The sequence below is a fragment of the Lemur catta genome, chromosome 11 (assembly GCF_020740605.2).
Source record: "Lemur catta isolate mLemCat1 chromosome 11, mLemCat1.pri, whole genome shotgun sequence".
Classification (NCBI taxonomy): domain Eukaryota; kingdom Metazoa; phylum Chordata; class Mammalia; order Primates; family Lemuridae; genus Lemur; species Lemur catta.
The window spans coordinates 75,164,146-75,608,307 of NC_059138.1; the positions used below are offsets into that span (position 1 = coordinate 75,164,146).

The following is a 444,162-nucleotide window of genomic DNA, read 5'->3' on the forward strand; positions in this document are numbered from 1 at the left end:
CTTGGCCACTAAGGATAGCAGAGCTAGCCCTCTGTGAAACCAGGAAAAATAATCACAGTGAACCTTCGTAAGGGTTTTATGGTTTGCCCAACACTTCCTGTGTATATCATCTCTTTTAATTTTCACATCAGCTCTGCAAGGTATATATTGATATTATGATGAAACTGCCAGTATGCTAAGGATAATATCTGATTAAGGGCATGGCCTTAGGAGTAGACTGGTGGGATTTGAATCAGCTCAGCCACTCATTAGCTGTGAGACCTTTGCTGGGTTAATTAACCTCTCTAAGCCTTAGCCTTCTCGTGTATGAAAGGACAGTACCAATCCTACAGGGCTGATCTGAGGATTTGATGAAATTACTGTTAACACAGTGCCTGGTCCATAGCAAGCAGGTCATTCATTGGTTGAAAGAAAGACATTATAAATGATAAACAGAGAATAAAGAAACTCCGTAAATGAAGTAGTATTTGGTGTCTCCTCTTTTTCTCTTGTCTAGGCTTTATTTTACTTTTCTCTAATGGAAATAGAGGCTAGTTCAGGTGCTCTGCTTGTGAATAAGATATTGTGCCTATTATCAGTTGCGTGATCCAAAGCGAGTTAATCTAGAAAAGTGAATCTTGGCCTTTTTGGTTCTATAGCTTCTAAAGGGCTTTCAGGAATTTCAAGAACTATGCCACATCCGCGTACAAATAAAATGAGTAAAGGGTAGTTCTTGATAGAAATGCTCAAGCAATTGCATAAAACCTTATGTTGCTTTTGATGAAAGGCAGCTCAGGCTAAACTGCCTAGAACCTCCTGCCTGCTTATCTGCTATAGATTTAAAGGACTTGCCCTTGATTTTTGAGATGGCTACACCCTAGGAGCACTCAGCAGTTAGAAAGAGAGGATATACTAAAAGGCCAGTCCCAGAACTCTTCCTTCTCTGTTCTCCGTCCCAGGCTAGAACCTTTCTCTCAGCCTTGGTTTCCTAATCTCAGAATGAAGGTCTTAACACCTCACCTCCTCCACCCACCTTTACTGAGCTGAGGAGTGTAAATGGCACCAGGCAAATGATGGTGGGTGCCACAGGCCATATGTAACACAGTGACCACTAATGGCATGCAAATTGCCTGGGCTTAGTTTGTTCCCCTTCACTCCACCCAGAGCTCTATCAGCAAAAAGAAGAGAAAAGGAATTATCCCTTCCTACTCTCAGAAGAAGAGTGATTTGACTGAATTCTTAAATTCTGGGCTTCTTTGCACTGAGATGCTTCAAGGAATTAATAACTCTACTTTTTCTCTTTTGGTGCACCCATTGTTAGTTTCTATCAGTAAATTTTTGACAAGAAACAAGCAAGCAAAACAAAATACAACCAATCCTCAATATTCATGGATTCTGTATTTGTAAATTTGCCTCCATGCTTTAGATAATAGGGACTTCAGAATTCCTTGTCCAAATGTCCATGAGCCTGCTTCCACACCCTCCGTGCTACTCTTCCTTGGATTCACTGTCCACCTGAGGTGCAGCCGAGGGACATGCTTACGGAGCTGGGAGGCACAGGGAAGTGTGTCCAGATGTCTGTCCGACAGGCTAAAAGGGCTGTCTTTCACTACCCCACCACGTTCCAGCACAGAACCTCACGGAGTCTCAGAATTTTAAAGTCAAATCTGTTTTCCAAGGTTGCTATCAAGGTATATTTTTCAAAGTAAGAGGATAGAACATATTTCATTTAACAGTTTTTAATCTTGGTTTATAAGTTTTAAATATGTAGACATACGGTACGTGAACCTCCATGTGGACTCTTGCCCCAAGCCTCCCAAGAAAGTGGCAAGCTTGGAAAGAAAGGAACCTCTGTTGATTGAAACTAGTATCTGGGGCCTGTGTGTTATCACATCATAACCCAGCGTTTTCTGACTGTTACACCTGGGAGGTGGGTGGGGGGCTTCTCAGGACAGAATCTCTGCAACAGGAAGCCAACAGACAGGTGAGGAGCACCAGGCAAGAGTAAGTGAAGGGACAATAAGGCAACACAGGTTGTGACCCTGAAGATCCTCGTTTGTATGCAACAGATAAACCTCTAGCATGATTGTATGATCTAAATGGGAGAAGGAGCTTCCCTATCCCTCCTCTTTGTCCCCTTAAACTTTTGGACCTTCTCAGCAAACTCAGCAGGTATGAGTTCAAACTTGATCTTTTTCAAACACATCAAAAGATATGTTTCTTATATTCCAAGTGTCAGGAAACAGTTCACCACTGATGTAAAGTACTATTATTGTCATCTAAACTCAGTTTAGACCTTTTTTAAATTATTATTGTAGAGATGGGGTTTCACTCTTGCTCAGGCTGGTCTTGAACTCCTGAGCTCAAGGGATCCTCCCGCCTTGGCCTCCCAGAGTGCTAGGATTACAGGTATGAGCCACCATGCCAGCCCCAGTTTAGACCATTTTAAGGAAACCGAATACACTTCAACAGCCTAAGAGTCATTATCAAAAATAAATAAATAAGTAAGTGTATTTATTTCCAAAACTAAGAGGGAAGATCAGGATGAGAGAGGAGAAGGGAATTAAAGAGTATTGAGCCCTTACTATCGGCCAAACCCAAGGTAGGTATATCACACACATCATCTCATTTGGACTTCACCAGAACCCTAATAAGTAGGTATTATATTCTTCATTTCATAATCGGTGTAGTGGAAGAACAGAGACATTCAATAATTTGTCCAAGGTCATAGAGCTACTAAATGTCAGAACTGGAATTCGAACTTGAAGCCACCATTCTTCTCATGTCTTTGTCCAACAGCCTCCACTCCAAAACTTAGAATAAAAGTCTTTGGATTATCCCTATCACCGCTCTGCTTCCCTGTTTTTACATCCTGTCTTTTTAGCAAGGTCAACTGTGGACAGCCACACCCTCAACCCCCATCATCTAACGCCAAGATGGTAGTCTGGCTGGAGGGGCCAGTTGACAAATCTTGTCTTTGTGGTAGATGTCTTCTAGGGCGCAGGCAGCTGGAAGGGTGAACGATAGGCCGGCTGGGGGGAGGGGGTGCTTTTCTTAAAAGCCGTTTGTCCTTGCAGACAGTGTTGGAGAGTCCTACCTGGGTCTGAGAGCCCAGCAGCAGGCCCTGAGCTGATAGGTCTCCAGATGACCACGTGCTCCTACAGAGTCCACCAAGCTGTCACTCTTGGGCTGTTAGTTAGAAAACTTACTTTCACATTTAACCTTGTTTTTTTTTTTGTCCTCTTAAATCAAGAGTGCCAAGGGATAAACCAGCAAAGCATGACAAGATGGGAAAAGTTTAGATAATGTGTGCAAGGTAAGAGCACAGACAGCGGCAACTGGAAAATCATGTATTCACTTTTGAGTTTTTTGACATCAAGATCTTTCTATCATCCCTTCCGCCACCAGACAAGTCTCTTTTTGCCTCTGCTTATGAGTTCTTCTGTGGCATGTCACCTTCTTTGCAAATCTATTGCAAAGTAATCACACCTCAGCATTAGATTCCATGTTCTGAAAATGTCAAAACAAATTTCAATGATTAAGTGCCTCAGATTAAGCTTGTTGCCTCTCTAAAATTGATATGAAGGATACATTCTAATTAGAAATTATAAATCTAAGCCACTGTAGCATCAAGCTACCTCCAAAAGCCAAAATCTCTATGAAGCCCTAACTCTGATGGGAAAAAAGAAGTTAAATTTGATCTAAAAACAGTGATCTTGTTAAGTTATCAGCCACATCTGATCTCATTTTATTTAGGTTGAAATTTTACCCTGAGGGTAACTCAGCTACAACATCCCTGATGAAGGTCATCTACGAGAGAATCTCTGATTTTTTTTTCTCTTTAGATATCTCTAAACTTTAACTAAATATGCATTTATTGGTGTGATTCTGACCAGGGAGTTTTTCATTAGTATGGAAGCAACCATGTATTACTCTCTGGCATAGCTTACACAGGCGTTATGCTAAACAACTGGATTTTTCCTCTTCTGCATAGCTAAAAACAAAGTCCAAGAAGTCATAATTCTTTATCAAAACTGACAATTGTTCTATGCACCTGGAGATTTGTAGAGAGAAATCTGCCCTGCATTCTCAACGTTAAAATCCTGTGGCTGCCATTGGCGGATCCATCTAGTTTTAACACAAGAAAGGATGCCTAGCAAACATCAAAACAAAAGCTACCCTTCGAGCTTAATTTTCTTTTTCACACATTTGTCCACCGTATCCCCTCTTGATGTCAGCGGGAAGTAATCTCACCTACGGAAAGGGAGCCAGCATCCTAACTGTGCTGACAAATTGTAGGGAAATGAAAAGGCTTATGATTGCTGAATTCCATCCCTCTTTATTTCCAAAAGGATAATGAAGAGCTGTCTTTTCTCCCACTTAACATCCTAATCACCTGCATCAGCAGTTTACACTGCAGCTACCCAAACCTCTGAGTGGGAACAGAAAAAAAAAAAAAAATGAGATGTGACACCCCCTCCCCCACGCCACCACACCCATTGGAACCTGTCTGTGCAGCATCCTTAATCAGCCTCTAAATTGCAATCTTTCCCCATTCAATGCCCAGCCCCTGCTGGTTTAGGGAGCTACATAGCTTGTGGTAAACTGCTATCCATTATTCCTCTATATTTGGAACTTCTCTAGAGAAATGGCATTATCTCAGTCACTAAGCTGAAAGCTGCTTAAAGTTATTATAGCTTTTCACAGTTGTTTATTCACAGTCTCTTTCATGCATCCTTCAGCTTGCTTAAAAATGTTCAGATTGATGCACGACTACAGAAATGCAAACTATTGATAGAAAATTGACTACAATTTGCATTTTGCTAATGTTGGGATGGGTCAAATGTTATTTCTTTCCTTTCCATAATGTTTCATTGGAAATAGGCTCCACTCCCTCCACCAGTGAAAAGCCATTCAATGACCTGAAAAAGATCTGGTGATAGAAAACATATTTTCAGTAATACTGAACTCATTTTTCTGCCAGAACAAATTAGTCAGTAGCTCTCTCATATGTCACAGAGGTTTTCAAGAGGCACTTAGGAGGATGCTAAAAAAAAAATCCTTCTATGTAGATTATTAGAAATGTCATGTGCTAATGTAAAAATGCTCTGGTAACCTTTCTGTTTTACTCTTCCTTACTAAAACACTGTTTTTTGTTTGTGATTCCACTTCTATAGAGAAGGTGTTTTTTGAAAATGGTTCTGAAGAGAACCAGAAAGGAAATTTTATAATTTAGCCCAGAAAAGACAAGATGAAGAGGTCATTAAATAAAGGAGGCAGACACAAGCGAGCTCATCATTTCTCTGAGTTCCCAACTCCACTGAAAACTGGGCAGGAAAAGGGGAGTGGGCTGGATTTGTAGCAAGTTTTCCTTAGAGTTGAGTATGTTAAAAATAGAATAAGTTCCTAAGTGAATGAATGTCTATGATCAAGGACTGTCTTCTTTCAATGTTCTTTGGCATTTGAAGGAAAAGCAGTTTAGCTGGGTGCAGTGGCTCGTGCCTGTAACCCCAGCACTTTGGGAGGCCGAGGCAGGAAGATTGTTTGTGTTCAGGAGTTCAAGACCAGCCTGGGCAACACAGAGAGACTCTATCTCTACAAAAGACAAGAAAAATTAGCTGGGCATGGTGGCACATGCCTGCATTCCCAGCTACTTGGGAGGCTGAGGTGGGTGGACCAGGATCGCTTGAGCGCAGGAATTGGAGGCTGCAATGAGCTATGATGATGTCACTGCACTCTAGCCAGGGCAACAGACAAAGACTCTGTCTCAAAAAAAAAAAAAAAAAGAAAAGAAAAAGAAAAAAAGCAGTTGACACACATATCCTCTTAGGACCTCAGTTGTTTTTTGTTTTTGTTTTTGTTTTTTTGAGACCGAATCTTACTCTGTTGCCCTGAGTAGAGTGCACTGGTGTCAGCCTAGCTCACAGCAACCTCAAACTCCTGGGCTCAAGCGATCCTCCTGCCTCAGCCTCCCGAGTTGCTGGGACTACAGGTGCGTGCCAGGACGCTCTGCTAATTTTTCTATTTTTAGTAGAGACGGGGTCTCACTCTTGCTCAGTCTGGTCTCCAACTCCTGAGCTCAAGCGATCCTCCCGCCTCGGCCTCCCAGAGTGCTAGGATTACAGGTGTGAGCCACCGTGCCCAGCCAGGACCTCAGTGTTCACCATCTTATAATAGAGCAAACAATTTCTACTTTTTCAGGGCTGTTAAGAAGATTAAATAAGATGATGTGAATAAAACATCTAGCAGGATGTCTGGTCCATAATCAAAGAAACCTAGAGTAATGTGTAAAGCTCTGATGCATGTGGGCAGGAGTGGGTGTATCAGGCAGAAAGGCTTTCTTTATTTGATTGTAGCCTGGTCTCTATGTGACAGCACTACTATTAAAGTTTCCCAGAGAGGAGAAAATTATTCTTCAGCATCCTCTGCATGATCCGTTTTCACATGTGTGGAGTTGATTGTGTGCTTGAATGGGTGAATTATACACTATCCCCAACTTTCTTTTACGATTTGAGTCGTTAGACACGACCATCGAGTTAACAGTTTAATACAAGTGTTCCTAGGGATTTTGCTGGGTTTTCTTGGCCTCCAATCAAACTTGAAAGAGATTATTAGTAGTAGCATTTGTGATTTCACCCTGTTTTAAATATTTACAGATGCTTAACTCTTAGAGAGATGCTTTTGGCATTCCAACAAATTTAAACTCTGTATAAACATTCCTTTGGGAGCTTTTATTTTGTTCTGATAGTAAAAATTACTAGAGGAATGTGACTCAGACCTAATTTCCAAATAAGATATCCTGCGGCAATCGAAATATCCCTACGTGGTTATTATCCACTAGAAAGTACACTTTACCTCAGGGAATCTGCTATAAGAAAAAATTAAAACCTAGCAGCCTATTTTAAAGCCCATTAAGTCATTAGGTGGCTCTTCAGTGTTTTCCTGATGGGCTGCAGGGCACCCGCGGCCCTCCCAGAGCCAGGGAGAAAAGCATTGCGCAAACTTCTGCAAGCAGATTTCTTTACCCAGGAATCACGGAAGTTTGGACCTAAGACAGACCTTATTATCAGCATGGTTTCTTGGCCCTCGCAAGTATTTCTACACGTTTAAATCTTAGTCTGCTACCTTCTATAGTCAGGTGTCCTAAAATATGCACCGAGTACCCACAGTGTGCAAAGCTGGTGCCAGACATTCAATGGTGACAGACATGAGCAGTACCTTCTGGAACTTATTAGACTAATGCCTCATAAAACTTCTCTAATTCCCAGATATTTCTCCTGTCAATGCTTCTTTTTCTCTGTGTGGCAGACAAAGTCACTGGCTTATCCATCATTCCCCTTCCTCTTTGCTATCTCAGCTTAGTTTGGGCGATCGTGTGCCCAGGAGTTGAGTCATGTTTGACCTTAGTCACAGCAATCCCTCTCCTGTTTGCCAGTGATTGGTCTACAAGTGGTCATGTAACCCAGTCCTGGTCAGTGAAATATAATGAAAATTCTAATGGAGGGCTTGAGAAAAGGTTTTTCTCCCTGTTAAAAGGTAAGAGAAATACAACAATCCCTAGCCTCAACCGCAATACCTTGATTTCTAATTTGGATGATGTCACGTGAAAATGTGATGCCTGGTGCTGTGGTAGCCATCTTGTGACCATGAGGAAAAATAGCACATATGCACTGTGGATGGCAGAGAGGAATGACTGAAGAAGTCTGAGCGCTTAATGACATTGTTGATATTAATGATAATATCTCTTAAGCATTGATACCAGATTGGTAGTCTTTCTAATTTCTTGATTAATGTGAAAAACCAGACATTAATTTTGCTTATACATAACTGTCAACCTTGAGATAACAATGTTAAGAAAAAGCTTCATGTCCTTGAGTCTCTCCCCTATTACTGAGTTTTTCTTACTTTTTAAAGTTTATTTTCTCACCTTACTTTTCAACTCTATAAACTTATTTTCTGTGCAATAATACTTATAAGCAGTCTAACTTCTTACCAGATACTATCTTAAACCCCTTCTCTCTACCTTATCTATGATTAACAAGACAGAGGAAGGTGCTCAAGGTTAGGGAGAAACTGAAATATTTTCAACATTAGCCCTGACTGGGCTCTCATGGTTTTGCACTTGAGGCTTTTTGCAGGGAAAAATGAAGGGAAGAAAGGAAACTAGGAGGAAGAAGAGGAGAGTGTAGCTCTTTTTCCAGTCCACTTTGGACACTGTTACCAGATGAATCTTCCTAAAACACTTTCTTCTGTTCAGAAAATCCCAAAGATTCCACAGAGCCTGTCAGATAAGATTTCAACCGTTTTCTTAGCATTTAGCATCATTCACAGACCCAGCTGATCTTTCCAGCTAGAGCTTCTCTGCCTTTCTTAACCACATCTTTTACTCAGTTGGGTCTGTTTATTCACCTTTACCTTTTCTTACCCATTAGTGCTTTTGGTCCTGTTTATATTGGGTCCGTAGCTGGAATGATTCCTAACAAAGCTTCACTTATCCTCCAAGTCAGTGCTGTTTCATAGGTAGCCACAATAGGTAGACTGGCCTTTTTAATGAATTTTAAATTTAATTTAATTTGAATTTAAAAACAGATACTTGAGAATTTAAAAAGGCTCTGTTGCTCTGTTAAATATCTTGTTAAGAATATGAAAAGACTGGGATGCCAAGGTGGAAGGATTGCTTGATGTCAGGAGTTCGAGACCAGCCTGAGCAAGAGTGAGACCCTGTCTCTACAAAATATAGAAAAAATTAGCTGGGTGTGGTGGTCCACACCTGCAGTTCCAGCTACTCAGAAGGTTGAGGCAGGAGGATCACTGGACCCCTGAAGTTTGAGGTTGCAGTGAGCTATGATGATGCCACCGCACTGCACTCTAGCCTGGACAACAGAGTGAGGCCTTGTCTCAAAAAAAAAAAAGAAAAAAGAAAAAAAGAAAGAAAGAAATTAAAGACAAGCCACTGACTGGGAGAAAATATTTGCAAATCACATATAAAAGATTCATATGTAGAATATATAACAATCTGATTTTAAAATGGGCAAAAGAGCTGAACAGATATTTTCCCAAAGAAGACAAATAAGCACATGAAAGATATTCAGCTTCACTAGCCATCAGGGAAATGCAAATTAAAATCAGCAAGAGATATCACTCTATACCTATTAGAATGACTAAAATTACAAATGCTAATAACTGCAGACACTGGCATGGATGCAGGCAAAGTGAATCTCTGAGACACTGCTGGTGGCAATGTCAAATGGTATAGCCACTCTGGGAATCTCATAGTTTGTTAAAAAGTTAAATGTACATATGCTGTAACAACTGAACAGCAGCATGTCTGCGCATTGACCCTAGAGAAGTATAAACTTATGTTTGCACAACTGCATACACATCTATTTGTAATAGCTAAAAACTGGAAATGACCCAAATACTCTTCAACAGGTGAATGGTTTAACACACAACCATTCTAGAATACTACCCAGCAATACAAAGAAACAAACTATTCATACATGAAACAACTAGGGTGGATCTTAAGAACATTATGATGAGTGAAAAAAGCCAGTCTTGAAAGATTATATATTGTATGATCCCATTTATATAGTATTCTTAAAGTGACAGAATTAGAGAGTTGGAAAACAGATAAATGGTGGTCAAGGGCTCGGGAAGGGAAAGGACATTCTAACTACAAAAGGGCAAACTAGGGAGTTCCTTTGTGGTGATGGACCAGTTCTGTATGTTGATTGTAATTGTGCTTGTACAATTCTACACGTGGTAACGTGTCACAGAATTATACACAGACACAAATAAAAAATTTGAATGCATACAAATAATGATGAAATATAAATGAGGTCTAGTTAACTGTATTGTACCAATCCTTGTTTTGATAATGTTCTGTAAGATGTGACCATTGGGTGGTGGGTACATGGGATCTCTTTGTACTATTTGTACTTCTTATGAGTCTGTAATAATTTCAAAATAATAGCAAAAAAAAAAAAAGATACTCAATTCCATTATGGGAAAACTTTTAAGCGTGTTTGGGTATATGAATCTACTTTTCAGTTGTCAATTTTATTAAATCTAAATATTAACCAAGAATTTCTGATGAAAATTTAGCACATGAATTGAAATGTGCTGTAAATGTAAAGTACATGACAGATTTTGAAGACTTAGTATGAAAAAAAGATTGTAAAATATTTCATTCATAATTTTTATATTGTTTAAATATTAAAATGATAGTATTTTTATATATTGGATTGAGTAAAATGTATCATTAAAACTAATTTTTTTTCTTTTCTTTTTTTTTTTTTTTTCAGAGAGACAGGGTCTTGCTCTATTGCCCAGACTAAAGTGCAGCGGTACAATCATAGCACACCGTAGCCTCAAATGCCTGGGTTGAAGCAATCCTCCCACCTCGGCCTCCTGAGTAGCTGGCCTGGCTAATTTATTTATTTATTTTTTTTGAGATGGGATGTTGGGATGTCAGGATCTCACTATGTTGCTCAGGCTGATCTTGAACTCCTAGCCACGAGTGATGCTCCAACCTTGGCCTCCCAGAGTGAATTAATTTTGTCTTCTAAAAACTTTTTAAAATGTGGCTTTTAGAAAATTTAAAATTATATATGTAGTTCACATTATATTCTATTAGACTCCTGCTCTAAAAAAAGGTTCTATATGAGACCCTAAAAATCAATGCATATATTAATGGACATATGTAAATGAACCATTTTTACTCAAGGGACAAGATGCATAACTTTTTTCAAAATTTTATTAAGGTATAACTGACATACAATAAACTGCAAATATTTAAAGTGTACAATTTGATCAGTTTGACGTATATAAACCCATAAAAGCCATCATCACAAGATAACAAACATTTTTATTGCCCCCAAATTTTCCTCTCTCCTGCCATCTCTGTCACCAGGCAATTGCTGTTCAGCTATTACTATAAGTTAATTTTCATTTTCTAGATTTTTAAATAAATAAAATTATACTAATTGGTATCTTTCACTCAGCATAATTACTTTTAAATTCACCCATGTTGTCATGCATATCAATAGTTCTTTCCTTTTCATTATCCTTTTCATTGCTAAATTGTATTATATTGGACTAGAATATGTTTACCCACGTACTTGTTTAAGGACATCTGGACTGTTCCCAGCTTTTACTATTACAAATAAAGCTGCTGTTAATATTTGTGCACAAGTCCTTATGCGGACATATGTTTTCATTTCTCCTGAGTAAACACCTAGATTGACATATATGGTGATGAATGTATAACTTTTGAAGAAACTATTTAACTGTGTTCAAAAGTGTTGTACTATTTTCCATTCCCACCAGCTGTGCACGAGAGCTCCAGTTGCTCCATATCTTTTCCAACACTTGTTATTGTCTGTCTTTTTTGATTATAGTCATCCTAGTGGGTGGAAGTGCTATCTCCCTGTGTTTTCAACTTGAATTTTCCTAATGACTAATGATGTTGATTATCTTTTTTCTGTGCTTATTTCCCACTTGTACAGTTCGGGGTTTTTTTGTTTTTTTTTTTTTGTAAAATGTTTATTCCATTTTGTGCACATTTTAATTGGGTTGTTTGTCTTCTTCTTATAGAATAGTAAGAGTTTTATTTTGCATAAAATGCAAATGCTTTGTGAAATACATATTTTGTGATAATTTCACCCAGACTGTGGCTTTCATTTTCTTAACAGGTTTTTTGAAGAGAAAAAGTGTTTAACTTTAATCAAATCCAGTTAATCAATTTTTTCTTTTATAGTTCATACTTTTTGTGTCCTGTTTTATTAATAAAAATCTTTTTCTAACCCAGAGTTGCTAAGTGTTTTCTTATGTTTTCTTCTAGAACTTTTATAACTTAATCTCTTACAGTTAGGTCCAATATTTATTTAGAGTTATTTTTTATACATGGTGTGAGCACAGAGTCAGGGTTCTTTGCGTGTATGTGTGTTTAAGTACAGATGAGCCTTGAATTGGGGATTGGAATGCTGACCACCATGTAGTTGAAAATTTGCATATAACTTTTGACTCTTCGAAAAACTTAACTACTAATAGCCTACTATTAACCAAAAGCCTTATCAATAACGTAAGGAGTCAATTAACACATATTTTGTATGTTATATGTATTATATGCTGTATACTTACAATAAAGTAAGCTAGAGAAAAGAAAATTATAAGGAAGAGAAAATATATTTATTATTCACTAAGTGAAAGTGGATCATCATAAAGGTCTTCATCTTCATCACTTTCACATTAAGTAGGCTGAGGAGGAGGAGGAAGAAGAGGTTGGTCTTGCTGTCTCAGGGGTGGCAGAGACAGAAGAAAATCTGGGTATAAGTGGGCCCTCACAGTTCAAACCCATGTTGTTCAAGGGTCAACTGTATCTCTAACTAAATGTTCTAGCAGCATTTGTTTAAAAGATTATCCTTTACTCACTGAGTTTCCCTTTTTAAAAAGTCAATCGACATATATGTATGGGTCTGTTTTTTGAACTTTCTAGTGTGTTCTGTTGATTTATACATCTACCTCTGTGACAATACAACAGTCTTGATTAGTACCTGTCTATAATAAACCTTACATATAAACTCACATAGTGTAAGTTCTCCAACTTTATTCTCTCTTTTTCAAATGTTTTTGACCATTCTACATTTTTGAACTTCCATAAAAATTTTAGAATGAGTTTGTCAATTTCTAAAAAAAAAAAAGCCTGCTGATATTTTTATTGGGCTTGCATGGAATCTATAGATCAATTTGGGGAGAATGGACATCTTAACAATATTAAGTCTTCTGATTTATGAGCATGTGTACCCCTTAATTTTTCAGGTCTTTTAAATTATTCCAACAATATATACTTTTTTTTGTTTTTTTTTCCAGACAGAGTCTCACTTTGTTGCCTTGGCTAGAATGCAGTGGCATCATCATAGCTCACTGCAACCTCAAACTCCTGGGCTCAACTGATCCTCCTACTTCAGCCTCCCGAGTAGCTGGGACTACAGGCCTGTGCCACCATGCCCTGCTAATTTTTCTATTTTCAGTAGAGATGGGGTCTCACTCTTGCTCAGGTTATTCTCAAACTCCTGAGCTCAAGCAGTACTCCTGCCTCAGCTTCCCACAGTGCTAGGATTTACAGGCGTGAGTCACTGCACCCGGCCCAGCTATTTTTTTTTCTTGGTAGATTTCTTAGAATTTTCTACATAGATAGTCATGTTATCTGTGACTAGAGACTATTTTATGCGTTTCTTTCCAATCCAGATGGCTTTGTTATTTCTTTTTCTTTTATTACTGCATTTGCTCTAACCTTCCTCACAGTGATGAAGTGGTGAGAGCAGATATACTTGCATTGTCCTTAATCTTAGATGAAAAGCCTCTTAGATAAAAAGCATCTTTCCTTGGAGTGTTTTCGGTTTTTTGTATTTTCAGTGAGAAGTTTCTAACTACAAATTACATTTCTTTAATAGCCATTGAGCTACTCAGATTATCTGTGCCTTCTTGAGTGATCTATGGAGCATGGTTTCTTTCAAAGAATTTGCCCATTTCATCTAAGTTGCCAAATATATTGGCAAAAAATCTTTTATAATATTTTTTTATTTTTTAATGTCTACAACTTCTGTGTTGGTGGCCCCTCATCCCTCTAATTATTATTAATAATTTGTCTTCTTTGTTTTTTTCTTTATCAGTTCAGCTAAATGTTGATCACTCTTATTGCTCTCAATTAACCAGGTTTTGATTCCAATGATATTCTCTATTTTTTGTTTTCTATTTTCTATAGCTTTTTGAACATTTGAAATATATTTGTAATAACTCTTTTAATGTCTTTGACCACTAATTCTACCATCTGTGTCTTTTTTTTTTCTTTTTCTTTTTTCTTTGTTTTTTTTTGAGACAGGGTCTTGCTCTGTCTCCCAGACTAGAGTGCAATGGAGTCATCACAGCTCACAGCAACCTCAAACTCCTGGGCTCAGGTGATCCTCCTGTCTCAGCCTCCCGAGTAGCTGGGACTACAAGCATATGCCACCACACCTGGCTAATCTTTCTATTTTTTGTAGAGATGAAGCCTCACTCTTGCTTAGGCTGGTCTTGAACTCCTGACCTCAAGCAGTACTCCAGCCTTAGCCTCCCAAAGTGCTAGGATTACAGGTGTGAGCCACTGTATTCAGCCTCTGTCATTTTTTGTTCTGTTTCTACTGATTGTTTTTTCCCCACAGTATGAGAAGTGTTTTCCTACTTTTTTGTATGCATAAATAGAAAAGAGTATATACCTTTTATATGTTCAAGTTAAAGAATAATAAATTGAACACATGTTTAAAACTCCAAACACTTTAACAAAAAGAATACTATCAACACCTTAAATCTGTCTCTGATCACACCCCTCCCTCAATCCATTCAAAGGTAAGCACTACCTTGAATTTTGTGTTAAACTAACTTTTGAAAATTTATTTATTTTTGCTTAGGTCTGTAATCCTAAAGGAATATGTTAATTTTTTTAATTTTGACCTATGTCAAAACACAATAATTCTTGACTTACTTTTTTCACTCAATATGATGTTTTTGAAATTCAACCAAATAAACATATGTATCTCATGTTCATTCATTTTCTATGCTAAATGGTATTTTCTAAGAAATAAAATTTGTTGGTATGATTCTTGAGTGTTGGCAGCAACAATATTATCTATCATATCATGATATGCAAAATATCTCATTGTGGTTTTAATTTGCATTTTCCTGCTTACTAATGAGACTGAACGTCTTTTGATGTTTTCTTGGCCTTTTTCTTGTTCTTTCATAAAGTGTGTATTATGGCTTTCATCCATTTTTCAATTGGTTTTTTTGTCTTGCTCTTATTGATTTATTGTTCATTAGACATTTTGGATTCTCATCTTTTGTCAGTTTTGTTTTAAATATCTTTACACAATTTATGGTTTTTAAACATAATTTTTTATCTTAGAAAATTTCAAACATACAAAAGCAGAGAGAATAGTGTAATAAACCTCCATGTAGCCATACCTAGTTTCAATAATTATTGACTCACGATCAATCTTGTTTCATCTATAATCCCTACCTATTCCTCCCTTGGATTATTTTGAAGAAAATGCCAGATGCCATATAATTTCATCTGTGTATCTCTCAAGATAAGAGCTCTTTGCTGTTTGGAGGTTCACTTTATATTAGGGTCTGTTCCAATCTCCCAACTTATGCAGGCCAAAGGCTTTTCCTCTTCCCCCTTAAACCTAAGCTTGCAAGCTTCCTGGGAGAGTTTGTGTCTCACTTAATTAGATAGCTAACAATATTTTTTAAAAATCTTTTTCATTATATTATGTTAAAAGCTTTAGAAATAATTTCATCTAGCACATACTTATGTTGTTGACACTTCTAAGTATATTTTAAACTCTCATGATTCTTACATGTGTGTGTATATTTACCACTACCTATTTAATCTATAAACTTCTAAAAGGTATGAAGTATTTTTGTTTGCTTGTTTGAAATAATGCCCAGCCCAATGTGACTCAGAAGTAAATGTATAATAAATTGTATTTGACAGAATGTATATATGTACACATGGTGATTGTTAAGACATCATAAGGAAAATGAACTCAAAGTATGGCTTGATTTTTATAGGTAATTCTAATGACTACAAGAAGAAATTTATCTCCTGTGTAATAAAATGTGAGATTTTTCCTGTTTTACTTAATTTTCAGTTTTCATTCTGTCATACTCATTCTAGGTAGTTTATGTATTGTATATTCAGAACTGTGTTTTGAAAGGCACACAACTCAAAATAGATGGTTGTACTATGGACAAATGCATTGCACTGATATTACCATTGTAGAAGAATCTGGAAAGAGCATTCTATCATTCAATCCCTTAAATGTATCAGCTTACTGAGTTGCTTGTTCTAAAGAATTCATGCATAGTGTACTCTGTCTTTCAAAATTTAACAATTCCATTTTCATACCTCTCTAAAATAGTGCTTTAATTGTTACTTTAAACGACACACCATTAGAGATTTCTGTCCTATATTGTTTTTATATGTGTCTATATAACAATAGTGTTCTGTTAATTAAAAAATAAATAAAACCATTTTATTGTTTTATATTACCTTTCACTTAAAAAGGGGGAAGGGAAGATTAAGAGGCTGATAGTGTATTGAAGAATAACTGAAAAGACCAAAACATGACCACCAGCTTTTTCTGCCTATTCTACTCTGGTTTCTGCCTTTTCATGTTCTTCGTATGGCTGTCATCATGTGCAGCTCTATCTTTTTCCCTCAGGGCCTGCTGGACACATTAGATCCAGAAAAGCTCTTTCCTCCCTTCTGCCTGGTACCTGCCCGGTTGGTGTACCTGGAGCTCTTCTCACCCTTATTCTTGGCTGTCTGGCAGGGGCAAGAGTTGTGGGTCCTTTTGATCATTATATTTACCTTCTTGCCTAATGCAGTGCTACCAGACTCCCAGCGGGAGCCCATTCTCTGGAGTTGTATTACCAGGAATTTTATAGGGTGAAGGGCAGTCTCCGAGCTCTTGAACCTGGTTCTAAAAGGCTTCTTTGACCACTTTATGTTTAACAATAGATTGCTGGTGATACTAATGAAACTCTTCCTTTGTTTTAATATCTGACAAATTTCTTTCCAGTCTTCATTACCAGAGCAACTCTAGGGAACAGTGAATCTTAAACACAAGATTTTAATGTGCCTTTCTTCACACCAGTATTCCCTTCATCTGTACCTCTAGTAAAACATTTGTTCCATTTGATGCCATAGATTTGCCCTTCCTTTAATTAGTTTTGGATACTTTACATCTGTAGTCCCCAACCCCCAGGCTGCAGACCAGTATAGGTCCACGGCCTGTTAGGGACAGGACCACAGAGCTCTGCCACCCCACCCTCTTCCCTGGAAAATTATCTTCCGTGAAGCTTAGGAACAGGGGGGCCACACAGCAGGAGGTGAGTGGCAGGAGAGCCAGCAAAGCTTCATCTGTATTTACAGTCGCTCTCCATCACTCGAATCACCGCCTGAGTTGCGACAATGGAAAAATTGTCTTCCATGAAACCAGTCCCTGGTGCTAAAAAGGTTGGGGACCAAAGTTTTATATGTTAGTTTTTCCCCCATCATTCATATTTTCTCTAATCGTTCATCTGGGGGCTCATTTAGGTAATTTGTACCTATCCTCACTTTAAAATGGGTTTTGTACATGCAGTGAATAGTCAACCATTACATGACAAATGTATGTTTTGTCTTCCAGTATTTTTACTCCTAAACTCTACAGAACACTTTTGAGTGACTCTAATATCTAACCTCAGGCAAAAATGACTTACACTGCTCCATGACTCAGCTGATCCATTTCAAATGGCTGTGTAGGAGATGTGTCCAACAAGACGGAAGGGGCTGAACATACTGAAGTGCCGGTTTGCTTCCGGTTCTGACTCTTGACTGCACAGCTCTGTTACTGCTTACGCATGCACTCCTCTTTCACATGAAATAATGGCTCTAGCACCACACTGTAAGCCCCTACTGCATTCTTTCTGCCACACTCTCCAAAGTCCAAAAGCTCTTCAGAGCACCCTGGGGATTTCATAGGTCTGTAAAGAACAATCTGTTCACTGGGCTCCGCTATTCTGTGGGATATAAACCAACATCATATGTACATAATGGTACTTCATACAGCATTAGCCCGTTCACAGTCCTCAGGCTGAGCTTATCAGAACAAGGAGCACCACACCTTGAATAAACTATGAATAATAGTGTGCGGATCCCAGAGGGAGATGAATCTACCCAGAATCCTCCTCAATTGATCCCCAGGCTTTTTATCCAGGACCTTCTGTGTACAGAGTTCAAGGTCAGAGACTTTTATTTATTTAGAGACAGAGTCTCACTCTGTCACCCTGGGTAGAGTGCAGTGGTGTCATCTTAGCTCACTGCAACCTCAAACTCCTGGGCTCAAGCCATCCTCCTGCCTCAGCCTCCTGAGTAGCTGGGACTACAGGTGCACACCACCATGCGCAGCTAACTTTTCTATTTTTAGTAGAGATGGGGTCTTGCTCTTGCTCAGGCTGGTCTCGAACTCTTGAGCTCAAGTAATCCTCCCACCTCAGCCTCCCAGAGTGCTAGGATTACAGGTGTGAGCTACCATGCCCAGCAAGGTCAGAGACTTTTAATGTTTCTTTCACATGTGGACAGGGAAGACAAACTCTAAAACCATAAGGGACACTATTAAATCAAATGCCACAACTTAATATCTGTCAGAAGGCAAATAATTCAGAGCGTAGCACTTGTTGTGGGCAGAATCCAAGCACGTGACATCATTAAAGAAACTATCAATGTGTCTCCAAAGAATGCAATTTCATTTTTCTGTAATAAACATAATAAACACATGCCTATTAATCCATCTAACACTATCTAATCCATCATTATTTTTTCTAATGTATCACTTTTTAAGGAATGACGTTGTGACTGAAGCTTTTGAGCATGCCCTCATATATAGTGGAACCTAAGGGCTGCTTTGGAGGGAAGCCCCCAATTCCTATATCCTTGCTATTAAAGAACAGTCCAGCTCCATCTGAAAAGATTGTCTTCCTCAGTGGAGTACTCAATATGGGGTGTGGTAGGTGGTGTGCAGTGGAAAAACTCATGCAATAGTGAAAGGGACAACCATATTATAGCCAGCCAGGTGGGCCAAACTAGAGGTAGGGCAGCTGGGTCGTGTTCAGATGCTTGGATTACACTTCACTGAGATGGAACCCAAGAAGTACCCATGTTTCCATATTGGGGGGCGGATTCCTGCAATGATCCTATGCTTTAATGGGGCATCTTACTGCAGATCATTAACACTCAACATCACCTCCTTGCCAGCATCCAGCCGACTGAGGTCTTGGCAGCATGACTACTGTGGGCATCATAGCTGATTCTTGTTAGTTGATTGGTTGCATACACTTGAGCAACCTCCTGGTGCAGGAATCCTCCAACTTCTAAACCTAGGCTCACCTTTGGTTATGATAGCATCAGTGTCGAAAGTTACTTTAGTATGCTATAACAATAATCTATCATCATGTAACCATCCATTTATCATTTGTCAAAAAAATTTTTTTTTGTTAAAAATAAACAAGCTTTTGGATTCAGGAAAGCCATCAGAATCAGTTTGATCTCCCTCACAGTTGGGAGATGAATTCTAAATTATTCATGTTAACACCCTCCAGATAAATTGAAATTTTGGAGTATTTAAGAGTATTTAAGAAAAGCTTAGTAAAGTTAATCTTCTACACTAACAGATTCCATTTTTAAAATATTAATTTCACATTTACCATTGCTTTTTGACTCACACAGCCATCTGATCAACAATTTCAAGAATCATTAATGTTAATAAGGAAAGAAGTAAACCATTAACATTTTAACATTATAAAACATTTTAACTTTTGTTTCTGACTGTTTGACTCACAGTATCTGGAGGAACCTTTCTGCCACATATCACCAAAAAATGCTAGATAAGATAGCTTTTTAAAAATTATAAATGCATGCCTGAGCTTACAGAAAAGTAAGGGAAATTTTCTAAGGCCAGAAAACTAAGCTAGCAAGAACCCAGAGAAACTGTGAGCCTTGCAGCTGGTGATGCAATGGCCCTGAGCAGTAGGCCTCACCTTCCACGGCATGTGCTGTAGCCTCCAAATCAGAGTGCTTGTGAAGTGAAAGGTGTTAACAGTACACTGCAAATTCCATTCCTGCTTGGAATGGAGAAAACCACAAGAGAATGTCACTCCCATCCTAACAACAAGAAAATGATGAACAGTGTACAATATCATAACTGTCCTTGAGTTCATCAAACAGCTGAGGTCACAAGGCACCCAGGACACTGAATTTCAGTGGGCAAAAAGCACCCCCAATCAGTCAGGATACTGAATTGTTTCACCTTTGGAAGAGTATGGGAGGAAGAGGGGGCTACCATAGAAGGGTAAGGAGGCATATATATAATATATGCATGTATGTATATATAATATATATATAATTTTTTTTTAGAGAAGGGTCTTGCTCTGTCATCTACGCTGGAGTGCAGTGATGCAATCATAGCTCACTGCAGCCTCTAACCCCTGGGCTCAAGAGATCCTCCCACCTCAGCCTCCTGAGTAGCTGGGACTCCAGAAGTGCACCACCACACCCAGCTAATTTTCTTAAGATGATGAATTCTTAAAGGCTGAGTATGCACTCACATCTCATATCACTTTATTATAACTGGGAGCCCTAGACACAGCGGAGTTCACATACACTCAAGCTTCTCTCCATGGCCTCCATGGGGTGCTCTAGAGAAAGACTGGGACGGGTTACAAGGCTAGACCGAGCTCCCTTTGCTGGCAGGGGATGCAGGAGGAGGTGTCTGCCACCACCCCCTGATGCTCCTCTCATGGGAAGCAAATGCCTTAAGCTGGTGAGGAATAAACAGCAAACCCTTGGAGCCCAGAGCTGCTGAGGAAGGGTATGTGAACTAAAATAAAATCCTGACTCCCCTCCTCCCCCACAGAATGGTCCCCTCTCAGCCAAGGGATCCCAGAGAAACCTTAAAACTGAGTTCCCAGCCATGACAGGATAGGAGGTCGGACAGGCTTCATTACACCTTCTCCCACGCTAACGGCCCTCCAGCTTTTTCCCCAAGGGCTAAACAGAAATCAATCTCATGATCCAGACCAGCATTCTTTCCCGATAAAAGACCACCGACCATAAAGTGGTTTCAACCAGTCTACAGAGCATGCGCAGAGAGGGTTTTTGTGTTCTTGCAACACCTTTTTGACATAAGAGGGCGGACACTTCTGAACATGGACCCCACCCATAAAGGGGCAGGAAGCTTGATTACGTCTCCTTTCGTAAATATTCATGACTCCTCCTATAGCTTGTTAACTATATCTGGCCATTCCGCTGAGTATAAATTCCTGTTTCTCTTGTCCCTGCCTCGAAGCACATGTTCTTGGCTTGGGAGGGTCTTGCTGGAATGGCACCTTTACGAGGAACAAAGGTCTCCTTCACAAATTATGAACTTCATTACTTCTTCAGTTAACAGGAGGAAGCAAAACCATCCGCCTCTGGAGGAGGGACAGCAAACCCTTCTTCCTGTATTTAGGTATTCAGGGAGCGCTCTACCGCATGTGGGCAAAGATAGGAGCAAAAGCCATCTGCCTTTGGGGGACAACACGCTCTTCTGGGCCTTGATGCTACACCTGTGGGAAGCCAAGGTCTGCGACTGCCGGGGGACAGACAAGGGAACCTGCGCGTGTGTCCCCCTGAACCGCCTCGGGGTACAGGGCAGGGTGGGGTGTGGATTTGGAAGGGGGATAAAGAAAACACCCAGCACGAACAATGACTCAGTAGAGCAAAAAAAAAAAAAAAAAAAAAAACCAAACACAATTCTGTAGATGAAAAATGTTTAAATTATATTCCGTTCAGTTGATAGGCACCAGATTGGATAAATTGACAGACGGATTGAAGAGAAAGAAGTAGCGCAGTGGAAGATAATTTATTTACAGTAGAACACAGAGAAATAAGTAAATGAAAAATACACAAGAAAGGTCAGGAAGTATTGTGTGAAAGGTCTAACGTGTCTAATTCAGCGAAGTTTCAGAAGGAGAGAATAGGCAATATTCAAAGATGTAATGGCTATTTTCCAGAATTGAAAAAAGGCCTGATTCTTTAGATTCAAAAAGGGCAATGCACCCATCCTGAGCAGGATAAATCAAAATAAAGTCGCGCCTAGACACACTGTAGGGAATCCTCAAATTCCCCCAAACGAGAGTGGGGAGGGAAAAATCTTAAAAGCAATAAAAAAAGAAAAGATTGCCCAAAAGTCACAATAACTAGATTAATAGTGGGCTTCTTATTGGCAAGGAAACATGTCAGAACACAATGAAATAATATCTTCAAAGTGTTGTAGGAGATTAACTGTCAGCTTGAATTCTATGCAAACCTAATTTTTATTCCAAAGGAGAGACAAAATAAAGACATGTACAGACAAAAATGGAAGGGATTGCTATGAAGAAATTCGCATAAGGAAACTTTAAAAGACTATTCTTTAGGAAGAAGAAAGAGAGGCCTGGCCACCTCTCTTCCTGGTCTTCTTGCTGTCCTTTCTCCGCAGCAGCCTGAGTGATCTTTTCAGCCTGAATCAGAGCACGCCATGCCCTCCCTCAAAGCTTCTGCGGCTTCCCATTGTGTCTGGAAATAAACAGAAAATCTCCACTATGACCTCTGTGGCTATGGGGATCTGGCAGCTCCTCAGCTCCCTGACCTGGTCTTCCTCTGCTCCCTGTGGCATTCATTTCGCTCCAGCTCCATTGGCCACTGTCCCGTTCCTCCAACACGCCCTGCCTGTGTCTGACTCAGGCTTTTGGATCTGCTCCCCCTCCGCCAGACCTTCAAGATCAGTTCTCCTCTGAAACATCACGTCCTCAAAGGGAATTTGCCCGAGCACTTTGTTTCACACTCATCTGAACATTCACCTTTCAACATTTGAAGTTATCCTTTTTTTTTCAAGTTAGTTGTCTGCATCTGCTGCTAAAGCATTTAACCTCTTGAGGGCGGGGACCTTGTTTTCTGTTATATCCTCAGGGTCTGTAACTATGCATGGAACATAGCAGGGGCTTAATGAATGTTTGTTGAATGACTATTTGGCATTAATTCCACAACTTAGAGTGAAAAAGGGTTATAATATTTTATAATAATTATTAAAATGAGTAATCTGTCCAGGACCCTACCTATCAGAAGTAACAAGAATTTCTACCTCCTTCATCATGGTTTAGTGGTCTCCTGTCCCCTTAGGGTTGTAGAGGACCTAGGAGTCTCTCCTTGTGTCAGAAAGCAGGAGATGATGCTCTAGTCTTGCACTGACACACGTATAGCCCTCGTGGAGCCTTTGAAAGCAATCCTTTTCATTTTCTTTTTGCCAGGGTTGGGCATGTAGCTTATTTGTGTTAGGGCATACTGCCATCTGGGAGAGCCCTTCTGAGGGCTCTGTCCCCTCACTGGGCACCACATGAGAGTGGGGGCACAGGTTTTTATCCTTAAGAACCACTCCCACCCTCACCTTAAGTTATGAGGAGTTTTACTGTCTTCACTCCCCACTCAGATCAGTTTTGCCTTTCCCCCTGACCCAGTGTCCACCTTCCTCAGTTAGCCTTGATGGAGAAAGGACTCCTGAGTGCTCTGCACAGAAACTTAGGTTGAAATTTTGCAGTATGAGCGTTGTTTGACCACCCTCGTTTGCTAGAGAACCCAGGAATTCAGACTCAAGACTAAATCCTCATGCATTAGTGGGAAGGAAAATTCTTCTCACGCTTAATCCTAAGTCTCTTTCATAAGCAAGAATGAGGCAGACATGAAGAATTCAACAGATTTTCTCTCTATATATCTTTTGCCAAACAGAATTATTCAAGTATATATAAACACTCTCTTTTTCTAAGTAGAGGGACCATCAATAATTACCATGTTTTCATTACTCAAATTACAAAATACTTAATGGCTTTAATGGCTATTCTATATTACATAAATGCAAAGCACAGTTAAGAACTGGACATTTGAGGGGGGCTATTTAGCTCTCAATATATTTTTATTTTGTTGCCTTTTTTTTTTTTTTTAAGAGACAGAATCTTGCTCTGTCACCTAAGCTGGAGTACAGTGATGTGATCATAGTTCACTGTAGCCTGGAACTTCTGGGCCTAAAGGATCTTCCTGCCTCAGCCTCCTGAGTGGCTGGGACTACCTGGATAATTTTTTAATGTTTCATAGAGATGAGGTCTTACTATGTTGCCCAGGCTGGTCTCAAACTCCTGGCCTCAAGCAATCCTCCAGCCTTGGCCTCCCAAAGTGCTGGGATTATAGTACAGGCATGAGCCACTGCACCTGGCCCCTTTTATTCCTTATATTTTGCAAAACTGAGTTAGTGCAAAGTTAGTGAAGATTGTTTATTATCTCCAGCAAATCAACTTAGGTATTACAAACTTATTCTAATCACCATCTTATTTTTGAAAGCATAGAAATAACTTAAATTGCTAAGCATTTGATCTTTTGTTGTTTGTCTTATATTTTCAAATTATTATTTTTCCCTGCAGACATTGGAAACACCAATGAGAATTAAGATCCTCCTTCATCAGTGATGTAGATTATTTCATTCTAAATATTCACATAATGTGATTACATATGTTCCATTTGTAACATTCCAACATCAGTCTGTTCCCCAAGTTTTTTTATTAGAAAGGAAAATATTTCACAGCAATCATTTTAATAATATCATGAATAAAATTTAAAATAGTTTAAAAATGTGATAGAGGATGAATAGCATTAATGTACAAAGAAGTCATGTAAACTGATATGAAGAAATACTTAAATCTCTATAGAATATCAAATTAAGGCAAATCATAAGCCAATAAAAATATTTTTCCACAGATTTGACCAATCAAAAGTTTTTATAATTACTCTGTAAAGATTTATTGCAAACTACTAAGAAGACCATTGACACACCAATTAAGGGGCACTAATAGTCCAATGATTAAGAGCTTAGGCTCTGGACTTAGATAGAGCTGGGTTCAAATCCAGGCCCTATCACCTGCTGTGTGACATTGGGCATAATCCTTAACTTCCATATGCCTCTAGAGATCTAATTTGTAATACAGAGACAATAAAAATGACTGCTTACAATGTAATTGAAAAGAGTAAGATCATACATGAACAACTCTTGGTGCAATTACTGGGACTCAGTACTTATTGTTATTTTGGCAAAAAATATGAATGGGCAATTTGCAAAAGAAGAGATATAAATGACTAATAGGCATACACAAAAAGTTTCTCACTAGTAATCAAATAGATGCAAATTAAGGCTGGGCACAGTGGCTCATGCCTGTAATCCTAGCACTCTGGGAGGCTGAGGTGGGGAGGATCGCTTGAGCTCAAGAGTTCGAGACCAGCCTGAGCAAGCGCAAGTACCGTGTCTACCAAAAATAGAAAAAATTAGCTGGGCGTGGTGGCGTGCACTTGAAGTCCCAGCTACTTGGGAGGCTGGGGCAGGAGGATCACTTGAGCCCAGGAGTTTGAGGTTGCAGTGAGCTATGATGATGCCACTGCACTCTAGCTGGGGTGACAAAGTGAAACTCTGTCTCAAAAGAAAAGTAATGACATTGGAAAATATTCATTCAAGTTCATTCCAAGAGGAAAGTAGCTTTATTATTGTCTCTAACTAGAAAAGAAAAGCATATTCATTTCAAAAATTACACAATATAAAAAAACTAAATGAAGCAGACACTAGTAATTTTAATACTCCAAGATAGACACTTTTGCTATAGGTTTTAACACAGTTTTTTCCACATAAATGTTTATATTCCTGCACAATATAAACTGCAAAAAGCGAACTACTAAACTGCTAATTCCCCCAGAAGGAAAAGACACCTGAAGTATTGAAGTACTTATTCATGGTGGTGGGAATATGGATGATTTTTTTTCTTTTATTTATCTATTTTTTGTCTCTAATGTGTCTACAATAAGAATGAATTACTTTATAAGAAAAACATTTTAAATAGCATAAATGCTATAAATGACTTTTTCTTATGGCTATTTCTTTCAGGGCTCTGGAGATGGAATATAAAAAAATACATAATATCCCTTTGCAAAATGAGAAATAACACTCATTAATCACTTTGCCGTCTTCCTCTTAATGAAGACATGCAAATACATATGCAAATGAGCTGAACTTCTTTTATGAGACGGTGACAGGATTCTCTACAAAAGTGAAGGTAATGATAGAGTTTGAAAAATAGGAGTACAGATGAAGGTTAGCAGTGGTGGAAGATTTCTATTCAGTGCCTTAGAAGAGTTGTATTAATCTGATAGTGTTCTAACAATAATAAAATAAGATCACAAACAGCATTGAGAAATGCAAGCTAGTTATTGTGGCATGACACATAAGAGTGTAACAGAATGGATACAGAGACCCAGATCAAAATGAGAATGTATAGAGTTACAGTATTGTTCAGACTTCTTCATAAGTCTTGCCAGATCATCATATTCAACTACTTGACAAGTTTAGTCAATATCACTCATGTATAACCCTAGGGTATTTTTATCCGATATCACATATCTGAATCAAAACTAAAAAAAAAAGTCAGTTCAACATTCAAAAATTTTTGTCTACACAATTACATGTCTAGAAATGCAAACTGAGTAAACTCAAAGTCCTTCAAGATTGTTAGCACTCAATAGACAAAGCTTTAATGTCACAAGAGAGTGTGAAGCATTAAGGTTCTTTAATATGACCGTCCCAAGGAGAATTAGAGCTAGGGTTATAGAAAATTAACGTCATTGGACAGGGCAGAAGAGAATATGAGACAGCATCCTATTGTGTTAATCCTGTCTCTGCCCTTTCATGTGGAAAATCAGGCCAGCCTGCTGCCTTTAAATGGCTGGAGAATCCAGACTAAAGATAAACACTCAGCTGGATTCTACAAACATTTTTGAAGTTCTGTTACAGGAAAGGTTCTTGCGTTAGGGAAGGGAGATACACAAATGGCAAAACACCATCATTAACCTCCAGAATCTTCCCGTTGCATGAGAAAGCCAGGCAGGAAGGCAACTGCAACACACGGCAGAATTTTTTTACTTGCTGCACTGATGTCATAGATACAGGAAGAGGAGATGGAGTGACAGTCCCCTAGAAAGGGGCTGTGGTCACTATTACAGTGATAGTAGACTTTGCCACTCAAAGCCAGGGCCATGGATCAGAAGCTTTAGCATCACCCTGGAGCTTGTTAGAGATGTAGACACTCAGCTGCCATGCCCAGGCCTCCTGAATCAGCAGCTCTGAGGTGAAACCCGGGAATCAGTTTTAGTAGCTCCTCAGGTAAGATTTACAGGCTCTAAAGTTTGAGAAGCGGCATTGTTCTGCAGTACAGATACTTGTGATGTAAGGGGACATGATCCTTTTTGTCGTTCATGCTAAACTTTTGAAATCAACAATTATACATGCTTATCATAGAAAAATTAGAAAATGTGGAAAAATACAAAAGGTGAAAAACATTGCCCTAATATATTGTATTGGTTCAGATTCTCCAGAGAGACAGAATAGGAGAGTGATATACAGAAGATATATGCATAGGAGATATATATATATTGTATATACATATGAGATAGATACACAGTCAGCCCTCCATATCCATGAGCTCTACATCCATGAATTCATCCAACTGCAAATCAAAAATATTTGAAAAAATAAAAAATAATACAAATTAAAAAACAATACAGTATAACAACTTGTTACATAATACTTATATAGTATTAGGTATTATAAGTAACCTAGAAATGGTTTAAATTATACAGGAGGATGTGTGTAGGTTATATGCAAAAACCACACCATTTTATATAAAGCACTTGAACATCCACAGATTTTGGTATCTGCAGTGGGTCCTTGAACCAATTCCCCATGGATACCAAGAGATAACTGTATAAGAGATACACACACACACACACACACACACACACACACGAGAAATATGTAATATATGCAGGAGATATATATAGGAGATATATACATAGAAGATATATGTAGACAGGAGAGATTTATTTTAAGCTATTGGCTCACATGATTACAGAGGCTGGAAAGTCCCAGATCTGCAGGGTGAGCTGCCACATGAGAGACCCATGAGAGCTGATGTTATAATTCCAGGCTGAAGGCTAGCAGGCTTGAAACCCAGGAAGAGCCAAGGCTTCAGTTTGAATCCAAAGGCAGGAAAAAAGCTGATGATCCAGTCTGAAGGCCATCGGGAAGAATTTTTCTCTTATTCCCAAGGGATGGTCAGCCCTTCCTTCTACTCAGGCCTTCGGCTGATTGGATGGGGCCCACCCACGTTAGGGAAGGCAATCTTCTTTACTCAGTCTGCTGATTTAAGTGTTAATCTCATCCACAACACCCTCACAGAAACACCCAGAATAATGTTCGACCAAATATCTAGGCATTGCTCAGAAGTTGACTCAGTCAAGTTGACTCAGAAAATTAACTATCACACCTGAATTAACTGATGTAAACATTTCGGTATACTTAATTTGTCACCATTTCAATTTCATCCCCAAAGAATGGAAGTTTAGCATGAGAGTAAAATCTTTGTGTGGAAAGAGTCAGTATTTTACTTTGTGCCTTACTGCTACTGCCACCATTGGAAGTGGATGGCAGGTGCATTCACCTGTAATACCACCTCTTTCCGTCCAAGTGGAGGGCTTCATTTTCATATATTCAGAACCCATGAAGAAGTTGAAGGAGTTTCTCCAAAGCAATTTTTCTAGCTGTGGCATGAAGCGTTTCTCTGGCATAAACATCACCCTTTGACCCTATCTGAGCTGAAAATCCCATTTCTAATCTTCTTTCTGATTGAGAAATGATAGAGTGGATTTTCTGGGAAACATCTGGCTGTTCTTGTGGGAGTGGCCCCCAAAGTAAGTGCATATTTTTTAGGCTTATTCATCAAGAAGTATATTTTTAAAAATCGTAACATGAATTAAAATTTGAAATTAAGAAATTTTTGTCCTCATGTTAGATTATATTCTATTTTCTCACATTGTGATGTCTGTGGTTACGTAGTCTTATAAAAGGTCTTGACAAGAATTTTATTCTTGTTCTTTGCTTCCTGGCAAAATCATGGAGCAACATTAGTCCTCACCATTCCCAGCCGACCTCTTCAGCCGTATAATCTGTTCCCTAAATCTCATCTCTCCCATCAGTGGTTCCAACTGTTAGCAGCATACTGGAATCACCTGGGAGTTTTATAAAAATGCTGATATTTGGTTTCTGATTTTGTTATTCCGGGGTGTGATCTGGGCACTGGGCTTTCTGAAAGCCTTCTGGGTGATTCTAATATGCACTCAGAATGGCAAATCATCATCCTAGAACCCTTATTACTTAAAATGTCGTGACGCACTGTCCACATTCCCTTCAAGCTCATTAGAAATGCAGAGGCCTGCTCCAGACCTGCTGGATCAGGGTCTGTATTTTAACAAGAGTCTCAGGTAAGATATAGGTAGACTATACAGGTTGTACAGCCCTGTCCAATGACATGTTGGTCCTCCCCTTGGAATCAAATTCAGCTTTTGGGATAAGGAAACTCGCTCAGGTGAAAATAGTTATTTTATTTAATGTCTTAGGTCTCCCAAAGGTTATCAAATTATAACAGGTGTTCATTGCATTGTTTGAGTAAGTTTAAAAAGTAAAAGTTCTAATTATGAACTTCAAGCATCTGGAATTTGGATAGGATGGAGTTTTTGATTAGGGAGCCTTCTTGATTCCTTGGAATCCTCTCACTTGGGAAAATAATTTCTTAGTTTCTCTAACACTATGCCTGTCTCTGCCCAGGCCCTTGGGGTCAGGAGCACAAGTCCAACAAATTCTCCAGAGCCTGACTTGACCACAGGTTTATGTTTTAGGCAAGGAAAAATGATAGTATTGTCCTAGGTTCCAATGGCAAACATAAATATTTAAAGCAAAGAAAATGTATTTTAAAGACTTCATTTCTCTGAGTAAAGGCTCAAACAGGAAAATATTTACCAAAAGAGCAGAATGAAACTTCAAACCAAAGCTAAAGGGCAAGTTTTCTTTTTGTGTGTTTTGCAAAGAGTCAGCTAAAGCTGGGTTCAAATCAATGCCTGTACCCTTGGTAAATTATTTACTCTCTCTAATTCTGGTTTTCTTAACCAAATAAAGTAGGGATGAGAATACCTACAGCTAGGGCTGTTGTACATTTTGATTAAGACATCACATAAGTTTTCTAGCCTCAGTTTCCCCAAATGGAAAATAGAGATAATTCTCACTTCAAGAGTGTCATGAGTATATAAAAATGTATACAAAGTACCCAGTATGGTCCTGGCACCCAGTAAATGGTTACTATGTAGAGGGTGACTTTTCTGTATCACTAATGGCAGAGAACATGGTGAGCAGTAATAATAGTTACAGCAGTAGTAGTCATCGAATATTGATTTCCACCCCTTCATCTTACAGGGACCAAATTTGATGGAGAGCTTAAGTCATCTGCCTATACTCCTTCCACTAAAATCTACTTTGAAATTCTACCAGAATTGTCATTCAAGGAGGTTGGGTGGGGAAATATCCCAATGTAAGGGATTAACATCTTATGGAGGAAGGTATGTGTGTGTGTGAGAGAGAGAGAGAGAGAGAGAGAGAGAGAGAGTGCTTGAGTGTACTTTTTAATATTACACATGCTACTCCCTGAAGATTCTGATGCACTCTCAACATCCACTCTCTCTCCAAGAACTACTGCAGTTAAAAAGTACCTGCTATACGGAATATATAATTGAGTGCCAATATTATTGTTGGACATACATTCTTTTACATAAAGATGAGGTATATTATTATCTCCATTTTACCAGATGAGGAGACTGAGAAACAGGAAGGTTAAGTTCCTTGTCCCAGGTCACCAGATAGTAAGTATGTAGCTGAATCAGAATTTGAACTCAGATTTATCTCCGAAGCCCAGGCCCAGCTCATTTGTCTTAATATACTTTCATGGAGGTGATACAGCATGCGGATGGTGGCAGAGATGAACATTGCTTTTGCACCAGACCATAATTCTTCCAGACTACTCTGGAAAAGCAGGTGTAAGCACGCTATGCTTTGCTCCAAGGAACGGAAGACACCCAGAACTCCTAAATGGGCTTCCATGCTTTAGACACTATATTACATCTATTATTTCATTCAATCCTCACAAACTCTGCAAATAGGGATTATTAACCCCATTTTAAAGGTTAAGAAACTAAGATTAAATAACTTGTTCAAGGTTATTAGCTAATAAATGACAAACTAGGATTGAAATCCAGGTCTGCCTGACTCCATAGACACATATTAAACTTTCCTAGAATCACTTTTTCATGCCTTGTTTTACAGGCAATGTGAAATATTTGGAAAAAGACTAAAATATGTTTTCAATATCAGAAGATTGGTCTAGATATAGTGCCTGTTAGCTTTCCTTTACTGTACATTTACTGTCTCTTCTTTAAAAAAAAATAGTTTCTGTTTTGTTATTGAACCTATAGCTGCCACAGGGAAAGAAATGAAAATATTGATTTAGGTTTTCTGAGGAGTGAAGGCAGAGAACATTATGAGTACAGTATCTGCTTGGTTCTCTGGGCTGACAAGCTAACACTGTGTATTAGAAAATGCCAGCTATCTGGAATTAGCTGTTGAGGCTTGGTTTTGGAGGTTTTGTTTAAAAAAAAAAAAAAACTGCTGCAAAGAAAGTCATCAGCAGTATGAATAATATCTGTAATTTCCAGTTAGAGATAATTTCTGTAGCTGTTTCAAAACTTTGTCCCAGTTGAGATGTAAATGTCCCAGGAAGGAGTGGAGACCTTCATGTTTTAGGATCCCGCAGGGCAAGGATGTAGTTTTCCTCATGTCTTTATTTCCAAGGTCTAGTATACTCTCTGACTCATAGTGAGTGCTTAATAAACATTACCAAGTGAATTAACGAATGCATGAATAAATGAACAGTTAGCAGGGAATAAATCCACCAGATACCTTTATGAAAGCAAATTTTGCTAGTAAAAGAGCATAAAGCCATAGGTACCCCCCCAGAAGACATGAGAAACAACTCACTTCATACTTTCGCCCAGAGCAGGCTTAGAGCTGTCTTCACTTTAGTTTATCCTAGATTTCTCTTAGGACATTGAGGGCAGAAAAGATTTTTATAATCTAAAATGTCAGGGAGCAAAGCTAGAAAGTGCAATATGCAGAAGAAAACACATTCAATGGGTTTCTGAACGCTATGGTGGTTTTTTGTTTCAGAAAGAAAGGAAAGCTCTTTTTCTTGCTCTGTTTGATGGCACAGCTTAAGTGTGGACATGTGTGTTTGTGACCCTCCCCAGCTAAGTTGCAAATAGGAAACTCAAGGCAATACCCAGGCCCCTCTGCAGCTCGGTGAGAAAATGCAGGACTACCTATGCCCGCAGCGTGTGTCACCACTAGGGGTCCCCAGCAGCAGGCGATGTGAACTGGGAATTGGGTATCTGAGGCGGCCTCCCTTTGTCTGCACCCCAGGTGCGGACTCCTCTTTGTTCAGAGGCAGGGCTGCTACCTGCGGCAGGGCTGAGCCTCCAGATTGCTAGCTGACCCCATCCTGGGCTCTGGCATCTTCTGAGGGAAAGGAGTGTTTCTCAGGTTCTGTCTCTAGTTAGGCATGACATTGCCTCAGAAGGAGCCAACGCTTTCTCCTTAACAGGACTAGGTATCTTTGTATTTGAAATAGGGCTTAAACTACAAAGGGAAATATGTCTTACCACCACGAAATTGATGGCAAACAGACCACTTTTCAGGGTACAGTAAAGTATTTGCCATAAAATATTTAAAGTTAGTTGACAAATAGCCTCACTGTTCTCCTGTGAATGCCGGCCACTCGATTAATCTTGAAAGCAAGGAATACAGTATTTCATCCTGTGTTTAGCAGGAGAAAATGGAATGACCTTCACTAAGAAACCCTCCAGAGTGCCCGAGAGAGCACAGCTCCAGCCACGACAGCCACATTCACCCTGCGGTGTTTTCTTGTCTGCTTTTAAACTTCAAAGGAATAATAAAACAAAATAAACAAATTACAGTAACACGAGAGCTATCCGGCAAACACTAAGTTATGTGAGTTGTAACAGCTGGTGATGGAAGGTGGGGTGCAGACTTCGAACATTTGCTCCATCAAAATTTTATTCTTATGTTTTCACCATTTCAGTGTTTCATGTTCACAGCAGAGGTAGTGCCCTTACACACCCATCAACTTCTTTTTGTGCTCCAGATGTGTTACTCATCATCTGTGGCTCAGTGGTCACAGTTACTGAGGTGTAACGTAATTGGCATACAGGAGAACCATTTACCTTACTTTACTCATTTATTCCACAAATATCTCCGGGGCACCTATTGTGTGCAAAGCATGGTAGAGAATACAAGGGCTGTGCTACAGGAGATGGCTCAGCCTGGACCTGTCTGAGGGAGGTCCTGGGTGGAGGTCACAGGATTGTCTTCAGTGGAGATAGGACAATTAGAATCACCAACTGCAGTTGAACAGCAATTGCCTGAAGCTGAGAACCCACCCTTTAAAAGCTCTGTATTTCTGCTTATTATTATGGTATTTTTCAGACAAAAGTTTCCACCCTCCTCCTTTGCCGGCAAAGTAATAAACTTGTCTTTCTTTCTCCTAAAAAAAAAAAAAAAAAGAGAGAGAGAGAATACAAGGGCTGGGCAGACAAGCATCCTGCCCCCAGGATGCTTTAAATAGACTATGGAGATAAAATATGTACCAAAATTAGTGTTAAAACAAGACAGAGCATGAGATCTGCCAGTTGAGAGGTACAGAATGAGGACTAAAGGAATTCTTCTGGGAAGGAGAGCTGGTTTCTGGTATGGGAAGCAGGGAAGATTCTACAGAGAAGAATTCTCTACACATTCTCTGTGTAGAGAAGAATTCTCTACACATTCTGGTTGAATCTTCACAATATGTAGGATAGGCCACAGGAGTGAATGGCAGAGACCAATACTGCCAGCCCCAAGGGGCACAGGGCACAGTGAGAAAGGGTAAAATTCGTGAAAGGTGGAACAGAAATAAGCTTGGAAAGAGAAAGCTGGAAGGCCTGGAATGCCAGGTGAAAGCTAAATTAAAACAAAATGGTAATTTTTAATTTTAAGTAGATCATATTATCCATAAGACTCTTTTTTATCTCATAAGACTTTTAATATTTGAAGAAAAGGTAGAAATGTCTAAAAGAATTCTACATTTCAAACAGATCTAAGCTCTTTGTAGCATCAGTATTTCCTTTTCCACTAGAAAACAGAAATTCCCTAGAATGAAGACCATACATGAATGAATAAAATAGATGAACTAATTTTCTCATTGTTTGATTTCAAGGTCCACAAACAAGTCCCTGAGCCTACTGAGGAGGGTGTTAGCAATTTTGCTTCAGCCATCTCCTGCTAATTTATTGATATTAAACATTTTTAGAAGGAGCAGCCAGCCTTCAGGCCTCCAAATCTAGGAAGGATGCTAGTGAACCATCATGCCTGCTGAGTTTTCTCCATTGGTTATAGCTTTAATGATCCACATGCTCAATTAGCTTTCAGATTTTAGTTCTGAACCTGGAGCTCTCTGTTTGTTCTTCAAAATAATGGGCTTCAAAGTTATGGTCCATCTCCTACTGACGGGCTGGGCCTCCCCTGTTATCACACCTCTGTTCAGCAAGCGTGTTTGTTGGCCCTCTTATCCTTCTTCTGGGCTCAGGACCCAGTAGGAAAAAAAATGAGTCTCAGTCTTTTTCTACTTTTGTACAGCACAGGGGTGGTGCCTTCCCAGCAAGTGGCCCTCTGTCCCTTCATCTGTCAATACGGAACACTAAAAATAATCTATTTCACAGGGGCATGCTTTACTTTCTCCAACTAACTAAAGCTCTGTGAAGGCAAATATTACCATCCAAACTATGTAAATAGAATCTGACATCCTTTTGTGAGACTTCAGAGATGAATAATGAAACCTGTTGCCTACTGCACAATTTGGGATAAGAAATACAAACCTTGGGCCAAAGGTGAGCCATTTCCCCTGGTAGAACAGTTCACAGCTGATTAGTTATCTCCAGATGCAATGGAGAAGGCAAAAGTCATTCAAACTAATACATTTGATCTTTCAAGTGACCTCTAGAATACAAACTTTACGCCAGGTGCGTTGTAGCATTACACATAGTATCTCCTTCAATCTTCACAACACTCTATGTTATCAGATTTTTGTGGCAGCTGGAGAAACTGAGGCTCAGTGAGTTGAAGTAATTTGCTCAAGGTCCCACAGCTAAGTGACAGAACCGGAGTTTGAACCCAGGTGTTGTCTTCAAAGCCCAGATGGTAACAATCCCAGCAGGTGACATCGCCAAGTCAGAGAGTCCACCATCTAAAGATCTGGAGGGATAAGAAGATTACTAGTCAAACAAGTGAATGCTGCCTTCAATCAGAAGAACTCTGGGGAAACAGGAAGTTCCACCCTGATAGAGAAGTCAAGGGTGTGATGGGCCACAAGTCCCTGAAGGGCTCCAGAGTAGGCTACAGCGAAGGTGCATTGCACAAAAGAAAAATGGTGGTATCGGGTAGGTAAAGAGGTGGTGCTTGGGTCTCCTTATACCAGGCAGGGCTGTCTGAAGGTCTGTGCAGGTGAGGGTCAGGAAGACACGGTCCGATGTGACTGGAGTGTGCTCACAGCCCTCAACTATTCAGCAACCCACACTGACAAAAATGAGCCTCACTGGGAAGACAACTGGGATGGCATCCTGGAGGGAACTTTTAAAAAATAGTTTAAATCAACTAGAAAATGTGATGTGGGTGTATATTGTGATTACTTAACATGCATTATTCACTGTATGTTAGGTGTTCCCCCAGGATCTGGCTGCTGTTCCTGTGTCACTCCTGATAATTTTTAAATTGACTATGTCCTTTTAGCCTGGTTTTTAAAAATTGAACTACCCCAATGTGAACACTTTCCATTTTGCTATATAATGAGAGTACTTTCATTCCTTTAATGTTTGCTTTTTCCTTTGATCTAACAATTTCTCTTCAAATTTCACAGTTTTCTGTTGCTTTAGGATTGAAAGGACCGATTAGCCTGCTGGGAGCGTGAAATAGACTTTTTAAAAAATCTGCATGATATTTCCTCCCAGTGAAATTAATTTAGGTTTAAATACGGGGGGAAGGTATACACCTTGTGCCCTAGTCTCTTTCTCTCACACACCTAAGCAGTTCCTTATCCTGAAAGGGTACAGTCCGACCGGCTGCCAAGTCTTAAGTCTTTTGTGAGGCTCCTTTGCAAGGCGCAGTCGGAGAACCTCTTTCTCTTTGACACCCTGCTTTGTGTGGGCCTGATGACACATTCGGAACGTCTGTATTTCTTTGAAGGCCAGCCTCAGAAGCCCAGTGGACCCGTCGGGCACTGTCCGTGGCTGGGGTACTTAAGTGTAGCTGGATTGGCTTCCTGGGTGTTTTAGGAAACGCACCTTCTTGCAGGACAGGGGCTATCATCAGCTCCGGAGCAACAAAGGACAATTTGGAGGGGAGTGGAAGGAGCGCTCCACAGCCGCTCTGGCATCCCAGACCCCTTCTGCCTAGCGCTGGTGTCCTTAGCGGTCCCCCCTTGGCTCCACGGATCCCCCACCCCAGCTGTCTCGCCGCTCCTAAGCCGGGCGGGGCGCGGCGAGCCCCACCACCTTCCCTCCACACCCTCCCTCCCTGTCCCCTTTAAACCCTAGGAGCAGCCGCGCTCGCCCGGCGCCTCCCGCGACCTCCCCAGCACCTCGGGGGCCCACTCCCCCGTCCAGTCTCCCCCCGCCCTGCGGGCCGCAGCTCCCCCTCCAGCCCCCGTCGCAGGAGCTGTCAAGCCCGCGGCAGCTGAAGCAGCCCCCGAGCGCCCGCGTCTCCTCTCCTTCCTTTGTGTGCGCGCGAGCGGAGTCGGGGCGGAGGGAGAAGGGGAGGGTCGCTCTGTCTGTCTGTCTCCCGCCGCCTCTGCCCGGGCTGCTCGAAGTGCGGCCGGGGAGGCGGGAGCCCAGGGGAGGGTGCGGGAGCCTGCGGGGCGGCTGGGGGCCGCCCGGGCGCCCTGGTCCCAACAGCGCACGGGGTAGCGCTGACAGCAGTGGGGCTCGGCAGGACGCGAGCTCAGCCCGCCCCGGCCGCCCCTCAGCCTCCCTCTGCCCCCACCTATCCCCGACACCCGGAGAAAAGCGTGCAAAGGCGCGGAGAGGGACGGAAACCGCAAATAAATAGCGGCGGCAGCAGCGCGTCATCTGGTGGAGCAGGAAGTGCAGGCTGAGTCCGGAGGCTGGTGCTTTTTGCGCGTCCCCAGGACTTTGCCATGGGCTGGGGGCCGTGGAGGCTGAGAGCGGCCGGGCGAGGGCAGCGGCGGCGGCGCCCGCACCGGGGCTGAGCGAGCAGCGACGCGCGGGGCGCGCGGAGATGGCAGCGTCCAGCAACTCCAGCCTGTCCGGCTCCTCGGTGTCCTCCGGTGAGTTTCAGCCCGTCGGGCGCGGCTGCCGCGCTGGGTCTCTCCCCCTGCCCTCGCCCCGCACCCTGGGATGGATAGAGCCTACCTGTGGCCGTCCCGCCCGCTCTCTCAGAGTGGGGGCAGGCGTCCGGGGCGACACTTGTTTGGTTTTGCCAGCACCTCGGTGCCCATAGCACCTCCGCGCCTGACATCTGACAGGGCAGAGGTGGGGGAGCGGTGGCGCCCGTAGTGTGCGGACGCGGGGGTCCTGGGGCTCGGGGCGCAGCAGGCGAGAAGCGAAAGGACCGGGGCTCGCACTTTCTGGCGCAGCTGGAGCGGGGGCTGGCGGGGCGGGGAAGGCGAGGGCGAAGCTGGGCGCCCCGACCTGTTGGCCGCGCGGCTCCCGCCAGCCTGGATACCCAAGTCCACAGCAGAGGGGAGCAAACCCCTCGCAGACTTGATTTTCTTTGTTTGTTTCAGAAATTAGCTTTGTGGAGACACTGGCTTGGGGCATGGGTTTGAGGTAGCAGCGATGAAGGGATTGTGTCTTTCTGGTCCTGATTGAAGTGGGTTAGGGGAAGGGAAGTCGAGCCCAGCCTCTGACTCTTGGCACATTTACGTGTGTGTGTGTGTGTGTGTGTGTGTGTGTGTGTGTGTGAGAGAGAGAGAGAGAGAGAGAGAGAGAGAGAGAAATTTCCTATGTGGTCCTTAGACATTTTCTTATAATACTCTCTGTAATTTCACTAGCAAGACATACATTTCTTTTTCGTTCTAAGTGTGGCTGAGCAAAGGGTGGGCTTCTTTCAGCTTTTCTGTGGTTGATCAGTGGGTCTAACTGAAGAGAAAAAATGCTAATGAATCTAAAGGAGTAGGAGTCAATAGAAGCAGACCCACTGGTTTCTGAGTATGACAGGTTTCTAATCAGAATGATGCATTGAGTAGAATTCCTCTACCTCTCTTGTCATTGAAAACTTTAATGCCAAACCCTAAAGGGACAGCTGATAAGACATTTAGTGTAGTATAACAGTATTCAAGGGTCAAGAAGGTCTTGGAGATCTAATGGAAATGCTCAATATATTAATAGTATTAAGTCCTATTATGGTCTTTTTATTATTATCCATAAATTACACTCAAGGGAAGAAACATCTTTTTGGAGGCCTTGGACAGCAACCCAGACATAAAAGAAACCACATCTTTAAATGTGTAACTAATTAAATAATAAATGCAAGGTGAGTTTGACTAAGGGGCAATTGTGACCTGGCACAAGGTGGTCACTTGAAAGCCATCTGTTATCTTTTTTGGCAGGGTTCATTCCAGGGAAATGGCACTTCCTTTCTTGATTACTGCCAACTAATCAAAAACACAGTCTTAGGTGTATGATACAGTTCAAGTTTCTGGTTTAGCAGCCAATGGGGCAGAACAGTCATATCTTATTAAGAGCAGCAACAAGTTGACTGCCTGTGGTTTTGATTCTGAGAACTCAGCAAATGCTATAGCTTATTTTTAGTACCCTCAAACCACTGCTGCTGCTTTTCAATTCATTTTGGTTGACTAACATTGAATTTAAAATACAGTGATGTTGGCTTTCTATTAGCATATGGTTATCCCTCTCAGAAAACTGCCCACTAGAAAATGAACTGGTGGACGAGAGGTGGCAAAGGGAAAGAAAAATGGAGAAAGGACAAGGAGGCAGTATCATTATGTGATTTACTGGTGGCATAAATTACAGATGCTGTGGCATCTGCATTTTTAGGTCTTGATGTAGCTTACAAGAAACTTGATTGAAAAGCCTAACTCAGCCTTAGGAAGAATACACTGGTTGAAACAGCACAGTATAAGCTTTAGATGATGGTAATTGCTTTGTAGATAGGATAGAGAGGCTTATAATGGTTCTCTTTCCTGCTTTATTTACCACTATTTTTAATACTAATGGAAACTTGGAAATTATATGAAAGCTGAAATTCAAAAAGTGGGTATGGATATATTATGTGGCATGACTCAACCTGGCCCGTGAGTTTATGTTGCCTAATTCACCAATAAATCAGGCACTTTGTCTTGAAAAATACAGAATTGTAGTTCTCTTTTTAAGCACACTTACCGTTGTGTGGATCATGAATAATTCAGATGACGCAAGCAATTCACACCTGTGAGAGGTGTTGGGCAGGAAAGAATAGAGCTTATTTGTGGTGCAGCTGGGTTCTCTCAGGCAAAGGCCAGAGTCTGAGAAATTAGGGCACTCTATCAGTCTATGCATCACCATTTCCAACGGCCTACTGTGTGCCAGGCGTAAGATATAAACCTTGGCTTTGAGTAGGTTAAGTGAGGAAGATAATTTTAGGATTCCTTCTAGCTCTGAACTTCTGGCTGCTCACTGACAAGATGGGTATTTTGGGTTGAGTAACTTAACTTTCCCAAGCCTCAATTTCCTCATCTGTAAATAAAGCTAATGGAAATAATAGGACCTACTTTATAGGGTGTTGTGGTAATTGAATGAGATAACGTGTGTAGAGTGTTTAGCGCAGGGCCTGACAGTCAATAAGTGCTTGGTGTGAATAAACTTTACTCCTTTGAGGAATGAAAAAGAAGGCATTCACTGGCTCAGACTTTAGGTGCAGAAATACATCCAACATACATAACATCTACTTCTTCTGTCACATGTTAAATTTGATCTTGAATTTGGGGCTTCATTAAATAGGCATCATCTGAGTATCTTCTAGGTTTTGGGCATAGTCCTGAGTGGTTGGAATGGAAAGATGAGTCAACATCCTTTCCCTTACCATCCAGCAGCAAAGACGGACAAGCAATATTAATAGCAACCTGTATGCCAGTGTGATCAAATGAATTCTGTGAAGGAAAGTGCAGGGAAAGAGCATGATTGCCTCAGTTTAGAGGGCTCAGTGGAGGTGACATATGAGTTGGGTATTGAAGGATCAGTAGAATATTTCTGGAAATCAGGTAGAGGGAAAGGCACTTCAGGAAGGAGGAAGAGCTTAGGCAAAGGCCTGCAGAGGGGGAAGTTCATGGACTTATTTCGACTTTCTTAGGGCTATTGATCCTTCTGTGGACAGTTGTGCTTCTAGGCCCATCATGTGTAGAGCTGCCGGCTCACTTAGTGCTGCTGCTGATATAGATTTTCTTACTGTTCAGGGAGCAGTGGGGTTGGTTGATGGAACAGTTCTGGAAGCCTTAGGACATATGTGGACAATGGAGCACTAAAAAAGGAATAGTTGATTCTATAACATCCAGCATAGGGAGAGATGAACTCAACATGGGCTAAACGTCTCTTAGCGGAATAGCTGTGGGAGACTTAGTTTTGGTTGTGTTAGCACAGAGTAAAGATCTAATAATTTACTCAGTATTAAGGTTAAAGTTATCTGATTTTCCTGAGAACATGCTCTCACTAGGTGTTGTTGAACAAATCACCCAAGTGTGTCATTTATTCTACCTTACTAACTGAGACATAACAAATGAAATAATCAGGTTACAATTAATTTTAAAATACATTTTCCTAGAACTCTTCAGAAATTTTCTTCTGGAATATTTAATTATGTGCAAAAGAAATTGCTTTACCTTTGTTTTAATGATAACTACTGGTAATTAAATTTCACAATCACCTAGATTGGCAGGAAGGTTTGATTACCTTTATTATTTTAAGTTGCAAAAAAAAAAAAAAAATCCCTATCCTTAAGCTTTTAATCTAGCCTGTGATACTTGATTATATTCTGAAATAAATAATGGTTGATTTGCAAAACAGTTTTCTTAATAATCATGGGTTATATTTGCTTTTATAATTGAAATAAGAACTTTTTGCATATTAGTAATATGATTGCTAAATGGGTAATTTCACAGTCAAGAAAAAAAAAAAACAACCCAAGCAAAGTAATAAATAAAGAAGCTATAAAATGTTTCTAGTAACTGAACAAGGTAAAAAAATTAAATATTAAAGGGACCCCTAGGATAAGAAGTTAAGATTTTGAAAACATAAACATACTGTATTATAAAAGTGAAGTCAACATAGACTTTTTAAATTAAAATGCAAATAGAAAAAGATTAAAAAAATATAAGTATTATGTGTAGAGGCATCAAAACTTTAACTGGGAAAAGAACATTCCTGAATGGGTTGAGGTATTTATTTCTCTGGATTCTATACAACAGTAATGTGGGCCAGGTAAATAATGTTATTTTCTGCTATCAAACTGGTGTTAATCCTAGAAATGATAAATAGGACTTTTTATTACTCCTTATTGGAGGATCATAACCAGTAACATATACAAGTCTTCCATGTTGCTATATGAAGGTGGCCAAACTAAACTGTAGTAATTCTGGCAAGACTCATGTCTGTATAGCTAGAAACTCCATGGATCCAACACTACAAAACAGAGTATCATCAAAACACACGTTCTCATCGAGAAGTCTTCTTTGGACCTCTGGATCTTTTAGAAATTTTCTTCCAGAACACTCAATTATGTGTAACAAAAATTGCTTTGCCTTTGTTTTAATGATAACTGTTGGTACTTAAATTTCACAATCGCCTAGATGGGCAGAAAGTTTTGATTACCATTTTAATTTTAAATCACACTCACAAAAATTGCAATTTAAAAATAATCACAGATAAAAACAAAAAAACCTGCAAAGCTAAAATTAACCCTGTGAGAGAAATTATTCACTTGGTCCTTCTTGTTTTTCTGGTGGCCTTTCCACACCTTCTTTTAACTTGTTAGATTTCATTGTCCATTTGTAGTATCTCAGATGAGCGGAGAGTTCAGAATCTGAGAGGTAAGGAGACTTTTCTTAAGCACGCTGCATATTTGCAGTGTTTGACAAGGGGCCCACTGATGTGTGTGCATTTGCTGAAATACCATTCACCCCCAACTATGAATAACTCCACAAAGTATATTGGATGACTCTGTCACTTGTCCAACTTTTGGGGGCTGTGAACACCAGGTATTTTCCGTGGCCAGTCTGTGTGCGCACAGTGTGTTCTCTGAGTTGCCACCTGGGGCCTGGCTTGCGTGTCAGCCCTGCTGAGGGCCGTCTGCTGCTCCGCAGGGTCCCCTGTTATTTATTGCCCAATGCTGAAAATAACCGGATGCTGGATTTGGAGAACCTATACATGAGCAGTGTCACGCGGGTATACTTTGGAAAAGTTTTCTGCCAGAAGATCCAAGATTACTGTCAAGATAGATACAGAGGAAGAGAAATGGACCTCGTGATAGACAGACGTATGATGAATGATATCCGCCTATCACCCACCAATCATTTATCTTTTATGAATACATGTTTGCATTTCATGGCTTCTGAAATATGTTGTTTAATTTTCAAAACAAATGGCTTTTTCCCCTCCCTCCCTTTGTTCTTTCCTTCCTTCTTCCTTCTTTTTCTCTTTCTCTTTTCTCACCTGTTATTATATTGGCCAGATTTCTATTTAGACATGTTTTCATCAGTACCATGTTTGGGTTACTTTACTGTTCATGGTTTCCAAATCCTCTCGGCACCTTCCTGCTTCTCCTTCCATTTGACCCAGGGAAAGGAAGCTGGTATTCTGTCTCTCACGTGGATTTTGGTCAGAGGGTCGAGATGAACACCCGTGTCTCTGGTGCAGGCTGGTTGGTGTGACGGAGCACACTGATGTGTCTTAAAGTTACTAACAAATGCAGAGGGTTATTTAAAGTGCTGTTGGGGTTTCCTAGAGGAAACCCCAGTTAGGGATATGCTGGCCCCACAGGCAGTGGGCCCTGCCGTGGGACCCATGTGGCTGTCCACTGGGGTCCAAGGCTGAAGACCTGGGATGAGCACATTGTCAAGTGGCCACAGAACTTTCAGCTGTGCCTCCAGGGAGAGCCAGCCACTAGCTGCTTGTACAAATAACCTGCTATTCGCCACATTCATAATTAATTGTACACCTTTGTGGGGGCTAATCTTTGAATATATTAATAGTCTGTAAGGGCTGATCTAATTACAGTATTGCCTTGCTTCAACAATTTGGCCTGTCAAAGTCACCCAACCTCAGCCCATTTGCAATATTATGCCAGCAGCATAAAGTATTATTTTAAATCAACCAATGTTTAAGTGTCATAGGCCCCTAATAAATACCACCTGGACTGAGTAGATTTAGAGTGAGGAGGGACCTTGGAGGTTGTTTAGCAGAGTCTAACATTGCATAAGTAAGCAAATCAGGGCCTGGGGAACTCAGAAACTGTCCAGTGCCACTTAGCTAGTTGGTGGTGGAGCTGGAACTGTCATCTAGGACCTAAGTGCTGATGACATTAACTCTCCACCCCCCTTCCTGGCTCATCCTAAAGAGTGCATCATCCTTAGAGAATTGCTTCCAGACATTTTTTCTGTCTGGCTTCATAGAGGCTGTTCTATTTAATTATTTAATACTTTCAAAAAAGAAGTCATAAAGTGCTTGTATTTTTAAATGGGCCTTAGACCTCAAGGCACCTCAAGGCCTATAAAGGCACCAAGACTTAAGTGACCTAGGTCTGCCCTAACTATATATCACTGTGCTATCCAATGTGGTAACCACTAGCTACATGTGGATATTTTAAATTAAAAATATTCATCCGTGTACAGTTGCTCACACCTGTAATCTTAGCATTTTGGGAGGGCAAGGTGGGAAGTTCTCTTGAGGCTAGGAATTCAAGATCAGCCTGAACAACATAGCAAGACCCTCTCTACAAAAAATTTGCGGGGTGATGCACTCCTGTAGTCCCAGCTACTCTGGAGGCTGAGGCAGGAGGATCGCTTGAGCCCATGAGTTTGAGGTTGCAGTGAGCTGTGATGACAACACTGCACTCTAGCCGGGGTGACAGAATGAAGCCCTATTACCAGAAAATAAATAAATAAATAAAAATATTCAATTCCTCAGTTGCACCAGGCACATTTCCAGTGTTTAATAGCACACATGGCTAGTGGCTACCATATTGAACTACACTTATATGAAACATTTTATTATTCTACAGGAAATTCTACTGGACAGCACTGGTATATTGGATCAGTAGTTCTAAGACAGGGACGTAACTAATGTAAAGTTAACAAGCTAAGGACAGAAAATTTGATCCAATGTTCTCCTATTTCTGTGTTTGCTCATTGTGATGTTTAGGTTATCTTTCACTAATTTTGCAAATTGACTTTTTAAAAAAGTAATTTCTTCATAACCTAGAGGGAAACTGTAACAGCTGGAGCATCATGTTGGGGAGGGTAATTAAAAATGTTTGTAAACTCCTCTTATCCTGAGGTTTGATTCAAGCTTTATTAAAAAAAAAAAATGGCCTTTTGTTTCCCTGATGGCAACTCAATTTCTTTTTTAAATAAACCCACAGTGAGTTGTAATTTCACCCTCAAAAAGGAAAAAATGTCCACGTCTGGAAAAAATTTGGGTCTTGTAATTGTATTTCTTCCAAAAAATCATAAAGAAAATAGGAAAATTTTGAGCGTGTGGACTGAGGTTGCTAGTGGCATATCTCAGCCTTGTTATTTAAAAGAGATTTTCTACCAACTTGGCTATCAGCAGTCCAGCTAGAAGGGTTTTGCTTCTACAAAAGGTCCACATACAGGGCAAAGTAAAAGCATTGGTTTTTAGAAAATAAAGTTAGCTTTTGGAATTTTCAGCACATTTAACTGGGGGGAAATGCATCCAAATAAGATGCAGGAACATTACAGTTCCTAGGAAAAAGAAGAACTTCTCATCCATGCACGTCTATTACCATCTTCAAGTGCAACACAAGTGGGAAGGTGGAATGTGTCTTCAAAGTGTTAAATAGCAACAAAGAGGTGGATGTTTAGGCTATTGGACTCAGAAACTATAATAACTAAAAGACCGTAATCTTAGCGTTTTGGGAGGCCTGCATGGCTTGTTCTTTATTGATATAACTCAGATCATAGATTTAGGGTAATGTGAATCAGAGAAGCACTTCGGTGATAACCTTACGCAATTCTTTTTTCATCAGAGGCCCAGTTCCTGAATTTTATCATGCTTCAGCATTGCCCTCTGTACCCTCAGTACTGGCTGGGTATTGTCCTTTTCAAGGAAACCAAACCTAGCACTTCCTTGTTACTTCACACAATGCCACATTAGTAATGTGAAATGCTTTTTCTTAAGCGGTTTTGCTTCCAAGGTATAAATCCAAAGGATTGTTGAGACAGCAAGTAAATGCAAGGAAATAGGAAGCAGGGAGTATGGCTTTGGCAGTGGATCTCCTGCAGCATCTGTCAGAGTATAGGGGCTGCCATAGTGACCTCTGAGGGCCTGATTGTGAAGACCTAGACCTATGCCGTCCAATATGGCAGCCATACGTGGCTCTTGAGCCCTTGAAACGTGGCTAGTCTGAATTGTGATGTGCTACAGGAGTAAAAGACACAACAGAGTTCAAAGACTTTGTACAAAACAAGCAAAAATGTAAACTATCTGATTCATAACTTTTAAAATATTGAGTATACACTGAGTTGATAATATTTAGGATCTAGTAAATTACAATAAATATATTTTAAAAATAAATTTCACCTGTTTATTTTTAAAACAGTTAATGCAGCTACTGGAATATTTGAAATTACATGTGTGAGTCATTTTCTATTTATATTGGATAACACTGGTATAGATGACTCCAGTGAGAATGTTGTAGCCTCTGTCGCAGCATCTGGCATTCAAAACCTGCTGATTCACTGGCTGGTGGCTCCCAGGGTTGCAGCCCTGTCTGTTGCTCAAGCCAGAAACTTACCCTCTGCTCACCAAGGCAGTTTAGCCCCGATGCTCAAGTCCCTGTTTTGTTGTAGTCCCAGATAATGAGAGATGTCCTTAATTTTTCTGAATCTGTACAGTGATTTTGAAATGAAGTGATATAGAGCGAGACAGGTTGGGACTTTTATCAGATTCTTGTTTAGACAGGTTTTATTTTGTTTTTGCTTCAGTATAATTTTAGACTTTACATATTTTTGTTAGATTTATGTACACTCTTCTTCCAAAGAACGCCTGCAATGCTATGAACTTGGAAAGAGAAGCTGAGGAAACAAGGGACACATTTTTCTCTCTACTTATGTAGAAAACTCTTGTCTGATAGCCTTTATACTGAGGCATCTTGCCATGAATATCTTTGTGTGTGCACACACATGCACATGTATGACTATGTCTGTATGTGCATATATGTCTGTGTGTGTTTCTGTGTATGTATGTATACAAAGAAAGCAGACGTGGATTAAGTTTCAAACAAAAGTTATTTCAAAGCAAATTTACATCATATATAAATTAATACCAAGGGAAATGAAAAGTCAGGCCTAGCATTACTTTTAGTAATGAAAGAATTCACTTGGGATTATGCTAATGAGGTGCAGATATTAATACACATAATTTGGCTGCCTAATATTGATTTAAGTTGCTCATTCAAATTCACTTTATTATAGAAAAATTAGCCATTTTGTTTTGCAGTGTTTGTCCCCACAGACAGTGGGCCCGTTAAACCATTTTTATTAGGTAAATAATACTATTTTGATCATTTTCATATGCAGAGAGCACTATTATGTCTCTTTTAGCATGTACCCTTTGAGTGGTTAGTTTCTGGTTGGGATCTCATTAGTTCAGACCAAGTGTCCTCTCTGCTATCTCCCTCACGATCAATGCCTGGGGTTGAAGGAAGTCTCAGTGACCTGGGCACATAAGTTTTTCTTCTCGGTGATGTTAATATGCCCTAGGGTTGAACTTTGGCCAAGGAGAGCCCTGTGCTGGTTTTAAGCAGCCAAACTAACCCACCTGCCTTTTTTTCTGAATATGAATTCTTCTTCAGAGGAAACAGCAACTGACAGGGGCCTTGTAACTTGTCGTGAAGTAATTAGTATCAGATTAAGATTAAGAAAAGAACCAAAGCAAATCCCAGGCAATTATGCATGTAAGACATGATTTTGAGTTAGACAATGTCATTTGTCAAAGGACATAATAATTGCCACTGTACTTACTTGGTTCTGTATTCTGACCCCAGTAATAGCAGCAGGGGTATTTTGTAAGAATGCGCAGCAGCCTTTCAGGGAGAGTTGCCCTGCAGGCATCTTACTTTTCATAAAAAGCAGAGTGTAAATCTGTCATTCCAGAGTTCATGTTCACATATCTGAATCCATCTGTAGTTCCAGCCCGTGCTCCTTCTTACAATAATGAGCTCCATCCATTTTCTACCTATAGAGTACATTGCTATTTCTTCCTGATGCTTTGAATGTAGCTCTTTGAAACTTGTTTCTAGCATCCATTCTTGAGTTTTATGAATAAATGTGGGTTCATTTGAATCATGGATTTCGAGGGTCACATTGTGTGACAAGTGCTAGGAAGTCAGGGTCTGGTCCAAACACTAGCCCCGACTAACTCTGTTAACGTGGACCTCTCTGAGTTTCCATTTTCTTATCCATAAAATGGGCCAATAATACTAATTGTAAGAATCAGATGTGTGACTGTCTGTGAAAGAAATCTGAAAATTTATGAACAAAATATAAAAATCCTTGGTCTCATGAAGTTCATATTCTAATAAGATGCTCCACAGGTTCCTTTCCTGGGTGATAAGTGACTACTCAGAGCTCCTGATCTTCTAAGAAAAATGTCCCCTAAATACATATCTTTCACTCTTCTTTGTCAGCTTTTCAAATCCTTGAATAATTGTGCCAGTTTAGAATGTCTCTATTCTGTGTAAGATGATAGTGTGCATGCCATATTCCCAACAATATTTTAAATTAGCTGGGACAATCTAAAGGGACACCACTGTTTATACTTTCCCATTTAAAGGGATGGCTCTTTTTAAAATTAAATTTTATGTCATATTAAGTGTATACAAAAGAATATCCATAGTAGGCATCAAGTTATGAAGCACAGCAAGAAAAGCATAAGGAAAGTTACCACCCAACTTGGAAACACTACCTGTCCTTGTATCTTCTCTGTACTCTTCTCCCTTCCCTTCCCCATTTTCTTTTATTCCTTTCCTCCGAAGGTAACTGCTACCCTGAATTTTCTGCTTATTCTCTTGCTTTTCTTTCTGCAATAGTTTTTTCATGTATTACTAACATACATGCTCCACAAGGGCAAGCTATTTTTGTCTGCTTTGTTCAATGCTGGGTCCCCAGTGTCTAACACAGTGTCTGATGCATAGGAGGCACTCAATAACTAGTTGCCGAGTAGACAAATATGCCTATATCCCAAGCACTCTATCATAGAAATGTCACTGTAGCCCCTCCTTTATCTCTTATATGTAAATCAGTTCTCTAAGGATCCCATCACCAGCTCACATTAGCCTCATGCCTTCAATGGTTTTCAGAAAATTAGTACTTTTAAAAAATTCATAGATAATTTGCACTGAGTTGCAACAGGAAGCTCCCAACAAAATCACATGGCCTTTTCTGAATCATCAATAATTCTTAACTTGATGTGTGGTTCACAAGCCCATTTCAGGAGTGAATAGTAAATGCTTATTAAATTTAGGTAATAAAACCAGAGTTTAACATGGACCACTACAGAGAATTTTTATTTCTATACCAACAAAGCAAAGGCAAACAGGATTTTTTAAAAAGTAGTGCAGTATACATGTTATAAGGATGAACCTGGAAAACATTATACTAAGTCAAAGAAGCCAGTTGCAAAAAGACTGCATATTGTATGATTTCACTTACATGGAATGTTCGGGATAGGCAAAAGAGACAGAAAGTGGATTAGTTGTTTCTTGGAGCTGAGAGGATTGGTGGGAAATGGGGAGTGACTTCTAATGGGTATGGGTTTCTTTTTGGGATAATGAAATTGTTCTGAGTTTGATTATGGTGATGGTCGCACATATCTGTGAATATCCTAAATGTCACTGAATTTGTTCACTTTTAAACAGGTGAATTGTAGGTTATGTGAATTATATCTCAATAAAGCCATTACTTTTAAAAAGCAAAAAAAAAAAATGATGTAGTAAGAATGAGAAGTTGAAATAGTCATAAGGTGAGCAGACAGTAGGTTAAGTCTTATAGGTTATGTCCTTCCTGGACAGGATGCTCATGATCACGTAGGAGACATTTCAGTCTATATTCACTGATAACTTGATCAATATGGGGTGCCCCTTCTCTTCTCATTTTTATTTCCACATTCATCTTTTATAAGCTGCCAGCCCCTGACCTCTTCAGATGGTTCCATAGACACTTGCTCTCTGCAGCTGATTTGCAAGGTCAACTCAGCCACCACTAGACAGATGTCTCCCTACCCCAGTGTCCCCTAAAGGCCGGGGCACCCTCTCCAACTGAAGAATGAGAGACAGCAGCAGGTCTCCTTTGCTGATGCTGGACAAAGCAATTAGTGCATTTCTTATGACTAGTTAATTAGATTTTTATCCAGCTTTTTAGACCCTGGGCACAACTCTTATGCCCTCCAAGTAGAACATGCGTCCTCCAGGAACCAAGTTCCCACTGTGTGCCTGGTGCTCCTGAGTATTATTAATACAGTGATGCGTCTGTTGCTGCCTCCATATGTGCCCCTAGATGGATGGTTGTGCAGACGTTTCCAAGGATATCATCTGCTGGCTTTTTGTTGTTTCCAATCAAAGAGCTGACACCCTTTGATCATGTCAGATCACAGTATTGTACTGTAAACACTTTGTTCGAAAGACTAAATATTACACAGGTGTAGCTGTCTCGGAGCTTCTGATAGTGTTTACTTTTACCTTACGCAAGCAAAGAAAAACACGTTTCATCAGAGGAGATCTAAAATATGAATGCCTACAAATAGGACATTTTCTAGAACCACATATTATTCACTATAATGAAGCCAAGCAATGAGCATTTTTCAAATACCTGCTGGTTTTGAGTGCCAAGTTGTTGCAGAAGTCCTCCTCTCCCCCCAAGTATAAAGACTTCTCTAGCTAGATATACTTTCTCTTGGGTTGGAGAAAGATGTGGCTCTGGTGTGGAGCTCATGGAGTTAAGGACTGGTGTCTTTGGGGAACAGAGTTCCTGTGTGGTCATTTTCTTGGGCAGACTTTGATCATCAATGACATGTGTGAATTTACAGGATGGCTCACTCCCCTTCAAGTTGTTCATGGCCTGTCTTCCTTCTTTCTTCCCATAGGAAAGCTGAGAGAGGCATCCCAAAAAATACAAATGAGTGCCCATTCATGGGGGTGTGAAGGCAAAGCAAGTACTGAAACTTCTTCTTTAATTCTTTCCTTAAGATCTCACTCAGAGTACTTTCCTGGCATCCAGTGGAGGAAGAGAGTATGGGCCACAGCGGATTTGTTGTTCTGTGTCCTCCGTCAGGTGAAATCTGGCTGCCCGGGGCCCCCTGTGACAACAGCACACATGGGGATGGTATTGTGCCTTGTGCTGGCCTCTGAGGCTGCCCTGACATCTCACTTCAGCTGAAGATTTTATACCTTGTTCCTTCTACTTTCTAATGTCACAGACTAAGCTATGTCTAACAAAAGACTCACTGTTGCTTATGCCTGTAGTCCCCAGCTACTCGGGAGGCTGAAGTGGGAGGATAGCTTGAGCCTAGGAATTTGAGACTTTTGAGGCTGCAGTGAGCTGATCTCACCACTGCACTCCAGCCTGGGTGACACAGTGAGACCCCGTCTCTTAAAAAAAAAAAAATGTTCGTAGGATCTGCTGTTTATGCAACTTTTCTGGTGCTAAAACCAACATGTATAACACATTCAGACCACCTCATTTCCTGACCAGATCTTCCCAGGGTGCAATTGCTGTATCAGTCAGAATGCTTCAACTGCAAATATAGAAACCCCCCAAAAGAAGCGCTGAGCTACTGTCAGTCCTATACATTGTGGTGTCTGGCTCTGTCTGCTTCTCTGGAGTTCTCTATGCTCTGCCCTCTTGGTGGGTGGGCTTTGTCCTAATCTCACTCTCCTTATAGTGTCAAAATGACAAGAGCAGTCCTTGGTATCACATCTAGAAACAGATGTTTCCTCCTGGCCCTGTGGAAATTAAGAAAACCTTTCCCAGCAGCACCTCTCACTCTGCAAACTTCCCCTTGTCTCATTGGCCACAGTTTTGTCACATGCTTAGATGTGAACCAATCACTGGCAAGGGAATAGAATTCCCAGGATGCACTTAGTCAGTGCTGACCCCCTTCCTGGAATGAGATGTGCCAGCGTCTCCCGGAGGGGTGAGGACACCTGAACAGAACAGGGTTCTGTTTAGGAGGAGGAGCAGCCAAGAGTGTCTGCCACAGTTAGGCAATGAATGTCCTCAGCCCTTGGAATCTCTGAGGCCGCCACAGAGACACTGAGAATTCTGAAATACCTGGCCTCTCCCGGTCAAAGTACTTATTAAAATCTTAGTTGAGAATCAATCAATTAGTACGACTATTTACTTTGTAATCCTGGAAGAATGTTTCTGCTTCCCCACCAAATTAAGGTGACTGACAGCTTTTACTGACATGTTTTTCACTTGTTCATGCTTTGTGGTTTGAAGCGCTTTGTTTTATGGTTATGGAAAAATACACATCCATTAATTCAAAAACGGATAGATTCTTTAGCTCTAATGAAAAGTAGGACAGTGAGGGTTGAAAGTTTTGGGTTTTGACAGACTTGAACATCCCTGGGCCTGAGGGAAGTTGGAACTGTATTATTAGAAAGTCAGGGAATAATGGTAGATGATTCAACCACTCCTGGTTGCTATGGCAAGGAATTTTTAAGGCTTTGATTTATGAGAAATAATGTTCATTAGCAGCTCTTTGTTTTTAAAACAGAGATCCCTACAAATTGTCAAGGCTGAGTGGATTAGATGATTGGCCTCTAATTGGAGGAAGAATCTCAGGTTATTTCCTAGGAAAAAGAATGAGCAGAAGGCTTTTGGAGAACACATTCCTGTTTGTCATTTTTATGGCAGGCCAGGATATGTAAGGATTGCTGGAGAGGAGGAGTCGTATGACCTATGTCTCTGCTAGTTCTGTCTCAGCATTTACTTTTTTTGTGTGGCCTGGGGCAAATGACATTATCATTTTGTAACTTTGATTCTCATCTGCAGATTTATTAGTTTGGCCCAGATCATCTTTGAAGGTCTTGAAAATTTTATGATTTTCTGACTCTGCCTAATTCTTCCTGCCAATTTATGGTGCCTTGGTGGTCCCCCAAGGGAACAATCCTCTCCCCACCTATATACACACAAACCTCAAATAGCAATCATCAGTGGCATGTGTTCTAAGCACCCAGTCTATAACCCACAGGACTGCTGGGTTCCTGTACCACACTCTCTTCTCAGGCCCCACTCTCAGTAAGCCCAGAGATAATCTTAGTGTGCTCCAGGACAGTGTTATACAAGCTTTTTGGAATGTGACCCACACTAAGACCCAGCAGCCACTCACACTCACATACACACCATGCACACATGCATATTTCATTCAATGTATGTTTATTAAGTATTGACCATGTTTTAGAGACACCACTGTAGTGAACAAAACGGACAAAAATTCTGGACCTCATGGAGTTTCCTAATAGAGAGATAGTTCTATGGAAAGAGAAATAAAGCAGGAAAGGAGATCAGAAAGTTTGGGAACAGGGAAGTCTGAATTTTAAATTGCATGGTCAGGGAAGGCTTTACTGAGAAGGCAGCATTTGCTGGTAAGGGAGCCAGTCATGCAGACATTTGGAGAAAGTGCATTCTAGACAGAGGGAAGAGCAATTGCAGAGCCCTAATGCGAGAATGTGCCTGGTGTGTTCCAGAACAGGAAAAAGGCCAATGGAGTGAGAAAGGGATAAATATTAAATAGGACCAAGCAGGAAGGAGGTGGCAGATCATGGCGGGCCTTGTAGACAATTGTAAGGACTGTGGCTCTTACAGTCAGTGAGATAGGTTGTCCCTGGAGGGTCTTAGAAGAGAGTGGCATGATCTGACTTAGGTTTTAACAGACCCATTCTGGCTGTTATATTAAGAGTAGACTAAATGCAAATGCTGTGCACATACTCACACATGTATATACTCACATGCACACATTCAGAAACACAAGTTCCACAAAAAATGTTTATCCTGTTATGTGTGATATGCTCTGATATTGTCTTTTCTGTTGTATTTCTATTCATTTGTCTAAAAACCATCGGGGCCCACAAATCAATTTCAGGATTCACTATAGGGTGGTGACTGGCAGTTTGGAAAACATTATAAATTGGCCTAGAACCTCAAAGATGTAGTAGATTCAATTTTCTTGCTCAAGGCATGGCTGTGTTATACACAGTGCTCTATGGCAGCCTCACATTCATATTTAATAGTAGTTTTCTAAGAGCTTTTGTTCACTTTTTAACTTGCTACACTGAGTGGCACTATTTTATTGAATGATCATTTAAAAGTTTCGACATCCCCTACATATTAAGCAGGCTTTTATTACCAATTCATATTTTTAAAAATGTTTTATATAGAACATTTCAAATATATTTAAATTAAGACAGAAGTGTAATGAACCTCTCATCACCCAACTTCAACAGTGATCAAATCATGGCCTAGTTTCATTCACCCTCCACCCCCATACCCTGGATTATTTTGAAGCAAATCCCAGAGCTGGGATTTTTCATCCGTAAACATTTCAGTTGGTATCTCTAAAAGCTAGAGATTCTTTTTTTTTTTTTAAATAGTGCATTACTATAATCTTGAGTGTGCACACTCACATAAGCACTAATTGTCTCTTTTTAGTCTGATCTGGCAGTGTTTTTATTCATTAGTCTGAGAAGGGAAACACTAGTGACCTTGCAGGTATGCAGCTGTAGTCATGCTTTCTCCCTCCTGATTCTGAAGATGGTGTTTCTGGATGCTCCTGGAGCCCCTGTTGAAGAAATACTTTCTCATCTCCAAAAATGAGTCAATTCAATCTGATTTCCCTTTTATACTTTCATTTATACTCAATACGGCCTCCTTTTCTGTGGCTCTTGAGAAACCAACGGTAAACGCCTACAGCAAGGCTCTAAGTCTTAGTCATCTTGGTACTACCCCAGTGACTCAGCACACAGCAGCACCCCTCACATTTTTGTTAATGTTGCATTTCTTTTTCTAAGCAGAAGCTGGAGTGATCTTTCCCTAGTTCTGTCTCAACATCTACTTTTCGTGTGGCCCATCACCTCCTTTTGGCCGTATGTTGCAACCTCATTAAAACCTGACATTTCTAGGGAGGCTTATTTCTCCCAGGATGGAAAGGTTTTCTGGATCAGTATTGACTCTTGGGCAGGAGCCTTCAAGTTTATCTTAATTCTTACAGAGTTTTTTGTTTCTTGCATTCCATAAGTTAGTCATCCTCAACCAGTAGTGTAGTGCTCCTTTTCCTGTGGTATCTGACCCAATCTCCACCACCAATTTATTGGCCAGCGACTGATTTGATGTAGGCTACATTACTGAAAACATTGTCGTTTCTGAAGATGTTTAATAGTCATAATTTCAGTTGGAGGTAAGTAAATATTTTTATGTTTGAGTATACCTCCTATGGTATATACTATTAATAATCCACTACTGAATATACTTTATTTACTTACCTAAATATTTTATCTATGAAAATTGGCAGGGAGGTGGCAATACTCTGAAGCTCATTTTTCTTGTCCTTTCTTTCCCATCCTTTCTCTCTTCTCTCTTCCACAAAACTTGGGTACATAGTTGGTGCCAGCCACCATGCTTGGCTTTGGAGACATACAGATATATGAAGCAGCCCACTTGTAACTATTTATTCAGAGTCTATTCTTGGTGGACTATCACTACATGAAGGCAGGGACCCTTGGGTCACCAGCTCCCACATTATAACTTTTTAAAAACTTCTTTTTTTGGATGAATAGAGACATGGATTCACAGCCCAAGGTTGTGAAGTGAATGTGGACTTTGTGAAACTTTGTAGGACTTGTGAAGTCATTAATAATCATAAATATTTGTGGTTCAAACTCTTTCCCCTTAAGTTGCTACCCCATCTGAAATTTTTGTACCCTCTCATAGATGCCAGCAGTTCTACATAGGGATTCTCAAAAACAATGGCACAGGCGTGGCCTGTACACTAAAAACAAGAAGGCTGAAAGGGGAGTCCATCCACTGTGCTGGCAGCCCGCTTTTCCTGGCGGATGTCATTCTCGCTATATGGGGCGCTCCCAGTTTCTCATTCTCTCTGGTTCTGTTCTGTAAATGTCACAGTCTTGGGAAGCCTCCCGGATGTCCCGATTAAGGGTCTTGTTTAGCCTGGAGCCAGGCCTATAGTTGTAACTCCTTAACACTAAGAAAGCATTTTTAAAACCAGCACACAAATCTATGTCTATTTCCCAAGCTTTTCTTCTGAGTTACAATTTTATGTTTATGCTATGCCAGGAGATATTTACTTCTGATTAAACAGGAATTAAAAGTACTTGTTGCTGTGTCACTGCAGGGCAAGAATTTGCTCTGGTGGGAAGTTTCGTCTTTAGTGTGTGTGGTGGGGGGGGAGGGAATGTGTGTGTCTTTGTGGGATGTGGCACCTATGTGTCTGCTTTGTGTAATAAGGCAGATTCAATTTCCCAGGGAAAGAAAACTTTCAAAGGACCTTAACCCATGGGACAAAGTTTTAGCTACTGTCGTTACTTTTGACTTTAAATTATTTACTCCTCTTCCTTAAGAGACTGATTTTGAATATGAAAGAGTTCTTTGAAAGAGTGGGAATGACATCATTTAACATTTTAATAGTTACATATAATTAATCTTATTATGTAAACCAATTTTTATAAATCCCCAGATGGAGTTTGTAACTAAGCCTAAGTAATTCTCCAAGTGTAATGACTGACAAGCCGTAGAGTAGAAATGTCAGAGAAGCAGTTATTTTGGGAGGACTGGAACTTTTTTTTTTTAAGTATACGTTTAAGTTGCTGCAAGAATCCTCATAGAGTTCCCTCAAAATTAAAAAAGCAAGAGAAAGAGGAAATTACAATTAATAGCCTCAAAATTCCAATTAATCTCTCAAATAGTGATTAATTTCCAGAGACACGGAGACTCTGCAGTGTATCTGAGAGAAAGGAAAAGACAATTAGGATTGGGGAAATTGGTAGAGGCACTTGGGTAGGTGGAAGTCCCACCAGGACTGAAGGCTGCACTAGGATTGAGATAATTGACAAGGTTGGAAACCTGCCAAAAATTATATCTAGTACTGTCTCTTCCTAATGGGGCAAATGTGCCCACTTTAAAACCCACTGCCTATGTTGCCTAAAATTGCCTATTGTCTCTTTGTGGAAATCTTCAAATAAGAACTGTTATCAAATTATATTTCTTTCTTTGTCACTTTTTAGCACATCATTTGGCTGAGGTTTTGGCCACTGCCCATCTTTTTGCTTCCAGCATCCTTGGGGCTGTCTTCCCCTGACAACCAGCATCTCACATGAGCTGTCTCAGATCTGTGTTGGTTTAAGATAGTGGATGCTCCAAATTTCTGAGCCACTGATCTTGCCTGGAAATCACAAGCACCGATTGATGTATCACTTTTTCTTCTATAAAGGCAAAATAACAGCATTGCAATTTTTTAGTGCCAATTATTGAGGATTGGATAAATCGGAATGGCTATACTTATGAAAATAATATCTATTTTTAAGATGCAAATGCTACGTTTGCATTATTAGATGGATTCAGTCTTAAGTAGCTTGGAGCTTATTTGTAAGTACCTGCAGTTTTAATTACATGGTAATGAAGATGGTGTTAAGCTTTCACAGTAGCATGGTTTTTGATCTGCTCTTTCTCCCCAACCTACTAACACTACTTATTAGGGGGAAAAACCTCTAGAGAGTGAGGAATAAATATCACAGTCCCTTGAACATCTAAATATATGCAACATTTTACAGAAATAATGTAAGTGAACTAAACATTCATTTTCAGCTGGAAAACTTAACTTTCAGAGGGATTTGACCAGCTATACTGACCTAGAAAACAAAATAAGCAGTTTGGAAAATCTGGTTTGTGCATATAATTATTTTTATATTATCTCAGGCTGTGCCTTGCAAAGAGTAAACCACAGTAGTTATCTGACCTATTGCTCTACCACTGTCTTTTCTTCAACACAGTAATTATATAAGACTCAGTATGTTTTTAACTAACTATATGCATGCAGAACATTCCTTAACTTCAGTAGCCCGTCTATGCAGAGACTACTCAACTGTTCTTCATTAGTCTTTCAGTATGAATGGAAAAGAAACCCTAAATCAAGACCAGTGGAAATACAGGCCATTGTGGAAATGCAAGCACTTGGCACTTTTGTTAGCTGAAAATGTCTTGAAAGTTGTGATGTATCCGATATTTCTAATTAAAATAGAAAGTTAATCTTCAAGATAAAAGAATCCTAACAATGCCTTTTACTTGAATATAAATATGCAGTTGAGATATAGGTTACAGGATGTCTTTAAGGCCTTAACATCCTTTGGGTTTCATGTTTTTAATTCTGGTTCCTCCTTTAGTAGCTTGGAGCATGTAAGAGTGATTTGCTTTAGAGTGTGTGCATGCTCCTAAGGATATCTGAAAAAAAAGATACGTATCTGGTAATTTGCCATCACAGCATCTTCTCTTGGGCAGCAGGCTGGGGGGCAGGAGTGTAACCTGCATGTGAACTGATGCTGATATGCAAGAAGGTGTATGTCTCTTCCTGGATGTGAAGGAACTGACTGACAGTAAAGCAGTTTAATCAGGATGCCCTTGGACGGCTTATCATGCTGATGAGCTAGCATTGCAATTGGAAGACGTTAACTTTTGTTTAAAACATAAAATTGACGGGTAGAGTTCAGATGTTCATAAAACCAGGTTTAGCCTGTAGTTTCAACCGTCTTTGTCTTACATTAAAGAAAAAATAAAAAAGACAGTTCAAAGGGAGCAATGACTTGGAATTAATTACTAAGCCGTAAATGGCCCTGGGTGATTTTAGTCTTATTGGGGATTGTGACATCCCCTTCCACCCATTCCCCCAACCCTCACCCTTACCAGTGTAACTCTCTTTCCTTCTTAATTTTGTGCTGTAACCATAAATACTAGGCAGCAGAAGTCATGCTCAGGGAAGGTAGGCTTGTGGAGTGGTGGGATCGTACAATATCTGTGTGAAAAGGTTATGTCCTATTAAGATATACTTTTAAAGTTAGGTTCTGATACAGATAAGAAGTTTAGGCAGTTTTCAATGTGGGCAGGCTTTGTCAGAGACTAATCCAGTGCTTCTTAATCCTGATGATATCACCAAGGATGGTTTTTGAAAACACAGTGGGCTAGACCACATTCAAACCTAAAAAATTATAACATCTTAGAGGGTAAGTCCCAGCGATACTCATGTGCAGTCAAGGTGATGAAGAAACAGTGTTTTCCCAACATTGTTTAGGCAGCTGTTTAGGATGACCATTTAGGAAGGAGTAAAATTACTAATTTAAAGAAGACTGAAGTAAATCAAGGATGTATTTTGTAATCTTTAGGGTAACCATTAAAATAATAATAAAACTAGCTCAACTAAAGTGCTAATAAGGGAGAAAAAATAATTTTTAAAAATTTGATCTAAAAAAAGTGAAAAAGAAGAAATACAGGAATAAAGAATAGATGAGATAAATAGGGAAAAATGCAAGATGGTAGACTTAAAAGAAACTATATCAGTAATTATCTTAAATATCAATGGTTTCAACATTCCGATTAAAAGACAAAGATTCCAAACTGGATAAAGATAACCAACTTAAATTGGCTTTAATTCTAATACAGCTTATTACATTTAAAATTTAAGACACTTTCTATAGACTCAGAAAGGTTGAAAGTAAACTATTAGAAGTAGATATACCATGCACAAGTTAACTAAAAGAAAGCTTATATGACCATATTAATATCAAAGTAGACTTTAAAGCAAAAATTATTATGAGAGAAAAAGAGGGGCATTTCTTAGTGATGAAAGGAAGTTATACCAATCCTAAATTTGTAGGCACCTGATACCGTTTCAAACTATAAAAAGCAAACATTGGCAGAAGTCAAAGGAGAAATAGTCAACTCCAAAAATCATTGTTGGAAACTTTAGGAAGATAAAAATCAATAAAGAAATTGAAGAGTATGATTCTACAACTTGACCTAATTGTCAAATATACAAAACTACATCTAACTGCATTCTTTTTGAATGATATGTGAATCCTTCTTTTAAGTGCTCCTGGAACATTTAACAAAACAGAATATAACTTGACCATAAATTATGTCTGAATAAATGCCAAAAAATGAAATCATAATATATGTTCTGACTAGCATAAAATTAAATTAGGACTCAATAATAGAAAGATACCTAGGAGACCTCCAAATATTTAGGACTAAACAAAACACTTCTAAATAACCCATGCAAGAAGAATTACAATATTAATAGGAAAATATTTTGCCATAAATGATAAATATTATGAAAATGCAACATATAAAAATTTGTGAGATGGACCTAAACAAATAGTTAGGGGGAAATTTATATTTTTTAAATGTATCAGTAGAAAAAAGGAAAAGTTGAAAATAAATGATTTAAATTTCCAACTCAAGAAACTAGAAAATAGTCAGCAATTTAAACCTAAGAGTAAAAAAAAAGAAATTACAAAAATAGCAGAAATCAAAGAAGTGGGTAAAGATATATAATATTTAAAAATTAACAAAAAGAAGTGCGTGTGTGTGTGTGTGTGTGTGTGGTGTGTGTGTTTTGACAAATAATTGATAAATTTCTAGCAGACCAATCAAGGAAAAAAGAAGAGAAAATACAAGTTAGACGTATCAGAAAAAAACCCAACGGGATCACCACTACATATCATGGTGATCTTAAATGGATAATAAGAGGATGTTGTGATCAACTTATTGTCAATAAATTTGACAACTTAGAGAAAACTGACATAATTTCTTCAAAAACACAACTTACCCAAATGAACTTAAGAAATTAAAAATCTGAAAATCCTGTATCTATTATTTAAATTGAAACCATAGTTAAATGCCTTCCCAAAAATGAAATTCCAGACCCATATTGCTTTAGTAATAAATTCTTCCTAATATTTATGGAAAAAAATGCTAGCCCTACACAAACTCTTCCAGACAATAGCAAAAGATGGAATATTTATTAACTCATGATACGAGGTCAGCCTAACCAAAGTCTGACAAGAACTTACTAGTAAGAAAACTACCAACCAATATTTCTCATGAACCTTAAATATGCCTTTTAGCAAATCAAGTTCAGTGGTGTATAAAAGGGCAATATATCATGATTAAATGGGATTTATTCCAAAAATCCATGGTTGATTTAACATCTAAAAACCAATCAAAGCCTCATTAAAAGAATAAGAGGGAAAATCATGTAACCATTTTAATAGATAAAGAAGAATCATTTGATTCAACATTTGCTTATAATAAAAATTCTCAAATAAACTGCTAATAGAAGGAAATTTCTTTAATTGATGATACATAACCTCATACTTAATGATAAAATAATAAATGCTTTTTGTATGAGTTTGGGAACAAAAAAAAGGGCATTTACTATCACCGTGTATATTTAACATTGCACTGGCAATTCTAGCCAATGCAGTAAGGCAAGAAAAAAATCATCATGAAGATTGAAAAGGAAGAAATAAAACCGTTTTCCATAGATGACATAATTGTGTACATAGATAACCTAGAAGAATCTACAAAACAAGTGTTGAAAACAATGTGAATTTTACAAAGTCAATGTTAAAAATATTGAATATTCGCTCTATACTAGCAACAAATAATTGGAAAATGAAATTTAAAATTATGATTTATAGTAATGTTAAAAAAATCAAATACCTAGCAGTAAATCTAATGAGAGATGTTTAAAACCTTTGCATTGAAAACTACAAAATATATTGAGAAAAATTAAAGATTGTTTAGTAAATGGAGTGATATAAGCATGTACCTGGAATGGGTAATTGTAAAAATGACGATTCTTCCTAATTAATAGATTCAACGCAATCCCAGTCAACATTAGCCAGGTTTTTTGTGAAAATTGTCAGACTGGTTCAAAATACAAAAGACTAAGAATAACCAAGGCAATATTAAAGAAGAAAAAACATGGAGAACTTACACTGTCAAATATTAAGACTTATTATAAAGTTACAATAATTAAGATAATATGGTATTGGCTCAAGAGTACATGAATAAAGCAAAGGAACAGAATAAAATATAGCAATAATTGTTACAGATGTATACATATCTGACAAAGTGCTTGTATCCAGCACACATGAAGAATTCTAGAAAGCAATTGTAAAAATACAGTCAACTCAATTAAAAATTGGGCAAAATGCTTGAACAAGCTTTCAGAGAAAAGAATATCATAAGTGCCAATAAATATATAAAAGATACTCAACATTATTAATCAGAGAAATGCAAATAAAATAACAGTGATATTCCATTATCCACCCACCAGAATGGCTAAAATTAAAAAGACTGGGAATATCAATTTGTTATTGCAGACTTTTGGTGACTTGGAGAAACGAATTCACTCTTTCCTCTCTGTCCTTATGATTAGAACCCTATATGATCAACTCTTCTTCCACTTGTTGGTGGTGGCACATCAAATCACCTCCCATTGATTTAGTGTTGCCTTCTGTGTACAGTCTTCTCACACCATCCAGGTAGATGCAGCCAATCTACTCAAGCCTTCCAATGAAACACTGATTTCTCATTTCTGCCATCTCCCAAATTAATCACTATTCTGACTTTATAACTATAGATTAATTTTGCCTGTTTTTGAATTTTAAATGCATGGAATCATACAGTATGTACTTATGTACACTTTTGTATCTGGATTCTTTTACTGAACATTCACATATTGAGATTCATTCATATATTTTTGTCTACCTGTGGCTCATTCTTTTTCATTGTTGTAGAATATTCTTCTTTCTATATATTTATCTCTGTACATTTATTTTTCTGCAATTGACAGACCCTTGGGTTGTTTACAATTTGGGATTATTACCAAAATAATGCTACTATGAATATTCTTAAATGTGCCAATATGCACACAGTTCTGTCATGTACATGTAGAATTGCTAGGTCATGGGGTATGTGCATATTCAGCTTTACAAAATACTGCCAAACTTGTTCCTAAAGTAATTTTACTAGTTTACCCTTCCACCCAGCAATGTATGAAAATTTTAGTTGTGACATATCTACAGGATGCCCATGCCCCATTTCTTGTTGACTTAAAACTCTTAAAATTCTTTTGACTTGGCTCTCTAAAATCCTGTAGGCAGTAAAATGCAATTCTTTTCTATTTCAAGAACAGGAAGCTTTTCATCATTTGGCTAGACTGTTGAAAACACTGCAGGAGCAGCAGCCAACAAACATGGTGGGAAAGACCTCTTAACTGATGTTCAAAGTTGAATCATCCTAAAGGCCACTTTCTGAAAGAGGAGCAATTAGGTGGGATTGCCATCCCAATAAAGAAGCCCTTATTTCTCCTTCTTCTTTTTTTAAAATTTTTTGAAGAGACAGGGTCTCACTGTGTTGCTCAGGCTGATCTTGAACTCCTGGCCTCAAGTGATCCTTCTGCCTCATCCTCTATCCCAAAATGCTGGGATTACAATCATGAGTCACTGCACCTGGCCAAAAAGCCCTTACTTCTTAATCATAAACATAATTCTTTCTTTCCCAGATATGTCTCAATTATGAAAAATTTGGAAACAATTTGTGGTTAAGTGACACTACATATAACCACAGTAAATATAACTGAAAACAATAGACTTTTAGGCCATGGTCAGATACTACTAAATTTTAACTAAGTTACACACATAACTAAGTAATGATGAAAAGAAACCTCAGTACAAATATTATTTTCTGTGTGTATTGAATGCACAAACAGGGTTTATTTCTAAAATCCTGCTTTGTTTATAGAGAGAATACAGGAGAGAAATTCAGAAGCTAAGGTGCCATTTCTGCTAGTACTAACTGCATGACCTTCGTCACTTAATATCTTTGTCTCAGTTTTAAGTGTCTGCAAAAACTATGGAACATTATATCTTCTCTGTTTACCAAAAAGATTATTGTGAGGAACAACTGAAATGGCCTGTAATAGCCACTGCATATGGGGATTTAAAGTTAACAAAGCATTTTCCACATATTTTTATTTCTATATACAAAATAATCTTATAGTAGGTAAAGTGCTATTCAAACATCAGGTATATTTTCCATGTGATAAATCACTGTATAATCTTATTTATTATATGCGTTATGTTATAAACAAAGCCCAGTATAGTGCAGTCTATGAGTATATTTTGCTCATTCTTTTTTGGCTTTGCAGAAAAGAATGGAGAGAATGATTCATAATGAGTAAAACACATATCATCTCCTGGAGATAGAAAATAAGAATAAAGGAAGATTTCCATTCAGGAGAATTTATTTGGGCTTTGGAAGTAATTTAAAATGGCTATTCCCTCTGTTGGCAATTTGTAGCCTGCCTGGGTTGACACCTCCATTTTCAATCACAGCAAGATTGCTTTTAGTTGCAGGGAATTGCTAAAGCCAGAGCTCGGAAGCTCTGAAACTGAGCCCTTTTCAAACTCCTCATATTAATAGATTTTAGGCAGGTAGAATAAGAATGTGATCTCCTTTCCTGATTGTCATCACATACTTCACAAATTATTTAAATTAATCCATAATTTGTCCAAATCAAAAGGAGGAAAATATGGCCTAATTATAACATTTGTCCTGTTATTCCTGGACATGGAGAATTAGTCTGGAAAGATATGTTAGCTATCAACTATGCAAATTTCATTGTAAAGTAGTTGTTTGGGCAGATATATACATATGGGCTCTAAAAGAGACAATAGTATACACCATGATGAAGTTCCCAGATCGGTCCATTGAAACCAATATATGAAAAATGTGTGTGTGTGGATGTGTGCCTTCTGACTATCCATCTGTGTGGAGACGTGCACATGCATGTTTACAGCAAAATCTCCAAAGATTCTCTTGGTAAAACCAAGTTGATTCTATAGGATATTAGTGCTATGGTTTCTCTTGGTTCCTCATCTTGGTTTTACATGATAGGGAAAATCTAGCCCAGAGGTAGAGCAAAGCTGATAATCCTTGATACATTTTGAAGGTACAAATAGACCAGAGCTGATCAACTGCTGTGAGTTCTTTGAGGCCCGTTTTGAGGAATCACCACTAATCATGCTGGAAAAGGTGGCTTATGTCATGTGAGGGGACAGTTCTAATTTTTCAGAGTGTGTCAGAGTCACTGAACTTTACTACAGTGACAACAGTATTCTGAAACATGTCCTACAAGCCATGGGATTAGGTCTTTATTAATAAAATTTCCCAAATGGTATTTTCAATGTGTCATTCCACTTGAGAAGATAAATAGGATGGAATTAAACTAACACAGAGAGATCACTTGTCTTATAATTAGGAACATTGTACAAGAATGAATTTTGAATTTATAGCAATTTCTGGGCTGGCCAGGGAGACAAAGTAAATAACCTTCCTTTTTAAAAAATATTTTTTGAGACATAAATTCTCTGTGGGGAAAAAACATAGAACAATGAGCTGTCTTTTCCCTATTGGCTTTCTGTAGCATTCTAAATACTTTGAAAAATGAAGGGAAATTTAACATTTTAAAACAATCTTTCAGAAATCTATTTTTTATGAATAGGGAAAAATGAGCTAAAGTCCTAAAGTACTTAGACTTTTTGGAAACTTCCATGATGTAAGCTAGGTAAGTCTCAGTATAAACCAGTTCACAGAGTATGGTGGCATGAAACCCAAACATGAATCACTGATTTTTTATAGTCAGCTGAAAAGCATCACATCTAATGTTATTTTTTAGAGAGAAAAATAAACACTATTTCCTGATGTGAAGACAGTTACTGTCTTGGTTCCTCCTTGGAAACTTCAAAGAACTTTATTCCATTTATTTACGATGCACAATAACCACAGTATCAGCTTGAGTCTGTGTATGTTAAGATCTTGGCTAAAATGTCACGTGTTCTTGAGCACAGTAACGTGGAGAGTTGAACAATCACCCAATTTATACCATTGAAACAAAAAATCAGTTTATACAAATTATAATCAAATTCATATCAATTTATCTATCCTATGACTTTTCAAGTTTTCTCTGGAATTATCCTGGTGATCTTAATTTTGCTGTTAATCTTCTCCATGTAGGTCCAAAATAATTAATATAAAGAAGATAATTTTATTGTAACCAATTTTTGATAACCAGTTTTGTAACCAATTTTTTTTGTTTGTTTCTACCTTAAATGTGTCTTCTTTAGCTGGTCCTTCTTTTTCCCATCTACCAAATGGAGAATGAAAAAGGGAGCTAAAGCTGTGAAATATGTAGAGGACATTCATGTTTCCAGAAGGAAATTGTGCTGGGTAAATACATGCAGTTCCTATCACACACGGTTGTGCTTATGGAAGGAGTAATAGAGGTTCCCTTACCTCAGGGCATTAGATCTATGGTGAGATGTGACATGATGTTGCCATTTTGTTAGAGTGTTTTGGGCTCACTTCAGTGTTGAGTTTAGCATTACTGCAGACTATGACTATGTTTTGGCAGAGTTAGTGGAGTTAGTGAACCTTGTTTTCCCAATGGCTCCCACTGTAACACTGTAACAGCAGTGCACCCTCCACTGGCAGCAGGTAGCTTTTTTATTTTTGTCTTTACGAGAAAAGATCTCCCTGTTTCCCAAGCTGGAGTACAGTGGCGCTATCATAGCTTACTGTAACTGTCAACTCCTGGGCTCAAGTGATCCTCCTGCCTCAGTCTCCTGAGTTGCCAGGACTATAGGCAAGCGACACCATGCCTAGCTAATTTTTAAAAATTTTTTGTAGAGACAAGTTCTCTCTGTACTGCCCAGGCTGGTCTGGAATTCCTGGCAGGGAGTGATCATCCTGCCTCAGCCTCCCAAAGTGTTGGGATTACAGGAATGAGCTACTGCGTCAGCTGCAGGTGGCTTCTTGAGGAGATACCTCCATGCCTTGCTGGGCAATGTAGCCCACATCAAACCGTCCACTTTTCCACCTTCATATTTTTCTGACTTGGAGTCACTTTCCCAAGTCAGTGATCTCCTTTCTGCCATCAGCCTCCTGCACACCATTAAATTGTTCTTTGATCCATAGGGATGGACGTACTGAGTTCCTAGATAAAGATTTGTCCACTGTCCAGAATTACTACTTCTTCTTGTAGTAAAAGACCCCAATTTTCTTACACGTGCCCCCTTTTTCCCTAGTCCATATAGGTCTGCAGTTTCTGGGGGTGGCTTGTGACTCCAGCTTCACTCAGAAACTCAGGCAGTGGACTGGAAAAAGTACGTGACCCCATTGGAACCATCAGCCATTTGCTGTGGCATTTGCTGGCTGGACTTGAACTGTAGTTGTCTTGCAGCCATCCACCTGGGACCTGAAATAGACTACCCTCCTCTGCAGGCAGCACTGAGCAATCAAGAACCCACTCCTGATTCTTCTTGTCTGAACCTGAATCTAGTAGCGGCTGAAGTTCTACTCCTGGCCTTTTGGCTACCCCAGCTTTTTATTGTTTTCTCTTTTGCTCAAACTAGTTGGAATTAGGGCTTCTGTCATCTGTCACTTGCAACAGAAATAATCCCCAGTGATATAGACCAAGTATCTATAGTACAAGCTCAAAAGAATTTCACTCTTTCCTTGTTTTGTCCTGAGATTCCTTCCTGTTAATAAATCCAGGTTGCAAAACCTTTCTTCACGCATGGATGCTGGCATCCAATAAGCTTATTGTTAAATCTGAGGTTTCAGGTTGTATAAATTCTCAGCCCTACATATTTTCTAAGTTCTAAACATAGTGTCAAGCTACTTAAAATCAGGATATCTATAAGGAATTGCTTCTAATTCACATAGAAGGCACACACAAATATGTACGTATCTACACACACACACACACACACACACACAGAGGATCATGGGCCACATAACCCTTTTCAATCAACAATGGACCACATATACAACAGTGGACTCATAAGCATATAATACTGTATGTTTACAGTACCTTTTGTATGTTTAGATATATTTAGATACACAAATACTCACTATTGTGTTACAGTTGCCTACAATATTCAATATAGTAGCATGCTGCACAGGTTTGTAGCCTAGGAGAAATAGGTGATACCACATAGCCTAGATGTGTAGTAGGCATTTAGGTTTGTGTAAGTACATCCTTATGATAATTGAACAATGACAGAATAGCCTAATGATGCATTTCTCTTAAGCCATTCATATTTGTATGTATGAATATATATAATATACATATATATGTGTGTGTTAAGCCACACACATATGTACATATTACATCTTTAGAAGGACTAGGACAACAATATTTGAATCATTTCACTCATTAGACTTAAAAAACCCGGCTTTCCCATTAGTCAATATTAGGAAATAAATACACCAAGCCAGAGAATTGGATGTGATCAAAGTCCAAGCTGATTTGGCTGCAGGCACACAAGTAAAGGGGGATGGTTTGTCTTCTCTAACCCCAAGGTTTCAAGGAGGCCAATCCACCCACACAACTCAGGGCAGGGTGCCAGAAAAATGGGCCTCTGGCATTGCAGCCTGTTCTCCTTCCTGAACTCTCGTTTCACACCCACTCTTCCTTTTGCTCCCACTTTGCTCCAGTTTGGCCTGGTTTCCGAGCATGGCGACATGCAGTGCTCACCTCCCTGGCCCACAAACTCAAGCATGGAACCATTTTCCGGCTGTACTCCTTACAGCTCCCTCGGATGTGGTTTGCCAGGCTCTGGCCACCTCCCCTGGTCTCACCCCCTCCCTGGGCTGGGGATGCCGTTTCAGTCTTCTTTGCAAGAGTGTGGTGGGGTGTGGAGGAAGGCTGAGATGAAAGGGTAGCAGCTAGAAAAAGGACAAAGGTAGTATCTTTCCACACACGTCTTTACCTTATCTAAAAATACTTCCCGTTGGCAGACAGGATGAGGAAGCTGAGCAGATGGCATATGCTTCCTAGTGTACCAGATTGTAATATTATACACTTGGATTACAGAATCTGGGTATTACAGCCATAAACATATGTAAACATTTTTATGTTTTGCTAAAAAGGAAAAATAATCACTGATGATATATTATCCTAATGAGCTGATTACGAAGATCAATTAATTATATTCGTAAAATCTAGATGGAAGAATGGCAGTGACTCCCGTGATGTACTACTAAGCTTCAGTAGTATGATAGTATTTTTCATTTGGTTTGATTTTCACCGTTGCCTACAGCTGTGTTTCACAGATTAGAATCCTAGGACTGGAAGAAATCTTTAGATGAAGAATTGGAAAACTATGGCCTACCAGCTGAATCCAGCCTGCCACCTACCGTCGTAAATAAAGTTTCAACAATTTTCAACAAGTTTTCAAGTTTGGACCCAGCCACGTACATTCATTTAAGTATTGCCTATGGCTGCTTTCCTGCCACGCCAGCACAGTTGAGTACTTGTGAAAGTGGCCCTAAAAGCCTAAACTATTTACTATCTGGCCCTTACGGAAAAAGAAGGTTTTAGAAGGTCATCTAAGATCATTAGTGTTTTCTGGAATGCTTGTATTTTGTTGTCTCAGAAAAATAAGTATTTGCCTAATTAGTAAAGATTTCTAGGGGTGAACATTGTATTGTCTCACTATATCCCAACTCTTACTAAACAAAAATTCTTTGTAAAGATAACTTACCTAAATCCTTTATAATACTGTATTAGTCCAATTCCGCTTTAAAAAAAATCTTCATTTTTGTTTCAGCTGCTCAATAAAAGCATTTCATATATTTCAAGACTGAAATGGCCCAATTTTTGTCCTTTTTTTCCCTCACAGAATAATATCCATCCCTGTTAAAATTTCCAAATCTTTTTTTTTTTTAAATTTTGTCTTATTTCATTCTTAGGTCAGGAATCCAAATCTTAAAATATTGTTCATGGCTTATCTACAAAACATTTTTTATTCCCTGTAGTAACAATTCTTTATACTTAGAATAGGACATTGGCCTCTGATAATATTTACCCATTACAAAATATGTCCAGGTATATGACCAGTTTGTATCTCAAAATACCTTGTGAGGCCAGCAAGTGCTTTATTAGGCCCACTTTTCAGATAAGGCACAGCAAGGTTAATTATCTGATCTGTGATCCCACAGCCAGGAATTGATAAACATTTTTCCAGCATAGCACACTGCCAAATACATCGTGATGAGCTTGGCAGGAAGACATGTAGCAGTTCCAGTAAGCTGTATTGCATGTGTCTGGCCCAACACTGTGCATGCTTTGGGGGAAAACATTCTGCCTTTCACTGTATATCTGCAGGTTTAACTTCAGCTTGAAGTTGTTTGGATATGGGGCCAGTGTGACCTTGCTCCTCTGTCCATTGTATAACTACTGCCACTGTGCTCTGCAGCCACAGCAAGCAGGTTATGTGGTGGCAGAAGAACTGGGAGAAAGTTTGGTGAAATGAGCACAAGTCCATCACCAGTAGGAGAAAAGATGATGTGTGTTTTGGGGAAGGAGGGATCATCTTTCTGTGTTGAGGACAGTGTAATCTACATTTCCTTTCTGTGTTACTCACAGCCAGCCCGTCCCCAGATTCTGTGTTGTGCTGTTGTTTTTCCTCTTCTGATGTACTGAACTTAGTAGCCTAATTTGTCAAAATCACTTTGATTTTGGAGTCTAGTTTTGAAGATATTCTCTGCTGTCCTCTTTTCTCGTCATCATTTAATGTTAATGTGAAATTCTTCTCTCAGAGTCATTAATGAAAACACTAAGGAACAAGAACAAAAAGAGATCTCCTTAATAATGATATACTGTTCTCAGCAAAGCACAGAGATAGCATAGGGGCACTGTTACAGAAATATAAAAAAAATGGTACTGCACTTTTGGGGTGGATGTTTTTCAACTTATTTATTTTATCCTTTTAGATGTTTCTTTTGGGACCAAATTATAGTTCTGATACTATCATTATCACTTTAGATTGTTGGTTGCAGTGTGTAAGGGAGATGCAGGCTGCTTCTTGAATATTATGCATTTTTAATTAAACAGAGTATGTTCCCTCTTTTGGTTGTATGTTGCGTGTTGTTTACCGTTATCATCATGTACAATCATGATTCCTACATGAACAGATCATCTTACTAATTGAATTTCTCATTGTGTGTCTTCAGGTTATTGCAGTTTAAGTATTTATTTGTTTATTGAGACAGAGTCTCGCTTGGTCACCCCAGGTAGAGTGCAGTGGGATCATCATATATCAGTGCAACCTCAAACTCTGGGCTTAAGTGATCCTCCTGCCTCAGCCTCCCAATGTATTTATTTTTATTTCTAATAATATTAGAGAACTTGTCAATCATTTGAAGCATAAACCACTTTTCCTTACAGAAATAGCAGCACTTTTTCCCTCCAGTGTCTTTGTTTCCAAATTGTATAATTCCTGGTCACTCTGTACGGAGCCGAAAGGGCATACTTTGATGACTGAGACCCTGGACTGTGGCTTTAAGAAGCCAGAGAGGAAATTCATCTTTGGGTTTGTAAACAGACTTGTAAACCTAGGACTTTTATGATGACATCATTGGGAGACAATAGATTCAGGATTTTGCTGTCATTTTTATGGTCAGAATTAAAGTGAAATGAGACTTTCAAATAAAAATTTCTCGTTTCTTACCCTTTCTTTCATTCTTCCTTTCAAAGCTACTTAAAAAAAAATTCTTTGTATTTTTCTAACCTTTTCTCTAGTTTAGCAGCCAGCTCTTATTCTCATCTTGTCAAATTTCTTCTCATCCTTTTATGTCCACAGCTAGGAAACCTGACTTAATCACTATTCCAGAGTCACAGCTGCTTTCTTCCTTTGAGAAACAATATTCTGTAGCTTTCCTTTTTTTTTTTTTTTTCTGTAGAATTACATTCAACAGATACAATTTCCATGTCTAAGAAGCAGTCACCCTTGAATTTTGCAGACTTAATTTCATTGTGGTAGCTTCAAACCTGAAAACAAGATGAGCAATCTGATATTTATTTCCATCTAAGAATAGAGGTGCATCTTTTTTACAGTGTTGGGGTTTGGTTGAGGTCATTTCTTTCCATTTGAGCTGATCATGAGTCCCCTCAGTGCACTCACATATTTTAGAGTTGTCTAATGTTTGTTGAATGCAGTATGCCATTACATTTTGTAGGCTTCTTTCTAAACGGTTATTTATACTCCCTATGAAAACTTCAGCTGTTTTTATGACAGGCATTATTTTAAAGAAATAGTGGTGACAATGACTATTCATTGATTATTTTCATTAAATTGTCCTCATGTGTCCATAATATCATCCTGTCTTTTTAACATTCCTTGTTCATCTCAATTTCCATTGTCCTTTTTTAGCTTGACATAGTACATTATTTCTATAATTTATACCGGTTTTGTTTACTCAATTAATGCCCATTTTTCTTTAACTTTTCTCAATTTATATTAAAGAGGAATCCAATACTGTTCAGAGCTCATGTTCTGAGTCTGCATGCCTGGGTTTAAACCTTGCCACCAAATGTCACATGAACTGGGCAAGATAATACCACCTAATTCCTAGGGTGATTGTATGATTAAATGAGTTAAGTCATATAATGAACTTAGAACAGAGCCTGGCAATATAAAAAATGTCCCACAATGGCAGCTGTCATCATCATCTTCATTGTTGTTGCCTGAAGAGTAAGGACTATGTCAAAAACAGTTTATCTTTAAAATCGCTTACAAAACCTCATAATAGAAGTAGGTGGTCAAGAAATGTGCTAAGTAACTTCGGTAGGTAGACTAATGGCCCCCAAGATGTCCACATCCCCATGGAACCTGCGAATATATTCGGTTACAGGGCTAGGGGAAGTTAGGGTTGCAGGTGGGATTAAGGTTGCTATCAGCTGATCTTGAGATGGGAATATCACCCTGGATCTTGCTGGTGAGCCTGATGTATACACAAGGGTCCTTTAAATGTGGAAGAGGGAAGCAGAAGAGTCCATTTCAAAGTGAGAAAGACTCAACGAGCTGTTGCTGGCCATGAAGGGGCAAAGGAGTCACCAGCCCAGGACTGCCAGCAGCCCCTAGAAGCTGGAAAAGACAACAGGATGGATTTTTTCCCTAGAGCCTCGAGAAAGGATGCACCCCTGCTAACACCTTAATTTTAGCTCATTGAGACCCATTGCAGGCTTCTGACCTGCAGAATAATACATTTGTGTTATTTTAAGCAACCAAGTATGTGGTAATTTGTTACAGCAGCAATAAGAAACTAATACAATGGCCACCTGACTCAATGAAAAGATTATTTGAAATTGTGGTACCAAAAAAGGGCAGATTTTCATTACATTAATAAGATATAATAGCTGGAACCATTTCTGAAAGCAGTGGGTTCTAAACCTTCCTCGGTTAGACTCACTCCTTTAAAATAGCTGACATGCACATAATCATAAAGTTTCGCATAAAGTTTAATGGGGCCTGCAAACCTCACTGAAGTCTTCTTGGCCCCAGGTTGTAACCCTAAGTTTGTGGGGAATTTTTTTTAAGGCTCAGCCAATGATGAGGTTTTAATGATGAGCGTAGGAGCATTCTGAACTGCCAGATTGGTCTGGGGCTTTGAAGTTCTAAGTAACTGAAGGCTCTGTGAATGCTCATCAAAGCTACAAGGTAATTTAGAGATCTCCACCCCGTGTTCAGTCAAACTGAAACTTTAGGACCGTATAGTCCATTTCTCTGTCTGCTGTGGCAATGTCATGTTCCAAGTCTGACTTTTCTGTATTTATATTCTCTACTTTTAGGAAGATTTCTCATCCCTGAAATCATTAAATTGGTGTTCTAAAAGTGATTTGAAAGCTAAAGTAACATTAGCATGATGGTTATTTTTTTTCTCTTTTTTTGGTGATGATTGTTTTTATTATGCCTTATTCCAAGATCTCATTTGTTTTAGAAAGTCATGAAATCAGGTTTTTATCTCCATATCCAAGGAAGTGCTAACATTTAGAGGAGATACCATAAGGAGAGGGGTGCTGCCTACTGGTAGGATTGCATTAATTCATGCAGTAAGTATAGAACCAAGGCCAACTAAGTTCAAGGCATGGTACTAAGTATGAGGGATGCCAATGATAAAGAACCTGGATGTATTAATAGTTCTTGTCTTCCAGGCACTTACAGTCTTATTCTAATCTTTGTTAAAAAGCAAATACCCCTTGAGGGTATGGTGTAAATGTTGCAGGCATTGTTCACTTTCTAGTGCATAGGTTTATCAGGTCTGGTCTTGAAAATAAACTCTCAACTAAAGGAGGACAGGAGGTCAGAAGTACAGGAAGAGCCTGGGGGGAAGAGCAGCATTTCGGTGAGGAGATAAGAAAGGGTGATAAGAGATTAACTGGGCCAGTGAATAATCCCTTTACTCATCTTGGATTTCTCGTACAGTGAATCCAGAGTGTTCTTTACAAGTTACCCTGTAGAGTATATAAGCAACGGCAAGGGTAGGAGGTGATTGGTTTGGGGCAATCAACCCAGTCCTGGTTTGAAGCCCATCTTCGTGACTCAATAAATGCATCCGTTGTCCCAGTGTATCTGGTGTTTCTTGCAGGCCTCTGGGTGGCACTTACTATGGCTATTTGCAAGATTGTTCCTTTGCAGTTGATTAAGAGCTGCCACTACATGAGTTGTGATTTTACACACAACTTCAGCGTCTTCTACCTTAGCCTGGTCCCTGAAACACCTAAGATGTTCTCAAACTGGATTTGCTCATGGACTGGATGTGGGAGTGAGATAAGAAACGTGTATTAGTTTCCTGTTAACTGCTGTAACAAATGACCAAAAACCTAATGGCTTAACATAACACAAAGTAACTATCTCATGTTCTGGGGGGGTCAGAATTCCCAAGGGGCCAGGCAGGGCTGTGTTCCTTCTGGAGGCTCTAGGGGAGAATCCATTTCCTTGTATTTTCCAGCTACTAGAGGCTGCCCATGTTCCTTGGCTCCTGGCCCTGCGTCACTCAGTCTCTGCTTCCGTCATCACATCTCCTGACTCTCCCGCCTTCCTCTTATAAAGACGCTTGTGATTGCATTAGACCTGCTTGGGTGATCCACGATAATCTCCTATCACAAAATCCTTAACCTAATCACACCTACAAAGTCCATTTTGCCATGTAAGGTAACGTTCAGAGGTTTCAGGAATGAGGACGTGGACATCTTTGGGGCCATTATTCTGCCTACCACGGGTGTCCAGGATGATGGCACCCAAACAGCCAAAGCGCTTTCTTTGCTAAAGGCCTTCAAACCAAGGCCTCTGTCCCACCCAGTTTTGAAGCCAGATGGACCTTTATAACCCCAAGATGGCCCGTTTTCCATTTTCCATCATAATGCATGTGATAGACAATGTTTCAATGTGATTAGAATTAGCAGGGTCTTATCTCACACTTGGCTCTGGGGGGAAAGTTGGTGGAAAGTGGCAGATTTTTGGGCTCCGGGCCTTGCCTTTGCAGGTCTATAAATTCCTCATCAGATTCCTGACTGTTTCAGTAATTCCTCATCCCATGCCTTTTAAAGTGTGCTTCGTACTGCATTTTTGGACAAACACGACATACCTTTCCAACAAGTGTTTGTTTAAATCTGTTCTGATGATTTCAACTTTATGTCCTCATAGTTGGGAGTCATCGTGAAACTTGTTTTTTTTTTTTTTTTCCAGATAACTTCAAAAGTCTGGTGGAAAAGAGAAATGAAAATATAAAAAAGCATCTCAGTGTAGCAAGGGCCTTTGCCAGGAACTTTCCTGGGTTTCTTTCTGTCCAACATCTACCCTCCAGGCTAAAGCAGACAGGAAAGCAGGTTGCAAGGCTGAGCCTGGAGGCAGGAGATCATCTCTGAGCCAGGTGATTAGGCAATGGGCCCGCAGGCCGCAGGGCCAGGCAAACAGAGGCTCCAAAGCCAGAGAAGCTAGAGATACAAATAGCAGACCAGTGGGACAAAGGAGGGGTTGAATAAGGTACGGTGCAGAATGGACAAATCTTGCACATGAAAACTTCCAGCCACAGTGTCTAAAAGGAGTAGAGCTGATCTTTCCTGTTGCACAGCACAGCATGGCGTTATGTGGTAGTGTACATCTCTGTCACTCCAATGTTTGTGTCTCTGTCACTCACTCACACTTTAACATCCACCCTTTTAGAAATTAACACTTTAGATCTAGTATGTGTATTATCTCCCAATTTAATGTTGTCAGGTAGCCTGCTAATTTTTTTTCCCATGGGAGAATGATCATATGTAAGTATGGATCCTGAAAATATAAATATATATTTACTCATTTATTTAACATGTATTGATCATCAACTATGTGCCAAGGATTCTTCCAAGCACTGAGGATATGGTAGTAAACAAAACACATGAAAGTATTGTTTTTGAGGACCTTATATTCCAGCTGGGGGTGACAGACAACAAACAAACAAAAAAAATAGGTAAAATTTAGAGAAGAAAAAATAGGGCAGGGATGGGATATAAAGTATTATGAAAGGCTGAATTTGAGATGGGATGAACAGGGAGGGCCTTCCTGAGATGAGGATTTTAAGCCTAGAGGAAATGAGGGGGCTTGTTGGTAGACATCTGGGGCAAGAACGTCCTAGGCAGGGGAAGAGCAAGAACAAAGCCTGAGGCGGGAGCAGGCCTGGAGTGTTCAAAGAGCAGCGAGAAGGCCAGCGTGGCTGGAGCAGAATGAGCAAGGCGGGACGGCAGTAGGAGAGGAGGTTGATGTGTGTGAGTGGAGGGTGTCTCGCAGACCATGGGAGGTCTTGTAGGTCACAGCAGGGGCTCTGTCGCTGCATGGGAAATCACTGGAAGGTGCTGAGGTGGACAATGATGTGACCTGACTTTTATTTTCACAGGATTGTTCTGGCCTCTGTGCTGAGAGTGCACTGCAGGGGGCAGGGCAGAATTAGGTGCAGTGTTTAGGGGCTGTTCTCATAATCCAGAGATGATGGCTCAGGCCAGAGTGATGGCAGTGGGGCTGGTGAGACGTGGTTGGATGTTTTGAAAGTAGAGCTAGGACAGGATTTGCTGATGGTCTGGATATGGGGGGGAGAGAATGTGAAGTCGGTGGTGATATCAGAGTCATTGGACTGAGCAACTGGAAGGATGAGTGGAGGTACCATTCATCTTTTCAGGAGGAGCAGAGTTGGGGGGGATCATCAAGGGTTCAGCATGGACATGCTCAGTTTGTCATACTCATTAGACGTGTCAGGCAGGCAGCTGGATATATGGATCTGGAATTCATAAGAGAGGTCCCGGCTAGAGATATAAACCATCAGCTCTGGTCTCTACCATCACACCATTAATTCTAGCCTTCACTTGACACTGCTTTTCATAGCACCCCCCTACCTCGGCCCAAGTCACAAAGATCTTATAAAAAGCTCTTGTCCTGTTGGTTCAAGGCTTCGTCCTGGATTCTGGTCTGATTCCTCCAGATCCCATCTCTTTGCATCAGTCCTTGATTCTCTTGCTGAGCCCAGCCCAGGGTTGCAAACTCAGTTGCCCAGTGCCCAGGCAGTTAAGTCACTGCTTGAGGTGGGAGTGGGGGAAATGCAGAGCACATGCCCCACCTAAAGAGGGCAGCACTGCTCCCTCCCACTCCCTGGAGTGCTCCTGCCAGGGAGGGGAATGCTTTGCTGCCAACTCTTCCAAAAGTTAAGCTAGAAATCTACATTTTCTTTATGCACAAAATCTCCTAATTTTTAAACATTGGCAGCTAACTCAAACGTTTTTCAAGATCCTATGAGCCAAACAAAATACATCTGGGGGCCAAATCTAGTCCACAGGCAGCCAGCCTTTTACCACTGGCGATCCTATTGGAAGGGCTGACCAGCTGGGCTTGAGGTTTGGCCCCTGGATGGTATCTCTTGGGTTTTCCACCTTGGTCTCCCCTAGTGCAGGCTGAGGGCATGAACCACCCAACCCTAGGGAGCCTTCTGGGGTACACTGTCCCCTGAGCCTGGCTCCCGAAGGCCCTGCTTCTCTGAAAAGAATGGAGCACCTTCCCCAGGAGCTCTCTGAAGAGCGTGTGGTACCCTGTTCCCCTTCACCCTTCGCTTCCAGTGCTGTATCTCACTTCAAAAGCAAAATGAGTATTGATCCTGTCTCAGGTGAGACAGGTAGGGGCTATCGAATCAGCTGTTGAATCAGCACCTCTGTTGTGAACGCCTGATGATGAAAAAGATTGCAAAATCTGTAGCTGAATGACAATCAAAAGTTCGTCTCGGGCAGGCAGAAGAAGCTACATACTTTTTCAACAATTTTGTATTGAATACCTGCTAGGTGCCAGTTGTTTTACTATGTGCTGTGTGTACAGAAAAAAGATAAAATGCATTCTACCCCTGAGAGATTCACAGCTTCTTGGAGGAGGCAAATATGAAAAGAAACAAATTATAGTATTGTGACAAGAACAGCAGGACAGCAATGCCACAGAGCAAAGACGGGCATAAGCGGGTGGAGGGTGCTTTTTGGGGATCAGTGATAGCTGAGACAAGTTTTGAAAAACCAAGAGGAGTTTACCAGGCAGACCCCTGGTGGGGGGCAGCCTCTGGAAACGTAGAGTAGCTCAGGAAATCTGTAGCATTGCAGGAGCTTGTGATGCGAAGGAAAGGGCAAAGCCGGGTGGGAGCAGAGGGAGACAGGGTAGGTGACAGTGCCAGGGGGCAGGTCCTGAAGGAACTTGTCCAGGAGAAGGAAAGAGGACCTAATGTCTTCCCATCTGCATAAGAGGGCTGAGTGGCAAACATAGTCTTGGTTTGAAAGGTAAACAAACAAACACAAATGCCCCTTCTTCTCCCAAAATTTATGCCAAGGGAGAGCCACCATTCATCGACGCAACTTAAAAAGAAAGTCAGATGTAGCCTTCATTAATTACCCAGAGACCTCATGCCATACATATAAGGTACAGAACATAATATCAAACACTTACATGTTTGATATTGTAAGGCATTTCCCAAAGGCTCTATATACGGATGCATCCATAGAACTCATTTAATCCTCACAACTACCCTATGACCGTAGAACTCATTTAATTCTCTTTGTAGTTAAGTGACTTGCACAAATGTCATGTTGCTTGTAAGTGACAGAGGCAGGCATGGAAACTAGATGGCTGCCTCTATAGGGTGTGTGTGTGCGTGTGTGTGTGTGTGTGTGTATCTTTCTACCATGTCACCGTCCTCAGCAAAGGCTTCAGAAGGCAGATAGCAAACCTCCAGCAACCAGAGACTGTGCTGTTGTGTCTGCACAAAACTATCTCTTTGGCATTGTTGAGAGTAAAAACTGTAAGTGCAAATCACCAGAGACCCCACTTTCATTCAGAGGGCAGTAAGAGCTGCACATTTAACTATTCCTGCCGTCTGCATACTACTGGCTTTGATGTCACCAGGGTGTTGCTATGAAACAGTGCAGCATCTTTTAAGGCAGTCAGCAGTCTATCTTGATGGAAGCAGAACGGGTCTGTTGGTACTGTAGATATTTTTTTTCCCTAGAACTCTGGAGGGCAGGGTTCAGGTGGGTAGACCCTTTAAATAGAATACCATGTCCATTATGTTCAGAAAGCGTTGCAATTGCTCTTTGATACTTATTTATATTAATTAAGAGCAGACTCGGATAAAGAAAGGTACAAGCTTAAATGTTAAAATCCTGAAGTGAGATTCTTTGATTATAGTCTGGAAAAATCTACAGCACTGACTTTCCTTCTGGAAAAAAGAAAAGTGAAAGAGTCAGGGGGCATTCCTATGAGAAAAGCAGTAATTGCGGTTCTCAGCATGAATGCTTACCTTTTTATTTCATGACAACTTTCATTTTTTTGGAAATGAACTTCAAAACTTGCACACGTTACAAAATATTTCCACATGTAGAGAAACAAATTCATTTTTACTAATGCCTTCATTATTTATATAATTAACAAACAAGCATGTAAATAAATACCACTGAGGGAGATATTTGTGAAAATTTTAAATCGGCATAGTTTGTGTTTTCTGTGAGGTGGCTTAGTCATATTAGAATTTCATTTTAATCTAATCAGTTAATTATTAAGTTTTAAAAATATGGCATGGGGAAGAAATTAACTTTTCAGAAAATGGAATTTTTTTAATGTTATGGAGAAATACCAAGAATTAAAAAAGCAACCTTTAAAAACTATGTTACTTCTTTTGTTCTTATGTCTCATTTTCTTAGAACAGATCGTTTTCCTGGCATTTTTCACCCAGTTTGGGACCATCTTAGTCCACCTAATGTAGGTGCACTTCACTTTGGGTCACAGGTGTAATCCTGAGAAGTTGTATCCAAGTCAGAGTTTTCTAAGTTGAATCATTTAAAATGCATGCATATTTTAAAAAAAAATTCTTCTTTTGAATGGGATTCTATGGAGAGTCCTTTGGGGAAACGGAAAAAAACATTGTATATAACAATACCTCAATTTGCCTATTTTAAAGGTCAAATTTCAATATACCAGTTTATCATAAACTAGGCATTTCTTGTATATTTAAGTGACATAATTTTACTTTGTGTGTATTATATAGATTCTGAGTTAGAAGGATCTTAAAAACTCCAGAAGTTTGCTTGCAAAATATTTGCAGGTAGGTGTTCTCATTTGCTGGGATGGAACAAATTAGAACAGAAACACAAGAAGAATTTCGCCAAGCCTCAAGGCTATAGAGGGAAGAGAATCCAAAATTCCCATATTTGTTGTTAATGCTCTTGCCAGTGTGTCCTTTCAATGTTGAATACATAATTTAAATAAGTCTGAAGTTAATTACAGTTCATCTTGATCACAAATCTATTTTTAGATGTCACAGTGTACCCAAGTCGAACCACCAGTCAGGATCTGGCAGATCTGAACACACAGTGCCTCTCTTTTTAAAAAGAAGTTGCCCCGGATTGTTCTATTGTTAACACTAAGGAGGGAACTTCCTGATTTTTTTTTCATTTTTATTTAGTGGTTTCTAAACCAAAAAGGAAACATTGAATGGTGCTTAATTTTAAGTCTACGGGTTAATATATTATTTTCTGCCCCCACACCCACTTTCCCCGTTCCTGGTCATCATCTTAAGTGGGGTGTTTACTTATTTATGCTCTCAAGCTCTCATCTCTGAGTCTGGGATTTCCCTTTCTTTTCGGTTGTAAATTTGATGGGCGGAGAAGGGGGCATAGAGAACAGAGGTGGCTGCGTTTAGCCACTCTCATTGCCTGGGGACCGAATGTCTGAGACCGTTCACCTCCCACACACACGGAGGGGATGCACTATCCAGGAGACTCTTGTAAGTGACTGAATTCTCCCGCAGTCATTCCTGCTGTTCTCTGTAAGAACGTCGGAGCAAGCATTTTTGCAGTAAGGCCCCAAGGCTGAGGACATAGAGGCTGGCAGGTTTAACCTCTCGGAGCAGCGCGCCTATCGGCAGAGTCTGGAACTCTATGCTGAGGCTGGGGAGGCTGGGTCTGGATTCACCAGGAAGGAGTGACTGCCCAGTGGATTAGGAATGTCCGCTGGGGTGAGGATAAGGAAGTGGTGCACATGCCATAGATGGTCATCTCCCTGGGGTGGGACTTACAGATCCTGACTGATAATCAGGCAGCTGGGGTTTTCTTCCCAATCCTGCCTGCAATGAACAGTGTAACCTTGAGCAACTTAACTTCCCTTGGCCTTGGTTTCCTGATCTTTAGATAGGAGCGAACCCTCCCTCTATGTGAACCTTCCAGATCTCAGATTCTGTGATCTCAGGCCAGGTCACTCATGGCTGTCCATTGTTCATGAGGCAAGAATTGAATCTTCATCTTGGCCTTTAGGTCTCTCTCAGTCTGACCTTATGCTACTTTTCAGGCCATGTCTTCAATTTCCTATACATACTGGCTGGGCCAGATTACTCATGGTTTCTCCAACATGCTCTGCACTCTCCTGTATTGATCTCTTTTCTTCGGTAATATCTCCCCATCTAATGCCTTCTGCCTTCTCCTCTTCTCTGCTTATTAAAATCCTACCCAATTCTTTTTAGACTGTGAGCCTCACAGAGCTTCTTCTCCTATGGGACCTTTATTATTTTACAACCTATTACGATTGTCAATGTGTTTGTCAGATTGTCCCTGGCTAGTTTATAAATCTGTGGTGGGAAGGATCTGTGTTTAGTGCACCCAGTGTCAATGGACTCTCTTCAATGTCTAGTCAGGCTAACAAAATGTGGTGAACATTTCTTTAAAGAGGAAAACAAAACCAAGGAACAATGATAGAAATAAAGTGGCAAGGAGATTCTTTGAAGTCAATACATACTTAGTACCCGTTGAATTTGGGCAAAACAAGATGGCAGGCACTTCAGTGGGGACAGGTAAGAGTAAGAAATAGTCTCTGTCTTTAAGAGCTTATTGCATAATAATAATATTTTCCATTTATTTAATGCATATTTTTTTACCACATCCTTCACATGCATGCTGCATTCTTAGAACAACTCTGCAAGGTATTAGCACCTCTGTTTTACTGATGATGAAGCTGGGGCACAGGGAGATTAAAGGACTTGCCTGAGGTCACACGACTGGTAAGTGGATGCCTGGCTTCAGAACCTGAGCTAATGCCAGGATGGACAGTGCTCCTTGGTGGGGAGTGGATGACAAGCACGGGGATACCCTCTACTTTCTCGTTTCCAAGCCTTTGCTGTGCTCTTTCAGCCACTTGGAAAGCTCTCCCCTTCCACACCTCTCAGCTTATGGAAGTGCATCTCATGCTCCAAGCACATCTCCTTCTCGAAGCCTTTGCTGCCTCCTGCGTCCACCTGGCCCCTGATAATGTGGGGCTCTGTACACATATGGAAAATGAGTGCATTCATGCCAACTTCAGCTCTTTTTCCATGGAAAGTTCTAAGGGTGAGGTAAGATCGTCTAATAAGAAGTGACCGGAGAATTCTGTTTTATTCAACAAACATCGATTGAGCACTTGGCAAGGCCTTGGTAACACACAGAGGAAAACTTCCAGTGTAGAACAATTTTTCCCTGCTTTATAGAAGAGGTTGTGGTGATATCTGTGATTAGATCATCTTGTGGGATTTATGCCACATGGAGAGAATTACTTCTTGCCTCGGGCAGAAGCAGAGAGGTTCCCAGAGTTCTCTTGTCTCTTTCCTGCTCCTGCTCCACAAAGGGTGGAACGGGGGTGGGGGGCAGGGATGGGTACTGGTGTGGGGCAGACAGTCTCAGAGGAAACTGACTTCTTACTTGCTGGTAATTGCTAACCAGACTAAGCTTCTGGAAGAGCATCAGAGCTTCTTCCTTCTACATTTTTAGGAATGAAGGGTCAGAGTAGGGCCATTTTGAGCATAGTTTCTACTCATTGATCTTCCTATTAGAAAGTGGTGAGTTTTATGTGTGATCTATATAGATCACAGGGTCAGTGAGCAACTGCTTGCAGGTGCTGTGGATTCAAAGGTAAGTAAGGCACAGTTGTGGGTGAAAGTAGCTCACATGACTTAAGTACGTGTCTTAGTTCATTTGGGCTGCCATAACAGAATACCGTGGACTGGGTGACTTTAAACCATGGAAATTTATTTATCACAGTTCTGGAGGCTGGGAAGTCCAAGACCAAGCTGCCAGCAGATTCAGTGTCTGGTGAGGACCCGCTTCCTCCTAGACGGTGTCCTCATTGTAACCTCACAGGGCAGAAGGGCTGAAGGAGTTCTCTGGGGCCTCTCTAATAAGGGCACTACTCATCTCTCCAGGGCCCCAGCTTCTAATACCATCACCTTGGGGGTGAGGATTTCTACATATGGATTTGGGGGTACACAAACATGCAGTCCCCAGTAGTGGAGTGTCACTCGTCACATGTGGGTCACGATGGAGATGTGCACCTCAGGCTGAGCGAGACCAGAGGGAGAGAGGGCCTAAGTGCCTGGAAGTGTCAGGGAGTATTTCATGGAAGTGGTGACATCTTGAGAGATGACTGGGATTCCACCAGGCTGTGAAGGCAGGTGGGTGGCACTCTAGGAAGAGGGAACAGCAAGTGCAGAGATAAGAGTGGAGAGAGCAGTTTGGCATAACTGGAGCTTGGGGAGTGCAGACCTGAGGTACAGTGGGAACCACGAACTTTGGATTTTCTGTTTCCAATGTTGCTGATGTTTATGCAATCACACAGTCACCCAAAGATGCCGGAACAGGCATCTTCTCCCTGCTGCCCGTGGCACACAGCCAACCATGGCGGCCTCCTTCCACCCACCTCTGTGTATCATTTATGAAAGTTGCTGCCCAGCTTCCTCCGCAGAAGCAGGTGCCTATTTGTCCCAAAGCACGGGCTTCCCCCAGCCTTCTGCATCCAGCCAGCCCGACCTGCCTCCATGCTCAGATTGCCAGAGACCACCCTGGTGCCCCGGCATTGTGCAGTGCCTGCGCAGTGGCCCAAGAGGGGCCAGAGTGTGTTTGCTCTTCCCCCTTACGAAGATAGTCAGCCCTTGGGTTACAGGAAACAAAACAAACAAACAAAAAGCCTCCCTGCCCGTGATGGTGCATCACGAGCCCTGACCTTTTCACAGCCAGTCTTGACCTTCATCTTATCCCAGCCCGACCCACTGGGAGAGGAGTGTTGATGCTGTCCTGTTGTTTCCTCTGTCTTCTTCCCTTTTCCCTGGTTCTGCTTTCGATGAAAGACAAAACAAAGCAAAATAAAAAATCTAACAAACCAAAAGTCCTCTCTGCTCTTTATCTTAAGGTGATCAGTGTTACACTGTTTGGTTTTGTTTTCAGTGGAGACATCATTTTTATAGGAAAAGCATTATTGTGAGCAGAACCACATGCTTCCTCTCTCTGCCTTGTTCTGGTGTTGATGCCTGAGAAAGGCCAGCCCACTGTGTCTGTGAGAGTGGAGCTCAGAGACTGGCCAGCCAGCGGTGGGTTTGCTAGGGGTTGGAGGGCGCCTGGGACTTGGAGAGTAGACCCTGTGCATTGCAGGGAAGCACAGCTTTGGACCTGACTCTGTTGCAGGTGGTGGGAGCAAGTCCGGCCAGGCAGTGGATGGTGAGGTCCAGAGAATCGGAGAGGAAGTACTATAGCAGGCAGTGGTTTTAGCAGCTGGTGGTAATATCAGGAAGAAATTATATCTGATACCTGATCAGAGATTTGAGCTCTAGACTGGCCAACTGGGACGCTGGGCCTCACAGTCAGACCTGTCTCCAGCCTGCTCCCCTGCCAGTCTGCATCTCTAGTCTGCCTCCAGCGCGTCCCCCGTGGCTCCCTCTGTGGTCTGCAGCTTCCATTTCTTCCTCTTCACTTCTGCTGCTGTGACCTTAGTTCAGGCCCGCATTTCACACGGATTGCCACTGTCAGCCTGGTGATGAGTTCCCTGCCCAGAGTCTCCCCATCAGGGCAGCCTGTGGGACCACCGCCAGCTGCCTTTCCCTGAAACACGGTTCTGATCCTGTTACTGCCCGACCCACAGATCTTTGGTGATTCCCACACTCCCCAGCTGGCATTCCAAGGCCTCAGGCAGTCTGCCCCGCCTCGCTTGTGCTATGACTATTTCCTGCAGAGCTCACTCTCATCTCTGTGCCCAGTGCTTCCCAAACCCGAACCCTCAGAAGAATCTACTGGGGAACCTGTTCACCATACAATTCCCAGGCTCCACTTTGAGGGACACACAACCAAGTTGGGGGCTGGAATCTGAGTACTTTGTGTTGTAAGCTCTGGCCACGTGACTCTGCGGATGGACCAGGTTTGGAACCCAGTGCCTATGTCATGCCATCCCTGTGCCCTGGTGTGCCCTTTGCGTACCAGAACTCTCTGTTCTTCATGCTCCAGATCAGGTGCTACGTTCACTTGAAGAGTCCTGTGCAAAAGGATTTCTTCTTCCACCTTTGTATTAGGGTTCTCCAGAGAGAACCTCTCCAGAGAGGACCAATAGGATATGCGCACAGATATATGAAAAAGGATTTGCTAGGGGGATTGGCTCATGTGATCATGGAGGCTGAGAAGTCCCGTGACCAGCTGTCTGCAAGCTGGAGACCCTGGGGTGGCAGCAGCGTGGCTCAGTCTAAGTCCAGAGGCCTCAGAACCAGGGAAGCCGATGGTGTAAATCTTATTCCAAGGCTGAAGGCCTGAGAACCCGAGGGCTGGAGTTCTGTGTCTGAGGACAGGAGAGGAAGAGTGTATCCCAGCTCCAGGAGACAGACACATTCCCTTTCGTCTTTATTCTCTCTGGACCCCCGGCAGATTGGATGGTGCCCATCCTCATTGAAGCAGATCGTTCCCACCTGGTCCACTCAGACTCACACACTGATCTCCTCTGGAAACACCCTCACAGACACACCCAAACTAATGCTTTACCAGGTTTCTGGGGATCCCTTAATCCAGGCAAGTTGCCACCTGAAATTAACCATCACAACCCCCTAGGTTAGTCCTGTAGCCTTTCTCTTCTAAGCCTTCTGTCTTTTCCCTGATTAATTATAAGTTCTTTGAGGGTAGGGGGTGTATTTTATTCATTCATGTGTATCTTGCAGCTTCCAGGAAACCAACTTATACTTAGTAGCCACTCCAATGTGCAAGATATTATGCCATAAATAGTCAAATAAAAGTATACATATACTACATTTATTTTTGTGATATTTTACATTCTATAGGAAAAAATAGGACGGATGTCTCAGGAATGATAGTGACATGAATATCAATAATCAATTCCATTTTAAAAAAATTTAGGAATATGAATTTAAACAATAGCACTTTTAGTTGTAAAACCATGGCTAAGAATTACCTTTTCTTCCAGTCTCTTGCCTGGTGAATAGGCCTCGGTAAGCCTTCTGCATATATCTGGATCGCCAAGACCTTCCTGACTTAACCTTATTTAACATAAGACGTAGGATTTTATTGCTCATCTGCAACTATGTTGTCTATCATGTTTGCTTTTGTTCACCACCAGAGACACCAGTTGTCTCAGATTTCTGTTAACAGGAGGAGTGTCATGGTGCTCTCTGAGAAGAAAGAAAGATAGCAGGAGTGAGCCATTTATAGCTCTTACAGCACCACCTTTATTGATATATCCCCATTTTCAAATTTGCTTTTATCTGCATTGTAAAAATGAAATTATATAGCCATTACCAAAATTAGATAGGAGATTTATTGGATCAGAAGTGCTTTCTTTCTAATCCTTAAATGACCAAAAGGTTCTTCTTTGATAATTCTATGAGAGTTAAAATTCTTTTTTATCCTGAAATGTTGCAGATAAGAGATTAACCTAGTTGTGCTTCACCAATCCAAGGAGCGTATGTCTCAGAGAATCAGGCAACTGCCAACAGAGGTTTCTGATTCAGGAATGTACAGAAGACTTGAGACGTTCATGGATTATAGCATGATTCATTAAAAAAATATGAAAGTACTTAAGAAACAATTAACTACTTTAGACTAGGATCTCTGATTTCCTCTTAAACCTTGAGATGCTTCCTACTTGTTTCTGTCTAATAGCATACACGGAGTACCACACCTAACAAGACTCTTCCCTTTTTTTACCTGAACTTCTTTACAATTTAGTAATATTTCTCATTGGTTTTTAAGAGACAGAGTCTTGCTTTGTTGCCCAGGCTGGCATGCAGTGACCTGATCATAGATCACCATAATTTTGAACTTCTGGGATCAAGCAAACCTCTCACCTCAATCTCCTGAGTAGCTGGGATTACAGGCGCACGCCACCATACTCGGATAAATTTTTTCGTTTTGGAGTTTGTAGAGACGAGGTCTCGCTCTGTTGCCCAGGCTGGTCTTGAACTCCTGGGCTTAAGTGACCCTCCCACCTCAGCCTCCCAAAGTGCTGGGATTACAGGCATGAGCCACCACACCGGGTGCAATTTAGTAATATTTCAATCATATATTAATTATGAGCAAGCGTGGAAAAATTGAATAAAAATACTAAAATTAATCAATAAACATTTGTTATGTATCTAGCACGTAGGATACTTTGCAAAGGATTGTGATTTAAAATAAAATATCTGCCTCTAATAATACAAAACACCTAACATGATGAGCGTTGAATAAATGCCAGCTAGTATTTTTGTGTCACACATAGGCAGAATTTCAGGGAGAATGAGTTAAGATAATCTAGACATATTAGTAATGTTTGATAAACAGAGATTTTGCTCTTTCCTCAACACATGTTCTAAGATTCAAATGAAGAGAGATGTGTCGGTGCATGTAAACTGAGAATGTTTATTTTCAACTATGAAAGTGAAGCCAAATTTGGAACCAGTAAGGTATTCATCACAGAGATAAAACGTAGTTACATATAATTCAAGATGATATAGGATTTGATGCATGGCACTTATTTTCAAGATTCAAACAATTAAAATCAGGGTGATGGTGGTTTGTTCAATTAGTTTTTGCAGGTGCTTTAAATTTTATGTTCATCTCAAGAATCTTACATGCTATATATACTGAAAGAGACCAAACTTGTTATATTATCATTAATCCACAAACAGCTACAGAAACACTCTGAGTTAGCAGAGAAACCTAGGTTTAGGTAAAAGCTTTGCCACTTTAGTCAGTTGAATTATGTCCCCCAAAATTCATGTCCATCTGGAACCTCAGAATTTGATCTTATTTGGAAATATGGTCTTAGAAGATATAATTAGTTAAGATGAAGTTATACTGGATTAGGGTGGGCTCTAAATCCAATATGACTGGTGTCCTTGTAAGAAGAGGGAAGACATAGACATGCAGAATGGAAGCCACGTGAAGATGGAGGCAGAGATCGGAGTGATGCTGCCACAAGACCAGGAGCACCAAGGATTGTTGGCAACCACCGGAAGCTGGAAGAGACAAGGAAGGGTTCTTCTCTAGAGCATGGCTCTGCTGGTACATTGATTTTGGAGCTTCTAGAATTGTGAGAGGACATGTCCTGTTGTTCTAAGGCTGCCAATTTGTGGTTCTTTGTCATGGCAGCCTGAAAAAACTAATATGGACGCTTATCAGAGATGAACGTAAATGCGAGGGAGCACCATTTTCTATCCTTAAAGTGGGCATAATAACACCTGCCACACAAGATTGCATAGGGTTGCAGGTACAAATATTTGTGCAGATGGTTTTTGTTTGCATTTTGTCTTCAATGACATTCTTATGCATCAAAGTGTTACCCCTTGTACAGAATTTGAGATTTCAGCTTAGGGAGGGGAAAAACTATTTTGTATAGAATCATCCAAAAATGTAAGTGGCATCTTATGGGGAAGTCAGTTTCCCATCGTGGAAAAGCTGTAAAGCAGAGTCTTAGTCATCCAGAGTGTTAAGGACACTGTATCAGTTAGAGATTGTGTCTCGGGCTGTGTAACAGAAACCCAACTATAGAGGCCTAATCACACAGGGATTCACCAAAAAGGTTCTCACATAATAAGATGTCCTGAGCTATGTCTCCATGGCTAGTGTAAAAGCCCCAAGATGCCATCAGGGACCCAGGATCATTCTTTCTTCTGTCCTGCCACCCTTACCTGTGGTTTTCATCCTTGCTGCCCTACCTCCAGCCTCACACACTCATTCCAGCAGGAAGAAAAAAAAAGAGTGTCAAGGAGGAAGAGGTGGACCATATTAAGAGGCAAAACTTTTCCAGAAATCCTCACATATTCAGCATGATTCTCATTGGCCAGAACTGGGCCACATGGTCTCTGCTAAATGTGAGGGTGTCTGGGAAATTTAGTTTATAACTGGGTTCAATGCTGCTCTGAACAAAATAGGCATTCTGTTCATCAGAGAGCAGGGATTATGGATTTGGGGTAGGTTTTTAGCAGGGTCTGCCATAAAAAGATTCTGGAATAAGTAGAGATTGGACTAGATGAACCCTTCTAACTATAAGATTCAAAGGTATAATTAATATATTCCGTACTACCCTCAAGACATTTACAGTTTATGTTGGAGGCAGGTTCTAGAGTCAGCTATGTGGGTTTGAATTCTATGTTTTTAAGATTTCAAAATATTAGGGGACACAAATATTTTTGTTACATGGATACATTGTATAATTCTGAAGTCAGGGCCATTAGTGTGCTCATCACCAGAATAGTGTTCATTGTACCCCATAGGTATGTTTTTATCCCTCACCCTGCTCCTAACCTGCCCCTTTCTTGGGTTTTCATGTCCTTTACATCTCTTTGTGCCCATGTGTACCCATTTTTTAGCTCCCACTTATTAGTGAGAACATTTGGTGTTTGTTTTTCCATTCCTGAGATACTTTACTTAGGATAAAGATCCCCAGTTTCATCCAAGTTGCTGCAAAAGGCACTATATCATTCCTTTTTATGGCTGAGTAGTACTCCATGGTATATATACACCACATTTTTTTTTATCCACTCATGAATTGATGCACACTGAGGTTGATTCCATAAATTTGTTATTATGAATTGTGCTGTGATAAACGTTCGCGGGCAGGTGTCTCTTTTATACAATGACTTTTTTTCCTTTGAGTAGATACCCAGTAATGGGATTGCCACTTCTAACCCTTGCTAGATATATAATCCTGATCATGGGCAAGTTACTTATCCTCTATAAACCTTAGTTCCTTCAACTGTAAAATAAAGATGATAAAGTCTATTACTTTGAGAATTATATGAATTAAATATTTAAAGTGTCAATTATAGTGTTTGGTACTAGTAGCTGCTAAATAAATGTAGCTATTGTTTTTCTATTAGATGGCAAGCTCCATGAAGGCAGAACTGTGTTTGATGTGTTCACGGGGTGGTCTCAGTATCTAGTACATGGTACCCCTTGAACAGGTCCCTGTTAAGTAAATGAGTGACTGAGACCACTAGTGCTAATGCTGATATAACACATACTCAAAACCATTGAGATTTACCATTTCTCAAGTGAGATTTGGTGCATGTACCTGAAGCACCTGTAAGTATGAGGTGGAGACACACTACATTAAAAGAAAAAGTGAAGATTTAAGATAAGTTGTCTTGGTCAGTGTTGTTATTTTCAGACAATAGAAGCCACTCTAAGAAGTTTAAGCAAAAAATGATTTATGACAGGGTATTAGGGACCTTACAGAACCAGGACGTTTTTAGTAGTGACTCCCTTGCATCACCACGCATGCTCAGCATTGTTTCTGGGGACGGGATGGGAGAATCTCTGCCACAGCTGCCCCAGGCAAACCACACACCCTACGTCTATAGGAAGAGCCAGTCTCCCTGTTCAGTCACTGCTTGACACCTTCTCCTTCCAAATCTCATGGAAATGTTTCTGGTGGTCAGAGCCTAGGTCACATTTAGACCCATTGTTGCAAGGGAGACTGGGAAATGTAGTTTTTAGCCTTCCAGCCTCTGTAGTTCAGGAAGGTGTGCTAAAAGGGGATTGGTCAGGGTGCTCAGCTAGCTAATGCACAATGTCTAGCACAGAAATCATTCTGAGAAACTGCATGCAGTTGTCCCTCCAAGACAGCTTGCAGGTCAGAGGGAAGTGAGGCCACTGGGGAAGAGGCAGGGGAAGACCAGAGTATCACAGTAAAGAGCTCAGTCCCACATATCCCAGGAGCCGGCAGGCAGGGCAGGCACGTAGGAATGGACAGTGGGTTGCTGATGGGTCATGCAGAGGGCAGAGGAGGAGGGGAGCTGGAAGTAGCTGTATCCGGGCATGCGTGGGTGGCTTGTGGGCAGAGGGACACCTGCTTCTGCTTTTCCGTTTGCCTGGTCACTGTCCCCGGTGCTCAGCTTCAGGCAGACATGTGGCTCTAGGCAAGGCCAGCAAGCTCAGCTCACAGCACAGCCAGCCCTGTCCTGGCAGAGCCTGGATGGCAAAGGAGGGCTCTTGTGACAGTTGCATAATGTGGCTTGTGTGGCCTGGCCTGTGTGATCCTCGGCCAGTCCTGAAACTTAGGATGAGAGAAGGACTAATTATGAGGCCAAGGAGGAGAAGGAACACCCTCCACACTGAGAAGGCTTTGTTAGAAACTTCCAGGCATAAGGTTGGAGGAAAGAAGCTGAACGATCTCTATAATAAAAAGAACCTGGTTGGGAATCTGTCCTCCCCTCCCCTCCCCTCCTCTCCCTTCCCCTCCCCTCCCCTCCCCTCTCCTTTCCTCTCCTCTCCTCTTTCTTTTCCATCTAAGTTTGTGTTTTTTATTCTGCAATGGGACAACTGAGCAATTAGCTGGAATTGATCTTGCAGACAGCCAAGATGGCAAGCTGGGTAATTCAAGTTTAAAAAGTATTTTTAATAAAAAAACAAACAACGATGCTTCGTTCCTCCCCCTCCCACCTTTTATATATTCTTTTTTGTAAGCATTGGGGAGAATTGGACTGATTTACTGACATCATTTCGTCCTTTGCAGGCCGCATTCATCTTAGTCCTTTACGCAGGTATGCCTTCTATAGGGACAGAATCTATAAATGCAACTTGAAGTATGCAAAAACCGTCTTCTAGAAACTGATTCAGTTTAATGCCATTAAATGCAATCAGAAGTTACCAAGCCTCTTACTGGAACTCTCTTCCAAATGTAACCTAATCCAATTTAGTTTTCCTTTGGTGTTTAAGCTCCTGACAGCTAGAGCAGACGTTTCTCAGACAGAGCAGTTTGGCTTGTAACAGGTGCCTTTTCTCTTTCTTTCTTCTTTTTCATTCACTTCATGTTAAGATCTTGGTGTGATGTTACAGTGAGCTTTCGCTTTGGGTTATGGTCAGCTCTAGACATGGTGAGATGCTGCCATGTCAAAAACCTGATTTAAAAGACCATGCATGGGTGGCATGCATGGGTGGATGATGTGTAGCCATGTCCTCAACCCCCAGATGGCTTCTCAGTCTATTTCAGAGTCACAGAATCATGTGACAATATGAGAACACTCTATCTCTCACGAAACTAGAGTTTAATGACTCATTCTCATTTAGTGCTACTTTTTCAATTGAAAATATTCTTTCTTAACAAGAAAAAGTTTGTACATGGACATTCAAAAGGAGAGAAAAAGCCATTTTCCATTCTTTCAACTTGAACAAGTTCAATATTTTAACTTTCACTTTGTGGGGTTCTTTTTTTTCTCCTTTCTATTTTTGGTAGAGATGGGGGGGCGGGGTTCTTGCTCTTGCTCAGGCTGGTCTCAAACTCCTGTCCTCAAGCAATCCCCCTGCCTTGGCTTCCCAGAGTGCTAGGATTACAGGCGTGAGCCACCGTGCCCGGCCTTGTGCTTTTGAATGTTATGCAGTGCAGCTCACCTCTAGGTGATTTAATTATTTATTTCTGATCTCATTAAAAAAGTGGTGGAAGCTAGGAAGAGGAGGAATCTTTTCATTCCTCAGTATCTTGCCAGAACCTGGTGCTCATGGATCATTTGTTCAAGGAATTATTTTAAAGTTCATTTTCTATTAAACATAAATTTTAGCTGCATCGGACTAGTCAGGCACGGATGCTCTTTGATGATCTTTTGAGGCCTGGCCATGTGGGCTCCGGGGCAGGGGAGCTTGGGCAACTTGGGCAGTCCAGGGAGCCAGTCCTACAGTGTGTGGGGAAGAACTAACACCCCTCCCTGCCCCAAATCTACCTACAGGACCTCCAGTAGTAAGGAGTTCTGGCTGCAAATCCCTTTTATCATGGGGAAAACAAACCCAAAGCAATGGAAGTAATACTTTCTTAGAGCCCGGTCCATACATGTAGGTGTGGGTTTTCCTCAAGTACATTCTGAGTGAGAGCAATACATTTTTTTTCAGAGCCTTTGGTGGTAAAGACTGGGGCTGTCAACTGGCCTTGCTATTAAAAACCTACCTTGCTTTCCCAGGCTGCCTGACCTGAACTCAGACCACCCCCCTACCTTTGTTTACTCACCTGTTACCTTTGCCTCCATCTTCCTTGTTCCCACCTGAGCACTGGTAGTGACCATCAACCCTTACTGAGGCCATTTGCCAGAACTTTCGAAGCATGGTCCATCCCAACCCTAGTTTCCATTTGGCTTGGAAATAGACACATCACTGTGTGCTCTTATATGTATCTTTAAGTCACCCCTCCAATGGCTGCTGTCATCCCAAGTCTAGCACGTGTAGGACTGAGCTCACGGGGCGTCTCCCCATGCAGCCCATGGTCTTCCCTCCTTCCGTGTGTCAGTGGCCGCAACTCTGCTCTCCTTGTCCCCAGGCACAACTATTCTTACTGCTCTCTCTCCTTCACTGTCCCTCAGCTTTTTCCATTCCACTCTTCCGCATATCCCTGCCTTAGGTTGTAGGAATAATCTCTTGGACCCTGGAGTATTAGAACTGGAAAGACCCTTTTGTGTCCAACCCAATATCTTCTTTCTATACATAAGGAAATGGCAGCTCCAAGAGGTTAAATAAGTCCCCTGCTCTGAACTAGCTGGAGCAGAGTCAGGCCGACCCTGCCTTCCCCTAGTCCTGTGTTCTTGCTACCCTGCTGTGGAGTCCTTACTCCCCGGACTTCAGCCTCTCTCTCTCCCCTCATCTATTCTGTGTGCTCAAGCACTCAGATTTATTGTGCTAGAACACTACTTTCGTTGTTTCTCTCTCTCCCTCTCTCTCACTCTCTCCACACATGCAGATTTTTGGTAGTTCCTATAGCTAGGATGACTGATGATATAATTTATCACCCAAATTAGGTCTCTTGAGAGTGAAAAAGACTTGGGGGCAACAGGGATAAGCCAGGACTGTCCTGGGCAAACCAGGATGCACGGTTACCCTTCTACCACCTAAATCATAAAGACTAGATGTCCAGGAGAGTAACCAGGCCCCAAACTACATTTCTATAATCAGGCTCCGAACTACACTTCCAAGCTCTGTGCTCAAGAATCAACACAATGTTTTGCTCCAGTCAATTTGCCCGTCCTTCTTGGTGTACTTTGTGTACATTTCTGCTTTGGAGCCTGGAAGTCTTTTTCTGCTCACCTAATCTGTTTTCTCCAGGGCGTGGGTAAGTCCCTTTTCTTCCGTGAAATATTCTAAGTCAGTTTCATCTGCCAGAGTTGTCTAGCTCCTCCAAAGTCATACCCTCCCCACCTGCACTACTGATTTGACACTTACAAGTCAGGAAATGAAGTGTTCTGATTTTTTTTTGATAGTAGTGAGAATACAGTCTCTGATCATTCCTTCTATAAATATATCTGCTGTGAAAGTGTGAGACCCAAAAAATAACCCAGAAGAAGACATTAAAATGAACAAAACAAAACCTTCAGAAGGGAAATCAGAACTTTATTTTACTAATGAGTGTGTAAGCTGTACAACCTCTGCAAAAGGGAATTTGGCATTAGTTAACAGAAGTACACATGCAATCTCACTTCTATCTTTCTATCCGCACAAGCGTGAATTAACATATGTAGTAATCCCAAAAGGTTGTAAACACCAAGTGTCCAGAAATAACAGACTAGTGGAATAGACTGTGCTATAGCACACAGTGGAGTGCTATGCAGCTGCAAGAAAAAGAGTAAGGAAGATCTCTCTGCACCAATGTGGAGAGATCTGTAAGACACAGAGAAGGGAGAATGCAAGGTGCAGAAGAGTGGATATTGTGTGCTACCGTTTGTGTACAAAAGAGTTGGAGAGAAATGCCTATGTGTGTGTTCATTATATATTCACTATATATAAAGATACACACATCATATGTATACACATTTTATATATTTGTACTTTTACAAAAAGAAACAACATTTCTCAAAAGGTATAAACTTTCAGTTATAAGATAAATTCTGGCGATCTAACGTATAGCATGGTGATTGTAGTTAAAATTGTATTGTATACTTGAAATTTATTAATACTAAGAAATAGAATTTAAGTGGCCTTAGTCCCACCCACACACACAACTGGTAACAAAGTATAGTGATGGGTGTGTTAATTAATTTGACTGTGGTAATCATTTCACAATGTATCCATATATCACGTCATTACATGGTACCCCTTGAATATATATAATTTTTATTTGTCAGTTATACCTCAGTAAAGCTGGAATAAAAATGATGGAAATATAAATAGAAACTAAAGAAAAATAATCACCTATAGGGGCAGGAGTGGAAGCAAGACTTTTCTGTGTATATTTTCCTATCTATTTTTGGATTTGAGTCAGGTCAATGTATTATGTGTTTAAAAAAATCAAATTAAAACATTTAAAGTATTTTATTTTATGTAATTATTTCTTTGGTAAAGTAGTGCACAGTGTGATTAATTTTGCTCTCTTTCATTTGCAGTATTTTCATGGTTGAATTTGTAGAAATGAGTAACCTTCTGAAGTGAAGGTGCCCTGGAGCGCGACAGGGGGAAGCGTGGAGAGGGGGTGACCCTGGCTGGGGGTGGGGGACAGCGGCACCCAGGGCCCCCACCTTCCAGCCAGGATGCCTTATGAGTCACCTATTTGCTGACTCCATATTTCAGCGTTTCCCTCTTATTTTTCTTAGCCTTCAAGAGTTTGGAGTTCATTTTTTAGGTGAACATTTTATTCAACAGTGTGATTGTCCAGCTTGTTAATTCTGGACACCAGACCTGTTTTATTTGGTGATGTCTGTGGTGGTTTCTCCCAATAGCAGAGGAAACATCCTTTGTTCCACTCGTCATGTTTTGTCTCACTCTGACAGATGTAATTTACAGCTCTTTGAGAATGTCATTTGGAAATAATCCCCAATTAATAAACCACTTTGCAATTATATTCTACTTTCTTTCTAACACACTTTCTGACTCTTGTAGGGGAAAAAATTAGAATGTGAGTTTTAAATGCAGATATCTGAGAATGACCTGTTCTAAGAGAAATTCTAGTAAGAGAAGGCCTGAGGGTGACAATGATTCCTCTCTCCCCCTACATCCAATCCAGGTATCCATGAAATAGATGTCTTTGATCAAGTGTCCTCAGGAACTCTCAATTTACTTTTTCTTGTGTTTTATATGTCATCTCATATTGTTCTCCAAACAACTCTGTTACAGAATGGGAAAGGAAACTGAGGCTCAGAGAGGTTTAGTAACTTGCTCAAGGTCACACAGCCTACTTAATGACAGGCTTGGGGTTTGGTGTTTGCACTATATCCATGCCCTCTCTAACTTGGCTAAGCTCTGTCCCTTCTACCTTTCCTAGTACCTTTTATGTCATTTCCAAAGCCACTGAGGGGAGTACGAGTTATCATTACCTTTCACTAGCGGAGTATTGTGATTTCCTCCCAGTACGGCTCTGTTTAAGGTGTTCCCTCTTCTAACTTTGAGATCCTACTTCCCACCCAGAGCTCTAACTCTATAGGGGCCACAAGTATCATTCCTCCGCTCCACACACATTTCCTGGAGTATCTCTCCAAATGTACAGGGTGGTTTTTACTTCTCTTGAAAAAAATTATTCCTTGGAACATAGGACTTTATCTTGCATTTGAGTCCTTACAAAGTCCTTTGCCTTAACTAGAGCTGTAGTCCCCTTCTTTACTTTGAGCCACAAAAATGTCTTGGCAGGATACATTACTGAGATCACCACAAATAAACACTAGCATTGGATGCTTGTGGAGGTTACCCAGTGGAATGTTTTTTAAAAGGAAGCAAATTTGCACGGTTTTAGAGATTATTTGTAGGCTCTGCCCTCACAGAAGTGCATGTTAGATATCATTATACACAATCCTTTTCAGAAAAGATTATTTTAAAAAGCAGTAAAGTAAGTGGTGATGACTTACTTGGTGATGCTTGTGAATACACATCAACAGACAATCAAATACAAACTGGTCTCATGTTATATAAATGCACAGTTGCGGCTGGGATAAAATTTCCAGTGACAGCATCATGCACAAACTCCAAAGTGCTTTGTCTCTAAAGTATACGTGGGCTGGGCCCAGTGGCTCATGCCTGTAATCCTAGCACTTTGGGAGGCTGAGGTGGGAGGATTGCTTAAGGTCAGGAGTTTGAGACCAGCCTGAGTAAAAGCGAGACCTTGTCTCTACAAAAAAATAGAAAAAATTATCCGGGTGTGGTGGCATGCATCTATAGCCCCAGGTACTCAGGAGGCCAAGGCAGGAGGATCACTTGAGCCCAGGAGTTTGAGGTTGCAGTGAGCTATGATGATGCTACTGCACTCTAGCTGGGATGACAGAGAGAGACTCAGTCTCAAGGAACAAAAAAAGTATACATGAATGTGAGGGTGGTATGCTCCGGAAATCTGTTAGTTAATTCTAAAAGTGGCCCTAATGGTGGACTAAGACACTATTGGTGATGTGTGCTAAGGGTTTAATAAAATTGTTTCATAAGATTTGGGAATGAAAGAGAGCAATATTTCATTTGTATTATCTTATACAATATGATTATGAATCTGCAAATGTCAATTCAATATGAGTGGACAATTAACTGTTTCATCTTAAGCATTAAGTTTGTATATTCAAATTGACCAAAAAACTTTTTTTCTTGTCTTCTCATTGAGAAAATGGACATTGGCTTTATTTTCAGAGTCATCTTATGTTTATGTCTGAACATTGTACTACTCACAGAAAATCAGATATAGACTCTGCCCTTAGGATGCTAACAACCCGGTAGAGAAGTTTAACCACTACTATTGCTACACAACAAGCCTCCTCAAACTTGGTGGTATAAAACAATAAACACTTTATTAGGTTCATGGATTCCACACATCAGAAATTCTGGAAGGGCCCAGAGCAGACAACTTTGTTCTACTCCGTGACATCTGGGACCTCAGCTGGGAAGACTTGAAGCTCAGCTGCAGTCATCTAGAGGTGTCTTTACTCGCTGGCACTGGGCTGCCTCACAGCATGGCGGCTTTGCAATAGTCAGATTTCTCACTTGGTAGCTCAGGGCTCCAAGCACAAAAGTTCCATTGAACAAAGTAGATGCAGCTTTGCCTTTTTCCAACCTGGTCTTTTTCTGACAATGACTACCCATTGTTACTTCTGCCACCTTCTTTTGGTTACAAGCAAAAAAGAAGTCTGTCCAGATTCACATGGAGGGAACCTAGATTCCATTTCTCCTGGGAGGAGTGTCAGTATCACATTGTAAAAGATCATGTGAGATGAGAACTACTGTGGCTATTTTTAGAAAATGCAATCTGTCCCAGAGAACTTTGGCAGGCCCACGTGTAACAATGAGAGAAGATAGAAGACTTGAAGGAAGTTATAGTTGAAGTGCTATGGAGTGAAAGCAACGTTATTTATGGATGAGCTTGGGCAAGGGAGGCGGGGGAGGGTATGGACACTTGGAAAAGTAGAGATGGGAACCAGATGTGGAATCAATGAGAACAGGGTGACTGGATGAAGGTGTGGGGTTAGGGAGAGAGCTGGATTTCTGTTTTAGAGTCTGGATGTCAGGGAGGAGGCTGTGCCTCGGGTAAAAATAAAGAACAGAGGCAGGCAGGTGTGTGTGAGAAGGAGGATGATGAGATCCAAGGAAGGAGGTCCAGCAGCTGTTTGTGATCATCCTCACCCAGATCCACAACTCAGCCCTCAGCATTCTGGCCTCTGTGCCCATCACTCCTCCCAAAACTTCTCTGACATAGATAGCTGTTTGTGGCTAATCCTAATGGCTGCTCCCACTGGGCATTCTGCCCTTCCTCCTCGGTGCCTCTCCTGTGGCACCTTACCCCCCCCCCCCACCGCCTGTCTTCCAGCAGAGCGTGCTTGGCTGACTGTTCCATAGGTTCTGCCGCTCTGCTCTTGAACCATCTCCAACTCCGTTATCTGACCCATTCACAATAATTGACTCTGTGCACCACCCTTTTCTCTTGAAACTCTCCCATTTTTGGCTTCAGTTGGCCCTCCTTCCCCTGCTCTGGCTGCACCATCGCAGTCTCCTGTACTGGTTGGTTTTGCTCAGCTGGCCCATAGTTTGTTGGTCCCAGGGTTTTCTTCTTGGCTGTTGTGCCTGCTCCCTCTGTCTGCACTCAGCATGGGAAGATAGGCTTCTAGTGGACATGGGCCTCTGCAGTGGCCTGTAAACTTTGTGACCGTGTGTGCCTAGACGCATATTTTTAGGAGATGATGCATGGCTTCACGAGATTCTCAAAGTGGTCTCTGTATTAAGAAAAACCAAAAGGTTGAGATCTAAAGCTTTCTTCATATTTACTCCATGGCTTCAAATTTATATTCAGCCTGTAACACTCACTTAACCTCTAGGATCCCTCCCTGACTACACATTAGGCTCTTCAGAGAAGCTTAAAAATACTGATGATCAGAGCTAGACCCCAGACCACAATCAGAACCCTGAGCATGGAGTCCAAGCACCCTCCTTGTTAAAAGCTACATGGGTAATGCTATTGTGGAGCCAATGTTTGAGATCCATTCAACTTTCTATCCAACTGCATAGAAGATACCCTCTTCTGTATGTCACAGTATTAGTTTGGTAAGATTCCTAGAAGGAAAAGCTTCAGATATTTGGAATTAGTGCTATGTAGGATATTTCCTATGACAAATATATGTGGTTGTTCTTAATACATTTCACAAAAAGCGTTAGCCTGCTTTGTGTCAGTCACAGAAATAACCCCAGTGGTTAATATTTTAAACTCTTTTCTCTTTACTGGGCTTAAAATAAGTTATATTGCCTGAAAGAGAGTTAAATTAGATCAGGATTAGAGTGTTAATTCAGATGATAAAGATCTGTCTCTTTTTGAAATCAGTAGAGAGAATATATTAAATATAATTGTTTCCTTTGTGTTGATTTCTTCCAGCTCCCTAATTCCTTTCTTCTTTGCCAAGCTTAATTGTTTCTTTCATTTTTGTTTATTAAGGTGAACTTTCCTTACTAAAAAGAAACTAGATTTTAACTGTTGTAGAATTTCTGTTTTGCAGAAGAGAAAGTTCTGGAGACGGATGGTGGTGATGGGTGCACAACAATGTGAATGTGCTTAATGCCACTAAACCACCCATCTTAAAAATGGTGAAGATGGTAAAATTTATGAGTATTTTATCACAATTTAAAATAATAATAAAATTTTTTAAAAATAAAAAAGACAACTCACCATTAAAAGCAAAAAGAAAAAAAATAAGTCTAGATTTAGGTGAAATAAATAATCAGTCTTTTTAAAGGAGAGCTCTTCTGTCTCAGCAAAAATCCAATCTGTTGGAAAATGATACCCGGACTATGACTTCTATCAAATCATGGTGAAATCAGGAGGGTGGACAGTAGCTGCTGTGGAGCCTTCGGAAAACCTGATGCTGATTAGCCAGGGAGACGTGCTTTCAGATTTAGAAGTTGAAGGAAGAGGGCTACATCATGGGCTGCCTTTTGGTGGCATCGCTGGCTATGTCGCCGGCACAGTCCACGAGGCTGCTCCTATTCCTTCAACCTGTCTGGACTCGAAAAGCATCATTCATTCAGCGTCACAATTTTGGAAGGCTCCAGGCTGCCTCCTGACTGTGCAGTCTCCCCGCTTCCTTAGGGCGCAAGTTTCACTTGCTCTTCTAGCCTTAGACTGGCCAAACCCACTGTCATGAAAGCTTTTTTCTGGATGGGCTAAAGGTTTCTTTACTTGTTAACATTGTAAAATAACTCATTTACTTCAGGGATATAAGGGATATGGCAGACAATTAAATACTATTAAAACACAAATCTAGAGAGCATCAGGGCAGGAAAAATCCCAACCCTATTCCTCTGTAGGTTTTCCCGTGAAGCCTCTTGGAGCCTCGGTCTCTTCTGAGCTTGCCTTCTGTCTCCCTGAGCCCCCTGACCTGGGGGTGAGGCCCCGCTGTGGCAGAGCAGGCTGTGAGTGAATTAACAGAGCTTGGCAAACATGTAGGAGGTGTGGGAGGCAGTAGGGGCTCCTGGAGCAGAGACACATGATTAAATAGAAATCTTCCTGGTGAGGATGGATGGACCTACCCTGTCACTCCCTGAACTCAAAGAACTTTCCTGGAGGTAGGTGGAGGCTTCAAGGGGGAGACAAGGGGAGCCTCTCTGGTCTAGGGAAGCAGTGGGCCGGCACCTCCTCCTAGCATGCAGGGTGGGGAATCCTGTGGCTGAGGAATGAAGAAATTGGATGCCAATGACACTGAGTACAAAGACCACCCTCTGCCTTCATGGACCAGTGTGACCAGAAGAAAAAGCCTTCAGTCTGAGTCAGCTCATAAAGTCTGTTTTAAAGGGTAAAAGCTTGACTGCCACATGAGCGAAGGTTCACCTCAAAAGACCCAATTCGGATATTATTTATGCCGTTGGCAGCATGACATATTGCCCAAGTGACTGCCAAGGTGTGTGTGTCTTCCACAAAACAAACTGACTGTACACTCACTGCACGAGGTTTCCAAGAAGAGTTTCCTGGGAAACTGGAACACTGTTAGGTGGTCCTTCCTCACCAAGCGGCCCCCAGGGGGCCTGGTGCAGAAAGGGGCAGACTCAATATATATTTCCTTCTTCCCTAACTTCTTTCTCCTCCTCCCTCTTTATTTCATTATCTTCTGCTCTCCCCAAATGTCTAAAGAAGGGATGTCCCAATAGAACACTAAACAGGAGATATTATTACCTTCTAATAGGAAGAGTATATTTGCTGAATCACAAATCAACCATCTTGTCTGTCAGAGAGACCAACAAGAGTTTTTGAAATTAGGCATCTTCTGGAAAAATCTATGACCGGTGGTCTTGGTCATTATTATTTTAGTGTGCAGCAAGATGGTGTGAGGGAATTCAGGTGGGATCAAGCATTTATTGACCATTCGTGTCCAAAAAATTGTGTTTGAAGTTGTAAATGCATTATTTAATATTAACGAGCCCGACCAGGCAGGCATTACCCCGGTTTACAGCTGGGGAACTGAGGTTTGGCAAGGACTAGGATTTACCCAGGGAGAGTGAGCTCAGGCCACTCCCAATTCTTTCCACTATAGCACATCTTCTTCAGCCTGAGCAGCAGGCTGGTTTTCCCTTCCTGTCCAGACTGGGACCAGACCTCCTTCCAGGAAGCCCCCACCTCTCCTGGTAGAGACATCCTAAAAACCCAGCCTGGGCCTCAGGAATGATCTTCTGGAAATGCACAGATGAACTACAACTGGCCCTTCTCCCTGTTTAAGGTGAGAAGCCAAGGTCATTTTCCATTTCAAGTCCTGTACATTTTTTAATGGCAGGATTCAGTGTGGGTCAAATCCTTCCTTTCCGTTTGAAGCTTTCCTGCCTGGCTCAAGCCCCATCCACCCCTCAGCTGCAGAAGCACCGAGAACTCTTTCACTCCTTCGGCATTTGTCTGAAGTGACTTGCAACCTTTCCTGTATTCCACCTGGCAGGCGCATCATCCGATATACCACCCTGTGTCTCCACAGGACAGCTCAGCGCCTTCTGCACATGAGGCACCAAGTGCTAGCTTCTCAGTGGTTTGTTAAAGGATACAAAAGGCAATCAACTTTTCCACGGGGAGAAACTTGAGGGGAGTGGGTCCTAGAACCCAGAGCAAGGCACTGATATCTTTTTGCATTTTCTCTAGTTTTCCATGACTGGGGATGTCAATGGATCCCTGTTCTGGGAATCTGATATTTGTCACCTAGATGAACAGTTTAAGTTGAATCAGGCTATTCTTCATGCCGCAGCTTTCTCCCAGTACCGCTGGACAGGGAGGGGCTCTAGAACTTTCCGTGTGCATGTGCCAGGATCACCCGAGCCATGTTTAGGCTGATCTCTAATTTGGATGACTATCCTTGAAGCAAGATAGCCAAGTCAGCTTCTTCCTGATAACAGCAATCAGATTTTACAGCAAAGCCCCTAGTTAGGCAGGGAAAGCAGGGAGGCAGGCTGAGTCACTGATTTTGTGTACAGAAGGTTCTTTTCCACTGAGAAGGGCTGAATATTTTCTGCTGAAACCTTTTACTTCCTTGTACCCAGCATATTTTTCCTATGTACATTATGGTACAGAAGTCCTTTTGAGTGGCTTCTTTATTTTATTTGCTTAGTTAAAACCCTGGAACTAAGGGTTGGAGAATAAATTATTCACATTTGGGGTATGTGGCTGTCTCAAAAATGTCATCCATTTTAGATAAAATAGGAAGACATATAAATTATTTGATGGTGTATCAGCCATTTCCAATGCTTTTTTCTCCCCCATGTCCTTTATATTTCATGCCATTTAAAAAAATAGTGTCCCTTGGTACCAGCCTTAGCTAAAGAACATTTTTTTTTAAATAGAAATGACTAACTACTCCTTGCATTTTCAACTTCTCTTGATCTTTGCATTTGGAAGATAATACTCTCTAGGGAGCTTTGAAGATATTAATAGAAGTGAGAATGCATGGATGCTTCTGCAACAATTCTCAGGGAAGGCTTTTCCAGATGTGGAGTGCCATGGGGAGTCTATCTGGCTTGGATAATTGACAGCTGCCAGCCTGTAATCTTCTGTGCCAAACTGGGGCTGCAGCCACAGAAGGCAACACAACAACAGCTGGGCTGCTGGGAACCACGTCCCCGCACAAGGCACGGCTCTCCCCTCCACAGCCATCTTGAGGGGCCTTGCCCACGGAAGCAGGTGCACTGCTCTGGGAAGGGAAGGAAGCCTGTAGTTTCCACCTGGTAGGTGAGAGAGAGGAAAAGCCTTCACTCAACTCACTCAAACAGGCCACAGTTGGATAATTGGGGATTCACTTTTTATTGCATTGACTTTTTAGCATTTTATTTTATTTTTAAAATTTTTATTAACGCGTAATAGTTGTACATATTTGGGGGTATATGTGATATTTTAATACAAGCATAAAATGTGTAATGATCAAATCACGGTAATTGGGATATCCATTACCTTAAACATGTCTCATTTCTTTGTATTAGGATACTTCCAATTCCACTCTTCTAGTTATTTTGAAATATACAATAAATTATTGTTCACTATAGTCACCCTATTGTGCTACCGAACACTAGATCTTATTCCTTCTATTTAACTGTATTTTTGCACCCATTAACCAACCTCTATTTATCCCCACTCCCTACTCCCCTTCCCAGCCTCTGGTAGCCACCATTCTACTCTCTATCTCAATGAGATCAATTTGCTTTGGCTCCCACATACGAGTGAGAACACTCGAGATTTGTCTTTCTGTCCTGGCTTGTTTAACTTAACATAATGTCGTCCAGTTCCATCCATGTGGTTGCAAATGAAAGGATTTTATTCTTTTTTATGGCTGAATAATATTCTATTGTGTATACATACCATGTTTTCTTTGTCCATTCATCCATTGATGGACACTTGATTCCAAATCTTGACCATTGTGAATAGTGCCGCAGTAACCATGGGGGTGCAGATATCTTTTTGTTATACTGATTTCCTTTCTTATGGATATATAGCAGTGGGATTGCTGGATCACGTGGTAGTTCTATCTTTAGTTTTTTGAGGGACCTCCATACTATTTTCTATAGTGGCTGTATTAATTTACATCCCTAACAACAATATAAGAGCAACTTTAGCACTTTAATCTGAAAGTCTTTAGAGACCAGTTCTTAAAATGAGGCAGGACCATAAAGCAAAAGGACTAGAGATACGAGCCCAGCAGAGAAAACGGTCCCTTTCCAGGGCTGGGCACAGTGTGGCTCCTCCATTTATGACGGTTAAACCTTACCCCCAAACCATCTTAATAGCCTTCTGACCCTCTCTCATTGCCTGGTTTATCAGGTATGATAATACGACCTGTCTTACTGCACAGGCTTATTCTGGGATCAGAGAAGTTAATGTAAGTGCTTTGTCCACTGTAAAACCAATTTAAACAGAAGACACAGATGAATTAAGAAAGAGTCCCGGCATGTATGATCTCTGTCCTTCTAATTCTCTGCCTTTTTGGACCTATTGCCTCAATTGTAAATGCTTCCTGATAATAATAATAACAGCTGTCATTCATTGCACACTTTTTACATGTCAGGTATTGAGCTAAATGCTTTATGGGCATTATTTTATTTAATCCTCATGATAACCTTGCTGGTTGGTACTCCTGTTGCTTCAGTTCCCACCCAGGAGTAATGACTGGCTTCTGAACCCTGCACACTCTTCTGGAAAAGTCCATGCACTTCCCTTTAGGCTGCCTTCTAAATGAAGGAGCTGCATTCACCATTTTCAATTGACATTTTAAAAAATGCTCTAAAATATTATCAATTGTTGAGTCATTTTTTAATGTCTGAGAGCAGCGTAAGGCTAGACGTCATATGCAATAGTGGTTACTGAGCAAGTAGAGAGAGAGAACGAGAGAGAGAAAGAGAGAGAGCACACCACGCTGGAAAGAGAGGAGGAGAGAGTAGCGGAAGGAGGGAGAAAGACAATTCATGACTGAGAGAAATAGATGTCATTTGTTGTTTCTGATAAAAATAGTGATTCTGTGAAATGTATTTGTATTTATAAATCTCATCTAATATTCTCCATGCAGATAATCCTTAAAAGCATATAATTACCTAATGGGCTTTTGATGCTCCTGGTGTAGGAGATTTGGAACTACATGATCTAGATAATCTTTGTAAAAGATTAGAAGAGGCTTAAAGTGAGACAATTCCCAGGGTTTCAAAGCTTTACTGGACAGAAATGATTAAACTTGAGTTGGGGGTGGAAAAGGTAAGAGGAAGTAGAACGAGAAGAGGATGGAAATGGGTGAAATGGCTTCAGAAAATGCTGTCACCCACGGCTCCCCTTTTAGTCACCTTCCTTGTCTTTAAGTGGCAAGTGCATTTTGACTTTGGCTGTGGTATGTCCCGGCCTGACCCCAACAGCAAGTAGACAAGTTCAAGGCCCTGGTCCCTGTCTGCATCTAGTGAAAGCCCTCTGGGTGTTTGCTCCTGGTCCTGTTACATAAACTGGTAATGATTAAACATATTTTCACTGGCAGCTCTTTCAACACAGAACTTTATGGTTCTGGAGTGTACTATAAAGTTGAAAAATTTTGCAATTCAAGAATGTCCCAAGTCCCTTTCCATTTCTCAGAAGCTCTCTGGGTTGGGTGTCCCCTTACCTGGGTGCCTCTTTAAGAGCCCCGAAGGTGAATCCTGTCTGGGAACCTGAGTCTGACCAGGTGATTCAGGAGAATTTTCAGTTTGGTAGAAAATCAGGTTCTTTCTGTCCAGGCCAATAGTCGAATTTGAGGTTAAGAAATAACACTTATAAAGAAGAAACAGAGACTGGCTTCTTTTGCAGAATCAATTCTTGTGTTTCAGATGTTGATTATCCAGTGCTGTGAATTATTTAGGGCTTTTGTGGCTCTGCTTTCCTTGGTGGCTTTGCCTTTTCTCATCACACATTCTCATCACCTCTAAAAAGCAGGCAAAGTAAGAGACATGAGTTAAAACTGGGGTCTGATCATTTTGCTGCTAAGAAGCAGCTCCTGGAGGGCAGGGAGGGAGCATTTCTTATCCATCCTTGAACTTTTCTCCCCACCAGCACTTGTCTAGGGGGAGCTCAGTGGTGGTTCTTTGCAGGTGGGTTAGGTGCAGGTGAATATTTTGCTGTGGTTGCAGGGGAGAGCTGGAGAGAGGCCTCCAGCTTTGTTTGCAAGGAGGGGTTCCGAGGTCCCTGGAACATGCAGAGAGCATGGCTTTGGTGTCAGTCATAGTGTCCTTCACACACGGAGTGGCACACTTGATCTGCAACATGCTACCCACTGGTTGATGCACTGGCATCTCCTGCCCCGCATCACAGATGTGGGCTTCAGCACAGTCTTGGTATACCAGGCTCAGGGTGGTTTCTGATGCCCCAGGTCTAGACTCAACCTCCCTCCCGTTGTCAATCCATAGATGTGCATAAGTGCATCTATCTTTGTTGGTTGATGGTCCGACCAGAAATGGCAGTCCTCACACGCATCTGGACAATGCCTGGTTGAGAGCTGGGGCTGAGGAAGGCCATTCTCTCTGCCTTGCCAGGGAGAATAAACAACGGTGAACTGCCTGGACCCCAGTCATGAGCAGCATAAAGACAATTCAATAAGCAAGGATTTGGGGCAAGGCAGGTAATGAGGCTACTAAGGAGAGAACCTAAGCCCTAGACCAAGCAGGTGGTGAGTTTGAAGCAGATGGATGCTTGGCTGCGGGACTGGAAAGGGGAGGAATGAATGCTTCTCCTGGGCAGAAAAGAAAATTACCAGATCCTTCTAAGTCAATCAGTCTCAAATTTTTTGGCCTCAGGACCTCTTTATTTTCTTAAAAATGGTTGAGGTCCCCAAATATTTTTAATATTATTATATATCAATCAATATTTACCATATTAGATTAAAACTGGGAAGTTAAAAAAATAATTTACCAATTTATTTCAAACAATATGCCCATTGTATCTTAACGTGCATTTTTTAAGATAAATTTTATTGTGTATATTTGAGGGTTACAACATGACATTATGGGATACACAGACAGTAAAATGGTTACTCTAGTGAAGCAGATTAACATATCTGTCATCTCACATGGTAATTTTTGTGTGTGTGACAAGAGCAGCTAAAATCTACTTGTTTAACAAAAAAACCTAATACAGTGCAATTTTATTAACTTTAGTCCGCATGTTGTCCATTAGATCTCTAGACTTGTTCATCCTACGTATTTGCTATTTTGCATCTTTGACCTACATCTCCCTGTATCCTCTCCCCCACCCCCAACACATGGTAACCGTTGTTTCATTCTCTATGTAATTGAGCTCTTTTATTCCACAAAGAAGTGATATCATGCAATATTTTTCTTTCTGTGTCTGGCTTATTTCACTTAGCATAATGTCTTCAAGGTCCATCAATGTCATGGCAAATGGCAGCATCTTCTTTTTAAAGGCTGAATAATATTCTATTCATATACATACATATATGTGTCTCTCACATTTTCTTTATCCATTTGCCCATTGAAGATATCTTTCCAAGGCAGTGACTTCATCTCCTTTGGGTATATACCCAAAAGAGGAGTTGCTGGGTCATGTGGTAATTCTGTTTTTAATTTCTTTAGGAACCTACATACTGTTATCCATAATGGCTGTACCAATCTACATTCCCACCAACAGTGTACCTTTTCTCCATACCACCATCGCCAACATTTGTTATCTCTTGTCTTTTTGATAAATTATTTTGTATTAAAAAACAATATTTTCCAGAATAGTGTTACTGTTTTACTTTGCTGAAAATCTCTTCAGTGCCTGTCTTAATGGGAGATGGCTGGATTTCATGTCTGCTTCTGCATCTAATCATTGTCATATCACATCATGCACTTTCTGGAAAACTCCACTGTGCACTTGAGAGAGCATGAGAGTAAACAAGTCAAATAGTGTCTCAGTATTATTATGAAAATAGTTTGACCTCTCAGACCCCCTGTAAAGGACTCAGGGACTTCCAAGTTTCCCTAGATCATACTTTGAAAACTGCTTCTCTAGGCGCAAACTCCCTGAAACTTGCCTCTCTGTGTGTTTAACATGTGGCCATGTTATATGATGACATTTCTGCATTAGCACAAAGTAGGCACAGTGAGCCAAGCAAATAATCCTTTTATGGCTCTTGGCATTTGAATAGTGCATATGAACATCACAGAGACCAGCGAGAAAAAGATTGACATTGAATGTCCTGTTGGGCAGTGTGGCCAAGCTCTTGCTCATAGACTGTCAGCAAGATCATCCAGAGCGTGAGACGGGCTCCTCTCCACGTTTCTCAACGTGTGAGCTTCAAATTGCATGGGTTCCACTTAGCCTGGACAAAACGTCAGTTTTTCCTCTTCACAGTTACCAAAAGCTTTATAAGAGAAGAGCACCTGCTCCAAGTCCCTCTGAGCTTCCTGTTTCCAGTGCCCAAGGGCAGCTTAAATCTGTTTTGTAACTGACCAATAATTGGGCAGTTTATCCAACTCACCTGCTGCTTCCTGGGTGCAGAATCATCTCAATCATAACTCCCTTTTTCCTGCACCAATCAAGATAGTGGCTGAGCTGTGACACTAGCAGATGAGCATGAATGGAAAGCAGTGACTTATGAGGATTGTGGGCCAGTTTCGCTCAGCAACAGACTCTGCCCGCTGGAGGAATGACAGAGCAGTGGACACAGCCGTTCTTCAGCCAACGTGCAGATCAAAGACAGGCTGTTACAAACACCAAACCAAACACATTTTGATGTCGTTCTAATGCAGGAACATAATTTTTAATGAAGCTACAAAAATATTCAGCTTTGTTCTCTGTCCTTTGGGAGAACTACGTGCATCAGTGCTCTAACCTCTCCGGAGCTGGCAGAAGGATGGTGCCTGTGGGTTTACTTAGAATTATGGAAGTTTACAATGAGGAGAGTTAGAGATACCCAGAGTGGAGGGTGTGTTTGTGTGTGTGGTGTGTTTGTGGGAGAGAGCTACAGGGTGGGGACTGTGTCACTACAGCAAGGCCCTTCATTCTGCCCTCTCTTTGTCCCCTGTAAACTTAACTGTAGCACTCAGGCAGCACATGAGGAAATTGGGAAGCCAGTGCTGTCTATGTGTTCCCTGTGACCTGGGTAGTTACTTCACCTCTCTGGATCTCAGTTTCCTCATCTGTAAAACAGGTATAACAATAGCATCTGTCTCGTAGGACTGTTTAGAAAAATGAAAAGATAGTAAACATATAATATTCTTAAAACAGTGTATAACACATAAAAAGCACAAAATAAATGTCAGACACTATTATATTATTATTATTGGCATGCAACTTGGTTTCCTCGTCTGCAAAGTAAGATTTGCCAGGTTGGTGTAGGGCTTAAGTTAGAAAATATATGATCAAGTCCTGGAGAAAATGTCAAGTGCCATTAAAAGTAATGCCCTGTATTTTGGAGGCAAGTCAAAAAGAACAGTTTAATTTTGTACCTCAGTATTTTTCCACGTGTAAGTCCTTAAACAGTCATCCACGATTATCTGTACTGTTTTGAAAGCAGGGCAGTTATTTTTAAAGGAAGGAATATATAATAACCAGAGCAGGAACAGCAATATAATTGCAACTAGTAATAACAATTGCTAATATTTGTGCGGTGTTTATCTAGTGCCGGCACTGAGCTGAGCACTTGGTGTGTAATATACCATCTCACTCCTCACCACAGCCCTTTGAAGGAAGTACTATGTATCATTATTCCCAGTCTGCAGATGAGGAAAGTGAGGTCACTCAGGGCCACTCAGGTGGCATATGGCTGGGCCAGGATTGAGCCCAGGCAGGCTGATTCTGGAGTTGCCCCTCCCCAGTGCAATAGCAAGGCTGTCAGTCCAGTGGGAGAGGAGAGAGGATTGCATAGCAGTGTGAATAGCAGATCACAATGTCATGCTCTGCAGGTGACAGAGTTAGTTTTTTGGTATGCTTTTTAAATAAGATAAATGATGTTTTATTACTGGTATTTGGGGGGAGGAGGTGGCTGTTTCTTAGTGAGTAAATCGTTGACTTGAGGTGGGAGAGATCAGATGCAAGACTCCTAAGAGCTCTCCAAGGACAGTGTAAGGAGAAGCTGGGACAGAAATCCACACGGTGTTTCTGGAGGGGTAGAGAACTTAGAAAGGAGGTGCACAGAGTGTAACCTGGCAGAGCCCCAGGTGTGAGGCAGAACCTTCGTGGGGGACGGGTAAAGGGATGCAGTTTTTCTCAGGTTGAGTGGAGGCTCTCCCATGGAGCCTGGGTGTTATTTCCATGTCTCTATCCAAGGTTATTTGGTGGAACAGGAAGATGCCACAGCAGGCATAACTAGCTATTTCTGGGAAGGCTGTATAACTTAGTCACATAAAGTGAGAGCTAGTGAGCGTTTAGGGTCAGAGACACCTGAATTTGAATCTCAGCTCTGCCACTTAAAAGCTATGTGCTTGTACAAGTACTTAATTCTCCAGGTCTTCATAGGCTGGTTGTAAAGATTAAATAAGAAACTGCATGTAAACAGATCACTTGGCACGTTGTGAGCCCCCAGTAAATGGAAGCCATTATTATCGTTGTTATTGTTATAATTGGATCTTCCCACTGGCTGATGCCTATATTTTCCAGTTGGGCTGAGGGGCTGGCCTTTAATTGTGGCTTGACCTCCAGCTATTTTAGATCATTATATGTGATGCCAGTTTTAGGTACAGGACCCCACAGGTGGAGGCCTGCTGTGGTGCTAAGCCTCTCTTCCTTATAGATGAGTAAACAATGGTTTAAGTTCAGGGTGGTATTGGCCAGGCTTTCCTGCTTGATCCTGTTCTGGTGCAAGCCTTAAACGCATATGCAGAAAGGAACAGCCAACTATAAACAGTCCTAGCCCTGGCTCAACTGAGGAAGGCCGTGGCTTACCATTTCCTGATCTGGTGGGTTACCACACCCTGCCAGAGTTCTTAAGAACACTGATCATGAAGTTAAGGGGCCACACTTCTTCCTACCAGACTGGAGAGGTTACTAACTTTGAACCAGACCCAGGCCTGTGTCTGAGAAATGCAGGGACCACCACCTACTCCATGCAGACCACTAGCTGAGCAAGGAGCCCCAAGAATTTTGCAGCATGCCCTTCACTCTTTCACTGAACGGTCAAGGCATGGATATCTTTGGAACATCTCTAGGGGCTGGATTATCTGCCCAAGGAGAACTGAGCCCCCCTTGTGTTAGCTGGGTACAAGTTGATGTCAAACCCAGATTGGCGCAGAGACGGGACAAAGGTGGGCAGCAAGCAGGCGTCTGCAGAGCAGGTATTGGGTATGCGCAAATGTGCCACAGCCCCATTGTGTGAGCCAAGCAGCAGGGTTTGGGGTTCAGTATCAAGGTCTCTAACAAGCACCAGAGCCTCGCAGGGAGGTAAACGGTTGTGATCCAGAATGTGAGCCAGGTTCCAACACAGGGAACCTTGGCAAGCGTCGGGAGACATGGGCAGAGTTCAGTTCTCCTGAGCCGCACACCGACCTGCCCACACAGGTTGGTAGTTTGGTCATCACACATGTGTGGTGCATTTTCCCAGCAGCGTCTTCAAGGTGTTGCTCAGCTCCTGACACCAATGTCTCCCTTCAGGCACTGCCTGTGCCAGCCCAACAGCGTCTTCAGCTCCTTCAGCTGCTCTAAGCCGTGATGGTGCCAGCCTCTCTGCCCAGCTCTCCCCCAGCCTTAGTTTAGCCACCATTCCTCAAGTATAGTTGTATGCCAGGCACAGTGTGAGAGCTCTACACACATTCTCTCCTTTAACCCTCTCGAGAACCTTGTGAGGTAGGTGCTGTTGTTAATCCCATTTTACAGATGGAGAAGCTGAGGTGTAGAGCGGTTGCGTTGTGCACAGTCATCCAGCTAGTACGTGGCAGAGTGAGGATGCAGATCAGGCCTGTCTTTCCCCAAAGCATCAGCTCTGAACCACCTTCTCTGTGACGTCTTCAGCTGAGATGGAAACTTTATAACTTGTTCAGCTGCTTCTCGGAATTGTTGCATCAGGCTGAAGCAGGGGTTTGCAACCTTGCCTGCACGTTGCAATCACCTGGAGAACTTTAAAAAAAAATACTTATGCCTGGGTCTTGCCGCCAGAGATTCTGATTTCGACTGAGCTGAGGTGCAGCCTGGGCATTTACCAGACCAGAGCCTGGCCACCGTTTTCTATAAAGGGCAGAAAGTATAGATTTTAGGCTTTTCAGGCCATATGGTCTCTGTTGCAAGTGCTCAACTCTGCCTTGTAGAGCGAAAGCAGCCATAGACTACATGGAAATGAACGAGCATGGCTGTGTTCCAGCACAACTTTATTTACACAAACAGGTGGCTGGCCGGAATTGGCCCGTGAGCCACAGTTTGCCAATCACTGATCAAGTCGGACTGCTCATTAGTAGGTCCTGTCCCACGGCCAGTGAGATTAGAATTCATCTTGCTTCTGTGGATCTGGTGTCTGTGGTGTCTTGGGAGAGCCCTGGGCCCCCCATACCCTCCAAACCACCACCTTCCTGCAGGATGAGCAGGCGTGGCCCTGTCCCTGTGACTGAGCTTCTACGATGGCCTCCGTGTTATGGAGGACGCCAGCTCCCCGCTGGGCTGGAACTCCTGCCACGAACCACCACCTGTTTGGCGGGGGTCCTGTCTGGCTTGCTGGCTCTCCCCCATGAGGCGTTAAAATTGGCCCCCTGGGTCTTGGCTGGTGGCCAGGTCCTCTGTAAGTGGAAGGATCAGCTGGACGTGTGAGGCTGCCACCTGTTTGCTAAAGAGGACTGCCCTCCTTCGTGAGCACGCTCCCGTTGCTGCCCCCCAGGCTCGTCTCCCTCCAGAGCCAGTCCTGAGGGAGGTCTGATCCCCACGCCTTTCTCACCCAGGGCCTTGCTTCCTTTCCTTTCCAACTGACCTTCCATGCCTGCCTAGTGCTTGTAGCTTGAGTGATAGCATCATTTTTCCCCGAAGGATCTGGCATATCAATTTTCTTTTATGGAATATTAATGCCGTATTCCTGAAATTGTGGGTTGTGATTATTTACAAAGTCAAAAGGGCAACTGGAAAACCAAGCTGCTGAATTGCTATTGGTGATTGGAATGATGCCCCAGCCCCCTAAAAATAGAGAAATCAAAGTATGCTTTCTTTATCTTCCCGCACATTGGCCGCTGTCCTTGGTAATGGGGTGTAGAAACACCACAAAAAATGCCAGACTGAAAGAAAACTATACTGTAGATGGCACTTGAGATATTAACAGTTCATGTGCACAAAGTGTCTTTATGACTGAGTTGTTTAGACATTGGAATGCATTTGTTCAACAAACATTTATTGAGGCCTGAATTTGTTCCACTGCATGTCAGGGATACGGGGTAAGGCTCCTGCCCTCGCCAGAGAGAGACCATCATGTAAACAGATACCTACAAAATGGTATCCTGTATGCTGCACTAGAGGCGTGTGCACAGTTCTGGGTGTGCCAGGCTGGAGTGCAAGGCTGAAGTGTCAGGGAAACTTCTCGTGGGGGTGAGTGAGAGGTGAGCTTCGTTGAATAGAGCTTCCCAGATGGAAAACAGGAGGAAAGGCATTTCTGGGTAGAGGGACCATCCTGTCAAAGGCAGGAGCAGGGCGAGGTGTGGGACTGGAGTGTGTGCTTCATGGAGGGGGGAGGTTCCAGTTGAGTCTGGACAGTGGCTAAGGGATTTATAAGCCGTTCTGAAAGCTCTAACTTTCCTGGCTGATATGGGCCAGTAGAAGCATCTTAGAGAAATGCAGTCAAATCTGTTTTAAAACGATGATTCTAGCAGCAGTGGGGATCCTGAATTGTTGTGATGAGTAAGGAAAGAAGCAGGGTGCTATTAGGAGGTTGTTGCAAAATCAAGAGGCTCCCAGCTGAGGAAGTGGAAGCTGGGATGGACGGGACAGGACACAGAATTGAGTGGATGATGAAGGTGAGTGAGAAAGTGTTCTTTGATTAAAAATATAGAAGAAGTAGTGTTTTATTTATTTATTTGAGACAGAGTCTCACTCTGTTGTCCTGGTTAGAGTGTAGTGGCATCATCATAGCTCACTGCAACTTCAAACTCCTGGGCTCAAGTGATCCTCCTGCCTCAGCCTCCCAAGTAGCTAGGACTACAGGGTTGCACCACCACACCTGACTAATTTTTTCAGAGTCTTGCTGTCGCTCAGGCTGGTCTTGAACACCTGACCTCAAGCAATCCTCCAGCCTTGGCCTCCCAGAGTGCTAGGATTACAGGCGTGAGCCACCGCACCAGGAGTAGTGTTTTAAAAGGAGCAGGGAAGTTAATGGCTTGGGTCTGGGGCCTGTTGGTTTTGAGAGGTCCGAGGAACATATAGTTGGAATTGTCCATTAGGCTATGCGTAACATGGGACAGGAATTAAGAGAGAGGATTGGAGGTAAAAAAATTCTAAGTACATGACACTCTACCAGGCACTGGGTATATGTGGTTCCTATGCTCAGTTGTTATAGTTTAGCAGAGAAAACAGACATTCAGCAATAAACTTGTAAACAGTTTTTTGTGAGAACAGCCTGTGACTGTGAATTGTGTGGTCATGGACAAGTCATCTTCCTTCCTTAGCTTGGACTTCTTCAGTCAAAAACAAATGGATTATAAGAACCACAGCAATAACCAAGGCATAGGCCTTATAGTGTATAAACACCCTTACAACACTGTCTGATGAAATACTTACACTGACCATCTCATATGCTTTTGAAAATTATGTATTTTGAATAAGCAATATATTCAGACAGAATGAAATTCAAAATTCATGAAGGGTAAATAGTGCAAAATCCTCCTACCCTGTCCCCAGCCTCCTAGGTCCTTTCGCAGAGACACCATTTCCTATGTACCTTGCAGGGGGATTCTTTGCATGTACAAGTGATCACTGTATGTGTGTGTATGCATTGTTTTATTCTTTTTTTTTTTTTTTGCCAAAATGGTAATATGCTATTCACTATTTTGTACCTTGCTTTTTTTTGCACATGAAGAAATATCCATTGAAGGATATAGTACAATTTTGACTTAAGCAACCCCCTATTTAGGGACACCTAGATTGTTTGCAATATTCTGCTAATAAACAATGCTGCATTGTTTCACACATGTGTAAGTCTATCTACAGGATAAATCCCTAGAAATGGAATTGCCATGGCAAAGAGAATGAGTGTTTGTAATTTAGATGGTTAGTGCCAAATTTCTCTCCACGGCAGTTCCACCAAGTTGTGGTCCTATTGGCAAGGTCTCTCATGGTTATGAGGCTCATACGATGTAACATGTTTAAAACCCCTTTGTGGAGCATATCTAAAGGGTCCTCATCCCTCTCCCTCCCTACACAGTAGCTCTTCTGCCTGCTGTCAACACTGGGGGAACCCTTACAGCCCTGTCCAGTCACTTGCCTCTTAGAGATATTTACGAGCGGATTGTTTTGCCGTGGGAGATGCCTCCCTGTCCTGATCTCCCCTAAAATACAGACGGCTGTGGGGTCGGTGCTGCTTCTTGGGTGCCAGCTCCTGCACACACAGTGTCATGCCCACGTAAGTTGTACATCAGGGTGTCAGCTGACAGCTTCTACTGCCTGGGCCCTGGTGGTGGGAAGGCCCAGGAGTCCCTCCCAGCCTCCTGCATAAACAATGGAGAGACGGTCGTGTTGAGTTGGCAGTGGCATGATAGAACAGGTCAGGATGGAAACGATGACCTCACCTGGTTTTCGACAGCACTGAAGATGTAACTGATAATGCGTGTCAGCTCATTTGTCCGTACAAGCTATGTTCATTGCTACTGGTTCTTCTGATGGTTGTGAAAACTCTGTTTCACGTTGGAGTTTGGTATTAAGTAGAAGAACCCATGCTAATTAAGTAGATTCATGGTTGTCTCTGATTGAGATAGTTCAACAGATTGCAACTGACACATTGCAGTTTAACGCAGGACATTTCTACTGAGTACCTACTACACGCAGAGCACAGTGCTGAAATGGGTCATATTTTTAAATACTGTTGACAGTTACAGCTGTGTTGGCTGTTTCTGTTGACTTTGGCAGACTCAGAGTGCTTTGCCTTTTTCCTTTGCTAGCGAGTCATTATATTTTTCATTGACAAACTGGGTTACAAACCAGGGATGATTCACTTTGCACAAGAGAAATGTTCCTGAAAATTATTTTTGAAAATGAATTGTTATAAGATGAATAATTTTTTTATGGTGCCGGTGGATCTTTCTCTCTTTCTTTCTTCCTTTCTTTCCTTTCTTTTCTTTCCTTTTTCACAGAGTTTCACTCTGTTGCCCAGGCTAGAGTGCAGTGGCATCAACCTAGCTCACAGCAACCTCAAACTCCTGGGCTCAAGTGATCCTCCTGCCTGAGCCTCCCAAGTAGCTGGGACTACAGGCATGCACCACCACACCTGGCTAATTTTTCTATTTTTAGTAGACACAGGGTCTCACTCTTGCTCAGGCTAGTCTCGAACTCCTGAGCTCAAGCGATCCTCCCACCTCAACCTCCCAGAGTGCTAGGATTACAGATTTTTTTGTTAAAGGAAATTCTGATGCTGAATTGTTTTGAAAGGTAAAATATTATTTTTTGATTTATCTGTTTGGTAAAGGAGAGTTTTTTACCTAAAGGGAAAATAGGTCAAAATTTAATAACTTTAGGAATCTGAAACAATACCAAACACAGACTTTAAATAAATATTTTTAAGAGCCTATAAACAATGCATGCTAACAAAAAGAAACAATGTCATGAAGATCACATGACAGAACGTGTGTTACTCTGAAGGAAAGGCAGAGCCTCATTCGCTGGCAAACAATGGCAAAGCTTCCAGTGTAAAAGATGAGAATGATGAGAGAAGCAACAGAGAAAGAAGAAAAAGACTGAAAAAGAAAAGAAACACAGAGAAAAGAGAAGATAATGGCAGGTGGTGGGTATCTGAAGAGGCAGAGGAAATTAAAGGCAAACAGTGAAAGTGGCAGCAAGGAGGAGAGCTGGCCAGCAGGAGAGAAGAGAGAAGCCCCCTCTCCATGAGCCTGTGCCATCTGACCCATCCTGCTTGAGAGCACAATGACCGCAGGACGTCTGACCTGCACTGGATTCGGTCATTCCTCAGGATACCATGTTTTACTGTATAGCAATAACTTACAACTTTCGCTAGGTTGTTCCCCGTGCTTTGTACATTAACTTATTTAACCCTCATAACAACCCCTTGAGGAATCATTTTCCCCACTGTGAAAAATCAAGTAACTATGTTGCAGAGAAGCTGAGCAGCTTGCCCCAGGGCAGAAGCTTTGAGTGGAAAAGCTTGTGTGATTGGTAGGACTCTAAGATCCCCAGCCCTTGGTGCACAAGCCTGTAGAATCTTCTTTCTTTCAGTGTGGACAGAACCTGCAAAGATGATGGGATTTCGCCCTCTTGATTAGGTGACGTTATATAGCAAGGAAAGAGATTTTTGCAGATATTATAGTAAGCCGTATCCCTGATCAGTTGATTTGGGGTTAGTTAATTAAAAGGGAGACTGTCTTGGGTGGGCCTGACCTAAATAGGTGAGCTCGTTAAAGGAGGGCCCAGGCCTTCCCTAAAGAAAGAGAACGGAAGCAGGAGATTCTTCCGCTGACCCTGAAGAACCAACCAGCCATGTTCTGAACAGCCTATGGCGGGGGCCAGGTGGCAAGGACCTGAGAGTGGCCTTAAGGAGCTGAGGGTGGTCCCTGGAGCTGACCAACAGCTAGCAAGGAAGTGAGGACCTCAGTCATCAGCCTCAGGAAAACGAATTCTCCCAACAACCACGTGGGTTGGGAAGAGCTCAAGAAAGGAACACCATCCAGCTGCCGCTGTGATTTCAGCCTGTGAGACCCTGAGCAGAGGACCCAGTTAAGTCACCCTGGACTTCGGACCTACGGAAGCTGTGAGCTAGTGAGTACTGGCTGATGTTTTAAGCTGCTGGGTTCACGTTAATTTGTTCTGCAGCAGTAGAGAGTGAATGCAGTAGGATCTGAACCTCCTGGTCCTGGCTGCAGAACTCACATGCTTCACCCCTACTCTAGTCTGCCTCTTCAGAGAAGTCCTTGCAAAGTCACCAAATCCTGGAACTTCAGGGTTGAAGGGGGACCTTTGAGAGCATCCAGTCCAGTGCCTTAAGAAAAGCTTGTCTTTGCAGCAGGTGCCCGTGGTATGAGCAGGCTGGGGGGCTGCTCTGGTTACAATGGAGTGCGGGAGCAGGAAGCTCTGCCATAGTGGAGCCCCATGCTCTCAGCTGCTTCTGTTCCTTGCTAATTTTTTCTATTTTCTGGGATGTTCCTTTGGAAAGTCTTCTTTCTGTTGCATTAAAATCTGGCTCCCTTTAATTTCCACTGCTGGGCTAGGTCCAGCTGTAGGTGATACACAGGAAAAATGGAACCCTTTTTTTCACAGGACAACTTATCACATCATTAAAGATGGTTCTCATGGTTAATGGAATCCCTCTATTTTCCAGAAAAAACATCTCCATGCCTTCATAGGAGTTTCCAGTTCCTTCTCTCTTACTGAAATTCTGTTTGCCTATGTTTCTTTTAGAGTAAGTTCAGGAACTAAGCACAAAACTTTTGGTGTGGTCTGCTTCACATAAAATGCAATGAGCCTGCTATAAGCCACAGTCTAAATATTCTGTTTCCATCAATGCAGCGCTAGACCACATTCGCTTTTTGGCAACCACAGTGTAGTGTTGACTCATACCACACGCAGAGTCAACCAAAACTCCTTTTTTTTTTTTACACATGTGGCTGCTAAGGTATGTCTCCAGAATCATGTACTTGTGTGTGTTTATTTTAACCTGAATACAGGCTTAACATTCACCACCGTTATGTCTCATCAGGGATCTGGTGCATGTCTTAGATGATCCTGATTATGTCATCCAACAATCTTGCTCTTCTTTCTTGCGTCATCTCAACTCTCAATTTGATAAGTATGACATAAATATCCTCATTGAGGTTATTGATAGAAGTTTGGAACTGGATGGGGGTGAGGTCAGAGCCCTCTGGCACCATACTGACCTGTTTCCAGTGTTTGTGTCCTTTAATCAGTTACAAATCCAACTATTATTAATTGTATCATCTAGTGGCAGTTATCCAACTCATAAAGGTACCATCAGAAACATAATGAACTATTTCCTGGTGTCCAAGTACAAGGTCTTGGGTCCATTTCTCTGACCTCCCAAGTGAAGAGGTCACAGTAGCTCCTCCTGAATGCTCAGAGTTTGTAGCCTCTTTTCCAGGGTGTACATCATACCCACCCATCTATGGTTTCTTCCTCCTTAGATACACATCTCCTCCGCGACTCCATTCTCTCTCATCTTTTTTTCCTCAGACTCCTGTGGGAAAAGATAAAGACTACCTAAGAGATAATCATGAACTGAGCCTTGGGGTACCTAAGTGATCCTGGTGAAGCAGTGTTTTCGGCGGCATCTTCCTTTCTTTTGCCCGTCCTTTCTCCCTTTCCCAGCCATGCCTTACATTAAAGCAGGGAAGAGGAGAAATAAGACCTGCCTCGTAAAGTGGGGAGCATTATTCTTGACAGCACTGGGGACAGCCTCTGCTCCATGTTAGATCTTTGGATAGATGACTGCCAGGTCCACCCTAAAGGGAACATTCTGTGACTCCACAGTTCATTGAGAGGTCATAAAGCCCATATGAGTGGCCTTGGTGGAGATGGTCCACACGTGTAAATAAATCACAACTGTCCTGTCTTGGTTCAAATTTTCATATACTTTTCTCCTTTATTCACATTCATTTATACAGAATGGAGTTTTCCATGCGTCTTATAGGACACCTATATTACCCAAAGGCCCAAGAGCTATTCGATCACTGAAAAAGAAATATTTTAATTGTTGTGGTGAAGTTTGACAGTGTAGTGTTCACCTGTTGCTTTTACCTCCTAGTCTTTATTCACCATCTCTGATTACTACCCCAGTTTCTTGGGGGACGGGGGTCCTATTCTCCTGCTGTACCTTTAGGCCATGTATTTCTGGTGGAGCTCCCTCTGCACTCTGCTTTGTAGGCATATGCAGCTTGGACCTGGTCAATCAGAACATTAGATTCTCCCATGTTTGGTTTAAGCCAATGGGAGGCAAAGAGACTTTTGCTGGGGCTCCTGGAAACCAGACCCTTGGTCTTTTCCATTGAACTTGGAGTTCTCAGCCTTTGAGGTTCAAGCTGTTTCAGCTCCCTTGTTCCCAGGAGGGGAGAATCTGGAAGAGAATGGCACCAAGACAGAGGAAGTGGAGGTAAGAAATAGAACCAAATTGGATTGTGATGACATGAGGAAGCAGCGATTAAAATCTAGATGCTGGAGCCAGACCACTTGGGTTTGAATTGTTCTGCCATTTACTAATGTGGTCACTCTGGACAAGTTAGTCTCTGTGCCTCAGTTTCCTCATCTGTGGAGTGGGAATTATTATAATACCTACTCACAGAGTTGTAGTGAGGATCAGTGCTGAGAACAGTAGCCAGCACTTGATATGTACCATACAAGTGTTAGTCATCATTTGAGCCATACCTACATCAAGACGTGCCTAAAATGAGACCCGACCCTTGATTTTTTTTTTCAGATTTAAGAACAGTAAATTTTCTTTTGCATTAGGCAATTTAGGTTGTGTTTTTGTCACTTAACCCAAGGAATACTAACTAGCAGACTCAGTGAAATCAAATTCTTATTCAGTTTTAAGTTTTGTCTTACTTGATCACACTAAGATAAAAATAATCCAAAATTACATATTCCTTTCCTGATGATTGTCCTATGATAAGCATGACCTCGGAATAGGCTAATTTCCTTCTCCTTCCTATAGTCTTGGTTGCATTTGTTTGAAATTTACTCTTCCGCATTTCTTTAAAAAATACTGCATGTCATAATTATCTAAGGAAACTCCAAACATTGCAATTAGATTTTCATAACAAACACACATTTTATGTTCTTTATCTCCAATTTGTACAATATTTTAAAATGAAAATATAATAAAAATTTTAAAATAAAATATATATTAAATATAAATAAAAATTGTAAAAACACACCCTGAATGGGGAAGGTGGATAGTTGCTGGGGCTGTGGGTGGGAATGGGGAGGAAAATGTGGGAATCTGCATTGGACTCAGCAACTACTTGGCTATGTGTGGTCTTGGACAATATGATTCTTCTTGGTTTCCTGGTCTGTAAAACAGGCAGGATCAGGATGATAGCTGAGTTTCCCTCCTTTTTTTTTTTTTTCTAAATAGGCAGTATTCAATGACCTATCCCCTCTTTATTAATTGTGAAGTGTGTAAGACTTTTTTTTTCTTTCCTTTTTTTTTTGAGAGTGAGTCTCACTCTGTTGCCCAGGCTAGAGTGCTGCGGCATCAGCCTAGCTCACAGCAACCTCAGACTCCTGGACTCAAGCAATCCTTCTGCCTCAGCCTCCTGAGTAGCTAGGACTACAGGCATGTGCCACCATGCCCGGCTAATTTTTTCTGTTTTTAGTTGCCTGGCTAATTTATCTCTATTTTTGGTAGAGACGGGGTCTCACTCTTGCTCAGGCTGGTCTCAAACTCCTGACCTCAAGCAATCCTCCCGCCTCAGCCTCCCAGAGTGCTAGGATTACAGGCATGAGCCACCGCGCCCAGCCAAGATCTTTCTTAAGCACCTTAAATAATATATTTAATTTTCTCTGTGGTTGAAATGATGGAAAAGAAGTTAGAAAAATATAACTCTCAATGAGGCTCACCTGCATTTTGTGATTACCTTAGAATCTGTAGTGTATATTTTAAGCTTACTCTTCTCTATTTTTTTCTGTATCTGGGGGGCTTTGTTTCATCTTTTTTTTTTTAAATTTTTTTATTTTCTTCTGTCTTAAAAAATCCACGTGGTCTTCTCCCTGAGTCCTCAATGTCCTTAATAATCAACACAGAGCTTGGCCATTTACACTGAGAATGGCAGCAGAGGCCCTGGTTGGCTTTCATTAGCAGATAGCACACAGAGAGGAACAATGAGGAAGGGGATAGAAAACAAATAGTAAACCAGAGAAAATGGAGACAAAGAAATGGAGACAAAGCAAATGAGGAGAATTAGCTCAGGGAGCTGGGAAGAGGGGAGCCACCACGGTGTCATTCTTCCTTTTTCTTAGAGGGTGAAGCCAGGCCTGGCGTGCAGTGGGCAATCAGTGGGTTTGCAGGAGTGAGGAGGCCGGGGATGAATAGATGAGAGTGAACATTTGGCTGCATATGGACTCACTTCATCCTGCCAACTCAACGAGCCCAGGGATGGCAGAGGAAGAAATTCACAAAAGAAAACTCAGGATACCCATGTTCCAGTGCAAAATGCATTTTTCACTGCTGAGGCACAAATATCTGAGGCATTGATGGAGGAACAATGTGACCTTGGAGAAAGCTGAGAAGTTGCCTACTAACCTGAACCAAAACGTTTGTGTTTGAAAACCGTGGTGCTTATTTGCAAGTAAGTATTCATTTCATGCCTCGCTATTTGGCTTTTAGGTTGGACTTAATTAAAAAAGCTGTAGCAATCTTTGAGTCCAATTTCCTCTTTTCACATAGCATCTGTCCCTGACAGCTTGTGTGAGGCTTGGCCACTTGTTGAGGCCGAAGCTAGAGGAGGAAATGACAGGGGAGAGGCGAGGTGGACATACGCCTCTAGTTGGAGGTGGCACTCTATAATTCCGCACAGCCCCGTCACGTGCTTAAGAGGCTTCTTGGTTTGAGCAAGGCAACAGATGTCTCCAAGAGGGGGATGCTGGCAGAGTCCCAAAGGCCAGCAGGACAGCGGGTTAGGCATGAGTGAGCCGACAGGAGAGGGAGGCACACATGCTTTTGCCCTCTGCTCAGAACTGGAAAACAGGCCAACATTGGAGAAGAGCAAATTCTAGAACTGACAGAGGGTGATGGAAGAGAGAAAATACTTATTTGGAACAAGCACTATCCTGGGGGGAGGCTGGGGAACTTGACTATTTTCAAAGACAAATATGCCCCAGCACTTTCTATATGCAAATAGATGACACAAAAGATGAAAGTCAATACGGGGTTGACTTTGTTTATTGAGGTGGCAGTGTTTTGCTTTGCAAAGCATAGCTACCTGTGTGTGTATTTACCTGGAGGTTTGGTTTTAAGTTTAACCAAGAAAGAGAACTGAGCCTTTCTCCCCTTAGATCAGTCATTCTCAGTTATCGGGACAAGCCTATCAGTAAAGCCAAACCAACCTGTATCTCATTTTGGAACGAGTAATTGAGTTTGTGGTAGGTAAGCTCTTACAGATGGAGCATGCATGTAATCTACTTTCCATTTGAAGTTTTTAGTGTTGCTTTTAAAGTAGTTTGTTTGAAGTTCAAGGTATTAGAATTTGGTTCTTTGGGGACTTCGTTCTTAATTTAGAGGAATCTTTGTAAATTGTTTGGGCCTTATATTGGGCCTTGTTGCTGAAATTACCTGGAATTTCTCTAGCTGTGCTGTTTTACAGCAAAAGGCTCATTTGAACAAGTATGCGCCACGTTCATGTTCTCTTTCTGGGCCCTTTCTCTTCTCCCCTGCATGCCCCATTCCCTAACCCTACAGATGTTCTGGCTATGTTTTGTCTCTGAACAGCATCTGTTGCTTTTCTGCAAAGGAAACCAGCATTGTGACACATCCCACCTGAAGCCTGAAGCCTGTGTTTACTGCCCTGTTCCTCATGGTTCTGTGGGTATTGAATCTCTGCTGCTGTTCCCATTTTCTTCCATTTGATGCCTGAAGAATACAGTCAGCCTGATGGCTGAGCAGATTGTCACAGATCCCTGGAAGAAGGCCATCTCTGGGCCACATTAGGGCCTAAATACAGCACATGTCTAGAAAGCCATGGTCAGGGGCCATTGGGGTGTTTTTGGCCAGGCAATCTTCTCAGGAGACTTGCATGCCACCAAGAATAATGTTCAGTTAAGTTTTACTGGCACTTTTCCAATCACACAAGTAATAGGATGATATTTATGGACAAATTAGAACAAAGTATAGAGGAGCAAAATGGATGACCTGCCTGCAAATCCTACACTTAGAAGTAATCACATAAATCTTTTGATGGTTATGTTTCTAATTTCCTTTTACGTACAAAGATACTTGTAAATCTATACTTTCTTTTTACAAAAATGTGGTCAGACTGCTCATACTAATTTTATTGCGAAATCTACCATGAACATCTTTCTAAATCTTTAAGTATTTGACATCATTTTTAATAGCTATGCATGTTCAATTGCATGGATGGAACTTATTTTTTTTAACCAGTCAACTATAGTTAGACATTTAGATTGATTCCAGTTTTTCTTTCTAATAAACCATGCTGTGATGAACATTCATAAGGCTAAATCTTTTCACATCCTTGTTTCTTTAGTATTAAATCCTAGAAGTTGAATTGCTTGATCCAAAACTGCCATTATTCTTATGGGAATCTATCTTATATGCCCTTTAGGATGGCACAGAACATCTGGGTGACAAAAGTCAGCAGCTCATGTTTCTCAAACAAAATCTGAGATAGGGAAAGAGGGGGAAGGGATTTCTGTTCTCTTCTCTTGGGGAAGTTTTGTGTGTATTCTTCCCTGCTATAAATTTGAAGAGATAGACGGGGATCCTCACATATTTTGGTTGTTCCAAGCCCTAAATATTAGATTAAATATGCTTAAAATAGGCCCGAAGAACCACCAGGAGTGGACGTTGTTTATAACGATTCTTTTACCGTGGCATTCAGAGGAGGAGAGACAGGGCAGGACCCTTAGTTCCTCTCTGTGTTGAATAGAGATGCATGTTTGTGATACACTGAGGAGAGTTACTGTAAAATGCAGACTAATAGTATTTCACTGGAGAATAGAAAATACTTAGGGAAGGCAGAGTGCTCCGAGACAACCTTTCAATCCATTTATCAAAAGAGCTTATAATGGAACTCTCATTTCCAGGGAGGTCAAACACTAATAAATATTGAGAAAAGAAAGTTAAAAGGACATCAAGTTAATATTTTACTATCCATTCTTTGATCTTGGAAAGCTTGAAATATTTTTCCACACTAATTTTGTGATTTATTGATTCATTCCTGCCAATTGGCTTATTGGAACAGACGCAGATGCCTTGCTTTTAACTACAGCTTCCATTTCTACAAAGCTTTACAATGCCAGCAGACTTTTATGTATTCACTGGCATCACGCATTGACATCGCCACAGTTCTGGAATAATCTTTGCTAGTTAAAAACTGGATCGTTGTCAGTAAAAGCAACTGAAATGTTATTGATTTTGGTTTAAATGCTGTAATAACATCTTTTGGTTTTGTTGTATTGGTTTTGAGGAAAAAAAATAAAACACTCCGTATTTCATTGACTCTTCCACACTTGCCTGTATTCAAAATATATTCAGAATCTGATGATTTTTCCACTTCTGTTGCTGCCACCCTGTTTGGAAAAAAAATAATCTCTATCTTGGATTGCAATAACCTCTTTTTATTTATTTGTTTATTTATTTATTTATGTTTAGACTAGGCAAGTGCAGTAGTGAGAAGGGGGAAAGTAGTAGAACAAGGAGTTCAATCTGTAACTGACTGTGAACAATCAAGTGAGCTAACTCACTACTTTCGGACCAGCCTGCAATAACCTCTTAACTGGCTGCTTTATTTCCATTCTTGATTCTCTTCAGTCTATTGTAAACCCAGACGCCGGAGGGAGCTTCCAAAATGTAAGCAGGCTGTGTCACTCAGAGCCACCCTCCTCTTGCTTGCCCACCATGTGGCTCACTTGTGCCATCCACTGTGAAGGCAGAGCTGTCAGGAGAGGGTCTCCACGAGTTCCCGGCACTCGTCGCATCTGCCCACACCAGTGCCTGGGTGCTCTGCCTTTCCTGCTTCTCCTGAAGGTGTCCCTGCTGCTGCCCAAGCCCACCCCATTCACTAGATCCTCTTCCCTCCACCTGGACCCCTTGCTGCTTCTGACAGTTGCCCCTTCTCGCTCCTGCATCATCAGCTATTCCCTTACTGTAGCCGTAACAGTATGCAAACAGGCTGTTATTTCTCCCATTTAAAAAGAAGAGCAAAACAAAAACAACTTTAGTTGGCAGCATTCCCTTCTCCCATGACCACTCCATTTCTCTGCTCCCTGTACAGCAAAACTCCGTCATCAATTCCTTTCCTCCCCTTCTTCCCTGAATTCACAAAGCAGCCAGGCTTTGTACCCTCCCCCTACACGGAATACTCTTCTTGTCAAGGGCAGTTAATGCCCTCCACAGTATTAACTCCAAGGGGCCATGCTCAGTCCTCACCTTGCTGGCCTCTCAGCAGCATTTGAGAATATCGATCACCTCCTCCACTTTGAAGCACACTCTTCTCCTTGCTTCCACAAACCGCGCTCCACTCCTGTCCTGCCTCAGACTCCCAGTCGCTGTTACCTTTCTGTCCTTGCATCTAACTCCTCTTCCCTTCCCTCATTCAACTCCAGACACACTGGCCTCCTGGCAACCTCGCAGCCCTGTTGGTGTGTCTCAGGGCCTTTGCACCTGCTGTTCCTTCTGCCACGGGTGCTCTTCTCCTAGATATCTGCATGGCATTCCATCCTGCTCTTCCTTCAAGCATCTGTTCAAATGGCACAGGTGCTACCTGCGTCCTTTCCCTACACTTTCTTTCCATGGCACATCTTGTGGTCTGGCTCACTATTTTACTTATTTATTTCATTTATGTCAGTCTCTGCCCACTGGACTGTAAGCTCCATGAGGGTGGGAATTTTTATCTGTTGTGTTCTCTGTCATATCCCCAGTGCTTCTAACAACACCTGGTGTGTGATAGGTGCTCAATAAGTATTTGTTGAGTGAATGAATGACTGTTCTTGATATTGTTATTAATATACTTGGAGAAATACTTCATTGAAACCCCTGAAGTCTTTCACTTTACTGGAGTTTAAAAGATTCATAATTTTCTTATGTTTATATGACTTCAGAAAAACAAAGGTGTTTTGGGACAAAAACAAGAGACACTTGGAAGGTGGAATGCCTTTCTTATTTTGCCAGGCTTTCTGTCTCCACGGAAACCCTTCCTCAGAACTGTAAATTGGGAGTATATCCTTAGTGTCTGTCTTGTAACCACAAGAAGGTGCCATTTTTGTGCCAAACTGAATGACAAGGGCAGGATCAGAGAGAAGCAGCTGAGATCTTAAGGCGGCACATTTGATTCAGAGGCATTGCAGGCAGGGGCCTGAGAGACTCTGCTACAAATGTAGCAAATCCCTCCTGCCTGCCTTTGATGCCTCCTACCCAGGTGGGGATCTCACAGGTCACCACTTCATTTTCCCCAAGCATGTCAGCACATCGGGGGTGCATGGCACCATCCCCCCTCCCTGTCTTTTCGCAAGTATTTTTTTTTTTCTTTTCAAAAATCCCTTCTCCTCTATTTCTGCTTGCTGAAGTTCTATTCTTTAAGGCCCAGAACAAATGCAAACTTGTCTGTGAAGGCTCCCCAGACCCTTGCAGTCAGCATGGGCTCTGCCTGTGGCCTGTGCTCCGTGGTACAGTGAGCCTGAGCACAGTCATCCTCCCTGTCTATGGGGATTGGTTCCAGGACCCCGTGGATACCCAAATCCACAGATGCTCAAGACCCTGATATAAAGTGGCATAGCTCTCCTGTATACTTTGAATCATCTCTAGATTTCTTGTCATACTGAATACAATGTAAATGCTATGTAAATCTATGTAAATTGTTGTTACACTTGTTACGCAGTATTGTTTAGGGAATGATGGACCAGGAAAAAAGTCTGTGCCTGTTCAGCACAGATGCACCCATCCATTTTTTCCCCCGAATATTTTCAATCTGTAGCTGATCGAATCCATGGATGTGGAACCCACAGTTACAGGGGGCCGACTGTGTTCCCCAATTTAGCTGTAAATGTACACACACACACACACACACACACACACACACAGAGAAATTATAAGCTCATGGAGGGCAAGGATTGGATTACACTTTTCTGGTGTTTTCAGCACCTAGAAAATGCCTTAGACGCTAAAGGCACTCTGTAATTAGAATTGTCACAAAATGGACACAAACTTTTTTTTTAAAATCAAATAAAAGACCGTTTTTGTAAATGCCCTCTTGCTAGTTATTTTCCTTTTTCTCCCGCTTTGTGACAATTTGGCAGCTGCTACGTTTGGTTTAGACATTATGAAGAGAAGCCACTTGTGCACCAAAGCCTCCTACTTCACGCCAGCAGCGACAGTGAGCTCCTTTGTCTGGTGCTGCCTGCGTGTCCGGGTGCCCTCAGAGGTGTCTGCTCACCGGATGCAGCAGTGTGCAGGCTGACGGGACCGTCCTGTTCCAGTTTGGCAGAGGAGGAAACAGGTTAAGCAACTCACATAAGATTATTTCTCAATTCAGAACTGGATGTCTGCCTCCGGTTTTCTGAAATCCTAGTCTGGGGTTCTAAGTATGATATTCCATCTATATCATGCCAGTTCTTTAGCAGAAACTACGCAAGTATAAATCTCAGGACCCAAGAAAAATAGTTAAAACTGTGAGGCAATCCATTCGTGGTTATTGCGGCTTTTTCTGCCAGTGTTCTCGCCTGGTAGCAGAGACAGATCCCAGTGCTGTTTGGCAGCTGAGCCTGCTTACCCATCTCTTTTCAGAACATTTGTTAGTGAGACCAGGCAAATGCTTTTGGGGGCTCTGAGTGAGCCCTTGATAAGCAGGTTACTGACTATTGTAGATCTGGCATCGTGGCATTACTGCCTTTGCCAGCAGAGGGGATTAGGCAAATGGGCAAAGGGCCTCAAGCCAGCCGGATCTTGTGGGAGGCCTCACTGATGTCCCAGACGTTGGGCGTGGGGTCCCAGAGGAAGGAGAGTCGGCATGATCTTGGCAGCTGAGCTGTCCACGGGCGCCCCAGGCCAGAGATAGTCCATGTTGAAGAAATATGTGCTGTAGCTGAGAAGCCTTCAGCCAGGATTACTCCAAAAAGAGAAAGGTCTGCCCATGTATAATCACCTCTGAAAAAATTCTAGCCATCTTAAGTTTTTATTAAGACATACTAAAATGCTGTATTTGTAAGAATTCCTGATGATGTTGGGTAAATGACTTCTAGTTTCTGAGTGCAATGGAGTAAAACAATAGAGAGATGGACACTCCAGAGAAGAGGAAAGGTACCTTCAAGGGAGCATTTACCTAACAGACTCTGCTACCTTTGGCCTGCGGAGATTTGCATGCCGTGGGGCTGGGTTTCTTCCCATTGTACGTTTTTAAAAGTATACAATGCCAGCAGGGGTGGTGGCTCCCGCCTGTAATCCTCCACTCTGGGATGCTGAGGCAGGAGGATTGCTTGAGCTCAGTTGTTCGAGACCAGCCTGAGCAAGAGTGAGACCAGGTGCGGTGGCATGCACCTGTAGTCCCAGCTACTGGGGAGGCTGAGGCAGGAGGGTCACTTGAGCCCAGGAGTTTCAGGTTGCTGTGAGCTAGGCTGATGCCGCAGCACTCTAGCCTGGGTTGACAGTATGAGACTGTGTCAAAAAAAAAGTATACAATGCCAACACAAAAGCCATTCCTTCTAAGGGCTTATGTGTACTCCATTGAAAAAGTGACAGGGAAAAGAGATACAGTGCTCTAAATCTATTTAGCAGACCTATGATACATAAGCAAAGCCAGATGTTTGATAAACTTAATGTAAATTGCCTTGTAGGGGTGCAGAGTGATTCTATACAGGTAAACAGTCCTTGGGAAACTTTGCCACTAGCCTTAGTGGGTGCACAAAGTTACCTCTATGACAGGATCCAGGCTGGAGGGGAGATTTGCACTTAGGAGCTGGACATATCCAGGAGGATGCTCTGCTAATGGCTCCTCTGGATTAAGAAGGGGAATCTGTCCTAAACAGTGTTACCAATACTGATCCGTGGTGGTTTCTGTCACTATGAGAGAGCACATTCACTCTTCAGCTTCATCTGAAGTCTTGTTTGTCACGTGAGTTCTTGATGATCCATATACATCCAGACATTCCTGACCTCATCAGTCATGCTGTCTGGAGACCTTAGGAAGGGGCATGCGGTCAGATTGAGCTTCAGTGTTGGGAGTGATGCATGTTCTCCTATTGCTTTCAGAAATTTTTGCTCGCCTGCTACAGCAGCACTGACTGCTTCTTGCTAGCTCTTTGCTTCACTATGCTTACATGTCAGGTGAGGATGGGAATGGCACCTTTTTCAGGGGTCTGGAGATAATATAGATCTGGAAAACACAACATATATATGATATATATGTGTATATATATCATATATATGATATTATTATTGCACATAACTCAAAACTCTGACTTCTTATAAGAGTAATACATTTATGAAATGAGTTTACTAATACTGCTTGGTATCCCATGATAATTCCTGTATTTTCATTGAGCTTCTATTAGGCAGGAGGCCTGGGGGACTGAGATGGAAACACAAATAACTGGTATGTGGGGTAGAGAGTGACAAGCATTTTGAGAGACAAATAGAATAACTCTCCATGAGAGAACAGATAAAAGCGTGAGTTCCCAAGGAGGACGACTTGGTGGATGAGCCAGTAAGGGGATGGGCTCTGGCGTGGGGACATTTGGAAGGGGAAAGGGATTCCAAGCAGAGAAAATTGACGAAGTGAAGACCTGGAGGCAGGAGCCCAGAGGGAACCCAGTGGAATAGGTTTCTTCAGGACCCAGCGCACTGAGTACAAATGAGACTGGAAAGAAAGATTGGGATCAGATTACGCAAGGTCTTGCATGTCCACCTGAGGAGTGTGGACCTTACAGCAGAGGTAAGCAGAGTGTAGGATGAGGCAGACTGGAGGCATTGATGTCTTTAGGGCATTTCAGAAAAAATAGAGGCCAGGGTGAGGCGAAAAATACCCTGAGCAAAGAAGAGACAGGAATTGGCCATTAGTGAATGGTGAGAAGCAAAGGTGAGCTGGTGAGAGGAGGTAGAGAGAGGGTCAGGTGGTTCATTAGGGCGTGAAGTGTCTCTCTGGGCCTTTGGCCCTGGCTTCTGGATGGACAATCTTGGGAAAATGTTGCCGTTTTATATTCTTTCTCAATTTTGAATGATGCTATTTTCTACTTTTAATTGTGCTTGAAATAGCCAAAGATGCAGCACAATACTTTGAGGTTAAGTTAGTGAAGTTAAAAAAAAAAAAAGTAGTGATTCATTTTTCAGACTTGAAGAGTTTCCTAGTTTCAAAAAACCAAACATGAAATTCCGCATTAATGAAGCAGAGAATTAGCAGGTGATTATTTGAATAACAAAAGGAATCTTTTTGAAAAGCTTTTTTTTCCCCCCAGGAATTCTTTAAACAGCAATTGCTCCTAGTCTTCACCCATTTAAAATGTGATTTATTTGTAGGTATTTGATGAAACATGGGAAGCAGCTTATCTCATAAATCGTGATATGCCTTAGAGTTACATATTACCATGTGCAATATTTTTAAAAATATTTATTAATATATGTATGAAGCAACTATGTCATAAGAATTCTAAGAAATTGAATTAGTATACTCATTTTCTGTTAGTCAAGTTTGAGAATTAAAGCTGTAATTTTTTAATTAAACATATTAATGGCCAGTTTATCACTTGCTAATAGCTTTGATTACTGTCATTTGTATAGTCCCCTAATATCTACAGAGTCTGGAAAGTCCTTTGTCATTTCTTCTTAAAAAGCTTGTGATAAGAAGAGCTTTTATAACATCAGCCCAGAAAACCCTAACGATGGCTTCCTTCATGAATCTTTAAAAAAAGATAAATTTAATTATTTATGTTTTTCTAACTGTTCCTAGTTTTCTTTTATAGAATACTTTCTTTTTCTTTTCCTCTGAGATGGAGTATCACTTTGTCACCTAGGTTGGAGTGCAGTGGTGTGATCACAGCTCACTGCAGCCTCCAACTCCTGGGCTCAAGCCATCCTCCTGCCTCAGCCTCCTCAGTAGCTGGGATTACAGCGTTCGTCGCTATGCCTGGCTAATTTAAAACATTTTGTAAGAAATATGGTCTTGTTATATCATCCAGGCTGGTCTCAAACTCCTGGCCTCAAGAAATCCCTCAACCTCAGCCTCCCACATAGCTGGGATTATAGGCGTGAGCCACCGCATCTGGGTTAGAATGCTTTTAAAAATTACTCTCTGTCACCCAAAAGAGTTGAAAGCAGAGACTCAAACAGATAACTATACACAAATGTATAATTCACAGTTATTCACAATAGCCAAAAGGTGGAAAGAACCCATCATAGACAGATGAATGAATAAACAAAATGTGATATACATATATTAGTTTTTGGATTCATTTGGAATCTAGATGCAGCACCAGGTAGAAAACTTGCCCTGAGAGAGAATCCCACATGCTTCTGGCCTTTCTGTGGTATCCAGCATTCTGGATGATCCAAGCCTGCCCAGGAAGCCTCTCATCCTTCTCTGAAAGGAGAGCCCGGTACATTGAAAAGGGCTGCAGATCTGGACTCCAAGCACTTGGGCTGAAGTCCATGTTCACGCCCTTGCTGAGCTAGGCAACCTTGGCAAGTTTCTTAAATTTTCTGTGCCTCATCTTGTCTCATCTATTGTGTATGAATTATACTATTTGCCCTACTTGATGTCAAAGAACTGCACTAGAATAAGCACCCTCTTTGAGTTTTAATGTACATCACAGAAGGAAGTGATTGTCATCATCGTGGCTGTAGATTTCCTCCACCTTTCTCTTCACATAGGTCTATATTTGGGTTTTCTGTCTAGGAAACAAATTGGCAAAAATCCTAACTCAAACATATATTTCCATTTTCTTTATTGAAACCATCTGGCAATGCTAGCTAGACTGGAGCTGGCCACCTTGAGGGATAAGAAGTGAGACCCTTTTTATCCACCAATAGCACCGAAGTTGGTGAGACACACTTCCTCTTGGGGAACAGGGGCAAAGCCAGAGGAACCCTGCGGAAGGACCTATGCTGGGGGACTGGGGGACTGGGGGACTGCAAGCCTAAGCGCCTGTTCTATATCGGCCACTGTGGCTGTCCTTTTCTAAGACAGTGACCTCTAGAAATACAGTTTAGCAGATAGCATTTTTTTTTATTGTGGTTAAATATACACAACATAAAATTTGCCATTTTAACCATTTCTAAGTGTACAGTTCAATGTACATTCACACTGTTATGCAATCATCACCACCATCCATCTCCAGAACTTTTTCATCTTCCCAAAATGAAACTCTGTACCCATTAAATAACTCTCCCCCGACACCCTGCCCCAAGCCCTTGACAATGACTGTTCTACTTTCTGTCTCTGAATCTGACCACCCTGCATCCCTCATGTGAGTGGAATTGTACAGTATTTGTCTTTTTGTGTTTGGCTTATTTCATTTAGCGTATGTCTTCAGGGTTCATCCATGTTGTAGCACATGCCAGAATTTCATTCCTCTTGCGAGCTGAGTCCTCTTCCATTATACACACACATGGAATATTATGCAGCTTAGACTGCTCAGACCCCTGTCCCAGCCCTCTTCTAGGTCTGTCGAGGTCCCAGGGGCTGCACTCAGGACCTCACACTGGGGTCAACAGCCCCCCCGCACCTTGCCGTCTGTGTTAGTGCTGGCATCTGCTTCCTGCTCCCCAGTCATTCCTCCCCCATCTCTGCCGTGTTGGCACATGTTCCCCACAGCAAGACAGCTTAAGTTCTGGTTCTCTTTGAGCTGTTCCCATGATACTCTTGATGCACATGGATCATTCTTCTTTTCAGAAGGAAACTTGGCAGGCTGCGTTTATGTGCCACCTTTGGGGCATGTGGAACCATTTGCCTGTCCTTGTGGGGCACTGGGGTACTAGGCCCCATCTGGGGCTCAGTCATTGGCCCAGGTACACCACACACACATCTCCAGCCTGGCACCTCCTTGTCCTCCCCTGACTCTGCCAGGACAGGCAGAGCCCCTGCCCTCACATTCCCCAGTCCTATCTTGGGGTTCTATTATCCACTCTGCAGGGTCTGCCTGGAAGTTGGAGTTTGGGGGTGGTTTAGGGCCCCTTCCCAGGGACTCCCCAGCCTCTAATACCCTTCCACCACCCTTCTCTGGTTCTGCCAGCTTCCTCAGCCTTCAGAGCTTTGGCTTACTTAATACCCATCCTTCCCTATCAGGCCAGGGCCCAAGATTTTGAAACAGAAAATAATCCATGTGTTTGTTTTCTGCTTTTGTGCTGTGTCATCCCTTCTCCCTAAAGTAACGAAAGCAGTAGTCCTGGCTGATTGAATAGGTCAGGGCCACTGGGGACAGGGACAAAAATACAAAATAAACACACACAAAGCCACTGGGGTTAGTACTTAAAAATATTCTCCTAACTCTAATGTTTCAACTCCATGGAGATTAGTGGAAGTACAGGAAGAGAGCAGAGGACATGAATTAGAGAAAGATCAGACCCAACCAAATTTGCAGATGACTAAAACCTGATCCTTTGCTATTCCCAGGAGATTTATATGATGTGAGGTATAGTTGAGAGTGAAGAAACCAAAAATGACTGAGGGAGCAAAGAAAAACAACATAATCAGAGAGGTTCAGCCAAGCTGTAATTGTAGAGAGAGATGATACCTCGTAACCGAACACCATGAAACACTGTAAAATGTGATCAAGTGAACAAAACTGTCGTAATTAATCTACTTTGGAAACCTAACATTTCATATTTTAGGGTGAAATGGAATACTCTTATATAACACTATGTTAAATGGAACTATTTTAATCTCAGTTTTCACGGAGTACTCAATACATTAAATGTACCATTTGAGAATCTGGTGTGAGACCACCTCGCAGGAGTGCAAAGATATGCACACAACTGGCTTTGTGACTCTGAAGCCCTGGTCACACGGACTGTTGGGCCAAACTGTATGCTGTGCTCCAAACCTCACCCTCTCTAGAAAGGGAGAGAAGGGTGGTGCCTGCCTCTTCCCCCAAGCCCGGAGTGATGGACTTCAACCAGACCTCTTAGAGGGTTTAAATAAATGTCATCTGCATTTGGGGGGACACAATAGACTGGGACCTGACTCATTCATAAAAATCTAAAGGGCAGGTTTCTCTGAGATTGCCGCCTTGGAGCTGATTGGATACCTAGAAGTTGTCAGGGCCAAGAATATGACTGCTTTCCCTGAGGCAGACGTGGGCCAGGCCCCAAGGTCAGCCAGAGTGGGATCCTGTCCTGGAGAGCCACTCTGGGGTGAAGTGATGCTGCAAGGAAGGTGAGCCTCCAGCTTCCCAGTGGCCAAGGCAGGGGCTCTAAGCAGCCAGCATTTCCCTGCCTTGGGGATACTACAGGCCCCCGGAGGTCCCCAGTGATTGCGGGGGGAGGGGTGGCTTCTCTGAGGAACCCATGAAAACTCCCCAGGAGAAGAGTACATACAAGGTTTCAAAGAAATACAAAAGATCCTTATTCAACACAGTTTATTCGAGCTGTTGCTGTGTCAGGAAACTCTGTTAGGTACGAGGGATAGAAATGGAAAAGAAAACACATCATTTACCTGCTGTTCATATTCTACGTGCTTAAAATGATAAAATAGTCATTCAGCACCTAACATTCCAAAACGGATAGTCTCTTCTGTGATAAAGGTAAATTTTGTTTTTTTAGTTTTTGTACTTACCCTGCTTTGTTACAAAGCTTGTGATTTGTCAGCAAATTTGCATTTGTTAAATCTTATAGGTATGATAAAATGGAAAGTTGAGTCAATAGCTGGATAATTTCTAGAGACCAAGTAATCAAAGCAATTGTAGAGTTAGCGATTTGCTTTATGAGAGGTCTGATGAAGTTCACTTGTGCAGAAAGGCACACTGGTTGCCCAGAAACTAATTCTGCAGGCCCAAATTTTATTCTTCTGAATGAGAAAGGGCCTCCACATTAACTGTGAATCTTTCTTCCCTCCCTTCCCCTCCTCCTGCCTCCTTCTCCCCTCGTTCCTCCTCTTCTTCCTTCTCTTCCTCCTCCTCTTTTTTTTTCTTCTTCTTCCTACCCCCGCCCCCTTCCTCTCTCCCTCTCCTTTTCCCCACCCAAACTCACTAGACACAGACTTACTTGAATCTGTGTGCATTACACTTGTGTTCCATGCCTAGGGTGCTCTAGGTGGGCAAGTGCACAATCATTGTCAGGCAATTATCTCAGAATGTTCCCAGTACCGTGATTTGCTTTCTGTCCCATTGTACCTTAGGCCCCATTTAGGATTTGCTATGGAAGCTAGCATGTGATTATTCATTGATTTAGTTGATAGCACACAGTGTAAGTCAATAAATCATTAGTCCCTAAACTGGTTGTGTCTTAAGAAGCAGACTTGAAAGCATCATATTGCTGTATCAGTTTCCTGGGAGGGTGTTTCAAGCTTAAAAACCGTAGTCAAGGTAAGCATTTGCTGGGACACTAATTATTGGCAGCTCCTGAAAAGGGAAGTACTGGCTTTGTGTAAAAGAAAGGAGGGATGTTCTGATTAAGTTTCTTGTTTAATAAATAATGAAGAAGACCCACGAAGTGGCCAACATAGAAGAAGGGATAGTGATGGGCAGCAACATCCTCTGTGACATGTCACTGAAGAGTGCTGATTGAGAAGAAGGAGACACACTCAGAAGGAAGGATGTGGCAGGCAGGGGGGACCCTGGTGCTAAGAGCATCGACCCAGATGCTCGATGAACTGCCACATCCTCGCCCTGTGACAAATTCACCCTCCAAGAACAAATGTCCAGGGAATCTTGTGTCCAAGGTGATTTTTCAAGTGCTTTGTTTATTATTTAAATGTTGTGACAGATCATGGAACCCAGCATAATCAATATATAAGAATTGCTACAAACTCCCTCCTGTCCCGGTAGCTGTGTTAGCGTCCTTGAGGGATGACATGCGAATGCAATCAGGCCGGCTCCTGTGGAATTGCTCTGGTGGTTTGCATTCTGCAGCGTTGCCAGATTCCTGCCTTCTTACATGATAATGAGCATTTCCCTCCAGAGGTGTGAAGCCTGTGTAATAATTACGCTTCTGTGTTTCAGATGTGGCTGATCATGTCCAAGCCTCCTTAGTCTTGAGAATATGATTTCTTGTGATGACATGTTTAAGGGGGCATCCCAATACTCCCGTTTTGGGGACAGCAGGAGGGAGACATGCCCAGATACATCCTATCAGTATTACCTGTTTCCCCTTCCGCTAAATCCTTTGACGGGACTTGGGAACTAAGACTTGAGAAGCTCGTTTGTCTCGAAATCTGATGGCTCCCAATTCAGGACCCATTCAGATATTTTTAGGGGTCTGTAACCCCCTTTATACACTTTTAAAAGCCTAGTAAAAAAAATCTAAATCTAATAAATTCATAATAATAATAAATTCAATTTGTTTTGGAGATCCAATCTTTCAAAACATCCTGTTTGAAGGAAAAGAACAGAAGGGTTCTATGCGTTACAAGGTTAGTAAGTATGGTTAGCCAACCTCGATTTACAATTAATGGCTTTGCTACTGTGGTGGGTGGAATAACATTCCTCCCAAAGATGTTGTCATTCTAATCCTTGGAACCAAGGTGGAATTAAGTTTTCGGATGATTTAAGGTTGCTCATCATTTGACCTTGATTGAGATGGGCAGATTATCCCGGATTACCTGCGTGGGCCCAATCAATCACAAGAGTCCTTGTAAGTGACAGAGAGCAGGAGGAATGTTAGAGTCAGGGAGAGACTTGCGGATGCTGCGCTGCTGGCTTTTGAAGAGAGTGGAAGGGATCAAGAGTGAGGAAGGTGGAGAGTGTCTAGAAGCTAAAAAAGGCAAGAAAACTGTTTCCTCCCTAGGAACCCAGCCCCAACAACACCTTGATTTTAGCCCAGTGTGACCTATTTTGAACTTCTGACCTCTAGAACTTAAGCCAATAAATGTGTGTTTTTTTTAAGCCACTATAGATTCAAGCTAATGCACTTAGCATTGTATCTTTCTGGATTTTGATCAGTTTAAATAAATGAGCTACAGGTATTTACTGGATATGTTGGTGTAAGAACAGTTGTGTCCAGGGAGCTGGAAGTGTATGGAGGAAACAGAATAAATCAATTCCATACTGCTGTCTGCAGGTCCCTGCGTTCTCGCTCCCTCCTGCTTCCCCATCCTTGACCTGTGTCACCTCTCCACTCTCCTGGCTCCCCTCCTCCAGGGGTCTTTCAATCATTCCTCTCACTTCCTGCCTCGGGTCCTTGGCTCATGCTGTTTCTTCTGCCTTGAGTGCCGTTTCTCCACGTCTTCCAACAACGGACTTCTTCCCATCTTTCAGGCCTTAGCTTAACCCTTTCTCCTCTGTCAGGCTAGTCTAAGTGCAATCACTTAGAACCCAAAGTCTTAATGGTTTAAAACAGTAAAGTTTATTTGTCCCCAGGTCACAGCTATTGTGGTTGGGGTGTGTGTGTTAGACACAGGGCCTGGGACTCCGCTGTGCCCCACACGGCCATCACGCCAGTCCAGCCTAAGACCCCTCCACCCCCCTAGATGTGTGCCCAGAGGAAAGTCCGACATTGGGTGGATAGTGGCCCTGTTCTGCTGCCTCCTCAGAGGTGCTTCTTCTAACCACCCTAAGCGGGTCTGTTCGACTCTCTGATGGTATCTTATTTCCTCCATAGCACTTTATACTTAATAGTTTATTTGTCTCTTTGTTAATTGTGTTGCCTCCCAAGACCAGGGCTGCATGAGGACAGGGACTTGTCTATTTTGCTCACAACCGTGTGTACAAAGCTGGCAACCCCATGTGCTGCACAGAGTAGATTACCAACCAGTAAGAGTTAATGTGTGATGAATGGACGAGTGAAGGATCCAACAAATGAATGGGTGGAAAATATAGACCTGGTCTAGAGGGTGTCCGCTATCACAGCAAAGACAGAATAAGACAGGTCATGGTCTTTTACGATCATAAATTTCAAGAAGCAACCAAAAGCTTTTTTTTCTTTTTTTTTTTTAGAAATAATGGACTTTGGGCTAGGATTCAAAAAGTGTTTGGAATGTCACAGCTCTTTTGGTTTTAGAATTTGAGTCCAGTCCTCCAGATGAGCAGCATGGGAGTAGCAGTGCTCTTCTTATTTGGGTTGGTTAATTCTGCTCTTGTATTCCTGAGCAGGGTGTCAACCGCTTCAGATACCCTCCTGACTCTTCCCGCTCTTATCCACTCACAGAGGCCAAACCATTCACGACACACGCACCCCGCTTATCAGTGTATTCCCAGCGGCCCAGTGGGAGGGGGCAGGCCAGCCCAGAATACTGAGTCTTCTATTCTTGCTTCTCCTTTTCCTTCCCAGTGTCACTGTCCTTTTGGCTTAGCATGAGCCGGTGGTTCCGCGGCAGTCTGAGAGGCAGAATGCCCAAACCAAGGAAGTGGTGAAGAGGGAAATAAGTGATGCTCAGTGGAATCCCAGCTGTGGAACTCTGGGGGTTTTGTTTGTGTTTTCCTCTATCGGTTCATTCAGATCAAGGCACTGATGAGAGAAGATCCTGGCCTTGTCACTAAATGCGCTTCCCTCCACTCCCCGAGTAGGGCTCTAAGGAGGGTGTTGGGCCACCTGGCTGTGCAGGCTGGGTGATGCCTCATCTCCTGGAGATGGAGGTGGAGACCTTCCAGGCTCATGGGCCCTGCCCTGGCCTTGGGTGGATCCCAGTCTGCTGAGCTCTGGGAAAACTGCATGGTGAGGGGCCTAACTGCCTGTTCCTGGAATCACTGGTCGGGCAGGATGCCCCCACCCCAACTGGGTCTCTCCCACCTTGCTCTGTTTCTCATGGGGCAGACACATGACATTTCCTGTGTGGGGGGACCAAGGAGCTGTGGTTGGGGTAATTCTTGTAAAGAGTACCATAAACTATTAATATATTACGTATTTACTTAACTTTCTTTCCTTCACTTCCACATTGTCACACAGATGAAATACATTAAAAGGAACACTAAAATCAAGGATATGTGCACAGATGTATCAATAGGAATGTTCAGTAATAGAAAAAAATGGGAGCAGCTGAAATATTCACATAAGAGAGTAGATAAAAATAAATTATGATACATCCATAGAGTGAAATACTTGAAAGCCATTAAAATTGATCATGTAGAAGAATATTACGTGACGTGTAATCATGTTCATATTTAACTTTTAAAAATCAGGCTATAAAACAGTGAAACCATATGATACCATTTTTACAATTATATAATATGCTTTAAACAATGGAAAAGATAAATATCAAAATTGGGTGGTGCAACTATTATGTACTCATAATAATTAAAAATTAAAATGCATAAACAACAAGAATAACAAAAAAGTGGGTTAGTTACTGTGGTAAATGGGATTATGAGTGATTTTTGCTTTATTCTTAGTGTCCAACAGTATTTTTCAAACTGTCCATAATGAACACACATTTCTTTTGAAAAGGAACATAAAAACATAAAATGTTATTTCACACGTTAGATGACTATCTTAGTCCATTCAGTTGCTATAACAAAATACCGTAGACTGGATGACTTAAAAACAACAGAAATTTATTTCTCACAGCTCTGGAGGTTGGGAAGCCCAAGCTCAAGATGCCGTCAGATTTGATGTCTTGTAAGAGCCCATTACCTGATTCATAAATGGGGTCTTTGCACTGTGTCCTCCTACATGGTAGGAGAGGGATGGAACTCTCCAGGGGCAGTTACAGGGGCACTAATCCCACTTGTGAGGCCTCACCCCCATGATCTAAACACCTTCCAAAGGCCCTGTTCCTACTGCTGTCACATTGGGGGTTAGGATTTGGGGGGGACACAAACATTTAGTTTATAACATTGACTAAATCCCCCCAAAATTACTTGTTTATAAACAATAACTATTGAAAGAAGACCTGAAAAACAAAACAAGTCGTTGATGTAAAATAAAAAGGCCTCATAACCTGCTCTTCTGTCTACATTTCCCTCTTCACAGACCTTTCCCTTCCTTTCCCTCCCACGTCATACTTAGTAAGCTTCTGAGTCCTGTAGACCCACCCTCCTGAGCATCTTTTGTATCCACTCCTTCTGTCATATTCTCACTGCCTTTGTCTCTGTCATCTTTTGATGGGACTTCCCATCTCCTGGCCTTGGCTTGCACTGTTTGATTAGTGCTAGCCTGTCCCCCACCCACAACCTGGCAAGTGGGACCCCTCTTGAGAGACTCAGCTCAAGGGCCACGTGTTCTCCTGGAGTCTTTCCTGACAGCCCCACTTCTGTTCCCAGAATGGACCCTTCTTTGTGCCTCACTCTTTGTTCTGAATCCTCTCACAGAAACTTTAAATCTCTCCTGCACGTCTTGGCACTTACTCTGTACCAGGTACTTTATACTTCCCCCATCTTAACTCCTACAATCCTTGCAACATCCCTGATCCCTGTAGAAGTTGTAGCCCCACTTTACAAATGAGGAAACTGAGGCACAGAGATGCTAAGCAACTTGCCAAGGCATCACAGGTAGGGGCCAGAAGAGTCAGGTTCAAACCCAGACAGTGTGACTCCAGCATCTCTACACATAACATACTTAAGTGCTGCTGCTTCCCATCTGTGTGAGGTCTTTCACATGTTTCTGTCCCCACCACTCTGTACAGGAGGGATCATGTCTTTTATCTGTATTTTTTTGGTGCCGAGCCCAGGGGCTGGCATACAGAAATCTCATAATAAACACTGATTGAATGGCTATTTATGCAACAGTATTTATTGAGCATCTGCCGTATGCTAGGCATTGTTTTAAGCACCTGAAATACAAAGGTACCAAAACAGATCATTGTTCCTGCCCTCAGTGGTAGGGGAGGTGTGAGTTAGATTCTAGGGAGAATGTCAAAGGTGAGTTGGGAAAATGATTCAGGTATTATTTAGATGACACTTTTACTCTTGTATCCATGCTTCACTAGATCGCCTTATAATTCTCTTCTTTTAAATTTTGGGTGTAATTTGAGGCAACTCGAGTACTGGAAATTAATACAAATTTGTCCTTCATTTGTCACACCAGAGCTCTGCAACTGATCAAATATAAGTGGTCTGTCAGTGGTCAAATCCTGTCTGCCTGATGCTCCTTGATGCTTTGAAACATCTTTTTTGAAACTGCAATGTGTAATCTTTCTCTCATTTCTTAATGCTCTTTTTTCTGGCTCATCTTTCCCACTTTTTTCTGCTTTTCTCCCTTTATTCTCTTGAGAAACCATTTCAATGCTTCTTGTTGCTTCCTACCTCATTCTCTGCCTGCCTTTCTTCTTAATTTCTGTTCCCCTGCACCTTGCCAAATGTATATTTTTGAACAGTTGATCAAAACTCATAAAGCACAATGTGATTTTTCTTTTTCAACCTGTAGGTAACATAGAGAGGAATTAATCTGACCAAAATTTGTGTTACCAAGTGCTATGGATTTCATTTTGGGGCAGAAGGAAGGAAGAGAAGCTAACTTCTTTTTAGAGGTCAGAGCAACCTCGAAATGTAGATATTATTTCTGATTTATTAATAACAAAGCATATATTCAAAAGGATTAATTGTCTAAAGTCACAAAAGTAATAAAGAGCATGTAGAAGAACATGTTCCTCCACGATATGTTGCTACCACCTTATACAGAGTGCAGCACTGAAAAGTAATTCACTTTTCCTGCTTGAAGAATGCATTTTTCTGGGGTCTCATCTATTAAAATGAAATTGAGGTACTAAGAAACTCAGGCTATTCCCAAATAATGGCATTATTTTAAAACAAATGGAGTCTTACAGGAATAGAAATAACTTATTATACTTGCAAAATACGAGCTTAAAAATGTACCACCAGAATATGCTATTTCTTCACTCTTGTCCCCCCACACTCCAGTCTCCATGAATGGAAAGTACTCATTCTTTGGATCCTACATTCCATCTAATGGCCATGGTGTGACCATAGAAAGCCTCTGCATTTATCAATAGTTTTCCTGAATCTTGGGCAATCATGCAACTCAGATTTCCAGAACATTATCTTTTACAGATATTCTTTTGGTCATACTCTGTACCAAAAGCATGGATAGTATCCCTATATCTTTGTCAGTCCACATGGTACTTTAACCGTTTGCATTTGGACCTCCAGCCTCACTGACAGCTCACAAATTACCAGTGACCTGCCCAATGCCAATTTCCCTCAGCCCTAGTCCTGCTCAGCCTCCCTTAGTTGCATGGAAATGCTGGGTTAGTGAGATACATTTAGGTATCTCCCCAGGAAAAAATGGTCATATTTTAAGCAGGATTGGAGGAGAAAGAGCCAAGGCGCTGTGGAGCCAAACTGGGAGGATTCCCCTGAAATAGAGAGACTCTGGAATAGCAAGAACATCTTCACAAAGCAGGTGAGGCAGATGGTTTGCATGGTTGGGCTCCCAGAGGTAGCAGCTCACTCTCAGAAAAATGCACATACAGCTCTGGCCCTCACCTGAGGCCTTGGGGCTCCCTGCAGCCCTTTGCTGAGCTCCTTCCTGGCTGCTAAGGTGGGCCACATCACACTCTGGGCAAGCATCTCACTTAGAGAAATGCTGTCCTTAGAATTGCAATAGTGTTTGGCCAAGCCAGGAAGCAAAGATTAAGCTTCCTAAATCTAAAAACATTCATTCCTGCAATGCTCCAGTTGGGAAAATTCCTCCAAGAAAATTTTACTGATACCTTGATTCTTGTTTCCCCCCTCTTCTCCTCTCTGGCTCTTCATGTTTGCAGCCTTTATCTCTTCTAGGGCAGTGATGGGGGTCTTAAGGTAGTTTATGGGGCATAATTCACTGTGGGTGTTTATCATTTTTAAAAAATTATACACAATGCAGAAAGCTCCTCAGAATCACAGACTGAACATCCTGTCCACGGGGTGCTGTTCCCTATTTGATTATGGAGTCATTCTGCCTAGTGTATACTTGGAATCCTACTTTTTAAAAATCTGTTGTCCATACTGCTTCTCAATAGTGCTTCTCACACACACACACACACACACACACACACACACACACACACTAATGTTGATATCGGCTTGGGACCATATGATCCAGCAATTCCACTTCTGGGTATCTGTCCAAAAGAGTTAAAGGCAAAGTCTTGAAAAGAGATACTTGTACACCCATGTTTATAGCAGCATTATTCACAATAGCCAAAAGGTAGAAGTAATCCAAGTGTCACATGCTACAACATGGATGAACCTCGGGGACATTACGCTAAGTAAAATAAGTCAGTCAAAAAAATATAATACTATATGATTATACTTACATGAAATACCCAGAGTGGTCAAGTTCACAGATACAGAAAGTAGAATGATGGTTTTCAGGGGCTGGGGGAGGGAGAAATGGAGAGTTGTTGTTTAACCAGTGTTGTTTTAGTTTTGTAAGATAAAAAGAGTTCCTAGAGCTTGGTTGCACAACAGTGTGAATGTACTACTGAACTTTACACTTAAAAATCTTTAAGATGGTAAATTTTATGTTGTATTTTATCACACTTAAAAATAATTAAAAAACTTATTTTAACTCAGAAGAGGAATTGGAAAGTTACATCACCACTTCCAACAAAAAAATCATTGTCAACAAATATTTCCCAGTGATTACTATTAACATATACAATAGATCTGTGCTGAGAGCCAAGAAAAAGAATACAGATAAATACAGATGGTTTGTGTCCTAAACCATGTTGGTATGGTCTGGAAGATGAGACCTGGGCAAAATATTAATTTTCTGGAAATTCCAAGAAGTGAAAGTTCATATAGGAGGGAGGCAGAGCACTCAAGGTGACCACTTATGGAGAACTGAGAAGAGTAAGTAGGAATCCAAAGCAAAATAAAAACAATTTTTACAATTACCTTCACTTTCACTGAAGGGTGAATAATTGAGGCTTTATTGACATTTATTTTTCTGGTGTCTTATAAATTGTTCTGGAATGGAATAAGGCCAGGCATCCCTCTATAAGGTGACACTTGATTAAATCAACAGTGTGGGTGTATGTGGACAAGAGAATTCCAAGCGCCACAAAATCCCTCAGAACTAATTCCAATGTCAAACGCTAGCATCCGCAATATAAAAGAGTTAACCTTATTTAATATTCGATTATGAAAATATTGTACAATGTTGTGAATTCTTATGAAATTATGATTTTTATCATACTTCTGGGAAACAAAGCCATATATTCATCTCTATCTTGGGGACTATCCCAAAAACAAGTAAATGAGATACCTGACACTGCGTATACTGCCCATACAAGGACCTTCTGCTGTTTACTTGGTGTGTTACTTTGCGATGGTTATCTCCGAGAGAGAATATGTCAGAGTTACCTGGCAAATCCTACTTATTTTCATCTGCTCCATCGTTCTCGGCTTTGGCAGGTTAGCACAAAGACCGCAATTTCCCCCCTAAGATCCTAGGAAGCAGATTGCTGAGTCATGAGCCCTAGTTTCAGGTTGGAGAGGAAAATAATTCCTTCAGGGAGTGATGTGTCAGTATAGTCTACAGAATTAAACTGATAAGAGATGACATTGCATTAGGAGGTTACAATAATAGGATCACCTTAAATTAAGCTCCCTGAATGAATAAAATAAACCTATTACTCTGAGGTTCACCCCAGCCTTATAAAACGCCTGGCACATCAGAAGTTCTGGAAAAATGTCAAATAGAGGATATAGAAAATGGGCTGTTCTGATAAAGCAGTGATATGTTTGAGGATTATCATATATAATTCATTTTTTTTTCATTCAACAAATATTCTTGACCTCTCATTTTGTCATGAACACTGTTCTAGGTGATATAACAGTGAAGAAAAGAAAAAAGAACTCTCTGTCCTTAAGAAGTTGACCTGCTAATGGAGAAAACAGATGATTTTTAAAAATTGTGAAAATGCTAAGAGAAAAGACAAAGCAGGAAGGGGCTCTGAAATATTATGATGTGTGCTGAAATTTAGATAGGGTAGGCCATACATAAATTATGAAATTTCTAAGAATTAAAACACACAAATAGATTATGGCATTTAATACCATTTGATCAGTAGTGCACAAAGCCTGTTTGTTGGGGTGTGAATCAAACTGGGTTCTAGGTTTTGCTTTGGCACTCATTCGTTCACTGGGCAAGTTATTCTCTCCTCTGGGCTCAGCACACAGCTGTCAAATGGGCAAGTTGGACCACATGCATTCCAAATCTCCTTCAGCTCTAAAATTCTGTGAGCTTTAATGTTTCTTTGATGATCTCAAAGACCCTTCAAGATCTTGCAATGCCCCATAGTTGTCCATATGAAAACCAATTACCATTAAAAACATTTTATTTGAGATTCCTGGTCATTTAGATTCTGTATAAATACGAATTTTTGTCATCTATATAATGCATAATAAAACCAGGTCTAGTAAGTTATTTATCAGTTAAAAAAGTTCCATACCTTTGTAATGGCTTTCTTCTATAATTTCAGGTAAGGCAATTTGATTCTCTTCACTGGAGATAAATACAGAGAGAGACCAATTTATATGAGCTGATTACAGTGTGGTTTACTACTATGTAGTAGTAAAAAAAGCCTGGTTAGAATCATGTCTTCACTATGACACCTATTTTCTCACACAATTCAGCACCACACAAGTTCCTGAGAAATTGTCGGAGGAAATGCAATTATCCAAACAGCTGACATAACATAGTGTACCCTAGCTTACATGTTATGGATCCGTGACATCTTTATACTAAAAGCCAGTTTCCAGGCAGATTCTAATGTAGCCAGAGCCACTGCCCCCAATGTGATATCTGACTTTACTGAGTTCATACAAAGAAATGTGATTTTTTTTTTTCACAGAGTTGGGATTATACTTTTAACTTGCCAAAGCAAATAGCTCAGCTTTCATGGAGTATGGACTTCATCCAGATAGCCTTGGTACAGTCTCCTCGTTTTGTGGGGTGGGGTGATAGGGGAAGAATCACATGGTCCTCGGAACTCTGTAAGCAATTATATGCTCTGCTGATAAAAAAGTGTTTTGTTGCTATAAAAAGGGGTGTAGGTAGCCTGAAAATAGGTTTCGATTTGGTCATTGTACTAGAGTTCTGGGAAAGCACACTGTTCTTTTGAATTTCTGAACAATAATAATTTGTTTACGACATTTGTACAATCATGATAAGTAACACATCTTGATAAGAAAGCCTTGCATTGGCAGAGCAACTGGAGAAGGATCTCTACACAGATAATGAGCATGGTTATGTTTAAATTAAATTAACTGGGCACCAAGGGATAGAAGTAGATAGGGAAGGAGGAAGTAATTGAAGCAGCAAATAGTCTGAGGCATAGAAATGGAAATGTGTGTAAACTCTGCAAACTTAAAAGTCATCTGGTGCCATAAACTATTTTATTAATTTCTCCGGAGTTTTGAATAGGTGCAAGTCATGATTTAATGAAAGGCCCATGGGAATAAATCAACATATGCATCAAAATCGAGGAAGAAATCTTTTTGTGTTTGGGCACTTTGGTACCAAGGGGTATTTCCTAGACGCTTGATATTCAAAGTGTGGTCCACGGCCCAGCAGCATTCAGCAACCTGGGAACCTGATAGAAATGCAGAACCCCAGACCCCATTCCAGACCTACTGCATCAGAATCTGCATTTCACAGTCTCCAGGTGGTCCACACACATTGATGTTTAAGAAGTCTTGCCCTAGACTTACTAAACAGTTCTGTCATTCAATGATTCATCAAACATTTTTTGGAGCTCTTTTCATATGCCAGACATTAAACTATGGAAGGAAGAAATAGTTAGAAACATGAGTAAGACACGGTCCTTGAATTCAAGGAGCATGTAACTGGAGTGGGGCATGTGATATATTTTAAAAGTTAGAGTTAATAGGATCCGTGCTCGACTGTGGGATGCCAGGCTGGAGAGTGTGGCTGCACAGAGAAAATCCTGCTGTCTGCTTTTTTTTTTTTTTTTGCAAATAAAGTTTTATTGGAACACAGCCAGACTCATTGGTTGACATATTGTCTCTAGCTAATTTCACACAATCAGGGCAGAGTTGAGCAGGTACAACAGAGAATGTGGGGCCTACAAAGCCTAAAATACTTTCTCTCCAGCCCTTTACAGGAAGTTTGCTGACTCCTGTCCCAGAGCATCCTGGGGAGGTCTGGGAGGGAGACAGCCATGGAATTCACAATGGCTAAGTGGGTAGATGAGCCCATCCTGGGAGGATGTGCAGTGAGAAGAGACAGGGCAAGGTTAGGGCCATGAGAGACACTGCTTCACAGGCTCTTATTGTACCTCAGGTAGCACCCCTGGCCAAAGTCTTTTTTTTTTTTTTTTTCTGATAACTTTTGCAGCATTTACTTGATTTTTTTTTTACCTTGGCACTTGCAAATTTATTAAGCCAAGAAATTTGCACTAGTGCAGCGAACTACCCTGTATATCATTTAAAATCCTAATAATTTTGCAGATTCTGTATGGTAACAAATAACTATTACCTTTAAATGAAAACTGCAAGTAACATTATGGTTTGAGCCTAATGAAGAATCTCATTTTCCCCTGAAATAGAAAGGGAAAATTTAATTTCCTCAGCCTTACTCTCGAGGCTGGCAGGGCTGTGCAGAGGTGCCCACAGCTCCTGTAATCCCCCTGTCCCCTTAGTGCAGGTCCCAGAGCAGTGCTGACCACAAGCTGACTTGTTCCCAATGCTCTGCCCCGTTGGGAGGCGGCCACTTTCCTCAGACACACGACAGAGGCTAAGACAGAGGGGAGCTGAGAGAGGAAATGATGCTCCGTAGCAGGAAATAGTTTAATGCATAAAAATGGAACGGCATGTGTGAAATCTGCACATTTAAAAGCCATTTGGTACCATAAACTCTATGTACTTCTCAGGAGTTATATGGAGGTCTTTGTGCATAAAAGGTTTTGATGGAATCATCATAAAAGAAAAGGATTCAGGCATCACTTCTTAGCTTATCTCTGTTGGAAATATGACCCAGACAGTGTCAAGTACTGGGCTTCCAGGTGAGGTTGAGTGCTCTCTATATGCTGAGGGGAGAAAGAGGAGAAAAAGGTTGCAGGTGGGCATCAGCTCAGCACCTTCATGATCGGTGCAGAAATTCAACTATCACCTTATTTTTACACTAGCATGAAGGTGTCCTTTGTATTTCCTGGTGCCAGGCCTGGTGGCTTCCCAGACATCCTCTAATTTAACATCCTGTGGGCACAATTCTGATACAATGGAGCTGCTAAAACTGTTGATTTAGATTTGAAGTATGGTCCTTACATTCTGAGAGAGTCTAGTAGCTCTTTTGATAATCCTAAAAGGTAACACTAGGTTGGCACGAGGGTGCATGGCCAGATTAGAGGCGCCCAGTCTGCCTCCATTTCCACAAAGCTACTTTGTTTCCAGCATTTCTCTCCGCTCCCTAGGAGTGCCCGAAGCTGTCTGTTCACAGTATTGCAGTGTTGGGATTCTCTCACAGGGCTGGGGCTCATCTGGGCATTTGTTTACTCTGGAACGGAGTGGCACCGTCACATCTTGCTTTTTCAGGGTGAATGAGCCAGTGTTGCAATGCGCAGTTCCTTTGTGCAAACTCCCCTCCCCCACCTCACTGGCCCCTGGCTTTTGGTTATTTCTGCATTTCTGTGACTCTCCAGTTGAGAAAAATGCGTGCAAAGTGGGGGATGGATGAGTATGATGGTGATCATCAATATTTAGTGAGGAGCTGCGCTTGGCACTTCACAGACATCAGCTCACTGAATCCTGCCGGTGCTCCCCGGGGGGTTGGCCCAGTAGATTTCTCTATTAAAGAGGAAGCAACAGAGGTTAGGGGAGTTCAATAGTTTGCTCAAAGTGTCAAAACCAGAAAGTAACAGAACCGGATTAGGACCACATCTTGTGTGTCAGATCAGAGCAGAGGTCTTAACCATCATGCCAAGTGACAGCACGAGCTTTACACACTGGAGAATTGAGTCCCAGAGCCACCAAACTGTGCCTTCTGATTTTTGCATTTGCTGCCTCAAGGGAAGGTATCCATTCGTCATCCCTTCTACCACAGGGATTAGACACACTGCCAATCAGGGGTGACAGAACCCTGCAGTTCTGAGTATCAGGGGCATCCTTGCAAAGGTTTGCCAAGGTGGTTTTTTGCTGGCATCCCCGCAGATTTGTGATTGCACCTTTTCTGCACCTTTATTATAAAAAATTCTCTTTATAGAAAGAGAGAAAGCCAAGTAAATATTAAGGCAACATCAAAACCAACAGAGCAACTTCTAGGATACAGCATCTTTCCTCACTAACCTCTAACACACAATCGGACTCCAGTGGCTAATTGGAATAGTAGTATTAATGACTGTTGCCAAATCTTAACTTGTTTTGAAACTGTCATGTCACTCCTTGATCCCATTTCCCTTGGGTTCTGTCTTTCCTGCATGTTCTCTGTCTCTTTCTCCCAGTGTTCTGGTTCTCCCATTTCCAGCTGAGGGAAAACCTTCTTCTACCAGGTCACCTGGTTCTCTCTCTCCAGACTCTTAACATGTACCTTCGTCCATTCACCTTGCATCCTGTTCGTGGCGGTGAATCTGCTGCAAGCACCGAGACCACACTGGTCCGGCTTTACTTATTCTCAAACACCAGAATCTAAATCACCTAAAATTAGATCCAAATGCTGGGAGCAATTAGGTAAATTTCTCCCTCAGGGGACATTCTAAAGTGGCTTCTTTTAAAACTTCCTTTAGAATGAAATTGCTTTAAAACCTCACCATCTCTTCTAAAAACAGCCTAGGGAAGATCTTTGCAGATTGTTAGCAGTTCTGGTTGCAAAGCTTCCTTGGGGAAAATAGTTGAAATTTTTTTCAGAAATTAGATTTCTGGGTTATCTGTGCATTTCATTTACGTGTCCCTCTGGTGTGGACAGCCCAAGATCTTACTGCAGGTGAATAGAGAGAGAGATTGACTTCAGCCACCATGCTAAGGGCTTGCTGCGCTCAGCATCTATAGACAGATAATGGAGACTAACACGGGATGCACGTACCAGGGGCCAGACACTCGGAGATGGACTGATCTATTCCTCACTGCTGTCCTTTAGGGAGGGTATAACTCCTATGATCTTCATTTTATAGATGGAGAAAGCAGACACACAGCAGTTGACTCGCTTGCCCAAAGTCACACAGCTCCTAGGTGGTAGAGCTGGGATTTGAACTCAGGTAGTCTAGTTTTAGAGACTGTGCTCAAACGCGCTCTTTCATACCTTCCAAACACACGGACGAGGAAGGTTTAAGCCTTCCCTTACAGATCTTATGGATTAGTCAGAGAGGCGTTTGCCAATCTCATTTAAGGCATACTGTGTTAAATGCCACAATAGAAATATATTGAGTGCTTTTAAGCCCTGGATATTTTCATGTGATGTTAAAGCCATTTTGAATCTGTTTTCCATCCCAGAGAATTATCAATCGTTCAGATAATTGAGGAAAATGAGGTAAAGTGAGCTGAAGGGCCGACCCAAGCCAGCTTTGGCTTGTCAGTCATCACTATTAATAATAGAGGTCAAATGGCTTTTCTCATACTGTTTCCTAAGAGCTCTGCTTGCCTCCACCAGAGGGTCCCTCCCTTCCCTGAAATTGAGAGTTCCAGCTCAGTCCTTGCTCACTGTTGCTTTCGAGTGCTCTGTGGCAAGGCCAGTGCCCCGCAGGAAGGCAGAATGTGGCCTTTGCCCATTACAGTGGAGATTGGTAAAGAATTGATGACAAACCCCACATCTCTGTCGAGATAAATAGGCTTTGCCAAATCTCCCCAAGCTTCTCTGGCTACAGAATGGGCAAAATAAAACTTGCTCTCTCCTCCTCCTCCTCCTTACCTAGTGGTGGGAGTACTATGAAGATAAAAAGCAATAATTGGTGTGAAAATGCCCTGAGCTCCATAGATGAAAGCTCTCTGTATTCCCAACATACTATTACACGGGCTTTATGGGGATTGCAATACGGTTCTGTGGCTCATAGACGTAGCTCTTTCAGCTGGTGGTGTGAAATCCTAGGGCTTGATCCAGAAAGGGCTTATGTATTGAACATATAGGCAAGTTAGTGCTATGCAAGTCAGGGATAGCCTAGAGTTAGAGGACAGACATACCCTCATTTGGGAAACCCTGTCTAGCCATGCTTGAAAGCCTCCTGTGACGGGGAGCTCCCTACCTCCTGCAGCAGCCATTGAGACTGTTAGAGAGAGCCTCCTTGGACTGGTAGGAGGCAGAACACATCCACATATCTGGCCCTTCAGATGCTGCTAGGTTGTGTCTCCTCAACATTGGCAATGATTTTTTTTTTTAAAGATGCTTGGCAAAAACGTTATACTTATCTCTCTTACATTAAAATTTTATTGAATTTGGCTATCTAGGTCTTTTAAAATCCATATATTTTGCCATCTAATTTATTATCTACCTCTCCCAGATGGTAATCCAAGCTTGTGGGTATTTATTCAGAAAGGGTAAAGGGCCTACTTCCTACAAATATAGTAAAGTTTAATTTGATCCACTGTATGTGGACAGTTTTGATAAGGATGCTCTCTCTTTTGGTTAAATATTGCCTGGGATAAGGCCAATAAATATTTTTCTATCAACTAATTTGTGCCCTTTGTAATTAATTGTCAGTCATAAAGTGATTCATCTACCTGTGTGTCCTATGTTTCGTAACTGTGTCCAAAACACTTTGCCGAAGTCCTTCCGTCTGCTTCATTTTCTCTGATCTCCCAATTTTGTGACTTTATCCTGGAAGGAAGAATCTGGCATTAGGATGACTTGAGTTGTTCTTAGTGAGACTGGGTTGGCTCCTAGGTACCACCATTCTTAATTCCCTTCCTAGTCTATCCCATTCATCATTTCTGGGTCAATTTCTAGCTCAACCACCTATATCTTAGAGAATTCTCCTTTTTTCCCTTTAAAAAAATTTAGACATTTGACAAATTCCTTGATTCTGACTCACTCCCACAGATCATCTCTGCCAGCAGGTTGGCCGTCTCATTTGAACATTTCCTGAGCTCAGGGTGCAGTTTGTCCAAGTGTGAGATTTGAATCCATTTGCAGCAGTTACACCTTCTCATCCTGTCCCATTCAGCAGGCCTTGGGTTCTGTTTTCTTTTTGTAACTTTTGTTTTGTCCTTTGTGATCCAAAGACTGTGCTCCTTGGCAAGGAAGCCAGTGGCACCTGGCAAAGGAACTGTGCCCTCTTTTTGACATCAGCATCACACCACGGATGCCAGCCAGTTGACTGAGGCCTTCTTTGACGTTCTAGGTTCTGAGCCTCAGGAAATTCTTTTAAATGCTACTTTCAGTCCTTAAGTGACCCTTACTAAAATGTGAATACCTCTGAGAAGGGTTGTACTTTGAAACATAAAATAACCAGTGAAGTGCTAACATCTTTGCAAAACATACCTTCAGACTCAGCCTATGCAGTTGCAGGGGCGGGGATGGGTTGCAAAGGAAGACACCCTGCATTGCTCATGTATGGTTACGCTGAAACATTTTACCTTCCCAGGACAATGTACCTGGTGCCACTCAGTAGAGAAGAGCCAAGACCTGCTTTGTTTTGGGGCAATGCTCCATCCTGGAGCACTGTTTGTAGGAACTAAAGGGAGAAGAGGTGTAGGAGCAGAAAGGAGCTGAAGTGAGGAGTTAGGAATACTGGGCCGTATCCCCAGGATCTGCTTATAAGTAGGCTCTGAGACCTCTGTTTCTTTCTCTATAAAATGAGAACATTGGATCAACTTTAAATTATCTCTAAGGCCATTCCCAGCATGGGATTCTGAGACTTTATCCTAATCTTTACAACTATTGCTGGCTCTGTGGCCTGTATGCAAGTCAGATCACCTCTCTGGGTTGGTCTTAGTTTTGTTGATTTTAAAGAGAGAGGAATGACTAGTTCTTTGGTTTTCTAAATGAGCAAGGCTCTGCAGAAGCCTGGGGAGAAGCAGGGTGGGGGTGTGGAGGAGTGACAGTCTGTCCTCCCCATTCCCTGTCCAACCAGGGCAACTCAATACTTACCTCTTGGTCTTCTGCCTGAGCTTTCCCTGTTGCTTTGTCTTGTTTGGTTTAGTTTGTTTTTGCCTTCTAGTGGACTGTATCTTAATACATGACCATGTAGTAATATTGTAATAGTATAAATGACTCCGAGGGCCCCATCTAGCCCCTTGAGAGCAGGGATCTGGACTTATCATTATATCTTCATTACTCTTCATAGAGCCTCAAGTATAGTAGGTGTTCAACAAGTGCTTGTTGGATAAACATGTAATGAAAATAATGATAATTATTAATGAGCTCTTATTCTATTTCAGGCTTTCAGTGCTTAAATGGGTTGCCTCAATTAACCTTTAAATTAAACCTATAGGGTAGATATTATTGTATTCCATTTTACAGACACAGCAATAGAAGAACTATGCCTTGAGTTGCATGGGGGTAACCTGATATATATAAGAAGCAAGGCTCTTGCTCACCTTGTTACATGGCCTCATTGCTGTCTCTAGGACATACTGACTACGGTCAGGGAATGAGGAAGCTGGAAAGCCGGGGGAGTATCAGTCTGAAGATAATGCAGGAGAGAGAGAGGGATGATCCCAAGGTGGACGAGAAAGGGCTCTGATGTGAAGTGCAATGTCGGTTCCATAGACGTGAGCCCCACAGACGTGAGCCCCACAGACCACCAGCCTCAGTACCCCTTGGGTACTTTTTAGGAATGCAGATTCTCAGGCCCCGTCCCAAACTTCTTGAATCAGAAAAGTTAGAGGTTGGGTCCAGGAATTTGTATTTTAATAAGCTCTCCAGGGGAGTCTGATGTGTGCTGACATTGGAGAACCACTGCTGTGGACCAACTCCAGAGACTTTAGTTTTGCCTCTGAACAATGGAGAAGCTTCTGGTTTTCTCAACGTTGGCATATAAGTTTTAAGTTTACACCCATATCCAATCCTTTGATATTTTAAGGATGAGTCTAAACAAGATGTTTACTTGGACTGAGAGACTCTGAGTATCAGATTTCTTCCTTCCACCTTCTGTTTAGTCTGTAACCTGAGGCCTATCACTTAACTCCTGATTCTTTGCCTGTAAAATGTGGTTAATGATGCCGCGCTCCCATATTGGGACAGCCAGAGAAACGTGTAATTAGTGGTCATGAAGCATCTGGAGCCCAGAGCGCCGTATAAATGTTGTAGGCTAATAACCAGTTTATGGCCTGAAATGCTGCCTACAACTTGACACATTTAAAATTTCTTCCCTGAATCGTAAAGTTTAAAGTTAATTTAACAGTTTGGTATTTTGCACTTATATTTTTATTCTTTTTGTCGCCTGAATTTTTTTCGTGGTGCTTCCTTCCATCTTCCAGAGAAAGTGGGTAAGAAAAGAAAAGGTTTAAAAAAATCAAGACCTCCAGAGAAAATAACCTCTTCAAAAGCCAAGCATAATTTTTGATTGTCAGGCATGGATCCTACAGAAGTTTCGAACAGAAAGGTGAGAGATAGTCCATAGGCACAGAGGTAGTTAGCGCCTCTGTTAAGGCTGGTTCTTTGAGATTTCAAGTGGTGAATCTTTAAAGAGAGTTCATCTTGAGTAACATCTTCATTTCTGCTCAGCCTTGTAGCAATGGCCTTCCTTCTATTCAAAATCTGAGAAATCTGAATAGTATTTTCTATCTGGTGATTATTTATTCAACTTAGGCAAACACTTCCTTTTTTAGGCAAGACTGCTTCTCCTATGTATACACTCATTTTGGATTAGATTTACAGGCTAGTTCATTTTACTCTAGTGTGAAGTCTTTTTTTTTTTTCTCCCCTTAATCTCCAACTGGTGAATGGCCAAAAAAGACTCAGATGAAGCCACAGCAAAAGCATTTCTCTTGAGAGTTGAAATAGGGCTGAATTTATATGGAAAATACAAATGTGCATAAATTAACCAAAGATATGTGTATAAAAGAGGCTTTTATACCAATGCTGTGGCATGAAGAAAAAATTTAAAAATGCTAAATAACCATAGTTTTTATTTTAGGTATTATAACTTTAATATTGCAGCATAATCACTGGGCAGGAAAAAACCTCCACTCTTTTTCTTTTTACCATTTCCTGACATTTAAAATTACACACTATTGCTGAATTAAAAAAAAAAAAAGAAAAGAAAAGAAAAAAAGAACAGCAGAATAATAGGGCTTATCCAGACCCTGACTCAACACATTAGTTTATAAACAGAGTCTCAAGTAAACAGGCTTGTTTCTCCTTGTGCCTTATGCTAGAGGTCAAATGCTTACAATAGCCAAAAATAACAAGTTGAGGCATGTTTTCATAATTGGAAATATAAAAGAAATTCCACCATCTGCGAATAAAAAGGAAAGTTTTACAATAAAACTAACAACTGCTGTCATTTTTGAAGAAACATCTCTAAATTCTTCAGAAGATTATAATGGTGCTTATGATTGCTAAAAATCATTCGGGGTTCCATTCACTGATTATGACTTACCCAGGAACTCATGCTTGTACCTAGAAGGGCCGTGTGGAATCCTTTTATTAATAGTAGTTGGTCCATCTTTACAACTGTCTGGGGTTATTCATAGGAGACTGAAAAGTGTTTCCTTTTCAAGTCCAAATAAGTCAAAATGAATTGGACAAAAGATAGACTATAAAGGAAAAAGGAGGAGGAAAAACAGACTCTCATCCCCTACTTTGATGATCCTTGGCTGAACCCAAGAATGGCTTCTGTTTCCACCGAGCTTAGCGGCAACTTGCTAAGCGCTACAGTGAAATGAAATAGTTTAGTACGTCTGGCAAATTATGAGGTTGACAGCAAACAGAAGGGAAGAGTTTAAGTCTTCCTCATCTTCCACACTAGTGTTGAGCCTTCAGATAAGTCCAAAAACAAATGATCAGCCATTGGGACAATATGCTTTTCATAATACAACATGGTCCAGCCAGAGATTTTTCTCTCTCTTTCTCTCTCTCACCTTTTTTATTTTGGATTACCTATCTTCTCTGGGCCTGTCTTTTCCTATCAAGTGTAAATTATTTGTTTGCAACATTTCTGAAATTGCTCTAAGAAGATCAATAGAAAAGTGGTAAGAAAAGAGAATGTATTATAATTTCACTGCCCTCACTCCTCTGAAAACCGGCTGTTCTCCAATTATGTGCACTCCATGCCAGCTCGGAAATAATGAATGTAGAGTGTATATGTGACCTGCAGAAACATATCGAGAAACAAGTACATTTAATCATTGTTTGGATGATCCTAACTCATTTTAATAATATTACACCATTTAGTCAGCAAACCTCTACAATAAAGAAAACATGTTTGATTGAATTAGGTAATTTAATGTTTCCTCTTGTAATTCTTAAAACAGGAACTGTTGCTTTTCAGAAAACAGGTGTTTTTCTTGAGAAACCTGGATGGCAATTTTCTGTGGTTTCTCACCTTTTTGAACTCGCAGAGCGAGGTCTCACTGTCTGGACTATTCATTTCTCACGTTTCGGTGTCTACTTTCATGTGCTGCTAATTCTCTTTTTATGCCCTAACCTGACCAGACTAGAAACTCCTTGAAGGTACAAATCATCTCTCATACTTCTTTATTTCTCAAAGTGCCTAAATCAGCGGCTTGTCAGGTAGTTGAAACAAGATTTTATGTATTTCATCACATTTAATGACCTAATGGATTTCTTATTAAAACAGTGATCTCCACCTCAGCCTATTTTAATATCGTAAAGTCATCTTGAAATGTATTTTGTTTGCCAGTCTCTTTCCTAAAATGACCCTGGCCTCATTCAGCACAATAGTTTGTCATGTATAAAGGGGTTGGGATATTACACCTAATATATGTCCTATCTGAACCAGCGTTACTGGCTTGAATGTCACCCCAACTAGGAATTTTTGTTACCACTCTGAGACCCTTCTGCAATTGAAGAACATAAGAAAGAGAGAGTACCCCTCTTAGGTGGATATTTACTTATTTATTTATTTCAGAATATTACGGGGGTACAAATGTTTTCGGTTACATGGATCACTTTTGTAATGCTTGAGTCAGGGCTATAAGTGTGCCCATCACCCAGATAGTGTTCACTGTACCTGTTAGGTAGGTTTTCACCCATCCCCCCATCCCCTCCCCACTGCTTGATTTCCAGGGAGTTTTACTTCTCTTTGTGCACATGTGCGCTCATTGGTTAGTTCCAATTTAATAGCGAGTACATGTGGTATATGTTTTTCCATTCTTTAGGGTATCTATTTATTTACTGTGATTGGTAAAGAATTGATGAGGATGGCCATTCTGAAACATGTTTTTGGAATTAATTTTGGCCACTGATTGACCTTCCAGAGACAATTTCATGTTCTTAGATGTTGTGGGTTTAAATGTGTGTGTTTTAGAAAAAAACAAAGGAATCATTTAGTATCTAGAACATATCATTGAAATTCTTAGAAATCCCATAATTGCAGATTTGTGGCATGCATATTATAGGAAGAAAAGAAAAACAACCCCTTAAACTTTGAGGCCTTGCTTATCCTCAGAATACATCACAATAAAGTAAAGGGGAGAATGTTGGTGGTATTGTTATTGTTTTATTTTTAGAAAAAGCGGGAGCTGAGATGAGAGTCTCTTTACATACACTGAGTCAATTTAGAGGTGTATGGTTATAGCATGGGAAGTTTATTACAGATGTGAAATTATGCAGTATGTAGCAAGGATAAATGTTTATTCATATTCTAAATTTAACCTACCAACATTTAAACGTTGCAGTTGGAAGTGAATTTGCTGTTCTGGCTTGCGGGCCTGAAATTCTCCCTATACCGCCATGTGGAACAGAGACAGAGCTATGGAAAATGTGGAAGGATATCCAAGCTTCCTCTCCTTTTGGGCAACATATTTGACTCCAGTTTATAAAAACTGAGTCAAAATCCCTACAAAAATAAATTATCTTAGTCATATTCAGGTTTTGTTTTAGCCTTTGCTATGGTCTAAGGGGTGGCAGAGGACACCTGTTGAGGTCCTGCAGAGGACAGAAGGCACACTCAGCTGGGATGTCGAAGAGAAGTTAATGAAGAGTCTGTTGACAGAGGTGTCAGGAGGTTGAGAGAACCAACAGATTCTGAAGCATCCAGTGGTTTCCAACAATGGGAAGCCATTCCCATCCCTGGGCCTGAAGGGATAACAGGAGGAAATCGTGTTATTGGAGCCCGGGGACAGCTAGAACCACAGGAGAGGAGCTGAGACAGTGGGTTCATGGAGGGCCACATCTGCTGCCTGAGTTGCAGTCCCAGAGCAGGGAGAGAGCAGAGAACCCAATACCCCAACCCCTAAAACTGAGGAGACCTCTGGGAGAAGCAGGGACGATTTCATCAGTCAGTTCTTCCCTTCAACATCTGGGGTTTACCAACAGTGATTCTCCGCTGGACTGACTGGGAGATGCAAGTGCAAGGGATGGTTAAAAGAAGGGAAGTGAAATGTCCCCCTAAGAAATAGAATTTGGGTGAAGGTCTGGCTTGTGTGATCTGACAAAAAGAGGACTAACATTATAATATGACTAATGTCCACAAAAAAGAGAAAATCAACACCCACATGGAGTAGTGGTTAGGAACTCTTGCAGTGGAGTGAGATTGTCCAAGTTCAACCCAGATTTGGCCCTTCACCAGCTGGGCTATCTGGGGCAATTTCCTCTGAAGCTCTGTTTGCTCATTTTTAAAGTACGGAAAATGATCATGCTTACCCCGTGAGGTTCTTGGGAGACTCAAATGAAAACATGATTGTAAAGCGCTTGGCCTGAGACGCGCACTCAGTAAATGTAGCTGCTAGCAGCTAATGCAGATGGTCCCCGACTTGCAATTTTCAACTTTACAATGGTGTAAGAGCTATAGGCATCCAATAGAAATCATACTTCGAACTTTGAATTTTGACCGTTTCCTAGGCTGGCGATATGCCCTACGATACTCCCTGGTGATGCTGGGCGGGGGCCTGAGTCGCAGCTCCTGGTCGCTGACACCATCACGGGGGTAAACACCCATATTCCACAGTGAGCAGTGCTGCCAAGTGATTTTTGGATACCGTATTTTGTGTTTTTGCATCCCATCATGTCTACAAAACGCCCATCTGTGTACAGTATTCAGCACTTTATTATTAAAATAGGCTTTGAGTGAGATGGTTTTACCCAACTGTAGGCTAATGTTAGTGTTCTGAGCATGATTAAAGCGGGCTAGGCAAAACTGTGATGTTTGGCAGGTTAGGTGTTCTAAATGCATTTTGACTTAATGACATTTTCAACTTAGGATGGGTTTGTCCGGACACAGCCCCATGGTAAGTTGAGAAGCGTCTGTACAAACTAGAGAGGAAGGCTGCATCGTGGCTTGTGGTCCTGTCTCAGAAGATGCCCGTCTCTCTGCACGGGGAGTCCCAATGTGGGTGAGGATGAGGGCGTGAGACAGTTATGTTTATTGAAAGGAAATGTGGGCTGCAGGGGGCTGAGAAGCACCCATTCTCCCCTTCCTTCTTAACAGCCAGGGGAGAGGCTTGCTTCTCTCTCCATTCTTGGTAGCATGTGGGGCTAGGAAGTAGGAAGTAGAGAAACTGACAGAGAAAGGAAGGCTCTAGGTCCTGCAAGAGCAAGGCTGGGCTGGAGGTGTGCAGAGAAACACTGGAACAGAAGAAGTCTATCCTGGTTCTGGGTCCTCGTTCTTCGTGGCTGTCCCACACCAGGCATCAGTGGAGGACTGTGTCACTGATCTCTGCCCCACCCTTTGCTGAGCCCACAACCTCCACAGCTTCGTACCAGGGCTGCTGTTGAAAGGAATCTCAGAGCTCTGCTCTGAGTTGTGTTCTCAGAAAATGCCTAGTTGCCACAGTGAGTAGAAGAGTTACATGCAGCTAAGAGCAGATCACGAAGAAACTGGGGTCTGTAGAGGAAAAAAAGGATCCAAAAGAGTACTACAGATGAAGTTAAGTGCTTTAAGTTAGCCCATTCTATTTGTATAGTTTTAAAAATAAAAACTAGAAGCAGGTTGGAGGAACATAATGCACTAACAGACTTGGGAATTAGGGGCAGAATTCTGCTCTAAATTCATGAAGTCATGGCACAGTTTCCTGTCGAGCGTGGTCTGTTTCTACCACTAGCAGGGTCCTGGCTGATTTCTTCTCCAGCAGCCCGAGATTTCTTTCTGATTTTTCAATTTATGCCCCACCCTCACCCCAACCCACCCACAAGCCAGCGGCTGCCAGAGGCAATGACTTTTGCAGCAGTGAGCTCTGGATTTTCAGCTGTAATGGGCAAGAGTCAGAGATGAGATGAGTGTGCGTGAGCTAGTGAGAAAGGGGTAGATGATGATAAAAAATACACTGTGCTGCACATGGGGTCCAGCAGTCCTTGACATTTCGAAGATTACCTGGCCTGCGACAATCAGTGAATTCGACCACCCTGCTATAAGAAAAGGTTAAAATGCGGCTCAAAAGCCAAATGATAAATAAGTTCAATCTCATAGTGACTATTTCACCACACAAGGTGGGTGTAGAAAATTTTGGCAGATAGAGTCATGGCAATCACAGGACATCCCAAAGTCACAATGGTGAGAAATTAGAAACATTCTTCTTGTAATTCTATTTGGAAAGAAATGATTTTAGAAAATGTCCATCAGATTTCATGCCTGTCACATCTCTGTCCCCTAAATGTAAGGAGGATTAAGGTCAAAGGCCTAGAGTGGAGTGGGAAAGTCAGATGCAGAAATACCCCTCTCTGTGTGGACAGGAAGCCGTTAGGGGTGTATCTGGACATGGAGCGTTTGCATTGTTTCCAACGCATTGTTGACATCAGGAGTGAGTCATTTACTAAGTGTGAGAGATAAGTTATCTTAATAAGCGGATGCCTTTTGAATAGGTTGAGTTCAATGGTTTTGAAAATATCGGTGACATAAAATACATTTAGAAAGCATCTGAAATTCTATAGTCAACATTTCAGTGACAGTAAAGAACAGAGTATGCTGTCTTTCGGGAACCGTTTATTTAGTGCAGTGGTGCTCACAGGAGTGGAACAATGTGTAGTCAGGCGTGCGTTCTCTCACACTGTGGTGGGCCCGAGAGAAAAGCCTATTACAATACAACAGATTAATTCTGAAAATAGAACCCATTCCTAAAAAGCCAAAGGTTGCATATGCAGACCTACAAACAGCTCTTGAGGAAGACTGAGTCTCTTGATCTTGCACGTTATTACTAGGTGGGTATAAGTGGTATGTCAGTGCCCAGAGAGGAACACCCACTTCCTGCCGGAGGGGACAAAGCCGTGGACATGGCAAGCTCTCAGTAAGTGCTTCTTCAGCAGACACAAACACTGAAGATAAAGGACCTTTCCCTGTGTTATTTAGGGGCCACAAATGTAGTCATTTCTGGCTGCTTTCTTTACTGTTTCGTTTTCCAATTTTTGAGTTTTGGCAGGCAGACGCTAGCCATGCTAGCTAGTAGTCTGTATTAGAGCCTGCGCATGTCAGGTAAGGCATCTGCAGGTCCCAGCCAGGGAGGAGACTTCCAATAAGCTCGATCATTCTTTTCCTTTATAATCAGATCCGCCAGCTTGTGACTGACTAGTCGTGCCGACTCTGTGAACAGTGGAGACGGTATGCCTCAGGTGAACTTCGCACTGAAAATGCAGTACTGATGGCCGGGGCAGACATTCCTAAGGAGAATCTAACTTAGTTTGTTCTCCACTGTGATGGTGGTCCCCCCGTTGGTCAAGCAAGCAAGCAGGTATTGAGAACCTGGTGTGTGCCAGCATCTGGCTCTGCTTTGGGGGGTGCTGGAGAGAGCAAAGCTGCAGAGGAGAGCTGAGGTTTTGGGGACATGCTGACAGCTTCACTAGGGTGGCTTTCCGCTGGGATTCACATCTTGTCTGCATTCCACCAAAAGCCAGAGGATGCACACTGGGAGTAATCACACTGGGGGTTCTGCCACTTGCCCACAAGAGAAGGTAAGCCAGCAGGTCCCTCCTGAAGCATCTCTTGTGACCCTCTCCTTGCCCCTTGACAGATGGCAAGCCCTCCCACCGAAAGGGTTCCTGACCCTCCTGTATTTGCCTACGCAGTATTGCAGAGAAAGAAGACATTTGTTAAGGCACAGGCTCCCAATGGAAAGGGTTAACTAGCCGTTGTGCAAAAAACACTCCTTCATCAAAAATGCTTAATATACAAACAAAAAGTCTCCTTCCTTCTCAGAATGCTTGATGTGAAAACAGCATCCCAACCCTTTTACCTCCGCCTTCCTCTCCCTCCCCATAACGCACAGCCTGGCAAACTCCTACTCATCCCTCACCACCCAGCTCCAATATCGTCTCCTCTGTGACTTCCCCTGCCCCATCATGTTTCCACTCACCCCCACCAGGGGCCTGGCTCCTGTCTTTGGGCACCCCGCGTGCTTGCACACACCCCTCCATAGACTCTCTTCAACTCGATTTCCTCTAGCAATGGGAGTTGCTGCAGGTAAAGGACTTTGTCATCTGTGTGTACCCAGTGCTTAACTTGGGATCAGGAACAGGGTGATGGGTAAATGTCTGCTAAATGGACAAACTGGGAAATGAACAAGCGATCTTTTATAAAGGCACAGGTGTGTAAACATACGATTCCTTCTTATGACAGAGCCGCTGAAAATAGATAAACAGAGGTTACCGGGACAAACAGCCGCAGACAAGAGCTAACTGTTAAGGAAAGGTTTGTTTTAATATTTGGTTTCAGATTCTGGTAGTGGAAGCAGGAACTTTCGCATACTGTGATTAGGAAGACAAATGTTCCACTGTGCAAACAGCAAGAGGATATGACTCTGCCGCCAGCACGCGGTACAGCTGTCCCCAACCCTATGCCGACAGGCAGCACTACGATAACAGCAGGGGCCCGGGGGGTGTGGTCTATTCTTCTTGCTCTGCTATGTAACGTGAATACTTTCTCTTGCGGAAATCCTTGGACCACTTGTTGTTTGCCTTACTCTTCACCCTGTAATCGCAGGCCTGCCAGTGCCGCCGCCCACCCTGCCGCGGGGTGACAGGAAGGCTTTCCTTCCTGCGTACATTCGTTCAAGCATTTGGCATGAGGGTGATAAATTCAGGCTACTGCGGAGTTGAACGCGGAGCTGTAAGTTAGCATCTTGCAGGTGGAGAGGGACTGCTCTGGCTGGTCCTTACTCTTGTCTCTGCTTCCTGTACCTCACAGCCGCGCTTCCTGTGCTGTGTTTGTCGCCCTGTGGTGTGGCTGATGAGGTGTCTGAAGTGTCGCAAACGCGTGTGTTTGTGATCTTTGGAAACATTTTCCCCGTAAGAAGTTATTTTTAAAGCAAGTGATAGGAAACCACAGAGCACCAAAACCCAGGAGAAAAGTAAAACCTGAGCTGAGTCTTGGGAGGCTTCAAGTATCAGAGCCAACTGGAAAACTTGGCTGGGCCCATCTGTTTTTACTTGTCTTGCAGTAATAGGTGAGGTGTAGGTTGGTAATAGATGAAGACAGGCTTAATATACTCCCAGAGAGACCCCAGTAACTGCTTTAAGTTCATGAAGTAAATGTACTTAATTCTCATGATAAAATGTGATAGGTCAGCCTTCCCAAGGTGACCATTGGGTGGACATTGTGTTGGCCGTAATTTATTCTCATGGGATGCAAATGAATTGGCCAACTTTAGGCAAGGTACAGTCCTCTTTTGGCCTCAGAGTCCATACCTGTAAGATGAAATAACACTATCCACCTGACAATGCTGTTTGGAAATCCAGTGTCATCATATATGTGAAGTCCTAGGACATAGCAGGCCCCAGTATGAGCGACATGATTTTATAATGAAGAAAGCATGGCTTTCAGAGTTGGACAGAACTGGATTTGACTATTCAGCTATTCTGTTTATTAACTATGTGATTCTGGGCAACCTCACTATTTCTCAGTTTACTCATCTGTACAATGGGACTAATAATACCTGTTTTACAAGCTTTGTTATGAGTATTAAATAACACACTGCATGTGAAACAGCAAAAGGTTAAAATATCTAGATCTATATGATATATCCTCAAAATTACCTTTCAGAAAAGGGGTGTTATCTTAAGTTTTATTTTATACAAAGTCTCTCATACTATTGGATTACTCAATTACTTTATTTTGAACCCCCAACTACTTACTGGAAAAGACACAATATCCCTGAAATTACCTTAATCAATGATAGTTTTGGCCCCTTGTAGAGGTCACTTAATGGAATCATTAAAAATAAAAGAAACCTCAGATGTATTTGCAAGTGTTGAATATAACTGTAAACAACCTTTTAGAAAGTTTTTCCTTTCTTTTTTTTTTTTTTTAATTCAAATGATATAAAAGGGTATACAGTGAAAACCAAATCTCCCTACTGCTCCTGACCTTCAGCCACCCAGATCTCCTCCCTGGACAGACAGAACCTCAGTCCCTGGCAGTTTCTTCCTGAGCTGTTTTGTGTGCTGCATGGTGGAATATTCCTCATTTTTATTTTTATTTTTTTTTTACCTTTTTTTTTTTTTGAGACAAGGTCTGACTCTGTTGCTAGGGCTGGAGAGCAGTGGCTGGATCATAGCTCACTGTAATCTCGAACTTCTGGGCTCAAGTGATCCTCCTGCCTCAGCTGCCCTAGTGTAGGACTATAGATGCATGCTGCCATGCCAAGCTAATTTTTAAAAAAAATTTTGTAGAGACAGGGTCTCACCATGTTGCCCAGGCTGATCTTAAACTCCTGGACTTAAGGGATCCTCTCGCCTCAATCTCCAAAAGTGCTAAAATTATAGGCATGAGCCACCACACCCAGCCTATTCCTCATTTTTTTAATTTAACATCTTGGAGAGCTTTCCATATCAGCCACCTCATTACTTTTAGTCTCTTTATACTATTCCACAGCAGATTTTTAAAGATTACTTTAAAAAGCAATAAAGCAGGTGGCTATGTTGTAGTGACCACCTATAAGATGATTAAAAGCCAGCTGTTCTCATGCTATGTGACTGTGTGGCTATCGCTGGATAAAGTGTCCAGTGGCAGCATTGTACAGGGACTTACACATTGTTTTCTGTCAAAAGGTTAAGCTGGGTGCAGTGGCTCATGCCTGTAATCCTAGCACTCTGGGAGGCCCAGGTGGTGGATTGCTTGGGCTCAGAAGTTCAAGGCCAGCATGGCCAATATAGCAAGACCCCATCTGTAAAAAAAATAAAATAAAAATTAGCTGGGTGTCGTGGCACATGCCTGTAGTCCCAGCTACTCAGGAGGCTGAGGCGGGAGGATGGCTCGAGCCCAGGAGTTTGAGGTTGCCGTGAGTTATGCTGACGCCCCTGCACTCTAGTCGGAGTGACAGAGTGAGACTCTGTCTTAAAAAAAAAAAAAAAAAGGCTAAGGAACAAGCAAGCATGATGTACTTTGGGAAAAATATCTTAGATCAGCAGTCCCCAACCTTTTTGGCACCAGGGACTGGTTTCTTTGGAAGACAATTTTTCCACAGACCGGGGGTGGGGGGATGGTTTCAGGATGATTCAAGTACATGACATTTATTGTGCAGTCAAACCTCTCTGCTGATGATACTGTATTGGCAGCTGCTCCCCAGCACTTGCATCACTGCCTTGGCTCACTTCAGATCATCAGGCATTAGATCCTCATAAGGAGCCACAACCTAGATCCCTGGCATGCGCAGTTTATGGTAGGGTTCATGCTCTCATGAGAATCTAACGCTGCCACTGATCTGACAGGAGGCGGAGCTTATGTGGTGACATGAGGGATGGCGAGTGGCTGTAAACACAGATGAAGCTTCACTCACTTGCCCTCTGCCTCCTGCTGTGCGGCCCAGTGATTGGGGACCACAGTCTTAAATGACAAAAAATAAATGGCCAGGCACAGTGGCTCATGCCTGTAATCCCAGCACTTTGGGAGGCCAAGATGGAAGGATAGCTTAAGGCCAGGAGTTTAGGACTAGCCTGGTCAACATAGCGAGACCCGAACTCTACAAAAAATAGAAAACTTAGCTGGGTGTGGTGGTACATGCCTGTGGTCCCAGCTACTCAGGAGGCTGAGGCAGGAGGATTGCTTGAGCCCAGGAGTTTGAGGTTGCAGTGAGCTATGATGACACCATTGCACTGTAGCCCAGGTAATAGAGCAAGACCTTGTCTCAAAAAAATAAAAAAATAATAAAATGAAGTTGTTCCATAAAATGTGACATGATGAAACAATATTTCTAAATTTCTAAATTTGTGTATTATCTTAATAGTATATATAACAATGAATGAATTCAATTATACATACATATATGAATTAAGTATTATGAGTAGATATCTGATAATTTTGTTTATATTACTAAAAGTTTATATATTCAAAAACCTTTTTAGGGCAGGTCTTCTCATTAGGAAAATGTAGGCTGCCTTCTGCTGGGGGATCCTCAGGGGGACCTTAATATTTAGCAGTTCTACTCTGAACAAACAGAAATCAAACATTATAAAGCAGGCATAGGCTAAGGTGGTGCTTTTATTGCTAAGGGCAGGCAGGAAGGCTGTTGGCCAGGTGTGCTTACTAAGCACCGAGCCCCAGAATTAAGCAGGCTTACCTGTTTGCCAGGTGCTGTAGAGCCAGACCACCGGGAAGGCAACCCTCCACCACAGGACAGTGCCACCAAGGGTGGCACAAAGCCCAGAGACAAATTGCTTCCATCTCCCCAGGGAGAGGCCAGGAGTTCACTTACCGTGTTTCATCCACAGGCCAGGAGCGGGGAAGGTTTCTTTCCCACTAACACTGTGTATTTTGGCATAAAGCATGTACTCCTTTGGACTAATTCTCACCACATATATGGGGCGAGAAGGTTATTCCATGGCACAGGAAGGGTCCATTTGTTCCCTTAAGGTGGGAAAAGTGGCTTCCCCAGAGCTGATGGCTCCCAGCAGGCTGCCTCTGAAGCTCCAGGTCACCTGGAACGGCTCTGATCAGAGGGTCCCGGCGCGGGGAGAATGCAGCTAGCTGCTCCAAGACTGAGAATTTAAGGAGTCAGGGAGCTTTCCTTCTGGGGAGCACTTACAGGGAAGCTAGCCCACTCCTTGTTTCTACAGATGAGAAAACTGAGGCCTGTCTGGGTTGAGGTTGAGGGAATAGCCAAAAATCACTCAGTAAACTGGGGACGGAGCTGGGCCCAGACATTTACTGCTGTGTCCCAATCTTTGCTTGGCTTATGGATGAGAGCACAGTTTTCTGCTCTTGCCTGGGACCCCCATCACTAGAATCCTCTCCGTCATGTGCAGAAGTACAGCCAGTGACCCTCTGACAGTCAAATCCCACTGCAGCTGGTTCTATCTTCAGCCTGTAAGACAAACGATGATTTGGCAAACACAGGCCCGGGTGAGTGCTGCTGACATGCCCATGCTTGATATGAATGACTGTAATTATAATAACCGCACCGATTGTTGTGGATGCTGCCAGTGGTGAGGAAGGATTGTGCTAAATCAGAGAGCCCATTTGTTGCCAGGCCAGTATCGAGCTGACAAGCCAGGCCTAGGCATGGGCTGAATATCTCTGTTGAGAACAAAATCATGGGCATGAGTCACACACAGCACCTGATACGTAGGGGACCCTTGAGGAAGAACAGGCAGAGTGGTAGGAAGGGAAGGAGGGATGGATGGATGGATCAAGGGAAGTATGGAGGCAGGGAGGGAGGGAGGAAGGGACAGGAAGAGGGAGGGAGGAAAGAAGGATGGGAGGGAGAGGGAAGGAGGGATTTTAGTTAGAGAAATTTCACTTTACTTGTTCAAAAAGATAGCAGAAAGTGGAATAATGTCATGGGTTTTCCTGCTTCTCTAGTGCTGTTTTCTACAATGCTCAAACCATGGTATGTCATTGAAGCAGACCACAAATAAGAAGGAACTGAAAATTTCATGTTAGCTTCTGCACCACAGATTCCTCTATGGGACTAAGGTCACAGGGAGAAAAATCAACAGGCTTTGAAGCCAAACCAATCTGGATTTAATTTCTGCTTTTTCACTAACCACGTGACATGGGAAAATGACTTAATCTCTTTCAGTTTCCTCATCTCTAAGAGATAAAAGGACATACGTTATAGGACCTCTGCCAAATGCTTCCTTAGCACCCTGGACTTTGTGTATCATAACACTTTTCATAGTTTATTGTAATTACTTGTTTAAGGTTTGTTTGCTTTCATTGCTGGACTAAAGGCACCTGGGTCTGCCTTGTTCACAGCTATTAATGTATCTTTATCATGTAGCACAGTGCCTGGCACATGAATACTTGCTGAAAGGATGGATAGGTAGATGGGTGGGTGGGTGGATGGATGGTTGGATGAATGGTTAGATGCATGGATGAATGGATGGGTGGGTGAGTGGATGAATGGTTGGATGGATGGATGGATGGATGGATAGAGAGATGATTCAGGAAAAGTGAAAAGATTCAAGATAATGTAAGTAAGGTGCCTACCCCAGAATCCGGAATATACCAGGCACTTATAAAAATTCCTTTCCACTTTTGGCGGAAGACCCCACCTCCTCTTCTATCTCTGTGCTTCAGGACTATTTAACTCTAAATATAATATAGGCCCCCTAAAACTTTCTTTCCTTGGCAGTTGCCATATTGCCAGGGCCATGATTGCTTTCGTAAGAATTTATTTTACCACTGCCACAACCAGCACATATATGAAGAGACACAAATGCCCACAGTGAACCCAAGATGCATAGGAAAATATTATAATAGGAGAAAACAGTGGGTCTTCAAATGGCAGGAGTGAAAAGCTAGCTGGAGGTACATCTAAATTGTCTCCTTCTCTAAGAGCTAACCTCTTCAGGAAGGGACTGAATAAAAGAATAACTATCAAGAAATAACTGAGTAAAATAATCTCTCTTTTCTCTCCATTCCAGCAGCACTTTAGATCTAATCTTGCTTTATAACGCGGCACTTTCTCCTTGTGTTATGGTGACATGCACATGGGGCCTGGGGCTGGATGCCCAGCAGGTGGTCAGTTAGTGCTTGTTGAATGAATAAGTTGATGTCTTATTTCATCTCTTAATTGATTCCTGTGGTTAGATTCTGCATCTCACCTCTATATCTGCGCCCACGTCTAGTGCAATCTTTTGTGCCAAGTAGGCCGTAAGCTGTAGGTAAATATTTGTTGGATGAATAAATGAATGCACAAAGGGGCTCCTGGAGGAAATCCAGGAAGACATTCCTCTGATGAAGAGAATTTGTAAAGAGGCAGGAGATGCTAGAAGAGAAATGTCTGGGGAGGAGAGACAGGTCTCTAGGCCGAACCCAAGCAGTGGTGGTGAGGCTGTCTCTAAGGAAACAGCAGAGCAGGAAGAGTGTGAATGATGAAGGAGGAACTGATCCACCAGGAGAGCAGCTCCAGCATGCTGGGAGAAACCTACATTTTATAGACACCTACAACCAGTGAGTGGGGAGCAGGCCCAGGAAGGGAGGGCGACCAGGGACGTGGCAAGGGGTTGGGTCAAGGTGGTGGTGATGATGCTAAGCAAACTGGAGCTACTATGGCTTTTATCCCTGTCGACCCCTGGTGTCCCTTTATCACTACTGTTTTCCCCCATCTCACTGCCAAACCTCCTGCTTACAAGCTCTGTTTGCTCAATTTCCACTCACCCGTCATCCCACTTGACTGTGGCTTCTACCCACACTGCTCTGTGAGGTCATCAGAAACCCCCTTGCTGCAGTAGTGGGCTCTCCCCATGCTTATCTCACTGGAACAGCTTCTGCTGCTGTAACCACTTCCCCCTTCTTAAATGTCTCTCGCCTCACCTTTCATGTCGTCCGTTCCATGATTTCTCTCTGTCGCTCTGGTCTCTGCCCCTTCCCCACTTCTCATCCCTTAAATGTGGGGGCTCCTCTGGCGCTTTGTCGAGGCCTTCTTCCCTGATCAGGGCATTCTGATTTTCACCTTGTGTCCTGCCGTCTACTTCAGTGCCCATGGCCGCCATCTGTATGCTGGGGCTTCCCTTCCTGGTGCTCCAGCCCAGGTCTCTTTTCTGAACCCCGTGCCTCTTAGAGATGTTCACTCGGTGTCCCACAGCCGTCTCCAGCAGGGACAGGCTGAGAGCATCACCCTCTGCCAGGCCCGCTTGTCCTCTGGTCTAGCCGTGTCTGTGAATGGCATCAGTCCAGGAGCTTAGGCCAAAATCTATCCGTCTTCCTCTGCCCAAGCCAGAAGCCGTATTCCTGCCTTTTCTTCCCTGTGCATGTTGCATTCATCACCAAGTCCTGCAGATTCTCTCTTCTCAACGTCTTTCATATCTGCCCCATTGTCTCTGCCTCCACTGCCGCCTTTCAAGTTCAGATCACTAGTGTCACCTTCCCAGGTTACTGGCCAGTCCTTGATTGGTCTCCCTGCCTCCACCTTCCCTCTCTCCCATCTTGTCTTCCCCAACCCAGTTTCACTCTGCAACTGGAGTGATGTTTCTACAATGCACACTGGACCCAGTGTGCTCCCTGCTTACGTTTTCCCTTCCCTCTAGGACAGGAAAGCCATTAGCATGGTTTTAAAACTCTTAATTATCTGGCCCCTACTTACTTCTTTAATTTCATCCCTGGGCATTCAGGAACACCCCCTCCCCCACCTACCCACCCACTCAGCCACACAGACACGCCAGAGCCTGCTTCAGCCAGCAAGCTGAGCCACTTCCAGCTCTCAGTGCCACACCCTGGCTTGCCTCTGGTCCTGGTGGGCCACACCTCAGGCCATGTCTCCTCCTCCGAGAGCCCATTTGTCCACACAGGCACTCCTTGCCCCTGGCTGCTGGAGCGGATGTCTGGGTAATAGAGTGCCTCTTTGACTAAGTTACTCATTCTTCACACTCTTTTTGGGAACCTTAGGCCTTGCTGTTAGGTTCTCCTCCTCTGGGTCTGCTCCTGAAGGAGCCCTGGACAGAGCTACTCAAGGCCAGCAGTGACTGGCCACGGGATGAGGAAGAGCCTAACTGTCCCCTTCATCCAGCCGTCCAAAGGTTGGGAGGCTCTGCCATTGACACTCCTCTCACACATGCTCTCGTTATGTTACCATTGCCTCCTTATTTGTTTCCGTCAACAGAATGCAAGTTCTGAGTTTCTGTCTTCCACTTATCCAATCCTTTGAGCACTTACGATGTCCTGGAATACAGCACGCGGGGCCATTCCAGTTTGCCATTTGTGCCCGGCTGAGGGGACTAGTGAGGGCTGAACATAGGCCCGGCTCAGGGCTGTGTCTCCCAGAGGAAGCATCTTCTCCGCATACAAACACTGCCCAATTGCCAGGCTGTGCCCCTGCCTGGGAGAGACACCCTTAGCTAATTCACAAAAGGCGCCCAATAGGCTAAGGGTGAACCACACATCAGAAAACAAGATAAAAGAGGTTCTTGCTCTTACCTTGTGATCCGTCTAGCACGAGGAGACAAAATATAAACATAGAAGTATATGACCACACAGTAAAGCATTTCAGCTAGTGAAAAGTCTCTGCAAACAATGAGAAAGAGTATCTGGGAAACCACTTTGGACTGGCTGGTCCAGGAAGACCTCTCTGAGGAGCTGAGATCGGATGATAAGGAAGCCGGCTTGGCATAGATCAGAGGGAAAGAAAAAAAAAAGAGGCCAGAATGGTTGAGGTCTCAGGGGCAAGAGAAGAGACAAATGAGATGACCAGGGAGAGGTGGCCAGGGGCCAGATCACACAGAGCTCCCTGCCTTGTTCACCGTGGTGTGCACAAGGCCTGGCCTATTGTGTTTATTCAATAAATACCTGATTAGTGGGAGCGTCTCACCATGCTGCCGTGTACAGAATAAGTGGCCCAGGACAGAAGCTCTGTGTGTCCCCAGAGTCCTCCAGTGGACACAGACTCCAGCCCAAGGCCCTCAATGGCTTCATCATCTTCAGAAAAATCTCTGCCTAGCCTTGTCCCTGGGGCCCAGCCTGAGGGCCCAGCAACAGTTCCTGGAGTTTGTCTTATTAGCTATTCTCTGCAGGTAGGACTCAATCAGTTACAGAAATCCCTGATAGGAGACCCACAGTTGGATGCACAGCACGCCTTCCTCTCTTACCCAAGCAGAGTTTCCAAAGAGAATACATGTGTGTCAAATTTCTCAGGGGAATGCGGGGGAACCTGTGCAGGTGATAAGCATTAGCAAGCAAGCTCTCTAACAGCCTTCATATCTCAGCGTTTTGCAGCAGTTAGGATGATCTCCAGGTAATCTGGCAGCTCAGGCCTGGCACCACTTGGCTGTGATGGCCTGACAAAGCCCATGCCACCAGCTGCGCACGCTGGCCCCTCACAAACTTCTGAAAACCCAAGGTTGGGCATAATGTGTGCATCCATGACATATGGCAGCATGTGCACAGATACAACATACCTTTCCTGCTGTTGTTCTTTGCTTTTGTTTGGATCCCAACCCATTCTGGGCCCATTAAGCTAATCACCCAACAAATTCTGAATTGTCATCTCATTGTGGGGCTATTCCATGCCTGATTGGAAAACCTGTTTTCACCCAATTTCCCTGGAAAAAGCCCACCACAACCCATTTGCAAATGTGTGCATCGATAAATCAACAGTGACAGCAGAGACCTGGCTTTTCTGGGAGAGAGGATGACAGAGGGAGGGATGCTATCCTTCCACCCTGTATCTTCCAAATGACACTCCCATGCAATATAGGCAGCTTTATGTGAAATGTTCTAAAGGGTAGATCATCTTCAACTTCCTTGGTAGATCGTTCTCCATGTTGGTGAATCTTTCACTCCTCTCATTTTCCAAAGCCTCTGCATGTGTTTTTCTGTTGGTCTAGTCACCCTCCACTGAGCCACGCGAAGGAATCTGGCACTCCTTCCTGTTTACAGGTGTTTCCTCTTCAGTTGTCACTTACCCAAGTGAGCACATGTGTTCTTTAATTTTTCTTCATTAATCAGTCTCCAAATTCCTTTACACTTGCTCCTCAGGTGATTCCATCAAATCAACACATTTCTGGAGCTAAACATGCCTGGAAGAATATAGTCTTCCAGCTGCAGCCACCCAAACGTGTGAGATGAGTGTGTTTCACCACACTCCACGCCATATGTTTCCACAGGTTCACTTCCAGGAGTGTTGTCTGCCTCCATTTGCTACCGTGCAAATGCATACTCAGTCTCATCTGTGCATTTTCTACATGAATCTTAAAGACATCAAAAATTAAGATGGATATTGATGACAGCCAGTGTTGCCGAGTGAGGGTTCGAGGAAATAGACATTCTTGTACACATTGTCGAGGGTTCCGATGACACAACTTTTTTTGAAGCCCGTGTTAACAATAACTTTTAAAATAAAGAATACAGGGGCCAGATACAGTGGCTGACACCTGTAATCCTAGCACTCTGGGAGGCTGAAGCAGGAGGATCACTTGAGGTCAGGAGTTTGAGACCAGCCTGAGCAAGAGGGAGACCCTGTCTCTACTAAAAATAGAAAAATTAGCCAGGTGTGGTGGTGCACACCTGTAGTCCCAGCTACTTGGGAGGCTGAGGCAGGAGGATCGCTTGAGCCCAAGAGTTTGAGGTTGCTGTGAACTATGATGATGTCACTGCATTCTGGCCAGGGCAACAGAGCAAGACTATCTTAAATAACTAAATTGATAAGTAAATTTCACCCAGCTGTTCAACTTCCCCGAATCTATACTGCACATATAACGTATTAGTGCAGCATTGTTTATAGTACCCCCAAATTGGAAATAGCCTAAATGTCCATCAGTCGGAAATTATTGCATAAATGAATTAAATACATTTTGGAATACTCATGCAGTGGAAGATCAAGCAGCAGTTAAAAAAAGAAAATAACGCAGATCTATGTATAGTGACATGGAAAGAAATATCATTAAATTCAAAAAGCAAATGGCAGAACAGTATGTGTGGTATGAAACCATTTTTGTACATTTTTATTCTAGCTATTCACAGAACAAAATCTGAAAGGATTCACTCAAATTTCTTAATGGTGCTTTTTTTCTGAGAGAGGGGAATTTCTAAAATATGTATTTTTAGATTATTGGACTTTTTCTGTTTTCAACAGTAAGAATGTATTACTTTAAAGTTTAGTAAAAACAAAAGAGATATTCCGTTATTTTTGCTGTGTTCTTGATCTAGAAAGATGAGTTTTTATGACACGTGGTCTCTGTTGTCCCCGTCATCCCCTCCATCTGTCTCAGACATCAAGGAGCTTTCTCTGGGATAATCCCAGAATTCTTTGTCTTCTCCCACAGACCAGAACAGCAGCAGCATCTTTTTAGGGTTTAGTTACTTTAGCACATAAGGTTTTCTCAGGGTTGCTTTTGAGTTTTAACCTGCACCTCTGGGCCTCTTAAACCAGTTTTTCTTTCACTTTTCTTTTCTTTTTCTTTAATATGTTTAAATTCTTTATGGATTATTTTCATTTGAGTGGTCTTATTACCTATTTTTGCAAGGTTTTGATCATTTTCTAAGCATCCTATGTCTTTTTTCCATTTCCCCCTCTTTAATGAGAGAAGATAACCTGTTTTCCAGCCTGCTTAGAATTAATTGCTCATGAATGTTTATTTCACAGAATTTTTAAAAGAGGGCCAGAAGAATTGGGCATGGACTTTTGCTACAAAAGCAATGATCTCTTTTCTTTTGTCTCACCCTTAGTACTTCCTACCCTAACACTGTACATGCTGCATGCGTTATTATAAGGATTATTTTTATTGGGTCTTTTTACATCTACTTTATTTTCAAGATGATGATTTATTTAGGCAATGTGTTTTTTTAAAAAAAATCTATCACTCCTACAAATTTATTTCTCATTCTTTTTAATTTTTATGCAAAAAAAATACATATATAGGAAGAGAGAGAGAGAGAATTATAAGGGCCAGTAAGCAAAAGAAGAAAAATTAGAAATCACCTATATTTTTGTCAGGTAGAGCAACTTTTAATAATTGGGTTTATAGCCTTCTGGATAATTTCTATGTATATAAATATTTACCATTTCTTAAAAATGAGATTATATTTAATAAATTATTTCACAGACTGATTTGTTTAATACTTAACAATATAGCGTGAATATTTTTCTGTCATTAAAGTAAATAATAACAGCAAGCATAGAGTTTACTGTATGCCAGGCCCCTAAGCATTTTATTTTATTATTTTCTCACAATTTATTTTGTGTCCATCCTTCATTTACTTTTTTATTGCACCCTTTATTTGGAATAGTCTTTCTCTCTCTTTCTCTCTCTTGTTCTGTTAATCTCTTCACTTTTAGCTTTCTCCTATACATGGCTGTAATGAAATGAACCATAGTTGTTATTTTCTCTTTATAGACTAAGCATTATGCATATTAACCCATGCAGTGCTTGCAAAAATGCTATATGTTGGGTGGTATTATTATTCTCATTTTATAGATTAAGAAACTGAGGCACAGACAGGTTAGATAATTTGCCTAAGGTTACACAGCTAGTAGGTGGCAGAACTAGGTTTTGAACCTAGACAATCTAGCTCCAGAGACTGCACTCTTGACCACAAAGCCATAACTCAAACTATCATTTTCATGGCTCAGTATATGATAATTATTTCACTACTCCCTTCTTTCTGTGCTTTTAGGTTTGCTATTATACACGTAGCAGCAATGAACACCTTGATCATGTATATGTCTTTGTACACGTGTTCGATTACTACCTTTGGCTAGATTACCACGAATAGAATTGCTGAGTCAGAGGGTTGACACATTTCTTAAAGGTTAGGTACATATTAGTCAAAGTTTTTAAGCGATATGTTTTCTAAGCCTCTCTGAGCCTTATAATTTATCATCCCTTTCTAAAAATGTATAACTGTCTTCTGAGTTTAATGATAGGTTTTTTAAAAAAATATGGAGCTTCTCATGATAGGTTTTTTAAAAAAATATGGAGCTTCTTGTTCTACTTCCTCTACCTTCCTTCTGCATTATACCCATTTCTCTAAAATGTTTAACAAAATAGTACATTTTCAGAAAGCATTATGCCTTATGTTGTCAGTATGTCCAGTACCTTGCATCCCCCAACTTTAACTATTAGCTGGTTTATTTGCAGAAATGGAATACTGCCCCACCATTTGACTTACTGGCAAATTTTCATAATACTAATTTTTTTCTCTATTTTACTTTTTTCTTTTAAGCTTCACAAGAATTGAAATAACAAATCTAATATACAATAATTTTATTTTCTTGATTTCAATACATGTAAATTCAGGGGGACTGCCTGGCAAGAGTGAATGATGTGTTAGAGATCAGGAAGTCGAACCTCCCACCTCTGCCTCTAATTTGTTTTATGACCTTGAGGAAGTCACTTAATCATTCTGCATTTCATTTTCCTTATTTGCCAAATGATGAATGGGAACTAAGTGACCTTGAAAACCTATTCCAGGATGTTTTAAAAAGTGTCAGGTTATCCAAGAGTAAAGGTGATCTTTGGAAAGTACTGTGTGACATTGGGGCAAATAGCATATGTGTTGGTGGGGTGGGGGTGGGCGCAACTAAAGATTTATTTCAATATATTAAAAATATTTTGTGCTTCGTCACTTGACCAAGGCCTCCTGACAGTGTGCTTCAGTGGTTTGTAAAACATATCTCTAAGGCCAAAGTAATTATAGTTGTTCCACTGAAGCGTGACAAATGGCCTCTCACTTTGAATTCTTTTATGGGAAAGAAAAACCTTCCATCACAACAGCACTGGAACTTAATTACAGGCTCCAGATTTGGGGACAAGAATCAAGACAGTCACTAGCTGCCGTTGAGAGAGAAGACAAGAGCGAGGGCCCACCTGGGAAGAATCAGGTCAGGGTGTAACAATGACAGTAACATGGCGACATCGGTGGAGCGATATTGAGAACTTGCTGTTTGCTGGGCATTGCCCCAAGAACTGCATATGCATCCACTATCTCATTTAATTCCCAAAGGGCCCCTAAGAGATAGGTTACCTCTACTTTTATTTTTTCTGTTTTACAAAGATGAGTATTGGGAGGCTCTTAATAGAAGCTAGATAATCTACTTTGAGTTCTTCGGCCAATAGTTGTCATGGGTAGGAATTGAACCCTGAGAGTTCATTCATTTATGTAACACAAATTTGTGTTTTGTTTTGTTTTGTTTGAATGCCTGTTATTAATATATGTCAGGCACCCTTCTAAGGGCTGGTGATGCCAAAGTGAATGAGGCAAAATTCCTGCTTTTGTGGAGTTTGGCTACTAGTGGACGAGGCCCGTCGAAACAAAGCAACACATCAGTAATAATTTCAGGTGGTAATAAGTGCTATGAAGAAAAATAAGCTCTCTGTTAGGGAAGTGACTGGAGTAGGGAGAAGGCTACTTTGTACAAGGATGGCAGGGAAAGCCCCCCCAGGAGGTGACATTAGGAGGTGACATCGAGCTGAGCCCTACATGCTGGAGCAGGTGAGCCAGGCAGAGCCCTGTTGGAGAGCATTTTCCATGGAGAGTCCATAAGAGCAAAGGTCAAGGGATTTGAAAGAGCCTGGCTTGTTCCAGGAGCAGAGAGGAAACCAGTGTGGTTGGATGATAAGTGAAAAATGGCAAGACGTGTGCAGTGAAATCAGAGAGGCAGGCAGGCTCCCAATGACGCAGGACTGCAGGCCACAGCAGGATGCTCAGATTTTACTCCACATGCAGAGGGGAGATGCTGGGGAATTCTATGCACGGGAGTGGTATGATCTCCCGTCTCTGTAGGCAGCTTTCTTCACTTCTACGTTATGTTGCCACCAAGGAGCGACTGGAGAGGGATAAATTGTTCATGTAGTCTGCAGGGCAGCCTAAATCAAGGTTAAGTTAGGGGCCAGCCTTTCAGATGAAACAAAGTTCTAGGTTTCTCACAGAACAAGACTGAAATGGACAGTGAAAAGTCATCTAATCTAGAAGTCTAACTTTAGGTAAGAAGTCCTTAGCGGACCCAAGCTGAGTATCTGGGCTGTATTTAAAGACCTACGTAAAGGAGACTAATTCCTCTGCCTCAGGGCTTTTCTGCATAGATAGAAAGCAGTGCTCTAGGTTCTCAACACTCTTCACCACTTCTAGGTCTACGGGCTGTGCTTGCTTCAAAGAATCAATCTCATCCAAAATAGCAAGACATTATAGCTTTGGGTAGGTGGCATCTCAGGGATGTACGTTTCTATGCAATCTATACTCTGTGAGTGGGTGTATGTGGGTATGTGTGTGTTGATCTTTATTTATCTTTGAAAAAATATTTTTGAAGATGTCAACATTTTAACATAATGGGCCTGAATTTTCTGATGAAGTGGCATCATATGGATGCTTCTAGAATTTTACCGTCAACTCGTAAACTGGATTTATTTTCTTTGAATTTTTTTTTAAACAAACATTCATACAAACCCATTAAACTTGGTTTATGTCACATATAGGATGAAATTAATTGCTTATTTAGGTTAAAAAGCTCACTATTCTAAGATATTGTTCTCTTACTTTGACAAAAATATTGAGTTAATGATCACATTTATTCAGCCAACTGAATAAATGTGGGGGTGTAGGATGAGAAAAATAAAGAGTTTCCTTATCTAAAGGGGCTGAACTAGAGAACTTTTAATGTTGTCCCCCAACCCTGCTGTCCCCTGGATCAACCTTCTGTGTTTTGGGGAAAAGGATTTCCCCCCCACCTCTGCCCCGGCTAATTAAGCTAGAGCATATTTTCCCAAGGCCTTATAGCGATGAGCTCAGGAGGACTCTAATAGCTGCATCAGAATTATAAATTCAGCTGTTGGCACTGGGATGGTTGAGTCAACTGAACAAGCAGATTTTCTCCTATTGTCTGTTTCCTAGATTGATGAATAACAATTTCATCCTCTCCATTTTGCTGTAACTCTTTCACTCTGACACTTCTGATTGCTGAGAGGTTTCTGGAAATTTTTTAAGTCACACATTGGAGTTAATTCAAGGAGATAATGCGATTCCAATTGAATCATCAGTGTCTCTGCTGTCAGACCTAGTATTTTAGGAGTTCAGTTGGTTGGGTTGAGCAACTCTACAGATTTAATATTACATACTTGCCAGTTCGCGTCTTGCCCTCAAGTCTTAATAAATGGGCTAAAGGTCTGATTGGAAATTGTGAGATAAATTATATGTTTTTTTATGCCAAGTTAAATAAATACTGTTTGAAGGGATTTCTAGAGGGTACAATCAAGTTAATTGCTTTAAAAATCTTTTTTGATTTACTGGGCTCTATGAAAAGTGTTAAGCAATTGCTTCTGTCACAGTGAGCGATCTGAAGACAGTGGTGCCAGGTCCACAAAGTTTCCATGAACGTTCCCTCCCTCCCGCCCAGAAACGCCTCCCAAAGGAGCAGAGAGCGCCGGGGACAGGAATGCAAGTCCTGCTGACACAGTGTTGTTCCCTCAGCAAAGACACATGTTGACAGTTTGACGTTCAGGCTGACAGACCGATTTCTTTCTTTTTCATTCTAGATGCTGAAGAATACCAGCCTCCAATATGGAAATCATACTGTGAGTACCTGAAATGAAAGTCTCCTCAGAAGTCCTCAGCAGGCCTGCCTTCTGGAACAATTCTTGCCCTTGCCACGTCACAGCACTGCAAACCCACATCTTTCTTTTTCCACTAAGGAGAGATGTTAGTCAGAGAGGACTAACCCAGCCCCTCTCCCCTGCCTCGTTCCTCCAAGAACCAGCTGCCTGCTCCCCTGCTCAGGAAGGCTTGGAAAAGGGAGGTGTCTGTTCTGACTCTCTGCCTTTCAGTTTGGGGCTTTATTTTTATTTTATTTCTTTGCACAGTTGGTCGTCAAGAGTGAATGTGTTGACTCCCATGATTTACGTTCTTGGCCGATCATCCTAAGGCTGTAATATCATATGACCATTAACTGGTGAAAAATTAACAGATTAGCAAAGAATAATGTTTGGTCACTAAGGGTGACTCCTTAGAAACAGAGATCATGTCTGATCAGCACTCAGCCCCCCTCAGAAAGGCAGGCAGTTGTCATCGCCTTAGACCTGTCTTCTCTCTCCTCAGTCACATATGCCTGACTCAGCAGTTCTCCAGTGAGAGAGGGAGGGACTGTGGTAGGAGGGACCCACTGTGTCACCGCCCAGGGGACACGGTTCCGTTCAGGCTTCCCTTCTAGGCAGCAGTAATAAGAATCATCATTACTGCCGTGGTTGTTGTTGCCATGGTCGCCGCTGCCCATTGAGAACCTGCCCTGTGCCAGCCGCTGCTCTGAGCGACTGGGTCTCAGATTCTCACCGCAGCCCTAACAGATGGGTACTATTATTATCTCCACTTCGCATGTAAGGAAACCACAGCTCATCAAGCTTAAGTAACTTCGAAAAGGTTTCACAAAAAGCGGTGGGGTGACGTTCAGAGTGGAACCCAGATGCAAGCCTCACTCACAGCCCGCAAGTCTCCAAGACTCTTCTCCTTTTGTTTGAAACTTTATACATCGGTATATACACACACACATACACAGACACACACACATATACCTATATGTACGTATTTGTTACAAAAGCAATACAAAGCTACGTTAGGGAAATACACAAAACCGAGAGTAAAAGTTTCCCACAGTCCCCAAAGCAGCCCCCCACCCCGCATTCCAGCCCCCTCCGGGTTCCACTCTTTCCCAATAGCTGACCTCTGTCAATTTTAGAAGACATATCCTTCCAATTGTTTAAAAACCCATGCTTAGTATCCCGGCATTTTTGTTGTTGCGTTGTTTTGTAAAGATGGCTTTAAGCTTTACTTGGTGTCCTTCAACTTGTTTCACTGCACAAACATCTTGTTTTTGTCTTTCCTTGTCGGCACACACAGAGGCACCTCTTCTTCATTACATGAGTCTGTTCTTCCATCTGTGAAATAAAGGGGATCGTGCTGGGTCTCTAAGGGCCCTTCCAATCTAGTGCTCTGCATCCCCATCTTCTATTTTAAAAGGCAGAGCTAATGACTTAGTAATTGGATGGTTTTTTTGTGTTTGTTTGTTTCCTAATGGAGTGTGAAGTGCTCTGACAGTAAATCAACAAAATCTCTGTAGTGAGAGGTATTGGGTGTTCTCTGACTGACTGTGCCTTGCACACTGCTGTGCACACAGCCTCGCAAACATTAACTACCTAATAAATATTTGTTGAGTGAATGCCACTGCAAAGAACTTTGCTGAAGTGAAAAGGTGATATTGGCTCAAATACATTTTGCCTTTTTCTAAGTGACCTTGTGCCACCCAATATATCTCTTAAAAGCACTTCTGTGTCCTGAGAAAGCTAGAAAAGCATTGCTAATTACATGTCACAATATCAGTTTTACCTTCGTGCGTTGGTTTTAAGTTTTATTTTTGGATCTAACCAAGTTGTGTTTTTTTTATTTGCTCTAGAATCGTAAAACTTTACTTGCAGAAGGGGTGGTTGAAGTTATTTAATATAAACCTCATAGCATATGTGAAGTTCTTCTTTATTACACCCAACTAATAGTCATCTAGGCTCTACTTCATGAATTCTTTGACTTTGGGTGTTGGGCCACTTGGAAATCTCCATATACCTCACAATGTTATTATCAAGCTCATGCTACCCCATCTTATTCCCAAGAATATCATCCATTCATTTAATTAATCTTTGAGCAAATGCTTTCTCAATGTCAGGGGGTATTAGGAATCAACAATGAATAAAATGTGGTTTATACTTTCCTCCAATTTACAGCCTAGTAAGGGAGATAGATGTAAAACAATAAACTTAAAATGCAAATGGATTGTAGTAACAAAATTCTACTCCTCTACTTCCTGGGATTAGAGAAGACTTTATAGAAGACATTAAATTTGCACGTAGGTCTTGAAAAATGACTAGGAGAAGGAATCTGAAGGCCTTACAGACCTTAATGCGGTACTTTTAAAAATCCAAATATGCTGAAACTCTAGCATTTCCCTGAAAATCCAACAAAGCTTTCAGAATATTGAATTTGTTTTGTTTTAGATAACCTATTGGTAAATCCATTCTGAACCTCAGGAATCACTAAGCCCTTCTCTTTGAAGTGCTCACAAATCATCCTTTGAGAGATTAATTTTAAATACTTATGTCAAGCTCATTAGCATATCATTTATGGAATCTATATTCTTCTATCACATATTTTTTAACTCTGGAAATTATTTGGTACTATCAAAGCTCTCATATATTTATTGCATGCAGTATATTTTTGCCATAGTTTAGGAGTTGGTTTAAAAATTTATGATTTGCAATGATTAGAAATGTATATAGCTATCTCTTTGCTTTTATTCACTATTGTAGACCATAAGTTTGACTTATTTAATGTCAGATTCTTGTTATGAAGCATTAGTTCCAATTATGACATTATTCCTAAACAATATTAGTCTTCTTCTTCTAATGATTCATCATAAGAAACTGTTTCTAAGTTTTAATGCTAATTGCAATGCTCTGGGTTGCAAGTAACAGAATACTTTACTCAATCACATTGATTGACTTAAGCAAAAGGTCCAGAGGCACTGGCTTCAGGCTTGACTTATTCCAGAAACTCAGATGACATTACCAGAACCCAGTGTATATTTCTTCCTATCTTGGCTCCACTTTCCTTGGTTTGGCTCTACTCTTAGAATGTTCTTTCTTTGTGATCCCCAGATAGCTACCAACAACACCAGGGCTATCACTCTGTCATTCAAGAGTAAGAGGTAGAGAGACAGTCTACCTTCTTGACACTTCAAACAAAGTCTCAGCATTGTGTCTCAGCCCTGATTGATCTGAATTACCCATTCCTGAGTCCATCACTGTGGTCAGAGAGTTGGGATGTGCTAACTGCGCTAAACCAATCAGGACCCACCACTGGAACTCAGGGAAGGATCAATCTCATATAACCCACATGATTGGAAAATTTGGATTAATGTTGGAATGGGAAAGATGGAAATGGATGCTGAGTTGGCAACCAAAGATATCTCACTTAGAAATTCAGAAAAGTAAGGAACCTTAGAAATCAGCTCTTTCAAAGCTTTATAAAGTATGGTGTTAATTAATTTATTTCTTCATTCAACAAATACATAGTAAGTCTCTGCCTTAAGCCAAGCACTGTGCTTGGAGTTGTGGGGCGACAGGATGGATAAGATTGGGTGTTGACTGAAGAAACCATGACGTCACAGGATGCCCCTTAAGTTCCTGCCCACTCTGTTTCTCTGCTTTTCTTGGAAGCTAGAGCCATCACTTACTGAGCTATTTCCACAAAATCATCTTGTCATGAAGTATCATACATCTGCAGCTCATCCTTAACTCTCAGAACAAACCCAACAACACTGATGAAGCCACTGAGAATGCTTTCATTTCAATGCCCTAAAAGAAAAGCTACTTTCAAGTTCACTTACAAAATAAATAAATAAACTACGTTCTAAATGTTAAACCAGAACTGTGTGAACTGTATGCCCCCAGAAGACAAGTTCAAAAGCCAAACCACCACGGGTACACTCTGAAAGATTTTCTGTTTTAGGAGGCCAAGGGCCATCATTCAGCAGCAGGTGCTGTGGCTGACGGCTCTCCCGGGAGATTCCCCCGGGCAGCAGGTCGGGCTGTCAAAGCTTAGGCCTGTTTTCCTAAATAGGAGTTTAGAACCTCAAAACTCTAATCTGTCGACCCCCTGGATCAGAATCACCTGGGGAGAATATTCACAATCATTATTCCTCAGCCCTACCCCACATCTGTGAATTAGAAAAGTGGAAAGGGTCTGCAATTTACCAAACCCCATGGGTTTTACTTACACATACTTAGGCCTGAGACCTCCTGGTATGAGGCTGTACGACCTTCTAGGGGTTTTTCACAGTGCTCTTAGACAAGAGAAGGAAGTCCCCGTTAAGACTTGACATTCTGTTAGCAAGGCAGGCTGGAGGGTGGGGTTAGGCCAAGGACGACATCTGAAGCACCTACAATTCCCTGCTCACACTGTGAGTTTTTTCTGTGAAAATGGGGAAGATCTAGGCAGTGAGCAGGGTGGTACTGGCTCAGTGTCATGGACAAGTGGCTAGATTCAGCTCCTGGCCGGGGTTTCAGCATCACCCAGGCGTGGGCGTCATCCACAGGGAGCAGGTTGATTCTGTTCCCAGAGGAGGGTGAGTCAGGTTTTCTCACTGAAGAAAAAGTAGAATGTTCTCTCAGTGAGCTCTCGATTTCCCAATCTGCTCGGCGTTTCTTGGGGAGCCGGGATCTCCACCTCCATCCATCTGCCCCAGTGCCTGCCTCCCCTGCCCAGCAGCTTACTCCAGCGCTGAGAATTCTCTCACGTGCTGTATGGGGCCCAGGGCTGGGGAGTGCCTGGAACATATTTCGGACATTGCTTAGACAAAAATTCCATCCTTTCACCTCTAGACTCACAGACGACCCAAGAAGTGACACACATTATTTATTGCATTTTGCTTGTGAATTGTGTTCGTTAAACAAAGAAAATTCAAGAAGCTGTAATTTCAGATTATGTGACCTATTTCAGTTATAGATAGTAAACGTGCCTTGGAGATTTTTTCTGTGGATGTTTCTTCTGTTATAGGTAACTTTGAAAATGATGAGCAGGCTCTCATTGGAGGCTAAGATAGGAGACTGGGCCTTATATTTACATGGTGGCCATTGTGTTTGATCACCAGCTCATTATTTTTATAGACAGATATGCAGTGCACATGGCAAACAGGCTTCTGTATCTGTTTGCCAACTTCCGTTGTTTAGAGCAGCGTAGAACAGGTCTTGCTCATTCTGAGACCTGCTCATTCTGCGACCTGAGAAAGAAACCATTGGTTGGGATTATGATGTCTGCTGCTGAAGGGCCAGAAAGGAGAGATGGTGTCCCTGGCGTGTGGGGTCTGCAGGGGGGCTTCTCCCTTCCCTCTTCCAAGTTGCCCCCTGGCTAGGACTGTTCTAGTTGGTTGTAAGATTGGTGCTTACTGCAGTTTTCTTTACTAAAGCTGAAAGGGTCCCTAAAGGTCACAGCTATGCGATTTAGCCTGATGACATAGGGGAGGAACTATCCAGAAATGTTCTGTGGCCTGCAGTCTCTGTTTCTGTTAATGGCATCGCAATCTCTCAGTCACTCGGGGTCCTTCCCTTCACTCAATCCGTAAGCAAGTCCTGTTAAGTCTCTTCTGGATTCTTGAGGCATTGAACTCACCTTCTCATCTGCATTTCCACCAGTGATATCTTAACTCACACTTTCACCATCTCTCTTGTGCATGAGTGAAATACTGTCTCACTCGCCTCCCTGCCTCTGACATTCCCCTGGACGATGGGCCCTCCTCCTGGATGTACATTAGAGTCTCCTGAAGAGCTTTAAAAAGAACAGATTTGGGGGCCCTGAGCCAGACTGGCAGAGTGGGCCTCACCAGGGATGGCGTCTGGGAGTTTGTATTTCATAACAGCTCCCGGGAGAGTCTAACATGAGCAGCCCCCCGTGGGGCCTGTGTTACAGAACTGCTGGCTGGGGCTGAAAACCACAGGCTTTGGGGTTTGGAAATCTAGGCTTTGGGTCTTGATTTCATCTATTATCTTTGTGATCTTGAGCATCTTCAAAGCTGGCAGGCATCTCCACTCCCTTATCAGTGAGGGGGCAGTAACAGTGACCTTGGAAGCTTGTTGGGAAGGTTAAGTGAGAAGGTGCATATCAGGTGTCTGGCACATAGCAAATGCCCAGAAAATGGCAGCCTCTATTCTTCTGAATAGACTTCTCCTTATTACCACTATTTTAAAACAGACTAGATCATGTCACCTTCTGCTCAAAACACGTGACTGCCTCTATGTTGCAGACAGGACACCCACGCTCCTTAGCATGCCAGCCGAGGTCCAGCTCCGCATGGCCTTCTCTCAGCCCCACGCCCCGGCTCCACAGCTGCAATGGCTTCTCGTTGACCAGTCAGTGCATCATTTCCTTTCCCTGCTGTTGCCCTTTCCTCCACCTGTAACTCCCACCCTTCTTCCTGCAGACACCCCGAGAATCTTTCAGGGAGAGCTGCCTGCCTCTCCCCTTGGGAAGCCATCCTGACCACCCGAGTAAATCGGATGGCGTCCTCCTCTTCCCCTCATTAAAGCTCTTGGTTTTGTTTTTCCACCCACATCTCCCTCACCAGATCAGAGGCTCCTCAAAGGCACAGATTTTAACCCATGGGCCATTAGATATAGTCTGTTCATTTACCAAATATGCATTAAGCATCTTCTATGAGCTAACCACTATTGTAAGTGCTAAGGATACTGCAGTGGACAGAGCAAAGTCCTTGCCCTCAAAGAGCTTAGGTTTTAGTCAAGGAAGATAGCACACAAAATGAATACAGTATTTATAGTTTTGGTTGTTTTTGTTTGTTTGTTTGTTGAGATAAAGTCTTGCTCTGTCACCCAGACTGGAGTGCAGTGGCATGATCAGACCTCACTACAGCCTTGAATTCCTGGGCTCAAGAGATCCTCCTGCCTCAGCCTCCTGAGTAGCTGGGACTACAGGCATGCACCACCATGCCCAGATAGTGTCTTAGTTTTTATAGCTATGAGGGTCTCACTATGTTGCCCAAGCTGGTCTCGAACTCCTGGCCTCAAGAGATCCTCCTGTCTTGGCCTCTCAGAGTGGTGGGATTACAGGCATTAGCCCAGCCAGTTTTTATTTATTAATGGTGTTAATGGTAATGCTGTGAAGAAACATGAAACGATATAAGGGAGCAGAGTGATGGGCTGGAATTTCTCACAGGCAAGCCGGGGAAGGCCTCCCTGACAAGGTGAGAATGAAGCAGAGACCTGAGTGAAGGGTGAGAGTGAGCCGAGTGGATATCCCAGCAAGCCGGGTGGGAGGCACAGTAAGTGCAAAGGCCCTGAGGCATAGGAAAAATAGACCAGGGCTTTGGAATCAAAAGGGTACATTTTAGCTGGATGCCTTGGGGCAAATATTTAACCTCTCTGCACTTGTTTTCTCATCTAATAAATGATATAGTTATTTTTTCTGTATTCTTATGACAATTCAATAAAATGTTGTTCCTGACACACGGCAGGCACTTAGTATGCTGCCATCTTCCCCTGTCTCTGCCTCTCCATTCATCCCCAAAGCCTCCGTGGAGTGCTGACTGTGGGATCGGGCATACAGCAGATGCTCGCATATTCGCTCTGAATTACAAAGGAGCACTTAGCTAAAAAGGCTTCTCTTTGATAACAGGTCCACTTTCCTTGCCACCTTCGTTAAAAAAGGTGTTCACAAAAGCCACTCCAGCCATGTCCCCCACATATAACTTTTGGCCTCAAAGAGGCATTAACAATGGGAAGAAAAGAGTGGACAGGATTCTCCATATGTGAATTCTGCAATTCCTCTTAGATCTAACCCTCTGTGATTCTAGGAGATGGCCCCCTTGGTTCCCTTTACGCTCATTACTCGTAGCAGTAATATCCTGCTAAAAAGCGGTTAAGCAGCATTGCGGCTGATTGGAAAGGAATAAAGGAAGTCCACGCAGCCTCCCTGGTGATTAGGGAGGGCACAAGCCAGTAGAACGCCCGCCACTGTTTCTGCATTTTTGGTTGGCCAGCCCTTCCTCATGGTTCCTCTTTTACAGGAAGCCTTCTTGAACTCTATCTCCTATAGCCTTGTTTTCTTATTTTGATTAAACAACACATACATATGATTCAAAAGTCAAAACAATATAATAAAGTACACATTGAGGAGTCTTTTCCCCAGTCCTTGTCTTGCTTTTCAATGCCTAAATGTAGTTGCTTTTATTGCTTCCTTGTTCCTTGCAGAGTTTCTTTACACAGATGTAAACAAAGATGGATTTATATCATTATTTTACTCCCACTCTTTTTTAACATTTAAAAAAAAATTTAAATCTATTTTTATTTGTATATATTCATGGAGTACAAGGGCAGATTTTGCTACATTGATATATTGCATTGTCCTGTCTGTATATATGGGTTTGTGCGTGTGGGTAGGTGAGTGGGTGGGTGTGTGCATCATCATCTGGCTCTTTTTACTGAACAGAATATCTTGATCATCATCCCATGACTGTGTACAGAGAGCTTTCTCAATCTTTATCACAAGAACGTGGTATCTATCAGAAGATGTACCATCGTGCATTTAACTATTCCCTTCTGATGGACATTGGTAACCCAGAGTCTTGAATAGATGATACCTTACCTGCTTTTTTATTTACTGCACTATTTCATAAAAATATTTCTAACTTCTGCATCCCCCCACAAAGCTGATAGACTTTTTGAAAATAGAGGTGATTTTATTTGTATTTATATCCAAAGCACCTCGACAAATACTGAGGATATAAGACTAAACAAAAACAAACATGGTCTCTTCCCTCAAGATGGGACTTACAAGATGTGGGGAGAGAGATAATTGTTTCTAGAACCCACACCAATAAATACAGAATTACAATTGTGATAAGTTATATAAATGAAAGTACAGGGAATTATAAGAGCAGAGACTAGGGTGATGTCTTTGGGTCTGGTGTAAGAGATGTCAAGAAAGACGCCTCCACAAAGTTGATATTTGAACTGAGGTCATGATGATGAGGGCAGATAACAAGAGGTTGAGGGGGAGGAGAAGAGGATATTACAGACAAAAGCAATAGCATATGCAAAGGTCCTGAGGTTGAAGGGAGCATTGGTGCATTTAGGGAAAGAGGAAGAAAACCAACTTCACTGAGAAGAGAGCACGATACATGGTGAGGTTGTAGAATTAGACGGAGGCAAGACCATTCAGGGAAGTGTCACCATGTTAGAGGTTTTGATCTTCATCTGAGAGCAGTGGGAGGCCATGGAAGGCTTTTAAGCAGGGTAGTGACATGACCCGATTGACATTTTAAAACAATCACTCTGGCCCCCAGGTGGAGGACAGGCTGGAGAGTAGTAAGAGTCTAGAGCTTGAAGCTGGGATTGTTGATAGTGATGGAGAGGAGAGGACAGACTTGAGAGACTTTTACAAAGCGGAGTTGATGCGTCTGTTGACAAACTGGCCATATGATGTGTGATGAACAACTTCTAGGATGCCGGCTGAAGAAATAGGGTGCATGATGGCTCCTTCACTGATGTCAGGATTCCTGGAAGAGGCCCAGATTTGGAGGAAAACATCCTGAGTCCAACTTTTGACATGCTGAAGTTGAGGTCCTTTTGAGGAACTCAGGAGGAATCTCTAGGAGGTTCAGCTTCTGAGCAGAGATGCAGGAGCCTTTTGTGTGTGTGGGGTGAAGGAGAGTCCTTATGGAGAAGACAGAGAATGCAACCTGAAGAGGGTTAAGATAAGCCTTGGGCATCTCCTACAGTCACTGGGCAGGTAGAGAAGGAGGAGTCAGCAACAGGCAGGGGTAAAGGGCAGCCAGGATAAAAGGAGGAAAACCAGGAGAGTGTGGTGCCATGGAAGCCAATGGAAACACGTAGCACAAGCTGAATAATATGTGCTACCTGGTTGATGATCTTGTGTGCAAGGCAGGTCACCTTTCCTCCACTCAGTCCCATTTCCATGCATTGGTCCATTAGGATCTGCAGGCTCTTTTTCCATAGAGAGGCAGGTGTTTCGAAGCTTTCTTTTTATCTATCTGTCATTTTTGGTGTCCTTCTGAGCTAAAGGGCTATGTTGAACTGTGATTTCCTTTCATATGTGGGTACAGTTGTCCTTAAGTGGCACATGCATCATCATTAGTGTAGGCAAATGTGGCACATTTCAACATCTATAGGAGGGTTTGATAGTTTCTTCTCTGTGCTAAAACTGGGTAGTCTGCACTTAATTAGGTAAGAAAATAACCATGTTGTGCTAAAGGCATTGGGGAGCCATAATTACAAAATATATTCCATCATTTTTATCTCTGTTTCCATCTGACTATCTGCCCTTCAGTTAAAATTTCTTTTATTTTTAGACCTAGGAATAAATCAGAAAGTTTTGCTTATCTTGTTACATTTTCTAGAAATACTTTATATTGATCTAGTTGTTAACTTTTTGTAGATTTATTCCATCTAAAATTAATTTTTGCCTCTTCAGGATTCTGAAGATAACATCAACTTGGTTTGCTTTTAGCCTCTATATTCCTAGAAGTAGAACCTGCATAGGGTAGCTTTTCCTTCAAAGAAAAATAACCAGACTAGCTGAGCAGCAGAAAAATCACTCATTATGGTCTGAAAAATCACAAATAATAGTCTGAGAAATTATATACAATGACCTGCTTTCTTCTAAGCCCAAGCCTGAAAGTCTATCTTTAAAGCAGGTTGGAAGAGAATTATTATTATTATTATTATTTAAGATGTGAAAGGGCCCAGGAGAGAGGAATGATAATGGGTGGGAAGTCATTGAATGGATGAGAATTTAAAATGATAGGTAGGGCAAAAATGGCAGGGGGCAAAAAAAGAGAAAGAAATGGTTTGGTATTTCATTTACTCACAGAATCAGTTGTGTCTCTGCACATAACTAACATTTCAGAGAATGATACTCCTTTTCTAATGCCAGTTCCTTCCCTGGAATGTCAAGAGACATCAGCATTTAAATTCAGGAATCCTATTATATGATCTTACTGCTCAGGTATTCATAAGTAGAATTTCATCTTTAAAATGGTCAAAAGAATTTTAGCCATATCTAGTCTTCCAAGAAAGCCATGAAATGAACATGCCAGTAACAATTATGAAACTAAATTGGCCTTTATAAGAATTAAAAGAATCAATTTTGCCAGTTTATCATCATGATGACTAATTTCCATATAAATGACCTGACTTTATCCAGTATCAAAAATGTGTCTGTATCTTGTTTTTTATATTAATATTTGCAGTTCTTGAGATGTACTTAGGTGAAAATACTTGAAGGCATGTTGGTATGCGTTGCAGTATTCTAATTCTAATTATTTCTTTTCTTTTTTGGCAGTATATCAGTTACAGCAAGAGGCACCTCGTCCCAAGAGGATCATTTGTCCTCGGGAGGTCAGTACTCAGCTATTTCCAATGCACCTTGTTAAATATGATGAATTGTCAGCACTATGTTGATACGGAGGGATTTCAGGTTTCCTGGGAGTTGAGTTCTTTTAACGTTTGTTAGAGTGTCAATAAATTTAACATCTTTATAATTTATACTTTGAAATCAGACATTATTTAAAAAATACTAACTAATTAGGAATCGGATATCTCACAATTTTAACCATTGCAGAAGCAAATTAAACTTCCTTTGTAAACCTCCCCCCAAAACACACATTCTGGTTGTTTTCTTTGTTAATGTCATTTTTATTCTTTTAGCATTTTTTATTATGAAATGTTGCCAGCAGAGAAAGTACAGAGAACAATAAATGTCTGGGTACTTTCTATAACCATATTTGGCAAATCTTTATGCGTTGTCATATATTCTTGACATTTTAAAATAATAAAGGCTTACAAGAAAAGTGACTATGTTTTTATTCTTGGAGATAGCTTAAAAAATATATCAGCTCATAAAAATGCTTACCGGCCCACAGAACATTCCTTAGCCCTCCGTCACTAATCAGTTCTTTGATCACGTGGGGTCCCAACAAGATTTGAAAGGCAGTACGAAGGCTCTATTTTCTATTTTTATCCTGACCAGTTTCTTTAACAGCAAAATTAATATCCTTCAAACCAAAGACCCAAGGGTCCTTGCTTATTTTTGTTATTATTACTTTGATTAAATATGGAGTAGCAGATAGCTTTTAAAGTGCCATGTACGCCTTATCAAAGGGTAAAGCCTCAATTCCAGCACTCTTGTGATTCATCCTTGAATGTCAATACTTTCTGGATCTGGTTTGAACCTGTTTCAAAGACTTAGGTACATACATACCCATACTTAGAGCTGATTTATCATGGTTTAATAAGGTTTTATACATAAAATTTTGCTTTTAATGAAGGGTAATGAAATTCATCAAGTAATCTTGATTTTAGTACAGAGTAGACTTTCTCATCCTAGGAATATGGCTGGAGAGGAGGAAATATCTGATGCTTAAGAAAAAAAATCTGGGTTGAGTTCCATTTACGTGGTATTCTGATCTTATCCTATTACTAACTCTGCAGCCAATATATTCAAATGATATATTCAATAATACATTACTTGATATGCAATAATCAAATTCAATAATGTTCAATATTATTCAAATAAGAGAAAAATAGGATAAATATAAATTTTTGAATGAGATGCACTAAACAAGTCTGTTTTCAGTGAGAATTAAGAAATATGTTGCTAAAAAGTCCTTCACTTCTACCTTTCATTTAGAAAATGTTAAAATTTTCTCCATCAGAAAAATTATTCCCACTTTTAGAGGGGTAGAGGCATTTAAATATCTCAATGAAAAGACTATTTGTAAAACTAGAATACAACTAAGGACTCTATCTAGGGGTGTTAGTAAAAAGGCACCAGGCAAGGCGGGACACCAACATTTGAAACCAAAGGGGATCTAAGGAGCCATTCATTTGTCCTTCTAGTCAGTGAATACGTGCGGAGAGCTGCTCTGTCCCAGCTCTGGTCTAGGGGCTGGGAATACAGCAAAGAACTTGGCCATTGGCATTTAGAGTGTCATAATAAGAACAAAACTATGATGTAATTAAATATATGTTTAAGATTTTACTTCTGTGTGTATATGGGTGTGTTTGAAAGAGAAGACAGAGAGAGGGAGAGAAATCATCTGTTTCTCAAAATCCTTGGAACCATGTCCATTGTCCTTTAAGTCAGGTGGAATGTTAGCGGTGGAGATAGGTGGATTTAGACAGACTATCCTCATGGAAATTCTTCCTAGGGGTCCACTGAATCCCTTCACACCTCCAGCGGGTGAGAGTCCGCCACGTATCTATTTAATGTTGCACGGCCGTCATCGTCTGCTGTGACTAAAGAATATGGTGCATGTGTCACTTTTCTTCCCCCCTTGTCTGTCTGGGCAGCCAAGCCCTTCACCTTCCAACCTTTGCCCATTTGATCCATTCATAGGTGATAGTTGGTTGATGCTTGATCCGTAAGTAGCTTGCCTCTAGGAATTCCGTATCCCATTTTGCCACAAAGCCTAACGTGACATGGAGATTCATCAGCTCCATTTGCTCAGCAGGCAGCACGGGGCCCATCCAGCCAGGCAGGTATCAGCTGATAACAGGTCGAGTTTACAGGAAGAACAGGGGCTTCTCAGAGGAGGGCCAGCAGGGGTGGCTTCTGTTCTCTTTGTCCTCCATTACGACGTTAACAGCAAATAACTCCTGCCGGAACTGCTGGGTCTCCCAGGACCTGCTTCCTGTGGGTGAAGGTGCCGCCTTCTCTCGGAAGATGGTGAAACTATGGCTCCTACTATAGATGGCGTTTAGTTAAATGTCTCGTTGCCTTGGAACACGCTTGCATGCTTGGGGGACGTCCCTAATGAAGACAGAAAGCCTTTCCATGTGAGTGTGTGGCCAGAGAGACTGAAGCTTTATTAACACATTTGCATAAAGCCATAAAGGCTATTTCTTTTGAACAAGGAGTTATAATTTTTTCTGTATACATTTTTCTGTTTCATCTTACCCCTTAGCTAACTGTTAAATGCCCATGTCTTCCTTATATATACAGATCTGCAGTCCTCCTACCCACCTCTTCTCTGGTCCCTGGCTGGGTGGCTCCAATATACTCAATCTCTCTTGTTTCTGTGACGATTAATACCTTCCTGAGTATGGGCCTCTCTCAGGTTAGGATCCTCCAGTTCAACGTGATAAACACCCACATTAGAGCACCAGGCGATGTGTGCAATTACAGAGATATGGAACACTGTCACTCCAGGGTGCCACAGATGCAGGCCAGCCTGACTTAATACATGGTGGCTATCAACAGATACCGACCACCTAATGGACTTTGCTGGGGAGCTAGGTGAGTCAAGGGTATCGACTGATTCAGCAGGCAAAAATCCAACAAGCTTAGAAAATGCAGGAAGGCAGGGAGCTCAGCTGCAGAGTCAGCTTGGACTTGTTTCGACTTCTTGCTCTACCACTTTCTAGCTACCTGACTTAGAGCCAACCACTTACTCTCTCAGGGAGATTAAGGCCTAACCCAAGGGTGAACATCTACTTTGCACAGTTGCTATAAAGGGCATATATGTGTCAAGGCTCTAGTATGGTGCCTGGCACATAATAGGTACTCAATTAATGTTCATGATTCACGGCAGATTCAGAAACCTGTAAAGAGCAGGCTCTGAGACAGTGATTAGAGACAGGGTCAGAGTGATGACAGCGTTCTCCTAATGTAGGGGCAAAAAGGCAGCAATTACAAACAAAGCAAGATGCTCAGGTCAGGAATTAAGCCACCAGGAACAAAGATACTGAGGATAAGGAACAGAAGGTACAAGCAGCTGAACAATGGCTCCGGCTCCAGTGAAGCCAGGCAGGGTCAGCTCTGAAATAACAGCTCATTACTTTCTGGGGATTCATCGCTGCAAATTAATATTTATTGAGCAGCCGCAGCACCTGGCACTCTGCTGGCATTTCCTGACTGCTCCTTGCCAAGAGGTTCAAAACATCTTCCAGGATACAGAATTCTCACTTGCTCTTTCCGTCAACTATCAGTCACTTCATAAGCATTTATTAATTACCAAGTGTGTGCCTGGGTGGTCTGCCAGGAACTGTGTAGGACATTGACTCCCCAGTTTGTTTCTCCAGCTAAGACCTCTCCCCTGGGCTTCAAGCACCTCTATCCATCTGTCCACTTGACCTCTTCAGGTAGATGTCACACAAGCCAACGCTGGCCCAATGTTCAAAACAGAACTGGGCCCCACTCCATTAAATGGCACCTAACTTCAGAAAACCTGGACTTCTCTCTTTCCCACCCTCACCCCTTTCTCTTCCATTCTTAGCAAGAATCCATTTTACCTACAAATATTTGTTGCCTTTGCCCACTTTACTCCATCTCCGTCGCTTTCATGTGGTTTGGAGCATCATCACTTCTTGCCTGGATATTATTGCAGATCAGGGGCCCAAATCATCATTGTTAAATATAAATCAGACCCTTTGATAGCTTGCCATTATTGTTAGAATAAAAGCAAACTTCTTGCTGTGCCTATGAGCCATGTTGTACCTCCTGCATTTGTCACTCCTCTATCTGTACCTTTCTTCTCAGAGTGCACTGCCTTTCAGCTCCACTGGCCTCTATTGCCATTCATCAAACAAATCTCAATGTTGCTACCGCAGGGCCTTTGCACTTGCCCTTTGCCTGGAATAATCGTACTCAGGTTCTCTGCATGTCCAGTTTTCAGATAAAATGTTACATAATAACAGGCCTTCCCTGAACCCCATGAAAATTAGCACCTCCCCAACCCGTTTATTGTGTCTGTAGTACTTAATACACTCTCTAATACACTTCCTTAACACATTTGTTTAATTGTTGCTTGTATATCTCTCTCCGGGAGAATACAAGCTCTGGAGATACCATCAGTCTTAATCATAGGTATATCCCTAGCATTGAGCATGCAGCCAACAGTGGGTAATCGGTACATATACAGCAAAATGATGAAAAAAAGGATAGAGATCGCTAACGTAAGGAATTTGGAATTCTCAAACTATTGCTAATAGCATATCAGATTTACTCAATGCTGTTATTAGGGTAATGAGTTGGACTTTTGGCAGTTGTTAAGGTACTTACTTAAACATAGACTAATATTTTTTCCTGGAATAGTCCAAATTTCTTTCTGGCCTTTCCAAAATGCCGAAATGGCAAGATTTACTTGCATGACTCATTGAAAGTCAAGTTCCACTAGAATTACCTAAAGAATGCACCAAATAAGCAGAAATTCTTTTGTAACTGTAAATGATTTGGTGTCATTTGTCTTTTTTTGAAATTGCTGTAGTGAATATGGGATTATGAAAAGCAATTTCAAAAAAGAGAAATAAAATTACACACTATTATTTCAAATTGTTCTCCATTTTATGTAGCTTCATTTCCTTCTCCCTTGCCATAGAATAATCTATTTTGGAAAACTATTTTTTTTAATGCAAAAGTGGATTGTAGAGGTTTCTAGCACTCATGATTAGAATTAGCTTTTTTCTTCATTGTCAGAGGTTAGACCAAGTGCAGATGATGGTGGCCAATCTTAAATTGCAGTGGTATCTCACTACCTTATTTTTCCTTCCAGTGAATTGTATTCATTTTTTAAAAACTGCTTGAAATATCCCTCTTCCCTTTTTATGCATTTTTTCTAGTTTTTAGTGTTCCTTAAATATCTACCCATTTCACCCTTTTCCAGTTTTATTTATAAAAACTGTGCTTTTAAGCCTACAAAATCATTGCATTTCTTCATGATGCTTTTTAAAATTTTATTAATCATTCCTAGACTTCACAATCTTGTAGCTTTAGGGCATTTATCTTGTCTTAGGCATGTCTGGAAGATCTTAACAAGCCACATTGATTGACCATATCATTCTTAACTAGCTCAATACATTTTGCATCATGGATTTTAAGTGAATTCAGAGGGGTTTTCTACTATTCCACATTTCTCCCTCTTTTCTTCTTTTATTTATTGAAATAAATGTTTTAAAACAAAGTACATTTGGGGGAATGTGAAAACTCTACTGATTCAAGGCATCCAGACAAGGTATGTCTCTAAAATAATGAGATTGATTCTACAAGCCACAAACAAAAATCGATCTCATTACCTTTTAATTGGCTTTATGTGTAGTAATCAGAAGGCCATTTCTTCCCTGGCAGAAAATATTTCTATTCTTTTAATCCTAGACTTTCTCCACTTGTCTCTTTTTTTCCCCTTAATGTTGACACAACCAAGAATAAAGGACTTTTCCCATCATTACTCCTCCAGGCTTTCATCTTACTCACTAATGCAGTCAGCCTTTTTCTTGATGCAATTTTGTTCTGAACTAAATTTGCTTTGGTTTTAGACTTGCTATTGTATGAGGAGAAAATCTTCTAGTAAAACCAATGTTAGAAAAAAATTTTTTGACATATGAGTTTTTTTTTTTACCCCTGAAGATAGAATCAAATGTTTTGTGCTTTAAAAAAAAAAATAAAAAAAATTTTCTTATGTATTGTGATCTACCAAAATGCATACTCCCCCCCCCCAAAAAAAAGTCACTCTCTTTGGATACTTTGAACTTGTTCTCATATAATAGAGACCCTGCAAGTGTGCACCTAAAACATATTTAGACATGTCTAAGGTGAAATCATGAGCAGCAGTAAGGGCTCTGGAGGCCAAGCTGCGGTCGAGTTCAGAGGCTCAGAGCCAAGGGAAGCAGGTGGGGAGAGCTGGGGAGAGCTGGGGAGAGCCACCGAGGAACAGCACACGTGCCAAAGCATAAGTTGAGGCAAAAGTGAAATAAGGACAATGAAGAGGGGATTAAATTGTCATTGATAATAGGCAAAGTTTCCTGAGAAGGCTCTTTAATCTCTCCAAGTATTTTTTTATTTCTTAAAAGCTAACTTGAAAATGTGTATTCCCTTATAGAATTACTAGAGTTAGAATAGTATGTTGTATATTTCATTGTTTTAGGAAAAAAAGTAACTGATAGCATCATGTATGACAACATGTGCTCTGTCACCCTTCCCTAGCCTGTGACAGCCATAAGCCAAGATCCCACTACTCATTGATGGGGGGTGGGAGTGGGCTGACCCAGACTGAGACACAATGGTTATGAGGAGGTTCTGGCTTTTGTTAGGCCAACCTTACACATCCAAATAGGAAGCAAATATCACATCTCTACAGCAATCGCTAGATACAGTAGCCCATGGTAAGTCTGCTCTGTGACTCAGAGGTCAGGCCCAATAAAATTTTGGGTGTGACCAGGTTTATTTGGGAAAAAGGGCAGGTGCATAGTGCTAGTGCTTTAGTGAGGTTTTAAAGACATGTTTCGCATTTTGCTCACTTGGTTAAACTGTAACTAGGAAATAATGCTGATAAAGACAGGTTACACTTTGCCCCAGGTAAGCCATGTCTCCTATGGGAGTGTGGCCTGGCTAACCAAGCGCTGAGACACTTGCAACAGATTTCTAACCTCGACTCTACTTTTCAGCAGAAAAATGTGGGTGGTGCAATCTCAGACAGCCCCAATTTTAATATGCCTACTCCAAGTGATATTGCCTAATAATTTATCTGTTGTCAGCCTTTTAACAGTAGTGAAAGCTAACATACAAGGAGTGCTTAGTGTGCCCTGAGCACTGGGTTGAGAGTTTTCCCTGTGTGATTCCTCACAACCATCCCAGGTGGGTTGTCAGTCCTCTCATTTGACACGGGAGGAAGTGAGACAAGCAGCACAAGAGGGACAAAGGTCAGATTCCAGCCCAAAGAGGCCAAATCCAGGCCTGGGCTTCTAATCAGTGATTCTCAAAGTGTGGTCCCAGGACCAGCAGCAAGGGCATCACCTGGGAACTTGTCAGAAATGAAGATGCTCTGGCTCACCCCAGACCTCCTGAATTGGAAGCTCTGGAGTTGAGCCCAGCAATCTGTGCTTTAACAAGCTCTGTGGGGGGTCCTGATGCTCCCTCACCTATGAGGACCACTGTCCTAACGTCAGCTCTAGCTCCTCTCTGTTTCCTACTTCATACTCCCTCCTATGCCCCAAGGATAGAAGAGTCAATATGCTCTTGCCTCCTGACACTGCTTACGGTTTGCCCAGCACTGTGTTAGACTTTTCACGGATTTCTTTGTAGATACCAAGTCATCCCAGAGCCTTCTGTATTTTTTCTACATGTGTTTCCTCCTAGATGTTATTTTCCACCCTTTAAAATTATTTTACCTTTCGTCTTTGCTGTGTCTAACTTTCCCACACTCTCGTATGTTGCAGAGACCAGATATGAATCCTTCTTGTAAGGTATGGTCAGTGCTTGATTTAGCCTGATCTCCTCCCTCTCCCCTCCCAGTTTGCTGATACTGTAATTCTAATGTTATATTTGTATTACTAATTAACAAAACCATTCAATTCACTTCTAATAAGGTGATTCATACTCATGTCCATTCATATTCAGTTTGTATTTAATACTATTATGAATTCCAGCTCTTTTGGGATGTCTTGGATGTTTTTCTTATCTGTCACTATGCACAAATTCTTGTTAGCTTTCCTCCTCCTTTTAATGGACCTCTGCAGTAATGAAAATACTAAATCCATTATGATTATGTCAGGAATACTTTAAATTGAATTTCTATTTTCCTAGGTGCTAGGTCGTTCCTTCACTCAGTCGATCCTCTGTGTGCTTAATGAGCATTTCTCAATTCAGGATTTTAGGTGACTAATTTGCTAATTAAAGCCAGTCCAGAGCTGGCACTCTCCCAGCCCCACCCCCTTGCCTCAGTCTACCATGTCCCTGTTGTCTCCAGGCTGAGCTGAGTGAGCCACTGGTAATCAATCACCTTTGGCTGCATCCTTTAATGGATCATAATCTCACTTGACACTAGCTCTAAGTACACCATGTCTCCCTGTCTCGTTGGACAGAATAGCAAGCTTTGCTTCAGCGATGGTATCTTTTCCTTCCTCCTTATTTACATGGCCAGTGTGATCTCCCCATCTACTGCGGAAAGAAACTAAATAGCCTTGGCACAGCCCAACAAAGGCATATTGGTTGCCATCCAGCACCTTGTGTCCTTTTAGGTAATTACACATCGATTGTTTGATGAATTGTTCTTGTATTTCCCTGGGTATGTCTATCAAGTCTGTAATTACACGACTCTGGTTGTCCCTTTGCTCTGGTGTGGTCCTCAGAGTTCCACGGCTTCTCAAAGACTATGCTTCATCAACACCTTTCAACTCAAGGATGCAAATTGGCCTCCTTAGTGTTTTAGTAGTCTGTTGCTTAAAAATATAATTCAATCATTTTTATGCCTCAGTTCATTGTGATTTTTTAAGTTAGTATCAGTATGCCATAGCTTAAAAATTAATGATTCTCTCCTCCCAGTGCAGTGAGAGATGAAAGGGCATGAACACAAAGAGATGATTTGACCCAGCATTCAATAAAAGGCCTCTGAGACACTGGCAAGCTCTGTGTTTGGAGCTAACTGTAAGATGTCCTGAAACTGATTTTTGAAAATGAGCTCTCACATTTTTTAGTCTAGCCATAGACATTGGTAAATTACAGTCTGCCAATTGTTTTTGTAAATAAAGTTTTATTAGAACACAGCAACTCTCATTCTGTTTTATCTTGTCTATGGCTACTTTCATGCTACCATGGCAGAGTTGAGTACCTGAGACAGAGACTACATGATCCTCAAAGGCTAAAATATTTACTATATAGCCCTTGCCAGAAAAAGTTTGCCAACCCCTGGTCTTGCACGAAAACTTTGAAGAGTGAGTTAATACATGTAAAGCACTTAGAACAATGCCTGGCATTTATTTGTCAGAAGCATTGGTTTTTGATTTCTACCGTATCCAGAGTAATATATAAATGTTAGTAAATAAAGGGAATTTCAGCCCTGGAATTTAGGATGAATTTGATCTCAAGCCATTCTGAGAAACAATTTGGCCTTCATATTTAACACATGTAAATTGATGAAAGAGGCCAAGGCAGTTACTAGAAGCAGATGTTCTTTGACCTGCTTTCTCATGTCAACTTTCTCCCCGTCAAGAAAAGATGGCTCAGGGCTCCATAAGCAGGAAGTTAAAGGCATGTGTGGAATCCTTTTATTTGGTAACAACATCTGAACATGTGAACTAAACCCACTTTCTTTAATTTCAGGAACAAAGCTGGTGTTACCCTCTTATTAAAAATCTATATGTTATGGAAGTCTGATTAATAATAATTTGCATGCTGAAGCATTTGGGGGAAGAGTGCTATGTCTGCAACTGACTTTGAAATACATTTTTAAAAAGTTGGATTGATGAATGGATAGAGGAGAAAAAATACATATACCATAAAGCAAGTATAGTAAAGCTATTATACAATCTAGGTGATGTGTATATGGGTTTTTGCTGTAAAAGTCTTTCAACTTTGCTGTATGTATGAAAATTTTCATTATAAAATGTCAAGAAGAAAAAATGAAGACTGCAAGAAAAACAATGGCAGGATGTGCTCTGGTCCAGGGAACAAAGATACTCTCTTGGGTGCACAGCCCTGACAGGCAGGAGGGTGTCTCAACATCAGAGCTGTTGGAAGCACTATAAGCCATGCTCAAGAATTTTTAACACGCAATAGAGAATTTTTCAGAGAAATAATAGTTGAAAGCAAGGACAAACATTAATAAGGCACTTTCACTCTTTTATTTATTACCATGTGGGGAATTATTTTTGGGGGGGTGCCTGTTTCAGAAAGGCTAAATTAGGTAATTTTTTAAAGTAATAGAGAACAGGCTTCTGGATTTTATGGCATCTTTACAATATAGAGAAATGAGTACTGGACCTGAAATCAGGGACCGAGTTTTAACCCTGAATCTGCTGCTATCCTGTGTGGGGCTATGAGCAAATTAGTTAACCACACTGAACTGCAGCTTTCTTGTCTGTAAGAAGAAGGCAAAGACATATATCCACCTTCCTGGTGGAAGAATATATGCATTATATAGTAAAAGCATTCTGAAGGTCACTAAGATCTCACCGGATGATGTCTCAATGGAGGCAGTATCACACCTAAGGGAGAGAAAATTAGTTCTTGAGGGACACACACACAAAAAAAAACCTTACTTTTTTATGTATAAAGCACAAATATACATACAGAACCCAAACAGGTATGCAGTCCATCCTTAGTATTAAAATTTTATTGTGGAGAGGTGATTATGGGGAAAACATGTCTAAAAAGGTTCCATAGGGGACTATAATGCAAAAAAGGTTGAGAACACTTCACTAGACAAGCTTTTAATGTCTACCATCTCCCAGGCTCTGTCCTTTTCTTATGTAGGTAGATTAATTTCATCCATCACTTTGAACATTTAATACTCTTGCACTCTAGGAGAGGGAGAAAAAAGTGACTTCTGAGAGAAGAATAAGAATGATGGACATTTTGCCTTTTCCAAAGTACATATAGTACCACTTAACCCAAATACCATTAAGCTTTGACGGAAGGAATTTACTAACAAGAGTGAGGAATTAAATGAGTATACTCACACAATCTTTTTCGCCCTAGAAATTTAACAGCAACATTAGTTTTACCTTGATTTGATTCGATTCTATTGGGTACTTCAAGCTCTTTGAGCTTAAGAGATATGTGGAGAATTTAAAGAGGGTTTGGAGGAGAATAATGAAGATGAATTAAGGATTGGAAAATGGGATCTATTAAAAAAGGCCAAAAGAACAAGGATTATTTAGTCTGAGGAAGAACAGGCAATCCGGTGGCACAGAGATGGGTTTTAATAATGAAAGCCTTATTCTTTAGAGAATATTCTCAGATTCTCATCTGTACTGAAGACCAAAAAAATGAAAGATGCATAATTTGAAGCAAGAGGGATACGAGGTTAGATATTAAGATAAAATTTCTGTCCATGATTAAATCCTGCATTTTGATTCTCCTTTATAGGATTTCTTATTTTCAAGTAAAGTTCCCGTCTATAGGATCAGAAGTTTGGACAGGCCAACCCATGATATTTGATTCCCCCATCCTGGGGGGAGGTGGGCCAGCCAGCCCACCCAATAAGGCCTCCATGGGATTTGGCTTGTTGGAAGGAAACACTCATTTTACCTGGACCTGTGGATCCAGGATGGCAGAGGATGAGTTCAAAACTCTAGCCAAGAGAGTGCCAGGTCAGAGCCACAGCAGTATGCCTAATTGGGTTGTCCAAACAAGGAGGGCCTCAGGTGGGTTTTGGGAGCCAACACTTGGAGCTGAGGAATCATATGGTACCAGGGAAGATGTAGCAAAGAGTGAGTTAAAGTGAGCTGCTTGGAAGAAGATCTGGAGAGATGAGTGTCACCCATGCCTTGGCTTTGGGGTGTTCCTGGAAGCCTGCAGTGAAAGTGGATCAAAATCCATGTAGAGTTTCTAGGAAGGTGTCCCAAGCTTCTAGGAAGGTGTTCATTCTCTCAGGGTTTTGGAGCTGCTGCCCAAAGTCATAGTTCCCAGTCCTGGGTGTGAGTCAGGATCACCTGTGGAGCTTGGCAAACCTTATAGACACCCTGGCTCCAGCTCTGGAGATTTTGATTTAATGGGAATATCACTTAGAATTCTGTTGTGAGCAATAAAAATCAGATCTGGCTAAATTTAGCAAAATGCAGGGGTGGGGGGTGTGGACCCATGGTGGTTGGAGGGTACGAGGAAATTCCTGAATGGAAAGAAAAGCTGATCAAAGGAGGAAGGGGTGCCCGTGAGTACACTGTAGCTTGGATCCACACTGCACTCTCCTTTCAGTTCTGCCCACATGGGCTCTCTTGCCTCCCAAGCTTAGTTCACAAATCTCCCCTCTGTGCCCCCAAGCAACACAATTGAGTCCTTGGGGGTATAGGATCCAGCCTACAGGCCCGTCCTCTGGTCCCCCAGATTCAATCCCTGATTGTGGCAGGGAGAAGCCTGCTGGTCCCAAGTTTCCTGTGGAGTTCTCAAGCAGGCTTAATGTCCCTCTGCTCTGGGGTAAGTCCCACTCTGCTGGAGCAGCCAGGCAGGCAGCACTGGGGAGGGCCAGCAGGCTGGGAGCTCACAGTCTGGGCACCCCTTGGTCCAATGCAGGTCTTTAAGAGGAAAGGCATGAGCCCCACTCCTTGTGGTAGCCTGGGTGTGGTGGGTGTGCCAACAGAGGGGAAGCAGCTGCTCTGAGAGCTCAGGCTCAATTGGCCCTTGGGGCACCTGTGCGAACTCACATGGGAACTGGCATGGTTGCATCAGCAGCTGTAGGTGGGGGAAGGGAGGAGGAGAAGAAGAGTCTGAATGGAGGAGAGCCGGCCCTCTGGTCCCCTTTGTCTCGAGAGCCCCCCTGGCTTTCTGCACTCTCCTCTCCCCTGAAGGCAGCCCACCCTGAATGTCCAAGCTCCGGAATCACACGGTTCCCCAGGGACCCATCAGCTCCCTGTGGCCACCACAGTCTGGGCAGGAGTTGGGAAAATTTGTGTGGGGACCAGTGACAAGAAAACTGAAGGGCTGAGGCTCCCTGGGGAGGACAAAGGCACACAACGGGTGGGAAGGCAGAACGGCTGGAGTTTTTGGTGAGGTGGCGTGACCCCAAGGGGGCTGACAGTCAGTGCTCTGTTTTCGAGAAGCTCCCAGTTCACTAGCAGCAGCAGTTTTGGGGCTCACAAGGGTGGAGAAGTTCTCCAGCAGTCCGGAGCCAGCGTCTGCCAGAGGTGTGAGGGGAGGAAAAACAAACACCCCCACCTGCCCTTTCCATAGGGCTCCAGATTCCTTGGAGGTTGATCTCTGCCAAAATCTTGCTCCTTCTTGTTCTGCTTCATAACTTCTTCCCATGGACTCTCCAGTAGGTTCTGGCACTTTTCCCCCGGAATTACACCTGGGCTATTTTTTTTTTTTTTTCATCTAAAACTTTTCCTTCTCTGTGAGAGGATCTGGCAACCGATATCCCTAGTCAGCCATCTTGCCTCTGATCCTGTGAAGAATTTTGACCAGAGAGCAATGTGATGAGATTTGGGTCTTCTGGCTTCAGTGTGAAAGACAGAGTGGAGTGTGATGAGACTACAGAGAGACCAGTAAAAAGACTATTTTAATGGTCCAGGTGAATAGATAGCACAGTGCACATGGAGAGAAACAGACAATTTTAACAGCAATTAAGGAATTACATACAAAGAACAGGACTTAGTGACGGATTGCAAGTGGTGTTGGGGAGAAAGAGGAGTCTGGGGTGATGGTTTCCAGCTTGGGCACTGGGTGGGTGATGCCCTGGATGGTACCAGTCACAGGGATGAAGAGAAAGAGAGGTTGAGTCATCATCTGTGATACATAGATCAGCCTACCCAAGTCCCCAGAATGGACATGTTTGGGGTTTTTAACAATTTTTATCTCAATTTATCTATAATAGCAGAGTCAGTGTTTTCTGAGTGCATTGCCTATTGTCCTTGGATGATTTCCTTTCCTTTTGGCATAGGAGAAGATTACAGGCTTTGGTGTCAATCAGACCTTCATTTGGGTCTTATCTCCACGCCTCTGCATGATCTTCAAGTAATGTAACTGTACAGGCCTTCCTCTTCCCATCTGCAAAATGGGAAGGACGACCACTATGGGACTTGCTTGTGGGGAAACCTGAAACACCCACGCTGAAGCCGCGTGTTAAGCATTGGGTGCTTCTCTACCCCTCCTGGCCCTGCCCTTAGTGGAGTTCTGGGTCAGGGTCACTAGGTCTAAACCAGAAGTCAGAACTAGAGACAAAAGTGCTCAACGTGTGAGATATGAGTATTTGTATAAGTGTGTGTCTGGGTGTACTTGCCCTGCTGTTGTTTCTCAAATCTAAATATAAGTAATTTGGACAATTCACCTTCCTCTTTTATGATGCTTATTTTGTATAGTGCTTATATAAGGAAGCCTGGGAAATCAGGACTTCATCAAGGTCTATGTCAGAGAGCCATTCAGACAATGCTTCAGCCTCCTCACTTCTGGGGCATCTTTTGTGACTTGGGGAAGCTGTGAGTGGAGCAAGTTTTGTTTCTGACCCAATGATTAGGGCAAAGTTTGAAAGCAACATGTTATGAGGTATGGAGTCCCCTAGAAATAAGAGATTTAAACATTAGCTCACATGTGTGCATAGCCTGGCTTATTACTCCCAAGAAATAACTTGAATTTTTGTCTTTAGTGTTTTCTATAGTTGATATTGTTTAAAATTTTTCCCAGAGGGGAAGGGATTCCCTTATTAAACTTATTGACAATTTAGTCTGTTCCATTTTTGTCTTCTTCTGATCTACATCCTGGAGTGGTTGGAGATATTTCGCCAGTACTGTCTTTTCTTAAGGCCACCTTTATAAATTATCAACTTAGCAAACACAAATATTTCCTTTTGCTCCATTTTACTTTATGTATTTGAAGTATTTGCATTTGGTTTTAAAAAATGTTTGTTTGTTTGTTTGTTTGTTTGTTTGTTGAGACAGAGTCTCACTCTGTTGCCTGGGGTAGAGTGCCATGGCATCAGCCTAGCTCACAGCAACCTCAAACTCCTGGGCTCAAGCGATCCTTCTGCCTCAGCCTCCTGAGTAGCTGGGACTACAGGCATGCGCCACCATGCCCAGCTAATGTTTTCTGTATATATTTTTAGTTGTCCATATAATTTCTTTCTGTTTTTAGTAGAGACGGGGTCTCGCTCTTGCTCAGGCTGGTCTCAACTCCTGAGCTCAAATGATCCACCCACCTCAGCCTCCCACAGTGCTAGGATTACAGGCGTGAGCCACTGCGCCTGGCCTTAAAATAATGTTTTTAATAACCTTCCTTGGGAATACTCAAGAGTTCAAAGTTCTTTCAGTCTAAAGCAGAATTTCTCAACCTCATGACTGTTGGCATTGGGGTGGGGATAATTCTTTGTAGTATGGGGTTGTCTTGTGCATTGCAGGATATTTATCAACATCCCTGGACTCCACCCACTAGACACCAGTAGCGTCCTCCCCCAGGTGTGAACAGTCAAAACTGTTTCCAGACTTTGCCAAATGTCCCCCTGGGGGGGAGGGGGGCAAAATCACCTCCCCTCTTAGATGAGAACTACTGGTATAAAGAAAAGTCTTTTACTTTTTATTTACTATAATATTATCACGGATTTTTAAATCATAATTTCTGGGAAAAAAATGAAAGCAAAAAACAAACGGAATGAACGGGAACTGCTCTGGTCTTGAGCACTGTAACCTGACATATTCGTGTGCATTGTTAATCTAAATTAACAATGTTAGATCAACTCGTATGGACTGTACTTACAGAACTTAGCAAAGCCGTCGATAACCTTTTAAGGAGGTTTATTACAGAAAGCCTGACCAGTAGATTTTTATAATACATTCTAATCAAGAGAGGAAGGAATTCACCTCCTCAGGGCCCTACCAGAATTCAGAAAGCATTAAAGAAATGCCATAAGGAAAAATAGCTGGAAAGAGATGGGTGATTTAGAGTTGGCTTGATTTTCATCCTATGCTATGCACTTTGACTGCAAGAGTATAAATCTCAGTACTTGCATTTTCTTTCTCTCCCTTTCAACAGAGATTTTTGATTTCTAATTAAAAACGAATTATCTGTATTTATTTCTTTCTTCTTTTTTTTTCTTTTTAGAGCCATGGTTGGAGGAAGTTTAGATCCATATTTATTTTTTATGGATGAAATGGCCCCGATATCACCAGCACAAATCCCTCCCTCAAAAGCCTTTTTTCCCCACTTGATCCGTATCTCAGAAAATCCAGCAGTCTAACTGCCCTGTGGAGGAGGTTGCTAAATTGGGTTTTTAAATTATTTCTACTAAGTAAAAACTTAACATATGCCAGCTGCGGAGGGATTATAAAAGCTTTGTTTTTTCAATAATTGGAAACCTTGTTTACAGAGGACTCACAATATTCTTTAAATGTCTTTGTGTTGAATATAAAAGAACTTGTGTTTATCTAGGCAACGATAATCTGACTATAAAGCAAACTCATTTAAGGATTATGCGTCCTGTCTCTCACTATGCAGCTGTCACCATACTGTTCTCTCAAGCTTTGCAGAACGCTGAGAATTCTTCCTTAAAATTAGAAAAATAAATCGAAAAGTAAACCAGGTAGTTCGGGAATTACATGTCATTCTAGACCACAGGGAAATATTTCAGAAACTCCAAATATCACTAAATCTGGGCAAATTTATCCAAACTTTGCTAACTCATTGATGGAATTCAGTTCATTTTTAAAGAGATTTTAAGGGGTTCGATCCTGGCAAAGAAGAATGAAGGACCTAATATTCAGATAACCTCATATTTAGCCAAGTTGTTGACTTTGAGAGCCAAGGAAGCCTCAAGCTAGTTGTTCAGTGTCTGTCTGTAAAATAATAGCACTCATTGACCTCATAGAGTTGTTTGGAAACTTAAACGAGACAATACAAGTGAAACCATCAAGACAGTTTTGGGCACAGAGCAGCCACTCAATAATTGTTCCGAGTCTCAGTTTTGCACATGCAGTACCTCATCTTTGAAACAGCCTTATTAAAGTAGCATATTATTATAACTCCAGTTTTGTTGAAAATTGAGGAAAATGAGATGCGAAGAAGTTTAATAATCTACTCAGGGTCATATAGTAATTGGATTGATGATCGAGGATCTACATCGTATTCTTTGTCTCATTCTGCAAACATGTAATGAATAGAGTCACCCTTTGTTCTCCGAACACTCGCTGTCCGAATATTTGCTGTTAGGACTTACTAAAAATTTTAACTGAAAGCCTTTCCCAATTAGAAACCTGCTATAACAAGTTCTCACGTGTGTGGCAGCTTCTCAAATTTTAATGTGTCTATGACTCCCCTTTGAAATGCAGATTCTGCATTTCTAGCAAGTTCCAAGGTGATGCCAAAGCTACTGGTCCCAGGGATCACACTTTGAATAGCAGGGTGCTGAAGACAGAGGGTGAGCTTCTCTCATATCTCAGTGTTCTCCTGATAGGCTACATGTTTAAACATACTGCATGTCATATCTCTTACATGTTTAAACATACTGCATGTCATATCTCTAATTTCCCTACCTTTTCCCTGAGGGTTTACTCCTTCTGTATTTGTTTAGCCTAGGCACCTGAGGGCACTACCAACCCAGGTCCAATTAGATAGTAACTTTGCATCTTTGGCAATATTACTGCATTGTTTATTCTTATTATAGTACATGCTCAGTATAGAAGGGCAGTGAGATTCCTGTTTTATTCAGCTGTAGACTGCACAAAAATTTACCTACTTATTACTCTATTAAGTGTGAAACAATAAGGTAATTGGTTTTTAAAGGTTTTATATTGTGTAAAAATTATTTTTAGATTGTTATTTAGGGACATTTTAGTAATATTTGGAAAATTGAGATATTTGGATGCCCTAAACATGAATCATTATTTTTTCCATGTAAAGTAATGGAATAGAGGCTCTTGCCATTGGACACTTTGCTGGCCAGCACATTTTTTAGGAATGGATTAGATTCAGATAGTAAGGGGTCCCTATATTTGCTCTGTGCCAGATATTGGCAGGAATCCTATGAATACAATAATGATGAAGACAAAATTGCTGCTCCAAAAACCTCACAGGGTAGTTAGAGAAGAAACTGGGAAGTAAAAATTTAAAACACAGTGAGATATGTAAAGGGAGTTCTAAGAACACAGCAAAGTATGGGCCCAACTCTTCCTTCTGTACAGAGGAGGCCCTCTCTGGATACCAGTAATAGTCAATATTGATTGAAGAGCTGTGCACCAGGCAACATTGCAAGCACTCTACACAAATTTATGTATTTAACTATTACAGTAACCTGGTGAGGCAGGTACTTTTATTATCATTCTTATTTTAGAGGTAAGAAAACTGAGGAATAGAAAAATCAGTAACTTGCTTAAGGTCACACAGATCTGTCCTTAAAGCCAGGTGATCTGAGTTCAGAGCTTGCCCTCTCCACCATTTGATCTGCCCCTTCTGAAAGAGAATTCAGTGTCTTCAAATAAGAACCTCTAAGAAATGATGGACATATTAGAGGGAGTACACTTCTGGAACTGCAAGTAATTTGTTTTGATGGGAGCATAGGATGAGCAAGGCTGATGAGGCCATTAGGCTGGAAGCCGTAACATTTGCATCAGCCTCACATATATAGGAACACAGTACGTGGATAGTATGGACAGGACCAAAACCATCTTCGATAGTCACAGTCCTGGCAATTTAATTATATTTGAGATGTGACTCTAAAGTCATGAAAAAGATTTTATTTTAGCACGTAACATTACACAAGCATGGTACCTTTCCCTCAGTCATCTTGGGTAGCTCTGCTTTTATTTCCGCCAAGTTCCCATTGCTCAGAGTGTGTTGGGGAATGTCTGTTCTAAAATATCTTCCGAGCAAGTCACAGTGAAAATTTTATTATCTTATCATCATGCCTCATTTTTGTCTCAAATGTATTTCCTAGTTCAATCACCCATCCCATTCACTGGTGTTGACTCTGAATAACTTATGCCTCTTTGCCAAAATAATATCCACTCTCAAATCCATTTTCAAAAAACAAATATGTATTTTTATATAGCAATGATTCTGACTTTAATATGTGCTTAAAAATCATCCAGGGGCTTGATTAACTAACACATTATATCCCCACCCTCAATAATTTTGGCTCGGTTGGTCCAAGGTGGGGATCAGCAATCTGCAATCTTTAACAAACTTCCTGACGTTTCTGTTTCGAATGACCAAACTTTGAGAAGTGCAGCTGTAAGGATATTTACAAGAAAGGGTGGTATATCTAAGGCAGTTCCAAAGGAGAGATTCTAAAAAGGTTCTGATCAGCAGGGTTTCCAGTGGCTTGTATTGTGCTTACCTTGGGAGACTATTCTCTTGTAGATGATGCTTATTTAGAAAAAAATGCTGTATTTTTAAAAAGAATCAGCCACCATTCTGCATGGCCACACCACATACACTGAATCCACCGGTGCCCGGGGAAGGACCCATTTCATGTGCTTGTGAGCTCCTACTTGGCGCTCTCCTATCTGAACCGGTTGGATTACCTAAGGACCCAGTATTAGAGGATCTAGTAATTCATCTACAAACTATGACTTTTTTCCCCTTTTTCTTGAAAAGGGTAGGCTTTTTTCCCTTCTTGGACTTGGAGCACCAATCCTAAGAGCAGGCATGGCAGGCCTGACAGCTGTCAGTCATATTCACAATGGCCAGGTTCACCAGGTGATGGGTTAACTGGCTCCAGCTGCTGCCCCAGGATGATCACAGTGGCGGGGAAGCTCCAGAACCAACTCTCATTCATGCTATGTTACATCCCTTCCTAAAGCCACCCAAATTAATCCTCTAGTTTTTGCTTAAGTTGCCTGATTTGAACAAACATAATTTTCAGTGAAAATGCAAGAAGCATTTCTGAGTTGCCTTACTTTGTATTTACCAACTATCCTCTGTCCCATTCACACAGAAGAGAATCTCATATAATTGGACACTGAAATTAAGAGCCACAGCTTCTTTAATAAAACAAATCCAGATTTCCGCTGGTGGCTTACACAGAGCTGTGCCTGGGTAGTGAGTTGGGCTTCTCTAGGGCAGGTCTCTTGTCCCTAGGAGCCCTAATAGCCAGCCAACTGTGTTTTGTCTGGATATGAGGGTCCAGTATTATCCAACATGAAGAAATATGGGTGTTCTATGATTTTTCTAGGGTCATTTAATTTAAACATTAAGTTCTTGACAGGCTTAAAGTTTAGTGAGGAAAAGAGATAGAGACTATGTTTAGATTCCTGTGAGCAAAAAGTTTAGGAAAAAGAAGAGATTTTTGTTTTTTATATCCTAGCCATTATCTCTCTCTTTAACATTAACAAAGACAGCTATATTTTCTTTAAGAGCTACAAAGACAACAAAGAGAAGAGAGATTGAATCAGGCTGCTATTCAAACAGCCCTTGACCAAGAGGAGCAGTGATCAGATGACCAAACACATCCTCTCTCACTCCCATCTTTCCTCTCCTCCTATGTAGGGTTGCCAGATTCAGAATAAAAAAAGAAAGAAAGAAAGAGAAATAAAACCAGGATGGCTAGTTAAATTTAAATTTGAGATAACAAGGAGTAATATTTTAGTATATGTCTTATGCAATATTTGGAACCTATTCCATGGTCCTATTCCATGTGCAGTCTGTCCCCCCACCCCAATGCCATACTCTTTATTTTCTAGTGGTTTTCACATGCAGAGGATTTGTCCCTCAATTGGATCAAACTCTCCTCCGGGCAGGATCTTATCTGGTGTCCCTCAAGGCACCATAAATATTGACTTCTCTAGGTGGGGGCCTATGTTAGATTTCTCCTTAAGAGGTTGCCTCCTGCTGCAAGCTCAGAACACCTCTGAGCTCCTCATACCTTTCGTCTCAGCACCTGCGAGGTCATCGCTTCATGAACAATGACTGGCCTGAGCACAGAGCCCTGAATATAAAAAGTGTGTCATATATTTTCATGATTGATTGATGAACTGAAAGCAGTTTATTGTCTTGTTAAGAGTCAATTAAATTCAACATTTATTAACTACTTATCTGCATGCCAGGAGTTAGTAGTAGGTTCTATTACCATGCTTTCCATAGGGGAAGTTAGATTAATTACTCTAATCTAAAATAAGAGGGAATTAAGAGGATGGAGGAACGGAATGGGGTTGAGAGCTATATCCAGATTTTGCAAGCTTGTATTATGGCTTAGATAAAAAAGATGGAAATAAAAATGTGGTCCACATATATAGGGAATCATTTCAAATTTTGGAATATTGCCTCTTGAAGAACGGAGAGAGATTTTGCCATTATATGCTCTGCTTCCATTGGCTTTTCTAGTCCTAAATTTCTTCTATGGCACGTTGGTTTTGCAGTTACCAATCTATAATATCATAAAAGTAAGGAAGAACTTTGAAAGCCAATAGGGTGATATAAATGACAGAGTATTCAACTCATATTGAAAAGCTTACCAGCATGTAGAGTAATGGTACACGTCACTTATAGAAAGGACATCAGATAATAAGGTGCCTTTTTATACACTTTGTGCTTCTATTAATGACATTATTTAAATCTTCCTTCACAAATGACACTGAGCAGGCTTCAAACCTTGAAGATTAAGAGAGTTATGAATGCCCCTCTTGGTTGAGTAATTTTCAGGTGTAAAATGCACAGAAGAGTGAACACATATTTAGAAGTGTCTAGATGATTAGTTTCCTACCAGCTAGGCTTGTCCTAGACAGAATTGTGAGCATGGTCCTCAGAGCCCTGGCTCCCCCTTCCTATGTCTTTTTCCAAGTCCCTAGCACCCCACCACCTACTCAGATCCCCTTCATCCTTGTGGAGGCTGAGGGTAGGCAAGGAAACTGCCCACTATCTTGAAATCCTGCCACTGTGGCTATCCCTGAGGCCTGCTGAGAAAAGTGCCCCTTTGACTGTAGAAAGGACTGCAATGAAATAGCTGCCAAGCTCATATTCTACTCCAGTGAATAAACATAAACTTGCTGTCGTGCGCATAACCATCAATAAAAATCCATAGCTTAAATGTGGCTGTCCTATATTTTGAGTGTCCCTGGAGTTAGACAAGAAGAACAAAAGCTGAACGTGAGAATTCTTGTTGTTTACCAACTGAAACACCATAAACATAAGAAAAAGTTCTTATGAAAGCAGATCACCTTATATGTGAGAAAAATTCAGTGTGACAACCCCAGGGCTAAAGTTGTGGTTGAAAAATCTTTCCGGGAATATTTGTGATTTTTAGTCAACTCATAAATGTTGTCCTCTATATCCTGTACCTCTTGTGTCAAGCGAATTTTAACTCATTAGCCATTTGTTGAAAAAGTAAGAATGTTAGACTATTGATTTTATTTGGAAAGAGATCAAATTTAAGCCTGTTTTATTTTTTAATCCCGGTATATTCTTTGTTTTAATTATAGATACATAACAAAACAATTAGATGAAGATTGAAATAAATGCTGATGTTTTATTCATGCTAGAAATAGTGGTTTTATCCTTCAGGATGAAGCCTTATAATATCGTTATAAATTCCTTAATATTAAAATAAGCATCACTTTGTTTCCTCTGAAAATTTTTTTGTTGGGTGATGGAGTTGGGGTGGGAAATGAGCCCAGTGATTGGAGAAATGTAGTGATTCTAGATCATTCCTACCCAAGATAGTGGAATGTGTTGATTAACTCCATAGCTTCATGGATCTCTGATTTGGGGAATAAAATCTATAATAAAATTACTACCAGGACTCTAGCTCTGTTTATTTGAATAGCATTTTTATCTAGCAGATTTGAATTCAAATGCATTATTAATATTTTTCTTCTTTTTAATATAGGTGGAAAACAGACCAAAATATTATGGAAGAGAGTATGTATTATACTATTCTTTGTTTTAATAATTTAATAAGTAGTCATTTCATGTGTCATTTAAGTATTAAATATTAAAAATCCTTTAATATATGGTCATCATCCCATGTCTATTGTGCAAGAGTTTATAAGAATAAATGCAATCAAGGCTCCTTTGTAATGAATTTTCTTTATAACATTCAGGTGCTTGGTCTCCATTAATGTGGGAGGGAGAGTGTCTCATGCTATATTTCTCTCCACAAAAGCAGCTACTGAGGGCCTGGCAAGTATTTGAAGTGGAAGGCAGCATTTTTCATAAACGAAGCCCTCTGTGTTTTCTCTCACTTTTTACCTCAACACAATATAAACGCTTGGGGTGTCAAAGATCGTGCTCTGTAGCTGAATTCCTGACTTTCATGCACCTCAGTAAACCCAGTGGTCAGGAAAGACATCCCATTTCTCTACAGTCTCATAAAACCCAAATGGTGATTTTTCTTGACTTGTACATATTAGCCAAGTCACCTTAGTACTTTCATTATCAGCCCCCCTTCCCATTTCCCTCTTAGTTTTGACTCTTGTTTTGTTTTACCTTCTCAGCAACCCACTGCAAAGGAAATAGGCATGACCATAAAAGTAAATCACGGTGTAAACTGTGATGTGTAGAACACCTCTCAGAGGGCAGGCGGAATGGTCCCGAGGGAGAGGAGATGCATAAATCACTTTTCTTCCCACATCCAACCTGAAGTCGTTGCGAGGCAAAGTGTCCTTTGAGTCCACATCCCAAACTCTCCTGAAAATCCCAAATCTTCTTCCTCTTATTCCCTTACCCATCAGAGCCTCATCTCCATGATTAATGAGCCTCTTAGTGGTCCCAGCCCAGGGTCCCTTCCCAATAGCCAAGCTGCATCTCAGAATCTTCCTTGTCCAGCCCTTGGCAATTCGGCCAGCACCTCTGGAATACCTGCCCGCGAGCGCTGGCCTCTGCTCCTCTGCCCCTCACGTCCCTAACAGCTGACATATGTTATATTAAATAGTATGGCTTCTTTTCTCAATATACTGGTTTGGGTTTTGCTTGTAGATAGCACAATTAATTAAAAAAGGAGAGAGAGAGAGAGAAAATGAAAACCTACCACACACACTTTTGCACATGAATTCCAAAAGGAACTCCATTTATTATGCATTTTCTTTTTTGTACAAACGTTTTGTTGAATAACCTTTTAGTTCTCATCCTCCAACCCCCAATTCATGTAAAATGTGTATAGTGAGAGGAGACCAAGGAAGCATTTTCTTAACCACGGAAAGGAACATTTTATATTAGAGGAAAATTAGCTTAAAACCTTCAGATTCTGTTTCCCTTTTATTTTATTAAGATGAAGGGGTTTTTTTCCTTCCACTCAAAAAAGTAATACATGTTCTCTTAAGGAAATGCACATGGACATTTTTTCCTAGAAGGAATCACAAGGCACTGTTGACATGGATGCCTTTAGGGAGAGAGAACTTTTACTTCTTTTGTACCTTTCAGCTTTTGAGTTTTTAATTTTCCCACTATGCCCAGATATTACTTTTGTCTTTAAAACGTTAATAAATTAACACCTGCTAATTTGGGAAAAGTAGAAAATACAGGAAAATAGAAGGAAGAAAACACTCATAGTCCCACCATGAAAAGGAATCATTGCTAACTTTTCCCTTCATCCCTTTCTTTCTGGTCTTTGTGCATGCTTTCTTTTTACAATGTTGCAATCATATGATATATATTAGATATTATAGATCATAGATATTTGGACTTTTAAAAATCATGCACAAAGGAAATAACAAGCCACAGACCGTGTGCACAAAATTATCATTTTCTTCTTTTGAACGATTGAATTTTTTAACTTAGTCCTTGATGGTGTCTGCTACTGTTAATCACTTAAACTTGCCAGTTCAAGGAGTTAAAACTTAAGGTCTAGTGTTCTATAGCACAGTGGGATAACTATGGTTAACAACAATTTATTGTATATTTCAGAATAGCTAGAAAGTAAGACCTTGAATGTTCCCAATACAAAGAAATGATAAATGTTTGAGGTGATGGATATCCCAATTACCCTGATTTGATCATCATACATTGTACATATGTATCAAAATATCACAGGTACCCCATAAATATGTGCAATCATTATGTGTCAATTAAAAAATAAAAATTTTTAAAAAGTATGCATGATCAAAATCAAGTATCCAAAAAAAACCCCATAACTGCCTGTTTGGGAGATTCCTCCCCTTTTTCCTGGCCTGACCCCTGGTTGAGGTGTGTCCTGGACATCCCAGCTTCTATCCTTTCTCCCATCGAAGCACTAACCAGGCCCTACCCTGCATAGCTTTTGAGATCAGACGAGATAGGGTATGTTCAGGGTGGTATGGCCATAGACTTCTATCTTTTCTGACTCTGGTGTGGGAAGGTTTCCAATACCTCCTGCCCCTCCCACTCTCCCCCTGCCTGCCCCTCCACCAAACACACACACACACACACACACACACACACACACACACACACACACACACCACACTGGCCCAGCTTGTGCACGGCTGCCCTCAGGACTCTGCCTTTCCCATCTGTCCTGCCTTCTTCAGCCTCAGCTCATGCCACATGGACGGCTTCTCTGTAGGGTTCCTAGGGTCTGATGTCCTCACTCACAAAGCCCCAAACACCTCTGTTCCAGGCTCCCAATAAGCTGGCCTACTGGTCCCAGTCCACACCTGCTATGCAGGACCAATTTGACCCCCTGAGCCTGGGCTCTGCCAAGACCCCTCTGCCTCTCCCTCTCTAGAACTGGGGACTCTGGTCTTTTCTGGGGAGCAGGAGGGTTGCTCTACATCACAGCACGTTCATCCTCACTCAGAAAAGCACTGCTCCACAGCCAGCCAGCATCATCTCTTGAGATCTAAACCCAAAATTTGGGAAGCCAGAAAACCTCTTTCTCCCCAAGATATCTCAGCCTTAGATTAAGAGCTGATTTTGGAACCCAAAGCCACCACCACTTCTGACCTTACTTCCCTGGGACAGAAGCTTCAGCTTGGAAGGTCTATCTCCTTGTGGAGGATAGAGGGCATTAGGAAATCAGTATTGTAATAGGCACATTTTTTCCCTCCGAATTGTTATCCTTCTACATTTGTTCTCTAACTTACTCTTTGCATTTCTGGGGGAAAAACAAAACAAAACTTGTCTAGCTCATTTCCCTTTCCCCTTTTCCCCAGGTAAAGGAATTTTTCCTGGTCTAGGACATTTCTTCTCTGATTTATTCTCCAAAGTTCTCCAAGATTGGATAATCCTAGAAAGAGGTGTCGTTCCCTCACCCAGGAGCCTGGAGTCTCTGGGCACTGACCTCACCCCCAATGCAGTCTGCCCACCTTCGCCTAAAACACTGATGGAGCAACCACCCCCCCGCCCCCCGCAGTGGGAGGAGCAGTTGTCTTTGCTTAAAGGCAGCAGGGAAAGTGGGCTGGCTCCTCACTCAACTCCCACCTGCCCTCTTCCTCCTGGGAGTCTCTGTCCACACTCTGGGCCTCAGACAACCGCCTCCAGGTCAAAGCAGTCACTGGCCAAACCCACAACCCTCCGGGATACACCGAGTTCTCTACATGCATGTGTATTACTCTTAAATGGTAGAAAAGGAAGATAAACATTATCTTTAAAAAAGAAAAATAGGTACATTTTCCAAACAGGTCCCTAAGCTATTGCTCTCACATTTAAAGAGCTGGAAGAATGCTGATTATAGCTAGCTCTTCCTTCCAGAGAATGAGCCTCTAAAATTAACAACACCCTGCACCCGAAGCAAGCAGGTCGCTAATCAATAACTGTTCATTTGCAATCCGGATAATACATGGTTCTCTGTGTTTGAGCTGAGAACTAAATTGGTAATTGCTCTTTTGTGATTTCTTAGGGTTTAAAGAAAGGAGCCATCACCTGGCTTTTTGTTTCCACTTTCATTTTCAGCTAGAGAGCAAAGACACAACAGAAAGCCAGGTGGACCGGGTGTTCCTCCTTATGTGCCTATCTGAATGCTTATTATCTGTCCGGGGCATGCTGAGAGGTGGTCCTAAGTTAGTCACGCTGTGCAGTAGTCACCCCCTCTTCACCCAGGTGGGGAGCTATAGATTCTGGGTGACCCTGCCATCCTTTGAAGCCTAGCTGTTTGCCATCCCTGCCTCGTATGCGGTCTGTTCAGAGCAACACTGGTCTTACACCCCTCAGGTTTCACGGGATAATCTCTCGGGAGCAGGCCGACGAGCTGCTCGGAGGCGTGGAGGGGGCCTACATCCTTCGAGAAAGCCAGCGGCAGCCGGGGTGCTACACGCTAGCTCTCAGGTGAGCTGTGTTTCATTGATTGTTTTCACTGCTGTGTAAGTGGCTTCACTGATGTTTGCCCTGTTTTTCCAAGTTGTGGTAAAAGACACCTAACACAAAATTTACCACTTTTACAATTCGTAAGAGTACAAGTCAGCAGCATGAAGTACATTTTCGGTGTTGTACGACCATCTCCACTGTCCATTTCCAGAACTTTTTGTCATTCCGAACAGAAACTTGCTGCCATAAACGGTCACTCTCTCTGCTATTTACTTGATATTTTCAGTTTGCTTCCAAAGCGACAGCTCTATCAGGGGTGTATACATTTCCTTAGCCGTAGGTGTTATCAGCAGGCATGGACACTGGGGCTCTGTCAATGGACGCACAGGAAACTGGAGAATTGCCTGGAGAGTCAGTGTTCCTTCCACGCCTGCCTGCACCGTCGAGCTAGTGCAGGGAGCCGCATCTCTGCCTTCGCTCCCAGCAGCCCTTGTTGAAGGCTCCTTCGCCTGACCTTGCCTGCCCGTGCCTGGCGAGACCCGCAGTTTGCTCATGGAGTTCTCTCGGGAGTCACCTTGACCCCGAGAGCCCGTCACGATGGCGGTGGTGCCGCTGCAGGCCAAGGACAGGGCTCTCCTGAGCCTTTGCCACAGAGTCACAACATCCAAAATCACAGCACCGGGAAGGCAGGGCCTAGACTGCACTTTGTGAACCTTGGTCAAGTATTTTATGTCACTTTATCCTCACCACAGTCCTGCAAGGTTTGGAGCAGGTATCCAATTTCAGAATCAGGTTGTCTTCCAAAAGTTCATTTGTGAACTCTTTGGAACTAGGAAGACTTTTCTCCGTAGAGGGTCAGTGGGAGCACTTCCAGGCCAGCCCACAAGTGTGTGTTCGATGTCCGATCTTGATATTGCAGCTGTGCAAAGACACTTTGCAAGTTGCAATATGTCTATCACATATCTTAAATGATGTAATTATGAGGAAGTACTTCAAAGCTATCGAGTGCTCCAGATATGCAAAGTATTTTCCTATCTTCCCAGCAGGAGCTGTGGGATGAAGGCCCAGCACCACAGGGGAGAGCCAGTGTGGAAGGGAGGGACCCTCTCCGGGGGGATTGCAGGGAGGCTGGCAGTGGCTCCAGCGGGGAACTTAGCACACCTCCCATCACCTCCCTTCTGCTGCACTTAGGGAGTGGGCAGCACGGGGTGCTCTACTGGAGGTGGTAAAGATGTAGTAATAAGGGGACGTCAGGGCCGGGGGTGGTAGCATCCCTTGCAGAGGTAATTGCCAGGCACGGGGAGGGGGCAGAGGCGTGGCTAGTTCCTGTTCAGGAAATTTATAAGTAAGATGCTTGCAAATCAGGTGCTACCCTCTGACTTTCACAAATGAGAATGGTAAGGACCCAAGGGCCTTAGTGATCTCTAGGATCAAATGACCCCATGTGATTGCCTAGGGTTAAGCCCCACCTCTGCCTCATTCCAAGTGTGTGACTTCAACAGTTACCCCCATCTCTTCAACCATCAGCTGCCTCCACTATAAAACAAGAATAATAATTGCATCCGTCTCAAGATGATAGTTAAATGGGGGAAAAATCATATCAAGTGCTTAGCGCTGTGCTTGGAATACAGTAAGTGGTCAAAAAATGTTATTGCTCTTCACTGTTCTTATTTCTAACACTGTTGTAATCCCTCGTTCTCTCGTGAGCAGGTTTGGAAACCAGACCTTAAACTACAGGCTCTTCCACGATGGAAAACACTTTGTGGGAGAGAAGAGGTTTGAGTCGATCCATGATCTGGTGACAGATGGCTTGATAACGCTGTACATAGAAACAAAAGCTGCCGAATACATCTCAAAAATGACAACCAACCCCATCTATGAACACATCGGATATGCCACTCTGCTCAGAGAAAAAGTATCCAGGAGGCTGAGCAGGTCTAAAAACGAATCAAGAAAAGCAAACGTGACAAATGAAGAGCACACGTCAGTGGAGAAGGTAAGCCGTGTGTGTGTGTGTGTGTGTGTGTGTGTGTGTGTGTGTGTGTGTGTGTAAACAGTCTCTCGCGTTTTCCTCCATGCTGAATAATTGGGGATTAATTATACATGTGATTTGCCAAAATTTGGGGGGAGACTCACCCCCACCCAAAGAACTCTAGAATTTTAGTGCTGAAGGGACCTTAGAAATCTCCCAGTTCAACCCCCTCATTTTACAGATGAGCAAACTAAGGCCCAGAAATGTTAAATGATTTGCCCAAACTGATGCGGTCAGAGATAGGACTCCCATAAATAATCACTTGTGAGTTTATTTGGAGTCTGAAATAAAAATGCTTTCTTAATGTTTTATGATGAAACATTGCAATGAAACATGTTTTTAATTGTCATCAGAGGGGCCACTGGCTCCATGTCTTGTTTCACCCATCTAGCCAAATAAATACACGATATTTGTACGTTTGTCCCTGAGGACTGGGTGGCCGCCCATGGTTTCTTGAAGGTGGTCTGACCTAGATAACAGGTTTCGCTGACAGATCTGGGAGCATTAGGGGTGATAATGGCTATTGCTGGGAAGCGTAGAAAGACAAGCTGTGCTTTGCCCCAGATGAAGTTATTATGTCTCGCCGAGGATTAGAAAACTCCTAAGTGGGCGAGTGTACAGGCTGGGGGGGACGGGTTGTGGCAGGATGTGGCCAGGGAGATCTGATTTTCCTCTCCACTAAGTTGCTGTTTATTTGAAAGGCGCCGCCGCAGTGTGCTAGCAGATTTGGGGGATGTGCCCCTTTAGGGACCATCTGCTTTGCCTGGTCCTATCTGTTTTCCACTGAAAGAAAGTGACAGCCAGCCACACCAGTCAGCCCTCACTGCGTGTGTGCCGAGCCCAGCTTCTTGGGCAAGCTAGGACTGACAGCTACCAATAAGCAGCCAGCACGGAGATGCTGCTCCTTCTGGAAGTCACAAATCCTTAATTAAGCCAGAGAGGCCCCCACCGTTGTCCAGAGTCAGCAGAAAGCAAGGGAACCTCAGGTTGACTGATTCGATTCAGCATTGGTGATGGGGATTCACCAGAAAGCCCTGAGATGGGGAGGAGGGCGGAGGTGGCACCGTGGTCCTGTTGGCAGAGAGAGGGATGATCTTAATTGATTTGCTAATTGAGCTTCAGCGCCTAGGAGAACCTTCCCGGGAATCACATCAGTTGAGCAGCTGGCCCATGAAAAAATAATTTTCCATTTTCTTTTTGTAACTCCAGTGTCTCCAAAGCACCTGTTTATTCTTGCAAGTAATTGATTTGGGAAACTGTGGGGTTTCTGATTGTTTACATTTTAACAAAAGAGAAGGGGGACTTGGGTCCCAACTTTCAGTTTGTTCCTGTCCAGACGAAAGCCATCCCTTAGTCTGTTTGCAAAACCTGTTCAAAACTAATTTAGAATAGAAAATCCGAAAGCTGACCTTCCCAGCCATGACAAATCGGAAGATGAATTATAAAATAAATCTCTGAAGCAGTGTTTATATTTCTGAATCAGAGAGCAAAGCCACCAAAAAGGCAATCTGTTACAAACTCAGGCTGCACAATAGAACATTTCAAGGAAGAGAGGTGACGAGAAAGAGAGTCTCTTCTGTGTTAGGGATGAGAGTTTAGATTCTGGGTATTGGAACTGACATTTTTAGATCCATGACCTACCCCAAGAGGGAAGTTTGGTCAATAGAAACTGATATTCCTCATCAAGAAACTTGTGCAAGAAAATATGCCCTTTCCTGTAGATATTTTTGTATTTATTTATTAAAAATAAATTTTAGAAGAAGCTAGTAATCTAATTAATAATCACTTTGAATGAACCACCCATTATGCTTTTGCCTTTTTGGAAAATAAAAATAAATAAAGAAAACGTTGAAGGAAGAGTCCAAACTCAGTGAGCAGTTTGATGGACAGGTGTTGGTGGTGCAGATTTTCTTGGACATTAATGATGTGATGTTGGGTTTTCCTAAGGGTCACTCTGGCCGCCGGGTCTGGTCACTTGCTGGGGGCTACTCATTTCGCTAGTAGCTTTGTTAAGTTACTTGGTACGAATCCATCCATTTCTCTCTGACCTGTATTGACAAGTGGAATTATTAAAAGTCTCAGTCTTGCCAGAGATTCTATTTCCCTTAAGGGCAGGTCAGTGGACTGTTGCCATGGAGGCAGCGGCTAGAAAGAAGCAGCGGGAACTTGAATGGCTTGGCTGAGAAGAGCCTGGGGTACCTGTCTGCTTCAGTGATGGCGCGTCTTGAAGGTTTTAATGAGTGAGATGAGTAGGTTTCCAAATATTTCTCAAATCCAGACAGCCCAGCATTTCAGTTTGCAGAGTATGTTTTGTTTGCCCATTTGTTTTATTGATAATTTCCAAATGAATCCAGAGAGACTATATTACCTGTGAATCTGAGAATATTAACGGTGTTAATTGGCAAAAAGAGATTACCTACCCCATCAGACTGGAGTAGTTTCTGGATTTATCACCTGTCAAGGTTGTTAGCAGTAGACTTGATTTTAATAACTGTAGATGAGGTGGGGAGATGGGGAAGGTGCAAAAAAAAAAAGTTGTGGTGGTGGTTAGCCATTTGTTTCCTTGCTGATCCTTTATTTAATTGGATCTTAAAACATTATGATATATAAGGGCCACCATTTGGTGCATTTAATTAAAATGGTCATGTCCAGTGTAATTTCTTTTATGAAATATATTTCAGAATTTATTCCACAGATTGATTATCTACTGACCTTCAAAAATGGCACTGCAAGTGACATGGCAATAACAATAGGATTTAACATTGGTTCAGCATCTATAGTTCATAAACAATTTCACAGAGGTGAAATAATTTCCCATTTTATCTTCAGAACAACTTTGCCAGTTTCATAGGGCATGAATCACCATTCCCACTTTACTGAAAAGTTCACAGTAGCAGGATGAGGAATCAAACCCAGGCTTCCTAATTCTAAGTTGAGACCTTCTTCAATCTACCAAGCAGCAGAGCCTCATTCTGTACTTGTTGCCCTTAGTGTGGCAGTACCCAGCCTTTTTGTCACCAGAGACTGTTTTCATGGAAGACAATTTTTCCATGGAAGGAAAGTGGGTGGGCGGGGTGGGGAAGGAGGACAGTTTTGGGATGATTCAAGTGTATTGCATTTATTGCACTTTATTTCTATTACTATTACATTGTAATATATAATGGAATAATTATACAACTCACCACAGGTTGGGGACCCATGCTTTAGTGTTTTAAGTGCCCTTGGTTTTGGCTATCCTAAGTCAAGTGATGTTCAACGTCACTCAATATTTACATGATCTGTTCTTGAAAATACACTGCTATTACTAGCTATAATAACTAGTATTTTCTTATAAAGTAGACCCTACTGAATCAAATATATGTGACATCAATGTTTTCAACAGCACATTTTTATTAAATAAATCTGGCTTGCCACATTAAATTGCATCTATGTTTTAGTGGGAAAAAATAATCCGTACCCTTGATATAATAAGAGCACATTTAAGAATATATTATATCTTACCAGCTTCTTCTTTTCACTATTTGTTATAGCAGCAAAAATTAGAAAACAACCTAAATGCCCATCAGTGTGGATGGCTTAAATCAATTACGATGCATCCATGTAAAAGCTCATGCAACTCAGGGAAAGAATGAGGATTCTTATATGGGTTAATATAGACAGATCACCTGGAATCATTACATGAAAAAAGCAACTTGCAATATAGTTTATATAGTGTGGTATCGTTTATGTAAACTAAAAGGAAACAAAAGATTTTGCATATGGTTTTTTCTCTTACAAAGCCAGGAAGGATACAAGAGCTAGTATCATTTGGTTGCCTGTGGGGTGGGGAAGTAGGTGTCTGAGGGGTAAGTGTGGGAAAGAGATATTTCCCTGCTACTAGTTCATACTCTTTGAATTTTGAGCCATAATAAATGCAATACCGTCTTCAGAAATTTGAATAAGAAAAAATAATGCATCGTGTCTTAAATTCACATGTTAAAGCAAACCCTGTACTCAGTGTTTGGTCACACACACACACACACACACACACACACACACACACGCATGCACACAGTAGCAGCAACAGTTCCAACACTCTGGACCCACGCTCTTTCTTCCCATCTCTTCTCTCGGGCCCCGTCCCCATGCTGATAGAACCTTTTTCTTTCATTCCCCCCAGAGAATGAACAAAGAATCTGTGTTTAGCAGACTTTTACTAAAGGTTGGGGCTGGAAGTGGGTAATTAGAGCACAGGGCAGGCACAGGGCAGACATCGACAAATAGAGTGCAATGAGTCTGTCCCCGGCAAGGGACTGGCTGCTGCTTCCTCCCCAGTGTTGCCCCCAACCCCGGCAGACTCCTCAGTGTGCTCCCTGGGGCCTCCCCAGCCCTCCACCCATTTTCCATGCCCCCACCACACACACCTCCTTTCTCAGACTGCTGCAGACCGACTCCCAGACCCCTCTTGCTTTCTTAGGGCAGGCACGGAGCCCTCTTTGCTTTCTACTTTCTTCCTGTAAACCAAGGAAAGTTCCCTTTCCTGGACTGAAGGTCTTCGAGCCTGTCTGGGATGTCCTCCTACGCAGATGAACTGTTTCAGAGGAGAATGACCTCTCCCCTCCCACCCACCTTTTCTTCTCTTTTTGCAACAATTACTTTCTTCCTTTCCAGCTACCTGTCTTTATATCCAGGGTGACCTTTCGGTGTTTATTTCACTGTTTCCACTGTGTGATCCCGCTGGCCTGTCCAGATACGTTTGCCTAGTAAACACACGACATTTTCCTACATTGCCCTTGAACCGGAGGCAGTGCGCAGGCTGAGGAAGGCACATCCAGCCCTGCTACCAACAGAAGCCCCTCGGAAGGTTGAGCCCATCCAGACTGGTTCTCTCTCAGTCCTGTGATTGCACCTAATGGTGTGTGGTGACTTTTGCTCATCAGAGTGTTGTAATATTGGAAAAGCTCACATTTGCTTTGTCTACGGGACAGGGCTCAAATTCCTGAGCATGACATTTGCAGCCTGTCTGAGCTAGGCCCGTGGGAAAGCAGAAGCCGAGGCAAGGGCTTGGCACAGATGGTTCATTTGCAAAGGCATCCCCGGGAGCAGAGGCCGGGCAGAGTGAACAGAGGAGGAGAGAGGCCAGTACAAATGCACATCCTGGTGTGGGTCACCTCCTAAGAGGAACTGAAGGGGAGATGTTGATCCATCCGTCACCTCCTGTCCCCTCTTGGCTAAGGGTACCCATGAGTTGTTCAGTCCCCCCACCTCCAGGCCATGCGTGCGGGAGAGCCAGGTGGGTGCCCACCAGCATCCCTGGCAGCCTTTCGAGCCCAGAACAGCCATCTCTGTCTTCAGTAAAACCTGCTGGGACTCAGCCTCCCATCTCACAACCACCCCTGCGCTTTGCATGCAGTTTTTAGGGTGGGTTAGCATGCTGTGTCCTGGGGAATTGTTTAGATCAGTGTAGCCCTGGGGGACCAGCAGCATCACCACCTGGAGGGCTGATTAGAAATGCACATTCTCAGGCCCCACCCCAGAGCCACTGGAGCAGGAACTCTGGGGTGACCCCTGCCAATCCATGTTTTAACAAGCCTTGGAGGTTCCGCTGCACACCTAAGTTTGAGAATCTGTGGTTTCTCTGCCTCTCTTCTCCCCTAGAAGTTGATTGATTCGAGACACAAGCTGCTCCTCCTCTTCCTAATCTGAAAACCCAGCACATCAAGGGCTCGCCGGGTAAAGTAAACACTTGTTGAGTGAACAATGGATGGGCAACGTTGAAATGTCATGGATTCTCCAAATTCACCCCAAGGAGCAGTTTCTCAAGTTCTCCAAGAGGGTGTATCAGTGCCCCCCACCCTCTTTTCTCTGTGCCGGCTCCGTCCTGCACTGGGCTAACATCTGGCCATCAACTCACTGCAGCCTCCTGAGCGGTGAGAGCCTGCGGGGGAAGGGGAATCCGGAGACCATATCTCGTGGTCTTTTGTTTTACAGAACAGGACACCCAGGCACCCAGCTCAAGGGTATAAAGAGTATTTCAAAGACATCTAAGAGGCTCAGATAGAAAAGGATGCCTTAAAGCAACCTGCTACTTAGTAGTTATCTTAGAGTTAAGATCTTTGAGGCTTGTAAGTTATACCTACATGACTCCTATGTGAATCACTGGGAAGTAAGAAAATGAATTTAGATAGCAGTTAATCCAGAAGGTGTCCCTGCAGTCAGGGCCCCAGCAGGACATGGAAGGCACATTCAGCTGGGGTTCTGAAGAGAATCTGCTTACAAGGGAGCTTTCCCAGGGTGGCAGCAGTGGTCACCACCCCGGTGCTGAAGGGGCCAGGGAAGGCAGGAGGGTTCCTGCAGTCTGATGAGAGCTGCAGTGGGGCTCACACAGGAGGGGCTTCCACAGGAGGGGCTCACACAGGAGGGGGCTTCCACAGTAAAGCTGTGGCTGCATATCCCAAGAGGGACGGGGAAATACCACAGTTTCTCTTCCCCGACCCTTTGATCTTCTGCCTATGCCCCCCACCCCCAGCCAAACCCAGAGGGAAGGCCAAGAGCAAAGGAGCCAAGAGCTGCAGTCCTCAGGGGTCGCCCTCCCTACCACAGGCAAAAACAGGACAGAGAACAACTCATGTAAGGTGAGAACAGAACGCAACCTCGGGCACGCAGCAACTCTACCCTCTCTCTGTGTGAGCCTTGTTTTAATGATCTATATGGAGTTAACCAGGTTCAGAAGTCAAAATGGGCATTAGTGCAAGGTGATGAGACAGCTCTTTTCTTGGATGGACCCACAACTGTGCCACTGTGGACGGGATCTTAGTTCTGGAGGGTGGGGAGGCTTTGTGACTTCCGTAAGGACAGTAGATTCCAAGGTGGTGTTGCCCGCTGTCCTTCACCAAGCAGAGGACAGCGGTGAAGAACAGCGGGCAAGAAAGAGCCTAAATGGTTAATGTAGAAAGCACCAAGGAACTGAAAAGACACCCTCATATTACAGGGTTTGGAGAAGCTATAGATTTCCTCCACAGGAGGTCCCTCACAAATAATATGTAACTGACATAACCGTCTTTTCTCGGGAGTCAAGGGTAAATGAAGCTGAGCATAACTTAGCTGGTAAAAGTGACAGGTACAGTGATGACTGTGGCCACCCATCTTCCTACCCTCGCACGCACAGGTATAAAGTGGAATGAGATGGAACGCTGCAAGAATGGATTCGAATTTAGAGTGCACCTGCTCATGAAACTGGGTTTTACCAAGCATTATTTGAAATCACAATCCTCTGATAGTGTGGAGTTTATCACACAGTCTGAGCAAGGGCTGATTTGGTTATGTCGGTGGTTCTCAAACTGACTGCAGGTTAGAATCACTCTGGGAGATTTTTAAAAATACCCATGTTCGGCCCCTCTGGACCTGTAGAATCAAAGTCTCCTCTGATGAAGTTCAAGCATCTGCATTTTTAAGGCTCCTCAGGTGATTCTACTGTGGATTCTACTGAGAATCCGAGTGAGATGAAAGGTGGGACAGAAAAGCAAAGGTGCCCAGACATTTGGGGGAGTGTTTTCTTTTACGGACACCTGCCCCTCCTCCTCTCCTGCCTGCTGTATTTCTGAGACTCTTATATGTCCTAAATTAGACTCTGACATTCTTTCTCTAGCTCTACATACAAGCAAAAAGTCCTCCACGAAAACGTTCTTAAGGCCGTTAATTCCAGTGGTTGTGGTTGCCTGAGCTGGTTCAGAGATTTGCTTTGCTTTTCCTAGCTCTTTTTTGCAGATTACTGGATAAAATTTAAATGATGAGAAACAATTAACTGGAGTAGGATTAAGAGAATTTAATGAAGGGACAAAAGAAAAGTCAGCGTCTCCTTCTCAAGGGCCAGCTGGTGGTTTCTTTGGGTTAATATTTTATCAGAAAGCATCTCTCTTTATCAATATCTCACGTCAGTGTTTTACAGGAACAAAAAAGGAAAGTCATCCTAATACATTCGGTGTGTGTTGGGATACGATGAGCCAAACACGCCTTACTTGTTCCCATCCAAAATGTCTCTAGGAAACAGCTAATTTAGAGACGCAGCATCAGAGTATGTATTTTCTGTTCATACAGTGCCATCTTGTGGCTTACAGCAGAGTTACAGGCTGGTGACACGCAAGGGACCAAACCTAACAGATGTGAGAGTAATGAGTGAGAACAAATTTTCAGCCATGAACCCATCAAATTGTCCTCATTCCCTCAGATTTTATAGTAAATCTCAGGCTGTGCAATAGCCAGGGTGTGTCTGTTTCGTAGTTTTTGCTCATTCTCTGCATAAACGTGTGTGCAGCTCTGCCAACCTGGAACATTTAAATATAAGCATGGTCCCAGGGATCTGATGGTTTGGGATTCTAGTCCAGAGGTGCTCCAACTTCTTGGCCTCAGGGCCCCTTTATACTCTTTAAAATTACTGAGGACCCCAGAGAGCTTTTGTTCATGTGGGTTATTCCTTGATGTTTACTATATTAGAAAGTGAAACTGAGAAAAATTTAAAATGTGTATTCATTCTTTTAAACGTAATAGTAATACACCTATTGTGTTAGTCAAAATACCATATTTTTGCAAAAAGTAACACTGATTTCCAAACAAAAACAATAATGAGAATATTGACGTTGTTTTCACGGTTTTGTAAATCTCTTTAGTGTCTAGCTTGAAACAAGACAGCTATATTCTCACACTTGCTCCTGTATCCAACCTGTGATGATATATTGCTTTGTTTTAAGTATAGGAAAAAGCTGTGCCCTCATACAAATATATAAGCAGAAAAAAGAGGAATGTTTTTATGGCCTTTTCAGGTAAATGTGGATTTTGTTTTTAAATACCCTAGACCACAACTCAACAAGTGGTCGTTTCTTAAACGTTAGTTGCAACGTCCAGACCTGAAGAAGGCGATTAGAGTAATAAAATGAGTTTTGACATCATGGACTCTTTGAAAAGATCTCGGGGTCCCCCAAAACATTGGTGGACCACATTTTGAAGACTGCTGCTCTAGGCAGACATTTGATGGATGAAAAGCACACCTTTTAGAGTCGTTTATGTGTGTACATCTCCAGGGAGGTGTTTGAGAGAAATTATCACAGCACTTTTATCACCTTCGACTGCGGGAGGTAAATGATGCTGTCACCTGGGACTGCTGTTCATCTTCAGGGACGCAGAGGGAGAGGGGAGCCAACATTATTCTGGATTCAACTCACAGAGCGTCTGCCCCGAGTATGACCTCAGAGCTCTTTCCAATGGCTGGCACATGGGGGATGTGGGGACCACAGCCGAGCCTCAGGCCTCTGTCATTTGCAAACAGCTTTACAGTTCACTCTGATATATACTCCCAATGAAGAGCCACCAACCCAGCCTCCTTCTCGTCACTGTACAGAGGAGAAACAGAGGCCTGGAGTTCAAGGTGACATTGACCAAGGAGGGTTGTGGTGGTGGGGTGACACACAATTATTTTTGCTAATGCAAAACCCATTATTTCTTTCTTTGGCTTCATACAGGGTGTAAGCCTCTTTCTTACTTCTCCCGGGTCTCTCCTGCCACCATCTCTGTGTCTATTTCACCAGGACACATTGGTCTCCCCACCTCCACCCCTGTAGTGTAGCTGTCATTTTTGCCTCCCAGAACTTAGGCACCCTCTTCTGGAAATTGCAACCAGAGCCCCCTCAGTTTAGGAGCTTCTGGTGGAATCAAATCTGCTCCCTGATCCCAGAAGTGGATTTGTGATTCAAAGCTGATCTGAGGACCCACATTTCCCTGGCTGCGGTGGTTGGTTCAAGGGTGGACATGAGGTCAAGTCAGAGCCAGTGAAACACAGCAGACTTTTACTGTGGGTCGGGGAAGCAGATCTTTGACCCACTTTCAGCCTGGCTGGATTCAACAGGAAGCAGAGTCTGGGTTGCTGAAGTCTCCCACCACGACACAGCCTGAAAACGGAACCCAGAGAAGGTGGGTCCTGGAAATGGAGAGAGAGAAACTGAGTCCCGAGGACCTGATCTGAGCCTCTAACAGAATTGTCCCTGCAGCCTGCCACCCTCTCCCAGATGTTTCAGTTATGTTAGTCAATAATTTCTGTTTGGCTGGGCACCGTGACTCATGCCAGTAATCCCAGCATTTTGGGAGGCTGAGGCAGGAGGATTGCTTGAGGCCAGGAATTCAAGGCCAGGAATTCAAGGCCAGCCCAGGTAACATAGCAAGACCCCGATCTCTACAAAAAAATAAAGAAAAAATAGCCTGGTGTGGTGGTGCGTGCCTGTAGTCCCAGCTACTCGGGAGGCTGAGGCAGGAGGATCACTTGAGCCCAGGAGTTAGAGGTTGCTGTGAGCTATGACGATGCCACTGCACTCTAGCCTGAGCAACAGAGGGAGACCCTGTCTCTAAAAATAATAATAGGCCAGGCGCGGTGGCTCATGCCTGTAATCCTAGCACTCTGGGAGGCTGAAGCAGGAGGATCTCTCGAGGTCAGGAGTTCGAGACCAGCCTGAGCAAGAGCGAGATCCCATCTCTACTAAAAATAGAAAGAAATAATCTGGACAGCTAAAAATATATAGAAAAAATTAGCCGGGCATGGTGGCACATGCCTGTAGTCCCAGCTACTCGGGAGGCTGAGGCAGGAGGATTGCTTGAGCCCAGCAGTTTGAGGTTGCTGTGAGCTAGGCTGACGCCACGGCACTCTAGCCCAGACAACAGAGCAAGACTCTGGCTCAAAAAAAAAAATAAAAATAAAAATAAATAAATAAAAATAATAATAATAATTCCCGCTTTGAGCTGGGTAAGGGAATGTTTGCATTAAGTTGGCTGCTCTGTCCTCGTCACTAGAAGAACCGTAGCCCACACCATCAGCTCCCCACCACCCATTCTCTCGTGCACTCCCAGCTCACCTTACCTGTCACCATTACTGAGAAAGCTCAGGTATTCAAATTCAGGTTCATTTTTATTTTAATCCAGTAATCCACACTGTCCTTCTTTAAAGTGGTGATATTAAATCAGAAAAAGGGAACATCTAGTGTTCATTGCAGTGGGTAGTGTCTAGATCACCAGGCAGACGTGGGAAATAACCCCAAAACCACTTCTGGGGTACGGTCCTCTGTCCTCCGCTACCTGACTCTAAAGAAGTATATTGTAGACCTCTTAACAATTAAAGGCTCTTAAATAATATTAAGGCAATCTGCTAAAGAGTTTTAGGGAACCCTGACAAACTAGATTCTTATCAGCTCCTAATATTTCCAGGAAATCTGTTTTAACAAAATAGAAAGAAGCATGGTTCCATCTGCAACACTGGCTGTGGCCCGAGAGCGCCCTCTGTTGGACGTGGGACTTCCCGGGTCATCAGTAGAACAGATGATAGAAGCTGGAAACCTGTTGACCCTAAAGGGGGAAAGGTCAAAATTCCATCTGTAGTCTTTATGAATTAGAGGCTTAGCCTATACGAATGTGTGTGTTTGTGTGTGGTTCCAAATCAACTGTGGGAAAAAGGAAGGATTTTGTTTCCCGAACAATGTCTGTTGACATTAATGGAAATGACAGTGTCAAGGCTACATTTTAGCTTGTTCTCAATGCTTCAGGAACAGGTTGCAGAATTGGCATTACTCATTTCTCAATAATGAAATGTTGGCTGGGTTTTATGATGATAGTTTATAAATGTCCTCATTGGTTTTATCTCTCCTTACACATGATCCCTTTGAAGTTTGTAGAAAGTTAATATTTCACTTTGTTCCCAGTCCCCAATGAAGTCCACCCATCAGAAGAATAAGTTAAAGTTTACACATGCAACTTTTATTGTTCTCATGGGAGTTTAAAAAATTATTTAAGACATCAAATCACTGCCGTTTGAAACAGATACTTTATTACTCAAGTTTAGAGTCAGAAATAAGACACAGAATTGTGGGCTGTATATATTCCAACACACCTTCAACAGAATAAAGGCAGTTATATTTTACCATAGTATACATCAATTCCACGTAAAACAATTCATGATATAAGGGACTTCTCTTATGTTTTATCCTGAATGATTTTACAAAATGTATCATTACCCCGCTAAGAAAAAGAATTTATCGAGCATGTCATAAGTTTTAATCCATTGTAAACTACAATACATTATTTCATTTAGCCCTATAATGACCTTGAAGTTAAAGGTTCCTCTTCTACCAGCAAAGAAGCAAGAACTGAGGCTGGGGGGGGGGGGGCGGCAAGTGATTTGCCTGGAGCCACAGGTCTAGTAACTTGTAGGTCATGTGACTAACACCCAGTAACTAGAACGTGGCTTCGAACAGGCTTACTTTCCACTATACCATATTGACAAAGTAAACAGATTTGCTTTGTGTCTAATTTTAAAGCTTCTAAGCAAAGCGTTATAGTAGGGATTATTTCCCTCTTCAGGATCAGCACTCGGTCCCTCTGTGGCTTGACTCTAATCATTTGCTGCTCTGGACTAATTTGTTCTTGTGAAGAAACAGGTATGGCCAGGGGGATTTCTTAAGAAGGGGAGTGTTCATTACAGACAAACACGCCTGCCTCTGTGATTTCTAAAAGAAAATTGCTGTGTGCATTTTCAGCCTTGAGCTATATGAATTTTGAAAGGATTCAGCAATATGGTAAAGTTCTGTGTACCTTCACTAAATCCCACAGTGACGAGTATGAAAGGCAGGTCTTCAGCGTGCATCTCACTTCTTCCCGTCATGATGGAAGAAATTGGGATGAGAGGAAATTGAAACCATAGTTACCTTCATGAATGCTAGGAAGTAATCCCTGACCAAGTTCTCAATGTAGCTTTGAAGCACACGGTGAACTCTGGGATTGGAGAATAATATACATGGAGATTTTAATTCACTGGATTTCTTTTCCCTTCCAGCATGTTAAATGTAAAATATCAACCAGGAAGTTTGGAAAGGAGGGAACACTAGCATTCTTTGGGGGTCTACCATGTGCCAGGTGCTGTAGGGGGTGGCCTTCAGTTGGTCATCTCCTTCTGTCCTCCAACAGCCCAGGGAGGGAGGACTCAGGTGGCAGAAATAACTTATTCATGACCACGCACCTGGCAGGGGAGCTGGACCCCCAACCCACTGGCTGTCCTTACTTGAAAGAAAGCCTCTTCAAGAGCTCCTGGCTACCTGAGAGTGACCCATTCGTGTGGCATGCAAGGCCTTTTCTGACCCTATCCTCGTCACCATGCACATACATGTGCATATCACTTCCCCTTATCTACTTCCTGTCCCCAGCTGTGTCCAAGAGGCCAGAAAATCTGAGCAATTAAAGTGTCTGAGCCCAACAGCCTGTTTTATACCCCTCAGCCTCTACATAGCATCTTCCAGTTCTTTGCAATGTTCCTTCCTCTCCGCAGCCCCCCGTCCACTTGGGGAACCCCTACATACCTTTGTAGACCCCTGGGCATTTTCTTCCCTGTGCAGTCTTTCCTCATCCTGCCCAAGCCTAGATCGGTCGTACCATCCTTTGGCCGCCTTGCTGTGGTTTAGATATAGCTCTCATTGCACCTAGCGCACCACGCCAGAGGGTTTGTTCATTAATTCATTCATGCTTAACTATTAATAATTAATAATAATAACAATGAAATATTCATTGAGCCCCTAATTTGTGCCAAGCACTGTTCTTCCCAATGACACGTATAATGACCAGCTCAGGATGAGCCAGTGACACAAGTACAGTAAGTCAAGCCCCAGGGTCTTTGCTAAAGAATCGAGACAGAAGTGAATGTTTTCTGCTGGGGCTTGCTAAGGAACAGAACATAACTATGGAGTGAGAACGGTCATCTGGCCGACACTTGGGTAGTGTATCTGAGAGGGAAGCCACAGAGGAAGCCGGACCAAGAGAAGGAGAGTGTGTCAAACTGAGAGTGATTCTTGAGAGGGTCCTTCGAGGGGTTCCAGCCTCCTCGGTTTTCTGTGCCGATGCATTTCCCTCTTTTGTTCTAGTGCTAATTTGGGTGGAGTTTCTGTTTCCTGTAGCCAGAAGAGCCCTAACGGACCGCTACAGGAAAGCAGGCCGTGCCTGGCAGAGAAGGCCCCTCTAAGGCAGGGATGAGGTGGGCGAGCCCGGGCGGTGGGGCTGGCGCAGGGCAGGTGAGGGAGGGGCTGGGAAGGGCCTCCTAAAGCAGGCTCAGAAGTTGGGACTTGATGCCCAAAAGCCCCGAGGAGCTTGCAGAGGTGTGATTTTTGGAAAGGTGAATTGATGATGCCTGGAGGATGGATCAGAGAGGGTGGAGACTGGGGCAGGCGGGGAGGCGGGTGCGGTAACACGGAGGCATCTGCATTTCTGCTTTCAAAAGCCAGTTGCTGTACGCAGATTTTTAAAAGCCTGCCTTTTCCATTTTTAAAATGATGACACTCTTACCAAAGCTAGTTATCATCTTAGTTTTCCGAATTTTGAAGGCCTAAGTTTGGTAAGTTGTTTTTTACAAGTTTTACTAAGTTTTCAGGGGGTAGGTGGGGGGAACTCAAACCCCGTCATTCTACCTGGGTGGATAACTCACCCCACAGAGCTGTGTTAACCCGAAGGCTTATCCGTTCAAGGCACGACCTTCTATTCTCCAAAGTCCTCTGCCATTTCCCTTAAACACACACTCACAATAAGTGTTTGTTAAATGAATTAATGTGTTTTCATTCTTACTTCATTCCACCTCCCACCTGTAAAGAGAGAAATATAATATATGCCTTTCTTAGAAAATCTGTGGACTTTCAAAATTATCTATGTTGAATTTGATCATAAAATAAAAATACCCATTAACCTGGACTTCACAAATCCTAACCTTTAATATCTACAAAAAAGTTACCTACTAAACTAAATAGTTTAAAGGATATTGAAATAGAAATGGTCATTACTTAAGAAGGCAAAGGTTTTCTTCCAACACAGTGAAAGTGTACAGTTAAAACTGGGGTAAAAAGGGCAGCAATGTTTGGGCTTCTAATCACATTTGCTCGAGTCCAGTGGTTGTCAAATTTTAGCTTGCATGAGAATCTCCTGGAAGGTCTGTTCATGCGCGGAGTCCCAGGCCTTCCCCTATCATGTGTGATACAGAAGTTCTGGCCTGCTGCCCCGCGGATGCCCAGGACAGCTGAGGCTGCCGGTCCAGGGACCAATTTGAAACCACTGGTCTGGGCAGGGGAGTAGTATGGTTATTAAGCATATAAAGCAACTTGAGAACTAGGGCAAAATCATAGTTGATTAATTCTATATACTATGTAATAGATAATCACATATATGTGTATGTATGCATGCATATTACATGTATATATTTCCAGCATTTTTTATACTTACTTCTCCTAGAATACAAGCAAACCACATCTTAGGTGTTCTCCGCATATCATTGTTTTTGTGTAACGTGCTTCCTCCATTATGAAACTCCTGAGTGGCCCCTGCAGGGCGTCTCCCACACAGAGGAGGTGCCACACGGTGGTTAAGAGCTGAGTAGGCTTCGGGGCTGGCGGCTGGGTAGCCCTTGACCAGCCACTTGAACTCCCTGCGTGTCAGTTTCCTCATGTAAAAATAATCAAACTTTCTCCTCCGGGGAGCTTGCAGACTGACTCAGTTAATAAAGGCACCGTCCTGACCCAGGATGGGTGCTCTGTAAGGCTGGCCATTCCTGTGCCCCGTCTCACACACACACACACACACACACACACACACACACACACACACACAGCTTCACCACAGCCCCCTGAATGCCCGTGCCTGCACCAGCCACTACCAGTCCTGTCTGCCAGGAGCACTCTCCACCCCTCACTCCACCCGGCACGCCCCCTGTCGGCTCTGTGACTTTGAGATCCTTGGCTGTCTCATTCCTGTGACACCGCATGGTGCCAGCACCGAGCAAGCTCGCCACCAAGGGACCAGTTGTGGAACCCTCCTGCAAGCTCTCCTAAGCCGCATTTCCTTCCTCTGCACTCGCCTGTGCCTTTCTCAGAGCAGCTAGAGCAGCTCCTGCACGCTGCCCTGAGTCCCCTCCCGGGGGTTTCTTCTCCTCGGTTCTCAGCTTCTCAGGGTCGAGGGCTGTGCCTCACTCAGTTCTGGGACCCCACAGGACTTACCTGCAGCTAATGGGCTTTTGTACTTCCAAGGCTCTTAACCAATGTTTGTTGAGGGAAAGAAGGAAGAAAAAAAAAGAAAGAAGGAAGGAAGAGGGGGAGAGAGGGAGGAAGGAAGGAATTTCCTCGAGTTGCAGATTGTCTGTGTGATATTTTTACTATAACTTTGGAAACTAGAAGAAAATCCATTAGGTAGAAAACCTAGAAATTATTTAAGTTGAACCTATATGCAACTGTTGATATTTGACAGCTTTTAATCTGCAAAACAGGCAATTCCATGTGGTTCAAACTAATATCTATTTAATGTGAGTGTATTTGAACCCTGGTACATAGAACAAAGTTTCCTAGTTTTATAACACAAACCACTAGGAGTGGATACTAAGCTTGAAGTTTACACAATCTGGGAGGCTCTCTTTAAGAAAATAACACAAAATTATGAGTAAGATGTTATATACGGGGCCTTGGAAAGGCTTATGCCAGTAGGAAACCCTGGAGCCTGGCCATTTGCTTCATAGTGACCACAGGACCTGGAAGGAAGGCACGTCCCAGGGGCCGCGTTTGACGATGGCAGCAATTTGGGCATGTGTGAGTCAGAGAATCGTCTTTTTATTTGGAGAATGTGGATGAGAAGAGAGCACCCTGTTGGCAGATAACCCAGGTGCCAGCAGATCCACACAGCATTCACGCTTAGCCGAGTGGGGAGACTGCAGGATTGCTGGGCTGGCTCATAGGCTTTGAACAGTGATGCTTCTCAGCCAAAATGAGCCTCCAAGTGGGACAGACCTCAGAGGCAGTTTGTCCTTTTGTTGAAATTCTCATATTCATAGGCTTCATGTATTTTCCCTCAGATGGAATGTTTTGGAGCAGAAGGGGAGCTAATTGAGTAAATGTAAGCCAAGCTGGGCAAACACTGAAGGCGGGACCAGGAATAAAAGCTTTAGAAACCTAGTGTGGAAAGATAGGGAGGAGGCCAGGTTCCAAACACAGAGTTCTTGGCATTCCCAGAGAAGTTGCTGAGAGGGCTTGCAGGAAGAGTTATAAGCTTCAGAAATTACTGTTATACTGGGTGAGGGGTGGGGCCTTACTGGGAGGCTTTAAAGAAATCTTAATTCCATAGTTAGCCGTGCCAAGCAAACATAAGCTCTTATGTTAGGAGTGGATCTCCAAGAAACAATTTTTGTGTTTTTAATCTGGAAGCCTGGCTTATCTGATCCCTCTTTGGGCTTAGTTACAACATAAACCCCTTCAAGTGTCGTGTCCTGGGCGCTTGCTTCCTGCTACTTCCCTCAGTCTCCTTCTGTCCATGCGCTCCCACGCCCCACCCAGAAACTCGGTGAACTATGAGGGAAGGGCTCCCTCCATGCAGAGGGAAGAATTCTTGGTCAGGTTCCCCGCCCCAGGGATTCCAGTGCTAGATGTCTGCAGAGCAGGAGCAGGAGACCTGGAGAAACCGGGACCTGTGGTCCCCTTCCTTCATTCTGGAACACAGGGCTATCAGACCTGACACGAGGGTGCTTTTTCCCTTTGTATGTCTAATTTAAGTATTTAAAACACAAGTATTTTAAAAAAAATTTGACAACCACAGGAGATGCTGATTAGCACTCTATGTAACCAGTAGCTTTGCCAGTCTAACCTAGTGCTTGGCAAAACTCCGCAAGTATGAATATTCATTAATAAGCCTAAGAGAGGGACACTGGTGGACTGAAATCCTGGATTCTGAAGGGCCATTTGGCACTAGGTGACAGTTCTTTTTAAATATTCCGAGAACTGGCAACTATTGCACCATTCTTGTGCGTGTGTGTTTGTGTGCATGCACATGTGTCTGAGTGCCGGTGTGTAAAGTCCTACTCTGACTGTACACCAAATATAAAAATTAACATTAAATGGATTAAAGGCCTAAACACAAGAACCTAAAATTACAAAACTCCTAGAAGAAAATATAGGGGAAAGCTTCATGATGTTGGATTTGGCAATGATTTCTTGGGTGTGACACCAAAAGCACAGGCAACAAAAGCAAATATAGACAAATGGAACTACATAAAACTTAAAATCTTACCTGTGTCAAAGGATGCAATCGATGGAGTGAGAAGGCAACTTATGGAATGGGAGAACATATTCGCAAATCATATATCTGATAAGGGGCTAATATTCAGAATATATTTTTTTAAAAACTCCTACAATTCAACAACAAAATAAAACCCAAATAACCCAATTTGAAAATGGGCAAAGGACTTGAAGGGACATTGGCCCAAAGATGATATCCTAATGGCCAACAAACATAGGAAAAGATGTTTAACATCACTAATCATTAGAGAAATACATGTTAAAACCACAAAGAGATACTATCTCACACCCATATAGGATGGCTACAATAAAAAAAAAAAAAAAAGGAAAGCAACAGTGTTGATATGGATGTGAAGAAATTGGAAACCTTGTGCACTATTGGGGAGAATGTAAAATGATGTAGCTGCTGTGGAAAAGTGTGGCAGTTCTTAAAAAAAACCCAAAAATATAGTTACCATATGACCCAGAAAGTCTGCTTCTGGGTATATATCCAAAAGAATTGAAAGCAGGATCTCAAAGAGATATTTGTACACCCATGTTCATACCAGCATTATTCACAATAGCCAAGAAGTAGAAGCAACCCAGTGTCTATGGATGGATGAATGAATAAACAAAATGTGGTATATACATACAATGGAAATTACATTCCGCTTTCAAAAGGAAGGAAATCCTGTCACATGCTAAACATGGATGAACCTTGAGGATAGTATGCTAAGTGAAATAATGGCAGCCACAAAAAGACAAGTACTGTATGATTCCACTTACTATGAAGTATCTAAAGTAGTCAACTTCATAGAAACAGAATGTAGAATGTAGCATGGCTCCCAAGGGCTGAGAGGAGGGGGAATTGGGGAGTTCTTTAATGAGTTTCAGTTTTGCAAGATGAGAAAGTTCTGGAGATCTGTTGCACAACAATGTGAATATACTTAACACTATTGAATTGTACACGTAAAAGGGTTAAAATGGTAAATTTTATGTTATGTGTTTTCCACCACAATTAAAATAAAATTAAAACAAACCTCAAACTAGAGAACACCTTTCTTGTACTTTCAGGGAATGTCAGCTGGGGTTCTGTTTTCTTGCCTAGTAACCATTGTTCTGTCACAGTCACTAAATGTTGATCCACAGCCAGGCTGTGGGCCCCGCTGGGACTGTTCAGATCTTCAGCCTAATCAAGGGCAGACTCCCCAAGTTACAAATTCCCCTTGCCTTCCTGCCTTTGCTTCTCAGAAATGTCACCAGGAAAGAGCTCTGAAAGGAAGTGAAAATCAAGGCAGAGCTGGTAAAAGGCTTATTTGAAGCTGCTGGTTACAAAAGCTTGGGTTTCAAGGATTCCTTCTCCTGCCATGCTAACCACACAGACAAGAAGTGACTATTGGGACAACCAAGGCTCCCTAGTGGCTGCACCTACTCCAGCTTCATTTAGTCATATCCAAAGGGGAGAGTCACCAAGTGACTTTGTCTTGACAAAGCATTCTAGTTCAAAGGTGAGCTGAAAATTAAGAAGAACAGTTTGAAGAGGAAATGGAAGGGAGAATGGCTCATAAATGTCTATGGGTACAATGTGTGCAAATATCCACAAAGGAAGGTACATGCCCGTAAGTGTAAATCACACGAGAAGTGCTGGCCGATGATTTGTATGAGAGCACTCTCATCCTTGCCATGGCCGCATTAAAAAGAAAACAACAGTTTGAACACTAGTTCATAAGGACTTCAGGAAAACAGACAGCTTTTTTTAAACTAAAATGCTTGGTGACTATTAACATGGAGGCTACTGAATATGGGCATATTTTATGCCCTAAATGGACATAAAATTGCCTACTATTATTGAAAAATGCGGACAGCCCTCCTTTGAAATAACTATACTCAATTTTGTTTAAATTAGCAAGTATTAAAGGTTAGAGTTCATATAATATTTGTGTTAGTTTTCCAAGTGAAGTTTTTTTAAGTGACTTTCTCTTTGGACTTATGTTTGTTAGTTTTAAGCATGATCTTAGCACTTCTTTGGTGTTGATCCATTTTAAAAGGACTGGTGAGAGGTTGGGGGTAGAATGGTGTGGTGCAGGGCCCGAGCTAAGGCACCACTCCATCCGAGTTCCAGCCCTTCTGTCTGCGTGGCCCGGGGTGCGGCGTTTAACCTCCCAGCCTGAGCAGCCGCTGGAGTGATGGGATGTATGTAAAGCACACACAGGTGCAGCAGCATGCACCTGCCAGGTGTGCTATCCATTCCAGCCACCGGTACACTGCTAGTTTAGAAGGCAGTTCCGGAATCTTAGTAAAAAATCAAGGCTCTAACTGACTGTGATGTTTCCTACACGGTTAAGGTCAAATGTTAAAGTCATTTCCATGTCTAATAGATGGCCTCTTTCTCTAACCTCTCTCTCAGAGAAGTAGCTTCCACTGAGGTTTTCCTCCACAGATTAAATAACATATATCCTAAGAGTGGAAGTTACTGATGTTTTCAAAAAGGTGTATTTACTTAGAAAAATGAAACAAATATGTAAACTCCTTACTTTACACATATAAACCCTTTCGATTCATGTAGCGTTTCCATGAGAGGTCAAAGCCATTACCTGTGGACAGGTGAATTTGCTTCTTACACAGCTAACTAGGTTGCTTTTCCACGAGACTTCTCAGCAGGGTAGTGCATGCTAGGAATCTTCTAGAGGGGCTGAGGTCTGAGTGGTTCCCACTCTTATCTGACCATGGAACCCTTCCAACACTGAGCATCTCTCCAGACTAATGTTCTGAGGAACACACTTCGGGAGAAGTGGGACAAAAGCAAATGCAAAGTAGAGCAAAAGTTTCCATTTTGGGGGGCATCTACTTTGTAACTGCCACTGTTACTGTTCCTTTTCACATACTTGACTTATTAATTCTACTTCCTTCTCCAGGCTGCTCCTGATGTTGGCCTGTTCATACAAAACCTCAGCTAGCAAAGCATTCTATGAAATGCTAAAGGAAAGATTTCACAACTGAAATAGCAGCAACATCAAGGAATGCTTTCAGTTCCTAGAATCATAGAGTTTTGTCACTCGGGGTGGAGAGAAGAAAGAAATGATGCTGGCATTTATTTCATGATTATTGTGCACTAACCCGGTGATGGCCAAGTTATCTCTCCTGATAGTCAGTGGATGCCTCCATGCACTGTCCCTGTGCCCCCGGCACGGCTGGGCGTGCTGCTGGCAGAAGCCTTTGGCTGAAGGAAGCTGCTTTGTTCAAAGCCCACATCCAACGACTGGGTAATGCAGGGATATAAACGCTCAGCTCCCTTGCCCCAGTTTGGGAAGGACCAGCCCCACGTCAGGACTCTCTAGGTCAGCTGAGGCCTTTGCCTTGACTGCATCGCAGCCTCTTCCCCCACCCAGTCCCGCTTCCTGCACCTTCCACTGGTCTCAGACTCTGCCTCCCACGGAACCCGGCCTGCAGCAATCCTATGGGGGGTATGAAACCTCAGACTATACCGGGAAGTGGAAAGTAGCCACTCTATTTTCTTTATAACTGAATCTGAATTCCATCCCAAACTTCCATTCTGCCTAATGGTGATACCCTAGTCTTAGTCAATTCAGGGTAAATTCAGTCGATTCAGGGATTTCCTCTCCTGCCTTCTCCCTGGGGTTACATGTCTTTTTCGTGGCACCTCGGGACTTGCCATCTCTCAGTGCCAGCAGCCATTGCAACACCCATATCCTGTCTACTGCCAGTTTGTGGTCCATGCCCCATGGGAGCTGCATCTTTTTTGGCTCAGCACCAGATCTTATCTGGCAGTCACCTCTCAGTGCCACCCCCTTGCCACTCGCAGCTGCAGGGGAAGGACAATTCTGTTGCCTCCCACCTATGCTGGGCTACTTGAGGACAACATGAAGCTATTAAGTTGCTACTGTATCAATTGTTTTTTATAGGGAAAAATTCCCCACCATGTTATAGTTCCATTGTTTAGCACTGACGGTTCTGTTCAAAGTAAGTGATTTAGAGATGTGCAGAATGCCCTGAAGAAGAAATTATATTTTGGTGTCCCTGGGTGGAAAAAAAGGACCATTGGGCATGTTCTCCTTCTGCAGAAATAGGTTTTAAATTAGTTCCATGCAGCCTCCCACATTGATTTAACATATATTTATTGAGCACCTTCCATTCACTGGGCTTATTCAAGCTGGGGGGACACAGTTGGGACCACACACAACCGAGGCCCCCTGACCTCCCTAGTTTCTTGCTGGGAGTTTTGTCACTGTAGAGCCAGGACTTCCTCAGCAGTGATTTCAACATGAGGCCCACCAGTGAGATGGCATTTGCCCTGTTAGAGTTAGGTAAGACACTCCTTTCCGTGGCTGTCCCCCAGGGGGACATCAACACTGCTTTCTGCTCAGTTGATTGTCACCAGCGATGGCTCTGTGTGTAGTCAGCAACTTAGACTGTCTCCACAAATTGGCACCCTACAGGCCACATCTGGGTGACAGACATGTTTTGACTGGTTGGTACATTGTTTTTAAAAATATTTTTAATTTTTGAGATTTTTACAAACAAACTCAGATTTCTAATTTCTCTTTTTTAAAAACAATAAGAATATCTGGTAGACCAAGGTTCATAGCCTCATATGGCAACAAATTTACTGAAAATGAGTACTACCTCTCCCCACCCCACCCCTGCCCCCTTCAGACAGATGCCTTGCTGTTCACCACAATTTGGCCAGACAGCCAGCCTCCTCCACCTGCTGGACCTCCCTGGTCCCTGGAGGCCTGTTCTTGGAGGATTTCATCTTTACAGTAACCAAGACAGACCAAGCTGCATTCTGGGGCTTATGGTATTGGCCCCACATACTGTGCTATTCACCTGGCCATGCTTTGGCTTCGTACTTTCCACCTGTACTGAGAGATTTGATGAGAAATGGTCATAGGTGACTCACTCACTATTAATTATGGTTTGGTACCCCATACCACAGCCTTTACAGTGACCTCCAGATATTCGTGTTATTCATGAGATCTTACTTGTTCCCACTCCTTTCGGCATGATGGTGCACAACCCGGGCCCCTTGTGGCTGGGCAAGTCCATGTGGCTCTTCCACATGTAGATACAACCTACAGAAACAAAAGGTTTTTGGGGTTCTAAATAAATGTAATAGTATAAAGAGTTTCTGAGACCAAAAGTTGGAGAACCAATGATGTAAACTGTGGGAGAATTTTCCATTCAGCTTTTGAAATGAATCAGGAGGATCACATCAAAGAGCTTTCTATGGGCCAGAACTGGAAGTAGCACATTATTTCCACTCATATTTCGTTAGCTGGAACTCAGGCACGTGGCCACACCAAACCAAAGGGAGGCTGGCTACTGCCTGAGAGGAAGCAGAAATGAGTTGGTCCCCACCTCACAGTCTTTATCATAGTTGACTGTTACCAATGATTGATTGACCCTTGCCCTATGTGTGTCACAAGTGTCTTGTTTAGTGTTTTCCAAGAGCACTAATATTTGGTTAAACATACTCAGACAACTTCAAAAAGTTCTAGAATTGTAATAGGAGCCTACTTTTTGCCTCCGTAGTTTAGAAGTTGGCAGAGACTTGTCTGAAATAGCTACGCATGTAGCCAAAGAAGAGATTAGCAGTCCTTTTAGAATCAAGTTATTAAACAATGAGTGAAATGTTCTAGAAACGTTTCTGATACCTTTTGGAACCAACAGTGAGGGATGACTGGCACTAAATTGAGAGGCTCTTTTGTTTGTTTTGTTTTGTTTGTTTTCGGTTTGCTTTGATTTTTGCGTTAATATCTGACACCACTCACACAAAATCTACTTTATAATTTGAGAAATTGATGACCTTTGGCAAGTTATATCACAGGTCAGCCATCTTATACTTTTTGGAACAAAGCATGAGTTTTACACACACACACACACACACACACACACACACACACACACTCACTCCTCAGGGTTCAGTTGCCTGGAGCATGTGATTGAGTTTTATAGCACTAAAACTTTGAGAGCAAGACTTAGGTGGGAACTAGTGTAGCCTTAAACAAAATTGTAAGGTGGAAATTTAATTTTTAAATTTGTCATCACTAGATTAATTTTAGATGTTTATACTACATACAAATTGTGGAATTTGGAAATTTATGTCTAATGTGCTTTTGTGCTACATGTGGACTTTATCATATACTAGGGACCCTTGTGTAATTAGCGTGTTGTGTAAAGATTTGTAGCAGTATCTCTGCTTTCTTATGCTCTTTGTATTATAATTTATTGGTGATACAAGACCTCGGTAAGGAGCACGCATGCACTATTCAGAGGAGATAAGTCCACTTTAGGATCCTTCCTTTTATGAAATAACTTGCACTGTGCTTAAAAAGAAACAAGCTTTGCATGGGACGTATCATTTAATATTTTCTTAGTGTTTAAAGGTAGCCATTCTTTGTCAAGTAACAGAGCACACGTGGCCTTCTAGGTCCTTAAGTGCAGCCTTTTGACTGAATTCAAATTTTACAGAACAAATCCTTTTATTAAAAGGGGTGCAGCAGAGAAATATGAAGCTTTTCTTGCCTACTCTGGTGCTTAAAGAAGAACAATCTTGAAATCAGAAGGCCACAGGCTCCCCACCTCTAAACCATTAGGGCATTTATTGTTTCCTGGGCAGAAAGGCCAAGACAGGTGGTTAAGGTGGGTTGGAGCCAGTGGCTTCATCGCGGACCCAAGCTCTTCTCATTGCCCTCTGCCCCTCTCCCAGCCTCACCGTTCGGCCTCCCCGGGGTTTGGTTAACGAGTGCACAGCAAGACTGTTGTTCCCTCACAGGCATTAAAAGAAAAACTTCAGGCAAGTTAAATTTAACAGAGTTTAATTGATCAAAGAACAATTCGAGAATCTGGCAGCCCCCAGAAGCAGAATAGGGTCAGAGCGACTCCAGGGCTGCCACAGGCGCAGATAACATTTATGGACAGAAAAAGGAAAGTGACGTATAGAAAACAGAAGTGAGGTACAGAGACGGCTGGATTGGTGACAGCTGAGCCTTTGCTGTATTTGACCCTGCTGTGAGCAGCTGGCCACTTTCGGGTGGCTGAGACTGCACTACTTGTCACAAGAGTGGGTTCCAGTCTGCTTAAACATCAAGTTAGGTTACAGTTCGCTACGTACTGAGAAACCTTTAGGCCAAACCTAAAATATGTACGAAGGCAGCTTTAAGCCAAGGTTAATGTAACACAGTAATCACATGACAGTGTCCAAAGCTGGGGGTAAAGGAGATGATGGCAAAAAAGAGACTTCTTCATTCTCCCTTGGAGAGGAGAAAACTCTTCCCCAGCAGACTTTTCATCCTATCTCGTTGTCCTGAACTATGTCCCATCCCCTCCCGTAGACCAGTCATTGACAAAAGGGAACAAGGAGCCACACTTGGCAAGGGCCAGTCGTGGTCCATTCCCTGGATGTGGGTTCATTGCTGCCCCAACCAAAGCAGGACCTACTGGCCAGTAAGAAGGAGGAAGGAGAAATTCTCTGTGGGTCAGAGAATGAAGAGTCTGCCCCAGAGGCTGACCAGCGTAAGTGCACCTGGTGCGTGGAGCAAGCCAGGCTCACAGAATATGGTCAAGGTGCAACTGCCCAGTTAAAATCCTTGCGGTTGGAAAAGTTTTTCCCCTGCTACCGGGATAAATGCTCTGGCATGCCCCCTGGCTTTTCTAGCCACTTGTAGCTAACAGAAAGCCCTACCATCACTTTTGATGTCAAAACACAGACTTCTTGTAACAATTAGAATTCCCCGTCGTGAATAACACTAGAAAATCCAAACTTGATGTAGAGTTCAATCTCACCTCCCTCACCCAGGGCGGATGTTGAGAGGGTGCCTGCTCCCTGGCAAGGAGTTGCGATCGGCTTCTTCCCCCTCTCTTTGCCCTTGTTCCCTAGCTCTCTACCCACAGGGAAGGGGTGCAGAGGGGGAGAGCTCTTCCCTGACTGGTGCCATCCTAAGGAGGCTTCACACTCGCTGGGCGTGGTGGGTGCATTTGTGGGTCCTTAGGAAGTTGCTCCACAGGACCCCTCTGACTGCGGTTCCTGCCACATGGGAAACACGTGGGTGACCATGTAACTATTTTCTTAAACCAGACAGTGAAAGTGGGAGTGAAGGGGTAGGGAACGGTGTTCATGGTTTCACCAGGCCAACAGCCATCAACTGGGACCACCAATTGTCTGGGGCAACCAGGGAGAAGGGCCACAGGCACCTTAGCAAGGCACTGACTCCTCCACGTCCAGATCCAGCAACCATGTCCTTTCACTTCCCCCGCCCACAAAGAGCTCTCCTTTCAAGTCCCCTTTACCTTCCAGATGGTTCTGATGGCCTGAATTTGAAAAACTCGTGGACGACTTTCTCTGCTGCATGACCCACTTTTGGTCCCAGGAAACATTTACCTTTTTGCCCTGAGTTAGGTGGAAATGCGGCTGCTTCCCAGATAGAGACCCCTCTTCTCACCCAGTGTGGTTCAGGTAGCCACAACATCAGTCAAATACCCTCCATTTCTGCAGGATTTGGGGGTTTGAGACTCACAGCTGGGTTGGTCAAAAGATGCCCCATGGATGATCCTTTCCCAGTATTCAGTCAACCGCCTTCCCTTTTCCTGCCCTGCTGGTGTGAGTGTGGAGTCTAACAGTTGCAAACTGGTTTTCACTGGTTCCTCTGACACTCTACCTGCAGATGGTGCACCCCACGTGAGGTTCCATATCTGTTCCCAGGGAGAAACATTCGTTGATAACATCCTGACCCAGAAGCATGAACTACCTGTTTTGCTATAATACTGTGGTGCCCCAAAAGGCAATTGGAGTTCTGTAGGCTGCAACTTACCCCAACAAATGGCCCTAGGCTAATAAGCCTTCTGGTCTAGCATTTGCTATTCTCTTCCTGCTGTCAGCTGCGAACTCTAACCATCACTGGCCTCTTTGCATAAACTCATTGCCTCCACTTTGCTGGCCAGGGCAACCAAGAAAGAAATGAAGCTTTCGAGATTGGCCAATTAAAAGATCCTGACTCAGAAATCTACATTTTATTTGCCCACTTAGTCACAAGTACAGTGTATCTCGCTCCCCAGGGGATGTTACCTCCTGCTTTCTTTTTTTCTTTGTATTGTGGATAGATGAAATTATTTGAACTTCAACCATCAGAGAATTGAGCCATAATTACAACATGATACTTTACCCAAGATGCAAATAGGCCAGCAAGAATTTTACTGAGATCCTTGTGCATGCAAACATCCATCAATGAATTCATTCTGTTCCTTAATTGGGGAGCCTACCCAAAGAAATGGGAGGGGTGTCTGTGTGAATGTGGGTATGGGAGGATAGGTTTGTGTATGTGCTGGAAAGAATCAACATTCTTAGTAAATACATATGGAAATATGATAGAGCTAACTGTGCCTGTCAGTCAACCAGACCAATATTTAATAGTTTTAAACTGAAGAACAGAGGACAACAAATGTGAAACCATTTTATAATAGTCCCAGGAATATTTTGAATTAGCCGTACATCGTGGGTAATCCTGATTTATCTCTTGTTATTGTTGTTGTTTTATTCATAGTTAGCATATTTTCAGCAGCTATTCCTGGCCTTTTGGAATATAATTATGTTGTTCTCTTGAGCTATAATTTGGCTTCTGCAACCAGAAGAAAAAGGTTTGGTGGAATCAGAGCTGACAACAGTGGGGTGGGGGCTGTAGCTCTGACAGTCCTCTCCTGGCTGACAGCTCTGTAACTCCTAGTGTATAAAAAGATATTCCTGAAAATGGTTGCCAAAAACAATTCTGGCTCTTGCGCAGATACAGTTTTTCTATTAGAGGAACTGGCTCTTACTGGCAGGAGTGTTTATTTAGGGCTATTTTTTCTATTCGGTGTTTAAGTCAGCAGATACTTACTCTGCACCTGTAACATTGCCTGCACAGCACTGCATACTGTGGGATGAAGTTTTTTTTTAAGTTCACTTTGGCAAAAGGTGATGTGCACATAAAGAAATAAAACTCAAGGTCCTAGTTGAGTGCGTTAAGATAGATTAAATAGTTAGGGTTTAGTAGCTCATCAGGAAAGCCTATGCAGTTTAACTTTCCTTTTTAAATGTCTGTGTTCTTTGCCCACACGCCCCTGACAATCAGCTGAATGCTACTAATGTGGTTCTGATTATCTTGGTGACTTTACTACATCCCAGAGAGTGATGAGTGCCTGTACCCCATACTCTCTGCCGTGAGAAAAGCAAAGGCTCATGTCAGTTTCCCAGGGCTGCTGTAACAAGTGTCATAATCTGGGTGCCTTAGAACAACTGAAATGTTTTCTCAGTCTTGGAGGCCAGAAGTCAGAAATGAAGGTGTTTCCAGGGCCATGGTGTCTCTGAAGGTGCTATGAGAGGATCTTTCCTTACCTTTTCCCAGCTTCTGGGGGTTGCCAGCAATCCTTGAAATTCCCTGACTAGGTCACTCCAATGTCTGCCTCCATTGTCACATGGAATTCTCCCCATGTGTGTCTGTGTCCAAATTTCTCTTACCTTACAAGGAATCCAGTCGTTGGGTTAGGGCCCACCCTAATGTAGTATGACCTCATCATAACTTGATTACATCTGCAGAGACCCTATTTCCAAATAAGATCATAGTCACAGGTACTGGGGTTGCACCTCTCTTTTGTGGGGGACACACTTCAACCCACCACAGGCTAATGACATTGTCCTTGCCCTTAGGAAACTTGGTATTTACAATTTTTGGAAAAGATATAAACAGACTATAGTGAGGGAAACCAGTAAATATATTCATCTTTGGTCCAGCTGTCATCAGTTATTTTTAAAGAGCCAAATGAGAAGAACCAAAAGTGAATGTTCTCAGAGAGGAGATTGATTTCCAAAGTATAGTCCTGGGCCCAGGGACTAGTGGCATCAGCATTGCCTGAGGGCCTGTTAGAGATGCAAGCGCTCGGGCCCCACCTCAGACTTACTGAGTCACATGCTCTCAGCCTGGGGCCCAGCAGTCAGTACAGTCATGTGCCACTTAATGACGGGGACACATTCCGAGAAATGCATCATTAGGAGATTTCACCATTGTGTGACCAACACAGAGTGCACTTACACAAGCCTAGATGGCAGAGCCTACTACACACCTAGGCTATGTGGTATCACCTATTGCTCCCGGGCTACAAACCTGTACAGCATCTTACTGTACTGAATATTGTAGGCAACTGTAACACAACATTAAGTATTTATGTATCTAAACATATCTAAACATAGAAGAGGCACAGTATAAATACGGTATCATAATCTTACGGGACCACAATCATATGTGCAATGCATCATTGACTGAAATGTCATTGTACCACACATGAATGCATTTTACTAAGCCCTCCAGGTGACTCTGATACAGGCTTTAGGTTAAAAACCTACCAGTCTAGGAATTCAGAAAAGGTACTTTCCTTAAAGCTGGAGTGGATAAAACTTCCAAGGGCAGCATTCCATTTCCCTGGGCACCACTCAAGGAAATCATTAAGCTGAAAAAAAATTCATGCTCCCTTCTCTAAATCCTACTGGAAAAGCCTACTTTTTTTTTCATGCTTTGGATCATGTTAAGGGGTAAAGGTTGGATTGGTTAATTCCAGGATGGAGTTAATCAGTCAGTCCAGTATTTTAAGTAAGGGGCGGAAGGAAGTGGTCCTCTCGCCCTAGGTTCTGCTTGCCCTAAAGATGCAACATCTGTGCTGCGAAAGAAAATGCAGCAGGCATGTCAAGCCCTGGGGTGAGGCCTCAAGTTGGAGACGTCAGAATACCAGAGAGGTGTGCCCCAAACCTTTGCATTCCTGCTAGTCTCGGGGATCTCCTGAAGGGCAGATTCCGACTGGGTGTGTCTGGGCTGGGATCCAAGGTTCTGCATCTTTGACCATCTCCTGGCGATACCAGGCTTCTGCTCCAGGGACCACACCTTGAACAGAAAGATGAGGCAGCATACCAAGGAGCCCAATATTTGTTCACATTTTTTAAAGTGGGTAAATTGCCTTTTATATGCCTGTACTTATATTTTAATATTTTGTTTGAATATTGCCTATTATGCTTGAATACTGAATATTTGAATATTAATGTTTGAATATTGATGAAAAAAAGCTGTCCATTTTTAAACACTCAACAAGCATTTTGAAGGTAGAATTTTGACCTCTGAGTTTCATTGCCATCAAACGCCAAGGGAGTGGCTCCCCAGTGTCCCCCACTTGGCTCTGTGAAAGGCATCCTACCCCTGGGCTAAAGAGAGGCAGCCCTGCCTTTTGATTCTTGGTGGCATTTGGTCTTACGCACGCCCAGGGGTTGTGCCTGGTGATGCATCCAAAAAAGTATCCAAATTCTCTAGAGAGAAACTATGGAGCACAACACTTGTCCCCGAAGTTATTAACCAGTTGCATCCATACAAACCAACAAACTTCTAAGGCTTCTGATTCTCTCTTCAGTGGGTGGAGGGTATTTGAATAAATAACTTTATTCCAAGTAGACATGCAGTGAAATATGTTCCTATGTATTGGGCTGTAAATACACATTCAGGGTTTCACATTTTTGTATCCCAGTCAATCCCAAACTTTTTTTGGGGGGGGGGTTGTTTGTTTGTTTTGTTTGTTTTGGGTTCTTTTAGCTAAATTTCAATTTCAGGTTATTGCTTCTTCTAAAAATTAATAATGGTAATAATAAAATTTAGTCTTTGATCCTATTACTACATAATGTGTGCTCACTGAATAATAAGTAAAAGATACACATAAACATAAAAGATTATAATAAAGGTTTTATAATCCACTACATGGAGCTACTTTTTCCTTCCAGCATCTACATATATGTAAATATGTATTTGATACATCTTTAAAATTTATATTTTTAAATATTTTGTTGCCATATTCTTTTTTTTTTTTTTTTTGAGACAGAGTCTCGCTTTGTTGCCCGGGCTAGAGTGAGTGCCGTGGTGTCAGCCTAGCTCACAGCAACCTCAAACTCCTGTGTTTAAGCGATCCTACTGCCTCAGCCTCCCGAGTAGCTGGGACTACAGGCATGCGCCACCATGCCCGGCTAATTTTTTCCTATATATATTTTTAGTTGGCCAGATAATTTCTTTCTATTTTTAGTAGAGACGGGGTCTCGCTCTTGCTCAGGCTGGTCTCAAACTCCTGACCTTGAGCGATCCTCCCACCTCGGACTCCCAGAGTGCTAGGATTACAGGCGTGAGCCACCGCGTCCGGCCTGTTGCCATATTCTTACAAAAATAATTTAAATATTACGTCTTGATTGTGTACACAGTAGAAAATATAGATTTAAGAAAACATTTGTTGAGCATCCCTACCCTGACCTTGAAGAGATATCCCGGGTGCATAGATATCTGCCCAGGATTTAAGACATTTAAAGCCATAATAGGCCCAAAACAGTAAGAAGCTAAAAGTGGCTTCTTCCTGCTAAGGAGCTTAGCATAATTTCCCTCCTGGGTAGATAAATCTTTGTTTTAGAAAAAAGAATACCCTTATAGTCCTTTAGAAAGGGAAAGGCTTCAGGGCATAGTCTGAAAAAGAAAGAAGTAAAATAAAAAGCTACTTTATTCTTTGTGTTTAAATTATATATACATATATATTTTAATATATTGAAACCTGGTTAGAGAAAGAGGTTAGAGCTTTGTGGGGGTGTCAAGGCCAGTGAGAATGGCTGAGAACTTTATGTACACAGGTGTCTAGCATACAATTTCGAGCGGATTGCTAGGTGGGGCTTGAACCCAGCTGTCCCTCCTGGTCTCACCCTACCCTTACTGGTCATAAAAAGCCTACTGTTTCTTGAAAGCCTGCCATGTGCCAGGCATATTAAGGGGGGGTTTTCCTGTATTGGGTTTCAGTGGACAAAAAGGAAATTTTCCTACTTGTACAGAAACTAAACATCAGGAAAGTCTTGTGTCACGAGATTGTCATCATGATTATCTGCACATATGTAGGTGCCACTGGAATAGTACAGATGCATGTGGAATGTTGGGTATCAAATAACAAACAGGTGGAGAACCGCAGCCCAACGGACATTTAATGACAGGTCCTTACTCTTTTTCAAGGTGTTATTGTGGGCACTTAGGATGGACCTTTACCTGGTATATTTCAGCAATTTTTCAGTAACATCGTTGAACTGAATTGAACTGGCTTCTTCCTGTCCCTTGACTCCGCCATGTCCATCATCGCCTTAGAATGGCTTTGCATATTTTGTCTGGTTTTCTCTGCCTGAAGTCTTCTGCCCCAAGATCTTCCCATCCTTGGTCTTTCTTGTCCTTCAGGGGGTGGCTCTGGTGCCATCCCTTTAAGAAAGTCTTCCTGGGTGGGCCACCTTCACCCATATGACTCTTTGTTCACACCTCCATAAGACTCTCTACCATCTGATACAATCAGCTTCAGTGCTTTGCTTGTTTATTTCCTGCGTCTGCTCAGTAGATGGGCAGGGTTCTTGTGATCATTATTCACAGCTTTATACCTAATGTCCAGAAGAGTGCTTGGGGCACACTCAAATATTTCTTGATTGAGTAAATGATTTAAGTATAATGTAAAACAACCACTGCCGATGTTGAGTTAAAGCCACGCTAATCGTAACTCACATATGCCTAGCACTTTATAAAGTATGTTCATGTACATTGTCTTGTGAGGTTCTCACTACTCTGTGCACAGGTATTATTATGATCCCCACTTTACAGATGGAGAAACTGAGGCTGGAGAGGTTAATTAACTGCTTCAAGTTCTACCTAGTAAGGGAGGGAAGGAGCCGGAACTTGAACCAGGCTTGAAGTCTGACTGTAAACCACATACTGGTGGCAAGATACCACAGTGTCAGTGCCATCTTTTGAAGAAAGCAAGGCTCTTAGTACAATATGTTTAGAAATATAAATTTCTTTAAAAATTGAACACAACTCCAAATCCTAAAAAATAACATTACTTATTGCAACACAATCTAGCAAGGCTTATCCCCTTCATTGATTACAATGTGGTAGTTTACCTGCATTGAATACACTCCTTTGTGGCTAAAATGCAGTATACACCGAACACAAACAAAATATTTATATGGTACAGAATGGTTGTGCAATTCAACCTTTAATCAATGGCTAAAGTAATCAATGAAAATAATATATTTTAGAGGGTTTGAGTGCACACAAGATTATCGTCACTATATAGCACAATTCAGGTGTGCTCAGAGAGAAAAAGGAGTTTGAGAAAATATGCAACACAAAGGACTGCTCAGCTGCTTTCAAGGTGTGTGATATTGAAACCCATCATTGATATTGAAAGAAGCTCATCATCTATGGTCAGCTGATTTTTTTTTTTTGGTAGAAGTTTTTATTTTTTTATTGCTCTATTTTTCAACTTGAGAGATTCTAGAACTTTTTTGCTTTTTTATTAAACATTTATAGGGTACACAGTGACCTTGTGATTTTTGAATACAATGTGAAATGATTAAATCAAGCTAATTAACCTATCCATCACCTCAAATATTTGACCTTTTTTTTTATGTTGAGAACATTAGAGATTTACTCGCTTAGCCTGGAAAGGTGATAATCAAATTGTACAAAGTCTCAGTTAAATAGAAGAAATTGTTTGTTTGTTGTTTTGAGATCGATGGCCAATTGACTTTTGACAAAGGTGCCAAGAGCATTTAATGGGGAAAGAATGAATAATCTCTGTGACAAATGATCCTGGGACCACTGGATATCCACATACAAAAGAACAAAGCTGGACTGCCTCACATCATCTGCAAAAAATAACTCAAAATGGATAAACAACCGAAATATAAGAGTTAAAACCTTAAAAGAAAGCATTTCTTAGAAGAAAACATATGGCCAATCTTCATTACCTTGATCTGGCAATGGATTCTTAGATAGGACGCCAGAAGCATGAGCAACAAAGAAAAGCAGATAGATTGGACTTGATCAAAATTAAAGCATTTGTGTGTCAACGGACATTATCAAGAAAGTGAAAAGACAACATACAGAATGGAATAAAATACTTGCAAATCATATATCTGATAAGTCTCTTACCCCTCAACAACAAAAAGATAATCTAACTTTAAAAATGGTCAAGAAACTTGAATAGATATTTCTCCAAGAAAATATACAAATGGCCAATAACACATGAAAAAATGCCCAACATCATTAGTCATTAAAGAAATGCAATCAAAACCACAATAATATTACCTTACACAGAGTAGCATAGTTATAATTTTTAAAAAGGGAAAATAACAGGTATTGGTGAGGATGTGGAAAAATTATTAATAGAATCCTCATACATTGCTAGTAGAAATGTAAAATGATACAGCCTCTGTGGAAAACAATTTAGCAGATACGCTTTCATATGACCCTTAAATTCCACTCCTAGGGATATACCTCAAAGAATTGAAAACAGGGACTGAAATAAAATGTTCATAACAGTACTGTTCACAGTAGCCAAAAGGTAGAAGTAACCCAAATGTCCATCAACAGATGAATGCATAACAAATTATGGTGTGTGTGTGTGTGTGTGTATATATATATGTGTGTATATATACACAATGGAATATTGTTCAGCCATTAAAAGGAATGAACTGATAAGAGACATGCTGTATCATGGATGAGCCTTGAATAGTACAGTTTAAAATGGTTAATTTTATGTTATGTGAATTTCACCTTTTGATTCAAAAAAATCAAAAAATAAAAAGGAAAGAAATGGCTCAGAAGCAAAAGTAGAGGTATTACATGTAACTCCCCATCAAGTCCAATTCTCATGACTCAGATGGGCACTTCTTAGGTGACAACAGCCTATAAAGTTATACTGGGGTGTGTGGGAGTGGGGGTGGGCATGTGCCAGCCAAACATGTTCTATGCAGGGCTGAGCACTGAGCTCAACCTGATCCATATACTCTGGACACTAGGGTTTTATGGCAGAGGTGGTTTGGCTGTACCTGTTGCTACTGTCTCTGTTTAGTGATGTTAGAAGGGCTTTTTCAGTTGTAGACCATAAATAACAACAGAATCCTTTGCTGATCACTGAACCATCCCACTCGGAAGATTCAGAGTATTTATTTACCTCCAGTCTCCCACCATCCATAGCCAGGTTTCAGTGCGCACACAACCTGGCCTGGTGGGTTTCTGCCATCAGACTGTTTCCTTTTCTCCCTTTTAAGAGTGACACATGCATGTATTGTGTCTGTGTTCATGTGTAAATTTATAAGGGCATATATCATATGTCATATACCATTCTCCTAACTACTGCTAGAATAAATAATATTTTCACTGATAATGCACACATAACAGGTTATTTTAAAACAGCAATTTATTTTTTCAGCAATTAATACCTGAGTATTTTGCTGCCTAAGTTTTTCCTCGTTTATTCCATTTTTTTATGATTCCAGTTAACCTGCCACATGAAATTCCAATTTTCGTGGAATTTCTAACTGCAACAGAACTGAATTATAGTAAAGGTCGTCTTGCCCATTTTGATACATAAATTGAGAAGTTCTGAACTAGGAGAACATATATGTGTGTGTGTGAGTATACATATACATTAAGCCTGGGTGTGTAGTAGGCCATACCATCTAGGTTTGTATAAGTACACCCTATAATGTTTGCACAACAATGAAATTGCCTAACAATGCAATTTTCAAAACATACCCTTGTCATTCAAGTGACACATGACTGTATATGTGTGTATGTGTGTGCGTGCATGGTCTGTCTGCATAGGCTCTGTTATTTTGTGGTTACAAACAACCTTAAAGTCTTCATGACTTACATGACAACAGAGATGTATATCTCACATGTCCTTCGTGGGTGGGCTGCAGCTCTCCTTTGTGTCATCATGAATCCAGGACCTTATCTAAGATGTACTGGCCTCCGGAAAGAGGAAGGGAAAGAGAGATGGCAGAGCCACACAAAGTCTCCTACGCTCCCACTCAGTAGTGGCTGATGTCACCTCCATGCATGTTTTATTGGCTAAAGCAAGTCATATGGCCAGGCCAAGCAAGAACTGGGCAAGACTTGTTAGAAAAGAGAGGCAGTAATACTTGAGAAAGTGTCTACCACTATATTATGGTCCCCAGATGAGGCTCCCCTAAGTTTTGCTTCATCTAAGATGCCCATCCATGGTCTTTGCTTATAAAGCAACTTTTCAAGCTTCCAACAGTTTGGAATTGTGGAAGAAAACTCTCACTGTTATAAATTTTATTCATGCTGATGGGAGAAGTAATATATATTCTTTGAAACTTTATTTCCTATTGCAAATAAAAAAATAATCAAAGTCTATATATTTATGCATTTTGTCATATCATTTCAGAATATAAAATCCTATTTCAGGCCTTCATAGCTAGCACTGGTAAATCCCATTTTCCCCTTGTTCTAGTTATCTACTGCTGCATAGCAAATTACCTCAAAATGCAGTGGCTTAAACCACTAAGAAGGATTTTTCTGTGGATGATTCTGCATGTTGGGCAAGGCTTTCCAGAGATGGCCCATCTCTGTTCCACATGGTTTATCTGGGGCAGTTCAGCTGGGTCTGAGAAATCAGCAATGACTTCACTCATGTACTTGGCATCTGAGATGCTGTAGCTGGAATGGCTGGGGATTGGCTGGGCCTCCCCCCTTCCCTCCTTCCAGAGTCTCTCATGCCCCAGGGCCTCCCACTCTCTCTCCATGTGACTTCTCTCTCCAGCAAGGTGGGTCACCTTCTCTACAAAGTGCCTCATGGCCTCCAGAGGCCTAAGCTCTGAAGGTTTGTAGCATCCCTCTGCTATGTCCTATTGGCAAAGCCAGTCACAGGATCAACCCAGATTCGAAGGCAGGGGAGCCTCTCAGTGGGAGGAGCAGCTCATCCATCCAGAGATGGGAGGAATTTTTAGTAGCCATGTATGCAGACAACCTACCACACCACTCTTGGACACTTTGCTCAACCTCAGCCTTGGACCAAGTAGCATGTATGGTACCAGATCTACTTCATACCTTTCCAGGGTTGTTAGTTTCTAGTGGGCACTCAAGAATTTGGAAACCTCTGAAGATACTTTGGAAGGAGTATGAAAAAGGGGAAGAACCATGAAGAGAAGAGAGATTTATTCCAGATCTGAAGCCTAGAGATCTGAGCAGACTTAGGAGATAAGGACACAATGCTACCCAATACTCACCCCCATCCTGGTCTGCTGGCCCCCGCAGGTATGATTAGTCATCCTCCTCCCATGCTTTCTTCCTGAGCAGAAAGTTAGTGTAGAATCTGGGGGAAATCCCACCAGTACAAGTAGCTAGCTTAGTGTGGAGCCAAGACCCACAAAATAAGTAAGAGTCCCAGCTAGATTTTCATTAGAAACATTGAAAACCCCGCCTTCTAACTAGACTTAAGGGTACGAAGACCCCAAACAGGCCTGTCTCATCCTAAACTCATGTTCCCTGTTAATGGAAGGAGGTTCTGAACTCAGTTAATGTTTTCAGTGCCAGACTCTGGGAGATCATGAGATTAACCCATCTGGCCACTAAAACTGTGTTGATATGTGTAGACTTTTATTACTATCATTTGAATAAATTATGCAAAATCCAGCTCTGTAGTATGTCCTTAAAGCAAAATAGTACTCTTAATGAGCTGCTAACTAATTAAGCAGTAAATTATTAGCATAATAAATCCAGCATTGTTGTGAGAGCATTCATTAAAACCAATCTGGAAAGGACTTTTTCTAAAGTTTAGATGTTCAATCCATTATTGTTTTTGTTGCCATAATGTAATCACTGCTATAATCAACCCAAGTTCGCTTGTTGTTTGAGGCTTTTTGGGTTTTTTCTTTTTACCCAAAGAATAAATATTTATTGAGCCCCAAGGTTTTCGAGTAAATCTGATGAAATTCTATAGCTTTTTCTAACAAATTAAATAAATTGATCATCAAATGTGTGGATCAGTTTCAATAATCATTGTAGTTCCAACGGCAAAGAAATATAGGTCTCCAATTATAGAATCCCAAGCTTGGGGTTCCAGTCCAGCTGGAAGTGCCTACACATGTACCTCTCTTGAAAAGAATGGTTCTCAATCCTGGAGGCACATTGATATCACATAGGAGCTTCTAAAAACCCTGAGGCCAAGGCCATACCCCAGAACAATTACATCAGAATCTCTCTCAGTAGGAAACAGAAATAATAGTAGTTTTTTTAAAGATGCCCAGGTGATTTCAGTGTACACCCAAGGGTTATAAATCACTATTCTATATTTTATTTACTTTCTTTTAGTTTTTTTGGTTAGGATTTCAACATAATAAATCACTATTCTACACTAACTCTTCAGGTCAAGATAGAGTAATAGGGACCAGATTTAACCTCCCACCTAAAACAGCCATATGTATAAAGGAACAGTTTTTAAAACACTGGGATCAGACAACAGAAGACAGTGATCTCTGAGAGTCTAGAAGGTAATGAATGAGGCCTGCCACTGCCCAGCTTACTGCCTGGAGAGTGTCCAGGCAGGTGCAGGGAGGGGACACTCAGGCAGAGGCCAAGGGACTATCTGAGTTGAGAGTCCAGGGAGACTAAAGAAGCCAGAGTTCACAGGACCAAGTAAGGGAGATGACAGAGCTGCCCACAGAGAGAAACCCGGAGAGCGGGTTTCTTGCATGGGTCCCCCTGGAGCATTCAGCAGCCGTCAGTGCAGCAGACTCAGAAGTATCAGTCATGGATATAAGGAAACGAGTGAGTCCAGGGAAAGAATCACATAAAAGGATTAGATGAAACAGTTGACATACTCACTCGGCCAGGAATAGTGGCTCTTTCCACCGGCTGGACTGGAAAGTGTCATAATTCATGGGGCATTGGGCAGAGTACTCAGGCTGTCTCTGCCCCAGGACTGGGCCATGCTTAGCTCTGGACTGAGCCCAGCTCCAGATCCACCTAGCAAATCACAAAAGCAAGACAGAAAAAGATCAAATTGTTTCCATGTAACTTAACTGCATCCAAAAGCAAAAGTGAAGAACATTCATAGGAATATAGAAATACCCAGCACCCAGCGACGAAAAATTCAGAATGTTTGTCATCCAATGGAGGATCTCAGATGTGGGAAGAGGCAGAAAAGCGTTACCCATCATGAGGAGACTAGTCAATCCAGAACTAACAGTATGTTAAAATGAGCCAACAAGGACACTAAAATAGGCATTATGACTGTATTCAAACTCTATTCCATATATTCAAAAAGTTACGTTGAGACATGGAACATATTTTAAAAGGGTCGAAATCAAACTTTTAGATGAAAACTACAATGCCTGAGATGAAAAATATACCATACATGACTAATGGCAGACTGGATATTGCAGAAGAAAATATGAGGAAATTTAAGGCAGAAATAGTAACTCTTGAATTTATTTTAAAAATGAAAAAACCATCAGTGAGCTATGGGATAACTTAAAACAGCCTGATATATATCTAATCGGAGTCCCCAAAGATATGACAGAGAAAGGGAGGATAGAAAAAAATATACAAAGAAATAATGGCCAGAAATTTTCCAAATTTGATGAAAACTGTAAACCCAGACAGCCAACAATCTCCACAAACCCCAAGCACAAAATCTGCATCAAGGCACATCATTATGAGACTGCTCAAAGCCAGTGGTAGGAGGGAGGGATTACAAAGGAACATGAGGAAACTTTCTGGGGTGATAGGTGATGGATGTGTTCATTCTTCTATGTGGTGGTGGTTTTCCAGACATCTGTATATCATATATACATTCACTATGTGGTATGAGTGATAAGTGAAAACGTTTCAAATTGCACACTTAAATATGTGCAATACATTGTATGTCAATTGTAAAACTGACAATAAAACTGATCTATTAAAACAAACAAACAATAACTCAACCCTGGGTACACCTTAGAATCACGTGGGGAGCTTTGTAAAAATACGTGTCTCCATCCTCAGAGGTTCTGGTTCAGTTAGCCTGGGATGGGGCCGAAGCATCCATATTTTTCAAAGTTTAGGAGACAAGTCTTTTTGGCACAAGATTTTTGAGAATCACTACAAGCAGGAAGCTGCAGAAATTTTCCTCATTAACCTGATCTAGTGGTTAATGACCTTTATTTGGAATAAGCAGCTTTATATTTCAGGGGTATAGCCCCTTGATGTACAGTGTTAGTATCTGAGTTCTGGGTTTCCTGTGTCTAGCCTTTTCACTTATAGGCATCCAATACCTTATTGTATTAAAGAATGGCCTGCAAATCCTAAACTATTAATATTTATTATTGGCGCTTCACAGTGGCTGGACCTGGGGCTAGCAAGTGAATGAGACTATTTATCCACACTCAGAGTCACTCCGGGAGCCCTACAACGCGGTGAGCGCAGTGCCTGGCACACAGTCAGCCCAGAACAGCGCTGGCTGTGACCGACACTATGCTGGTCAGGCACTGAGGAGCAGACCCTGGGCAGCAGCTTCAGTCCTGCCACCAAGGCAGGAGCACAGATGTTCACAGCATGTGCAATAGTTTAGGCAAAGGCCAAGTAAAGAGAAAAGGAAAACTAAGGTGGGTGGTACCTTGTTGTTTACTCTGTTCTAAAGAAAAGCGCTCTTGGGGAATGTTTATATTACTTTCTTTTCTCTACCTCCAGAGAAAATGATCCAGGGCCATGTTCAGTTTGTGGTTAGTCGGTATCTCACTCCTCGTTCCAGGGAGTGGCTTCCAGGATCTTCCCCAGGGGATGTGGTAGAGGTTTGAGAAATTCAGGGTGTGTATTTTACTTGTCAGTTACAGAATATCTTGAAGGCACATAGAAAGGTTTGTTTCATCTGTTTGCAGTGTACACGTTTGTTTGCATGTGAGTATGAATCATCACTCTCCTCGCTAAACATCGTGTAAGCTGAGCTGGAAAATAGCTGGGATTCACAGCAGCCAAAACGAGTGCATTTTTAAGGTGTTGGAGTAGACAGAATAATGGCCCCCAAAGGTATCGGATAGTAGACCCTGCAACCTGTAAATGTGACCAGACCTTGGCAAAAGGGTTTTTGCAGATGTGTGTACTTTAAGAATCTTGAGATGGAGAGATTGTCCTGATTACCTGGCAGGGGCCCCTAAGTACCACCTCAAGTGTCTTTGTAAGGGAACGGCAGAAGGAGATTTCACAGACAGGCACAGAGAAGTCCATGTGCAGATGGAACAGAGAGAGATTGGAAGATCCTGTGCTGGTGCAGCCAAACAGCCAGGCATGTGGGCAGCCAGCAGGAGCTGGAAGAGGCACAGAACAGATTCCCTCCTGATTTCAGACTCCTGACCTCCAGAACTGAAAGAAAATAAATTTGCATTGTTTGAAGCCATTAAATTTATAGTAGTTTGTTACAATAGCCAAAGAAAACTAATACAGATGTAGTCATCAAATGAATAGTATGTGCATTACTTCATTTCTTTTTCTACCATAATATACAAGAAAGAGAGAGAGAGAAGCAATAGGCCCCCTGAACTTTTTCTTTATCCATGCAAATAGGGTCAGAGGGTAAATAGTGCAAGTTACTGAACTGGGGGTGGGAGAGAGGCTGCTGGAGGGAGAATGGGGACCTGGGCGGGGAAGGAACACACCAAGGCTTCAGATAACTAGGCAGAGATACGTGGCTCCTCCGCCTCCCCTCTCTGCTTTACTTTTGTTCACAGCACATCACGTCTACTATCCATATTAACTGATTTGTTTTCTGTCTCTTTCTCCCTGCATGAATGTAAACTTTATAAAAGCAGAGGTTTTTGTCTATTTTATTCACCATTTCCCTGATGCTGAAAACAGTGCCTGGATGTAGTAGTTGCTCAGTAAAAAATGAGCAACACATAATGAAATGAAATACATAATGCATAAACGAAATCAAGGCAGGTAAAGTTCTGGATTAGTTGTAAGCTTATAATGGCATTGAGACCCCAGGTAAATATTAATACTATGATTAAGTGTGGTGCACAGACAGCTGCCTGAGAACTGATAAGAAGAGAAGGACAGGAGCCTTCAGAAACTACTTCTTGTTATTGTTTTGTTGTTTGTTTGTTTGTTGCTGTTATTGTTTGAGGCAGGGTCTCTCTCTGTCACCCAGGCTAGACTGCAGTGGCCCAATCATAGCTCACTGCAGCCTCAGACTCCTGGGCTCAGGTGATCCTCCTGCCTTAGCCTCCAGAGTAGCTGGGACTACAGGCCTGTGCCATCACCCATGGCTAATTTCTTTATGTTTTGTAGAGACGGGGTCTCACTATTGCCCAGGCTGGTCTTGAATTCCTGGCCTCAAACAATCTTCCCGCCTTGGCCTCCTGAAGTACTAGAATTACAGGCATGAACCACCGTGCTGGCCAGAAACTATTTCTTACTGCTTTTTAAAAATTCACTGATTGAATAAAACAACATAGTTGATAAAGAGCTATTGTAAATTCAATAATGTTTATTTATTTTTTATTTATTCAGGATCTTATGGGGATACAAACATTTTGGTTACGTGGAATGTGTTTGCACTGCCCAAGCCAGGGCTACAAGCCTGTCCCTCCCCCATACAGTGCGTTCTGCTTCCATTAGTTGTCGGTTTACCACTGCCCCCCCACCCCAGCCAGCACCCAGTGAATGTTTTTTAATAAATTTATATTTTTATTAATCACAACATATTTGACTCTTAAAATGGTCACACATGAAGTATAGACAAATAAATTTGGGATGCTGTATTTAGTCCAAATATAGACGATTCTCCAACCATACATAATAATCTTGAGCCTTTAAGAGTTCATGGCCCAGGCCGGGCGCGGTGGCTCACGCCTGTAATCCTAGCTCTGGGAGGCCGAGGCGGGTGGATCGCTCGAGGTCAGGAGTTCGAGACCAGCCTGAGCAAGAGTGAGACCCCGTCTCTACCAAAAATAGAAAGAAATTATCTGGCCAACTAAAAATATATATACAAAAAAAATTAGCCGGGCATGGTGGCTCATGCCTGTAGTCCCAGCTACTCGGGAGGCTGAGGCAGTAGGATCGCTTAAGCCCAGGAGTCTGAGGTTGCTGTGAGCTAGGCTGATGCCACGGCACTCACTCTAGCCTGGGCAACAAAGTGAGACTCTGTCTCAAAAAAAAAAAAAAAAAAAAAAAAAAAAAAAAGAGTTCATGGCCTGAAGGTCCAAAGGCAACCTTCAGCCAACCCAACCCAGGACACTAGGGTGCAAAGGCATTCTGTGTTGAGTCCAGGCTCTTATAACCTATTAGCATCCGAGACAGGTCCAAACTTAAGACTAGTGTCTTCTGAATCCCATCCTGGTGCTATTTTAGTGGCCACTGACGACCCTCTTGTGGACTTCCTAGAGATGGTCTCCTAGGCAACCTGGTTCATGCTCACAGATCTGAATCTGGCTAGAGAAGGAAGCTTATCATGGCCATCATGCCTCCGACAGAGGACAGCAGGGAGTTAGGACATGTCTGGGCTCTTGGCCAGCTTCATGGGCATGGGGTCTGTGCAGGGCCCTGCTCTTAGAAAGACCATGCTTGATTTAATACTCTTCTGTCACCTTCTTAGAATTCTTAATAATTTTCCAAAAAGGAACATGCATGTTTATTTTGCACAGGGCCCTGCAAATTCTGTAGCTGGTACTGTGTAGGCAAGACAACCTGGATCTAACTTCATCACTTCTAGTTTGCTTCTGCTCCCGTGCTGGGGACACAGCCTTCATTGTTGCTCCTCATTTCTCATCAGCTCCAGGATGAGGACACGCAGTGTACCAAGGCTGGGACTTGGGTGAGGGGAAGGAGGGGCCTAGGGCACAAAAGTTAAGGAGGCCCTCCCTCTCAGGGGTGTGCAAATGCAGGTGAGTGCCCCTTAAATTGCGCTTCTCACTTGCCTCCCCCTGGTCCCACCCTGCAGACACCTGCAGTATACTATACTCTCTGCTTTCTTTGTCTCCGTGTGTGTGCCTCTCTGGTCACTGAATTTTCATCAGCCAGATCAGGTGGCATACAGAAACCTACCCTATTAATTTTTGCTTAGATTTTTCTGAAAGTGTTCTTTATTTGTACAGTCTTTGTTGAGGGGGAATTACATTTCCCCATTCTCTGCAAGGCTCGCCATGCTTGGCTGGTGCGTGCTCTACTGTGTAAATGTAATTTGATATAAAGCTGAATTGTCAATAGCATGAAACATTTTATAGGAAGCGTGAAAGAGTAGATGGCACTGGTGGGTCACATCCATTGTGTCCCGGAGAGCAGGAGCAGTGTAGCACGGTAGCCAGTGATGAGAAGGAAGAAAAGCTTGGCTCTCATCCTGAGTCCACTGCTAATCCCCCGTGTGATCTCAGGCAACGCTCTGTGCCTTCTCAGCCTCAGTTTCCTCACCCATAAAAATAGACCTATCTCTATCTCACGTGATTTTTGAGGGGCTGATGAATTTATGTGTCTGAAAGTGTTTTGCAGATTGTAAAATACTAGCTGGTTGCTGAAGCTATTTATTCAGTTTTTGGAGGGGGATTGGGGATTGTTCTGCAAGATGGGTCCATCCTAAGTTGCCACCTGTCATCTGCCAAGGTTAGGGATAAATTCCACAGTGTGGGTTAGGCCTTAGATTAGGCTTTATGGAGGAAAAGAAGAAACTGCTAAAGTCAGGGTCAGCCAGATAAGAAGAGACAGAGAGGCCTGCTGAGGCCGGGGTGCTCTCCTGGGTGGATGTGTGTTCCAGGGGAGGAGCACACCCTCCCCCACCCCCACCCCCATGATCTCCCTTTTCTTAGGGCAAGTGGAAGAGCAATTTTGTCAGTAGGGAGATAAGAAAACTACTTTGGCTCCAGGAAGCCTGGACGTGGGTGCCAGCTGTTTACAGGAATTATCTGGGAATGCAAGCTCTCAGCTCCTGGGGACCTTGGGACTCAAGAAGTGTTACCCTGGGGGAGGACACAACCTATTCCATGGGAAGAGGAGCTTGGGCATAGCCTCTCGAGCCGTGACAGGGAGTTAGACACCCACCCCCACAGCATTTCCACCTGATAATCCAGGGTAAGCACCTAGGGTCATAATCAGGCAATTCTCCTCCTACCACAGAAGCACAGTTAAATTTTGGAAACAGGGACCATCTGTACTAACCCCAATGTTAAAAACTAACTAGGTCATGCCAGGGTTTATTGGTGGCTGGTTTAGACTTGATAGAGAGATCAAGGTCTACCCAGGCTAAATCCAAATCCATCCATTAATGAGCTATAATAAGAGGATTCTATTTTTGAAGATTCACTTGGATCCTTTGGCCTAAAATGCAATCACAGCTGATTCCTCTGGCCAGCTTTGTACCTGCCTTTCCGTGATTGATGTTGAAAGCTTGTGCATACCCAAACGTTGCCCTTACTCACCCTTTCCTCCTGACATGGCGTCCCCCCCACCCTGACCTGATATCTCCACCTTAGAGTAGTGCCTCAGTAGGGGTGAAGTCCAGTTGTGGGGACAGGGTATGAGGAAACCACACAAGTAGACAAATAATAATAGCACGTAAGAATTTTGCACAAAATGCTCTGGGAGCCTAGTGGTAGAGCAATTAATTTTATCAGGGACACTTCAAGCAGTAGATATTCGAACTGTATTATAAAGCATAAGTAGGATATTTTTAGGACAAAGAAAGGTGAGAAGGGTGTGCTAGATAGAGAACACAGGAGCAGAGATGTTAGACTTCAGATGAGACAATATGTGTGAAGTGTTTACAACAGTATGTGGCACATAGTAGGTGCTCAGTAAATGTTAGTAGTATTAGTTGTTGTTGTTACATAATCAAGGAATTCCAGACACCCGGTATGGCTAGAATACCAGGAGGGAGGCCTGGAATTAAGCTGGAGATGCAGTTTGAGATGTGTGTGTGTGTAGGCCCTTGAACAGTGCACTAAAGGAGTTCCAGTTTTTATTTGCATCACATTTTAGCCAGCTAGTCCACAATCATCAGTGTCCCAGTGAGGATGGGCTAGGTTAGGTTGTGATAACAAATACCTCCCAAATGTCAGTGGCTTAAAGCATCTAACATTTATTTCTTAGCCATGTTATGGGCCCATCACAAGATGACTGTGATCTTTGCCTGGTATCATCCCCTTCCTTTGACCCTGCCGCTTAAAGCTTCTGCCCCAAAATGACACCCATCACTATTTCCATTTCATTGGCAAAAAAGTTACATGGCCATGCCCAACTCCAAGTGGAACAAGGACATGCAGTCCTACCGTCGTGGTGACTACCATGGTTATGTGACTGAGTATGTTTGTTGAAACTCTTAGGAGTATGTGCTTAAAATGAGCGAATTTTGCTGTATCTAAATTATATAGCAACAATCCTGACTTTAAAAAACACTTCAGTGCATTTTTTAAACAATATTTAAATAGTTTTTAAATATTATTAAATCATAATTCAAACAGCCCCTTAAAATATTAATTGATTTCTAAAAGTTAATTTTATGGATCATTTTAGAGACATCATAACCTCTGATGTGCTCCTAATGCTGCTATAAATGTTTAACAACCGGGAAGTTTTCCCTCGGTGGAGGGTGGGGTTTGAGTGGGGGAAGGGATCCTGATATGCAGCATTTACCTATTTCCATGGTGTAAATTCTCCCACCATGGCTGATTTCAAGCTATCAATGTGATATTACTGAATTGATCTAGGAAGAAATGCACACATTATGAGCCAATTCCAGCACACCAGTAAAAATGTTGTATAATTTGACATTCTAATTAGCAGCAAGGTAATGACTATCCTCATGATGTCCCAAGATTGCCTTGTACAAATCCCCAGTATGCTGGTAACACAGGATTAACAACAATAATAATAATAATAATGATAGTACCAGGTGCTACAGCTTTGAAAAATAATCTGGTAGAATTATAAATTTAAAGCTAGACAAGGTCATAGAGTTCATCTAGTCACTGCACAGTTGAGGACACCCAGAAAGGCAAAAGACGTGACCAAAGTCACCCAGCTGCCACCCAGGAGACAGAACTGGAACCAGAACCCAGGCTTCCTGACTTCCTATTTAATGTCCGTGTGTGGCTTTCCCCACCACTGCAGCAACTGTGGGATTGCAGTTTGTGAATGGGTGCATTGTTCCTAGCCCACTTTCAGATTTCCATCTTACAAGTATTATTTTAAAAGGTCAAAACATTCAGCTCAGCCATGCCTGTGGCGAACAAGTGGCAGGCACCAGGGACTGGGGAGGGGTGTCAGGTGCTATTTGATAGCTACTGGATCCAAACAATGCATTTCGCCCTGGAGAGAACAGAGGATAACCTGACACCTTGTCCGGGGACTGCGGTTTACCCCCAGCCCACTTCAGAGCCTGCTCTCATGGGCTCACCTGGCCGTGTGGTAGCCCAGCCGTCCACAGCCCCAACCTCCACCCCGCCCCACATTAAGAACAACAACAGCAGTTGTACGCTCAGAGCAAGACCGCTAAGCATTAGCCAATCTCAACCAAACTTCAGGGTAGCCGAGAAGAGTCCTTGGGAGGATGAGTTCATTCTGCAGGTCTAAGTGTAGAGTCAAAATCAATAATAAGAACGACTCTGTCACCATAATGATTATTTGGGGGCCAAGCCAGACTTGTCCCCAGATATGTTTCAAACTCGTGTGACTCTCTCTGGTTGTCCACTTTAAATGCCTTTTTCTTCTTTCTCATCTGAAAAATTCTTTTTCTTCCTTCAAGGCTCAACTCAATGCCAGTTCTTTGAAGATTTTTCTGACTTTGACCTCGGAGTACCTCCCATCTGCTCCTCTGAATTTATTGCTGCTTCTTCCCTGACCCTGGAACACTTTGAACTTGCTTTTACTACAGCCCATACCACAGAGTGTTTTGTGCTTATTTGTTCAGATGTCTGTCTCCTCGACCAGACCAAATGTTTGCTCCTTGAAGTGAAGGCCCATGTGTTAGTCATCTTTGGTTTCCTTCACCCTCCATAGTGCCTGGCCTGGCCCGGCCCTTGGTAAAGAGAGGGAGGGAGAGAGAGAAAGGATCAGGGAGAGAGGACAGGCCATTCTGGACTGAGAGCAAACTCTCTGGGAAAAGTGAAGTTCCTCTGTGCCCGTTCATGCCCTGCATTCCAGGGTAACAAGTGCAGGAACATCACCACGGCGTATCTGTTTAAAGTGCAGATTCCTGCCTCCCTATCCCCTCCTGCCATTCTGAGTTCTAGGTCAGAAGCCTGTGTTTTCACAGGCACTGCAGTTGATGTTCCGATTCAGATGGTCTGGGGACACTGTTGAGGGGCAGGGGCCCGAGGGCTCCAGGAAAGCAGGCAAGGTGGGCACCGGGCGGGTGCAGACTCAAGTCCCCATAGCCGCCTCCATGGCCACACTGTTTCTCTGGAAAGTGCAGGGAGCTGGAAGGTCCCAAGGTGCCACCCTTCCTTTCTCCCACCCAAGGCCCAGAGTCCCACCCCTCTTGCCCAGGCCACACTCACAACAGGGCACACGGGCAGGCCTCTTTTTCCAGAGTATTTGACAGACTTTTGGCTCATTAAGGGAGCATCTCCTGGACACTTTCAATTCTAGGCTTTCACTTGATCATCCTGGGCCGTGGAATAGCCACGTAGGGGGCAGCCCTGGCCGGGGCCTGTGGACCAGGAAGGTGAGATGTGGCCTGGGCTCGGAGACCTCCAGCAAAGGTGACTAGTGCAGCCAGTGCCCACCGTCAGAGCAGGTCTTGGCTCACCTCGGGCCTCCTTCAGGCCTTCTGGCTGTGCGTCTTGCGCTGGCCTCAGCAGTGACAGCGCCGTGTCCTTTAGTCAAAGCACGCACACCCTTGAAGCTGCCACACACAGCGCAGACAGTCTCCTCTGTCCTCCCAGCTGAGTGATTACAGGATTGTAACCTTCCCCGCATGGTCATCACCCCTGGGGGCTTCTCGAAGCTCTCCATGCTGCTGCAAGCCCCGCCCGATGCATCTCAGAAGGAGACCCTAGAAACCATCTGACAAGTGCTGAGCAGTACTTGTCACACTTAACTCACACAACAAAGAATGTTTGTGTCCCAGAATATGATCATTTTATATTCCTACTCATTAAGTTACTATAATTATACCCACATGGGGTACAATTGATTCTAATTTCACTCTTACTGAGGTTGCTCCAGGTTACAATGGCGAGTCTGTAGCCTTGGAGAACTCTCTCCCCTTACTTAGCATGTAAATGAGTATCAGGAGGGAAACACAAGAAGTAATTAAAAGGAGAAACCCAGGGTTGAAGGGGCACCTTCGAAGTGCTTGGGCGTCCTGATGCAGGTGCACGGTTTCAATTCAGCGCACGGGAAGTGAGCTGGACTGCCCAGGGGCAAGATGCCCTGACGTCGATGAATCATGAAGCTGGACTGGGGGAGCGAGCCTGTCACTTGGTACTGCAGTTATTTTACTGCAATGTGTGCCCATGACCCGGCAGCCTCTGCTTATGAATTAGCACGTATTTTTAAATTGTTACCCACCACTCTATCTGCAGTTTACAAATAAATGGAAGTAATACTATAATTTCAATTGCCCACTCTTTTTGTTAAAAAAATTTAGTGCATTATAGTCATAGATCGCCTGTTCAATTTTTAGAGTCCATGCCCCTGTTATTCTGTGTCACAAAAGACAGTGATCTATTCTTCCATTCCTGCTTAATTTCAGACTTTCCCAATGGAATGCAGATACAATGAGTTGTTTTCACAGGCAAGATTAGGGAATGATTAGTGTTGCATAATTGAAGCATAAATTTATTTTCAGAGGGTGAAGATTCTAGAATTAGTGACATATACTTAGCCTATTTGAATCTCTAAACTATGAGGCAAGTTACACAACTAGTCTTTGATTTTCTAAAGGAATGCCATAGTAGCTGTTTGTGTAAGGAGCATGCATGCACACAAACACACACATCCACACACACACACACACACACTACACATCACAAGTAGATGTAGAATTCTTATGTTAGCTGCCCACCTCTGTCCCATAGTTCCAATATTACATAATTATCTGGTTACTTGTGTCACCCCCACCCCAGACTTTTTACTTCTCAAAGGCGTATGTGTTCCCAGTGCCTGGAGTTAATCTTTGTTGAACATTTAAAGATGGCAAAGTCCTCGTTTTGGAAGTGAGGAAACCAGGGCCCCAATACACCAGATGACTCGGCCAAGATCGCAGCAGTCAGGACAAGTGCATGTGTCACAAGCAGGAGACTGTTCAGTCAAATCAAATATTTATCTAATGTCCTCTATCAAAATTCTTCGTTTCCCACAATCGCTTGGCTATGTGAAAGAACGTGCTTTTAGTCCAGCAAATACACTGAAGGAGATAAGACGTGTGACTTTGGCTCTCCCCGCTACCTATCTCATCTGCAAAGTTCTCCCTGTAATGATCCAGCGGCGTGACGAAGTATCAGGACGCAGGGACAGACAGATGCAATGCCCAGAAGGCTAAATTCAACCCGTTAAGAACTCTGTTGGCTTGAATTTGACAGTGATCCTTTCACAAAGAAGTCTCCCCTGCCCTTGAATTAAGTTACGCTAAACTCAGAGAGACCAGCTCCTGGTTCCCTTTCATGCAGTTTCAGGTTTTCTCAGGAATCCTTTGGTGTTCTGTCCCCTGGCATATACCTTGCCAGGAACTCGGCAGGTCAGGGGTCAGATTCTCCCCCTTGGAAGGCTCTGAAAGGCTTAGGTTTACGCAGTTTACTTTTGTTTTTTTTTAATTCTCATATGTCTTTTCAAAGCCTGGTAGGTTTTTTGGAAGAATCGTCATATTTCTTCCCTCTGGTGTTTTTAACCTCACTTCTCACGTGCCACTAATTCTCTTTCTCTCACTGTATTTTCCCTTTCTCTGGTTTCCTCTGTCATTTGGAATTTTCTTTTTCTGTTGAAAGGGAGATGGAGCTCTAGAGAAATCCGGGGAGGTCATGCTGCCTAGTCCTTCTCCCCTGCACAGGTGAGACTTTCACAGCTCACTTCCTGCAGGTTCTTCATGAGATGAGACCTCGTGGTTCAGATGGAGAGGTCCCAGTTGCCTCCAGGCACGATACAACATCTGCCTAACTGTGCAGTGGGGGAGGGAACAAAGAATTCCTTTCTGAGGTCAAGCAGCAATAGCAGGAGCTGACCCAGCCTCACGGAGCAGCCCGGAGCTGCAGACAGGAGGCCTCTGCTGGGACAGCCACGTTCCCTGCAGAACAGGTGTGACTCAGCCTGCAGCCCCCAAGCATGCCAGGCTCAGATATCCAGAAAAGCAAGAGCTATCTCCAGCTAACCCACAGTGGTAAGAGGAGCCTGAGAACCTTGTCTGTCTTCACCACTAGGAACCAGGCAGCCAATGAGGCAGCAGCAAGGAGAGGCGGAGGAGGGGCAGAAGGGAAGGGGCGGGAGCAGCCGCCAAGACAATAGCACACAATGGGCCAGGCACACAGGTCCACAACTGTCCTCCGCCTCCTCCCCCTCTGCCACCAAGGCAAGTCATGCGCAGCGGCTCCTTTCCAATCCAGCAGCCACAAGCTCACTGTGACCGTAGTGTTCTTTTGTAGCAAATTTCCTTTAGCACATGCCCGTTGGAGTCTCCTAGTTATCTTTAAAAAATGTTGATGCCTGGCTGCCGCCCCCAGACATTCTGATTTAATTGTTCTGGGGTGCCAAGTAGACATCTGGAGCTTTAAAGCTCCGTAGGTGTTTCTAATGTGCAGCAAAGTTTGGGAACCACTGCATTATTGGCCATTTAATTCCTGGGGCCCATGCCCCACCTACCCTCAGAATAGATCTTGGCGACAGGCTCTGCTTCCTGGGGTTGGCGGGAAGACCCATCCCCCTTTTGTAACAATAAAGGTTTGGGGCAAATTCAGTTGCATCCAATATTTATTGAGCACCTATTATGTGCTATGCCCTGTGCTAGTGCATTATCTAGCTTAACCCAGCAGGGGGCTTCTTGGAGAGGACCCTTCCAAAGGCAAAGTTCTGTCTTGTGGTTGAAGTGCAAACTGGGCTTTATGTCCTATAGGTTTCTGCTTCCAGGAAGCTTCTCAGACAAAGTGTGCTTCCCAGGTGCTGAGAGAGGATGGTTTTAAAAGGCCAGAGGTCATGAGGGGAGTGCTGGAAGAGGCAAAGTTCCCAGGGGTTCGTCCCATCCACCTTGAGCTGACAAATGTATACAAATTTTGAACCAGCTAATTTTTTAATGAAAAGTGCAAAAGATATGTAAAGGTTAAAGATACAGGCTCACAAACCAGACCAATCTTGGTCTCAAAAGCCAGTCTGCCCCCTTATTAACTGTGAGACTGAGCAAATTATTTATTCTCCCTATCCTCCCAAGCCTCAGTTTCCCCGTCTCTGGGACCTACTTCATGGGTCGTTTTGAGGATAAAATGAGATAATATATGTAAAGTGTAAAGTATGATGTCTCCATAAGTGTAATCTTTTATCATCATCATCATCATTCTAGCATACAGCTTAGGAATAAGTGTTGAAATGGTCATCAGCTTTTCTGCCTTATGAACAGACACATTTGTGCCTTTTTCTGCAATCCCTGTGTGTTTACTCTCCCACGCCTTAGATGTTTTTGCCTAATTAGTAGCAGTGATTCTTTTAGTTAGGATGTTTATTTTCAATATGAAGACAAATCATCAAGCTCTGGTCTTTAGCCCTGCCCAGCCACATTGAGGATTTGTAGCTGAGCCGTGTGTCTCCCATGGGGAGCCCTGGAAATATTAACCTGGACCAGAATTTCTCAAAAACGTGAGGTTTGTAAGATGCTTTTGTTATTCTCCCTTACGTATTTCCAGGTCTATGGGTAACAATCTGAAGCTCAGGGGAGTTATCCTATAACTCCAAATGTCACAATTTGATTTTTTTTCAAAGTCAAAAATTATTTACTTAAAAATCATCCTGGCTTCAGGACTTTTCATTAGAGCATCATTAATTGTTAGAGTCCAAAATCTTTCCAGGTGTGGATTCTTTGAACAAGGCCAGGCCTTGACAGTGGAGGGAAGCACACGGCTGCACGCGGCAGGGAGCAGAGCCTGACCTTGACTGCATGTGCACGAGGGGGCAGAAGCCCAGGGGGTTGGGACTCTGGAAGCCTTGTTCCATGGCACCACCTTGTGCTGCAGAATGAATGGTTATCATTCAATTCTGTTCTCATGTAGGGTAGCTAAAATCATACTCTTCCCTCTGTATCCCTGGACCAGGTAATAAATTGTGAGGGAAACACCCCGTGTTTTAAGCAGCCTATCAAGTTGTATTTCCTAAGAATCTGCCCTTAGTTTACTCATTTATCTGTTTGGTTTTTTTTTTTTTTCATTCAGAAATACTTGTCGGATGCTACACACCAGGCAGGATGCTAAAGACAGGGATACAGTGATGAGCAAGCCAGACAGAACCATGTAGAATTCAGGGTCAAACAGAGCCAAAAGAAAGACAATTCCATGAAGCATAGTTTGCACTCAGACAGACATAAGGGAATGCTTCCTGGAGAAAGTTGTGGGAGACCCAGGGGAGGTGGAAGGCTGAGTAGAGTCAGCAGGGTGAACAAAAGATAGGAATGATGGCAGATGAGATGCAGTGTGTTTTGGGGAGGCCCAAGTTCATGGCTGTGCCCCAGCTTGCTGGGATTCACACATACACAATAAGTCCTCACTTAATATTGTCCAGAGGTTCTTGCAAACTGTGACTTTAAGAGAAATGATGTACAGTAGGTTCTCAAATAATGTTGTTTCCTTCAAAGTCATTTAATTATATATATTAAGTGAAGACTTACTATACATAAATAAACTCAAAATTTAAGCTATATACTGAGCAGAATGATTTGTTTATTTTCAGGCAATAAAGATTTATATTCTCAGGAAAATGCCACGTATGGAGATTAGCCAAAGACTGAAAAACAGGCCTAGAGGAAGAGGCCTTCGTGTTTCATGCATGAAACATAGTAATGAACAGCAAAACCCTGAACGCGTCAAACTTCCTAGGTTTTAAAAACTTCTCCTAGTCTATGAACTACCTTAAATGAGAACAAGAACTGAATCTTATTTCACTTTGGATGCTCAGAGCACAGTACAGAGCCTGACTCTCAGCAGTTGTTCACTTAATGTTAGTTGACTGTTCAATGGATTCATTGGCTAGTTGGTTGGATGGATGGGTGGAAGGAAGGAAGGATGGATAAAAGGATGAATAATTAGATGTATGGTTTGCTGGTAGACTGGCTGGCTGGATAGGTGAAAGGGAAGTTGGGTGGTTGTGTGTATGGATGGATGGGTGAGAGAGGATATGAATTGTCTAGAGCAGTGTCTGATACATGTGCATAATAAATTATAACTACTAATATATATTCCTGTTATCCTATAGCATAAAGATACCTTATTTTTCATATACACTGAAACATTTGTGTCTATAAATTCTTATTCATTTAACCTATTTTAATACTGTACTTGGAACAGTGTTTTTCTCATAATATTAATAGAAAAAAATATATTCCTTGTTTCAGATGTGTTTTGTTTGTGCAGAGAAACAAAAATACAAATGCATTCTGCATAAAGCTTGCTGCCATATGTGATATTGCTGAACATTAATCCTTTTTTAAAGACTTGATAGTTTGGTGTAAATCTGAATAAACACATATGGTTGGTCCTCAAGGACATTAGCTTTCTCACTTTGGGAGTGTAAGAGGCTTCCACAGGCCATGGCACCAAAACCTATTTTGGATGCTATTGCTGAATAACAAACCACCTCAAAACTTAGTAATGTAAAATATCCATTGTGTATTTTATGGTTACAGGTTCTATTGGGTCAGAAATTAGGACAGGGTACAGTGGGGGTGGCTTGTCTCTGCTTCATGCTGTCTGGGGTCTCATCTGGGAAGACCCCAAGGCTTGAGGGGGACTCAGCAGCTGGGGACTGGAATCATTGGGTGTCTCCTTCATTCACACATCTGGCACCTGAGCTTGGGGACATGCACACGGAACTCAGCTGTACTGTCAGTCAGAGTGCCCACATGAGGCTTCTCCGTGTAGCTTGTGCTTCTGCCAAACATGGCAGCCTTGGGAGAGTTGGACTTCTTACATGACAACCCCTGGCTCCAGTGCGTGGGCTCCAGTGAACAAGGCAGAAGCTTCTTAGCCTTTTATGACCCGGCCTCAGGAGCCACGTACAACTACCTCCATCATAGTCCATTAGTGCAAGTAGTCACAAGTCTATCCAGATTCCCAAGGAAGGGACATACACCCCACATCTTAGTAGGAGGAATGTAAAAGACTTTTGCAGCCATTTTTAAAACCCCACACTCCCAGTTCTTAGAAACTGAACTGAATCCCAGCAGAAGGAAATCTCACTTGAACTCATTTCGTCATCTTTTGAGCATCTTTTTCATTGACACATATCGCTTGCTTTTTGGGAGGGAAGAATTGGACCCCCAGCCTCCCATCACACCTGGAACGTGCTGGCAATGCAGCACATTCTCTTCTTTTCTGAATTCAGTGCTCCTGTTAGGTTATGCCAGTTTTGAGAGACGACCCCTTGGCATCAGCTAGACCAATGGCAGGGCAGAGAACCTTCCTAATGCAGCAGCAGAGCCCATGTTTGGAAACCAGGGCAAAGCAGTTGTGCAGATGCACAGCCTGCAGTGGCCAAGCATGCCCGAAGCAGTGACACCTCCAGACTTCAACCCAGGCCACCCACACACTCCTTCTCCTTAGCGTCTTGGCAGTTGGCTTTTGGGTTTTGCCAGAGTGCAACAGTTTTCTGGAAGTGCTCAGAGCAAAAGGCAAAAGGGCAGTTTCCTGTGGATTCACATTGTTGACATATCATTTACGGCTAAAGGACTCCTTTAAGAGACTATTTCTTATCCATTGGGTTGAGTGGGGGAAGTGGGAGGCTTTAGAAAATAAGGTGGATAGATTTCAGAGCCTGAGGTCCCGACCTGGAGATCTTGGGACTTCAGACTCACTGGCACCAGGGAGCTGAAGGGGTCATAATGTGGAATGCTGGGATTCAGATGACACCCTGGGCTCTGTCCAGCAAGAAGACACCATAGCGACTCTGAGAGCCCCATGAGAACCAGAGATGTGTCCAAGTTCTGCTGAGGTACAAACCTGGGACTGAGCGCCCAGAGGTGGTGCTTCCCGCCCTGCCTGCTTGGAACTGACCTACCTGAAGTGCCTTTTATGCTGTCAGCTATGGCCAGTAATCCTGTGCTTACCTTGACTGGTGTCGCCTCATCCACTGGCCCTGAATGGCTCACCACATGGAAGAAAAAAGACACTTAATAACCATCTCCACTCCCCACAGTGTTACCCAGGACCTGCCGGCAGAACCAGTGCCAGTCTAATTACGTGTGCATTGTTCAGAATACAGCAGGACTGCTAGCTAAGCTTATTTAAAGGGTAGTTATTAATAATAATAATCATAGCTAAACTTTATTGACCCCTTATTGTGTTTGGGGCACTAGAAACTATGTGTATTATCTGTTTTAATCAACAACAATCCTGAAGTTAAGTATCAAGTATTAGCTGCCCAAACAAGAGTGTTGCTAGTTATTCATTGGCCTTATAAATAAGTCTGGAAAATGCTGATAATTCTAAACAGTGATGTAAATGGTGATTCTCCAAGAAATGGATATATGTAGAATTTTCCAAACATACTTAATCATAGAACAACTGGTGGTAACTGGTATTTTAAGAAACACTAATTGAAACGTGAGTGGATGTTACAGAAGTGGGTCTGCACAAATACGCTTAGTGTCCCATGAGAAGTCTAAGAACCATTCGTAAGGGTGGGTTTGGAGTACCCGTCTTTTGAAAATGGTTATTCTTGATACACCCAGAATGGCCAGGTGACTCCTAATGTAGCTGATGGTTTGTGCTTAGAAATGTGTCATCAGCTCCTTCACATGTCTCCAAAGAAGCCTGCTCTATCAGAGCAAGGCGCTCCGTCTGCTTCCAACACCCAGTTACACATGCAAGGCGAGGAAGCTGAGAGTAAAGATTTTGAGCCCACGGACTTTCCCAGGCTGCCCTGCTGTTGTTTGTAACATTGTCCGCCAGTGTGGGAGGCTCTTCCCTGAATGCAGCCTTGGGTGGAGCTATAATCTAATCCTTTATTCTGTTTTTGTAAATTCACATCCTAAAACACACCCTTCTTGCTTTTTTCCTTCTGATACCATCAAAATGTTTTGGGACATAGCCTGCTTTTGCAGCATTTACACATCTTTAGTGCAACTTTGTATCCATGCCACCAAATGCCTTCCTACAATTGCCATTTGTTATTAAAATTCTTCCAGCTTCTTCTTAGCTCTCTGGTGATTCTGATCAAATTGAAATGACCATATGTTTATGAATTGTGGCAAATCAGAAAGGGATTTTTCCCCCATATTACATGAAATAAAGATAGTCTTAGTTAAACTCAAATGTCAAGACCTTCCAAAAATTAGGCCTTACTTTGAAAACATTACCTGAACAATCACGAAAGTTATTCATTAACTTATATCTGCATACACATATATAAAATGGTACCAGGTATGGGTCTGAGTAACATCCAATTTACAACTTAAATTGCACCTTTAATCCTCTATGAGGGACCTGCTGTTATTATCCACATCTCACATTGGAGGAAATGAGGCACAATGAGGTTAAATAACTTGGCACAAGGTCACTCAGTTGGGAAGGGTTGAAGCAGGGATTTTAACCCAGATAGCTTAGCTCCAGAGTTCTCACTCCCAACAAGGAATTCTTGGCAAACAAAAGCTTTAACCATGTTTAAAGTTTAATTGCCATTTCTCTGACCGTGAGTTTGATGAGCATGCAGTATTTTAAACTGAAATAGCACACAACCAATTACAATGCTAGCTTCTTAAACAGCTCTTCAGGAGATAGCTGGAAACATTTAGTTATTAACAAAAAAATTTTAAATGGAGCCATGTTACTATGTCTGAGGTTATAAAATTAAGCTAGAAAAACTTTTGAGTTATTTAAAATGGAAGCTCTTTCATCCCAAATCATCACTGAAATATTACAAAAGCTAAAATTCTCATAGCTATATTACACATACTGAGATGTAATCCGGGTCTGGATACATTTATTTGAAGAAAATTTGTTATATAAACATGACAATACTTATTTGTTATTCTTTTATCTCCTGACTTTTGCAGACAATACTATATATGATTAAAGCAGCATGATACAGTATTTTTATTTTAAAACTTTTAGTTCTCTTGGCTCAAGGTGAAAATCTCCTCAGGGATTTCACCTAAATCATGTTTTTACAGAAAATAGTCATCTCTCTTGCATTTTGGAAAGATTTAATTTCTATCAATAGAAGCCATAAAATAGCATGTTTTAGGTCCCGCAGAGTGTGAATCCTTCCTTAATATCTGCTAGATCAAGAGTTTTCACTTTCAATAATGTTACTTAATCACTTGTTTTGTACATCTGAGAGTTCCTGTGAATATATTCCAGCTGTGAGATCCCTACCACAAAAGACTCTCATACTTTAGATTTATTCAGTTTCTCGTTTTGTTTAGAACTTACCTAATTTTTTCCCCTGAGGTAAAGACCTTCTAGTACAAATGCAAAACAAAGCTAATGCAAACTGGGGGGAAATGTTTTTGTTTCTCTATGGCAAAATTTTGCTGTTTTTCCTCATTCTAATGATTGATAGAGGTAATATAATTAAAAGAATTTTGAAAGGTAAAAAAACATATATATACATCGGTCTATTTCCTTGCAATGATTTCATGCGCATTGGGATTTAAAAAAATGTATCTGTAGGCATAGGCTAGTAATCATTTGTATTGCTTTTTTCACGAAGCACATTATAGCCGTGTTATTGTACACTCTTCACAAACATCATTTTGATTGTTGCATGAGTGTCATACTTAGTTATTTCCTGATATTAGGACATGCACAGTATATCCCGTTTTTAATATTAGAAATAATGCTGCTATGACTGCTTTCTGTATTTAGAATCATTTCCTCAGGATACAGTCTTAGAAATTGAATTACTGAATCTTAAAGGGTAATAACATTTTGAAATTCTTGATACACAGGACGAAATTACTTTCTAAGATAATTTTAACAATGTATGTTGTCTGGCAATTTCCTGCCTATGTTTGATGCTTGTGTGTGTGTGTGTGTGTGTGTGTGTGTGTGTGTGTGTGTGTGTGTGTGGCTTGTTTAACTTGTACAGTCTGAGAGAGCATGGATGTTGATCAGACCTGTTGTTGCACAGTAGAAAGATCTTAGGCCTTCAGTTCAGGGACCTGGCTTTTTGTCCTGGCTTTACAACTAACTGGCTGTGATAATCTGGGCAAGTCTCTAGGCGATGCATTTATTTATAAACCTTTGTTAAGTGCTCTTTGCGGTTCTTGCTACTAAAGAGATCCGAAAATGTGAATTGAGGGTTCTTAGGATATTACACGCTACTCCGGGACAAAGAGGTAGAGGCAAAATCACATGATGTTTAAGAGTATGACCTCTGGAAACAGCTGGTTCTGGGTTCAAATCCTCCTTATTAGCTTTGCAAGCTTGAGTAGTAAAAGCTCTCTTAAGCTCAGTTTCCTCATATTTGAAATGGGGGTAATAATACATAGGACTGTTGTACAGATTAAATGGAGATATGGTTAATGTGCCTGGCACATTAATGGGCTTAGCAATCGTTAGGGTTTTTTTTTATTATTTTATTGCTTATATGATTCTAAGATGACTTATGTTTTACGTGGTAGGGACCCTGTGTGCAGAGGCATAGCTTCACAAGAGAATACCATGTCTTCAAAGAATTAGTCCTGGGTTCAGAGCATTGGAAACATGTGGGGATGGGGGAGGAGACATAGACCATATCCCAGGTGCTGTCCAGCTGCTACGGGCTGCTGTGGCCACTTCACAGAGATCGAATGGACCCTTCACCCAAAATTTTGGTTTGGTGTTGAGACTGATGATGTCATACATGCACCAAACAGGTGTGCAGAGTTTATTGTTTATCCAATGAGATTTTCTTGATGGGAGCTGGACAAACTCCCAATCAAGTCCAAAAGTGCCTTGAGAGACCCTGGGGGTACAATGACATAGGGGTCTATGATGGTTAGGAGGTGGAGGCGGATGAGAGCTCTCACCCCATCAGGGGCTTGCATGGTTTGAACTTCCCACCGCACCAAGGGAGGGAGTGCCCTGGCCTTCTTGTTGATTTGTAAGCTGCCAACAAATCAAACGCCAGATATCGAGTCAGACTCTTTATTACGTGGGCTATGATCTTACGATGGGCAAGGGACATCCCACTGGCCTTTTTTCTTTCTTAAGAGGAAAAACAAGCAGGCTGTCTGGATCCACCTCCAATCCCACCCTTTCCACTGCCCGCTTTGCTCTCCAGCACTCCCCAGTGCTGGCTCTACGGTGCTCCCTTCCCATTGTTAATGCATCTGCAGTCAGGTTTCCCCCACTGCTCCTGGGAACTGCTCTTGCTGAAGTGAACACTCACTCATGATGCCAACATCATGGTCCCTGTTCAGTCCCCATCACACCTGACCTACCAGCAGCATTGGCCACAGTTGATCGTCTTTCCACTTTGCTTCCAGGAGATCAAACTTTTCTGCTCTTTCTCTTTGGCTAGATCCTTCTCAATTTCCTTACCTCTTAAAGAGTGGAGTGTCCCAGGACCCAGTCCTGGGGTCTCTGCTGTTGTCTATCTCCATTCGCTCTCTTCCTCTAAAATCCATTTACCAGTGATAGCACCCAAAAGTAGATCTCCAGCACCTATCTCTCCCCGGGACTCCAGGTTTATGTGTCCAGCTGTTACTTGATGTTAACAAGCATTACAGAATGGAGGGCCCGACCTTCTGCCTCACTGTTGCTCCTCCTGGTGTCTGTCATCTTCCTCTCATTTCATGGAAACTTCAGCTACCTTGTTGGTCAGGCCCAAAAGTGTGCCATTATCCTGGAATTCTCTTTTTCTTGTGCACTTCACATGCAACCTGTGGGCTAATCCTATAGACTCTACCTTGAAATGATACCGAGATTCTGACCATCCCATCCACTTCCTCTACCCCCTCGCTGGCCCTAGTGACTGTCTCCTCTTTCCTAGATTCCTGCAGTAGCTTTGAACTGCTCTTTCAGCTTTCACCCTTGTCCTCCCATGGTCCTCAACACAGAAGGCAGAACAATGCTTTTGTAAAGTAACTCAGATCATACCACAGCTCTGTGCAGAACCCCATGGTGGGTGCTCACATCGTTGGGAGTAAAAGTAGAAGCCCTATTCTCTCCTGGAGATCCTAGGTCCCTCACCTCACCTCCTAGCACGACACTCCAGTACTCTTGGTCTTTTCTATTTCTTGAACATGCCACATTTGCTTCTATCTGTGGCCTTTGCATTTGCTGTAGTCTCTGCCTGGAATGCTCTTCCTCTGGATACCAGCCTGGCTCACCCCGTCACCCTCTGCCAGTGTTTGCCCAAATGTCACCTTCTCGTGAGCCTTTCCTGGCCACCCTAATTTAAATGGGAACCTCCCTCCTCATCACTCCCTATTTTGTGTTCTTGCTTTGTGTTTCATAGCACTTACCACCTCCTGAAATAATATATAACGTGTTTATTAGTTTTGTTTATTGTCTGTTCTCCAAGAAGGCAGAGGTTTCTGTCAGTTCTTCACAGCTCTATCCCACTGGCCTAACACAGTGCCTGATTAAATAATAGATGCTCAATAAATATTTGCTGAGAGAAGGAAGGAAGAAAGGGAGGGAGGAAAGGGAGGAGGAGCTATATTTGCAACATATCCAAGAATAATTTTATTGCGTTAAAATAAAGCTGAGGTCAAACTCGATGTGGTCATTTCAGACTGAGCTATCTTATTCTGGAATATTCATGCTTGCACACTAGCATGATAGTAGCTTCTCCTCCCACAGCAGGCAGTGGCTGTGTGAGACGTCTGCATCATCACACATACTCTGACATTCCAGCTGGGAAGGGACAATAGGGCCATGTCCTTGGTGTAAGGCTGGTCTTCCCAACATATTATGCAAATATGAGGTCCAATTGTAGAGTGTGAAATGTCAGTCAGCACTCACGCAGGAAACCAGAAATAACCTTAGAGTCTATTTGGAATGTGCAAGTGTCCATGTTTCACACTACTGAGTTCCTAAATATCTCCAGAAACTACGCTGGGCATTGGCAGCTGCTCAGCTGTGAATGACATCAAGGACTATTTTGTTTGGGTGATTGTTCACTGTAGGAAGCACAGTAGGGGACTGCAGATATTATATTTTTATTTGTGAAATTTTGAAAAACCCTTTAATAGTTTTCTCTCTCGTTGACAACATGGGATAGTTCACATACAGAACACAACTGGTTAATTTAATTTTTTTCTGTAGATAAAGATACACCTTACTCAACTGCCGACCAAAGAACCTGGTGGAAAAGAAGCCAGAGGCTCTGTTAGGTACACTCTGTAGTGCTCTGCAAATTGCCATGGTATAGTGTGACAAGCAAATGCAATTTGGCAAATGTGTGGCCTCTGGCAGAGATTTCTCAGGCTCAATGAGTGAGCAGCAGTGGCAGGGAGGGAGGATGAGTTCGAGAAATACACTCGGGGCCCACTGTGCAGTTGGGTGCCACGAACCGGAAATTGAGTGTCTTGACCTTTGTAATAAAGCCCATATGTCAATCATTTGGGGCACCTATTTTTTTGGCCAGACGTGGGGAGTCATGTGACAGCAAAGGAAATACAAAGAAAAGGAGATGAATACTGAATCTGAGCGGAGAGTAACCTGGGGCAAGAAGGAAAATGACAGCTGAGAACTTTGTAATAGCTGCTTCTCCTTAAATTGTGCATTATTTACTTGAGTCTTAGTTTCACAGAAGTTTTAAGGAGCTTGACTTGACAAATGTCCCATTGTCTCAAAAAATAACTCTACCATACTTTCTTAAGCTCAGCATTTAAGAAATTTGAGTAAGATTTTCAAAATTTTTGTTTAAGGAAATGGATTAATACACTCAGACGTAAAACATGTTGTTGTTTATTCTCTCAAAAACTGCACACGAAAACAAAACAACCAAAAAGCAAACAACACGTTCAAATGTGTGAGCTGCTTAACGAAACCTAGTCTTCCTCTGCAATGTGGGGTGGCCCCTGTTTCTACATCTAAACAGGCCATGAGAAACGTCAGTAATTAGCCAAAATCTTTGACATCAGTCTCAGGAAAACAGCTGGAGAAATTACATGGGAAAGACCCCAATTCCAGCGCAGCACAATCCGCCCACCCAAGAAGCATCAGGTTCTTTATTCGTTTCTAAACAAGGTACTTCGGTCCATTTTAGAGCCCACACAGGCACTTCAGTTTGGGGTGAATTGTGAGTGTTTTGAATGAAGTGAATTGCATTCTAGGAGAGGCAGTGGGACCGTTCCTTCAGCGCCTTTGTATCTCCCTCTCACTGAGAGTGGCCATCTGTCCCTGGAGAACAGTTGGAGCAGCAGCTGGGCATGTTGTGCCATCAGAGACAAAGGCCTTTCTGCCTCGGACCAGAACACAGCAGGCTCGGAGGTCAGCAGCAGTTTCAGGAGTGAGCCAGGTCAGCCTCGACACCTGATGCTTAAATGGACTCGAGTGAAACCAGGATTATACAGCTTTAATTAGCCCATTGGCAGGAAGGATGGCAGGGTCCCAACCTGGTCTTTCTCATTTCTTTAACAGTCATGGGAATAAGTTTGCAGTTTGATCATAGGTCTTTGTTGTCTTCCTCCTCTTTCAAGACTGAAAACCACAAGGAAAGAATATAGCGAACACAGGGCAGTTCTTAGGCAGAGCAAGGAAGATTTCTTTGGCAGTCTGAAAGAGTGTTCAAAGTGCATAGGATCAAACAGGCTGGGTTTAGGAGTGTCGATAAAAGAAAACCACTGCTTTGATTATCATTCAGCAGTTGGGGCTTATTCCACTTAGCATTTCTAGTTTTTTTCACTGCCAGCAGGCATAGAGAACCAGATGTGCAGCACCACAGCAAAACCAGAGTGGGCATCCCTCTGACGCTTCAGCCACCAGCACCCTCAAAGCCTGTGTAGAAGCCCTTCATGTACACATAGATATAAGATATGTGTATCTCTGTATATAAAAGACATTGAAATAACAGGTAGTAAGCAGATATGCAGTATACCACCATCCAGCCATTAAAAGTATTTTAAGTGTGATGTACAATGAGTCAAAATGAAGAAAAATAACAGATTTCCCACCACCATCCTGGGCTGAATGAATCACTGCAGCATTTTGCTAAGTGTCCCTGGATCTGGGCAGGATTTAACATTTTGTAGCTCTGGGGAAATAACGTGCAGCCAGGGACATGACCCAACCCCAGAACCCCAGACACGTGTGCAGAGAGTGAACCCATTGTCTAAGGGGAAAAGGAATGCATGCTAACTCTTCTTATAGTTAGAAGTCACTTTGGTGGAAGGTAAGGAAGACAGAAGGACCTCTTAAAAGCAGGCATGTTCATTTTTCATGCAACAAAACTTTCCTGAGTGCCAAGCCAGTACTGGCATCATGCTAGTCACCAGAGTGAGTTAACAGAACTATGAGTAGTTTCAAAAGTTTTTTTTTTAAGTTTTAAAAGTCTGTAAAATTCCTCTGGGAACAGAGAAGAGGAATAAGTCTTTGTGTCAGTGGGCTGTGAGTAGCCAACACCATGACCTGCTACCCCTGGGGTGCCAGGGATTTCCACGGAAAGAACATCAGGAGACCTAATTCTAGGTCTATTAGCAGCTTGGTTTCCTCACCTGTAAGATGGGAATAATGACACCCACTCTACTACCTTCCTCACAGAGGAAAGATTCATAGATGTAACATATTCCACAAATATATGATGTTACTTTTGACATTCTTCTAGTCCCAAACCTGGCCTTGTTCCTTAAGGCCTGGGACTGACCCTGGTGCAGGGTCCACCTGCTTCCAGCACTCTCTCTTGTGATACCAGAAACGTGACAGCTTGATCCAAAGGGCACAGCCCCTGGATTTTATATTGGAGGCTGACAAGAGTAAATTTACTAGGTAGTCACAATGATAAGCCTCTAGTGTGGTCGCCTGACCTCAAGATACCTGAAAGCTATGGCCATTCATTCATTCATTTAGCAAATTTAGTAAGCACCTACTTTGCATGGGGTTCCATGTATGGCACTGGGGCTTTAATTGTGATGAAAGGCACACACAGTATCTGATCTCATAAAGCCAGCAGGCTAGGGGGAGGGGCGCTAGGTCATAATTTTAAATCATACTAATAGGTGTATGGTTATATATTCTCAAGGTGACAGCAGGAAAGTGGGAGGAGGTAAGGCTGGAAAGGTGACAGGCACCAGCCCCCACCAGCCCCCATAAGCCATGGTACGGATATTTGCCTTTGCCTTAAGAGTCTACAGAGGTTTTAAGTAGCATGATGGGAGGCAGATTGGGGTGAGCATGAGCAGAAACATGATCACATTTTGTATTTGAAAAGATACTGATTCCTTTGGGAAGGGGGGAGTTTGTTCAATAGCATTGACCGCATTTATACTTTCTTCATTTCTAACAATCCCCCTGAATTGAAGCACTTGAGATTAGTGTGGTGACTTTCAGTTCTGGGAGCACAGTAGAATCTCCTGGAGGGATTTTTAGAGTCTGGGCCCCATTCCCAGAAATTTGGATTTGTCAGAGGTAGACCTTGAGCATGGTTTGTGGTTTGTGTGGATGGAGGGTTGCTCCCCACATGATTCTAATTATCAGGCAGGACAGTGGGGAGCATAAAACAGGGGTCCTCAAAGAATGGTCCCAGGACCAACAATGTCAGTATCCCCTGAGAGACTGTTAGAAATGCAGATACTTGGGCCTGATCTCATATTGACTGAACCAGAAACCCTGGAGTGGGCCTGGCAATTGGTGTTCCAACAAGCCCTCCTGTGGTTCTGATGCCTGTCAGGGGTGGGGAGCACTGGCTGTAGGGGTCGCAGGCAGGAGAACCTGGAGTGTGCATCTGCTTCTGGATCTAGTGGCAGAACAGCTCTGTGATAAGGGTCGGTCATCAAATCTCTCTGGCCCTCGGTCTCTTCACCTAAAAAAAGAGGAGGTTGGATTCGATGAGCTCAAAGGTTGAGAATTTATCCATGCGCAGTAAATCTAATAAAGGTTTTATAATGTACTTTAAAAATCATTTTGACATAATGAGATGAGAACATAACCATTGTGAGGAACTGAAAAAATAGAGGAAAGAATATAGAGGAAAATAAATGTCAATTAAAATTTCTCCATGCAGATGTAACTTCTGCTTATCTTCAGCAGTTTGGTGTGTTGGAGATTTTGGTGAGTTTTCTTATGCCCTTTTTTTTTTTGTTTTTGCTTTGTTTTTATTTTTCTTTTTATTATTTTTAAATTTTTTTTAAATTTCAAATATTATGGGGGTACAAATGTTTTTGGTTACATGAATCGATTTTGTTTTGCTTGAGTCAGGTTTGTAAGTGTCTTTATCACCCATATAGTTCTTTGTACCCATTAGGTAGGTCTTTGCCCATCCCCTTCTCCCCCTGCCCCTTGCTTGATTTCCACTGAGTTTTACTTCCCTCTGTGCACATGTGTGCTCATCAGTTAGTTCCAATTTAATAGCAAATACATATGGTGTTTTCCCATTCTTTAGATACTTGACTCAGGATAATGGTCTCCAGTTCCATCCAAATTGTTGCAAAAGGCCTTAATCCATCCTTCTTCGTGGCATAGCAGTATTACATAGTATACATTTACCACATTTTGTTAATCTACTCATGAATTGATGGGTACTTGGGTTGATTCCACACCTTTGCAGTTGTGAATTCTGCTGCAATAAACATTCAAGTGCAGATATCTTTTTGATAAAATGACTTCTTTTCCTTTGGGTAAATACCCAGTAGTCAGATTGTTAGATCAAATGGCAGGTCTACTTTTAGTTCTTTGAGGCATCTCCATACTGTTTTCCATAGAGGTTGTACTAATTTGCAGTCCCATCAACAGTGTGTAAGTGTTTCTTTCTCTCTGCATCCATGCCAGCATCTATTGTTTTTGGACTTTTTCATCAAAGCCATTCTAACTGGGGTAAGGTCATATCTCATTGTGGTTTTAATTTGCATTTCCCTGATTAGTGACATTGAGCATTTATTGGCCATTTGCCTATCTTCTTTTGAAAAGCTTCTGTTCATGTCTTTTGTCTACTTTTTATTGGGGTTGTTTGTTTTTTCCCTGCTGATTTGCTTGAGTTCTTTGTAGATTCTGGTTATTAGCCCTTTATCAGATATATAGTTTGCAAATATATATTGTAATGTATTTAACTTTTCCCCTATCTTGAATGTTTAGGCTTTTTTCTCATTTCTTGATATTATTATTTGGTTGGATATCTCTCTATCTCTCTCAATATATTTATGTAAATCTTTGTCTGAAGACCTTCTTAAGAGAATTCTGCAAACAGAATCATTGGATCAATGCCCATGAACTTTTTCCAGGCTTTTGACACATCACCGATGTTTTTCCCAGACACAAGCCAATTCACACACCAGCAGGACACTACAGAACCCTCCTCACAACACTCTCCTCATCATTAGTAATATCGATTTTCATTTCATGCACTGCCATGAAGCTGCAGCAGCAGGAAAGTGTCTGTAGCAGGGGTGTATCTTGGGCAATAAACACCTAAGGGAGATTCAGACTCAAGAAACAGACATTTAAAGGGCTCAGCAGCACAAACACTGGGATTGGAATAGTGGGAGAGACTATCCAGGAACTGACAATGACATTTTCCACGAGCCCTCAAAACATAGCACTGGAATTTATCTGATGTCTATGGAAGGATTGTAGATTGATGGTAAATCACCTTCTCTAGAAATTGGTACTAACGAGGCAGACTGTTGTGGTCCCTGGAGGCTGACAGCTAGTCCTACCTGAAGCCAGATGGAGAAGGAAGCCTTGATTGGACGAACTTCTGAGGTTTCCTCTGGGCTTACGATGCAAAGTTTTTAAAGTCAGTGCAGGTAGGCTTCTCCTACCACCCCTTTTTCCTGGGCCCTTTACATGTACACTGGCTCCCAAAGGGCTGTGTTTTCTCAGGTCTTCCTGCCCCTTGACCCATCCTTGCCTCTTGCCTTCATCTGACAATCTTTCATTGCCTTCTCGTTATACCTGAGTCCTTCTGGTGTCCAGGATCCTAATCATAGAGAGAAAGAAGAGGCCTCGGAAAATAGAATCCCAACCCTTATTTATAAAAAAAGAAAAAGGGAAGTGGTGAGTTTATTTCACCATTTATTTATAGTCCCACCTACTTCCAAAAGTATCTTAAGTAGTGCCTGCTTTCACAGAGGGCCCAGGGAGAGCAAAAGTCTCCTCCTTAAAAACCGGTCCAGAAAACACACAGCCCTGCTAGTTGTTAACAGGCTAATAATGGGGAAGAGAGCAATTTTGGCATTCAACCCCTGAATATTTTTTAATGTATTATTGGGATGAGAGGAAGTTTAGAGGGTGGTTAAAAACATAGATTTAATGTATACTCGAAAGAATTGAAAACAAGCGTTCTAACAAAACTTGCACAAGAATGTTTCTAGTAGCACTATGCACGATAGCCAAAAGGTGAAAATAATCTAAATGCCTGTCACCTGCTAAATGAATAAAAGAAATGTGCTATATCCATACAATGGATTAGTGTTTAGCAGTGAAAAGGAGTGAAGTACTGATGATACCTGTTGCAATATACATGAACCTTGAGACATTATGCTAGGTAAAATAAGCCAGACACAAAAAGCCATATGTTGTATGATTCCCTTTACATGAAATACTCAGAATAGGTAAATTCATAGAGACAGAAAGCAGATTGGTGATTGCCAGGGCCTAGGGGGGAGAAGAGAATAGGGAGTGAGTGCTGGCGGGTCAGGGTTTCATTTTGGGGTGATGGTCACAGAACATTATGAATACACTAAGCGCTGAAAGATTATACACTTTAAGAAGATGAATTAAAATTTTAGCTTTTGTATTATGTATATTTTACCACAATAAAAAAAATAAAGAAACTTGTTTTTCGGGGGTGGGGAGAGTATGGAACTAGTTAGTTGTGCCTGTATTCTACCACTGAAACCCTCAGTTCCCATTTCCTCATCTGTAAAACAGGGGCAATTGTAACAGTACCTACCTCAAAAGGTTTTAAATCTTACGTGAGCCAAAATATGCAAAGTGCTTAGTATAATACTTGGTATGCAGTAAGCATGCTTTTAATATTTGTGTTATCCATTTAAACTCAGCTATTCTCAACGGGGGGCAATTTTGCCTTCCGAGGCATAGTTGGCAATGTCTGGAAACATTTTTGATTATCATAATTGGGAGTTCTACTGGCATCTGGTGAATAGAGGCAAAGAATGCCACTGAACACCCTACAACGCACAGGGCAACCTCCACGACAAAAAATTATCCAGCTCTAAATGTCAGTAGTTGCAGTAAGAATCCCTGGTGTAAACAGAGTATGTAGGGAAATGTGCTTCATCTAATGAACGTCTAGATAAAAATAGGTCAGATAGAAATTTTTGCCGGAAGAAGATGGTCAGCAAAAGTATTAAGTGTCCACTGTGTATAGAGAACACTGTATTAGACATTGTGGAGGATATAAAAGAAACCAAGGAGCTGTCCTTGGGGAGCTTAGATAAAGAAGAGCTCTATGTGACGGGGTTCTTTAAGAGGGAAGTTTTTACCAAGAGATTTTTGTAATCATTTTTCCTTTAATAGGAGGGTGATCTGAGGTCATCTACTCTGTGCACAATAATGCTCGCTCAAAGGCTAACACTTACAGTCCCCCGTAAAGAAGCATCTTAAGGGAACAGTGTGTGATTCCTTCGCATGTCTGAATGTGTCTTGTGTTTGGGTCGATTCTATTGAATAAATATCTGAAAAAGAAATCACTGTCACAAATAGAAATAAAAATTACTTGTTATAAGTAAAGGCACAGACACAAGAGAAAATATTAAATCTCCTTGGATTCAACCAGCCATAGACCAAAAGGAGAAGGAGACCCCTTTTGCACACATTCCATTTAAAGAGTTATTTTTATCAGATTCTAAAACTGTATACTCATATAATTCATCTAGGTCAGATCAAAGAATTTGTTCTTACTCAGAATGGCTTGCCATCAGAAGGTCTCTTGATTGGCCAGCAGTGAAGGTTTGGGAAAGGGCCCTTTTTCCTCCTCTTCATCCTTTTACCTTTAGGATAATACCTAAAAGGATTGGAAGCCTTTCAAAGATATGCCAAGCCTTCACTTAATGCCATCAGTGGTAGTCATTATCGGGATTGGATGATGGGAAGGGGGACTAAGGAGTCTGGTGAAGCTCATCAGGATAGCAGACACCTGGAGTAAAGCTGGTTCTTGGAAGCCGAGGCAGGGGATGGGCCATCACAGGATGGGGCAGGAGACCCCACACCATGTCGGCACCTTTGCCCACCTTCCTGCACAACTGTGGCTCCCTACATGTACAGGTGCTTCCTAGCAACTTATATTTAGTTCCTACTGTGGCAAGGAATCTTATTAGACACTCCTGTAGGGGGAAACAAAGGCAACTTAGGCATAGAGCACATCACAATGAGTTCTCAATGTGACAGGGGTAAGTGTTGTTCTAAATCACTCTCATCCAAGATAGAAAGTGAGAAATGCAATCGGAAAATGTAGATAAAACATAAGACGCTATGGGATTTCAGAGGAGAGGGTTTGCCTGCAATGGGGAGTGTGGAGAAGTCTTTTTGGAAAGGGTGGCATTTGAGTTAGAATGGGAATGTTGATGAAAATGTAGACATGTTGAAATGATGCTGGACTATTCTAAAAAAATAGAGCAAGCTACCTAGGTGAGAAATTGAGCATGTAAGAGAAAAGATTTCATAGGCTTTATGGAGGGGAGTGTAGGGAAATAAAATGAACTGGATACACATTGGGACCAGCTTGTGAAGCACCCATGATGCCAGGACACAGCTGAGCCCTGGAGAAGCACTGGCATTTCCTGAGCAGATAGGGAACGCTGACCGGATTAGGAAGATTGTTGTGCAGCTGGGTGTAAGGTGGCCTGGAAAGATAACAATGGTCTGAGTTACTGCGGGGTAGGAATGGTAAGGAGAGGGCAGACTCAACCGATATGTCAGATAAAGCACCTGGCAGGACCAGATGGCAGGATGTGGCAGCACATCAGCATACTGAGGCAGCAGGGCGCACAGTGCAGGGCATGGGCACGGATGCCGTGCATTCTGATCCTGGCTCTGCCACTTAAACCAGTTCCGTGGCCTTGGACACATCACTGTACCTCTGGGTGCCTCAGTCTCTTCATCCGAAAAAAATGGGGATAAAAATCTTGCTCCTCATACCCACGAGCTGAAGATTAAATAAGTGCATTTAACACATTCTGAACATCGTCTGGCACAATGGAAGTTATTGTACTCAATAGCACAATATAAAAATTGGCGGTTATTTTTGAAGGTAACAAGAGGATGGAATGGGAGGATGGACTTTTGAACCAAGTTGAAGTGATGGTGATTGCCAGGAATAAAGAATTGCTCAAGGGAAGGATGGATGTTTGGTTACTCTCCACAAGGCCGCTTAGAGGGGCTGGAACATGGGGCCCTGTCTCAGTAGAGGACAGGATGAAATTCACAGACCGTCATTTACATAAAGATCCAGCCATCTAGTTCTTGCTTTCAAGTTCCTAAAGCAGTGATTTTATTGTCTGGCATTAGCTGCGTTAAATTTCACCAGTGGATCAGGAGTACTCCCAAGACATCATGATTTCCTTACTTCTATTAATGGGAAGACCTGGGACCATGAGACCATTAAACAGATGATGCTTTTAAGAGCAAGGAGGGCATTTTTATAGGCTTGGCCTCTAACAGAATGAACATTGAAGATGTTTTATTGAAAAGAAAAGCAATGGAGTGTTTTGGTTTTAGGTAAGGAATGTTGTCTGTGGGTTTGTGCGAGAAGGGGAGAAGAAAGACTGAGGGGGGGTGGTCTCCTGAAACAAGACATCCTGCCTCTTATTTTGCAACTTTGATTTTGCAACTTTGAATGTAGAACTCAGAGCTGAAAGGCTTTGCTCTTTGATACCCCATTTGGTGCTCAGGCTGTTTCAATTTAATGCATGCATAAGAATAAAAATTAAGCTTTCAAGTGCTGAGGCAGATTTAAAACAAGAGACAGGCTTTACCCCTATAAGATTAAACGATCATCAGGGTTTAAAGGTTTAATCTGCTGGAGTTCAGCCCAGGATGAGGTTCAGAGCCCCAGAATAATTGGATGCAGCCTCAGACTTTGAACATCAGAGCTACTTGGGGGGGGGGGGGTGTGCACGTGTGAGTGTGAAACGTGCTGGCAAGGAGGAGAGGTCTCTCCTTTGCAATGTGCTGCGGCAGGAGAAATAAAGCCGCCTGCCCCTGCCTCCCTGAATCCTCAGTGGCTGACCGGAGACCGCTTCTGGGGGTTGCCGTGCACATGAATGTGTGCTATTGTTCCAGGCACACGTCGGCCTTAAGAAATAGCACAAAACAGGCCCGTCCTTATTCAGAAGCGGAGCCCCCTCCACCCCTCCATCACTCAAGCCGGGCCTTCCAGGTCACATGCCGGAGGCCTCTGCAGACAGGACGCAGCTGCCTCAAATCTGCTGCCTAACATCAGCTGCGGTTCGACAAACCTGACGGCACGGAGCTCCCCAGGCTCTGCAGGGGAAACTAGAAAGATCTGGGATCCAGGCACGATGTTCTCCCAGGAACTGTGGCTGGAAAATGAGAAAAAGTGTGCTGTGGTTCGGAAGTCTAAGCAGGGCAGGAAACGCCAAGAGCTGCTGGCCGTAGCCCTGGGAGTGAAGGTGGGAGTCAAAGGCGGCTTTCTCTGGGCCCCTCTCAAACTCTTTGCCTGTTCGCAGATCTCCTCCCTGGTTCGAAGGGCAGCCCTCACACACAACGACAACCACTTCAACTATGAGAAGACACACAACTTTAAGGTAAGTGAGCCTCTGCGTTCTTCTTTCTGTTCTAAAAGCTCAGGTGGAGAGGTATAGTTTATGGTTTCCATCTGGTCTCTGACTGTGAAGTCGGGAGACAGCAAATTCCTTTGCTTTCTCCATTTAGCTACAAATTCAACACCATTCATTTGTGTCATATCATACTGGAGACCGTAGCAAACAGTTTGCTTGGTGTTCATACCTAGAAACACCTATCTGTATGTTGATTTAGTTCCAGAGAGTTGGGCCTATTTCCTCTTCATATTCCCGTGTCCAGGGAAAGAGAAACCGAGCATGCCCAATCTGTGGCATTTGAGAGCTGTTCTGGTGAAAGTCGAGCAGTACTTTTCCACTCAGAGTAGCCGTAAAGAATATTGCTGTCTCCCAGCAAGTGAAAACAGTTGTCTGTTTCACATTTTGTGTTTGGTCTTTTGTTTTCAGTGATGCTAACTTCTTTCCTTTATGCACGCAGACAGCTGTGAAAGCAAATGATGACAGGAGATGCCATCCCATAGTTTTTGTTTGTGCTCTGGGTGCTGGGGGCACCTTGGTCACAGCCTTTATCCTGCGCACCAGACCAAACAAAAAGATCTGGAAACCTGGTGGGAGGTTAAGTGGATTTTCCCATGGGTATTTATAAACTGGAAAGAACGCTATCTTTATTTCAGAGGGGCACTTGTAGAAAGGGCCTGCCATCAGAAAATTATGGCCTGTTTCCTTTGCCCTAATGTGTTTTCCAAGAAGGGCTGAGAAGTGATTCTGATGCCAAATTGCTTAACTTGAGATGCCATTGAGGGGGGAGGAGAGACAGGGTAGAGTTAGAGGTTTTGCCCCAGCAAATGGGCTGACAATTTGAAAGTTGCAGAGAATGGAGGTAAAGGATCCAGGACAAAAAGAGTAGGCAGGCCAGACAAAATGTGAATTGTCTTCTCTTTTGAAGCTCTTGTTTCCTTTAGGGCCTGTAGGCCAAGTGACTCTTGGAACTAGATAAGCCTTTGTCAGAGGTGACAAAAGAAACCAATTTATTTGGTTGCTTTTCAAACCTTCATAAGGACAAATGTGCGTCTATTAAATATATATTCGTGTTAGTTTGGTCTGTTTCCCTGCATCTGTTTTTAGAAAGCAAGTGGCTCAGGCATTTGCATGCTATAATTGAACTGAAGAATGGAATTATACAGCCCTATATATTTAGCATTAGGGTGAAGAATTGTGTTCTGTAGGTTCTCTTGTATGCCAAAGCCTTTGGTATTTCTCCCATCACTGAATAGTGACAGGTCTGATGTGGAGCATAAAATGTCTTCATTTTTTTTTAAACCCTGTTTTCTACTTTTATCCTCATTAATTTTCTTTTCTTTTTTTTTTTTTTGCCTTAAAGTGTTTTTCTGACTTTTGGCAGAAATCCCTGATTTTCTGCATCCTTTGGATGCACTACTATGGATGAGAGGATGGATCATCTTGGACTTGTAAATTCTTTTCCTTCCTCTTGAAAATTCCAATTCTTTTGACTTTAAGAAATTGGAATTCCAAAAGAAGAATCACATTTTCATGCATATCTGCAATTCTTTGGGCTTTAAGAAATTGGAGTTCTATATTTGCATAGAATAGTTTTTCCATGTGTATTTTGTGTCTGAGCTTGTGTTAAAAACACATAAGCATGTTTAGTTGATTGATACTTTCAAAACTAATTTTAGTCTTTTTAATCTAAGATCTCTGAATAAGAAATTAACCTGAAGATGTATTAAAACAAAGAGATAGTTGAAACTTATTTCTTAAATAGTACTGTTACTAACATTTATTAAATACTTATCACTGGAAAACACCAGCAGCTTTTAAAATGTTTGCTTAAAAACTCATTGTCTATTCAGTATGGGCTCTTCTAACGGACAACTCTTGAGAGAAGAAAAGGCAGAGAATAGACAAGTTGTCAGAGAAACACACAAGCCAGACAGGAGCGTTTCTCTTCCGTGTTTTAAATAGACATCTTTGAAACTTAGCAGACTCTGAGTAGCTGTGACAGTGGATTGTGGCTTTCAATGGTACTGTTCGTGCCACTGCCCTTGTGAGTAAGTGGCTGGGGCCGGCCGGGGGAGGCGGCCTCTCTGTTTTTCTTTGCCCCTTCCATCCTCAGTCTGCCCACTGCAGACTGTCTAAATGGGACCTTTGCATGGGCTTTGGAAGAACATTCTAAAAGCAGTCTGTGCTATAAATAGAGCAGCGGGTTTTTAGTAACAAGCCACTAAACTAAAGAAAGAAAACTCTTATCAGAGTCCCTGCCGTCTGCTTGGAATTTGTGTTTTATACTTTAATTTTGCATTAGCCTTTATTTATATTGACTTATAATGGGCTTTATTCTGAAGCTTTCTTGATTTGTAATCCAAGTAATTACTTGGGGATATAATGGGCATGGCATATCGTAAGGGTTCAATAAAAAGAATGATAATCACATCTTCATGCTTATCAGCAAATAGGCCTTTCTAGGCCCTGTCTGCACCCTGGTCTAGAGGCCCCCTACCTGAGATTCGAATCTGCCAGTAGAGCTTGACGCCTCACCCCGTAACAAGATTTTTTTGCCCCAGTCAGGACTGTTATCCCAGGTAAGGAGCTTTCTCCCTTGCTCTACCCAGGAACTTTGTCAAGAGGAATGAATAGGAGCTCCCAACACTCCATAGTTGGGAATTCGTGGTCCCTTCTTGCAGTAAGCTCCCTGTCACCACTACTGAGCACACATTTACCGCCCTCACTTCTTACACAAAGCCAATCTAAGACAATCAAAATTCAGCTCTGAGAACAAAAGCTTTGGGAGGCAAATTACAGTTGTGCCTCACTTCATGCAATAATTATGTACTTTTCACTGAAATAAAAAAAATTAAAAAAATAATAATTATATACTTTTCAACACTGTATGCCGATGTATTTTTTGCTCATTTAAAGCCTGAATTTTCTAGGGTTACTTGCGCTTACTAGGCACTAAGAGGTATTTATTGATGGAATGGTGAAATTAACAGGTTCCTCTCTAAAGTGAAAACTATTTATCAAGAGAAATGCCACTTGGTTATTTAACTCTTTTTATGTCTGCATCTCTGTTTATCTAGTTGACTTAAGGAGGCACTCTCTCTTCAATGGTCCACCCTAATAACACTTTGTGGCTGAGCTCTAGAAATCTTCAGGCCAGAGAAACCCAGAGCCCCAACAGTGTGGGTTACTGTGCTTCCTTGCCACCCATAGCACATGATTAGGTGGCTGTATCTGGCTTGGTACTCCTGGCCATGGCATTATCTTTAGCAAAGAACTTGACCCTCTCAGCCTCAATTTCCTCGTCTGTAAAATAGGAGTGCTGTGAGGTTTAAAGCATACACGTAAATCAGTTATCATGGTCTCGGGCACCTAGTAAGGTTCATTTGGTGTTAGCTTCTATTATTATTTTATTAGTCATCTTTTTTGTGCCTCTTGTGTCTTTGTGTTTAGCTTTTTCTACCTCTGTATTTCTTATTTTCTACCCTCACTTCTTCATACTTTTCTTTTTTCTACTCTTTCTTCCTCTCTCATTAATTAGGTGTCATAGAAAAGGAAAAAAGCCTAATGATTATTGTCGTTTCTCTGAATGCATTTTATCATGTAGCCAATACTTGTTCCTCATTTGTTAAAAGAGAAAATGAGTTAGATTCAATGATTTAGATTGAGATTTCACACATTTTTTCCCCTCAGCTTTTAAAAAGTACTTTATATCTATGAGAACTCTGTTAGTTTCCTAAAGTTGTCATAGCAAATGACCACAAAGCTGGTAGCTTAAAGCAACATAAATTTATTTCACACACAGTCTTGAAGGCCAGAAGTCTGAAATCAAGCTGTAGGCAGGATGCTTCCTTCTGGAGGCTCTGAAAGAGAAATTGTCCTGTGTCTGTCTCCTGGCTTCTGTGTTTCCTGACAATCGCTGGAGTTCCTTGGCTTGTAGACACATCATTCCAATCTCTGTCTCCATCTTTATATCGCCACCTTCTGTTTGTTATCTGTCTTCTTATAAGGTCACCTGTCATTGGATTTAGGGCCCACCCTAATCCAGTATGATATCATCTTAATTATATCTTCAAAGACCTTATTTCCAAATAAGGTCACTTGTGCAGTGACCAGGGGTTAGGAGTTGAACATACCTTTTTGGGGGTCTATAATGCAACCCATTACACAGCCTTTGATCTTTCCCAGAGCCCTCAACAGGAAGGATCTCTAACCTCACCCTTGAAACGATGCATCGTCAGCGCTATTAGTTAAAGTTTACAGTTTCATTAAAGGTTTTCATGTCTACAAAGAAAGGTCCTTAGATGTAATCTAATTGCTTTTAAGCGTCAATCCCTTGGCCCAGACACCACTGCTAATTTCCATGGCTATTGATTGAACGTCTCTAAAGAAAAGTCTTCATTGATTTTTCTTATCAATGCTTCACTGCTCTATGATAGAAAGTGATGAAATTTAGTCATTCTTGGTCTCTTATCTTTACCAAGCATTTCTTCATGAAAAGAGGGTATGGTAAGGGCACCCAGAAACTTTAAAATAGCTGGTGAGCTTCCACTTTTAGTAGTAAGTCAAAAGCATCTATTTGCTGTGGCTGATTCACATTCAGAGTATATACTTTATAATCATCTTTATGATGTAGCTATTTACATTAACATATGAGATGATGCACGACTGGCCACATAAGTTGTGGGGTCCAGTGCAAAATGAAAATGTAGGGTCCCTTGTTAAAAAAAATTATTCAGACTTCCAAAACAGTGACAGCAGAGCATGAACCCACGTGCAGAGCCCTGCTCAGGAGAGGGCCTGAAGCCAGCACTGTGATGTGTTTTTTTTTTTTAAAAAAAAAGTAGGAGTAACAGAGACCTGTTTCTGTGAGCATTCAAAGAGGAGGGGGCTCCCTGGTGCTGGGCACTCCTTGTAGGTGCCCAGGAAGGTGCTCACCCTTAACCAGGAAGCCTCATGGAGGAGGTAGAAAGTTAGCTGAAGCCCAGATAGATAAATAGATCGATGTTAATTACACAGAGGAAACCCAGGGCCTTCCGGGCAGTGCAGAGGACATGAGGGAAAGCTTGGAGTCAGAACTGCGCCAGGGCGAATAAGGTGCAGGGAGGAGACCGTGGGGAGACGGGATCTGTCACATTTAGGTCATCAGCTGGTGGGGCCTGATGGTGGAAGGATGATGGCCCTGGGGCCCCACAGCTGGCAGAGGCTCCTGCGCAGGTCCTGCCTCTGCTCTGCCTGTCCCTGGTGTCCTCCACCTCCCCAGCCTGTTAGTCTGCGACACTCTCTGCTGTCACACTCTCTCCCTCCGCCCAGGCACTTCCAGGACACCCTTCCTTCCTCCCCATGTGGAATATGGATGGAGAGCGGAGGCCCAGAAAGTTCTGATGGTCAAGGGGCAAACTACGTACCCCACCGCACCCCGTGTCCCCGTCCCGCCCCCGCCAGCTTCACTGTTCTCCGTAGCACTGGTCACCAGCTGATGTTGTACGTGTTTACTTGTTTGTTGGCCTACCTTCCCCTTGCCGAATGGAAACTACCCACTCGGGACGGCAGGGATTTTTGTCTGTTCTATTGACTGCAGAAACCCCAGCGTCTGGAACACGGCCTGGCCGGCTGCAGGCTGTCAGTCCGTGGTGGCAGAATTGTACCCCCCCACGCCCACCCCGCGGTTTTCCCTCACGTGTGGTTCGTATGTTGCACGCACTTGTGTTAGTTGCGCTGGAGTCCTTCCAGGTAGCGGGCCCTTGCCAGGGTCAACAGACTGTGCTTCCGAGACGGGGGCTGTCAGGATGCACCGGGCCACCTCGCCCTCCCCATTTCACCAGGGACACTGGCCTTGCCATGCTACCCAGATTCTCATACATGGGGGGCTGTCTGCTCCAGTTTACTCCTGTTGTCCCGGCATGCCATACAGTGCCTTTCAAAAGTGTCGCCGTCCTGTCATAAGTGAAACGGTTGCGCTACTTACACTTTTATGTCCCCGATCTACCCACAGTCCGAGCATGTGCCAGGAGCCTCCTGTTCCCATGCCACACCCATCATGTGTGCGCTTGGAGCATGCTCCTTCCAAACACGCCTGCCCATCCATGGCATTGTCAGAGGCCAGGACTGAAAGTGCAGGAGGCTAAAAATGTGTCCTTAGTGCTACTGCTGAGACACCTGTCCAGGATGTGGCCGCACTACCACCTCCCAGTTTGGGTTTGAGGCTCATTAATGATTTCTATGCCCATCATTAGTTTTTGGATTCTTATCACTGGTGGCCACTTGCTTTGGAAGGAGCCATGTTTGCTTCCCCATGCCCAGGCCTCTCTTTTCCTCTTCCTCCTCGACCTCATAAAAACGTGGGAGCCCATCTTTCCCAGTATTTTGTGCCCTGCATTGTCAGCCTTTCCTGTCCCTCCCGATCCCATGTCTGTGTGCCTGGGGAGCAGGGACAGTTGGATATTACACCTGTACTTTGGCACAGGTAGAAATTGGCTTCAGAATGGTCGTGGGGTTTGTTTTGTTTGTTTCATTTAATAATTATAAAAGGATGCTTTGCCAGAAACAAGTCTGGAAAGAGCAACTCAAAGGAAATGCAAAGCTCATTACCTTGAACATAAAATGAGGAACTCAGAGACTGGAATAAACGGGCCTGGAAGTCCTGGTCTTTATGAAGAAAATGTGGCTTCTGCCCCCAAAGTGCCATGAAGAGGAGTCATTTTAACTATTTCCTCCTGTACCCTGGCTCTGCCATTGTAATTGTTAGAAACTGCTTGTTTTCAAGTAATAGAACCCCTGGAAACTGTCTTAAGCTACATAAGAGATTTATCATACAGGAGGGTCTCAGAGAGCCCCCAGGGAATACTCAGCACTCACGCAAGGGAGGAGACAGGAGCTGGGACTACACCTGGAGCCAGTTTCTCCCTCTATTTCTCCATCCTTCTTTCTCCCACCTTCTCTCCCTTTCTTCCTCCCTCCCTCTTTTTCTCTTTCTTATTTCCGCCCTCTTCCTCTCTCTTCCCATCTTCCTTCCTCCCCCCTTCTCTCCTCTGCCTCCTTTTTCACTCTCTCTCTCTCTCTCCCCTCCTGCTTCTCTCCCTTTCTCTTTCCTGCTGCTGCCACTTCCTTGCTCTTTGCTCTCCGGGTGTCAGCCTCCTTGTTCTCTCCCCACACAAAAATATCTTAGTCCACATGATCTACAGAACATGGTGAATAACTCCCTGGTTTATATATTACAAGACCAACCACAAAAATCCCAATTCCAAATTCCCAGAGAGAGAATCAAAATGGCGTGACTTGGGCCAAGTGTCTGCCCTGCTCACCAAACACTGGCCATGGAGTTGATGCCTGTAAGCTCATAGATGGGACTGTGGGGTGCCCGGGGGTTGGACAGTGCCCAGCATATATGTAAGAGAAAGGACTCCTCCTGGGCAGATACTCCAAAAATGTCAGCTATGATCCTTCCTTCCTTTGTTTGAAGGATTCACCTTAAAGTTTTATGTCAGAGTCCATTCTCTTTCTATTGGGTTCTGCTTAAAGTAAACCACAAAGCTACGCAGAGCCCAAATATTGTTATTAATATTAATAACTACAAGCCCAGGCATTCTGCAGGACAGCTTAGTTGTTGTTTTCCATCTGTCTGGGTATAAGGAGGAGTCTCTTCTTTCAGGCCACTCTTTTATCAGGGGTACCCATCACTGTTGTGCCATTTTGAAACTAGGACTAACTCTCAGCAAAACTGGGAAGCAAATGAGGTTTGTCTTTGGCAAAACCTCCACCTCTACCCATGGGCTGTTTCTCGTGCTCACGTTGGTTGCTCTTGTCTGCCAAGTTGCTCCACTGAACAACTGCTAAGACCTGCCAGCCCTGACTTCTAGATCGGAGCTTCTCCTTCTGCACATCGTTCCCTGCAAGTTTCCCTTCTGCTGAGAGCCTATACATTATGGTTAATTTGAAATACACCTGAGTCCAGACAAACCAACCTAGTAAGTTGCTCAAAGTCCCTTTCTTAGGTGTCTGTGATTCACCAAGATTTACTATTGCTTCCCAGATAGTGCATGCTCAATTTGAAAGTGCATGTTCATGAAAATGACAGCTAAATTAATCTAGTTTTAAACAGGTCCTTTGGAGACCCCCGTGGCATGATGCCTTTATTCAAAGGATTTGCATTCATGGCAAGATTTCAGGGAAGTGGGGAAACAATTTTTGCACATAGGTGAGCTGTCTTCTTTGCCTATCAGGGTCTGACTTAAAGCTTGTCTCTCATCTCCTCGGCACCGAGGCACTGCCATTGTTAATCCTCTACAAACCAGCAGAGCCCAGTGGAAGAGAATGGGCTTTGATGCAGACTTTACTGGGATGGCTTGCTTAGGCCACACACCAGGGAAGTGGCTTAAGCCAAGCTACTTCACAAATGTAAACCATCTACTAAAGAGTCTGACCCATAGCAAGTGCTTAGCTGTTATTAATTTTATATTGAGTTTGTTTTAGTCCAAAGAACACATAATTCAGAGGGACTATCCTAAGTGACTGAGTGCCTAATTCTGGGATTTGAAGTCCAGAGAAATATGCCTTTTGTGCTTTGTTGGGATAAAGGTGGATCACTGTACATGTTGGATATTTTTGAAAGTTCTGAGAAAAGGAAGCTATTTAGCCATTCATTCTTCTACTCAGCAAATGTGGATTGTGCCAGGTACAAGAGAGAGAGAGATGATGTAAGAATTGTGAACACTTGCTCTACTAAGTGTTCTCAGTCGGGGCAATTTTGCTTCCCAGGGGACATTTGGCAATGTCTGGAGACATTTTCGATTCTCACACCTGGCAGGGCTAATGGCATTTAGTGGAGGCCAGGGATGCTGCTAAACACCCTACAATGCCCAGGATGGGCCCCCCAACAAAGAGTCATCCAGCCCTAAATGTCAATAGTGCTGAGGTTGAGAAACCTCGAAAGAGGCACCAGGGAGCCACTGGAGGTTTTTGAGCAGGGAAGTGTCAAAGGAATGTTGGTTCTGATGTGCTCATAAACGTGACACGAAGTTAGTACAAAAATATCTTACTTTATGCAATCGGGAAATTCCCAAAAGCTTTGAGGCAATCAATGTTTTAGAAATTAAATCCTACCTTAAACGGATCAGAGCAGCAGCTAAGGAAACAAATCCAGGGCTCTGTGGCCCGGTGGTGGGAAAGTGGCTCTCCTGCAGCGGCTGCTGCACCAGCCTCGGTGGAACCAGGGTCTCTGTGGCAGACTAAGTGAGTCCCCTCTGCTGTTTTCTTTTTCCTTACATCTGAAAAGGTTCACTTCAAGGTCCGTATTTCATCTGATCTTGTAAGAGGGAAAAGTCCAAAGTTTACCCTGATTTCTCACATGAGTTATGTCACATGATTATGGGAAATACAGTAAATTGTAGGAAAAACACTTGGCACAGATCTGGAGGCCTTCACTGTGCTACTGACCTTCTGGGGGGTGGAGGATAAGCATCTGCATTTCAGCCCCTCAGTTAACTTTTGTGGTTTGTCGCAACTGGGAGGTGCTACTGGCATCTAGAGGGTAGAGGCCAGGGATGCTGCTGAAAGTCCTACAATGCACAAGACAGTCCCCCCACAACAAAGAATTTTCCAGCCCAAGATGTGATAATACCAAGGCTAAGAAACCCTGATGTATACTGATAAGAAAAAGCACACCGTAAATAGCACTTTCTCTTTCTTACAGTGTAGATCTCAGGCTGAGCTGATTGTACATTTGGGTGGTATCTACACTGACCCATCAAAACATATCAGTGTAGACACCTGCCAAAGAGAGAATACTGCCTTCCAGTCTTCAGCAGACGTGAGACAAATAACATCCTGTTCATTTAGAAAGAGTCAAGTTGGGGGATATTCACTATACGCCCAAGATTTTTCTAGACAACTCTTCTTGCTCTTGTTTTTCCTGCGTAGCCATTCCTGAGCTATTTGTCAAACATACCTTATCTCCTGTAATATCATCTTTTTTTGTTTGGTGTGGTTTTTGAATTCCAGGCAGACCATGCCCAGAATAATAGTCTTGGACAGACATTCTTCCTGTCTGGGGTATTTTCTTCCTGTCTAGAATATTTCGGTCACTGCCCTAAAGTTTTCAAAAGGTTCTTTTTCTAAAAAGATATTCTTGAAAATCAATACACTGTAGAGAATGGAAAAAGCTGATCAGTGACTTTTAAGATATTTCGTTTAGAGAGTCAACATAAGTTGAACCCAAATAAAATAGGCTTAAGAGAATGCCCTCGGCATTGACATGTAGCCTGCTGTCTAGAGATTGTCCTTGTGGATCCAAAAGAAAAGTGAACAATATATCAGCCATGAAAATAAACAGTAGGTCATCACAAAAAAAGGAAGTTAGGCAGTGGGCCTAAAATAATGTTTAACTTTATGTTCCCCCTCCATTCCCATTTAATTTTGTTTTTGTGGGACTATGTGTGGACACATGGAGTTATTTGCTATTCAAAGATATCTACCTGCATTTATTTGTCTGGATAAATGAGATTAAATGCAGTAGGGATACTTGTTGAGAAAGGATGTTGGTAAATACAAACAGGCTAATAAGCATTAAATGCAATTTTGATATGCTCAATTTTTTTTTAAGATTGGCTAAAAGTGAAATTTTAGAAAATTTGTGATTAGCCTACCCTATATTTCCCGAAGCAGTCAGTAAACTAGTTTCTGTTTTGTCAGTGTGTAGTAAACATTGTAGCTGCTTTCCTAATTTCTAAACATTAAGTTTCATTTTTACCCCAAAGTATGGAGATATTTGCCATGAGGTGAATTTATCCACTGGAGGAGATGTTTCAGAGAAGAACATGATATCACTTTTTTTTTTTTTTTTTTGCACCTCCTACAAGAAGAGAATGCCTTTCAAAAATCAAGCCTACCTTCATCGGCCTTTGATTATGCTGTTTCCTCTTCTTGGAATGTCATCCTCAAATCATCTGCCCCAAGTCAACACTATCACTTCCCCACCAGGCCCACCTTTCCCGGGCTGGTCAATTCCTAGCCATCCTTCAAAGCCCATTTCAACGTTGCCTTCCCCAACCTTCAACGAAGCATTCATTATTTTCTCCATCATACTACTGCAGGATCTCTTATGTGCTCTGTTGTATCACTGGACACATAATTATTTCTGTTGCATGTTTATTCTTGTAGATAATGAGATCCTTGGGAAAAAGGAGTTCATGCTCCTCTATTTCAACTTTGCCTATCCAAGGATTAGTACAGAGCCAGGTTCAAAGTAGACAATCGGCATGTAAGTATCTAATGAGTGAAGAGTGAGTCGATGGAAAGGTGGACAGGTGGCTGAAAATAGAAGCAATTCCTCTCTCTGACATCCTACCCCCACTAATTTGTTCTTTTCTTTTCTTTTCTTTCTTTTTTTTTTTTTTTTTTTTTTTTGAGACAAAGTCTCACTCTGTTGCCCAGACTAGAGTGCTGTAGCATCAGCCTAGCTCACAGCAACCTCAAACTCCTGGGCTCAACCGATCCTCCTGCCTCAGCCTCCCAAGTAGTTGGGACCATAGGCGTGTACCACCATGCCAGGCTAATTTTTTCTATTTTTAATTGTCTGGCTGATTTCTTTTCATCTTTAGTAGAGACAGGGTCTCGCTCTTGCTCAGGCTGCTCTCGAACTCCTGAGCTCAAATGATCCTCCTGCCTCAGCCTCCCAGAGTGCTAGGATTATAGGCGTGAGCCACCGCGCCTGGCCATACCCCCACTAATTTGTAATGCCACTTCTGAAATATACCAGGTCTCTGTATGTGTGACTTGGTTTCTAATCTTTCCACTCTATACCACTGGTACCAAATATATTGTACCAAACACACTGGGGTTTGGCTATCATTATTTGTAATCTTATTGCATTATATTCAGAATATGGTTTGTATGGTATTGATTTTTTTGTATATATGTTGAAGCTTGAGTGTGGTCAGTTTATATAAATGTTCCAAGTGTTTTTGAAAAGAGTGTCCTTTGATTTGCTGGATATAAGGTCCCTTTTCTATTTAGTATATTAACTTTAGCTATTTTCTCCATTAGTTTCTGTGAATAGATGTTAAAATCATTATGATTATGGATTTGTCAATTTCTCCTCATAATTCTTTCAAATTTTGCTTTATATTTTTGAGACCATGTTGTCATACACTTATAAGCTCAAAATTATTACCTTTATAGTAAAAATATATCTCTGTTATGATCGCCTTTATCACTAATAATACAAATATATATATTTGATCTGTCCTGGGTTTCTATTGGCTAGCATTTTCTGGGTATCACTTTTTACTTTGAACACTTCTTTCACATTTATGATTTGTGCTTTTGAAAAGATTTTAAAAATATGATCAGAAAATCTGTGTTTTATAGGATGAGTTACAGCCACTTATATTTATTGTAATTAGAGATATATTAGGATATTTTATTCACTGTTTTTATTGCTCCTTTTTTCTCCTTTCCTGCTTTTTATTGGCTTAATCAAATCTCAATTTCTGTTTCCTTTATGCATTTTTTAAATTAATTTAAATTGATGGATTCCATTTCACTCTTTCTGTGTATACTCAAAAATCTAATATATGCATAATTGACTTAAAATATTCCTCAGTAATTAGTAGCTCTTATTACATTCCCCAAATAATAAGGACCTTAGAATGCTTTAATTCTCTTCTTTTCCTTCAATTTTCCATGTCATGTTTCAGTCTGATTTTAAGTCACCTAAAATTAGTCATCTTATCATTGTTTTATGCAGATAGGGCTTGATTAGATTGACCCATAGTTACCAGTTTTCTTGTTTACCTCTGCTACTTAAATCCTGTTCCTTCCTCCTAGGTTTAATTTGCATCCCACTGAAGTATATTTTATTAATAGTATTTCTTTGAGTGAGAGTCTGTGGGTGGAAACTCTTGGCATTTGTCTGAAAATATCTTTATTTCACCCTTGCTCTTGGATGATAGGTAATTAGCTGGCTATAAAGTTAGGTGGGCAACACTTTTCTCTGAGTACTTTGATGAAATTTTTCCATAATCACTCTTTTTTTGCTGAGAAAAAGTCTGTTTTTACCCTAATTGCTGTTCTTCTGCAGGTTACCTGGTTTTTAGGATTTTGCTTTGTCTTTTGGTATTCTACAAGTTCACTATAATCTATATAGATATAGATTATGTTTATCTATATCTATGTATGTATTATATTTGTGTACATAAATATAATACATACATAGATACATAAATACATAAATATGTATTATATTTATCTTTATTTGAGCTTCATTTAGCTTTTCTTAAGCTGGAAATTTGCTATCTTTTACTGATTCTGGAAAGATCTTGGCTGTTTTTTCTCTGAGTCTATATTGCTTCCATATATACCCTAAACCCCATAATCTTTCAGCTTTTCGGGATTATCACTCCTTTGCTTATCTTCTTTCTCTTCTGCATCTCCAGTCTCTCCTACCTATTGAATCAATCAATATCATTGACAAGTCAACATACTCTAATGTCTCCCATCTTTAAAAAAAACTAAAACAAAACTCCCTCAAGCTATCCTGTTTCTCTGCTGAATATCATAGCCAAACTTCTTGATGGAGTTGCCTTCACATGTCTCCACTTCCTTACCTCTCATGCATTCTTTTTCTTTTTTTCTTCGATTTCACCCTTTCCCTTCTCCAGTCATGTATTCTTCAGTTACTTGAGTCTGACTTCTGCCCTCACCAATCCAAAGGCACTGCTCTTACCAAGGTTGCTAACGACTTCCATGTATCTGAATCAGTATTTAGTACTTATCTAAGTGGACTTCTTACCAGCATCCCACATGATTGACCACTCCTTGCCTGAAGTACGCTTCACCTCTTGGCTTCTGAAACACTTTGCTGTTTTGGTTTTTTCTAAGTGTTAGAGCACTGAGGGTTTGGTGTTGAGCTGTCTTTTCTTTTTTTTCTACTATCTGTCCCTAATATAGTCACATGCTGCATAATGACATCTCAGTCAAGGATGGACCAACATATACAATGATGGTCCCATAAAATTATAATGGAGCTGCGCTATACAGCTTTTATCTTTTGTCCCATAGTTTTACTGTATCTTTTCTGTGTTTGCTCGTTTGTTTGTTTGTTTGTTTATTTATTTTGAGACAGAGTCTTACTCTGTTGCCCAGGCTAAAATGAGTGCTGTGGCGTCAGCCTAGCTCACAGCAACCTCAAACTCCTGGGCTTAAGCAATCCTACTGCCTCAGCCTCCCGAGTAGCTGGGACTACAGGCATGCACCACCATGCCTGGCTAATTTTTTCTATATATATTTTTAGTTGGCCAGATAATTTATTTCTATTTTTAGTAGAGACAGGGTCTCACTCTTGCTCAGGCTGGTCTCGAACTCCTGACCTCGAGCGATCCACCCGCCTCGGCCTCCCAGAGTGCTAGGATTACAGGCATGAGCCACCGCGCCTGGCCATTTTCTGTGTTTAGATATGTTTGATGACACAAATACTCAACCATTATGTTGCAATTGCCTATAGTATTTGGTACAATAATGTGCTGTATAGGTTTGTAGCCTAGGAGCAATAGGCCATACCATGTAGTCTAAGTGTGTACTAGGCTATAGCATCTAGGCTTATATAAGTACACTCTATGATGTTCCCATGAACAAAATTGTCTACCAGTGCATTTCTTAGAATTTATTCCTATCATTAAGCAATGCATTACTATACTTTTTATCCATTCACACAATTTTAAATATCATCTGTTTGTAAGGGATGGCCAAATTATCCCACCAGCCCTCACTCCTATCAAATTTGTGCAAATTCCTGCTTGACACTAACAGTTTGATTTTCTAGCAGCATTTAACCTTAACCTGTCTGCAACTGAATTCTTGAACTTCTGCCCAGAGGAGTGTCTGCTCTTTCTCAGCAAATGGTATCACCATCCACCTTGTCCCTAAGCTAGAATCTAGGAGTCATTCTTGATTCTGCTCTCCCTCAAAGACGCGTGTTTATTCTATTATGAAGTCCTGTAAACTCTGTCTTCAAAATATACCTCAAATTCATCTACTTCCCATCTCCACTGCCAGTATCCTGGTCTCACCCTGTATTGTTGCTCAACTAGACTATTGCACAGTTTTCAAATCTATTCTGCTCCTCACACTCTCCCATCCATTTCAACACAGTAATCAGAATAATATTTTTTAAAAATATGTCTTCCTATGTGAAGTCCTCCAAGAACTTTCTTTTGTACCTAGCCTAAAACCAAATCCACACTCATGAATAAAGTCTTGAAGGCCCTGAATGACTTTCTCTTACCTACCATCAACCTTATCTCAATTCCTATCCCCTTCTTTTGATGTTCTGGCCACCCTGGCTTTGCAGTTGCTCCATCACACCAAGCTCTTTTGCTCCTGTGAGGCCTCCTTACATTCCTTCTGCCTAGAATGTTCTCTGTCTCTTCCCCCCTGCCAGGATTGACTCTTCTCTTCCTTCAGGTCACCGTCCAAGAGGGGCCTTCCTGACCACCCTGGGTAACACTGGCCCCCTCTTAGTCTCTCTAATAGCAGCCTCAGCTTTTTTTCTTCTATAGCCTTTTTCATACTTTTCATGGAGTGTTGTGTTTTACATATCCTTTTATTATATTTAATTGATCTTGCAATTTCAACAGCATATTAACAAGTGACTTTGTTGCCAGAATTAACCAGCACTTTTAGAGCATTTCTAGTAAAATATTGAGAAATGTATGATTGCTGAATTTGGAAAATGTTCAACTTTAATGAGGATACTTTACTGAGGAATTCTTTTAGTACCAAGTTCAATCTCAGTGGATCTCTAGGTGAATCATGGCACTTGGCCCCATGTGTACTTCCAGGATGAATTCTCTGCATTCCTACCAGGAGTGTGTTGTCGTGTCTTAGAGTCATTCCCTTGCAACACACTTCTTTATTTAAGTGAGAACAATTTCAAGAAATTTTTTGCATCGTTTTTCAAAACAGAATCTCTGTAAGGGGGAGTTTGCATATGATAAACTGAAATACCAAAAGACTATTATAACTTAGCTTTACTGCATAGAAATCCTGGTAATAAGTGGCTCTTTTGATTTCTGCTCTTTTCTTCCTCTGCTTTTACTCATCTGTGAGTTCCATTAGGAGGAATCCAGGTCCATTTTGTTTGGCTCTTTATGCACACCCAGTTACTACTAGCATGTATGAATAAAGAAAGAACTCGAATGATGCTATTTTTTTCTGAAGCAGAACTGAAATGAGCATCTTCCCAAACTGTGACCATATTTGTCATCCTGATTTTTTGTTAAATAAAAGTAAGTATACCGGCCTCCCAGCATGTTAACAATATTGTCTACATTTATTTGTTAATGGAAGTTTAAAACTTCGAAAGGTTTCATATAACATCTTATAATATTTTAATTTTGTAAAATATCAGAACATTTTCGTGTAGATTTGTGTGCCCCCAGTGGACAGCCAGTGGTGGTTCTGGCTAACCATTGTCACATCTGTTTGCCAGGAATCCCCTAGCTCTGCTTCTTAAAGCTCTGTTGTGCCAGAGAATAAGTATTTTTGTTCTGTTTTCATTTTAAATCATGACTTACTATGTGATACTGCTATAGGAGAACCTGTATCGGAGTAATCTAAGATAAGACCATCCTTAGTCATGTTCAGAATATGGAACAACTGGCTGGGGCACCCATCCATGAGAGCAGTGCCTTGGCCAAGCAGGAGAGCTTTTAGCTTACTTACCTGAAGGCCACACCAAGGCTTGCTCAATATAGACCCTGTCTCTGGGGACAGCAATTCCATAGGCCCCATTGGTAGCCTGCACTTACAGCCAACTCCTTCACTTTTTTTTAATGCCTTTTTTGGAAGCAGCTCAAAGCCTTGGAACCTTTTAATTATCCCATGATCATGTCTTATTTATACCTGCCTGGTTAGTCTACAGATGGGGCAACTTGGGTCAAAAGGACACAGTAATTGAGTTCTGCCTTCAGGAACTTGCTGAGCTAAATGCAGGTTATAGCTGCCGGCTCAGGCTATCTTGGGTTTGTCCACACAGTGCCTTGTTTTAGGTGGCGAGAGTCTCATTTCTTAGGTGACGGCAAGACCCTGTAATCTTACTGTTTCTCCACATTCCCTTCTGACTCTGGCCTGGGGCATGGTGTATCGGTGAGGGACTTTCAAAGATTAAAGTGCATCTTTGTTTTCTCGGGATCTGTTTGCAGCTGCCTTACTGGAAGGAAAAGGCCCAGTGAGGCATTACTCCAGCTAAGGCTGTTGTTTCTTCATTGATATGTCCGAGGCTGCCTGCCTCCAAATAACTCTGAATTTTCTGACATTTTTCTTCTTTCTGGATCACAGGTTCACACATTCCGAGGCCCACACTGGTGTGAATACTGTGCCAATTTCATGTGGGGGCTCATCGCCCAAGGGGTCCGGTGCTCAGGTAGACACGGAATTTTCTTTCTCCTTTTCTGGTTATGCAAAGTGCCACTATGTTGAGCAGGAGGGCATCTCTCCAGAGCTGGGAGATATGCTTAGATAAGCTCAAAAGTCTGGCCTCCTGCAGGGTTCCATGCTTGTCTGTGCTTAATGGAGAAACTATTCTAAGTGTTTGCATGAATGAAAAAGAATATCTCATGTTTATGCAAGGAAAGAAAAAAAAAAAAAACGAAGAAATACATATTCTTAAACACCTACCTGCCTCTCCAAATAGGCAATAGTCCTTAAAAGAAAAAAAAGTGAGTTCCAATGGAATTACATAGATAGGAAAGCCATACTTTTTCCTACCCTTACTACAAAAAGCAGGACATAAAAATAGTAATAATACTGGTGAATATTTACCCCTTGCCAGGCACTGGGCTAACCTCTTTCTATTTATCATGCCATTTAGCCTCAACAGAGCATGGAGGAGATGCAATTAAATAAAAGAGGAAACAGGCTTAGCGATAATTGTTCCTTGCCCTTGGCCACATAGTAAGCAGTGGAACATTGCATTAAAGGCAGACTCCAAAGCTCATGCTTCGTGTTTTTCTGCCATCAGATCAGCAGTGAAACCACACACCTTGATTTGATATCACATATTTGAAGCAGTTTGAAACCCTAGGTGCTTTTCCACCTAGAATTGGATGCACACACGCATTGCTAACAGCACACAACACGTCTTATCAAGGTACATCTAACAGATGGTAAGGAATTGCCAAATTAATATGTAACTGGGCTTCCTAATTCATTATGCCACACTTTTTCTGGCAAGCAGTTGTGGCCGGGAGCAAGAACAGGCCCTTCTGATATTGATTGGGTTTCCACCAACACCATGACCGATTTCCTCCTTGCTGGGGTATGATTTTAAAAAAATAATTCTTATGTAGCCTTTAATACAAAATAAGTTAATCATACTACATTAAGGTGACTTTCTTTCCCATAGTGTTCATCTTGTTTCACAGGATCATGCAACCTTAAGTCCTCCTCACTGTCTGGAAGGGGCTTTTTAGCTTCTGTATGGATACAGCAATCACTGTGTTGTCACCTGGATGGTTCAAGTAGTCCTCATGTATATCGGAAAACTCTGTCTCCCCCATCCCAGGTCCATGAGATAAGTGGTATATGTTCAGATTTACCTCTGAGAGGCAGCCTCTCCAGATATGTTCACGTACCCTGATTAACACAAAAGACTAACTTGCCAGAAGTCCCAGAGCATCTCAGAGCTCAACCACTGAGCAAAGAGGTAGAATATCTGAATGACTCAGTGGCCATTAACTTGGCCTGTCCAGATTACATCTATCAAAAATATCCCTAATTGCTGGTATTATCCAATTCCAGCATGAAATTGGTCCAAAGTCAATATTTTGAGAACAAAACTCTGGGCTTCACATTAGCTGTGAGCAGCACTTTTCTCTGGGATGAAAGGTTTTTGGGTTTTTTCTAGTTTAGTTTTTTTAAATGAAACACATTCTAAAGCTGTATTGTTAGTGTTCTCCACTGGCTCCTCTTTGTCCTTACGTTTCCTGTGAGCAGCAGGAAGGCTGAAAACTGATCATAGAAGGTTAGGAAGAGCCATCATTGCCTCTCAGCTCTCCGTGTATTACATGTTTTATATGTTCTTAAATATACTAGACTTTATTTGTAGCATATGGAGTTCTATTACTTTGTAAAAACTGAATATTTTATACTTGTTATTAAACATCATAATTTTAATAAAATATCAATATTTAAATCTACATAAATATATTATTGCTTCAGGTCTTAAAATGAAGATGTATTATTCGTCTTATATGAGGTATCTAGAGTAGCAAATTCATAGAGACAGACAGTTGCATGGTGGTTGCAGGGAGGGAAGGGGGAGGGGAGAGATGGGTGAATGGGAGTGACATTGTTTGGGTACAGAGTTTCAGTTTTGGAAGATGGAAGAAAGTTCTGGGGATGGATGGTGGTGACAGTTGCACAATAGGGTGAACGTACTTAATGCCAATAAACTGTACACTTAAAAGATGGTTAAAATGGTAAATTTTATGTTATGTATATTTTACCACAATTGAACAAAAAATTTGAAGTAAAATTTGTGAGATGTAGTAAAAATTACTAATAAAATGACTTAATAGCTGGGCAGGTATCCTCATTTTCTTATTACCATATTTGCTATTTATTTTATTTGACTGGACACTTATGTAGTATCTATTGTATTTCAGACACTGTACTGAGCACTTTATTAACTTATTTGATCTGCATGATAACGCTGGGACATAGGTGCTCTTATGAGTTCCATTTTATAAGAGAGGATTCAAACAAGAAAACCAGCCAATTCATTTAGTTCAATTAGTCAAAATTTAAATTCCCTAAATAGATATATCAAAATATTATTAAAGTTCACTTGAGCTTTGCTGAATTTGTCACAATGATAAAGCTAAGATGAATTAGAACTGATTTTTCTTTGGCAGGAGGGTAGACAAAAAAACTTGTAAAAATTACATGAAAATACTTAGAAATTACCACTGATTTACAGAAGTTTACAAGGGTCCTTCACACTCTTGGTGTGGTTAACTGCTTTTTATATAAAGCAGCTGACTACAATATTCATTATCCTGTGTGTATGTATGTGTGTGTGTAGTGTTGTTCTTTATACCTAGAAAAACAATATTAGAGGACACTGAGTAGACAGCACATCAACTTTGACCAACTTCAGCATTACATTTTTTTTATTTTCCAGAATGTAGACTGTCCCTTTTCATTGTCAGAGAAATTCTGAGAGTGAATACCAACTGCTAACAAGGCTTTTAATGTCTTCATTGAACTTAAAAGCACCTTTTCAGCTTCGGATCTTGATACGTACGAGCTTCATAAATAATTCCTCTAATCATCACATTACATGGCATTGTTATAAATTATAAACTCTCAGGTAGTCCCACTGGTGTACAGTCAGGCATTATTCCCACTCATAGGTGTCAAAATAAGGCCCATAGAAAGGACAGTGGCCACTCAAAGTGCCCAGCAAGGAGGAAGGGAGTGCAAACTATGGGGCAACCCTCCAGGAAAGGGGCAGAGGGTGCCATGATCATGGTCATGGTCATGGTCATGGACTCCTCAAACTAAAGATGAGAAGCTCCTACTCCTAAAGAGTAACTGTGCCTTCCACAGCAGAGCATCACGGGCTTAAAGGAAACAACCTACCCAAAGTCCTACGTGCCCTTTATGAGCTGTGATTATCTCTGGGAATCCAAACCCAACAGCCCACTTGTGGACGCAAAGGGTTCCAGCCTGAAAAGGGAAAACATATACAAACAGCCTGACTAATTGGCTAAACCATCTGTGTAAGATGTTCCAGTCCAGCCACAAAGGAGGCTTACTGAGAAAAATGGAATCACATAGGGAGTTAGTGAGTAAAGATGAATCGCACACTCATCCCGTAGAGAGTATCTCTCTAAATGTGATGGAACGTTCCAGGGAAATACATCAAACCCTTGGGTGGTGGTATTTTTTATTTTTGGCAACATATAATTTGTGTTGGGCTTTGACAAAAGAGCTGGGCAAGGCTAATGTGGCGTCTTTGTTTACAGACTGTGGATTGAACGTACACAAACAGTGTTCCAAGCACGTTCCCAACGACTGCCAACCTGATCTCAAGCGGATCAAGAAAGTGTACTGTTGTGACCTCACAACACTCGTGAAGGCTCACAACACTCAGAGACCCATGGTGGTGGACATATGCATTCGGGAAATTGAAGCAAGAGGTCTGGAAAATACTTCCTACTATAATATTACACTGATTCTATTTTTACTGTTTATTTTTACTGTTGTCGAGGAAACTGAAGTCCTCCATTAGTCTTGTTGGGACCAGCACACACACCCATATACTCGCACACAGATAAATAAACTAAATCCAACCAGCTATATCAATTTCCATGTGTTATAAACCATGCCTGTATGCATTCAACAAATGTTTTTACTAAGCACGTGCTAGACATTGAGGTTATAAAAAGTCGCCATTCTTGCCTTCAGAAATTCATACTATAGTGTGAGGCATCAGAAGAACAAATCAATAAATGTTGTAGGTAGACATATTCAAAGCACTATGGAGTCACAAAGGAAGATGTTTTTATTTGAGGACAATTGAGAAAGGATTATGGCTGAGGTGAGGTTAGAATTGGATCTTTTTTAACAAGTGTTTCTATTAAATAATAAATTGTTGGTCAACATATATCTCCTACATATAAAAATGTACTCCTAATATTGGTTCTTTCTTTAAAAAAATTGTATTTATGGTGTACAACATGATGCTTTCAAATATGTACACCTTGTATTATGCCAAATGAATTAATTAGCATATACATTACTTGTGATGAGAACGCTTGAAATCTACTGTTAGAGATTTTCTTTTTCTTTCTTTCTTTCTTTCTTTTTTTTTTTTTTTTTTTGAGACAGGGTCTTGCTCTGTTGCTGGGGCTGGAGTGCAGTGGCGCAATCATAGCTCACTGCAGCCTCAAACTCCTGGGCTCAAGCAGTCCTCTCGCCTCGGCCTCTCAAAGTGCTGGGATTACAGGTGTGAGCTACAATGCCTGGCCCTAGTATTGGTTCTGTTTAGTTCACCTAGGAGAGTTAAAAGATTAAAAAGATCTATACAAAGAAAAATCAAGGAGACAAGGAAGATAAAAACATTTCCAGAAAAGCTTCATTATATTATGCTTGAGTCATCTGTCCTTCATTTGTGCTTTATTTGGCCACTATTCAATATCAAAATGTTCAGTGATGTTTTACCAGGTCTGGTTAGGGAGAACTGGGATTGCTGGATTTGACTTGGATAATTGGGCCATATATACAGCCTTTGTAAGATTTTAACCATTTTTGACATGTATTGTATTCTGCTACACTCAATATCCATTATTGTGTCCAAATTGCCTTAATATATTTTACAGGTATATATTCATTAGCCAACTACCCCATTTTTTCCAAAGCAAAACAAAAGAGGACATTATGGCTTATTATCCCAATCCTTTTACAGATAGGAAATTATTCCATTCCTGTGCAGGGTAGAAAACCATAGCTATTTTTTTTTCCCTGAGGACTTGCTCATTTATCTCAGGTTGTAAGAAATGCCTCCTGTCTTTTCACTGCTGTGGCTGTCAGAGCTTGATCGGTGCTTTGAGATCTGCAGGTATTAATCCAGTGGCTGAGCTGGGTAAGAGGAAAGGACGGGTTCCCTGACTCTGGATGAGTGGCCGGAACAAGTAGCCCTGGGTCCTGCTGTTTAGAGGACCCTGTGGTTTGGGATCAGATCATCAGCCTCTCCAGAGCCTGAAATCAGGCCAAGAATGGAGTTGTACTTACTTCCCTGAAGAAGCTGGAATCCTCCCAGCTTCCTCACAGAGGTGACTGATAACTCAGGCAATGTTACTGCCATGTCTAACATTTAAGAAGAAAGTTCCCATGGGGAGCACAGTACCAAGCATGCCTGGTACAAGAGCTAGAATAGCACAAAGCAGGAATTTATGCCAGGGAAGTCACAGCATGGGAATTAGAGCCCCAAGTATTAGGGGCCTAGGCATATGAGCAGACCCCAAGAATGGGCTGGAAGAAATTCCTATGATACTCACATTCCAAGCTGCATGGCCACCACTGCCTTGCTTGCATCCATTGCAAATTCCTTACTGCTTTCCAAATGTTCTTTCTTTTTTTGACACAGAGTCTCACTGTGTTGCCCAGGCTAGAGTGCCGTGGCGTCAGCCTAGCTCACAGCAACCTCAAACTCCTGGGCTCAAGCAATCCTTCTGCCTCAGCCTCCCAAGTAGCTGGGACTACAGGCATGTGCCACCATGCCCAGCTAATTTTTTCTATATATTTTTAGTTCTCCAGCTAATTTCTTTCTATTTTTAGTAGAGACGGGGTCTCACTCTTGCTCAGGCTGGTCTCGAACTCCTGAGCTCAAATGATTCGCCCACCTTAGCCTCCCAGGGTGCTAGGATTACAGGCGTGAGCCACCGTACCTGGCCTCCAAATGTTTTTTTATGCCCATTTGTCTCTGCATGATGTGATAAAGTGAAAAAAATCATGGACTTGAAGTTATGATAAATTCCCAGCCCTGTCTCCTACTGGCTATAGTATATTACCTTGGGCAAGTTACTTACTGCATTTGAATGTCTGTTTCCTCATCTATGATATGAATGTAATCAATCGTACCTCATGAGGTAGCTGTGAGGATTAAAATGAATTGATACATATAAATGACCTAGTACTGTGTCACCCTGTGTTATAGGACTCAACCTGTGCTATTCCTTGTCACCATCTCTTGCAATGGCCAGCTCCCGTAACTCCACCTCCAAGTCTGTCTCACTGTATTACGTGGTGTGTACATCTCAATGCTGTACAGAGACCCTGAATAATAGTGTCTTAGACAAGGTAGAAATCTGTTTCTCTCTCTAGCAACAACAGTCCAGGCGCCCAGGGTAGTGCAGCACAGTCGAGCAGCTCCCCAGTGGCAGGAACGCAGGCCCTGAGACCCGTTGCTCTGTCGTGCTTGAATGCTGCCCTGTCAGCAGGATCCGTGGTGCCACCATGTACTGCAGCCAACAGGAGGGGGAAGGGGGCATGTCTTTCTCTTCAAGGCCACAACCCAGAAGCTGGACACCTGTTGGCCAGAGTTTCATGGCCACTGCAATAGATGTTGTTCTAAAAATCAAAGCTTCCATTACAGTAGAGGAACGGAAGAACAAATACTGGAAGGATAGCTGGCAGTCTCTGCTACTCTGGCAAACTCCAACCCATCCTTCGTGACATCCTTCGAGATTAGCTTCTCAAAAAAGCATCTCAATGTAATATAAGGTGATGCTTTGCTGAGTAAAGTATAGGCTAGAGTCAGGAAAATTACCACATTTAATTATACTCTAAACCATAAAAACAATTTAGCATAGAATATAAAACATTGATTTTTTTTTTATGTTCCTTGAAAACCTGGATTTCTTTGAAAGTGACTCAGTGAATCTTAAGGATTGAATGTTTGTATTACACCCAACTCCCCCAAATCCAGGTGTTGAACCCCTAACCCAGTGTGGCTGTTACTTGGAGATGGGGTCTCTCAGGAAGTAATTATGGTTAAATGAGGTCCTTAGGGTGGGGTATTAATCCATATGACTAATGTCCTTATGAGAAGAGACTCCAGAGAGCAAGCTCACTCTGTCACTCTCCACGCACATACACCAAGGAAAGGCCATGTGAGGACAGGTGCGAGAAGGTGGCCATCTGTGAGCTAGAAGCTGAATCAGCCAGAACCTTGACTCATCTGTCATCAGGAAGGGTCACTTGTCCACTGCTGTGTGCTCACATAGACCACTGGGTCCTTGCCTCTGTTCCTACTATACTGAGCTGTGTGCACGCACGCCACAATTTGGGAACAGGATGACACACAGGTTCCATCTCGTGTGCCAACTCCAGGTGATCAGCAGTGGTAACCTGGACAACTGGCAGTGAGATGAATTGTGAGACTGAGTAGGGCTCGTGGGGAAAAGAGCTGAGATCAACTAGGAGTGTCTGTTGTGGTCACAGGAGAGGGGAGGGGCAGTATGTATGATTTATGCCACGTGCTTGTTGTCTCTGATGCAGACTTAATGAAGACCCTTATATATGGCAGATAGTACACATTCCATAAATGTTTACCAAATGAAAAAGCAGGAACATATGTTACTTATCAACAGTCTGGAAGAGCACTCTGCAGCAAGAGCAGAAGCTGTTTGCTTGGTTATTTTTGCTGTAGCTGTCGTTTTGGTAGCAGCTAGTTTTGTGACATACAAGGTCTGAAATCTTGTCCTCTGTCCCTTTTGACGCTTTTTTGAACTTGCTAGGTTTTAGGATGTATCTTAACCCATCAATAAGCTCTGGGAACAGAAACTAAGTCTTTTTCTTAGCCTAAATATGCAGTGATCAGATTTCCAGAAGCAATAAAAAGAATTTTATTTTCTGTTTGTGTAATCTCTTGTCTGAAAGTATAACCATTGTATCAATCATATTTAAACAGTTAACATACTTTCTTATGAGTAAACATGAAATGATGTAAAATTTGGATTTTTCCAATAAAATCAAAATAATATATATTAGGCACACACATACATGTGTGTCCCTGGCACAGTGCTCCGTACAATACAGCACATGCATTAAGAGGATGCGAGGGAGAAAGCCAGGCTGCTTTCCCACAGCAGTGACATGCATGTCTGGAAGTCTGCTGACCGAGGACATAGAGGGCAGGTTGACGAGAGTCTTGAATATCAGTTCACCTTGCAAAGCCAGGCGACAAGACCAGATTTCCACTGAGATCCCCACGGCCACACAAGCAAATGAGGACAGATTTGCATGGAAACTGAGACTGGCAAGTCCAAGTTCTGACGCAACAGTGTGTGATGTATAAGATCACTGACTATATCTGCTCATCTCCTGATAGCACATAGTGTAGATATGAAATTCAAGTGTATATTTTTAGATGTTTCAAGAAGCCAAAGTCAGCCTCTCAGTCTCTCTCTCTCACACACAGGATTGAAGTCAGAAGGCCTTTACAGAGTCTCCGGGTTCACTGAACACATCGAAGATGTCAAAATGGCATTTGACAGAGGTAAGCTTGCACTTTCTTGAATGCCATCTGACATCCTTAGTATCTTCTCTTTTGGAACCAGATTTTATTCATAGTGGGAATGGGGTTTCAGAACTACTGAGAGTTACTCTTCAGGAACCTGAGTAATAATGGCTTGAAAACCTTGCAGTTCTGCCTCTCTGGGGGAAGTGTTTCCTTAGAAGCCAAGGTCAAGTGACCACATGAGGAGGTGAGTTTAAAATACTACTTGGGTGGGCAGCCAATCCACATGGCACCAGTACGCTTCTGCACACCCTACCTCAGGGTCCCATTGACCCTTTTCCTTCTCTCAGAGCTCCAAGGATGGAGCATAGGGATGGGGGTACCCCTGGCACTGAAGTAGGGGAAGCCAGTGGGAGTTTGGGAGGTAACTCTTTTGTTCTTTATGATAGTGACAGATATTCTCTAGGCCAGGGCACAGTATGTGTTAGGTCAGATGTAGCCAACTTGAGGATCTTTTTTAAAATACAGATCACCGGGATTCACCCCAAGGACTCATTCAGAAAGCTGGATAAGCCCAAGAATCTGTCTTTCTAATAAACAATCCAAATAATTCTGGTGCAGCCAGTCAAGGGATGGGACCCCTTGCCTATGGGCAGAGCCTCCACTTTGTAGCAAGGTATACAAGGTCTTTGACAATGTGGCCTTCCCTCTCTGACCCGGCTCAGATCTAGGTCCTCGTCCCTATTACTCTGTACACTCCAGCAATCCTGAAATACACCTTACTTGTCATGAAGAAGTCCCTCGGCTTACATTGTCTGTCCTACTGGAATGTATTCACACCTCTGCCTGGCAAACACCTGCTAATCAGGGGTCAACTCAAGTCTTTCCTCTTTCCAGAAGCTTCCCTGATGCCCCAAGCCGACCTAAGAGCTCCACTGCCTTTCCCTACATCCTCCCCCCATGCCCTTCACACCTATTCAGCATAGCACTCCCCCCATTTCCTTGCATTTGTTGAGTTGCCTGACTGTCACTCTAACTAGAGCTCTTAGAAGACAGTATATCCCTTTCTTCTTTGATTTGCCAGGGCGTACCAGTACTTGGCACATGGTAGCTTCTCAATAAATGTTTGCTAACTGTGTAAATAGTGGGATCAGTATGGTGTATCTGCTATGCTTTTACTGTTGTCTGTGCATCCACGGCTTTCTTACCTTCAGAACCAAATTTGCTAGAGCATTTGTTCTTTTAATTTTCTATACAAAAGATTTTAATAATTACTATATAATTAAAACATTTTTAATCCTAAAATTTCTCATAGTCTGTGACAAATTGGACTGACATTTACTAATGGTAAAACAAAAAGTCAAATGTCTTGAGAACGATTGTTAGAAATTGTAAGAAACGTGGCATCACCTATACATGAGGCAACGGTAAAATCTCCCAGATTAAAGTCCTTGGGGCTGGAAAACGATAGGTCAAGTAAAAAAAAAAAAAACAAAACAAACTTCAGTGAGCCGCAAAGAAGTAATAAGAACTGAAGATTTTTCAACAATTATTTTGTGATTGTGACCTCCAAATCCAAGTCTAAAGAATAGTGGTGGGGATGTATTAGAGCTTCTTGATATTTCTTTATGTTAAATTAGATTGTCATCCTGTTATGAACCTTTGTGTCTATAATACAAATTACTGTGCTAAACTTTTGTTTAGCAAATTAGCATGGGCTGGGACCCACAGAACTATTTCAAGTCTATTTCATTACCTTCTGCCTGCACTTAACCCTCAGACCCTACCTCACTCTCACCAAACTCCTTTCTGTTACCTCCTATACCTCAGTGTTAATAGAAGACAAAAGAATTAGCTGAGACCTGTCAGGAAACATTCATTGTTGGATTATTTTTTCTTTCTGTGCATGCCTTAACTTGGTGCAGTAAGGTCCTAATAGGACTTGGATCGTTGATTGTTTTTCAGATGGCGAAAAGGCAGATATATCTGCCAGCATCTATCCAGACATAAACATCATCACTGGAGCCCTTAAACTGTATTTCAGAGACTTGCCCATCCCCCTCATCACATATGATACCTATTCCAAATTTATAGAAGCAGCAAGTAAGTATTTAGAATTAATTTTTTATTTGTACCAAAATGTTAAGTATAATGTTTTTGACCTTAAGAAAATTAAAGTTCAGAACTCTAAATTATTGCACATGCACTTGTTTTGCCAAGTGAGGGCACAACAGTGCAGTTAATAGACAACCAGGCATAGTTCACCAGCTGAGTTGAACCAGTACAGAGCCAAATCTACTGGGCTAAAGCAGAGTGTCAGGCGGTTCCTTGTATGCTGGAAACCAGCACAGTCAGGCCTATGCTGCCGTATATTGAAAGCATGAACATTTCTGTAGCAAAAAATAATCAGATCTTCTTCAATGAGGATGATCTAGGTCAACTACTTTTATCCACTAGGCAGAATCTCATTGCTAATCAATTAAAGTCACACCCAAGTTTTGCCCATTGATACTGTTCAAAATTAACAGAAGGCCAAGAATATGCTGTTCCAAGTGCTATGCTAGGACTCCTCACCAAATGTCTTCTGGTTTAATCTTCTCATCTTTGCCATGAGGCAAATATTATAATCCCATTTTTCAGATGAGAAAAGCGAGGCTTGGAGAACTAAGCTCACAGGCCCAGGAATGGAATGTCGGCGTTCACCTTCCATCAGCTTGTTCAGTGTCTGCACTTGGGGCAATGCTGTCACGAGAGAGGAAAAGAGTGAAAGGGGAAGGTGGGGGAAGGAGCTGCACTTCGCCCAGGAATAGGCAATAGTGAGGAAGGGGATATTGAGATGCTGAGATCCATGACATGGAAGTCAAGCCCACTTTGAGGAAGTTTCATCTGTTTTGAGTTTTGTTAGTGTTTAAAGGTTGAAAAGTTTGGATATGTGCTATTAAGTATAGCAATGAGATGACTGACTGGGAGACACAGGGCAGGCTGGGATAAGCATGAGATGCATTTTCCAGATGAGCTGTGTCCCTGCTCCTTGGTAAGACCATTCCTTCCCAGGTCCTGGTCGTCCTAGGCAGAGAAGATTCTAGCAGCTGGATACCCTCAACCCCTGGAAGAATGGCAGAAGGGATTTCTCTGAGTAGCTGCCAATACCTATCAGAGACCCAAAAACCAGAAGGATGTGCTCTTCCTTCCATTGTTAATAGGCCTAGTCTCCTCTTCCCAGCCTGGGCTGTACACCGGGCTTAACCATGCCAACACTTTGGTGAGAAGTACCATTAATGCAGACTGAGTTGGCTGGCTCCTCTGCCAATGTCCTTGCATTGCAAAATGGATTTGGTTATGGAAGCCTGCCAGGGAAAGACATTAGACAACTTCAAAATATGTGGTACAGTTTGAATTAAAGCTGTGATAGATTTCTAGCAAATCCAGGGCTCAGAAGGACAAGGCACAGTTTGTGCATGTGCCACCAGACTGTAAGCACTCCACTGGCCTGCAGATTCCTGGAGGGCAAGGACGATGTCCAGCCTCCAGCTACCCACAATGCAGACATCCAGTAAGCATGTGGAGTTCGGCCTCAACTCTTTCTGGAATGAGGCAGGGCATGAACAAATGGATGATGTGAAATAGTACCTGAAATTCCATGAATTTATTAGAAACTCCACCCCACCATTTGTGGCTAAAACAAACAAAATTTCTTGTTACTTCTCTGAAAACTTGAACATCGTAACTCCGCACTAATATCTGGATGTGTGAACTTCACAGAAATCTCCAATGCAGATGAGAGGCTGGAAGCAGTCCATGAAGTGCTGCTGCTGCTGCCTCCTGCCCACTATGAGACCCTCCGATACCTGATGATCCACCTCAAAAAGTAAGCTGACACTGCGTCTGCAAACCCTGATCTGCCCCTGAGGCCATTAGTGCGTTAGGAAAAGCAGCAACACTTCCCCAGCCCTGGTCAGCAGCAGCGCTGACCCTCGCTCTGTGCCAGGAGCCACTCCAGGCATGTTCCTTGTATCATCTCTATGAGGTGGGAACTGTCAGAGGCCTCGGGCTACACGTGAGATTGCTGAAGCTTAGGGGGGTTAAATATGATGGCTGATCCAAAGAGGTAAAGCCAGAATTGAAACCCTGGCAGGCTGACCCAGAGCCCATGCTCTGTCTTAACCATTTGTCTACACTGCCTTCACATCTGTGCCTCCCTCCGACACAAGCCCTGCACTCTGTGTTCTGTTCTCCCCATTGCTGCTTGCCCCAGTTCTGGACCCCGAGCCTGTCTGCCTCCGGGAGAGCACATTCCCAACCTGTTCTCTTACGAGTTCTCTGTCACGCGTAACAAGTGGCCCCAAAGTTTAGTGGTTCAAAACAATAAACATTTATTATCTCATAGTTTCTGTGGGTCAGGAACCTGGGAATGGGTTAGTAGGTGCTTCACATTCAAGGTCTGTGCTGTCAGAGGCAATCACATCCGAAGGCTTGATGGGGGAACATCCATTTCCAAGCTCATTCACTCATGTGGTTGTTGGCAGGATTTGTTTCCTCAAAGGCTGGTGGACTGGAGGCCTTATTTCCTTGTCACCCTTAATTCCTTACCATTTGAGGCAGGAATTAAGGCAGCTCAGAATCCATAGGCAGCTCACAAAATGGCAGCTGGCTTCCCTCAGAGCACGCAAGCAAGAGCTCCCAAGCTGAAAGATGGTCTTTTTGTAACCTAATCTCAGAAGTGACATCCTATTGCTTTTGCCATAGTTTATTTGTTAGAAGCAAGTCGCTGGGTTCAGCCCATATTCCAGGGGAAGGAACTCCACCAGGGTGTGAATTCCAGGAGGCAGGGATCCCTGGGGACTGTCTCAGAGGACGCCCACCACACTCTGGGTGTCTATGTGAGAGTGTGTGAGACAGAGGTCAAGATGTTTGGATGTTTACAGGACACTAGAGCCTCTGGTTCCAGACTCTTCTCCCTAAACCTTGTGTCTCTTTCCTTCGCTGTATGTATATAATGAGGTCAATGAGTTGGTCTTACAAGACTGGAGGGATCAAGGTACATCTGTGTGCCTCCTTGTGTGTTTTTTGGTAAATACATGTCAGCAGCCCATTCTTAGATAAAATGAACCAAAAATTGTCTACATTGACCAATTTATAGGTCTACTTACTAAGTGAAAGGAACCAAATTGATGATACTGTATTAACACTGGGTATGGAGGTTTTTATTTTTCTGCCTTATAAAACACACAAATATTCTTGCCCAGCTTCAGAGTGACCAGAGATGGTAACATTTCACTCGTGATATTTCCATTTTGATTAACTTATTGAATTTAATAGTACAAATAATTTTTGGATGAGTAATAAACTTATAAATGTCACATCTGGCTTTTAATTAGCTATAAAATATTTCTTTCATTGTGATCATTATCCAGTTGTTACAGTTTGGAAGGCAAAATACCACTATCGGGAAAAATGCTGACATCTAGCTGAATCTTAAATGCCAATAATTTCATATTTTCATTGTGGTGGATTTGATAGTCATCTTGTTTGGTCAGGTGTAGTGCCTGACTTAACAGGGAGATGTGTGCACTTCGATAGTAAGGAATGTCCTCTTCCCAACCTTCTTAGCTTTGTAGCGTGAAAATGACACAGACTGAGTTGACCTTCCTAAAATAATGCTAAATGGCTAATCCTAATTAGCTCGAAGGCAGTAAACAGAAAGGGATGGCCTTCTGTGCAAAACCTAAACACATTTTAATTATATTTTGCTCTAATTTAGAGAACCTACTCCCTTTTAGATCTATTACGAACATTCTAAAACCTAAATTTGTGAAAGCAAAAATCTGGGAGATTTTCATTTTATTCCACTAGGAAAGTTAAGAAGCCAACTTTGGAGTTTGAATTTCATTTTTAGAGGCTCTGAAGTTCTTATCTGGATGTTGAAATGATGATTTTTAATTCCAACAATACTTACCGCTCCAGACCTCATCCTGTGGGAACTAGAAATAATGTCCACTGCCTTCCAGCTTGGCCACATTCCAGCCTGTCCATCCCATGATAACGGCCTGCCTCTTCCTAAATTCACGGCAGCCCATTCTACAGGCAACCTTTCTCCTCTGACACTGGGCCTGCCAGCAGACAGGGAATCTGCCCTCGGCTCCCCCACTCTGAGCATACAGACCAGCAGGGGGAGAGACAAGAGGAAAAAAAGATGCCCGTGTAAGGCCCACATATGCACCATGGCCCAGCCAATAATCTGCCGCCCCTTCAGAGCAGTATTCCTTACCTCATAGTTCCACATGTATTTAGTAAGGAGGACTGATTTTCTAATTTTAAAAATTGTGTTCATACTAGATTCATATAAATAATTCACATCCACTGTCTGAAATCAATGTCGACAATTTAAAAAGGAAACAAATCAGAAAATTACCTCTTTAAAAATACCTTTCTGCTGTTCTAAGTCTCAATTTTCTCCCGCAATTTCCCTAACCAGAGATGTTCTTGGGACTTAAGTGTAGAATCAGTATGTAAATTCATTCTCTTGTCTACATAACGTCTCTGTGTATGTGTGTTACAGGGTGACTATGAATGAAAAGGACAATTTAATGAATGCAGAAAATCTGGGGATCGTGTTTGGGCCCACCTTGATGAGGCCCCCCGAGGACAGCACCCTGACCACCCTCCATGACATGCGGTACCAAAAGCTGATTGTGCAGATTCTAATAGAAAATGAAGATGTTTTGTTTTAGTCCGTCAGGGAAATGAGCTGAATAGCCCCAGCCCCGTCTAAGTTGATAAAGCTAAAGGAATAAAAACATTTCTTACACTTGATTTGTTTTTCAAACAAGTGGCAGAATTTCCTGGACCACAGTGGATCGCCGAGTCAGGTACTGTGTCTCATAGACACGCGCCTTCTCCACGCGAGAACAACAGGGGTGAGGGTTTGCAGACCCCCTCGCCTTGGGTCTTTTGCTGTGCCTCGTATGTGTGTCTGTTTTGCTGGAAGAGTGATTAATAAATCTTTCTTTAACTTATTAAAAAATAACGTAGACCTTTAAACTTCAGTCTTACCAGTAACAAAAGGGAACTTAATTCATAAAGGTACTTGATACAGGTATACATTTTCCACTTACAAAAAGGAGACAATTCTATCTGTTAAATGTTAAATGAAACCTATATTGTAAAATGTATTTTTATTTTACCTGCAAGAATGTTATTTTATTTTAGCAAATAGAACTCAATGCAGTGCATTGATTATTGCCCTGTGTCCCTTGTCCCATGTTCTTGCTGTGATGCCCTAAAAAAGTTGACCACGAATGCAGTATTATCTTGACATACCTCTGTCCTCATCGGTGCTTTTCAGTGACGTGCCACCTGCCACGTGTGTTCCTGCTTTTGATAGTTCTTGCTCTTAAGCACTGGCATTCTGCTATTGCATGGTGTAGTTTATAGCAATTGCAGGATGGTCTGAAACATCCACAGATTTTCTTTCCATAAAAATTGTGTGAATTCCCAAAGTATGTTTTGTAATTGGTCATAGGTTTTCCGGATCATGCATATCGCCGAATGTGATTGCTTTACGTAAAATTATTTGAGGACACTGGATGTATCTGGGCTGTGTAGAAAGTTAGCACTTTTCCTGTTTTCTTTTCAGCCAGGCCCTCTGAATTCATCTGCTAATGGCAAGTTGTATTTTTGCCACATGTCTGTATTGATGAACAGCAAATCTGCAGAATAACTGTTGAATTTTTTTTCCTTTTTGTTTTATAAACAAGCCTATTTTAAAAAGTGAAACTGATTAAAGTTGGTTTTTACCAAATCTTTGTTCCTTGAGAAGAAAAGTAGCTCGGTATGGATAATAATTTAATATGATTTTATTTCTATAGTTCCATCTTCTTGATTATGTTTATCTTAGCATGACCTTTCACACCAAGATTTCTATATTTTGCAACGTAAGTGAAATATTTAAAACATCCAAAACTGTAAATCTAGATTTTTTTTTAAATCCAACTACAATGTCATTTCCTCTGATTGTCCAAGATGATTCACATAATTGCTCACCAGTCTTGTTTTGAAGTGACCGTAAGAGAATGGCTGTGTGTTCAGCGGAGCTGACAGGAGGAGCAGAGTGCGGCTGCCGTCCGGACGGTCCCAAGGCCGTGCGGATGGACTCCACTGCACACGGGGGTCAAAGTGGCTTGACCTGGTCCCTGCTGTTATCTTCCCTCCCAGCTGTACAGATTTGTTTGTTGTAGCTTATGTACTTCTTGATACTGTCAAAAAATTATCTGGAAATGGTTTTATTTTGTGAAGTGAACAATACTTTGTAATTTATGATAGTGTAAATGGAAGGAAAAGCATTACATGTATTATTAAATTCTTCTGTCTATCACTTTGGAGTGTGTGCAAGAAAGTCATGTGGGGGATGAGGGGCGGGGATGGGGGAGTCTTCAAAACGTCGTTCCCAGATAGATTTTTGCAATAGATTTTCTGTCCTCACTGAAACACGGTGAGAAAACAGAAGCATCCCATGGAGTCCCCCCCTTCCTCTGCTAGCTTCCTTCTAGAAAGACTCTGATGCTGCCTTCACTTTCTCTCAGACCTGCTGCATTGATGCCCTCCACGCAGAGGCAGAGTTTAGAGCCAGTCACCGCTTCAGGACAGCAGAACAAGAATTTTGGAGGCAGAAAGCCCCAAGTTTGAACCCCAGATTATTACTCGCAGTGAATATTTCCGGCTGCATATAACCTTGGGAAGTTTGCTCCCCTAAAAAACTGAGGATAACATTCTGATTGTGATGTCTTAAATGTATAATCTAAGGTAATTAGGATAATTAGTAATAGTTCTTTCTCAGTATTGCATTTTTAAGAGTGATGACTTAGAAAGGGAAAGGATATAACATGGGGCAGGGAGGGAAAAAGCATGAGAAGAAAAGGATTTGTCCCAGGTTAAATCCAAGTCCAAGTAACTGAGGGATATTATAACGGGGCTCTGTAACGGGTGATGAGGTTCACCTGACTCCTTTTCTCACGTGGGATTCCAACACCTGATCCCCTCTGCCCCGCGTTAGTCTAAAGGCTGCTCGCCCAGGCCTGTCTTCCCCACCATCTGGCAGCCTGACACGCTCCCCTTATCTGGCTTGAAATTCCTGCTATTACAATAACTGTAGTAGGGAGACTGTAGCAGAGGCAGCACTGTTTCCAGAAACCACTGTTAAATGGTCCACAAGTGAGTTGTGGGAGGTGGGAGAGGGGCAGTGTGCTGAGGAGGGCAGGAGACCTCTTTGCTTTCTCCCGCTGACATAAATGGGCATTTCAGATGACCTGGTCTCCGTAGCCGGGAGGGAGCGCACAATGCAAGGACGCAGTCTAGACGGGAAAAGGGAGGCAGAGGTGAGGCCAAGGGAAGGGTGGTGAAGGGAGCTTGAGAAAGCAGCAGACCTACAGGTGAAGGATTGCTGGGGCTGTCCTGACTCCTGCTGAAAATCCAGTCTGGTAACTTACAAATTCCTAAATCCTATCAATTCCCAGTTTATAGTCTTTTAATTTATAACATTCATTAATTTTCAACCAATATTTATCAAGCATTTATTAATGGGGCAGACACTGACACTGAATATCTAGAGGCAAGGAAAAGGCTTATCTCACTAAAAGAAACAAGTTTAGTCTGGTTGGCGAGAGGAAGCTGATGATGTTAAGGGTTTGAGACTCTAAAGGGAATGGAAGCTACTAACATTTTTTTAAAAAAAAATTTTAATTGTAAAATGGCTTTAGATTTCCAAAAAAGTTGCAACAATACTACGCAAAGTTCTCATATACCCCTTACCCAGTTTCTACTAATGCTGACATCTTACATAATCACAGGACATTTATCAACACTAAGAAACCAACGTTGGAACATTACTATTAACTGCACTTTAGGCTTTATTCAAATTGCATGAGGTTTTCGACTAATGTCCTTTTCCTGTTCCCGGATACAATCCAGGGCACCACATGGCACTATTGGGTTTCAAGGGATGGATAACACAATGTGGTTTACATTTTTAAAGAATAACTGACTTGGCTGTGGAGCCATCAGAGACTGTGTGAGCAGGTGGGAGTAGTTCAGGGAGTAGGTGCAGGGAGTCGGCTGTTCACTGTTGTAATACTAGACTGAGACGGTGGTAGCCTGGACCGGGTGGTGGCAAGACAGAGATCACAACTGAGCTGTATTTAAGAAGTAGAGTTGAAAAAGTTTGGTCACAGATTGGATTAAGGAATCAAGGATGCTTCCCACATTACTTAATTCGGCAACTGGGAAACTCTTAAATGAAGGGCACAAAACGAGGAGCTAGGGTTATTGGGAAAGGGTCGAAGACATAGGGAAGATGAGGAGTTACACTGTGGACATGATGAAATGGAGATGGCTGTGGCATGTTCCAGCAGAGGTGTTTCAGGAGAAACCGCATTAACAGACTGGGCTGGAGATGTGGGTTTGGGAATGACCCACCGAAGATAACAGTTGAAAACACAGGATTGAATAATAGTACCCAGAGACATGGAGCAGAGAAATACCAGGGAGGCCCCCACCAGAGTTCTATGGAGCACCAACAGGAGAGGGCATATGTGGTCCATTTTAATGTAGTGAAATATAGAGGATCTTATGACATGAGTGTAGTGCAGACTATTCCATCTGCAGGTTTGCTTCACAATGTCCTCATACGTTTATTTGTTCCACTTAGATTTATTTTGCTGTATGCAAGGCACCTGTGCCTTGGAGAGGTTTGCTTTATAATGCTCTAAATGCTTTATAAATGCAAATGAGCCAGTGTTGTAGTCTGAATGTTTGTGTCCCCACAAAATCTGTATGTTGAAACCTAATCCCCAATGCAATGGTATTTGGAGGTGGAGCTTTGGGAGGTGATCAGGTCATGGGAGTGGAGCCCTCATGAATGGGATTAGTGACCTTATGAAAGAGACCCCAGAGAGCACCCTTCTCCCTCCTACCATGTCAGGACACAGCAGGAAGGTGACTGTCTATGAACCTGGAAGTGGTGGGTCCTCATCAGACTCCAAATCTTCTAGCTCCTTGATCTTGGACTTCCCAGCCTCCAGAATTATGATCAATAAATTTCGGTTGTCTATGAGCCACCCAGTCTATAGTATTTTGTTGTAGCAGCCTGAAAGGACTGCGATGGCCAGTGGCATTTTTTTCCCTAAGTTGAGTTAAAATAATTTTATCATCCTCAAGGACCTCCTTTGCTGCCCTCCTGCTCCAGTTTGGGAGTACTTCTAATACGGTGGATCACAGAGTACCGCAATTGTGTGTACAGCTGTCTCCCGCTAAAGTACAAACCCTTGAAATCAAGAACCATGGAAACCACTGCAGGCTACATGGCACACGCCTACTCATCCTGCAAGGCTCAACTCAACAGCCGCCTCCCCTGCAAGACTCTCCATGGCTTTCTCAGGAAGAGAACACAGGAGATTGCCAGCCATGAACACGTGAAACCATGTATGGTTCAGACAGCTATAGAGTTTGATTTAATCAGAGCATGAAGTGTGAGGGGAGAGCAGGGGAGGTGAGATTAAATAAGCACACCTGTATAAGAGAATAAGGAACCTTGTGTGCTAAGCACAAGTATAATCTCAGAACATTCGAACTTAGATCTGTCAGATGGCACATGAGGATAGACCAACAAGAGGGATGGAGAAGAAGGCATGGATATGAGAGTTACTTAGGAGGTGGTCAGGACTTACTGACTTGATGCCAGGATTAAAAAAAATGGAAAGGGTCACAGATGACACCCCTATTTCTGGTTTTTGCAACAAAATGAATATTTAGAAAAAAATAAGAGAATATAGGAAGGGGCGCAGGTTCAGCCGAGAGAAGTCATGGTTCAGTCTGTGTGTTGAGTCACGCGCCGACAGTGCCCCAGGTGGAAATGTCAGGAGGTGGTTGGACACACAGCTTTGGAGCTTTAAAGAGAGGGAGGAGCTGGTAGATATGACCCATTCAGATAGCAGGGACAGCTGAATTAAAGAGACCCAAGAAGAGGACCCTGGGTAAGAACATCAAAGGAGCAGGCAAAGGTAGAGCATTTTTCAGGAGGATCAGGAATGGCAGAGGAGGAGGCAGAGAGCCCGGATAGAAGAGGAAAGCCGAGGAAGGCAGGACGCCAGGGACAGAGGGGCAACCAGGACCAAGTGCTGCTGAAGGTGTAAGGTGCCGAGTTCCCTCTGGATATGGCAACTGGGAGTCACTGGTAACTCAGAGCATTCAGTGGGGACATGTGGTTAAAGATGGAGTGAATGGGGTGAAGAAAGAAGATAAAACCAATGGCCAATGTTGACTAAGAAAAACAGGTGAAGCTCTCGTTTCATAGGCTTATAAACCTTGTATGGATAGTAAATCTTTTATAGGAGCAATTTTTCACTGTTGCCAAAAATAATATACCCTTAACATACTTTCTTGAAAAATTGTGTACTTCAAAATCTCTTTTAAAGAGTTCAGCAAGCATTACCAAAACGTGTTCTTGGTCACTCCAGTTATCAAGCATACCTGTTTTTCCAATGTCCTAATCTGTAAAATGGGTATAATCTTGGTTTGTTCTAATTCCCTAATCTGAAAATGGATATAATAACAGAATACCTATCCTCCCCTGCTTCTCAAGAGTTCTTCTAAGAATCAGCTGAGGTCCTGAATATGAAAACAGAAAATTAAGTGTAAACTATATAGTAATGCACAAGGCCCATCCTTCCAAAACCCAATCCCCTGCCTACAGGAGCAAGCCCAAGGTTAGTCCATTAACTGGCAGGTTTGGAGAATGTGAAGCCACAGGCCTGTAGCAGGGAATTCTGTCAGGGGCAACACGGGGCTACCAGAATCAGAGGCACAGGCCAAATAAAAGCCCACTAAGGGGAGACATTCAGACTCTCAAGTCCAAGCAGAGAAAACCAGGGGCAGGACAAAAATAGACTTTATTAGGCCAATAGTTCAGTGGCAATGGGTCAATATAAGCATGTGTGTGCATGCACACAAGTGTGTGTGAGTTAAATGTACATGTGTTTGAGAGAGAGGGGCACGGGGTTCTTTTCCAGGGGGTCACTGCTAAAACCCAGGAATTTTAATGGACCAGCAGGCTCATCAAGGTAAGCAGTCCACACCTCACACACAATCCCAATGTGTCAAGGTCAATATCACACCAACAGCCCATGCAGACTCTACTTCCTGAGCACAGATGACTAACTTTTAATAATGAGGCAATCATTAACCTCTGAGAAGCAGTATGTTTACCAGTCAAGAAAGTCTCTGCTGCACATAAAATAAAACTCTGATGTAAAGGACTTAAACAATAAGCACATTTATTATCTCAGTAAGAAGTCCAAATAGAGGACATCTCCAAAGTTGGTGCTTTCTACTTCATCAACCTCAGGTTTTGACTCACACAGTTACAAGAAGGAGGCTGCAAAGACCACCAAGACAATACCTTTCTCTTCTTGTGTGCCCCATTTAACAGCAAGGAATACTATCCCAAGTGTCTCCCAACATACAATCCCTCACATTGGCCCAGAATTGCACTGCATGCTCATGGCTAAACCAGTCACTGATACGGGGAATGAGATCACCAAAATTAACTTAGATCAGTGGTTCACAAAGTGAGATGCCATGGCAGTAGCAACGTGACCTGGGACTTATTAAAAAGGCAAGTACTCTTGCCTGACTCACTGAATCAGGGGGCAAGACTCTGCAATCTTTTTCAGCAAGTCCTCCAAGCAATTTCAATGCAAAAGTTTGAGAAATGGTGATCTAGAAATATCAGGGCTTACACCTGAGCTAAGGATGGATCCAAGTTATTCAAGGTGTTTAGATACCTGTAAACCATGAAGTTCTACTCAGCCACAAAAAAACAATGGTGATCTAGCACCTCTTGTATTATTCCGGGTAGACCTGGAGCCTATTCTACTAAGTGAAGTATCATAAGGATGGAAAAACAAGCACCATGTGTACACCATGTGTACTCACCATCAAATCGGTATTAACTGATTGACACTTAAATGCACATATAGTAGTACTATTCATCGGGTGTGGGGCAGGTGGGAGGGGAGAGGAGGGGATCGGTGTATTCACACCTAATGGGTGCGGTGCGCACCATCTGGGGGATGGACTCGCTTGAAGCTCTGACTCGGGTGGGGCAAAGGCAATATATGTAACCTAAATATTTGTACCCCCATAATATGCTGAAATAAAAAAAAAAGAATTAAGAGATTTTTTTTCTTGGCAAAGAAAGGGGCAACAGCTTTGCAGCATTGTGGAGGTTGTTCAAACTCTCAGAAGCTGTAAACATAGAACCTTCCCCACCCATATAGCCCTCCTTCTAAGACCAAAGTCTCCATAGGTCCCACCCCCATAAGCACAGTACCAATTCTGTCTCTAATATAACATTGTCTAAACTATAGGCTTTATGAGGGCGGGAATCTGGTCTGCTTTGCTCACCACCCTACTCCAGCCTACTAACACACAGTAGCCACCCAAGCTTTTCTAAGTTAATAACATATTTCTTCTACAAATATTATACTCAAATATCCCATTTTGGTGCAATAGGGGAGGGGAATGATTCTAGAAGCAGAGGAGTCTGAAAATACACATTGACTTTTGTCCATCATTTAGAGCTGTGCCTAACATCTGAACATTTTAAAGGTTTCTCCTTAAACAAGGGCTTTTCCTTTGGAACTGGACCTACTTAACTCACCTAACCTTCACCACATTCTTTCTCCTTTTATCCAGTAGGAATGATGAAGCTTCAAAATAACTCAGTTTGGAGAACCTGAAGATCTAAGTCTCTAGTTCAATGGCAGAGTACAAAGATAACGGTAGCTTCATTTGGCTACAATCTAGTGCAACGTAGACATGAGGAGGCCAGGTGCTGAGTCGAGACACCCCCCGTTTAAATCCTGGCTCCATCACTCTCTAACAGTGTGACTTACAGAAAGTTACTTGGCTTTTTAAGCCTTACTTTCCTATCATTAAAATGGACTAATACCAGTTCCTAGTCCATGACATTATTGTGAGGCTTCAGGTCATCCATGGACCACACTCAGCATAAGGTTTGGAGCACAGACTAAGCAAACAAATGCTTTCCTAACAAATTAACAGCTTGGGGGAACGTTTGTGAGAATGCTTAGACCATTCGTATCCTTGCTTCGAAGTCATAAGGCACGATCATTGTTGCTGCCCAGCAAATTAGAGAGTGACAGGGACTTCAGCCGCTTACTGCCCAATGAACTTTGGAGCCAAGCCACGCCTGTCCCACGCTGAGTGATGTGGTGGAAAGGGCACGGTGCTGCTACCAGAGCACTGGATTTCAAGCCACAAGACCTGGCTCAGTCATAGATCAAGGCTTTTAACATTTCTGAGTTTCAGGTTTCTCTCCTTTGAAACATGAAAATTAATACCTGCCTGCTCCACCCACCAACCTCACAGGGTTATCACGGGGGCCAGATGACATGGGAGCAGGTGTGGAGGCACCGTCACACACCCTCCCACCCCTTGGTCCCACCCTCTCCTGCATCCTCTGCTCAGGCTCCTCTGCCCGTCTCCCTCTGTCCTGTGCAAGTCCCTGGAGTGTCCCCAACGCTGCTTCTCACCCTACTTCCTCCCTAGGCAGTCACATCCTCCCTGTCTTTAAATACCATCAACAAATCCAAATTACTCCTAAGATCCATATTCAACAAGCTGCCTAATGGCCTGTAACAAATCCCTTCTGCTTAAACCAGCTAGCATGTGATCTCCCACTCATAGCCAAGGTCCCTGATAAACATGCCAGTGACTCCACCATTTGGCTCTTTAAAATCTTCACATCTACCAAACTTGCATTAAAACAATTTAAAGATTCATAATAAATTAAAGGACTTAATCCCGTTCTCCTTTCTGCTTTTCCATTCCTTGACGCTTTTCTTACTACGTATGTTCAATGTATGCCATATTTTATAGACATGGTATCATACTCTACATATAATTCTACACCTTATTTTTAATTCTCTTTCGTATGATGTTTTTGAAATGTATCCATGTTGATACATAGAGATCAACTTTATCCATTTTAACTGTTCTAAAATATTTTATTAAGTAATTTATCTCATTGTTGTGAGTAGATACTTAGGTTGTTTCCTTCTTTTCTATTGAGAACAGTATTTCCATAGACATTTTATTGAAGAATGCATGAGCTAGGAGTGGAATTATAGGTCACAGAGGAGGCTCATCAGCTTTATTGGATGTTCCTCAAAGTGACGGAGCCGGTTTCTATGCTCTCATCAGCAGTATTTGGGAATCCCCATTCTCTGTATCCTTATCAACAGTTAGCGTTATCAGGCTTAAATATTTTTGCTAATCTCTTAGTATAAAATGATATCTTTTTGTTTTAATTTGCATTTCCTTGATTACCATTGAAATTGAGCACCTTTTTTCATTAAATGACCATTTAATGTCTCTTTTATGAATTAGCCATTCATAACTTTTACTGTATCTCTATCAAGTTCTTTCTTTACACCTACTGATTTGTTGGAATTCTTTATAAATTTCAGACTATTTCTTTAACAGTAACATGCATTGTACATATCTTCTCCCAGCATAAATGATCAATCTTTTCCTTTATAGTTTGTGCCTTATGTATCTTACTTATAAAATTCTTCCTAACCCCCAAATCATAAAGCTATTGCTTATATTTTTATAAAAGTATCCAAGTTACAGTTTTGATATTTTTGTCCAGAATTATGGTGCAAGGTAGGAAACTATTTTTTTCTCATGTGGATAACAAATTAGCTTAGTGCCATTTACTGAATAGAAGTGTAGTGCCCAATATTGTAGCCAGCAGCCACATGTAGCTATTGAGTATTTGAAATGTAACTTGTCCAAATCTGGATGTAAGTGTATAATACATGCTGAATTTCCAAGATTTGGTACAAAAAATGTAAAATATGTCAATAATTTTATCATGACTACATGTCATGATAATATTTTGGATAGTTGGTGTTAAAATATATTATTAAAAATTCTTTACTTGTTTCTTTTTACTTTTTGAAATGTGGCTACTAGAAAAGTTTAAACTATAAGTATGGCTCGCATTATATTTCTATGGGGCAGTTTTGCAATAGATCATCCTTTCCCCAAAGGAGAGGGTCTCCCAATTTGTCATAATGGAATTTCCATAATTGCATAGGTCTGTTTCTAGACTCTCTATTCGGATCTGTTAGTCATTTTATCTAGCTCTGCACCAACACCATGCTATATTAATTTTTATGTCTTATTCCAATTCTTGTTCCTTTTCTTCAAATTTGTCTTTGTTGTTCTTAGTTGTTTGCTCTCTCATATAAATTCTAGGACCACCTAATCTAGTCTTCCCCATCCCCCAACACAAACAAAACCTATTGGGATTTTGGTAAGAATGGCATTTGATTTCTATTTTTGGAGAGAATATACATCTGCCTTCACAAATATGGTAGAGTTCTTCTTTAATCAGGTCTTCCTTTGTATCCCTCAAAAGGTTTTATAATTTCCTGCACAAAGTATATGCCTGTATCTAATAATATTTATGTCTAAATACTTTAAAGGTTTTGTTGCTATTGTAAATAGATTTTTTGTTTCTAATATACTTTCTAATGTATTGTTACAAATATTAGGAATCCTGTTTATTTATATATGTTAATCTTATCTCCGACAACCTTGCTGAACTCTATTATCCATTATCTCAAACATTTATCATTTCTTTATGTTGGAAACATTCAATAACCTCCTTCTAGCTATTTGAAAGTATATATTTTACAGTGCTATAGAATTGTGGACTGGTACAGGTCTACAGCCTGTTAGGGACCGGGCCACAGAGCTCTGCTGCCCCCTCCCCCACTGTCCATGGAAAAACTGTCTTCCATGAAACTTAGGAACCAGGGGCTGCACAGCAGGAGGTGATCGGCAGGCCAGCGAGTGAACTTCATCTGTATTGACAGTTGTTCCCTGTCACTGGCATCACTGCCTGAGCTCCACCTCCCCACCCAACAACCTCCCTCCCCCTGTCCGTGGAAATATTGTTTTCCGTGAAACAAGTTTCTGGTGCCAAAAAGGTTGGGGACCACTGCTATAGAACACTAGAATTTATTCCTGCTGTCTGTAATTTTGAATCCTTTGACAATATCTCCCTATCCCCACATTCCCCCACCCTCTCTAGCCTCCAGTATCCTGTGTTCTACTTTTTACTTCTATAAGAGCAACTTTATTTTTGGCTTCCACATATTGGTGAGAAGCTGCAGTGTTTAGCTCTCTGTTCCTGGCTTATTTAACTTAACATGATGTTCTCCAGTTCCATCCGTATTGCCACAAACAACAGGATTTCATTCTTGTTTATGGCTGAATAGTATTCTATTGTGTATGTATACCAGTATATATATACTTTATCCATTTATCTGTTGTTGGGCACTTGGTTGATACCGTATCTCGACTATTGTGAATAGTGCGGCAGTAAACATGAAGGTGCAGATGTCTCTTTAATATACTGATTTCTTTCCTTTGGCTGCTGGATATGCCAATTATCTGATCTGATCACTATGCATTGTATGTATTGAAACATCACTATGTACCCTATAAACATGTGCAATTATTGTGTGTCAATTAAAAAATAAAACATAAAAAGTATGAGAATTGGAGGTGGAAGACCTCTACAAGGAAAACTATGAAACACCGATGAAAGAAATTGAAGAGGACACAAACAAATGGAAAGACACCCCATGCTCATGGATCAGAAGAATTAACATTGTTAAAATGACCACACTGCCCAAAGCAATCTACAGATTCAGTGCAATTCCCATCCAAGTGCCAATGACATTCTTGACAGAAATAGAAAAAAAATCTAAAATTCATATGGAATCAATTCTTATTTTTGTTTCTTCTTATCTTACTGCTGTGGTTAGGAGCTCCAGAGTTGACAACAGTCATCCTCACCTTGTTTCTGACTTTAATGAGAATATAGCTAAAGTTTCATCATTAAATGTAATGTGTGTTATAATTTCTACACTAGTGATTCTCAAATTTGGTGTCTGTCAGAATTACTTGGAGAATTAAAAAGAATACAGATGCCAGGTTTGTTGAAAAAGGAAAGGGCCTAGAACTTTGTATTTTTACCAAGCTTCTCAGGTGTGTCGGCAACCCTCAAAGAAAGGTAATCACTGTTCTACATGAACACCCTTTGTGGTAGGAAAGCTCCCTTCTAGCCCCAGTGATCTCATTTTTATTAAAAAAAAAATCATACATGGGTGGTGTTTTATTAAATGCTTTTTTCCTGAAATGTCTTAAGATGATCTTTAGGTCCTATTTCTCCTTCAGCCTGTTAACTTAGTGTATTATGTAAAAAGATTTCTTAATGTTAAGCCACCCTTAAACTCCTAAGAAATGGTCATATGTAGTGTGTTTTATAATGTGGTGCTTTAAAATGGTCTCTAACATGCTCTTCTTTCTTTCCTTTTTTTTCTTCCTTTCTTTCTTTTGTTTTTTAGAATTTTACATCAAACTTCATACGTGAAATTGGCCTATAACTTTGCTTGAATAGTCTCTATTCAATTATTTGTCTCATAATGCGAGTTGCATAGATTTCTCTATTTTCCTTTTCTCTGAAATAGCTTGAATAAGGTTGGTATTAGGTTCAGCTGCAAACAGCAGAAATCCCAAATTGCAATTGATTAAAGAAAATAAAAGTTTGCTTCTCACTCATATAAAATCCCAAGTGGGTGGTGTGCGTCTGGTGTGGCAGCTCCATACTCATCAGGGACCCGGGGTCCTTCTATATGGTTGTTTGTTTCACTGGAGACCTCCCACCTGAGGTTCCCCTGCACAGCACTGCCTCCTCCTACAGGCCTCATTTAAACCCTCTTCACAACCATGGCTTCCAACCCCAACCCCTGCCAACATCCGTCTCTGCTAGGATCACCCAACCCAGATTGGGTCCTTATCACATCTAAACCCATCTGGGATCTCTCTTTCCCTCTTCCTGTCTGTTGATCTAAGGGCTCGGGTACACACCAACACACATCACCTAGAGCAGGCTCGCACTCACGGTGAGAGGGACCAGCAAAAACAGGGTCCCCGTGGGAGGGGGGGACAAGAGCAATATACATAACCTAAACATTTGTACCCCCATAATATGCTGAAATTAAAAAAAAAAAACAGGGTCCCCTTTCTCTGAGAACCTGGTCAAGAGACATCTGGGGCAGAGACCCGGATGGACACACCACTGGGGCCGGGAGGCAGGACGTGTGACTGTCCCCAGGTGGCTCTCCTTGTCATAAGGCAACACATGAGAGTGGCCTTTCATGAGAGAAATAAAGATTTTAGATTCAGGTGCCAAGCATTCTGAGCTTGGTTGCCAGATATTTAGGGAAAGTTCTAGAAAATGCCAGTTTGCTCACCACTTGGAATTCTTGAAGGCTACCAGTCCAGTGAGAAGGTGAGTTCAGGCACAGTCCCTCCCACTGTGGGAGAGAGCAGCAGCCCTGGAGTCATCACAAGACAGTCTTGTTATTTTCTTTCCACTAAGTGTTTCAGGTTTTTTGTTGTTTTCTTTTTAACTTTTTACTTTGAAATAATTCCAAGTTAAAAAAAGCGTACAGAGTCCAGAGTAAACTTCACCCTGCTTCCCCAGTGGTTACATCTTACTTAACTATAGTATTAATACATTATCAAAACCAGGAGATTGACCAGTTCACAAGACTATAGACCTTAGTTCTTACAAGTTTTTAAACCTACAGCCATGTATGTGCGTGTGTATTTCTATGCAATTTTATTGAATGTATAGATTTGTGCACCCACCAACACAATTGAGGTATGATCTATCACCACAAAAGCACACCTCCCTGTTACCTCTTTGTATTCATAACCCACCCACAACTGCATTCCCTATCTCTGTCCCCTAGCAACCACTAATACCTGTTCTCCAGATCTATAATTTTGTCATTTTGAGAATGTTATATAAATGGAATCAAACAGTATGTAAGCTCTTGGGATTGTCTCTTTTTCATTCAGCATAATTTTCTGGGGATTCATTCAAGCTATTGTTTATATCAAGAGTTTATTCTTTTCATTGCTGAGAAAGACCTCAGAGTATGGCAGCCCCACAGCTGGTTCTGCCATTCATTCGCTGAAGGACATCTGGATTGTTTCCAGTTTGGGGCTGTTATGAATAGAGGGGCTATGAACATTCATAGACAGGTTTGTGTGTGGATGTGGGTTTCCATCTCTTTGGGATTAATGCCCACAAGTACAATCGCTGGGTCTTATTGGTGTGTTTGGATTTTTTTGATAAAATGCCAAACTGTTTTCCAGAGCTGCTGTACCATTTTACACTCCCATGAGCAAGATGTGAGTGGTCCAGCTTTTGTCCATCCTCAACTGCATTTAGTGATGTCAGTATTTTCAATTTTAGCCATTCTGATAAGTGAATATTGGTATCTCATTTTGTTTCTAATTTGCAGTTCACTACTGGTTAATGATACTGGACATCCTTTCATGTGCTTGCTTGTCATCTGTGTATCTACTTCAATGAAACACCTGTGTTTATCTTCTACACATTTTATAACTGGATTATTTGTTTTTTTCACTATTGAGTTTTAAGAGTTCTTTATATATGCCAGATATAAAGCCTTTGTCAGATACCTGGTTTGCAAATATTTTCTCCTAGTTGGTAGCTTGTCTTTTCATCTTCTTAAAGTCTTTTTCAGACCAAAAGGTTTTTTTTTTTTTATTTTAATGAAGTCCAACTTGGTAATTTTTTTCTTTTATGAGACATGATATTAGTCACGTCTAAGAACCCTTTTCTTAGCCCTAGGTCCAGAAGATCTCCTCTATTTTATTATAAAGTTACATTTTAGTTTTACATTTCATATTTAAATCTATGATCCATCTTGAATTATGGTATATTGTGTAATGTTTAGGTCAAGGTTCATTTTTTTGCTTATGGGTGTCCAATTGTCTCAGAACCATTGTTGAATTGACTATCCTTCTTCCATTGAAGTACTTTTGCATCTTTGTCAAAATTAATTGCTCATCTTTGTTTTGGTCTATTTCTGGCCTCTCTATTCTGTTACATTGACCTATGTGTCCATTCTTTACTGTCTTAATTTCTCTAGCCATATAGTAAGTCTCACTATCAGCTAAGGTGATTCTTCCCACTTTATTCTCCTTTTTCAAAATTGTCACAGTGATTTCAGGGTTTTTTTTTACTGTTCATATAAATTTTAGAATAAGCTTGTCTATATCTATAAAAATTGCTGAGATTTTTTTTTGATAGAAACTCTGTTAAACCTGTATGGAAATTTGAAGAATTGATCACTTTACCATATAGAGACTTTTAATCTATGGACACAGAATGTCCTTCCATTTATACAATCTTGATTTCTTTCATCAGGGTTTTATAATTTCAGCACAGAGGTTCTGTGTATGTTTTGTTAGATTTATACCTAGATATTTCTCTTTTTTTTGTTGCGGGTAGAAGGGGAGTGCTTGTATATGGGGTTGTTTTTCACTTTTTTCCCCATATAAATTGTTGCTAGCACATAGCAATTTGAATGACTTTTGTGTGCTGATTTTGAATTCTACAACCTTGCTGGACTCACTTATTCTTTTTATGAGCATTTTCATGGATTCTTTGTGGTTTTTTTATGTAGATAATCACATTATCTTGCAAGTAAGGGCAGCTTTATTTCTTCTTTTCCAATCTGTATGCTTTTTATTTCATTTTCTTGCTTTATTTCACTGACTTGGACTTCCAGTATTATGGTGAATAGGAATGGTATCAGACATCCTTCCCTCCTTCCCAATCTTAAGGAACAAAATGTGTGCAGTATTTCACCATCAAGAATGTTAGCTGTAGGTTTGTTTTACAGAGGCTCCTTATCAATTTGAGGAAGTTCTCCTTTATTCCTCATTAGTTGAGAGGTTTTATCATAAATAAAGTTTGTCAAATGCTTTTACTACATTAGTTGAAATGATCATGTGATTTTTCTTCTTTAACCCATTATTTAGGTGAATTACATTGATTGATGTTCGGATATTGAGTCAAACTTGTATTCCTGGAATAAACCCCACATAGTGGCTGTCCATAATTCTTTTTACATAATGCTGGACTTGATTTGCTATAGTTTTGTGTCTAAGAGAAACACTGGTCTCTGGTTTTCTCTCTCTCTCTCTCTCTTTTTTTTTTTTTTTTTTGGAGTGTCTTTGTCTGGTTTTGGAATTGGGGTAATCTAACCTCATAAGTGAATTGGGAATCATTCTCTCCTCTTCTATTTCCTAAGAGAATTTGTAAAGAATTAGAGCTAATTCTTCTTTAACCGTCTGGTGGAATTTAATAGTGAAACTGTCTGAATCTGGAGATTTCTGTTTGGAGGTTAATTATGGATTTGATTTCTCTAATGGCTTTAGGACTATTCAGAGTATATATTTTATATCAGGTGAGTTTTGGAGTTTCTGCTTTTCAAGGAATTGGTCCATCTCATCTAAGTTATTGGATTTATGTAAGTCAAATTGTACATAGTATTCTCTTATTTATTTTCCTTTTAAGAGCCTCATGATCTATAATTCCACCTCCTGTTTTATTCTTGGTATTGGCAATTCCTTTATTCACTCTTTTTTCCAAATACTGAGCTTTTTGTTTAATTCCACTTCATTAATTTCCTTTTTTTTTTTTTTTTTTTGAGACAGGATCTTGCTCTTTCACCTGGCTAGAATGTAGTGGTGTCCTCAGAGCTCACTGTAATCTCAAGCTCCTGGGCTCCAGAGACCTTCCCTCTCAGCCTTCTGAGTAGCTGGGACTACAGGCACACACCACTGTGCCCAGCTAATTTTTCTATTTTTTGTAGATACAGAGTCTTGCTCTTGCTCAGGCTGGTCTCAAATTCCTGGCTTCAAGCAATCCTCCCACCTCAGCCTCCCATAGTGCTAGGATTACAGGCATGAGCCACCACCCCCTGCCTAATTTATATTCTTTATTATTTTCTTTTTTAATCACCTTTTTTTGTTTCTGTTTTTGTAGAGATAGAGTCTCACTCTGTCGTCCAGGCTGGAGTGCAGTGGTACAATCATAGCTCACTGGAGCCTCCAATTCCTGGGCTCAAGGGATGCTCCTGCTCCAGCCTCCCAAGTAGCTAGGATTATAAGCCTGCACCACCACGACCAACTAATTATTTTATTTTTTATTTTTTGTAGGGAGAAGGTCTTACTATTTCCCAGGCTGGTCTCAAACTCCTGACCTCAAGTAAGCCTCCTGTCTCAGCCTCCCAAAGTGCTGGGATTACAGGCATGAGCCATCACACCCAGCCTAAATCACCTTTTGATAAACTGCGATACCCCCATATACACTATAAATTCCTGCTTATTTTTCTCCATAACATTTATCACCTAATAAGCATTTTATTTATTTTTATTTATTGTCCGTCCCCATCATAATCCCCCCACAAGAATGTAAGTTCCATGAGGGCAAGGTTATTGTCTTTTTATTCATTGGTACATCTCAGTGACATACCCAGAGCTGTTCAAAAAATAGTCATTGAATGGATGAATGAATAAATGGATGAATGAATAAATGAATGAATGAAGAAAAAACAGTGAAACATAAAAACTCTTCTATTACTAATTTCTAAAAATGTCAAAAGAAATATAATTTAAAAATTTTTAACTGCAGAGCTAATCACATAAGAAAGAAAGTGAATCCCAAGATCCCCCAGAAAACCAAAATCCAGAATGGGAAGTGGTTAAGTTCACTCTGTAGCAGAGTCAACTGCATGGTGGGGCAAGAGGCAGTCCTGACCCGATTTACAACTAAGAGCTTAGTTTTTCATAGGAGATGAGACTTAGGTCAGTACAAAGTGTGACCATGGAATTGGAACCACTGCATAAAGCCAGCACCTTTGAAAAGAACTGCCACCTAGGTAAACAAAGATCAGAAAACACCACCCTCTGAAACAAAGAGTAGGTAGACTTAAAAAAAAAATAGTCTTTCTCCATATGAAATAAACCTGTAACTTATGCAGCTTTGAAGTCCAAATTTATACTATTGGACTTCAAAGTGAAGAAACTAACACAAAAATTAGCCCCGGACTGATGACATTCCTGAGTTCTGGCGGAGGAGGTATACACAATAATACAGACCACATAAATTTCCCATGGGAAAAATTAGACCCACTGAAGATAAGCTCACAATTTAAAATCTTTTAGACTTTAAAAGATCTCAAATAAGCAAGAATAAGCAGATACAGCAAATAGTAGAATTACCCCTCAACAAAGTAAAGATATTGGAACAATAATCTAAAATATTGTTAAGATAAGTATATTCAAAATGGTTAAAGAGATAAACAGAAGAGAAACTACAACAGGAATAAAAATAATAAAACAGATGGAATTGAATAAAACTTTTGTTATTGCTTTTGTTTTTGTTTTGAGACAAGGTCTTACGCTGCTGCCCAGGCTAGAGTGCAGTGGCGTCATCCATAGCTCACTGCAACCTCAAACTCCTGGCCTCAAATAATCTTCCTGCCTCAGCCTCCGAGTAACTGGGACTATGGGCATGTACCACAACCCCTGGCTAATTTTTAAATTTTTTTGTAGGGACAGGGTCTCACCATGTTGCCCAGGCTGGTCTCAAACTCCTGGGCTCAAGCAATCCTCCCACCTTGGCTTCCTAAAATGTTGGGATTACGGGCATGAAAATAGCTTTTTAAAAAATAGTCAGTGAAACTAAATAGTTAATGAACAGATTAAACAGAAGATTGGCCTTTAGTGAAGAGGTAGATCTGAGGGAAGGAACCAGAAAGCAAGACAGAAGAATCTAACAGAGCGAGTAAGCCAGGAAGGAGTTAGATGTGGGATGCAAGGAAAGGAGCTCAGAATCCAGGGGCCAGGGATGGGAGGTGGGGTTTCGGGAGCACGTGCAGAGCCCAGGAGGGTAGCTATGTACCAGGTATGGAGGATGAACATCCAGACCAGAACTGTGTGATGACAGACAGACAGATTGAGGAAGCCACCACTGTGCCTTCTGTCACCACACCATCCCACAACACACTCCACCAGAACAAGGAAGTCCACCGAGAGAGGGAGACTTGAAATCTATGAAATAGGGAACCCCACTCAAGGAACTGCCAGGAGAAGTCGATGCAGTGCAGCAGACCAGAGAGAAATCGGTCCACAGTGAAGGAGAAGGAAGACGTTCAGGAGCGACAAGAACCAAGAAAACCAAAATGGAACACATACATTATTGATATGATAGAACTTGTGGAAAAGTGTGCCAAGAAGCCATTTGAAGGTGTTGAAAGAATTAGAAATAGGGGCAAAGATAAGCAAATTGAAAAAGGGAAAAGAGCATTATTAATTTCAGGAAAAGACAAAAAAAAAAAAGTAAAGTAAGAAAGTAAATGTACGTTTGTACACTACAGTGCTTAGCCGGAACAATATTTGCGTAGGCACACTGATATAAACATGGAATAGTCAATTAAACAAAAGCTGTAATATAATATTCTCTAGTGGCATTATGGGAGAGGGGAGACAGAAGTCATAGTGGTGTAAGAGAACTAAATCCTTAAATACCATTAGAAGAAGTGTACAGAATGTTTAATATTGAGAAATCAAAAGAAAGCATAATGCACATATGATTGAGAAATACGGAAATCTGTAAATGCCAGAAATAAAAAGCCAAAATTGTTGGAAGTGATGGGGGAAGAAGGCTGGGGAAGGAATCATATAAGAAACATTTATAATTTGCTATAAGCCCTTTAATAACATTTGACTTTTAAACTTATTATGTATGTTACTTAAAAAACAAATTTTTGAAAAGAAACAGTGCCATGTTGTCTGAAATAGTAGAGACATGATGCTCCGTTCTTTTCCTCCTTCTGGTATGATTCAGAGATGCAGGTTATGTATTAAGATTCCAGGAACTAATGGAGCAGCACATATCAAACATATTCCCTGGCTTGTGCCCTAGCTGCAGTCTGGTAGTGACCTTACTTCTAAGGATTCTGTCTTGCAATTTTGTTAATCCTTTTCTTGTAACATTGCTTTCAAGCTTAACTGAGCACACTTCCTCCCGTAACTGCAGGTAATGCAATTTTAGTGCTGAAAGGATAAAGAGCATTCTTGAATCACATACAGAAAACTTCTGCCTGATTTGATTTAATCATTAAGTGTGTTCCTGAAAACAGATTCATAGCAAATTGTAGTATATTAAATATCCTACAGTAACTTTAAACATCATGTTCTTGGGGGGAAAAAAACTTGCCCAACCTACAACAATGACAGTGCTCTTTAAGATCTTCTACCATTACCTTCAAAAAGCTCTTAGAATTGATTTGTAGAGTTTGTTCACATAATTTTCTCACAATGAAAGACGTTAGTCAAGGAGAAAAGAACATTATTGAGTGCCTATTATGTGTCAGGCACTGTGCTAGGAACTTCAATAAATGAATTGTCTACTTTAATTCTGGCAATCACTCAGAAAAGCAGATAGTATTAACCCACTTTACATATAAAGGAACGAGAGTGTAAAAATATTAAGCAATTTTCCCAAAGCCACACAGCTAGTAATTCAAGCCAACCATCAAGCCTTTTCACAAGAAATGTATATAATTACGATTCCTAGAGTTAATGTGAGCTTTATCTTGAGTGACCTGTGATTCCACAGGGCTTTAATACTTTAGCAACCACATGTGACTTAACATTATTTTAAGTGGGAAACTTAGAAGACAATGACCCAATCAGAATTTTTTAAGTATGCCTATTTCTTACGATGTAATAGCCTCCATACCAACAAACGTTTGTTAACCTGGTGATTAACTAAATAGCAATGTGAGATTGAAATAGCCATCTTAGAAGAACACTGTATTAGGGACAGAGTAACTCAAACTGAATCAAAATAACTCCACCTCCATGGTCCTGTAACCTAGAACAAATAGCTTCAACTTGCCCAGATAAAACCATAGGACTGGTAGTTAGTATCTCTCAGGGTAGGTCTGACCATTAAAAGTAGAAAGCCTATAGTAAGGATTCAAAACTTAATATTATTATAAAGGGTTTATAGCTGCAGCTGAAGCAGTTCCTCTCACTATGTAAATGAAATGACATCAAATGCATAAGCTGATTGCTCACTAAGTGAGAGCAGTTATCGGATTTACCTGTGTTAGCGCTGAGCAGAGACAAACTCCCATAACTTTGTGAGCCTCCCCTCAGCCTGAGCCTTAGGAAAGCACCTGTGTCTTAAGGATTGCCAACTATGTCTGTTTGACATTGGCCTTGATACAGGCGAGGAAGCCAAAATATTTACTTCTGCATCTTGTTACCCTTCCATCAGATACCCACCTTCTACCTGTGCACCTGTGATGGAATGTGCTGCCACATCAACAAACCACAAGGGAGAAAATGTAGCCTGGCAAATGGTATATAACCAAATCAACACTTTGAAAAGAGATAGTAACAATAGCAGACAACAGGCCACCTTTTAAAGGAGCTAGGCTACCCCAACCCTGACCTGGAACCAAGTGACCAGCTAGATAGAGAACATTACCTGAGAGGGTAACACAGGACTTGTACTTACATTGGTGATTTTCTAACAAATAATAAAGTTGAACTATCTTTGTTTCTTGAGAGAGTTCAGATGTTTTGTGGAGCCTTGTTCCAGGATTTCATGTCCTCCAGATCATTCATTTATTCCCTAAGTACAATATTTAATAAAGTCTCAACAGCCATTCTCTGGTACTATTGTATTCCACCCCATCTGTATCCACCTAACTCCATCTCCTTCCAGGTATTACAACACGACAGTGTTCTCCCAAGGTGGTAACAACAACAACAACAAAAAGTTATCAGATGCCTGATCTACTTTTTTAAAGAAAATCAAGCTATTATTACATGTAATGGCAACTGTGATTGTATTTCACTGCCACTTTTATTACATTTCTTTTTACAAGTCAGTCATATTATAATCAGCAAAGCACTCATATTTATGCATTCCATGGTGACTCATTCAAAAACACTGAACTATTATTGCTGGGCACCATGCCAGGTGCTAAAGATTCACTAGTGGCATGTCTCAGCAATCACAGAGAGACACATAGCACAGTGATTAGTTAGGTCCTGGCCTCTGAAGCCAGTCTTCCTGGGATCAGATGCTGGTTCTGATACTTCCCAGCTGTGTGAACTTACCAGAGTAACTTAAGTTTACTGTCTAAGTTTCCTCATCTATAATAATAACAGTGCCTATTTTATAGGGCTTTTAGGAAGATTAAATTAGTTAATATTTATATTATGTTTATATAGTTTATTAGGGACCTGCACCTGATACATAGGAAAGGTCATGTAAACAATCATTAAATAAAATGTAACTTACTTTCTAGTAAGGAAGTCAGATAAAAAACAGGTAAATAAATAAGAAAGTTATAGTCTAGTCAAGGGGACAAACAGCAAGCAAACCATTTACAACATAATTAATTCAAATATACCCATTTCTGTCAGTGGGAGTCTAGGTTATTTGGATGAATTCTCCTGCTGAAAATAATTGAGCACAAAACCAACTTCAATTTTGATGGCTTCCTAGAGCAAGAGGGGCCAAATTATAAGCCTAGGGTTGACCTAAAGCAGAGAGATTGATAGAAGGTCCTCCCCTTGTTAAATATAGACCCCAAAGGAGACCGATGGCTTCCAAATCAGGGTATGGGCAAACCAGAAGTGAGCTATACCCATATCCACCCACAGGTCTGCATGAACAGTTATGTTACTTTGGCACAGAAAAGATCTGGGGGAGAGAGGGAAGGAAAAAAATGAATGGACTTGTCCCTGGGAGGGTGTGGCTATGAGCCAGTACTGCTCATATGAGGCCATTGTTTTTGTTATCCAAAAATCTCAAGCCATGACTTTGTTTAAAGTCCTCTTGTCTGGTAACTTCCCTAAGCTCTTGAAAATCCTTTCTAGAGTAAGTCATCTTTGTCCTCAGCCTTAAATTTTTCTAGAAAATTCTTAAGGAAAATGAGAAACACACAGTGATATCCAAGAGTCCAAAGAAAAAAGACCCTAATAAGTGGAAACTGGAAGAAAAAACAGATGAAAGAAGCAGATCTTCAAAGACTTCAAGTTTTTGAATTATCAGCCAGAGAATACAAAACAATTATGTTCATTATGTTTAAAGAAGAAAGCACAAGTTTAAAAACATCTTCAAGAGATAGAAAAATTATAAATAGTGTCCTAACATATTTGACTTAAAACTAAATAGAACGTTTAGAAAAGAAAAAGACAATTAAAATGTATAAATTAAGGAGAAGATTCAATAGCTGTTGAGATACAGCAGGAGAGAGAATTAATGAATTGTGATATAGATCAGAAAGAATTATCTAGAATGTATCACAGAGGGCAAAAATGAGAAATACGTGGAAGGTTAAAAAGCATAGTGGGATAGACTGAGAAGGTGTAATGAAAGTTTAATTGGAATTCCAGAAAGAAAAAAAGACAATGGGGCAGAGACTATGTTTGAATAGATAATGGCTGAGAATTTTCTAAGACTGAATTAAGAAGCATATAATTTCAAACAGCATAAAAATAAAAAGAAATCTACACTTAGACACATCACAGTGATACTAAAGAAAACCCAAGGCAAAGAGAAAAGTCTTACTAGCAGCAGAAGGAAAAAAGGACCAGTTACCCTCAAAAGAGGGACAGATTGACAGCTGACTTCTCAACAGAAATAGTGAAAGGTAAAAGACAGTGAAATCATATATACTCAGTGGGCTAAAAGAAAATAACTGCCAACCTAAAATTCTATACACAACAAAAATATCATACCAGAATTAGGACAAAATATCAGACAAAAACTAAAAGAGTTTACCGCCAGCAGGTCCTCACTAAAAGAAAATCTAAAAAGTGTATTTCAGAGAGAAGTATTCCCAGAGAGAAAGTATAAGATACAAGAAGGAACAAACAGCAAAAGCAGAATAAATGGAAATCTTTGACTGAGTAAACCAGCAACAACCACCTTAATGAAATAATTGTGCTATGAAAATACAATGTGGCTTAGTTAGGGTTGAGGGGATTGTCAAGGAAGTTTTTATTGATGGTGACAGAGGTCATTGTGGCTGGAGGGCAGAGATGGACGAAAGAGAGGAATGAGTTGGCCTCTATCCCATGTGCAAGAGGGCACCGTTGTGGGGTTGTAAGCGGGGAGATAATTTTTAAATAATTACTCCAGATACTATGAAATGCAAGATGAAGCAGGTGAAGAGTGGGTAGAGGATTTCCAGTTAGGTTGTTTTTGTGGTTCCAATTGAGATGATAGTTTAGCATGGAAGGACAATGGAAATGAAAGGTGGTAGATGCATGTGAGAGCCATTTAGTAGATAAAGTTGACAGGCTTTGAGACACACTGGATGTGAGAGTGAGCAGAGGGAGGAACTGAGAAGGACACTGCCAGTTGCACCTTTAAGATACCCAAGCAGCAATGTCAAAGAACTGGTTAAATATTCAGGCCTGGAATTCATAGGAGAAGCCTGAGCTAAAGACATAAATGCAAAGTCATCTTCACAGAAATGGTACCTGAAACCAAGGGTATGGCAAGTGTGATCAGATGAGGACTTATGATGGAACCTCAAGAAATCTAACATTATAAAGTGTTTAGAAGCTCAAGCTCTGGAGTCAGATGGTCTGATTTTGGCTCTACTAACCACAAGCTGTTTTGCCCTCTCTGAGTACCATTTACATCCTCTGCAAAATAGCTAGTAGTTGCTGGAGGATGAATGAGATGATACATGGAAAGCACCTGTCATGATATCTCTCCCATAATAACAGCTCAAAATATGTCAGCTTTATTGATAACACAGCAGAGAAGAGGAGGATAGACCGGCCAAGAAGACAAAGATGCAGCAGCCAGAGAAAAAAAGAAGAAAAATCAAAACAATGAATGAATGTTTTAAGGAAGAGTCCGCAGTGTTGATGTTGCAGATAGGTCAAACAGATGAGCACTGACAGAAGTCCACTAAATCCAGGGACCTTAGAGAAGCCATGTTAGTGGGAGAGGAGGGCAGATACAAGACTGGAGTACGTTAGGGTGAGAAAATGGAGGCAGCAGGTGTGGAAGACACATCTGAGAGTTGGACAAAGAAAGGGAGAATAAAAATAGGTTCCTAGTGAGAAGGGGAAGGAGGACCAAGGCGTGCTGTTACTAGAAGAAAGAGACACCGAAAGATTTCTATCACTGCTTTCCTATGGAATGGCTGACTCAGAGGCAGCGAGTTCTGCATCACCAGTACTGTTCACACAGAGACTGAACGACCACTTGTTGAAGGAATGTGAACAGAGAGCCTGATGACTTCTGAACCTACAATTCAGTGAAAGGGACTAATGAGACAAAGGGACTAGGAGTGGGGAGTCAGGAAGAGTTGGCTTGTGTTGACTGAATTACACAGAGAGGTGGCATTGGATGAATCAGTATTGCTTAGGGCAAGTAGTTCTCAGGGAAAATGTGTAGAACTGAAATGATTAGTAATGTTTTGTGACTATAATTTTTGAACTTCTAGATTCATGTTAACCTAAATTGGATTCCAATTTCATGCATGGATATTACCTCCACTCTTTAAAAGTTTATAAACAAATGCAACAACACTGATACAACATTGAGCTAAATGAAAGCTGTAGTGGGAGTGAATTCGTCTCAACCTATGGGTGAATTAGCAGCAAGGTTTGACATTACCATCCCAACAATATTGGACCATTTGAAACAAATGGGAAAAGTAAATAAGCTGGATAGATGGGTACTACATGAATTAAATGAGTATCAGAAGAGAAATCATCTTGAAGCTTGCCCTTCTTTGCTGTCCCGACATAAAGATGAACCATTTCTACACCGTATTGTTACATGTGATGAAAAATGGATTCTTTTTCAAAATCACAAACATTTGGCACAATGGGTAGATAAAGATGAAATACTGAAATACAATCCAAAACCAAATATTCATCCAAAACAGCTAATGGCGTCTGTTTGGTGGTCCAGCGCTGGTATTTTCCACTACAGCTTCATGAAACCTCATCAATCAATTACACCAGAAGTCTACTGCAACCAATTGGACGAAATGATGAGGATGTTTGTGATTAAGCAGCTGAGATTGGTCAATAGAGAGAGACAGGCCAATCCTCTTGCAAGACCACATGTTGCAAAAAACAACACTGCTCAAACTACAGAAGCTGGACTTGGAAATTCTCTGTCATCCACCATATTCACCAGACCTTGCCCCAACTACCACTGCTTCCAGGCTTTGGACCACTTCTTGCAAGGAAAAATATTCAATTCTCAACAAGCTGTGGAAAACTCCTTTCACAATTTCATCTCCACTCGCTCTCCAGGCTCCTTCACTGCTGGCATGAACAAGCTACTGTTAAGATGGCAAAACTGTGGCAATAGTTTAGGCACATATTTTGATTAATTGTACTGCTTCTTGTTTGAGATATAATAAACTACACTTTTGATTTGAAATTGGACATTTCATATTTAATGACCTAATGGAATCAAATAATATGATTCCTGGATCAACAGTTATAGAACACAACTATATTTGTAACACTAGTCCTATGTGTGTGTATGTGCATGTGTGTGTGTTTTTGAGGGTGGTAATGAAAATTTTTATAGATTAAATCAGTTCTAGATGCAAAAAATGGAGGAAAAATCTTAATTGTTTTGATTTAAAACTCTGTCTTTAAAAATCAAATTATTATGATGTCTCAGATAATATGACGAACATCACCTCTTGGACTTAACCCCAGCATGTTCATCTATCTATGTACTACAAATATTTCTTGATTCATTCCCTTAACTCTAAGCCTTTTCAATTAGAGTACTTTATTTTATAGATGTATTCTTTGCCTCTAAAAACTTTCCCATCACTTAAACATTTCACTAAATCCTTCTTCTGTGAAGAACTTCTCAGATTGGTCAAAAAAATGTGACAACACTACATTTTTCCCCTTATAAACAATATTGTTTTTTCCTATACATGTAATAGTCTGTACAAGGTAGGAATGCATTTGGGTGCAAGTAACAGAGAGTGTTTTTAAATCTGTGGTTAAATCATAAGGACACGTATCATCTCATTGAGCTAGAAGTCTGCAGGTAGGTGACCGCAGGGTTCTTTCAGGGGGTCAAAGATGCCATCAAAAACCCAGACCCTTTCCACACTCCCGTGCCATCACCATTAGCATGTTGCTTTTTTATTCCCATGCCTGTTGCCTCACTGTTGGAACACGGCTGCTGCAACACCAGACATCACATTCTCACACCGTGCTTAAATGCAAGAATCAAGTATGTGGCAAAAGATGTTCTTCTCTCAGAGGGTTCTGGGGAAGAAGCATTTCCAGAAGTCTTCTTTACAGCCCCCTAAGCCAAAATTGGATCACACAGCCACTCCTAGTGACAAAGAAGGCTGTGAAAGTATTTCCCTTTAAGCTTCTAGTCAAACTCAGTCTCCTCTTTCGTATGAATTAAATAAAAGACTGCCTTGTTGATTCTACCACCAACATCCCTCTTGCATCCATCTAATTCTCTTCACACACCCCTGCCCAGTGCCACCTCTGTGATACAACCCTTCAGGTGCTATATCCCACCTGAAGTATTCCAGAAGTTCCTAAATGGCTCCCCAGTTGCCCCACTCTGTCCCCTCTACCAGCCACTCTTTTCACACAGCTATAGTGACATTTAAATGCAAATCTTATCACGTTACCCCTCTTCAATGGATTATAGCCCTGAATGATCTGGTCACACTCACCCTCCAGCTTCATCTCTGGGGGGCGCTTCAGTTCACTCTCCTCACTGGGATCACACTGGCTGGCTCTTTTTGGAAGACCCTCAACTCCTTCACACCTCCAGGCAGTATCGTGTTCTATTCCTTCTGTCTGCAGTGCTCACCCATTACCCACCCCAACTAATTTCTCCTCAACTTTTATGTCTCCATGTATCTGTCTTCACTGCGTGCAACGGTTATTTGTAAGGTGTTGTCATTAAATCAATGATGCATGACAGAAACATTCAAAGTTGTTGAATATAAATGGGGAAGGAGATGTGATGTAAGAGAATCAATTTTTTTTTTTAAATTCAATAGTTAGTAGAGGTTTATTTATTAAGAAAATGCTGGTCCCTTTGTTAAAATCACATACAATGAGTAGCCATTTGGCAGTACTAATTTTCTTTTCCTAAATTTCTTCATTCTTTTACCCATAGGGTCAACAAACAATATAACAACCCAGCTCCATAACTTCCTAGTGGTGATGACACCTCAGACAAGGGCGGTGGAGACAAGTCCACTTCTTCACCTGTAAAGTATTGGCACTATGATGAATTGTCCCATTCTCCCCTCAAAGTTGGTGGCCTTTGTTCAATTCTGGTGCTGTGATGAATGTTTATGCTTTAAAACTAACCCCAAGAAATATATAAAAATGCATGACTTTGAAATACACACTGCTGTGCATAGCTTAAAACTAAGAAGTTAATCATATATTCATGTTTTTACCTTCCTGCATGCATTGAAATACTCTATAAAAATTTATCTCTATTAATTCTATATTGCAAGATATTTGAATTAGGCAGTCTGTCTTTCACTACTTTCATACTGCAGGAAGTCCTCAGAACCAAGATGCTCAGATATCAGGCACTCCAGACTCAGTCCTTCCGAGGAGTTATGCTCGTATATGAGCTCAAGGAACATTAAAACAGTTCTTTGGAAAAGAAGAGCATCCTAGGAGATGAAGCAAACTGCACCTTTGCTTTCATTAGTGAAAACGCCCTGTGCCAAAACCTTTCCTGTCGAACGAATAAAAAGCACTGACATGTGACCAGGAGCAAAGGCCTCCCGAACCTTGACACAATCCCTGATTCACTTCTCCCAGTGGCTCAGAGCTGGATTTCCACTCCCCTGCTGGGGTGGCTGTCCATGAACTTCTAGACCTGAAAGAAGGAGATTCACACCTTCATTTAGCCGCGTTAAGAGCCCAAGACTGGCAAAGAGCGCGGTATATAACGTGGTGATTTAAGACCGAGGAAGCTGGAGTCAGACCTCCTGAGTTCCAGCTCTGCTCTGCCTTGTACCGGACGGGCAACCCTGAGCAACCATTTAAACTTCCTGCGGTAGGGTTTCCTCGCCTGCAAAGTGAGCGTGCTAATAGTACCTACCTCCTAGGGTTGCCATGAACAGTAAATAAATTAATCCCCAGAAAGCGCTCGGAACGACAACAGGCTGGCACGCAGCGAGCTTGTGAACAATGTTACAGCCTTGCAACATTGGAGCCCGAAACACTCAAACATTTTGCCCGGGTGGGAATTAGTTCTCGTGAGTTACAAAACTTGGGATCCCAGTACCCAGAAAGCAGGCGACGGGGGAAGAAATCGGGTGGGGCAGAGCGAGAGCTGCGGCGACATTTATCCAGCGGAGCCCGTCTACAGCCCCGGTCTCCTGGTCTCGGGTCTCCACCGTTTCTTCTCGCGGCGTCAGTCGAGGGAGCGGCGCAGCGCAGCTTTTCTCCAATCAGGCACCTCAAGGCTGGCGCCGCGTCTGCGACCTGATCCAATCTCGTCCCCTGGAGGGCGGGAACTCGAAGTTCCTACCTGCACCTGTGGCTGCGGTGGCCGCCTCCTGGGTTATTTTGTTTTCTCCCCCCCCCCCCACCCCCGCTGCCCCGAGGTTCTGGTTTCTCGAATCACTTGGCGAACAACCAGCAGGTGGGCAGATGCCCTTTCCCGTTCCTACGGACGCGTGGGAAGGCCCAGTGCTCCGGAGTGAGCAGCCGGGCTCCCGTCTCTCGGCGGCTCCCGGGCGGTGCTAGCAGGGAAGAGGAACGCGCCGGAGGATGAAAGGCTGCTGACCGGGAGAGCCTGCCTGGCCATTCACCTGGGGGCGGCGAGCCTGGCAGCCCCGCGCCGCGGCGCCTCCGACCCGAACAGATCGCGCCGCGAGCCCCGGGTTGCGCCGCGGCGCGCAGAAGTTGGAGGTGCCAGGGGAGACCAGCAGCAGCGCTTGGTTTAGCTGGGCTGCTGCGCAGATTGCGACTGGTCCACTTCCCAGAAGCCGGATCTCTCCAAGTCCGCGCCGAGGGACGCCGCGCCCCGGCTACCAGGTTGACCCGAGCGCACCCCCTTTGTGCTCTCGGTCGCGATCTCTGCGCGGGGCCCCGGGGTCCTGGGCAGCCCAAGCAGGTGAGCGACTGGGGGTGGTTCTGCGTCCACCAAGGCAGAGCCTGGCACTGGTTGTCACCCTGGGGTGCCTCTGAGTCCCCCGCCTCCCGGTACCCCAGAAAAAACAGCAAGCCGCAGGCGCTCCAGAACTGCGTTGCCCGTACGTTTGCGGTTTTTGCCATCTTTTCCTTGAGCAATTCATACAAAGCTCTTACGTGCACACAAAGTTGATAATCGTGGAGAAGGAAGTGTAGGTTAGAGGACAGAAAGCAACATCAGGACACCGCACCACCACCATTAGTAAATAAGGGGGTGGGGGTGGGGGTAGGGGTGCTTTTCCGATCTGCAGCGTAGGAGGGAATAGGACGTTTGCAAACCCAAGTGCCAATTGTGCCTGAGGGTGTGGGTGCCTTTCATACCGAAAGAACTTTGGGGCATTTTTTTTCTTTTATTGTTTTCAAGTCGCAGCCCGAGTGTGTCCTCGGGGCGTCCGGGGAGGAGCCGGTGCGGCGGTTTTCGGGGCTCAGCCGAGGCCGCCGCGCCGCCTGCCGTAGGCACTCGGACTTCCTCTCCCCGGCGGTTCCGGGAGGAGAACCTCCAACAGCCGACTCCGCTGAAGTTTCCCTCCGGGGCGCGTTCGCCAATCCCGAGAGCGCCCGGCGCGTGGGCTGGGACCCGCAGAGCGGAAACCTGGAAGTGAGCCGCGGCGCAGGCGAATCTGCGCATTCCTGGTGGCAGTTCCCACTAGACCCAGCACAGAAAGCGGACAGGCTCGCTTACGATATTAGCACCTAGGGGCTCATAGCGGCCTTTCCGCTCTGCAGAGGAGGTATTAAAAGCTTGGGGAACAAACCAATTGTTTGGAAGTTTCTGCGTACATTCTTCCTCCTTCGGTGGAGGGAATTGCACAAGGAAAAAAACTGACGCCTTTAATTTGTAACTAAAATCTCAAGAGTTGCGTAGTACAAACAGACTCGGTGCATATTTTAATAAAGAACTAAGGGAAGAGGCCAGTTGCGCTTGGCTCATCTCCACCGTCAGCTGGGGGTGGCCTCACAAAGACGTAAGATTGGCGTCTGGGGAATAAAAGGAAGAGGAGGACGGCGGTTTCCAAGGGAAGTTAAGTCTAGACATGCTTCTCTGAAAGTCACAAGGCAGAAGTGGTTAAAGGGCGAATTTAAAAGAAGCAAAACAAAACAGCACGAGCTTGTCCCTCTCTCATACTGGGATATAAATTCTCTGAAGCATCTCGTAGAAAAGGATGCTGCGACGGAAGTCTATGGAGGAAAATCTCTGGGGGAAATTTCGCGATTGTTCGTGGTCTGTACTCATTGTGTGCCTGTAGAGAGGACACACTTGGTTCCGAGCGCCCTCCGCCCAGGTGCTCATCCGAAGGGGGGACCGTTATGGCTGGGTGGGCCACCTTCGGGCGTCTGTCTACAGTCAGGCAGTGTGGACAGGACGGGCCACTTTCTCTCTGGAGCCAGGTTGGTCCAGATGGCCGCGAACATCCCCTGAGCGCCCCGGGTGCGGGGCCACCGCACAGCTCTACAGGCAAGGCAAAGGTTGAGGTCGGGGCGTTCAGGGCTCAGCCTGGAGACCAGGTGGTGGCGCCCTGGAGGCCACTGGTCCAGCCGCATCCGCGGGGGCGCGGCGGTGCCCACTGGGGGCTACACTCGGGGCTCCGGTCACTGCGCACCCGGGCGATCCGGTGCCAGGCGGAGCGCAGGGGAGGAAATGGGATTGGGGGGCACGTGACTCCGACCAACCCGGTAACTCAAGTTTTGTTTTCTTCCCCAGCACAGGGCGCTGCCTCGGCACCCACGCCGCGGGCCGCGTGGGAGAAGCCGGGGGAGGGTGGCGTGAACGGCCGGGGACCACGCGGAGAGAGGCACCGCCGCCGAGTCCGTTCCCCGCGGGGCGCCCCGGGCCCGTCGGCCGGCCATGGCGGACAGCGGTGGCACGGGCAGCTCGGGCCCCTGGTGGAAATCGTTCGCCAACAGCAGGAAGAAAGGCAAGGAAGCCACGGTGGGGGCGCAGCCTGAGGCCCAGCCCGCCCCCGGGGAGCCCGCGCCGCCCAGCCCGGACTGGACTAGCAGCTCCCGGGAGAACCAGCACCCCAATCTCCTCGGGGGCGCCGGCGAGCCCCCCAAGCCAGACAAGTTGTGCGGGGAGAAATCGGGCAACAGCCGCCGCAATTTGAAGATCTCGCGCTCGGGCCGCTTTAAGGAGAAGAGGAAAGTGCGCGCCACGCTGCTCCCGGAGGGAGTCAGGTCGCCAGAGGAGGAGGACTTCCCTGGGGACCCCCAAGAGGACAAGCAGTAGCCCAGCGCCCCGGAACTCTCTCTTCCGCCACTGCTCCCCCAACCTCCAGTTCTAAACCCGCAACTGCTGACCCATTCCTGTACTCGGTGTCTGATCCCACCAAGTTCAGAATATTCATACAAAGCCTCCGTGATTTTTTCTGGAAATTGAAGTGTCAATTGAGTTTTCAATATTTCATGACTCAAGGATGCGTTAAATATTTATTTGTGGTAAGAGAAGGTACCTGCCGCTGAGGAGGTTGGCATAATTAATTTTTTCAAAAAGCCACTCAGGGGCCTCAGCTCCTGTCTCGCGTCACCAGTGGGAGCGAGAAGGGTCCTTCTCTCAGAGATGGTAACTCAACTTGAACTCCGCAGCCCCTCAAGTTTGGAAGGCACGCTCTTATTCAGGACTCTGGAAAGCAAATCACATGTTTAATGCCTGAAAAATGCACTTTAGGGGTACTTCCATAGACTTACACCTTAAGCGAAGGGGTGCGGGAGAGAAGCATTAAGTAGAAGCGTTTTAAAGTAAGGCAGGGTTGCTTTTAATGTGGAACTACAAAACTGTACCGCCTGTTTTAGTGTGGGCTATTAAAATTGTTGCACTGTGAGATTTCAGGTGACTTGTATTTTTTCCATTCCAAGACTGAAACCCATCATACTTAAAGCAGGCATGCAAATTCTGAGGTGACAGAGTTAATCATTTGCCACACAGCATAACAGCTACTATTGGAAAACTGCAGGGAAGAGAACATTTCTAGAAACCAGCAAAACCCAGACTGAAACCAGTTAGCCAGATATCCCTATTTATTGATACTAACCAAATTCAAGGAAGGGAGACAGAGGGACTAATTCATTATTCCTGGAGTCTCCTTTTACTTCAGTGCATTTTCACAGAGTACAATAAGTCACAATGCTAGTGATACATCCTTTTGAGCATCCATTGTTAACCTTACTGACTAGCAATTGTCTGAAAATACTCAAACAAATGGCCCGAAGTCTTTTAGTTTGTGCAACTAAAGGGGTGGAGAGCTTTTCACCCAACCCGTTGCCTTAAAAGCTTATTTCTTTGGTCTAAAGTATGCATTTATCTAGTTTCAAACCCTTTAGATCTACCAATCTGAAGATTGTTAACAAAAATCTACCTGTTTGCTTTTATTATGAGCTTTAAGAAAAAGAGTAAATGAATACCACTCGCTTTTGGCAAATTACAAGAGAGTTATTGTAGTCCTTAACAGAAGCTGGGATTTTTCCCACTGCAATGCAGAATAGTTCGTTTATAAACATCCAGAAATGCATCACAAGGAAATTATATTGATCAAAGTGTATATATTGTTAGAAAATGACAAGCAAGAACTTAATTGAAACTTCTCAATTTGTATATTTAGAGAGGCTATTTTTTTGTCTCTCTCAAATTAGTAATTTATGAAGTAGCAAAACATGTTGATTATTTAAAGCAATTTTACAAAGAAATTTGATGGAGATGGCTAAAATGAATTTAATGAATCAGGCGTGGGTACCAGCAGAATAATAGAGCTAACCATTTGATACATGAGTTTCCACATGCCAAAGATCTAACTCTAAAGGAAAGCATTTATTTGGAGACTATGAACACCTTACATTAAAAGAGAAAGTATGTGGGAGCTGTTTTTTTTTTTTCCTTTAAGCATGAAAAGACTTTTTCATTGTGTATTTAAAACTGGAAAGTATGTGACCAAAATCTCATCAGCATGGGCTTCCTGGATGTGGAAGACTTCACAATAGTTTTAAATGGGCCCGCCTTCTCTAGATCCAGATAAAGAAGAGAGAGTTGAGAACTTGAATTCGAGAAGAAATTCATGGTAAGGGAGAGGATTACAGTCTGGCAGAGCAATGGGAGTGAATACAGCAAATGTCAAATAAGGCTTTGGAAAACCTTTATAAATAGTATTTTCATTTCACTGTATAGAAAGTAACCAAAATGAGAGTAAGTAACTATCCAAAATCTCTCTGTCCTTCAGGAAAACCAATACATTAGAACTGTATACATTTAAGTCTGCAATTACATGATTTTAAAATTTTATGCTATTTCATCCAGTCTTAATGTTTTAAAGAATTTTTTTTCTTAAAAAATTCCTTTAGATTCACAAACCATTGGCATTTTCCCAGGTTTTGTGTCTGGTTTTGGATGCCATCCAAGTCTACAATTGCTGTGAATAATCAATAGCAGACATACAGGAGTAGGACTTATTAACATGACATCTTTGCCCCACTGTTCTGAAAGAACTTAAAACCATGCTAATGGCAGTTATGACAGCGAAGGCAATTCACAATCTGCCATTGAGGTTTGTAATTACATCGTTTTAAAGCAGTCCTAAATTATGCAGTGGGAGGAATACACTGATTTAATCCCAACTCAGTGAAATCAGAAACCAAGCAAAATTGGTGGGATAGAAAAATCATGAGTAAGATGAGATAATTGGACAAAGTATCTTGCTGGGACTCGTGCTTTACAGATAATTACATTCCCAGAACATATACAGATTTTAAAATTGTTTAAACCTCAAGATAATTTAAAGTAAATAAAAGGAAAATGTTGAATTAAATTTGGAGTTAGATTAGAGACTTTTTTTTTCTTTAAACCACCTTACAAACGAAATTTCACTCACAAATTTGGAAACCATTAAAGAAACTTTAATTCTATACTTCCAAATGATATGAAAAAAAGGGACGAAAATCCAGTGGTGTGTTTGCTAAATACTTTCATAACCACGATAATTATATACACAGGGTAGTTTTTGCCTCAGTGACTTTCCTTGCAAAGTTGGTGGCTGAGCAGTTACTCATATTACAGGTCACCTGAATGTCCCTTTGTGTTTGTACTTCTATTGTTCATCCCATTCTGACTTGCCTTTCAAGAGCACAGACTGGATTTTGCATATGCAGTTAGGATATTCTGCTTCAGTATAATACCTGGAAATACTTTTTCTCCTTTGAAACATTATGTGAACTCAGTAACTCTGGTCCTGCCAAGTCCTTAGAGGGGAAATATAAACCTAATGAGCAATAGTATTAGCTAAGGCTTTGTCAAAACCAGTTCTTTTCCTGAGATGTGCAGAAGAAAATCTCGGTGTCTTAAAATAGATAGATAGATAGATACATAATAAATAAAATGAGCAGGCAGAATTTCAAATAAAAGTTAAACTGGAAAGGAATAAGCGAATGAATAGACACTAATATCCAGTAACTACAAGTGACCTTTTATGAAAAAAAGAGGAAATATTATTTTTCCCTAACTGAGAAGTGTCAGATTAAAAACAAGCACACCAAAAGCTACCTTGGCAGATACAGTAAGGGAAATTGGTTTTTTGAAGACCACTTTCTTCCTGGACGATTTCATTATAACTATACAAAAATTTAGGAGATTCTTTCTTGGGGTAAGTTCGAGTTGACCTCAGTGGCAAGTAGAAAGTGGGACCAGAGATATTTTATCCACTTTGTATGTCAACGTACAAGTACCATAGACTAGAAACAAGTGTGGAACCCATGGCAAACTTTGTCATTGCTGAGCCGGCTGGTCCACTGTGGCACTGTTCTCACCTGTTCTCTGTACTCCCTGGCCCCATCCTCACCTTGCCTCTGAGCCATCGCACGTGCATTCCCATGAGGCTCTGGGACATGGAGGAGGGGCTGCCAGGAGTCCCAGGGGCCTTCCCGGGCCTTCTGTAGGCACAGCATATCGCCAACCCCTTTGTCAGAAGATGGCCCTGCCAATGTGGAACGTGGTATGAATAGTGTTCACGGTAAAAAATTATCACTACGGAGACAGGATCTAAGGAAACTACAGAGGCCTTGCCTTAGCAGAGGACAGTTGGCCATTTGTATAGAAATGGTAATAGCTATAGTCCATGATTAGTAAGACTGACCACAGAACATAAGTAGCTCTCCCGGGTATTCAGAGTAAGGAGTTCAGCTGTGCTTCCAAACCAAATTGTGCTACAGATGATGAAATGATTGATTCATAATTATCATGTCAGAGTTGTTGGCATACCCTCATGCAATAATAAGATCCACAAATGGAGTGTCTTTATTTCTGAGGTGTGGAACAAGACTGTTTGTTTACCCAGGAGATAAAAATTGCTGGCTCTAAAACTAGGAAGTTTCAGGCTGAAGAAGCTGAAGATTCCTAGCCACTGACTGACCTGTGGGTTGAGGAGGGAACATGAGACCAATACTGGGCCTCCCTGTGCCTTTTTGGAAGGGATTTTCCTTGAGTTACAAGTACACTGGGTTACTAATTTCTTTCTACTGGCCAGTCAATAAGCATAACCATGGATCCATACCCCACAAGGATGGCAGCAGACAGCTCCTGCAGTTTTCCACGACACCTGATCACAGTGCTGTCTCTGACTTGCTCTGGAATAAGCCTTAGGTGATCAGAGTGTTAGTTTACTCTTCTGTAAAATGAGGGAATCCAGTTTATATTTCAGCTTTAAAACTTTTATTATTCTGCTATTTTGAGCAACTGGTTGTAAAAGTTAACTCATATACTATTCGTTGTTTACTTTAAAACAAAAGGCACCAGCTGTCCAGGACTGATTGTGAGATGGGGAGGAGGAGTGATGGCCAGGAAGTGTGAACTGTGATATGGATACTGCCACCACCATACTGTCACTTGGCCCAACAATTGGAGTAATCCTGCTATAGAGGAACATTGAGCCTCATTATTCATATTCAGAATTGAATTATGGAAAAGATATCTTATGGTAGTACATTAGCATTCAAAAAATGTGCTTTCAAATCCATTATTTCATTTGTTCCTCATAACTAGCCTTCAAGTTTCCAAAATCCTGTTACTCACTTGATTGTCTGCTCTTATTTAAACTCTGTCTAAACTTGATTTTCCCATTCCCACTGATGTTGTCCTACGTGAGAAATTCATCCCCTTCATGCTCAGGGGCCTGGAGATAATTATTTATTAGCTTTTCTCCACATTCTGTTTGAAACCCTGCAAGACAAGGCCAACCCCCTTCACAAAGGCTACCACTCACGTCCAGCCATTTCATATGACTGACAATTCCTGGAGCATAGTTGTGCTGTGCCATGTCTGCAGACTTCTCTCTATCCTGTTGCCCGTCTGGTATATTCTTTCCTCACCACCTGCCTGGCAAACCCTCAGTCAATCTTCAAGACTCAAGAGTTTCATCCCATCTAACTGTCATGGGCCTCTTTCCCCAGGCAGAGTTGATCACTCTGTTGGCACACATCTCTGAGTAGTACATTCAAACCTGTTACACACTACCAGTGACCATATTGTATTATATAAATATGATCTCATGTCTCCCTGCCCTTTCAGTTATGGAGCTCAGGGGAATTCAAGGGTCAATGCTCATTCTTTAAGTACTTTCATGAACTCCTGGTTAATCAGCACGGAAATGTAGATTAGTAAGAGTTGCTTTCAGATAGTGAAAGCAGCAAGCATGTAGCTCTTAGTAGAATCACAGGTTTTTTTTCCCTCTGGGGAAACAGGCTATGTCTGGCAGGTAGAGAAATTTCTGAGGGTTGTGAATCAGTCTGAGTCCAATCAGGAGAGAGAAAACACACAGCAATTTGAACAGGGAGTATGTAACATAAAGAATTATTACCCATAACAAGGATTGGAGTAACAAAGACTTGGCTAGTAAGAAGTGAAGGGAACCCTAAAGCGTATAGGAATAGATCTGAATGAACAACCGCTACCCCTAGGGCTGAGATAGAGTGCTCAGGGAAGATTCCCTCCTCCCTCCAGCCACCTAAGCCTTGTTAGGAAGGGCACAGCCATGACCCCCTGATTGGCTGAGTAGTCACTGTGGTGCCCCACCAGCAGAAGTTACTGGTTACTGTGTAGCAGTGGGCCGTAAAGCACTAATCACAAAATGCTTTGAACCTCATGGATGAAAAGATATTAGGAAATATCTCAGGGTTAATACAATATCAGGAGGAAATTTATATTTCTGCAGAGGAGGCTACATCAGTTTCATGCCATCTCTTTCTTCTGTTCAACACCCTCTTAGGAGACAATCCCAAGATAAAGTCTGAAATCATTAAAAGTGCTTCAAGGGCCCTACTTGGTCCAGCCTCTGTCCACTTCCCCAGCACTGTCTCTCTCCCTGCCATCTGTCCAAACACTCTCCATTCCAGCCATGGCAGGCTCGTTTCAGTTCATTGGCTACCATCTCTTTTCTACCTCCAGGTCTTGGAACATATTCCCCCACTGCCTAGAAACTCTCCTGGAGATCAGGTTTTCCAAGGCCCGGGACTTTCATGAGCCTCTTTCCAGACTTTCAGTGATTTTGAGGACACTTCTGCTGCTTGAGCAACCATACATAAGAACTTGAGTGGAGTTACCAAACCTCTCTGGCTCCGTTTCCCTTGTCAGTAAATGGAGGTGATAACACTGCTTCATGGTGTTTGCATGAACTAAGTGCACATACAGGCATATCTCTCAGAGATAAACTACATAGCCTAGATTAGAAAACACTCTCAGTAATATCAGCTATTTAAATTCTTACTCTGAATAATGGGTTGAAGTTAATCTGAAGGAATCATTTCAGTGTCTTCCTTTTAAAACTATCCAGAATTTGGAGGTTCCCCTTTTAGGAATCCCAAGAAGTCTGCTTTTTAGAAAACTATGGTTATGTCTTTGCTCTAAAAAAACTCAAGGACAAGTGACACAAGAGAAGGTCTAGGAGCTGGAGAAAAAGAGAGGACTGCACATCCAGGCCCTGAGATGACAGAGAAGGACAGTGGGTTTTTACACTGTCATTTTTATGTCCAAGGATATATCCTAAGCCTGAGATTATTTAGTGAATGCATTTAAAGTGTTGCCAGATTTCCCAAAGAGGGGGTGAAAAAGAGAAATGAAGAAGCAATTAGATTGGAGAGGAAACGCAATGGCAATTTTCAGCAATACCTGAGCACAGCTTAGGGTACTTATGGGGACATCAGGGAATAACCATTCTCCCTACATTTCTGAGCCTAGAGACAGAAGAAAGGCAAGGAAGCAGCTTCATCTTTGCAATCCACATGGTTTGCTTCTGCACAGTGGGTGAGGGCTTTTCATCAGCACGGCTTTGCAGGGGCAGTGACAGTGAGAAATCAAGGCAGGCTTCGGGTAGCTCCTTAGCAGTTTCCCAGGGTGTTTCAAAGCCTGGGAGACTTGGCAGACCACATGTTGCAGGAAGTCTGTCTCAGGCTGAGTTTGCAGAAGGGTGTGCTTTGATTGAAGGCAGCTGCATACAACTTCACTCTGGGATGTATTCTATGTTTCTTTTACACTAAGGGCAATTCTCGGGAATTACATGGAGAGGTTGAGGCAGGGAGAGCCCAGGCAACCCCAGAACAGGAGATACAGCCTAATGAGGGTCCCCAGAGATACAAGAGTTCTGAAAGAAAGTGCCCTGGCATCCCACCTTCCCCTGTTGAATGTAATCAGAAAAGGGGGTGCTGTGGTTGCTGCTGACCCTGGCATAGCAAGGCTACAGGCAGAAGAGAGTATCTGGAGGGAAGAAGTCAGGTTTTTTTTAGTCTCCAGGGCACAGAGCTAGGGCTTCCCAGGGACGAAGAGTAGAATTTTACCTACTGCACTCTTTCACTGTGGGGACACTTAGTTGTTTCATTTTTGCAATGTAATATTTAAGTTACAGGATTTATAATTTCAGTACAATTCAACAACCATTTATTGAGTACATAGTACACACAATCCAGTGTACAATAGCCATGGGACCAAACATGAAGAAGACAGAGATGTTGTTAGTGCTTCACACATTTCATAAGTTTAAGCCCTGGCTATGTTATTCATGTATTCACTTATTTATTTAGTCATCAGATATTTATTGAGTTTATTCATTCTTTCAATTATTCAATGTGTTTATTAGGTAGTAGGCAATGAATTAAACTGCAGATGCAGCAAGAAAATAGGATACTAAATTTGCCCTGCAATCTGGTATAAGAAGAACAATAACCATTTAGAGACTGGTCTTGGATCATTCTAGAACCATTCAGGATATTTTGATTATTAATAATTAATTACATCTCAGGTAGTGTTGGTTACCTGAAGGCGTTAAAGATGTTCCAAAGCCTGAGCAACTCACCCTCTTTGCGTCTGGATCAATGTGTACTTGAGCCAATAGGTAGGAGAGGCCATTAGCAGAGTAGGATGTTCTGCCTCTTACTCTTCAAGCCATGGAGTTCCAGAGTGGTCAAAGAGTCTGAAGCAGCATAAGATTGGATGAGACATCTCCCTGGAGATCCTAGGGTCATTCCAAAACTGAGATTTTTCTCTTCAGCAAGCACCATTGCTTATCTTCTCATCCTCTCAACCTCTGTGACTTTTCAAGGCACACAGATTCACTTCCTGAGGACCAGTATGCCTCCACCCCAAAGCCAGAGTGCCACATCCAGCCTCGCCAGAGGGAGAATGCTGAAATGTGTTGTTAGATAAGTTTTTTTTTTTTTTTTTGGAGACAGAATCTCGCACTGTTGCCCAGGCTAGAGTGCTGTGGAGTCAGCCTAGCTCACAGCAACCTCAAACTCCTGGGCTCAAGCGATCCTCCTGCCTCAGCCTCCCGAGTAGCTGGGACTACAGGCACGCACCACCATGCCCGGCTAATTTTTTCTATATATATTTTCAGTTGTCCAGCTAATTTCTTTCTATTTTTAATAGAGACAAGGTCTTGCTCTTGCTCAGGCTGATCTCGAACTCCTGAGCTGAAACGATCCACCCGCCTCCGCCAGATAAGCTAACTTGTTCTCAGCTGGGGCAGAGGCACTAAGCAGCCAGTCCATCTGTTCCTACACATTTCTCCTCTTTACCATGACTGTCAGTGGGGGTTCTGTTTGCAAGTTCTGTGCAAGGACAGGAGAGAACCAGAGAGATGATAATATGCTCTTTCTCAGGCAGCCAGTCTATCATGGAGGAAGGCTCACAAAGCGAGGCACAGATTTAGGACTCCATGGGAAGAGTCCACTGCTGTAGCCACAGATGGCTTTCAGGTCAGCAGCCTGCTTCTTCCCTTGGTCTCTTAGGGACATGATGGGTGTGGATGACAAGTTCACTAAATCCAACCTACTTTGCATCCTTCCTTTCTTCTATTCATCTGACCATCAAACTTCCTGTTACTGAAATCACTGAGTAGAATACTCATTCAAATATTTATTTTCAGGCTTTTTCTAGTTATGAAAATGTAGTGTTGCCGTCCTAACCGTGACTACCTCTCTGGTTAGTTACAAGAATTAAAGGACTTCATTCATTGGCAATAACTTTTACGAACTCCCTGGGGGAAATGTGCCATGCAGAAGCATCTATGTATCCACTTCGTCTTACTTAGTAGCTAATAAATAGTCACAACTGCCACCAAGCAGGATGGAAGGCTGATTGGAGCCAACATCCTTAAGGGCTTTACAATTTGGGAAGCACTTTTATAGCCGTGATTTTATGTGATCCATACAAATACCATATGTGGCAGACAAGTTCAATTACTATTCCTATATGCACATCCCTTTGATCCATGACTTTGCAGTTCTTCCCATCAAGATGTGGAGTCTGTTTCCTACCCTTTTGTCTGTGAGACAGTCTTTTGACTGGCTTTGGCAAATACAATGCAGTAGAACTGATAACCCCAACTCCAGGTCTATGAGTCTGCTCAGGCTGCCATAACAAAATACCACAGACTGGGTGGCTTAAACAACAGAAATGTATTTTCTCACAGTTCTATAGGCTAGAATTCCAAGATCAAGGTGCCATCAGGGCTGATTTCTGGGGAGGCCTCTCTTTCTGGCTTGCATTTAGTTTCCTTCTCACTGTGTCTTCGCATGGCCTTTTCTCTGTGCGTGTGCTCAGAGAGAGGTCTCCGATGTCTCTTCCTCTTCTTTTAAGGACACTGGTCCTATCTAATCAAGGCCCCGCTCTTATGACCTCATTTAACCTTTATTATCTCCTCATTGGCCCTATACATATCCACGCTACCTTGCCTAGTAGATAAGAAATAGTCACACCTGCCACCAAACAGGACGGAATATAGTCACATTGGGAGATAAAGCTTCAACTATGAACTTTGGGATAATATTTTACAATTCAACCCATAACACCAAATCTAGGCTTCAAGGGGCCTTGTCAGCTTCCACCCTTTTTTATGACCCTACCTCTAACTTGACACAAGTCTGGGCTAGCCTACCGGAGGACAGAGACCAGGCAGCCAAGACGTGCCGTCCCTCTGAGACCATCTCAGACCAGCTGTCCGCCAACCAACCTGGCTGCTAACTGAAGTTGTATGAGAGAGTCTAGATAACACTAGAACTACCCAGTTGAACTGAGAACAAATTGGTGACCTTCATAATTGTGCAAAAAATTAATTGGTGGTATTTTAAGCCACTAAGTTTGGGGGTGGGGGGGAGTTGTCAGGCAGTAAAATCTGATTTGGCAGGTGTTACTTTTCTTTCTGTTTTGTGGATGAGAAATGGAATCACAAAGAAATTAAATGATCCATCAAGGTTTTATGGCTAACGGGTCCTAAAAAGCTGAGTCTTCTGAATTCAAATCCTTTGTTTTCTTCATTATCCTTGGCTTCTACTCCAAGAAAGATGGACTCAATGTCTGAAAACACAAATACATTGAAATAGGGCAACTTATGATGCAGCTTTCCTGGAAATCAGCTCCTAATGGGCTGGATTTTAGAGTGAATGAGTGTGTGTGAGAGCGTGCTGGAGTGTGTGTGTGTGTGTGTGTGTGTGTGTGTGTGTGTGTGTTTCCCTGTATTTCCTCTGAAGGGTATAGGCCCAGGGTTTACTGGGTTCTTTGATGCCAAGTGCAGGAAGGTCACTACTGAGTCTTGTCAAGTAATATATGTAATATATGTTTGTTTATGCAGACCCTTGTGAGCAGTGAATAACTGTATTGGCTGTAATGGATTTGGGCACTGCATGTTTATGTCAGTCTGATGGGGACAGCGTCCAGATTGGGGAGCGAGGCAGGGGGGTGGAACATGTGCTTCAATATGCTCCTTAGCTATGGACCTCAGAGAGAGTGTTTCTCACTTTTTCCACGATATGCTGAAGGCTGCTGCAGAAGCTGAGGGCAGGAATAGAGCAGGGCTGCAGGAAGCACTCACTGTTGAAGGTGATGGATATTTGAGAAGAGTGACAGACAGGACAGTGAAGGAGAAGCTTGAGTCCTGGGGCCTCTAGAGGACTTCCCTAGTACTCCAGCCCATGGGGCTCTCAGAGACATAACCCCAGCCTCCTACTGCAAAATCTTTGGTTTATTTCCAATATTCTGCTCCTTAAGACAATGCTATATAGAATAATTTGAACATAGATTTCGTACCCCATAAATTTCTTTGTAAAATAAAATCCTAGAAGTACACATGCTGCATTAAAGAATATAGACTTCACAATTTTTTATAGATGTTGTCAAACTGCCTCTGTAAGTGTTGTACCCATTGATACTTCATGAGCAATGTATGAAAGAGCTGTTTCCGCACAACCTTGCCAAGAGAGTCTTATCAAACTTTAGGATTTTAATCACTGAATGGAAATGGTATATATCTCAAAGTAGTTTGGGTTTGCATTTCTCTTATTATGAGTGAGCTTCAGCATCTCTTGGAATATTTAATTTCTATGTCTTTTTATCTGAACTCTCTGTTCATATTCTTTGATTTTTTTATGGTGTTATTGGTTTAATTGTTCTTTAATCATGAGACATATGTTAGTCTTGTTTCTCCAAATAGATTGCTTTTAATCACATTTAGGTGATGACATTATTAAATTATTGTGTTCTTGAACTTTCTTGTGTTATGAGGGTTTTTTTGATGTTTTGGGTTCTTTTTTTTTTTTTTTTTTGGTTCTTTGGGGTTTTTCTTAGAATTTATTGTGAATCTCCAACCAGATGGTCAGCTCCCTAAGTATAGGGCCAATGAATAGCATTTACTTCTTACTTGTTCTATAGAATAGAGTGACATTAGGTAATAGTTCACCACCAATAACTATTTGGCTTACTGAATGAGTTAGGACAGAAGAACTGGATTCTATCTGGAGGTGGGAATCTCATCCATAGTGGATTAAAAGGTGCCCCCCCACCCCCACCAAAAGGTGGCCTAAACCCCAGAACCTGTGAATATGACTTTATTTGGGAAAAGAGCTTTTGCAGTTGTAATTAAGTTAAGAATCTTATATCCTCCTGGATTATCACGGTGGGCCCCGGATAACTATTGACATATACACAGTCAACAAACTGCCACTGCAGAGAGACGCGAAGAGGGACGAGGAGAAGGCCACATGAAGAGAAAGGCAAAGATTGGAGTTAGGCAGCCTTCGCCCAAAGGATGCCTGGAGCCACCAGAAGCCGGAAGAGGCAAGGAAGGACTCTCCCTGGGAGCCTACAGAGGCAGCATGGCCCTGCCAACACCTTGAGTCCAGGCTTTTGGCCTCCAGAATTGAGAATGAATTTGTGTTGTTTAAGTCACCCGGTTTGTGCTCATTTGTTTTGGCAGCCACAGGAAACTACTCCATCAGCCTTCACTCCTGTGGTCCCCTCTCTGTCACATTCAGTGAATACCTGTCACCCTGCCGACTGGCTGTGCGGGGGAAGAGAAGGAGGATGGAGACACACAGCGCAGGAGAAGGGTAGGTTGGGGTAGCGGGGGACAATGTCAATGAGAAGAGAAGAGAAAAGCAAAAGAAAGGGAGAAAGAAAAAAAGAAACAAAAAGAGGGAGAGGAGGTGAGGAGGGCTGGCACCTGCTTCGACCCTTTGTCCTCATCTGTCCCCACACGGCCTCTCTCCCTGCTCTCCCTCAACCCCTCCCAGCCTCACATAGTTGCTGCCCTAAGCAAACTCATTTTCGTGCTGTTCAGATTTTCTGTCCCATCCCACGTTTCTGGTTTCCAATCTGCAGGCACCAGAGGAGGGAAAGAAGCCGGACCAGAGGTGCGTGCTCCGCTAGAAGGCTCCACTCCACGTTCCCTCAGTCACCCTAAAGAGAGGCCCTCCACCCAGGTGGTTCGCCCGTGCAGGGTCTCCAGGCCCAGGCAGGCTCCACACACTTACGACGCCTCGAGCATCCACTTGGAACGCTGCTGCGGTCACGTCACGCCACACTATCTGCCACCTGCAACACGAGTGAGTTAAGACCCAGGTTGCAAAGTGCACCCTTGGATGTGACCATTTTTGCTGTTGTGTCTTCTGGGTTTCGCTGGAAGGCTTAGGCGTCTCTGTGCTGCCTCTGGTGGTCGCTGGCTGGAATGCTCCCCCGAAGGACCACCAAGGCTGCTGGCGCGATGGCGGTGGGTGGTCTGTTTACATCTGTGAACGTTTGTGGGACCCAAGTCCTCTGCCCAGTTGATCCCATCATTGTTCGCAAATTCCCCAGCTATTTTTTGCAAATCTCCGTGTTTTTACCTAGACATTTTGATCATTTTTTACAGAGTGAAGAGTTGTTAGCATTTTTAGAGTCTCCCATTTTGTCATCACTCATTATTTTTAAAAATTATTTTTAAATTAACATATGATAAAATCCCTTCGGGTGTACAGTTCTGTTGGTTTTGACAAATTCATAGAGTGGTGTAGCAATCACCCCACTCAGGGTACAAAACAATCTCCTCTCTCCAACAAATTCCCCCAGGCTGCCCCTCTGTAGTCACGTCCTTCCCCCTTCTTAAATCCTAGTAACCACTGGTATTATTTCTACTCCTATAGTGTTGTCTCTTCCAGAATGCCGTATAAATGGAAGCATACAATCTGTAACTTTTGGGGCCTTGCTTCTTTCACTTGTCATAATGCATTTGTTGGCATAGTACATCCATGTTGTCAACAGTGTCAATAGTTTGTTCGTTTTCTTTGTTGAGTAGTATTTCGTTTAATGTATGCACTACTGTTTGTTTATTCATTTGTCCAATGAATGAATTTGGGTTGTTTCCAGGTTTTTTTTCAATTATGAATAATGCTGCTCTAATGATTGGAATACAGGTTTTTGTGTAAACCTGACATTTCATTTCTCTAAGGTAAATACATAGGACAAGTGTCTGTTTACATTTTTTAAGAAACTGCCAAACTGTTTTCCAGAGTGGCTTTACCATTTTGCATTCCCACTAGTGGTGTATGAAAGTTCTTTGTCAGTATTTGATATTGTTACTTTTTGTTTTTGTATTAACCATTTTAAAAGGTATGTAAAGGTATCTCATTGTAGCTTAAATTTGCATTTCCCTAGGTACTAATAATGTTAGTATCTTTTTGTGTTCTTATTTACTATCCTTATATGTTCCTGGCTATAGTGTCCAGATCTTTAGGCCATATTTTTAGAGTTTGTTTTCTTGTTGTTGAGTTTTAAAAGTTCTTTATATGTTCTGGATATAACTCTTTGTCAGATATATGTTTGCAGATATTTAGTCTTTAGTTTGCCTTTCATTTTCTTCACAGAGCAAAAGTTTTTAATTTTTGCTAATTCAAATTTAGCAAATTTTTCCTTTTACATACTGGACTTTTATGTCATATCTAAGAACTCTGCAAAACCCAAGATCATGAAGATTTTGTCTTATGCTTTCTTCCAAAATTCCCTTTTTTGTTTTTTGTTGTTTTTGTTGGTTGGTTCTTTTTCAGACAGGGTCTTGCTCTGTTGCCTGGTCTAGAGAGCAGTGTTGTCATCATAGCTCACAGCAACCTCAAACTCCTGAGCTTTAGTGATCCTCCTGCCTTGGCCTCCTGAGTAGCTGGGACTACATGTGTGTGCCACCATGCCTGGCTAATTTTATATTGTTTGTAGAGACAAGGTCTCACTATGTTGCTCAGGCTGGTCTCCAACTCCTGGCCTCAAGTGATCTTCCCACCTTGGCTTCCCAAAGTGCTAGGATTGCAGGCATGAGCCATCAAGCTCAACAACTTCTTCCAAAAGTTTTAACATTGTATATTTTACCTTTATATCTGTGCAGCATTTTAAGTTAATTTTGTATATAGTATAAACTATGCATTGACATTCTTTTTTTCATATGTATATTTATTTGTTCTAGCACAATTTGTTGAAAATCCTATGCTTCCTCCATGAATTGTCTTTGCACCTTTGTCAAAAGATAAACTGAACATATGTGTGTGGGTTTACTTCCAGACTCTATTCTGTTTGTTGATCTATGTGTCTGTCATTTTACAGATATCACACTGTCTGGATCACTGTGACCCTATAATAAGTCTTAAAACGAGGCAGGGTGAATCTCCCAACTTTGTCTTTCTTTTTCAAAATTATTTTGTCTATTCCATTTTCTTTGATCTTCCATACAAATTTTAGAATCATGTTGTCAATAACTAAAAAGAATTCTGCTGGGATTTTTATTGGGATTTTAATAAAGCTATAGATCAATTTGGGTAGAATTAACATCTTAACAATAGTTAGTCTTCTGGTACATGAATACAATGATTCTATTTAGTTCTTCTTAGTTTCTATTTAGTTCTTCTTTAGTTCCTTCATCAGTGTTTCATCATGCAGTTCTGTAAATATTTTCTTATATTTGTACCTGAGTATTTCATCTTTTCGAGCTGTTTGTAAATGGTACATTTTAATTTTAACTTCCAATTTTTCATTGATAGTATATAGAAATATGATTCATTTTTTAATATTGACCTTGCAGCCTGTGACTTTGTTAAACTCGCTTTTTAGTTATATTAGTTATGGGAGGATTTTTTTGTACATTCTTTGAGCTTTCTATGTAGAAAACCATATTATCTGCAAATAGTGACAGTTTTATTACTTCTTTTCCAATCTCTCTATCTTTTATTTCTTTTCTTTCGCTTATTGCATCGACTAGGACTTGCTGTATGCTCTTAAATAGAAGTGATGAGAATCTTGTTCCAATCTTGAACCCTGTCCCAATCTTAAAGCGAAAGCATCCAGTCTTCACCATTGTGTATGATTCAGCTGTAAGTTTTAGTAGATGCCTTTTATCATGTTAAGGAAGTTCCCCTTTGTTACTAGTTTGTTGAGCATTTTCATCATGAATGCATATTGAATTTGTTAAATGATTTTTCTACATCTATTGATATGATCATATGTTTTTTCAATGTAACCCATGTTGACTAATTTTCGAATGTTGAGCAAGCCTTGCATTCTTGGGATAAACCCCATTTGCTCATGCTCACCTCTTCCTAAGCTCCTTCCAGGCCTGCTCCCAAAGCTCCTTTGGGAAATACTGACCTACTCCAACTCCTTTCTTTTAGAGTCAGTGGCCTGAACTGTTAATAATTTGTCCCGGGTCAAGTAGTTATTAGCACAGCTGAATTAGAACTGTATCCTGACGCTGCCCTATAGGATCAGATAAGAAGAGGTGCTGAGAGAACACAGATCTTCAAGATCCATGCCTTTGGAGAAAAGTCTGCCCAAAGATTTGAGGAACAGTGTAGCGCAGTGATGAATAGCAAGAAATCTGGAGCCAGACCACCTGGCCTCAACTCCTGGCTGTGTGACCTTGAACAAGTTATCAATTACCTTAAGTTTTGATTTCCTCATGTGTAATACCCAACAGCGACCTAATACTCAGTACATCAAAACTAAATGTTCTCTTTTCCCTCACCCCAAAATATGTTCCTCCTCCTCAGATCCCAATTTCCTTAAATGTCAACCCTGTCTCCCCAAGAACCGAAACCAAACACTTGGCAAATACCTTTCTCTCTCCACCTCCTTCACCCACATGTTTTAATTAATATCAAGGTCTACCAAGTAGTTCACATTCTAAATATCACTTGAATGCAACCACATTTTATCCATTTCCAATGTCACTCCCCTAGAGTCAGGCTACCGTCATTTCTTGTCAAATGACTACAAGTTTACTAAGGTCTTGCCCCCTCCCATCCTTCATCTACATAGCAGCAGTGTGTGGGCTTTCCAAGGTACATATCTGATCATGACACTATCCTCTCTAATCCCAAACTCAGTTCTCAGGTGTGACTTTTGTGAGCAGCCCAAACTTTCCTCCCAAGTTGTGTCTCATTGCCACGTTGCATGCTCTGTTCCCACCACATTGAAAAATGGTCAGTCCTTTAAAAGTGTCATACTATTTCTGCCTTCTAGATGTTTCTTCACGCTCCCTGCTTTTCTGAGAATACTCTTGTCCTTTGTATGGCCACCTCATCCTTTTAGGACTGTTTTGATATGAATTCATCCAGGAAGTCTTTTGTAATGCACACCTTGTCTTTCTGCCCCAAACATCCCTTCAATGTGCTTCTTCTATAGTGCCCTATACCTCTCCCATCACAGCCTCATGACATTATAGAACTACTGATTTGTCTACACCTCTCCACTAGCCTTCAGCTCCATGAGATCAGAGACTATGTCGCATCTCTTTACTACCATATCTCAGATGCCCAGCACATACTGGGCACCTAATGCGTGCCCACCACGTGAGCTATTGTCATCATCATTATCATCATTATTATGATAGAATAAATTCATGGTTTATGTAGAATGCTGAGCATGATACCTGGTTGAAAATAATAAATAGTAGTTTTTGTTATTTAATATTTTTCCTCATTTTCTTCATCAAAATTTAATATTTCTAGACAGGTAACAGGACTCAAAATGAAACACAGCTGCTTATTTTTGATCTCTTATCATCATAAAATAACAAATTTAAATAAAGGAAAAATATAAAATACTTTGCATCCACGTGTATACATGGACTTCCTAGTGATATTTTCTCACCAAATTGTCTGATGTTCTTCTTGACAAGGAGTAAAAGAAATTATTGGAAGTTATTCTTGTACTCTGTTGACTCATTATAGTTAAGGTCAAAGATTACTCTATGTATTTAAAATTTTCTTTCTGTGTGCAATCATTTAACTTCAACCACACCTTAACAATCCTAAGAATAGATACGTTCTAGTTGATGAATACCTTGTAATAGAGATTCTTATCTTTCTTAACTTTCTAATTTATGTTTGAACACAATATTAAATGGAAAGGTCTCATTGTAAGAATGGCTTTCTCTTCTATTAAGTTTGGAAAAGCAAGTTAATTATGATTGAGTTTTAAGATAATACAAGATCACACTAAGTGATCCTTGATTTAAAAGCTTGACTTTCCGAAGCAGAAAAAAATCAGCTAAGTTGTTTAGCAAAATCTTATTTTCTTTAGACTAATTCTAGAAATATCCTTAAGACAAATAATTTCCTTTCTTTGGAGGATAAAAACTTGAAAGAAATATTAATTTTCCTTCTGTTTAGGTAGATCTCAGGAGGAATTATAGGTTTTGGATTCACAGTGAACTTCATAGTGCTTTGTTTCCAATCAGCAGCACTAAATGACAAAAATAAGTCATAAAAAGCACTATTTCTATAGAAAACTCATTTATTTTATTTATCAAGAAAAATGGCATATTAAATATTAAGAAAAAATTTTTTATTTATTTGATTACATGAAGATTACACAAATACGTGGTCTTGTTCTTCCATACCTGGCATTCTAGGTGATTAAAGTGTTTTAATTGTGAAATCATAACTTCTGTATTTCAAGACTCCTAGGAAATATTATTTATTAAACACATATATTTATAAGAATGTCCCAAATTAATAAACTATAAGTTAAGAAAAGTCAGAATGTACAGATCACTTAGAGACAGAAATTATTTTTTATTACCAAAAAACTCTTTAGCTGACAAAAAGATTCACCAAAAATATTCCTGAATTTGGAACTACCATAGTGTTTGTAGGTGCAGAGAATATGTGGGGGAGAAGGCCCCAAAATGAGGATGATGAGGCCCCAAATTGTAGATAAATTTATAAGTAAACAAAAATGATTTGCCATTATAATGTAAGCTAATGGGAAAATATGATTTGCTTTAGCAAACATTGATTTATATAGGAAATGGTATGAAATCTAATAAAAGGAATTACAGAATTCTCTACATAGCAGATTACATGTTAGGAAGATTTTGCCCCCCCCCCAAAAAACAAAACTTAGGACAAAATAGAAACAGATATGAGATGATTTTAGCTAAATTCAAACATAGAAATGTCACAATGTTAATTAAGCTAGTAGTTTATTTTTACCTAATCTTGCTTCACAAAGGGTGTTGAAGAGCTTATAAAACTCACAAAAACAATAAAATAAATATTTAGGCACCCAGGGCAAAAGAAATCACAGCCTTATAGTATGCTACTTAATAAATACTTTTTGGTTTCATTCGATAGTTGATTACTGAAAGAAAAAAAAAGCTATAACCTTCAGGACGGACATGCGGGGAGGAGCTAGGGGTAACTGCTTGGGGAAAGCCAGGTTTTATGATCTCTATAAAAACAATTCTAGAATAAATTTTTTAAATGATGCCAATTAACCCAGGTCACATGCAATTCCTCATATAGTTGGTAAAATATAAATTAGCTCTATATCTTTGAGTTAAATAGAAAAACATTTCTCTTTGGTGCTGACCCTTCTATTATTTCTAAAAATGTTGAACATATTTTTAAAGAATATAATTTGATGCACTATCAAATTATTAACCTACATTAAGTATGAAATTATTATCAAATTCAGGGCACCCAATACCTTGGTTTGGCTTAAGGACAGGGACCATGTCTTGTTGACTGTGTGTCTGTAACATAACAGGGCCTCAATGATATTTGTTGAAAGAATGAATTAATAGATTACAAATACCTGTGGTCTCTGAGAATGACATAGAGAAAAACTAACATATTTTTCAGCCAATCAGTACTGGATGGGACTATTGTCAGATCCAATATGATGTGTTATTTCCTTTTATGCATTTTACTGGGTATAAAGCATATTATTAATAGAAGTCTTTCTGATGTCAGGATGATCAGGGAAACCTCAATATTATCCTAGGTAGTTCAGCTAGAAGCCTAGAGCCTAGAAATTTTTTCACCTAAAAAAGACTCTCTAAAGAATACTTTGTCCAACCTCAACCTTTACAGTAAGAAAATCCAGGCCTACTTGAGTCATTTGCCTGTTTGACATCGTTAATTAACATCATAGATGAAAATAATATTCTGTTTCCCAGTCCAGGACTCTTTCCACAACACATGCTGCTTTTCATAAAATAATTCAATTATGGAGATAATTAAATAAGAAATGAAAACTTTGTCTTATTTTTTTATTGCTTCTTTTAAGTTGATTTCTTTCCCGGATTCAAGATGTGTTGAAACTATGGATCTGGGCAAACACGGAGAACAGGAGGATGCCAGGAAGCTGCGGGAACTGCTGCAGCAAGATAAATGAAACTGACGAGGTCTTGTTCCGCACACGTGGTAGCAGGGAGGGGAGTGCACTTGGGAGGATTCAGGTTCAGCCTAGCAAGGTAGCATGTGTCTTCAGGAGGGTTTGGCTCCGTCAGTTTGAGCTGATGTTTAGGGGTATTTGTGGTTTATAGGCACACGGCCAAAGAGATTTGGACAGAATATTACGTTCAAAAGTCTATTTACTAACTAGATAACAAATTCTTGGACAGATTTCTGCAGTGAAATGTTGCTGGAATGTAATCATATTCCAAGTAAATGTTTTGCAGTGACATTCATAAATTACAGCCTACATACTCCCACTCTTCTAAGAATTAGTTAAGTAATACTATCATGTCAGTGCAATCAAATTATTGATGATAAAAAATATTGCTGGTGAAATAAAAGATCAGTTATAGGCCCTGTAAGCCCCAATTAAGAAAAATGTACTTTACTGAATGATAATAGTTTTCTCCAGGTATCATTTATCACTGATTAATCTAGAATTAAGTTTTCATGGTCTCAGTGAATTAGGATAAGTTATTGCATGAATATACACATATATATATGCATGCTCATACTACACATATAAACATACAATTGATTCCTGTTATTCACAGTAGCTATGTTCTATAAAGTCCCAGAATTAGTAAATACTGAACCATTGCTTCCAGGGTAAATAGAAGGTTAGGTTCCTATGTGCCTCTTGTCACAACACTTTTATCAACTGATGAATACATAACTGTTTTATGTGTGTTTCAGACACTTCAATATGTACTGTTGATTTATTGACATTGAATTCATGGCCAATAGCACTAACTATAACATATGCCTGAATGAAGCTGGTCTAACATACGTATTTTCTCCATAAGGTACATCACAGCGTTCCTGCTCTTAGGAACACTAGATAGAACTTCAGCACTCTGCTTGGGAACTATTTTAAACAACAAAATCACAACACAAGCACACAAATGGGAGTAACATGGCACTAAATAGAGTAGGTAAAGGACACTTGTTTATAGAGTGAGAGCTGAAACAAGAGGGCAGAGTGTTGCTTGGGGACCTACAGGCATGTGAGACGAGAGGTAGCTCAAATTTTTCACCGCTCTGCACATGTTTGTGGATGACTCTCAAAGTGTCATATGGATTTGGAATAAATTTTAACGAGTAAGCAAATTTGCAAATATGGAATCCCTGAATAATGAGGGTCAGTTGAACACGTACTATACGCATACATGTATGTCTGTACACATTCACGTGAGCATTTCTCTGACAACCAAATATGTTAGGGCCAGTGTTGATGGCAGTCATGACTATTTGTAGCCAGCGTCATTTTTAAAATGTAACAAGAGCAGATTATCCCTACCTAGCAGGTTGAATATTTAGGTACCCCTGTATTTTTGGGGTGGTTAGACAGCTATGAAGTGCTCATTCTTCCTACTCCTGCAGATTCTTAGAACTGCACCATTCCTTCTCACCTAGGGTGAGACCACCCTAGTTCTTTTTGATATGCTTGAAATGAGAAAATGCTAAGGTTCCTATTTTTGAAAGTAGAAGGAAATCTGAAACTCAAAATCCTCCTCTATCTTTCCAGAGTTGGGAAGAATGCAAGTCTACAGCCATGCCCTTGTCAGCAGCTGGCCTTGGCTTTTCATGTCATTTGGCACGAATCCATGGGAAGAGGGAGGGGTACAAAGACTTTAGATCTACTGACTGCCTAGCTCTATTTATTTTCTGAGTGATCTTCATCTTAAAATGAGAACAATAATGTTTATCTCACAGTGTTGTCATGAAAAGTAAGAATAATGTTTGTTAAGTTCTTTGTATTTTATTCTCATTATCATTAATAGGAGCAATAACAATCATACCTATACTTATAGATAATATATCAAATTCAGCCCCAAAAGGGATTCAAGGGTAATCTAACAAAATAAACACCTCCCACAGTCACACCAGATTTTGGTCTGTTGATTTGAAAATACAGCATGGCTGTCACGTGTCTCTGTAGAACCTTTCTGATGCGCTTGAGCCTTTGGCAGGACACACAGTACTCGCTTCAGCACCTCCTGTGCTAATCGCTCCAGGATGCCAAAGCCATCAGCTGTCCCAAGAGCATGAATTGCTGCCCCGCCCTCTGCAGAGCTCTGGCGTTCAAGGTCCACATAAACGGCTCTACAGAAGAGCGGATCTTAGCTGAAGGCCAAGGGAAGGAGTGCTCAGTGTTCCCTCTAGGCCCCACGCAGTCGTTCGCTCTTCTTGGTTTGCTCTACCTCTTGCATCCGTATCCCCACCTCCTAGCCATTGATTCCTCACCTGCTGCTGCTAAAGCATAAAGAGTAAAACACTTTGAGGCTGAGGAGCTGTGATAGGAAAAGAAGGTTATCTGAAAAAAGGCAGAAATCAGAACAGAAATACACATAATAGACATGTGTTAGCATATAATATATATGCTAACGTGCTGCTGTGTTCATATATATATACATATATATATGGGGGGATGAAACAATTATCAGAAAATAAAAGATTAAAATTATTACAAGTCACATTTTCCTACACAAAAATGGGAGAAATCCACAAACAAAATCAGCAGCAGCCTCGCATGACAATGAGCTTCCTACCACCTGAGATGATCAGGAAAGGCCAGGTGACAACTTGCCAGGTCTGCAGTGGTGAGGGTTGGTTCATTCCCTCTTTGCATCATTCATCTGTCACAGGGCATCTATGGTGTGGCCGTCACTGAAGAGGCACTGTGGTCTCTGCTTTTGAGGAGCTCATTGTCTAGAGGCATTCCTTAGATGATTTCTTGAGAGACTTCTAGTATCTTCCAGCTCAGGGATTCTACAATTCTGTATCTCTACATTCAGGGCTGACATTTAGCAGGAATGCACTGATAAGACCTATTGGCTGTTCAAATACTAAAATATTTCCATAAGAGTTTGTAAACAGCCAGTGTGAACCCTCTTGTGTGCCCTACCCGCCGGGATCCAGCAACTAAAGAGATAACATCTGTCCCAGGAGGGGTCTTTAGGACCTGTCTCCACCTTAACAGCCAGAGTCCTTCCCATTAGTTGGATTCTATGTTTTACCAGTTGCTACATAGTTTTACTGTCAGTCATCCCCAATCAGTGCCTCTCAAACTTGTTAGACTTTGTGCAAGGTCTCCCGCTCATTTAGCCCATCTACTCCCACACTGTTTTGGAAAGGAATTCAATGAAAACAATGGAGTGTTTCGTATAAACAAATGGCAGGGGGAAAACTCATGCATATATCCATGTACTCCAACAATACAGGATTAGAGGATTCTTACATGAAACACAACACAGCGTCTCAAAAATCTAGTTATTGGAATATGACGGACCCCAAATACTACTGATTAGAAATATTCACTACTCTCCACTGTTAACTAAACTTCCTACAACAAACTAAACCTTGCAGTTAAACTTACAGTAATGTAACATTAAAAAGCGAAAAACATCAATCGAAAATTACAATCTCCTCAAGATAGCATGATGCTCACAAAAGAATCCTCTCCCAAATTGCTGGAATCCCAAGTATCTACATGTCCACATTCACGATAGAAGCTTTTCACCACTGCAAGCATTGTGCGCTGGTGACTTTTACAGAGGACTGAATGAGAGTACTCAGTAAACTCTAGAGTAGGAGGAAGAAAAAAGCACTCTGTTTTTAGCACTGTTTGCTTTTTAGCCTCCTTACTTTAGGGAGGTAACTGCAGAATTCTTCTCAAGAAGAGATTTTCTTCTTAATGGCAAAACATTTTAATGGGTGTTCTTAATCTGAGCAGAAGGGTTCGGACAGAGCAGGACTAACATTTCTTTACGTGAAAAAAAGTTACCTTCCTGGGAAAGAGATACACATTTGTTGTGCTCAGGGTCCCAGGGATTCCCCTGGCTACCTAAGAGGCAGGATTGGAGGCCAAGCAGTGGAGACTCAGCGAGGAGCAGAGATGGGAAACAGGCTCTGGGTGGCAGGGAGCAGACCCTGGTAGCTTAAAGAAAGGCCTGCTGCCGCCAGGGAGGGAGACAGTGGCTGTGATGGTCACATACCAATGCCTTGTCTGCCATTGGCTTTCCTTTCCTGTGCTGCAAAGCCCCACACAAGCCTCCAATCTTCAGTTGAGTCTGTTATGCCAACAACCCAGCTTAGCGATCCTTGGGGACTTAGGAAGGGGCTGGAGAGAGAGGTCTTCAGCTTGCACAGGGATGGCAAGATCGCCAAAGGTAACCAAGGGGAAGTCGGAGCCACTGAGCAAAATTAAAGGGGCTGGGGAACAACCAGAAGCTCTTGTGAAGACCGTCTGAGAAGGCTGCGGTGCTTGACTTGGATTGGAAAGGCTAGAAAATGTGGGGAAACTTGGGTTACCCTAAAAACAGTCCAATTTCACTTATAAATACCCAATTGTACTAAACTTTATTTATTTAGGTTACCTGTTGCACATAATTAAAGTCTTACATAAACATGAAAGTCCTTTGAACATGGCTTCCACAAGTACTAAAACCCAAACCAAAGGACTTGAATTTGTTTTTATTGCTCAGTGGTGATCAGAGGACCCTCGTGGTCCCCAGTACAGCCTGACCGCATTTGGACTATATGTGGATGACAAGTTGCCTTCTTTGTATTCACCTTGTCATTTTACAGACAGTTCCCCCCACACTTAAGAGGCCACTGAGATAAATATATTTCAGGTCCTGACCACCAGAGCCCTTAAAGAACAGAACAGTACAAGTGTTAGACGTCAGCCAGAACTACAAAACCATAGCATTTTTGTTCTTTCTGATCACGTAAGTAAATACGCTCCACAGTAATTTTAGAAAATATTAATTTTATAAAGAAAGTTTTAAAATGACCTATAATTTCGTCTCCCAAAGTCACATTAATATATTTGTTTATTTTCCTCCAGGCTTTTTTCTGTGTGTGTAAAAAAAATAAAAAACATGGCTGGGCACGGTGGCTCACGCCTGTAGTCCTAGCACTCTGGGAGGCCAAGGCGGGTGGATCGCTTGAGGTCAGGAGTTCGAGACCAGCCTGAGCGAGACCTCGTCTCTACTAAAAATAGAAATAAAAAAAATTATCTGGACAACTAAAAATATATATAGAAAAAATTAGCCAGGCATGGTGGCGCATGCCTGTAGTTCCAGCTACTCGGGAGGCTGAGGCAGTAGGATCACTTAAGCCCAGGAGTTTGAGGTTGCTGTGAGCTAGGCTGACGCCACGGCACTCACTCTAGCCTGGGCAACAAAGTGAGACTCTGTCTCAAAAAAAAAATAATAATAAATAAATACCAGTATGACATATTATATATAATTTTATATTCTGTTTTTCTTTCACTTACCATATAATGAATGCTTCCATCATTGAAAATATTTTGAAAATATAATTTATAATGACTACATATTTTATGCTATGAAATTTATTAAACATATATGTTATTTCCAAGTTTTTAGTGTTATAAATATGCCCACAAGAGAAATAGACTAATGACATGAACCAGGAGCTCAGAATTTGAAGTGCAAACGTCCTATAAACGTAAAAAAATACCAAAATGTATTAATATTGAAGAAGTGCAAATTAAACAATAAAAATCATTATTTTCTGACTATTTAATCATAATTCACAATGATAACAATGGCATTAGGCTTGACTTGAGTTGGCTCTTAATATTTCTGGTAAATAGGCTCTTACTACTGGAGAATGACCAGCAAAGTTGACAGAATCTGAGATGCGGGGGCCTCCAAGGTCATTTGGTATAACCCCTTCATTTTCACAGAGGAAAATGGGGCCAGAGAAGTTGTGGAGCTTCTGTGTAATAGCTGGTGGACTGTGCCCCTGCAGTCACCGAAGGAGGTACTGTTTGTATGCATGCTGCTATCTCCGACTTGAATGTTTTTCATGATTTTACCCAATCACTAAGATTGAACTTTTCCACCCAGAAAAGACAACTCTTTGACGAAGGGTATGAAAGTAGCTTTATAAAGATTTTCTCTAAGTCTTTTTCCAACCTTCCTTTGTGTCCCTGTCTTGAGGTTGATATGAAGTGTCTCTTGCTTTCTTAATTAATAAGGTCTCTATTCATCATCTCATGTTTAATTAGTGTGCATAGAGTTGCTGAGAAATAAAATACTCTGCTAGTTCAACTTTTAAAACTGTTTTCACAGCTTTCACTGTTTTGAGTTGTTTTCCCTTCATTCCCTATTAGATCCCTAAAGAACCAGCTTTCAAATTGTGGGTTAAGGATTTGCTTTAAACCTTTCGAGGAGTAAGATGGGATGCTTTTCTCCTCGGGGCCAGGGCCCGAAGGCCCTGTGCTCAGCAGGTGCGTGCTGAGCTCCTTGGCAGACAGCAGTGCTCACACCAGAGGCTTCCTTTGTGATAAAGGCCTGGACCCAAGGCTACAGTGGAGAGGGCTGAGGGCTGTCTCAACAAAACACAACAGACCCCTGTGTAACAGCGTGAACTAGATGTCAAATCCCTGCCTTGGTCTTTGGATTTCACCCACAGTTAAATCAGCAGCTATTCCTTATTAAAATTAAAATAAATTCTCCACTGGTGTAAACTCTATTTAATGTACACCTTTCTCTATACTCTCAAATGGTGTGTGGACAGGAGTGATGGGATTATTCCTTTGAACTTTCTTCCTGCTAATAGGACAGCATCTGGAGATTCCTTAAGCAACCACGGATTACATTTCATGTATAATCTAATCACTGCACACAACTTACTTTCGTGTGGTGGAATTTGAGAAACCATTACCTGTTAATTTTATAAAAATCATTATTTTCACTTATAAGTTACAAAAACTTTAAAATACCTGATGATCCCTCATGTTGGGAAGGACAGGGAAAAATAAACCGTGTCAAAAACTAGATAGAAGTGTAAATTAATATACTGTCTTTAAAAGGCAACATGGCAATTGCAGTGTTGTTTATGATGTAGAAAACCAGAAACAGCCCAGATGTCTATTAATAGGGGATTTGATAGATGATGGTAAATTAGTATAAAGGAATATCATGTAGTCTTTAGAAAGAATGAGATAGATTATATGCATGCTAAATAGAAATATGTCCAGAATGTGTTGATATACACAAAGTTAAAAATTAAAAGGATAATGCAAATATTTTGTACTCTATACACACATACTCCATTTAATGTGGGGGACTGATTAGCTGCTGGCAATAGGAGCTCTGGCTGAGTCAGCTGGTTATACAAGCTGTTACCAGCCCTGCCTTTAGGGAGCTGCGATTCTTACATTCTACATTTCCGTGCTCCTTAAATTCCATGAAATAATGCATGATTCCAGCTGCAGTTATGTCATTATAGGTCTATTCTTCCAGGCTAAGGTATTGTTTACAGTGCCCTTCGTAATGGCAAAGAATTTCCACAATCACTAATTGCCTGTTAATCTTTATCGTCTGTTTCCACTGCCATTTCATTAGAGTACCTTGAATGTTCATAACACTTTTATTGGAACATCCAGCATGATTCTCTTTTTTTATTTCTTTGGGCCAGGTGCAGCACAATCATCTGTAAATCCTTTGCTAGTCAATAGAGGGTTAAACTTTCTGCCAGAATTAAAAATAAATAGATAAGCCATGGGAGCCTAAATTACATGTATTATGTAATAATTATGATAGACCCTTGGAGCTTTCATTGACTAAAAGCGGTTGCAGTCGTCAGGAGCACAAATCTTCACTGCAGAGTGTACAATCGCATCTGCTCTGCTGGTCTCGTGGGCTGAGAGTGCAGAACAATACAAAGTGTGAGGGAGACATATCATGGTATATTGTAATGGATTTATGTATATTTAAGATAATATTTGAGAGACAAATAATGTTATTTCAAATCATCCTTAAGGTAGACTAAATGAGATATGTTTCTGTAATCCCATTGTTGGAAAAAAACTATTATATTAGTAATACTATGAATATATGAAAAGAAAACTATTTAGGGAAAAATTATACCAATCAATCAACAATAGTTATGTCTGGAATATGGGAATATGAGATAATTTTGCTTTTTACATTTGATATTTGACATACTATTTAAATGTTTTATAGTGAGCCCGATTACGTTTGAAAGCACTATAAAAGCAATAAATGATTTTTTTAAATATTCTCATAAATAACTTTATATAAATCTTTGTGACCATTTCTGATTATTTCCCATGACAGACTCCTAAGAATATGCTTTTGTGTCCAAAGATATGCAATCTTTAAGGCTCTTGATACATGGAGCTGTGTTGTTTTCCAAGAGGTTGACCAATTTATACTTCTATAAAGCAGTTATTCATTCACCCAGCAAATATTTAAGTGCCTCTTATGTGCCTGCTACTCTGTCTAAAGCTGGAGTTACCACGGCATGCAATCCAGATGTGATCTCTGCCCTCATGGGTTATATAAGTGTTAATCAAATTGATATGTAATTTAAAGACTGAGATAAATGCTATGAAGGAAAGTAAAGGGTGCTCTGAGAGCCCACCGGTGGACAAGATGGGGAGAGGGAGTGGAGAGCACCCCAGGAAGAGGCATCAGGCTCTGCAGTGGCCCAGAGAGGGAAGGACGAGAGTGCACTGGAGACTGGCAGGGCCCTCCTTGGGGTTAGCATGCCAGGTGCGTGTGGACAGTGGCATGGGATGAGAGGCAGCCAGGTTCAGATCAAGTCTATTTAGGGTTTGAGGATATGCTAGTTTGGATTATTGCTCAGCAAATATTCATTCCCCTGGTCTTCCACTAGGAGATGCATTATTCTTTCCTGATACTTTGATGTTGGGTTTGGTCCTGTGACCATTTGCTTTGGCCAGTAGATGTTGACAGATGTGACACTCCGCAAAGGCTTGGAAATGTGCCTGTAAGGTGGAGTGTAGATTCAGGAAGTCTCTGTGAAAAGAACATACCCTGGTGGCTAGTTGGTCCCAAAGGAATGAGAGACATGTGGAATGTAGCCGCCCCTGCTGACTGCTGACGGACAGCAGCAGACCACTGAGCCGCGCCACAGTTCTATGAGCCTGTGCTATCTCAGTAAGTTTTGGAATAGTTTGTTATGTGCAATAACTGACCGATACAGAGTCTTAATTCCACATTTAATAACAAATTGAAGGAATGTTTTATGCAGAGAAGTCATTCGATCAGATATGCTTTCTAAAAGACCTCTGACCATTGGGTGAAGTGTAGATTAGAGGAGTGCAAGAGTGTTATGATGCATAGGTAAGCAGGCTATTGCTGTTTTCCAGATGAAAGGTCATGGTAATAATCCTGATAATAACATGGTGTGTGCTACGTGCCAGGCACTGTCCTAAGGCTGTACTTGCACCTCCTCATTTAATCCTCACAACAATTCTATCCAATTTATTGATAAGTGAACTAGGGCACAGAGATTAAATAACTTGCCCAAGGTCACTCAGCTTGTAAATGGCCAAGCCAAAATTCAAAACCAGATAATGTTCGTCCAGAATCCCTGCTATTAACTAGTAAATTCTATTGCCTCCTGATGTGGCCAAGAGTGATGACAATTAAAATGGGGGAAAGTGGGCAGATGTGAGTTAATTTTAAGAGGTTACATCAATAGGACTGGCGATAGATTGAATATGGAAGGTGAGAGAGAGAAAAGAACATAAAGAAGGACTTCAATGCCATTCAGGAATGAATGACTTTCTGGCTCATACAACTGGATGAGTCAGAGTGCCATAAACTGAGCTGGAAAAGGACCATATTGGAGGGAAAATTGTAAATTCAGTTTTGGGTATTTTGAAAGTGAGGATCTTTGACACATCTGAATGGAAATATCAAGTATGCTATTGCATATGTAAGTCTGGAGCCCAAAGAAGAGATTTAGAAACAGGAGTCGTTAGCATCATACAGGTGGTCATTGATGTCATGAGCATATCATGGAGAGAATTTAAAGTCAGAAGAGAAAAGAACCCAAGGGCATAGGAGAGTACCCTTTTCACAGTACCCTCACCCGTATTACTGTAGCTTTAGTATACATTGTAATCTTGGGTACACCAAGTTCCTCCACGTTAATCTTCTATCATTGTTGTTTTGGTCCTTAGCTAGTCTCAAATTTAAATATTCCAGGTTAACTTTATTAATTAATTTAAAATTTTATTTTTCTGACATACAGAAATTTTACAAAGCCCCCAAAACAAATGAACTTTAGGAATCTTTGAGATTTTATTAAAACTATGAATTAATTTGGTGAGGATTGTCAACTCTATGTAGCATTTTTCATAGAGGTCCCAAATAATTATTATTAGAATTAATCAAAGGCTTTAAAAGATGTATTATCCTTTTGCTAACAAAATATATTTCATTGTATTTTCTAATAAGTTATTTATATGTGAGATGCCATTTGTATATAAATATCTTTACTCAAATATCTTATTATAGGAATTCTAAAAGTATTCTCTTTTTGTGCATATTGTAATATCTGTCCCCAAAAGATGAAATATTTTTTCTTCCCTTTCCAATATTAGTTTCATAGCTTATTGCCTTGGCCAAAGTCTCCAGAAATAGGTTAAATAATGGTGATAGTATTTGTTTTAGTTTGGGCTGCTATAACAAATTATAATGGACTTGGTGGCTGAAACAACATTTATTTCTTACAGTTCTATGAGCTGTGAAGTCCAAGACGTACCGGCAGATCTGGTGTCTGGTGAGGGCTGCTCTCTGGTTTGTAGATGGCTGTCTTCTTGCTGTGCCTTCACAAGGGCCAGAAAACAAAATATCTGTCTCGTATTTCTTCTTATAAGGATAATAATTCCATTCGTGAGGGTTCTACCTTCATAAACTAATTTTCTCCCAAAGCCACCATTTCTTAATATCATCACATTGGGGGTTAGGCATTCAACACACGAATTTTGGAGGTCACAAATATTCAACCTATAACAGCATTCTTGTCTTAGTTCTAATTTTACTAAAATCTTCTCAAGTGTTTCTCCCTAAAATATGAGTTTGCATTACACACACACACACACACACATTTATGTCAGAATAATCTCTCTTTTGTATCCATGAAGGAAGAAAGTTGTTACAGAACAATCAATCAAATTCATCAGAGTTTTACTTCTGCTGCACTAAATATCAGGAAGCAATAGGGTAATTCCTAGGCTTTTGAGGTTATGAGTTTAAAAAAAAGTCTATCCAGATGAGGTGTCATTGATATGTAAAGCAATAGATATGCAAGGATTCAGAAAATGTCTCACCTGAAACAATTACTTGAAAATGATCCTCCATCAGGAAAGTCACAATTCAAAACTCAAGAATAGGAACTGAATATCAAGAGATTAGTGGTGACCACTGAAACCTATGAAATATATAGTTGAATCTAAATAATCATTGTAAAAATTGGTTATAAACAAACATAAAGGCTCAAATCAATTCTTCATAAAGAATATCTATAATTAAAAGATAATTTAAGAGCAATACTGGGGGTCCAAAATACCAGATTATATGAACAAATAAAACATGAGGGAGAAGAAGACATGATGAAATACAAAGTTACCAAATGGCTTGTCTTAATTGAGTCAATGTCCAAAACACCATTTCAGTATGGAACTAATAAATTCAAAACTATGAATTAAATAATATTGCTAAAACTACCAGAATTTTAAAATGCTAAGTTAGACTTTCAAAAACCAAAATATAGTTCATATAGTAAAACACCCATAAAGAGTAAAGAAGGGGGCAGGAGCAGTGGCTCACACTCATAATCCTAGCACTTTGGGAGGCTGAGGTGGGAAGATCATTTGAGGTCAGGAGTTTGAGACCAACCTGAGCAAGAGCGAGACTCCATCTCTACAAAAAATAGAAAAATTAGCCAGGCTTGGTGGCTTGTGCCTGTAGTCCCAGCTACTCAGGAGGCTGAAGCAGGAGGATCCCTGGAGCCCAGGAGTTGGAGGCTGTGAGCTATGATGACACTACTTCACTCTAGCCCACGTGACAGAGCAAGACCCTGTCTCAAAAAAAAAAAAAGAATAAGGAAATATAAATAACAGAAAGCATAAAACAATGTAACATAAATAAAACTAATCATACTAATTGTAACGATAAATGTAAATGAATGAGACTCTTACTAAATAAAGACTTTTAGTTTGGATTTTAAAAACCCAGTTACAGTTACTACTTACAAGAGGCTCAAAAGAAAATGAAACAGAAGAAAGAAAAATTTTTAAAAGAATAAAGTTAACAATATGGAAGAGGCAATATTAATTTTAAAAAGGTCTAATTCAAAGTAATAAATATATGGAACAAGTAGGGTCATATTATATTATTAAATCATATTATATTATGGAAGAGTATAACCCTATATCCCTGAATCTTTATCCATAGAATAACACAGTATCAAAATGTGTAATATTATATTTACATATATATGAGAAATTGGAGTATGACTAATGTAGAGGTTAGTTCACCATATTACTTTCCACTTTTGATAGTTTACTCAACAAATAAAAAAGGTCATTGAGAATTTGAATAACTTAGTAGATATATAAAATTTTCTACCCTATCAAACTTTCTGCTCTATGAAGAGAGATTATACTGTTCATTCAAATATTTATGAGATAATTACAGTGTAGCAATAGTGAAACTTCCATGGGCTCATAAGAAAATTTGTTAAAATTTCCAAAAAGCAGAAAGCATGCAGGCCATATTCTCTAATACTAGAAAATAATGAATAATAAAATGAATTTTAAATTTGAAAGATATTTTTGGAAATTGACAAAAATCTCTTAAATAACCATGTCAAAGAAAAAGAGAAATCACAACTAAGGATGACAATGAGAACTCTATAGTCTGTGATTCCTATTTTTTGGTAGGGGTAGGGCTGTTTTGGTCATCAATTTTCCAATCAAAATGCTTGAGGAATTTTTTTATCCTTGTATTAGAGAAACAGAATGAATAGGATGTACACATGTTTATGTATCTGGAAAGAGATTTATTTTAAGGCATTGGTTTACATGACCGTGGCAGTTGGCAAGTCCAAAATCACACGGTGGGTAGGCTGGCAGCTGGGAGACCCAGGGAAGAGCTGTAGTTCGAGTCCAAAAGCAGTCTGCTGGCAAAATTCTCCCTTTTTGGGGGGAGGTTGTTTTTTTTTTCCTTAAGGCCTTCAACAGACTGGGGAAAGCCTCACCACATATGGAGGGTCTTCTGCTTCACTCCAAGTCCCGTTCAAAAAATACCTTCTCAGAAACATCTGTGAAGTTTGCCCAAAGATCCAGGTGCTGTGACCTAGCCAAGTTCACACATAAAATGAACCACCACAATCCTTATAACTCAGAACACTTGCCATTATGTTCCTAGCTTTGGCTTTGTATTCAAAATAAGCGCTTCCTATCCATATATGTAGAAGACTTGTCACATCAGAGAAGTGTTTTTTTAAATACGTTGTCACTGTTTCTGTCCTGGCTTCCATGCCATTCTTTCTTTTTCTCTTCATTCTCGAAGAGCATCTCACACTTACTCCTTCCATTACTGTTCTGATTTTCCATCTTTTCAATTCTGCTCAATGCTGCCTTAAAGAGAAATTTAATTTCTTTTTTTTTTTTTTTTTTTTGAGACAGTCTCACTCTGTTGCCTGGGCTAAAGTGAGTGCTATGGCGTCAGCCTAGCTCACAGCAACCTCAGACTCCTGGACTTAAGCGATCCTACTGCCTCAGCCTCCCGAGTAGCTGGGACTACAGGCATGCGCCACCACGCCCGGCTAATTTTTTTCTATATGTATTTTTAGTTGGCCAGATAATTTCTATTTTTTAATAGAGACGGGGTCTCACTATTGCTCAGGCTGGTCTCGAACTCCTGACCTCGAGCGATCCACCCGCCTCGGCCTCCCAGAGTGCTAGGATTACAGGCGTGAGCCACCGCGCCCTGCCAAAAATTTAATTTCTTTATTACAATTTTTTAAAAATACAATCCTTTTTTATCCCAACCAATTGAGCCTTTTTTTTCAAAATATTTTCTTTTATTTTTTGGGGTTACCATGCACATTGTTTCAGAATTATGGAGATAGTAGATAACAGATTTTTAAAAATTGTTATTGGTTTAATTTATTCATTCTAGAAAATAAAAATCTGGAACCCTAATGTGTTCCCTAAATTTCGGGGAGACATTTTACTGGCCTATGAAACACAAAATATGATAACCATTCTTTAAAATGTATTAATTTTTCAAATTAACAAATAATTGTGTATAATGTGATGTATGGAAGAAATCTAAGTGTCCATCAATGGAAGAATGGATAAAGAAAATGTGATCTATATAAACAATGGAATCCTATACAGCCTTAAAAGAAATTCTGTCATTTGCGACAACATGGATGTAACTGGAGGACATTATGCTAAGTGAAATAAGCCAGACGCAGAAACACAAATACTGTATGATCTCACTGATAGTTAGAATCTAAAAAAGCTGATCTTATAGAAACAGAGAGTAGAAAGGTGGTTACCAGAGGCTGGGTGGGGAGAGCGGAGGGGTGGGGAAAAGGGGAGATGTTGATGTAAAGGCATAAAGTTTCAGTTAGACTGGAGGAATAAGTTTTAATGATCTATTGCATTACATGGTACATGGTGACCACAGTTAATAACAATGTATTTGATACAGTTGTCCCCCTTATCCTCAGGGGATACTTTCTAAGACCTCCAGGTCAAGAAAAGTGTCAGGTGGGTGCCTGACACCACAGATAATACAGAACCCTACATACACTATGCTTTTTCCTAAACATATATATCTATGATAAAGTTTAAGAATTAGTCACAGTAAGAGATTAACAGCAATAACTACTAATAAAATAGAACAACTATAACAATATACTGTAATAAGAGCTATGCGAATGTGGTCTCTCTCTGTCTCTTTTTCAAAACATTTTAGTTGTACTGTACGGACCCTTCTTGTGATGATGTGAGATTGTACAATGCTTACATGATGAAATGAGGTGAGCTGAATGACGCAGGCACTGTGACGTAGCATTAGGCTACTACTGACCTGCTGTTATATCAGAAGTAGCATCGTCTGTTTGGGGTGATCCTGGACCATGGAGCCATGAGGATGTCAATGGCTGGATGTCAGGAGCAGACAATGTTGATGACTAACTGGCAGGTTGTGTCCACAGCGAGGATACTCTGGACAAAGGGAAGACTCACATCTGAGTAGTGCCAGGATGGCGTGAGGTTTTGTCACACTACTCAGAATGGCACACAATTTAAAACGTATGACTTGTTTACTTCTGGAATATTTCATTTAATATTCTTGAACCATGGTTGGCCAGAGGTTACTGTAACCTCAGAAAGCAAAACCACGCATAAGGGGGGCTACTGTATTTCAAAACTGCTACTATAATAGATTTTTAACTTTCTTACCACCAGAAAAAATGATAAACAGGTGGGGTGATGGATATGTTAATTATTTGGATTGAATTTTTCTATTAATACGATGTATACATAGATTGAAACATCACATTGTCCCCAAATGAGGCCTTTATCTTTTCCTTTTCTATCATTGTCTTCACATCTCGGCCCATTCACTTAGCATGTCTTTCTACACTTCGCTCATAGGAACCCTGTCCAGCAGTTTTCTGGAATTTTCTCTCATTTCTTATAAATTATTTTCAAAGCCAAGCTGTTTCACAGACTTGTTGGAAATTTGTTCATTTTCCTTATACTGCAATGTGTTTTCACAGGCCCCATTTTTTATGTTCATTTATCTCTGAATTGTGAGACATCTACTCAGATCAAATCTTTACCAAAGGTCAGGCGTACAGAGGAACTGTGGCCCTGTGAGTGCCACTTTGGCTGCTGGTCGATGTTCATAGCTGCTGTTCAGTTTCTCACTCCGTGTATATATTTTTCTTGTGCAGCTCTGCTGGGTCTGGGGCTACCTGGCCTTGTCCTGACTCTTGCTGCTCATCTCATAAAGCAATAGCTGTGCACTAGAGAGACAGCTGCCTCACTTTCTCTCTGGTGAATTTGGTAAAGACTTTGCTTGTCTGAGTTGGAGGGCAATGAGCAGGGATGTGACTTAAAGTGTTTTCCTGCTTCGTTTTAGACTGTTTGCTGTTTGCTGTTTCAGATAACACTGATTCACGGGCCTCACAGTTAGCACATATGCTAGCCAGCCAGTTACATGCAATGCTGGACGAGCAGGCTTAGATTTTGGTCATTTTCTATGTTTTAATGGATAACGGAGCAAGACTGCATCAGGGACTTCCAGGCATTTAAGATCAACAGCTCTTTTCCTTTGTTTTGAAAGAGTATTGTTATCTAATTATTTTCTGTCTATCTCAGACCCCACCAGAGGTTTAAGAGTGCCTTGGCATCCATGGATTTGGCAGTCACAGATTTAATATTAGTCGTTTCTGCTTTTCTTTGATTATTCCTATGGCACCTGATGCATAGAAGGCTGTCATTGTACTGGGGCACAAATTTTAATTGTGTGGTGCCAGGCTGATGTGTGGGAGCAAGCAGCACAGCCACCAAGCAAAGTGGGTGACTGTCCAGCACTCACATCCCCCTGTGATGTTGTTGTCTGCTACTTGATGATACGTATCCAACATTTCAGCTGAAATGACTTTTTAATTATATGTCTTCGTGGGAAAAAATCAGCCACTAAGTGAGAGAGAAAATCGTAATGGTAGTTGAAATGACCTGTGACATGAAGTATGCAAAAAAGAATGTGTGAAGGAAACATGATCCATGAGAAAAGCAGGATCGCACATCAAGGTCTCTGTATGTGCACAATTAGGTATTAAAGAAAATCTTAGGCTAGGCCTGGTAAACACCAAGGGCCCACTGCACTGTGTTGCGTAGATCAGTTAAGTTCTTGCTCAGTTAGTTTGGGTGGAGGTTATGGGAGCTGTAAATATTTAGATTCAGTTCCATTATTGAGGAACTAAGCCTGCAGAAAATCAGCCTGAGAAATTAGTAGTTTTTACCAAGACTTCTCTTGGTTACTCATTTGGGGAGCTCTTGCTAAATGCTGGGTAAGTATTGAGCATATTATATACATTATATCATTTAATCCTCAAAATAAATCCACCAGATTTGTATTATTCTCTCCAGTTGCAGTATTATTATCTCCAGAAACAAAGTCTCAAATAAGTATCTCTCTGAGGTCACCCAGCCCGTACGTAGCAGGGTGGGAATTTGAGCTATTCTAACCAGGACACCTCAGGGCCTCCCTCTAACACACTAAATGAGCCTCTTTAAACTATATTTCTACTTACTTATGGAAACAAATATGTAATGGGGATTCTATTTTATCTCTGGGTCCAACAGGACTTGAATAAAATGTGGTGCTTCTTAAGAACAAGGTCAAGGTTGAGGTGGGAGGATCACTTGAAACCAGGAGATTGAGATCAGCCTCGGTAACATAGAGAGACTCTGTCTCTGCAAAATTAAAAAAAAAAAAATTAGCTGGGCATTGTGGCTCATACCTATTCTCCCAGCTATTCCAGAGCCTGAGGCAGGAGGATCGCTTGAGCCCAGGGGTTTGACGCTGCAGTGAACTATGATCCCACCACTGCACTCCAGCCTGGGTAACAGAGTAAGATGCCATCTATAAAAAAAAAAAAAATTGAAAGGTAAAGTTTGTGCTGTTAAGGCTCAACTTTGCAACAAACCCCAGAATTAACTAGGCAACAATGAATGGTTGGTAATAAGCACTATTCTTGTGTGCTCAGTATCATACACAGAGCAAAGTCCTTTATGTTACCTATTCCATTAGAGAACTGCACCCAACTGTTGGCTCTCAAGATAGATATTTAAAATTATAGAGCTGAGAGCAAATTTAGAGTGTCAGACAGCCACTTCATGTTATGAATGAGAAAACTCAGGGACAGAAATATCAAGGAGCATTTCCAAGGCATGGTAGTTAGGCTTAGTTAGATTGCTAGTGAAAGAGCTAAGACTAGAATTCAGGACTCCTGGCTCACAACCAGGGTTTAGCCTGCAATACCACATTAATAACTATGAAAAGTAGTCTTTTGCTTTGTTCTACCTCTGACATTTTCATAAAATCTGCATCTCAAATTCACAACTAAATGCTTAATCCTCTTTGCTTGAGTGAGCAAGCTTCTACCAGGGCTAGTTTCCAATCTTACAAAATGGCAGGTGTAAACTAATATAAATTGCTTGCACTATTTAAAACGAGATTATTTGCAGAAGAAAAAGAAATTTATTACAAAGCTCTGAAAAGAAGCACACGCCTACAGCACACAGGGTGAGTCAGAGGGTGTGGTGAGGGAACAGCAACAGAAAACTGATAATCACTCAACAAGCCAAACAAAGCAAATGCCGCAGAATCTCCATTCTTCTTGTTCAGGGACAAAGGCTCAGAAGGGATCTGGTGCTTCGAGGCTGGTATTTCATCCCCTGCAAGGAAGTGATCAGAAGCAGAAGTAAATGCACAGTGCTGAGAGCACTGCATTTGCACTCGGCTGCCCTGCCCTGCCGTCTACCCGCCCGGCCCTCCTCTGGGTTAGGCCTGGGCCATGTCTGGCCTGTATCACCGCAGGAGCCTCGGAAATGGCCTGCCTGCCAGGTCACTGAATGCAGCCAGGAATCTGTCACATTAATGCTGATTTGACAGGTCAAGCCAGGCAGCAATATTTCTCTGTATCTTACAGGCAAAGTCCAAGCTCCTTGGCTGCACCCAAGATCTGCAGCAATGTGGGCCTCTGCCTGGCCTGCTGGTCTACCATTTTCCTATCCATGACTCCTCATTCTACTCATGGGTCTTCTCAGTCTGCCCCAGGTGTGCATAATACATTCCCACTGTTACTCTATCTGAAATTCCCATTCCTTCCTTCCCCTCTTCTCCATGTTTCTATGCCTTTCCTGAACCTTCAGACCCAGCTTGGCACCGTCCATGAAGTTTTCCTTGAGTATCCCAGCAACAATGCCAGTGATGCTGTCCTGGGGCTGCTGCCATGGGGGAGGTGGGTGAGACTCATAGACCAGGCACATGCTATGTGTTTCCAGGTGGACTATCTCATTAAGTCTACACAACAATCCTGTGTGGTAGGTGTTGATACCTTGGTGGCAAGTGATGGAAACCCCAACTCAAAGTGGATTAACACATGAAAAAGTTACTTTTTCACTGAAATAAAAAGTCTAAGGAAAGACGTGGCTCCAACGATACACCAGGAACAAGTCTTTCTTCAACTCTTGGCTCAGCTTCTACAGAGTGGCTCCTTTCTATGGCTCGGGAAGAGGCTGCGGAAATTTCAGGCTGTCATCTCTCACACCCAGGCAACGCAAGGCAGTGAGACTCTTTCCCAGATTTCTTAGCCGACTTCTCATTCTGTCCCCATGGTTATGAATAGGTCGTTTGGCCATCTCTGAGTCAATCATTGTGACCAAAGGAATGGGATTGGTGATTGGTTTTGCCTCGTTTCGTGTGTCCTGTCCTTGCCACTCCGTCAAAGCACCCAGGCCAGGGCTGGGCGCAGTGGCTCACACCTGTAATCCCAGCACTTTGGGAGGCCAAGTTGGGCGGATCACTTGAGGCCAGGAGTTCAAGACCAGCCTGCGCAACATAGTTAGACCCCATCTCTACAAAAACCAAAAAAGTTAGCCAGGCACAGTGGCACACATCTGTAATCCTAGCTGCTCAGGAGGCTGAGGCAGGAGGATGGCTTGAGCTCAGGAGTTGGAGGTTGCAGTGAGCTATGATTCACCACTGTACTCTAGTCCAGGCAACACAGTGAGATCCTTTCTTAAAAAAAAAAAAAAAAGCACCCAGGCCAAAGTAGGTGAATAAGTGGTTCTGTAATGGTAGATAGAATTGCTGGAAAGCCAAAAACCACAAGTCATGTAGGAGTCCATGCAACATTTCGACAGCGAAGGAATTTTTGCACACTAAAAATAAAATGGGCACTTATTTAGACAGCATGGGGAACATCTTTAATAATAAGTTTGAATGAGAGAGCCAACTGGAGGTTGGCCACCAGCAAAGATTTTGCAGATCTGTCTTCAGTTGGACCGGAAGAGGAAACATGAACTCCATTTCCAAGTCAACTCTCAAAGCATTGTCTAAAACCTTCTAAAACAGGATATTTCACTGTGGGAACTGATGGAAAAATGGACTTACAATTTGGTCACTTTCTTCAAAGGATTCTCTGATGTGGAATCTTTTTTATTAGTTCCAATCTACTCTGATATGGTGGTGTCAGAGTCCTGCTGAGTGAATCTTTTCACATAGAGCCAGGGTGATTACAAAGCATATTTGCATGCCTTGGGCTTTGCTGGTGACCCTTGCCATGAGTGGCAGTTCTTCCTTCTTGTGTGTGCTTGAGCTTCCCTCACTCAGCACTTCTGTAGTTCTTGGGTTAGTTTTTGTCATACTGCACAATTTCTCATCTCTCCTTTGCAAATTGCCCTTCAAAATCAGTAGTACATTGACCTATACAAGAAAGCACACAAGTTACTTCATGGGTTCATGGCCTAGTATATTCACTCAGCCTCCCTTTGAAATATTGCAGAAATGCAAAAGCGGTTTTCTGTATCATCATTGTAACACTAACAGCACTGTGTCAGGCACTGGACTAAGCCTATTATTTTTCTTATCTTTTTTCTATAGGTGCTCTCTGAGCTATGTACTTAACTTGGCTCCTCCTAGCAGATAGAGGAACTGAGGTTTGGAGAGATTGTGTCAGTTACCCAAGGCCACCAGGCCGAGATCCAAACCCAGAGTGTCTGCCTTCTGGCTCCTTAACAAACATTCAAAAACTGTGTTGCTGACATCTAAGCAGGCTTTCAAGACAGCGAATATGCACTAAAACAGTAACATCAATGGAATGGTGAGGGTAATGGGAAGGAAGAGGCACTTTGATTATTCATGCACTGGCACAGTGAGGCATTCTTCCCCCCAATCTCAGGAGAATATGGTACTTCATACTTTCAGACTGAGTTAACTGCAGATATTTAGTTAGATGCTTGCATGGGTATCACATTCTCAAAGTGGCAAGGTCATGGAAGCCTGGCTCCTTTTCAGTCTTTGCCTTCTGTGGCCCATGCAGTGGATGTCTAACCTCCCCTCCCCTCTCCCACCCCCAGCACAGAGGAGGTGAAGTCTGCAGATGTTGGCATAAAAGGCAGGAATGTTTATTTCTTAAGTGGCCACTGCCTCTTCTCCCTGTACGCACCTGCAGCCCCAAATTCAGACCACCAAGTGGAGGGGGTGTAAGTTAAGATGCCAGAGCTTGTCCCAGCTGGGCCTGTGTTTCATGGAGAAACAAGGTAGCATCAGAAAGGACCCTCAGGGTCATCTGGGAGACCCTCTTGCTCAGTGCAGGACATGCCCCTCCTCCAGCATCCTAACAGGTAGTGCTAACCTTGACCTGCATCCTCCCAGGGGCAGAACGCTCGCTGTCTTGGAGCATTAATACGCAACGTAAAAAGTTCTCATGTCCCGTAACTGGCTTCTGCCTCAGAATTATCGGATTAAAAAACAACAAGGACGGGTAACTTCCCTCATACACCAGATTTGTCAGTGACCCTAGGCTGTGCTCTCACGTATCCTACCCCTGCCACGCAGGGCGGGTAAGGCATCGCGGACAGTTAAAAGGTAACCGGGTGTGGTTTGTTTATCCCTGGCATTCACAGCCCGGCAGCTGGTACATTAGCCTGCTCTATGGACACAGCCCTCAAGGCCTCTTAGTTTACACAGAAAAAGACCGTGTCTCTCTCGGCTTCTCAGCATGTGAAACGGAAATCAATCCTTCCTTTTTCTACCGGATTAATACCACGCTTCCCCTTCCCTCGCCCGTCTCCCTCTCATTCTGTCCTCGCCGCCCACCACCCCCTTCCCCCTCAGGGACCTTTCCCTGCTGCTCCTCTTTTGCTCTCCCTGTCTCTCTTCCCTCTTTGGACCTGTCTCTGTCCACGGACGAGATTCCACACTAATTAGCCTGCAGGTCTAGACGGCACGTGTGCCTTGGTGACAGAGTAACGGCAGTTCCAATAATTCATTGCAAAGTGACTAGAGTGGAGTCCACAGACTGGATCTCCAGCACTTAGGGAAGCGTTGAAGAGACACGGAATGGTGGTAAATTCCGGGATGCTTCCAGATGCGTGGAAGCATCTGGACGGATGGAGGAGTCCACAAATTGGTGCCACCTAGTGGTTTGCTGGAGTAAGGTCCGCAGCTCAGGTCAGCAGCAGCGGCTGTAAATGTCCTTTCTCCCACGGCCGCACGGCCCCTGCGCCCTGCGAGATGCTGTGTCATTGTCTTGTTTAATCCTCACATTATTATAATCTCTCTGAGTGAGGCGCCCAGGGATCAAGGAGGGTTTGCGGTTGGGATTCTGACGCTCACGTGTCTGACTCTAAAGCTAGTGCTCTTTCCACAGCACGCACCGGGGAATCTAGAAAGCTACATAGATGCAGTTTCCACAATTTGGACACCAGAATCTAGTAGGGGTGATATTTAATTTTTCATGATTTTGAGTAGACGCTAAGATGTTCAGAAAGGGTATCAAGAGGAAGATTTCACCAATTTAAGGTCTTACAGTAACACTTTAGATAGATGGCTTTCCATTTCCATCGTTAAAATCAACAGAATTCATAAAATCCGCTCCTGTTTATGATGAAAATGGAGTCTCCCTAATTCTTCATTTTTCAAGTGGAAATAAGTGTTAGCATTTCCGGTTTTAGAATTGTGTGAAGCTCTTTTTGTCATCAACAATGAAAAGAAAATACCACTTCTAACCTCATGGCTTTTGGGACTTATTAAGTTCAATTAAATGTCAAAAATTACCATAAAATAACCAATCAAAAAAACATAGCCTGCTTTTGATGAAATAACATTGAAATGTATTAAATCTCATGTATTAATCCACATAACCAAAACTAGAAGCCCCGTCAGAAGACCCTGAATCAGATGTCGAGGGGTAGTGCAGCAGTCTTTGAACTACACGTGACATTCGTTGGTCCGTAGGGCTGGTCTGTGTACAAGAAAGAGGTTGAGAATCGACACTGTAAACTTTCTAGTTGCCATCGTGATCTCTCGAGGCCCTGTCCCGCTGTGAGCATGGGGAGAAACAGCCTTCCGTGCAGCAGCCTGCGAGGCCCTGGGAGACCCAGAAATGGTTCTTTCTCCCACCCAGCGTCATGGCAGCCCTGCTGGGCCCTCCAGTGCATGTTTACAACTGTCCCCTTTCCTAGCAGAGGGCAAGAGAGCTCTTCCTCACTGTGCCAGTGTCAACCGTATGGAGCCCAGGACCCAGTGCGTGGCTTTACTCGGACAGGAGATTCGTCTGTTGGTCATGTGAAAAATTCCTTGCAGATGGACTTCTTTGGGGCTCTCGTTGTCTGGGACTCCTTACCTGAGTGAAGAGAAGGGTCACTTCTCTCTTACCAAAGCAGAAAACCTGTTGGTATGTAATAAAATGGAGGTGACCGGTAACTTCCTTTTTCTAAATCCCAGAGAGATTCAGTTCTGATTTGATAATGATCCCATAATGCATCATTAACTATGATACTTGAAACGAAGCTCTCCAATTTCTCACTATAGAGTATCAGAGAGAGAGAGAGAGAGAAATTGAGAGAGAAAGAGTAATAATAGAAAGAGAAAGAAACAGGGAGACAGAAACAGAGATGAGGAAAAATGCAAATACAATAATCCAGGGGACTCTTGAGGTCCAAACAATGTCTTGTGCAGAAAGAAGTATAAAGAAAATGTCTTGCACCTCCTCCAATCTTCTAGGCAGCGATCGCTGTGTCCATGTTGACGATTCATTGAGATGGGCTCATCTACCTGGACACCTGGCGCACCAACAGCTGATTGGGAACCCCTTCAGCAATGCTTGGGTAAAGCCTCCATGTAAGGAAGCAGCAGAGAGAAAAAGAAAGAGAAGGGAAGACGGACTAGACAGAGGTGGGGGAGATGGGGAGAATGGAGAGGGAAAGAGTGGGAGAGTGGTAGCTTGGGGGAAGAAAGGAAAGGGGAAAGCAGAGAAAAAGAAAGGAAGATGTATAAGAGAAAGTGAGGAAGAGAAAGAGAGTGGAAAGCTAGGGATTGCTGAGAAAGCAGATGAAAGGAAACAAAGCAAGCAAAACCAAGAAGTTCATGCCAGCCATCTCCCAGAGCAGTCATGGAGAGGAAGAGACCCTCTCCCGGACTACACTGGCTTGCAGCAGCCACTGGCAGGGCCCTGTGCCCTGGTTGCATGGTAATGATGTCATGGTGGCTGGGAGTCTCTGCTCTGGATGGCTGGGCTGCTTTCTGGTTTCATGTCCCAGCCACTGCGGGCCGCTGGGAACAGGCATGTTGGCTGGCACCAGCTGTCATGGCCTTCCCTTGCTCTCTCTGAGTCTGACACGCCCTCCTAGGCTACAGGATGGCCGGTCTGAGGGAAGGCGGTGAGAAATCCCTCGGGAAGGCAGGCGCGGGAGTTGGGTTTCCAGCTAAACTGTCAATGTTGTGAGAGCCTTGGTGGGAGTGTTGGATGTCTAGCCCTTGGGAGGCCAGCAAAGGGGGGGAATACAATTGCGAGGCTGACCAAAGAGAAGCTTCTGAGCTTTGCCATCTCCATGTCTCTGTTTTCTTCCAATCAATAAGAACTCTTTTCCCCTTCCCTTTGCTTTGTCAAAATTGAGGACAGATGCTGCTCCGTGGTGATTTATGTGGAAACAAGAACCTTTTTCTTCTTTCTTCCCACCCCCCACCCTGCCAATAATTTACAAGAAAGTTTGGCTCATGCCTTTTAAAAGTTTCTTAGAAACCCAAAGTTGACTGTGAATCAGAGGAAACAAAAGACATTAAAAAGGGGAGAGGTTGAAAAAAAAGAGAGACAGAGATTTTGTAAAGGGTCAGAAGACACAGAGCACATTTCAGGTACCAGCTTTAGCCACATAGAAAATAAAGCATGGACAGAGAGGGACTAAGTTTTTCCACCTCTGTCTCTTTTGTGCACTAAATCTCAAGCAACTGTCCTATCAGAATCCTAAAATTTTCAATCTGGAAAGATCCTCAGGGGTCACCTATTCATCTTAAGCTTTTCATTTTCAGGCTACTAAAAATGAGGGTGGTGAATTAAATCCCTTGTCCCAGACTGAGTAGCTTTTCCATGATGCTGGCAATCGTGGGACACTCTTTGAGTTGCATGGGCCCAGGCAGCTGAATGGGTCAGTGTGGCAGTGACAATGGGGTTGAATTCCTGCAGAGACCACTTTCTGCATTTGATACAGGCAAAAGGAAGAAGGGAGGGGATGGTCTATTCACATGGGCTTTTTTTACTTAATAGCAGAAAAGCATGGGAATCTGCCTGCACTTTCCTAGTTCTGCCATATTATTTTACCCCATGCTGTGGCAAGTGCAAAAAGGAAAGAGGTGATATACTGCAGTTTGTAGATTCCTCTGTGGTGCAGAAAAAATTATCACCACTTTCCCCATCCTTTCACCTTGGGGAAATTGCCTAACATTTCTGGCCTGAGTTTCCCCATCTGTAAATTGAGACCTTTGGAATTCCTATTTGGGCAGTACTTCTTTGAATTGATATTACTCCAGGACAGAGCAGGCTCTGAATGCATTATGCTGAGTGAAAGAAGCCAGGATCCAAAGGCTATGTCATGTGAGATTCCATTTATATGACAACCCGAATGAGACAAGACGATATAGACAACACATAGACCAGTGGTTTCCAGGGCTAGGGACTGGGGTGGGGAGGGTGACTGCAAAGGGACTTGAGGGAACATGTAGGGATGATGGAAACGTTCTGTGCATTGATTGTGTTATGGGTTCACGACTGTATGGGTTTGTGTAAACCCACAGAACTGCACAGTAAAAAGGGTAAATTTTACTGTATGTAAATTAAACCTCTGTAACCTTGAGTTTTAAAAGGTGGGAAGTTGTGGGAGAGGAAGAAGCTGTGGTTGAAAGGTGTTGCTAATATTTTGAAAAATTTGCTCCTGTTTTACTCCAGTGGTGGTGTCTGTTGTCCTGGAGAGAGACACATCCACCAGGTGATGTGGCAGGAGCTAGGTGTGATCAGGGCTGCAGTATGACTTTCATGGGCCCCTTCCTCCATTAAAAAAAATTGAAGATTATATTTGATGGCTTTGTGGATATAACCTTTTTCTTCTGATTTAAAAAAAAAATCAAAACTTTTTTGGAGGCCCCTAAAACTGTCATGAACCCGAGGCACTGTGCCTAGTAGAAGAGTTGGCCCTGCGTGTGACCCAAGCCAACTGGAAGGGAAAATCAGGCTAATTATTTCCTACAGTGAATGACCAGGAGCAGGAATTATGCATTCAGTTTCCAGTGCTGTCATTGATTTTCCAATAGTTTCAAATAAGCTAGCTAACCCCTCTGGGTCTCAGTTCACCAATTCGTGAAGAAGGAATAAAAATTCAACACTTACTTGAAACCTGTTTTTAGGGTCATAAATATTAAACATTCAGTCAGCAAATATTTGCTCTGTACAAGGCATGGTGTGGTAGATGGGAAAATCCAAGATAAATCCCACACAGTCCCTAACCTGAATTCCCTGGAAAGACCACTCTATCATTAAAAATGTACAAAATGGGAGATTGTTGAAAAAGCACCTGCTTTTCCTTTGTCTTCTTTCATAATCGATCCTTCAAATATTGATTGTTCTGCATGTATGTATAATATATCTCATACACACACACACACACACACACGTATCTCTCCAAGGATTGGCTTGTAACCACAAGCATTTAATTACAAATATAAATTCTGGAGAAACCATGCATTTCTAGTGGGAGATTTCTATCAACAATTCAAGTGCAATTTCCTACAATGTTACATGACCATGACCTGTTTGTGAATGGTCTCTGGAAGTCAAGGTGTGCCACTTTTAAATTTTCTTTCACTCCACCCTTGGAAAACTGAATTGATGGTGGTGGTGGTAGGAATACAATATGACATGATTAACAGAAAACCCTCCACCAAGAGATGTCTCCCCTGCTGGCCTCCTACCAGTGCCTGATAGACTACTGGGAATCATTTTTTCTTTTTTTTGCAGTATATTACGGAGGTACAAATGTTTAGGTTACATATATTGCCTTTGCCTGCCTGAGTCAGAGCTTCATGCGTGTCCATCCCCCAGATGGTGTGCACTGCACCCGTTAGGTGTGTATATACCCATCCCCTCTTCCCCTCTCCCACCTGCCCCACACCTGATGAATGTTACTACTACATGTGCACGTAAGTGTTGATCAGTTAATACCAGTTTGATGGTGAGTACATGTGGTGCTTGTTTTTCTATTCTTGTGATACTGGGAACCATTCTTTAGGTTACATGTTGGCTTTTCCCTACAACAGCTCTTTAAATGTTCAGATAGTCCCTCCACCTACGTCAGATGGTTTTCCACAGAGGCAATGTCTGAGCATCGGGTAGAGACAGACAGGACTGAAAGAGTACGTGAAAGGAAGCCTTGAGACAACCCCAGCCCCCACTACCGTTTCAATTTTACCCTGGTCTTGAGATAAATTCCTTGTCAGTCCGTCAATAAATATTCATTCCGTAGCTCCTGCGCTGAGGGCCTGGGTTGTGAGGGGAAGCATTTCTGTCAATCTCAATTAAAACTCTGGTGTCTTAATGTCACCAATAACAAACTACCTCAGATGTCACCCATACTGTGCTACTCTATTCTTAGAAACAAGCTATGTGTGCACTTCTTTCCCCATCATTTTTGTGATTTTGCTCTGGCAACTAAGGATTCAGAAGAGCTTTGAATAGCACAGCTCATTTTCCCAAATAGACAAGACCTTAAATAGCACCCATAGTTGACTCTTGCATTATCTTAATTTACTATTTAATTGTGTTTCCTTGGATGATGGATCCTTTTTAAACTAATAACTTTAATACATACATCACATTTTAAAATTATTGCTTTTTTCTGCCCACTAGCTCCTCCCTCCTTGACTCCTAGAGGTGAAGGAGAATGTTGCTGATGCCACTTCTGAAGGTTTTATAGCATGGTATTCATCACACCGACAGTAGAGGTTGAAACTTTTATTTTTAAAAAAATTTAAAATAAAATTTCTCATCAAAAGAGTTTCATAACCTTAACAACTACAAGAATACATATTTAGCTCATTCTCCTTAATATAACAGCTCTTTATATTTCTCTGTGGGCTTTCAGATAGTAGGTCTGTGCCTAGCTTTTACCTCTGTAACCGGAGCCTCCCAGGCCACACCAACCCGGGCAGACAATCAGATGGGTGTGGCTCAGTCTCACAATAGCAGTCCTCATGTCCCTGACCTCCCCGGCAGAATCACAAGACGCCCCAGCCCTTCTCCCTAAATCTGTTTGGTCTCCGAGGTGGTTCTGGGCAAGGCAGGCCTGTTGATGGGCTGCCGGAGAAGGTCTCCTTTCTGGGGCTGGTGGCACCATTATTTACTGTCCCAGTCTGACAACCGTGCAGGGGAGCAGACAGTGGTACTGGCGGCTGCTCTTGAGGGGCTCCTTGTCTGTTGAATGAGACCCACCTCCAGAGAGATGAGTGCAGTCCTGTGTGGCAAGGGCTCTACTGCCCACTGGAACAATGCAGTTATGTGAGCTTGGGGGAGGGGGAGACAGTGGCCTGGGGGGTGCTGGAAGATTGAACAGAGGCAATGAGGCCACTCAGTAGGCCCTGGTCAAAGGGACAGACAGGGAAAGGTCACTCCAGGCCAGTCGTTCTTAGCCCTAGTTGACCATTAAAATCACTTGGGAAGTTTTCTTTAAAAATACCAATGGAGCCCCAACTTCCAGCGTCTCTGATTTAATTGGTCTGGGTTGGGGCCCAGATAAGGAGATTTAAAAATGTTCCTCAGGGAGGGATAGAATGAAGCCTGTGGTGCTGGATTAGAGTTGAAGACGTTAGTATGAATTTGTTTATTTTAATATAAGCATATATACACATACACACATAGAAAGATAGAGAAATATAGGTGTATATGTATTCATGCATCAATGTGCACATATTTCCTAGTTCCGTCCTCTGAGAAGGCCAAGAAGCAGCAGCACCCCAGGGGTCAGGGGTACACCTGACACCCAGGTCTTGGAGTATAAACATCACGCTACAATGACGGGAGTGAGGCTCCCTGGGAAGAGGACAAATTCTAAGGCCTGAAGCAAGGAACACACAACATGAATCCCGAGCGTCTTTGCAGTACCGGAAAGTAAGTGTATTAAAAGAAGGTGGCCCGGGGAAGGAAGGGAGCATGTCCGACAGACGTGGGGCCAGCCTCAAAGAGCCCCCAGGGGCCAAAGCCGGGGCAGTGTGAGCAACAAACCCACAGCATAAGATAAATACGCATGTGTTTATACCCACAGAAATACATGATTGGATAAGTACATAAAGGGGGGAGAAGCGAAAACTCTTCTGTATAGAAAGAATTCCAATGCATGAACATAGAAGAAATGAGGGAAATAGAAAATCACCTTGAGAACACGAGAGAAATAGTTGTTGTAGACAAGATCCATGGATGAATATTAAAATTCGTGGGCAAAGCTTCGAAGAAAAACAGGATATTTGCATAGCCTCAAAGTATCTCCCTCAAAATATTTTTAGTTACCGTGCTTGTTTTAACACATCACAGTTTATATATATATATACACACATATATCTTCCTCCAAAAAGTGAGGCTTACTTCTCTTCCCCTTGAATGTGGGCTGGACTTAGCGAATAGCTAAAATGTATGGAAAGGGAAAAACAGTAACTTTACAGTGGAAAAACCTGGCACACATCACCTCGACCAAGGGATGAAGGTTGATATTACCAGTGACAAGTCCGGTGGATATCACATGTCCCAGGTATGATGCAGCAAGAAGGGCACATAGCCTCAGGGGTATTCTTCCCCCAAATCCCAAACCCCAGCTTAATCGTAAGAAAATATTGGATAAACTCTAGGGAAATTCTACAAAGTATCTGACTAGCACTCTTTGAAAGTGTCAAGATCTTGAAAAACCAGGAAAGACTGAGAACTTTTCATAGATTAGAGAAGGCTGAGGAGATATGACAAGTAGATACAATATGATTTCTTATTTGGGATCTTTGAACAAAGGACATTGGTGGGAAAACATGAAATCCAAATGAAGTGTGTAGTTTAGTTACTAAAGTGCCATGGTCTATTTCTTAGTTTGTTGTTGTTGTTTGTTTGTTTCTGAGACAAGTTTTTGCTCTGTCCCCCAGGCTGGAGTGCAGTGGCTATATCATAGCTCACTGCAGCCTCCAACTTCTGGGCTCAAGTGATCCTCCCACCTCAGCCTCCCCAGTATCTGGGACTACAGGTGGGCACTATCAAGCCCATCTAATTTTTTTTTTTTTTTTTTTTTAGAGTTAGTGATCTAACTATGTTGCCCAGGCTGGTCTCGAACTCCTGGCCTTAAGTGATCCTCCTGCCTCTACCTCCCAGAGTGCTGGGATTACAGGTGTGAGCCACCATGCTCAGCCAATTTCTTGGTTTTCAAAAATGTACCAAGTTAGGTATAATGTTAACATTAGAGGAAGCTGGTGAAGGATATACAGGAACTCTATGTACTATCTTTACAACTCCTCTGTAAATATAAAATCATTTCAAAATTTAAAATATAAATAAGTAAAAAATTTTAAATATTCACCAGGTGATTCTAATGAACCACCAAGGTCAAGAAGCCCTCTTCTAGGTCAAGGCAGAAAAGTGAGTTGAGTCACAAAGTGATAAAATACGAACAGCCATCTAAGGGAAATGAGGAGAAGTTTGCTATGGTAACATCTTTCTATAGTGAACACAATAAGGAATGGCAGAAAATGAGAGAAGAGAACCAGTTGGATCAGATTATAAATAAATAATCTTTTATACTACGCAGGATAAGAGCTTAGTCCTACACTGTTGGCCTTGAGAGGTAATTATAATTTTTTAAGCAGGGTGTAATTGGATCTCATATTTGGTGCTAGTTTTCAAGTAATTCTACTGTTACTTAAATGCTTTATAGCAATAGCAATCACTTACAAATATGTTGCAAATTTATTTTTGAAGGATGTGGATTTATGTGTGGGTACCATAAGAAAAATATTTTGAAAAATGTCCATGTGCTTTTCTTTGTGCATTTCTGCATTATGTCACATTCTTCCTAGTTAGGTATCCCAGGCAGAGACTGGGAAGAGTTAAGATTGTAACGGGAGAAATGCAACAGAAAAGTAAGAGCTAAAGATAAGCTTCCAACATGCAAAGTAGGATTTTGCAGGAAGAAGTTTGCAGGCAAGGCTGAGCCAAGCCATAGACCGTGACGTTATTGTAAGGTAACTCCAGACTAGAAAGGAAGAAACAAGACAAGCTCAGCCCTCTGGCCCCAGGAGTGACCTTTTAATAGCCAATGTTTTAAAATTTTCCAAAAGCAGATCTTTAATGGAGGTGTAATCTTCCTGCAAGTCTTCAGGACAATGTTCTTGGGGAGAGATATGAGCAGGATTATGCAATGACGCTACATACTCAGGTTGCCTGGAAAGGATGGACTGAAATCAGAAAAACTCAGCTTCCCAAAGGCATAAGACTCCCTTTCCTGTGGCAGCTTGAATCTTGCTTTCTAAAGGTTGCTAGGAGCTTACAGTTAACAGGATCAGGCAGACCTTTGCACAGCTGGTGTGTGTGCTCAGCGTGTTTGGTGCCTACAGTTCTGAGAGATTACTAGCTGCAAACAAGGTTGTCATCATATTTGCACCCTTAGAAAATAGATTAGCAGGGGACAAAGACTCTCTCCTGAAAACAGGGCTCTCTGTCCAGCTGTATTGCCTGGTCCTGTCTACTTGTTAAATATATCCATCAATGGAAAATTAGCTAAATGAATTTTGGAACAAATATACGGAGAATACCATGGGCAGGGCACGGTGGCTCATGCCCATAATCCTAGTACTTGGGAGGCTTAGGCGGGAAGATTTGTTGAGCTCAGGAGTTCGAGATCAGCCTGAGCAAGAGCAAGACCCCATCTCTACTAAAAATAGAAAAACTAGCCAGGCATGGTGGCACGGGCCTGTAGCACCAACTACTCGGGAGGCTGAGGCAGGAGGATTGCTTGAGCCCAGGAGTTTGAGGTTGCAGTGAGCTATGATGATGCCACTGCACTCTACCCAGGGTGACAGAGCGAGACTCTATCTCAAAAAAAAAAAAAAAAGAATACTATGCAATCATTACAAATGAAGAAGATGTATAATTTTGACTTGGAAAAATGTCAACAAATATCTAGAATCAAAGGAAATTAGTTAAAATCTGGCACAAGTATTCTCTAGTTCATGAAAATAATATGTAAATTTGTGCATGAGAGTGTGTGTCTACGTATATGCACAGAGAACTATTAATACATGGAAGGCTATTGATTAATTTAATATCTTTTATCTCTGAGAGATGGTGTTTTGACTCATTCTTACTTTGTCCTTTGGCTTTTCTGTGTTGCTTTTTTAAAAATTTAAATTTTACATTCTATTTTTATCATCAGAAAAATAAGAAACTATTTCCATTTTGAAATATTTATAACACTTCAGAAATCTCATTGCACTGTGAACATTTCTCATATTACTAATTATAATTTCAAATAACTACCAACATTTTGAAAATTAAATTTAAAAATAAATAATTAAATTAAAAATAAATCTAATATTAAAGATCACATTTTCATATGGCTGTATTATAATTTCTATAAGATTTTTCTAGGGTTGGGCATTTGGGTCATTTCAAACTTTTGATAAATTGATGAATATTTTGATATATAAATCCTTAAATTTCTGACTGGTTCATTAGGCTATAGAGAAAAATTTACTAAAGTAAAATAAATTTTAACAAATATGGCCAAATTGTTCTACCTAATGATTAGAGGGTCTTTATCTAGTTATATCTGTATATTAACTTTTAAAAAAAACTCATTGCCATTTGATAATTTAAAAGAAACAATCTTGTTTTTGACAGATTTTTTTAGTTCCTGGGGAGGCTGGACATTTTAATGTTATTTGCTATTTTCATAAAATATTAAATGTATGAATTATCTTTTCCTGGACTTTGTTAATTTTAATTTAAATTGAGAGAATGGAATTGTTGTTAACTTATGTGAAATATTTCTATAATAAGGACATGAGCTTACTATTATAACTGTGTAAATATTTACTCATTTTGATATCTTTATTTTCATTGTCATGGGTTTTCAAAACATATACAGAATACATGTTTTATGTGGTCAAATCTATTACAGATTTTTCTTTGTAAGATTTTTTTCCCTTGATTTTTATGCCCAAAAGTCATTCCCCCATCCCAAATTCAGACAGCTACTTATTCTTGTTTATTTTACGGCTTAATCACTTATATCTAATTCTTTAGTTCATCTGAAATGTATGTTGATATGTGATATGGGATGTGCATCTAAATTATTTTTTTCCCAAATGGCTAACTACCTGTTAAGATACTAAATTATTGCACATACTAAGGTCCACTGCCTAATTGTTGGACCAGTTAGAGAGTTCTTTCTTCCAGAATAATTTGAGGCAGTGTATAGTTCATTGCTTGTTAGAAGCAGCATTTAGAAAAACTAAAAGCTCTGGCAACTGTTAGTGCCCTCATCATTCCCAGTTTTGCACCTGTATTGCCTTCCCGTTCCATTCCTGGCTGCAGTGAGGACCCTTGCCCTCCTACAAGTGCATTGCAGGACTCTACGTTGCAGCCCTTGAGTAGAAGTAGAAAGAAAGGCTTGATTTGGAGTGAAATGACCATGACTGCCTCTTAGAGCTGTCCCTATGCAATAGGTAACCAACAGTTGCTCAGCAATGAAGGCTCCAAATCTCTGGAGCCTCGAGATACATGGAAACCTTCTTCTTCAATCTGGATCATGGGCCTCTTAGACACTTAGGTTAATAAAACTTCTCCTGGCATGTGACAGATGGTTGACTAATGTGTTCAATCCCTGGGCAGTTGCAACCAATTTCATGAATGGTTTCCATGAATAGTTTTAGAAAAGTGTGCCTGTTCAGGAGCAGGGTAGCAAATCAGGTATCTCTCTGCCTAGCAGCCCTCTTAACCCAAATGTCTAGAAATTAATTATTTTCTTACTTAAATTATTTGTTTCCTTTGAATCAACTTTATAGAGAGGACCTCATACTTGCTGACCCAATGATTATGCAATAAATTTGTAATGTACATAAAATATCCTACAGTGCTTTGCTTCACTATTCATAAATTTGGATGTTTTAACCTTGCATTTCCTGCCTAAAAGGTAAGTATGTTTTAATCCTTGAAGCCTTTGTAAATGCATTTAAAACTAATTATATCAATGGAGGGGGTGGGAAAGAGAAGAGTTTCCAAATTCTAAACGATAATACGCTTTATTTCCTATGGCCCTCTCTTACCCTAAATAACTCTTCAACATATACTTTCCAAAAAACTTACCTTTTTGTGAAAAAATGTGTGTCTTGGTTTAATGCAGGTCTAATTCTTCATATATCTTCAGTAGCTATATCCCGTTCCAGAATATGTTGCCAAAAATAACCCGTAGCCAGGTGGCAGTATTATCTCAGCAGGGTCTCCTACACTTTACAGCTACTTTCATTCTGAATGTAGTGCAATTTCTCCTTAGTGAATTAATCTTTTGATGGAATTTCTTCTGCACTATTTGGCAAAATAACCCCACTTAGCTCTAACTTACCCTCTGCAAGTCATTAGAGATAAGTATGTTTTAGTGCATTCCTGAATATTCGACTCTGATGTGCTCTTCAGTCACAAATAAGCAGCTGTATCAACCTGCCCTTAGGGCTGTTGAGTCCAGATTTTAAACTACCCACGTAATTGTGTGGCACCTGATTCATCATCTGACTGTGCAGTGACTCAAATCTGCCTTCTTTGGGGCAGAAAATGTAAAAGGCTGCTCTGACATCTCAGAGCAGTGGTGTTTTTCCTCCTTCCTACCACCAAATGTTGAGAAACTTACCAGAGTTGGAAAAGTTGCGTCAGCTACTCCCTCTGGCAATAACATTCCATCCTCCATGGCTCCTCATTAGTGATCAATTTGGTCTTTTTTCCTACTGTCACTCAGGATGCATCCTCATGACTCCATCCACCCCATCCAGTGCACATGTCACTGCCTCTGCTCCTGAGCCTGGCTGTGTGTCACTATTCTAGTCCAGCTCAATCAGGCACTGCTAAAAAGGCCAGACAGGATAACAACAGATGTGCTTGAAGGCCACAAGGCATGTCAGAGCTAGATTTGGATTCATTTTTTTTTTAAATAGAGATTATATTTCTTTTCTATTATTTAGGAAAGAAAGAACACTTGAAGTGCTTCTCAAACAAAAAGTGTACTTTAGTGTTGGCATTAAAAGTAAAATCCATAAAAAGCTATAAAGCTAGACTTGTGTAATTTTCATTTTCTTGATCCAAGGGAAGCATTAGAACCTGTTGTTCTGGTTGGCCATAACCAGAATGCCTAGCTGTTTTTCCAGTTACCTTTAGGACCACAGACATAGTCTCATGAATATCTTAGAGCAGTTCTGCTTGAAGTATGGTGTTGGTCCAAGCCGAGATAAGTACAGGGATTGAGAGACCATACTCAGTGTTGGTAAGGATGTGGAGCAGCTAGAACTCTCACATATTGCAGATGGGAATGTAAAATGGTACAGCCACTTTGGAAAACAGTATGGCAGATTCTAACAAAGTTAAGAAATTTTATACACTTACCATACAACCCAACAATCCTACTTCAAGGTAGTTACTCAAGAGAAACAATAACATATATCCATACAAAGACTTGTATGTAGCAGCATTATTTACAATAGCCAAAAACTATAATAGAAACAACCCAAATTTCTATCAACTGGTACGTGAATAAACAAATGGTGGCATATTCATATTATGGAATATTATACAGCAAGAAAAAAGAATGTAATAATATATATAACCACATGGACTACTATCAAAGACATCATTTTAGGTGAAGAAGTCAAACACAAAAGACTACAAACTGTGTGATTCCATTTACGTGCAATTCTACCAAGGGTAAAACTACAGTGACAAAAAGCAGATTATTGGTTATTTGGGGCTGGGGATCAGGGTGGAGGGGATCTATTGCAAAGGGACAAAAAGGAACTTTTTAGGATAATGAAACCATTCTATATCTTATGTTGGTGGAGGTTAAATGACTGCATGCAACCATCAAAATTCATTAAATGGTACACTTAAAGTAAGTGAATTTTGTTGTATATACATTACATCTCAATAAAACTAAGAAAAGAAAGGAAAGAAGGAAGGGTGGGGAAGGAGAAAAGGCCAAGAATAGGAAATCTTTCTGAAAGTAAATGAGATGGTTTGAAGGAAGGAAATAAAATGTCACTGAGTCCCCAAAGAAGACAGTTATGAGTCACGATCAATAAGCCTAAAGTGGAAGTATTTTTATTTGATGTCATTCACAATGAGTTCTGAGAGTCCCTGTAACACAAGAGCAGTGGGACAAGACTAACACATCTCAGTTGCCACATCATGTCAGACACTGTGAGTCACGGAGCATTGTTAGACCCAGGGTATATCCGAATCTTGGCAAGAATGTGCTACATATACTTTCAGAGCAAGACTTCAGAGTGTGATCTACTTTCTTCAAAAACAAAATGTCATTCTCACTATAACATTTATTTTGTATTTTTCTTTTCAACCAGCACCTCAGAGATTAGCATCAACAGCTTAATGTTTACATCAATGAATCAAGGCTGTTTCCATAGCAACACCTCTAATTCTCCGGAACTGCAATTTATGTCAATTTAGTATTAATGGAAGACGAAACAAAAGCAAGCAGACAGAATGGAGAAAGCATAGTGCCTGAGAATGACTCACAGAAGGAGGAAGAGGAGTGAACCTATTACTTGCAAGGGTTTCAGTGCTCCGTGGGCCATGATGTTATTTAACACCTCATGCTTAGGTTGGTAATAATGGTTTCATGGGACCATAGAGTCTCTGAGCTAGAATAGACCTTAAAAGTAATCTGGAACCCCTTATTTTAAAGCCCCTGAAATGGAAAGGGATTTAATGAAGGTCATTTTGCTGGTAAGGGGCAGGGCCACAGCCAGAACACAGAATACAGAATTTAAGCTCTTTTTACTCACAACATGATATTGTCTCTTTCATCTGTTAGCTCCGGTAACTGAGGCTCAGCTAAACACTTTTTTCTGAAAATCCATTGTGCTGAATACCAAGACTTTCTCTTCTTTGTCTACCAACAAGGAAGCTGAGGCCATCAATTGTGGCTAAGCAGGACCAATGCCTATAACTGAGAAGTAAAATTAGAAGCCACACAGCTGGCATGGATCAGTCAGAGTTCAATTGCAGAAAGCAGACACTACCCTAAGGATTTCATGCAGAATGGAATTTAATACAGGGAATTAGGTATTTACCAACTTGACCAAAGGACTGGGCTGTAGGCTATGTTTCTGGAATGATACCCAGAACACTGCAAAATTGACCCAGCAGAGAAGCTACTACAAGTGTTCCACGAGGGAGGTGGGAAATCAAGAGATTGCCACCAGAACTATTGAGTCCAAGAACACGCCAGTGCAGATAAGATCCAGTAGTAAGTAGTGGGTATCTAGGAGTCACTGGTGCCACAGCAAATGCCCCTCACCACCCACAAATCTGGAGACTGGACACTGAACCACTTCTGGGCAGTGTGGGGAACTCCATCCTGTGGCCATATCTGATATCAGAAAATAGCCAGCAAAGCAACAGGAAGGTGCTTCAACCTCATTTCCACCTTCCAGTTTCCAATTAAGGCATTCCATTGGCAGGACCTATTTTGCACCCAGAATCTTACCTGTAGGGAAGTGTAAAAATGTAGTTTGTTTGTTTTGTTAAAGCTTTCTAATTTCTTCCATTCTGGAAGTAAGGCTAAAATGAGGAGGCAATGAATACTGAGCATCAGTTGACTAAACCCAGGTGAGGGAATTCACGTGGATATAAACCAGTGAGTCAGTGGATATGAGTATAAACTCACAACAATTTGGAGCAGTGCATTGAGAAGGAGAATACTTTAAGTGGTAAGAGTAGAGTGAAAGAACATCCTGACATCCTACCAATGGGAGAGAACATAAGGGGATGTAGCCCTTTTAGAGAGCTTTTGGCAGAATGGGTTTAAAATTTTAAAGCATATCGTCTATGACTCAGCCATTCTGCCTATCTTCTTATAACTCAGAGAAATAACTGCACATGCACACAAGGAGGCACATATAAGGATGTTGACTTCAGGTTGCTTGCAATGGCAAAAAAGTTTAGAAGTATCGTAATGCTCATCGCTAGCATAATGATGGAATAAACTATGGAAAAACCTGACTAAGGAATTCAAAAAAGAATAAGATAAGATGATATGTACTGTCCTTGAAGGATCTCCATGACATACTGTAGAATGAAAATAGCTTTTGTGTATATGATATGATACTATTTACAGCTAAAAAGAGAGAACCCACAAAACAATTAGCAAAGTTCCACGAGTACATAATTCCATACCGGAGTGATTGTGAGGCAACCCCATGTGAATAATTTACAGAAGAAATGGTTAGCACCAACTCCTAGGTTCTTGAACCCCTCAGACAGAGCTAGGATAAAAAAGAGGTCAAGAGAGGGTTCGTGAGATTTCTTTGGGAGAGATTGCCAGGGGAAGGGAAATGCCTGTTATCCACACTCAGGTGTAACGAGAGGGGCTTCAGTGGAAAACCTGGCATACGGCCCCTGTAGTTAAGGAGGGAGACAGAGGAGACGAGGGTCTCACTCATGCCCAGGGAATCTAAAGAGAGGAAAATGGCCAACTAAGTGCTTCCTGTGGAACCAAAGAGTGCTACTGCACTGAGCAAAGCCACCTCTCCATGGGGAAGGGTTTCCCTTGGGCTGGGAGAGCCACTAGGAGAGAGAGCCACTGAGGTCCTGCCAGAGTGGGCCCACTGGCACAGGTGAGGGACTCAGTAGCAGGAGTGTATGTTGGTTGGACTCCTGGGAGCCACAGTTGGAGATGGCAGCCCCGGGGACCAAACATGTTGCATGCAGCAAAGGGGCAGCATCCGCAGAGCCGAGAAGGTCGGAACCCGGGTGTCTATTATTAATAGTTTCTTAGGGCTGCCCTAAGAAAGTACCACAAACTGGGTGACATAAAACAAGAAATTTGTCTCACAATTCTAGAGGCTGGAGGTCCAAAAACAAGGTGTCAGCAGGACCATGTGTCCTCCAAAGTCCTTAGGGAATACTCGTTGAATAATCTTTCCTTGCCTCTTTCTAATTTCTGATGAACCTAGTGCTCCTTGGCTTGCGGCAGCTAACTCCAGTCTCTGCCTTTGTCTTCGCATGGACTTTTTTCTCCTTGTGTCTCCTCTGTGTTTTCAAATTCCTTTCCTTGTAAAGACACCAGTCATTGGATTTAGGGCCCATCCTAATCCAGTATGACCTCATCTTAATTTAATTACATCTGCAAAGAGCCTATTTCCAAATAAAGTTACATTCACAAGTACTGGGGTTAGGACTTCAATGTATCTTTTGGGAGAACAGAATTTAATCCACAGTACAAGGAAAGCGACCAAACCCAGGGAGAGCAAGCTATAAAAACAGCCACCATGAGAGCCCCAGGCCACCCAATAGTTGTGAGCTGTCTAATTCCCTCATCTCTCTGCCTCTCTCCCACCTTGGCCTTGGGAAGCAAAGCTTGGCAAGGGGGAGGAGGGGCCATGGGCCAGGAGCAGAACAGATGTGTGGCTACTCACTATAAGTTTTAGTGGGAAAAAGAAGTTCTACCTTTAAATGGTAGAACTTTAAATGAGCACAAAAGTGTTGATTAATATCTTGGACTGGACATTCTAAAAAACTTCTTATTTTGGAAACTTTCAAGGATACAAAAATAGAGAGAATAGAATAATGAATTCCCTGTGTACCCACTGCCCGGCTTCAACAATTATCAATCTCTTTTTTTATCTACACCTTCAACTACTCCTCCTTCCTGATTATTTTGAAGCAAATCCCAGATATTATATAATGCAGAGATATTTCATCCAGAGTTATTTCAACATGTCTCTCTGAAAGATCAAAACTCCTTTTAAAAATAAAACGTAACCACAATATTATTATTATACCCTCAAAATTAAAAATAATCCCTTAATGTCATAAAATAGCTACTGAATGTTCAAATTTCCCTGTTTGATGTATAAAAATTTTCATATACTTTTTTGTTCACCTGAGGATCCAAAAAGAACTATCTACACATTGCAATTAGTTGGTCTGTCTTTCTTTCCTTCCTTCCTTCCTTCCTTCCTTCCTTCCTTCCTTCCTTTCCTTTCTTTCTTTCTTTCCTCTGTCTTACAGAGTCTCACTCTGTCACCCGGGCTAGAGTACCATGGCATCAGCCTAGCTCACAGCAACCTCAAACTCCTGGGCTCAAGCGATCCTCCTGCCTCAGCCTCCCAAGTAGCTGACTACAGGTGCGTGCCGCCATGCTCAGCTATTTTTTTTTTCTATTTTTAGTAAAGATGGGGTCTCCCTCTTGGTCAGGCTGGTCTTGAACTCCTGACCTCAGGAAATCCTCCCACCTTGGCCTCCCAGAGTGTTAGGATTGCAGGCGTGAGCCAATTAGTTGCTGTTTCTTCTAAGTCACTTTTATCAGCAGGTTCCTCTCTCCTCTCATCCTTTTTTTTTTTTTTCTCCTCACCATTTTTTGATAAAGAAACTGGGTCTTTGTCCTATAGCATTTCCCACGGTCTAGATATTGCTGATTCCACCCCATGGTGTTATTTAACATGTTCTCTTATCCTCTCCCCTGTATTTTCTATAAATTGGATGTTAGATCTGGAACAGTGGTTCTCAAAGGTAGCCCATTAAAATCATCTGGGGAAGTCTCAAAGATCCTGAAATCCAGGCAAATGCTGGACTAATTATATCAGAGACTCAGGGGACCAAGCTGAGGCATCCAAATTTTTTAAACCTTCTCAGGTGATCCCAGTTTGCAACCAACATTGCAAACGACTGATCCAGAGTTTTGATTATATTTAATTTCAGGTTTTTCCTCTCTGGCACAAGAGGGTTTGCATGTACTTTTAAGTTTCCAAACCGACCCTTTATTTTACACAAAGGGAATGTAGAAATGTCCATCACCTAAGACTGATCAGAGAGCCTTGAGAACGGTCCTGTTTTCCATGTAGTAGCAAGAGATGATTAGCCCCCTGGACAAATTCTAAAGAGACGATGGGAGGAAAAATAAAGTGTGTTTGATCATGTCACAAACTGTCCTTGATAAATGAGCCAGTAACACATAAGTGGATAGAAAAATATCTAGAAGGGTGCACACACTGGGAAGTGACCGTATTTGGTGTGGCAGCCGTAGTGTCTGTGTGCCCACATGTGTGGCCATGAGGAATTTTAGCTTTATCTCTAACGTTTAAATTTAGATTGAGAATACAATTATGTATTAATTGTGTAAGCAAAGTTAAAGAGAGAAAAAAATGATGGTTTGTAACATCAAAATATCATATTTATCTATTATAAAAGTATTATATAGTCATCATAGAAAATTTGAAAATTATGGGGAGAAAAAGTCACCTATAAGTTCCCCATTCAAAGATAACCATTATTAACATTTGGCATATTTATTCCCAGACTTATTTTTGTGTGTTTTTAAAAATAATTTTTTATGGACAAAACTTCCCTTGATTTTGTTTTAATCTTTCTCTTGCTGGCCTGGTCATAGCCACTAGATGCTCATATATTAATATTTGTCCTCTGCTCATAAAACTTCAGTAATATCCCACGATAATTATTTTATTACTATCCTATAACATTTATCCTAAGTGCTTTATCAGCTATAATTCTCACAAAAGCTTGATGAAGTGAGTTCTTTTATTGTTCCCATTTTACAGATGAGGAAACAGGTTTGGAGAAGATGAATAACTCACCCAAGGATGTCCAATCCCCCTTTCCTAGCTAGAGGCTGGGATGAGGCTGGCCAAGGGAGTGTCTCCCCGCTGAGGCTACAAGTATTTCAGAATCCTGAGCCCTGTAAAGTCCTGAGTTGAACAGTGAGCCAAGAGAGACACATTAGGGTAGAACAACAGCTCAAAAGCTGATACCGGAAACCACAAACAGAGCCAGAGAAACTGCCATCCACAGACATGAAAGCAGGGATGAATGCATGGACAGGAAGGAAGTTTCTAGGCTAACACCTGGGACAGTGGTGTCACTCCTGTCTGTATTTAGTATGCCCAGGTGGGCCAGGTATCAGTGAAGCAGTCAGCAGCTGGGACTAATCCTTTTCAGTTTACTGCTCAGCACAGAGTGGCAAATAAATGCAACCCTCATTTCCCTGAGTCATTGCTGCCAAATAGTTGTTGTAGAACAGTTCTTGGTCTGTCCTTCCGCCCCTCCCTTCCTGCTTTCCCCAAGAATAGCAAGCAGAGCTGGTTGGAAAGGTCAGCACCTTTTCCTGGGTGCTCTGAAGTAAACAAAACCATTTCCTCCTGCCCACTCTGACGAGCTATTTGTGGTGAGGTAATCATGACCTCTTACCCATGGATTTGTACATCTAGAAAGGGATTTACTTTATTTACTTAAGAGTTTGGGAGAAATGCTCCTAATTGCATACTTCATCATTATCCAATGTCTCTGTTTCTCAGTTATATTCGTATTACAGTTACCATTTAAAGAATAAAACCAAATTGAAAGATGTAGCATCATGGCTTTCTAGAAAACAGAAAAAAATATGAAGGATATTTGAAGAGGCAAAGGTGCTACTGATTTATTTTTTATTCCAGGCAGCAACCAAATAGCTAAGAGATTTTGAAGGTGTTTTCCTTGGTACTGCCAGACAAAAGATCTGTTTTGCACAAGTGGCAGCAGAGGGCGCTCTTCTTACAGATTGGTTTCTGTCCTCACTTTTCTTCTCAAAGGAAAACACTTGTTAAAATGCCTGTGTATGTTGGTGGGAATGTAAATTAGTACGGCCACTATGGAAAACAGTATGGGGATTTCTCAAAGAACTAAAAATAGAACTACCATACAATCTGGCGATCCCACTACTGGGTATCAGAAAGGCAAAATTTGCATGTTCTCACTCACACGTGGGAGCTAAAAAAGTTGATCTCATGGAGGTAGAGAGTAGAATGGGAGATACCAGACAATGGTAAGGGTATATGGGGCAGGAGGGATGAAGAGAGGGGTAGTGGGTACAAACATACAGTTATTAATAGACAGAAGGAATAAGTTCTAATGTTTGATAGTGACTCTGATAGGGAGACTATGGCTAACAACAATGTATTGTATATTTCAAAGTAGCTAGAGTAGAAAACTTGAAACGTTCCCAAAACACAGAAATGATAAATACTCAAGGTGATGGACACCCCAAATACCCTGACTTAACCATGACACATTCTCTGCATGCAAAAAAATATTACATGTACCCCATAAATGTGCAAAATATTATGCATCAATCAAAAAATTAAAAATAAAATGCCTTTGTGTGTGTGTGTATATATATATATATATATATATACACACACATATACATCTATATACACACACACGTTTTGGGATCCTTGTAAAAAAATAGATAGATTATGATAGACAGAGATAGAGAGAAAGGTATAGGTATAGATATGTAGATTACTTTTATGGCTCTGCCCTGATCCATTAATACTGAAACTGTGTGTGATTATGTCCACTTGAATAACTACCACTTTTTTCTCCTTAAGCACGTTAACTTCCTGTGTCACCATGGAAACTTTCAATTTTGTGCTCAGAAAGTTGGAGCTTTCAAGTTCTGCCCTTCCACTCACCAGTTTACGTGCTTCCTCTTGGAGTCCTGTCTGCAGGCCCCAGCCACTTCTGAAGCACGTCCAGCAGAGGGAGGTAAAGGCAGCTCCTCCTGGAATGGCTTCCATTATGCTCTCTGCTGTGGCTGCAAGGGCTCCACACTGCCTCCCCCTTGCTTTGTCCTTTGCCTCCCCTCCCCTGCCCTCCCACGTCTCTACTCCTCCAAGCCTGTCTGCATTCTTCCATGCCTCCATTGTTCTCCTCCACCTCCAGGGGCCACCTGTGATAGCCAGCCTCCAGGATGGCCCCACAGTCCCCACCTCCTTGTATATACACCCTTGTGCAGAGCCCTCCTGCACTGAGCAGGGCTGACCTGTGTTACCACCAGGTATGATGGGAAGGACAGTGTGTGACTTTCAAAGTCAAGGTCACAAAAGACATGTACCTTCTACTTTGTTCTCTCTTGGATCACTAAGCCAGCTGTCATGTTGTGAGGATGCTCAAGTAGTCCTATGGAGGGAGGGTCCATGTGACAAGAAACTGAGTGAGCCACTGAGGAAGCACATTCTCCAGCCTTCAGATAAATCCTTCAGATGACTGCCACCCTAGCTACCCTCTTGACTACAACCTCATGAGTACCTCTGAGATGGAACCACCCAGCTGCTAAGTTGCTTCTGACTTCCTGACCCACAGAAACTGAGAGATAGTAAATATATATTGCTTTAAGACACTAAGTTTGGGGTCATTGTCTGTACAGCAATAGAAGCTAACACTCCTTTTGTCATGCTGGATGACACTGTTAATGCTGCTGTCTTTGTGGTTTCAAATCCTCGCGGTTAAAGCTCTCCAATGGCTCATCATTAATTTCAGGATAAAATCCAAATCTCTTGCCACATGATCTGGCTCCCGCATGCCTTCCAGCCTCCCCTGGCCCACTCTGCCTTGCCTCGCCACCCGCTTCCCCAGCTACTCTGAAACACAGGCCATCGCCCTAGATACGGACCCACGGATACGGACGGATAAAATTGCCACATTTTTCACAGGATGCCCAGTGAAATTTGAATTTCATATAAATAATGAATATGTGTGGTTATATAATATTTGGGACATACTTATACTAAAAATATTGCATGACACACACTTATTCATAAAAGCTCTTCATTGTTTTATCTGAAATTCAGATTTCACAGGACATCCTGTACTTTTCCTTGCTAAATCTGGCAGCCCTGCAGATGTGAGCTGGTTGCTCTCAGCTCCTGCTCAGCCCCCACGGGATCGCTGTTTTTCCCCCCACTAACTCCCTGTCCTGCAAGGCTCAGCCCAGACATCAGTGCCCCTAGAAAGCCTACGCTGACGTCCCCCCACCGTACACACCTAGGATGGGGCCGATGTGCCAGCTGCAGGCTACCACCCCACCTGGTCACACCTGTCTCATCCCACACACGTTGCAACTGGTCATTTGCCTGTCTCCGGTACCAGACTCTGGACTTCTCGAGGTCAGGCACTGTGTTACTACCCATGTAGCTTCAGTGCCAAAAACATAGTATAAGCACGGTTTATAGTGACTGAAGATTTACTCTCAGCTAGTTACTATTCTAAGATGTTTTGCATATATCAACTCTGGATTTTTATATCAAGCCAAAGGAGGTACTATTAATATCCCACTTTCACTGGTGAGGATTTTGAGTCATGAAGGGGTTATGCGACCTCCCCAGTGTCATTCAACAATGGCAGGGAAGTTGGGGTTCATACTCAAGAATCTGACCCCAGGGCCCCCCTCTGATGGTGAGCTAAAGACACCGCCTCTCTATGGGGTGTGATGAGTGTTTGTTGAATGCATGTAAGAACTAATTATCTAGCTAAGTTCCTCCAAACTGGATAATTGACTTCAAACAGGGACCTCTGTCTCTACCCCTCCTACCTCTCTCTCCAGGCACTCCTACCTAGCACAAAGCACAGTGCTTTCCTCATTGGCAAATACCAAAGAATTATTATGGTCTGTTTTTCCCTCTTCAAATTCTGACCCAGATTCAGGGTAACATTGTGTACCACACTTCTCTAGAAAAGAATGGTTACAGCACATGCCTTAGAAATAAAAGCCAAGAGAGCACCGTGGTTAATAGCATGAGTTCTAGAGTAAAGCTCTCTGGGTTCAGATCTCAACCTTCTGCTGCTTAGTGGCTGAGTGACTTTGGATGAGGCCCTTAGGCATACATCCTTCATCTGAGAAATGGAGATGATAGTTTTTAATTTTAGGGTATTGCTGAGGATTAAATGAGATTAAAGACACACACACTAGCACAGCACCTGGAACATAGTGTGTACTCAATAAATGTCAGCTGTTACCATTGAGATTCTCATCCCTCTCTAATTCTCATTCCACTCAGCCCAATGCAGGTACATGTGGGCCTGGCACCCCCATGAATTTTTGTGACTTCCTCAGCCTCCTTCCCCTCTGCAAAATTTCAGAGTGGGGTTAGAGAGGTGTCCTTTGGAGTTTCAAGGCCCAGGCTTAGAAATCAAAATTAAGAAAACAAAATCAAGGGAGAAAGACCACCCTGCCGCCCAGAGAGCAACTAGGAAGAAGCAAGAGTAGCCCCACTGGCACTCTCTTCCTGCCCTGCCCTGCAGAGCCAGGTGTCTTGAACTGCTTCAGACTCGCAGGTCAGAAGCTGCTAGGCTTGCAGGGAGCTACCTCGGAGAAGACATCAGACCTCCCAGGAAACAATGCACACTCACTCTCAGGGTCTGCAGCCACAAAATCCTGCACATCTCAATGGCACCTGCCTGAAGGAACGTTCTTTCCACCAGAAGTGGCCAGAAATACACGAGAACCTCTGGATCTTCAGGGAGTGGTCTCCCAGCCTAACTTGATCATAGGGGCACCCAGGATGAACCTGAAGGCTAACGTTTCTGAGCACACCAGGCACCTCGCTAAGTGCTCTGCACTAATCACCTCACGTAATCCCTACAACAGAACTGTAAGGTTTGGTAACGTCACTGTCCCTACTGTACAGATAAGGGAACTAATTGGCCCAAGTCATTAAACTAGTAAGGTAAGAACTCAATTTTAAATTCTGTGCAGTGATATGGAAGTAGACTCTTCAGCTCCCCTATCCTATGGCCCCAGGCTTCTGCTATGGGCTGAGTTCAGTGCTTTTAGTAGATGCTAATGATACAATATACTTACCATAGTCGGTCTCAACTCCAGCTTCTTTCAGATCACCTGGGAAGCTGATTCACCAGGGCCTCCCTAGACAAAACGAATTAAATTTTATGGAAGGTATTAGGTTGGTGCAAAAGTAATTGCAGTTTTGGACTGTGAATTTTAAATCATTATAACTAGGCTCAAACATATCTTTATTAATCAAAATAGGAATCATTACAAGCAACACATTGTTGCCAATGCGAAATAAATTTGTTTATTCCTGTAGCATAAAAATCCATGCTTCAGGATTCAAGGAACTCTTGGAAAGCATTTTCTGCATCCTGCTGGTTATGGAAGCGTTTTCCCTGCAAAAAGTTGCCGAAAGACTTGAAGAAATAGCAGTTGGTTGGCAAGAGGTCAGGTGAATATAGCGGATGAGGCAAAACTTTGTAGCCCAATTAGTTCAAGTTTTGAAGCATTGGTTGTGTGATGTGCACTCAGGCATTGTCGTGGAGAAGAATTGGGCCCTCTCTGTTGATCGATGCCAGCTGCAGGCGTTGCAGTTTTTTTTTGATCCATCTCATCGATTTGCTGAGCATGCTTCTCAGATGGAATGGTTTCACCCAGATTCAGAAAGTTGTAGTGGATCAGACCCGCAGCAGACCACGAAACAGTGACCATGACCTTTTCTCGGTGCAAGTTTGGCTTTGGGAAGTGCTTTGGAGCTTCTTCTCAATCCAACCATTGAGCTGGTCATTGCCAGTTGTTATCCAAAATCCACTTTTCATTGTGTAAAATCACTTTTCATGGCACCTCACAATCTGATTGAGAACTTGTTCATTGTTGCATACAGTAAGAGAACATAACACTTCAAAACCGCGATTTTCAGCCAGCTCAGGAAGCACCCACTTATGGAGCTTTTTCACCTTTGCAATTTGCTTCAAATGCCGAATGACCATAAAATGGTCTTGAGTTCTGCTTCTCCTGTAACTGTAAGAGGATCAGCTTCCACGATTGTTCTCAATTGATCGTTGTCAACTTCCGATGGTCGGCCACTGCGCTCCTCATCTTCAAGGCTGTGTCACCTTTGCAAAACTTCTTGAACCAACACTGCACTGTACATTTGTCAGCAGTTCCTGGGCCAAATGCGTTGTTGATGTTATGAGTTGTCTCTGCTGCTTTACGACCCATTTTGAACTCTAAGAACATTGCTCAAATTTGTTTTTGTCTAACATCATTTCCATAGTCTAAAATAAATATGAAATAAACAGCAATTAATAAGTCATTAGCAAAAAAAAATAAAGGGAGAAATGCACATTAAAATGATGTGTAACATAATCCCATTTATTTAAGAATGTATGCCAATATCAAACAGCAAATTTCAACAATACTAAAACCACAATTACTTTTGCACCAACCTGATAGAAGCAAAGCATTGGATGTTTTGTAAGGTTTCTCTGGATGACAATCGCCCACCAGAGTGGAGAACCATTCCCCCCGGAGCCATTCTCAGTAGATACAGTAAACTTTAAGGAGAAATTCCTAAGATCCTCATATAGAAATCTAATCAGAATAATTTCTGCTCCTCCCTTTCTAAGGGGCGATCTCTAAACAAGCTACGGAGATAAGGATACCTCATGGAAGGTTTCAGAACTTTCCTTTATTCATGTATAATACATACATTGTGGGATCAGCTTACTTTAATGTAGAGGTAAGTGCTTCCTTCAGGCCTGTAAGAAAAATCTGTCCCTATGTGCCTATGCAGCACTCGCATGAGCCTGAGCGTGAGCACCTCCTTCAAGTTTGCACCCTAGACGCCATCATTGACTCACCCTAGTCCCAAACCTGGGAGAAGGTCTTCACATACTACCATTCTGTAAAGTCTAAGACAAATAGGAAAAGATTAAATGATTCACACCAATGTATAATAATAATAATAATCTACATTTATATAGATATAACTTTTACCTGTTAGGGTTCTTCAGTTGCAAGCAACAGAAACCAACCCTGGCTAAATTAAGCAAATAAATTATTGAAAACATATGAAGTGGGTCACAGAAGCCAAAAAAACCAGTGTCCTCAGAAAAGACAGGAACCAGGGTGCCTATAAGGATCAGGGATGCAGAACCTTAGAGATGTTGCCTTCTACCCTACTGCAAAAATTCAAATCCATGGTAAGAGGTCCCATTTGGCTCATATAACTGCTCCTTGGCACCATGACTGACTGTTCCAACAACACTATATCCAATAGCAAAACTGGGACGCTTTAACAGAAGAAGAGGGAAACAAATGCTGGGCTGGCAAAACCAGTAGTCTAGGACTGTGCCGTTGCAAGGTGTGTTGCATATATAAACAATACCCTGTGAGGTCGTTGATGCAGGGCATCTGCATTCCAGGTAAAGTTATGTCCTGATTGCCGCTTTCTTACCATTAGTGATAAGTGCTTTGTAAATTTAAAAAGCTCCATACATACATAGTTTATAATCATAATCCTCTTCTTGAAAAACATGGGCTTCCAAATCAAATCATCCACCTGGGGTTGCCATATTTAGTGAATAAAAATACAAGACACTTTCAGATAAACAGTGATTAATTTTTTTGTTGTTTATCTGAATGTCAAATTTAACCAGGTGACTTGTATTTTATCTGGCACCACTACACCATCCCACTATGAACACAAGTGCCACTAGACTTCCTAAATGGTAGGGTGGCAGGAGCTCTAACTGGCCCTCTGCAGGACGCTCAGAAGCCCTGTCTGGTGCCGTCTAGGGCTCGGGATGCTGAGAGGCCTGCTTCTGTTGAAGTCACATCTGCCAAGCCAAACTTAAAGCAGGTTTCTTAGCAACATAACCACACAGGATGCCTGCAAATTAGAGGTCTGTGCTCAAATAAATTTAGGAAACTCATCATTCTCTTTAACTCCAATCACTTCCATCCCAGTGCATAGATTATTCTTGTCCAGTATTTTGGTTCTGTCTTGTTTTATTATTTATATGATAATATTCTTATATGTAATATACTATATGTAATATATGCATTAATATAACATTATACATATGTGTAATGTTATCTGCATGATAAATATATTTCACATTACTGCTTTAGGCAGTAAAGCTCTGTTTAGATTTACCACCTTTTAAAATCAATTTCTGTGCTCACTGTTCATTCTTGCATCTCAGACCTTCCTTCTGGAGTCAATTTTTATCTTCCAAAAAGACATCCTTTTAGTGAAAAGGAAATAAACTTTCTTTTAGAGGAAGTCTGTTGGGGGAAAACTCTCGGTTTTTGTTTGTCTTAAAATGTCTTTTATTTCTCACTCTTTCTTGCAAGACAGTTGATCGAGCAAACAATTCTACATCAACAGCTACTTTCTGCCAGCATCCTACCCTACATTCCACTGTTTCCCAGCTTTGGTATTGTGCTTGAGAAGTCTGCTGTCATGCTGTCAGTCTAGCTGGCATTTCTCTATACTTAATCTATCTTTTGTCTCTGACAAGATAAAAACCTTTTCTTTGTCTTCATAGTTTTCTTAAAATAGGCTTAGACATAAATTTATTTTTATTAATTATGCTAATTATGCTTAGGATTCATTGTGATTCCTGAATCTGCAGATTTGTATCTTTCATAAATTCCAGACTGTTTTTTTTCACTATCTATTCATATATAATCTCTTTATTTCTCTCTATTCTTGCCCTCTGGAATTCCTCTTGGACATAGTAACGTTTGCACAACTACCCTTTCTTTTTAAATTTTCTATCTTCTGTCTGTGCTCCAATCTGGATAATTTCTTAAAATTTATCTTTTAGGTTACAAATTCTGTTTTTAGGAATGTCTTATCTGCTATTTAATCTAAACATTGAATTTTAATTTTCTTGTTTCTAGAAATTCTATTTGTTTCTTTTAAAAATATTCCTTCTCTTTTTTAAAAAGTATCTTATTCCTTGCTCGTGTTTTTTATTTCCTCTTTTCTTTCTTTAAATAATTTTAACATTTTATTTCATATTTTGTGTGCAACAGTTATAATATCTGAAATTCTTGGGGATAAAATTCTGATGTTAATTGTTTCTGCAAATCCATGATAGTTTGTTTCCTTAAGTGTTTTGTAGTTTCGGATTTTGAACTCACATCCAAGCAGTTTTATATGTGCAAATACTGAAAGGCTTGGGTGGAAAATGAGTCCCTCGAGAAAGAATTTGCGTTTGCTTTTTCCAGGCACCCTACAGCATCACAGCTGAAAGTGTATTAAGTTAATTTCTTGCCTTGTGGTTTCTCAGATGATAAAAGTAGTCTATCATTATGAAATATAACGGGAGACTTTTTCCCACATAGATCAATGTAGAAATATTTCCTCATCATCTCCCTTTTCTGTGAATGAATTTTTTTCTAGTTGCCCCTTTTCACCGGACAGAGTAGCCATTTGAGGATCCAAGCTTAATGCAAAGGTCTCATTTCCTACCTCTGTCTCTTACGCAGCTACTAAAATTCAGAGTGCTGGGTTTCTATGATTGGAAAACACAATCAGTTCAGATGTGGCTTCATCACTAGCTTACTGGCCTCGTTTCCTCTCCTTTGTTTTCCCTCTGAAGATTTCCCTAATTATGCTCAATTGTGCATATAAAATTTTGTATTTTATCCAGAATTTCTGGGTGTTTTGTGAAGAGAAGGATTTTTTTTTTAAGGATGCCTGGTTCACAATGTTATTGGAAAATGGAGTCCCAGACAATATTCTGTAACTCACTCCTAGAGATTCACATTGCATAGCAGCACATTGTGAGGTTCTGAAGTCAGGTAAACCTACAAAGTCTTATTTAAGTCAGTATTCCTTGAGCTTTTTTTTCTTTTTACCCTGAACTCCTTTGTTCAAATAATATCTATCTTTAAGAGCTAGCAATTCTTGCCACATTCTTTGGGAAATGCTGGCCTAATGATTTAAATAGTGATAATAAATGACAGAATCTGGCTGCTAATAGAGGTCATTCTTGATAAACTTGGGGAATTGCCAAGGCAAACTTTGCAAACTAATTGTCCTTGCTTTCCTGAGGGACATGGGGATTTTTTTGTTTTTGTTTTTGGGTTTTACTGTTGTTGTTTGTGGTGGTGGTAGGTGGTCCTATATGGATTCCAGAAACACTGTGTGTGTTTTACCTCTCTTGGCCGGCACACAGGGCTAATGTTATCTCTCTTCCCTCAAGGAAGGAAATGAAGTACGTTCCATCCCAGCCCTTGTTTTCCTACCCAGAAGTTTCCATGGTTTTATTCTGGGTGCTAAAACTTTCCAAACCCAGTGTCATGCAGTAAATTTGGTAGAACAGTCTTATAAAATCTTTTCTGCCATTTTTGAATAAGGGGACTTATTATATTTATTTTCAGACCGTAAAACATCTACTTTTTCTGACAGCTTTGGAACAATCAACATTGAAATAGAACTTCACATAGAACTGCTCCTGGTTGAGGGACAGAAGCTGAGCTAGCTCTCCAAAAGTTGAAAAAGTTTAAACGAGCTTCCTAAACAGAACATAATCCTACAAGATGTTCAATTGAGTCATGGTGAATTAATATGGACATGTCATAAAATTCTTTCACTTTGGAGCACAGATATTCCATGTGCTTCTGGAACAAGATTTTTCTAAATCGTAGAATTCCATAGCTAGAGAAATTATTTCTATGAATATTTTCAGATACTAGGGGAGTAGCGCATTTCTGTGGAACTTATAATGATGCAATGTTAAAATCAAAATTTATATAGGAAACAAATAGGAAAAGCCATATTTCTCTAGGAAATGTTTTTATTACTGGGCTGATTACGATAAAAAATTTATCTAAAAACTGGGGGATCCACTAAAGGTCTCTTTCAGCCCTAAAGTCTGCCTTTAAGTTTTCTTGACTGTACTGAGACTACAGATTTACTAGACAAGCTTCTAGAAAAACATAATCCATCACAAAGAACGGCCAATAAACAGCCAATGAATTAATCAGTCAATGTATATTAAACACCTACTCTGTGCAAGGGATTTAAAGAGGCAATGGTCTCTTCCCTTGAAAAGTTTCCAGTGCAATCTGGAAAATCAAATAGATACATGGAAAAGCTAGAAACAGGACATCTCCTTTTTCAAAGGTGTCAGTATGACAGCCCCTGATAAAATCTCTCTGAATTTCCAGTTAAAATGCTTATGCAGATGCAGAAAAGGATGAAATCCTATGACACAAGAAAAAACAAAACTTTCCAGAATATGATTCTCTAATCACTAAAAATAATAGTGAAGCTACATTTAGAAAAGCACTTCTTTGTCTTCTTACACTTCACAGCATGAGACAGCAAATCCAGCCCACCTGAAACAAGATATTCCTCCTCTGCTCAAAGAACCAGAGACACAGGATCAGGAACCCCATGAGAACTAGGCAGCTCTCTCTGTTGGGTGCATATTGCCTTTGAGATTGGTGAGAGTACCATTCCTATTTCCCCTACTATACCACCACTGTCTTTAAATGCATTTGACATTGCAAGTCCAAAAACAAAACAAAACAAACAAACAAAAAACACCACCACCAAAAAAAAAAAACCACAAAAAAAAAACAGCAGAAAAAATAGGCAAGACTGATGTTGGCTCATGACATCCTGGGAAGTCTAATGTCCAGTAGCCGTGGGATGACCAGGATGAATCAGTAGTTGATGCAGGAGAATTGTATATTTCGTGTACTCCATTAGAGAACCAGGCAGTGAAGGTAGGGGGATCTCTCCTCAGGACAGAAAAAAGATATAAAAAAGATATGTGTATGCTAAATTCTGGGATTTCAGCAGAGAATGTTTGAAGATGGGTAGAAGGAAGAAAATGGGGCCTATAAATGTAAAGTAAAGCGAAGTGTACTGTGGCAAGGTAGATGCAAGCAAATACCAAGTATCCAAATGATACGAGTCATGGCACAGGCATCCTTAGGAGAAACTTACATGACCACCCAGAAAAGGCACCAGTTTCCGCTCTCCCCACCCATTCTTTCATTATCCCATGGAGAAAGGCAATGTCACTTATGGTTTAGAGGAGGGACTCTGGCTTTCTGCTCCTTCATCTTCCTATAGTGCAAATATGAGAACAGCCTTGAAGGTAAAGAATAAACTATTGGGACACAGCTGCCGAGCGTTTGAATGTGCAGGCAGCCCTGCGGGGAGTTAACTGCAAACTCAGGCTCTCAGCATCTGGCAACCCTGCGGGAAGTTAGGTTCAGACTGCTGAAGGAAGGGTCACCCAGTCCCGGGGGAAATTGAGTTAGCCCAGTCCCGGGCTTCCAACTACCAGCCAGAGCTTTTGGAGTCATCCAACAGGTAGCCCTGCTTGCCAGGCTCCAAGAACCCATTCTGTGATCCTGGATCCATGAAATATAACCCTGCCCACTGCGGGTAGAAACATGAAATTTTCAGTGGGGTTGTTAGTATTTGTTGACACCACCAAAGGAGACATTAGTTTCATAAGCAGGGAGAACACAGATAAAAACTCTTTGTGAAGACCAGTAGGACCTTCCAGAATGCTTAGTCGTGGGTTCCAGGTCAATCCAAGAGAAAAAAAAAAATCCCAAGGATCAGTTTGAGGAGGGCCTAGAACCATTTCTCTGGCAGTACCACACATCTGGCTAGACTTGGCCAAAGATATTAATCTAGAGGCAACAGACGGTGTTGGCCACTATGTGTACATATGCTGGCTAATCAGTAAGTAATCCAGAGCTAGTGGCTATTCAGGAGTCAAAGCTAGTCTCTTTAACAGTAAGAGGCATAACTGTCTTATTGGCAGTATCTCTCTAGGGTGACTGGAAGATGTTGTGTCATGCCGTTGGGAGCAAAGTGTGGGTAAAGTGGTTAAAATTGTGTTCTTGTCCTCCCCAGGGAATTCCTGACATTAGTACTGGAGGCTAAATGTTGCTGCCGTGATCAGGGCTTGGGTCGTTGCGAAGGGTCATGTCAGGGAACGAACAGTGTTAGGTCCAAGGAGGAGGCTGGGAGGGCCTGTCTACCTCACAGAGAAACCAGGCCTGGGGTCACAGAGTGCCAATCTGAGTCTGGTTCAAGGTGACCCTCTGTGTCAAGTTGTCAGTGACATCTTCTGCAGGAAATAGGAGTATGGTTGTATAGGGCCAAGGTAAGTGGTTGTACCATTGCTAGGTATTATAGGAGCTACTCCTATACCATGATCTGAGACAGTGGAATATTAGTAAAATCTCTGCCTCCAGTTCAAGTTAGGTGAGACACTGAGACAGGTTTATGCAATAGGCCATTGCCTGAAACCCCAGAGAAGGCTGTTCCTTGTTCCCTATCTGTATCTGCAATGGGATGGATGAAAAATAATTCACCCTTTGAGCCTACCCACAGCCAGTCCCCCTCTGGGTTGATCCAACCCATCTGACCTTCTCCCTCAGCAAAAGCTCTGTGGGGCAGGGGATCATGATTCTGCCACCAAAGGCTACCAGACTACCTTCACAGATCAGGGAGGGTCACCACAGAGCAGCAGGGACCTGCTACATAGGCCTAATGCCACAACTGTGTTTCCGTCACAGAAGAAGAACACGCAGGAAGCATAGAAAAGCCAACACGGAAAACAAGTCAGAGCTGCCTGCCATGTGGCAATTATCATGAGATGACTCTATAGGGGTAGAAATCATCCAAATTTACATCCATGAAGCTGTTTCCAAACCAGGCAACCTAACCTTCCCTGCCACCTACTGGAATTCAGGTGGGGATGAAAAAAAAAGGAAAGTAATTAGACATTAGCATCCTAACATGTTCAACGGACTCTTCGCACCTGCCCTGCCCCCTGTACTCAGCTCCTTTGATGTTTACCCTCCAGCTGTGGATTATGCCATATTCATCTCAAGCTCCCACATAGGAGCTTATGGGGGGACCTGGTGGCCTTGGGCACACTCTCATGATATGGGTTTGCTGCTTCCCTCTCTCAGGTTAAGAGCACACAGCCCACTAAAGCCTTAACTGCTGCCTGTGTTGTGTGCCAGGATTTCTTGCTCATATACCTGGTATTACAGGCTTTGGGAGCATCAGGATTTTTCCATGTGTCAGATGAATTTCTCATTGGTTACCATAATCCTTCATGGTGGTTTCGTGACCCTGCTGGCTTTGAACATGGATTCAGCAGGTTACCATGAATATGAGAACCACTTGAGTCTGGTAGATTTTTCACACAAACATCTTACTTAGGATGTGATCTCTTCTTATGGACATATGCGTAGATCAAGGTCATGGCTGAGTTGTGTTTGTTACCATATGACATCTCATATATTGGTGCCCTTACTAATTCAGTGCTGAGTGACATAGTGGCCTGGTTATACGGCAAGGCATCTAAGAACAATTCATAAGCCTATGTAGAGGTATATTTCTGTGAATCTCAAGACAGAAGGCTCTATTGCTAGGAGCATCACTTTAAATCCCACCCATTTTCCAGAGCAGCCAATACAGCAGTCTAGAGGACTTGTCCACCTTGGAGATAGGCTGTACTATTGGTGAACAAGGCTTCTTATCAGGAGATAAATCTTGCATTCGAGGCTCCCACTCAATCAGCAACTCCAATAAGCCATCATGTGGGACCTTCCAAACAGCTCAAAATTTGGCTGAGGACTTGAGGAACAGCTTTGACCTTAATTGGATGTACCATTTCCATTTCATAATAGAATTTTCTTGGCATTTTCCCACCTCAAAGGTCTTTGGTTCAGAGAGAATGAAATGGGCTGTCAGATCAGAGTGTCACATTTTTTCTTTAGTGAGACAATCTGTCCCTGTAAGAGCTTGAAGGCAGGGTTGAAATATTCAGCAATGGGGGGAAGTCTCAAAGTGCAAAGATTTAAAGACCAAAAAATACTAGCTGAATCTCATTGCCAAAAATTCCAATAATCTATGAGAGCAATGCTATCGTTTGCATATGTCCCCCAAAAAGCATGTGTTGGAAACTTAATCTCTAATGCAACAGTGTTACAATGTGTGGCCTAATGAGAGGTGATTAAGCCACAAGGGCTCTGCCCTCATGAATAAATTAATGCTATTATCATAAAAATGGGTTCCTTATTGCAGGAATGGGTTTTTTATAAAAGAGAAAATTCTGTCCCCTTTTCTCTCTCTCCCTTGACCTCTCTCACCCTCTCACCTTCTTCTATGTGACGATGCAGCGCGAAGGCCCTCATCAGATGTTGGCCCCATGATCTTGGATTCCCCAGCCTCCACAACTGTAAGCCAACAGATTTCTCTTCTTTATAAATGGCCCAGTCTCAGGTATTCTGTTACAGCAGCACAGAATGAACTAAGACATTCAGTTGTGAATACACATAACTTCTCAGGGTCTAAAGGGGCTAAAGGGTCCAAGAACAGAAATCGTGTCCATGCTGCCTAGACAGATTCCTGGGCCTCTTACTGCAGGGAGTGCTATTTAAATCTGCCTGGCTGCCTGGTGACGTGTCACAGGTGCTTTAATAAAATGTCTATGTGTGATGTACTGTACCCAGAGAGGCAAACCAGGTGTCAGGGCTCTTTCTTTGTAGTTTATAGCTGCAAGGTTAGCAGAGCGTCTTTGTGGAATATCTCTTTGGGCTGCTACCCAAATACCCCTCAAGATAGACATTTGGGAAATGAGGTTGTGGACTTTCTTCTGATTAGGGCCCAGCTGACTGTGAACAGCAATGTCTGGCCAGCATGCAGTACAGAAAAAGCAGCTTTCTTAGTTTGAGGCATGATTAAGATGTCATAAATTTCATAGAACAGTTAGATACTAATGGGCTGTTCACATTGTGCTAGGGATTGAGACCCCATTTCTCGGGACCTCAAAAACCCCTGCAACAGAACAATAAAGATGTACCAAAGCAAAGTGTTCTTGGTCTACTTCCTAAAGAAACATGAAGAAGAGGTAATAGCAACCCTAGAGTGGCATACCAAGTGTAGACAGTAGCTGCAATCAGTTCAATAACTATTCTATAACCACCTCTTAATTTAGTCCTTGTTATCCGCAGTCAGGCATCAAGCCCAGTCCCCGCCTTCAGCCTTTTTGACCAGCCAAACTGGACTATCCAACTGGCATATAGTGGGCATTTAATCGTTGCCTACATTTATCCTCTCCTGGTATGTAATTCTAGCTCAACTACACAATCCTTTCTAGCACAGGAAATACAGGTAATCCCAGGAGCATAACCAATTGTAGTGGCTACAGCAAAGGTTACAATGTGGGTGCTCAGCTAGCATCAGCACCCCTTCATGGGCTGATATTCAAGAACCTCCATTCCAATTATGCACTCTGACAAGGAACAAGTATAGTCCAATCAAATAGGCAAACACCCACAGAAATTGTGACCTGAGGCTGTCAACTAAAACTAATACGAGTCCTGAATCCTGACAGAGGGGTTCATTTACCATGGCTTAAGCCTTGAAATCTTTCCGAGGCAGTTGAGAAACAGAATATAGCCCTAGCCCTCTTTGAGTTTGAGTGTGACAAATTATGTATAGACGGACTCTTTGGAGCTCAAACTCAGCTTCAGAAGACAGCAACAAAAGCTGGGGCACAATGCTTCTGTGATGGCTAATTTTATGTGTTAATTTGACGGGGCTAGGGATTCCCAGATAGCTGGTAGAACATTTCTGGGTGTGTCTGTGAGGGTGTTTCCAGAAGAAATTAGCATTTGAATCTATAGACTGAGTAAGGAAGGTAAGAAGTTCTCCCTCACCAATATAGGTGGGCATTATCCAATCCATTGAGGGCTTGAATAGAACAAAAAGGCAGAGAAAAGGCAACTTTGCTTTCTGCTTGAGTGGGACATTCATCTTCTGCCTTCAGATGTTAATGGTCCTGGTTCTTGTACCTTTGGACTCACTGGAGCTTGTACCATTTACTCCCCTGGTTCTCAGGCCTTCAGCCTTTTTGGGGGGTGGGTGGCGGGGGTCAGTGTCTCACTCTGTCACCTAAGCTGGAGTACAATGGCCTGATCATAGCTCACTGCAGCCTCAAACTCCTAGCCTCAGGAGATCCTCTTACCCCAGCCTTCCAAGTGGCTAGGACTACAGGCACACACCACCACACTCAGCTAATTTTTAAAAATTTTTTCATAGAGACAGGGTCTTGCTATGCTGCCCAGGGTGGTCTCAAACTCTGGCCTCAAGCAACCCTCCTGCCTTCAGGTTTTGACTATAACTATACCATCACCTTTCTTGGGCCTTGAATTTGCAAACAAATTGTGGGACTTCTCAGCCTCCATAATCTTGTGAGCCAATCCTTCATAATAAATCTCTTCCTATACATCTATGTATAGCCTATTGATTCTGTTTCATTGGAGAACACTGGCTAATATAATCTCTTTTTGTCTCTGTTTTTACCGTCATGGATTAAAAATAATATGAACAAAATAAAAAATTGAGCTGCTATTTTGAGGTGTCTTATTTCTATATTCCATTTTAAAGTGGGGTATTTATTGCCTAAAAATACTATTGTACCTTTAAGTACTCCTAGGTCACAGGATTAAAGATAGGGCCATTATCTGGTGACCTCAATAAATATTTTGAATGAATTAATAGATCCTCAACTATTCATAAGATAAACATCTCCTGTACATTTTTTGGGAAAAAATTATTTGAAGACATAGTCTAATAAAATCAGAGATTAATAAAAATTAGCATAGTGAGAATGGGAAAACTATAGTTCAAAAGGAATCTTCTCTTATTCAGTTTTCACCCCAACTTCAGGAATCCCATTGAGTTATGTATTTCTAGATGGAACCTGCAGTCTCAGGACAAAGTCTGACCTTGTGTTACTTTGATTAATTAGACATCTTATTCCTTTCTTCCTTTCCCAGTATAAGGATACATGTTTCTCAAACCATAGTCTCCACCCAACAAGTTAGATGGAATGTCTTGACTTGTTTGATGACTATTTCAAACAATAACTGCTGTTGTTCTTCCAGAACTTGCAAACAATGGCTAAGTTTTCACTCTATTGGAGCACTATGCCAGAAGAAATACTTAACAAAAAGTCTTTTTTCCCCCTTTATAAAAGCAGAATTACATAGAACAACATAATAGACATTTTATGCCTGAGCAACTTGAATAATGATATTTTGCATCTTCAAAACTTACTTTAAAGGATTGTAAAGAGTCTTTTAAATTGGGAAAATTTAATAAATGACCCAGGGGCAGATATTACCTTTCAATAGATCTTTCTTCATAACATCAGGATCTGTTAATATTTGTAGGTTAACTAGAATTTAAAATATATATAACATGATCTTGACAATATGATCTTAAGTATGTAAACATGTATGGGGAAAAGACTACAAAGAAATATATCAAAATGTATGGAGCAATTATTTCTAGATATTGGGAATCTGGAAGGAGATTTGAGTTTTCTTTTTTCTACTTTTCTATATTTTCAAATGAGCATTTTTTATAATCATTAAAAATGAATGCCATTTTTAGAAGAATCAGAACATACAATTTATATATGTCCACATTATTAACTAGGTGAAAAAGAAACGTATAAAGAGAAAAATAGCTGGAAGGAAGAATATCAGAATTTAATGGTTTCTGAGTGGTTTAATTTCTATTTTCTGGCTTTTCATATTTTCCAAGTTTTCTATAATTAGAAAAGCATATATTAATTGTTAATGTAAAAATCGCTCTATTTTCTTAAATAAATGGTAAATGATTAATATAAGGCAGCAAATGCAAAAAAAAAAAAAAACACACAACACAACAGTTCCAATAGTAAGCAAGATTATTGGATTATTGGAGGAAGTTCACTGTGGGCCACGTGTTAGAAATAGCCTCATGGGAGACAGAGCTTTTGCTGAGCACAAAGTATGGGCAGGTGTGACTGGGCAAAGAGGAAAGCTAGGGCAGTCCCAGGCCAGGAAGGTGGAGGGAGAACATTGTGACTGGAGCTGAGAGCTCACTCAGGGCAGTGACAGAAGATAAGCATAAAGCTGGGCTCCATTCAACGGTGGGTGGCTGTGGGTCTCCAGTACCCTGAGTTCATTCTGCAAGCAAAACATTGTCAGTGTATGCCATAAACACCCAAAGCAGCCCAGGAGATGACTTGCAATTACATTCAGGTAGTTGTTGCCATCAACCACGGCTCAGTTCCAAAGTCAAGGAGATTTCCGTTGGTGCCATTCCATTTCACTTTTTGACCTGTGTCCCTCCTCCTTCTGCCTTCTTTGTAATTCTCTTCCTTTCTCCTCTAAGCCCTCGACTTCTTGACTTCCTGGCTCCACTCAAATCCACCCCCTTCCCTATAGTAAGTTCCGTGCTCTGCAAAACCATCCCAGATTCTTCATCCCGTCCACCCCCATCCAAGAATAGTTGCTCTTCCCATAATGTTGTTGATGGCAGACAGGAAATTACCTCGTTATAGTAATGCATAATAAAGGAGAAATTACTTATAAGTTTAACATTTACTTTCAAGGGATATTCACATTTTAAAAGAGATGCTTGTTAACCCATCATACTTACAACAATGAGGGAGGGAGGGAGGGAAATTTTTTTAGTTACCAGCCTTAGACTCAAACTAATACGGCCACCAGTTTAAGTTCCCATGGCCAACAATTTTGGAAATGCTGTCAATCCTTTTAAATTCTTTCAAAATTCAAAACTGAAAGCTGTAGGAAGCATGATCCAAGTGATCCTCTGAGTCCAGGCCAATGCCTGAGAGGGCTGATGCCAACCCACGCTATTCTCCTCTTCTTACGGAGCTGGTCGGCCCAGGTGAGCAGTGGTTTGACAAAGAAACGCCTGCAGTCTCAGGGCCCAGCCAGAGCCAGGACTTCCATTGACCCCTGCAGTTGGGTCACACACTTTCCTGCTTACCCTACTGCCCACCTGTTCAGTGCACATTTGACCTGATCCTGTGCCCAGGGCAGGGAGGAAGGAGAAGGAAGAGGAGATATGTGTGGGACAGCACTCTGGGAGCTGGAGCGGGTGGCAGGGTGACATGTGGAACAGATGCAAGGGCTGGTTATTATTAGTGCCGTTGGTAAACAGGAGAGCTGCTTATACAGGGATGAAATCAGCTGTTTTTGTACTGGAGCAGGTTCCAACAGTGAGTGCCTCCACTCTCCTCCCAACTTGATCTGACTCTCTGAAACTCGGAAACCACTAACCCTGCTTCTAGTTTCTCCATCCTCAGTCTACTTACTGCAGCCAGATATAATAATAATAATAATCGTAATAAAATAACTGGTGGAACTAACCATTCCAGGAACGGTTCTAAGACTTCATGTATTATAAATTCTATTTTCCTTACAACCAACCTCTCTTGGAGGTGCCATTGTTATCATTGTTTTACAGATGAGGATCCTGAAGCCCAAAGAGTTGAAGTCACTTCCCTAAAGTCACCCAGCTCACAAGTGGCAGGGCTGGGATTTGAACCTGTGTACTATTCCTACCTGCTCTGATCCACCAGCCTCACTAAACTTTGCTTTCACTATGTGTATAGAAACTCTGGATCCATAATTCACATAGAACAGAGTCCAAACTCCCCAGTCTGGAAGTAAAGACTTTCACACTCTGACCTCATTCTACATATCCAACCTAGTCTCCGACTTCTTCGACACCTGAAATCACCCCATGGTCAAATGAAACTGTTCCATCTCCTCTGAATTTGCATGTGCACTCACTGTCCATGCACGTTCGGCCCTTTGTCACCTACCCCTTCTCCTTCTGTCCTCTAGCTCATTGGAGCACCTGACTTCCCCATCCTATCTCTTGTGATTGGGACAAAGCTTTAAATAAGAAGGCTTATCTACAAAAGACAATTCCGATGTAATCACTTACTGTATCTTCTCCTTGCTTCTGACTGGGTATGGTCCCCCACATTTAGAAACCCTTATCTGGCCCCACCAGGCTAGGGAGATTTCTGGCCCTGTCTCTAGGAGCTAAAATGGTAACACTGTACATCTATTTCAGTAAAATACATTATAGTTCTTTTAAAATGAATGATGCCTTTAACTTTAAGATACTCTGGACAGATAAATCAATAAAACCTCCAGAGTTTGACTGAACCAGTCCTACCCCCACACCCCACAAAAACCTTTATTTTACCTGTCTGTCCAATCATTTTGGTTTCTGGTTTCTTCCACTAATGCCTCACTGTAACCTATATTAGCAGCCCCTGTGCCACCTGCCTGGATGTCTCCTGGTTCAGTGAGTCTCAGATTTAAATGTACATATGGATCCCTTGGAGACTGTAATTTAAGATGTCTGGGTGGGGCCTGAGATTCTGCATTTCAAACAAGCTGCCAGGTGATGCCAATGCTGCTAGTCCATGGACCAGACTTTGAGCAAATGCAACATCATGTCTAACTTGGTGCAGCCGATGCAAGCTCTTTTTCCCTTTGCCAGTTGGTGCACACTTATGGGGATGCCCTCAAGACAGGTCCCCTCCTAGATCGTCTGATATACCTATGGAAACCCTCTGGTTTGCAAACAGCCTGTACTCTCAGTTACACCTGCTTTCTCCTTCTGCTGGTTCACTTCTTCCTCTGACATCCTCTCCTTCCTTCCCACCCCCTCCCTCTCTCTCTGACCCGTAACAGCTTCAGTTGTTCAGTACAGTTCTTCTCACTGGGCTCCTCGTTAAACAAATGCAGCATGTGGTTCTTGCTACCCAGAGATTCTGTAATTATAATAATAATGTCTACACACAATTTTTAGCCAGTCTGAAGGCTGCTCACTGTTGTGGGAGGTGTGCGCCACAAGGAGGGGAAACACGTGGGAAGAGGATCAGAAAAAAGCTCAGAAGAACGTTCTGTACTTTATGTTTTATTTACAAAGGGCCTTAATTATTTATTGTGAGCATCATTATTCTTCCCTATAATCATAAGAGAAAAGAAAGCATATTATTGAAGTCAAGGGATGTTAACGGAGCCCCAGAAGAAGCCCCTAGGGGCTGGCCAACAGCAGGAGTGGGACTGTCACACTGATGAAGACTGAGGAGCTGGGACAGTATTGAACACTCCCCCTGCCTCCAGCTGGACTGCCCACGCCTGGCAGCCAGCATGGCCACCTCGGGGGTCCCCCTTCACCACCGTCCAACACTGCGACTCTCAAGCTTTTTTATTTCATTGAACCTTTTGACAATCTGAATCCGAGAAGAGGTAGGGCTTCTGTGCACACAGTAGCACTAGAAAATACCATCTCCTTAAAGTTTCAGGGTTCACAGTTTTCCCAAAGACACGGAAAGCAGACCCTAGATTAAAAATTACTACCTACAAAAGAAGCACGGAAGAGTAATGCTCAAGAAATGGTCTAGGAAATGAGAGGTAGAATGTCTGGTGCAAACGACATTCGGTATAAAGTTGGGCAGTCTGGATTCACGTCCTAGATCTGCCATGACTAGAATGTGAATTGGGCATCTTAACCTCTCTGAAGCAGTGATACCTACCTCATGGGCTTGCAGCATGGATTATATGCAGGGAAGTGGGTGACAATACCTGCCAGGAAGTTGGCATGCAGTAAATGTTAGAGGAATGTGTCACTCTGCTTTGAGATACAGGCTGGCCTCCTAAAAGTGATGATTCCTTCTCAGAATAAGAGATATCTACGTGTCTCAGTCCAAATCAGAGAAGTCTTGTCCTCCTCGCCTGATAGCTACTGGCCAATGAAGAGCAGGGTCACTCCCTCACTCAACAGGACCTGGGTGGGCCGGGACAGAGGAGCACACCTTCTCCAATCCCCCAGAAAAA

At 41.8% G+C, this 444,162-nt stretch overlaps 3 protein-coding genes across 5 annotated transcripts; 2 read left to right on the plus strand and 1 right to left on the minus strand.

Moving 5' to 3' along the window:
* Positions 1-33,667: 33,667 nt before the first annotated feature.
* Positions 33,668-37,505, minus strand: LOC123647031 (translation initiation factor IF-2-like). The gene is made up of 2 exons (XM_045564216.1): positions 37,079-37,505; positions 33,668-34,907 (listed from the first exon to the last, which is right to left on the minus strand). The coding sequence occupies exons 1-2, from the start codon at positions 37,484-37,486 to the stop codon at positions 34,884-34,886; spliced, it is 432 nt and encodes a 143-aa protein (XP_045420172.1). The 5' UTR covers positions 37,487-37,505; the 3' UTR covers positions 33,668-34,883.
* CHN2 (chimerin 2) lies at positions 36,238-328,252 on the plus strand. Of its 2 annotated transcripts, XM_045564214.1 has the most exons (13): positions 36,238-36,993; positions 180,262-180,300; positions 191,636-191,691; positions 214,527-214,558; positions 218,765-218,878; positions 220,568-220,853; positions 293,759-293,836; positions 311,183-311,267; positions 314,875-315,048; positions 319,833-319,910; positions 321,837-321,974; positions 323,634-323,739; positions 326,431-328,252. In XM_045564214.1, the coding sequence occupies exons 1-13, from the start codon at positions 36,945-36,947 to the stop codon at positions 326,600-326,602; spliced, it is 1,407 nt and encodes a 468-aa protein (XP_045420170.1). In that variant the 5' UTR covers positions 36,238-36,944; the 3' UTR covers positions 326,603-328,252. The 2 variants fall into 2 exon arrangements, with proteins under 2 accessions (XP_045420170.1, XP_045420171.1); XM_045564215.1 differs by lacking the exon at positions 214,527-214,558 and having other exon boundaries at positions 36,937-36,993.
* Positions 328,253-356,498: 28,246 nt separating this feature from the next.
* Positions 356,499-359,968, plus strand: PRR15 (proline rich 15). 2 transcript variants are annotated; one of them, XM_045564218.1, is made up of 3 exons: positions 356,499-357,072; positions 357,514-357,880; positions 358,852-359,968. In XM_045564218.1, exon 3 carries the CDS (start codon positions 358,996-358,998, stop codon positions 359,374-359,376), a length of 381 nt encoding a protein of 126 aa, XP_045420174.1. In that variant the 5' UTR covers positions 356,499-357,072; positions 357,514-357,880; positions 358,852-358,995; the 3' UTR covers positions 359,377-359,968. The 2 variants fall into 2 exon arrangements, with proteins under 2 accessions (XP_045420174.1, XP_045420173.1); XM_045564217.1 differs by lacking the exon at positions 357,514-357,880.
* The last annotated feature ends 84,194 nt before the right edge of the window (positions 359,969-444,162 follow it).

Bases quoted from the DNA above. Each gene is read 5' to 3' on its own strand.
- CHN2 (XM_045564214.1), top strand. From the start codon at position 36,945: ATGGCAGCGTCCAGCAACTCCAGCCTGTCCGGCTCCTCGGTGTCCTCC. The intron at 180,301-191,635 runs GTGAGTACCTGA...CTTTTTTGGCAG, and splicing joins TCCAATATGGAAATCATACT to TATATCAGTTACAGCAAGAG. The intron at 311,268-314,874 runs GTAGACACGGAA...CTTTGTTTACAG, and splicing joins CCAAGGGGTCCGGTGCTCAG to ACTGTGGATTGAACGTACAC.
- LOC123647031 (XM_045564216.1), bottom strand. From the start codon at position 37,486: ATGCCCCAAGCCAGTGTCTCCACAAAGCTAATTTCTGAAACAAACAAA. The intron at 34,908-37,078 runs GTAGGCTCTATC...TTATCCCTCCAG, and splicing joins AGCGGGCGGGACGGCCACAG to ATCTTTAGATGGTGGACTCT.
- PRR15 (XM_045564218.1), top strand. From the start codon at position 358,996: ATGGCGGACAGCGGTGGCACGGGCAGCTCGGGCCCCTGGTGGAAATCG.